Genomic DNA, 576,716 nt, shown 5'->3' with positions numbered 1-576,716 from the left:
TTGCATGTAGGGAAAACTGACAGTGTCAGCCAGATTATCTACTGCTATGACAGATGCACATATATATTCTTTGGTAAGAGAAAGTGAGCAGGATGCCAATTCTTCCATCCCATTGACCTTGTTCAGTGAGCCTGATCTCTAGATTATGTTGTACCAATCATCATACTCTTGGATCTGGTTGTAAATATAATATGACATACAGACTTTGATGGAGCTAATTTCCCCTTCTGGGTATTTACACTTCAGTCTGTGGGCTAAATTTGGGGGCCTTTCTGTCTAAAAATTCTTTGCACTGAATATGCAGTGTCGAGAGAGAGAGGGGGAAAAAACCAAAACTCTTCCAAGGGATGGTGTTACTAGATATTATTATTCCTTGGAAATTTTCCATGCAATTTTATAGCATCTTCAGCTAGCTAATGGAACAAAACTGACACTGTCTTTTTATTTGACAAGATAATTATCCAGCATGTAGTAAACAAGGTTTTAGGTAAAGACTTCGTATTTTCTTAAAGGGAACAGAAATAGACAATCCTGCTGCTTTCCTGAGCAAAACATTCAAATGTTGCACACTTTAGATTATTCAATTTTGTTTCTTGATATTGAAGTTAAATAATTCAATCCTGCCTCATCTGGTTGTTTTGAAGACTCATTGTGTCAAACTTTTGAATAGAGCTGCTGAACTTACAGTTACCCTAAGGGTTATATTGTCTTGGTATATTCTGTGGCAAAGTAGGTACTGCTAAACTGTGCAAAATGGGTGTTGTGCAGTTTGATCCAGCATGAAGTGGTAGGATGCTGTGAAAATGTAGCACCACCTAATGCTTTTAAAAATATTTGACACATCATTATAGGACAACTGTAGGATGATGTCTTCTAAGGTGGTTTATTTAGTACCAGTATAGCATAGCACCATATTCTAAAATGAGTTTATCTAAGAATTTTACAATAGATATGTGTCACGTGTGCATTTTTTTATAGAGATCACTCATGTTTTCTGTGCTTCAGGGGTAGGTTGATTTCTGTTGTCTAAAATGGACATTTGTGGATTCAGTTGTTTTACATTTCCTGACATCACTGCCTATTTTGACCTTCTGTATCTACAGAGAGTCTATTTGACTCTATGCAGGTTTAAATCAATTATGTCTCATCAGAACAGACAAGAGTGTTAAGGAAGCTTGCTTTGCATGGCTGCAGTTGTGTTAACAGGCAGTTTCCAAATGAAAAATGGTTAATTCTCCTAAGTTACTTAGTTCCTGTATCTTAGTTCTGTAATCCCTCAGAGTATGCTCATATGAATACATAAGACTTACTAGATACAGTATTTGCAGAAATTGATACTTAAAATGATGCATTATCTTGCACTATGCTGAGTGCTTTCTGAGGGATATTTTTTGTTAGGTTTTTTGGCAATAAATCTCTAAGTGTGAGTAGAGGCAATTTATTCTTGTTGCAGTCTGAAACTGTTCAGATTTTAACAAAAAATAGTTAAATCTCAATTGTAGGACTAAAAAACGGTAAATATTTTGGCTGTTTTTCAGTAGGTGGCACAATGTATCTACCAACAACTAATAGTAGAAATAATGACCTGTTTAAAAATAAACAACCAGAACCAGACTGGTGGTTCTTACAACTGAACCTAAATTTTCCAGTTATCTGTGCAGTGTTTACAGGAAGAGTGAGGATTGCAAACTTCCTCAGCCCCTTGATGTTCCCAAACTTATTCTCCAAGCCTGATCAAATGGGGGTCAGCTCTACTGTGTAAGACAATTAAACAAGGTTAATGCTTTTTATTGACACTGCCAGCAAGGCGGTGGGTTTGGGTTTTTTAAATGAACTCTCCTGAAGAAAATAATCTGAATCTGATCTCTCACTTTACAGAGGCATATGAATAGTTAGCTGTCATCACTACCTACATAGCTTTAAGATACCCAGTGTTAAAAAAAAATAGAACTATCTAATTATATATAAATGTCATGAAACTTGGAAGTAACTGGATGATTTTCTTCATGTATATAGCTTCTCCCTTTTTTAACTCACTCCTCCCTGCAAAGCCAGACTTTTTGTTTGTTAATATAAATTAAAAGTGCACTATGAAAATTAGTTCAGCATTCTTTTAATCTATAGATGTGGCAGAGCTATGATACATATTGGCAATATAAGCTGAGTCTATGCTTTAGAGCAGCTCTTGAGCTGCTCCCTGTGCTGCTCTCCAGGCACACTTTGCTGCATCCTGCCTTCCGCATGGGAGGAAACCATGCGGTGTCCTGCTCTATTGTGCATTGGAGTTTCCTTTCAAAGAAACAGTTGGAAAATGAGCCAGTACTATAATACTCCAGTCAGTCCCCCAGTGTGCGCAATGGGCAGGTTCAGGGCTGCAGGGCTCTCAGTTCTGCTTGTGAGATGCTGCCAGGACGTGTGTCTTGGAGCCAGGGCTGCCAAGCTCACCGCAGAGCATTCATGCCCTGCAGAATTGGTGTATACCCAGATATTCGGCCGTACGACTCGGGGTCCCTTACAGTCCTCCCAGTGTTGCGAAGTGAAGCATAATGAATTACAGAAATGAACACAAAGCTGCTGGGAACATCTTTAATGCTGTGATTAATGATGTGATCATATTTCCCAAATAATTTGTGTAATTTCTTTGTCCTTTTCTCTTCCAACAAAACCAAGCTTAAAATGCTTCTGTACTTGGGCCCTGCTTTTCAGTTCTGTTGCATTCTCAGTGTTTACTGTCACATTTATCTGTATCAGCCACGGTCATTTTGGCATTTTTGATGTTGCTGGGCTTTATGAATGAGATTCTTTTAAACTGTTTTTTCCTCACTGAGGAGATGCTTTATAAAGATCCACTTCCTGTGTTCACATACGATAAATTAAAGCCTGCTTCAGAAATGTTGTAAGCATTTAGGCATGTGAGTACACTACCTAGTTGAATCCTTCTGATGAAGTCATTCATTTATCTATGTTATAAATGAAGGAAATGGTGAGGAACACATGGTACTGTAGTTTACACCAGAAAGTAGAGTGAGGGAAAAGATAACGAATGGTGAACAAAGGAGAAAGAGAGCAGGTATATAAAGACAAGTACCCAGTTGAGTGTAAGATTGCAATCATGCTGATTATTTTCCTAGCATATTGCCTCTTCCTGGCTTGCAATTTTTTTATGTACTCTTGATACCAGACATTGTAGGACATAGGCTCATAGGCTTTATGAGCCTTTCGAGTGCAATTCAGAACAATGTGTCTAATTTAGTTGCCCTAAATCACCCTCTGGAGGAGCCACTCTTTTCCACTGAGGCATCTAGAGAGTTTTGTTTCGTATTATTGGTATCTGGAACTAAACAGTGTGAATATTCCATATAACATGCTTCTGTTTCTTTCCTGCTGTGTTTTCAGATAAGCCTGTAAAGCATCTGTCAAACTGAGGGCATTAAAATTCCAGCAATAATTTGTTGAATAAGAACTCAAGAATACCAGAGTTCAAAAGATAATGCAGCTCTACTTGCAGCATCTATGATTTCTAACATTGATTTTTACCTTTGAAAAAGTTTGGTTTTGTGGGGTTTTTTCCAGGTTTTTGTTTTGTTTTTAATCAAAGTGGAGAATATAAGATAGGGCTGAAGCAAGGGGTTTTAGTATGTTCCCACATATAAGGACTTACCGTTCTGTTCATTTGACCAATAATATTAAGATAAAAAATATCAACAGTTAGCTGTTAATAAGCATACATTTTGTCTTCACTCATACACGCAGCTTATTACCTGTAAGTAAGGCATTCGTGATATTTAGTGCCTACATTATAGAGTGTTTCAAGGTTAAAAATGCAGAGTTTAAAGCCCGATCTTTTTGTCTACCCACATACAAGTTCAGTCTTGCATCTGAGGAGTACATTTCCTCTTCTCTGCATCGGCTGCTCAAAGGACTGCTCCACCCCTTGTCTGAACACTGTCAGGCTCAGAGGTGACACCCTTTGCAGGGGTGTACTCTGCCCTTTTATCTAGAGAGAATCCCAAAAGATTTTGAATTACTGGTGTTTCTCAGCAGGCTGTAGAAAGCACCAAAAGTCAACTATTATAACATTTCTAAGATGTATTGTTTCCGTGATAACCTCGTGGCTTTCCTATGAGTTATTCCAAAGGCTCAAATAATAAACATGCAAATGATATGTCAAGACAGGAACCAAATTAAGCTTTTTATCCTACCTTTAAGAAGTTTGAATTGGAAGTAGCCAACTTTCAGATAATGGCACAATGCTGCAAAAGGATCTTGAAGCGTGGAAGGCTTTAAAATAAAAGAATTGCCAACACGCGAGTGTGTTTTCTCACATTTCAGTGACAGATTATTTCAGAGAACTCTCTAGCCCATTTCCTATTTCCTTTGCCCTTGGTCTGCTGAGTAGTATTTGCATTTTTCCCTAAAACAGCATATCTCCTCTCTAGACGGAAATTTCTGATAAATGTTTTCCGTTGAACTTCCTTCAGCATCTACATTAAACAACGCCTTTGCCAAGGATCATTTCCTGAGGTCTCTACTTTCTGCTTTTTGAACAACATGTAGCCTCGAGATTGCGTTGTGCCAGCCTACTACTGCTGTGTGTTACTTAGGATTACAGGAAATTTTCCAGTCCCTAGATCTAATTATTTCAGAAATTGCTCCAGAAATCATTTCTTTCCTATTTTGTCAGGGCTAACTAAATTTAATTTAATTTTAATTCTATTTTAATTAAACTTTTAACTAATCCTACAATACTGAACGAAAAATCAATGGGAATTTTAGAATTAACAATGGAGATACTTAAATTGAAAAATGCTGGAACAGGATGATGTCAGAAAATTCCACCTAATTTTTATTGCATGCTGCCAGTTTGGTTTGAAGCATGTTCCATTGGGATACTGGTACATCAAAATCTATCCAATTAGTTTTGATCCCTTAAATACTATCTCAGCTGTATAGATTTTAGCATTAGCACTCATGACTGGATTTCTCCAGAAGAATACGATGGCACCTTTCCCTTGCTTCCTATGTGAGGCCCGTAATGGTGGTATGCTGTATACAGTACAGTGGAGGGGGTGGGATGGGTTCAGAAGCTGAGGTGATTTTAGTAGAAATGTGATAGAATACTCTGTGTGCCTCTGATGTTTTTTATCTGTTTACTTAAATGTCTTTGAGATTAACATAGCCAGGTGAGAAAGGTAAATATAGCCTTGCATTTGATTCCTGCTTTCTGCAAAGCATATATCATTGAAGAAGAGCACCTAACCATTGGTCATGCTCAGGGTGACAGATACTTCAGTTTAAGTTAAGGTTACCCAACACAAAAATTAACTTTAAAAGCTTACTGGAACTTAAAATTAGTTTTGTTCTGTTTTTTTTCTTAAATTGCATCCAAAAGCCTAGAGAAATGAGGAATCTCTCTTCTCATCCTTCAGTGTTAAACTGAATTTTGCAGAAGAAAATTGCTGGAAATCAGCATGGCTGGCTATGTGGTCTGTTTCTTCAATATTCATTTCTTTAAATGTGGAGATTATTGAAATGTTTATTGGAAAATTAGATTCCACTTTCTATCATTTGATTTCACCGTTGTCTCCAAGCAGAGTAGACTCACCTTTTAGAGGGTATATTTTTGGGTTATATTTTTTTATAGTCTTTATGCTTGCGAAGGAGAAGTGAGTAAGGTTTGGAATTTTGACTTAAGAGATCCTTATCTGGATTGAACCCACATTCACTGTTGAGAGAAAACCGTGAAGAAAAGTTAAAATCTTGGTAGAACATGAAGCTTTCTGTCAGAGAAGCATTTGCACATTACATTGCAGTTCAGAATATTATGATGACATATGTGTCTGGGGGATTTAGTTTGCAGTTAGCTAAAATGGAAAATTTCATTGCATCCTTACTTACTCCTTTTATGAACACTCTTTGTGTGGACTGGTGAGCTTTACAAAAGGTCACATAACTCCTGTGAAAGTGGAAAAAGATTCCTCATAGTTGGTGTGTCGTAGCTGAGAGAAGGAATTGGTATAAAGTCAGAACTGTGGCGCTCAGCTCTGTGGCTTCCTGCAGATCAGTGCACAGCTCTGCACCTTGATGAGATAGTCTGAATTCCTGAGCCTGATGTGTGTCTAAGGCTGGATGCTCAGGTTATGAGCCCACCAACCTTGGTGCCGTCTAGCATGGTATCTCTCTGACTGCTATGGTATCAGTCCTGAGCTGGCAGCGCTAATCCCAGAGAAATTAGCAAGAAAAGTCACCTGACCCCCAAGATTATAGAGTAATGAGCAAAAAAGCCTGTAGGCCAGCTTTTGCCATCATCATATTTATCCAGGAAAAATTTTCTTTAGCCATGGTACTTAGTGCAAAGTACATCACTACACTGTGTAAATGGAAGAATCCAGTTTTCAAGTAAAATCACTAAATACCTTAGCAAATTTTTCCAGAAATCTTCAGCCTCCTTAAAAAGATAGAAAAATTTCCTACAAGATAGTTGCAAAGCTAAGAAATAACTATTCTTGAGAGTTCTGGCTGGACTTTGTAAACCCAAAATGTCCTTTGAGGATCAAGATAAAGCATATAGTATAATGTTACGTATTTTATGCTGCAGTATTGGTAGACAATTAGTATTTTAGGAGACCGGTGAACACATTAAGATGAACTATAGTGAGATGTTTTGATAATGGCTTTCATTTATTTTACAGACTAACGTTCAGCAGTATACCACCACTGCCAGTCTGTTAAAACCCTTTTCTATTTAGGCTCATTGTCCTCTGAGTCAGTTTCATAACTTTGCATTTATAACATTTCAGGTTTAGGGGGTTTTGTGCACATTTTGATGGCAGCTAATGATACATTGGAATTTTACTGTGAAAATAAAATTTCTAAGTGAGCTACATTCATACTGGAATTAAATTTAGAAAACAGTTAAAGCAATCCTTTTGAGACAACATATAAAAGGTTGCCCTTTAGGCTGCCACGTAAGAATTTATTAGCTTAAATTTCTCTCTCAAAGAAACCCAACTGTATTAATAATGCTTGACTGTGCTGTAATATTCACCAAAAAGGCCTATCTTGAAAAGTTATTTTTTTCTAAAAAAGAAGTAATGCCTTCAGAAGAACTGGTTTTCTTTTCCTAAATTTCTCTTCTGCTCGTGGCCATGATTTGACTGCAGATGAATGCTACTCTGTGCTGTTAGATATGGTTCTCCATATATTGCATGGATATTAGACTGTCATCAATAAATTTTATCATGAAACTTGCATCGTGTTCCCCCCCAGAAAAAATATGAAACATATTCACTTTTAAGTGTGGTCTATGAGTATATTTTTCATTGAAGTTTTACAAAGAACTACACCTAGCGTAATGTACTTTAGCTCATATTCTGATGCATGTATTCCCCAAAACTGTTGTGGCAACTGATAAAAAAACCTGTAGTGCTGGCTTACCAAGAATAATTTTTAAATCATTGTAATTTATCTTAAAATACTCTGTAATCAATATTCTATAGCGCTGTGAGCCTGGTGCTTTATTACCCTTTTTTATTCAAGTGTGGAAAGATAAAATATTGATTTCTGTTTGCTTTGTGCGCTGTAAAAACAAAGGAGAAATGTCATTCTTGAAATACCAGGGGTATATGCCCATTGTTTTATTGATTTTAAATTAAATAAAAGTTATGTAAGGCAATAGTTGAAATTGCTTTGGGGTAAAATAAATGCCATTGAAATGAAAAAAAAGAAAAGTCAAACAATACCATTGAAAATAATTTATAGCAAGTTCATCTCTCCAGCTGAGCTTTCAAAAAATCTTTTGCCATTAGATTCAAAGTCGTATAGTATAGATAAGACTGCAAAAACTTCAGCATCAGTACAGATTGACGCTACAAAAAAGAACAGTACAGTTCTCTATTCTGGTGGTTCACCATCTTTTGGGGGTTTTTTAATGTTTTTGATGACTTAGTACTTTTGGATGTTGAGTTTGGAGACAGCCACCAGCTTAGATATTACCTGTAAAACCAGCAAAGATGTTCCTGCTCCGTTATCTTCACAGCATACCAGCTACATGCTCATCACTGTTCCTCTTTGGTTCCCTAAACGATTCTCTAATGTTGTTCATTGTCTGTCTTCCATTATTTGTGCTACCAGGAGTTAGCTTTATTTTATTTTTTTTTTACAGTCTCCAGAATGCTTTTGAGCCTGAAAATGGCGAGAAGCATTGCTGTAATATGATGATGATGTCACTATTTTTTGGCTTATCTCACTACCAAGAAAACTGCTAGCAATCACCAGGGATGCCAGTCCAATCAATAAAAGATCTAATATGCAGACATGACAGAGTCCTATATAGGAGCTTATAGCTAGGTTGTAATAAAATATAAAGACCCAGAGATGAAAAATAGAAAAAGAAAGGGGGAGGGGGCAAGAAATAAAATCAATATCCATTCCATAGGCAGCTCATCCAGACTACTGGATTTCATGATTTTGATTTGAAAGCACAGATTTAAATATTTATCATTTCCTGGTTCCACTGGGTGAATTCATGGTTCCCTATTTCCATGTTTCTTTCTGTTTGCTTACTACAGTAAGTGTTTTGGATATGTATTATTAACTGAGGTAAGTTATGAGAAAGTTTACATCTTGAGAACATAGAAAATTTGGGGTTTGCTGAGCAAATGCAAGTGTGTCTATACTTTAAATTCTTACTGAGCTGGGCGTGCAGTGATGTTTTTCTTGTTTACATAAAGGAGCTATTTACTGATTGTAAAAGTACAATTAAAGGGCACCTCAAATGATTAGCAAGCTTGAATACCAAGGAGGGACCAAATAGTGTAATTACTGCTGGATGATGTCTGTTTTGTTCTCAAAAGCTTCTTCCAGTGGAGACTCCACAGTCTCTTCCATGACAGTTTTGTCTGTCTTTAAGAACAACTTTTTTCTCACAGGCTAAATAAATACGCCCATTGTTTATTGGTCATCCTGTATGTATTTGTAGATTATCCCCTTTTTTCATGGAAGTATTTAAGCCTTAAAGATATCTTCTTTTTTATAGCCTAGAGTAAATCAGATACTTGCAGTCTTCTTTTGCCTGTGTTTTCCTCATTTATGAGGTACTGCAGAACTGAATCAGTCTCACTGCTGCCCTCCAGACATTCTTCATGTTTCTCCTACCCCAAATCATTCCTGCAAAACCTTTACTGAATAGGCTGGGAGAATTACCCTGTGTCTTTATTCTGTACTGATGCCTATCTACCTGAATATCTGTTTATCCATCTTACAGCAGTATTCTAAATGTGTTTTATATGGCCTACACAAAAGGAGCTGAAACTGCATTTTACATTCTCAAGTTGTGAGAACACAATACATTACAGCTGACTTCTCTAAGAAACAGTCTCTGAGATTTCATACGTTCTGAGACCCAATTTTTTTCCCAGTATTAACAATTTATTTTATTTTTTTTTATTTGCTAGTTTAAGCAAATTTTAGTCTGTCATAAAGGACATTTGTTTAAATACTTGGTGTCTTGTAGGGCTGATCTCTTGAACTTTTAACACAGGAGGAAGGAAGCCACCTGCTGATGAGAGATAGAAAGTAATGTTCTGATATTAACATTTTATAATAGGGACAGCTTTATAGTGGAGATAATGTACAGGAAGAAATTCTGTATTTAAGCATGTTTGGTGATACCTACACTACAGCAATGCTGGTGTTTGATACGGTCTTCAAGGACATTGCTGTAGTGTTAGTTCAGATTTTAGTAAATGAGATATGGCTTATATTTTCTATGCAGTAGAGCTGAGCACTACTGCAAATCTGAAGTGTTCAGCAATGGATGCAGTCAGACCATAACCTTTAAATTTTAAAAAAAGGGAAATATTTTTATAGGCCTATAGTTCTGAGTTTATATTTTCCTCCCTTTCTCTTTAACTGTGCGCTTCCAAGATGCTAAGAATTTAGCCACTATTACGAAGTGCTGTAAAACTTAAAGAATTAGAAAGATGGGTGGGGATTATAATATATATAGTTATATATATAGTTACATAGATAATTATATATGTATGTGTGTATTTATATATACTGCTTAGAGTTCCTCAACTTCACAGTTACTTACTTACCTATATATGTTTGTATGAGGTAAGAAACCTCTGTAGAAATAACCAAATAGACTCAAATACGCAGGTTGGAGAAGATAGGAAAAGTAATCATGTACCTTTTCATTTCTCTCTAGTTTTGCTGACCATTGTGCTTTCTGCCCAGCAAATTCAGGTCATCTAGTAAGGCTTTCAAACTTACTTACAAGTTGTATTCTTTCCCTACATGGTGATCCAAAACTCACTGTGTGTCAGCTGGGTAGAAATTAGCATCTGCCATCTGTCTTCAGTGTGATAGTTATCATCACATTGCTTATGTGGGGGGGGAATAATCCTGTGTGTGTAAGTATTAGGAATGTGATAATTAGAGATCAAGATAGCCTGTGAATAGAGAAGAGCATTTATTTTTAATGTTTAAGTTGACTCTTTTGTTGAAACACGAAATGAAAATTTTATCATGAAAAATTATCAATACTGTCCTGTCATAAAATAATTCTCTGCAAACTGTTTTCTGTTATTTCCCATGTTGCTATTCTGGTACATTTATAAACTTGCCCATCATCTTGGCACACTGAAATAAAAAATTATTTCCCCAAATGATTTCTTAACTTTAGGTAAATTTTTACATGTCTATCAAAATTGATGAAAAATTGAAAAACATGTAATCGCTTTACGCTGACATCCTCTCTGTGCTGCAAGGCTATCCAAGTGTAAGAATATTTGAAGGAGGACTTGAGTTATTAAGATAACATAAGGGATGGGTTGAGAATTGCAGTCAGAGAAGAAAGAAAGGAAGCTTCAAGACAGCCTGATGAGGAAAGAGATGAATTTTTAGACAAAGGACACAGTGAAAGTATTATGTTGTGTGCAGGGAAATGGCTTCCGTGTGTCTGGCTGTTAGTATATTACTGTTACATTCAGAGAAATAGGTCTTCTTAAATCATTATTAATAAATAGGTTCAAATATAAGTCTGACACCAGTCTAATCACAGTAAGTTGCTGGATTGTGAATTTTCTGTAGTGAAAGAGGCAAACCCTTAAAGGCAAGGTGTTTACAGATGCCGGACTACCTTTTTATGTGTAAATAATCTAATTTATGGAACAGTAATAGTGATTATAAAACAAAATACTTTTCCCCACAGCTATTTTGTGTCTGAAACCCATATCTGAGTGTTATTAGTACATATCAAAGAAATATAACCTGGTTACATTTGTAGTGGGTGGAAACTGATTTGCTTTTCAATCTCAGTGTAATACCATAGCTATGTTATGGCCTGTGTTGTAAAGTGGCACTTTACATGTAATAATCATCTTAGAGCATTGTAAAGCACTGTGAAACATGCAGCACAATAAGCCATCTTTTCTGCATTGGTATTAGCGGAATCTTACAGCTTAGGATTTTTTTTTAGAATAAATGTTCTAGAAACATGGGGTTTTGCCATATTGCAGTGTGAATAAGCATTGGTTACAGACGTTTTACCACTTATGAATGGGTAGGAATAATATTCTGGGAGTTCAGAGAATCAAAGAATAAAAAGCAGAAAGTTATAAAATACCAAGTTCCTGTAATATGAAAAATTAATTGTTTCTACAGCGGCATGACTGGCTAAGCTGCCATGGCAACAACTGCAGAAGATACATTCCCTGATAAAATTTCCCCTAAACTGAAGCTACATTTAGGAAGTGTTTGCTTCAGAACTGTACTTTCTAAACATACATATTTCAGTACCAGTCATCAATTTGCTTCAATTCCAACGTAATAGAATGCTTTATGAATTTAGGTTTTTGTTTTGTGCTACTTCAGTTTGAGATTGTTTTCATAGGTCAAATTCTGATGAACATCCTGTTTAATTCTAAGGAATGCAATGGTTTAAATAAGGAAGAGAGATTGTTTGATATTAATTTATGCTCCTGCCATAGCACCAGCTCCTATTTTACTGTCCGGTAGCAACGTTCAATTTGTGTAGCTAATTTTCTTACCTCTAATACTGACATAGTGGTATTTGGCCATATGGCAACTTGGGCCCAAGTCATATGTAATTGAATGGTATTCCTAAAATACCACACAGCAAAGTAACCTTACAGGTCTTTTTATTGGAAATGTATGAACACAAAGAGAGAATTTATTATTAGGTTTTAAACCTCTCTGTCTTATATCAGAAATATGGCTATGCTTTGTGTGATTTTACTAATTTAGTCGCTCTCTGGTACCGTGTGCCTAAATAAAACCCTTGTGGGTGTTGATTCAGGGGTTGGTTCATGGATGATTTTCAGTTTTTAACTGAAGGGGTCCCTCTGCTGGATCATTCGTAATTCACTGCGCAGGTTTAGGGGTTGGTGTGTTTGAAATACAAGTGCAGTGTTAGTAATAGAGAGCATTTTCATAACGATGTAAATAAACTCATTACATAGTGAATGCAGCCGACTTCACAGGAATTTAGGAATTAGTTTTATGAAGACATTTTCAAGCAAAAGATTGCTTTTTCTAATGATACTTCAATGATAAAATAGAATATAAGATAACTATATTTGCAGAAGATTATGAGGAGGATAATATCTCTTTTTCAATTACTTATGCTTGTTTGGCCTTTTTTTAAGAAAATGTCCCTGACTTTGTTTAGAGCCGGATTCCATTTATGTGAGTGAGATTGCCTATAAAGCTGTCAAAAATATTTAGAAGAGTAACACGTGAAATTTTAATGTTTATCAATATTTTCTATTTTTGTAATGAATATCAGAGGTGTACCCTAAATACAAATATCAGCACTGTGCTGGGATTTTGAAGATGTAGGTTCAGTTTGAGGTGGGTTTTGATCAGAATTTTGATAAAACGCATGGAAACACCAATAATAATGCCTGAAGTGCATAGATAATTAGATAATGTAAGAATTTCTGTTGACGTCTTTAACTGTTTTGTAGTTTTACACTACCATACTAAGAATTTGAGTGCAACTCCTTTTAATAAAACTGTTGCCTTTGAAGAATTACTTTTATTGAAAAATAGGATTATGGAATTTCAAATGAATCACATAGCAGTTTCAAATAATAAGTATTCGAGTAAACTATTATTATTATTATTATTATTTAGCTCAGCAAACTGAGCCCTAATTGCTGTCATTCATACATTTTTGGACAGTAATAAAAATGCTACTAAAAAAAATTATGTCCTCTTCTGGCTTAGTCTATAGACTTCATTGGGACAATCATACACTCTCCTTCTGTAAAGATTTTATCTTCCTCCAAACAGGTCCTCTAATCACCTTCCATTCAACATGACGGCCTGTTAGGTTATAAACCTGCCAGTCTCTGCAGAAGCACATGGAGCTGTGTGTATTCATGACACCTAATACCTGGCTTCACCTCTGGGTTCTGCAGCTGTGACTTTATACAGTTTACTTGCCAGAATGACAGCCACTTTCTCAACAAATGATCCCTTCCCAACTATCACTCTTTTCTTTGGAGATTTGATGTGGAGTGTGTCAGATATATACAATTACATCTTCCTCCGCTGATGAGAATACTCAGAGTGAACACATTCATCAGAGCTTGGGAGTCTCTTCAGACAAGCAATTGGCTCTGGTCAGAGGTTTTTTTGAGTAGCGATTCCTTCACATCAGGATGTTCAGGTTTTGTTATGTCCACAGTGTATGTGAGATTCTCCTCAATAACCACGTAAAGATAATCACAGACATTTCCACCATCATGCATTACTAAACTAATAAGGGAAAGCAAGTTCATTCTATTCTGCTGAGAAGCAACAAAACAGTGAGTGTAGAATGTCACCAGTGAAGCCTACTTCTAATCAATTCACGTACTCATGTCTTCCAACTCCCTTGTGAGTGGTTTCAACAGGAATCCTCGCCCATGTGAGCAGACAGCTCCCACAGCTCCTACAAACAGAGCCTGTAGGCAGTAAGTTTGGGCCAAAAGAAAGTGTCACAGATCATGCTAAAACGCAGGGTCAGGAACCTCTATCAGATGCCATTCTGGTTGAAAAGTTTTGAAAGATTTTTGTATCCTTTTTCCTTCATTCTCTCTGTTTTGCAGATTGTCTGGAATATGTAGCAAGTGAGGGTGTGTGTGACTGGACATCCTGGATGACTGGTGTGTAAAACTCCATTCCTAAAACCATTCTTTTATCAAACTATTGGGTTGGGGATTTTTCAAATATAGCATACAGTATTGTAAGTTTGTCCTTTATTCTTCCTGATCTTATTGTGTCTGATGTTTTCCTATTCTATTTCTATAAAAATACTGTCTGTAAGCACCAAAATTGAAACCAGCTTGTTAGCTCTTCACATGGCAAGAAAAGTGAAAGCAAAACTGAATTAACTCAGCAGCAGATCACAGGAGCTAGTAGTTTGTATGATTGTGTTACCTAGATATTATTGTGTAGAGTAAATAACCTGCCAGACTGCATGAAGATGCAGAAACCCCCCCTTCCACTCCACCCTCAACTCCAGCAGTTTTCTGCTGGGTGAAACCCATCACCTCTGTATGTTTCTGTTCTGTCTTTTCTATAAAACTAAAGGTGAAAAGGAGGTTCAGGTTGAATGGAATTACCATTATATTGATCTGTATGTGCAATTATGTTACCTGTTTTGATCATGGTCAGTTTTTTCCTCAGACCTTTTACCTTTATAGAAAAAGAGGATTCTGCATCCAGCCTATATTTCACGTAGTATGGCGAATAATCTGCTGGTTACTGTAGACCATATGTTTCAAGATATCATTTTGCATGGATAATCTCCACTCTGAAATTACTCATTATATTTGGTATCATAAATATGTAATAGGAACCAAAACTTAGCTTTTTTATGGCTCAATGGTTGGTTACGATTTCAATCAGGAGAGTTGCTTTGAAGTCAGTTGTAAACGTAATCATCAAAAATAAATCAGAGTAGACATCTAGAGTAAACATTAATTACTACTTGTAGACTGTAATTTTCTTCCTGATTGGAAAAGAAAACCACACCACCATAGCGTTTAGGAAATTTAAACTTACTTTGTCTCAGAACTTACAGAAGGAAAGTGTTGATCTCTCTTTGTTTAATCTTTATCATAAATATTTGGTTCCCACTGTTTGAAGTGTTTGTACCTGAATTTACTGGAACGACAGGAACGTATCAGAAGCAAGCAGCAATTGATTGCACAGCAGAAGCTGAATGTCATTCTGTTAAGTCTCTTATGAGTTTAAATTTACAGCTGGATTGTGAAAACTGCTTGATGCTCATTAAAATGTTCTTTTGAGACATTCAGCAGGGCAGAATGCGCATAAAGATTCCTCAGCACCGTTCGGTTATACTGGGTCTTGCGACCTTTTGGTGGAAAAGGTGGCTAAACTAAAATACCTGGAATGTTAGAGATGTACAATTCTCCAAATGTACGTTGCTTTACTCATCTTTTGGTGCTTCTAGCAAAAAGGAGAACAGAGACTAAAGAAAATGGGTGAATACCAAAGACCTGCATCTGGCAGGAGATGCATAACATCTCCTCCAGCATGTGGTAGCAAGTGCTATGAGGATGAGAATGTAATCTGCATTCCTCTTTGCCTAGGCTGTTTATGGGAATAGGAAGCAAGCAAGGTAGGGGAAAAATAGCAGCCCTACGTGGTATGCTTTCTATCATCTACCACTTTCTGTTCAAGTGGGTTGCTTAAGGGAAGAAAACATGGATCTTGTGGTTGATCTGAAATAAGAAACTGAATATTACCACTTGCTATTGAAGAAGGTTGGTATCTGGGAGCATCTGAAGAATGCAGATGGAGAGAAGCTGCATCAGCAGATGAGTTCTCTGCTGATACCCATGTGCAGAAGGGCCAGAGGGAGAGCGATGCTCACAGCATTACACTTAAGTCTCAAAGTGAAGCCTGGCTGAGTGTGGTGGGTTGACTTCACTGACTGCCAAACAGCCTCCCAGCTGCTCTCATATTCCCCCTTCTCAACAGGACAGGGGAAGAAAATATGACGAAAAAGCTTGTGGTTCAAGTTAAAGACAGGGAGATTGCTTACCAGTAACCATCATGGGCAAACCAGGCTTGATTTGGAGAAAGTTAATTTATCACCACTTAAAATAACAACAAAACCAGTGTGAAACACCACCTTCCTCTCACACCGCCTCCCTTGCCCTTGCTGTTCCCGGGACAGTTCCTCACACTTTCGCCTCACACCGGCACTTCGTTCCCTCCTCAGAGCTGCTGCCCTGAGGCACCGCCGGCTCCATGCCCGGCTCAGCTGCGCCCTGTGCTGGGACCGGCTGGAACCAGCTGTGTCCGGCTGAGGGCAGCCTCATTAACGGTCGAACACCTGCACCCAATAAACCCTGGCAGAGGCTCCCCCGGTTCCTGCCCGCAGCCGAGTGGGTTGTTATCTGCAGCCCCACCGCAGCTGTGAGGGCACAGCTCCCCCGGCTCTGTCGGGTGTTAGGGGAGCTCAGAGCAGTTGCGGGCTGAGGTGAATTTACTTGCGCTCAGAGCAGGGCACGGCTGTGGTGGTACAGACAGCTCCAGGAAGGAGACTTGCTGGTGAGCATCATTCTTAGAAGTTATTCATTAGTGTTGGTTTCCTCAAGTTTATTCTCTCATCATTCTGTCTGCTGCTAAAGTTTTTATTGTCTAAAATTTTGGTGATGTTGATTTTTAGTAGCAAGTTTTGTCTGCGGGGCTTCAGGAAGGACATTTAAGTTTCTCAAGTTTCTGGAAAAATCTTGGAAATTTTAAAGGGAATTGTTAGACCTTTTACCATCATCATTTCCGTAGTCAAGATCATGTAGTAGAGGCATGGGGGGGGGGGGGGGGGCAGAAAGTGTCTTTTTGGAGATTTATGATTCTCATTAGAGTTTGCAAAGCAGGTAATTATATAAGCAATGGCAAAGTAACTAAGAAATGTGAGCTCCTTTGTGTGGGTTTGTGTTTGATGCGGTGGCTCTTGTCCAATTACTCTGAGTTTAGAGAGGGCCTCTCTGAAGCCCCAGTACAATGAACAACTTGTTTAGCTTCAAGCATGTTCTTAAATCCCTTTACTGTTTATATATGTCAAAGCGCTGTTTTGAATCGGCGTTTCAGCATCTAATCGTAGGCTCAAGCATTATGTAAAATATAAAAATGGTTTGGTATGCATTGAAGTGCCAAATGCATTGCATGCCACAAAAACTGGAAAATAAAAAAGCCCACCCAGGTTTTTGTCACCTACTAATGATGCTGGACACTTGAGGCAAACTTTTTCTGTTATTGCAAACCACTACTGTTATCCTTGCAATAGTAACTTGCAGAAGATAAGCAAACTCTGACCCAGAAAGGTAAATGGGTTTATATGTCTAAATCAATAAACCTAAGTATAATATTGGCATTTAGATTTAGAAAGTAATTTGTAGTAAGTTTAGACTCAAGCTTTAAGTAATCTGTAATGAGTTGATGTTTATCTTCTGCTGTTGTAATTGAAAGTAGTGGCACTTTTGTTTTCCTCAAGCACATCTGTATTAGGCAGGTGGAATTGATAGTTGTCACTCCCACAAGGACAAATTGAGCAGAAAAAATGTGGCAGAAAAATTGTTTGTATAGAATCAAAGTTGTGTAGACTACAGTAGGAATAAAATTACTAAGGATTGATTACTTCTGAGATCTGAAGATTATTGTGGTTTCTCATTTCTGTTAGTACCTGCATTTTTCAAATAGCTGAAGATGTGAAAGAAGTATCTGAAAACATGCAGTACTTCAGTTGCATTAGAATGTTGTGTGTGATGTTACTGGATTACAGTAATGCATGGGATTTGATAAAGGAACTTTAGCAGTTGCTGCTCTATAGTTAAAGTTTTATAGAGGGTGGAATCCCCTAAAAAGTAAATCTGAATTGAAAAGTTCAAACCAATTAATATGTATAATTGGTTCAGAAACTCCTCAAAAAGCAAAGGGAAATCTCTAAGGACTTGAGCAAATTAAAGACTGCAGGTAGCTAATTAGTATATTTTTCTATAGTTGTATTGAAAGTTGGTTGAAGGTACACAGTAGGTTCCCTAGTATCTTTTTGCTAAGGAGTGTATTATATCTGTTCAGATTTCCTTGAAAGAAAATCTTCTGTTAGAGACATAAATTTCCAAAAGGGAGGGTTGGAGCACAGTAACAAGGTAAAGAATATCACATAAAAATATAAGATTTGTTTAATGATAGATTTGAAGCAGAAACAACAGGGATGATAACCTTGTAAGTGACAAGAGTGGTGATGAAGTGAATCAGTTGTAAATAGTTTGTAAGTGAGGAAATGTGATGGTCGGGAATCATAGAATATTTGTGAATGAGCTATGGCCCAGTCACAGAAGTGCAGGAGCTGTTGGAGGAACAGCAGAGCATAACAAAGATGCAGAATGAGAAATTATCCTTTTTTTTCCAGAGTAGCCAAGTCCAGAGAGCTTCAGAGCCACGATTTCAGGATCAGAAGTTTGTCAGCTGTTTACAGGTATGTCCTGACAGCTGATGTGCACCTCAGCTGTTTGTAAGATGTAGCTAATACCTGTAACAAGAGACTGAAGTAATCAAATAGCTCAGTGGTTTTCCTTGGATTCTCAATGGTTTGTTATGTTTGGGTTTTTTTCCATTTTAAATCGGGCAAGAAAATTTCATGCAAAAATACAATCAATACAAAATATACAATGAACTACTGTGAGGAAATGAGCAGCTGACAGACATAGTTTACTGTGATCGAGAGGAAACATTTATCTGCTTGTGAGAAGAGCAGGTTTGTAGTCATATGTCTCAACAGAAGGAGAGCAATAGTGGAATATCCCCCGAAGCAGGGGCATTGGAGCATTTTGAGGAAGGGAAGTATGTTCTTCCCCAGAGAAGTGAAGACTTGTTTTCTTGGCCATTTCACAGGCTCAGTTGAAAGTGATATAGATGTTTTTGCACAGCTGAATGACAAATTAATAAACTTCGCAGGGCAAACAGGTTTTATGTGAGACTATCTCAAATATGTGTGTATTTCTGGACACTGGTAGCACCAAGGCAGTTCAGTTCTAGCCAGATGTTTTCTCTCAAGCCCTATAGTAAGTTGCAAAAGCGTCATGCAGATCATTCAGTCTGTACTGTGCTATATAGCACTATAGAAAGCTTCACTGGCTTCATCTGCTCATTTTTTCAGACATCTGACCTTGTTCTGCAGGAGTTGGCCTTTTGGGATTTAGGTTGCTTTCCAACAGAGCCATGCAGATATTTCTGCAGCAGGCTATGCTGTGTTTTCTGAAATCTGTTCTGCTGGGTGTTTTCCCCATGTTCCACTATTCTAGTGAAAAAAATGGTGGATTTAGGGAGGCTGGGAAGGGCATAATATATTGTCTTATTTTATTTCTACTTAATTAGGAATTTAGAGATCTCTAATTTTAAGACAAACCCAAAACAATCTGATGCCAATTCACTCACTGGCTACCTAATAGTGACCTAGATCTGATGAATAATTAGTATGGGTGAATTTTAATTGTTGGAAGGGCCACATAGAAAATTGTAAAAGGTCAGCTAAAAACCGGTGTGATTTATAGAAAGCATTTGCGAAGGCCAGCCTGTATTTCAGTTATTAACAATTTAGAAAGACCTTCTGACTGCGCATTGGCATGAGGATACAATGTTGCTGCAGATGGAGATGCTTTGATGTTGGGTGTACTGGTTCAGCTCATTTACATCAGTATAGTTCACTGTTTTCAGCCTTTAATGTTAGATCAAAGAACAGTTTTGAGGCTCCCATATATTCACCTATTAAAAAATCAACAACAAACACACAATCCCCCTCATCCCCCCCAAACTCATTAAATATTTTGAGATCATGCTAAAAGTTGATAACCTAGCAGACGTGGCAGGAGCTAGGGATGGGACATAAATACTCTCAGACATTCGGTGAGGTAATACATCTACATACTTGCTCTGTGTTTTGACATAAATATATAAATGTATTTTTTAACCTGAAACATTTTAATTTTCTAAGTAGTGAAATATTTTAGGAAGATCTGAAATCAGCGGAATGTGTAGAAGCAATGAAATTGACTAAACTTTGTGTTGATGCTTAAGCAAGATATAAAGATTGTTAAGTAAAATGGGGTTTAAAAATCTGAGTTTGTTTAAATGTTTAATATTAATCAATGAAACTTTCTTCAATAACCCCATTGTGAAATGATATCTCAAATTTTCTTGAGAAGCTCAAACTCATGGTAAGAATCATTCTACACTGGTAGCTGTAAGAATTAAGTCAGTGAGAGTTTTGTCTTCATATCGTGTCTTATACTACCTAGCACGATTCAGCAAGATACAAAATAAAAGCTTTTAGCAGTTTCTTCTCTATAGCTTAAGAAATACACGTACACGCCTTAAAACTTTTTCTGTTCTTGTCCATCTCACATTCCACCACTAGAGGGCGGTAAAATATTTTCAGTTTTCCTTTCCTTTTTCCCAGTCCTTTTATCTTTTTTCCTCTTTTTTCTTTTTGATGCTTGTACCCCTGGAAAAACACATACCTATTTCTGAAAAGATGATTTGCACAGTACCATACTCTCCATCTGCAGATTTTATAACTCATAAGGATTTTTCTACTTTTGCTAATAGCGCTCCATTTCCTGCTCTTGTTTATATGAAATTGTGTATGTCAGGTATTCTGGAAGGTTTTGATTCGGAGTTTGCTACTATGAGCACCTCAGGCTCTTTTATACTGCCATCACTTGCTGGGGTTGCACTTCTGCTTCCACTCAGAAAGGTGTGGTAGAGTGCTTCAGGCTTAAATATAGATCAGCACTGTCATTGGTTTCCATTCCACTCTTGAAAGGTAAACAGTATTTTCAGAACAGTAAAGCCATGTGCTGAACTAATGTTGAGGGTTTTCCTGAGTGTTGAATGCATGAGGAACTGGCAGCAGATAATATTCCACAGCAAAGACAGCTGTCCAGGAACTGCTGCTGGTCCTGTCCACGCAAATCACAGCAGCATAGTTCCCCTTGCTCTTTGCTTTGACAGAATGCGTAAGTACCCACAAAGGGAAGAGAGGTATATTCAGCTTCTTTACAGCCAGGCAAGCAGCACTATACAAACACACAGCTAAAAAATGCCTGCCGTGATCATGGTAGAAGGAAGAAAAGAGGCAATGTCTAATGGACAAATGTTTGTTCATGTTTCCATAATGGAAAGTCTTTAGTATTGGCATAAGGGCATTGAAAGTGGTCCTTTGGCATGGATAGGTGTCAGCACCCAGTACATGATTTCAAAAACAAAATAAAGCTTTTGACATAACCATGTTTCTGTTGATGGCATTGGTTCTAAATACAGCCTGTCTTCCTTAAATACACTGTTCCTTGGACAGTTAAAAGGATTGTGCTCTGATTGTGACCCAGTCTGCTAAAAACTGGAAGAAGTAGTGGGTTCTTTTTAGATAGCAATGTGGTGCTCTTAAGCCTAATTAAGATATCTCAATGCGGGCATATATAAAGGGAGACGTTGAAAAATTACATCAATAGTCTCTTCCAAAAATCTACATTGCACCCAAATTTAGGTTCCTCTGTGTTTCTATGCGTATTGATTTTCATTAGGTGTCAGAGGATAGATTTGGGAGTGTATGTCTAGGTAGTTATATTCAGTTTTTCTGGCTATTACTGCAATGTTACCCAAGATGCCTGTAGCTGAGCTTAGTCTCTCACTTTTAACTATTTTATAGAGGTAAATAATAATAATAATAAAAGAGAATGGAAAGGAAAAGAACTCTATGGATATCAATGAAGTTTCTATTTCTTGTTTTCCGCAATTATTACTATCATTGGAAATGCATATATATTACTGTTACATTTATTACTATTGGAGTAAAAATTATTGACATGTTCTGTGGAAATGTGACTCTGCATCATGTGATTCTACATGTAACAGATCATCCAGTATAATCACATTTACTACAAACTTCCTAGTTTACATGGTATACAAGATGGCTACGTTTTTGCAAACGTACTTTCTACTGTTTGGTTTACAACATGTGCAACTTACATACACGCATATAAAAATGCCTCATACTGTGTATACATAAAAATACAACTTTATAGATATAGTTAATGTGTAGTTTGTCACTGGAGGTAAATACTATTGACTTACAATTGTTGAATTTTGTTTCAACAATGCACAATGTTTGTATACAGTTTCACTGCCATTAGGATTTCTTTTCTGCCTAGCTTAAGCAACTATTCATATAAGTAAAGGAAGTAGAATCCTTGATCGTAGTATCCTGAAAATACTCTTTCTCACTGGGTAGTGATCCTCAGTATAATGCTGGGGATACATTTCATAATTGAAGAATGACTTCCAGTGAGAAGTGTCAGCTCTAACTTACATTTTAGTGGTGACATTCTTTCCCCTAAACATTGTGTTGGCAGTTCTTCTGTCAGTCTTTTATTTACTGGGTTTTCAGTAACTCAAAGTAAAATTCAATAGTAATGTCATTAAAGAAAGCATATATTGCAAACTATATGGTATTGATATTTTACTTACACTTTAGCTGAGAAAATACAGAAGTATGTCTTAATAGACAGTTTTAGCTCCAGTAATTGCAAGCTGTAAGGTACTATCTGATTTTTCATTCTTCTTTGATCTTCTATATTTGCATTTAATAACAATTATTCAAATAAGAGAACATGTCCCCTTCTGCAAATATTAGGTTTCTTAAATTGCATATAAAATCTTGTACACTGCTGAACAGTATTTTGGCTGTTGTAATAAGTTTACATTGAAGCAGTCTTGGATGAGAATGTTAATTGTAGGAAAGAAATATGAAAGGGACTTGCATCTGAGAAAAAGCATTCCTGCATACAGGTGTAATTACTCTGCCTTACAGTACATAGGAAGAAACACTCTCTGGTTCTTGGGTGTTATTGCTATTTCTGTGGGTTTTGGTAGCTGGGCGCAGAAATAGAATATTCTTCTATTGTAAATTAAGTTACCCTTCTTTAACCTTCACCTGCCAGAATTAGTCATTTGGCTTTGCTTTTTTGTTCATTGACTGACCAAATTCTCTTTTCTCAACAGCTCTGAATTATTTTGCAAAGCTTTTTTGACTGCTTTATCTCCCATTTCATTTTCTTTAATATCTACACAGTCTGGAATCTATAAGAAAATGACATTGTTGCTGTGACATATTACCTTATTATAGACATCAGTAATTTCCAAAGCTATTCCTACTCTAGTGATTGAAATTTCCAGGATGATATCAACAGCACTTAAGAGATCTGGAAAAGTGACAGATTGTAAAGGTTGTACTTTAGCAATCTAATACAGTGCCATCAGGATAGCAAATAACTCAGCAGTATAACCAGATAACGAATCTAACTGGCTGCATCAGCCTAAATTCACACATATGAGGCTACTAAATCCTAGCCCGCTATGATCTCTAGAATGGAAATGGAAAACAAAATAGCAAAGATTAATACAAAAATAAAGCATCGATTACAATGCAATGATTGCAGTGAAATTTCTAGTCAAGTAAGGTTTTGCAGAGAAGGCAAACCAGTGCAACAAAACTTCAAAGTAAAAATAAATGTTTAGAGGCCTGGTTGTGCTGGCGTACTGTTCTCACATCACCAGCTCTTAGAACCTTTAGAAGCTGGGCTGAGTGATGTTTTCGCTTTTTGTTTCTGCTAGGAAATAAATATTGTACGAAATGCTACTTCATATTCCTCAGAAATTAAAACCTTAGGTGCTGTTTAAAAGTAGTTCACATTCTGACCAGCTCAAAATCTGGGTCTTACACAGTAATTGCTAAGGATTCAAGGAATTACTTACCTTAGGCAAGCAAATTTAAAGTTTTTAACCCTTCACCTCCGTATTAATTGCAGCACACCGGATTAAATGTGATATGACCATTCTCTGTAATTATTTCAAATCCAAACAAATTGTTAAACAGTCCATCATCTCTTCCAGTTTTTTCCCTACAGTCTCTTAATTTTTAAACTGCCAACAATGAAATTGCTTCCTTATGAGCATAAAACCCACAGCTGCTTGATTCACTTTATTTGCTCACTTCACTGTCCCTGCAAATGCTTTTCTGAATCCTTTAAGTACCTGATTTTCTACCATAGGAAGTTCAAAATTCATTTTTGTGCTACAATAAGGATCTTCCTTATATGGTCACGTCTTGAACTTCTTATCCACATCTGCTGGTGATGTCAGTCTTTCTAGCTTGGGATTGTTCACTCCTACGAGGAAAGTCTCTGTTCAATAAGGAAAATGTCGATCCTTTCATGGTACAATCTATAAACTATTACCCAATATCCATATCACTGCAGATATTGAACAGACGTGATCATAATAGCCACTTAGAAAGTCTGACGAATCATTTGGTTTAATACTTGCAGTTATTCCTGAGTAGCCAACCCCTAGTAAAGAAATGATAATGGAATGTCATGTCGAACCATTAAGACTAACAAAGATCAGCTTGCAGGGCTAAACATTTGACACATACACGCAAATAATTTGAGTAAAAATTTTAGGTTTTAGAAAGTGAATTCTTTTTCTATTTCCCAGAAGCCTCTTGATGTATTTTTACTTCTTTATTCTTTTGCTGTTCAATTACTAAACTGAATTTGATGACCATGAGATAAGCCATTATTCAGTCATTCCTCTAAATATTTAAATTCTGCAGTAAATGTCATTTTTCGTTATTATTAGAGATGGAGGTAATGAATTTTCAGTAACTTGAAAGAATTCATAGATAATTTAAATTACCCACTTCTGTGAATACCTGACCTGAAAATTACCCTGTGCTTGTGCTGAAGTTAGACAAGGCAATGTTGTGTGTTCTTCAGTTCTGACTTTCATTATCTTGTCAAGTTATGATATATACAATAAAAGAAGAAGCAGTTTAAAAGCAAGGCTTAAGTATATATGATGGTCCACGTTTATCCCTCTCTTTTTTTTCCTTATAATCTAAAAGGTGATCTTTCAGTTATATAGGAACATTAGGATATATAGGAGTGGTCATTTTCAAAGTGGAATACCTTAATTAATTGACATGATGGCCATTCCTTACACAGTCTGCACCTTCAGTTGACTGTTGTCATTCTAACTTGATCCCTTTATTTGGAAAGCATTTTTAGCAAACTGTTGCTCTCCTGCACACAGTATGTGTTGGAGAATTAAGAAACAGCTATGTATGTGGGTTTAACCTTGTTTTAAAACAACATCACAGGCAAGATTCTCCCTTTTTAAACAGGATATTATAGTATTTCTGTGTCTATAAATACAACACATAAAGCTCCTTATTACTGAATGCTTTATTAACATCAGAAGACAGCCTTATGACATGATCTATGGTTGATTGATTTGCCTGAAAGCCACTTTAATACTGAGGAAGAAGATTATTCATCTCCAGAAAGAATGACAGTCAACAATAAATCATTTCCTCCATCTTCTTACATAGCGATGAAGTTAAGGCTATCAGATGATAAGAACCTAAATCAAAGTATGATCAGTTCTTTTTTTCTTTTTTTTTTTTAATTGACTAGGAAATGCATAAAATTGCTTTCCTATTTTTTTGATCAACCTAATGCTACAAACATATCACTGCAGATATCGTGAGCAATCAGAAATGTAAACACAGCAGGAACGTGGTCTTTTCCTACCCTAGGAGTTTAATTTTTACTTGATATTTAAGATCATTTTAACGTGTGTTTTATAACGTAGAATACTTATGACATGAACCAGATTTAAGATATGTTTTCCATAATACCAAGATTGAAAGTGTGGTTTAGTAGGGTGTGTTTTTGTTTGGGTGGGGTTTTTTTGAGCTCCTTCACTGAAAGATTTTGGTGATCCAGTAGTTGGAATATCTATGGAATGATTTAATTTCTTTGTGCTTACATTGCTTTTGAGTTTCCACATCTGTATTTTTCCCTTCCTGTGCTATAACTCTTAGTTATGATATCCCATAGAATTGCCAAGGCAGGAAAGCTGCAGCAGCAAGATATTTTCTGAGAACATCAAATGTTAGGGATAAGTCAGCAGAGTCCCCTACTTTGCTGTCCTCAGGAAGAAGTGTTCAAGTGTGAATGAAATCCTGAATTTCAAATGGATTCAGGATTTGTAGATCCCATATGAAAGCAGGATCACTCAGTTTTGAATGTTTTGATATCTGGCTGGCCGTGACTGCTCAAACAGCAAAGGAACAAGATCCGAGAGCAGGGAACACATTTACTAATTGAATGGTGAGTTGCCAGACTGTGAGCATCCCCTGGGTGAATCTGTTCATGCACTCTAGGGGTTTGGGGAAGTACAATGTGGATTATAAAAGATACAAATAGTAATATTATTATTCACTTTTTAGTATTATCACATTGATTTCTCAAAACACATATTGACAGTAGTTTATTCTTGCTGTTACCTATTAAGAAGTAGGTTAAACATTAGACTTCCTGGTACACATAGTAGTCCACTCAAGTTAAGCTAGGAAAGTCAGTAGACTTCAGTTTTACAGCCCCCTCAGGAGGCGTGCTGTATGAATTTTATACAAGAAGCTTTTGGCACTTCCTTAGATTTGTAAGTGCAAATCTATGCAAGCTTACATGACATCTGTAGCTTTTTCTATGTATTTTATTAATTCTAGTCAAGGTATAGTGTATAAACGGAGAAGAAAGAAAAAGAAAAGGGTAGAAATTCATCTTAACAGGAAATTTACCAAAGCAACATGCTAGGTACCGAGATCATTAACCAAATGTAAAATTTGAGGCTTAATATGAACTGGCTTTTTTAATGTCAGGTGATATCCATTGTTATTTTTAGTTGCATGAATGTTTTCCATATATGCCAATGAATTTCTGATATTTTGAAAATACTTCTAATTATTAAGTAGGTAACGGAAGTAGAGGCTGAAACGGCATTCAAGTGTGTCAGAGTTAGCATGTAGTTCCACCCAGTGATCTATTTCAGTCTTTTTTAGCAGAATGAGCTACTTGTGTTTTCCTTGCATTCTGGGTATGCAGTTTCATACATTAAGGTAAGTGGGGTTTTTTCAGTACTTGCAACTGAAGTTGTTGGAAGCTGTTTGTGAACCGGCAGCACCTGATAGATAAATTACTGAAAAACCTGAACTCTTGTGCCAACCAGAAAATCAAGATTAGCTGATACTTTTTCTCCCAAGCCTTTTCATCTCACCTTACTATTTTGTAATGGCAATAACACCTCTTTCTAACAAGGTTTTTGAAAACTAATAGAAGCAGCATTTGTGAAGCATGCAAATACCATAGTAATGACTATCAGATAAATTAATAGCACTATCTGTAGAGCAAAGTTTGACTAGTTTGCAGCAAGCATAATGTCTCAATTTGAATGGGAAGTACAGGATAATATATTGCATCATTACTTATAAGTTTGGCATCGTCCAGTCTGTGTCCTTACTGCTGCAAGAGTCCTGGAGGAAGTGAAAGAAAAGGGTATTTAGTCACACAATAAAAATAAATAAATAGTGTTTTAGGAGTACCAAACTAATCAAGTAAGATGACTCTCACCACCTCTGATTTCTCCAGAAAATATATTGAGTAAAAGCTGAAAAAATGAAAGCTTAAAAAAGTCTGTATTTTATTGATATATGTAATACTTGTCATTTGCCTGTGCAACTGCGCAGTTCTGTTCCTAAAATGTAGAGAAAACCCCAAATATATAGGCTAAACATAACGAAGTGATTTTCAAGCAAAAAAAAAAAAAAATCTGCCATTTCGTAGCAACTTGGAAATCTTCATTTGCAACTTTTTTAACTTTTTTTTGGCATCTAGGCAAAGTTGTAAATAGTCTCACTATGACACTAAGAGCAGCGTCATTTTCCAAACTGCTTCCTGTAAGCAAAATGATTTAACAGTTTATCTGAGAGACTGTAAAATCATTTTGCATGGGCGCCTCTATTTCTCCATATCAGGGAAGATGGAGCAAAATGTGATAGTAATTTCTGTTTCTGAGAAATGTGAAAAGTAAATTCTCAAATAAGGTGCTTGACAAATGCAACAAAGTCCCCCTGTTCAGCAGTACAGCTTTTAGCAAGTCCTTCAATCCACCACTAAATCTTTTTTTTCTTTAATGCAAAAGAATTTGCTGGAGAGGGGAGAGAAGCCAATGCTACTCCTTACCCAATTCATGCATTTCTTGTCGTACATCATAAAAAAGATACTCAGCTGGGAGGAGATCTGAGAAAGAATATTGACTGAAAATAAGAAAAAATGCATTAAGTCACCTTTTTAGTATTATTAATCTCTCAGTCATGAGTACGTACATTTCTGTTTTCATAAAATTTAGATAAATTTGTATTGCATTTACTGTTGACTCCATTGTTTGAATTTAGTGCCAACATGCTTGCTCACTTCTGCCCTGCAGTTTGTGTTGTGGTGTTTGTTGTTTAGTGGGGGTTTTTCTTTATTTTGCTTTTTTAAAAAAGGCATAGACATTTCTGACAGAATTCCACCTTCAGTATTTCTATTTCTGCCCCCCCCCCCCCCTTTTTTTTTTTAAAGTCTTTTCTCTTTACTATGGCCTTTAGGTAATCCAGTGAATTAGGGAGTTCTTGATAGTGTTGTTGTTTTGCTTTTCTTTTTAAAAAATCTTTATTAGTTTTAGCATCCCAGAAGCTTTATGGAGGTTTTGATTTTTCTTACTTGACTGTTGTAAACCCACTTAGCATTGCCTTAGCAAGTGCAGCTAATTAACATCAAAGGGATATTGTTATTCATTATCGTTCTATGATCAGTCATGTATACCATATATGCTGAATTGGCTTTTTTGAATCTCATTCAGTATGCCTACTCTAAGTTTCTTACAGATTGCGTTCTTCGTTTGCACAGTACTACAGAAGTTAATATGCATATGCATTTAAGTGGAAAATTACTTCTTCCTGAAGAACCATCAGACCTGTCTACTGGCATTTTCTATAAAATACATACACAAATACTTCACTGCTAACAGGCAAAGCCTGCCTATGCTGCTTTATTTGCCTGCTCCCTTTTGACTACTAGGTTCATGATGAAAACCCAACCTGCAAATTTCTGCTGGATTTAATTTAGTTTCATAGGGATCTGGTTTCCTTACATGTGTCATTATTGCTTATTGAGAATCTATGGACAGACAAAGGGCTACATAGATGCCCTGGCCATCTTCTGTTACCCAGTCATCACAGACACTCTTGTACTTCCATTCTGTCTGTGCAGAATATGCCTTCCAGTTCCTGAAGTGAGGAGGGAATTCCATCAACATTGCAGAAAATGCCTCATCTCTGAAACAAAACCCTGAAACTGTAACCCTATAGCTTTTATTTGTCAGCTGTTATAGAATGGTTTGGGTTGGAAGGGACCTTAAAGATCATCCAGTTCCAACCACCCTACAAAATAGGTCTGTTCCCAATAGTGTAGATATTTAAATATAATTTCAATTCTCATAATTGAGAAGGGGGTATGAATCATGCAGAAATGCTACATAAGAATTCTCAAACATTAATGTTTAATTTTACATTGGAAGTAGCTTTCCTGCCATTTCATAGAATCATATATGTGTGTCTCATGGCATATACAAGAACCAACTACAAGCACTGAAATCGGAATAGTTTTTAGTTAGAAGTGATGTGAATATATATGAACCTTCTACCTGAATTTCCAGCATATATATGAGCTTTATGTTTTCATGCCTCTTTAATGTCCAGTAGTTTCTTGGAAGTTTATTTACATGTTGTAAATATATTTATGGCTATGGGTGTTCTGTGTGAATTTTTTTTGTTTATTAGTTGAAAGTATCTAAAATACAGTGAGGTCTGTGTTGTAGCCCATAAAAAAATGGCACTTTTCTATTATAAAACTGAGATCATGTTATATGCCACAGAATGTTCTGAATTTTGTGAGCACTGTTCACACTTGCAATGACTGGCAAGAATGTCATTTGTACTATGGTGGTACAAATGTTGGTTTTGGGGCGTATGTGCTTCCTGTGAAAAAAAAATGGGATTTTTTGACATTTAATTTGGTATCAAGTCAGGGAGAAACCATGTAATTTAAAATATTTTCTTTTTAAAAGGCCAAAAGAAAGTGTAGTGTACAGGTATTAAAGAGGACTTTCTAATTTTGCCTGCAAAAAAATGAAAAACCAAAACAATTGTGGCATGCTTTACTTTCAGACAGATGTAGAAGAGAGGTGCTGAATGTACTTTTCTTTGATTCTAATCTGGGTACATCGGTAAGGCTATCTAGAATTCCAGCAGCGTCTGTGTTCTGGAGATTTTCTGGTTTGTTGAAAAATTTGAGAACCCGAGATGGATCAGAAATAAATAGGCACGTGTTTATTTTTTTTAAATATCAGTATATGAAAACCCCCAAAAATTGTCTCACTAATGAGTTTCTTGAATATAAGTGGTTTCCAAAAAGAATGAAAACAAACCGATTTTTGTAAACTTGTGATCCCAACTTTTGAAGAAGCCACATGTGTTAATACGTTATGTCTAATGCCTAAACTGTGTGTCCAGACATTGAAGGTAGACTCGTAATTTGTGAAGAGTTGCAGGTAAAACACTACATGCATAAATACATCAAAACTTTTGTAAGGCTGTGAACAAATAAATCTCTTCAGTATTGCTCGGTTAGGTATGAGGGGGTTTGAATATCATTAACTCCAGGATGCTTTTTTACTTACCCTGCTTCTCACTTTTTTCCCCTGTGGTCTTGCGCTATTTTGTCACTTTAGAATGAACTGACTGTTCTTGCTGTTTACCACCTCCTCCTCTCATTCAGTCTCTGGAGTTGGATGACTTAACCTGACTTTGCCAATGTCTGTTAATATGAAAAACAGCAGAACGTGGGCATCTTGATCCTCCCCTTTCCTGTTTGGAGATCTTTCTGTACAGTTTCTCTTTGCTCTCTGATGTGGGCTTCTGGCATCATGGTGTGAAGTTCCTGTGGCAGTTACAGCTTGCCTTAGGCATTTCTTCCATGTCATCCGCTGCATCCCATTGAAACTGAACTTTTCATCTCCACCAGGGATGTACTTTACCCAGTGCAGTTAGGGAGAGCATGGGGGTTTTTTCTGTTGTGTTGTGGTTTAACCGCAGTAGGCAGCTGAAAATCACACAGCTGCTTATTCGCTTCTTCTTGGCAGGATAGGGCAGAGAATGGAAAGGGTAATAGTGAAAAATCTCGTGGGTTGAGTTTAATAGGTAAAGCAAAAGCTCTGTGAGAAAGCAAAGCAGGATAAGGAATTCATTCACTACTCCCCATGGGCAGACAGGTGTTCAGCCGTCTCCAGGAAAGCAGGGCTCCATCATACATAGTGGTGATGTGGGAAGACAAAATGCCATCATTCTGAACATGTGTCACCCCCTTCCTCCTTCTTCCCCCAGCTTTATATGCTGAACATGATGCCATATGGTATGGAATGTCCCTTGGGTCAGTCGGGGTCAGCTGTCCCATCTGTGTCCCCTCCCAGCTTCTTGTGCCCGCCCCCTCCTCCCCCAGCTTCCTTGCTGAGAGGTCAGTAAACAGAAGCAGAGAAGTCCTTTTTTTTTTTTTTTTTTTTTTTTTCCCCCCAATTCTAGATACTGGATCAATTTTCAGATCTTTTTCTTCTGCTTATTTGTTATAACACATGGTACCATGTCATTAACATTTATATAAGCTAGTCTCTCTGTATTCCCGGTTGAGAAGACTACATCATTGCTATCTCACTACTTCTTGGGTGTATGTTCCTCTCTGTAGTAGGTATATTGGCAGACAACTGCTTTCAAATTCCATGAATTGAATACACTATCAATTTTAGATTTTGGGAGAGCAGTGACATCTATTCATGCGACTCACCTCCTCAAACATATGTGCTTATTCTACATTTTGAATGACAATGGCTTCTTTTGTAATCTGTCTGTCTTAGTTTTTTATAGAAATTAAAAAAAAAAAAACTACTTGTAAACTAAGTTACCATTCATTCATTCTAGGCAGTTTTAACATAACTTGAATATGCAGCAAGAAAATATGGTTTACCTAGTAGTTCCTCCATTTAAGACACCATTTCTTCATCAAGTATTGTGTAAGTGGGCTTCAGTATGTAATGTGAATCTACAAGGTCTATAGCTATGTAAATCATCTCCCCCCCCCCCCCCTTTTTTTTCCCATGTTATGGAATAAGTTTGGAATTAATTTCAAGTCATGACTAATATTAAATTCATATTCTGATCTTTTCATATCAATTCTTCTTGCAAGTTGGTCATACATACAAGCATAATCTGCTCTGGGAAAGCAGATGAACTAGAAAAAATTTATGACTTTGACACGTCTACACTTGTTCCTTAGCTAAGCTACGTTCAGGAACAAAAAATAACCAGAGAAGAGGAAACGGACAAGGAAAACAAATTTATAGCAAATTCAACACTTGGGTTTAGAACCAGGATGAAGGTTGGGCGATCTGCTCTATTTGTATCTATAAAGCTGTACAGAAGTCTGCAGGTGACTTGTGTGACATTATTGTAGCTCTTAAGGAAATGCACAAACATAAGGACCAGAGTATCAATGACAGGTTTTAATGTTTGCATAAATTTTGCATCATTATACCTTGAAATGTTCCCTCTTGAAGGAATACATAAAGGTCAGGATGTAAAAGAGAGACGTTTCCCTGAAGAGCACTAAAGGCTGGTGTGATGTTAGAAAGGCTCACAGAAAGAATGAACAAGTGCGTCCCCAGCTGAACATTTAGGCACCATTTACACTGAACAGTTTGCACCAATTTAGATGATAAAAATGACTGAGTGGCAGGCTTACCTGAGAGTATGCATTAAGAGGCACAGCGACTCCAGATGTGCACTTAGTACCGAAGGAAACAGACTTTGCTGCTAAATTCGTATGAAGATTGTTTCTTTTGGACTTTTGGTAGTAAAATCTGAAGAAACTTCATAGACAGTAGCTCTTATTCAGATATAAATCTATATATACACACACACATATATATGTAGCCAAAGTTTGAAAATGACTAAGTTTCTACTCAGACATCTAAACACAATGGCTGATTTTCTATTACCTCCCTATATTCTCATCTTTTAAACAGCCTTAATCAAAGGCCTGGACTTTGCATAGACAGAAGAGGTTTGAATGCAGTGGGCTTTTTCAGTTGGATGGGGGTGTTTTATAAAAGCCAATGGTCAATTAAAAATACGTGTTTTCAGCGGCTGGGAATGCATAAGTTGAATTTTTTATTTCCTGTAATAGTAAAATTTTAAAACTAATGGGCCAGTTAAAACCTGTCAGAGTAGTATAGAGCTAAGCATTGCTGGCATTGGGAGGATTTGCGCTCCAGTTCTTTTTAGAGCTGTCCACCTTTGCCAAACCTCATCCCTTACGGAGACTGAGGCTTCATGCAGCTTAGTCTGAAATTAACAGTTAGAAATGCTGATTAACATGAATATACTGTCTCTCATTAATATGGCCTTTTGCAAAAAGGTAGCATCCCCTACTTAAATTGAGAGATAGTGGAAAACTATATTAGAAAGTGTTTAAAAAATAAACAAAACCATTGTGAATAGTATTACTGTCTTCGTGTAAGTCAGGCCACATAATAGCATCAGGGGGTGGAAATAAAGATGAAAGAAACTTTTCTTATTCAGTGCAAATGTTACTTATTTTTCATATATATTTAAATGTGGCTTATTGGAACCTGCATTGGAATTTTAATAGTTTACAAGTAAGAGTTGACATATGAAACAAGCACGTGTGCCAGCTTTCATGCCGTTATGCACATGTCATGTAGACTTTTTTTTACATTTAAGGCCAAAATGCTATCATTAGTACTAATTTAGTAACTGTTTCACCATGTAGAGCTTGCCAGTGTTTTTGTTGAAATTAAGTTTAAATATTTTTAATAGATCACAAAAATGCACACATGCCAGCGCTATAAACACAAGAACCTTTGTGCTCAATCAACTTACTGTCTGTACAAGGAGTGCTGCTTCTTAATGTGGAAAAAAGCAAAAAGGGAATCGGCTCTCTTAAACATTTTAATTGTCATAAAAATCCTGTATCAAACATGGTGCCTGTTTAGTCTTTTTTGGTTTTCCATAAGTTTGGAATAAGTCATCTTCTATTTTGCACTCACTGAAAAATGTAATTTGACATTTTTAAAATTAAAACCATCATGGTATTTAAAGATGAACTTAAGCTCTACTAATTCTATTAAACTGCAGGCTGCCAATGAGTTATAAAGTCTAATTAATCATTTTGTCAGCTTTGCCTTCTGAAGCTAGTCAATATAAATTTGAATAAATAGGAAGCTGTTGACCCAGGCACCTCTGGATGTTCTGAATAAAGATGTACCAGTAGTAAAATACTCTAACTACTCTCTATTTTGACTGCGCATAGTATGCACAAATACAGCAGGGAATTATTCAGTGCTAACATACAGGCATGGTGCCTAAGTCTTAATTTAAATTATTTATTTGCGGTGATAAATAAAGGAATATGTGTAGTAATTTCTTACATTTCATCTAGACATAGTGGTTTTGAGGATAAAAACTTCTTAGTCAAAGTTTGTTGCTGACACTGCAGTGTGACATGTCAGATCAGGTTGCATCAATAGAGCCATGTTATGTAAAAGTAATGAAATGTGACTGATAGAACCCAAGATACTGTAACATACTGTAACATAATGTGTCAGCATTTCTTTAATGGAGCCTTTCAGGAATGCTTTTTGGTAAAATACCTTAAAAAAATGGTCACAAAAAGTGATGAGGAGATGTAAAATATCTGCGCTTGGTTGCTGCAATAAACACATGAAATAATCTACATAAAAATTATTTCTGGTAATTTCATAAGGCACATCTGATCTGTAAAGTTACAACAATGAAGTATCTGCATCATTCCGAATACTTCTGTAACTATTTTTAATGAAATTGATTTCCTGATCCTGCACAGGAATAAAAATTTTCCTGTGTTTGATACAAGATAAAGTTGTCATGTCCATGTTGTTGGAAGTTCTCTCTGCCTAATAGAAAGAACTTGGATTTCCCTAATACATCTAACAATCCGGGAAACCTCATTTTAATTAAAGAAAACAAAAAACAAGCAAGAATCCATGTTCCTAGAACCAAAATGATTATTTACTTTTGTGGAGGTCAGCTGCATCTTTTTCTTACCATCTCACGAAGCTTTTGAACCTGAAAGCCGAATAGCATTGTGTGAAGGATGTGACATATAAAACACCATTGCCACTGACATCCTTCTTCTGAGGATGAAAGACAGTGAACTGTTTGTCTTCAGCAGATTAACAGGGAAGGTTGTTTTTGTTTGTCTGACTGGTCAAGGACAATTTACAGTTCAGTTACTCTGAAGGAAAGACTTGTTGATTTGAGAGCACTCCTATTATAGCTCCAGGTAGAGGATGATAGATTTAGCTGTCATTGTGATAAACTGCAGCCTATACGCTTGCAATACACAAAATAAATAAAACACTAGTAGATCTGTTTGGTTCAGCTACTTAACAGCAAGTGCTGGCATGTAGGTGTAGGCTGCTTTAGTGAGGTACCAAGGATTTAAATGTTCCCTTTAGTCCAAACATATCTTGAGCTTTCTGAGGATATATACACGTAATAAGAGAAAAAAAGAATAAAAAAGAAAGGAGAAAAAAAAAAAAACCTCAAACCTACAACATTTTCTCTGTACAAATTAATTTTGAATCCCAGTAGGTCAGTAGTAAAATTTGTACTTCCTACAAAATACTCCTACTTTTTTTCTTATGCTTGCCTATGGTAGACTGTTGTGTCTAGAATATCCTCTCTTGGAACAACCACCATACCAGAGTACACCAATTTTCTTATAGGTTTAATCGATCTATTTGTTCAGTTGCTTATTTTCTGGTTGGATATTACCCTTGATAGCCATCATCATTCCATTAGAGCAGCCTTGTCAATTTTTAATTACTTATAATTTCTTTTAAGATATATTCAATATCTATAGTGACTCCTGGTTTATTTAGTAGTGGGAATTGTTTGCTATAGCACTAAGCTTTAATAGGAATTTTCTGTTCTGTGATGTTAAGTTTTACTATTTTTCTTTCGGTGACATGAGATAAATCACTGCTAACAGAACTAATTCCATCATATTTTAGGCAATTATACCACTCTACAAATTTACATTTTAAATTAAAATTCATACACTTTAGAACAACTATTAAAACTAGAAATAAATCAGTAAAAACCTATATTCACCCTGCACTTTTCTGCACATCTAATTACATGCTCCCTTGTGCAGAGAGGCTGTATAGGCTGATCTTGAATTTCCCAATATGTTGTGGTACAAATAAATAACTGTAATACTAGCGTGTCTGCTGTACCTGCATACCTGCTGATTTTTAATTCAGTGAGGTTAGGAATTGAAAATGGAGAAAAATTTATGTCCAAACCCCAAAATTTAACTTCCATTTTTCCTAAAGGTATGGTGTTAAAAAAAACTCTCCAAGCAAGATCAAAGCAATCAAAGCAACTCTTTGTATGTAAGACATGAATAATATGTGGTATAGAAAATGCCATCTGGAGAAAAGAACAAAGGCAATTGACAGTTCTGAATCTGTAGTTTGTGGCTCTGAGTGCTGCCCACAGTAACTGCGCACATCTCTTTGTTACGTCTAGTGGTTACATCACGAATATTCATAGTCGTATTTTCATCTTGCAGGTCAAGCAGCAGAGTTGAGATCTAGATTGAGAGATCATATGTTCAGCTTCAGTATGCTTTACTTCCGAAAGCAGTTACGTAGCTTTCTGTTTTTCAGGATCAGTTTGGCTTGTTAGGGATTGGGTTTTTTTTTTTCCAACAGATTTGCAAAAATAGCTCAGAAGTTAATGACAGCACTTAAAACGCTCCGTGAGTTTCCCTCTAGGTAAAGACCACGCAGATCTTTTGTTGGGTTTTGTACTTCCCATAGTATGATTGTTACCTTGAGATGCATTTTTACCTATTTAAATACCAGTGTAACTGCTGCTTGTTTTGTAGTTTGTTTTATTCGGGTTTTTTTAAGAAGCATTTATATATTGAAAAAGTCAAGTTAAGAAAGCACTAAGATATAAGCCTATGAGATATTCTTAGTGACTTTCTTGATCGGTGCAGCAAACTTTAAAAACAGCTTTGAAGAATGGAAAAAGTGAATACATTTGAGGTAACTGTGAGTAGGACTAGAAGAGGACTAACCCCCTCCGAGTGTCTCAGCAGTTCAGCTGCCAAACGTGTATTTAAATGTCTGACTCCTAAAATAAATGTTCTGAGCAGTTTGGAGTGTCAATTTCATAACTTTCAAGTCAGTTTTCCACTGTGAATTTTCTTTCATTTAATTTGGAAGTCATCTGAAAATCAGGTGGCCCCAAATACCATTTAAAATGGGGGAATTTCAATATGCTTGGGAGTGATCTCTTAAAGTGTTCAGTCAGTAACGAATTGTTGTGTAGTTGGTGACAATCTAGGAGGTTTCTCACAGTTCAGCTGATGTTTAGAGGATTGCCATTCTACACGAGGCATTTTGGTTGCCCCTCCAAAAGCAAAACCTGTATGCTGCATATGATGTGACAGTAAGGTGACTTGGCAACACTGATGTGATTTTAATGGAAGAATTAGCTAGAAATGCACATGTTGTACCAATTGCATGAAGAGATTGTAAATGCATCCTGGTTGTATATAATTTATTGCTTTTTCCTCTGTGATTAGAGAAAGCAAACAAGCCCATCTCTGCACTCAAGGAAATTAGGGAATTAATTTCATGGAAGGAACCATAACAAACAGAAGGCCTCTACGCTAGTATAGGAGTATTCACATTTACAGAGTTGTGCAGGTTAAGCAAAAAAGTTTGTTCTTCTTGTACCATGATTTTTCATTTTGTGCTAGAGGTTTTTAGGGTTATTAAATGCCTAGATTTTAAAGTGTATTTCATTAGCTGAAGCAGTATACAGGAGCCAAATTCTGGGTTTTTTTATCCACAAGCATCACTGACTGATTTCATTATGAACTTTTCATTTATATTCAAGAAAGCAATGTTTGACTCTGCAGCAGTCTGTTGTATAAGATGGAAAAATCCATTGAAATTCTAAGTGTTTGAAAATAATTTTAATGCATAGAGTCACTGAAAAACTCTTCTAAGAAAAAAAAAAAATAGATATTAGCTAACCAAGACAATATATACACTTCAAAGAGGGGATCCTAAAGCTTCCGTAGGGTGCAGCATGTTCCAAATAAGACTTGCAAATTGTAGAGATAAAATGGAACTCAAAGCAAACCTCTCAAGTCTATGAAACATATTGCTTTTACTCCTGGATCAGCACAACTTGTAGTGCATGTGCTGAAGTATGACCTCTAAGGTTATGGAGTTTCAATTGCCTTTGTAGAAGAGCAGGAAAAATAGCCTGTAAACAAATAGTTGAATAAAATTAAGTTGTTGGTCTGGAGGAAAGGAAACAGAAGAAACCAGTCATGAATGATGGGGCGTTATCTGATGTCTGCCTTAATTATTTCAATCCCTTCCCACCCTTTTGGTGATGTTAATCCTTAAATTATATGCAGATTCTCATTGTTCTCCTTTACTTTGTCCACATCTTGAAATGCACTGCTTAAACTGGATTCAGTATTTCAGCTCAAGCTTTTTCAATACTGACAAAGATGACTTTATACTTTCTTAGGGCATGTTATTTGTTCAGCACAGCAAGAGATGTAGCAATTAGCCTGTTTCAGAAGACTGGCACTTTGCGGATGCATGGCTTGTGATCTCCTATATATAACCTGTGGAGGTTTTCCTCTAAGGAACAGTTATAGGTTTGTTCCCAGATTGGTGTTTGTCTTTTATTTTGGGAAAAGAGAAATATAACCCCCATTTTCAAGAAGAGGAAAATGGAAGACCTGGGAAACTACAGACCAGTCAGTCTCACCTCTGTGCCTGGCAGGATCATGGAGCAGATTCTCCTGGAGAGCATGCTAAGATACATAAAAAACAATGAGGTGGTTGGTGACAGCCAACATGGCTTCACTAAGGGCGAATCATGCCTGACCAATTTGGTGGCATTCTATGATGGGGCTACAAAACTGATGGATAGGGACAAGGCAGTTGACATAGTCTACCTGGATTTGTCCCGGAGAGGGACTCTTCAACAGGGACTGTAGTGATAGGACAAGGGGTAATGGGTTTAAAATTATATAGGGGAAGTTCAGGTTAGATGTAAGGAAGAAGTTCTTCCCTGTGAGGGTGGTGAGGCACTGGAACAGGTTGCCCAAAGAAGTGGTAAATGCTCCATCCCTAGCAGTATTCAAGGCCAGGTTGGACACAGCCTTGGGCAACCCCCCCATGGCAGGGGGATTGCAACTAGATGATCTTAAGGTCCTTTCCAATCCAAACCATTCTATGATTTAGGTATAGGTTGTCCTTCTATTTAAGTATAAAATCTTAAGTCACGTACTGAATTGGAGGGGAGGACTTGGATAACTTTCCCAGTTTTTCAGGATTTTAAATTCTAAGTGTCTCTTTCTATATGCTTGTGGGCACCTCCAGCTTTTTGTCCTTTGCAGATTTTTCTGTACTCCATCGTAATGCTGTGTTCTTTGTGCATGGTATTTCTCAGACTATAGGAAAATATATTGGCATATTTTGAAGTAAAATTAGAAGAAAACATCCTGGTTTGTTTGTTGTTGGGGTTTTTGTTGGTTGGGCTTTCTTTTTTTTTTTTTTTTTTCTTCATACTTAGGGTTTTCAAATGGGCAGTTTAAAAAATCAATAGAGGATACAAGCCATCTTTGGTCATCTCTTTAAATCTCCTTTACTGTTACAGTTTCTTCCATGGTTACCGACTGTCACAGGTTTGATAATATTTACTTGAAATTCTAATTCTCTTGCAGCATAGCCATCAAAAGTGCAAAAAAAAGTAATTGCATTTGAGTGTGTGAGCCAGTTGTTTTGAAGTTCTTGGTTAAAAAAAACCCCAATGAAACAAAAGAACAACAGCAAAAAAAAAAAGGGGGGAAGAGGAGGAACTGGAGGATTTGCAAAGCACATTGGCAAAAGCACAGCAGATAGCTAGATATAGGTCTTAATTCATCTGGTTTCATGCGAACAATGGCGTGCCACCATGTTTGTTCAGTTCGAGCGTAATTCCTGAGTTATCCAAAGAAAACAGGTTGTACCACCAGCCAGCCTGAAATCAGATGACAGACAACAAAAATGAAATTCAAGGAAAATAGCTTTACTGCTTATGTATTTTCAGTTGCAAATATAGAAAAAGAACAAAAAGTGTATTTTTACAAACAGATTTCTTTTTCGTGACAGAAATATCTGGAGGGTTTAAATTATTGTCACGCGACATCAGTTTGTTAAGCATTGGTCTCTACTCTTCAGAAGGCAAATAATGCTAACTGTAAATGTCCAACAGACTTGTGATCCATGATGTAGAAGTGCTTTTCCAGGTGAACTAATAACTTTAAATATCTAAATACCCTGAACTGTTGTTGCAATTAGTTGTAAGTAAATTTATGATCCCATAGTTAGTTAAATTTCGGATGCCAGGTTGGATGGGTCTGTGGTCTAGTGGAAGGTGCTTCTGCCTATGGCAGGGGGTTGGAACTGGATGAGCTTTAAGGTCCCTTCGAACCCAAACCAGTCTATGATTCTATGAAATTTTTGGGTTTGTTCCTTTGGTCGAAATAACCATGTGACACTGGAATGAAAACTTTCTTCTCAGTAACTTTCTTATAGCCGAAAATTTACAAATAATTGGTCTTTGGGTTGAGGGTTTTTTTTTGGTGGTTTTTGGTTTGGTTTTTTTTTTTTTTTTTGTTTGTTTGTTTTTTTCCTTTTTTTTTTTTAAACTTTGAAATTATGGGTTATCTCCACTAGGGAGCAGCAAATGACATAAAAATGTTCTCATTACTTTGTCCCTAATCCAACTGAAGGTAATAGTGTAGAAGCTGGATGAAGATTTCTTCCTTTCAGTCAACTGGCAGGTTTCACATGCATTCACTTTCAATTTCTCTTTGAACAGTTTTGATTTTGGAAAACTTCATGGGAGCCTTATATATATATATATATGTACAAGATAGAGGTCTTATCTATATATATATTCTTCTCATATATATGTATTCTTCTTTTAATATATAAATAGAATATATATATATATATTTTTTTTTTAGCTATTTTCCTTTCCATTTCCCCATGTACAAGGTGGCTTCCAGTGGATAAAATGGGTTTTCTTTCATGTTCAAGCTGCTGTACAAGGGTTAAGAATGGGACTGATTGCTTAAATTTGCCTCAGATAGAGGCTTAGTCTGATTTTACTTTTGCTGTATTTTTAATTTTTAAATAGTATCTTTTTCTATAACAGCATCTTGAATTGAGGAATATATCCATGCATTGTGAATATTTACCATTTTATTTTATGCATTATTCAGTTCCATATCCCCTTACTTGTCTTTGCACTATGGACAAGAAAATGAAGATTCATTAGAGAGTGCTCTAAAAAAAATATATACCACATTCATGATTTTGGGTCAGGTTAAAGACTAAACACATGCAGATCATATAAGGAGAGTGTATATACAAGAAGAAGAAGAGCAAGCATCTGGGGTGGTGCAGAGTTTATTCTGGACTAATGGGCTAAAACTTAGGAAAAAAATTAAACCTTTATTTTTTGTGGCTGGCAGCTCCTAAAGTAGGGAATCATTTTCCAATAAAAGTGATGGATGCTCTTTTTTGGAGTCGTTTAAGAGTGGACAGAGAAAAGCTCTAAACAATGTACTGCAGGAAATCTTGCAGTGACAGCAGGAGAGGCTCAATCACTATATTTATTGCTGTGATCTCTTCCTTCTTCTGCTGCTTACCTGGAATATGTAAATGATAGATATTAAAAATATTAAACTAATTTCTGGCCTATGAGAAAGATGAGTGTGTGATGGTCTTTGGTTTTGTTTGGGACTGTCAGAAGGCTTTGTGAGTGCTTGAGAGACCCTTGCTGCTGTATTGAGAGGTGTACTATTGCTTTAGTCCACACATAGCAAACACAGGATACTAAAGGACCAAAGGTGGTTTACGGACCACAATACCCTGCACACAAGCACCATCACACTAGTGCAGCATCCTGCACATGTGGGAGAATTGTTGGACTTTAATGAGAAGACTTTGCACTCTGCTGTCTGGTGGTTCTTCTTTCTGAGTGTGTTTCTGAATAATGCTATTAATATTAGTATATTCTGAACCGTAGGTATTTGGCTTAAGTATTCAGGTGACTTCTTGGTTTGAGAAAGACATAACTTTGTAGAAATAAAAAATGTCATGTTTATACAACCAGTGCTCTTTTATGCATTTACATTTGCAGTGGATATTGCTGGATGTTAAAACATACCTCTAAAATTTAACTACCTTCCCAGAAAAACAGAATTTTTCTGCCTTTTATCAAATATATCATGAAAACCCCACCTCACAATAACTTTGGAAGCTGTTGCCTTTGATTCTTTGTGGACTGGAAAAACTCAGTGGAAGGCATGTTTTGAATATCAGCACTTCGAAGGTGACGTACCTAGTCCATGAGGCAGCACTGATGGCATATTTTGTCCTGTCTCTCTGGTACATTAGGCAGCCCTAAGGCAATTGAAAAGCCTGTTGGGATCTTATCCACCTAACCTTCCTGTTTCTGCTTCTCTCTGATGTCTGTCATACACAAAGGAAATTCAGATCATTTAAATGTTTCCAAAGTGTTAAAAAAATCTCCCCCTCTTCTACCCTTTTCTACCTATCTTACGTGCTTAACTACTTAACTAGAGTCAATGTGTTTAAAATTGTAGAACATACAGCAAGAGAAATACATGTAGATACGTATTTTGTCTCTGAGTAACATGCTGCCCACCAGAATGAAACTGATGGAGTAGTGAATGTGCACCCTGTTTTACAAAGTGTACAGAAAAGGATCATGGCTTGGAGATGATCAGGTGAAGTCCACTGGGAGAACCTTAATCAGCCAGATCGAATCCAGCCCATGGCAACATCTCCCTTAATGGCCCAGCTCCTTTCAGCTTCAGCCTTAACAGCTGTGTACTTTGCTTGCTTCTTCAGAAGAGCTGTATACAGCGGAGATGAACCCACAAGTGGTAACTTCACAGATTGAGCTCTGTGTGATCTAAGTATCATACATGGTACATTCCCTCAGTTACCTCCACCCTGGAGTTTCTATGCCCTTTCTGTGGAAAGAGACAATGTGCTGCAGAGTTACTGCTTGTCTATTGTGACAGCTTGTTTATTTCTGTATAGAGTGGGGAAGGGAGTAGCTTAATGGACAATGAGAGTATTGTGGATGTAAAAATAAGGAATGAGTAGTTACTGAAAGTACTATCAGTTGATTCTTTCCTCTACGAAAAGGAAAAATAGACACTCAAATTTATCAGTTTTCATATGCCATGCATGAAAGTGATTGGGATAATTTACGTTCACACTTATTTTGATAGACAGTGAATAGATGGATAGTGAATTCAACTTTTTATCGCTAGCCATCTGTATCCAAAAGCAGGAGCATTAGGAGCATGGCAAATGACTCTGTTTTGGGATGCAGCTGTAATTCAATAGAAAGGTAAATACATGGGAAATACCTGAAAGCTGACCATAAGATTGTGGATGTATTAGAATTGCAGTGAATATAAACTATTGAATTTCATTGAATTATTTATGGACTTCCAGGCATAAGATTTGTGTCATTCTGTTGACTGTGTTATAATTAGAATAACTCTGGCATCAACTTCGAGTTGCGCACAAACCAAAAATAAATAAGATCAATCGTAAGATCATGATATTGAGTGAAAGAGCTGAAGTATGATGAGTTCCTAATATATGGGGGAAAAAAGCTTCAGCTGCTCTGTTAAGACAGAATGTTGAAGGTGTTGGATTTTTTCACTGACACAATGGTACAGATTTCATAAAATATTTAAATATTTTATGCTTCTTCCTTGTAAATCTAACATCGAATCATCAGTGACTATTCTGGACAAATTTACACATTTGTTAGTGCCTCTGAGTAGCCTTAATAACGAAGCTGCTAACTCTGATGAACATTAAAAGCAGTCTGTGTTCTCAGTAGCAAGCTATTGTAGTTTGTTGGAGCACACTCTGTAACTAAGGGTAGGATTTTGCCCCAGCACACTGAGTAAAAGTATTCTTCCATTATTATTTTTTTTTTTTCCTTTCATGCAGTTTCTAAGTTTAAGTGTAGAAAATAATTTTGTAGAAAGTTTTGTTCATGCATACCTCCGGCCTTGAGAATTTGAATGGATTTTTGATCTCTCTTAAGTAGCCATCAGTTTTCCTACAACTGTTCTCTGTGTTTTTCAGGATTATTTAGTGTCAGCAGGTTTCCATTCTTTTTATTTGCTTTCCTAAGTAGAACTTCTAGTAGAATTAAATTACCCTATAACTAATCCAGCTTGCATAGTTTATCAGCATTCTTTCCATCATTTGTTTTCTTTGCATTTATTTTAATCTTGCCTGTTAAAAATAACATAGTGATTTAATGATCTATCATGTGCACCACTGTTTGCACCACCAAAAGGTAATATCTGCCTACATATGGAAGCAGGATGAGACCCTTGTTTGGAGCACTTGTTTTATGCTTTGTTTTAACTAAGGTTGTACCCTTAAAAACACAAAGCCAGCTAAGAATTTGTGATACACACTGGGGAACCAAAGCTCAGTTCTTTCTTTGTACAATGTTATTTGTTACTCTTGTTTCATATTCTAAGAAATAGAAAGAATTCAGACCTTAAATGGAGATGGTTTAGAAGTGCTTTATTTTGCACCAGTTCCATTCAGAGACCCCAGTGACATGCATGCAGTATAGTATGACCGTGCTGTGAGTACTTACTTATATGAACTCAATATTTTTTACACATAATGAACATCTGGTGACAAGACGCTCAGAGCAACAACAACAAAAAGAAAGCGGGGGGAGAAAGGGGGGGAGAGAAGAGAAGAAGGAAAGGCAAAAGGCAGTAAAATGTTTTGCATGCCTGCCACTTTTATGGCTTAAAATATTTTTCCTTCAATCAGTGCATCTAGGGAAACTTTTTTTGATGTAACAATCAATTTTTAACAAGGAAAAAAGTCTGAACTCATAAATATTGCATGTATTAATTGTGAAGCTTAATGGAACATTTTGTGTTTCTGAACAACTCGTTTACATAATTAAAATCTCCTTTGATCTGTGAGTAAATGATTTAATCTTAATGCTCATTAGGCTAAATGGGTCTTCTATTCAATTGTATCAAGATGGTATGGAAAATTCTCAGACCTTTAGAAAATATTTGGTAGGTAAACACAGAAATGTATGTGTGAACAGGTATCTTTTAAACTCTACAAAAGAATTTGAGTCTAAAACTAACTCAGATTAAAGCTTTTTTTTTTTTTCTTTGACATTTTGGTTTCAAGAGGCGTTTACTAAAATATGGGGGAGGGGTGGGGTATGTCAATTTACATGAATTAACTTCTTCACTACAAAACCAATTTAGTCCTTGAAAATAAAACCTGAAATAGAAAATGTAGGACAGGTGCAGCTCCAACTGAAATATGAATTTGTGTAACTATAGATCATTTAAGGGCGACTGGTATTTTCCTTTGAATCTCACTCAGAAATTCCTCTGGATGTGGCAAAGCCGAGTAACATCTGGGAAATATGCAACAAGATTTTAATCTATTTTAGGATTCATGTAACAGTAATACCGCAACAATACTTACCTGGTGAAGGTTATCACCTTTAAGAGTTCAAGATGGTCAGGATTCTGTCTTTCAGTTTTTTCTCTCTTAAATGCCTAGAAACCTCTTACTCACTATAAGATGCTGCAAAGCTAGCATATAACTTCAGGCAAAGTTGATAGACTTGGCTTACAAACCCATTTCCTTGTGTCCTAATCCAAACAAAGAAAGGTCACCAATTGGACATCATTGTCACAAGATTTTTTTTTTTTTATTTTTTTTTTTTGGGTAAAAAAATTCTAAACCAAATAATTTATTTTGAAAATATTTTTTTCATTATCCCATCTGTAATTTTTTTTTTAAAGCCACTTTTCATTCCCACAGGGAGCTTTTTCTTTTTTAAAAATGTAAGAATTTTAATTAGCTCAGGTGGTGCAATAAACACAAACATCTGTGTCCCTTTATTAAAGGCTGTTCTCAGTCGCTTCCCACTCTCATGAACAAATGTATAGCACAAAACCACTCCAGAGTCACCTTGCTGAGAACTGGAGTGGCTGGTGCCTGTAGCCACTGCCACACTGGGTCAGACCAGCCTTTCTCTACAGCCCTGCACTGTAGAGGATGTCTCAGAATATTGCAAAAAGCAAAGCAGCACACAGACACTCCTGCCTTTTCCCCAGAGACACTTCTAGCAATCTGCAGTTTAGGGACATCTTGAGCCAGAAGGTTGTATCCATATTTAATTTCTCTTGAAAGTGTTATCTTCCATGAAGTAATCCATGGCAGACATATTAATTGGGCTATTACACAGATGCAAAAGCAGTTAGAATGAAATACACTTTTGCACACTATACTTAAATATTGGAAATGAATGTTTGTTTAATATTTTCTGTGTTTAATTTGTTTTATTTTCCTCTCATATGGTTTGAGCTTCTGGATTTATCTCATTAAGAAAAATAAATCTTCAGAGCTTCATTTGGAAGTTATATTTACAGCACTGTAGTCTTAAATTACAATTGCCTCTTTCTGAAGGTCACCTTCTATCATGGAGAATTTTCATTTTTATGATGCTAACTCTCAGGCTTTGAGGAAGAAAAATAAAAATCTGTCTTGGTTATAGATTTACTTAATTGAACTGTTACTGAGCTGAGTTCTGTTCAACAGTATTTAATTTATTTTACACTGAAATTTCCGAAGATTTACTATAATTCTAGAAAATGTGAGATATCATTTTAACCAGTATTATCTCATTAGAATTCTTTCATATTTGTAAAAATATTGACTACAGTTCAGTCTGTATACAAGCAAAATACCCATGACTTCAGTAGAACTTCTACTTACGTAAATAATGAAGGCTCAGGTTTAAAGACTAAGGGGTTTTTTAGTGAAAACAAAAATTATCCCTCTGGTATCAGTTTCAGCAGAAGGAAACAGTTTTTTGGCTGGGCTGAGTGTTGAGAATTTACATAGCAAAGTGCAAACATCCAAGAAAACATATCTCTGTCCTCAAAAGGATTGGTCTAATATATGTGCAAAGAGAGTATGAAACATAGATTTGGCATGGTTCAGATTGGCATTGCAATGATGATATGTAACATTTTCAGAATCACCTAAGGAATTTGGGCACCTAAGTACTTGGGTCAGAAATCAGTACCAGTAATATGTATTGATAGTCTGCAATAGTCAGTACTGCCTTGTATCTGACAGAACTTGATGCATATTTTAGCTATTATTTCCTTTTAAATTTGAAGCAGAGAAAGTTATTTTATGTGGAAAATAGACATGAAGGATTTTTTTTCCCTCTTTCATGTTTCTATAACTTGAATAAGCATTTCCTCTCTTGCCCATTTTAACTACTGATAATAATGTGAAAAAAATGCCTGAACATCCCTTAAATCATCGTGTGAACTGGGGGGTGGATTTCTCATTTTGGCAGTATAAATACAAAAGTAACCACAAAATAGAGATGAAGTACACTTATCCCAAGTTACTGCCTTTGATTTATGTGCTTGGGTTCATAATAAGATAATACGATCAGCATTTAAGTTTGGGACCAAAACCAAAGAATTTGAACTCTATTAGACTGATAATGTTTGAAGAAAGTTTGAAAAAGGCTTTTCAGAAATATTCTGTTCAGTTCTTAAAAAGCAGTGTACGGGTTTGTGTTTTTTCTTTAAGAATTATTTTTGTTGTTCAGAGGATTTTGTAATAAGACATCTGGCATGATGACATGTTTTTGAATAAGACATCGGAATTTAGATTTCCTTTCATACATGTGTGTTTGTGTGTATTCTGCAATCTCTATTTCAGATGTCAAGCTACAGTCAATCTTCCATAAAACAAGCCGAATGTTATTGCTATAAAAACATTACAGAATTAACAGATAAACATTTACAATCAGCCTGTTGAAACATTTTCTTCATGCACTTTGATCGTGGAGATACGATTCCTGACTGTATATGAAATCTTATGGCCAAATTGAAATATCCTGTAGACCTTAAATACAGAGTAAGTTGTGAATTTAGGTGATGCTATATTAATACAGTATCAGTGAGTTTTCACTGCTAGCGATTTTTTTTCCCAAATCGTATTTCTTTAGTCTCAATGAAAAGTTGTCAATGGCTTAAAATCGAAGGCACTTTGTAAAAAATATTCTGAGTGAAGTGCTATTCAATGCACATGTGCACACTGCATAGATGGAACATTCATGGAACATGGAGTCAAGCAGTGCTTCGGCAATATTTTAATGTATTTTCAGCCTAAATATATAGGCCTGAACTGAAGTCACTATATTTGTAAAGAATTTTAAGTATTTTCACTCTTTTATTGATTTTATTTTTTTTTTTAGTTACCTAAATTCCTTGATCAGCCCTGCTACGTGACGGATGTTTGGCAGAATAATAGCTTTATTTACTGAAAATCGTAAGATACACATGCATGTTATTCTGTACACCACATGTTGGGTTTAGTTCTTCACATAGACAAAGAGCAAATCAGAAATGTTCATTTCTGATTAGACACAAAGGAAGTTTAAAAAAAAAAAAATGCACAAATTATTACAGTTCCAACAGCAAAAGTAAAGACAACTGTAGGAAATCAGCCAGTCTTGCGAAATAGCTCAGTGTTTCTGCACTGAAAAAAAGATATGCAAGAATGGTCAAATATGACTTGATATAAAAGTATAGTTAGAAGTTAAGAAATAGCTGCATCAAAGGGTGCCTGTATCATAAGATTCAGGATCAAAGATGTTCTTTGCCAAACTAGAGGAATTCTTACAGTGGAATGCTTACTTTCTAAAACATTGGGGCTAAGCTGTTTTGCACAGAGAAAATATTTTTACAGGAGAATGTGAACAAATACAAATTTTGTGCTGCTTTATAAGCAGTCATGTGAATATTTGATCTTTGGAGGTCTAAGGCCAGGGTTTTTCCCTGAAGAGCAGAAAAACAAAGTGGCCCTTTATGCGAGAGCACTGGTTCATTCAGGACAAAGCTAAATATCACAGAGAAGAGTGTCAGCAAGTTGAATAGTAGTCACAGTAAAAATAGTAAGACTAGCTTCTTACTAGTAGTAAGTAAATAATTAAATGCCTTATATCTGCATTCACAATTAGGGTTCAGAGTGGTTGAGACATTTGCTTAGTTAAAAATAATTTGGTCATCGTCACTGTTTATCACTAAAATTTCTGATTTTCCTCAAAATACTCTTAGTTCAGAACAGGTTTGTTACTGGGAACTGAAGGCCATGTTATGATAAGGTATTTTTCAAGATTAGGTAATTTTTCATAATGAGACTAGAGTGAGCCCAGACTGATACTTCTCCAGAATATTTTCCCACTTGTCAGCAGTTGCCCCTCCAAAGGATACTCAGAGATTTGCCTTTCTTGATAGCATTTGATAGATTTCTCTTCCATGAAGAGTTCTTCAACAGACCATGTGAAGCTGGTTTACTCCAATTGTTAGATTTAGTAAAGTGCACCTTGCAACTTGGTTGTGCCCACTGTACTTAGCACATGGACCCCTCAGTGGCACAGCCCTTCCCATGCAGAAAGAAAAACCTGACTCCAGTGTCCCCGGTTGCTTCACTTCTGCTAGACTCACTCCAGCAGGTCACTGATTGATCTGTACGCATCCCAGGGGCTGACTGTGTCAGACCTAGATTGTACCAAGATGAAATTTTCATAGCATGGCACATGCCTAGATTCCTGATCTGCATTAATCTAAAAATGCAATGCCAGCCTTGTTTTCCCTAACACAGCATTAGAATTATCCATCATACTGTATATTGCTATTTGCGTTAAAGTGCAAATTCTAATAAATTATGTTATTCTGATTGCTTAAATTGACTCTAATGTTCATTGAAAGAGCTAAAGCACAATGAAATTCCTTGGTTTCAAGCAGCTACCGAAAGAACGTTGTAATTTAGTATTAGGAAATACTGCTTCCCAGTCATTGTTTACATTACTTGTTTACATAGGTTTTAATGGTAAATTTTGGACTGAAGTTGTGGAGCAGAGGTGATCAGTAGAGCAACTGGTAGATATTAGAGAAGGAATGTTTTAACTTGTTACTCATTGTTCCTCAAGTATGTTGGAGATCTAACAAGATACTGTAGATGCTCTTACCTCACTAAACCTATGTAAGGTACTTGCTATATTGATGTCCTTCTAGGTCATCTGATATCCAGAGAAAACCTTTAAGCTGGCTCCTGAAGTCATGCAAATTCTTAAATATTCCTACATGTGTGCTTTCCTCTTGCATCCTGCAAGGTCTGTCCTTTCATCAGTTCATTCATCCCTCATTTTCCTTTCATCACTTTTAGAAGCTTATTGTAGCAAGATAGAAAAGGGACTTTTTAATAATATTTTAAGGTTTCTAACTCTCACTTCAGAATTGAAAATCATAATGGAATTCTGAAGTAATTTGATGACTCCTGATATATTACAATTAGCGATCAAACTGTGCTGGTGCACTGCATTGTTGTCCAGCTTTTTGTCTCTGGTAAACAGCCCACTAATTAGGATTTCATGGTTCGCAATGAGTTCCAGATTTTACTTACACATTGTAAGGCTGATATTTCTTCCTTTGGTTATAAACTTGTGTGAAAGGGAAGTGTGGTGTTACAGGTAGAAAATTGAAACAGAAAATGAAATCAAATTTCCTAAGACTGCAGAGTCAGGTGTCAAGCTCTGACTCAAATGAAGGAGATCTTGACTCCCAACTCTGTGGTGAAACCACAGGCTGCCTTGTGATCCATTGTTTTCATTATAAACTATGCTTAGAAGTTGTTGGAAGTGCAGACCACAATTTTACAATCATAGAAACTTTCTTTATGCACTTATATTTCAAAGCTGATCAAATATATACACAAAGGTTTTCTTTCATTATTTCATGAGCTGCATTTTAGTTTAGAGATTGTTGTATTTTATATTTTTTATTCTGGAAAAGAATAATTTTTCTTTGCATTTGTTTTTTGGATTACTAAAGCAGAATATAATCTCTGAAGTTCTTTAATACCCGTGTATTAGAATTTCAAAGTCTCTTGTCTTTTTCAAAATACCAAGGACACCAAGAGAAATTTGAATGTAATGTTTTTCCTGATATGGAACTTTCCTAAAGCATAGCACACTATTAAATGAGCTTGCAATATTTTGGGCATGTTATGATAAAACACGGACTACTTTAGATAAATTACTGATACATCAACAACTGATACACTGAATTTCAGATTACTTTTGAATATACAATTATTTTTAATCCATAAAGGCAAGGATTATGATGGATAAATAGCTTTAGTTGACACTGTATCATCATAGGTTGCTCCCATTACATCTTCTAATAATTCGTTCTTTTACAAATGACACCTCATACTACATATATGTATACATGCCTATCATTCAACTTGACCAGCAAGGTTCATTTCTCATGAATGGATGAAAAGACAGGAATTAGATTACAAAATGGTACTATCTAGGAAATGTTTTACTACTATGAGAACCTTATAAAAGTAGCTGTCTAGTAAAAGTATCAGCGACAATTCACAAAATATATAATGGGCGATAATTTTCTGCAAAGGAATGGGAACATGCTGAGAAACTTCAGGTACACGCTGAAAGAAAACTAGATCTTTTGCAGCATGTGTAGTGAAATTAAAGGAACGTTTTTAGCTAGTAGTGGATGTTGTTTTAAAACATGTGACAGATCAAGGGTATAATGATCAAGTGTTTGGGGTTTTTTATGACACCAATATATCTGTAATCACTTCCCCCCCCCCCACCCTTTTTTTTTTAATATAGTCGTGGCAACACTCTTTCTTTTTCAAGCGAGTTTACAAGGGGATAGTCTGCTGTTGGTCCCTGGCGTCAGGCGAGAATCCTGGGAACATATTCAGAATGTGCAACATAATGTTCATGCAGGCTCTATCCGTTACACTGGTCAAAAGCCAGCTATGTTTGTAATGACAAAGAAAGCCTTTTCCTTTGATATTGGAATACCTTCTTCTTTAGCCCAATCAATGCGTTCCGCACAGGCACTTTGTGTAACACAGCTGTCAGCGGTGGCAGACAAATGAATCACCTTGACACTTCCACTTTACTACAGCACCTAAATCAAACGCATCTGTAAGGGTAGGCTATAAACTATGCGTCACCTCCTTGGGAGAGATGGAGAGTGAGTGATGCAGATGACACTGACATTTCCTTCATAAGAAAAAGTAACCCAGGTAGACAATGTTTAAAACAACACGTGGATGAGACTTTACTGAAGTTTCCTTCTGGACTGCTCTCAAGGTTCCTGACTGCTGAATAACAGAAACTCCATGACCTAGATTCCTGTTTCCCTATTGTGACTCATCTTAATGATTAAATAAGACTTCATTATAATGGCTAATCTGTAAATTAATTCAATTCAGTACCTACCATTTTACTTAAATCAGAAAAAGGAGCAAAGGGGAAGAATGTCAATATTTTAACAGGCATAGAGCACAGAAATTTCATAAAGAAATGACCCATTGGTACATACCAAATCCCCACAGACTATATCCTTTTGTACAGCTTTACAATTTAATAACTGACTAAAAGAGCATTCCTAAAATAAAAGAACCTTGCTTAGAGGATTCCAGAAGCAGAGATTGAATAAAAATAAAATTTGACTTCAAGACAATTTAAAAAGCAGGTTTGTATGCAGTCAGGCTTCACAGACACATCGAATCTTAGTCTGAATTTATACACTGAGATTAAGTCTGTGCAAATTAATATAGTACAGGACATTTCTTTTTGCTGTGAAGTATTTTAATGTTAGGATCTGAATGGGAGAACATTTATATCAAATATGTGCTTAACTTTTTAAAGGACTGCTTTAAAGCTGCGGAAGTTGTCTCATCTAAGCAAGAATATTTTGTCACTTGGAGTTCTACTGATTCTGTTTAGGAAATCTTTTTATAGGAAACCAGATAGACTACAATTTTCTTTTTAATTCACGTTAGCCAGCAGAAAGTCACTTCTATCATAGTTGGCAAATGATTGAAAGAAACTCATTGCTATTTACCTAGATTGACAGGAGCCTTTACATGACAAAAAAAATGAAACACCTTTCAAAATAGGAATTTTGAAGCTGTTCACTTGTGGCAAAGGTATCTATAGATGTTTTGTAGGAAACTTGAATTTATAAATAAAAATAAGGGGTTTTTTCATGTTGTTTCATTAGGATTCTCCAGATCAGGCTGTAATTCTTTCTTTCTAATGTTCTATCACCAGAACAAACCAAACCAGACCCGCCTATGCAGAACAAGAAATTATACTGTGCCCTAATCATCTTTAACAAAGTAGACCTAGGAAATTTTGATCTGAATCAGAAAACTTGAAAAGTCCACAGTTCATGCCTTAGGGGGAACAGTGCTGTCTGATGGCTCATAAATAAACCTATGTGGTATGGTAAATCTTTGATTGAAAACCAAAGAAGATTGGAAGCGCAATGAATTTTCCTGGACTTTCCAATTTGATACTCTGGTTCCATTATCAAAGGTGTTTAGCTACAAGGAATAATAAATGGAAAATTAGTATAGCACTCAAAATATTGAACAGATTATTATCATTTTTTCTTAAATGCTGTAGCATTTTTCATCTCCTACTAAGTGTTTGTTAGAAAGAGGAATTATTGGTTGTCATAGTAGTTTATGTAAAGAGAATATACTTCCTTTGATAACTGGTAAAGGTACAGTTTAAAGGTCTTGTATTGATTTAAAGGTTTTGCACTTATCGCTAATGGTTGCTGCTGAGGTGTGCTCACTTCAGTGCTGTATCTTGGTGTGTTCTTCACAGCACAAGGTCTGTGGGTCCACGGTTGTACTTAACCAGCTAACCACGACGAGCAGGCGAGAAAATTACTGAGCAGAATCCCACAGCAAAGGTGAGGGCCAGCAAGTGGGGTGGAGTGGGGGTTAGAAGGCCTTATTTTATCTCTGCATTGATTAAGACTTTTCATCAGTGTTATTGACCTAGCAGTAGGTGTAGTCTCTTTTTACTGTACAGTCTTTTTAGTTTTTTGAGGTTACATGAAGAAGAAAAATCAGCTTCACAGGTGCATGTTATTAGACACAATGCACTTGTTAACAGAAAATATGAGATAGCTCACATTTATCAAAATTATCTCTGACATTTCCTTTTGCTCAGCTGAAAACAATATCTAAGCTCCCAGAGCAACATGTAATGTGTGAGGAGAAGAAAAAAAAACCAACCATGCTTATTTTTTTTTTATAAAGGGCACCCAAAGGAATATGTGGTGAACAAGCAGCATTCCTGGTAAACACCAGAGTTATCCAATGAGCCATATTTGATATGTGTTTAATGAAGTGGATTTTAAAATTTTCTACCTACATTTCTATTTCTAATATATTGATGGGTAGGGACTCTCATACATCTGAAAACAAGAAAATCATAATCTTGGACAGTCCTGAAAACTACTATTCCATTATTCACAGAGTAGACATCATGCCATAGTCAGTGGAAATACAAACTTGGCCATTATGCTCCCATCTGTGACAATCTGACTTAGTCAATTAGTGGTCTGTGTACTAAGACTGCAGATAAAGGTGTATTTTAGCAACAGTTACAGTGACTGTTTTGTCTGTTAATTATTTACTGAAAACTCAGTCTGAAAGAGACATTTTTCTTCCTTAAGACTGCTTTTGTGATGCTAATAAGTATCTGTATGGGAGTTTTTTGTGTGTTAATTATATGCTGTCACTGCCAAATGTAACTTGGATAGCTCATTCTAACAATGATGTGTATCAATAAATAAAATATAGTACCTAAGACAAAAGAAGTTTAGATTGCAGAGAGAAAGAGAAGAGCAGCTTTAAAAAGTGGTTTAGTAATTGCATGATGTATTAAGGCTAATAAATCTGCTTAATTGTCACATTTGCCTTAAATTAATAATTTATATCAACATTTGGTGTGGGCAGATATGATGAATATTTTTATGTTGCGATAATCCTGGAAAGTGGCACTTTGAACATTTAAAAAAACCAATTAATTGCAGCTCTTGTCTGTTTTTACACATTTGTGGTAGTAACTGAATAAACACAGGTGAGAAAATTTCACAGAACCCAATAGGCAGCACAGAGCTTCAACCCAGGAAAACTCTTCCAGTATAGTCGCTGCAGTAATAAGGAAGATGAGTTAACAATTTGACAGGTTGTGTCGCTATGGCGAAGTAACTCAAACATCTGAATATGTCATCAACATAAACTGTTAATCTGGAGAACTTTACCACCTGTAGGCTCCATGCTTCCTGGTGACCCTGGTCCACGGTGCTGGGAAAAAAAGCTGCTCCATCTGACACCAATGTAGCTTTGTAAGCTGGTTGAATTCACTGTGCTCCGTCAGCTGTAGTGGTGCACTCTGTTACACCTAAATCTCTTCACGTTCTCTTTCCATCTCATGTTCTCCCCACAAATACAGTGCAGATACTTTTTTTTTTTTCTTTTTTCCTTCTTAATGTTTACATATCATTTAACATAAAGTACGTGCAATACTTTAAAAATAGTAATTTGTTTATCACAGGTTTACTTGAAACCTGCTCTGAATGATTTGTACTTTACGGCACTTCCTTCATGCTGGCCCACTGAAACTCGTGGCTCTTCTGCTAAATGGCCTGACTCTTCTCCTGCTGTTCCCCTCCTCCTCCACCTCACTTTACATCTAAATGGAGTACATCTGTTACTGGACAGATTGCACAAGATGAACATAAGGCACTCTTTTCCAGGGTCAGCTAAATTGCCAAGCTAGGTCCATTAGGCTATTGAAATGTATGTTCAAAATTCCAGAAATTCTACTAATGACAGATATCTCTGTCATATTATGCTGCATAATAATTCTACTTATGCAGGCCTGTGTGAGGTCAGAATAAAAACATTGTTTCAGCAGCAGCTATATATTTGTGTGCATTAGTAATATGTGTAATAATATCAAAAGTTTTTTTCTAGTGATTTCAAAAGTGGAGTTTTAAAAATTTTCATATTCAGATTTGCTTTAGAATAACAAATGTGGAGTTTGGGAAGTTTGGAAGCATAGTTTTGTTTGGGGGTATGTGTTTTGAAGTGTTATTCTGACATGCTCTGGCCATGTTTAAAAAGTCACAGATACTAACAATTAGGAAAAGATGGGGAAAAAAATGGGATACCTTTGGCCCATGTTGCTGTTCTCTGTATACTTGTGTTTTCTAGGATTTTGTGGCTGGTTGGGTTTTTTTACTGTGGGCTTAGTGTATAGTAACAAGGCACTGATTCATCTCAATCCTGTACACTCTGGAGTCGGACAAGGAACTGTTGCAACACATGGCTTTCAGATGAGTTGATTGTAGACATATTGTCTGTCAGTCAAAACTACAATATTGTAATTAGAGCAGGCCCTGTCTCTCCATACGTGCTTCAGATGGCAGTGAAATAACCTCAGAAGAGAGTTATGTGGCTGCTACCATTCACTACATAATAATATGCTACAGTGTTGTTCAAAGCTTATATCTTGTTGTACTGTATATTTCAAGTAATTCACAATTTGAATTACTGAAAAAATCATATTCTGTCATTCTTGGAAAGTCTTCATATTTTTGAAAGCTAAAAAAATCACAGGTATAATATTTTCCAGTAACAATATCAAATCCATGTCCATGTGTGGGAAAGCCTGAGATGCTGAAGAAAGCTAAGCCCTCTCTACTTCTCTCTGGATCCTGCAACTGACTTAGTAGGTCACTGCATTAAATGGGGTTTGTTACTGGCGTGGCTGAAAAATTAATTTTTGTACTGTAGTTGTTAGAAGTCCATGGACGTAAAGTTTACGCAGATCTATTCCAAACATGAGCCAATGGGGAGGGACATTCAGAACTGGCTGGGGAGTACAACAAATATATAAGAGAAAAATATTGCCTGGATGCCCCAGAAAAGAAGCAGTCTTTTGGGGAAGAGAGAAAATTCTAATATCATGAAACGAAACTCCCTGAGGCTTGATGATAGACGTTACCTGCTTTAATCACTGTTAGCTGATTTGTAACGAATGTCCGAACAATCCTGTATGTCCTTTGCACAGGCCCAAGGAGCTGTGTTTGCAGTGCGGCAGCTGCCACAGCCCGTTAGGTGGAATTCTCTGACTGGAGGGAGGAGGGCACCTTCCCTGAGCTGTCGTCGGCTTCCAGGAGCAGCAGAGCTGTGCATGGTGCAGAGTGAGTGTAGTGCTCAGCTGGAGCAGTGCGAACACACAGCCAGGCTTCAGTGGCGATGAACGAGGAGGTTTTGTGGATTCACTTCCAGATTTTGCTTGACTCTCAGTCTTGTGACAAGGATGATGGAGGGAAGATGTTTAGTTTAAATAAAGGTACCTTACTTAAATAACTGGTATTTGACGAACAGAAATTGAGATTTAAACAGTTGCCCTACAGTAGTACAGCTGATGCTGGTGATGTCCCTAGTCCTTTGCATAAAACTTACAGAAAAATTCTTAGGTTGGATATTTACTGGATCTTGTATTCACCTGGTAAAGAGACAGTGGGGAGCCAAGAGTTCCAAAAAGAGCACATAAAACAAAACAATAAAAGCACAAGCTTGAGAAATTGCTATGGATCTAAATAAAAATTAAAAAAAAAAAAAAAAAAAAAGGGCTACAGAAGAAGAAGAAGGATTGAGTTACGGTTCACCCTGGGCACTTACTGTTACATGTTAACTTCTCCAGTTCTGTGAGGAGCTTGGCTGCATGTCATGGACACAGCGGCATTGCTGATGAAGCAGTCTTTTGTTTTCAGTGATTTACGGGAAAGATATTTGAAAAGTAGCGCCATATGGAATGATGCTCTATTTGTAATTCTAAAAGTTAACAATTCAGTCTCCTGTAAAGACTGAGTCTGTCAGGGAGTTTTCATGGGATGTGTGGCATGGAAAGTATCACTTGGATTTTTCTGCTCTGAGTTACTTTACACAAATCAGCCCTGGATTTACGGGTAGAGGACATAAAGAGCAGGGAGGTGCCAAGGAGAGAAAAGCTGCCTCCTTCATTGTCAATGCAACTAGCCATTTACAGTGTTCCCTTAGCACAACTCCTGAGCAGGGCTACACCCGCACCTCCAAGCCAAAGCATTATCAATGAATTTTTTTTAAAAATCCCTATATGATTATTATGATTCAACAGTACCAGGTTCTTCATCTCTACAGTCATTATAAAGGACTGAAACCTCAATTGAATACCTCCGTAATAAAACCCTTTTTTCTCTGTTTCCTATGGCAGGGCAGAGCTGTGCAAGGCTTCCATCAAACACTGCAAGGGAGGGGATTCCTGTTTTCTTCATGAATGAGGAAAGGTTTCAAAGGGGTTTTTAAGCAGTCAGTAACATTTTTGGGGTTTTTCCACTTTTGAAACCAGAAAAGCACTTATAAGGACTTCTTGGTTTTATTTTCATATTGAAGTTTTTAAGCTGAAGTGTTTCTTGGCCTGATAATTAACTTAGAAATGCAGCTTTTAATAACTATCTTTTCCTTAGTGAGAAAGAATCCTCAGCCAGTTTTAGTCATTAGTAATGCATGAATAAGGTTAGCCCTGCACTTACAATGATGTACCAGAGATATCATCCCTGGTACTCTAAAAGTACATTTGAAAACAGAAAATAAAACTCTGTACTCTTGACAGTATTTTGTGGTGGTGAAGCAGGTGGTGGAGGGTGATGAGAAAATCTCATCCTAGCAAAAGCCTAAGCCTTCATATTTGTTTTGTATAGGTATATGCCTGTATGCTTTAACGTATTTAGCTATCTAAAAATGTGAATTTTGCACTAAAGAATGAAACACTGTCTCCTAAACCTACTTCAGTGTGTCTGTGTCCAACGCAGAAAGCATCTGCTGCCGAATTGCCTATTAACTTCCGATCCCTGTGGTAATTTACTCTTGAAGTGATAAGAACCAGTTTGGCTGTTATCAGTTGTCCTAATTGTTCCAGCCTTGTGGAGGACTAATGCCTGTTTGTGCTGCCTCTTTTGCTGCTTTGCCAGGATTAACCCCTGGTAATTCCCTACCAGCACAGTCATAGGAGGTCAGAAATGTAGATGACACTCACAATGATATGGTTTAGTGGTGGTCTTGGCAGTCCTGGGGTAACGATTGGACTTGGTGATCTTAAAGGTCTTTTCCAACCTAGGAAAAAAAACCCAAAAAACAATAGAGCAGATGTTGCCACTGATACTAGAGCAGCTACTGCTTGTCACAAGAGCTTCTTCCTATGCTTTTCAGTGCCATATAACTGTAATTCTCTCCCTGTGTAATATGCTTCAGAAGGCTGCCCACTAACTCTGGTTTTTTTTTTCTTTGTTTTGTTTTTCCATTTGATAAACATTGATTTGTTGTCCTGTTTCTTATGGAGCTTGAAATTACCACTGGTAATGCCATCACAGTGCAGGAAATGCACATATATACACCTTGGTAGTACGACTCCGTTACCACCTAGGGATAGCGTTCATTATTTTATTAGCAATGCTCAGGGTAGAATTTAGATGAGGGGGGAAGCAGGGAATCCTTCTGAATATCTTAGAAGTCAGATTTCTGTCATCAATATTGTAATTAAAGTAGGATATTTATACCTTTCTCTCCTAAATTCATAACTGGCTTAAGAGTTTCTGGCTTACTTGAAATAATTCATTGCATCTTACTCTATCCATTCATGTTCATGACTGAAGTTCAGGGGTGCTGCTCAATCTCAGTGTAGAAATTAGTGTAACCTTGCTTTAGTTTTGAAGTTGATAAGAATTTATTTTTTAAACTCTCTTTTTTCCTGCACAGCTATTTTTTCAGCTCTCTCCAATTGGGCTTTATGTGATGATTTTGGACATAACAGCTTAAGTTAGAGTTGCCTTTCTTCAGAGATTTGAAAATGCGCACAGATCCTGATCAACATAAATTAGCATGGCTATGCCTTCTGTTATCAGTTATTTCAACTATATGAAACAATCTGTTTCTGTTTTAATATAAAATAAGATGGTGCACACGTTTACAATACATATCACTACCAGACATAAGCAGGAATACCTGTTGAAGGGCCCTGTGAGTAAAGACAGCCTGTTAAGGATCTTTTTATGCATGTGAGGAACGTCCATGTAGTCACTGTGTTTGCAGGAATGTCTGTTACTGGTTTGGAATACTAAACGATATTCCTGCATTGTGACATAGCCCTTTTTTTTTTTTTTTTTTTTCTGGGGGAAAAATGTTGAAGTGGTGGTACCATGTCATTATGATCCACAGGAATTTTGACAATAATTCAAGGGATTCATGATAAGGCTTACACTGGAATCAACGCAAATGAAGTGGTAGCAGCCAAGAAGCATGTATGTGGCTACATTGGTATTCTCTGTCCTTTTTCTTTATAGAAGTCTTGGGAAAGGAGGTTGCTGCCACTATTATTAATCTTTATATTGTGTTGGCACTTAGCTATCAGAATGCCTCTGACATTTGATGGGGTCTGGAACAAATTCTTTTGTTGTAATAGAATTTTTATGTCTCTGACTAGTCAAGGAAAGAAAGAAGGAATTTTGTGAGGACAGAGTAAATATAAAACAGAACTTTTATTTTTCTCCAAACTTTATTTTGCTTTTATTTTTGCTTTATAGCTGAAGGATGTCAGCAGCTCAGAGCACACGTTTCCATCAATGTTATTCACTTATTGTTTGAAATCTTTACTTCTCCCTGTGATTCACAGTTGTTACTCCATCAGGTGGTGTGTCACTGCTCACTGACTGCTTAACAATTTCAGTGTTAAGAAGTGAGGTATAGAAGCAGTTGTACTTTCTTAAGATATCCCAAGATGTAAAATATATAAATTAAGATACTATGGAATGCTTATGCATAATATCTTTGTGTATGTAATCTTGCCTGGCTCTGCCTAAAGAACTGTGCCAGGTCACAGATGGTCACAGATGTGGGAAATAATATTACTAAGATGCAAGGTAAGTGGAGCAGAATGCATGTGTGTTTTCATCATTGATGTGCTTTTACAATTCATAGTGTTGGCTGGGGAATCCCTTCTGAATGTACTCTGACTCTTGCCCTGTCTTCTGCTGCAGTGAAGCCAAGGTGGGCATAGAGAGCACACACAAAGCTTTTTGCTGTCCCTGAGACGCTGCCACCACAGGTGGGAAACAAGGATGTGGGAGCAGAGGGAGTACTTTCATTTGCTCCTCCTTTCTCAAACCCACATGTAGTTAAACACAAAGGAGAGCACCCTGAGGGCTCTGCGGTAACTGAGTGCAAGACTGGGAGAATGGTGGACAAACGCACATAGCTACAGGATGAAGTGGAAAATGGAGGTTCTGTCTTTTGTTGGAGTATTTTAAGCCATGTGTGGGAAAGAGGTACGAGTATGCACAAGCTTCTGAAAATTAGACCTTGCGTATGTAAGGAAAACACACAAGTTGTCTCTCCTAGATCATCTGCTTTGTAATCATCAGAAACTATTCACTAAATAGGTTGTTTTACAACACTAACAGTCTGTGTTATCAAGTCTTGTAAGGCAGATGTATATAATGAGTTAAGGCCCTGCAGAATTGTCTGGAATAGTGGAGGGAGGCAAAAATCCACATATGCTGCTCCACCAGCCTGTGGTAACGGTGGGGTGAAGCCCCTTCAGCTCCCTCCCCCAGGCCAGCCCAGAAATGGGCCCATTTCTGACATGTTGGGGAAACGCAGCGTGGAAGTCATTGGTTAGGGCCAAGGGAGTAATAGTTAGTGGCGATAATAGGTGGGTAGAATGGAAAGACTGTTGTAGTTACTAGTAGAATAAGGAAAAGAAGATTAGTAGAAGTAAAGGTAGACCATAACTGTATTATGAGTAGAACAAAATAATTTCCAGAGGAATTAAAGATAATTATTGCTGCTACAGTTTGAGTCAGGGTATGGATTCCTAACCAAAAAGGAGTATGCATGGATTTGTATGCTTGCCCGTTTCTAGATGGAAGAGATTTTGGTGATAGTCTGTTTTTTCATTTTTGTTTTGGGTTTGGGTTTTCTTTATACATTTTCCATATAGGAGAACTGTTGAGACATAACACTGCCTGAGCTCTGAGGGTAAACGAGTGCACAGAATGCTCTTCTTGTTTGTTTTTTTTTTTTCCTACTCCATTTCTTTTTATACCAGGCCCCAGTGGAGGCACCTGGAATATTACAGTTAAAGGCAGCCACAAAAATTTGATTATGTTTAACAAATCATTGCTATGCAGCAACAAGGTAAATTAGGTCCATAGACGTAATTTTGCTAGCATTTAGGAAATCTGTTGATAGAGCAAAACACAAAAGAATAATCTGCAAGGTCTGTAATTTTGATACTTTATAGTAGCTGAGGTATGTGAATAGATAAATTATCTTCTGAGACATCAAAGAGGTATTTGTGAGTGGGTAGTGGCTTGGGAAAGAGGAAAGTGATTAGTGGATTTGCTACAGGAGATCAGTATTAGGACCAATTTTGTTCATTTTATAAACCAATGGTCTGGAAAAAAGAAAAGACCATGCAGTCAAGGGATTGCACACACTTTGGTTTCTGTGTTGCAGGGGAGAGGCAGGCCATGAAAAACAAGAGGTCGTGCAGCCAAATTCAGAAATATTTATACAAGATGTACAGACAGATAAGTAAAACTATCATTTTAGTTAAGAGTATGTAGATTGTGTGGAAAGAGGCTAAGGAAAAGCGAGGAAATAAGGATGCACAAAAAGGCTGACAGAAGGATGTGTCACTAGGCAGTGTGGGTTAAGGGAAATATTTAAAATAATTTTAGTAATGTGTAGTGTGTATTTCTTTTGGTTTAATTTCATGTTTGGTGAGGAAGTCACTTATTTAAAATTCCATGGGTTTAAAAGCGTATGTAAAAAAATAGATTTAACTATTTTCCTAAAATACAGTATTTTCAACTTTCAAGCTTATTTCTATAGACAGAGCCTGGGAAAATGGACAGGGAATCCATAAACAGATTCAGGCCTTGCGGCTCGTGGGATTGTGATATCTTTCGGAGACACCAGCCAGAACTAATACAGTAGCCCGAGCTCTGTTCTGTTGAACTACCTGTTCAAGCATCTAGGTCTTCTGGATTTGTGGAATGCTCGAGAAGCACATATTTTCTTGTAAATGCCCAGACAATGGGAAAATTGTTCCCCTGCCCACTCTGTTTGACCATGGTAAGTTCTGAGGTGCCAGATTTCCACACCGTACAATGAAGGTAAACTCAACCAGTGCATTAGTTGTAATGCTGTGCGCAGGCAGGGCAAAGTTAGGGATCTGTTAGTGCTTCTAGGGCAAAAAAGCAAAGCATGAGGACACTTCAACTGGATCTTGTAGTGTTACTGCCAAAGAGTTCTTGCCCGATGTTTTCAGAATGGAAATTCCTTCACAGGTTGCTTTCAATAGTGAATATTGAGTTTTCACTTTAAATTAGGGACTAATAACTTTCTAACTTTCAGTTATTATAATGTTGAATGATTTATAGTATTTACCGTATTGTAGTTACGCATAACGGACTTGTATATTTACAGGTATATATGCATTGTGTGTAGATTATTTTTGGTTAATAACTAAGGAAATGTAGCATTGTGGTTGTCATATTCAAAGGAAATAAACCCAATTTCTTCTCTGTATATTCACTAAGCAGCATATTTTGATGTTCTGGAGCTAACCTAATACTACAAACTTCATTTAAAACATTAAACAAGTTGCATGTAACATCTTAGAAATAATTAGAAGGAAGATCCTCGGTAGTGAAGTAAAGTGTTGTCTTGTACCAAATCATGGGACCTTGAAGACAGGATAACATTACAGAGGAGACAGGAAGGAAGGAATGGCTCTAAAGGTCATATGTGGTGTAAAATACTGAAATATGGATAACTGTACTGGAAAATAAGTACTTGTAGAGATTATATAGAGATCAAAAATAGAAATGAAGTCTCTTATGAAGCAAAACCAGATGGGGTCAGCACGACTCATCCTTGCACAGCTGCAGAGGTTCCCCGTTTAGCTAGTCCGGAGCACCCCGGCCCTGCGCTTGGGTGAGCACCGCGGACAGATCTGAGACGCGCAGCGCGTCTCCTCTGCCGCGGCTGTGCAAGTCCCGCGCTCCGCTCCGCTCCGCTGAAAGGAGCGCACGGAGCCCCAGGGGCAGCGACCGGCCCCGGCCCCCGCCGAGCGGCCCCGCGACGGCTCCTCCCCGCGCCGCCAGGTGGCGCCGCGGGCCCGGTCGGGGCGGCGGCCGCGGTTTTACCGCCAGCCACGGCCCCTGGGCGCCGGATGAGGGGGGAGCGGGCGGTGCTACCGTGCGGTGCCCGCTGTTCTCCCGGAGCCTTTCCCCGTCGCAGCGAAGGCAGGTGCCCGCAGCCCGTGGGGTGGCGGTTGTGGGGCGCTGGCGGCCTGTGCCACTGCCCGAAGGGCTGCGGAGGACCGCGCGCACGGCACATTGGTTCCGCTACTGTATTTTAAACCGACTGCGCTCGGTTTGACGTTAAAGCGGGAAGTCCTATGCGTTCTCTGTAATAACAACTCGTAAATGTCTGCAGCAGGGTTTCGTGCCTCCTGCACGGGATCCCCGTGACCAAGGTGCCCACCTACCCGTGCCTGTCCCCGAGTGTCCCATCTGTGCTTCATTTACGCTGCTCAAATGTTTTATTAAGCAAAAGATAAAATACACTCTGAAAACTAATTCAATTTAATATTAATTTTGAGATTTCAGTGCTCCGTTTATAAAAGGGCTTAAGGAGGTTCGAGTACCTAAAGTGTGTTTACTTTTTAATGTTGGTGAAAATGGCAATTGCCAAAAGAGGAATAATGTCTCTACAGTACTTGTTTCAATTAAATAACAGAGCCATCATTAGAGAAACATTAAACTTACGACATTTCTTCACTGAAATAACACCATCTACAAGCTATTGCTATGATATTTTGCTTTCATCTACGCAAGAGTTTATTATAACTGAAATTCAATTTAAAAAAATAAGGTCTAAGCCAAGTACCCTAATAACAAACTCTCATACTACTTGAGGAGATAAAATAAAACTAACACTGTCTGAAATAAGAACAACTTACACAGAAATGTCTTCCTAACAAGTAAGTCATCTCAGCAATTACTCCACATTTTTTTCCATTTTTGTAAGTTTTCTCCTAAAAGCTTTACTTTTGGTTTAGAAGGAAGTATTTATCCTGGGTAGCTAATGGAGGGTGGGCCCTTCACTCTTATTAAGCTGTTACTAGCGCAGTCGCTTTCTCTCAGTTATTCTGCTTTTGGGTTTTGCTAATATATGTATCATTTGCATAATTTATTCAAAATACTTTTTCATCACAAGCATATTTTTAATTTATAAGCCTGAGGTATATATTGATGCCTGGAAAGAGTGCAGTCTGTTCCTTGTCACAAGAAAACTCCAACATGAAAATTAATCTCATGCTTAGAGAATATTGGAAATTTGATCACGAGAATTACTGCTCATTCATTTGTGTTAATTCCTTTTTAAATCAGTATGAAGGAAAAAAAGCCTTAAATATTAACATAGTTAAGGTTCTTAGGAAATGAGAAAATTATTAGCTCAGACTTACTTTATATGGCATGTCTCTCATACTGAATAAACAACAATCCACAGAATTAAATGATAACTTCATTTGTTGCTGTAGTCTCTGGCCATGTTCAAATCTTCCACAATTTACTTCTCTTACTGAGTGTTACTGAATGTTGACTGGTACTGAGGAGTACATCTTCTTGCAGGTTAGAATGTCGTCGTTTCATCTTTGTCCATATAATGGTGTCTTTTGGTTTTGGTGATATCTGACTTCTGAGAGCAATAAATGCCATTCCCAGTGGATGGATGTTTTATGAGAGACTGCATATTCTCCTTGTGTTGTAGAAACCTGGAGTTATGTAGTATTATCAAACAAAAAAGAAAAGTATATATTTCCCAAAGAGGCGTGTAAAGATTTGTAATTGTTTTCATCCTTATTTATATTTTTCTTCACCTTTTCGGTGCTATAAAGTGTGATGGCTTTCTTCAGCAAAGGTTGAAGGGATCTGATTCATTCTTAAAGTGTTTTATTTCTTATTTCCTATTGGAACAGGGACTCAAATGGGGATGTTTTAGGAATATTTTTCCTAGTGGTATTCATTGCCTTTGGACTCCCCCTGAGATGAGGGGGCTTAACGAAATGAGGAATGGGGTCCTAGTCCTGTATGACTGAGGGCAATGAGAATCTTGATCACCCTTATTATGTGTAGCAGTGATCTCCTGAAGGAGGAAAGTTAAGCTATAGAGTGTCTATAGTTGAAATATATAGTGGCTTAAAAATACTATTTTGTACAGGTATTTCTCAACTTGACCAACATACAGTATCTTTAATATCTGCTTTTTAAAAGACGTGCACTTTAAGTTCACTCCTGTGAGTAGGCCTTTGGGAGGGTGAAACAACCTTCTACAAGTTTCAGACACAGAGATGCATACCCATGTTAGTCATTGAATACTTTGTGCAGTGCTAGGTGAGGCACTGTTAATGTGAGATTCTGAAATTCCTTTTTTTTCTTTTTGAAAGGAGAGCCCATTGTACCAGACTATAGCAAACTATAGGCAAACTACCTTGTAGAAGATTATTCAAAGTAGTTTACAGTACACAGTGAAAATTCTGTGAAGAAAAGGTGTCATCCTCAAGTGAGAATGTTTAAGTCCTGGTCTGCTAAAGCACGTATTTTGGTTCAGTTATGCTGAACTCACATTTAGCTCTTTTGTTCCTTTCAGTGTTGTCACCTTTTCTGTGCTGGCTTTGAGGATGTGTGATGTACCTTGTTGTGATTTTTATACTTCTTTTATACTCTTTTTATACTTCTCTTTTTCTCCAGTCACTTTTTTCCATCGCTGTCATGCCTAGTCTTGCTGTATGGCCAGAGTCTGTCCATCAGCGTGGCTCAGCACTAAGGACTGCTTGGGAAGCAGACCAGTATCCTGTTTCTAGAATTCTTGATCCAAAGTCATGCTCTTCACCCTTCCTTGAAAGTGTTTAGTAGCTGGAGGTTGTAAATTACAACAGTGGAAGAGAGATGTACTGGATATCATCTGCATGCCCCTTCTCTGTTCCCACCATCCTTCTTCCTCCCCTAAATATGGGAGCTCCAGTAATGTCCGTGTTGTGCCAACAGACAGTTCCCTTACTACAAGGGAACCCTTTCTGGCCATTTTAGGTCCCCACTGAAATTCCAAGCACTTCTACCACCTTAGAGAGGCAAAGACTCCATGGCCAATTTGAGAAGGTGACCTTGGTTTTCCTTTTGACATATTGCTCATATTGCATCTCATATATTTCATTTTTAAGATGGGGAAGAAAAAAAATGCTATCTACCTGTATGTTCAAATTCTGAGTGTCACATTGGGGGACAATTACTAAAATATAGAACTTGAGAGAAATGTTGTGGGGTTGATAAATAACTGAATAGGTATCTTTATGATGAAAGTTAAGTATCCATGAAAGTATGAGATATGAAAGTGAGATTCTTTTGAGTTAGATATGTTTGCATTTATTAATTGAGTAACTTGAGGTGTTATGTGAATAACAAGACAAACGAAATTTGACCCACTTGTTCCTATCATTGTGTTTGTCAATTTACCTAGTTCATATTTTGCTCATTTTTAATATGTACAATGTGTTTTCTTTTAATTTGCTATAATCTGTAACTTGCAGATGAAGTATTTTTCTTTGTCCTTGTGAAATAAAGCAGGAAAATGTATGTTGACAAATAAAACCAGTGAGCTAAAGCCATACAGCATGGGTGTATGTGTGTTACCTGGCAAGGTACAGGTGCTGTTTTTCAGTGGTATGTTTATAAAATGTTGGGCAAAACAGAGTAGTTAGTGGTTTCAAGAAAAATCCCACCACTCTGAGTGCTCCTGCTTTCATATCCAGCTTAAGGTGACTGGAGCTGTGCCTTTTTATTTGTCATAGATTTTGCAGCCCCCAGACATGAACTAAAATGGGATTTTTGGATGTTGGAAAAATCAGGTTTGGCTTTAAATCAATTAGCAGCTGTTTTCTCTGTTGTCTCTGCTGCTTCCTTTTTCACTATTCTGCATCCAAATTTGTGTACTGTGAGGCCAACACTGTTAAGAGTGCTGGTTTAGACATCTTTATCAGCTAGGAAATGCTATTGATTTTGTTTTTCTTTAAAATGCCTAGCTCTCTGCATTCAGGTTTCTCATTGACAATGAGATCTATATGCTCCGCAGTGTTGCAACCTAAGAGCTTGGCAAAGCAATTGTTTCGTAACTGTTGCAAGAACTGTGGAAAATTAAATGTTTATTACAGAGTGAGGCAATACTGTTATTCATATTGTAGTCGTATGAGGCAATGCAGTCTTCTGATTTTGATGAAGACTTACGGAGTCTAAAAATAACTCATCCCCAATACAGAAAAATATGTGAAAATATACAGTCTATCCCTTAAATCCACAGCATTGAGTTAAATTAATAGAAGAACTTGTACAGTACGTGATTGAATCCATGAGGGATCTAGTGTGATATTGTATATTTGCCTAAAAGCTCACTCTGACAGCAAAAACAATGTACCACAGTATGTTTCTTTCTTATCTAATGGAAAGAATAACACACAGGGGCTCAGTTCTTGTAATGAAAACCCCCACATTAATTTTATTTTTTGATGTGTCATTGTAATTCAAGAGATGTTTTTAATCTCAGGATTGCTAGGGCACAATAAACCATTTAAAAAGTATTTGGCAAAGATCCCTGTGCTTAGCAACAGCTCCTTTCATTTAAAACTGTTTTTTGAACCAAGCTATTCAAAGCTTTGTTCCACTTATTAAAATAAAGTATCTTACTTCAAACAAGTATTTCAGAGAATATAATCAAGGGGACAGCATTCAAATACAATGCACAGAAAACATAAAAGGTCCCAGCATAAAAACACTCCAACACTTTGTGTATGTTTCCTTGTTTTTCATTAAGAAAAACTATATAAAAATATCCTCACGATTGGTTGGGATTTTTTTGAGCCATTATAGGGTATTTAATACTGCATTTCTTACCATGTTCTAAAATTCATTACTAAAGTAAAATTAACTGTGAAGTATTTTAGTGAATAAGATACTGCTTTAAAGTGGTGCATTTTCTAGTTATCTAGGTGATATGAAACAGCAACAGAGAAGCTAAATACAGAGTAATGTCTATTCATTTTGCTGCTGACTTTCTACTCTTACATGCACTACAGTGTGATACACAGCACAGTATAATCGTGAAAGCTCTGCTTTCCAGTGAGGTTTTACTTGTTCAGCTTCAGCTTCGTTAATGTAAGTTTACATTGACAATTTACGTCAGATTTTCGTGAATATCATTTTCACTTTGTTTTAGTTCTGCCTTAATTTTGTTTGCTTTTTGTCTCAAAAGCATTGCCAAGATAATAATGGCTCCAGTAACAATGCAAATGCAATTTCCCTTTGTAAGTGAATGGATACAGTTCATTCTTCATTGGTTCCTATTTCACCTCCATACCTCAGAAAGTAAGGATGCATTCTTTTCTGTCATGAGGATCCACAGTAGAATTTTATAGGATGCCAGGTGCTTTTTAGAGAGTCTTAAGAGTCCTCAGTTCTCTCTGAAGTTAAAAGAGGTTGAAGTGAGAGGGCTGAGCATAAGAAGTAATTTTGCAGGAGATTTTGCTATTTTAAAATTTAGGGTTTTTAGAAATGAGAACCCCAGTGACTTAGAAATTCCCAGTCAAGGGAAGGCCCTGGGTCTGTAGCTCGGGCTCTAGCTCTGACCTGCTTCCTCAGGCTGTGGTTCCTAAGGTTACAAACACGGCCAACAAACCTACCCTGACACATGGGCTCAGAGGAAACTATCTTTACCATCCGAGATGTAACTGATAAAATGTTCATCATCCACCAGAGGTTTGGGGATAAATACTTGGGAAGGAGCTTTGAATAATGATAACTCTATATAGATAATGCTACATAACTTTTTCAGGATGGCCGTGAGTGTAACATCAGTGCAATTTTTAATCTCGCATTGTGTGGGCAGAAAAATGGATATTTCCAAGATGTTAAAAAGCTAATCTATTCTGTTAAGTTTTTGTATCTCACATAGATATAGCTTTCTTCTGGGTTTTGGGTTTGGTTTTTTTTTTCCTTTTAATTTTACAAACCAAGTTGGGAGCCTTGACATTTATTGGGCCCCCATATTTTTCATTTATATTCTCTCTAGTCTTCACCATCTGTTATGACAGTAAATAAGTTTCAAATAAGCCATATCTTCCTCAGCATGAGTTGCTTTTTCTGCAAAAAAAAAAAAAAAATTAAAGTTGCAGTTGGATGTGATATTTGAAGTCACAGCTTGTCTTCAAATATTTAGTAGTGTATTCCTGTGCCAAGGGATATCAATCTGCCATTTGCTTTGCTTACAATATAATAAAGATTATCCATTCCCTTCTTTCATAGATATGTCAAGGCTTTTAATTATTATAGTTCAGGAAGTAGCTCTTTCCGCAGGCGTTTTCCATTGTGGTTTGACTTAACATGGTTCCTTATTACCTTTTTACACATTAAATTCCAAAAGGAGGATAGAGTGTCTGACTTTGCTGGATGAATTGTGATATTCCCTTACAAGTCAATTCCTTGGCTGGAACAACAGCCACTTTTGTTGGTGTAAACATCATCAGTGGTTGGTGGGTATTTCAGATTGATATCCAACCTTAGAAAGTTTGACAGAGAACTGTTTGGGTTTTTTTTTAACCTTATACTAAATATAGGCACAGGGGGTAAATTTGAGTAACCACATATAGTTTGTTCTTTATCTTTCCATTTTATCTGTATTGTATGCCATGGAAGTACACTCCAGTGAGCAGGGATGTGACTCAGGAAGTCAACTTCGTACAGGCATGCTACTTTGCTTTCAGATCTTTCCAAATTTGTCTGTTTTCTTGATTATGAATATTGTCACATGGAGGCATTTTCTATGTCGTTTGAGGATGGGGTGTAAAATCACAGGAGGTTTTCATCGATTGTCAGTAACAAATTTTTTTTTGAAACTTTCCCAAAGTAGCTCCTCTTAACAAGGAAACACCCGAAACTGAAAGTATTGCTAGAGCAGGAAACATTAATGTTTCTTGTGGGCTGGCTTTTTTACTTTCTTTTACACTGTTCAACAGATAATCTCTAGCCCATGAGCTTCCCGCGTGTGTTAGCAGGTATCCTATGGGAAATCAGTAGTCACAATTGCTCCTTCTCCTTTCCACCACTAACATGAAATGTTCTGTGGTTCCAACCATCCCCATACCAAAGTATCTTTTTTTGCATGTTGCTTTGATATTTCTGAAGGCTGTACATGTATTTACTAGGTAGATTTTAAAGTCTGCTTCTTTCATCAATACCAGTTGGTACTTTCAGAATGGCATCAAAGAGGATATTACGACTGAGCGTCAGCTTTGCAAAACAAAAGAAGTTGAGGTTGACTGAAGTGAGATTTATGTGAAAAGACTCAGGCAACTTCTGCTAAGCTACAACTTTCATTATGCAAAGGTACTTTTGAGTAGAGAAAGAGGGTTTACATCTTTAAAATAAAGTCCCTGTTATAGTCAAAACTAATACACAATTAAGATTAACCCTTTTGCTTGTAAGAAAATTTCACTATCATTTTGATGTTCATAAGCTTCTTACTATAACAGTAAGGCTTTTATTTTTATGTATGCAATTGTTTTTCCTTTTCACCTGTAAATAGAGTAATTGCACTTTTTTATGATTTTCCAGTATTAGATTAATTTTATAGCATGTTCTGAAATTTCATTCTCTTTCAGCATCAATCTTTGGTTTGTTTTTATTACAGAATTATACTTACAAATAACATCATTTCATAACAATAAACTTAAAAATATAATGCAATATTGCAGTTACAGGTTTATAGAGTAAACATTTCATTTGAAAGAAAATTCCACTAGCTTATGCTATTATTTCACAGAAGTGGCAAGGTCAGAAACTCTTGAGAGTTAATAGCAAGGACGTTTATATCCTAAGACAGGGGGACAAATATTCAGGGATCAGTGACTACACATGTGAGAAAACATAGAAAGATGGTATCTTGTCTACAGTTTTATCTTTTTTGGAGAAGGGATCTTGGATAAAACACTAATTTTCAATTTAGAGTTAGTGGACAGTATAGGGTAAATTGTATCAAAGCCAAATGAGATTCCGCAGAATTCAATTTCTTTCACCTTGCGTTGCTGAGTGCTAGGTATTTCTAAAGAGAATTAAAAATCTACTTTTGCAGACTAAGCACATTTCTAGATTGCGTAGAAAGATGAAAATATGGAGCCAGATGATTAGTGCAAAGCAGGAGCTGTTTAAGAAAAAGAATTAGGAGAATTTTCAAAGGTGCAGAATGGAATTCGTGATCAAAGTGTGAAAAAAAGAAATAGCCATCAGGAGATTCATAGGAATTTGGAGTAGGGAAGGGTTTTGCCTTGGATAAGGACATCTGCGTGATCTCCTGATCACTTACCAAATGCTTTGCTCACTTCATATAGATCTACTTACCATAAAACACTCTGCTGGACCAGGATATTTCCCTGGCTTGCTTTTACAGCAGTAGTAAAATTTAGTTAGAAACCTCTTGGAATTATATCAATGTCAAAAGGAGACTTTACAATTAGAAAAATGTTTTTGACTAAGAGGACAATTTTCTGACAGTTAAATGTCATTTCTATTTTGTCACTTTTCAATGTAAAAATGCACTTGAATTTATGCTGAAGAACTTTTAGAATGACGTGGTCTTGAATCCTAATGGAGGAGTTTTGTCTCATGGTAAAAGCAAATGTTTAGAAGTCAAGAAACTGCTTTCAAGACCATTAAACATCTCTGTGCAATGCTATCATTTTCCCATGTGGAATGGCTTGCCCTGAGATCCCTGCCACATCTTGTAGCTCTGTGTCTCTAATGCTCAGCTAAAGCAGTTCCACTTTTCTAAGACAGGATTTAATTTTTTGAAGAGCCTTCTTTAGAAACCCAAGGATTGCTTGCACAGCTCTAAGTGGGAGCTTTCCCAGTTGTTATTTTGTTATTATTTTCTTCATTTTTTTGAGTGATATGCAGTAAAGAATTGCTATATAAAATGAAATTAGGTGGATTTGCTTCATGCTGGTTTTGCATGTTGATTCGTATTTCCTTGTTACCAGTATTTGCAAGTAATGTCTTTAATTATGTACTACAGAATGAATCTGACTATAATTCCCAGCTCCACTTGCCATTTCCTGTTAGTTTCTAGACAATATATGTTGATTGTCAGGTTTTCAGTACTTTGTTCTTTTTCAGTCCTCTAAGACACCATTACTTGTACTGAGATTCTGTGAACAGTTATCCAGCTGGCAGATTAGAAGGTCTAGCTTGGTGAGCTAACTTTCTGACCTGTTATTCTATTCTAGGCTGAGATTTCAGCTTTTTCTTGTTAATACTTGTGATAGTCACCAACATGATTGGCTGTTGTGTAAAGGTAGGCGCACGTGTTGAAAACTTTAGTCTGCACATTGTCATTTGTTGATAATGCCATAGAGTATTGAGCTACTGAACTACGTTTTTTCCTACTGCTGATGTGCTTACAGCATGACTTCTTTTTTGCTTTAATAACTTTAATGTTTCTTGCAACTCACATCTGTGTCCTTCTGAGATTAATCCAATGTTACTCTTTTAAGCATTCCCATCTGACCTCATTTCTGCTTTCTGTGTGCTTCCCTCTTCTATGTGAGATCAGTGAGTGACTCACATTTAACAAATTCATCATTTGATCTGCCCGCTTAAAATCCACAGATTTTATTTTGCTGGGTTTTTTTTCTTTCTTTTTTAAATGTCTGATATTTCTCATTTCATTCAGCTTGCTTTATACCCACCCATTCTCAGTAAGTTTCTCTCTACAAACAATAAAAGCATTCCTTGTAGTATCGCCTTCAGTTGCAAAAACTGTCATTGATGCTTTCTAAGAATCTCTAGACCAATTTGTACTTTATTTCTTTTACAACACATCCAAGTAGGTTAAACCTTCCTGTTTTGGCAAACTTGTTTTTAGTTTTGTTTCTACCAGTATCTCACTAAAAAGCCTCCTCCACCTAATTTTCTTGATCTGATATTCTGTAGTAGATAGTCATCATGATAAATGTGTATGTTCTTTATCATTGTGTGTAATCTTGCTCTTTGCATTGCTGATCTTGAAGCAAATATAGAAAGTGTTGTCTTCTAACACAGAAAAATGATGCAAGAGAAGAGGCCAGCTTGGGCAAAACTCTAGAGTGCTATCCTTCAAAGTTGAGCTTTGGAGGTTTAATTCAGCTGTAGGAGCACGGAGGGCAACCTTATAATATTTGCCCTTTGAAATGCTATCTTTCAGAGGTGACCTTTAAGCTAACTTGGGCGCCTGACAACCTGGGTCCTCAGCACAAGATCCTTTTCACTGTCAGCCTCTCACAGTTGATATCTTCTCTGCCTTGGTTCGAAATAGCATCTCTTTCCAATTTTACCTGCTTTGCTTCATAACTCTCCTAACTCGTGTTATCATTCAAGTCAAATAGAGTTAGTGGACTGCTCCCTTTCTCTTCCTGAGACTTATTTGAGTTTATAATTCTGTTGTGTTCTTTACAGACCATATTCCTTCTAGGTTAAATATTCTCTCCAGTAACAGAACCATTCAAGAACTGTGTAGTGCTATTCATAATCCCACAGCACGGCATGCTCGTTTTGGAACTTAAGCAAACATTAACCATGAAGTCGGTCAGGAAAGAGCTCAAACACTCTCCTGACCTGGCAAGAGTAAAACAGGAATGTGACAGCATACAGAATTAGGGAAAACTATATTAAATCATATAAATGGTTTCCAAGAACAGAAGAGTCCACATGATTACCAAATCAGCCATGCCATCTTTAGCCATGACCATTGTCTAGGTTTGCTCATGCTTGGCCAGGCAGTAACTAGTGCAGGTTTTTCTAATAGCAGCTTTTAAGAATTCATGCATCTGTTTACATAGTTTTTGGAGTTGTGAACTGAAGTTACACATTTTAATAAAAGAGCTACAAAATTTAGGATGCAGATTCGTATGAATGTAGTTGAAAATTCAGGAAGACTTTTTGTAATAGATCAGATCCGTGTTAGAATTTCAGTAGTTAGTTTTAGTTTCTTTAAAAATGTTGAAAACTGATCTGGCTTTGGTTCATTGTAGTCACATCCACACTGTTCCTAAGGGCTACTTTATTAAAAACCACTTGCTGAAGAGTCCTGCTTGAGCCCACACTTTAATCCCTGAAGACACTTCCATAGTGCATAGATGTGCATGCTCTGTATGAGATGGAGTGGTCTAGGGCATAATGCTTATCCCTATGACTCTTGCAGCCTGCCTTCCAAGGCCCTTCTAGCACGCTGTTTTCCTTGATTCATCTCCACTGTGCAGAAGGCGTGACCTGAGATGTGTCCCAAGTCCAGGAGCTTGTACATCTTTATCAACGAGGCAATCATAGAAGGGAGAGCCTAAAAAGCCCTGTGGGATTTTCAGCTTTGACTTCTGCATTTTTCCACTGCATTACTAGGGCCTGTCAGCACTTTATTCCTGATTAGTTGGGCAGCTAACAGAATACCACTATCTCTGTACTTCTCCATACTTTTCTGTACTGTATTGTGTTCTTGCCTTGTCAGTGTATTTTTTATCTGTACAATTGTTTCTTTCGCTGAATTCAATATGTTTGTTTTTCTCAATGACAGCAAAACTGGTGTTTTGGTGTACTTCCATATTACTCCATCAATCACGGGAAGAGGATGTTGACACTGTTAGGTTTTTTTAAGTAAAACCAGGCTAGTTTTATTATTTTGTTGTGTGCTATTTTCCCCTGTTCCCATTGGACTGGGAAAATTGAGATTTCCTAGGCCTAATCTTCTCAGCTAATGTTATGAGCTAAAGCTAAGTAGCATTTGTTGAAAAACAAGAAGTTCATTTTGTGCTCAGCTCATTCTTCTGTTTGGCATAGATATAACAGACACCATGCATGAATTGAAACTGTTTTGGGTTTTTTCCACTGTATGACTCAAGTTCTATTTAAATGATTGCTAGTTAACTATATTTTAAAGTTTATTTTTTAGTGGGAAGATTTGGTACATTTTTTACTCAGTATCTGTAGTTGAAATAAGTGAAGTAGTACAAAGAATAAATATGTAAGAGTTGTAGAAGATTATATGAAAGGAAGAGATGAGAGAGAAACAGATTTTATGAAAGATCAGACCAGAAGGAACCTCTGGTTTGGCCAGGATTGGGTCTCTGACCATCAGATATGGATTCATTTGTTAGGTGGATTAAAGGCAATGTGAAGGCTGGAAGACAAATGGGTAAGATGAAGTCAGAACGCTGTTCTCTGGAAGTTCGTTACACCACCGTAACATGCTGGAGAAGGGCAGCAAGTTTACAAACAAAAAAAGTAGTTAAGGGTTTGTAATTAGTACTACTAGCACTATTTAAAGAAAAGGAGTTACGATGTTCGTGGTTGTGCTGTTTTGGGCAAGAAGAAGGGCTGCTAAAGGAGAGGATTGCTGGGTGTGTGAGACCGTGGGTGAAGGGGGAAGGGAAGTGGGCAGTTGCAGATTGACACACTCACAGTAACTGGAGATTCCCTGAAGGGTCAAAGACCAGTAGATAGGAAAGGAGAATACATGAAGAAATGGGTGCTGTCACTGGAGTATGGCTGATTTATGCTCACAGAAATCGTCTGTTTTGCAAAGAATTTGAAGTGCTGAAGGATTTGAATAATATGTTACTATGTAGAAGAGATATGAGACAGGATTTCTGTTTAGGATATCCAGATGAAGAAAACAGATGAAGTATGTAGTGCAGATGATGCAGGGAAGACCACAAGCTTAAGGACAGGAACAACCTGATGTTTGGATGTTCTGCATGTTTGGATGCTCTTCAGAGATGCTCCTTGAATGCACAGGAAGGAACTCTTTTCCTCTAATTCGCTATTATTTTCTTTAATAAATGCTGTTTGAAAACTAACAACATTTTTTTTTCTTAAACCCTATATAACTTAATTCATACAATTGTCATAACTACTGAAAAATCATCAAAATTTGTGTGCTTTTTGTAAGAGTGCATTGTCTAGTAGTAGGTGTCTAAAAGATCTGACTCCATTTTGTACAGATCTGGTAGTTACAGACCCCTGGTTATGGAAAGATCAGATGTCTCTCTGCTCTTTCACAAGCCCGGGGCTGGAGTGGAAGCCACAAACTGCTGTAGAAACACACTGTGGCGTACAGTTTTGGGTAGATTTTGTCCCTGGTGATCCGTATGGTGTTCCACGCGCATAGCCAACTTCCTCAGCCATTGCAAAGAACGTGGGGGGACTACACTTACTGAACAAAGATTATTCTTCATGAGTAATTTTCTTGCCTGTCGTTTTTTGGATAAGAAGCAATTTTTAAAATGTGTTGTCAGAAATCCATCCCTTATGCAATAAAAAACTCAAAAGCTGTGCCTGATGACATACAAGATGTCCAGATCTGCATTGGCTCCTTCTCTGCAATCTGTTTACAAAAGTTAAAAAATGCAGCAGAATGAGTTGGTTTGTAAAGGTGCTTTTTTGGAATGCTAAATCATATCTGCAAAACTGAAACACTGAAATTTGAGTTGTTGCCTTACACAAGAATCTTCTGAAACAAGTTTATATTTAAATTGAGATGTAAGAGTAATAAAAATAGAAGAATAATTTACATAGAGTCTATTTTTCCCTCTCTCAATTGAAAGTATTCTGTGATTTGAGGAAATAATATATTTATTTGTGGTTCCTGTGGTATTTTGTGTTATTAAGAAAGAAAAATCTAAAATTATATGTGCTATTATTATCTTTTCCAGTAGTATTCCTGTTGAACTATCATGTGGATTTTTTTATCTAATGAAAATCCTTATCACAAGATTTTTGAATTTATCAAAATATTAATTACTGATACATTTTGAATTTTAAAAAGGCTTCTGTCAGGTTATTTCATAGCTGTATTTTGATCCTGAATGAGTAATCTGCTTTTTAGAGATGTGGTGTACCTCATTTGCCATTGATTTAATGTGAGCTAAAAGGCTTAGCATATCTGAAAACTAATTCAATAATTTTATGCTTCTCTTGAGATCTCTTTAAGCCTGCAGGGAGTTGGAAATTCTCAAATAGTTGTTAGGAAATACAGCAAAAGAAAGAACTTCTTGTGTCGCAGGTTTGCAGAAATTCCAATTAACGGCGTGTATAGAGTCATATATCCGTTCCCTCTAACCACTACTAACTGCTACAGTTCTGTTAGCGTGGCTATAAATTTGTGGAACTGTATGGCAGTTGAGCGGATTTCATTGTTTTTAGAGGGATTTAGTAGTTTCCCTTTGAAGAACAGTCCTCGTTTCCCTCCAACATCCTGCATGGCTGACATTTCGGGACCAAAAGTCCATGCATCCTCCAGGGCACATGGCCATGAAACCTCACAGGGTTAACTCCTCGAGATCTCTCAAGGAAACAGCTGCTGATGTGCTCTGCTTGTTGCCTGTCCTGCTGATTAATAGTGCCTCAGTATTTCCTTAAATGTCCCAGGCTGTCTGTGGTTTTGTGTAGTCACACTTGGAATCAGAGCTCACTGCTTCTCTTTTCTGTTTGTCAGCACAAAGCCAGTGCTTATGAGCTGCACCAGTGCAAGTACAATAACGATCATTCTTGTTATCTATAGTGTTAGACTATTACCAACTTTTGTTTGAAAGATTTTAAGCGTGGACCGAAACAAGTTTACGAGTTCCTAAGACTTTCTGTTCTTTTTCAATTTCTTGTCCAAAGTGAGTGTTTGGAGGCAAACTTTAAGGCTCTGTAACTCCAGCCAGACCCTTCTGGTGGGTGAGCTGGCGGCTGCACGTGGGCTCTGCTGCTCTGCGTGACTGCGCCAGTTGTCCCCAGGTTCGTGCTAGTATTGCTTGGCTGCTGTCTGTGGCACTATCTCACAGGAAAAACATGCTCTAAATTTCTTTTTCATTATTTGTTAGGTTTGTGTCCACATCTGAGCCATAAAGGAAAAGTCCTTTTCTTTATTATCAAGATAGTAATGTAATTACTGGTCTGTGAGGGATTTTTTTGTTTGGTTGGGTTTTTTGTAAATGTTGCATGACATAATGCTATTGGTGTTTTTATGGAGTAACGATGATGAAAGAGGAAACTGCATTCCAGTGGCAGGTCACCTCTAGGTTAAAAGAGGGAAAAAGAGTCTCCACTGCCTACCACAGAAGCAGTAGTACCTAAATATTCATGTAAAGCATTTTGTACGGAGTAGTAATCTAAAATAAACCTGATACAAGACACAGCCCAAGAAGTAAATAGCAGGGTAAAATGCAAAATTATTTACACAGAGAGAAAAGTATATGTGGAGATAAATAAGTTACAGACTACGGGCTATAGACAAATCTAAATACTTTGTCCTGCTTGAGCCTTAAAGCTTATATTATTACATCTGCCAGTATTCATATGCAACTACCACAATTTCATGAGCCTTATGATATCTAGACAAGTTTCACAATAAATGATATACAAGTCAGTAATATACTTTTATTCTATCAGCAATTACCATATATTTTCACCTTGGTCTGCTACAGATGTATAAAAATGCTAATACAGGGGCCAACACAGTATTGACATACTGAGAAACATGATGATTTTTTTTATTTTTTTTTTTAAGGTACATAACCTTTCTAATGTTTCAAAGAAGCTGCCTGGAGAATTGTATTATGAAATTATCATTTCTACATATCTGGAATTGTATAATTTAACGCTGTCTTCTCTTGACACACTTAAAGTACATCCATATTAATGACAAGGATTACCTGTGTGATTGAATCAATTGAAAAAAATAATTTGTAGTTTGCTCCTTTAGCTCAGGATGCTCCTGCTAGTTTGTGAATGTCCACATTTTTCCTTGTCATTAATGAAAATATTCAAAAAGCTGAAAACAATTATATTAGTCTCATTAAGGTAGCTTTCAAGTCCTAGCCATGTGGACTGAATTAGAGTATTTTTGTACTTCTGGACCAGAAAGGAAATGAGTTACACTTGACAAGGCACTAAAATGATCTTCAGAGAGCAGCATTAAGCTGAAAATACAAAGACCATGAATAAAATTTCAGATGAAAAAGAACCTCATTTCAGGTGGTTTAGGTTTGATTTTGTCCGTACCAGAAGAAACCTACACTTTAAAAGTGAAATACCGTGAAACACTACTCTTTTCTGAAGATGCAAAAGTTTGAATTCTCACAGATCTAGTTCAGATTCATCAGATGTTCTGGTGTTTGTCTGAATCAAATTCCTCCAAAAAATGCAGGTGTGAACTTGGGGAAAAAAAGTGCTTCTATGCAAAATGTGCAGTACTGAAAATGTGAGTTCAAGGAGCCTGTCTCTCAAAGTTCTATGATTTTCATCTCTATCTGGGCCTACAGGGGCAGCGCCATTGATTCAGTAGAATTATGCCTTTTTGAGTTGTTACTTGTTTGATGGAGCATTAGTATATATCTGATTGGAAAAAAACATGTATCAGCTAATTCTTTTTGATGAATGAGTAAGGAAAGACTTTTGTGAATTTTTAATATACCTGTAGTATCTGGTGCATCTGTAGCCTTGTGCATGAGAATATTCTAGTTTTGAGGAAGATAACATTTGTAGCAGCTTCATTCTGCTTTATACAGTATTACCTTCTCCAGAAGCAATGTTAAAGATAATTTAATTTAGCTGCACTAATATTTAGTTCTTTTCAGCTCTAAATGTTTACTTTCTTAAACTAAAATTTCATTTCTTATAAGACAAAATTTAAACAAGGTAAAATTGATATTTACAAAAATAAGCAGCCTGATTAGATTAAAATCAGAATTTCTCAATTTGCCTTTAGAAACATATTAATGTAATGGATTCTTTTCTGAACTGGATGACAGACAGATTGATGTGTCAACAGAGAAAAGAGTTATAACCATCAGTGTGTCTGTCATTGTTTGACAGTGATTTACTACTGTCCAACAAGTCTGTTAGCTTAACTTTCAGATTGACTTATTCAGAGTGCATTACACTACAAGTGTGTTTTGCTGTGAATCACAGACCGGTAAAATGGCTTCCCTCTGTTGCAGGAGATGGCCCAGAACCGAGATTTTAGCTTTGGAGTTCAACAAGAGTATCTTTTTTGGAAACTCGAAGCTGCATTTTCCTTTTTATGGGTTTTTTTAGGCCTGGAAGGCACTTTTTCATCTTGAGTGGAAAATTCTAATGAATACCCAAATTCTGTAGAAACAGAAAATGACTAATATGTGCACGATCAAGGCATCTGTGATCTTTGAGGTGTAACATCTACACAATATTTGACTGATGGGTAGCTTAAGATTTGAAATTGTGTTAGTACTCTCATCTAAATATAAATTCCTGTGGTCGTCTTATATCCAAAAGTTTAGCAAAGTCAATGGAAAGCCTAAAATCTCACTGAATCAGCTGAGAAAATACTTTTTCCTTTCAGCTATTTCAGAGTCCTAGCATTATTTTTCCATTGTGTTATCACTGGAATTTCAGAACTTAATTCAGCAGAGTGTTCTCATTTACCACTGATGATTGTTGTATTTGCAATTTTATATGTGCGTATCTTTATTTATGATCTGGTAAACCAACTTGGCTGTTGATTTTAATACAAACAGAATCTGGTCCTTCATAAATGATTAGCTTAATTATCCATTTGTTCGCCTTTGTCATCTTACTAAAATAGTTTGCAAGCAATGTAGACTGAACTAAAAAGGGATCTATATAGTACTCATCAGAGTAGGAAGATGCTTGTCTTCATTCCTGTTGTAACAATGAAACAGTGCAAGTGCTATTTTTGAGCTTTCAAAATTAATAATTTTAAAAACATTTAAACACCTCCAGGGGAAAAGAATGATTTTGATCAGAATGGACAAGGCTGCAATTCTATAATTTTCCTCTATTCTTTTCATAAAAGTAATTCACCTGGATGAATATAATAATTCTCAGTGTATTTTTCCTACTTCAGAGTTTTGTCTGTCTGTGCTTTGCTTTTTCTGAGCTAGATTTGAGCTGGGTGTGACCAACTACTACATTTTTTTTACATCACTTGGAAAACCACTGTGTCCTTGGGCTTTTTTTTTTTTTCAGTTACATGGTAATTTTCGTGGTAGTTTTCTGTAATCTGTGTTGGCATTAGCAAAGGACGTCCTTACGTCCCTGACTCCCTTGGCTTGAATACATGCTGATAATTGCATTTCTATCCAGAAGTAAACTTAATGGTTCAATACATATAAAGTTAATAGTGACTTAACTCTTATTTGCTGTGTCTTCCTCTGTTGCCTGTTCTTGAAAACTCTTGCTGATTTCTAACACGTTAAATTGGTACTTGAATAAAGTACATCAGGCCATCATTAACATGGCAGTGTTTTGCACATACAGCTTTCCAGAGATGCTGTGTTGGTGTGGTTCATTTCCATAGCAAGTTGTGTTAAATACAATTAAACATTAATTCATGTTGATTTATATGGTTAGCCACAGTTTATAATTCTGAGACAGTTTAGCACAAAGTTGGAATATCCATTGAATTTTGAAGGAGGATAGGGATGTCAAATGTTTGTCATTAAAAGACCTGTAAAAATAGCAAAATGGTTTACTAAAATTATGTACAGTTTAATAATTTCTACTTGGAGGGGGAATTTATTTAAATGCCACAGAACCCTTAGTTGTGGAAAAGTTGTGTTAGCTGTGGCTGAAACTGTCATCCATAAAAATGTCTTAGTGTTAGCTAAGACATTTGCTGATGTCGACTTGCAAATGTAATACTGGAAATCTCAGATGCAAAATCATTTCATTGCAAAAGATGACTGGTTTTGTCTGATGCAAAAAAAGTAGCAAGGTTAGTTTAATTTTATTCCAACACAATACTCTGTTTGGACTTGCTCACCCACTTTCCGAGAAGGTGTAAAGAGAGAGGAGTAAGCAAGCTTCATGCAGTTGCACCAGGTCAGTCCACAACGATGAACCAAGGACACTGAAAAGTCTAAGATAACTCAGAACAGAGTGAAATGTAAGTCAGGTTGCATTTCACAGTCAACATATGTAGTTGGTAATTCATTTAACGTGTTACAGCTTCTACTCTTTATATTCTCAGTAGGCATTGCATAGCATGAGGGGCAGTGTCAGTACTACTAGCATAGCATAAAATTCTACAGGCTAAAAACTTGTTTGTTGTCAAAAGACCCAGCATCAATTACTATGACAAATAAAACATGGACCGAAGAAGAAATTACAGTTTCCCTCACACAGAAATTATTCTATTGTAATTCAGCCATCCCATCTGTTAGAGCAAAATTGAAAGTTTACAATAGAACATATGTGACTTGAGGAGTGTGTTTCTCCCTTAATGTGCCTGAGTGTTAGAAAAGCAATTGTATTATGTTGTAGTTGTCATAGTAACTCCCGGGGTTTTTATTTAATAAAATGTATTATGTGAAAACTATTAGGTGATAACATTGTTTTCCAAATTAATGAAATGATTTGGAGAAATATATGTATCATTTAAGGACACTGAAGATTCTCAAGTGGCTTTGCTTGTCCATTGAGTAATGTTTGAACTAAGAACTGGGAATTCCCTTCAGCAGCAGTTCATCTGTGTGATAGGTCCAGAATAACACTGTATATTGTAGTGACGTTACATTTGTACCTCAACCCTGAACTTCATTCACCACCCTCAGAATATCATTCGTTCAGTGCTAGGGAACTTAGCAGTTAAATCTCTATTCCAACCTAAAATCTGCTGGAATTAGTTTTTTCCTTTTTGCGTAATTTGTGTTATGGCTGTTGGATTCCTCAATCATAACACTAGAATACTTGGCCAAAAGAAAACAAACAAAACCACAATACTGCAGTTGTTTTCCTCTTTCCTACTAAGCTACATTAAATGTATTGGAGTTTTGGATGGTTGGTTTGTTGAGGTTTTTTTTAAGTCATTCATTCTGGAGTTGAGTCAAGTAATAGTACAACATAAAACAATCATTAAAAACAGGAATTCGGTTATTCTACATCCTTGACATTCTTCATTTTCATGTTGCTTACATTTTTGCTTACATGCCAATTGATCTTCAGATTTATTTTATTCTTCTAAAATGTTCTGATGCAAGTAAAAGTTGTTGATCAGATTTGCTTGAAGAAACATACTGTGTAGAAATTTCCCCAAAAATGGAACTTATTTTGTCCTTCTAGAGTTGCTCAGCAACTTTTCTTTGGATAGGTTGTTTTCTGCAGAGCGAAATCATGTGAAACGTATTGGTCTGGGCTGATTTAGTGCTGGTGTAAGCACTTAGCGTAGTTCAGACTGAAATCACTTAGCCCTTACTTTGTTTACCTGCAGTGTGTGAGTGGGAGAGGCAGTGCTGGATGGATTGGCGGTGGAGCAGGGGTGTAGCTGTCAGAGATAGTTGAAATGCTTCTGCAAGACCACTAGTGTGATATGGGACAACTCAGCAGTCAAGGGTAAATCAGGACTGGACACAGTGAATCACTTCTGCTGTGTGTAATGCTTTGTCACTCATATAGTTATGTGTAATTTCATTCTCTAGATGTGACCTTACAGAAGGTAGTTTGGGAAGAAGGGAACATTATTTTCCTTTTTTTCTGGCTGGTTCTTGTATATCAGTGCAGGAGCGTTTCTGACAAGAATCTTGAGGAGGTCCAGTTCCAGTCCTCTTGCAGTTGTCATGCTGTAAAGACAATCTCTAAACTGCTTTGGCCCAGATTAACTTCTAAGTACTGAACAGGGGTGTTTAATTTAGGTGCTTAATGTTATAGGTCTCCTTTACTGTCAATGAATGAACACAAATATCTCCAGGAGACCCTTTGATTCATAAAATTAGCGGTCTAGGTTTACTTGTCTTTTCTACTGTCCTTAAAGAAACAAGTGGTTCTTACTTAGTTGCTTCATGTAGATGTCTGAAACCAGGTGAGATGTACTCAGTCCCTTGTGGTTTAGTTTTAAATGTCTTTAGAGCAGGAATAATACGCTGATATATTCCAGAAGTGGTGCAGAACCGAATATATAAAAGTTTGTGCTATAGTTGTAACAGCTGTGGAGTCAGGCGGAAGTGCCAGTGCAATACCCAAAGTTTTCCCATAGTGTGTTAACACATCATTTCTGAAAATAATAAACATTTGATAGATACTGGTTGTCAAGATCTTTTGGCTTAAACCTAATAATTTTTTTTTTTTTTTTTTTCCTAATATTAGTGTCCTGCCAAATCTTTTCCTTTTCGTCTCTCTACTTTCTCTAGACTTTAAAGTTATTACCTAGGGGCTTTTCAAGGGAAACAGGCTTTTTTTTATGAAATACCAGCAAAGGGGTAAATTTTGGCAATAATTAAAAGACAATGAATCACTTTTTTTCTGTTAAATTCATTATCATCAAAGGTTCATTAACAGCAGATTTCTTATCAGCAAAGTCAACAGCAAAATTGGAAACTGGACAATTTTCTCCCATTATCAAAAAAGAAAACATTTTACATCCCCTTTTTTCCTCACTTTGTCCTTTCTTAGAAGGCTGACTACAGCATGCAAAGTGGGATTCAAAAGTTGTTAAATCTCTTCCTGCTGCCTTTGTTTTAACTGGAGTCAGAAGATGTGATATTGAAATACAATCTGTATGTTAGTCCTATTCTGTCTAAAAATCAGCTTCTGTACATCATACAGAAACATTGAGTTTAGAATGGTGTGGGCATTTTAAATGAAATAGTTTTTTCGATAATAAGCTAACAGTTATCCTTCTATCTGCTAAACTTTCCTTGATGTTGAGGTGAGATTATTTTAAATATCCTGGTTTGGCTGAGTTCAAAACATTTGCCTGCTACAACTGAAGCTCAGCTTAGCTTTACTGGAGCATTTGGGCTGTTTAGTGTTTTAGCTACTTAATGAGAAAAAGAAAAGAAAACAAAACCCACCAAACCCTAAATCTCTTATGATTGTTCTGTTTCTGGTATGAATTTTTATTGTCTCATTTTTGGGGGTCATTTTGGAGACCAGAACTTTGGCAGAAGTTATGAGAGTGAGTTACAAATCACCTGTCAGGTCTGAATTGCAGCATAGCTGTGTGTTACTAATACTACTATGTGTAAGCAGAGAAAAATCTGATAGGTTGAGGAAAAGCAGTAACAGTCGTGTTTAATTTCGCACTATTAATAATTAAAGAAGGACTTGATAGATTTTTTTTTTTTTTTCTTCTGTAAAAACTGGGAACCAGTAATTCTTGAAGGTGTTGGAACATAGGTATTTTAAAAGAACAAAATATTGATACAGTAACATTTTTCCTATCATGATAACTGTCATGACATAGTCTTTGGTGCAGATTTAGATGTATCCAGTGATGATTTTTTTTGGTCAGCACTAGTGTAGGGTACTTATAAGATTTTTATAATGCCTTTGGAAGAGGGGTACCTAGTGAGATTTAACCGATTTGTTTGGTTTAATTTCATACTTAGAGATAACGTGGCAGCATTCATTATACAACTAAGGCTACATAGATAGCTGCCACCTTATTCATTGCGCAGGGACTGATGCAAAGGGTCTGTGAGGTTTGTGGGCTATAATTATCCCTAGTAATTTAAGAATCCATTTACCTTCTGCAGATGGAGATACAGTTTAATCAAATACAGTGGTAAATCAGCCTTTATTAGGCACATTCTGTAGGCTATTATGTAGGTGTTAAAATGCTTCTGTACTAAAATTCTTCCCAGATGAAGAGGCACAGGTTCAATTTTAAAAAAGAATTTTGCAGTTAAGACCAACAATGTACTTTTTCTTTAGAAATTCTACTACTTTGAACAAGACTCTTGGTACTCCTGATCCACGTGCTATGGTCCCTCTGTAAACCAAATGGCTACTGAAAATCAGGAGCTGCAGACTGATATGGTCAGTGACTAACCAAAACATTTAAAAGCTGAAGATTCGCAGCAATCTGTTTTTCTATTAAGATGGCGGTTTCCAGATTTGCTCTTGATTACTTCAAGTGAAGGGATGCAACCCCAGATCCCTTTGTAGATCCTTGGTTGCATGTGAGTTTGAACTCCCTTTCCATTTCCATTTATATGCGCTGAGCTCTAGTTTTTGAAATCTCTGCATTATTATTCTAAGTATATAAATCTAACATTACAATTCTCTTTGGGATTTAAAGTATAAATGCTTCATGGGATTTCTCTTCATTATTATTAATGGTACAGCAAACATTCTGGCCATAGTGCACTTGCAGGTTAGCTCAACTTCCACGTACGTTTTAGGCCGTACAAAAAAGACAGATGTGCAGTAGAGAGGTAGTTCTGTAGACTAGCAGCAAAAATACAATTGCCGAATTAGTGTGTGTGGGTTACTGTGTTAATCATACTGATTTTTGGTCTGCAGTTATCAGTAAAAGTGTACTTTTCTAAAGCCTTTTAATCCAAAGGCAAGAGTGTCTGCCTCAAAGACCGAAAGTCTGCAGAGGCACTGTGGCGATCTCAGATACCAGGCATAGCTCTTTCATGGCAGCTACTTTTGCTGTTAACAGGATATTCCCATTATACATTTAAAAAAAAAAAAAAAATCCTATATGGCTTTTTCTGTTCATTTTGGCTGGAATCTTAACTGTTGGGAATTTTTTTGCAATAAAGCACCCGGTCCTGGCTTCTATGAAATTTATGAGCACTGCTTCTATAGATACTATTCCTGAGAACAAGATGCCTGCAGTTAGGTGCTTCAAAGTTAGGACCTAAGGTAGGACATCTTTCCCCTCTTCAGTGGAATTTGGGAAGATTTCTGTGTAAGAGCTGGATGCTCTGCCAGCCCCTCTGCAGTTTTCACATGGCATGGGACCCTTAGAGCTATGACGGTGAATCAGAATGTGTAGGACAGTACCATTTAGAAATCCTACCAGAGCCTTTGTTTCCTTGAAAATGATTCAGTGTTTGAATGGAATAGGGTTACACCTGTTTACATGAATAGTAAACCTGCCCTGAATGAGCTTGCATTTACAGCAGGCTTTTGTTTTTAATTACTCAAAATAATATTTAACGTGCTCTGTTAGCCTCTGGTTGTAGTGAAGACACCTTTTCAGTAGGTCAGATGAACTGAGTTGAGCTGTTTCTAGTTCACTGGACACCAAAGACATGGCAAGTTATAAATGGCAGCCTACAGTTACTATAATGAATGAGATCACACCCAGGGAAAAAAAAGTGGATGAAAAATAACAGCAGTTTTGAGAGGTGCGTTTAATTTTCATATGATATATTTTAAATTAAATGAGGAGTGCAATCTGAGCAGGATTCCTACTCAAAAGCTAAAAGCTAATCATCAATGCTGGTAGATTTATCTATTACACGCTGACTGTCTATTACCTACATGTATGATAATTGTGAGTTTGGCTTACTGTTTAAATCTAGAGAAAATAATACAAATGGAAATAATGCCAGCTGGCCTTTTTGTTCCAAAGAATTAAAAAGAAAAGGAAAATCAAACATTTGATGGTGCTGATAGTTGCCTGCTTTCTGGGCATGAAGCAGCATCTAATTTCCATTTTTATGTCCCTCACAGGGATAATGTTTTCAAGCTTCACCACATAAAAAGAGTCAAAATAGTTTCTCACTTAATAAGGACCACTACTAGGTTTCTTGTGAAAAACTGAGAGCTTTTAACATCCATAATCTGATGTCCTGCTAGAGTTTGCCCAGAGAGTGGAGCAGGAGTGCATTTGATGTTGCAACTTGAAAGGCGGATGGTCGTGTGGCACATGTGTTCTGAGTTAGCAAATATTGGCAATAAGGGGCACAATGTCTACAGTTGGCTAATAAATACTTCACTCCTGGCATGCCCCAAATAAAGGAATAGGATTGGGTTAGTCAAGCCTTTCTTTCCTGTATTAATGCAGATACTATCAGTGATAGTCCAAACAGAAATGGCAGGTATTTCCTAGACTGGGGGGGTCAGCCTTTATTTATTATATATATGTATCACTGATTTACTTACAGTAATAGTTTATTCCTGAACTAAAGCATTAGAACTATCATATCTTTGTTGCATATGTTATTTAAATTACTGACTTCCTTTATTAAAGTATTAGTGAAATTTAAATGGTCCAACTTACAGGTCATATCTGCTGCGTGAGACTATTGCATCTAATCCACTTACTCTACAGAGGTCCAGGACCCCGTGTCTATGCGCACAAGCTCCTACCATTTCACCATAGGCTAGTCTTGTCATTACGTGATTGCACACATAACCTGCAAAGGTATGCCAAAATATGCATCCAGATCAAAAAGGAAAAAAGGGTATATTCCCTCAAAACACTAGCACACTCAAGAAAAAAAATAAGCCTCTTCCTTTGAACAGGGGAGTTCAATTCCAAATTCTGAGGTACCAAAATAATGATTTGTGGATACTTAGAAAAATTCATAGGAAAAAACCAAAACAAAAAACCTCAATTAACTTGTTTCTCCTCTCGTTTCCCTTGGATTTCTCATGAAACAGAAACAGAAAAGATACATTTCATTTACTTGGGTTCATGACGGAAATTAGCAGATAATATCAACAATAAAGGTAATAGTTTTAGCAATTACATATCCTCAATTGCAACAGGTAACATGTACAGTTGGTATTAGGCTTTTCAGTCTTTTTCTAAACGCATAGAATCTAACTCTCTTTGAGTAAACACGAGAAGTGAAATTTAAAAAGTAGATGGGGAGAAACTTTTCTGAAAGACTCATAGCCAACCTTTTCCCCTTATTCAAAGCCTCTTAATTCAGTCAGTAGCAAAGCCCGTTTAATACAGTGGGAATGGTTCGGGTTTGTCCCTTGAGATTTGTTCCCCTTTTTAACTGTTCCCAGCTCTATCTACCCTTACTTCATTGAACAAATAATATGGATGGAAGTAGTCTAAATCCACTGGAAGGTCATTGTAAAGAGAAATGGAAAGTCCTGGTCTATAAATGACCAAGAGCATAAAGTGTAACGTAGCAGTATAAAGTGCTGACATGATGTCATCTGAAAATATAAAATAATAATGGAAAAAGGGAAAATTTCTGGTGGATGATTCTTGCAGATATGAGGTCTTAGAATTTTTCCTGATGTGGTTAAATTGTGAGAAGCCATGACCACTTCTGCTTCTTGATTTGAGAAAATTCCCTCTTACATAGCAAAGGATTGGTCAGTCTTCTTAGGGGGTCACTGTGTAAGTTGTATAAGGAGAGGGGAGGGAAAAGCAGCATTTATTTTAGAGCACCTTGGAAGCTCGTTCTGGCAGTACAGCTCAAAGTTAGCTAGTATTGTAAGTAATGGAAGTCACCCTGATTCTCTGATTCCATCCTCTCTGAGAGTAGGGTGGTTCTCAGCTGCTTTGTTTTGATTAATGCGCTGGATTCTGTGTATTTTTCCCATTTTAATTCATATTTATCGCAATTTTATTAGTCTATATTGCCCATAAAAGCTTGTATTGAAATTCCAGAGATTTTACATGCTAGACTCAAATTGCCTCCCACTCCCACCTTTCAATCATGGCATAGGCTGTTTTAGGATCATCTTTGTATCTTATAAAGCACATCTTACAGGCGCTCCCATATTATGTTAATGGTTCTGTGGAGACTTTGGTTGTTTATAGCTTGCTACCATCCAAACATATTTGCAGGATTTAGCACTAAACAAATGCAGTAAATATTTTTGTCAATCTTCTAATTATTTCTCCCTTCAGATGAAATACAAATAGAGCAAGCTGCAGATTAAGGTGTTTCTGAAAGCTCTGATCCTCTGGCATCAGCCTCAGAAATGTTATGTATGTGGTTTTTCGTAACAATAACAGCAACAACAACAAAAGACTGAATATGTATCACTTGTTCTTTCATACTTCATGAAAAATCCTTTTAATATGGTACTGGTATAGTTCCAAAGAAAGCCTCTACCTACTGTCTCTAAAACTATTCTGTTAGCAGTCTTTTCTCAGTGGCGTAATGTTTGTTGGAGAGGAGATAAGAAAGAGAAAGGGCTTCTTTTAAACATTGTTTATTGTGAAGGAAAAACAGAGCAGTAAAACAGAGCACAAAAAATGAAAATTGCTATATAGTTTAATTAATATTTTGTAAAAATCATTTTATATTCTCCTTCCACAAATTCATGATAGCAGCACTTCTGGCTGCTTGTACATGATTTATCATGTCAGATTATATTGCAGCAAGCAGACTATATACCCTTTGACCTTGAAGACTCCTACTATACTGCTATAAATTTTGGTTTCTTAAAAGCGAGGAGTGAAAATGCCGTTTCATTTAGACAGTTACTGAGCTTAAATACCTAGCAAAATGAGATTTTTGTTCTTTTTTATTCTGCTTTCTGCTAGCAGATGATATTTTGTCATTCTGCATTTATGTGGAAAAATATTTGGAATATTTTGCATCTCTGTCTCGATGTGTGTGTCTGCAGCTAAATGTTATTTTCAGCACAAATATGTGGACCATGTGAACAGAGCTTTTTCATGTCAGTGTTGGCTGAGCTGTGAAAAACGTGAAGTTCTCAGTGCAATTTCTTTCAGAACCTGATTCTTGAGTATTTCAGCTTTGTGTCAAACAAAGAACTGCTATGTGGTGAAAACCTGGAAAGATACCGTGTGAAACAAGGAAGCCTCATTTCTTGCAAACGTGTATCCTACATTCACATTACATTCACAAGGCGGGAGACCTGTAATCAAAGTTTCACTGATGCCCAGTGCTTCTCCTTTGCCCACCAACCCATGAGATGGCATCAGCAGACTCCAACAGCCACTAGAAAATGGCTAAAATATACTGTTCGGTGAAGCAGAATTTCATGTTGAACTCTCAAGCTTTCCTTCTGTAGGGACAGTGGTTTTCCTTGCATGCTGCTGATTTTCATAGTTCTTGAACTTTCTATCTGTGAGACCTCTACTGCTTGTTGAATTGAAGTTGATGAGTGGATCCAAAAGTCTTGATGTTGGGGGAAGAGCTGGGTTGTTTCCAAAGCAAGAAGAAAAAAAAACCAAAACCCAAAGAATAACGACATCATAAAAAGCATTGTGTTTAGTGAAAAAGGAAATTTGTGATGTAGTTGAAAGAAGCATGGTAGGCAGTTCATGCATTTTTTGCTATAGAAAAGTGTATTTTGGTCTCTAAAACCTTCAAAACTATACTTTGCAAAACCACATCCTGCATAGAAGATGCAAAAATTATATCTGTTAAACACTGGTTTTATAAATACTCTGTTAAATAAAAGGTTCAGTATCATGGGGTTTTCATCTTCTGTTCTTTAATGGGATTCTGAAATTCTTCCATCTATTTAATTAAGCTTGCTCAGCTCTAAGCCTGTTTAATCACAGGCAGCTTAGGTTAATGTACACCTCATCCACTGATGAGCCAGAATGTCATGGCCACTTTATTTTGCTTTGCGGTGAAGATATTTAAGAGCCTCTTCAACTAAGAATAAAAATAAATAAATTATACATATCTCTACAGAGTGAGCTAAATTGTGCCTTAGAGCAAGCAGCAAAACTCCAGCTAAAGGAGTGCTGACTTTGATCCACAGGGATAGATCCTGTGCAGAGATGATGGAGAGAGGAATTGTGTAATAATGCAGTAGTTGTATCATTAGTGTAAATTAATGTATCATTTTTGCAAAAGTGTACAGAATGTTTCCACCCCAGAAGCATATCTGAAAAAGGCAGCGAGAGCAAGTTATGCAGTTCAACTAATTTCCTCAATACTGAATTGCAGGAACCTTTTGTAAAGAAAAAAGACATTCAAATTTATAGGTCACTTCTGTTGCATTCAGGGTACCAAGGGTACCAGGGTACCAAGGACCAAATAATGGCAACTGAATGAAATAACTTCTTGGAATTGAAACACAAGAACTGCATTAATTATGATAATGTCTTTATATGACAATCGACTGGACAGTATTTAGAACTGTAAGCAGGAAGTTTCCATTCTTTATTCTGTGAAGATGAAGGCTTTTTATTTTACTAAGGCCTTACATTTTTTGTAATAATACCTTAAACCATCCAGACTTCTGTATTCAGTATCAAGAGGAATAACAAAAACAAAACCAAGAATCAACAAAAATATTTTTTTTATTTGGAATTATCCTTTCAATAAAGATTACTGGAAAGATTACTTTAAAATGAAAAACAGAACAAAATCCAAACAAAATATAAACAAATATATTGAATTTATTATAAACAGTGAAAATACAAATATTAATATATACTAAGATTTTATGTGTAAAACTTTCATATGGTAAGTAGGGAAAAAAAAGACAATGTAAGGAATATAAAGAAAACAAAGGAGCAGGTGTTTAGTGTCACCACCTATGGAAGTGTCCATGAATCTAATGCAGACTCAGAAGCTGATTTCTATTTTTTGCTTGAAGCATTCATTCAGTGCAGCGTGGAACGGTGAAGCAGGTCAAATTTCAGAAATAGCAGTGATAACCCAATGCAGTACTTCATCGATTAAGATACAGACTCTCCCTCCAGTTCATTGAATTTTAAATTATTTTCTTTGTGCTGTGATGCCTTGAAAGAAGGAGAAAACACCTTTCCCTTTGCTCCTCCATAGCCAAGTGGAGTAGTGTCCCAAGGCTTAGCAGCTGCGGTCTGCAGCCTTAACACACAAGCTGAATCTTGTCTCTTTGATAAGTGGACTGCCTAATGTGCGAGAGGGTGTTCTTGCTAACACCAACAGCATCTTCACAAAGCTTTTATAGAGTAAATCCTATTTAGTACATAGAAGGGAAAGGAGAAGGTTTAAGGCTGTGAATCCTGAACTGGAAGCGTTTTCCTGAAGCCCTTACTGAACAGCGCTGCCCAGTAACTATAGGCAAGAGCTCTTCCACTGTACTGACAGAAAGAGCTCTAATGTTTTGTTACACCTTAGGAAGTCTGTGTCTATTAAAGAGTCACACATGACCTAAGCTTAATCCACTGACTTCACTATCAAGTGTTCCTGGTTTTGCTTAATTAAATATTAGGACAAAATATGAGAAGTACTGTAATACTTACAATGTAGTGTAATGTGACTCTCAACAGAGAATCTTGCATACAGTAAATTGGAGTAAGACAATAAGTAAAACTTGTCTGTCGCTTCTGTAGGTGGCAACTAAAAATACCTTTACAAATGTAATGGAGTTAGGGAACTCTCCTGGTTTTTAATTTAGTTTCAGTAATTCATTAGCATACACTTAATCGCCAGTCCCTACAGGATTCATATGCTGTGCCAAAACAGATTTCTCATGGGCAAAATTATTTTTCTACAAAAAACTTCCCTATTTTCCCTAATTCAGGAGCACCAGAAGGTAGCACAGCTTTGGTGATTTGATCTCGATACATAAGATTTCAGCACTCGCTTTAGCTGGCATTCTTGTCTGTTGAATTGTCTTTTTTAGACTGCTAAATATTGGGTGTGACTTACTAGAGGATATGATTCATTTTGATGGAACAGCTTCTAGGTATCTGTATTGGTGCTTATTAATTACTTTAGCAGAAGTGTTTTGTTCCTTCAGTTCCTCTTGAGGATTAAATACCACATAACATATGTTAGATTTTGGCAATCTTATGTTTACAGAAGTTTAAAAAATATTTTGAGCAGTTGTGCATGAAATTATTTAATATCCCTCATGAGAGGAAATGCTAACAATGTTAAACCCAAATACAACTGCTTTCTATGAATACTCTTTTCATATCTCATGAGAAAGTGCTGAATGGAATATGAAATTTCCACACTTTTGAGCTCTGGAAAATCGAGCCAACAGCAATACCTGAAAACAAATATTGAGAGAGGAAAATGTAATACTGAAAACAGTTGAAAAGAACTCATATTGGCTCAGTTACAGCTTCTAAGTAGGAAAAAAAGTAAATTTGTTTCAGGAGTGCATCTAAGTATTTGAGCCAGATTGTAGTATAGAATTACAAATACAGTGAGAACGTAAAAGGTACTTTTCTTCGGTTTTCTTTATTTTTATGTAATAGGTACGATGACTGTAACAGAAGCTAATTCCTAAATTAAACTGAAATGGTCTCTGAAGGAGAATTAGGAATTGCACTTCTGTCCTCTCTCTCACAATTGCTCTCTGCCAACAGCAGGGGCCAGGCTGGAGCCACCAGCCCAGCGCAGGCAGAACCTTATTTCCCAGGTTCTTCCTTCACCTACTGCTACTTCCACTGCTGTTTTTCTAGGGGACAAACACCCTTCTACAAACAGAAAACTGTTCCTGTCTCCCCTCCACTCCCACCTGGGTTCCTAGATCCTTAGCTGGTCCCATTCCCCCCAAGACTGATGATTTCCCTTCCCAACATTCCTTAATAATTTGCAAAGTCAGATATGTAGGTGAGTAATTTGCATCCTTCCTGCTAGCAGCAGTTCACACATGCTTAATTGCTTTGGCTTCATTCCGTGCTTGCTGCTTCTGCACTTCAGGTGAGTTTGCCATGTTCCCCTGCTCCCCTGTTTCCTCCACCCAAAGAACCAAGTATGAGACATTTTTGGAGCCTTCCTTTTTCTACATTCATTTTTTCACAACATCATTTTACTTAGTAAGGCAATAATAATTTCTGAGTGTTATTTTCTGTTCTACATACAACTGAAGGAAGACATTACTTGTTACTGCCACCTATTCACTGACTCATTTAAACCCAGTGGTTAACCTCTAGAGAAAGAGGCTGCCTGACCATTGGCCTTCTTGCTGTTTTCCTTAACCTGCCTCATTCATCCCTATACACAAGAGGTAGTTCAAAGCACACACTGAGTAAACATCCACCTATTTTACCCACAGATCTACCTAGAACTACTTAGTGGAGACTGGAATAGGACTTGTAAACAGAGAGAAGGAGAAAGATCTTACAAGTTCTTTGCAGGAGACAGGACCCTGTATGGGGAGCAGCTGGTGATAAACTGAACCTGGATGGGTGAAAAAGTGAAAATGTTCCATTTCTAAAGCCTCTTCTTGCTCTTCTCAAGACACCCTGCTCGCTCCTTCCTTTCTTCTTGTGTTTTCTCTGAGCAGCAAGCTCGTCCACCTGCTCCCAAGTCTCTTTCCCCCTTTATTGCACCCTATTACTTCTGTCACTACGTCAGAGGCGAATGATGACCATATGGCTTAAAACTTTAATAACTCTCTAGATGTCTGTTTCTAAACTGCGTCATTGCTGAACCAGTCTATTTCAGTCAAAGCTAATCAAATGCACAATGTTGAAAGTACCTGTACCCCTGAATACTAAACCCATGCCTATGCTTCTCAACAGGAAAGAAGGTTTCTAAAAAGCATTTAACTAGAAATTGGTGAACTGTGTTTGTGTAAATCAGTATTGGCAACTGTAACACGTTGCTGTCCTGTTCTAAGCTACTGCTGTTGCCGATGTGATCTTAAGCAAAAAGGGATCACAGGCCGAAGTGATGTATTCTTTTGAATTTGCATAGAAGTGAAATGGCCTTTCTAAATTAAATACTTCCCCAGGGAGGAGCGACTTCGCTCAGTAGATTTGACACTGTTCTGATCTGTCAAGTCCCTCCCTTCCCAAAAGTCTTATGGTACAGCTGAGTCACCTTGCATCTCTTCATAGCTTTTTGTTGCAGGAGTAACAGTGTCAGATCTTTGAAGATCTCTAAATATAAAGCTTAAATTGAAATCTTTAGTTATGTCCTGACTAATTTCTCTTCCTTAATGGCAGAGGTGCTGCTGGTTTTGTTATCACAGTGTAAATTGACTCTATGTAAATTGTCAAAAATCTATCTGAATATTCTATGCTCCTTAAATTAATTGAAAGTTGGAAAAACAGATTTGCATAAAACTGGCAATGCCTGAGTGGACTTTTGTATAGCTTCTGACATTAAACACTTGGGGCAGGAATATCTGTGGTGGATTTTCTGTAGGATATTTTCCAAAATGGCTTCAGATCCTGGTATCCATTGTTCACCATTGCAGTGTGATCGCAGGATGTTGCCAAGGATTTAAGTAATCTGAATTGCAGAAGTGAGAGAAGTGTGAAAACTCCTATGAAATATAAAGTTTTTTCACTTCTTTTAGTGCCGTTCCAGGCTTCTATTTCTTCTTATGAATCTTATCCTTTTTTTATATGGGTACAACACTTCAGCTGTGCAATCTCTCAACCAAGTCTTTGGAGAGGAAAGAAGAAAATGGCAAAACCAAAGCATCATGTAACTTAACATTTTGGGCATGCTTTCAGTCATTTAACACAAGAATTTCATTGTTCTGACTGTACAGCAAGACCTGTAATAAAAGGAGTAAAATAAACTTCAGATTTGCATCTTATTGATAAATAATGAGATCAAACTGTTATTGAAATCAAAAACAACATTAGACTTGGTACTGGAGAAGAGAACGGGTAACCAGATGTATCTCAAATTAAAGAAGTAACATATTTGGAAGTTGCAGTGCAAGGCAGAACATACCTTACTACTGGTTATTATATAAATGAAAGTGGCTGAGAATGTGTTGGGGCTACATCAGCTCTCTGAGGCCTCTCACTGAAATGAGAATGTCTCTGATAGTGCCAGCAGCTGTGGGGTCACTCAGCTTCTCAGGAGTTTTCCCGGGTGAACCTGCTGTCAGAAATAAGAGCCCTGTACTTCTGTGTGCAGCTTTTGGCAGTGTGGCTCATAAGACTCATGCTGACTTGCCGTAAAGGGAAAGAACACTTCTTCCCCTAAACCCCCAGTGAGACTGTATGAGTTTTCTTGAATAAATACTGTCCTTTTTCTCTCTATGATGCACATAGAGCAGTTCCCTTGCATTGTCTTCATGTTTTTTGGAATGATGTAGCTGAGAGTGTTGGATTTCCTGTATATGAGCTTGGATGAGGTTATTTTCCAATTTAGGGGTTTTTGGCTTTTGTTCTTTGGCCTTCAGAAGGAAAATGATTTGTAGACAAACATGTGCACCTGGTGCTAAAACAATAGGTACTAATACATTTATAAAGAGGATGGAACCGGAACCCTCATGCACTAGGTTTCCAGGAAAGCAGTCAGCCATGACTTGCTGGATGCCAACAAAATAACTGTTTTGTTGTTTGCACTTACAACGATTGTTGAAAGCTTTTCCCTTTTTTGTCCTGAGTTTAATTACAAACAGAACACATAGATATTATCACAAATTTTAGATGCTGGTAGTGTCAATAGCTAATGACAGTCATGAACAAATAAAATTACATTCTCCTGGAATAGTGTAAATTTTGCTTGGGGGGAAAAAAATAAAGGTGAAAGCCCTTTGTTCTGCTAGAAAGAGCAAAGTCTTATGAGGTTACGTATCAAATAGACTAGTATTGTGGATGTGACTGAGATATAATTCTGTGATCAGTATAATTCTGCATTTGTGAAAAGAATTTGAAGCTCATTGCATTACCACATTAACACAGTCCAGCCACTGCAGTTGCAGGTCTTTTGATTTTATGCATCGAAATAAAGTTTCAGGTGAATGTCGTCAGGCCATATAACTTACTTTAGGTATTTTGGATAAGACATCTAATAGTTTCACACCAAAACTTGACTATTGATCTCATTTGTTTCCTGCATGCACTTTTCTATCGTATCTATTTAACTCCAGCTGAACTCTTACTCAAAAGCTGAATGATGGTGAAACTCTGGTTGGATATTATTTCAAATATTTGCTTATGTTTTCATTTTTCCTTGTTCTTGAGCTACAAAACATAATCAGAAAAGACTGGGAAAAAATCCACGAAAAGGTATCAAAACACCATGAGAAACATATGATGAGTGGGTGGGTTTTCTTCAGAGTCCATCTGTAAAACGTTTTTTAAAAAGTCCTCCTACTAATATTTGTTAGAGGTAAGGATTGGGTCTGAGATGTTCAGAGAAGATAGTTAATGGAATTGTGACAATTTACGCTAACTGGGATGTGTTTCCAAGAACTACGTATTGAAATCTCAAAAGATCACTGTATAAGGGAGTACTAGCACCTTGAGCAAAATAAAATAAAATACAATAGTACAGGTCAAATTAATTCCTTGATCCAAAGAAATATTTAACTTATATTTAGCTAAACTTAGTGGACCAGTTTTGGGTTGGTTTTTTTGTTTTGTTTTTTGGGTTTTTTTTTTTTTAAGGAAAACATGCCAGGTACCAAAAACAGCGTGCAGTTCTAAATGAAATTCTTTTCTGTACATGAATAGGCTTCAAACTCCATGTGACTATAACTCCATGATGTATCCTTTTTCATTTTATTCTGTCACCACTTATGTTTTGGAATTATATGCCAAGGTACTAGTAATCGGTACTAAAAAGATAACAGTATGAACACAGTTCTATATTTTCTTTTTTATAGTAGAAACAGAATAAAGTCAAATGGGATTGTGCTAAACATATGTTGAGAAAAATTAAAAGTGTTTCTTATAAAGAGGTTCTTTTCAAACTCTGGGACACTCAATGAGACTATTTTATAGAGGAATAATATACAATTTTGAAAACTTTCTTCCTAAGCCTACCATGTCCTATCATGTTCCAACAGGAAATTAAAAGGTGTTTCAGGGTTTTTGAGGAATATTCAGGGGTCTTCTGAAGCTGAAAATATCTTCCCAAGTTGTCACACATAGTAGACCTTCTGCAATTCCGTAGAAGTGAAATGTAGCTACTCTTGCTCCATCTGTCAGAGCTGGACTGTTTCATGTGTAGGCATGATAGTGCTATTGGGATCTGTTGCTGGCATAATTTAAGAGGGATGGGTTGTTATTCTTCCTATATGTCAAGAAGAGGCCCCTAATGCCTTAGTAGCCCTCAGTCTAGGCTTCAGCCACTTACTGATGTCAACATGGTGAGATCTACACCCTGAAAAGACTAGGTGCTTCAAGGAAAAGGAGGACTAGTGAAGTTTCAACAAGGAATGAAGAACAGATGTATGAAAATTAGGGAGCACTGAATTAGGAAGGAATGTCATGTAAGAGACCTCAGACAGAGGTGTAAAGTAAAGGAAGAGGAGAATGGAATATGTATTCTGGGACTTCTACCAGTTGGGAATGAAGAATAAGAAAGGGAAAGCTGGAATAAAAACTCAGAAGAAACGTGTTAGTAGGAGACCAGAGCTTCTGAAGGACACAAGTTGGGGTAGAAACTCTTTTCTGCGTGATCAAGGGAGGAACAGGATACTCACTGAGGGGAAACAGATTTAAGCTGGGATGAGGAAATTGATCCATCAAGTGTGAGTGGGGATTAATTTTTTTTGCCTGTGGGTAAACCAAATCAATTCATAAAGACTTGATTGTGGGTTGAATTGGTGGTGATGGTGGATGCACTAAGTGGTGTTGAGTTACAGAGGGAGATATTTGAATATGTATGTCAGCGTGAGGGGAATTGGCTTTGACTGTGGAGGGCAAAGTGACTGAGAATTGATTTTTATTGTGGTAGGAAATTGATCCAGAGAGAGAGGGAAAATCAGTTTGATTTGTGCATAAGGAAAGCTCTAACAATGGTAGAGAACTGACAACAGAAAAAATGGACTTTGAATTTAGTCATTACATGTAATTCATATTTGAGCCAACAATACGAGCTTTAGGAAAGCAACATTGATCAAACATTAAAACATCGGGGGGAGTGAGGGGGGAACCAAACAAAACCCAAATCCAAGCAATAACAAAAAGACATGAAAAGACATGAGAGTTCTAATAGAAAGACAGTGAATATGTCTGAGAGCTGTAGTGCCAGAGGTTAGACTTCCATTAGTAGAATAAGCAGCAGAATAATGGTTTTGTCTTGTACTCATTTAAGTCTGATAGAGTTCTAGCATAAAAATGAATAGGAATGGTATCTTGAATCATTTCACTGTATTCACATATTATACTCATAATTGTGTTTATCAGTATGTATACCCATTAAACATTGCTGTCCTTCTAAATCATCTTGTCTGTTTGAATGTGGAAGCTCATTTGAGTGAAGAAGTGAGCCTTATTCCATCCAATGTGAGAACTGTGTGTAGTGGTTTAGTTCACCAAGTAGAATGAAGATTTTAAAGAAAATTAACCGGAGGTGCTTAATTCCATAGGTAATTGTCTTTGAAAATCTTGATTCTGCTTCTGATTTACTATTACAGTAAAGACTGGCTGGGCTGTTTGAACTGTCCTGATTTGTATCCAGGAAGCATAAATGTTGACTGGCACAAGGCAAAAGTAGAACTGAAACAGGGAAACACATGCACCGATAAACATATTCTTTGATATCCTTCTAGGCAATAAGAAGAAAGCTGGTATACTTGATAAACTAAGATACTCAGAGGTATTTAAGAGTTGATAAAATAGACTGTTGAAAATTGATTTGCTCAATTTGACAAATTATGAAATAAACGAGGTTTAGTTGAGATAAAACCATGTAACTGAGATTGGCTTTCAGGAAGGGTAGGTGTGAACGCCTGTAAATATCCTATTCTGTAAAAGATCAGCAACTTAATAGAAAAGCATTGGGTCCAAATTTTCAAGCTTTGGTTTCTTTGTAAGCCTTTAAAAAGCTGGCATACTGATTTATTGATTATTTCTGCTGACGTTCCCAACCTAACGGAGGTCAGTTTGGTCAAGGCTGAAAAAATTAAAAAGAAAAAAAAAAAATTTTAAGCAAGTTTAGTACACTGCCAACTAGTGTGTTTCTTTATATTTGACAACCTTCCCTGGCACCTGGCAGAGATCTTTTCTTCCTGCCATCAGAAATTATATTAGTTTGAATCTGGCTGTAGGACTTGCAGCTGGAGTTTGCTACGTCTTTCTTGAAGGCAAGGAGCATGTGGGGAGCTATGGGCCTGAACAACCTAACCTCAGCCCTGAACAACTTAACCTCAGCCCTGAAGAACCTAGCCTCAGCCCTGAAGCCTGTGGAAAAAGTCTTCATGGAAATTGTTTTCAGGTAGAAGATGGAAAAGGTAGTTGGGGTAAGTCAGTAGGGGTTGAGGAAATCATACTTGACCAACCTGATTGCTTTCTATGCTAAAATAACAGCCTTTGTGGACTTTACTCTGTTAATTATAGAATATTATTACTCTGATGAGGGTTTTTTGCTGTTGAGTGAGTACTGGTATTTCCTTGAACACTATTGAAGACAAATAGGTTTTAGTGACTATTTTATCAGCAGACTTCATGCTGGGCTTTTTATTATCAATATTTTTTTCTAAGTTAATTTTTTGGTCCTTAATTAACGCAACCACAAAACTTCAATATTCTTTCACTATTACCTACCACCCATAGGTTCTCATTAAATTGAATATCTAGTAAAGGCATTTGGTTGTGGTGTTTTTTTTGTTGTTTTTTTTTTTTTTTTTTTTTAAGTTAGGCAACTGATATAGTACCCTTCAGTTTATGTGTGGGAAAATATACACTTATATTTAGCTTTGGGCATATTAATAGCTCAATCAAACTCTTCGTTTTTAGCAAGTGAATATATGCACAAGGATGAGCAGGATCATCATCCTTTCTTTGACTCTAAGGGATAATGCAGGAAAATTCTGTACATAGAGATTGTGGAAAGTTAGAATTCTGCAAGAGGTTCTGAAACAAAAAATAATTAAAAATTCTGCTTCAGAACAAAAAATATTTATCTCAAATATTTTGCAGAAAGCCAACTGCAAGACAATCACACTATGTCATTTCAAATCCGAAATCTAGCTGGAACTCCAAGGATTAAATAATAGATAAAATAATTTGAAAAGCACAGTGATGAGTCATCTGAACAAATTACCATCTTCTGTGCAGGTGGCTCAGGAATACTGTCAGTGTCAGTAATTTTGCTGTCCCTCTCTTCAGTTTCAGTAGTCTTGCTACTACTATTTTTGTCTGACAGGATTACCTTAGTTTGTTCTAAGAGAATTGGTTTGTGATAAAATATTTTTTAAAGTATAATGGTAAAAAATGTAGAGAACTCTTAAATACTTAAGTGCATATTCAGTGATTCAAAACCAAGCGGCTCACAATTTTAGTCAGACTTTAACTGTTGACAGGTGAACTAGTTTTCATAGCATTACACTTAATCTTTTAATGGTTGAGTTCAACAGATAATAAAGATACAAGCTAGTACATGCCAGTTCCAAGTTCAGGAGAGCTAAAAAGGGGCTCAGCATAAGCCAGTTTTAAACAAAAGATAAAAGTTAAACATTATGAGAAAGGACATTATTCTTTTCATATAGGTTTTCTTTCATTAGGTAGTATATGGGATGTAATAGGAAATATATAGGATGTAATAAATCACAAAAAAGTCAGTGTAAGATTTTTCCCAGAATGTAGAGGTCTGTGTGTTACATAGTATTTTATAAATATTAGGTACTTAATTGTCTGTGTGAGAAAGAACTATTATTTATTGCTGGTTTACATTTAAATTAAATTAGGAGCTGTAGCCAAAAATATCACTCCAGGATTTATACGGTTGTGTCTATATCCATGCTGATGTATTTTAACCTATGCATGTATCCACTTAAAATGGGGTTTATCTCCTGCTTGACAATTACAAATAACACAATAGACCACTCCTGTATCCCCCTTCCATCCATTAGTCAATAGATTCACAGCAACTAGCAGTAACCCAGCAGCAAAAAGCATGCTTAAGTTCCTTAAAATCTCCCGCCTGAATTGCTGTAGCCAGGAAAAACAAATGGGCCCAGATATGTGTGGCTACATTTTTAAAACCGCCAAGCACCTGCAGCTCCATCAAAAGATGTTGAATGTCAACACTTAACAATTTAATCCCCCAAATTAAAAATACTAACTTGCAAATTCATAAAGACTATGTTTTACCAGGAATCCATCCTCGGTATGGGGTGTTTTTCATGTCATTGTAAGTATTATTTTTGTGGGTACTTGTCCCTTGTGTTGCTCAGTGGGGTAGCTGGCCCTGGTGGGATCCAGCTGCCTCGTGCTGTTGAGGGTACACTGGCTCTAGAGCCAACAGCAGTCATGTAAGCAGCTGTGAGCTGCGTCGGGAGCTTCCCCAAAAGCAAGAATGATCAACAGTTATGGTTTTTCAAGACATAGGTTCGAGTGACGTGCATGCTGCTTAGGCCGAATCCTTGCCCTTTTTCTTTTCCTGAGACTTGTTCACATTTTGAAGCTCGTAGCCCAATGCAGACAGAAATTAGAAAAAAAGCAGGGCTGGTATTTTTCCGAGGTGGGTGAATTTGTCACCTTTTATATGGTTGTAGAAGGTAGCTGTCAGCTTGTGGTTTTTAGCTGGTTCTCAGAGTACATTAGATCCTAATTAAAAAATAATTAAATTAAAAACAAGTCCGAGAGAGCCTGGTTCCTATGGCTTTGTCCCAGTGATGTCTTCCTTACTATAACCCCCCCAGCACTTGAGTTTCTCTTCTTCCTCAGTCCTCCCTGGTCCAGAGTATCCACGCTCCTACCCATTTTCTTTAAACAGCAGAGGAGGACTCAGTGGGATTGTGCTTGTTTCTGAGCTCTTTGCCTCGATTGCTTGGTTACTTCTGGTTGAAGACCTTCCTGCTGCAGGGAAATTCGGCTTGTTTTCTCCATTTCATGACAGTTCTAGAGTAATAACTCTCTGAAGTGGCTGATATTTAGTTAAAATTGGCCAGTGGTTTCAACTTTAGCAGGGTTGGGTCTGGAGATGGGGAAAGGGCAGGCAGACATGATTACCACATGGCGCCTGTGAAACCAGACTAAGGCCCAGAGCAGGGCACTGGTTAGTGCTGGCGTAGAGTGAGAAGGACTGGAAAGAAGATCAGCTGAGCTTTGATAGGAAGAAGCTGGGCGGATGATGTGTTATTTTATCAGAATAGCCTCAGATTGTAGAGGTAAATACAGGACATACTTGTGGTACAGAATTTTTAGTGCCCTATATTTTGTAAGAAATAGTTGAATGGCCATTTAAAAGCATACTCCACTCAAGTAAGTCTTGATGTTAGAATACAGTGCTTACAGAAATGCAGTATTGGAGGCTCATCCTGAAAGGATTTATGGAACTCTTACCTTTTTTACTGCTGCTTGATATTACGTAAGAAGTTCGTTTCAAAGTCATAGAACTTGGATTTTCCCAGAAATAAGTCTGTAATGAAATCCTTTATTATTGTTCACAGTTATGCAGAAAATCGAGTATGTGAAATAAGGAGAATAAATGCTGGGTTGGGGATTAGGTTTTTGTACAGTTTAAATTGAGCAGTCTGAGCATTTTAACAATCTTCCTACTGCTATATGACACCTTAATAATACTATCTAAAAGGTTTGAATTGTTATTTTTGATGCTGGGTCTAGAAACATGGATTTCTACCTCCCTCTCTGCCTCTCTCAATTTCTCCCTCTGTAAACATATCCCTAGTTTCCCAGCAGGTTCAAACACAGATGGCTGCCTTATTGCGACAGAAGCAAAAATGCTACATTAATGTTTAAAGAGATTAAAAATCCTCTTGGCAGCAGTGGCATATGTTACCAGTTAATTGTAGCACTGGAAGCTTCCCTGCTGTTTTAAAACATGGACTCATTTTACTTGCTTTCTGCAGAGCAGTATGAAATGTCAAATTTGTTGGTATAAGTTTTGAATCCAGTCTGACAAAAATGAGTCATAAAGACAATGTTGTTGTCCTATCTAACATAGTTTTTGAATCCAAATAATGTTCTATTACTATGCCAGCATTGGCAGAAAGCTGGCTCCCAGCTCTAACCCACTGATCATGGGCATACTTTATGATTTCAACAGAGAGTGTTCGCGTTCGGAAGGCAATTTTTAGCTTTTCACCTGCATTATTTCAGATTATTGTCATGTTGGCCAAAGCAGGCTGCTTGTTTAAATTACTTTTCAGATGCAACGCTAGTTTTTTCTGGCACAACCTCCAGTTGGAAACAGAATAGTCAAGCCCACCCTTTAATTGCCTGCTAGCAAGGAATGTTTTTGTTGTGTTGAAGATGTTTTTAACTGTGGTGGTCAGGTGATTAGTACACTGATAAGTAACATCATTCTTTCCAGATCCCTATGCAGAGATTAACAATTCTCAGTAGTGCATTGCTGACAGTGTGCAGCTACTATATGCTACTTACTGACTGGAGAAAGAAATAGGAAAAAAGAATTTGAAAAGCTGAAAACTTCTGTCATTCCTTCCTTTAAATTCCGTTGACATTTTTGGAGTTTCTCCAGTTCTCCTTGAAACAGGTAGCAGCTGTCACATCAGATATCCCTTAGGATGAAACAAAAGATTCATTCTTTCTAACTAGCCTTTAAACATCGAACACTATTAACAGAACACTTTTGGTTCAGAAAGGCTGATGATAAAACTCCATGTTACTACACCGAATAGTGTCACATCACCCTTGTGTGCATTTTGACTAGAGCTGCATAGGCTTTATCAGGCTTAAGTATTCTGGAAAGTAATTGTGCCGTAAATATATTCTCATGTTGGAAAGGTAAACAGAACTTAGGATCACATATTGCCTGTGATCCTTTTTACTATTTGTTCTTTGCCATATGTGCACATTAGGTTTTACAGACAAGTAGATGTGATCTCTGCCCCTGAGGGGGTTACAGTCTAGATTAAATATCACATGGAGATGAGGCATTCTTGTTGGTATTCTCAGCAGGGAAGGTCAAGGGTACAGTAGGCATGAACTATCTTTGCCTGTCTGAAAAACAGACCATTCAAATCAAGGCTGAAACGCATCAATAGGGGAGAGAGCACAACTGCTCCTCATTTCTTCAGAGGGCTTCAGACTACACAGTACTTACCTGGTATCTATTTCTAGCATTGATAACTACATTTTTAAATATCTGTCCAAACCCAGATGGTTTTCTCTACTATTGCTAAGGCATGCATTGCCTGTTTGGGCAGTTGGGGGATTTCCAGATTACAGCTTTAGTCATGTTTACATCACTATTACTTGTCATAAAAATGACAGTAATATGACAATTAAGTGTTGTAATGTTTTGTGAAAAAATTCACTTTTGCTCAGAGCCTGCAGATTATCTTGATTTAACTTTCTGCAAAATGTAATGAACCAAGTCAGTAGTTGTCAAGAAAGTGTTTTCACTAACCATTGATTTGTACTGATGGTTTAAGGTTGGTTTTTTTTTTTTTTTTTTTTAAGAGAAAGACTCCAACTAACTTTAATAGGTTAATGTAAACAGAAACAGTAGTTTGGTGAAAGCTTTCAAGACTGAAAGTATAGTTGGTGACTGAGAAATACAAATGCCACTCACATAGAAATGAAACAGTAGCAACTTGCTATTCCTTTAAACTTCTGCGTGGGAACTTTCATTTATAAGTGGCTGTCCAGTAAGACACTGGAAATAAATAGTAAGGAGGACCTTTGTACAATAAAAATTGAATTGTGTTTAATTTTTTATCTGTTTTGGAAGCAGTAATTTCAGCAGCAGATTGATACTATGATTCATGACACCAAAGAATCTACTAGTTGAGCTTGGGGTTCCCTTGTTATCCCTTGTAGTTTTACTGGCATACAGGTAAAAAACTTCGCTTCTGTAAAGCAGCATCCTGACACATCTGAAGTTAAAAAGTGGAAAGTCAACACATTAGAGGGGATACAAGTGTCCTCTTGGGCTGCGTATTTCTCCCTCACTCTCTGCTGTCTGTGTGGTTATGTTCTTAACCTGTCATTTTTGTGGATTCTGATCAGTCTCATTACTCTAACTTAATGGTTTCTTCTCCTATTATTTTTCCTATCCTGATTTGATTAGATTCATAAGTTCAGAATATAGACAGTGAAATATATAGCCTGAGATGTCTAATTAAAAGAGCAGCTTGTTCGCTAACACCACAGAGATTTAAATTCCCCACATACCACACTACGGATTCATGCCCTGCGTGGCTTGATTCCACATGGATGGGTGCATACAAGTCAATAGTATTATGTAGTTACTGGAGGAAATTGTCTTTCCTAAGCATAAAAGGTTCTTTACTGAGACCATTTACAGTTACTTAAATTATAGTTGTATGCTAATTAATACAAACCTTTCAGGAGAGAATACTAGAAATTAGCAAGAAATTTTACCTAATTCTGAAGAGTGGGCTGCTTTGGGGAATGACAAGCCTTTGAGGTAGTGTTTGTGACCCACTGTCTCTTGCTATTGGAAAAACTCAATCCACTGGTAACATGTTCTTGTTCGATTGAAACAGAATATTTATTCTAGATTGCAAAACAGAGGTCATGTCTTTGAGCTATTTACAGTAGATTGGACACATAAGAAACAGTAATGATGGCTACTAGGCATAAATAACAAAATCTTCATATATGATAGTAATATTCTGAAGCACTATATTAAGTCTCGTTTTCAGCTTACAGTCAGCATTAGAATACACAAATTGTAGTTTATTGGTCAAGTGGTTGCAGCGAAAAGTATTTTTGTAAAAATTATTTGACAGAGATACAAATTTTCTTGGCCTAAGTTGTAAACTACTTATTTCAACATTAAGTGCATGTCAAGACATCTACCTTCATAAAATTTCTTGTGAGGTATCAGTTTTAGGAAATAGTGTCAAGAACTCAGCTTTTCCAAGAATTTGGCTAGTAGTTCATAAAATAGTATCCAAGCAGAAATACAAACTTCTTTTTCCCAGCCATTCAAAGTCTGAAACATATGACTGAAATATTATTTTGAGATGGATAAATCTGTCACAAGATCTTCTCCTACATATCTCTTTCTAATGAAACATTTAAGCCTTGTCTGGCCTAGTTTAACTTGTTTTAACTGTTCTGCTCTGTTTGCAAATTTGAATCCCATTGCACCTCTGAGATTGTATTTTGGTGCTGTGTCTTGTATGTCTTTTGTCTGCATGGCTGCTACATTTTTTGCAGGTGCCAGCATAACTCCATTACTAATTTTTAAAACATGAAAGGCCGAGAATCACAATAAAATTAAAACAATGCATTGCAGTAGATACACTTACATAAATCTAAACAAAATCACTGAAGAAAATAATGGTTTTCTTTGATATTACAAGTATGCCCAGTGTGCTGTGTATAAAGCATTACCAAATACTGCAATGTCTTGTAGGTATCCCAAGTTTCTCATATCATATCCAACTTGGAAAACACTACAGGTTTTCTGAGCGTATGTATGTTGACATGGTTAGGAACCTTACTTAGCATTCAATAGGATTCTTACTGAAGTTTTCTCACTCTGATGATACAGAAACTGGTTGTTTTTTCTTCCTACTCCTTCCTTCAGTGTTCTGGATGCAACCAAGACAAGCCCACCTTGGGAAGTTGGTTGGTTGGTTTGTTTTTTTTCCCCAAAGGAATCCAGCATCTTTCTTCATACTTGTGTGAGTGCCATCAGGAAACTTCAGGTTCAGCCTCTAGAGCTGTTTATTTTGCTCCCTGGGATTGGGGTCAGCACACTAGAGTGCAGCATGCTTGTAGGACTGACATTTAATAGCAGATTGAATGCACTATGTAGCAGAACAATGAAAGCATTATCATCATTTATTTATTGTTAAGATAGATACTGCTGCATGTCTTCATTTCTAAAGGCAGATTGAAGATGAAGATTGTCTTCTGATTGTGAGGGTAGTTGAGATTTATCGGAATTTGAGCTAACCTACGTTAAAAACTACTTTTGTTCCACTACTTACTAATATTCTTTGTTAAAATGCTGAACACATGGAAAACTTTACATAGGCAATTGGAAAACATTTTGTAATTTTCTGTGGTACAGCGATAGACATCACTCACACTGTTTAAATTACTATTACTGATGTCCTATTATTTGTTTACAGTTTTATTGGAGCAACAAGATGAATGCAGATGTAGCAGCAGTACTAATTCCTTGGGATTCACAGATATCCTAATTAAATTATTTTCATACTCTGTTTTCAGCAAGTGAAGTTTGCAGTTGAGGAGGGGAGTGTTTTTATCCTTCTCCTATTTGTGAACTTGTGATAGTAGCATAAAACATTAAAAAATTAGTCTTTAATTTTGAAGCTATAGTTAATCTGCTAAAGATATAAATAAGCATATTTAAATAGTTACTCTGCATTATTCATGTAACTGGAAAAAGATTCACTCTGGGTAGACAATTACTGTGTATTAACATCTTGCCTTAGGGCAGTTGAAATGGTTTTTAATGAGGTGTTACCAATCCTGAATAACTTTCATTTGCCACTTGACCCAACAATTTATTTTTTACTGGGACATCTTGACTTAAAATACTTAGCTTTATTATAGGGATTTTGTTAATCATATGCTATACTTAAACAGAATGTTTATTGGCGTAAAAGGTATTTATTAATCCGTATTATTCTAAATAATAACTAGTACCCATAGATTGAAATTCATCATCATTTCTTGAGTATTCAGATCCAGAGCATAAGTATCACGCTGCTAAATTAGTATTCAGGTCATGAAAACAACTAATGAGGCTTCAGACATATAAAAGTCCACTCAAACAAACATCTGTCAGTGTTTTAGAGGATATTCTGGCCCCAGCATCTGCTATGACCTGAAGGGCAGAGCAATATGAACTTAACTAAGACAGTATTTCAGATAATTTCAGATCTAGAGACCATAGCAGTAAAGAGAAGAAAAATGGTTCTTCCTCCAGCATGAAGACACAAATACCCACTGCTCAGTCACATAGCAGCAGGCTGGGTAGGAACAGGATTTCAGAGTTACTTTGTTCAGATGATACAGCTGAGGTACTTGCACTATTTGAGTGTGATTGAGTACTCCGCACCTGCTTGTACTTGGCAGATAAAACAATGTTTCTGAAAGCCTTTGGCATAACAAGTCTGTCAGTGGCTACGGTGAGTTTTCTACACTAATTCTTCATATAAGCACTTATGATGTAGTAGGAGTTTGTGTCGAGGTAGTCCTGAGTAATTCCACAGGGTAACTAGAGCTCTGTAAATTCGTACCTTTATTTCACATAAACCTCATGCAAACAAGCCTTAAGAGTTAACATAGCATTGTGAGTTTGGAGCAACAGACAAAATCTCTTTCATCAGGATTATGTCAGAACACCATCACACTGTTAGCTATCATATACATGAGAAGAGTTTGTAGACATCCCATAGTCAGCTGTTCTACCTACTCTTACCTCTGCTGTATAGCTCCATAGCACAGAGCAGTGCTTGCAGTAAGACTAGTTTGGATCCTGGAGAATATAGCCACACCAGCAGAGCACTTTTCTCAGGCTATTCTTATTTTTGACACAGTTCAGGCATCTTTATACCCTTCCTTGCTGCCACACTGGTATCCCCATAGTGCCACATACTTTGCTGTGGCACCAGCCTGGATGCCAGCATTGAGGCCATCAGCGACTGTAAATGACAGTTCAGGGGTCTGGTAATTAGATTCCTCCACCTTTTACAAGACCACAATATAGCTGTCTTTGGCCCAGAATCAATAGCTTAGAAAGGGGAAAGTGACATAATACAAATTATTTTATAAAGAAATTACAGTGATCAAGAGGTTGACCACTGCTTCGTTTCTTGCTGGAACATATGGTACACAAATATAATTCATTGTAGTGAGTGGGAGGGGATACAGGGTAGAAGGGAACCTTTCTGGCGTATGTACGAATACAATGTCAGTTACTCTGCTGGAGTCTCTTTCTCCCTGTATATATAATCTATGTTGAATTAATTTGTAGTTGGCTGAATTTCAGACACATCAGGTTTGTTTTCATGTATGTTGATGGGATTTTCTTTTGGATCAGTTTCTTATGCTAATTAGACCTCCATTTATGCTACATTGTAATGAGCTTTAGCAACTCTGCTTGTGCAAGCCTTGTGGGAAATTGGCTGGATTTGCACAATTTCAACTTTTGCAGTTGCCTCGTTTTGAGACACTATAGATTTTCCTGCTTCCCAAGTCATGGACAGTCTTAAGTAGAGCAATTAGTTCTTTTCTAATTTTTCAAGGGGGGGGGGGTGGGGTGTTGAGGAATATAAAGCCTGATGTATTAACTTGCATTTTAAAGGAATGAGGGGTGGTTTTAGCTGGGAGACTTACTGGTTCCTCAGATCTTCAATGACTAAATTAAAAAGAGCAAATGGGATGGGTGTTTTACAGTTTCCAGTCAAGTGTCTGCTTGGAGGGGAAGTACTAGGTATGTAAAGTAGACTGTTCTATATTTGAGTAAGAGGAGTAATGCAAGCAAATCTTAAATGTCTGTCTTTTTAGCAGAACAGACATGTGGGGTTTTTTAATTTACGGGAATTTCCACATCAACTGCTTTGCTGATCTGTTCAATACCTGACGACCATTTGATTTTTAAAACCATTAATCACTGATATTTTGTGGGGTTTGTAATCGGGAGCCAAAGGATGCACTTGAAAATCAGGACATCTATTTGTATGTCTAAATATACAGTAGGTCTCTCTCTTCAAGCACATATTTTTTAAAAGGCTTCTATTTCAGTGCCCCTACAGAAGCAAGATATGTGAAAACTGATACACTTCCCAGATATTAACATAAATGCTTATAAAATAAAACCAAAATCCAAGTTGTCAAATATAACATATATTTAACATACAGATCATATGTATCTTTTCCAGAATGTAGTGGGAACTTTCTGCTTTTTTCTTTATTGCTCACTGATGATTGGTTGAAGGTGAGTTCTTTTCCTTAGTTTTCCTCATAATTCAGATTGTATGACTTAAAGCCAGTGAAAGCAATGGACTTTGGATCAGGGCCGTCTGACAGAAGGAGTATTGGACAATAAACCACAGTTGGGGAATATCTGTAGCTTTATATAGACATGTAAGGGAACAGAGGTGGATTCCTGTGATTTCTAAGTCAGGTAATGGTAATTCCTCCTAAAAAGTCACTTGTAGAGAAAAATAGAAAGCTCCATTTCATCTCCCCCCCCCCCACCAAGTGGTCTTGGCTAGTCCACAAGAACAGACAAGCTGTTGTTTCTTCACAAGGTGAAATTATTACTAAAAGAAGCTTTGGTTTTGTGCAAGTATTGCATGTGCCACAAGCTCCTTGACACTCTGCAGGTATAAAGATAGCCTCAATATAAAAAGCCGAGAAAATCATGGTTATTTAAGTTTTACCTATTGAAGTGCTGAAGTAAGCATGACCTTTGTGGAGCAGAGAGGCTTCCTGCATCTCTCTGCAAGCAGTACCATAGTAGCAGTTCATATCATACAGGGTACGAGCATCTCTGCCTAGGACTTTGTTGGCAGAAACAGCCTTGCTCTGCCATTTTCTAGGCTACGCAAAGCAACATGAGCATGGTCAGTACATGCTGAACCACAGTGGTAACACTAGGCCCAAGCTAATGTACCCTAGCTTTTGAAAGACTGTATTAAGTCAGTTGTATTAGATGTGTTCAGATGGTTTTAGCTAAGTAGGGGCAGAGCAAGCCTTTTTCTGCCTGTGGAATACCTTCTACTTACCATCTATTTAATACAACAACCTCAGCTGAGTTTGGCACTTGAAAGCTTTTTTCTTCAGGAGCCTGAGGCAGTAGCTGTAATTGCCAGCTCCTAAGTAGCATCTTCAGTACAAAATCTTATTTATTCTTTCTTCCACACAGCAGAAGCATTAATGCTACAGAAGTTAAGAGCAATTGTTCATTTTTTTCCCTCCTTACAACTACCTTCATTTTCCCTTATAGCAGTAAAAGTGTATGTTTATAAATACAAGTTTATTTCAAGCAACTAACTTTCATTTCTTTTTGAAAACAAGAATCTTTCTCTTTCCAACTATTTTTGCATAGCAAAACCCCACGTATTACCTTCTGAAATACCTTAAAATATTTAGTATTTTCCTGCTATGTTATGGTGAAAAAAAAAAAAATTCTGGGAGACATGGCTTAGACTGTTCCCATTTCTCAAAAGAAGTTTGCAATAAATATTCATCTTAACCTAAGGCATTGTCGTTAATATTCGAACTTGGGCTTTTCAGCTTCATGTACTTCCAGGGCACTTCTTTAAAATAAGAATGGACTCTCATTCACAACAAATCCATGTACCACACAAATTTATTTTTATATGTAGAATTATCAATAGGATAGTTATGAACTTTCCAAACCATTTGTTTAGTCAGTCATTATGCTCAAAATGTAATGAGGAGGAAGAGTTTTAGGCATGTTCCAACACATCACTTAAGTGACATAATCTGTATAGTAACAGTTAAGCTTATAGAATTTCTCAAAGGTATTTGCAAGATGTTGTCACATGCGAGTACTGAACAATTACATTATGATAAGAATTATATCAGCATTGCTTATTACATAATGAGTAGGGGGGAAGCTATGCCTTGTATTCTGTGAAGTATTGCAATGATCGTGGAACAGAGGAGGGAGGACTGCCCCCTAGTTCTACCAATAAATAAATCGGGGGGAAAAAAAGCACACAAAAGATTTGTTTATTTGTGATAAAGCTTGTATGCTTTACCACAGTGAAAACTGTTGGCTATACAAACAGTGAGCACTGGGTAAACAATAAGCACTGGCTTTTAATGGAGCGTTTTAGGAGGGTGGGTGGTCAATGCAGTACAAGCATTTGTTGGCTCTGGGAAACCATCCAATTTCAGACTGTGGTCAAATATAAAGACGACTGAAATCCCAGCATTTCCTGAATTTAGCCTTTTAGGAAATCAGATGCCCAGTATATAATTGAATATGTTATTCCTTGGGGAAACAAAAAAGCATCCTTGCCTACTGTATCCAGCTCTTCAGCTGTGTGGTTCTTGCAGTGTTTTAATTAAATCAATGTGAAATGGAGAAAATTTGCAGCATTTAGTTGAATGATGTATCTTTTAGGACAGGAAAAAAAAAAAAATCACTAATGCTGAGAAAGTGGTAAGACATTTATAGTGTGAACTTTCTCAACAGAACATGCTGCATACTCACACATGGTCAGGAATCTAGAGAATAGAAATGTGTAAAAATTTGCAACAGTGCATTGCACCAGAATCCAAAAGAGAAAAAAAAAAAAAAAAAATCAGCTTATTTCAGACCACACCTGATCTGAGAAAGAGCCAGGACAGTGCACGTTTACCTGTTAACCAGCTGCCCCAGCCAGGGAAGAACAGGGAGAACCCCAGTTGCCTGAGGACACAAGGGGACCTGCAGTGTCTCACCTGTGTCATCTAAATCTTTGTAACTTCCCAGCAGAGAGGAACAAGCTGTGGCCTATCACCATCCGGTCTAAGAGCATGCTTGCTTTATTCTTCCAAGGATAAATTAATATATGTTTGAATAGTAGTCCTAGAAAGTACTTGTCCATGATGGCTAGTTTTCTAACTGCCTGTTCTAATTTAAGAACCCCCTAATAAAGGGCCACTTCAACAGGTGGGTTTTTTTTTTTTAACAATTGTAAATCTCACTGCAGATGAGTTTATACCTACAGAGCTCATTAATTGTAGAATCTGGTCTACTATAGGCATTACTGAGATAAACATATGTAGTGTGTACTACATATATTAAGTGTTTTGAGACAGTATGTTGTAAACTGCTGAAGGCTGATTCAAAGCAGTTTTCCTAAATTTACTTTGGCTGCCTTGCAAAGAGGTTTTGATTTCACAATCATGTATACTTTACACAATGTAATTAATTTTTTTTTCCCTCTCAGTTAGGTTGGATAAACACAAAAAGAAATAGAATTAAAGTTTGGAAAATTTAAGTCTAGCATGGCTTACATTTCCAGTGTTTCTCTTGGCAACCTAAATATTATTTTAACTTGTGGTGTGATTATGTATTGGCTCACATAGGGGAACTGCAGAACTCTGCCTGCTGAGCATCATTAAACACTTTGGTGCTCAGTGGGAGTTTGTTCATTAGGAAGACTGTGTTATGAATTTTACTCTGTGTGCATCTTTGTGAGAGATGGGAGGGAGAGCAAAGCAATGAGAAGGAAATACAAGATAAATCATTTACACATACAAAATAACTAAATATCAATACTCCTATTTAAAAGAAGCAGGAAAATATTGCCCAGAAGAAAATAAGCATCCACATGAGGGCTATGAAAGACATCTCCTGAAACCTGTTGCTGCTACTACTATTTGGAAACCCACATTATTTCCTCATATTTAATCTGGTTGGCAAAGATCCACCAGTCTGCCATATTTTTCCTTTTAGTTTATCATTTCATTTTAGGTATTTGGCTCCTTTTTTTTTTTTTTCTTAATCTTAGAACATATAAAGGTAAAATTGTACAATATAATTTATTTTACTAAGTTAGCCATGCTTATAAATTAATCCTACTAAGCAAGAAAGAGAAGACAAACTGTAAAGACTTAAAATCATAAATCACATTTTTTTCATATTTTATAATCTTAATTTTTTTTTTTTTTTTTTTTTAGCTGAGAGTAACCTAGAGAAGATTATTCGGTTTCATTAATTTCATGTGTCTGTTAAAGATACCAAATACTAGGGGGCCAAGGGAGTGTGATGTTAAAGTTCCTGGAAAAGGGTCTATTTTGTAGGGTGTGCAAAATATATTTGGTTTTTCCTTGGAGTTTTGGTTTGGTTTTTTTTTTTTTCTTTGAGGCACTGGCGTAATTTTATATTCACATTGGCTTAATTATAATGTTTTGTAATTCTGTTGGCTTCTTTGATGTATCTGTTTGTCTGTATCTGTATGGATGTGGAGAAAAATCAGACTCACTGTTTTGCAAGTGGTTTTTCGATACCAGTGCAGTATACCCCATTTGGTATAAGTGACATCCATAAGATTTTCGAACGTTTAACTTAATATGGTACATAAGACAGCATTTATTTCTTTTCTATATACATTAGAAACAAAGAAACAATTATTGAAGGAGGAGAGAAATGTGAAAAATGGATATTATCTGTTCCTTTAAATGATGTCTCTAAAAATATTTTTTCTCTATGAAACTAGCAAGAGCTTAAGCAACTCCTGCTGTCTTGTTGTTCGACATCCACTACTGCCCATCTGCCTATTGATTGGTAGGAAACTCCAAATGGGAATTTCAGCTCATTAATCATGTCACATCACAGGGATTAGGACAAAAAAAATCCTTTATGCTTCACAGCAGCCATCTAATGCCCAGTAAGACAAGTGAACGAATATGATATGGATAGAATATCTTCCCACTAATTAAAGGTCATCTGCTAAAAACTGTGAGTCAGACTTGCTCAGAATATGCTATGATCTAAGTCTGCACATACTCAAGCTTTGCAAAATGAAAGGAACAGTAAATATGTATTTATAATTCAAATGTTAACGTAGCTCAAGAATAAAACCCATCCATTACAGAACACTGTAGCGACAATACTTGCAGTAGTGGTTCTCCCTGAACAGTTACTTGTAAAAGCCAGTTCCATTGATTCTCTCTCATTCCCCCTCACATCATCATTAATATCCATCCACATGGCATTTCCCCACCGATATGCTCTATAATCTTCTTACTACACCACCAAAATTGTTACTGTTCTACTTATAACCCACATAATCTGCATTATAAGATACTAGGATTTTTCTAAGCCTGTTTAGTACTGTAACAGGCAAGAAAAAGCAATTAAAATTGCTAAGATGTGACTGAGCAGGTGAGGTGAGATTTCTGTACAGTTAGGGCACTATGGCAGATGAGAGGGACACACACAGCCTTGGAAGAAAGCCAACTTATTAATGGAATTTGACCATGCAAAACTTGTTGAAATCCCTCTAGAACATCAAATGCCACATTATAATATCTTTACTGAGGTCCCTGCCGTTCCCAGGAAATCTGTAATTCCCTTTTAAGAGCATAATTTTTTTTTTCAGTAATACCTTCCAAAGCAAGATTTGTGGGATGTATTTTGGTTTGCATTTATAGTTTTCTTTGTCTCTGTAATCAAAGCTCTCATCAGTTAAACGCAGGCAGGTGGGATCTGCTATTTTTTTTGGTGGGGAGAGGGGGGAGGAGAGAGAAGCCTTCTGGGAATTAAGGTTTATTTTGACAGATCTAAACAATTAATTATGTTTTGCTTTCAAGTTAATAAACAATTCTAAAGTCATAGATATTTCATCCCTGAAATCACTGTTTATGTTTTGTATTTAAAATCTTACAGGTCATTTTAGTCATTCCAATGATTTGAAATGAAGGTTAGGTGATAACACAGATATAGTCTTAATTAAAAAGACTTGCTAATGTGATAAGGTAACATAAGTAGTCTCTCTTTCTAAAACAGGCAGAATAATGCTGCACACCGCCAGTGCAAAGACTGACAAGATATGGATATTCTTATAGTTTAGTATTTGCTTTTTGAAAGTTTGAGCCTGCAATTGTTTTGCACCATTTTCAAGTATTTTAGCAAATGATCCTATCCTGCAAATGATCCTCTGTCCTGAAGAAATTGCTTACCAATGTTTACAATCATTAGTTTTACAAAGATCATGACATTAGCAGAAAGATCTGAATTTCTCCATGCTTAGAGGAAGCCTATATACTAAATGAGAAATAAAAACATCTGTATTTTTGAAACTTCTACGTCTCTAGGTAAAAAGCAGGGGATGAAGACAAATGCTTGACTCATAGCTGCATTCCTCTACTGAGTAAACTTAAATACACTTCACTTTTCTCAGCCTTATATAATTTAATAATGAAAACTACAGCAGTCAATGATTAAGTTACCTCTTTCTCGGATGTTTCTTAACTGCTAGTATTTTTCAGCCTACTGTTGATGCAACAGACTGGATTGTCCACATTTGTAGTAGATGGTGGCATATTGTCTATTATGTATGTGCATAGCTATACGTACATAGTAGATTTAAAAAAGAAAAAAAAAAGCAATGCCCCTCTCAATGTTCTCAGTACATCTCATAGCCAATACCATCATTTTAAGAAAATATCAAGGCAAATACTATAAATATCCAATTGCTGGAAGTACTTGAGTTGTCAGATACCGTAAAGCACAGTTGCCAAACCCATAATTATTTAAATGAAAATAGAATTGCTCAGGCTGAATCAGCTCAGGCAATAACATATTGGTGAATAGTTGTCCTGCTGCAGTGTTTGTGCATGCTAATTGTCTAAACAAACTTATTTTAGGATAGAAACAATCTAAAATGACATATTCAGGTTCCAAAACTGACCAAGATGGTAATAACTTCTCTACTTTATGAATTGTTTTTTTTCTTTTCCTCCATAGTCCTGCATCTGCACATGCATGTGTATGCATGATACTCCTTCTGTATGAACCTAGAATAGGTTGTATTATACATCATCACCACATGCTTCTCCAACATGCTTAAGTCGACTACAGACCCTTTTTGAAGAGCTACTAGAATAACCAGCAGTAGAACTGTGCTTTCCTGTTCTAGATGGAAATGAAACCAACGCTGCAATCAGAGCAACCATGCCTAGCTGATATTTATTCCACTGGTTTGGGAGTCTTAGTTTCCTCCCTGACCTTTTGCCATCTCTTTTTGTTGCTTCTTGCGCCAGTCTGACTTACCTCATCTACAGCACATTTCAATCCCAGCTTTGTTTATAAGCCCTCCTGTGCTGCCAGTCTATAAGCCACTCTCTCACAAGTCCACTTACCAAATCTGGTTTCCTTTCAGCCAAGTAACTCCCAGTCCTCACCTGATACCAGTCATCTTTTATTTTAATCACACAAGCTCCACCCTCTCTTCCTTCTCTAATTGAAGCTCTCTTTGCCCCTTCAATTTCTGCTTCCCCTTTCCATTCACATGCTGATTTTCTTTCCGTATGTAGTCCTGCTTCTCTTCTTATTCAGGCACAGATTTACCAGATTACTTAATCAAGTGTTTTCTGACCCTTCCTATTATTATGCTTTTCACCTCTCTGCATTTGTAGCAGATCAGATGCCCTCTCCATTCAGAAAGCACGGCTATTAGTAACAGGGTCACTGATTCCAAAGGAGATTCAGGCTCCCAGTGATTTTCTCCTATAGCTGCTTCCAGCATAGCATAGAGAAGCTAAGAGTGGTATTACACAAGGGATTACTCAGGAATGTCAGTTTCTCAGCAATTTTGCTGAGGATGAATAAGGATGTTCAGGGGAAATAATTCTCTTTTTGATTTTTTTTTTTCCAAAAAGCTTTTTAGGTCACATCTACATAGAGTATACAGCTTAATGTTAAATGTCCAAACTGCCTCAGAACAAGCTGATATGTCAGTATAACATAGCAGAGAATTACTTAGGATATTGCCAGAAGCTGTTGAGCCCGTCACTAAGGTGTTTTGGCAGGGCTAGGTAATGTGGTTGGAGAACAAGGACATAACTACAATAGCAGGGATCATCCTCTGGTGCTCACGTGCTGTTTTCTGCACTCTTTCTACTCTTCACAACTAAGCCCATCAGGTTCCTACTGTGTGATGCAGATATGTATCCTTGCAGGCTTTGAATTTTGATCTTATAAAGCTGTCAATGCTATTTACTTCCTTGTGTAGTGACAGGCAATCACCTCAAGTCTGACAAATATTGAGTAATCTACTCAACCTTTTGCCATTCAGAGGGAAGCTGACAAATATTTCTTCTTGACTATCTTGTTTGTAACAACTTTCGTGACCAAAGAACAGCACTTTTTCTGTAGACAGCAGAAATCTTCATCCCAAACTTGCTATGACATTCAGCAGGCAAGTCAACGCATGTGCAGGTGCCCTCACAGTTGCAAGTAGCATAATTCTCATTTTTCTTTTTAAACAATTCTTTTACATTCATCCTACAGTGAGAGAACAGTCATAGGTTTGATACTTGAACATTATAATTTGGTACAGCATTCAGCAAAACAGATTTGAATGAATTGTGAGGCATTTCTGTTACCTTTGTTACACATCAATACGGTTGAAAAGTAGAGAAAGTGCCAAACCCAGCTGCTTTGATGTTAAGATAAAAACATGCTGAATCTGCCCAGCAGGATAAGGAAAACAAATTTTATGTGACACACTCTCATTTGCTCCTTGCCAAAAAGACCGTATGTTCAAACTTATTAAACTATTTACTTTTTTAACATACAGATTGCATTTGGTGTTTATAACCCCTTTAACCTGTTTCTGTGTAAAGGCATGCGCTGATGGTACCTGGCTTTCTCTATAGTGCATAGTGCCACATCCATGAAGTCTGTGGGCAAAGGCTGGGCAGCGCTGTGAGGAAGTGTGGGGTGGAGCAGGTTTGTGGGTGTGCAAGTGCCCTGTGGGTCAGGTAGCCACTGGCTTCTACATGTGCATGTACAGAGAGCCCTGGGCAGGGAAAGGGATATACATCCCGGAGGTAGGCATGGCCCCGGCCCACTGCCAGGGCTGGCTCTTCCCCTTGGCTCTCACTCTGACGACTGCAATATGCTGCCCTCACTTACTGGCTCCTGCACCACACATAGGTGGGAGTAGCTGCTCAAGAACAGCTCCCAGGGAGCAGGAATGCACTGTAGCTTATCCTAACAAAGAAGGGTAATGAAAGCTTCTAATGCCTGAAATGTGGGTTATCAAAATGAGTGGAATGTGGGTAGTCGGGCCATTTTTCATTTTTGTGTCTGCATTTTTCCAAGTGCACTCTGTTTTGAAAGAGGAAGAAAATAACCTGTGGGTTCAAATATTCCTTTTCTTGATGCCTTTCATGCATTGGTGTTGAGACTTCTACTACCCAGCATCTGTTTGTTTGTTTTCTTCACATTAATACACAGTTTTGGTACCATTTTAAAAAAGAACAGTCCTCTCTCATTTAAATTATGGGAGAATCCAAAGAAGAGAGGATGCTAGTGAGGTGGGAACAATCCCTCCAGATACGTGGATCATAGCATATATTGATTTCTAGTGGTTTATGGTAAACAAAAGTTTAACAACCATAATTTTATGGAAATGACAATTGAAGAGGACATCTGGTGAGAATTCATTTATGCCTTTTTACATTTTTAACAACCTGGCTATTTTTACTCTTCTCGTCCTCTCAAAGGGAGTACAATGTAATGAAGCGTGGAGCTGGAACTAGGCCACACCTCAGCTGGAAAATGTCAAATTCTATTATGCCATCCTCAAAAGCATAAATCATAGCTGCACATATTTAAAGGTGTAAATGAGGGAGGGAACAATATAAAACATTTATCTGAATTCATGCAACGTATTTATAGGACAGAATGATAGAGTATGGGTTATTATTTATGTAATACAGAAATATACCAAATATGTAAAGGTTGAAAACATAAAACATAGAATCTTATCTTTGCTGAGGAATCCCTTTGAACATTGTTCACTTTCTTGCATTTTCTGGTTGTCAGCTAACAAACTAACCTGCTTAATGTCAGGAACCACTAGTTACTTTGTTGCTTGAAACCCTTATTTTACATATGAAATATTTTTAGTGGTCTTCAGTTTAAAAAATATACTTGACTAGTATAATATTCAGGGTTCTGCATTTCAATTATTTTAATATTAAATAATATTAATATCAATTTTTTTAATATTAATAAAAATTTAATTTAAGTATTAAATTCATGCATTCTTTCGCATGTTTCATTGGTTAAATTATGTGTGGGGAGGGACCGTCTATCTCTTTGGCAGCAGCAATACCATGGTTAATAACTATTCAAATAAATAATAGCTTTCACTAAGTGCTTAAGAGGAGGATGGAAGATTGTTAAATTCACTTGCTCACTCGCACTCTCTGTTTTCTTCAATATTCCTTTTATTTCAAGAGATTTAAGTTAAATCTGACTCTACTCACAGTAAGTTTGTCTTTCCAGATATGCTTTGTACCTCCCAATTCTATAACACGATTTGTTAAATGTTTTTAGTATATTATGACATTCATACATGTGACTGGATGGCATTTATGGGAGCTGCTGATATGCTACAAGAGCATGTGATTATATACCTCTATGAGACTTTTTTTGTCTGCTGTTCAGCCTGCAGTACATAAGCATCTTGGGCTGAGTGTTTAAAATACAGGCTTGTACAATATAAGGCTGCTAGCCTCTCTGAACTCCTTTGTTTAGCTGTGTTCCAAAATATATATTAGGCTGATTATAGTGATTATAGATTATGGTATATTTACTGTATAACAAATAGGCTACATTCATCATTATGTAAAGTGACTAAAAGGTGGCATGGACCAAACTCAATCTCACTGCTACCGCCTGAAAGCTCTTATTGTACTAAAATAGTTACTGTACAAATCATGTTATTTATTATCTAGTGAATATGTCTTTAATTTGAACTACATTTTCTATACTTATACAATTTTTAATATCCTGGATAAAGCTACTCAGAGACAAATAAGACAGTCGAAAACCATCTGTAAGAGCCATTAACAGAACAGAATTGCATGTATTTTCTGAGGCACATTTTGTTCTGTGCAGATTCTTCTGTCTTACAGGCAGTGGTCGTATCACAGCATCCTCAGGTATATGAACACACCTCTGGTATATTTCTTCTTATGCCCTTTATCCGGAGCAAGCTTGTGTAGTTGACTTTTAAATTTCAAGAAGAGAATTTGTTTCTGACCTGGACTGGGGTCAGTGGATCAGGATCTGTCTAATAAATATCCATATTGTTACATGTATCTGTGATACATAAGAAACGTAAACCTGGAACAATGTGGTGCATTTTGTAGCGCTAAAGGCATTTGTTCCCTTGGACCTGGCTCAGCCAATCTTTAGCTGTTTAGAAGAAGCTAAAGCACTACGACGGTACTGCGTCAGAGGAGCAGAGATGACAATTGCATCTGCTGCTCTGACGAGCATTCCTGACATAACAGACCCACACCACGACGTAGTCTGAAGATAAGGGATAGACCTTTGAGTCTGGTACGGATCTTATTTAGAGCCAGTGTAGAAAGTAGAGGACAGGTTGAGTGTACTACTGAGCCTGATTTGCTGAGGACACGCATTACAGAATTTAGCATCTGCTGGTGTTTCCCAGCTGTTAGAAGCCTGTGTCCCTGTATCAGGTTGCTGGAGGCCATCCAAGAAGTGATAGAGGTTTCTATTGCCATATCAATAGGTTCATTTGAAATTCTTAATCTGGTATTTAAGGTGAAAGCAGTGCAGCCTGTTTCCTTGGGACCGTCTCAGTTAACCCTTGAATGGGATCGGTCAAGAAAGCTAAGGCAAATTTACCCTACTCAGTGATATACATATCAACTAATATAAATGCATATAAAAATTACATTAACTTTTCATTTTCTTTGCTGAGAAGGCTGTGTACCTTTTTACTACTTACTTTTTAGAGAAAAATCGTGAACCAAATAATGTTAATGCTATCTTACTTCATTGTGTATTGTGTTTCTAGCTTACATCTAAGCAATGTTCTTGTGCAGTAGATGTTTTAGTGTTAGACATTTGAAATCTTTTCTACTATTCTGTTCTTACTGATTTAATCTCCTTGGCTTTAAATAGACTGTCTGAAGTCACTGCAGAATGGATCAAAAGAGGAGCACTCAGCTAATTTAGAAGGAGGTTAAGAAGCTCTTCTTAAGAGTTATTCTTAAGAGTTCTTAAGCTATTCTTAAAAGTTTAAAAAGCTATTATTAGGCTTAAGGGTGGCAAGGAGTAGCTGAAGATTTAAAGTTGAAGCCAAATAGTTTAAGAATATTACGGTTTGTCTTGTACAGTATCAGAAACTATTTCCTTTCCTTCCTGACCACTTCATGCATACAGCACATATGTACTTCAGTTTAGGCAACACAGTCATGTGTGACAGTCACTCTGTTACAGATAATGAATAAAACTAGCTTTAAAAAAAATGGTGGGTCTGTGACAGGAAGCTCGGGCTGACAGAGGATGCCTTTCCTTTGCCTCCAGGTATTCTTTCAAGCATTAGGACAGGAGCAGTGTTCCAAATTACTTAGCATCCTCCTGGCGTCAGTGACTGCTTCTCAGGACACGGGAGAGCAAAGAGCACCACGCAGAAGATAACTGGCACACTTGTTGGGCAGCTTTTAAGCAGTCAGTAAAGTGTTAATGTTCAGTGCCTTTTGCTCAGCCCTAGATAGACATGCTGCTGCTGCTAATTTTCAGCTATCCTCTAACACTTAGTTTAGAACTCGGCAGAAACTGGGTTTTTTAGTGTTTGAGTAGACATTTGGCAACTTGTGAAGTGTCAGATGAGTACTGGTGAATTTGAGAACTAGGGTGAACGTTTGTGTCAGGGAAGGAAAAAAATTTCACAGCAGAAAGCACTTTCTAACCTGAGACTAGAGGTACCTGAAATAAAGTAGCTTTAAACTAGTCTATTCCAATTACATTAAAAGCCAAATCCCTGCACTGCTGACACTTTACAGACTTGAGCAGCAAATATTGAAATCTAGCTTCAAGGGACTAGCTGCACATTTGAGACTTAATCAATATAGACTGAATATGGTAAAGGTTTAAACCATAGCCTAAATATAATATACCATGAGAGAATATGGCTGAAAAGTCCTATCTGAAAGTGCCAGCAAGGCGGAGGGGTAGTCTCTAGGATTTAGCAGAGCAGGCTTCTCTGCTGCTCTGGAGAGGAGCCGCAGCCTTGCACCTGCCTGGGTGTCCAGCCTAGCAGTAAGGCTTTGAAACTAAAAGGCACGTGAGGGTCCTGCTGTGTTGTGTCCCGAGATGCAGGCTCCATGCAGAGCCCCTGCTGCAGTGTGTTATGCTCAGAGAAAGGCACAGGTGCAAGTGCTCAGTTTTCCTGCTGCTTTTAGCACGACTGGGACATAGTCACTTCCCTAGAGATTCTCATCTGAATGACAGAAGACTTGGTAAATATAAAATGTTATTCACTGAACTATTGTTACGGAATTTCCTTATTAGATTTATCACTTCCATTAATTCCATTTAGGCTATTAATTTACCTTCTATTAATTTATCACAGCTTTCTGTGTTAGGGTTTTTTTCCCCCTCATCTGCGAAGTGCTTGATGTTGACAGTGACGGAAAACTCACAGGAAGCATTGACATGGTTTGAAAAATAATTCTGGAGCCCTTGTGTTGCTAAGGAAGTTTCATCAGTAGAACCAACGATTTGAGATTGTTTTCTCAGCAGTGCATGAGATAAATGAGAACTATTTCCAGATTCAGTAATTTTGAAATCTGAAGGAAAGATCTTATCGCTTTGCTGGCCACCCTGAAGAGAATACATCAAGAAAGATTAAGCGGAGACAGGGATACCTGTTCTGGTTTATAGCAAAAAGAGCCCTGCAAAAATATTTTAAGTAGCTGGTTTAACCTACTTCATTTTGCATTAAATGTAAAAGTTATAGATTTTACATAACTAGTTTTTCATTATACACTGCCAGGATAAGAAAATTGTTTTCTGAAAAGAAAAACAGGTGAGATTTATTAAACCATAAAAGGAGATCCTGTATGAGGACTGAAATGCTGGAATATTTAATGTATACTTGGATATCTTCCAAATTTTTCCCAGTGGATAAAGAAGTCTCTCAGGTAAACTTTATTTACCCAATTTTAACCTGAGATGCAGCTGTATTGGATGTATAAGGGCATTTTCTTTTCTACCAGCTGCACAAATTGACTGTTTTGCAATTCACCATCCTCAAATATATTACTAAGATATTTAACAGACTAATAAATGCAAATAATGTGAACCCAAAAGCCTTCATCTAAATACAAACAAATGTCAACTTTCGTTTATTGATGTTCTTCCCAATCTATTTAAAACTCTGATTGTATTTATCAAGTATGAAATCTTCCACTTCCATAGGAGTAGGACTGGGACCATGAAGCAATAGTGGCAGGTGAAATTTTACTGTAGCTGCAGCACGCTTGAACCAAGGGGAATACATGACACATGTCTGTGTAGCTCAATTTAATGTGCCTGGTTAGACAAGCACAAATGTTCATGTGCAATACATTTGCAGCATGTAGATATGTGTGTCACAGTATAGTACACAGTATATATTTGGAAGCTAATAGGAGTGTATGAAAACTTTTAAATAAATCATTAAAATGTGTAGAATACTTTTTAAACAAAAAAAATTGCCCTTTTTTTTTTTTTTTTTTTTTTAAATCATCAGTTTAACTAAGCTAGCACTAACCAAAAACATATTTAGGTAATAACAGTTGTTGAATAATGACATTTGTTCTTCAATGAAAATTCTATAATGTAATTAAGATTATAATCTTTAATTTTAACTTCAAATCTTGTGCGTATACAATACTATCAGTCATAATTCTGCTGTAATAGTAATTAATCTGGTGTGTTAGTCAGCATTTAGAGATTTTAAAAGTACATTTGACTGAATTACAAATAGAACGCTCCAGGTTAGAAGTTTACACCTGTATCATGTGGATCTGTTTTGAAGATTTCTGGTGGAGGAAGGAGGGAGCTATTTTTTTTTCCTTTGCCAATAAAAATAGATCACATCTATTTTTGGACACTGAACACAATCTACGTTTCTAATTCTCAGGCAGTGGCTATGACTCACTGAATATATTTCTAAAGTCTGAGCCTCAAGAACATAAAGATACTGGCCAGCTCCTCAGCTGGTGTAAATCAGCATACCTTCTCTGATCTTTGTTGAGCTGGCCTTGGGCAAGGTCTCTCTTATGCTTTGAGGCATTTCTGCTTTCGGATGCTTTGATTTTCCTTTGCTTTTTTGCACCTCTTTGGAATGGGTCAGACTATCAATCCAGGAATGTCTGAGTTATTTTGGGGGCCAGCTCATTTGTTACCGACTGTTTTTTTTCCCCATGGGACAATATAACATAGGCTCGAAGTGTTGGTTTGCTTTCATATAGAATAGTTAATCTGATCAAAGCACTCCAAATGTGCTCTATGCAAACAAATTCCTATAAACCACAAAGCAGGACTTAGTCTGTGTCCTCCTTTAGCTTTTTTCTACTCCTATAGTGTAGGTGTGTTTTTCTCATTCACATTTCTGTCATGTGGTATCTATTTCCGTGTTTAAACATGTGAACTTTATTTCATACAAATGGACTTAGTGTATGAATTCTTACATGTACACTAGCCTACAGAAAACTAAACAGGAAGGTTACGATAATTAACAGGACAGTAGGTGGCTGTTTCCTCTTGTCCGAATCTGCCATGTGTTAGACCTACAGCCAATCCTTGGCCAACAAATTTCAGTAACTCCGTCCTGCCTAAGAATTATCTCTGTGTGTGTGAGTGTGTGTGCACGTGCATGTGTGTATTTTGGAATCAGTCACTTTCTTTAGGCACTGATATCACATCCTGTTATGAGGAAAAAGCAACTTCGATTGTGTGTTGATGCAACAAACACATAGTTTTGGAAAAGTTTCAGTAATAGCCACCAATGGTTATCAGGCAGCACTTCCCTAAAGGCACGCAGCCTGGCCAGAGGATTTGAAGGTTTGTGTAAGTCCACCAGCCGTGAACAATCTACCCACTGTATTACACTCTCACAAGAATTTGCCTTTTCCTCTGCAACAGTAAGCTTAACTTTAAGTGAAGTTTAAGAACTATTGTTACATGATTGTGGTACCCCTTTCTTTTTTGAGTGTGCGGTTTCTTTTTTTGAGTGCACACCTTGGGTTACAGATGAATTTCTAACCAACCATCCTCTTTTATTCCTCTTCCCAATCCTACATACAGTCTTTTCATTAGCTTGTTTGGGGTGATGAGGGGGGGTGCTGTGTCCCCAGGTTTCTTTTTTTGTCAGGTATTGTTATATAAAGAAAAATTAATGTAAGGTAAAAAGTAGATGCCTTTAAAAAGGTAACAATAAATCATTCAAAGTCTGTCAGTTTTCTGCACTGGCTGTTAGGAGAATAAATTTAATGAATCTTCATAGAACAGAGCTTTTCTGTATCACTTAAGTTTTTTCTCTGGCAGAACATTGCACCATTTGGAACAGGCTCTATATCGTGGGTAGACTTTCTCTTCTCAAGAGATGCTGATTTCTGACAAGGAGTACTTTGATTGTGGGGGAGTCCATGTACATTTTTTCTATAAGTGTTTCTTGATATATATTTTGAGACACAAAGCCTAAGAATACAGCACAGAATATGATAATGCAGAATATAGAAAAAAGCTGTTGATTACCATTTGTATTTTTAGTCTCCTCATTTCAGGAGAATGCCAAAAGCAAACTTCAGCAGTCATATCCAACTCATTATTCCTCATGACAGTATAAAATAGTGAGACAGTTTCACAAACTAGATTAAGAATCATAGTTTATATTGCTGCATAAAATTGCTAAAATTGTGTAGAAATCTGTATTGTGGATCATAAGTTAATGTAAAAACTCCAAGCTATTTATTTTTTTTTTTTCCACTGTGTCTGTTTAAGCTTCTGGGCAAGTTGTTGCATGAATAAATATATTTTCTTCCACTGAAACTATGTAATATTAAATGCTGTGTTGTTGGCATAAAATATAAGTTGATCAGACAGACAAAGATTATTATTCTGACAACTGCATACACAAGGGTATCGTTGTACATTGAATTTCAGTGTGTAATATGGTATAAATCTTCATGAGAGACTCAACTTTTATTGGCTGCACAGAAGGTGCTTTTCCTTATTAAATACGGGAGATGGTCCCAGGGGATTTTTCTAAAATATCTTTATCCATTTTTTTCCTCATGTCTCTGGGCCCTGGAAGGCTGACAGATACTGCTGGGTAAGCATTTCTCTTTTGAATGCCTGACTCTAGATACAGTTGTGCTTTAGCGCTTGAGCCCCTGTAATGCTTTGCCTCAGCAGAACCCATCAGATCCCACACAATCTCCATCTTTCCCGTTCCGTAAATGGATGTGTGTGTGCCCTGTCTATAGCTTGTAGGACACACACAAAAATGCCTTAATTCAGTGAAATATTACCAAGGAGATACTAATATGACAGCGGTTTGGATTCTTGCTATCCCTGACTGTTGTCATCCTCTCATTACAACTGCTAAGGATATTCAGGACATGGGGACTCCAAAGACGCTTTTGTTTCTGGGCACTGCACAAAATGAAAGGACAAAGGCACAGAGTTAAGATACCCTCTTCTTGAATTTAAATTACATGGATTATTCTCCTGGCCAATGCAGGTATATCATCTCTTTACTGCACATGAGTAATTAGGAGATTTTCATCAATTGCCCATCAGGACAGTTAGCCCACCTTCCTAAAGCAGCAAGACCGAAGAGACCATGCAGCAAAAAGCCAATTTAAACTCACCACTGTCAATGACCACCGTTGTTGTGGTCACTGGTAACTTTAATCTGCGTCATGTCAGCTGACTCAGTCTTAATTCTCATGCATACCATGGGAAAGATATGTTTTGGTACATGGTGTTCACAGCCTAATTTCCCACTCTTTTCTCCAGTTAGAAGTGTGTAAATATTTTTTAAAAAGCAGAGTTAGGAGTAGCTATAAGATGCAGTATGTTTTGGTTTCCTCTATTTTTCTCTTACTATAATAACTTTGAAACAAATGTTTGCATTTTAATAGAGTTGGGTTTATTTGGTTTTAGCTAATGTTTGTTTATTGTCTTAATTTTTCACTGGCTGTCAAACTGGCTGCAACCCACTGTCCAGGCCGTTAGTGATGCTGAAAGGAGAGAATCTGCATGGATTTCCAAAAAGCAGACCTTGGCATACAGCAAGGGAAGGCTGAACTGTAAGCACTGCTTTAAAATTTTCCAGCTCTACAGGAACCATATCACTTCACTTCTTAACACATCCTTTTCCTTCTTTTCTCTACACATTTTCTTTGCTCTTTCCACTGCCCATCCTCTTCAGCCTTTAGGCAAGTCAGGTTGTGCCATGTCTTTGTTCTTTGCCAGTGCCTGTATACATCAGTCCTAACAGTATTTGTCAACTTTCTTGAATTCGCTTACCGTTTATTCATATCTAGTTTCTTCTTGCAAAGCTTTTATACTTTGAAATTGCAGAACAGAAACACAACTGTTTCTGAATTTGTGGAATCATCTTTTGATCAGATGTAAGCTAACGCCCCAGCAATAGCTCTCCAGATGAGATCCCACAGTAAAAAGGACTGCTTCCTTCTATTGTTTTACCCTGATACTCTAATTTGATAGCCCTCATCTCTTGTATTAAATTGCTGAATAGTCATTGTCTTGTCATTTTCTTTGCGGCAGTAATGACTATATGAACCTGTGTCTCATGAAGTCTCGGTAATTTCTTTTCCAGGTTGCAGAGTCTTGATTTATTTGGTTGTTCCTTGTGCAGATTATTCAGTGCAACTTCAAAAGCTTAGAATTAAAAGTATGTTTTTCTAATGCTAAATGATACTTGAATCGCAGCCATTAATTTGTTCTTGTAGATTAACGTAATGTTTCATTACCAGCTAAGACGCAACTGCAGAGTTACAAATATTTTATGACAATTATTTCAATTGTCTATTTCTATTTTATTCTCTGGCAATAAAATCTCCAAATAAATTATTCCCATGCTTTTGACTTAATTTTAATTTCACACATGGTGACTGATGTAGATGTGTAAGTCTTTGAGCAGGAGGTAGGAATAGATGACCTCCTGAGACCTCGTCAACCTGAATTATTCTTGGAGTCGATAAAAATCTATAATAAGTAATTTTCTTCAGTGATAGCAGAAACATAGAAGCATAATTATAAACATGTAAACCTGTTCTTTAAAAGGCATGCAAAAGATGCCACAGATTTTCTGCAAAGACAGAACTTGTGAATTTTCATCTGAGCATCCTTCTACAAGGAACAAGCTCTCAAACAGCAAGCAGGACACTGAATGTGTCTGTGCTCCATTTAATCCTACAGCCCAGTTGGCCTGAAGCAGCAATCTGGTGGCCAAGTGGCATTTCTGGTTTAATGCCACTGTGAAATCACAGAATTAGTTTTTGGTGTCCTTTCCCCACTCCACCTCCCCCCAAAAGGATGTCAGCTTGATTTCTTTTTTTTCTTCCTAGCTGGTGAAATATGCTGACATTATTTGTGCAATAAGTGATACAGGACAATTATAGGCTTTATGTAAAAGCCTGAGCATCTGTAGACAAAATAAAAAATAATTCAGCCTCTCTCTAGCCATGCATAGTTCAATCAGATAACTGGTCCAGGATTATTACTGGATATTACAGGATATTACTAAATATATGGCAAGAAAGCTCCTTGCCCTAAATCATGCATCATGTAAGAAGGAGCACTGACATACCACATCACATCTGTTTGAGCAAACACATCAAGAGCACTGGCTGGAGGAGAGAGTTGGGAGCAGAGTCTTGAAGAATGTGGTGAAGGAGGAACAAGAAGAAACTTCTGGGAGCTGTGCTGTGTCACTAGCAGGGAAAAAGGTGGCTGCAAGGGTGCTTTAATCCACCAGTCTTTGGTTGGGCTGAAGGTGGGGAAAGAGTGGTAGCAAGGCATGAGGAAAGTGGATTGCGAACACCACAGTGAGAAATACCAAAGAAAAGCCAGACTCAATGAGAGACAGGGTGACAGCCAGGGAACTGGGAAACTCAAAGGAACACAAAAGTGACTAGGTAGTAAACATAGTAGGAGTAGGTAGTAAACACAGTGGGAGCCAGAAACAGATGAAACCATCAGCAGCTGACCACAATCACCCTGATTTTCCTGGAGTCACTTTATGGACAAAAGCATGGGATGGTGATTTCCTTCAGGCCTGAAGATGAAAGATGATTCTGGGAGGCAGAGCACGAAGGGTGAGATAGCTCTGCTTTTCTGTGCTGTTCCCACAGCCATGCGACAGAGAATTTGCTCATAGCAATGCCAGAAGCTTTGGACTGAGGATCTGCAGTGTTACAACAGTGTTCAAAATTTCAGGGAAGGTTCTGGGTGTCAAATGCCTGATTTTGGTGAGAAAGACCCTGACTGCTTCAGCTCGAAGAAAGAAGAAAAACAGGCTTAAAATCAAAGGATCCCCTATGGTGCTTCCAGAAATCCAACAACAGTTTATTACTGAATTAGAATTTATAAGAAACAAGTAGCAAATTGTGCAAACTTTAGGTTTACTGCCCTAGTAGAAGTGAAACAAGTTTCAGGAGAGAAAAGAATATTTTACCAAAACATCGTCAAACTTCAAACAATAGTGTCAGCAAAAACAAACACCAATATATGTGTGTATCCAGGAAAATGACTTCTGAAGTCTCTCCAAAATTACTTCTAGCTTTGTGTTTATCAGGGAGACACATGCATATGCCCATGAATTGTTTAACTGTAGAAATATCCTTTTTTCCTGTATAGCAGACACAAAAAGAGAATGGGAATGTTTTATAACTTAGGCTTTTAAATAGTAAATAAGTGGCTTACCTTCTTAGTTTGAGATGTCTCGATTTTTGCATACCGTGTAATACTGAAGTATAAAAATAACTTTTTAGAAGTAATTACTTTTCCCTTTTTAAAAAGAATATAAACCCTCAAGAATATGATAAAACATCACAGTTGGTTTCAAACACTTTGCATCTTAATATGGTTGAAGTTAAGGCAGTAAGTAATTTCTGAGTTTTTCCCTTGAGCTGTGTAGTTCTTTTCATATGTAATTATTCTCTGAGTGCATTAGATAATGCTATGGTTCCCACAGCTGTATACACATCTATAAATCATTAATGAGGCAGTTAACTGAAACAAAACTATAAAAGATTTGCATTACCCGGCAGAACCCAGTCTTAATTGACTTCCAGTTATTTACAATTAATTTTTCCATTTGGAATAATGATTGCAAGCAACTTAGGGTTTTTTTATTGCTCAGGAATTAGATGCTGACTATTCATCAAAAGTTTTTACAGCAGGACCCTGTCAGTGGACAGTAATGAGCTTGAGGTAATCTTATTTTTACACACTCATATGCACATACACCCCGCCGTTGGCAGAGGAGGCGGGTGGGAGGGGGCACGTGTAGTGAAACGGGGACAGGAGTCAGTGGTAACTTCTCTTTTTTCTATTTATCACATACCTGAGTTTAAGAACAATTAATTTCCTTTATAGTATCTAGCCGAAAGGCAACACAATGAATAGAGCTGGCTACAGTTCTAGATAGAATAAAGTGCATGCATGAAGAGTGAGTAAATATTTACTTCTCTCTATCTTACAAGACTGTAATATAGAAACCAGGGAATAAATGATGCAAAGGCTGTCAAGTAAATATTAATCCATAACACTATTTAAAAAAATTACTTTTATAGAAATACAGAGTGCAAAGTAAATCCTCATTAACTTGTGTTTGAGTAAGGCACAGAACTCAAGGCTGTGTGTCAGTCTGGACATGCACAACTAAAAGATCTGCTCTCTCTGCCATATAAGCATAACTCTCATTGACATTAATGGGCTGTGGATGTGTTCATCAGGAAGGGATGGCATGTTCAAATTCCTAATAAAACTTAAGTCAAAAATAACCAGAGCCCATTTGCAGCAGCTGATGTTATCTTCATTATCTTTCCATCTTCAATTTTCAAAATTCCTAAGCAGATAGATCCCATCAGTAGTAGCTCCGGGTCAGCTCTCTGTTTCTAAATCACAGCTATAAAATAAGTAAACTCTTATGTACTGGGGTGCACTATACTGGAACCACTACCACTGAAAATCAGTCGTTCCCTGAGACTGAGCAAATGATACCTTTAATTATTTCCCATTGCTATCATTACTGGATGCAAGATACATAAAATAAACATTTAGTTACATTTCTTTCTCTCCCCCTCAGATACAGCTGTCATGCTGTGGAAGTAAAATTACCTGCTTTTTTTTTGTTTCAAAATAGTAAGTTTGTTGTCCTTTGACTTCCATTTAAGGCTGTCTCTTTCCTTTCATGACAATTGGCTAGGTACGCTGTTCCGAGCGAGGAACTGGAAGTAAAACCAGCGTTGTGAAGAGAGAAAGGGCAGCCACAATGAGCGTTAGGAGCTTTGATTTCTTTGTAACTTGTGTAGACCAAAAGCTACACCCTGGTAAACAGGGAGAGTTTAATTCAGAGCGATGGTAAAGCTAATGGTTACTTTCTTCACCTTATCTGTAGGTGCCAGCGAAAGGCTTCTATAATTGATCTAGAAAATGTGGGCCCTGTGACAATCAAACACTTGCAACCTTGAAAATCTTGCAATCTAGTGCTGAAGTAATTTTTTTCCAGGTTATGTTCTGCTGGATTGTGTTACAATGTGTAATGTAAAGTAACGTGACAAGACTAGACATGGGTCATTCAGTCTGTCAGTAATTCAGAGCCTGGCAAATTGGTCCTCTCTCTTCACCAGTCCATGAACTTCACAGATACTTAACTTATTCATGCTACACTAGCTACCACATTATTTTAGCTGGAAAAGCTACTGTGATGTGTGAAATCTGAGAGGCTTTTCTTTTTGAAATGGGGCTGGTACCAGATGAGCAAACAGTATTATTATTTTCATTAAGATATCACATCCTGTCAACACATAACATTGGCAGTTGCATTTCAAATAATTGCGTGCTCGACAAATTGTATAGCATAAATTAGACTATCTTTTTACTGCGTTCGTGAGCCTTCTTATTTGGCTTGATTTCTGGGGAAGGGGGGAGGGAAGGGGTGTAGGGTCTGTTACTCTTTTTGTAAATCAGAGCTCCTGTAACTCTTTATGCAAAGGTGATATTGCTGACATTGATTTTTTTTTTTTTTTTTTCCACTGAGTGAAACTATTTTAATAATGCTAAACCCGCATAGTCCCCCACATTCCAGACAGTATTAAACTGATCAATCCCTTCTTTCTTATATGGATCCTGAACAGAGTCTGTTACTGCCTGTCTTCAAAACAGTGAAAAAGAAATACCACGGCTTTGGAGTTTCTGGAGGGTTTGCTTTGAAGAAGCCAAAAATAATTCCAGTGAAAACGGAACTTTCATTTGGTGAAAATTTCTGTTTATTTGAAAAACTATTAACTATCAAAAAATACACAATTTACTTACCAGCTCCGTTATAAACCAGGAGTCTCAGTGCCGCAGTGTTTCTCATCACAATAGCAGACGTCTGTGACTCCTTGCAGTATTATGAGCGTGGCCTGGTTTTGATTTGGTTTCAGAGCCCGCGCCTGTGAATCAGGTCTGTGAATTAAACACAACTGCTTTTTGCTTTTCTCCTTCCCTCCCTCTCCCCCCTTTTTTTTTCCAAGCTGGTATGAGCTGAATATAACACATATTAGAAGAAATAAAGAATTACAATCAGGGTGTGAGGAATTCATTTTTCCTTTGGAATGGAATCTCAGTATTAAACTACCAGGAAAAATCCATGAAAGGAATCAGTGTTTTTTCCACTGCTTTGCACATTGTAGAGTCATTTCGACATTGTAATATAGGTGTCAAATACTAATAAATCAGCTGCCAAATGCTATCAAATACTTACTTTGCACAGGTGTAAATGATCACATAAAATGCAAAGCACTGATCCGACACCAGAGATCTCCAAGTACCATTTCTGTCTTCACCAGTTTTATAGAACTATTTAAAAAAAAAGGTCCAATAGGGATTTTGTTCCTTGTTACTCAAGTTACCAGCTTTTTTTGTGCTTTCTTATTTTTTGGGATGCGGTTGCCCTCTACCCCCTCACCCTCCCAGTTGACACCAAGGGAGAGAATGCAACAATTTATATGGAATTGCTTTGGACTGGTCCACAAATAAAAATATTGTTCCAAAATAATGTTATGAATGATAAAGCCTTTTTCCTGCTAAAACATCTCTGTAAGTGCCCCAGCATCATCAACTGATGGCAGCACAGCTCTGGGAATAAACATATTTTCTGCTAATGGCACAAATCATCAGGGGAAACACGAACCAGGTATTTCTTCCTGATACAGAATGAAACATATGATTAAAGTTAAATGCCAAATCCTAGTGGCACTGGGGCAAATTAAAGTTTATTTTTCATTCCTGTTTATTCTGTCTTTTTAGCTAATTCATCTTGTTTCATTTAATGCTGATGTTTTTCCTTTCTGTTTGGCCGCTTTGGTGGAAGGGGGAACAATTCATTTTAGGCATGTGGCCTTTTGGTAATAAGATTAAAGCTTCAGGCAAGGCCCAGATCCCAAAACAAGAACTATGCAGGCTCTCCGTGAGTGTATTCAGCGCTCCAAAGACAGGGTCAGTGTACTGTGACCCCAACCACTTCTTTGGCTCTCCAGCAGCACAGCCCCTGGCACAGTCCAAAGGCGTCTGTAGCGTGGTCCACGCGTACATGCACGTGCTGTTGTGACACTCGACCACTCAATGCATGATGTTTATGTAAGGCTGGGCACTGTGAAAGCACTCTTAATCCCACTAATAGAAGATGTATCGCACTGCAATGTTTGTTATGAAGGAACTGTGATGCAAATTTTATTATGACAAAATCATGTCTTCGCCTAACAATTCAAAATTACTATTGTCTTATTTCAGACTTGTTGGTGAAAAATAAGTACATCTGTCTGACTGTTGGCTGATGGAAGCACACAGTGATTAATTAGAGCTGGGCCAATTTTGTATCATTGAATATGAACTTGCTACTTCTCTGGCTGTTTCATCTCCACCGTCCCTTTGACCACCCAAAATTTATTCCAGCATACTGGGCACTTGCTGTGTTACCAGGAGCAGCAGGTATGTATGGCCTAACCCATCTGAAATTGTTGTTTTTAAAGATAATAACCGTATTAAACATAGAGGCTGTCCCAGCCATGTTGGCACAGAGCTAGGTTGCTCTTAGAGGTAACATCCACAGTTAGTTGGGCAGACACTACCCACAGAATTCCTGTCAAGAAGCGAGGGCAGCCCTTAGAGCTTTGAGAGAGCACGAAGGTGAGCAATTACAGCAAAACCTTCTCACTGAATTGGGTCATTTAAATTGATTTTTTTGCTGTACAAATATAAAACTGTAGTAATTCATAACAGCTCTAAATGCATCATTATAAAAATGCCTTTTCCTCCCCTTCCATCCCAGCCTCAAGTCATCAAAGACACCCTTATTTGCAGACAGAACTAAAGTAAAAATGTTTATTAGTAGTGATTTTATATGTGCCTAAATGTTTGTAGTGTATATAAAAGATGGTAGCACATAACCTGGCTTTAAAAAACCCCTCTGTAAATCCCTTTCCCTCTCCGTCGCACCTCACCCCAGCAAGGCACAGCAGTGCAGGCAGGATGCAGCAGGAAGGCGGAAAGGCTTTCTACCAGTATTACTGCCAGAGGTAACAGATCCTCAGCCCAGGGCCAGCGAGGCTGGGATTTACCATGCCTGTAGCTTAGGGCTAAGTAAGTCCATGCACACGTGTGCACACACACGTACAGGAGCTGTTGCAGAGCTCAGCTGAGGACATGAAGGAAATCTGTAACAATTCAGGTTAGCCCACATTGTGTTATGTTACCAAAAATATCCTGTAAATAAATACATTAATGCGCCACTTACTTGTAGCTAGCAATTACTTAAACCTGCATTCCGCTTTTAATGCACAGCCATGCATTTCCAAGGGAGAGTGTTCTTGCTGTGTATTACTATAGAGCCAGATTTTAAATTGAGATTGGTCACTATTGATTCTCTTGGTTTATGATGATAGTGGTCTGCATTACACGAGATTCATAAAATTGCTGAAATATCCTCCATTAACTTGCCTGCATTTAGCCAAGATCACCTTGTGTCCAGCTAACACCCACTTCATTGGCATAACACCATTTCAGCAGCAATTTACAAAGAAGGAGATGCTTTGTAGGGAACTGGAGCCGCCCCCGAGGCCGCTGCAGAGGGGCTGTGGGTGCTGCATCCCAGCCTTGGCAGAGCACCCCAGCCTGCAAACACCCATCCTCAGCTAAGTGTCCCGCAGCCCATGCACTGCATCAGAATGGGTTTGCAGTGTCCCTCTGCTCCGCCACTTCTAGGAGGTGCTGAGAGCCAGGGAAGACAGCTGAAGTCCTGCTCTTCTCAGGCTTCTTCATCTCAAAAAAACCAACCCCCAAGACAAAACCTCAAAGAGGCGATGTCCCTCTGGGGCTACCAGCTCACCACTGCCTGTGTCTGGGTGCCTGAGCCCCAGGCAGGAATGAGATCGTGGGGTTACGCAGCTTTCTGAAAGCAGCCCTGTGCTGGACATGGAACCACAGAGGACAGGGAATGTTGGTTACTTTCCAGCTCTTTATAGCTTAATTTTACCTATGAAAGACAAATTAATTCTTCCTGTAGTCAGTCTTCTCTTCTCTGAGTGAACAATCCCATCTCCTTCACCTTTGAATGACAAGATCAGCAGAGACCTAGAAAATATGACATGAAAGCAACTTCCTTGTTTTCTTGCCTTTTTTGCTCAGTTGCAGCGCCTGGAACTACACAAAGTCTACACTGAGGCTTTTTACACTGTATGGAGATAGATAAAAATCCCCTGTCCTGCCAGCCCTAACCCCAACTGGCTGCGTGTTGGGTGGGCAGAGGACGTGCTCTGAGCCAGAGCACTGCAGTTTGTGACTGCTGCTCAGTCTGTGCCCCTGGGCTGCAGAGTCACAAGCCAGAAACAGCGACAGCAAGGTTTTGGGTCAGCGTAACTCACCACCAGATCCCTATGCAGGAGGGTGTCATTTGGAAAATTTCTGAGAAGATGATAGGAAGTAAAATGAAATTAAAAAAAAAAAAAAAAACCAAACCAAAACCCACAAACCTAAAATCCGCATTTTTATATGAACTATTCAGTTGCAATTGGCCAAACTGTTGCTTGTTCTGGCTGGAATATGTTTCTCCATCACGCAGTGTTAGTTACAAGTGCACTCAGTGTGAGCTGACACACAAAACCCGCAGTGTCTTAGTTTGTCAATATTCATCAGGAGCTCCCTAGTAAGGACTCAGCAACAGATTCAGTCTCTGAAGTTTATCAGTTTCCTAAATCTCATTTGCCAGGACTTTGACATTTCAAACTATTCTGGGAAGGGCAAATTAGAAATCAATGAAGTGCTCATCAACACGCTATCAGTGCAGCCTTAGGAAATGTAGATCAGCCATTGAGGGGAAAAAAAATGCTAAAATAGCATTTATGGAGAGTAAAGAAAAAAACAAAACTGCAACCATTTCATCAGCATGAACTATTTAGTTACTGTAAGTCTTCCAGAGTGCACAACCTTGGGTAACTCACCAGAGAGCTCTCTTCAAAATCTGAATTCACAGGAGCGATACCAGAGTTGGGGCAGTCAGAAATGCTGCAGTATCCCAAGGACAGTTTCAAGTCCTCTTTAAAAATAAGATTTAGAAATACAGCCCAACCTTCATTTCAGAGAATCCCAATGGAACAGCAACTAAAATTAAATGGCCAAAGGTAGAATTTAAGTTCAGATGGTGCAGTGTTTCACTCACACATGAGATTTTATTAAGAGCGTGGGAGGACTCACATACCTAAAGCTGTTTCTTTGTATCATTCCATTTTTGATTATTTGATCAATAGCAGTGTGATTAATGCAGTTATTAGAATGCTTACTATAAAAATTATAGGGAATAAACCATGTTTGTACATTGGAAGACTATTCTGATAATGAGTTTGATCACATGTTAAACAGAGGCCAACGTTTTCTGGAACTGACACCTGGCTAAACTTAAAATATTTTGTTCAAAAATGAAAAATCAGCTGATTCCATTCTGCTGTATTACACAGAAGAGCTTGAAGCTACACTTTAATGTCTGCAAAAGTCCATTAACCAGAAAAAAAATCTAGTGATAAAAGAACTTTTGAATGCTGTACATATGGACATAGATAGTAGTATATATAATCATAGGAAATATATTCCCCATAGATCTATTCAAAGGAGGGGGCTTTTTGTTTGTTTTTAAGTGACAGTGATTTAATTCAGAGTGTGTGTAAACATAATGCGTATATAAGCCTGAGTCTGGAGGTAAATAAGCACTGTGCTGCTGACCCCTGAATGGCAGCGGGGAGGGAGCAGGTGAGCACTGAATCCCACTTTTGGCTCAGACCAGATTTCGGTCACGGACTGTAAGAAAGGCATGTTTCAGTTGCAAAGGTCAGAATTTGGAACATAAAATAATTAGGAAAATGTTTAATACCAACCCACCCTCTTTATTAAGTAATTACTTCAAGTATTTTTAATAGTGCAAAATACTGTTTTGCATGAGTACAGCAACTATGGGAATTCACAGTAAAAAAAAAAAAATCTTAAAAGATTTCCAAAGTCAAACAAAAAAATGTTTAATACTGTATTTTTAGCAAGAACATTTTTAACAAAGAATGTGTACTTTAACTTAATATGGTACAACAGAGAAACCATACTTAAAAGTTTCCATTATCTAACACTCTACTGCATATTCATTTTTCCATCTTAAAAGACCAAAAGCCAAGCTGAACTGAGCATAAAAAAAGCATCAATTATAATCCTCATATTACGTCAGCTATTAGGGTTTAGCTCACACTTTTGAATTGGTCATCTAATGAAAGGACAATTTTTACATCATTCTTTTAAAAAATGTACACACATTTCTTTTTAAAACGTAATATATATCGAGTATCTGCTTCAGTAAACAAAGCTTAATTTATAAACACAATCGAAACAGCTCCATGTTGAACAGTTTCAGTGATAAACTGGACTTGTATGATGTACAGCCAGTGAGGACCTTTGTGGCTTAAAATCATTGTGCCATCGCTATACAGTAATAGCTACCTCCTTAGAGAAAAAAAAAAGTTCTTTTTGGGGGAGAAAGGGGGAATAATTCCTGTATGTGCTTAAAAATACTAAAACTCCTTTCTAGCTCCGGGGACCTAAAAATGATCTGTTGCAACAGGCTTGGTTTGGTATGGTAAGCTTGTAAAAAGTCTCAGTATTTCTAATAGGGCAGTTTTTGATGCAGCAACAGTAAATTGCTTGAAATTGTCCTTCAAGTTTCATGCTACAAATCCTGTTCTTCACACAGTACTGAAGGCATCAAAGGTTGCGAAGGGACGTTTTTCATCAACTATATAGTCTTCAAATAGTGGTCATTACACATTTTTCAACAATAGGTGTTTCCTTCAGTACATAATAGTAGGTTTGATGTATGTTCTGTTTTCTGCAGGGGGAAAAAAAAAGGAGAAGAAAAAAGTCAGTTACACAGTGAAGCTTTTATGATTAATTGAAACTCAGGTGAGTTTCCTCATTTGTTTGTGGACTATTTTTCCCTGAAGCCAAATTATCAGATCTGTAAGTGGTAGAAGCCAGCCACCACCAGCCTTGTTTCTAGTGGCGCTTGCCCAGCACCATCTGAGGAGTTGAGGCTGTAAATACTCTGAGTTGGATTTTTTCCCTTTATGGCATTTGCTTTTTAATGGAATGCTCATTTTCCTTCTTTTTTTTCAGGAGGCAGCCGGTGTTGTACCAAATGCCTCTGTAAGAGACTGAGCAACATGGCACCAGCTTTACAACATGACATTAGTATATGCACAAAACCTTCTAGGGAACAGTGTCTTAAATCAAAATTGCATTAAAAAAAATGTAATAGAAGTAAATCAGTATCTGTTCTTGGAAAACTGTTCTTTCTTTCAGAAACCACCACATTCTTTTTACAATTATTTTTATTTAGGGAAATAAGTAGAAAGCCACTTATTTCTTTCATAAAAATATTCTAGTTATAGTACCTATCAACTGTGATTTTTCACATTAAGCAACTTTAAGCCCAGAGAAAAAATACATATGGAAATGCCTACAGAAACTAAAGCTAACAAGAATCCATATTCTTGTTACAATGAATCATGAATTCACCCAGCTAAACCCGCAAGTACTGATCTTGAAGAAGATAGCAAAATGATAATATTGAGAAGCATTTTGTATAATGTTGACATCTCTCCCATTACTGTTTTACATATGCCAATACTGAACACTCATAAGGAAAGAACAAGTATTGACCTGCTAACTGACACTGATCCTTGGAGCAATCTCAAAGTTTGCCACATTTCAATTTCAAAATGCATTTCAGCTATAATATGAGTGATTTATCATTTAGCAGTAGCTGTCAAAGTAACCTCCTAGATAAAACAAAAACATCTGGAACCATAAACAGAGGAGAGCAGTAGCTGAATTTTAATCCAAATCTGACATGTTCACTTCATTAGGAACAGGAAACAGCTAATTAGTAATTGAATGTTTTGTGGTTTTAAGGAGGCTCAGACTTTCCAAACAGAGATGATTTAATATGTATTTTGGATGTAAACAAGAATAAAGATCGGAAGAGCCAGGGCCATAACATCTCCAGAGGAACAGTTGGGAGCATGGGAACCTCCAAAGGAGGGACTAAAATTAGTTTCAGGCCTTTGGCTAATTAAAATTATTGCCTTAAACTTTTAGGGGGTAAATATTAAAGCCTGGAGAGGGGGGTAAAGCAGAAATGCAAACATTGAACATTGTGGGGATGTTTCTTTTTTTTCCTTCTGATTACTGGGAATTTGCACACGACTTCTTCCTGTTGCAGGCTGTAGGTGATCCAGCCTGTATTAAAGTTCTAATTCTAACAGAATCTGCAGGTCAGCATGGCTGCCCTCAGAAGAACATGTCTGTGTAGTGACATTCTGCCACAGTGTGTGTCTCGTGAGCAGCAGCACCCCTGCGGGCACTCTGTACAGAGGCACCCAGAGCACTGCATGTCCTGGGCACCCGACGCCCACTCCCCAGACGTACGACAGCATCTCTGGCCTGGCCACCTACGCTGGTGGGATCCCATTAGTCTGTGTAATACCAATGGAAGTCAGCAGAAATTAGGCACTTGATGCTATTCAGATGGGCACTGGGCGTCAGCTGCATCTTCTGATACGTTTGACACTTGGTATTTGTACAGACAAGGGCAGTTAAGGCACAGACCACACACGTGTGCATGTTTGTGCTGTGTGTGCTACAAGGACTCACTCTGTCTGCAAAGAGGAGGGGAGGAATCTGGATGTGCATTCAAGGAAGCGATTTATAAAAAATGGGATCACTACAGGTCAGTAATATATAGAGATATTTAATTATTGATATTTTTATTGTATTTTAAAAACTGTTTTTCAGACTAAGGTGGGAGTTGGTCATCGAAGGTGCTGCAGGCTCATGGACTGACTATTTAAACTTTGGAACAGGTTTCAGTGTTTCCTTCCTATTCCCTTTATTTCTCAAGGAAAGTCCAATGGAGGTATCTGGAATACCTGGAAGAGAGAAAGTAAATGCCAAAGCTCAAGCAGAGTGCAACCACGCAGGCAGTATTACTGATCAGTAAACAGCGCATAGTTAAATATTTCCTTTCTTATAAAGCTCTCAATTATTCTCCAGAAATTAAAGTACTTTTTTGTTGCTGTGCAATAAACTGAACTCCATGGCATTAACAAACAACGTCATACAGCAACCACCCCTGAGCAGTTAACATGTTAGGAGCATCTGTGCTACCACTTACACAGGAAAGACAATGCCATGGTGTCAGATCTTTCCTGAAGAATATTCACTATCTCCTCAGTGTGGCTGACTGCAAGCTACATACCATTTTATAGCATTTTACTGTATTATATAGCAAAGATCTGAATAAATCTGTGTGCAATAAATGTATTCTTTTATTACGTTTATCCCTTAATCAAATATTCATTTATGTGGGCTTCATTCTAATAAAAAATGAGATTATACAAAGGTGAGCAAAAGCGTAGATTTACAGTAGTTTAAAGCCTAATTTCATTCTCTAGGGGTAATATTGACAATATAAAAACTGTATAAATGATATTCCCTAACACTAAATATGCTTATGAGCCCCCTGTGCATGTTATACTGCTTTACAGCCTACAGTGAAATGCATGACTGGCTTAATAAGCAAGACATTTAGAAAGGATTGTTTTTCCCCTTCACAATGTACAAGACAAGTAAAGAAGTAAAGATCTCAGTTTCTCAGTGAGCTAGAGCCTTTGTTAGTAATTGTAATTTTCCCTCAGGATGGTGGTGCCTTTCCTGAGCTGTTAGTCCAGGGACCAACATTCATCTCTTGCACACTCTTTTAGCAACAATATCATTGCTCTTCTCTTTCTTTCAAGGTTTAATGTGTGTATAAAGGACAAATCCAAAAGCAATTATTATCATCTGCACATTTATTAACTTTTTTTTTTCCTTTTTTTGCAGCCTATCCAGCACCTCTGAATTTCCTGGCTCCTTTGTGAGGCTTTGTCTGTAATACCTTTCGGTCAGTAACTGAGCTGTATTTCCATAAAACTATTTTAAACCAGAATGTGCACATGTACCCTCACAGCCCGCACGCAGCGCTGCGCCCGGGAACGCTGCTGCGCAAATCCCTCCAGCATGGGGAGCACCGCAGCGCAGCCGGCAGCTGCCATCAACCGACACGGCTACGGCTGGGGACTGTGCAGGTACCTTGGGAGGGGAAAGTCACTGGAGAAACGACATTTGGGATCTGCTACGTAGTGAGGAAACAAAGATAGATCTTGTTTGATCAGTAAATTATTCATGCAATTCAAAAAATAAAACCTAGCACTGTGTGTTGCAGAGAACATGGGTAGCAGAAATGAAATAAGCTGAACCTCCCCTTTGCCCATGCAGAGGAAGGAGGAGCTGCTAAACGTAGCAGTTCAGTGGAGCTCAGAGGTGGCTGTTTCTGCAGACCCAAGAGCAGCCATGCACCGGACCTGTGCTTTCAGAGGTTTTGCACAGGTCCTGCTTGAGGGTTGAACCACAGTCTTACACGATACCACAGGTGTGCTGGGCAGGAGCTGAGCTCTCTGCCCTTCCTAGGCTATACAGAGTCAGCATTTCAGATCAGAGCCACGCCAAGCTCTGGATGCAGCAGCACATGGAAAATACAATGCCATAACAATAAATCTGACTTACAAAGCTGGGGCAAATTAGTCTGAACCAGCCTCTTATTTTGCAGAAAGCAAAAGTAAAATCAGAAAACAGTTTTCTTCTCCTGTGGCTGTCATCCCTCAAAACCCCTCTTTCCCTACCCCTCTTGGTGGGGAGTGCTGGCCGGTCTGGAAGGAGGCTGCACCCAGGCTCTTCTGTGAGGTTAAGGACCACAGCAATTCCAACAAACAAACACAGCAAAGGATCCCTTCACTACCATGGGAAAAAAAAAAAAAAGACCTGGCTTGCAGGCAGTTCTCATGGTTTTGGGCTACTCACTCAGCCGAATGACAACAGTGGTTAAAACTGACTTCCTTTGCCTATTAGTTGTTGTGCAGCAAAACTTTTCCCTTCCATTATCTGTTTTCCAAACTGAGCAGTGAAAGAGAAAAAACACCAGCCCATGAACAGAGCAGTTTCATCTAGACTCATGGAAGCCAGTGAACAGTTGCTGCTTCTGTACTAACAAAGTATGGTTTGCTTTCTTTTAATCTACCGCTCTTTCTCTTTTCCACCTCTGCAGTCCCTGATGCCTAGTGCTGGCTGAGCTGCCTCCCCCTCCTCCCACAGCAGGCAGGGCCGTGGCGCCATCAGTGCGGCACACTGTGTCTGGAGGGTCTTCTCTTCTTTTCTTGTGCTTAGAACTACTGAGTCACCTCTGTCAAATATTTCCACATCCACATTAATAGACCTAAAAATTTGTACAGAAAACAGGATTTCTAATAAGTGACAACAGCCAAGGACAAGAATATGTTCACTGAATACAAACTATGCAGATGCTGGATTGCCACTGTCAGTAGAGAAGACAGGGCGATAACATAGTGGTTCCTGCTTAGAAAATACTCAAGCCTACTGACACTGAATTATTGAATAAATGATTTAGCCCTTTGTAAGAATTGAAAGGTATGGACTTTCACACTCAAGAGTTTCCTGGGGAAACCTTTACCCACCTTTTGTTTCCAGTAAATCTCAAAATCTCAGCTTCCTCCCTCGCATGTGTGTGTATGAGCTTACAGAGAGGGAGAGAGTCAGAGGAAGAGTGTGCCAAAAGTAGAACTAACACTGCAACCAACATCAGCAATACTGTTGTTTTTAAAGCATAATGTTTAAATGTTTCACATTTGCATCAGCAGCAGGCCAGCCATGCAGTCAGCGCAGTGATCTTATGATGAGTTATAGAGGGACCTTGTCTTGGTGAGCAGCTAACGCAAGGGCTTTCAGCAGCGCGTGGCCAGTGTGCACATGGATACAGCAGTCTGGTAATGGCACACGAACTTCAAAAGAGATTTTCTAGAAACACTGCAATATGACACAGCACAAGGTAACTAGGAGAGGTTTCGTAAGTCAGAGCATCCAGAGCAGGATGGGAAGAAGGTGGCCTAAAATTCAAGCAAAAAAGACAGCAAAGAACTTGCTTTGAAGGAAAATACCAGGCCTCTGGTTAGTTTAATCTCAAGAGTTTCTAATCACAGCGCTCTGGTCTTTTCTTATGTAAAATTCTAAGTGCCTGAACACTTTTTCCAGTGAAAGCAAGACCAAGACAATAGCACTGTAATTTCCAAGCTTGTTGAGTTTCTCTCTTACAATTCTAGAGTACTCTGAAATTCAGTAGTGTGGTTGATTTCAGTGGATTGCAGCATTTGGAGGTATCATTTGATACAGTAACAAAGTTGTTAAACCTCTTAAAAACCCTACTCCTCTCTCTTCTGTCCCTCTCTCCCCTTTTTACCACTGGCTGGATTTGAAAACTGACAGGTTATACCATAATATTGAAAAAATATAGCCCAGTTTTCTAAATAATAAAACCCCAAATATGTTCCAAACTGCAGCAGTCCTTCATCTTTGGCAAACAGAGGAAAATAACAAGTTATTCACGGTTACTGAGAGTTTTTGTGCTAAATCTCTGCCAGGTTATTTCACAAACAACAGCAGCAGCAGCCACGCTGGGTCCCCCTCCTGCTGCAGGTTCAGTGAACCACGTTTCCTCTGAACTCCATTTTCACCCCTGGAAAGTCAGGCTGCCTGTGCTGCTGCCTCCTCCTTGAAATTTGGAGTCTTGGTTTTTGTAAATGATTATCATCAAGTATTATGGTAACATCTATTTTTTAAAATTTTTTTAAGATAACATTGCTTTGCTGATTGTTCCAATATCCCCTAACAATGAAATATAGTAATACAAAAGTTAACTAAGGTATAAACATGCAAAAGGAGAAGTCTCCCTGCGATCATAAAATGATGTTATTTTCTGTTCAGCAGTTCATGTTACTGCTGTTCATGCTAATTAATTAAAGGAGCTGTTGCTGTAATGTGCAAACAGGGAATCTGAGAAACTGAGAGGGCTTTTAGGTCTCGAAGTGAAGTTAAGTCAATCTGGGCGCGGGCAATCAAATGTAATGAAATCACTTGTCAGTGCTAAGCTTGCAAAAACTGTGAAGTTTGACTAGGGAGTAAAAGGATTATAATTAGATTTCCAATAGGATAATAACTAAATGGCAGAAAGCAGTAAAGAGAAAATATTACTTTGTTAGCTAATGGTGCTGCTGTTCGGTTTTAGTTTTTATCAGCACACTTGTAGTTGTGCTAATTTAATTTGCTTTTATCAGCAAAAATGCACTACTCGAATGGTACTTGAATGTCATTTGCAAAAATCATTGATCTGAAGGTGCACTTAATGACACTCAGTATGTTTATTTTATGTGAAACGGAGATTGGCTGATAAAATGGTTGATGCACTATCTTGCTGGCCCACGAGTGAGTGATGGAGGCAGGACCAAGAGGGTATCGGTGTGCGTGCATCGCCCTCCCGCACCACTCAACTATGCAGGAGGCTCTATAACCACAGCAACTATTAACTTCCTATTTTGTCAGCTAAAAGCTTCTATCAGCTCAAGCTCTGCTGGCCTAAAAGATCAGGTACACAGAGGATGCAGGTATTAGACTGTAAAGTTCAGAAAGTTTTTAAGTCTCGTCTGCACAGTATTTCTGTTCAATTAATAAACAAAGCAGAAAGAAAATGAGTCAACTAAATGGAAGAGATTTATAATGCAGATCAGAATCCCAGTACATGAACAGCTTGTGTTAATAAAATCATTTTAAGAAATGAGCATAAAATATGATATGACTTAATCACTGTGAAAGGTGGCTGTGCAGCATTTTTGTAATTTTCCTTTAAACCGTCTTAAGGAGATACTGGCAGTGAAACTAATTGAATTTCAAAGGAAAGGCACTGTGTGAATGATAGATTTCTGTCCAGCGGAGCTATTGACAACAGAAAAAGAAAGGTCTGCATTGATGCTAAAACTTTTTTCTGTGCAACAGAGATTTTGGAAGCTCAGAAACAGCTTTGTATGAGGGACATGTGTTTTGACCCTTCCTCCTCCCAGGGCCCAAAAAACAAAGGCAGCAAATGAAGGAGGCAAGGAGGGAGTGTGTTCAAATTGTTAACGACAGTAGTGCAATAGTAGCTGTCAAGTACAAAAACTGTAATCAAAGGAAAAGAGAGTAAGAAGATATTACAGTATCAGCACAAATAAAAATAAAAGGGATGGTGCTACAGGATAGAAACACTTTGAAATCTAAACAAGCTCTATGGAAAGCTCTTTAGAAGCCTTTTTATCATCAGCTGAGAGTACTCTGTGGAAAACAGGCTAAACTCATCACACGTTTGCATGTGAACAGGATTACCACAGCAAAACCCTCACTGAAGTCAGCGTACGCTGTCCTTCATCACGGTGGTGAAGCCAAGAGGTGCTTCGCCACTGAGGAGCACAGGCCAGGTTTACAGCTACTGTGACTACTGCACAAGTCACGTTCTGCTTTCACAGCAGGCACCAAGCCCAGAGCTCCTGAGCTCAGTGGAAACCCACTTCTCCCTTTGTTCAGGCTTTTAACCTGGACAAGAACCACATTATCCACAGCCTGTTAAAACCAAAGAATGATGTAGTTGAGACCAGATTAAAAAACCACGAACCAACCCAAACCTGAAATAAAAATCATAAAATGACAAGGTTTTCTTTTATGTCAATAGACTACAGAAGTGTAAGAAAATTCTCTTTAATTCCTTCTAGTAAGTAAATGGGTGTCAGAAGTAGCAATGTATCACTTTCCCCAGTTTTTTATAATCATTTTTGATGGGAAAACCCTTTAAGCCAACTGTAACTTTTTTCCTCCAATTGAAAATTGAAATTAACTTTCTTTTTTTTTTTACTAGATTCTGTCCAGAGGCACCGTTGACTCCTGGGATCTTTTCAGAAGAGCACTGAGCACTCCTCTCAGCAGGTATCATAAATAGATAGAAATGTTACAAATATTTTGCTTGTCAAATTTAAATACATGTGTCTTAGTGCTTATACAATATTTTGACTATTTCTGGCAGTAACACTTTTCCAATTGCAATATTTAGAGCACAGCTCTAATCATATGTGTACACACATATACACACATATGTTGTATGTATATATATGCACTACAATAAAGCTGTGATTCTCCTTCTTTGAAATACATAGCATATGAACCTAAAATCACAAAAAGAGACAGCAGTAAAAATATTTGAAAGCTTTCCCGTATAGATGACAGATGGATGACAGATGCATAGCAGAGGTATGCAAAGTCGAGGCTTTAACAGTTGAGAAATGCTGGAAGTTAGGTTTGTATCTCTAACTGCACTGCAGTCCTCCCTGCACTGAAGGGGACTGTCTCTAGTTACTTCAACACACATTATTTTTGCACGTTCCCATTACCTGATTTGGTAGAGGGGGCAGAAGGGCTCTGGGATCCAGCAGTTACACTGGAATGGGTAGCAGTCTCCAGGCTGCTGGAATAGTTGGTGCAGAACTGAATGGTGTGTCATGAATATGGCACGGAATTGAAGGGAGAAAGTTGCTTTATAGGAAACCAACACTACGAAACTGGGCTTTCACCAGGGAATTTCTCTGTTCAAATTACTCAGACCATATTTTATCAGAGGTGACTCTGGTTTTTCTGCCTGTCTCAAATAGCCTTCCAATGGTAATGGAAGTAACTGAAGATCTCTGCATCTCCCTCCCCTAAGTGGTGATCACGCAGCTCCTTCACTTCACAGGCCTACAGCCAGAATGTGCTTACTGTTCTTTGGGAAGCACTCAGACAATACGAGCTGTATTTACAAAGTCACTGAACAGCGGGGGAAATGGAGCACTATGTAATTGCTCCTAACATGAACACGACTTTCCTTCTGTCCCACAGTTTACGTAGTTTTTGAAAACACCTATGATCTTCATAGGCAGCTAAGGATCAGAGGTAAAATATTTAAAAAAGATAAATCACATGTAAAACCACTTTTGAACTAAGTGCATGTATCTGATAGCTAAATATCACTTTCCAACATCTCTGTTTAAACAAAGTTAATTTGTGATCTTGATCTTCCTATGGTTTTCTGTACTGAACAGGAAAACAAAATTAAATCGTGTAATTTACATTTATCTTACGGCAGGAAAATGGAGACAAAAACTATTCTGCATTTTGTTAAATTTTTCATATGGCTCGTGGTAAACAAGTAAGTGATGGGATGTGGTACATACTGCACCTTGCATCGCTGCACTGTCATGTTGGGTTCCGTTGTGTTCTATTTCCATATCTGGGATTCCAGCATCTGAAAGACATGACACTGAAGATTAATGCATTCCCCTTTGCCCTCCTCTCATGCATCTTTAGAAAAATATTTATAGCAAACTAGGGTGATCTCCAAGTTACACGGTCTTGCATAAAACATTTGGTCTTCATAGAATTTTCAGTAGTAAATCGTTTCCAAAATGTGCAAACATTACTGGTCTCACAGTGAATTATTTTTAACGTGCTTCACATTTGTCTGATGATCGGATAATAACCAACACGTGATCTTAATATGTCTGTAAAATTCTCTTGGAGAACGAGGGCATCTGACGGATGAAAAATAAAAGTCAAAATTAAACTGGGATAATATTAACCTACATTGACTCTCCCAGCCATGTACCTGCAATGTACAGATTTAAGGAACATAGCCAGTGCCAGTCAGCATATGTGTGTGTGTGTGCGTGTGCGCGCGTATCAGTTTGTACGAGCGCGTGGTATAGACAAGTTCTGAGCAAACTGCATTTAAAAGACTCACCTCAGGATGCTGTAAGCAAGTGTTATCACCCAAAACAAAACTACATATGTGATACTATGTGAAATATTTCCAGATTTATGAGAAGAGCTTTCCAAAATGGATTGTGCCCCTTCTTCCAAGTTGAGAAAGAGTCTCATGATGATGTACACCTTTGAACTATTTATTTAATTTCATATTAGTAATACCTCTGTATGCACCATCTTCCAGGCTGGGGGTGGGGGCTCAAACACCCTAGGGTGTTATGTTAACAGATGCCATTATCCACCTTGTGCCAGCAAGGATTAGCATGAAGGGTATGTGATTTGAATCCATGACACCTCAAATCCTGGAGAAACTTCTGCTTCCCTTATCATATAGCCCTTAGAATTACAGCAATAAAAATCCCACACCTGAAAGGGAGCTGCATGTACAGTTCTGAAGTTTTTCTGTGTAGAAGCCCGTTCTGGACTTTCTCCAGTATAGAATAACTCTACTGTTGCTTTCTCAGATCTCTTTAGTTGGAATGTCAGTATCCATTGCAAAGATGACATTTTGCTGGTCACCCTATAGCCTCACTGAACTCTGTGTCAAAGCAGGGCAACACATTAAAGTCCATGTGTTATAGTCCATGGACAGACGAGTAATATGAGTTTATAACTTAGTAATATAAGTGCAAATGAAATATGTGACGTATGCATATATAGCCCTATAAATACATATGAGCAAATAAATAATATTTTCATGTATACAAATTTTGCTTATAAAATTGACTGCTATTACATAGGGCTTTCCTTATTCAGATTCCTGTTTTGAAGGGAAGTTCAGGGCACTGATCTATTAATCCGAAAAGGTTCTTTCTCTTCAAACCTTTTAGAGTACATGTTGTATATACGAAAAATGACAAAGTCATCTGTAACTAGTAACAGCATCTGTTAAATGAGACAGACTGTCAGAGTTAAATTAAAAATATTCAGAATAGCCCTTCACATTTTGTTGTCATAAAATTGTACCTGCAATTAAATTGTGGATTAAGATGCTAATGAGCTACCTGATTTGCATGTGCAATCAGATTAGCATGTAAATATCAGCTTCTTGCAGGCACTAACATATATATGACTACCTGAGTGTGCTTGCAAATCAAACCACTAGCAGCCAGGCCCACAATAGCAGATGTAAAGATCTGTTAATCACATTGCTGGCATGTTGGTACCCCTTAATTTGTGGCTTCCAGAACTGCTGAGTACTCCTAACTGTCGTGCGAGCAGCAGGTGCTTACCAGCAATGGTAGAGTCTGGGTGAATGACCTTACAGAACATCAGGATTTTAGTTTGGGTTTTTTTTCTGACATTCATCTCATGGTGTTGGCTGTGTCTATGGGATGCAACCTGGGCATTTTCCTGATCCAGGGGAGGCGGTAGAAAAGGTTTCTGCTGGCTCTGTCCATCCACTCTCCCTTGGGTCACTGTCCCTGACCACGGTGCAATGGCAAGCTGTATATCCATGCTGGAATCACCACCGCTCACCCTCTGTACATCAGAAAAGCCAGCCAGTTCCTGGTTATAGCGATATGCTGGACTATAAAACCCAGCAGATGAGAATGCCTCTGAAAGCCGCTGCTCTCGTACTTAAGGAGTTTATATCTCTTAGGTGCTGTAGATAAATCACAACTTGCAGTCCATTGCAGAGTGTTGCAATGGCAGTTCACGCAGACAGGCTGGCTCTAACTTTAAAAAACAGTTTGGGTAGCCCTCACAACTGAGAACTCAAGACAAGATAAGCTCATTATTTTTACTCAGCAGTTCAGGCAGATTTTGCAGTCTGCTTATGTTACCATGGCTCAGTTACCAGCAGTGCCCACAGTAGGCAGGACAAAGTTAACATGAAGACTACAGATACAGATACCAACTGAAAATAACCCTGATTCATGAGCCTCTGCAGAGACTTCCAGGGAAGGATGCACAGCCTAAACCTTAGCTACAGAACCTGAAATTAGCTAAAACTCAACTAGGTTCATGTTAAATATTCAAACCAAAGCTCTAAATTTTGGCCAGAACCATCTTAAGCAGGAGAGGCAAATCCTCCCACTATCCAAAACATAATCACTGTTTAGAAGATGAACTGATTTGGTTTTGTTTCACAAGAGTGTTTGGGAAGTATTCAAAACCTAGTCAGCTCTGAAAGCTGATACATATTTAACAAACTTAATAGGTCCTGAGGCTGAGCAAAGTTCAGCCAAACGGCTTTTAAAATGAAGCTCAGCAGTTCTAAAAATGAATCTGCTGAGAGAGAAGAGTTCAGAGAACCTTATAGGAACCAAATTTCACATTGTCTTAGCTGGCACTGTAACAGATTTCTCTGGTAATGTATTCAGCATTTCTTGTCAGGCCTGTGTAAACTGCTCTGTCTGTTTCTCTAGTTACAGACTTACTTATTTTTTTAATTCATGACCCAGAGCACATGGCCTGAAATAGATTTTTAATTATTTCAGGAAAAGGATTGTAGTTTTTTATTCTGGAATTTACTTTGTGCATCATTTTACTTCCTTTTTTTTTTTTCCCCACTCAATTAAACATCATTCTAAGCTAACTGCGAAAGGCCAACTAAGACATTACCATTTAACATCCTGAGACCGTCACCTGATGTGGCCTGTTTAAGCGCTTGTTCCACTTGTTCTCTTCTCTTTGATTCAAATTCCAAAGCTTCCTGCAATTTTCTCTTTGCCTTTTTTTCTTTCTTCAAGCGTTTCTGAATTGTTGCTGAAATTATAAGAATGGCTGTTAAAGCACAATTAATACATAATGGAGACAGTAAATGAATTTATGTTCAAGGCCCCAGTTCTAGTTTGAGAAACCCCCCCCCAAAACTCTGTCATGAATCTGATATAAAAAAAACCCAAACCAAACCAACAAATACCAATCAACCAAAAACAAAACCACAAAACCCCCAAGCCATATCCTGTAGTGAAACAGTCTGAAAGGGCTTCAGATCTGGTTAAAAAAATCCTAAACTGTATTGCCACTCTGGAACAGCCTCATGGATTTCAGTCTCCACACCAGAACCTCAGCATCTTGGAGCCAGCCTGGTAGTTCATGTTTGACTGCACCAATTTGGACTCAATTCCAGGTACAGTTCTGCAGAGTCTGGTTGAGCAGATCATCGGCTTAAACTGATTTCCAGCAACAGCAGCAATATATATCCTCAAAATGAAAAAAAAATCTCTCCCCTTCATTCTAACCTTTTGCTTTAATGTTGAGATTTATAATGCACCCTCTTCTGCCAGTAGTTTTATCTAGAAAGATAATCCAAGCACACTGGTTATGTCATCCCTGACCATTCTAATGGATAGAGGAAGTCTTCTGAATGTTCAGATTCGGTTTTAGTTACGTTTTCTAATATTAAATTGTCGTGGTTTGAGCCCAGCCGGTAACTCAGAACCACACAGCCGCTCGCTCACTCCCCCCCCCCCCCCCCCCCCGGAGGGATGGGGAGGAGAATGGGAAGAATGTAACTCCCACGGGTTGAGATAAGAGCAGTCCCGCAACTAAGGTATAACACAAAACCACTACTGCTACCACCAATGATAATAACGATTAGTGAAATAACAAGGGGAGAGGATACAATTGCTCACCACCCGCCGACCGATACCCAGCCCGACCCGAGCAGTGATCAGGGCCTTCCGGGTAACTCCCCCCGGTTTATATACTGGGCATGACGTGCTGTGGTATGGAATACCCCTTTGGCCAGTTTGGGTCAGGTGTCCTGTCTCTGCTTCCTCCCGGCTTCCCCTCCTCCCTGGCAAAGCATGAGACTGAGAAAGTCCTTGGTTGGAATAAACATTACTTAGCAACAACTAAAAACATCGGTGTTATCAGCGTTGTTCCCAGGCTGAAAGTTAGAAAACACAGCACTGCACCAGCTACTAAGAAGGAGAAAAATGACTGCTATAGCTGAACCCAGGACATAAATGGAAATGAAATTTATTTCTGCAGGAGAACTGTCCGTATGCAGCACTGGAGAATCTGACACGTCAGTACCAATGGGGTACAGAGTGCAACTCCATGGAATTAGGTCATTTTTTTGGTGAAAATGCAACAGGAGTTGGGTTAATTTTGAAGCAGAATAACTGAAATACCAAGAACCACTGCCCAAGACAGAAGTCAGGTGTAAGGCTATTTTGAAGCTGGGTTAAGTGGGTACATAACTCAGATGAAAGATCAAATGTATAGAGAAGGGGTATGTACTGAGTAACATGAGTACTTAAGCACTTCACTATTACTGGGAGGAAAAAAGACAAAAAGCCAAAGGAGAGGAACAAAAAAAGCATTGGGTTTTTGTTCCCAAAGGTTGAGAATCTCAGAGAGAAATTAAGAGGGAACTTCCCAGGTGGAAAGCAGGCTGAAAACAACCTTATAACACTGGTAAGTAAATGAAGTGTTATTATCTTCATCAGCAATTTCTCATTTTAACTAAAGCACTCCATAAACCCCTGCATAATAGCTGGCTGGCTGGACTTAACATAGGTACCAATGCAATAACTCCCGTACAGCAGTAGATCACAATGCACTCTACAGTCATATCATCTTCTCTCTTTTACAGATGGAAAGCAGAAACAGTGCCTTGACAAAACTCAGCCACAGACCGTCGGTTCATCTATATAAGAACTGGCAGAAACCAGAAGTATTCCTGACTAATCTCATTTTTAAACCCAACTATAAATAAAACTGTAACTAGAGAATTGTATAGTATTAATTGTAGCCATGTGATCAATATCTTCATTGTGAACTGCTGACATTGGCTATTGTATTGCCTCACCTATATAAATTCCAGCAATAAAATGCACCTTTTAAGCCTTTTCCTTTTCAAACCCTGAATCTTAATCCTGTATTTATTTTTCACCAGCAGGTCACCATTTCTTGGGCCAGAACTGCATCTCACAGATCTACCTCTGCCAACCACAACCTTCCCTGTGCTCCTTCCTGTCCTTATTATCCCTATTAAACTATCTTTAATGGGCTCTTACACTTGTGTTTTTCACCAGTGCTGCAAGAACACCATCATGTGTCTCTCTGTTGTACGACCCACACCTCTCCTTCCTGGTTTAAATGGCTTGGTCGGATCCACAGGCCCATCACCACCTTCTGCTGGGGGTATCCTGCAGCCAGGAAATACTCCCCTCCTGGACACAGCTCTTGTTTCAGGAAACCTGTGATCACCTGGCACGTGTCTGACTGGCATGAGGAAGATTAGCTGGACCAGGGGCTGATGCCCAAGTACCTTCTCAGAACTGTCTGGAGAACAATGTTAGCAAGCCCTGGAAGGGGTCAAAGATGACTCCCATAGCACACCCCAGCTCATATGAACATTCTACCTTCCTACAACCCATCACAGCTCATGCAGAGGGTCAGAGACTGCCTCTGCATTGTGTTGCTTTGGTTCACATGGGTAGTCAAATCCCCAGAACCGTACTTAATCCCATGGATTCATTATGGAATTATTAAACAAATGGAGAAGTGATGGCACTAGAAAAGGTAGGTAAAACTAACAGACCAGAAAGAATCTAAGCTTAAACATAAATGCCCTTTAAAAACTACCACCTATTTGAGTCAAGTTTGCTAGTGCACAAACTGTGGCAAACATTGCTTACAAGTATTGTTAAAATGAAAGTTGGATTTATACAAGCAGTATTTTGCAATCCCTTTTATTTATTTGCTTCTCCTGTATATTAGATACCTGTGAATTTCAAATCACAAAACATCACTAGAAAATTGACTAAAACATCTGGAAAAATTCTAGGGAAATCCATAGTATTTATACAAATTTTTGTGACTACTTGTTCATCTGAATTCCTATTGACTTGTACAGATCTGTCTGGATTTGTGAATGCTCCACTTAGGGGGGGGAGGGGGAAGGGTGTGGAGAAAAAGGGAAAAAAAAAAGAGGATACCATTACATAGGAAAGCTCTGGGAGACTTTAATAAATGATGAATTTCAAAATGTGGTCTTAGAACATAACCTTGGAAAATCGAGCATCTCGCATGTAAAAGCCTATCTCTTTCCATAGTAATACAGATGTGCATGTGGCAATGACCTGAAAGACAAACGATGCTGAGGATATTGATTATTGGTGAAATGGTCTTTTGAGCCAGAAGCCAACAAACTCTGTGAATGGCTTAAGGTTTTTGTTGACTTAAATGTGACTCCGGAGGTGCACAGTGTGCTGTCTGCCTCCAGGGGGGTAAGTTTTGTTTTACAGAAATACAGCAGTCTCATCCACACTCAGCTGGGGTGATGCAACATTTCTGAATACCCACTGCCAATTTAGCAGCTTCAATAGTATTTACTGACCCTTCACAACTCGACTGAGAAGTGCCCTTCTTTGTGGCCTCTTACCGAGCCCTGGCACTGCAGACAGCTCTATTCTACATGCCTAATTCCAATTCAAACCACATGGGAAGATAGCGCTTGGCACCTACATTTCTTACCTAGTTTTGTCTTTCTTATTTCATGGGTGTAATCTAGAAGTAGCTTTTAGCACATGAAGAACTCTTCCTCTCCTTCAGATGCAGATTTGAATTTTAAAAAGAACACTGCCTTTTGTTGCAATATCACAGCGAAAAATTCAGATTTACCAATTTAATTGCCTATTATTATCAAAAGCTTCTAACCAGTCATGGTTTTGTTTTAGAAGGCCCTGTAAGGAGAGTGCTATTGTACTGCACTCTTCTTATGGAAAAAAATTATCTAGGGTTACTTGGTTCAGATCTTGCACTTGAGTAGACAATTTCTTGTAGTTCTGTCTATTTTGTTGCACTGAAGTTATCCACAGGACAAACTAGCTGACTAGCAGCTAACCGTTTACAGAAATGGGGGCTAGGTAAGTAGTAAGGTAATGAAAAAAAGCCACCCACATACCCAAATTGCAGACATACTCTCTTTCTCACAGTAAGACTGATTCTCAATGCTCGGAGGATAACAGCAGAAAACAAAAGAAATTAAAGCTGTCAAATGAAGAAATCGGGCTGGGAATACACAGGCAGAGGGGTAATATGCACGTGAAAGCCATGAAGCCAAATCAGCTTTCCTGCACAGAACTTGCCAAAACTCTCTGTGGCCAGTTGCCCTCCAGGAAATAATCCTTCAGCCACTATTCTGTCTGCTTACAGAAAAGTGTGCTTCATTCTGTTTTTATTAAATTTAAATCTTTCATTAGCAGTGCTAGTCCACTGCTGCATTACACTGAAGTATGAATGTCAGTTAACTCTGAGTCCTCATAGCTCCAGCTGGAAATGCCAAAGGGTTATACATTTAATAGATATCTAAACTCAATTTTTCATTCACTCACCTCTGCTTTGCAGCTCAGCTGTGAGTTGCCTTTCCAAGCTCTCTCTTAGTTCTCTCTCTCTACAAAGCTCCATCTTTAACTCTTTCTTTTCCTGCTGTATCTGCTTTTCCTGGACTCTTGCATTGTCCACAGCCACTTTCAATAGGCCCTAAAACACACACAAATGTAAAATCTGAAAATACCATTTTGTTTCAGCACTGACAACATTCACCCATTTGCTTCTTTTACACCCTCTAGGAAAACAGAAAAATTAAAAGCAGAAATCTACAGACCCAGAACACAACTGGGCATTTGAAGTAGCTAAATATTACAAATGAGCAATTTGGTGGCGTGGAATCATTCAGTATAGCTTTTGCTAATTCATCCTACCAATGTGGTTTATTACAAACAGAGTGCCGTTTCATTGCTGACCTCATTCAACTGCAGGGAAAAGCAAAGGAAGAATGAGACTGGTGAATTTTAATATGACTATTATTGCCAACTATTAAGTCAAAAAGACAATGTATGAAACCCTTTCACGATCAATAATGCCAAATAGTGGAAACATAAGCATTACATTAAATAGAAGGAATTAGAATTGCAGATACAAAGTAAGTTTCTGAAACTTTAAAAAAAAGACTAAAACTGAAACACATTTTATCTATCATGACATAACCTAGCCCTGTAGAGAATAATTTACCTGAATGTTGGTTAATAGTGTTTCTACTGATGAAAGACCATCAGCAAAAAGAAATGGCGCTGGAAATCCAGGAGGCAAGGCCTGTCCAGCCAGTTGGACTTTATCTAAGGTTGGTTTCATTATTGGAATGGCAATTTGGACCTCTTCTGTAAAGACAGGTTGAAAAGCAACATCAGAAAGCATCAGAAATACAGGTAAATGTAATTTCTAGAAACTAGCATTCCGTTTACCTGGAAGTCAAAATACAAGTGCATTAGTACAACTGATATTGTTTCCATCCTTGGGCAGCTGTGCTTGTTGCTAAGGCAAGTTTGCAAAATAGTACAGAACAATAATAAATACACTGAAGGCTACAACACACCTGAAATAGACTACTGTATCTCAAATTCTACAAATTATACTACAGAATTACAAGTGTTACACAGTTCATTAAATCTGAATGACCTTTCTTCATTCTATCGTGTTTGCCATTCTGTGATGTGCATTTTTTTGTTGCTATAGCCTTGACAAAATTCTAATCAAGAAGTGCATCACATCTCTTTACTCCTTTAACATTATCCTTCCCATACTCAGCAGCCAATAATCGCCACTGAGTCATTCCCTCCTGCTTAGCTAGCACCAGCTCCACGTTGTCAGTGAAGTGTCAGTGCAGGTTCTCTTTACAAGCACCATGCTGCTGTCAGCCTCTCCCGTCACAGGCAGCAGCCAGACTGCTTTGCTGAGTTTCTCTAGCAGAGGTATAGAGAGAGCTGGGTGGTGGGGGGTCACGGAGCAGCGAGGGAGGAGAGGACGACTGACACAAGGCCTTGCTCCTGCAGCTTGCTGCATGGAACTAGATTGATGCACCTCTTCCAAACTGTAGAACGGGGACCTGCTGGCTTCCCCTTCACTCGTGGGTTCAAACAAGTTGCCACAGAGCAAGCTATAGAGCTTGCTACAGAGCAAGCTGTGCACACACAGTAGAAATGTGTATTCATAATGAAGCAGCAGCATTAGTAAATATTTTTCAAAAATCCTTTAAATTTTGTAAGGAATGAGTATTATCACCAATGAACTCACATTTTTGAATAGGATAATTTAAATGTATTTTAGGATAGCAAATATATCTCCTTCTCTCAGATCCTTAAATGAGCATTTCTTCCCCATGTATTCATTTTAAGCTGAAAACCACAAAACTAAAATCTAGCAGTCTTTAAAGCCAAACTCCGTACATTTCTTTTACAGTGAAATCTTAAAAAAATATTCCTGTGTAATATTCCAGGGAAATCCAGTCTCTATATGTTATGTTCCTGCACCTGCAGAAATCATGAAGAGTATCTTCTTGGCAATAGCATTTTAGTAGAGCTTGCAACTAATGTATTGGCTGTAAGTTCATGACTTGTGCGTTCTTTCAGGAAAACTGCACAGCCAGTCCTGATAGTTTCATTTGTCAAATGTCTTGGTCATATTAAAGCCAGGGCTTCATTAGATCACAGCGTATTCAAAAGGTCCCCTCCCTTATCTAAAAAAAAACAACTCGGAAAGATGTGACAACAAATGGCACCGCTGTGTCCCCCCAACAGTGCTGCTGCCTAGCTCCACAAACTCCAGGAGCATCTATTGAACAGCACTTTCTGCTGTGTTTCTTAACCAAACCTACTGACGAGGAACCAGGAGCAGTCACAGGTTTCAAGTATTCTTTGAAATCACTGTTTAGGGAGTATTTTGTTTTCACTATGTGAATTCATTAAATGGAACATCTTCATCGTGATTCTTCAGGACTAATAACAACAAAAGCCAGTAACCTCTACATGTCTTTGTAGCTCTCATTTTAGAGCTGTGTTCATGTAATTTAAATGGTCTATTTAAAAGAAACAAGCTCTGGTCACATACTCGGACCACAGAGTTCGTGCTGACTCAGACACACCATTTGTCTATATACTCAGTGGCAGAGTTTTTAAAATAAACTGGGAAGTTGTTGCATATGATGCTACACAGAAATAATACCTAAGCCATGGAGTCACAAAAGACTAAACCGAAGTGGCATTTGAAAAAGAAAGTAATACATGAAGTATGCATAACAAAACTACAGCTGCTTTGAAATCTCCAGAAATCTCTGCTATTTGGAGATGAAAGTAATAACATTAAATTGGCTGAAAGGAAAATTACTATTGACTGTGAAGACAGGTTGCATGGTCTATGGTTTGTAATGTTACTGTACAGCAGATTGAAGTTTCAAAATAGTATTACTCTTCTTTAAAGAGATAGACACAGCTAAATTAGGTGCTGCTTGCTGCAGTGAGGATCAAATGCAAAAAGAATCATATTTCATCAGACCTAGTCAACACCAGGAAAATAAATAGAAATATAAGAGGTATGCAGGCAATGATTCATTTTGATAATCTGGCCCAAGAGAGACACATAGAGACAGCACACAGATCTAAGCTTCCACCAAAAGACAAATAGGACACAGAGGGTGGGAATTGGGATGACAGTGTAGCAGAGGTCACATCGATTTTCAGCAGCAGTTTTCACACAGATGAGATAACCCTGGACTCTATTTGGCCCATTGTTCATATCCTACCTGTCCCAGAAGCAATAAATTTCCAAGTCCCAGAAAAAGGGCAGTAAAGAAGAAGGATTCTACTTATGACTTCTTATGATTAAGTTTTTGTGCTAACCAAACATGCTTTGCAGACCAAGGTCACATTGCATGTTAAAGTCTGTAATAGCTGAAAACTAGAGGAAGCATATTATGTTTTAGTGTATATGGGTAGAAACTGTCAAACCATTCATCATCTTTTTTTTTTTCTGATTGAAATCACACTCTGCAAAGATGAATGATAAATGCATTAGAAATCTATTTCAATCTTGTAATAGGTCTTCACATCTGAATGGCGTCTACATCTTGCCCGTATCCTGAATAAAGTGCACAGTTAGGCAGAAATTTATTAGTTAGACTTGAGAAATCATAATTGGCAAAGCAATTAAAAATGGCATGTGTTGGAAGCATTTTTTGCGGATTGTATCAAATGCATCTCTTTAATAGGAAAAAAGATGTTGATTTAAGCATTTTGATTTTAAAGAACACTAAAAATATCAATGCTAAAAGCTACACTCACACATATAGTACAACAGAATAAGCAAGAAATAAAGCTAGAACAACTGTAGTGCAACCAAGGACAAACAACCTTTCTATTTATTGAAGCGAAGTGGGAACTACTTTTATCGAGCTTGTTTTTTAAACCTGCCATGCTTTATAATAGCATTCAGGAATCCATTTAGAGTGTGGTCTTTTAATTTCTAGCTGGCATCCGGATGAATAGACTAAAGCAGGAATTCTATTGCAAAGAAATACACAGTAAACACTAACAGCGAATGGAATATTATCCCAGGAAAGCACATGGAAATCTGCCTGGAAGTTTCCTGTTCTTAATTCCATATACTGGAGTATTTCATCTTCTGTCTTCTGCCTAAGTTGCAGAAATAGGGATTCGAAAATGAAGCATCCACCTACAGACTAAGCACGGTACTGGGAGCACGAGTAATGCGAATTGCTCCCTGTATGACGGTGCATGGCCCAGACCAACAGACAGTTGTAGCTGCCAGCTGGTTTATTTGCTTTCAGATGGCATGTTTTTAAATCCATCATTCACATACCTGATTGATACACTTGACATGTCACTTCAAACAAGGTAGAAATAATTAAAGCTACAATTTACATCCTGCATAACAGTAGTTGTTAGACCACGAAGTTATATATTCACGTATGCTTCAAAACTTTTATCTACCTGGACCTGTATAAGCATTATTCACCACAAATTCCTTTTCCCTGCCTGTGGCATACAAGTTGGAAACCTAAAGGACTAAAATGGCTTATCAAGGCTAGAATTCTTTGAGCTTCATACCTGAGTGATGTGGATTACATTTAATGGTCCATAGTTACAGAGAACAGCCCAGATACTCTAATGGACCTTTTTGACTTAATAAAATAAAACAGAGGATCTGCAGCATCAGCTGGGTTGTATGTGCTACACATCTCTGAAAATAAGATATGTTTTTATTTGGAATAGCATTATTTGCCCAAAGATCTTACAGAATCACCCAAACCGATATATCTTTATAGTGGCAAGATGTCCCTTGACTTCCAGTTGTATATCTACTTCACAACAACGGTGATAGGCAGCAGTGTTCAAACACGAGTATTTTGACAGAATTAGGGCTCAAAGTCTAACTTTTAACTGCAAAAAGCAGTTTTCCAAAAATGTGAGATGACTTCCCTTGATTTTAAACCTTGACAGCTTCTGCGTTACTTAACTGGAAACTAGTAGAATTTTTTTCTTTTACAGAAAGGTAAGTATGAAACCCCTGTAATCTAAAGCATCATTTATTTCAAACATTTTATATCTATAAATCTGCAAGGACTGGCTTATCTGTCTTCTGTGTCTTAATAACCGAAAATTCTCCATAAACCCCTACCTGCCTTTTTCTCCCTCACTCATTGCTTCTCTCCTGGGAGCTGAGTACTCCTGTTCATCAGTGAGAAAAGAGACACCTCCTCCTAACCTGGCACCAATCAGACTCTGAAATTTACTGCTTTAACCTTGTGATTCAGGTGCCGAATTTAAAGTCAGTGCTGTTTTTCTTAATTACAGTCCCTGAATGAGCAGGGTCAATGAATGCAATTGGGGAGTAGCTGATTAATCCAGTGCACTAGCTTTAAATCAGACTTTATTTCATTTTCAAATGATTGATACAACTTGATAGCACACAAGCAGTTTTCACAACTGAGCTCTGCAATAAAAAACCCTTCACTTTAAAAATAGTATCTCATCACTGTATACGCATTTCCAGGCTGCCTTAAAAACTTTTGGAAACCACTGCAAAACAGTAACAGTCCAGATCATTGATAAAGATGATCAGAACAGAAGTGACCCCAGTACTGAGCCCTGGGGAACACCACTTGTGACCGGCTGCCAAATGGCGTTAACTCCTTCACCACCACTCTGTGTGCTAGGCCTTCCAGCCAGTTTTTTACCCAGCAAACAGTACACCCATCCAAGCCATGAGCAGACAGTTTCTCCAGGAGAATGCTGTGGGAAACGGTGTCAAAGGCTTTACTAAAGTCTAGGTAGACAACATAAACAATCTTTCCCTCATCCACCAAGTGGGTCACCTTGTCATAGATGGAAATTGGGTTAGTCAAGCAGGACCTGCCTTTAATAAACCCATGTTGACTGGACCTGATCTCCTGGTTGTCCTGCACGTGCCAAGTGATGGCACTCAAGATGATCTGCTCCATAACCGTTGCTGGCACTGACGTCAGACTGACAGGTCTGCAGTTGCCCAGATTCTTCCAGCCCTTATTGTAGATGGGCACTGTATTTGCGAGCTTTCAGTCCGCCAGGAACTCCTTGGTTAGCCAGGACTGCTGATAAATGGAAGGTGTCTTGGCAAGCCCTTCCATCAGCTCCCTCAATATCCTTGGGTGGACCCATCCAGTCCCACTTGTGTGTGTTCAGGTGGTATAGCAGGTTGCTGACCATTTCCCCTTGGATTATGGGGGTCTCATTCTGCTCCCCATCCCTGTCTTCCAGCGCAGGGGACTGGGTATCCTGAGAACAACTGGTCTAACTATTAACGACTATGAAGGCAGAAAAGGCATTAAGTACCTCAGCCTTTTCCTCATCCTTTGTCACTATTTTTTCTCTCCACCTCCAGTAAAGGATGGAGAGTCTCCTTAGCCCTCCTTTTGCTGCTAATATATTTATAGAAATATTTTTTATTGACTTTTCTAGCCCATGTCTGTTACATTTAGAGCAATGTGCTATCTTAGGAAAAACTGTGGATTTGGAGCAGTATAAAAAAAGAGAAAGAAAACTCTGCAAGCAATGTATTCGCCAACCTTTCCATAGACCTGTTCTCAGGAATGATGAGGGTGTGTTTTCCTGAAAGATGTCATAAAGCAGGCACTTAGTGCTTGAATAGGAGAAGGAGGCAAAAAGCAGAGAAATGAAAATTTCACTAGAAAAGGCTGAAATTACAGTTTACAAATTGTCTTTATCTGTGCACTCTTTATCAAGAGGTGTGTAATTATACAGCTTTGACATTTTCATCAATGTACTCTCATTAATAACACAGAAATTATACCTATTTATAACTTCAACATATTTACAATATATTCAGATATTCACACAGCTCTGACGGTAAAAACACCTGAAAATATTTTATTAATTCAAACCTTATAAAAAAAAAGGACCTGAGTTAGATCAGATACTGGGTTTGCAATAATGAAAAATGAAATTGAGAAGTGCAGTAATTCACTAGCTAGACACCAAAGCTAAAGTGTTTCACTGCAAGTAACTTCAGTCTAAAGTTCAGTATATACAGATTAACAAATACAATTTATGTCACCTGGTTCTGTTCATTAAGGAGAGCCGTAAGTACAAGGCTCCTAAGAAGTAAATAAGAAGCCTTCAAAATGCTACGTTTTATATTCACGACAATTATTTACAATTTACAGTTTGTCCGTGTTGTATTATACCTGCTTTCTCTTATGAGCTGCTTCTCAGGCAGGTGTTGATAATCTGGATTCCAAAACACTTAAAGTTGTCCCATGCTTTAAGCTGCTGCTTAATCTGCTTAGAAGCGCAAGTACTATCGATCTGCATTTTCCATACAGCAATTTAAAGTAACTAGTTACTCTCAGCCAGTAATAGCACCTTGTCATTCCTCACAATGACAAGACGCATTATTTCTACTGACAATAGAGAAAAGTGAAAATGTCAACTATTCAATAAAAGGCTAGTAGTAGAATTACTGTGGCTTGGAAGAAAGGAGGAAAATGAAACAAAATAAACAAAATCCTCCTCATGGCCATTATCAAGAGGTTATAAAATTCTTCTCAGCTAACTCTCCCATTAACATTCACAAGGTTTTTTTCATGGTGATTTTTAAGCATCACTGTAGTCTGACTATTCATCTACTGAGATTTTAAACTGTCAGATGAGGGTGGGTAGGAGGAACTTGCCAAGAAAAAAAAAAGATTCTTTAATTTTCTTGGCGGATTCAGCTTTTCCCTATTAATGTTGAGATTATTTCTTCAACTATTTTGTTGCAAATATTTATGACTCCATATGGAACAACAGATGTTGAAGGGAAGGGATAGCAGAAAAGACTTCATTTTCAGCAATTACCCTGCTACTTGTTGTCATACTGTAGGTGTTCTTGGTGCATCTATTTTACATACCACCCTGTCCTTTCACACACTGCAAAAATGTCAGTTTGGATAATTAATGTAATAACTTCAGTCCAAATCATTTCCACAATATTAATTTATGGGAAAAAAAAAAAAAATAGGACAAGAGGAGGAAGATATCAGGAAAGAAGGGGGAAGACAGGAATTTATTTTCCAGTCCTTCTGGAATATCTAATCAGGAATCAGTTTACTGCAAAGCTGCATTGGATCCTTAATAACAAATCTTTCCCTTCTTTCCTTTGAGACAGATTCCAGAGACTGCCACCAAGATGAGAAATCATACAAGAAACAGCAACACAAAGCTATCCAAGAACCAGTACAATAATTGCATAAGACAGGTGAAGAAACACGGGCTGGGTGTGATGTGGATAAACAGGAACAGGTTGATGGTGCTGAAGCTGAAAGAATGTCCGGAACTGAACTGGCAGCTTACCAGCACAGGCAGCCAGAGCTGGCTGGAGAGTATCAGTCCCCACCACGTAGACAGTGAGGTCCACTCGCCAGCAGAGCCACTCCTGCTCTGCCATGTCCTCAGGCAGCACATGCAAGCCAGCTCCTAGCCAAACGCGACCACTGTTAGTGAGCATCACGGTCAGACTCAAGAACCGTGCTTCAGCCTGTATCCAACCACTGTGCGCAAGGACTCGGGAAGGAGGGAGAGGGAGAAGGGGAGCAGCTGAGTCCCAGCACTGCGCTAACTGCAGCTACATGGCTTCTGGGCAGAAGGTGGCTCCCAGCTGGTGTAACGTGGAGGCCAGGCAGCAGAAGCTGGCAGCTGCCTGCCAAAGCCACCGACACAGGCCTGCTGCAGGGGCAGGCACACTGTGGTGGGCAACTGGGTATCTCAGGAAATGACAAGCGAAACCCTGTACCCAAAAAAAGGCCTTCTGTGTCTCCACAGTTTGGCAATCTCTTTCATGTCCCACTTGTTGTAATAAAAATACACAATGTGCTTTTAAATAATTTTCATCATCTACTCCCTTTACTGCAGTATTTGGTAGTACAATCAATAATTTGAAGCAGATCTCATTAGAAAGATTCCATATTTTCCTATTCATAAAACCCACAAAACTACATAAATGCTTCCAGATAGCTGTGATTGGTGGGACCAAATTTTCACCATTTTGCATTGAAAAACTCTACCTGCCAGCTAAAGATGCAGATGTGCCATGACTGGGAAAGGCTTTTTTGAAGTTGTCTTCCTGGTCCAGGGAGCTATTGAATTGTCACCTGTCCATATGCTAGGTGCAAAGTCCGTGCTCCTAATCTCAGGTAAAACCTGGCTGGAATCAAGACACTCATTGCCTTCTGGGGTCCAGGCACTAAACAGAGGTCCTCTTTGCCCATAAGCAAATCTACAGGCACACAGACTGAGCAACAAGGAATGGCGATACTCCCTGGCGTCAAAGCTTAGTGATCACCAGCAGAACTCACCAGTAGCCATGGAGCCAGCTATGGGGTCTGGGTGCCGTCAGAATAAGGTAAAGGAATTCTAACCCTCAAAGTTAGTAAGTATTTTTGTAATGTGTTTGTCTTCTGTAGAATTACGTGCATTTACTACTATATAGATGTTATAGTTATGTATTATATGACCTATGCTAACATGGTAATTACGACACAAAAGATACTTCAACTCTTACTATATTTTAAAATAGTACCAAGCTAGTATCAATATTATTACTGTTGAGTTCATTTTCTTAAAGTACATGTATAACCAGCAGTTAAGTCCTCCAACTATTTGAAGCAGGCAGAGTACTCCATTTCCTGGATATTCCTGGATAATTATTCCTGCTTTATTAAGGTTTATTTTACAACTGTGTAAAACAGGTTATAAAGGACAATTCTGCTATTATGTCCTCGCCTGCTTAGGCTTAATAAATATTATATTCCATACCATCCATTAAAGCCAAGCAGTGGAGAAAATAGGAGTGGTAGTAATCTCCTCCACAGATGTAAAATACCTTTAATAAAATAAGGGTGTATAACAGTCAGGAACAAATTACTGAGGTCTGCTTTAATAAAATAGTATCCTTAAAGAAGTATTACTCTTAAGGCACTGACATTCCCACTGCAGTGTATCCTTTCAAAGCAGTGTAGCTTGTTAAAATGGCAAGATATCTTTTCGCAATAGAGTGTTTGTGTCCAGGCAGATACAAGGTTTGTATAGAATGCATCCAGGGAGCCATAAAACTGGTGGGAAACATATTTCTTCATGGTATTTTAGTACTTTGAAAAATTCAATCACTGCGAAAAAATGTTTTGCTGTAAACATCTGAAGAGCATTATAAAAGCAATGGCTTCCCACAGCACCTGCTTAAATAATTTTAAGAGGGAGTGAGTATGTCTTTGCTCATCTTCTAAAACTTGTAGAAAGCTTCTCCTATTAATTTCCCTGGTGCTGTCAGGCCAGGGCACTTTAAATCAGAAATAATTGTGAGTGCAATTGGGGAATGTTCACCAGCAGCATTTTTGCACTGTAGAAATAAGACAACTTTCAAAACTGATCACTAAGAGAAATAGGATTACTTTAAGAGAAAAATAGACCCAGAAAGATGATCATCTTAACAGTATCCTGAATGAATTATGAATTCTTCAGATGTCAACGCAGAAGTACTCTGCTTTATATCCTAGTGTCTGAAATCAGTTCAGTGACACACTGATTTTATAAACCCTGATTATCAAGAAGCATAAGGAATTCATCCCTTTTCAATTTTACCTTCTGTTTTAACTCTACAGGCAGGCAGCAGCTCTGTGCTGTAGCTGTTACCAGTGCGATTCCTGACACAGCTCTGTTGTAGACTTCCACAGAAACCTCTAACCATGCCCCAGCTCCTCTGGCCTGTCCCGCTGCCCACAGCACGTCCTGCAGTGCCAGCGCCCATGCAGTGGGCACCGGGCTGCGGCACACCCCTGCTCTGGCCGGCCAGCCCAGCTCTTGCCACAGCCACTGAGGTCCATCACGAAACAAGATGTGCACCCATCTCCCTGGGGCTTTGCCAGCCCACAGTGCACAACAGCACTCCCGTGTGCTGCCGTTTAGATAGCGCTGGTATCTCCTGCAGGTATTAAAGGTTACAATGAACTGAGCCTCTCTTGGCTAAGAAACAGAATTTGGCTTATCTCAGTCCTTCTGCCCTCTTCAACTGAAAAAGCAAGTAATAGGCCCTCTGATAGAAATGTCGTCCTGGTGTATTGATATTACATCTTGGTGACAGAATGACTAGACTCACATATATCAGCATTACAGCAGCTCTTAGTGTGGAGAGCCACATGTCCATAGCAACGTAGCACACCTCTTCGCCACCAAATGATTACATGATGCTCTGGGGAAAGACAAGTTTTCCTAGCACACAGCCTATCTATCAAAGGGAAAACCTCCTTCTGACCCAAACGGCAGCTGCAGTCTGAGTATAAATGTAAGCTAACCACCAAGTAGTCCACATCCACTACTTTGCAACCTAATAAATGTTAAGTCTACTGCTGTCACTTATCCTGAGCTCTTTTAAAACATCAAATACTGGGGGAAGGACGGGAAGAGGAAAACTTTCTGCAGGCAGCAGCTATTTGACATTAATCTGCCGTGCTCTTCCTTCAGATCAGCCTGAGCTCTCTTTGGCCGCTGGAGAGTCAAGAAGCTGCCATATGCTCTGAGGCTCTCACAGCCAGCACCTCTTCAGTGACCACCTCCTTAGCAGTGACTCCTAATACACATCTGAGACAAAACATCACTTGTAAGAAAAGTGTGAACTATTTAAACCACAAGAAGCTAATCCCAGGGTCCTATGTTTTCCTCTAACAGGTTACTTGTACAGTGCAGGGGTACAATTCCCAGTAACTGGTCAACACTTTTCCTGTACTCTTCTCTCTGCCCAAAACCTCAGGTACCTGTGCCATTCAACTTGAAACAGAAAGATGCATAAAGTTATGCTCTGCTATAGAAAGCGGCATATAGTAAAGTTTGGCAGCAAAGCCCTGTTGCTTAGGCTAATTTCATTTATAACTGCCTAGTATCTGCTGAAAGCAAAGCACAGAAGCTGGAGAACTGAGCAAGGAAGTGATCTGCCATTGCAAACCAAACGCTCTAGGAAAATGCTGAGAAACTTCATGAACCTTTTGCTTCTATGTAACTATAATTTATGGTAGACTTTATGACAAACAAAACCTGCCACTGGCTTCATCTTGCTAAATAAAATCTACTAAACAGATTTTTGGATAAATCTCTTGGACTTACATGCTTCTCAACTAAAACCAAAATACAAACCAAGACAAAGTACTTAGAAACCCAGTACTCCAGACCTCTCATACATTCACAGACAGATTTCAAACCAGCCTCGGATTTGGTTGGTGGCCGAAGACTCCAGCTTTGTGGACCTGCCACTAGATTTGCAGCCAATGCCTGGAGAGGCGGTGAAATGCCACCATGAGCTCTGCAACTGGCTCCCACAGGAAAACAGAAGAGAGAAACCAGCACCATCTTAAGCACCCTCCTGCTGCAAATACAGAAGTTGAAAAACCAACCCTGACCAAAACCAAATATACCATTCAGTAAAAAAGTGAGTAACAAAGAAGTATCAAACAGTCGTCTGCATATCTTCTTCCTAATGACAGAAATAAGGCTTTGCACTCCATTAATGCATCTGTCCTTCTAGTGAGATTCCCACCAGGTCAGCCAGGAGCATGAACTCACTGGTGTTTGTAAGTCATATTAAAAACTCTATAAACATAAAACACTTCAAAAATGTTTAGGTTTATATTACTGCTTTTAGCAAGCAAAGCATTTTCCTTTTAAAAGTGGCTTACTCTATTTGCGGGGCACATCATATTTTCACTTTGGTTTATTCTACCTTCTTGCTTTGAAACTGTGCATTACTTGAGAGAGTAGCTGACATACCCATTCATGGTAGTGCACAAAATGAAGCTTAATGAATCCCCAAAGCAATGTACTTCATGTGCTAAAATCAATGTACATTGCCTGCTACAGTATCTCCCTGTGAAATTGAGGCATTTGCTCAGAAATTTCTATCTCAACAAGGTCTTTTCTTTTTTTGTAGCGCTTAACTGCCTTTTGTCTGCTCTCGTCTCCCTCCAGTGTTGCTCAGATGGCAATCTTTTATTCCTTGTGCAAACTCATTTGGAAAATGCTGGATGGGCCACAGCTGTGTACTGCTATGTAAGGTCTAATACATGTCAAGTAGTGCTTTATACGCGTTGAATAAACACAATGAAACAAAGTTTTAATTGATTATTAAGAAGGCAGGGTTCTAGACAGAAAGTAGTATTTAAAATCAGATTTAATCAGCTAGTTTTGTAAAATTCTGAAAGGTATTGATGCTGCAGACGCTGCCATTCAAGCTCCCAAGTTTTCACTAAGGTTACCACAACCCAAGGTGACAAAGCTATTTCTGGGAGGTTTATGTAAACATGCAAGTCTGTGCTGACGAAAACCAAGCAGTGGATCAAAATATTAATGAAGCATGAACGTTACCTGGAAAGATATTTTCCCACATATCTTCTAAGAAATGCAATAAAACACATGTTTTTCAAGAGCCAATCTCTGTTCAGGTACTCTGGAACCTTCAAGCTCAGTCATTCTCAAACAGTAAAATATGTTCTTGGTTTTTGATGCATAAAGTCTGGATTTATACTCTCTAGTAATAAATACTTAAATCTAGTAGTAAATACGGACTTAAATACTGACATAGCTTCTGCCAAAGGTATCTCAGTTGGATATTCAGTCTAGAACCATAAAAAGTCTCTTTACATGATTTGTTTAACATCTGTAAGACTGTGCAACTAAAATTTATTTCAAAGTCAGAAACAATAACACAGAAATTAAGTAATTGGTAATCAAAATAATTGTGGATCCAAAACCAAGTGCCTCTGGCCCTCCACAGGACACTACTTGGGGAATCACAGATTTTTTTGAAGGACTATTTGAGAGTCTGGGGAATGATTAATCTGAAATGAAATCCATAGTCTGAATTCTTTATACCATGAACATTCCCACTGACTCTGTTTCTCTGCAGCACCTCAGCAATGCATGTGAAAAAACGCACTGTGAAGAAACTCTTTTTTCCTTTTACTTCAAACAGAAAATGCCAATGATGCCCTGAAATTTAGGTTGTAAAAATGGGTAATGTCTACTAAGTGTCAGCATGAAGAACCTTCATTAGTTTGAAGTACATGGATTATCAATCAAATGAGAAATAAGCATGGAGCAGATGAAAATGGCAAACTGCTATAATTACAAATGATGTTTTGCGCATGATCATGTCTCAAGAATTGTTACAGGATGCTGTGAAATAAAAAAATAATTTGTATCCACAGTCCAGAATAATACAGTCCATTACAATGATGTACTTCAGAGCAGAAATGTCATTTGTTATGTTTCACATTGTTCCACTTCTATCCACTGAATCTATATTTTGTTTTATTTTTTAAAAAGGATGAATTCACTTTAGGGAACTGACAGCTTATATGAATATTTTAGACTTGCTTGCAAGTAACAGCAAAAAACCCATGGCATAAAACTCAAGCTCCAAGTTCCCCAGAATGCCTACTGAGAATAAATTCTATGTTTATTTGTATTTCATTTTCCTTGAACAACTGCCTTTCCCTTGGGTATTTGTTAAAAGCATAAAAAGAATGAGACAAATTCACTTCTCAATAACATCCATTCAGCATTGTTGAAGCTTGTAAAATTGCACTAGACTAGCCAAGGGGAAAATCTTACTCACTATTTAGTAAATATATATAATTTTTTTTTTTTCTGGTTGAGAAGATGTATTGTTTAATCTTTAAATTCTCTGTCTGCTCTGCTTATCAAAAAAGAAAAAAGCAGCTGTTTTGTTATAAATCCATGACCTCACACAGGAATAGATCTGATGCACACGTTCTGTTCACTCATTCAGTTGGGGGTTACTTGGGGCAGTCCTACACTACACATTTCCCATTGGACTTGTCGAAGACTTGACCAAAGTTTCCATCAACTCCACTGCACAAAGGACTAGTTACATTTTTGTCTGTACTATTTGCCTGAAGATTCCCATAAATAATCTCATTTGACCTACATTCTACGAACCACAGGTTGAGGAAGTGCTGGTAGCAGAATGGCTCAAAGTGAAATCGGCCATTGGGAAGGTCTATTCTCAGTGCAAGGCTGAAGGAACATTTTTATACTGCAAATGGTGCGTGACAGAGACGTCCACTAAACCAGCAAAATCCACTAGAAGCACCATGAAACAGAAGCTGCCAGTTGGGCTGTGAGCACAGCTAAGATGGTTCACACCATGCCTGTCCCACCTCCCGCCCCCAGTTTCCACCAGGCCAGGCTGAGCTACCCAGGATCACTCTCCACCTACCTGTGCAGATGTCTTAGAACTCTCTGGATACCATACAAAATGAAAAATCCAATTCCCGTTATATGAGATCACTCCTCCCACTGCAGCTGACCATCACCATGATTTTTATACAGTTTGATTTTGTCTTTTTCAACAGTTTGCAGGAAAAGTCATTCAACACTAACGCTGCAGCATGCAATCACAACACCTAAATGGAGTGCATGGCCAAGAGCAGGGGTTAGTGTTTCTTGCCCACTACTCCCCAAGAAATTACAGTTTATAGCTTGTTAGCAGAAAAATGATGTCTTTCAGATCTAAGCCAGTGTCTACAGAAATATCATGGATTGTCTTTATTGCCAGCATAACAAACCCCCCAAAATATAATAGCAAGTAATGTGACCATTGCCCTTGGCAGCACCATTAAACTGGGCAGTGAACTACTTCAAATAGCTGTGAGTGTTAAACATTAGTTCTGCCTTAAGTAGGTTGATTTTAACAGTCAAATGTGCACTGCAGTCTATCTGAACATTAAAAGCACCTTTCAAACTTAATTTTACAGAAATGTTAACAACCAGAACAAACTATTGAAGGTAAAAAAGAAAAGTAATTATTTCAACAGATGAAAGGAAACAGTAAATTAACACTCTTGTTTTAAAAGGGGGCTCAGTAACTTATCTGCTTTAAGGAAATACCATTAACTGAAGGTACTATGGATATTTCATTTAACATGTTTATGGTCTGGGGTTTCGTTTCTCTTCTGGCCTTTAAAAATGAGGTTTGAGGCAAAAGGAGGGCTGTAAATCTTTAATCGAAATACAACAAGTTCCAGAAATGCTTCATCAAAATCATAGCAACAGAACTGGTTCCTAAATATCTACGTTATGTGTCATGTACACACACGTACACATGCAGGGAGAGAAAGGGAAAAAAAGACAGAACAAAGCCTTCAACAGCAACAACCTTCATTCATGTCCACAGAGGCCTCTAAAGACTAAAGAAAGGAATAAGACAGAACTAGAATGACTCAGAGTATTCCTAATATACCTCCAGTGCCTACGTACATAAAACCCCCCAAAATTAGGGACAGCTGAACTAATCCTATTATTACATTAGAAATTACCTAGGGAGAAATTTGTCATAGCTTACAAAATGGTAAGCTGCTTGTTATAAAATACAAAACATCCCAATTTTTGTACATGAGCTATTATTCAGTGCAATTTTGAAAACTTTAAAAACACTCACTGGCTTGCAAGCAAGATTCTTTTTACCATATGTGTTGCAATATGGAAGCAGACTGTAGACATTTCCAAAGGAATTTCATATATATATATATATATTTTTTTTTTTAAAATGTTTACAGCAAAATTTAGGTGATCATTATTTTTTGTGGACATACATTTTCCACACAGTAAAAAATGTACTGATATAAATGTGGGGTTTGAAAATAATTTATTCTTCATGATCAGCATAGCTACATATGCTTTTCATTCTGAAATCACTCATTCCAGACTTCAAATGATAAAACGGTAATGATTCTCCTGACTTGTACATGTCCACTTTGAAAATACAGTCAAATGTAAGGTTTATTCAGCAAAGCTGCACTGCTGATGAAAGTGGCTTTAATCTTGTCTTTTAATTAATAGTTTTTCATAAAGAATACTTTAGTAAAGATACGATACTGTATTGCACACATATCAGTGTGCAAGTGTTTGTACATATTTCTGTAGATACTTACTGCTATACACACACACATATTAATGTAAGACATATATGACCTAAGAGGTATGGAAATAACTGCATTCAGAATTTAGCAATACTGAAGTAAATTGAGAATCAGAAGGTCAGGAAAAATTGCTGATGTAGTCTCAGAAAACACTGGCTTTGACAGTCAAGCCAACTGAAGAAGTTCCCACACCCTACAGCACAGCTCCTCAGCCCCTTCTGTGAAAATCTTTTGGATGCCTATATTTAAACTTCCTCATATAAATAGAGTCTTTTCACTAACACCTCTGGCTGATACAAGCTCAGTATTCTGGGGAGACATTTCCTTGCTTAAGGTATTTTAATGTGAAAACAGACACAATCTGTTTATTCTTACACATTACTTAAATCATGGCAGTTAATGTCATTTCCCATAAAACCAGGAGTGGGACTTAAGGCCCCCCTTCGCTTTTCTCTTTCCTAGCTGAACAAAATATATTACCTTGTCCAATTTAAAGAAAAAATTGAGGAAAGTGTGGAAAAGCACACAAAGTGCAGCCTTTGATGGAGAGAATAGGTAGGTGACATCTCAAGGCTTCACTCTGGTGACAGTTGGAGAACAGCTGGCCTGGGTGCCAACCAGCAGGGCTGGAAGCAACCATACTGATGTGACAGTGGCAGAGACTTCCGAAAGCAGAAAGGCAAGGCTGCTGGGAAGTCGCTCTGTCAGGAGAGCAGAACATCATCTGGGAGATGATCAGAATCATGGAATGGTTGAGGCTGGAAAGAACCTCTAGAGGTCATCTTGTCAAGCAGCTCCTGGCTGCCCAGGTCTGCCTGAAAAATCTCATCAAGTGGGAGAGAAAGTCAGGTACGCTTCAAACTCAGGACATTTAAAACTGGTTAGAAAGAAAAAAGGTATGACTGGAAGAGGGCTGGCATTTAAGCAGATTACTGGCATGAAAGGAGAAGCCTACTCCACAAACTAACTCCTTTTAGTAGCCTCTGTTCATTTGAGGGTATTAAGGGGACAAGTAAAGGAATAAGCAATAGCTGAAGACAAGACCTCAAGCCAGGATTATATAGTGGAAACGCTTTAGCCCTTGGATCGGACCCCCTCAGAAACTGCCAGATACACTACCCAAATCAAGCTGCAGCCTGCCACCTCTGCGTCAATCACCCATGTGTTGTATCAATCATTATTTGCTATTGAGTTGTGATAAATACCACCATGTTCAAGCCTTCAAACAGTATCTCCTACTTCTTCAAATACATTATGACAGTACTGTTGCTAGAAACACATCTGCATCAAATACTAGGGTAAGAAGTACTTGTGAGCCAGCAGTCTAGAATCGTAAGTTTTAGCTGCACACAGCAAGGTATACACACACTTATTTAAAAATAAATGTGAAATTCAGTCTTCCACAAAAGCAGCAGTGTCATGAGAAAACTCGGGCTTTAAGTTTTGTAAACGCTGCGTTTTCAATATTAGAGTGTCAGTCTTCATTCACTCTCTGATAAGGTTGTCAATCAAACAGCAATCTAGTTTTGTAAGACTTTAACCAAAGATCAAAGCAATGATACTGCTGAGTTCACATTACCTTCCCAGAGATAACTACTTGAACACTTTCATAGTGCTGCATCGATATTAACTTTGCACTACTCCTTCCAAGCAAATAACACAGTACAAAGTTTGACAGCCCTTCTGGCTTCTGCTCTCATCCCTGATGTAAACGGAATCCCAGTCCCCATTCCCTCTACCCCCTTGTAACTGCCACTGGGATATTGAAGTTGAGGATTGCAGGACTTGCATTGAGTTAAACTTTCATCAATTAAAAAGGAAATGAAATGTGCTTTCTGTCTCCTTTGAGAAACACACTGAATGTCTTTTACTCAATAACAATAGTTGGGCAATAAAAAGATGAGTGAGCAAAATGTGGTATATCATCGTTTTGCTTTTGACTTCAGCCCAATGGCAAATGAAAGGCATCCAAAATCAATTTCAAGAAGCTAATAAATTCAGTATGTGAAAGCAGTGAAAATATAACTTTTGCAGCCTCATCATCAAGCTGATTTGTAAGCAAAGCTGGGCCCAATTCCTGCACACTGTGTCACCCATATTTTCAATTTCATGCAGGTAATATACTATTTTTAAGGAGCTGATATTCTGAAGCTAAACATAGACATAGATATAGATACAGATATATCTATTTCCTTCCACAAACATATGTCCTGGTGATATCATAATAAAAATCTGAATGTACTATGCCTAGGAAATCATGTTCATCACTATCAGTTACCTCTCCCCGTAACAGTGAAAGAAAGGTGAAGGCTACTGCTGCACACAAGGGCATGCTTGAGGCAGAACGACTGCTCCACATAACGACTGCTCCACAGCTCCACATAACTTCCAGAATAGACCTCTTTATGGCAGCACGGGGAGGGGGCTGTTGGGGTTTTTATTTGCTTGTTAACTGACTGAGAAGCTTGCCAGACCAAGCCCATCTGAAGGCAAGCTTCCAAAGGGAAATGAATTGCCCATACTTACAACGTAATTTAAAGTACTCCTTGAGCAATGCTGAATACCTTCAATGTGTAGCTTATGATCCTACTAAGAAACAATAGAGGGCTTCCACTTACTCCAAAAGCTGTTACTTCAAATTTACATGAGAAGCAAATTTGATCCACATTTTCTACTATGACATAAGAAACCTTGATTCAGGGTCCAAGTCCATCCAAATGATTCAGTGGCAACTGCTCTTCAGAGCTAACTGGCCTTTACCAAAGCTTCGCACTGGACGTGATTTTGCAATGCAGTTACTACTTCAGAAAGGGAGGGACGGCATGGCTGTATCTCCCCTGCCTTGTAAGGCCAGCACTAACTCCTACAAGAGGAGCGATGATGTAACCTTTGGTTATACACCAGACTTGCACGTACACCATGAAACATCGCCAATAAAGTATTGAGCCAAGGCAGGTAAACTGACAGTTGTACAGCAGGCCTGGGAACTGCAGGTCTGCTGGAAGAAGAATTTCTGAGAGCAGCAGTTTCTATTTCTGACACAGCCGATCCACATGATGCCGTCTGGATTTTTTGTTAATCTGAACCAACTGAAGACAACGATACTACACAAGGTCAATTATTTAACTTACTTAGAAGTCATTAATGGCGTTAAAATTTTCTTAGGGTGTGGTACTTATTTAAAAAGAATAGATAAATTTAAAAACTAGTATATTTTTTTAAAATATTTAAAATAAATTTAAAATAAAAAAACCCCACCCACATAAAAAAACCTCCTCACAAGACAAAAAAAAAACCAACCCCAAAACACCCAAAAAACCCAATAAAAAACAAATCCCTGAACAGGTAAACAGGTTTCTGACCTTTGAGATTTCTGTGTCAATATAAGGATGTATTTGTTTCCTGTAGAAAAAAAGACACAAAAAGAAAGGAGACAGGCAGGCAAGCTGGGTGCTGGATGGAGCTTGGATTAGCAGGGTAAAATGTAGAGTGTAACTGAAGAATGATGGTGTATATGGACTGGGGACATGTGCAAGTTTTAGAAAACAGCAGGTGGAGAAAATTGTGGAACAGAATTATATTTAAAGGGGAGAAGTTAAAACTAGGTGAGAACAGAAAAGGAATCACACTTGGAGTGTAAATACTGCTTTTGTCACTTAGTTCATACTGTGAACATGTCCAGGTTTTTCCTCCTCAAGGCAGTAGCAATGGGAAATGCTGTTCTTTCTTACTCTGTTTCTTCAGCAGAGCATCATCCTCCTCAGATGGTGGGAGCTTTTGGTAGCTCTGACTGTTATTATGGGACCTGGGACAACTATTTTCTCATGCTGCAGGAAACGCTATGGTTATTTTTCATTTAAGAAATATCAGATCTTGTTTCCTCTGTCTTTACTCCATGATTTTACTGACCAGATGAAAATAAGCAACTATAAAGCCCAACTCAAATCTGAGTTACACTGTAAACCTCTCTTCCTTTTGTATATCTATTTTACCTGTTCACCTCTAATGTTTATAAGCAAGAAAAAACAGTAATTTTTTTAGTCTCAAACACTTTATCCAGCTGAAGACAGTCTGTGCCATGCCTTCTCTCCGCACTTTCAGCTTTCTGTAACGCTTCCAGTAAAACCAGAAAGTCTAAGAGATTACGTTACTGATATCTCTGTAATACCAAAGATACAAGAGTTATAAAGTGTGTGTACATCTACAAGTCATCTTTAAAATAACAACTCTTCAATGCACGTGTAATGGAGTCACCTGGACTTTCTAACACTGCTTTCACGCTTGTGTCTTCTTCCCTTTCTGTGCGACTGATTGCCCTGCTTTACACTATCTAGTAGAAACCTATGGGGCTGTGATCATACATTGGCTGGTGTTCTGGATTTCAACAGAATGCAAATGTAAGCAAAAGACATATGAGCACATATGTTTTTATGTGGAACAGAAGTTAAGCTGTGAATGCAATACATCACCCTGCAACAAGGAGCTATGGCAGAAGTGATTCCTGTCCACCTTAGGTGACCCACTCATCACATCTCTGCAACCTCGCCTGCAAGCATGATGGGGTACTGGAAGAGCTGGGGTGGTCTCTGTTCTAAAGACTCTGTGTAGGAGTCTAGGGGACCCCTACACACCACATTTACAAAGCACTGTCCTTCTATACTGTCCACATCCCAGAGCAGAGCAATGTATAGCTAAGATCTGGTGCCTTCTAGATGCATAATGAACTACTGGTAACATCGCAAAAGCCCCTTAGATGTTAATATGGGTAGGCAGCATGACAGTGAAAGTACGTTTATAAAACGTATTTAAACTGCTGCTATTTCTGAACACCCTTAATGCTATGGGGTACTATTCCTTCTCAGGCCTCTTGTCAGACTTTGCTAAGCATCCAGTGATTTTACATATTTTTAAACATGAATTACCTACAGTCAGTCCTCCTTGCCCACAGGATTTAAAATTAATTTTCAAATGAAAGTTTAAGAAGCTGAACTTTTCTGCATTTCCTTTTATCTTTGATAATTCCATACTGAAATAGTTTCTCCTAAATTCTGAAGGTTTCTTCAAGTATTTCTAAGAAAACAGAAACTTTTATAAAAGTTTCTTTATAAAAACACTTTTATAAAAACATTTTAAAAACTGGATATACTTTAATGTAAAAATGCCTGACTGTATCCATAACTAAGTCTTCATTTAGTTAAGAAGTTTGATATTATCTCTATTGTTTCTTCTTCAAAGGAGAATCATAATTAGAAAAGTTCTGCGAATCTGCACTAATGAAGCAGAAAAATCTACTATGAAGTAATGAATTTCATTAATCACCGTGTAAGCAAATAAATAGAAAATGTTAGAAGTATACCTAGCCCCTTCCTTTTATGATTTTTATTGCAGTTTATGCAAAATTATTCCTAAGTCTTTATTCCTAAGTCTTTATAATAACTTGAGCTGGGAATTGTAATTGTAAGCCTCCTCCACGCTGCAGCAGATGAAGGTTGGGTCAGCCCAAGCAGTATTCAAGGTTGCTGTAAGCAACACAGCCCCTCAAACAGCCTCTCTTTTGGTCCAGGACTGCCCAAGCCAAGTCACTGCAGACTCCTCTTACTCCCTAATACGTCTGCAGTGCCACAGCTGCCACGATGAAAATGCTGGAGAGTGCTATAGGTGATCTTGTGCCCCTGGGGAAATCCCTGCCTCTGTACACTCTTTTCTGTCCCATGAAGTGCAACACTGTCACAGAGCGGAGCCATAAATATTTAAACTGGAGAGCAAAACATGATTCATAGACTAAAACTAATTAATCACCTGTCCAACAAAACTGAGCTGCATTCAGCAGAGTTCGAAACCTTCAACTTCAGAGTGATGCGAGATCTTACTGCAAGCCACGGCTACTGAATTTTAACAGAAACACAGACAAGTGCTGGGATTTGAGCGTGACCCACAGGACACAGAGATGAGGGGGGTCTCTTAACCAAAAACTGGTAAGGTCTTATGCTTAGTCTAACTGCAAACTTACATCAACACCTTTTCTGGTTTTTGACCTTTATCAATTGGCACTTGAAAGAAACCCCAAGTCCTTTTTTTGTTTACGTTTTTCTTCCCTTCCCCACATCCATTTTTGTTTACATTTTTATTCCCATCCCACATTCCCTTTGCTGTCCTTACAAAATCTCTCTAAATGCAGGGGAAAAAAAGGATGCCATTAAAAATTGCCTTACTACAGTATGTGTTAGCACCATTATATGAAATAATTGCTCCTTGGGAGATTGTAGACAGTCAATTAACCCCCAATTCATGACTCAAGTGGCAGAGCAGACACTCAATGAATAAAGGCTAGGGGTTCAATTCTCAATTAGGATGAATTTTTTTCCTTAATAGTTTAATCTTGTGGTCAATTAAATCCCCTAGTGCTGTATTAATTATTGTAAGAAATTTAGGCAACTTCTAGTTTAAAGGTTAGTTATGGTGTACCCCAACTGCACCAGAGTTCTGGACTTAAATTTTTCAAAGCTGAAAGCCTATTCTACCTTAATGGGAGAAATATTCTCTATGAAAAAAAGCCAAGGAAATGTCTTTACACTGTGCTTTCCTTATCTAGGATATTTTAAATGTCTCCTGTATTTTTATGCCAGAGAAAAAGACTGCGATCATGTCCTAGATCATTAGAACTAAGTTTACTGCTGCACCACATATTCATATCACTAGTTATATTAAAAAGGATTTCTAAGCAGACTTTTAAGGATTAATCTCATCTCCAATTGCTGAGCTTTTTTTGTACATTGTTGGGAATAGCAGCTTTGGACTAGTAGCTTACTTTTCCATCTGTTAGACATATAGAGACCATCAGTGTGTGAAGTACTTTCTTGGTACTCTTTTTGGTAGAATAAAGTCCTGGATTTCCTCGGGGAAGCAAAGGACATATGCTGATGCTCTATGGTTTCTGAGTTGCTGCAGAGATGAATTCCTCTTGGCCAGCTTTCTGTTGAGTAGGTGCTGGAATCATATAAAACAGCAACTTGTGGGGGGAAAAAAAAAATAAAATGGAGAGCTCCCCGGCCAAATCAGTGATCTTTTTTCAACTAATTATTTTTCTTGCTCAAAATGAAGCCAGTTTGTCTTTGAAAAGACTGTCTATCATTAAAAAAGAAAAGTATTGAAACTTTTTGAAACAACTATAACAGATGTCATAGTAGTTGAAAGTACAATTAGAAAGCACAACGCCGCAGAAATAAAACTTCAAACAAAAGCGGAAAGAGTTCTTTGTGCACATCAATAATTTAGAATGATTTAAGAACTGTTTTATAGATGCAAGTGGAGCTCTTTCTGTCTATATATAAATTGAATGTGGTCTTTATAGACAAACAAAAAGGGGATACAATCCTTTTAAATTATTTTTAGGATAATTGTTTCCACAACAAACATTATTATTTATCAGTTTTGAAAAGAAGCCAACTGCTAACATTTGAAATACACAAATCTTGGCACACAACATGGAAAATGGTAATCTCCCCCCTTTACAAAACCAGTTTTGTATTTATTTTGCACATTTGTCAAGTTCTTATCTCAAAGCCCATGCAGTGTTAGCTATTTCTATCAGAAATCATTATATTTTATTTCTAATCACCTTCTCATAGCTAATTCGGTAACTCAGGAAAGGAAACGTTTATTGCTACCAGATGCCGTTACCTTCCTGCTCATTCACATACTACTATAAATTGATTCAACAGCCTGGAAAACAAGGTTTAATATGTATTATTTTGCCTTCTGGATTTCTTCTGTTATAATCTTTCTGTTTAGATAAACAGCCTCATTTTAGTGATGCCAACATTCTAAATCTATGCTACAGCTACTTACCAGCCAGGACGTGTCCATAGCACACTGTGCAGCACCACATGCTGCAGTCTGCATGCTACAAGCAGTTTAGCTGTACTAGCAGCTAGGCTCCCACCAAGGCATACCCCATTTCTGAAGTATTCATTCCCCCAGGAGAGCACTGTAGCACTGCACACAACCAGGCTGCACGACAGCAGTTCCTTTGCCAGAGGGAATTTCTTTAGGGGATGTGTTGCACTGCAGGCACAACCATGGAACCTGCTTCTCTGAAGGCTGAGACATGAACTCGCCAGATCCCTTCCCCTTATCCCACCAATTGCAGAATTGTGAAGGTGTGAATCAAATCTCTGGAAGAGACACTTCAATTTTTTCTTCCTTTATTAGATTTTTAAAGGAGAGCTTTTAAAGGAATAGCCCATGGAAGAAGCTGAAGAGGCTGCTCTGAATCAGATGATCTTTATGTTTCTCTATCTCTATTTTTGTATGTAAACTTGAAGTAAATTATCTATTGTGTATTTGAAACTAACTGCATTGTTTTTCTCACTTCCCTTTTGTTCTGGGCTAAAACCCCTGTATACTAAATTGGGATTTTGATGCATAGACAGTTTCATATATAAAGAGATGAAATTTTCCTTTTCAGATGAGAAGGAAAACATGGGAATAAATGACAGTCCTTGAGTTTGTAAACTTTCTTAAGAGGAAATGGGAACAGACGTTCTTGTACTCACAGAAGAGAAAGCAATTCCTCTACAGCTTTCACTTACATGTTTGAACATCAGAATGCAATTTCACTGAAGTCAACCAGAAGACAAAAGGGGAGGCCCCTTCCCAGCTACTCAGCTGCTTCCGACAGCATGGGACACCCTGCATTGCTTTTGAAACAGTGGAACACCAGCATGAAAAAAATCTAGGGAAGGTACAAATTTCAAGCTTTGAGCCTTCATTTATCTATCATTAAAATTTATTAACCCATATGTCTTTGCAGGTTACTCATTGCTGCAAAGCTCCCACAAAAATTCTGTCAATTTAGCTACCACTATTACAGAATGATAATCATACTTTTCAGATACTTGGGACCATTTAGCTTCAGCATTTGATGCGACTGATGATATATCAGCTGCTAGTTGTGTAAAATTAAAACTCCAGCCTGATTATAATATTTAATATATGCTATATAGGTAGCGATATTTACAAAACACTAATCCTAAAACAGTGCTGAAAAATGATCTTGTATATTAGAGAGATTCTTATTACAAATAAGACTATAATCTAGAAGTGTATGACTTATTTTCTGCTGAGATTTCAGCATGTGTGTATATAGAGAGATTAATAATGAACGTTCTTGAAACAATAAAACTATCTTTCAGGAACTCATTGAATAGTTTTTAAATATTGGTGGCTTTTTATTTAAATATCAGAAGATTCATGCAAACAAAGGAATTATGGTGCGATGGAATCACTATTCTTGTTATTTTTACTGTTGTTATTTTAATTTTACAAAAATATTATGCTTTCCTTAAAATACACTAGTTAAAAGAAAATTCAGTATATGTAAGTATATTCTTTTTACACAGTAATTTCAAGCTCTCTCTCTAAATCCCTTCTGCCTGTAATGCCATAGGTTATACGACAATAATGCCAAAAGTCAAATGGAACTCTGACGACTCTTCCTTTAATATGTGAATTTCTCCACACTTTTGCCTGGAGGGTACCTTCATTACAATCACTTTCTAGATTTTAAAACTAACAAAAACCAAGACAATAATAAATACAGGCCAATTTCCTAATTGACAGCATCTAAGATGTCTCCAAAGGTTACAGATGTATAAATTACATGTTTTTTTCTGATCAATTCATATTTTCCAACCTCTGTGCATAGGCACGGGCACACACATGTATTCCATTTTCTACTCCAGCTCAGCCATCTACCAGAGATGCTCCACCCTCCAACATACTCTACATCAAAAAGGCATCTTCTACCCCACCAGAAGCAGCACTCCATGGAACTGTCATTAAAAATTTTACAGTTATGTATCCCCTTACTGACAACACTCACCCGAATCAGGCATGGGATGTATCAGCAAATTCACACAAGCCTAGCTATCAAAAGTCTAGCTTTCAAAATATTGCACAGCAGTCCAGGTGACGGATAAAACAGATTCAAAACTATGCAATGTTTTATAGATTATAACATTTCAAAATACACCTGGAAGCAGAATTTTATGTTTTAAACTGCTTGTTATAGCCTGTCATAGTCTGTCAACTAAAAGAAAAACCTGCTTTGGAAATGATTGTCACACTGACTACAAAATAAAATAAATCAGTTGGTATTCCAAAAGCAACATTCATCAGCCAAGCAGGACCAAAGAAGTGTGCCTGGGGAATTTTTGTACTGGACTAACCACAGTCTTTCTAGCTTTGTACTCATTTGCCTTGAATTTCAGAATTCTAATGGCTAAAAAGGTTGAAGTATAAATGCCCCTGTGGTGCATATGCATACAATCTTTTGGGAAAATTACCCATTTGCAATAGTTCTCATGAACATGATGAAGCATTACAAATACATCACCAATTAACATCATCTCAGAATGACTTATGAATCCAACTTCTACTTTCAAAAGTGGCTTGATTACTTCGGGGCTGATTTTCACCAGTATTCACACAAAGTAGTCACATATATAGGAGTGATGGCTCGAAAACTCTCAGAAGTCTGATCCTTCAAGCTAAAGCTACAAAGGCACTCGGTGTTCTAATGCTTGGTACAAATATGTCAATGAGGCATTGGTGAGGTATGTAAAAAAACCTAACCACCAATCCAACAGCTGCCTTCAGTCCTCTAAACTTGTGCCCAAGGTCCCTCTGGACACATATATTTTATCTGTGAAGTTTAACTTGGGTCCTATTTGGACAATTCGACATAGACCGTAAGTCCACGGATGACAGTACTCCCTGGCTGATGACCTCATAAACCCCAAACGGAGCAGCCAGTTGAGAGACAAGAGTCTTGTTTTCAAACCATCAGACTATTGGTTTGGGATTATTTAGTAAAGGAGTTTGGGGAGGGGAGAAAACACACAAAGCAGCTCAAGAGTACAGCTGATAATGCAGCAGGCCAAGGGACCTAGTTAAGGAGCCTGCTCTTATGAATATTTAATCACTCAGACAAAGTAGAAAAGCTTTAACTAGAGATGGTGTGATAGAAGCAATGCAGAGACACAGCAGCCTGAAAGAGGCTTCACTTACGAGATTCAATCTCCTGCTACAGATTCAGGTGTTTTGAGAAGGAAGTTTCACTTCCAGCAGAGTACCCAATGACTCGTATACCCCAAATACAGCAAGGCACAAGTGTCTCTCCTTCCACCTTTTTATCATCCATAAGTACCTGCTACAATAAGAATACTCACAGATGTAAATCTTAGCCAATTGTAAGCAGTTGCCTCCCAGCCGGTAGCAGACACCAGCCCCTCAGAGCAACTCAGGCAGCCCATCTCGTGAGCACTTCCCAGCTCTGGCCAGCTTGCTCACACAGGCACATTAAAATACTACCGTTAGTGTCAGAATGATCGTGTCCTCCTTGTTCTTCTCATTCTGGTATTTTATAATTTACTGGGTTGTGTAACAACTGTACAGTGAGAATCTCACAGTCAGTCATTTTAGGTTTGTTTATCCTTTTGGCAAATAAATTTCCCTATGATTGAGGGAAGTTGAGAGGAGAAGGTGGAGACATTTTAGAAGCATAACAATTCCTTGAGTATTTTGCATGTTTTTTCCCCACTAAATTCATTTATGAAGAGCTTATAACATGAAAAAACCTGAATACAGCCTAGGGGGGAAAAAAAAAAAAAAAAGAGTTTCCAGGACTATTTCTATGTACACAGTAAGGGTTTGGGTAACACAGATAATGCGCATTTTATTTACTTGGTGATTCTTACACTATCTCACCCATGCATCTACTTGCTACTGTATTAATCAGAATCATTAAAAGAACATCACAAAATTAATACTGAACTTACTCAAAGGTGCAGGGAGTTTCACGGAAAGAATTCAAAATGGGCCACTTTCTTCAGAATAAATTGCTTGTTTTAAACCAGCTGAAATTACACTGATGGCTTACTATTGTGGCCTCCCATTCTATCAGGTGTGATGCTTAATTTCCAAAGTAAAGCTGATAATATGAAAAAGCTACTAATAGGACTGTCACTCCCCAGAAACAAATATGGCTATAATAACCAAACACCTAACACAGTAAACAGTGCTGTAGTGGTGCCCTCTGCCCCAATAATCGAACATGAAATCTGATTTCCTTGAAATTACAGCCTGAGCTGGCTGTGGTCTGGACCTCCTTATGTTCTGTAGCCCCAGTGGCTCCTGAGTTCAGTGTATGGGTCGTATCAGCTCTGCTAACAAGATATCATGTAACTTCATCAATGTAATTCAATGCAATGTGTGAAAGATAATGAAGAACACACTTATTCTGGTTTCATGATTACCTATCTATTTCAAGAGGATAATCTTTTTCTACTTCCAGTCCAAGGTTACTTCACTATCTTATATGTACACACTAGGGATTTATTACTTTTTATTATCAGGAATGTTTGTTCTAATGCAGCATGCACACAAACACTCTGAAGATGCACATGAATGTACGGTTTTGGGCCTCAGCCTTCCTGTCACCACAAACCTCTGGGCAAGCAATAAGGAAGGGAGCTCTTAATTGCCGTCTTAATGTGACTCCTACACAGAAGGCAGGCAGACTCATTCCACAGAGAGATCTTAAGATATTCAAAAGGTCAAATTAGAAAAAGAGTCCTGGATACACAAAAACGCTACACAAAATACCTCCCTCCAGTGCTTGGTGTGCTCCAAGGCTTCCCCATAACTCATGCTTTCCTAAGGCTGCTGGCCCAGGAGCACAGACATGCACAGCATCCCCCTGTGAGCACCCGCCGCTCTCCTGAGTACCAATTAGCAACGTTTCTCCCCTTTTTATGCCTTTCAAATCTGATACAGCTCAGTAAGACACTACTGAAAACTCAATTCACAGTATTGGAGGAAAAGTGGAAATGGTAAACTCTGAAGAGACAACCTGACTTTGGAAAGTAGCTACCTTATTTCCGTCTTACTTTGTTCTCATTTGCCCATTTTATTCCATGGACTTACATGAATACCTCACTAAAACATTTGGTCCAAAGCCTTTTCAGTAAAGAAAATTTCAATGTTTCAGCATGTTTGTATACATACATGATTTGTAGTGTTTAGACAGCAACACATTGAAGTCACTGAAATCCAATAAATAAAACATATTAATAAATTATATATCAATGTAAGAAACTGTCTTGGTCCATCTGCCAGTATAATTACGAAGCAGGTATTTTACTCTTCAGAAAAATAAGGTATTCTTAAAAATGATTCTGCAAATAAAGATCTAGAACAAAATTAATGTAGAAGATGTGACCCTGGAACACTTCTTCAATATCTCTTCATAACGGCCCTTGTATTTATGAACATTAGAGCAATGGTTAAACACATAATCATAATGTGAGTCATATGAGTCTAGACGCTTCAAAAATCAAAGCTTTGTCATTACTTTGTATTTACATGTACTGCAAATCTAAGTGATAATAAGAGTTTGCCTTGATTTTATGGGTTTCGCTGTTGGGTTTTGGGGGGGGGGGGTTTGATTGATTTACTGATGAAAGATCACATTTTAACAGTTGTCAGTTCACTTGCAGGTTAAATTTAACAACAAAAAAACTTGTGGAAAAAGCCTTTACCCAGAATAGAGCACTGTGCTTCTTACTTTTCAGTATTCTCAGAGGATATAAAGCGTAAAAATATCTTGAATTTTCCAGTGAACATTTGCACCGTGCATGTCACTTAAGTTTTTTGGAAAAAGAAACCCTTCAAACCTTTAAACCCTTCTGTTATTGCCTCCACTGCTGAAGAAATAACCTAATAGAAACACTTAGGTACCAAAAGGAACATGACTTCACTTCTAATTTGGGGAGCTTTTCATGTATCTCAAGAGGAGATTCATGAGCACATTCATGAAGAAAATTGCTTTTTTCTCTTGATATCTTTAACATGCAAGTATTGATACGTCAAAGAAACAGCATGATGAGCATTTGAAGTGTTGGCACCTATCGTATACTTTGTATACACACTGCGTGGTACAGCTTCATACTCTTAGTTCTCTTTCTTATTCCTTGAGCTCTCCATCTGGATGCTTTCAGATTAATTGCTGGAAAAGTCCTCTCTCTGGAGGACACCCCCCGCACCAGGGCCTGTTGCTGTTTCAGGTGTTCTGCACCTGCTCGTTCTCCTCCCCTTACATCCTGAGTAACCCAGTCCTTTGGCAATGATTAATTCAAACAGCGTAAAACCTCTTTTCCGCAAATGAAATACAAGACATAAATATAGTTATTATTTCATTACTGTAGTCTCTGGCCATCTGAAAATATTTTGCTCAGCTGACAGAAATGATGCAAAATTCTCATTTCCTTGAAGTAATAAAGGGAAAGGTGTTCTTTAATAAAATGAAAAGGGATAGCTGCCAGATGCACAGCTTTAGAGACTACCGTCTTTGGAACCATAAGGCTATAGCCTGTAAGTCCAGATTTGTACTCTGAAGATGCAGACAACTGGGCTAAAGGAGGGTAGCATCGCCCCTGAGCAGCTCTGGGAAATTCAGAGCAAATCACTTTCTCAACAAATACAATCTTTATTTCTACTCAAAGGCTGCTTGAACAATGGTTAGGTCTGGAGTTACTGGCAATTTATGACATTTTCCTATGAAATTTTACTCCAGTTCACTTCAGGTGAAGTGCAGCTCCAGTGCCCCAAGCACCCATGTGAACACCCGAACAGCCAGTCAAAGCATGCTGTGGTCACCCACATATCCTGCTTGCCTCACAAAATCAGAGCAGAGGTGTTGGCTGGCATGTGCCTGGCTCTCACCAGGGCTCAGGACGTGCCACAGGTCCAGGAGGAACAGCACCTGAGCAGTCTGTAAGTATCACTCCTGCCTGGAATAATAACCACCAGTGTTAGCTAGGGGAGCAATCTTCCGAACTATGAGGCTTTGGCCAAACTCTGTTCCCACTAAAGACATGAACACTCACCTTGATTTCACAGTGGCAAGAGCTGGGCCGGTGCCTTTTATTACTCCATCCTGTATGAGGAGTTTGGAATAATTCTTGTCATGCAGTCAAACAGAATAATTGTACCGGCATTTAAGTCTGACTGGAAGGCATGGCCAAATTCTTTCCTGGCTCGTTTAACTTTCCTAATGCCAGAATTCATATGCAGGTTTCTATAAAGCCTATACAGGGCTGTGTCAAACACAATCTTTTCCCATACAATACAGGTTTTTCTCAGGATATATACTGAAGCAGATGAATTTAAAATTTAGTTTCTGTGAACAATTGTGCAGGTAAAATGTAACTGCCTAAAACCACACAGAGCAGGAAAGCCACAATCAGGAGGAATTTGCGTTTAAGTTCTGTGAACACTTGGGGCTGTGGTCTGCGGAGGATTTCAAGGCAAAATGCTTGTGGCACCATAATGGTTATAGGCACTTGGGAAAAAAAAAATAATAAAAAGAAGCATTTTGTAGTAAAAAAACCAACTGCAGACTTATAAAGAAGTTTGTTGTCATCTAATGTTAAGCCTCACCTATTTCCTAAAAAGATGATGAAAGGATGTGAGTAATTGAGATTTAAATGGCATTTCTCCTTCAAAAAGCTTATGGGTATGGTCTGTAACTGGGCCCTAATCCCTCTGCACTGAGACAGCCACCAATTCTGTAAATTCTGCCCCACCAACATATACAAACAGCTCAACATAATTGGAACAACCTCATGTTAACTGTCTTTTGAAGAAAAACTGTTAAGCCATATTCTCTTCAGCCCTAATTACCTTGAAATTACTTTGATGAGAACAAAGTGGCACATTTTTTTCTGGTGCTGAGATCACTTAAAACAGGACACGGAAAACAGAAATTGTGTATCCTAAGGGATATCACAGTATCTGTCTATAATCATTACAATAACTTTTATTGGTTTTCATGCTAAGATTTCACATAAGTAGTACTACTGCTAAATTTTAGTTACTTAATTTTCATTTGTTGCTAACTTAATTGTTACAGAGTGCTCAGATTTGTAAAGTTATATCAAGGTGCATAACAAAAACATGTTCAATATATGCCTTCAATAATTTCTTTGTTGTTTGAAAACTTCCAACTTACAGCAAAGCTGGCATTTTATGGCCTGCAGAGCTATAAATCATTTTTAAAATCATGATGATATTACTCAAAACAGATGTGAAAACATATGTTTGCCACGGTTGTATAAACCGCTTACTTGTCATACTTAATAAATGTTGATACTTTTATTTAACTACAATTCCTTCTTAATAACTTTGAAAATCTTTTCCATGGTAAATATATTTTGCCTCAGTAAAAGTAATGGTGGGTTTTGAAAAACAAAGCTTGTTCTGTATACAAATTACGTGTATATTTTTTTTCTGAGCAACCCAGCACATACCACACTCTTCACTGACTGTCCATATCTGACTATGAAAAGCATTCACTATATTAGAGGTGCACAAGAGCCCAAACTAATTATACACAAGAGAATAAGAATAGTATTAGGAACAAAGGATCCATACGGGAGCAAGTCACATCACTGAAAAATAACAACACTTGTATGGGGTGACAGAAATGCCCAGCACGTACGGGCTGGGGATTTTCAGAAGCAGAGTACTGACTCTGTCCTACTGGTGAAATCCATCAGTTATCAGGTGCTTGTATCCTGTAAACCAGAGATACCTACAGGAACTCTAATACAGGTCTGTCCCATGGCCAAATGCAAAATCAGCTTGAATTTCACAGATATACAATGTTGGTGCCTTTAAACGTTCAGCATTTGTCCCACTATAATGTCAAAGGTTTTGGTTCTGGAGCATGGCATTACTTGAAAATTAATCTTTACTTGACAAAAAGAATAATTTCTTACTCTCATGTTTTCAGAGAAAAATATTGATCTGTATAGATCAAGTAGAAAACCAGAAACTTTATTCTATCTTTAAAAAAATAATTTAAAATTATTTTGAAGCACTTTTTTCTCATGCAGGTAAACCTCTGAACACTGAGTTCACCCCTAAAAAAATTCCCTTAGTGCATGCAGAAGTAACACACGTATAAAGACATATTCCCAGTACCTAATCGATTAAAGATAATACTAATGCAAAAATGAGATCAGGAAATGAATAAACCTATACAACTTTAATCTTAAGGTAAATTATGGTACACAAAATTTTAGCATCAGATCTTTGTGATTTCGTACATGTTACAAGGAACGCTCAGTGATCACAGGAGCCTGGGAATTAGGTTCACAGGTGGTGGAGTTTAAATTACTTTCACGCTTTTGGGGATTTCTGAATTGTCTTTTCTGATTCTTAAACTGTACCTTCCTTCATCCATCCTGCATGACAGGACTGCTACTACCAATAACTACATGATTTGCATCTTTGAATCCCATAGGATATTGAATTGTTCGCTGAAAAATGACTAAACATGAGGCAAGAAACCATGCACGGTTCAACAAACTTAAAATCAACTACACTTTCAGATTTAGATTAAATACACATCTATCTGATTACTACAGAAATGTATGTTTTAATCTTAGGAATGAAGGTATGGTTGATAACTGTTTAGCCTCTGGTCCATAAATGCCAACAGGAGTTCAAAGAGGGAATGATTTAAGCGTGGATGATCCAGACAAAATTACCGCAGAATGTCAGAATAGGGCTCTCTGGAGTTCCTGCGGGAAGTGCTTAAATGTCTAGAGAAACCAGTGAATAGAAAACAGCTTCTTCAGCTTTCAAGAAGAGAGATTCAAGTACAAAATACAAAATATAAGGAGGAAATTTCAGGTTCTTCCTGCTCGTGACTGGGATCAGTCACAGATGGCCAAGGAAAAAGGCTGATTATACAGAATCATGAATCCGCTCAAGTAATTTTATGTAAGCCTGGAACCACAGGGTAAATGGAGCCTCCAATTTCTCTTCTGAGTTGCTCATAAGATTTGTCTATACCTGTCTTCTCAGTTTTCTCAAGAAAATACATCAAAATCACCTCAATCAAAATACATATCAGTTTGTGTTTTTCATTTATGATATAAACATGTTTCATATTTACAGTAGACTTACAAGTGCACTTTATATTTTCTCCTCTTTTGGTTACTTCCTTTCTCTTTCCTTCTAGTCTTTTTCACTCTGAAACCTTACTATCTCCCTCAGTTTATACCTTTGCAGTATTTTTCCAGTATTGACTTACCATTGCTTTCCTTTTATTTCTGTATATCTTAACTCTTTTTTTTTTGCAGGCACTCAATGTCATATGGTGCTGTCTACATGTAATGCCAGAACAAACTCTTGCCTATTAATATGCAAATATTTATTTCTGTTGTTATATTTGCAAGGAAACAAAATGCTGCTTCTTCCCTTGATGTGCAGCCACAGACATCACATGCTCTCCGTCACTAAAGCACTTCCTCAGGGCTTACATGCATAGACCAGCAGTATCCACTTTTTCCAGTACAACAACAATCACCGAAGGGAGAACCAAGCAGAGGAGCCACTGCCCTGCTATAGGCCTGTTACTACAGGCCAGATGTCACTTCTTCCCTTGCTGCCCCCTCATTTGTGAGGTAATGCAGTATTATAAGACACAAAAATGGCTTGTTTCCCTCACCTAGGTACCAGCATCTGGAGAAGTCTGCACACACATTCCCTGGAGGCAAAGAAACAATACCATGTGACCAATCAAACATTTGCTAGGAACTTCATAATAATTGAGCCAAAAGACCAGCAAATTATTAGCCCCAACTATAATAAACACAGAGGCAAGGATCTGGTGGCTTACACTTCTAAGGAGAATTACCATGTAAATTCACTGGACACAATTATTCACTGCAATTAGGCACTATAGCACTCTTAAATTTATAAAATATGCCATTGCATATGCAGAATCCTAGAAAAAGGAATAAAGCACATAATAAGTGTAACTTAAATGCCTGGGATGGAAAAACAGTCTGTAATTTTAACCTTTCTCCTTTTGTATTTTTTTTAGGCTGGTCCAGTTTCTTGATCAATGAAGTTCTCCTTCCCTGCTGTTGGTCAGCATAGCTAAAAAAGTCAGAGTGCACAACTTTATAACACCATCAGTAAAAAACATGTCAGAACAGAGAAAATATTTAATTCTATTTTCTCAGTACTTTGGGTATTTTATAATTTGTTATGTATGTAAGTTCTAAGCAATTGATCAATTTTGTTGTCCATAATCAACCATTTTGCTGTCCCAGTTCGGCACTTAGAGCCAAGTAAAATATGCAGCAAAAGCAAATTTGCTCAACTTGATTAAACAAAGATACCAAGATAAACCCAAATTACTACTGAGATGAATGTGATTTCTTAGTGAAATGTTCAGATTAACTAATTAGAGAAGTACTCACAGAAACCATTTTGGGGAAAAATACATTTTAAGGATTTAAGTATTTGTAATTATCTATAAAGTCAGCAAGTTTAAAAAATCCAGTTTGACAGATAGTAACCCAAATTGACAGATGACAGCAAAACCCCAATACACTGTAGTGCTGAAAGAAATTCTTTACTTAACACCTGCAAGATCAGGGAGAGGTGTTAAGTTTATAATTTTCAGGATGCCTATTGTCTTTGTTCTTATTTGATTAACACATTTATTACAGAAGTTATTCCAGTGAGGACACTTGTTAAAAGCTTCATTGCCATATTTTAGGGAAACTATTTCTTTTTGCTTTAAATCGAAAAAGTGAAAACATACACTTATATAGATAAAAGCATATACACATATCTCTTACAAATTTAAGCATTAGAGATTCAACACAGAAATGTTTCAGTTCAAACTAAATAAAACTAGTTTTCTTTAATTAAACTTTCAGCACCACTTCGGGGAGCCCAGAGTCTTGTAGTTGGTGCAACTGCGCGCTGTAGCTTTCAAAAGCTAGAGTGAGGACTAAAGTCCCTTCTTCACCACTGTTACAGGAAGTTACATTTTGTCCTGTAGATTCTAGCCCTATTTTACCTATTTGAAAAAGCTGAGGGGAATCTACTTCTAATCTCTGCCCTGTGTTGCATATGTTTAGGCAAAATAGTTCAGTTCTTACTGATTAGTTTGTTGTAGAGCCAACTGTGCTAGTAGTGCCATGGTGCTGCCTTTGCAGGACCGAGTCAAAACTGCAAAACCCCAGCAAGCAGCTGAGTAGTTATTTGATGGGAGTGAGGTCTATGCTGACGTACATGGACTGCGCTGTTTCTGTAGTTCAAATCTAGCTCAGCAATGCCTGCATGAGCTCCAGCCATTGAGAAGACAACAGTGTTGACGTACACTGGCAGGAAGAGATGTTAATTGACTTGCCCTATATCCGTCTTGGAAGCACCAGAAATAGGATCTGAACTTCCTCTAGACTGAATTAGCATTTTAAATACAAGATCGATAATGCATAGGCTGTAAAAGCTGTGGTGTAGACACCAAAAAAATCAGAAAGTCCTCAGCCTCATGGCGATGATGGAACGTGTGGGCATAAGGAGGTTTCTGGAATGGAAACGCCATCATATAATCTGTGAAGAAAAAGATACCTTGCTGTTTTTCAATTCCAGGTGCCTTCATAGGCACTTTCATACTCCATCATGCACGAGAAGTTGGTTTTACCAGAGAAGGGGTGGTATCTTCCGTGCATGTATAGATACCGGCATAGAGTGGATCTGAGGGGCTGGGCTCGGCATAGTGATGAACCTAATAAAACAAACTATAGCGATGAACTTTCGGGGGGGGGTGGGGTTAGCAAGTGAGTGCTTTCCTGAGTTTCCCAGCAAAAATTATTTGCCTCAACAAACTTCTAAAATGCTTGAGGTCAGTAACTGCAAAGAGGTGCGAGGCTGCAGAGCACTAACCAATTCTGTCTGGTGTGTTGTCCAACTGGGACGGTGAGCTGGACACGCTGCTGCTCTGATGGGAGGAAGCGTGGCTCCCAGGCCGCTGACTGTCTTCTAGAGATGGAGCTGGCGAAGGGCTGTCTTGGATCCTTTCCTTGGAACAGAAATAAAACAAGGTCTGTGCACTTTGATTCATGAACTTCACTGAAGTTCACTGAAAAAAATGAAGTTGGCTTAAAACACCAATAATAAATGGTCTTTCTGAGATAAATAGTGAACTGAGAAAAAGTTTCACTATTTATCTTTCTGAGATAAATAGTGAACTTTTCCGAGAAAAAGTTGAAATGTCTTTTGAGCAGTGTAGTGTCATCTACAAGTTAAAAAGACTATAGCCTTCTGCATGCAATGTATCTGGGCACAGGTTTTCATCCTTTGTGGTATGACATAGCATTTGCCCACCTTTTATTTCTTGGTTATTTTTTATTTTCTAACTTTTTCACACATAAAGAATTACAGAATTGTTAAGGTTGGGAAGGGACCTATAGAATGTTCGTGTTCATGTTGTTTTCACAAACTTCTTTTAATCTACAGATAGGAAATTGACATCTATGAGTCACATTTTCAAATAATAATTCAGTACTTGGGATTAACCTGTCGCTAAATTGGAGTCAAATCTGTAAACTCACTAGAATCTGTACCTGAATAATACATCAGTATCTTGTCAGGGTAGCGCCCAGACACATTTCAAAGCCGTGGCACTGCTAAGAACTTCACTTCTGCAAGAAAAGCATCACTGACTAACAAAGATCAGAATGTGCTTGCAAAATGCTATATTTACTGAGAAACGTTTTGATGTTCACCTCTAATTTAAATATGCTCACTCAGTATTTAAGGTAAGGAGGAGGAAAGGCATAGAAATCTACTAAAAAGATTGTAGCAAAACTTAAATTCTGCAGTTCTGAATGTATCTATACCTGCAGGAGTACCTTGAAGATGACACATGGAATTGTTCGATTAGTAAATATCTACTCAGGACAGAGGTTAGACAAGCGTGGCCATAAGTTAATCATTCACATCCTGTCTTGAGGAAGGGGCAGAGGATCGTATATGACCACTTTGAGAATCCCTTCCAACCCCAGTGCTATCCAACATGTCTAATTTTCTTTGATTAAAAATTCCCAGTAGCCTTAATTCCTGTTCCAGGACCAAACAAAAAAATACAAATCTTCTAAAAGGGACAGATTCATGGCCTGAGACACTCCACATATTTTATCTTAAAAGCCTCTGTGTTTTACTCCTCTGTTACACATTCCCTGAAGGTGTAGTTCCAAAGCAGAGAGCTAATAAGGGGATGCTTTGACTTTACAGAAATCCAGAAACTGCATCTTTGGAGTTGCCTTCATCCCTGGCAATCCAGCTGTTCCCCATGGAAACTCAGAACTGAAAATACTACTTTCTTTTTTTTTTTTTTAAAAGGGAGATCCTCTTACCCCCACCTCATTAAGAATCACAATTACAGTATAATCTGGGGAAGCTGTCTCAAAGGAACTTTGCAATTTTTCTGGCCTTCCTAACCTATTCTCAAAGATCTTCATTAGGAACATGCAATCTGGCTACTTGGGGCAATTTACTGTGTGCTTCGAAAATAAACTCACTGGCATCTGAACTTTTAACACAGTTTTTGCTAGACAATATCCTAAATCAGTAACACAGCTTTAGGAAGAGAATGGTAGATTCTACTAGTTTTTCCACTATAAATAGCTAGCAGAATAGCTTCTGTCATACCCTGTTGAGGCAATTCATTAATAACACTGGCAGTAGGATTGACGTTTTAAGAATATTCTGTTACCCATTAAAACCATCTAAACCACACTCATCTTCCTATTTACAGATACATTTGAGAATGATGCAAAGGGAATATGAGATTGGATCCTCCTAATAACAAGGGGTGGCACTTGACAATTCCAATCACACCAGCTGAAAACATAGCATTGAATGTCTTTTTAATAGGATAGTTATTGTACATTAAATAACAACTGAGCCTCAAAATGATGTAACAGATGTGTATCTATTACATAACTCTTAATCCTCTATGGATCTGTTTTCACTAATTATCTGTTATTTAATGAACATACAATAACTAATAAATCTTAAAGGGATATTTTTAATTGCAGTATTTTTGGATGCTAATTAAAAATGTTTATTAAGTTTTAGCAGATATGAATCTATTATGTTGAGTTACAAGTTCTTGAAATTTTGAAAACTGAATGGTTTTAAATAAACAGTTTCCAAATTCTGGGGGAAAAAAGTCAAAGTCACTGATCTTAAAGTCTCCTGTGTTTTCCTCTTCTCTGCCTCCAAAAGAATGGTTTTAGATGTTGCTGAGATAAAGCAGAAAAGTAAAACAAGAGTCAGGACTTTGTAGATGGGCTGCTTACTAAGTTGCTTTTACAAGTCACGTTCTTGCCCCAACAAGTATTCTCCTAAATAAACGATGGATCACATACATGCAATCCTGAGTTTATAAATACTAGGTATCTTTTACCTTTGTGTAAAATAATAACTTCCAAATAGGTTACCGCTAACAGGCTACAACTCTGACTGTAATTTTATTCGCCTGGATTTCAGTTTTAACTGTCCTCTTTGGCACTATTTCCTCTTTTTTTACCACAAAGAGTACTCAATTTACAATTAAGATACCATTTTGAAATGATTAATTTAACAGAAGAGTACATAGTTTAAGTAAATTTCATTGTCTACTGCAACCATGAAAATGAATAGCCAAGAAGAGGACATGCCAACTGTTCTGCAAAAAAAAGCTATGAACAAATATGACTATGAATTAACACTTAGATATCACACAAACAGCCATATATGTCATCTTAAATGGGAGTTATTTGAGTAATTCAAAAGCTGATGATTTGGAAAAGCAAAGTATTCGAGCTCCTTCTGGTAACCGCATTTCCCATTGTCTCTTGCTATAAAATAATCTCTGCTTCAAGTATTTGCCTTCAAACTCAGGGTCTTGGTTTGAAATGTTCAGACAGAAATAAAAGTGTCAAATAATAATGTCATTCTTAATCACACAGTGAATCACTAAGTGAATTAGTTGATTATGTCATCTAATGTCTTATCAGTTATAAAAATTTACATGTACAGGGAAGATACAGTTTTCCCTATAAGCAACAAAGGAGCTGAAATTTTCTCTGTATCATATGTACTGCAAATGAGGATAGAGTCATCATCATGTAAGACTGGCATATGGATCGAGAAATTGTCTATTTCTAAATGGTTGTGTGGAAATGCAATGCTGAATTTCCCCCACTTATAATGAATAACACTATGAAACAGACTCTTTTTTTGCAAGTAAACAGAATCCATTTTTCAGTCCTGTAATCAGTATGCATCTATTTAGGCTCTACTTAACAGCAATGTGCTCTGGTTCATTAGGTAACTACTGTTGTGTCTCAGCCTAGTTAAAATTTCACAGCAAGTTAATCTATTTTATTACAAATGAGAACACAAGTGATAATGTCCTCACCATTTTCCAAACACAGGGTTAACAGTATTTGTAACAAATCAATGAGGGCATTTAAATAGAAAAATTGCAAATCTAAAACCTTAACAATTTTTTTTACACATTGATGACTTCATTTTGTCATCTATGTATTTTACAGCCTTGTTACTTTTCATATATTTTATTTTTTTTCCTCCTGAAAATAGCTCAGTTCCCACCGGCAGAGTGCTGTGTAGCCTGGTTGTACAGCAGATATACTCACAGTAATAGAAAAGCGTTTCTAAATAAAGTCCTATTTTCTCCATTTGTATTTCTTCCTATTCATAAATTTGCAAGATTCATATTCCAGGTTATAATGTAATGAATTATATATAGAAAATCTGCAGATAGTGAGAATTTTATGAAAAATGAAAACATTTCTCAAGACCGCACCTATTTATCTCACTACAGTACCTACTTTACCTTTTCTCTTTCCGTTACAGAGCTGTAACATAAATTCTCAAAGAAGACTTTTGCAGTATTTAATCCTTTTGAAGGGTAATATATTTGTCTCACTAAAGATCAGTGTCTTCCTTTGGCTCAGAAACTGTAGCTACAAAGCTTGACATTGTTAATTTTAGTTGTGATTTAGGTTAACGGCAGTGAAGTCATCAACTCATCCAATTTCTAGATACATCCTCGATTTCACCTGAATATCCCTTTTGTATCCCCTGTGAGGTTGTATTCCACACAAATAATATGAAACACCACGTACCGGTTGCATCCAGAGCAGGGTTTTTTTTTGAAATATATATGAACAGCTTACCTATTTTTGACATAATCATCTTGACCTTAATTCCTTACCTCTGATTTTTTTATAGTATTGATCTTCATTTTGTGTCAAGAGTTTAGAGAAACAATGCTGTTGGATTTTCCTTTATTTTTCTTTATTCTTAGTTCTAATGTAGCTGTAATTACTCTTCCAAATGTTAATCTATTAATGAGTTCCTAGAGGACTTAATGGCATTTCACTGCTGACAAGCAGGTTTTGGAAGTTTATCTGAGTCCTGGATATTTTATTCAGACATTTATCTTGATATTTCATATTTAATTGAGGTGCTGCTTCTGTACTCTATAAGGACTGCAGTGGCAGGAGAGCTGGAATTCACCAGACCTTGCTAATGAAATAGAGAGGAAAGAAAAACAGAGATTCTACTGCCTCTAGGTCTAGATTAGGGTTTTCACCTATTGCAAGAAAGACTTCGAGCTGATGACCATGTTGGAATAAGAGAGAGTTCATCAGCTCTGGCAGAATAAATTTTCCCACATTAATTTGCATCCCAGTTCCCAACTGGAATGTTTCTCGGGCCACACCTCAATCTCCCAGTGCTTGCCAAAACACCATTCAGACTCACAAAATGGACTACACAGGTAAAAAACAAATCTAGAAACCAGAGCCTCATGTCTCTGGAGTGGTCTGTGAAGCCAGAAGCAGCCAGCCAGCAGAATGCTGCAGACCTCCTCACCTCCTATCCCAAACCACCACAGTTCCATGTCTGTGATACTGCTGCTGCTATCTTCCTGGCTGAATTCTATCCTCAATAAAAGAGGAGAATAAGAGAAGTTAACACAATTTCAGTTAGCACAGAACTGAATTGCTAATATTCTTAAATTTTATTTTTTTAGTTAATACTAAGGCACATATTTCTTTCCAGTCAAACTTAAATCGACTAAAGTCAAACTAATAGTATTTGGATCCTAATAAAAAGTACATTTTTAATGTTGTTCTGAAGTTTAGAGTCCTTAACTAATGCATTATTGAGAAAAGCAGTATGTAATTGGCATTTAGGCTTTTCAAAGAAGAATGATCCTGAAATGGTTAGCAGGAGCTGTGCTAACTCTGAAATGATGCCAGAGAGTGGCCTACAAGAAATACCACAGTTAGAGTTACTATTTCTGGGCAAGTGGTGAGGTTTGTATTTTGAATCATCTCAGTCTGGAAATGGGCACATGCAAAGACTATGGGTCACTTGGTCTTCTGAGCTACTTATAGAATCTCCAACTGCTGTAAGAACTGGAGATGAACAAGGTAAACAGCTGGTCTGAAAACTAAGATAGGATCGGCATGTCTGAAAGCCAGCTGGATTCCATTCATCTTTTGCAGTGCATCGGGAAGTCATTCACTTAAAAATATCTACTTTGCCATTTAAAATATCCTTTTTTTTTTTCACTGTGTACATACAGTTGTTACAGTTGTAGTCAACTGGCAATTATTTTCCCACCAAATCTGAAAAATTATAAAAACTCTTCTGTTTACCGATTTTTAATACCAGATGTTCACTTGCTAATTCCATTACCTTGTGACTACTTCCTATCAATTCATTAATTGCCAGCTGCTCAGCCAAACAGAAATCTGCAGCTAATCCGACCGTACTGGTAAAGAGCCAAAGAGCTTCCTTCTTCACCATTTCTTAAATCAGCAGTCACTGTGAAAACTATGTCAGCCTTCACTCGTATATTAACATTTTACATTTACATTATAATTTGAATCTGAAAGCATTATATTAACTAAAATTGGAAAGGATCTGGCAATGGAAACTTTCTACTTGTACCCCTCCTATGAATTGTTCCACCCAGTACTGTTACTGAGTGAAAGAAAGGCGCTCCCAGGACTAATGATGATAATGCTGTATCTAATCTACACTATAGCTATATTAGTTTATTAAGTACAAAATGCAAATGACTAAGCCAATACTAAAAATACCTGAGCCAGACTAAAAGCTAGTATGTGCTTGACCTCACAATATTCCCTTGCAAGCTTTGCAAAAAAAAAGAGATGCTTCTTAGTGTATTTTTTTCCACTTCCAAGTTTAAAGTAAGATTCATTGCTTATTCTTTAACCTAGCAACTAGGTATTTCAGTGTTAACAAAGTGAGGCATTCTTGGCATTGCAGGGAGAATGATATGACTGCCTTCAAAGGAGAGATCAGAAGGGTATTTAATGCAATTTGTAGGACCTGAACATCGCCCCAACATACTAGTTTCTCTGTTTCAGCGAATAAAAAGATAAAAAACTGCACATTAACTTCTCCTTCACTACAGATATAGCACAGAATTAGCCTTTTAAGAAGCCAAACTTAGAAACACAGAATCATTTTAGGTTGGAAAAGACCTTTAAGATTATCAAGTCCAACCAAAAACCTAACAGTGCCAAATATGCTTGCTACTTTAAAATAAAAGAACTATACCAACTGCTCGTGCATAAAATAAGCACAGCATTTTACTGGAAGGACTGCTGGACCATGTCCGTGGCCTGGAATAAATCAGCAAAGGATGCTATGTGCTACATGTGTTTTCTGCCCACACTGACATAACACTGTCTTTCAAACAGCTGACATTTATAGATATACTCATCTTCTCATACAAACAGAGGCATAAGGCACAGGGCAAATTCAACCTCTTAATGCAGGGCTACCCCAGTGACTACACGACTGGAGCTGCATTACAGCTCCAGCCAGGGAGGAGCAGAAACTCTTGCCCCTTCCTACTCACCTGCAAGGTAACACCAACTCAAATTACTGTTTCACGTGTCACTCCCCCAGCATATTCTAGTACCCATTTCAGCAATAACCTGGCAGCAATGAACACATGCTATGAAACAGGACAGAATCAATCTAATAATGAGAAAAAGAACTTAAATTTTACAGAAGTTTTATTTTATAAATGTAATATTATGAAAGCAATTCAGAATGAATTGAATGCACAGAGAGATACGAAATTAAATATGTTACACATTCTGTAACGAGAAATGTTTTTATACCAAGAAGAATTGTTTCAGAGTATTCTGAGATGGCCACATTTTTCTGGCTGTCAAGTAAATATTATGAATGTGAGTTGTACAGCACACAGAAAATAGCACCTCTCAGCAATAATTACACAGCCCATCTGTATTGTCTTCAGGGAATTTGAAATCATGTCATATACATCCTTTACAAATGCTTTAACAATCCCACAAGATCAGGAGAACAGAACACAAAGAAAAGGAGACTCCAAAATCTCTACTGGGCGGGGCAGCATAAGAAAAAAAAGCATGCAAGCCGCGAGCGTGGAGTCTGTATCACACTGTACAAATAACGCTTTGTTCTGTTTATCAGCAGACAAAAATATTCAGCCGGAAATTGTGTAGGGCTGCTGTGAAGTACAAGATTCCAGTTTCCCTCTCAAAACAAAACATTGTGTTTCACCTAAAATGTCCTTTTTTTCCTTTTTTTGGAGGGAGGGAGGTGGGGTTTTTACATTTTAACCTTTTTCCTCTTGGTTTTCCAGCTGTATTCAACAAATGTGCCATTTATCCCTACCTGTGACCTGGACAAGAGCAGAAAGAGAGAGAGAAAAGTAGGAATACAGCAAGCATGAGGGAATGATGACAGAAGAAAAATGGACAGCATGAAACCAATTTGCAGAAAACTCCTACTCAGGAGAAGCACATCTCTTAGCAGCTCAGAAAAGGCTGATGGAGAGCCAGAAGGAAAGGGAGAGGGAACGAAAAGGAGGAGAGATGGAGAAGGAAGGGTGAGCCATGAGCAAGAGGAGCAAGGAACGTGCAAAATATGTGGGATGAACAGAACAAGAAGCAAGGAAAAACTGGGATAAAACGGAAAAAGAGCCTCTTGGAACTCTGGGATAAAAGTTTGCCTCATTACCTCAGTACTCTTTTGATATCTAACACAAAAGGGAGCAGCTTAAGGTCCCTGGTTTGGATTTGGTTCCCACAATTTCAGAGTTATCTCCCACCAGCTGTTTCAAAGGACATCTGGGAAAGTGGCCTTTCAGTACTTACACAAAGTTTCACATAGTCATAGCTCCAGAAACTCCAGCTCTCCTTATACCTCTTCCCCAAACCTCCCCCTGCCCTGTCTCCCTGCCTTTTGGCTGAAATTATACAGTGTAAACTAATACGTTTTTTAATCATATAAGCCCCTTCTGGCTTAACCTGTAGAAATCAAGACTTTGGAACTGATGACACTACCTTAACACTCCTGCTGCCTTTACCGTACATAGCCCGAGGATCCGCCACTCGAGGCCTCTATGGACAGAGAGTTGCTACATGGGCATGGTCTTATTCTGTCAATGAACAGAAGACCTACTCCTATTTTTGCTGTGAGACCTCTCTGTATATTTGCAATCCATGTTATGTGCTGTGAAGTCTCAACTCCTTTGGACCCAATTTCACTTAAATGACTTGTTATGATTCAGGTGTGCTTTCAGCATTCTGTTACATTGGTGTTCTCAGCATACATGTTTACAGCTCCTTTATGATAAACAGTGTAATATGCTGTGAATGCATAATAATAGTTGTATTATTTGTTATAAAATCAGTCATCTTCATTGTAGGTCCACTCTAAAATAAAAATCTTAATGTTATGTAGTTACTGCTCTCTGGAGTTGAGTTGTTCCATAAGCTTCAGTGAAAAATCCTTTCTCTTTTCTGTAAAGGCCCCATTCAAACTTTGCTTCTGAAGACCTAAGAATATTGTCACCAAGTAGATTTTTCTGAGTTATGGGAACAAAACTACTGGATGAGAGTAAACTACTATATTTATTCACTACTGTTTCTATCCTAAACCACGATTCGAGTGTACTTCAGCTAAGTTCCACCCCAGACTGGCCCTCAAGACCAGGCTGGCAAAGCATTTTACACCTAGACCAATGACTGGATGGCAGAGTTCACCCAGCTAAAGAACAGTTCTGGAAAAAAAAGAACTAACAGGACAGTAGACACAAGAGGGAGAAGAGAGACAGCGGTGAAGTCAGTGTTACTGTCAAATTTTGTGTTTGCCACCTGAGACCCTCTATTATACAGATTCTTCAGAACCATTCGAGCCAAGTTTCAAACAGAGAATCTTTCAGATGCATAGTAAATCCCTGAAAGATGGGATTTATTACAGGGGCACTGTCAGAACTGCAGCTGTAGTAGTGCTAGTGGGTGCTGCTATAACCACATCAGGTTATATTATAGATTGCTAAGAAGGTTTAGTGAGCCTGGCCATTGTGCCTGCCTAATTTATAGTGTTCCTGTCAGGAAGAAATCAAGTTTCATAGTTATGACATTTCTTTCTGGAGCACTAAATGTTAACTTTGCTGATCATGCATATCTCAGTAGAACAGCTTATTTCTAAATGGCAAATGTGATATAAAAAGCATAATGACTTCATCCAAAACCTGTATAAAGCAGCTGATTCTCACACCTATAGAAAACAGGCCAAGTGGTGTTTTAGTCATCAGAGTATGGAAACAGATACACACTCAATATATTCAATTCATTTCTCCCATTTTAAGTAATGACATGAGGCTGGAATTGCAGTCTATCTAAAACTAGTCATTTTTGTACTTATTAGATGCACTTAAATAATGTTATATAATAAGAGTAATACTGCTGACAGATAACAATAGTAGCAATGGATTTCTTTCACATGTTTGTACAAGGATTTTGTCTTAATCGGTCATCATTCAGAGCTAGATGATTGTACGTAAGGGTAGGAAAGGACAAAAGGAGCCTCACGCTCTCTGTAATACAAAATTCAGCTACCGTTTCAGCACTGAGAACAAACAAGAGGAAGATGCAGCATCACTTGACAGGTAAGAGTAACAGAGCAATGGATGCACATTTTCCCTCTGTCACATTAGCTACTGGTGTGTTTTCCTCTACATTATGTAGAGGAAATAATTCCCATTAAAGTGCTAGTGAGACCTACTGCCGCTGCAGAGAAATTGTGCATCCTCTAGTGCAGGTGCTGAGGAAAAAACAGCTGTAAATGAGTAACTAGGATCAGCAAGGGCCTGCTAAACCTAACTGCTTCCAAAAACTAGTTTAGATTAGAAAGAACTAGCATTGCTTACAAATACATATTTAATCTTAATTTTGACATACTGATAGCATTTCAAATATAATGAAAGCATATTCTACTGTTGTATTTAAGTTATGGTTTTCTCAAGAGGTCTCTGAACAGTTAAAGAAAAGGTTACTGAGTGAAACGAATGGAACCTCAATTAATTTCTAACAATCCAGTGACTTGCATTAACTAATGGACAGTTGGACATCAGAGGTATCACGTTTCCCCTGCCCAGTCAATAACTGTGTGGACATACTAATGATAAGGATTTTTTATAGATCTTAATCCTAAATAGTTCCTAACTGGAGATAGCCCCCCCTGCATTTTACCAGCCTCCCAGAATCCACAAAAACAAAATGTTAACAAAATCCAAGTATTAAGAACAACACACTGGCCATAACTTGGAGTCTCAGTAAATAAGAGAAACAACCTGAGGCAGTTTTGGAGATGCTTAGGGCCAAGAATAAGATCAGAAGAAAAACAAAGATCTCAAGAACCTTAGCAACAGAGACACATAACGTTTTATGCTACTGTAATGTGACAGAAAAGATTTGCTTTCTTCTTTGAAAGTATGTTGATATCAGTAAATACACATATGAAAGAGAAATGTGGTTGTGTACTACTAATTTCTTTCCCTACTTGATGTAGAAACGAAAGTTCCTATAATATTGGCAACAGAAGCTTTCTCCACAATAAAATAATGAAATTTGATAATTAAGCTGTTTTACAATAAAGATATGTGATTAATTCAGCTAATCAGTGAGAGTTACTAGAATAAAGCAACTCAGAATTTTGGGATTCCAGACTGATGGGGATACATGAGTGTAAATGAGCACAAGTATCAAAATGAACAGACTTGTACCTCCCGGAACAGACAGCTCTACAGAGCTCACAGATTTAAAAACCAAGACAAATGGATTATAGTAACTACCTTTCAAAGGTGACAAAATTTTTGCCAACAGAAACATGCACTTGCATGAAAATACAGGTGAAAGACTCATAAAGCCTTTCATTTTCGCTCAATAAAAAGAGGACATACTGTGTTTTAGAGAACCCCATAGCACTAATCCTTCACATGCACTGATCCTGTATTCTTCTACTTTGAAATTTTCTTGTCTCAACATATTTTTAATGTGTGGCAGTTCTGCAGCTCTCAGCACAGGCATATAATTTCCTTAACAACCTGCTTGGAAGAGACTACCAGAAGCCTTTCGAAAGTAGAACCCATTTTTATCCAGCCAGAAGGATATTTAGTGTGGCTAGCGGAGACTGTACTCACTAAGGTACTTCTGATTATTTTCTTTGCTATTAACCTGTTCTGGAATTGCACTGCACTAGAGTTTCTGTTACATTCTATAGCATTTTCTTGGAAGTTTAACATTACATTTGATTTTAAACAACATTTTAGAATAGCTTTTGAGCTTTCACAGATGCAGCCCTGTTTATTCCCCTAGCCTCTAGTGAGTGTTAGTTTCTGGTTTTAATTACATTACAGATTTGTAGATGGAGCAGATCATCTTAACTTTTTGACTGTACTCATGGGCATTTCCTCAGACTGAAGCACTATCAGGAACAGCAGACCAGGTGTGCTATAGGCAGTATAAGCTCTTAGTTATCTTCCTTAAGAAAGTCACTGTAAATTTTTTTGCTAGCCATGAAAAGCCTTTTATTTTTTTCTAAGTCTTGTATATGACTCTTACCTTTATAACAGAGGCCCCTGCCCTGGAAAGAGGACTGTGCATTTGGGCTGCTGCAGCCATGTTAGCTATTGTATTGAGGTGGTTCATCTGATTCATTGCCATTGCGACCGAAGCAGGAGGTAGGCTGACGGGAAGCAGAGGGTGGGGCATCATCATAAACGGCAGGTCTATCCCTAGAAGAGAGCATGGACAGGTTATGTGTGTCGGTCCCTCATTTTATAACCCAACACCCTCATTTTTAGAGTCTGTATTCTACTGGACCATTGATAAGTCAAACAGTATTACTGCGTTAATAATTTTGATGTTACATAGGGATTAATTGTCTTTGCATGCCAGAAAAGGCTGTATGGTTTGCATTAGGGAAAGAAACATAGAGATGTAAAGTAACACAGTATGAGCAAAATGAATATACAACAGTGTGTAAGTTCAGTGATCTCTATTAAGAGCAATAAAGAAAAAAACCCCACAAAACATGCAGATATTTGCATCTTTTTCCAGTACATCCAACAAATATTTATTAATAATTTTACATGATAATATACTCCTGCTAAGTCCTCTTACTATTCTTAATGCACATACACAGCAATCTGAGACTAGGTTTTTATATTAGGACTATTTCTTGAATACAGGAAGCTGAGGGTTGGACTACAGACACTACTGAACTGCTATACAGGTGGTCTGTGATGAACATGTGATGAGAGGTTAAAATTGTTGCCAGAGGTTTTTTAATTTCCAAACATTCATTTTAAATTGTCTTCTGCTATAGAAATAAAACAATTGAAGAAAGTATGAAATTCATTTGGACCAGCTTGCAGATCTTGACATTGCCAAAAAGGTGATGTTGCTGCTAGCAAGAACTGGATTCTCGTGTTTCACTACTATCTATTTCAGTGTGTTTATTACTTGTTGTATTTAGTAATGACTACAATGGAAAGCAAGACCAAAGACATCAATTCACTTAAAAAAAATTGTTAGGGTTATTTGCATGTAAGAACTCATTAAAGAGACACTTGAAGCCACCTTTGGGCATCCAAAATTATTTTTTCAGAAAAAAGAGGACTAATTCACCCAGAGAAAATGTCGTGTCATTTTCTAAAATGAAATGTAGATTATCAATTCTCATTAAAAAAACTCAGGTACAAGTAGTGAATAACATAACCATATAACTAGTCTAACCATATGCTATTTGATGTTTAATATTCTAAAAGTTTTTTTAACTTTTGGCTTCTATCTTGACTATTCTGACTGAGAGACTGAGAAGACAGTCACCATTTGGGTGTATGACAGAACCCACAACAAAAAATATCACTGACTGATATAGCTTATGTTATTCCAATATGATTTGACTATAGCGATATAAAAACACCACTGTGCCCACCACCAAAGGCAAAAATGTATTTATTCTTAGCTCTCACACTATTTCTGTTTAGCTTGAGTATATCATGATCAACAACTGTGGTGTCTTATGATTCACTATATACTTTATATGATGATCCACGCCAATATTAATTATGATAAGTAATAAGCAAAGCCCACATACATCTCCCGTCAGTTTAAAGCATACTGACAATCTCCTTCAGTGCTTACATCCATAAGCCTTTGTTCCCCTGCATGTCTCCCTTAACAGCCCAATAATCTTTCCTCATACTCTATAGAGTTCCAAAACTCCCAGACACCATCTGGCCACATTGAGTTGTATGTCTACTTAAAGTCCAATTGACATGCAAACTAAATGCAAACTACAAACAGAATTTAACAGCACATCACCAGTTTTAAGACACAATCCGTCAAACATTTCAGAGGACTATGAAGAAAATATATCCTACACTTGCAAATCATTGGACATAATGTCTGACATTCAATAAACCCTTTAATAGCCTATAGACATTTGCCTACTACAAAATCTACTGGAAAATATCTTTAAAGTTTTCTTTAACAGCAAAGAACCTGTATGCAAAATATATACAGGTATAGAATTATGCAAGAATCTCAAATGAAAGAATAAACTACAGTGAATGTGGGTCCTATGATCTAGTGATTCCTAACTACTGACACTTTAACCCAAAATGCCCAGGTCCATACCTTCCCATGAACAAAGCAGATCCATATTGTAGGAGTCATTTCAATGGCTTTGATTTGTTCAAGTCTGGAGCCTTACACAGGCAACAAAGAACTATCTGTTCCTAAAATTGTGTCATTCATTCATTAAAACAACAAAAAATCAACTTTCAAAACTTTGAGGATGAAGAACTTGAACAAACAAAAAGAATTCAGAAATAGTGAGACTTTCATTCTTTATCCATCACAATCTGTTAGAATTAACTTCTCACTAATTTTTAAAATATTAATCCTCGACATCTTTCTCGGAATAACTTTCCCTTCCTTCCCTCTTTGGGTGCAAAGGAGAAGGGGAACTGCTGGCTTCGTGCTCATTTCCTTCCTAAGGTATGGAAGAGAGACAGGTTTCAAGGGAGCCTTAAGTTCCAAACCCAAACTTCATCTGTGTCATTTTGTTCTACTTGCTTTGGATAGCTGGGCTGAATGGATAACCTTGCCCACACCTGGCAGGTACAAGGCAAAACAAGGCAGAGGGACTGCTTCTGCTACCATTTAAAAGACATTTTGCATTTATTCCTGACTCTCATATCTTCATTTGGTGGTCAGCATTTTCACCTGGCAGAAAATTTTTTTCACATAGCTAAAATTTTAAGCAGCTTTATGGCTATTTTCCCTTCAGCCCAGGCCATGGAAATGTCAACTAAGGACTGACAGTCCCTAACCCAGCAGTGGATGGCTGTATCCCAGTGGGCGGTTTGGACATGATGCACATGAGCAGCAGACAGTGAGAGGACCGACCCTCTGTCACTCATGTGTATCATCCTTCTCCCCACCTCTGGGATGCTAGGAAGGAACACAAGCCCAGCCTCCAAGCAAGGCTCCTTGTACTTCAACCCCCCCCCCCTTAAGAGCACAGTACATACTGTTGGTGAGCAGGTGATTCTGCTGGAGAGGACTGAGCGGGTGTGCACTTCCAAGGCTCGACTGCCCTGACAGTGTGGGATGACCAATGCTGTGCTGTGATCCCGTTGTAATAGGAGACTGAAGCTTGTCTTTATCCCAGGAGGATTCACTTCCACCTGCAAAACAGGGTACAAACAAACCATAAATGGCATCTACTTTTCTTTAAAGGACATTTTGCTTGGTTAGCAACAAGCTAACACTCTTTGCATGGCTAAGCACCAAGGACAAACACAGCACCTGAAATGACACCTGAAGTTTTTTTAATGAAGTAATAAATACGCACCAGGCAAAAAGTATTATTAGAAACTTTCGGCATCACCTACCTTCGTAACACTCATTTCTGGAAACAGGAAAACCTAAATGTTTAAAGATAAAACCATCCAAGTAAACATCAGTCACAATTAAGTAAATAAGGCAGAAAGAGAACATCTCAGACATAAGTAACCATCTCCTGCTATCACAAGGAATCAGGCCACCCAGTCCCTGCCAGACACTAATCCATGTCCACCCTCGGGCCTGTCAGGTCTCTCACTGCTGTTAATCCTACAAGAGAGTCGCTCTGCTATTCAATCCCTCCAATGCTCAACGAGCATTCTAGCTTAAATTCATCCCTGAACAGGCTACAACAATTTACCCTGCTGCTATGTTATCTTTGAGCTTAAAGAGCTTTCCTTCCGCTGCTGGCTTTGATCCTGGGGATGTCCTAAGTGAAACACTTCACTTTGCTAGGTTAAACAAGCCAGGCACTAGGTTAGGCTTGGAAATAATCAGTATTCAGGAATTCAAATTTAAAGAGTCCAGATATCTATTATGCATAGTAATTACTGTCTACAACAAAAACACAGCATAGCAAACTAAGCACTCGTGTTTGGTCTAGAATATCTGTTTGGACCTCTGTGGCAATTTTACAGATTATAGTTTTCTTCAGAATTACACTTATACACTTGAATAACAACAAGTTCCTTTTAAACAGCAGTTAAGCAGACCATGTTAGTGAATTCTAAAATACATCTGGTCCAAAATACGAGACACCTAAAAAGTAAGATTAAGCATTGCTATAGTTAAAAGATATTTTCAGTACACTCCCTTCCCAGACACACCCAGATTTTCAACTAGATTATAGATGGTTATGAAAATGCCTAACTGCAGTATTGACTTTGTTTTGAATTTATGAACAAGAATTTCAATTAGAATAAGTAAATAGATTACTGCGATGCGGCAGATAGAGGCAGCAAACAAAAAACATTTTAATTGAATATGAAAGTAACAGAAAAATTCCATTCTTTATGACAACACGTAGCTAATAAACATGATTAATACTGCTAAATGCAAAAGTTTGAAAGATCAATGATTGAGAAAAAAGGAAAACGCTCCATCATTTTAGCACTATGTCCAAGTATGAATTACCTTCCTATGAAAGATTTGTAATTTGTAAAATGATGAGTAATACACTGACAAAGAAAGATACACTAAATTATGCCATGTGATATAATATAACATGGCATAGTGCAGTAATTAGAAGAACTACTACAGTGAAGGCTGTGTCAGCATCTTTGTTATTTAATATACTGTATATCAGCTCATTCAAATAACACTTGACTGCTACTTTGTATAGAAGTTGTTAATTTTGACTATTGTGAAACAAACGTGGTATTATTTGGTAAAGTATTTCTCAAGTTAAATGTGTAATTTTAAAAAGATTTCCTCAGGAAACGCTCAGTGTTTGGTTTTACCAAATGAGCTTTGTTTTTCTCCATATGCTTCTTCAGTAAATTTAACCTTTACATTTGATTCTTCCTTAAAAAACATATTACATGTACCTTAGCATGACTTTTTTGCTTAGAAACAAATTTCATACATGTAACTTCATGTATCAGGGCAGTGGCCACAAAAATTGGGCACAAGACAGCTTGTCAGAGATTACTGAATGGAAAGAAAAAAATCCTTGAATCTAAAAGTCTGCCTCACCCCTGTTGTTTTTCTCCAACATCCAACCCCAGGCACAGACGGTCTAAGCTCTTAGCTCATTTACTTACTTCTCGAAGTTTCTCTTCTCTTTCCAAAGCCTTGTGCATCTACCCACCATACATCCATGGCCCTTAAGCTCTCTGTGCAGAGAGCCCTACCAGCTCTCTGTGTCCAACTTTACAACTGTTGCACATTCCTGAGGAAAGTACAATTACTCCTACTTTACAGTTGGAGAATTCCATAGCAAAGAGAAGTGACTTGCTTAAGGAAATACAGGAAACCTCCAATGGAACGGGAAACTGAATTTAAATTATATTGTACAGTCCAAATCAGTGGACCAGTTTTCCTTACAGATGGGGACAGTAATAACTTTTTTCCTGCAAACTCCACTTGCAAATCTGCTCCAGTACTCAGTGCCAGCAACACAAGAATAAATTGCAATACACTTATCTCTACAGACCATTCTTGTATTCTTATGTTCCCTATCACTTCTCCTTAGAGAAAGTAAAAAAAATACTGCTGAGTGTATGATGTATAATAAAGGAGCATGTTAAATGAAATGTATCCTGTAGTCTGCAGCATACCACAAAGATAACAGCTTCAACATTTAATCTGGACTGCATATCCTATGCAGTAGGAAGCCTCTTAAAAAGAAAATAATAATTAGAACTTCTTCTTACCTAGAACTGTTCAATTGTGAAGTGTTTTATAAGGGCAGTATGATTATTTCTGAGTGGGAAAGCTGAGGTGCAGAATTACGAAGCAACTTCCTCCATGCTACCTGGCAGACTAATGGTGAAACCGGAAGAGCAGTCGGATCTCACGAGTCCTGCTCCTGTGCTCTATACCACAGACACTGCCAATTCATCCTACCCACAGCCCCTTTGCACAGCTGAAAAGTAACGGTTTTAAAAGAAAACTTGCATCCTTCCCTGCATTATCTATTCCCATGCAATAAGAAAAAATTAAGTATAAATTAACAGCAAGCCAGAACTAGATTCACATTATAAACCAAATATGTAAAATGCAAACCTGTGGTTATACACTGAGTCCTTTTACTGTCAGACCACACTTTAAGAAAGTATTTATTTTTGAGCATACAGATTTTCTTATTTAGTAACACAATTGTCAGCATTTTTGTCAGCAAATACCTATTTGATATATATACATATCAATGTATATATTCAGATTCTTTGTTACCATAACAATTAGAAGCAAATACATCTATAAAAAGTAAATCTTTCTTAATACTTTAAATTTAGGTCTAGCCACAATTTTTTCAGGAGATTTCTGTTCATCATCATTTTTAGTCCAAATAGGTGCCAGGCAAAGATGTCATATTTTGATTCTAAATGCTGCCTTTGGTATGATTAGCTTACAACTGAAACGAAAATGAAACTTTATGATGTGAGTCACACCATACACCACAGACAAACAGATGTATGGCAGTTGAATTTTTTTCTCTCATGATATTCAGAAGGTTTGGTATTTGAAAAAACTTGTATTAGGAAAAAAATAAATTCTTTGTCCATACTAAGCTAGTGAAGGATCTCATTCTTTTTAATATAGGGGGAAAGGAGTCTAAAATTAAACAATGATCCATACTACTGTAAACAGAGAGATGGATTTCAAGTGATTTCTTTTAGGTATATGTGAAACAAAAAGGGAAAAAAATACATGAAAGAAGAAAGCAAACATACAACACTAAGGAAAATGAGACAACAGCAATGGGACTTACCTATTTCAGATGAGGGGAAATGTAACTTTTTATTTAAATGAGAAAGAATATCCTATTTTAAAACATTAGTAACTTGATTCATAAGTACCATAGGAATATTATTAGAGCACTCAGAAGTCTGTTGATTTGTCAAAATGCCAATACATCATTCATATACTTTACAAAAAGCTTTATGTTTAACACTATTACCCACTACCCATATGACCTTCTCTCCAACAGATAAAACTAAAGGACAAAGAGGTAATTTTTCCTTATCTTGTTTGCATTCTAGTCGATCTTGTCCCAGAACAGATTGTACTCAGCATTAAAAAAGGGCAAGAGAGACAAGAACCTCCATCTTCCAGAGCTTCTGATGGTTGTCAGAAGCAAGCACATTGACTGTGGTTTCCTTAATGTAGCCATGCTGAAGTGAGAAGAAAAAGGCAGAGATGTTAGCTGGCCAGCTTCCTAAAGGACCGCAGAAAGCACTGGCTGCCCAATGGCAGCTGAAGCAGCTGAAAAAAGGTCTGGCCTGCTTCAAACACCCGGTTCAGGCCACACAGCAGATGTGTGGTGCACAGTTCTGATCCCGGATTTGCAGCTAAATGCACAATGTGGATGAAAAAAAAAAGGCCTGACTGACTGCACCATACACTGTCACCTACAGGAAACACAGTGCCCGTTTCGTGGGGCACAGATAAAGATGGAGTCTACATGGATTTGGTAAAAGGAGCAGTTATTTATGATATACTTAACTATCAAAGTCTGGTATTTGCCCATCTTAACAGGTTATTTGAGAGAACTTATAGTTATCAGTGCACGAATTACACTTCTGTTTAACCAAGCAAAAGCAAAACTAATGTAACAAACCCCAGCCCATTCACTTCTAAATTAAAATGTGGTGAGAGGTAAGCATTCCCTTAATGTCATTTTACAGCCCGGCAGCCAAATTCTGTATGTCTCTGTTCCCACGTCCCAATGAACAGTGAATTCAGATGAGTTCAGATGCACAGAGAGTTAAATCACAGGTAATACAAACAAACAGGTAAAATCAGCCTAAGCAATACACACGAATGCTGCTGATGGAATCCACTGCAGTCACAGAGCCACTGTGAGGTCATTTACAGTCCTGTACATGTCTGTAAGCAAAGCGCCTCTGTTTAAGTTTCATTTTATTTAGTTAAAGGAAACGCAAGAGATAAGATCAGTTTCATTTTTCTTAAACTGCTGCTGCTCACCCATTTTAGTAATTTTATAAGAAAACTCCTAAAGCTCTGTTTTCTAGTAATAAATCTCTCTCTGCATTTCTGTTCTTCAAAGGAAAATCAAACCAACTGGTTTTGGTGAAGACATATTTGTGGTGATTAAATTAGTGTCTTGTTTTTAAGTATTGGAAGATCTCCAGAAAGTAATCAAAGTCCAATTTGGTGACAGTTTCTTTTCATTTGGTTTCAAATTCATTTTATCAGCCTTAAAACTGTCTAGTCTGGCTAAATGAAATCCACTCTGTCAGAGGTATCTTTGAACTGAACCACCACACTGCTTCAATCTCTGTCATTTTATTTTTTGTTGCGATACATTTCTGAAGAATTGAACTCAAATTGTGAAAAGCAATACCATCTCCACTGTCCAATTTTATTCTAAAATTATTTTTAAACTTATTTTTCCAACAAGCTGTTGGGCATATTAAACATAACATCAGCTGCAAAGGAAAAAGTATTCAGTGCACTGCTATTTCAGCACTGAGAATATCAAAGTACTTATCACCTCCAACTTCTTTCATAAGTGTCCAGCACACACAAGGCCTTCGAATTTTTTTTTTTTGCTTATCTAGAACCCCAGTACTCCTGAAACAACATGGGCCTATTTGCCAGCATTCCCAGCCCCAGTATTTTCAGGTGTCCCAGACTGTTTGCTTTTACCAATATCCTTATCTCACCTCAATACTGGGAAAAATGGTCACTTTTTTGGCCTGCACAGAATATCCTCTGCTGAAAATACTTCAGCCTACAACATTCCATCAACTCTACTCATGGTATCAGCACATGAATGCCCCAGGAAGAGAAGAACAAGTAGAAAACAATTTTTGTCATATCTGATAAACTGAAAATCTCACTACACTAAGGCTGGGAAGATGCCACCCAGGTTGTATGCCTGGTAAACTCACTTTCCCATTAGAAAAACATAAAACTGCTCCTGGTCAGGATTATGACCCATCTCACCCCAAATTCTGTCCCTCGTATTGGCAGTAGATGATGTTATTTATGGAGACCATGCAAGTGTGGACAATTTCTGTGGCCCCAAATAAACTTTCTTACTTTAAAATTGGAATGAGATTTTTAATCAGCCCCAAGAGCATGACACCCATCTGAAAATCTAAACGGAACATTTGCAATGCATTTAAAGCTTTAAATGCATTGATTTGTTTAGCTGTGTGTATTCGGCTCTAACAACTTCTGGATTGTGCCCTTCACAAAAGCCATGGAAGTGTGTAGGGTAAGATATTAAAACTCAAGAAATCCAGTGATGGCTTTACTGGGCTACTTCCAAAAACTTATCAAGTGGTTCAGCAGATGTAATTACTGCTTAGCCCTGCCAAAGCTTTGAAATGTGCCCATTAATTCAGCAATTCCCAATCTGTCCATCAGTCAGTCATACTTAAAAAATATGTCTGTCAGAACTTAGGTGAAGTAATCTGTTGATAATTATACAATAAGAAGGCATTTGAAATCTGAATATAATTTCTAAACTCTTTGAAAAGTCTTAATGACAGCAAAATCAAAGTTTATTTCACAGCAAACAGGATACTGATGATAAGTGGGAATATGTCAGAATATTTGATGCCAATTTAATTACGAACAAATAATTCCAGGAAGATAAATTTTCAGAAGATAAAAGCACAGACATAATGTTTATTTAGGAACCTAACCATCCTTCCCAAATCATCAATTGCTTCCTTTAAAATTAAAAGAGAAAAAGAAGTAAGGTGGTGGTAAATACAACGTGTTCTGAAGTTCCCGACTGGTGATTATAGTGCTAAAGCACAATATAAGAACAATAAGGTAACTCCTTATTGCCAGTTACCTTGGAAAGCAGGACTGTCCTGCAATGGGCAGTATAAAATCTGCTCTCTCTCCCTTTCGAACAACAGACTGGGTCATGCATCCCTTTATATTACATACATGGAAAGGCTGATGGCTACTAACATACGATAATGTTTTCTCCTACTTTCTAAGACCAGTGTAGAGAAACTACTGGCTGCAGCAACAAAAACTTCTGGGCAGAACAGTCTTCTGTAGACAACTGCTAAAACATGAATGGCCTTTTCCTCAAGTAACCAATAGTAAAAAAATGTGAAAGTGTGGCAAAATGGATGAAGAGATGCAGGGAAAAGAGCAAATGCAGTATGATGTAAGAGACTAGTTTTATAAAAATACAAACTGCTCAAAGTGGCAAGACCTTAATTTAAACTCAAAATAGCAAACATACCTCAACAGGTCAGCTGATTCGACCAGCTGATACCAGCTGACCGTAGCTTACACCACCAAAGCAGCCCATTAAAGTTAGATGTAGCAAGATGAAACATCGTATTTCTAGATACAAACTATTATAATAAATTTTCATTAAAAGGCACTAATACTCAAAAGCGCCACTCAAAGTTAGCTACCTCTACCCATTCTCCTCTTTTCTTTTGCTGATTTAGTCATGCATTAATATTAACCAAAACAAGTTGCCTGACTCGGAAGGAAAGTGACACACTGGAGAAAAGCTCTGACAATTAATAAACGATGCCTTTGCTTCTTTGTTACCCGATCGTTAACCATATGATAATGGAGAGGGGGAAAGCTTGTAATGTTTATATCAATAGTTAGATACTGATGGCTTCCGAAATGGAAATTAGTCACAATATTTCAGGATGGAGGCACAATATAACTAAAGGAATAATGGCTCCCAGAACGACTGCATATAAACAGCTACAGCCCATCCAACCTAATGCCTCGTCTCCAACATGGGCCAAAAGCAATACTTGCTGAAGAGTTTAAATACAGAGAAAACCTATAGTGACAATTTCCCAGAATACTCTCCAACAACTTTTGTGTTAGGAACTTCCCAAAGCAGAGGTATTTTCCTTGAATTTAATAACCTTTAATAGATTTTTTTTTTTTTCTATTAAATGGATGCTAGTTTTCAGCATCTATAATATCCTGTAGCAAGAAGTCCCACAGCTTGCCTATGCACGGTATGAAAAACTACCTCATATTATTTGGAGGGGTTTGGGGGGTTAACCTGACATTTGCTGCTTTCCTCTGATGTCTTCTAGTTCTTGCAGTGGATGAAATAATAAGTAATAAAATCCTATTCAGTTTCTTCTATACAATGTACAGTATCATTCTTGGAGTTATAGGATTTAGAGTTGAAACCTGAACTTTCTGTTGGAGCTATGTCAATGTCAGAAGCATATGCAATCCCTTTCCTGAGAGATAATAAATGACCTCTATTCTCTGATGCTCAGGTACTGTTGTAGGAACCTCAGCAAGTTTGAGCTAGTTAGCAGACAATGTACTTTTCCATTCTCACTGGAAAGCTGGGTCAGGGAGACCCTACTCCTGACAGCATACAGACTGTGCTTTTGACAGAAAAGGGCTTTCAAAAATCTGCACAGATCATTATTTCAACAGACATGATGTTGGTGAACTCAAAAGAGAGGACAACCATTAAATGTTCAATACTATTTTGAAAACAAATAGTTCAAAACTATTTTGAAAGGTTTATGATTCATTCTTGCGCAACTGATCTGCATCCTCCTGCACTCTGACGGGTTATTGTTAACATTTTTAGTAATTGGTTTGTGACTTTATCCCTATTTGTTTTCCTATACAAAGATAAGAATACTGTACTAGAACATGGTATCCTGGGTAAGGACCACCAGCAAAAAAATTAACTCTCTTCTACTACAGGAGCAAAGTCTGCCTTCAGAAACACGTATGTTTCATGGAGAGAAATAAGGTCAAAATTTTGGTCTGTCATGTTTTTGTTACTATTGATGATGCACAAGCCAGAAGTAAAACGGCTTAACTTTCACATCTTGAAGAGAGTTTGTAGGGCTGCCTGCCAGGAAGGATAAAACATACATCCTCCTAAACACAACAACTGCAGCCAGCAAGCAAGGAACTAGGATTCAGATTCCAGTGATGATAACCATTGACCCTTCACTCCCCACAAACCAAATGTTTTCTGCCTTTGGGATTTATTTTTTTTTACTTACTTACTATTTTCCCATATTTAACAACTTACTGAAACAACCACTGAGATGCATGTCCTGTATATTTTGACTGTAACTAGCCAGATAGTTTAGCTTGATTTTGAGAGACTTTGAGAACATCTTGACAACCATGGCAGATAGTTAATACTATGGTTCAAAATCATTCAAGTTTCAACAATTTATCATTTACTATTTCTTTTAAATAATTAAGAACAGTTCATGTTACAGATTGTAATCTTCTGAGTTAATCTGTAGTGACATAAACGAATTATGTACCTATAATATTTTCAAAAACTCCTAATACTGAAAGAACTCAAACATGGCTTGAAAGAATTAAATAGTTTGTGGCACCTCATACATCTGGACAATATTCTAAACCTCTGCCAACTTGAAGCACCTACACAGAACTTAGTGACATTGGAGATTTTAATAGAGAATGAGAGGTTGCAAAAGGGATACCCATCATCCATTTCTATTCAAGCTGAATGACTGCAGAAGCTCTCCAACGAGATTTTACAGCCCTGGGTTCCATGAACGATCAGTAAGTGCTGACACTTGCACAGTTTCAACAAGCTGTGTCAGTATGTGGAACATTGGCAAGGTATATACTAATTCTGAAGATGCACCATTTTTTACATCTGGCATTTGATTCCTTGCACTAAGTTATTACTGACTTCCAAAAAACGTAGAATGCTGCCAAAACCAGGAGAGCCTTAGAGTAAACCTAATTCACATAAAAGGTCAGCAGTGAAATCTACTGTGTTTCACTTACTGCCAGCCTAAAAATAACACACAAAAAAATCTTGAACTATACTAGCAGCCAACTTTGTACTTCCTTTAAAAATGGCTTTCATTTTTGCTTATAGTAATAGCAGAATACATACGTACCACAGCACTTGGACATCTGACAGGTTCAATCTATCTTTGATTTTGAGAATATTTTCTCATTCAGCAAACCTAGTCATTAGGTGGCTCTCATTTAATCTCTAGTGCAATTCTCCTCAATGAGCTTTGCATTAGCTTCTCTAAGGAGCAGGATTGAACCTCTAGAGAAGACTAACAGTGCCTAAGAAACTATTCAAGAAAACACAGCCTAAATTTGTTGTGTATAGGATATTCTATGTCTTCAAATTGATAGTTCTTTCTGAGGTATACAAAACCATAACAACTATCATCAGAACAAACATTATTAAAATGTTGATATTAATACCAGATGAAGTGAAAATATTTCTGAAAAAGAAAAAATGAGAAGCTTCAGCAACAAAATACAATAGCACAGTGCCAAGCTGAGCTTAACTAAGCTTGAGGTTTTGGACAGGATTAATTTCTGCTTGTGGTATAAGTATGCACCACCTTGATTATCATTTAAAAAAATATTGACAGCTTGCCTTCTCATACCAATGCCTAGTAACAAATTCCAAATGTTTTGTCACATTTCTTGTGAGCAATGCCATCTGCCAGAGGTGGCATTTCATGGCTGTTTACCCTGACTCCCTCCAAGAATTCATCTGCCACTATCTAATGCTGCCTGAATAAAGGGGATTAAGACTCTGATGCAACAGAGACTATTGATAATTTGGTATAATTGGGAAGAAATGAAGATAAATGAGGTTGAGGATGGAGAGGCAATTAGCTGAGCTGCCTGTACAGCTGTGTTCTCGGCCTAGCTCCCCTGGCCTTTTCTTTGGTGAGGTATGTGCAAATTAAACATAATGACAAATACACTCTTCCCAAAGCTCTTTAGTTTGGGAAGCTTAAAGATATGATTTTCACTTCTGAGATCCTAGGCAGTTTTCAGTTGAAAAAAAAAAGAGAGAGAGGGAAATAGTCATACTCGCTGTTGAGATTTTTAACCAGCAACACACTTTGTAACAGCTAAGATAGCCTTGATTGCTCCACAACTCCAGATATCTTTGATACCTGTATTTGGTGTCTTCTTCTGTAAATACCCTCTATCCATGTAATTGGTCTAACAACCACCCCAGAACATGATCCCCCTGACATATTGATTCTTTAATATCTAGCCCCACATTTTGCAGCTGGACCTCCATTTTTAATTGTGCTAGCTTTGACAAATACTGGTCAAAACCCCTTAAACAGCATGTCTACAATACACATTTTGTTCTACAAAATCTTAGAAGTGATGTATTTTCAGTCATAAATATAATAGGAAGACAGCTACCCACATATAAGCCTTATTTCTAAGCTATATTACTCAGGTGAGGCCAAGTAATCAAGCTTGAATACCTTGAAAGGTATTTAAATCCAAAACGAACCTGGTCAGACTAAAACCTCCGGATCGGAAGGCACACATCTGCAGCCTAATTTGTAGTTCTTGTTTCACATACATTGAGATATCTTCATACATATAAATATGTGCACATAGTTTAACATAAACATACAAAAAAATACATTTGTCACAAATGTTTGTTTCAGATAATATCCTAACATAGTTTTCCATAAATGTCAAAAAAGGTAACATCCCTTTCAGAAATAAAACTAATATTTGCAGAGGCAGCTTTGGCTTACAGACATGTTTGCCTAACTATCCACCACATGTGAATTTTCTGCTTTCACATATAGGTGATTCCATCTGAATTAGGTCTTAGATGAAAGATTTCATAAATAGCACTTTTTCCTGCATCCATATTGTCCTCAGCTATTTTAAGAAATTATTTTATGGATCACTTGAAAAATGCTCTTTAAAGACAAAGCCTAGTTCCTACGCATAGAAGGGATTTTGGTAAATTTTGGAAGAAAAATGTTAAATGTCCTAGAAGAAAAATATTTAATAGATTTATTTTGTAATATTAATTTTCATCATAGTTACCTTGTAGAGTGCAGTTCTTTGGTGTATTTTCAAAGCTAAAACCACAATTATCCTGTTTCAAACTCACAGAACTTCTGCAAAGTACAGTGTCTCCTCCTGATTTTTTGCATATGAAAAACCTTCCTCAACACCATACTCTTCCCTGCTACCCAGAGGTCAACCAAAACTTCTGTTTAGCTTTATCTAATGTACTTTTTTATCTTGGATTAGATTTCTACAAAAGACAAAAAAAGATTCACTTTTTATGAGGCAAAAATGCCAAGAGAAAAGGAAAAAAAAAAAAAAGAATAATTTGTACTTAAGTCTTACTGAAGCTGAAAATTGGGCTGAGATTAATTGTTCCTTATACAACAAAACAACAGTTCAGAATAGTGATTTTTTTTTAATTAGTCTGCAATATTCACATTGCATACATCACACCTCTGATCTTTTACCAGAACCCTCTTCTCATCAACACTATAAATGAACAAAACTATTTGCTGCCCATCTTCTGGCTTGACACTTTATCAAAGTGTTCCAAGTTAATCTTTAATCTTGTGATTGACTGTGTACAGTGCACGCATCGAGTAGAGCTTTGGCTTTCCACTGGGGAACAAATGCCCGTGTCCTGGCTGGAGAGATGGCAGCGGCTCCCCTCAGCTCTGCCCTGCTTCCTCACACCTGCACCGCAGCTGTACACACTTACCAACACTCATGTTGGCAGCCTCCACCTCCTGGGATCACACAGGGTTGAGTGCACTCAAACAAAGCCAAAATACACATCTCTCTGGGTGCTCGTGACGTGTGTCAGCGTTGCTGCAGTCACCAATGCCCAATCCAGCACTTGCCTTTTATGTTGCATTTAAGAAAACCGCTGCAAAACTTGCCCGATCTCTTTACACCTCAGCATGCCCCTTGTCCTTCACCCACAGCAATGGCACTAGCTGCTGTATGAAGAGCAACTGCTGGCTGAGGGCCACATGCTCCAGCCAGGCAAAAGGAAAAAGCTCAGGGGGGATTTGCAGAAAGTGCAGAAGCCGCAATGCAACGGGGAGACTGAAATCTGGACAGTGACCCACCTAGGTACCAGCAAAAGGAGAAAAAGGATCAACTGCTCCCTAACTTCAGTAGGTTACTGGACACAGAATGGATGGCAGTATCAAGAATACTTCCATAACCTAAAAAGTAGCAAGAGGCAGTTTCTGCCTGAGCAAGCCAGGAAACAAAGGAAAGGCAGATGATAAAACAGAAATGCACACATGAAAATTTTTACACTAGCATGAACAAGACAAAGAGCTGAAAATGAAATATTCTGTATTCCATGTTCATTTTGCTTTGTTTTCCCACTTCCACATTAAAGCACCTGGGTAAGTCCCTCTTCTTTTCCCTCCATTTCATATAGTCGCTCCTCAGAGGCGGGTGCTAATTCTCTTCACATCAAACTCCCATCCCCAAACCATAAAATGTGACACGATGACTGCAAGCGATTAAGTGAGGCCGTCCCTAAGAAAATACAGAGTGTTTTTATAGAATCCCTCCTTACTGTTTTTCAAATGCCTCTGTGATTACAGCTGTATTACGAGGCTGAACATGAGTTCTGCTCTTCTCAATTCTGAAATTCAGACATAACTAATCCAAGTATAAAAGTAAATATACAATAAAAAACAGCTTTTTGACTGCTAGAGGTGTTTTTCTTTATTTATCTGTACCCTACTTGAAAATCTTGCTCTTTTTGCTATTTGATAAAGGTACCAACAGCAGTATTATGTAAGATTTCTAAAGTTAAAACAACACCACTACTACAAAGGTAACCATGATTTCTCAAAAGTGAACTGGGAAAGCAAAAAAGAAGTAACTGAAGGAGTATTAGCAATTAGTATCTTTCTTAGCTTACTGAAAAGTTATCACGAATATTCATCTGCTGCGCTTCAGGTAAGTGTTTTAAAAGTGGTGCTGGAATGGTTTGTATCTGAAAAATGAAACACATGAAATAGCTGGTAATGCTCTTAAAGGACCTTCTTAGAAATCACAGAAAGTTCCTAATGGACAAAAACATTTTTCTGAATAAATGCTACCCCAATCTACAAAGTTGACTTGAAAAGATGTAATTTGTGGCTTACTACGAGGTATTTGCGGAAAGGAGCTAACACACAACTCTAACTCATGATCGACGATAATAGCCACAGATCTCAACAGATTTTCAGACCTCTCTGGTATATTCTGAGAACAACAATATCAAAAGGTTCCTCTCTCCAGCACTGCTGGTGTCAAGGTTAATGAGCTAAAACTTGTTAAATTCATATTACCAAACTAATGACTTTTTTATAGTCTACTGCATGGATCTTGACAGGCTAATGTGGAATATTGCTAGCCTTAATTGAATTAAAAGTTACTACATGTATACAATTAAGATAACTAAAATTGGAAGAGCTGTGAGGCAACTATCTAGAGCATACTATTGTCACGTACCTGAAGTGCTGCCACACATATACTTCAAATTTCAAATTCAACCCCTGAATTCAGACCACATTCAACTGCAAACATGCAGAGGAGAGGAAAGAGTGGCTACCAATAACCCCTAAAAAATCATTCATCTTGATCCTCATAAGCTCCCTCTTCAGCGATTGACATGCTGGACCAGAAAAAGCCACGTAAAACTACAGAGCCTCAGCTCCTGATGACTGTGCAAAAGATACGCTCAACAGCGGGTGAGAGGAAATTGCCTTATTCCCAAACCGCTCTGGCTCGGAGCTGCCCGACAGCTACAGAGCAACACACGCCTTCTGCTGAGGTATCTTTTTCCATCAGTGTCCTTCTCCTGATGAGGACTGGGAATGCATGGCTTTCTACCCATCGCAAAACCCTCTGCTGCATGCTGGAAGAGCCCCTATCTACCAGGGAATTTCCTAAATTATACGTGTGGAAAATGGGAGGATATTGAAAATAGAAATTTTCTTGGAAAGTAAAAAAACCAGCCCCAATGACAATTCCAGGACAGATGTGTAAGAAGTAGGTTACAGCAGAACAGATGTGCAATTTCAAACTTTCAAATTTGAAATGATCTAAAAAATGTGAATATGATTTTTAATACTTTTGCATCACCCACACCACACGTTAAGACAGAGGGGAAATAAATGCTTAGAGTCTACATCCAAAACAGACAATGAACAGCAGAAAAAAAAAGAAGGATATTTAATGAATCATATTTAAAGGGAAAGAAGTTATGAAAAATAATGGCATTTGTAGATGATTAAATTCTGAAGGTGAGATGTTGTATAACTGCACCAACCATTTATTTCAGTGCCATAACTGCTTCTAATAAATAAAACACTTTTTCTAATCCAAACAGAAGATTCACTGCTATCTGATGACTTGGATTTTCCATTTATGTAGTACAGGGGCAGGGTTTGGGCTGTAATTATTCAAGGCAGTTTCAAAGAAAGAAGAGCTGTTAGTTAGTTGGATGGAAAATCAGTATCAGTCGCTAGCAATAGACCAATGCAAATATTTCTTCTACAGACAGAATTGCTGTGTTTAAATTCAGAGAGGCTCATTAGAGATTATCCTCCTAAAAATAAGATACCTCGAAGTTTTACACAAATGCCCTTCTGTTTAGATAAAATTTTTCTATTAAAGTTCAATCTCTCACTAACACAGAAATGTTATTTAATACACAGTATATACCCAAACACATTTGGTATTTATAAAAATGAAATTAAAAATCTTACTCATGATAGCTATTCTAGCATTTTCTGTAGGACTTTTCTCCCTGGATCTAGGATTTTACAGAGAAACGGAATAAAGTTGGATTAAACTTGCATAAAATACCTACTTTGTCAAAATCAACAAAAATACAAGAGGTCCTGCAAGTTAGGGGGAATATTTCTCAAGGATGAAATGCCAAAATCCCCCATTACATCAAATTCTTAGAGACAAGTCAATTAGAAAAAAGATCCACAGGAATCATAGGAACTTGCAAGACACTTCTTCCTACTACCTTTCCAATTTCCAGCTGAAATATGAGAAAATACATCACAATTTAACTAATATTATATGCCTTACAGAAAAATGGGAAAAAGCAGCCCCTCGTGCCCCATTAGTAATTGAATATACAGCTCTCATACAGGTATGCTAGAAGTTTCACTAGCCCCAAAGTCTCACATCTCCATCCTTACAGAGCATCTTCTTAAAAAGAAGAATCTATTCTCATTTTTATATTGTACAAATGTAGAACAGACACAAAACCACCCTAATTTTCTAGGTTTTAAATATCAATGCATTTAAATATTTATTTAAATATCAATGCATATTTAAATATCAATGCATGTCTGATCTTAAAGGCAAGCTCAACATTTATGTCTTGTCTTGGTGATAAAGTTCATGAATACATAATGAGAGTGGAACAACTCTGCTACTGATTAAATGTCAAAAAAGGTTTTATTGTCAAATATACTGTAAATACAGAAGATATACAACAAAGCATTAATTGCAGATGGCTCTGTACAGCTTAAAAAATGTACATGGTCTGAACAGGAAATGTTGACTTTCAGTTTCAACTATCAATTATAATTTACCATCAGAATGTACCTCCAGTCAACCTGTAAGATAGAATGAACTATAAAATGGCCAAAAGGAACTGAATGAAATGCTTCACATTCATGGGCAGATGTTAGCACATTAAGAGTCTATATCATAAGCATATATGGCGGAATCAACCAGTCTACCCAAAATTCTGCCTCTTTATCAGAATTTATCTAAACCTTTGTGAACATTTAAGAGAGGTATAATGTGAAAATTTGGTCAGGACAGACAAAAGGCTGGAACAGCCATCCTTACAGATTCAGAACAGGGTTTGGCTGCCTGTATAGCTCTTCTGCAAAAGAAAAAAGATTAAAGTAAAGCAAAGTAAAGTAAAGTAAAATAAAAATATCTAGCATCTCCAGTAGACTGCAGGTGAACACAAGTCTGCAGTATCCAGCTTCCAGGAAATGCCAGGAGCATTAAGAGTTTCACACAGTTATACAGGATAGCTGTATGTATGACTGGGATAAATTCTTTCTCCCTGTGCTGTTCTACATTGCTGCACTGAGCACTGGCATGGCCTTGAACTGGAGCCTGGTGCTGGGCTGGGAACCGGAAGGATATGAATCACCTGGAGGAAGGCCAGACGAGGGCAATGAGAACTGACCGGGGACCTAGAAAATCATCAGTATGAGGCATGTTCAAAAGAGCAGGTTTGTTGAATGCAGGGAAGGGAAGACAGCTAGGAGACTCACTAATAGTCTTCACTAGATAAAAGACATGTTCAGCAATATAAGAGAATACCCACAGTGTACAGAACAAGAAGGAAAGACTGTAACGAGGAAGACTTAGGTTAAACGTTAGGAAAACTGGGCATGACTAGTAAGCCTATAGAATTTCTAAACTCAAGCTGGACAACTATGAGTCAGGCATGACGCTGGCAGAGTTCATGCTTCATTGAGAGTGCAGATAAGAAAACAAGTCTGAAAGTGCTGTTTTCCTATGATCCTGAACACTGCAAACTGCAAGAGAGAGATGGGATCCAGGGGAAGTGCCAAACTGCAGGGTCAAACGGCCCACCCTGAACTTGCCCTGCCACTGCTAAACTACATCTGCTCTCTGACCTAGATGTGTACACTGCAACACAATACATCGCAGGGTACAGCCTAGAGTGTTTATCCACAACATAAGATAGTTAATCCTACATTATGGTGTCTTCTTCAGCTCCAAGAATGGTAGGTAAAGTAAGGTAAAGCCTTACCTACTCTTCAAGAAAACATCATGGTTTAAGAAGATGCTGCTATTCTAAAACCATGAGGTGCATGCTTCCTGTGCCTGCCAAGACAAAACGTGTATCTGCAAAAACTAATACACAAACTGGCCATTCTAAAATACATATTAGTTAGCTGATAACATAATATTGCTTACATCTCCAAGACAATAAACACATTAAGATGGTATGTGAAACATGTACTAAAAATCCATGCATTTTCCCTGTAGATTACAGACAAATGAGTAGCTTCAATTATATGGTGCCAACAAGATTTTCTTCTCCATGACTAAATGGACCAGGTTTTAATATTCTTCAGTGATCTTATTAATTTAAATTAAGCTTCTAAGGAATTAAGAGAGTTTCATTTGAGAAAAAGATGTCACAACCATGGAAATTAGAGACTTCTAACACACACTGGTGATAAAAGCACATTTACTCATGGTCCGAGACAACATTGCTGGTCTTTCTTAATTGTAACTAGAATGATCTGATAAATTGCTGCTCTTGTATACAGTTAGGGGTTGGGTTTTTTTATAAGGAGCTAAAAACACAGACTACCCACCTGTATCTATTTTTAATTTGGTAATGACTGTACTTGCTAAAATTCTACCAAAATGTCACTCACAGCTTTGGATTCCAGCTTTTTTAAAACAGAATATGGAGCAGAAAGCATAACCTATTATGCAAAACTGTCAGATGCTTACTTTTTAAATCACAGAAATAAATGCATATTCCTGATTCTCTTACGGATAAAAACTTCGTTAAAGGAAAACAAAACTTGAATATAACTATTCAAGATAGCCACAGTACTCTAAAAAAAGCAGCAAGGTTCTGATCTGTGTATGTCCCGTTTATCCATGTACTCCCTACTTCAGAACTAAGGGATGCCTCTTACTTTGTGGGTGCAAGTAAAGGCAGATTACTTGAGACGACTGTGACTTCTGTCTCATCAAATTCACAAATCAGCTAGACATTTAAACAGCGCCAACTGTTGCAAGTAAAACTGCTATCGAATCTCAGCTGCAAAAATGTCAGTTCAGGGCACCCTGCAAAAGCTAGTATTGAATCCTTAACTAAAAGCCCACATTATTAAAATGGGGTTTTTGGATTAATGCTACTCTTTTGAGTGAGAAAATATTCCAAATGATCACACCACAAACATGTCCTACCTCAAACATAAATTAGCTGTATGTTAGGGGAGTTTTTTAAAAAATCTGATTAAAATTGTAATTCATGAGACTCCTGCTGTTGGCAGCTGTATCACTATCAATGACATCCTTTGGGGGACTCTCAGCATGTGTCCTGCATCAAAGGTAATATGGCATTTTTCATCTTAACTTACATATGCCTTAACAAGAACAAGAATGCTCCAGATTTTATAATGCAATTAAAATATTAAAATACATTTTATTGTTAAAATATCATTAATGCGAGATTGAAGTTGACTCACTAATATTAACAAAGGCAACTATCACCAATACTTGCTTTTCCTAACATACTGGAATTCTTTACGTACTGGCTGCCTTACATCCTTATACACTGAAATGGGAAATTAAACCACATTGGCTAAGCATGCTAATACACCACAGTGTTTAAACAAATATGCTACTTTGTGCAGAATGACAGGCAGACGAGATTTTGTTGAAACTGAGTACATACAAGGACCTAAAAAAAGAAAGAAAAATGAGAGGACAGGACATATGGTACTTCACTGTTCTTGTTCTGTGATAGAACTGTGGAAAATCTGCAAATCGCTAAGCGTACTTCTTAGCATTTTGGGTATCCCTAATCACCAGAGTTCATCTGATCACCACTTGATGGTTCCTGCTCCCAAGACTGCTTCTGCTTTCATCCGAGAACGGTTTAACACAAAATACATTCCAGAGAGTTAGATCTGGAGCACACTTATCCCTTCCCTTGCCCACTAAGCATCAAGACCAGAAAGGTGGAGACACCTGGAGATGCCTTCTCCCCCTGTGCCTGCCTGCAGAGCTCAGCTCTGCTTCCCAACTGGCAGGACAGTACCCTTCACACCACGTCCTTCACCAGCTGCAGAGCCTTCTACAATGTCTTGGCTAGAATGATTTTTTCCTTTTAATGCACCGTGCATCTAATCTGTATTGGTCTTAATAAAAAATTATACTGAAAGTGGAAGATGTCCCCGCTCATGGCAGGGGGATTGTAACTAGATGATCTTTAAGGTCCACTCCAATCCAAACCATTCTAAGTCCTAAAATTGGCACATTTCTGATAAGTATCACTCCGTACAGCGCTATAGCAGTTCCTGTGCCTTGCAGAGAACAGCCAGTGAGAGATACTTTTGAGCAACCCGCTTTCCTTGACCATGAGTACCTGCTGCCACTAACAAATGTGAAAGTTACAGCCAAGGAAAAAACTTAGCCTTGGCTCTACAGTGGCCCAAATGATTTATGACACCAAGACCTAGTCAAGAGGACTAGTACTCTGAAGGGACTGTGTGAGCTCAGCCTGCACTCACATGTTCTGTGCCCACTCCTAATTACTTCATTTGCGACTGTAAAAGTATTTTAACAGACAAAATTAATTATTTTGAATAATCCTTCTGAAATATGATATGCATTTTAATTGTACGCACCCTATCATTAATTAAAGCTCCCTACCTTTTGGTGCATTAATTCAAAGATCATATCAGTGACAAAGCGACAATTATAAGACTGTTTACTAAAATTAAAGTGAAAAGGTTAATGTACTCTTGTGATACACTTAAGTAATGCTAAAATGTTTTCATTTGAGTTTTTACTAGACATTATTTTTCTACTCTTTAAAATCAATCTCTTTGTTCCAGGAACACATTTCCTGTCAATAAAATGAAAAATGATATAGATTTAGGAGGATAGTGGTCTCAGCGTAGCATCTCTCATATTATTATTCCAGTATCATCTGTTACAAAGTAAGACCAATTCCCACATCTAATTACAAACAGGATTTCAGAGTCATTAAACAAAATACATTTCCATTAGTGATGCTGTAAGAAGATAGGGGAAAAAATGAAGATTAGTTCATGCTGCACCTCTGTTTTTCAAGCTTTGAAGATTTAGACCTCTGCACTCTAAGAGTATAAATTTGTAAAGGATCTGAAAGGTGGCAGACATGTGAAAGCTCTCGATTCTATGCAGTTTAGCCATACCATTTGCATTTTGTCATTAGTTTATCTTTTGCTGCACTTTGTTCTGATAGTAGATATGGCAAGAATCTAAAGAGGTTGTTTGTGATTACATTGTGTGCACCCAGAGGTGTATTATTCGGCATTAGGAAGGGGTTTTTTTAATTGGTATGAATCTTGATTTTTCTATATTTAATTTGTTCCAGCAAAAGTTAGGAATCATTGTACAAAATTCTGTCTTTATGAAAAGGAAAAAAAAAACAAAACCAAAACTACTTTATGCTCTGGAAAAAAGAAACATTAGATCTTTGACTTCAAATAAGGTAACAGCCAAAGTATACTGAGGAAGCAGATTGTGTGATATGTTTAACTGTTGAAATATAAACTTACAAGTATATCTATATTCCCCATTCATAAATGTTTAGCAGCATCTAATTGTCACAAAAGTATTTAAAATTTACCCTAGAGAATTACCCACTCAAAAAGCATTTACACAAACTGGAGCTTAAACATTGAATAAGAAGTTTTCTGAAAAGAAGTCTATCTAAGATAATACCTACGTTTGCTTGATCTCTCAAAGTTTACATCATCTTATGATGTTATAAAAACATCGATTCCATCGTATGTTAGACAAGCATCAAAAATCTGAAACAGAAATCCCTCTCAAATAAAAAGTTGCCCCACAGTTACAGAGAAAAGCACAGAGAATTTCATTTCCAGAAGTGTTCTGAAGATTTCCTTTATTAGTTTTAAAACTAAAGCCAGAGCTACCTCATATTTCTCAGAATTGGGTGTCAGTCAATCCAAATACGTAAATATTAGATGATGAAACAACATACATACATTTATGTATGAATCATGTATGTTTACTATATTTACATACATATTTAGATGTATAAGAATACTTTTTTAAAAGACAGTTAAAGTACTCACACACATTCTATAGCTAACTGCTTAAGAATCTAAAATGTGACCTTAAAACAGGCTGCAGATAAACAAACTCACTTTTGTACTCCACTGCAACTGTGGTGCACTAAAACATGCTAAAATTCTCGGCATTAAATCCTGCCCAGTGGCAGAGTAACACAGCAGAAAGAGACCACTGATAATTCACTCTCCAAACCTCCCCTCCCCCCCAATTTGCCAAACCAAAAAGATACATGTGCATTTTGTTTCCAAGCTTCACACATGGAGACTGGATTTTCAGCATAATTGAGAGGGCCCATGAAAGCCATGACCATTAGGAAGAAACAGAAGAGAATAAAGCAGAATACAAACAAGGTACAAACGAACCAAATGGTTTATCACTTCCTGGCTAATATTTGAGGAGCTGTATCTTAAAAAAGAAAACATCAACCTTTTCCTCCAGAATTGTCAGTCGGTGGCTCCAGGAAGGCCTCACTTACATTACCTGCAGGGAATTCATTGCACTGTATCATTCGGCAACCATGGAATTTTCTGACAAGCAGCAATAGGTAAAGCTTTTTAAAGCTTCAGCATTATGTGAATGTTTCCATTCCTTCATTCTATTTTCACTGAGTAAAAAAGCTTACAATTTCTTGCAAGTGGGTTCAAGAAACTTCCAAGAAACGACACCTCCACACCTATGGTGGAAGTGCATCCTGAGAGTCACTGAGTTTCATCACTAAACAAATCTTCTTCAAGTACTATGGTCTTTGGGAAAACACTCCGATGCAGAGCTTGTCCTCACAGCTAGTCACCTATGGAGCCATACGTGCCTTCATTACCTAGAGGAGACTCATCAAACTTCAGCTCCCCCGCCTCTGTGCTGTGAGCCAGCCCTCACAGGAACCAGTGTCTCGTCCAGGGGGTTCAGAAGCTTGGGGATTTTTTCAGACACACACTGTAACATGGCCCAGTGCTATTGCAGTGTCCAGTCTTCCCAAAGAAATGCATCTCAGACTGAGAGGCTGAACAGGAGCCATGAAGTGCTCTGAACTTCTTTCTGGTCTCCAGGAGATCTTTTAGGGTCTGTCTCTGCATGAGACTGACCATCATTTCCTACCACCCAGCCTGGTCCCATCAGATGTGTAATACATGCTATACCATGAGCCATACCCACAAGTACAACGTCATCTGCATGCTTGAGGAAAAAAGGCACATCAAAAGTTTCACCCTCTTTCCTACCCATCCTACCTACCCCAGTGCTCAATCCATTCATGTCTGCGGGCTGTGGACCAGTAGCTCACTGCCCTTCACCATTCGGTGAAGAAGGATGTCTACTTAGCCACAACTTCCAGCATGAAAAGCAGGTATTTTCACACTCACCATGACCATCGCATGTGTGTGTCTAAAGAAATAGCACAGATGTCTCAATTGTTAGGATGAAATGTTCTAATGCATCTGCTACGGCTGGAGTCAAACAGGCAGAATTTTTAGATGAGGTGGCACAGAAAACAAAACATATTAAATTTTCTCTTACTTCAAGACTGTATATGTTCCTCCTGGAGAAAGGACAATTAAAGAAAATTAAATGTATGCTTCAGTAGCTTTTCAATTGATTCTAAAAATATTAACAGTAGTTTTGACTGGTTATATTTTTAAAATGGCATGAATGTTTTGTATTCATTAAATAAAATTATCATCTTTGAAACAATAACTCTCTACTCATGTAACAAAAATACTTGCTTTAACAACAGGAAAAATGACTTCATGAAGTCTGCAAAGCACTCGAGGATTAAAAAAATCTGTTCTCTGGTCTTGTCATTTTTACTCTTACAATAAAATAACAGCCTCGGCATCCTGCTTTTTTGAATAAAAGTCCTACCTCTTTTGACTTTTCAAGCACTTGAAAATTTTAAAAGAGAAAAACTAAAAAATGCTGACCGTGTAATAGCTGGGTATTCATGGTGGGTGGAGAACATGAAAGGTTACAATATGGATCTGTGCCTACGCGTTTCTTTTCAACTTGAGCAGCATCCTCCTGCTTCTGCTAACTCGGCAATCATACAGCTGACAGATTTCTGGGTTTTCTAAATAATGCATGGGATTTTCTTTTAACATGTCAGTGCAAAAGTATCAATTCTGCCCCTGTGTCGTTTGTGATGCTGATTTTCCTTGACAGCATTCCATTAAACCAATGAGTTTTTTCCCTCCTGATGGTTCCTTAAATATTCCTCTGAGTGATGTATTTGTGGTTTTTTAAACAGATTGTGAAGGATGTTTGCATTTGTGAGAAAACTGCATGGCAGGTACTGAAGGGAAAAAAGGATTAAAAGATAACACTCCCCCCCCCATGAAGAGCTTTTTCTCTGATCCTCATATGCCAAAAGCTGGGGTGTTTTTCCTTTCTTTTCTGCCTAACTTAGCTCCTTGTCTGGAAATTAAGCAACAAGACTCTACATACAGAATAACATTTTGACTTCCTAAGGAAATACCACCGAAACACTTAGTACTGTTTGATATCTCTCCTGGGAAAGCAAAACACATTTATTAAATCATGCATGCTAACTCCAAAAGCCAAGAGAAGGAAATAACTGCTTTATTCTTTGCACTGAGGTTTTGAACAAACAGGTACTGTCAGGGACAGCTATGCGCTGATCCTTCTTTGCTTACGCAGCTTACAGGATGTTCAGGTAATATCACCAATACTGCGCTTTGCAATCTATCCTTCACATTGCACTTCTATCACATATTTGTACAAATTACCTGCTGCCATGCTATTAAAAAAAACCCCATCTCTGATTTCGAATAAGTTTCCAATTTCCCTAGGCAATTATATGCTAATTTCCACAATACACATCGCCTAATTTTAATATTGCATGATGATGAAACGGATGATCTTTATAAACACTTTTGTGCAACCAGAGAGGTTTTGTTTTGTTTTATTTCTATAGAACACCAAAACTGATTACATGGCTGGACTTCGAAAGATCTGCATATGCATCCATCATACCTGGCTTCAGCTGCCAGCTTCAAACTTGTGATCTTCCTCATTTTCCAAAGTGGTATATGAAAGGCACATATTATTTGTCATGCTTTATAGCATGACTTACCTTAGCTATAGCAACCCTCTGGACTCAGGGCAACACACAGATGTGTGCACTGACTGCCGCCGTCAAACCATCTCATCTCCAAGGATTCACATAGAGTAGCCAAAAAGGAAAACAGGCTTATGAAAGACTTATGGCCACTGGAAATTCCAGAGGGATTAATTTCTCCCACCTGTGGTTCCAACTAGGTGGTTCATGAAATTCAACCTTCTTTCCCAAATCCTACAATAAGATGGAGACAGACACTAAGCCATAAGGAACAGCTAGCACAGATCGGCTGGACTTCGGGGCCAGATAACCTATACTGCCAGATTAAATATGAGGGTTTTCAACTGCCTGAGAAGTTTGCTTCAACACTTCATATGATGAGTAGGAAGGTGCAAACAAATCTCTTTCTCTTCCGCACAGAGAGTGGAAGGAGCACATTAGTGTTCAAATGTATAACAACATTCCTCACAGCACTGTGAACTAATGCATTACTTCAATTAAAAAATACGTGCATATTTTTTGGTTGTTTCGTACATTTTTTCACAGTTTCAGTATTGTTTCTTGCAGCATTTTTTTTTTTTTTAATAAGTTACTTAGAATATTCCAGCACTAAACTCCACCACTACTGAGATGATTACTGTAATATCAGAAAAAGGAGGTAGGTAGAACCTGATGGCAAAAGCATACCATCTGGAATAGAAGCAGGAAAGAAGTGGCACATTTGCTCCCCACTGCCTTAGACACACTTGTAAGACTCAGTTCCACACCTGTAATTTCCTAGAGGACAATACATCATACGAGGAATTTTAGTCAGTGATCCTGAGAGTTAAAGATCAGATTTTAAATGGATAGCATGAATTCTGGCTTCAAATAAAGAAATTCTTGAAAGATTTCCATTATCATAGGTGCACACACAGAGAGAAAGAAACTACAGAAGTGACATTCCAGTCACTACGAAAGAAGCAAATCCAAAATTATTTCATACTGACTTCGAAAGATACAGATGGGGAATGAAATTAATCTGACAAGACATCCTCACCACTTTTTTATTACATTAAAGGCCTGTATATAATGACATACTTCCAAAAAATCTGGCAATAAAATTTCAGAACTTAATACAGATCAACTACATTTTTGATTCAAAACATGCAACAGCAAAAGAGACAATTCCACCCATCTATCAGACCACAGAACGAGGAGGAAGGCATATATCCTAATGTGAAATACTTGGTGGTGTGTATCTTTTGCTTGCCAAAGGAAGTCAACGTGCAAGACTGGGGTAAAAACCCACCAATCTCTGTAGCTGTGTTCTTTTAAGTAAAACTGCAACCCTGAAAGTCTTTGTTACAGTAGAAAGAAAAAAAACATAATCAAAGGAAGCAAAAGGTCCTCTGCTCTGTGTAACTATATTTCTGATTTGACAGCTACAATTATAATCATTCAGACATCTATTTCCCACAAACTCTCCACAGCCATAACCTTTAGTGATTAATTATAAAGTTCCAGGAGCAATAGTACACAGACTAATTTCCTAAAACAATAAAAGACAGAATTTCTCATTTGGAGCTAAATGAAACACGAACAGGTTGTTATTCATGCTGAAATCTAGATGCAGAGTCATGTTGCAGCCATTACAGAAGCTATTAAACACAACCTCAAATCAAAGAAACTGTAGGTCTCTCTCCTAAAATAAAATGCTTGTCTCACTTATGAGGCTTCTGACTCCTTTGCTCTGTTCTTTTTTACCTCTTCTTGGTAAAAAAATTTCAAAATTCCATTTTCTCTCTCATTTCACATCCCCATTCCGGGTTTAATAGTCATTTAAACTGCAAGAGTCTAGAGCAAAACAAACAGTTGGTAAAGGTTTCATGCACACAGACTTATCATGGTGTTCTCTTCTCAGCGAATCAAAGTTATAACATGTGCATTGACTTCTAAACAAAATGGCCACTCTTTACACCCCACCTCACTCTCCAATGAATTTTCTGTAGTGAATATTTCATAATTCCTCAGTTATTTTGTACAGTGAGCGGTATAGTTAAGTTTTACATTCCATTCATTTTGTTGTTTTGGGGGGTTTTTTTGACACATCCTGCTGTACCTTCTGAATGTAAATCTTTAAAAAATGATCCTCCAGTACATACAGAAGCCATGCATTAAAAAAGTGATCCTAATGCTGCCCTTGCAGATACTGAAAAGAGGGGAAATTGTGATTTTTAGTATGATTAGTAGTAGTTCTTTTTGTTAAGGATTTTTCCTTCTGTCTGCAAGCAACTTGATCCAGCAAATTTGCTCTTGGCAATTTTACTCAATTAGGCAATGAAAAGAATTGAGAAAAGATCTTTACATAACTGACACCATATCCTTATCCTTGGGCCCCCACTGGAACTTCAGCTAAAGTCAGCAGGAATTTTTCCAAATATTTAAATTGGTATTGAGTCAGTTATAGAACTCATTGAATTGCTAAATCTCAGAGAGCCTTCATTTAATATGCATACTCTTGACGTACTGTCGAAAAGCTGGTATGATAGTCCCCTATAAAACTTGTCAACGAGGTACCTAAAATAATAATATGAATGTACTCTGGTTTCTCACCAAATGAAGTATACAAATTTTGCCATATCAGGTAACACATGAAACCATGAACATTCCGATTAGCAAGCTTTTGAAACCCTTAATACTAACAGTACATCTTTTCTGTATGAAGCTGCCTTGCTTTTCTATACGAATTCTACCTTCAGTCATATTTCTCAGCATTCAGTGAAACTTCGTAGTTCATTTTGAACCATATACAGAATATAAGAGTTACACAAACTAAATAAGCTTTCTCAGTGCTTTTTTTCTGAATTCAATACACACTAAGTAATTAGGGTCTGAGAGGTGAATAAGAAATACATATCCTACATAACAGAAAGCTGGGGAAGGGTTTAATGCATGAATTCAAAGCCAGCTTTCTTCAATACAGATGAGTACACAAAATTAGCAAGAGGCAATACCACTTTCGGAAAGACTGCTTTGTGCATAATTTGTCATGAATTCAAAGTTATTCCTTTAGAAAATGAGTCTAAGACCTCCCAGCTGCTGCTTTATTGGTCTAATAAATTACCATCTTGATGGTACAATGCATATACACTATACCCCATCCAAGCAAGCAAACCGTTAGAGCATCTTCATCTTGAGACGCATGTGTGACTTCAGAGATGTGTGAATGCCAATGGGAGATGTGAACGCAGTGAGGGATTACACAATGCCTCTGTTCTTGAATTGAAAATGAAAACAAAGGATGTGCAAGTTTCCAAAATGGTAAGAGTGCATAGTAGGATTGTTTATGTCGAAAAAGTGAGTCCAAGTGAAACAGCCCAACAAGGGTAGGTATCTAACAACTCTCTGAGACAAAAAAGATTTCTTATTCTAGGTTCTCTACACAATCCAAGTAAAAATCTCTTCTATACATCTGAAAAGGACATTAGAATAAACAAAGAAGATATCCTCTTCAAAGTATTAGTTTCTTACTTAAACTCTGAACCCTATTCTTGTGTAGCTGGGACTCGGGGAGCTTAGTTCGAGTTTATACTAATGCTTACAGAAGTATAGACTGAACGTGTGTCCAGTGTCAGTGCCTTCTACCCCAGGTTATTCCAGCCAGGTAGGCCATAACAAATATTTATCACGACTCTCCTTCATAGCTGTGGTTTGCAAACATCCATACAAGGAAAGAACAAAATGCAGAAAAGCCAGAGAGTTGGAAATTTAGCATTCCCTACTTTACCTTTCTCCAGTGAACTGTGGAACTCATTATGAGTTCAACAACCTAAAGTTTTGGAAACTTTCCATCATTTACAGGAAAACTCTAGCCTCGCTGTATTACTGCCAGTAGAGAAGTCTTTTGTTGGTACAAATATATTTAGGGAACAGTTTAAAATGTCTGCATTCTAATATAATGAAACCAATCCTTCACCAGTATTTTTCAAAAATTAATGAGGACGGCTGTTAGGAGGAAAACCGGAGGAATACTGCAGGAACGGGTGCAGGAATTTTGATTTGACACTGGCAGAGCAAAGCTTACAAAATAAAAGAGCACACGAATTTGAGATAGATTTTTGCTTTTGTTTCCCATGCACAGCATTACTTACCTGCATTTGAATTGAGCTCTTCATTTTCTGACTCTGTTCCATTTTGACTTCCGCTTCCATGAAGGCTATTCATTGCCATAAGTTTCATTTTCTGTAACTTCATAGCCTCTGCCATGGCAGCCGCTGTCAGACCTGGAAAAATATAAATAAATAAAATGCACCATCATGCCACACAATGCAGCACTGAAAAATAGGAAGAACAAAACAATTCCTTCCAGTAAGGAGAACTCACATAAACTCAATACACATTGTTAGTCAGTTATGAAATGTTACTCGGGACACTACTTTTACTTCAAAGTAGAGTTATTTCAGTACACCACTCTAAGGATATTTTTTTTTACTTTTTTCCTGTTTCTGTTTCTTTTTTTTATAACATGTCTAACATACCAAAATATTTATTTAATGGTAGCCCTTTTGATTATACTTTTACATATCATTTCCATTTCACTTTGATCATTTCGTCACTTTGATCACTTCCTGGTTGACTTATTTAGCTGCTACAAAATTTCCAAGTACACGAGGTGAGACACAGCATTCCCTAATTTCAACAGTTCAAAGCCAATTAACCTGGAACAATCAGTGCTGTACTATTATATTATAAATCCAAGTATTATTTTCTCTTTTTCTGATGTCGGTTGGTTGGGATTAATATTATTGTTACTGGAAAATATTACATTGGAAATGTTAGACAAGTAGAATATGGGTAATTACAAACTCAAGCCCACCTTTAAGAGACCATTAATACCAGCACAAATTTACAGAATTAAGGGGGATTAGTGGCAGAAGATTTTCCAGTGACTAAAACCCTATTAATTTCCAATAGTAAAAGGAGTAGAGCAGTGCCAGGCTACAAGTTACCATCATGAGCATGTTTTTATTATTTTCATTTCCACTATCTTTTTTTCATAAAAGTAAAATTTTAAAATATTATCATTTGACTTGGTCTGCAGGAGGCCAGATTTTCTTCCAAACAGTATCAAATCTTTTACTCTGGGCAAGATATGACTGGAAATACCTTACCTGAAGTTCATCTCTCTTGCAGGAAAATACAGGGGCTAAGGCTATGTAACCAGAAAGATCTCTACGGGTATAACTGTTTGTTTATTCAGTTATGCATTAAACAGATTTACTGTCTTCCTCTCGGTATAGCAGGGAGTCATTTTTGTCATTTGTAAAAATGCAAGCTAAATACTCCATATCAGCTATCTTGTGACTGGCTGTGCAAGAGTTCCACAAATTCACTGAACTGCATTTACCAAAAAGCCCATGATTTTTTGTTGGTGGCACATGTTGTATCAACCCACGAAGATTCCATACATCAAAAACCAGAATTAAATAAGGTGCTGTTTCTGCAAAGTCCTGCTTACTGAGAGGTAATCAGATACGGATTAAAGTGAACTAGTAATTTTCACATCCTATACTGCCACATATCCACAAATTAAAATACCTTCGTTAAAAGCTGCTACGAATTTGACATTTAGTTTTAGTTCTGCTGCTCCTATAATAGGCTTCACAGAAGTTCTCATTATATTCAGTAAGCAAGCAACCATAGCCTCCAATTGCATGGAGGAGGGATGTGTATTATCACATATGGATACAGCAATTTGCTTAACTTCAGCAAATATATTCCTGATTACTATCAGGAAGTTGGAAATGAGAGATAAGGAAGCGGGAGTTACACAAGCCCTCTTCTCTCCAGGCTGTCTGTCCCCCTCATCCCATCTTGCCTAGGAGCCTCTCAACATTCACAAAAACGACCTGTAGTTACACACTCCTGTACTCCCAAAGCTCTCATGCCAGACCCAACAAATATTACCTACAGTAATTAGGCATTTATTTTACAGTTTTGTCATTGGTACATGAAAAACTACGTCGATTTCATTATTAATATACACGAAATACAAGCATATAAAAACAATTCCAGAAAATGTTATCAGGAATCTTGTCTTTCAAGATTCATATAAGGCAGCCCTCACTCCATAGAGAAGATCACAATATTGTAACAGTAGTCACTTTTTATTTAAAAATCGGGAGTTTTCTTACTATCCTTTACGTTCTTTTGCAAATGCCACAGAGTTTGTATCAAGCAGATATAAAATCCTGATGCTTAAACTCCTGTTTTTACCAATTCTCCAGCTGACATCACTCACACTTAATCCATCAAAGAACACATCTTCAATGATAAAACTGTTCACACACTTTCTGGAAGAGGTGAAATAGTCTATGAACTTTTCCACTTTTTTCTTAGGGAAAGGAAGCGGGATTGCTCTGAGTGAATTCAATGAGTGAATTTCACATTGTTTTCAGGAAGTTCAAGAAAGAGCATCAGCAGAAGCCTTCTGAGGAATTTACTGGTTTTAAGATTTCCAGGCATTTTGCCTGCCTACCTGCACGGCTGCTTTTTTCCTGCTTATCCCAATAAATTCCAAGTTTTGAGGAACAGCCATCACTAAAGCATTTTCAGAACTTGTACCCACTCACAGCCTACTCTCTTTTCACTTTATACTTCTAATCCATTTGCAAAGAATTCACATTTAAAGGTTACAAAAAAATACAAAGTCTGAACATGAAGTTTTTTATTATAACATTTTATCATTTGTATGTACCCAAATAGGTATAGATGAACCATTACCCCAGTAAGTATTTTCATCTAGGTCAGTATTTATACAGGTTCTTTATACCATAAGTCATAAAATTTTACTTAGTTTAAATATACCAAAGAGTAAAGAAACAGGGAATGGAAAGTAAATTCAGACCTTTAGTAAAATGTTCAGAGAAAAGGCAAGACAAAACCTTATCCAGTGCACTGTATAAAAAACCTCAAACTAACAAAATCCAAAAATCCTACTGAACAGTCATATCAGCACAGTGAAGGCAGAAAGGGTACTGAGAAGCAAACAGAAAACAATAAGCAGAGTCCTAAAATCACCACGATGCCACCTGCAGAAATTAAAGGTAATTATTGTCAGGCATTTTTAGCTCCCTAGCCAGACACAGCTGTCATAAGGACAACAGCCAAAAAACAGTGATGTATCGGAAATCTATGCTGTGCCATCTGCCACACCAAAGTCACTCTACTTCAGCACTAGAAATTTAAAGATTAAAGCACTGTCCTAATGTGGAAAGCCCTGCCTGAAGATCCTCAGCAGTCAGGCATAAACTTGAAACAGATATGGCCAATACTATCTCTAAGCTCAGTATCAGCAAAGTCTATACTCTCACTCACTCCCCAGTCTATACAATTTCTTACTTGAGCTGTGACAGCAACAAAAGCCCCAGAATCTAACTGTACAAGGCACTTTAAAAACAGTGTACTAATGCTTCAGCATTTCTGAAAGCTAATAAAACTGAGGTTAAAGCAAATAGTTTCAGCAGTAAGGGTGTGCTACTGATTGAAATGATGGAAGAAAACGTACAGCAAATCACCCACTGGCATAATCTTCAATTAAGGCTATGGCCATGGCTAACGTTACTGAAGCTACCATTTAATTTAACTATTAATAAAACTCCTTTCTATAATTGACTCCACTCTGGCTAGCTGTAGCTAAGAGGGCTATTCTTCAACTGACTTATCTAAAGATCTACAAAGAACTGAAGAATCATTCCCATCCTCTCAGATGAATCATTATCAGCAGCAGAATCTCACTTAGAGCACCCAGTTTGAAAAATGTGCTTAAAAACGGCTGTGTCGTATACATCTATCCCTCTGCTTTCACCTAAGAAAGGATCACTAGGAAAACCGACATGCTGGATTACACACTTCAAAGCTTCTGGTTTTTTCTCTCCATTTACACTTTAAATTTCCCTTCCTTCAGTTATCTTCTGCCAGCTGTGATCAGTCACCAAACACCCAGGAAATTAACTATGTACCACTTATTATCAAAGACAAACACGCACCACCTTTACCCTAACAACAACAACGGGTGAGTCTCATCACTGTAACCATGATGTGTTTTCCAAACTGCTAGCAGCCATGTGGCCAGTGGAGCTCCTCCTGCCAGCAGTACCCCACAACCCACCATTTGCCTCAGCTGAAAGACGGCAGCTCCACGAAGAGCTGCTGAGGATCTTTGAAAGGCACATCAGTGCTAATGCAGAAACCTCAGAGCCACGTTCTGGGTCAGTCTCTATATATGAATCTCCATTACGCTTGCGTAACAGATTGTGATGGTGTGTGCTCAGGTACACCTGCATCGTGCATATGGCAAAACAACCAACTGCCATTAGTAATCTTCATTGCGTAATTTCAGTTTTGTCAGGACACTGTGTACTGTCCCTTTGACAAGGCGGCATAACTCTGCTGTACCACACAGGAATTTAGCCCTGAAATAACCGGTCAAGGACACACAAACCAGCACATTTTATGCTCAGGTTGCACTGAAGGACAATTCTCCAATGGTATTCTGAGCCACGGTTAAAATATACCTAAGCACCAAACAGTTTCCAAACTCAGGTTTTTGACCCAAATTAGGACCATGCTCGGCTTACTCAACCTGGCACACCGCATTGCTCTGGGGAAGACGCACTGCTTGTGGGGTGTAGGAGATCGAATAGCCCTGAATGTACTGTGAGGCTTGGTTGCTTCTGTTAGGGCTAAACCCACTGAACACGACTTCTGCTCCAAAAGTCCAGACACCTGTAGTACTGTAGTGCAGAGGGTGTGAACACCAGTCAGGTTTCTCCATCCCTCGTCTGCATCATATTAAAGTTAGTGGTTAATTGTTTACTCAAATATCCCCTATGCAGACAAAAAGACTACTGAGGATTATTCCTCTGCGAAGTCTCAGGAGTTATTTCAACAAAAAACATGTTTACTGCATGGCCCAAAGTTCACAACTCCAAAGTTGTTTGCAGCCTGTCCCCCTCAGGGCCAGTCTCCTAGTAGAGGGCAGCGCTGAACCCACCCACCTCCCGAGCACCAGGACATGAAGGGACAGTGCCTCTTACCTCCAGTGAGCAGCACCATTTACTCATTAGCACATAGCTTCTTGGTGACATAGTAAACCAAAACTCTATCACATTCCCACAGAGAAGTACCTAGGGTGTCTTGCATGCAAGTGAATCCTCCATGTTTAACTAATGTCCAGTCATTGAAAATTGCATTTTGATGGTGAATACAAGGAGTCTGAGCATTTTAAGGTGACCCTGAGTATCTGCTAATCTTGTACTCTAGCTACAGCTATTTTTTCAGTTCCCTGATTAGACTGTGCCCCTCCTTCATATTAGTTTGAAAGCTCTTCTGTCAAAACTGTGAACAAGTAAATTAACTAAAGGAGAACTATGAGTAATCAAATCTTGAGGTTTGCAATTAATTAAATGAAACAGTGAGTCAGTGAACTGAAGAATGGTATTAAAACAAAACATTTAATTAAATTAACAGTCACCACATTGCAATTAATAATATTCAAAAGGAAAAATGAAAACCAGTTTAGCCTCGCCGTATTATTTCAGTCTAACAGTCAGGCATTGTGCATCAGCTTGTCTGTTATTTGCATTCAAAGCTGCTATGGGTCAAGTATGATGTGCTAAAACAGGAATAATGAAACATCTGGTAGTATGAAATGTTAGTATGAGATACCATATTGCAAACAGTGAAAACAATTCTGAAACATCCAATAAATTGGGCCTTAGACGGCTGAAAAGGATTTATTTTCTTTCCCATTTTCTTCAATGTAGAAATTAATTAAAATAGATACATATAATGTACTTTATGTTTTCAGAATGCCCACAGGAATTTACTAATTAATTTAATCATTCACATTCAAAAGGGGAGGTTTCTCTGTAGCCAAAATGAATCATTCTTGTTTAGCACTAAACAGGTAGGTAAAACCCAGCTACTAACACAAAGGACAGTGAAACCAAATTCCTGAATAAGAACGTTAAAAGAAGCAAAGTGTTAGAGCAGTTTTGACACAGGTCCAAACATCTAAGTCTTCTTATTGCAGATTTCTTCCATTTCTGTAAACTGACTCAACTAGAAACTGTAGGAAACTTTTAGCTCTAGTGCATGTTATGCCTTGAACGGTTGCTCAAAGATATCCCGGCTATCATTTCGGGTAAGTCATGATAATCCATCAACATGAAACATTTGAGAGACTTTAAGGAAGGAACTTGGTGAGTAATTGGCCACTGCAGGCAGAGGATGGGATTTCAGCAAAAGCACCATCGCACTAGGCTTTATCATGGGCTAAGTGGTGTGAGTATTCACCCCAGGTCGTGGGAGGACACTTTGAGCCCAGACTGAAATTCATGCTACATCCATTTGACACTGCCAAGCTGAAATGTAGTCAATAACAAAAAAAATGTATTACAACAGCTGAGTTTCCTTCATCTGTTCCAACACCTGCAGCCAGTTGTTCTGATACTACAACCACGGTTTAAAAACATGTTCTTCTTTCCCATTTTTCAACAGGAAAGCACCCCAAACAGCAGGATACAAACAAGCAAAAATCGATTTTTAGAGCAGAAAATTTGGAAGTATTAATACAGTATTCATATAAGTTACATGTTCAAACTGAAAGAGAAAATACAGATAATTCTCTAAACATGTTCATGTACTGAAAGTTCAGAGACTACTGAAGATCATCCTCAGCAAAACATTTCAGACAATAGTTAAAATTTTTGAGTGGCCTAAAATTTTTAAATACCACCACTTGAAAATGTCGAGAAAATTATACTATGGCAAAAGAACCTTCTTGAGGGAGGGGAAAAAACCTGAACAAATATTAAGAGTATTTGTCAGGAATTGTGAGAAGTTCATTTTCCACAGAGAAGTTCCAGTCTGCTCACTTCCGCAGTGAACTGTCACACAGTCGATACTTGAGAGACCTTATTCTTTGCCCTTCTGCAGTCCCTGAATATTCCCCACATAGCTTCCACTGCTGCAGCAGGTAGATAGGGACAGACCTACAGATAGGTCTCTTCATCATACAACCTTGCTTCCCCCACAGGTCAATCGATTCTCTATCATCAACCAGGCAGTTATGCTGGGGAACAAAACAGTTTGTGATAATGTGATTTAAAGACTCTGCCAAATGCTCAAGGGATTGGAATTGGGATTACATAAATGTTTCTGAATTTTTGATGGCTCAGTTCTGCAGTCCTAGTAATTTTTGTTTAACACTGTGTGCTTGCTCACCTTATTTTAAGTCTAAATTATAACTGCATGCAAAAGTTCACATGAGCATAAACAAGATTAAAACCTTTACACATCAAAATGTCCCTGCCACTTCACAGAATAATTCACGTAAGTACCAGGTTGTCATTCCCTTATTTCACACACGTTTACACAGTAGCAAAAGTCCTGATACTTACAGATCTGACTGTTTACTTTAAAATATGGGAAGAGTTTGCTTTCCAGATGCTTTCATCCATATCCACCTCTATTATTTACGTTTCTCACCCTAGTTATAACCTCTGTGTTTTCTATAGCTTAATCTTACCCTCCCTGATATCCATCTGAAAGATTGGAAACATTTTAAACATTAACATCTTCTATCAAGTCTCTGTACCTGAGATATTTCATATCCTTGATCCATATGGAGATATGATGACCTGTCAGATTGCTTGTCTACACCTAAGGGGCTCAGATCAAAGTATATTGAAATTTTAATCCCAAACCTGTGCTTAAACCTGTGTTAACATGAGCACTCATATTCTAGCTGATAGACAGCAATACACTGCTACGTAGCTCACAGATGGCTTCATATCCAGAAAGGTAGCCTTTATCTTATGTCAAACGAAATTGCTGCTTAACTTATTGGAGGGAAACAGAAAAATCAGAACTACAAAGAGCATTGAGAGAGTTACATTAATTTTTTTTCCCTTCATTCTTCCAGTGTGTCTCATGAGAATTGATTCATTTTGTGACATTTCTGCTCTTTTTTTACAGCCTATGTCATGAGAATGATTTGTCAAGACTGTAATGCATAATACTTTTAGTATGCTGGACTACTGTGACCTTTACCTTCTTCTGTATATTTGATTGACTGACCACCCCACTTTTGATCTAAAGGCTTCCAAAGATGGAAGCATACATAAGACAGATGCATGAGCCATTGAATTATTGTTGGAAAGATGACAGTCACTTTATACAGATAATCTGGATGTTCTTCGGTGCATATCTGATGCAATTTTAATAATACTGGAAGTTTTCAACATAAAATGAAAACTTACACTATGCGGTGTTCTTAAAAAGTGTTTCATACATCAGAAGAGTCACATGTTCATGCCTTAGGACTCAGATTTCAATCGGGATGGCAAGCGCAGATTTACTTGAAACTAATTCAGAACACCCTGGACAGCACTAACAGGGCCTAATGGCCACCCTCTCTTGGGCTTCAGAGCTCACTGCATTTGCTTCTGACTGCTAGGCCTTAGTTATCCATTTTAGAATACATCTGGGTTCATGGGACCCTAAAATTATGTTATAATTACATTTAAGCCTAATAGTCCTCATATTCACCATGGACATTTTGTAACTTCTCTATAATCACAGAAGTCTGTCATGGTGCATGTGCTGCCATCTGAAATTAGAATTAGCTGTTGTTATTTTTTTTTCTCCACATTTATTCCTTTCCCGTTAAATCAATTTCTGTGGGTTTAAAGCACTTCTCCATAAACAGTAATGACGGGGAAATTGCTGAAGTTTTTGGAGGTCCTTTCAGTTAAGTACCAAAAAGTCTGAAAGCTTATCTGGAGTTGGCACAAATCTCTTGAGTTTTTAAAATTAATTGGGCTGGAAGGTCTTCAGAGAATAAGGATAACTTTGTGAGTGAATTCAAGCTACTTCTTACTTGTGATTGGAAAATACCCCACAAATATTTATTTTTTTTATCAGATGGCACAGCTCAGCTATGTCCCAGCTGCCTCAAATCACTATTTAAAAAATGGAATATTTCAAGGATTTTAAGTGAATACTGAGTTCCATAAATTCACTATGCTACAGTAGTTGAGCTGAAACTTCTATATACTGTCAAGATCAGCACTGCTGTTAGGGCCTGGGTTGTTAAGATATTACCCCTGCAAGCTGCTGTTCACTTCAGTAGGACCAGCCAGAGCACGGCTTTCAAATCTGCTACCTAATCCCTCCTGGAAGCTTAAGTGTTAGAGGAGACAAATGTTACTCCAATCTTTCCTCGCCTGTCTCTCTGAACTGAAACTGGCCAAATAATAATTTCACATTATTACTCACCAAGCTACTAACAGCAGCAGCAGCTCCCTCTTTACTCAAGATGGCAACTGCACCATAGAAACTTTGCTTGCAAAATGAAAAGCAGAAATACTGTGAACAATAAACTGTTCTCTGCTACGGTTCACATTGGCTAGAAGAACAGAGAACAATTTGTATTCAAACTCAAAGACAAACTTAAGCTGCAAGAGTAGACGAAGTACTCAACGCAGGACACACTTCTGCCTTCTTCACTGTCACTGTGATGGCCCAATTCTTGCTAGCAACCAGTGTTAGCTCAGGTAGTAAAATCTGAGCCAGGCTCCTCCATTTAGACAACTTTGTAGAATCAAGAAATACCTATATGGTATTTCTTTCACATAAGCAATTTTTTAAGACCTGTGCCAGAATAGAAACTGAATGCTATGATAACATGGCCACCACTGCTCTTAGTTACTTAAGGCTGAGACATACGCAGCCAGTTTATAAAACCCACAAAAATATTACACTTATTTGAAGCACAATAACTTAAGCAATGAGAAGAGTGAGCACATGCATTCCCCTCCAAATGGCATTTGATTAATGCAACCTCAAAAATGCAAGTTTGAAAGCAGCATCACTTAAGAACATAAATTCATAGAATATTTTTCTGAGATCTACAATCACTTTCCAATTCTGCTTGTTGAATAAAAGCAAAATATTAGCACTTTAAGATCATTTAAAATACCTCAGCTTGTTCACAGCGAAAAGTATTTTGGATGGTATTAGGACAGACTAGTAAAAGCAGTAATGTCCTCTGCAAGAAAGGAAACAGTTCAGTGAAAAATCAGGAAATCAGTGCACATGCTCCAAGCGGATCTCCAGTTTTAAGGCAGAACCTACCACACTTACAGGTACTATTAACCTGAAAAAGATGTAGAACGCAGCATAGAAATACGAGATTTTCTTGGAATACCCAAATCCTAATTTTCCCAAATGAATTCTCCATTAATTGTTCAATGTAAAATGAACTGATACGTGGGGGAACAAGATTCTAGGTTTCTACATTCTCAAATGAAGACTCCACCTACTGTAACATTATGATCTCTTTTATCTCTTTTGGCAGAACAAAACCTGCTGTATTAGGTTTTGGTTGGTTGTTTTTGTGAGGTTTTTTGGTTGTTTGAGGTTGTGGGGGGTTTGTTTGGTTTTTCTTTCTTAAATTCAGGGAGTGGAAAAACGCATCTATCCCAAACAGTTATAACCTGATGCTTCACACGGTCATCACCAATGTAGCTTTCGCCACAAAGTCCCTTTCAACAATATTGATTGTTTTAAGTAGGATTCTGTGGTGAACTGGCACTAGTGGTGTGTCATGGTATATTTGTGCCATGTAATTCTTCTTTCTAAGAAGAAAAATAGGTATTTTAGATTAGCTTATTTTTATTTCAGCAGGGTTTGGGCAGCAACCCAATCAGCTGTACTGGGGGAAGGACAAGCTTTCATGCAACTTTCCAGCCAATTTCAGTGAGGCAAGAACCACCATGTCAGGCAGTGAATGCTGCCCACATGCTTCCTCAGGTCAAAGCGGAGTTGCTGCCTTGTGCACCTTCTGCAAATAGGTGATGGATATGTGAATTTCTAATACTGCAAAGGAAAAATGAGGAGGCAGCCTGTAGGCAGGAGAAACCAGATTTAACTTCTAGCTATGTTTAGAACACAGGTAAAGAAACACACAGAGCTGCATTTTCCTCTGGGCATAAATTAATGACTATTGATCACACCACCAGAGGCTGCATGGAACGTGATTATAGAGCAGAGTGTACCTTCACTTCTTTTTTCCTCAACTTTTTTTACTTCTGATTGTTCCAGCCTCTCTGGTTTTAAGTTACTTTCATATATCGTTTTGTTGAATCTTATCCATGCACACTTACACAAATAAGCAGGAGACAAGTAATTTAGTCCCAACAAGTTAATATCATCTTTGGTTATGAAGTTATGCCAGAATAGCTATTTCCATTTTATGCTATGCAAGGTAAAGGACATTTTTCAAAGCTAAAACACTGACTGGAAGCTTATTTTCTTGTTCCAGGTGGTGAATAAAAATAACACATAGAAGATGAACTACACCATTTTTAAAATCAGAAAGGATGTGTCTCTACTCATTGGTCAAGCTGAATTAACTCTCAGCCTCTAAGCCAAATGCAGGCTCAAGGAGGAGAAGAATCATTTAGTCACTGAATTGAAACACTCAGTAATCTAAAATTATGCAAATATTCTCTTTGCCCTTGCAAATCTTTACAGATTCACTGTACTGGTCTTTACTCCCGAGTCTGCATCAGTTATAGCAGTTTCATTTCTTCCAAAACTATGGCAACAAACATTTTTAGCTGAGGTTTTGTGCAACTATTTCAGTAGTCAAAGTACATTCAGATCTTAAAATAGATTCTCAATTTTTTAATCAAATTAATTAGATTTTATTTAAAAATAAAATTACGTTTAATATAAATTATATAGAAGATGTACTGAAGTTTTGTTGGGGTTTTTTTAGCCAATTCGGTAAAATACTGCAGGTATCTATTTATATTAGTTTTCCAGAAGTCTGCATTATGTAAGTAATCCCTTTCAAGTATTCCTTTTAAAATTATTATCCTCTGCAGTCTTCAGCCATTTCTCCATATTAATACTGTACTTTTTGCAGCAGAGACGCTTTTGCTACTTTTTCAAGCTGAGAGGTTTAAGTCTACTTGAAGAGTTTTTCCATATCACTAGCTTAAGTATTATATATTATTATAAATTTCTCTAGGTAATATTCCAATGTATTTCCAGTAAGCATTTAACTCTGGCTTTAGAAGTTTAATATGCAATACATCTGTCAACAGTTTATTAAAAAGACACATTCTGATGCTTCTATAGACATTGCTTTTATATAAATCTTTTCAGTATTTATCTACTATATCCTTTAATTGAGATTTTCCTAACCGTGGTACTACATTGCAAAAGTAGGTTTAATAGGATACTTACTGTGGATTAGTTAGTAATTGACTGGTTCACTATGTTATATATAAATTTTAACTGGAATTCTATTCCTCTGTATAGTTTTAGGAACGGGTATGTGTTTAAGAAACACCTACTCACTTCACTTAAGTTGGGAAGTGAATGTGCAACAGTTAGGTTGCCCTGATGTGTTGGAACTTACAGATGACCAAGAAACACCTTTCTAATTCTATTCAGGAAATAAAGGATGTAACAGCCACAATGCCATCTGTCCTTATTTCTTTCAAAAAGCCACTAAACTGCTCATACTCGAGAAGAAAATTAACCTTTTTACTGATTAATCACTAGGCAGCTTTGACTGGTGAAAAGAAAATTGTATTACAAATGAACAACTACCTGTTGTCAAATTACAAGGCATTTTCATCAAAGGACCAAAAAAGGCAGCACACTGACCAGTTAACTTGTTTCCACTGACCTGGGGGGATTTTTCCAGTTAACAGCTTCTGAAGAATGCTTCCTTTTGATTCTTGTCTCTGACACAAAAATGATTGTCCCATTTAACCACTGTTCTATCACATACATCAGAGAATCCTATTTACTCACACGCTACTGGAACATTAAAACACAATAGTGTGATTGTCTCTGGAAGAAAATTTTAAAGATTGACTTTTTTTCCTTACTTTTTTTTTTGTTTTCCGCAGAAAGGGAGTAAGATCAAAAGGTAACTTTAATAGATGTTTGACTAAGGTCACACTCCCAGGAAATGGAACACTGAAGATGAAAGAGAACAAATAGATTTGGCTTTTGATCTCAATCAAATGCATTTGGCATTGTTTAGCTTTTATAAAATACCTCAACTTTAGGCCATATCATGACTTAAAATGAAATGGTTGAAGTCCTGAGGTTTTAATAGTTCAGTAAGACTTTAACATGTAACAACATTTGGAGAAACTTCTTATGTATTTGGCTAGACTTTTTCTTACTGGAATGAAATCAGGTCAAACCCAACTATTGTTGCTAAAGCTAGATATGTATCAATGATTTTAAGAATACATTTTTCTAATCATGGGCAAATTTAAGAGGTATTATCCACTAGTGCACTAACCACTGGTATTCCCGGCAAGAAATTCTAGAATGAAGTGCAGAGAAAAGGTATTGGAATTATTCAAATAAACCAAATAACTGTGTCCCTAGCCAAGAGTGCATATCAGTTCCTTTTACCAAATTATTTCACAGTTCTACTCTTCCTAAAAAGTATTGTGGACGTCCAAATTTATAACATAAATAGTAGTAAGGGAGGAACGGATTACAATCTACAAACTATTACTTTCAAGTTCTTCAGTAATAATGGTGTTTCCTAACTGAAGACAACTTGCTTAATTATGGAAAAAGATGAGATAACATTCATTAAAGCAATATGCTTGAGTTATTACTGTTGTTAGAAAAAATTAATTCTCATTAGCCATTAGAAGCACTGTGAAACCCTATAAACCACATAAGAGACTACACAGTCAGAATTTAGAAAGGAGTTTCCTCAGAAGAGCCAGCTCAACCCTCTGATCCAAACCTGTGATGGCAGGAAACGCCCCAGCCCCAAGCTTCAAACTGCCTTTTTAAGGTTTTGAAGAGAATCAATGATTTACAGCACAAAATATATATACCATATACATAATATATAACAATAGAAAATACTGTATCTGTGTTATGCAAACATTTAGTCTTAGGACCTATACAGAAATTATACACACGGGAAGAACTTTCTGAACCTACTTTCAAATTATTGCATTACAATATTATAACTATGATAAAGAACTGATAAAGAGCTGAGAAATTCAAAAATTATAAAGTCAGATGTTTATCATCAATGGTGGAGGCACATCTGACCACAAACCCCAAAAGGAATCTAGGGAAGGAAGAGGTGATTTCCCACAAACTTCTCCACATAGCACATGCCTTTCTCAAGGGCCACTGCAAATGAAACAAAAAAGCACAAGAAGCCTCAGCCATTTGCCCACCAACATTTAGCCACAAATTTCACCACACAAAGCAGTAATTCACTCATTCCTTCTTTATAGTGTTTATTTCTTAAAAAGGGAAAACATCATAGCCCTTTCCCCCTTTTTTTTAAAAAAAAGAGACATGGTTTATTATGACTTTTTTTATTATTTATTACTTTCTGTACTGTATTTATGCTGCTGAGGCAATACGTATGATTTGCTGAACCCACCTGGACACTGAAGATCTCTGCAGATCAGAAAACCCAATCAGTGTAGATCTGACTCTCCCAGGTACAGAACACCTGCACCCAGCAATGTGTTAGCTATGTCATTCTCAAATGTTACAAATATGCACCTCCCTTTATGTCCTAAACCTGTGAAACCCTGCCATACATCACAAACGAACCTTTTTTGTTTCTTGGCACCCCAGTTACTTTTGTTTACTGCCACTGAAAGACACCTTCAGCCAAACCGGAACCTTATCAGTCACATTCTACCCAACTTCAAACGCAAGCCAGTATTGATCTACATTACTGCAAACCTGATGCCTAAAAAAATCCCTGCCTTAAAACAGAATTAGAAATTGAAAGGAAAAAAAGAAATCAAAAAAGACAGCTAACTTTTAAATCAACACAGAAAAGCTATTCAGAGAAGTGTTAAAATATCTTGTATTCAAGGACAGAAACCGTTGAAAATACACTAAGGATGGAAGCCATGGAAGCAAGCAGGTATCACTGAAGGGTACAGATGTGCATTTCAGACAGAGTGAAGCTGCATACCCACTCCTTGTCTCTCTGTAGGCAACAGAGAAGTAGGATGCAAAAGAAGCTGACAAGGAGAAACAAAAAATGTGGGACAGACAGTGCTGGAGCCCCCTTGCCTGCTGCATGAGGAGACGGGCTAAATACCTGTATCTCAAAGAAACACAGGATGGGGGGGAGGCACAAACACGGGGATTTACTGGAACTACTGTCAGTTGATGTGAGTTTTAAGATAATCTCAAAGTTGATAATAATTACGTATGTATTCATACAAATACATACACACTTGCACATGGAGGGTTTTTTATATATATACATAATTAAGGCAAATATATTTGCCTTCATTCTCAACAGTTCGTTGACCAACAAACAGCACCCAACATGGAATCCATCCCGTTTCTTTTAGTTATATTCCTTCAGGCATTGAAAACTTTCTATTCTTCATGAAGCTAGGATTATTTTCACTTCTCTACTCTTAAGACATTAAGCCTACAGAACTTCAATAAATAACTTCCTTTATTTCAAGAGCTGGAGGCTTGCTATTCTGCACCCTTGTTTTTCTTGAAAGACAAAGAAGCTTACAATATTAATTACACAGCAGATTTAATCCTCGCCACAACAGGTCTTGGTCTCATCTTTTTCACTGTCTGGAAGCACCAATCTACATCTTGTGTTTTATATATTTCCCAGAGAAGGCATAAGTTTATCTGCAGATTAAACTAGAGAAATTGTTACTACTGGAATTTCCAAAGAAAGAAGCTCAAATCAGAAAGGACTTCTTTATGGTCCTTTCCAACCCTAACTATTCTATGATTCTATATGGAATATATAGAAATTTGCTGCATGACACAGAAAAATTTAGAATTAAACCATTTAGTAGAATACTATAGAAATAATTCAGATATATGGTAAACAAAGTTATCTCTTGGGTCTTCCAACTGTCCTGCTGGCAGGCTCAAGTTGCAAAATACCATGCTTCCTAACTAACAAAATAAACAAACTCTTCATGATCTCTTGTGTCTGGTTCTATGCAAGAAAAGGAATCCATTAAAAAACAAGGGTGTATTTATGGATGAAAATGAACTTCTACCAAATAAAATACACAAGAATATAAAGCAAAAATGTAGCAAAATAGTGCTTGATTAACTTGGTCCTTAGTAGGAATATCAAAGGACCAGCCTTATCTGTTGGAACATATCGTAAGACTGATTTATATTATGAACACTGAACTATTGAGGTACATGCTTATATATCACATTTTATAAGAGGCATCATGGGATCACACCATCTGGTATGGAGACATCAATAACTGCACCTTTTAAAAAATAACAGCCAGAGACCAAAAATTATCACTATGAGGTCTTCTTTTGTTTTCTTTTTAACTGCAGAAATTTTGCAGAGGAAAGCAGCAGCACAGAAAGGTGTCACAGAACTAACCCCGAGCCTCACGGGTGGCACAGGCGTCCTCAGCGCTCTCCCCGCAGCGAGTCTGGCTGCCGGTGCAGAGACCCTGCGGTCACAGGCAAGGGCAGACAGAGCAGCACTGTGCTGCTGTCTCAGTTATGCTCGAGATAAAATGCTAGTCCTCGGAAAGAATAATATTCATTAGGTAACATTAAAGACAAAAATTCTCAATTAAAATAAAATATGTTTACTAGCTCCATGATTAAAACATCCCACCAAACTGTTTTCTCCTAAATAATGGAACGCCTAGTAGAACATATGCTGCTGTTCATTGCTTATTTATTGCAGGAAGAAATCCACAACACTGAAAAGATGCACTCTTACATTGTATGCACATCTAGACATACATTCAATTTGATTTTTCAGGTTATTCCAGACTCAGCAGCACTCCTGACTGCAATGATGAAATACAACTGCATCCAATGAATTTCACTGCTGTTCTTCAGTGCTTAGTAGTAACACCTCTATAAACTACACTCTTAATCTCTCTGTTACGATGACATATGTGTGACGAAAGCACGAGCAAGCTTTTCGCCAATTCTCTAGACAGGGAATTTGACTGGAAGCCTGAGTGTTCCAAACCTCTGGGACTAGAACTGAGTCATACAAGTGTCCATCAGTGAGGAAGAGAGCCTTTTTATCGAACACCTGTGAAGAGCTTTAGGCTGGTCAAAGTGAGAAGGAGACGGCATCTGTGTCAAGTCTATATGTAACTTTTGTTGCCACAGCAAAATGTTATAAGACTATAAAAATATAATCTGTAACAACTTTAACATAGGGCCCTGTTGTTTACTATAAACTATATCTAAGGTACTCCACTGCGGATCCAAAGAGTGAAGAAGTTCTGATAACTAAATTGGAAAAAAATTACCCTGAACAATTTTAACGATGGGTGAAGAGACACAATCCTACATACACACTAATAAAACTAATTTTGTTCTGACTGTTACACCTGTGATAGGTACCCAGACTTACTGAAGAGACCATTACTTTAATTTTGTCCAGAAGATTAAATGGTTTTGTTCTTGAGCAAAAATATTTAGTCTCTGGTTCTGAGTGCAGAAAACAAACTCTCAAGGAAATGAGTTATTTTTCCCTTCCTGAAAGAGCTCATGATATGATGAGCATAACATCACCAATAATAAGATGAAATGGTATTGTAAACCACTGTAAAAATAACGTATCTATTATGAATAATTCCCACCAGAAATCTTGGAAACCGGACAACCTACTGCCAGTTCTTACTCTATTTAGTCAAAACAGAAAAAGGAGAGACAGATCTGTACAACTGGATTGCAAGTGGCTTTACTCACAACTTCCAGTTGCATTCCCTCACACATAACTAATTGTTGTCTTCTGTTCTTGTCTTTCCTATTTGGCCAAATGGAACAGAAGGCAAAGATGTCTACTGTCCCCTGACACATTAGTATTCATTATGGGGAAAAGCAAATGAGAAGTATTTCATCTTCAGAGCACTATCCTAAGACATTAACATCTAATAACAATATTAAAGACACATTACAGGTCTGTAATCTGTGGCAGTAATAATGCTGTCTAGTTTAATAAAAACACACATTAAAATAAATATTTTGGCTAGCCACTTTTAGGAGTTTGCAAACAATATTACCAAGTTGAAGAGACTTTAGGATAGTTAGAACTAAGTTCTGAGAGCAGCACTGCTGCAGTTACAGCAACTTGCTTCCTCTTCCTTGCTTACCCATACTCACCTAGAGAGAAATTAAAGCCATTTGAACAGGGTTCCTCATATGTTAAATCAGTAACTAAGTAAATAATCATAATGAACCAGAGCTCAGGAATGCTGCACATCTGCAAATCTTACCTGCAGCACAGCATTGCTTGCTCCTGAGGTATCCCACGCCAAATTTTTATTGGAATTCTACCAGGGGGGCAAACTCTAAGAGAGAGTTTTCCATGCAGTTCAGCAAACTGGAATATGATAACTGTTGTTTAATTAGGTAAGTGAGCTTTAAGTAGGAAGGAGTCTTTCATAACAAAGACTTCTGGCTCAAAGACTGGTGCTGATTATTTGTTACCAAATCACCTGGCATGATTAGAGGTACCCCGGATACACTGACATGTTTCATGATACAATTTACTGGTTAGTGTATTCAAAAGTTAGTAATTTATGTTTATGGCTATAAGAGCTGCCCTTTTAATTTGCTAAGGAGTTTGAAAATGTATCATACTAAGTTCTTGCTGGTTTACATTTACAAAATTGAGTGTCAGCTGCAAAGTTTTCGGAGCTCCAACAGTCAAACATGAAAACATTCATTTGCAATGCTGCAGGCAGAGCATTAGCCAATGAGATATTAATTAATTAAGCTGTTTACCAAAAGTAAGAAATAAAATAATCATATTTTTGCTGTTGGCTTCACAGAAAGTGCAATCAGCATTTTCAGATTGCAAGGTAGTCTCCCTTTGTGTTTTTTTTTGGCTGACTGATGACATTCCTTTGCCAATAATGTGTTACTGCTTGCTCTTTTTTTCAGATATTGCCAGACTGAAATAATTGAAAGGCTTCTAAATAATATTCCAGCACTCCCTTAACAACACATGAAACACTTGGGAAATCAAATTCTCCTTATTTTATAAACTCTGTGGCTCCTATTTACCCCTTTTCCCCCAGCTGCTCTCATAGCATGCAGTGCTCAGACACAGTGGCAGATGACAAGCTAGATAATACCAATTACAAGTGATGGCAGATGAGGTGAGCTGGTACAAAGAACAATGTCTTCCATTTGAAATCTCTGCTCTTTATCTTTCTTGGAGAGATCATTCGTGTTGGCCTGGACTTGTGCATTTGATGAATGGGTCAGCAGCTAGAATCTCTATGAGCAAATGAATAAGATGCACATCTCATCCCTCAAATGATAATGAAAATCTTTACGAGATTGGATTCATGCATTGAGATGACCTAAGAATATGTTCCCAGTTTTTTACGTATTACAATTTAGTTATCAAGTGACAGCATAAAGACAAACCAGCACCAACCACTCTTGAGAGCTGGGAAAGTAACTCATACACAGGTGGTGCTACTATAACCAGATATTTAATATTAAATTAAATAAAAAATACATAAACCAGCATTATGACTCTTTTCTCATCATTCATGTTCCAACCATCTTTTCAGAGGAAACAGAGCTGCTGACAGAAATGCTAAAAATGGAGTTTCATGGGCAGAGAAAACTGACCAAAAGTTGCCCAGTCCTATTGTCCTATTTTTCCCCCTTAATTAGTATGTAGTGAGACCACAGACTAACCTACAAGAAACATCTCTTTACGTCTGAGAGTGAAGGACGGTATTATTTATGCCTAATTACGTGCACCCATACCCACACCTCTGTGTTGTCAGAACTGAGCATATTTACTGTAGGTGGAATCTTATTTCTGTGAACTTCACTCCTGCAAACTTAAAATTAATTATAAATTGTAATTACAATCACTAGTACACCCTTCACATTAGAAACTCAAAACAACCACGAAGCCACACAAAATCGTATCAAATCTAAAAACATTTAGATTAAGTTTTTATCACTGAAAACTAGATTTTGTCAGAGGCAAAAACTAACCTGGGCAATAAGCAAGGCTGGCCAAGATGGAGTAGGCACACCCATGATGGCTGCCTTTGCAGATACACAAAGGATCTCAAAACCTGGGCAGCAGTATGACACTGTGCTACACCATCATCTCCCACCCCTCTCCTGTTTGAGCTGCCCTTGGAGCAATTTGGTCTACACCCTCTGGATCAGGAGGGACTGGCTTCCCACGGACATCTGCTTCTTCTCTTCATGCAAACCTGTCCCAGTGGAAAAGCACAGGCATGAAGCCAAAGCTTGCCCGGCCTGGTCTGCACGCTCAAATGCTAGTTATCCTGAAGTTATCCTGGAGGATGCTGAGCTCCCCTTCACACCTTGGGGAAAAGACCAACATGGGTCTTAAACATTTCTCTTAAAAGAGTGTTACAGCTGTCACCTGAGTTCCCCCAAAAAAGTTTCTGTTTTCATAAAAAATACTTCAGCAATTCTTGGTCAGTTTTTCATAGAAGTTTACTACCTCTAGAAGCTGCTAATGATTTAGTGGCATGAACTAAAAATTATTCAGGAAAGCATTCACTTTCAATGCTCAACCCATGTCAAGTTTGGTCAAGCTTCTGTTTCCTCAGCAAGGCCATTAACTGATATAAATGGTATTTAGCAGGTATTCATTCCTTCATTCTCTCTTTTTCATGATGGAGAAAGATTGAATTTTCTTTCAATTATTAAAAGCCAAGAATAATGATACCCTAAAGAAGGTGAAAAAGTACAACAAAAATATATATCAACCGTTACAGTCTGGACAATGAAATACAAAAATATGATGAAGAATATCCACAATCAGCACATAATTTATTGATTGCCCTTTCTCAAATGAAGGGCCATCAGCTAGTTTAAAAGTTAAATTACATACTAAAATAACAGCAGAGAGAGATAAAAATTATGAGGGTCATGCAAGGGGAAAAAGATGTATTTTCAGCAAAGATTTTTAAATGAGATGGAGAGTCAATGAGGCAGAGAAATACAGGAAAGCCTTTCCATGCCAGAAAGAACTGTAGAAAAGCAGGTTCTTTTAGCATTAGTTGTGAAATGTTGAGTGGCAGCATGGGAGAAAAAAACCTAAAAAAGCAGAGTAGACACTCCTGAAATAAACTGCCCTAATCCTGCTTTTTAGAATGTGTATTAATTACATTAGCATAATGGAAGTTGTCTGAAAGGCCGTACAAACTGGGTAGAAGAAAATAAATGACTTGCTAAAAATGTGCTAACAAGTTATATGACTGTAAACATGAGTTTAATTTATATATAAATCATGAACTGCATCACCCGGCTCTTTCCTGTACATACAGCTTTGAAATCCTCCTTCCCACGGCCAATCCCAACCCCTGCCCCACTGCTTGTAGCTGTACTCCACATCACCTTTTGTTACCAACATTACTCACTTCATAGCTCCTCCTGTGTCAGGACCTGCACTTTTCCACTCACTAGGTACATCTGCTACCACCTCATTGAATTCAGGGTCAAGTGAGGGAAAAAGGCAACAGGTGAAAGAAAAACGGCAAGCACTTGGCCATGGAGATAAAGTTCAATGAATTTGCAGCAATAGGCAGAAAGTTTAATATAAACTGGAAAAAAAGGTCAGCTTCTAACAGCACAAATAAATAAATACTGTGACAATTTACCTGGGCATGGGACGAATACTCCAGCACTTGAATCTTTGAGCTGTGACTAGATGTGCTGCTCGATACTGACAAGAGTTTGGTTAGGATTGCAGGCTTAACACAGAAATAAGCTTGGTAAATTCCATAGCCCAGATTACGCAGGAGGCCTACACAGATTACCAGTATAGTCCTCAAACACATGTCTATTTACACATGTGTGCAGTCCCCAGGCTGCCACCCATACTGCAAATTCACCCCACTGAGTGTGAAATTCCTTGTGGAAGTCAGAATCGCTGCAAATGGTGAACTCCTTGGAACACAGCATAACTTTGTTTTCATGTACTGTGGATGTAAACAGACTGTGTGTACTCAATAATTACGTTAATTTGTTTTCTAAATATTTTGGTGAAATTTAAAATTGTTAAGAATTATTCCAATGCTCTCTTGGCTTTAGTTGCATATGCCCTCTCCCAATGGATCTGTTCTTTAGAAATGTGCATTTGTAACAAGCAAGAAGGGTTGCTTAAAACCTGTAACCCTGACGGCTGGGGGTTTCCACACTGCAGCATTTCTAAAGTGGACATAGAGCTCTTTTAGCCATCTCCACACAACAGATGGTACCCACAGCTTGGGAGGAGCCTCCTCATTCAACTCTCCATCATGAGACACACAAGGCAGTACCCTGAGTCTCTCCTGCAAGTCTCAGTTCTCCACAATTATGCCCTACACAGACTAGTTGAAATGCTAAATATTAAATAGGTATTAAATCTGTGAGAGTACCCCACTCTTGCAGAATATTGTATTAATTTATACATAACCTTTCATAACGATAACCTTGCAGGTATATTTGAAGAATAAGCAATAAGAACACCAAACTGTTTTTTTTTCCAAATATTTCTTGAATGTTTCTTCCCTTAAATTGTAAAATTTGTTTAATTAACAAAAAATACAAATTAATCAATTGTGAAATCGTATTGATATCTAATGCTTTATCTGGATATTAGAACACATCAGCCCAAGCTGCACTGCAAAGCAGTTCCCTAACCTGCATCTTAATTCAGCTCAAGCTGCTGTGCTAGAGCTGCACTAAGTCTGCCCCGGCTCTGGTGTGGCTCTGGTACTGTGGATACAGTGACTGCAATGAAAGCACAGAGGTGCGTCAGCAAGGATGAGCAGCTGATGAGGTGTGCTAATTCATTTCTAGGTCTATCTAGTCTGAGCATCCGTAATAAGTGGGCTTCATCCTTGACCTACAGAATTTTAAGCATCACTTCACTCATACTAGAGATTTTGTATATAGACAAAATACAGATTATGGATGACCTCTACAAAATCCTTCAGAGTCAAGATGATTTATTTTATTGAAGTTTTGTTTAACATCAAAAATAAAAAAATACTTCCAAACTCAGAATTGTAAATTAAGTTTAATCTTGGCAGACCTGACTGTTGGTAAGTACATAAATAAATGAAGTAGGAGGGGGTAGCATAGTTTAAGTGAAGTTATAGTCAGACACTAACAGTTTCTCCTAAGAGTTCTTATTGCTATCTGAAATAAAACGCTATCATTTCGTATGTTCAGTCTCCTGCTCTCTCCTCTGTTTCTTTCAGTTAACAGCTCTTACCTTGTCTTATTTGACGGTAAAAGCCTGAAGGAGAAACCTTAAAACAATGAATTGCCATTAGATTAAGGACAAATTCCAGCACATTAATAAATATCACAGAATGGCTGAGGCTGGAAAGGGCCTCTGAAGATCATGTTAAGTCCAACCCCGCCACTTCAAAAAGGGGTTAAATGGAGCAGATTGCCCAGGACCATGTCCAGACGGGTTTCAAGGATGTGCAAGGATGGAGATGTCGCTCCACTGGGTGCTCCAGTGTTCAACACCCTGGCAGTTAAAAAAACCAAAACAATACAAAAACCCCACAAAAACTCCACAGTGCTGTTACTTCCCAGCTCTCCTTGGGAAAACATTCCTTGTCCAAGAACTGAAGAACTGATTACTCTGTCAAACTGAAAATCAATATTGAAAGCAGGCAAAAGCTTAGTATTTCGAATAAGAACCATATTTATGTAGGAAAAAAGTGCAATTGACTTCACTAACCAGCAGAAAAATGTTGGTATGAAGAGCATCCTACCAGATCTCAGACATGCTAATAGCACTAATTCAGTTCTAAACATCTGTCTGTCTCTGCACTAACCCAAGAAAATTCAAATTTCTTGAAGAATATGTTGAAAGAATCTGCAACTGAATGATCACTACAGCCACTGTTTCCATTTTTGTCACCAGCTCTGACACCCTGATAACGACATAAGCACACAATCCTAGAACCTGTGCTTTGTGTTTTCAAAGTTAGCCTTTAAAGTTAATTCTTTCTCTGCTTAGAATAATTAGAAAACCCTCAAAATTATAACATCAGATGTGTTTGTTAGCAATTGCTACCCAGTGGAGCATGTCCCAGCAGGCATCTTATTTCTGAGAAATCCATCAGAGCCCCACATGGAAGTTACTCAAGTACATCAATATTGTAGACAAATGTTTTAGGTGACAGCAGAAAATCAAAGCCACTCACTCCTTATTAATAACCAATGGGTTAAAATAATGCCATACATTTTTTATTTCAAGTATCAGTATTTATATGATAAAACAGATCATTTAATTTCGTGCACTTAAGTTAAATTGTGATTACAGTCTACTAACTTATCCTTACCCTTACTATGACATCATTAAGTCAGTGACAATGGCAAAATGCTAAGAACACATCATGCAAGTCGACCAGGGACTCTACCTGATATTCAAAAATCAAACTAAAAAACCTGGCAGTACTTAAACCAAGTTTGAGTTCCCCAGTGATAGCCTGTCATGCCTGCTCAAGAGCAAATCAAAATACTACCCTGGGATCAAAACCGAACAGTTATAAAAAAACATATTTCTCAGATATTTGTGTAGATGAATGTCTGTATGTATGCTTGTGTGTGTGCATTTGTGAATGTATGCTTGTGTGTGTGCATGCATATATATAAATATGAATGCATAAAACCTGATCCTTGGCTGTAACCCCACAAAAAGAGAAGAGAAAGAAAAAGAGACTTCAATATAGCTGAGGTCAAAAGAGCCACACCAAATTTATGATCCCAGTATAGTATTTCAGGTCAAGTGTTCCAAACTTTGTATTTCATTGGCGTAACAGAGAAAATAATAAAAATGCATCCACAGTGGCTGGCTCGGAGTTGAAACAACCAGCAGAGCTGTTTGTAACCGGTATCCTAGAGTCTCCTCAGTGCATCTATTTGAACTTCCTGCAGCAAACAGCCTCGGTTTATGAAAGGCACACCTGGTTGTTAGGACTAGGGACAGCAATTAGACATACTTCTTTCTGTTGGAATTGTACCTCTGTTTAGCAATATACATGATTGTTGCAGGTTCAGGATTTCATGTTACATCTTTAATTGTGGGCATTTAGCAGACTGTCTCTTATTAGTAAGATACTGCTGACTTTTATTGTCAATGTGGCCACAGGACAAGGCTAATAATTACTAGCACCAGAAGCAGCTTGTGGTTTTATATTACATTGAGGTAAATTACACTGGAATTAGAGTGGATTACTTTTATCAAATGGGGAATAAGCTGTTAATTAACTCCCCGCTGTAGCAATCTTTTTCTGAGCTTGCAACTGTTATTAGCTCTAGATTAAACTGTTGAATTAATTTCCCACTTACTTACTATTTCAAGAGTTTTTAATTTACCTGGCAGCAGTTTTAATGGGAAATTGTATTAGTGAGCATAAATTGTTTTTGGGAAGGGTAAACAGTTTGTGATAATGTTTATTAAGTCGTTTTGTTTGAGCAAAAATATAATTGCAGTTTTAATTAGTGCACGGTTGTTGGAGTATTAGGTTTGAGATTACATTATGGCATTTGGAGAAAACAATCGCCCAGGTAATCCCAGCATTTATAACCGATAGCAAATAGGAAAGCTGTGTCAACACTGCTGCGGCGTGTGCGTGTACACACATGCACACACGCACACATATGCACATGAGCATGTTTAGAGAAGTAACAGGGTAGTGCGCTTAGGAAAGCAAACACCCCATGTCCCTTGCAGTCAGGCAAAGGCAGATGAAGCACAGCGCTGCCTGGGTGCAGGTGTGTGTCTGTAAGCACAGGAGAGAAAGATGTCAATAAAGCAGCAGAGTTTTGTATATGCTCAGTGGACACGTCTCTGTCTTTCACATTTTAAATGTGAAAAGTTGAGCTCTTTTAACAGAGCAAAACTTGCTTTAAATGTGTTTTCTAGCTCTGCTACTGTTGTGTCAATGGCAATCCTAAGAGATGGCACTAAAGTAATTCAAAGAAGATTTTTAAAAAGCTAGCAAGAAGGTAAAACAATTAATCCATTATAATAAACTGCTATAGATGATTCACTTTGTTACTTATTGGTTGATACACAGCTGCTCATTTACTGTAGTTTGCTATTTTCTGACATTTGTAAAATCCTGCATAATCTTCTCTCAGATAATTGCAATATACATTTAGTTGGCAATATACACAAACTATTCCCATTCTATAGTCTGTTCATTGACTAAGATTAAGAAAATGACACTATTTTGATCATAGAATAGCAGGTTGGAAGGGATCTCAAAGATCATCTAGCCCAACCTTTCTCTGCAAAAATCCAGTCTAAAGAATATGACAGCATGACAAATCTAGACTTGTTCTGTGCTAATACATCCTACTCAGCAACAGCTGCTACGCCAGAAGACACAGTCTTGTGCCATATCTTCTTCTAATGTCCCAGAGAGTAAAGGGCATCACAAGCAGGACTTGGATACCCACCCCTGGAAACATCCAACCTCACAAATCCCCACAAGTAAAACAAGGGTAAGAGGGCTGCATTCATATGCCCAAATCGGAGAGCAAAGACTGATTTTAAAAGAACTTAGCTTTACTTTATTGCTTCCAGCTGCAGTGCTACTGGCTGTGACAGTGACCACCTAGACCAGGCACACATTATCAGCTTCTGTATGACACTGCTGTCTGATGTGTCAGCTGTACTGCTCATGCAGCAGCTCTAACTTGTTGAAAAAATATGCTACATTGTTAAAACTAACCTGACTGAAAAGGCTCACAAAAGGGTGTCCTGAGCAGCTCAGACCTGAGTTATGAGGGGACAACTGCCCTCTGTAGGAGAGCTGAAAAGAGGACTGCATGAAGATAGAGCCATTAACATCTAATGACCACACGTATTAGCCAGACTGCGCCAAGCCCACAGGCTCCACCTCTGTGAACCTCACACAGTCCTTCCCAGCCTGTAATAGAAGCTGCTGTTGCTTCTTGTAAAAATGAGCAGTATGTAGGCAGTGAAATACAGATGGTCGCACGTCGGCAAATATTCCACCAAGTTCACTTGGGTACTCAATTTCTTTTCAAAACTCTTACAAAACACATTTATTTTCATACAAAATCTAGAAACTACAAAAAACAATACCAGAACCTCCCAGTATAGACAACATAGATTCATATATTTAAATTCAGAAGAACATTCTTCAGCTTAGCCTTATGACTGAGTCATCCAGACATGAGCCCATGAGGCTCTTGCACATCCTCAAAGTGGCCCCAAAACAAATGGGGTGGAAATGTGACAGTAATTAATAGGAATCAACATCAAGATTCAGCTTTTCCTGTAAACACAGGCGACTGCAGCAAAAGTAACTTTACTTTGTGCTATGACTTCAATTGTTACTGTTTTTCAGGAGCCTAATGGGGGTGAATTGAAATGCCAAGACGACAAATGCAAAAGAAGTTCCTCGCCCTCACAAGCACAGCAAACTCCATGTTACATGGTTTGCACCTTTTTACTTTGACATCCAATATTGACAGTATTCATAGATGTAAACATGCAGTAAACTACTTAAACTGTTTCAAAAGACCCAGCTTCATTTCAAACTGTAACTCCATGCAGCAGTTGTTTAAAGCATCACACAGTGATTTAAAAGGAGTTCATGAGCATCAATTATTTGGTAGCTTTAAATATATATGTGTATTGATTTACAGAATGCAATAATCATCAACAGGAAATAAAAGCTTTAGATTATTCTAACTGCCATATGAATTTCCCAATCTGTATCTTGTAATTTGGTTTAATGTAAGATTTGCTAATGGAAACCTTTTACCTATGGATTCAGGAATCTTTTTAATGCTTTGTGAAATTGGCACTATTCCACTTTATGCCTTGCTGAGACCAAGATCAAGAATGTTGGGGATCCGTTTTAATGAATTCTTACATTTTTTAATTCACTGTCATTAATAATAACAGAGGGCTTTGCTATAAACAGTTCTTCTACTTTATTAATATAGTCATATGAAAATACATTTTGTTTATATATGAGTATCCTGGATTCAGTAAAGGCTGAAAAAAGCAGTAGCTGATAATGGTTCTTCACTGGATGGAGAACTAGATCTAGCAATAGATATGGGTGTTAGGAAGTACATTACAGCAGTAAACACAGCCGTAAATCATACAATGCTAGTTAACATTTGTTCCTGGGTTTTGTTTCTCTCCATCAGCACTTTTTTCTTGTACTGTGTTCGAGGTGTGGTCAATGCTAGAAACCATTAAATGTTCTTGAAAAAGCCTACAATACGCTTTAATTCAAACAGAAACATAAAAATGTTCAACTGAAGTTTATTCAATTAATTTTAGTTTTCAATTTATAAAGATTTTACTATTCATGCAAAGGAAAATGAGAATTAAGATGCAATGTGCTGACATTCAGTGTAGTTTTACAGCCTTTTTAATACAGATGTAATTTTAAAAATAATAGGCTTAAAATAGTAAAAAACCAAAACCTAATAGTTTTGCTAAATTACCTTTTTATTGCATGGTTTCAATTAGCACTCCCTCATCCTCCCACCCAACACACAGACTGTTCTCTCTTTTCTCTGAAGGAAATTATGAAATGATAGAAGAACAGAAGATACTTCAACCAAATGTTGGAACCTCAATTGAGAACACAAGCATACAGCATTTCCAGAATGATTTGTTGCAGCAAATTCTATAAAAGTTAATAGTTCTTAAAGATGTATATAATTTATGAAGCATGTTTCTTGCATATGGTTATAGAGATTATTCTACTAAACTCATCAGTTATTACATTTTATATGCACTACGCTAAAAATTACAAACAATAAAATGCTTTCAAACCAGAGTGTGGTTTTCCACTTCTTTGAAGTCATTAGAAAACTGCTGTGGTTTCAGTTAAGGTATTATTCCGTAGCATGAGGAAAATATTATACTACAGGTGCAGAGAAGATTTAATCCACATGTTGCAAGGTTACATATGGATATAAACAACGGATTAATCCTCAACTCCCTTCAGTTGTGACTCTCATAGGTCAGAAGAAAAATAGCCTAATTCTGGGATTGTATGGTTCCCTCTATTGTCAACACCTTTTATTTCATCTGCAGAAGGTTTTGTGAGGCAGACCCTAACTGATTATAACTTCATCATCATTTATAAAACTTAAGATCATCTCTAAAACTTAAAATAGGCAGAAATATCCATGCTGAGAGAAAGAAAAGAGGTCACTCCTGCAGACACCACAGGCGAGCACAGTACCATAAAAACCACTCAGCGCTGTCTGTACTGTGTCACAACAGTGTGTAGACCAACCCCAACTAGACTTCAGTTCGGCAGCTCACGTATTCAGATACCCAAGAAACCACACCACAAAGAGAAAACTCAAAGCCTGCTCAAGAATGCTGTGAACACACGCACTCAAATTCCAAGATGTTCTAATCAGACCAAATTTAATAAGTGCTTGGGTACAGAAAGCATTAATTCTCTTTCCTGACTTAATGAGCACAGCTTTTAATGCTCAGGGTTCTGTAGTGGAAGTTCACGTTTGGAAACTCCAAATGCCTTCTCAATATCTTTTTTAATTATTCTCCTCTTAAGGCATAAGTATTTTACCCTAATACAATCAGTCCTATTTCCAACAGGATTGTATTAGAAGCACACTGATACATAAAACTATAAAGCTTAAGAATTCCACAAAAATAAATAAATAAATAAATCTGTTTGTCACTTCCTGTTCTATTTTTTCTCTCAAGCAGAAAAGGACAGTTATGCTAAGAAGTAGTCTGAAAAAGCTAGCCTGTGACCACAGTATATGCAGAATTGGGAACTCATTTCCAAAATCAACTTACTAAGGGACTCAAGCCATGTAACTACTAAACATCTGTTTGCTCTGTTTGCTCTGTTTAAGAGTGCTGTCTAATTGGAGCAAATACCTTAAAGCTTTATTTGGAAAATTTTGTTTTTATCTATCAACAGTACGTCTCATGTATACTACTTTCATATTTTATTCTCTATGATACCATTCCTCCAAAAGGGTATTTGTCAAATATAAAACTGTCAGGCTACAGTAGGTCTCTGTTAAGATTAGCTCTCTACTTGATACCAGATTCATCAACCTGAATCTGCTTGACATACCTATTATAGGACAGAAGTTAAGAACACAAGCAGGTTCAATCACAGGGTCCAGAATGCAAAACCAGAGCTGTTAGATGAAAAAGACTTAATTTTATTTTATTTTATTTTTTTTTTAGGAACCATGTAGAATAGAAATCTATTGAGAGACTTACAGAAATCTACAGAGCTCAATTTGCTATGATGCTAGTTAGGTATGTACAAACATACATACAAATCAACAGAAATCAATGTATATCTTCCTATTAAGTCAGACAGCAGTTTTACAGTTATAATTCTTAAGTCTAAACGCAGGAAGTTTTAGACACTGGTATGAAACAACAGGTAAACACAGTTTAGAACCAGAGCCACTCATTCACATGAGATATAAATGGTAGTAAACTCCTTGGATTTGAAATGCCTTGACCTTTGCAAACTTTACTTGGGTTTCATCAGGAAAAAATAAAGCTCTTAAGCCTGGAAAAAAAACCAAACAACACTATAAGAGCACATACATGCTATAGAAACTGAATTTCACCCTCTAATAATGCAAATTTCTATTTATTGCTAGGTCAGGAAAAAGTGAGGGTCAGCAATATAAAACTCTTCAGCAACAAAGGTTCAAATGTTTTTCAGTATGTTCATCCATGCAAGTATATGAAGTACTGTGCGTGCATAACATGGTCTCCCCATGTGTTCAACTGCTCCAACTGTCTCCAGGTGAAAGCTTTGAGCACAGGCACATTATGCACAGAAGCGTACACTCTCCAAGGAGGGACCGCAAGGGTGCAGTGCTGTAAGGCTGGTTACCTCCTCTGAACGACAGCTGGGGAGCAGTGTAACTAAGACAGACCCTGTGACAGGTAATCACGCTGCCAAGGCAGTACGCTGCAAACTTAGCTCAGTACTAGCCCTGTTGTGTCTGAGTCAGGTATGCTGTAAAATTTCAATGATGCCTTTAAATTCTAATGGTTTCAAGCTGCTGTAAACTTCTACAGCCATCAAAAATAATCTGTCATGGGACTAAGGGTATGAACATCATGTCATAGCCACTCTGCTGTTAGATTTATTGGAGGGTAAAGCATGTCATTTATGCATCAACTCACAGGAGAAAAAAGCAATCCCTATGAAGTTAATCTAATAATAGACTGGAAAGCAATGATTACTGTTTCATGTGCAGTAGCTATTTGTAGCAGTAGTTGGCCTAATTCAGCAGGCCTTGCCTGTCACAGCTCTGGGATTAGCAAGTGTTTAGACGAAAATCTATCAGGAAACATCAAGAAATGGTTTAATGAGGAACAAAAGTCTTCATTGTTACATTTAACATTTGCTGAAACTTTTCCATTTGAACCACTATGTTTTTAAAAGGTTTACTGAAAGTGACATCCCAAATAGAATACAAATGTTGAGGAACTGGAACTTTAATTAATCTGTAACAGTTCTCAACAATTTCACCGTGAAAGTCTGCTCTCACTACTCGTATGCAGGCAGAATGCCCTGAAATTGCATGCAAGACTTTTTAAAGACATGAGTAATAATCGTGGCGTCACTGCACTATACACATTTTCCACCAACTAAGTATTCCGTATCTATTGACTAATCAACCTCCTCACTCCCCACATGGTATAAGCCAACTGCGGGTATCATTTTAGAATGGAAGCAAGACGACAGACATCTGACATTCAGAACCCAACAGAGCAAAATGGCACAATGGGGACTGGGCGCCAGAAGATGTACCTCCCACAGGAGGTACCTTAAACATCTCTCAGTTCAAAACCAATTTATTTCCCCTCAGACTATTGGGGGGAAATAGTAAAAAAAATCTCAAATCCCTTAATTAGGTTCAAGTTCTAATGTTAAATAACCTTGGGGGAGAGGTTGCCTTTCATCTTCCTTCATCCATTAAGCAAAATTAAACTAAAGCAGGGAAGAAATTTCAATTCTCTTTACCTTACAGGTATTGCTCACCCTAGATTACCAGGTATGTCTCAAACTGAGAAAACAAGCCATTCCTATCAAAAGGGAAAATCAGAAGTTAATCAGTAACACATCCATTACATTGCTAATTTTCCCCAACCAAATTCTCAACAGAGAATGAAAATAAATGTAGAGAATAAGACTCTCCAGTGTACCTTCACATGAATGTAACAGACGTACAATGGCCGTACCACAAGTTCTTGTTTTCACAGCTATGCAGCCATTTCCACACCCTCCACCAGAAAATTACCTAAACAGCAGAACCCTCCTTCAGATGACTGTCAGCAGCTATGGAAGATCTAAACTAATCTGTTAATTTAATGTTTAAGCTAGATTGAAACTGTTACTACAGCCAAGTTGTGCTCTTTTTGCAGGATGTGAAAGAGGAGATGCCATGGACTAACAGGTCAGACCATGCATCGAGTCCCCAGTCCACCCATTCCAGTCCACCTCCATGCTCTGTCCATATCCGGCCACCAGCAGAACACCAATGCGTGTCTCAGGAATGATAGCTTTTACTGAGAGCCTTCTAAGATGTGACCTGCTCTGTACTATCCTTGGTAACTATTGTCATCCAAAGTACTGTTCCTGCCTAAGTTGCCACAAGTCCCTGAATGCCCCTTAATCCAAATAATGCTGCAAAACGTTCTGTCTTTATGAACTGTCCTCACCCAGTCTATTTCACTGCAAAGGTAACCTGAAATGTGGAATTTTTCCAAGCGAGATATAAAGTAAAAGCATAATCACAACTATTTACACTAGAAAGGTGCTGAAGAAAAAAATTACCTAGGACTAGCTCAGATCTCATGCCATTTCTCATACATATGTAGAAACAGGCAAACACACACTACTTCATCAGTAGTAAATACTGACATGGTTCCAAGCCTGGACTGAAATACCAACCTATTTTATCTTATCAATTTAAATCATTAATATTCACTCACAGTTAAACCAAGACACTGCTTACATCTTTCACTTCAGAAAAAGTTTTATTTTAAATCTAGGATTTAACATAAAAACTAAGAGGAAGTTGTCTCTATTTTATTTTAACTTCTTGTTGAAGGTCAAAAGCTCATACATTTGAATGACTCTGATCTTGATAACTTATTTTAGACACACAACCTTATTTTATTTCATAAAATAACCTACAAAGTTAAAAAAAATAAAAAAGATGCAGCTGAAACAGTTCACTGTTTCTTGAGCACATTTAAAAAGAGATACTTATAGCCTCCTGGCTAGAATTTGTGAAAAATCATTGCATCACAATTTTTAACTGTCCTTCCAATTGCAACTGAATGGCATGAATACATTTTCCATTTGTTACTTCACAGGAGAAGGATAAAACCAGAATTTGATGATGCAGAAGATACAAGTACTGGAGTTGTATTACTGGCTGTCATCTAGTAAAAATATGCGTGACATGGAAATGATAGCATTAGATGTCACAGTTCACCCATTCTTTTAAAAATCAGTATGATCTGCTTGATCTGGAAAACAGGAAAACAGGGAAAATCTGCTCACTACCAAGACCAGCTAGTTCCTCAATTAACATAGTGGCTCATCAGCCTTTAAAAATACACAGGTAATAAATCCTAAAACTAAGCAATATTTTACTATCTAGTTAACTACTTGGATTTCACTGTTATTTTCACTTTATCAGCAGAGAAGTGCTACAGAGATGTTACACAAATAGACGTTCGGACCATTGTTGCTCAGTAGATCAGAATCTGAAAACCAGAAAAATACACGATGAAGGATAAAAGAAAGAGGTAAAAAAGAACAGAAAGTAGTGAAGGAGATCAAAGGCCATACTTTGATTGTACCACATATTTCATGATAACAACACTAACTATCCTCATCTCTGTCTACTCATAAGCCAAAACCACTCCTCACCTTGCCATGAGATAGCAAGGTTTGTTCTTGTTAGTAAAGAGAACAAATTCCAATACAGAATGGGGACAACCCAAGAGACTGGCCAACAGGGGCTTTCTATATCCAGTGCACAGCACGCAACCAAGCACAGCCATAGGAGGAGAGGTACAAGCAGGGTCTTGGGGTTTCTGTCATCACTGGCAGAGCCAAGAATCACCCCGACTGTAATGCAGTGCAGACACTCTAACACCCTCCTCCTCTGTAGGGCCAAACATGAGGCCAGCCTAACCTGCTCTCTTGCCATCTTTCATCAAATTCCTGATTTGATCCCTGGCAGCCACCCCCTTTGGATCCTGAGAGGTTTGTTGAACTTTCAGGGATAATCCAAACCTTTCCTAATGCTCCTCCTTTTGCAGGTGGCACAGACACTGCAGGCCTGAGCACAGGAAATCCTCCAGAAGGAATCTTATGATTTATTGCTTCAGATTTCGCTCTCTTTTGTATCACACCTTCTCTTTACTGTCTGGAAATAAACACTAACTTGAAAGCAAAAGAAAAATGGTCACAGACCAGTTTCTAGGATGGCTCTGCTTTTCAAATCAGAAGCATGTTGCAGAGAATTTTGTTGTGGGCCACAATACTGAAATAGCTCAGCTAATTGAGGGCAACCTCAAGGTCAACACAAATTGTAGTGTAGACATAAAAGTCAAGGGCAAAAAAATAAAGAGGAAGGACAGAGTAATATGATGCAATGAAAAATGGAGATCAAGAGAGACACATCAGAAAGGGAAGGACATGTCCATTACCAATGGGCAAAACACCTATTCTCAGGATACTTTCCTGAGATCCATAGTGAAAACTTTCCATCAATGAACACAAATTCTCAACAGGATTAGGACTCATATAGGACTGATAAGCTACTATGAAGAAATGTTATTTGTAATTAAAAATTTTAATGAAGCAGGTCCAAACCAGGAAGATCAAACAATTTTTAGTACATTTTCTTGATGTTTTAAAGGTTTGAAAAGGAGATTCTGGTGACAAGTTTTCAGCAATCTAACCCAGCTGCAAACACAAAATAGCCTTCTGAAGCCTGATAGAGACTAATCTAATACATTTCTGGGGGGAAAAAAATTACATCGATATCCCCATATCTTATACAAGGCTACACAGAACAATTCTGTAATGAGAAATACCGAAACCACCATCTAAATGGCAGGGCCCTCCGAATTGCCAGTGAAAGATGGCAAGGCTTTCTGGGTCAGCTGAATTTGAATAATAGGGTGTTCTTAGCCCAAATAACCTATTGACTTCCATATATAACAAAATAGAGAGACTCTTTCAAGTGCCTCCTAGATTTAGCAGCTGTTGCTCTGACACTGTCAGCAACACATCCATCTTAATCACAGTATGATCCTTTCAACTTCTTGAGGCTCTGCTTACTTCCTTCCACCCTTCAAGTACCCTCATCTGCCCAAGACGTATGTCAGCTCAAAGCACTATGTGAATATGAGTTAAAACAATAGAACTGGTTTCTCCTGAATCACGTCTTTGTTTCAGCATACAATACACATCTACATATTTTGCACTTGTACATATAGGACACCTATCTTCACACGCCTATGGGAGGTACCTTCAGGCTACTTTTGTTTTTCTATTCTGATGCACTCTGCTGTAGCAGCTCCCCTGTAACTTACCTTGCCCATCACCACAGGCATTTTACTTTTTATTCTCATTAGTCTTTTTGATTTTTCTTTGCTTGAAATAAAAGACTCCATATGTTTTGCTCTTCCTTATTGGAAAATGTTAATGCTATGTACCAGAGGGCACAGTCAAATGAGGCATTGCCATTTGTATAGAATTATATAGCCAAGCATTCCCTAGGGTTTATCACCTGTATGAATGCTTTAAGCAGATCACAGCTTTGTTTCTGCCAGAATTTAAGGCAATATTTTAATGTTGGATACAATATTCAATGCTTTCCAAAGGAATATTTGTTCCATCAAACTCTTGCAAATTAACTAGCATTTAATGGCCTACAGATCATTGCAGTTACGTTTCTAGTTCTTAAAAATGTGACCCATCTGAATTGTATTTGCTTTTAAAAGAAAGCTCAACCATATGCACTTCTAGTTAATTTTAAACCAAATTCAAACTCTTCTCCCCTTTTTAGTTCTCATCTGAAAAACTGAAATATTACTTTAACTGTGTAGGTCATAGCAGAGTTGGGAGTGCCTTAAAAGGAGAGCAGTCCTCGTATTTCACTAGTAAAACATGAGAAGGCTGCACATCTGAAACAGCTTTAGTACACTGGGTAATTCACATTCACCAAGTGAATTAGCTGAAATAAGCATAATAAATGAAAGAGAATAAAATAAAAAACAATTTCACACTAAGTGAAGGCTTGACTTATAGGAAGTGGCAGCTCTGATGGCCCAAGGCACAGAATTAGTTTTGCCACTTGATAATTTGACTGATTCACTCGAGTGGCCAGAAGAGGACATTTTCTGCCTGATTTCAGTGTAATCAAGTCACCTGCTCTGCGATTGCCGGGGCCAAGTCAACTGCACTCTGCTCCCCGCCTGTGTGCTGCCAGTAGCAAGAGTCTTCTGCATATGTGTACAGAGCTACTGAGCTGTTAACAGCAGTGAGACTTAGCTACATCTGTACATTAGTGTATTTGCATTTGAAACCATATATGCAATATGAAAACAATCTATTCCATTACCTCCTTTATTTACATAAGGTTTGGAGCTACTGATGGGATGCTCTCGGTTGTGTTACATATACCAGCTAAGAACTTATGCATTCCTTAGACAAGAGAGGTGACAAATGCAAATACAGGAAAAAAAAGTAATTCCATGAGACTAGAAATATAAATAACTTTCCATTTTTTTATATTATTTTAAATATAAATAAATTTCCAGTCTCATGGGAATATAAATAACTTTGTCGTAATGAGAAATGACTAAGAAATTCTTTATAAACAATTACAGCAAGATTTTGTGTTAAATTTATGTACCACCTATTAAATATCATTTTCCTCTTCATATATATTATACAAAAAGACTATAATAAACTTACAGAGATTAGGGATTGCATATGAACAACTTGCATGACATGATGTCAGGTTTATTCCTGCTTTGCTGAACTGGGGTCAGACTGATAAATGTAATATATATGCTCATCTTTAAGCATATGACCAGTCTCAGTGGTTATTAGTTACAGATAACCTTTCAAAGTAGTGATTGCATACTGCATAGCAAAAGAACAAACTTTTATATTACTACTGAAAAGAACACTTTCTTCCCTTTAAGCAAATATTAGATTGAGACTGCCCCAGTCTGGAGAGATAATCCACTTAGAAATATCATTATGACCAAAGCACATCCAATCAATATGCAAATGTGAAAAAGAGTAATTAAGCATTTTATTTTTTTACCATTGTGCAATGGTAAAAACAAGGAAATAATGTGCATCAAAATTATTTAACATTTTATAACCAATTTTCTACTTGACATATGTTACTGCATGATTCATCCACACTTTTCAGAATCAAAGTCCATGATCTGGCAAACTAAATCTGTTAATAAAATGAAAAGGTGACCTTGCTTAATTTAATAAGTCTGTGTAGAAATACTCTTTCAACATGTTAAAGAATTACAGAAAGGTTATCATAGCTCGCTTTCATGGGAGAGTACTCTACCTTTTCCAGCTCATTTCTCAGGCTTTTACTGTAATTCATTAGATTACATAAAAACAATGTAGATCATTATATTTTAATAAAGGCTTTCCTTTCCTAATAAAATGTCTGTCATTTACATTCAGGCCTGTATTACATAAAATGCTTCTCCTTCTGAAGTAAAGCTTTTCATATTCAAGTCACAAGAGGCAAGGAGCTCAAGGAATTCTTTTTCTTTGCAAAGGATTTTCAGGATGAATTCAGTTTCTAGACTGAATCCTCCAGAACTCTGGTCCTATATTTATCTTCAAAATAGTACAACAGGGTAGCAGCAATGCCAGTTGCTAATCAGCATGCCTCTCTGCAAACTGAAGAGGTCTCTCTCTTCAGCAAAAGGATGGAGATTGATACTGTACTCATTAAGTCAGCTTGGTTTTCTTTACACCAATTAATGTTGACTGTGATAAAATAGTTTATACAATACAAATGCATTTCCAGTGAAATCTTAATACGGTCCCAGTCACTTAATGAGAATGATCAGACAATGAAATCTATTTTAGTTATGCTAGCTTCAAAATGCTCAGTAAGAGATGTTTCCTTTTCATCATGAATCCTAATTTGCTGCCAGCACTTGGCATCATGTTTTATTACTTGGGAAGGGCTGAAAAAAGAGCACATTCTTCTTGCGCAGGAGGAAACACCAACTGCAGCCACTGTACCTTCTACATAGCAAAGGTCTGCTCCTTGGGAGATCAGTTAGACGAGCAGCTTCTCCACAAAGGACAGTGAAGCAGCCTTCATTGCTGAACTTGCTTCTCTCAATTTCCTGCCCAGGCATATAAAATATGCCAAAATCTTCTCCCCCAGATTACCAGGGCAGTTTTTCACTACTCATAGACAGACTTAAATGATCCCCTCCTGATCACACACAGCATTCCTTGCCTAGTTTGAACATATTTCCCCTCTTGCTTTCAGCATACCAAGCTCTCGCCTCTGGAAAACCAATGCAAATGCCAATCCAGAAATCAGAAGCAGCAAATGAAAAATTTATACTATTTGCTATCACTGCCTCAAGTCTTGGAGAAATATTTCCAGGAGAACTAGAGCCAGTATTTTGCAAATCACTGTCCTCAGACAGGCAGGATTTGCATCCCTCACCTTTGGTAAACTGGACTCCATGCGCAAGTGACTCCCATCACGCTGAGCTGCTCATGTGGGCAAAAGAGAACAAACTCCTGCCATCTCCCAGGCAACTGCCCAGTCTGCACCCATCCTGTGCAATTTTTTTCCAACTTTTGCTCCTTTTCACAAACCCTACTCCACACAAGACAAAAAGAATGAAGACCACTAAGACAATCAAAAGGGAGTTTTGGTTTGACATAGGCGCTTACACAATCCACAATTTTGCAAAAGAACCCTTATAGAACATGTTCTCCAAAACAACACAGTAAGTAGCAAACCACTTCTGTTCAAGCAAACGAGTAATCCAATCCAAATCAATAAGATTATTTGTTTGCTTAATCTTAAAAACATGCTTAAGTATTTCACTTGTTCAGGCTCCAGAGGTCTGTATGACAAGGACTGAAGCACAACAGCTGTTGAATTACACCAAAAGTACTTCATACCTGACCAGAATTGTAACTATGCAAAACTCGGATCTAAGGACAGCACACGCTTACTCTGTAATCCAGTGAGATTTATTCCCTATTTTTTCTAAATGATTTGCAACAATGTTGTTATACCAAGAATTTCACCAAAATACAGCCTTACAAAGCTTTCCCTTAGGAAACCACACTACCCAAATCTAATACAGCTCTAAATGCTGCATTTTAAAATTATATTATTTATGTAAATGTAGTGGATTTTAGCACTGCAAATAGGTGATGGATCAACATTTTTCTGCAATCAGAGGTGTATTATCCAGCCAGTTACAATTGTATCTATTTAAACAGTTATAGACAGTTGCCTCTCAAAGTCATAGGAAAAAAAATTTAAGTGTGTGCAGATATCTCGAGCTTAACAAGTCTTCTGAACTACTGCGGGATAAATCTAAAGTAGAGCAGGGGTGCCAGTGAGGATCTATGTGCCTTGTCTCTGATGTTGTATGCCATAATATTCCAATTTCTATTGTTAGCATAAAATATGCTGCTTTTAAAATGAAGAATCATGAATAGGCCTTATGTCACCCAAGGTAACAGCCCAGAATCTGAGGATGCTTGGTTTCCCTACCAGTGGATTATCACCCAACAGTGCATTTGATGAGCCCCGTAACCAGCTAAATCAATACGCCATTCTCCTTTAGCATGAACATAAAAATTCTTCAATGACAGTAACTTCAATGAACCCAAAAACCAGCTTCCTATATTGAAAAGCAAGGCTGTACATTATACAGTCAGCCTGGGATTCTTACACAAATACGTAATAAGGCATTCAAATTCACTTGCTGTGATACTGGTTCAAGGAACCAAATGGAAAGCATTTAAATATTTCAAACTGTAACTATTTGTTCAACTTAATCATGTTATTGCGAAGGAAAATTACACATAATAGAAACTATTCAATTACAATAGTGTTGTTATTGCTAAAACAGTCCTCCAGAAAACAGAGAGCACTGAAGTCTTTCATACCTTGATACTATTTTTGACTTTCAGACATCTGAAAATGATGACTTAAAAGAGCTAAAACAGTTTCAAAGTCAGTTAAAGATGCAGCAGAGAGAAGCAGACAGGTATTATGATCATTATAGACCTCAGTGCCATCAGACAGGCTAACAGAAAAGCTGGTAGTAAAGAACGTCACAGACGATAAAAACAGACAGAGGAAAACTTACTGATTTTGCTACCTCTGTGATACTTCACCCAACTTTTTCAAATTGTTCCCTTCTATCTTCAAGTCAAGATAAATTTGGTGTGGACCTACCCTGAGTGTCAAGACAATACAGTCTTAATTCTCTCAGTGTGACCACACTGGTTGTACTTTGTCATCTCCAGAGATGCAGGAACTCAGCAGGACCCATTTTTTCAAAAAATCTGCACAAAAAGCTTACAAATGAAATTATATTTTTGAGTTTCACACTTCTCGGACAATAATTAGTAGCTGCCGCTACGTGTAAATTAAATTTACAACAAGGTTAACCACTCAGTAAATTCTCAACAGCTTTAACTATTCATTTGTCAAAAATGCAATGTCCCACTCAGATAAAGCGGACGCTAAAAATGGCTCCCTGAAGAAAGATAACATTAAAAGAGAAAAGGGAAGAGAGGAACCGAGTGACTCATAGTCACCAAGTATAGTTTTTAGACTATCAGAACTCTAGTGAATGGCTGTATTTTAAAGAGTAATGATATGATCCTGCATTCCTCATTCACTCCAAATCATGCTCCCTTCAGCACAGAAATTTGCTGGCATGAGATAGGGTGGTACTCAATCATGCAGCATACATGGTCTTTAATTTTAAAATCCAGTTAAATAGATGTTCCAACATCATTTTTTATCTAAGAACATTCCATGATAAAGTAAGAGTGAGCATGTAACTTATTTGTCAGCTTTACTGTGTAGCGGATAACTTTCCTATGTTACTCACACGAGCTTTCATTTCCCAAAGCTATATGCATTCATTATGACAGTAAAAATGAAGAGTTGCTAAAGAGATGTATGCATTTTTATTATTGTTTGAAAAAATAGATCTTTCTACAGTCCTTTGAGCTTCTGAGTGTGTGATTTGTATAAAATATTTCTCATTTTGGGGACACACCAGATGGAGTGCAGGGCACTGTGGGATATGCCATTTATCACAATGACAGTGCGTAGGTAGCACTGATCCTCTCACCACAGGGGGAAGCTAGAGCTGCAAATGTGGAGCAGCATTAAAAGCCCAACGAGTGGAGTTTGGCAACACTTGTACTACTCATTAACTTAATCATATTAATTTATTAGCCATATATATCAAAGTAATTCACTACTGAACTGTCACCAAGAACAATTTATAAACTGTTAATGTTCCCCATAGGCAGAGGAGTGTTGTGGCATCCTTAATCAGTATGTTTGCCTTTGATTAAAAATAATAATTTCTACTAAGCCAGGTAATGCCAACAATGACAAAGTCATGCATATGTTTCCCATTATAAATGGAACTTGAAAATGACATCTATGACAACTGGGGGGGGGGGGAAGGATAATCGTAAACAGTGAAATGAGCCACAGAAATAGTTTGTAAACATACAAAAACGTTCAGTTAAGAAAGCTGAGAAAGGAAAGGGTTCCCTTAACGCTACAGTCATCTGCTCCCTGCTCTCGGAGGCGCCAGGCCTCCTGCCAGCAGCTGCCAGCCACAGCAGCCCTACATCAAACACCCCAAGAGGTGAAATCAGTCAATAGATGCTGTGTAAAGTGACCCTGAGTGAATGCTTATTCTTCAAATAACAGCTCTTTTTTGGAAGCAGGTTTTACAACAGAGAGGGAAAACCTTCCGAGCCTGGCTTTGGCAACCCCAGTGTCTGCGCCAGTGCTGCACGTGGAGTCCTAGCCTTCAGCACCAGAGCCCCTCCATCAGCGTACGTCCTTACTGCTCCCACGGCCGTGCTCTTCCCACCCCAAGCATGTCGCACAGTTCCTCAGCCAGGAAAGACCGGTGGGCACTGGCACAAGCACCAGTCTCAGATGGAAATAAGGAGACAATCTGTGGGGTTGCTGCAGCAAGGAGTTGCCACAGGCAGCTCTGTGCTGGCTGGCTGTGTGCCCACTCTGACCAACAGCAACTGGATACCAAAGACCTTGAAAGCCTCTAGTCTCAGTCATTCCTCTAACAAGGATATACCAAATTAAAGTGCCTAAAGATTGCAGCAGTGTGTAAAGATTGTTTTATCCTCTCTTTTCTGTAAAGACTAAGTGGCTGCTGATACCACTGCTGAACTGAAGTGACACATGAAGTTATACTCCTGTGAGCTACTCTATTTATTTGAGTCCCACAATGATGTGACTGTGTATCTATTAAAATATTAATTTCACTAAAATATTAATTACATGAAACTATTCCGTTCACAACAGCTTAACTATTAATAAGACAAAACTGCACTTAAAAAGTATTTGTATCTGTACAAACAGGTCACTGTTTTAATTATTACAGTCTCAAAAACTCTAGATAAACAGCTAATGAGAGAGTGTCTATTTTAACTGTCTGTTTATGAAATTAAAAAGAGATCACTTCAAGGGAGGTGAAACTAATGTGTCTGATAATGAAAACAGCAGTTTATCTTACACATTTGGAACTGCAGGTGGCTTGCTTCTGTCACCTGGGCAGACTGATGTAAGAAAACAGCACAGACCTGATGATAGATGCTGGCAACAGGTTTAATCAGGAACTATTAACAGCAAGGAGGGCCCCGGACATCCTGCCTGCTCACAGCAGAACCAGCCACAGCCTCTGCACACAGTTTATTCCAACAAGTTTTCCCTACCAAACAATCATCAGCCCAGGGTGAATCTCTGTCTAACCTCGGAAATTATGAATCCTCCCTCCTCACATCCAGCAAAGGCCACCAAAGTTGAGTATCCATTTGAAAATGCCTTGTTTTCATTTTCTAATACACAATTCCCCATCAGCCAGGCTTCCTCCCATCTTCTCCGCTGAGCACTCAGCAGCACTCAGCCCTAAATCCTCACTGGAACGCATCTGCTGACCTATACTGCATATACCCTGTTAGCATACACCTTACTAGGCCTACCAGGCTGCCTACAGCTCCAGACGGCGAACCTCAGAAACATAAAATGGCAACAGCCATGTTTTAAACAGGCTTGAGTCCACCTTCCTCACACCCAGCCTCACCAGACCTTTCAGCTTCCGCTGCAGGATTCCCAGCCCATGTGCAGCCCTACCACTTGAAAAAAAACCTGCCCCAGAAAGCAAGTTTCTGCTCTTCTACCACAGTCTAACAAAGTCTTAGTGGCAGGATGATTTTCTCTATAAGCCACTCTCTCCAATACCCTGAAAACAAGATGGAGCAACCCCCAAATCGTTTTACTGGAGTAATAGTAGCCATTCTACAAACTGAATTGAGAAAAAATTACAATGAAGACTTTATATTATATAGTGGTTTTCTAACCTCTTTGGGGGTGACTTAAATGAAAGTAGGAGGACTGAAGTCGGCACAGATAACTATGAAAAGATCCAACTGCTCTTTCAGCTTCCTTCTGTATTAACAGTTTTCTGAACTATTGGCTTAAATTATATAACGGATTTCAGCTTCTCTCCACACAGCATACTGCTCCAGACCTTAAAACTTCCTTGAGAATCTACTCCATAAGTCCCAACTGTCTTTTTAAGATACACTGATGACAAAGACTTGTACATTAATAGGAGATAGAGCCTTATTTTGTCAATGTCACTTCATCACACTACATTGTTTGAAGAACTGAGCCTTTGATGGCCATTCTTCTGTGACATACAGGATTTTGCCCTTGCCCTCACAGCAGGCGAGGGCACCACGCCGACTTCCACATTTCCTACATGAATACACGAAGAAAAACATCTTCTCCTAAGTTAACGTAAACGAGACAGTACTTAAACATCAGCTCTTGAAGGACGCAGTTTGGGCACAGGTATTGTGCTGTTTACACAGCCCCTCCCGGTGGCATGCATCCCAGACACACCACCTCTTCCTTCTCAATCACAGCAGTTTTAACCACCCTGCTGCTCTAGTCTCATTGTAACCCAAATGTTCCCACTCCCCAAAGGTGGAAGGGACCTACAAACATTTTAAAAAGCTGAGGCTTCACTTACAGCTCCTTCACAAATTACTTACGTGTAAGAGTAGTTCTAGTCCACTTTGCCAAGTGGTAAAAAAATTACATTCTACTCTGGGAAATGCAGTATGCCTAATTTAACTACCTGTTTATTATGTGAAAATGACCATGTAAACTGAGCTGACACAAACCAAATGGGTGATGAAAATAACAGCACATTTCAAGGAGTGGAAACACAGATGGCTCGCTCAAGTCTGCAGGAAGTTACTAATCATCACTCTGTAATACCATCTACAGACAGATCTGTGAGCTCTGCAGCCAGAACAGCAACTTCTCGAGAACTCTCCACCTAACTAACGGTAAGCCTGGATGCCAGCTCCTTCACTTTAACTGGACAGAGAACTAAAGAGTAGGTAAAAATGAAATAATGCAATGGATGGATGAATCACGCTGCATTTGCTGATGTGGAGTCTTACTAAAATGAGCTTGGAAGTCTGAAAGAAAAACCTATGTTCTGTGAGAAGCATTAAAACACATTTTGTTCTTAGTTCAGCCAAAAGGGAAGAATTCAATCACAAAAGTGTTAAAGGCAACCAGAGCAAAGCAGTCAGTAATTAAGTGTAAATAGGTATAAATAAAGCTAATGGAGGCTTCCCATCCTGGGTGCTCCATCAAGTTTACAACGGCTCATGTCCCCATTGAGTTTACAAGTGGCTCTTTTGGCACCTTTCCTTACTCAGCGATTCCTCCAACTTTTACACTGTTCTTTCTTTATGAACAAGATAAAACATCTCAAAAACTTCAGGAGCTCTGGCTCCTGTGTGACAAGATGACAGAGGCCGTCAGTGTGGAGCTGCCCAGCCATGGGTTGGCAGCAGGGCTGCTTCACCCACGGGGACCTGTCTCATCCAGGACCCTCAACTACACTGCAGTGCTCTGGAAATGTGCACTTTCTCTCGCCTACAAGCTGCTCCCAAAACTCCTTTTCAACTGCTTGATGCTCATTGTCTGTGGCTTTTGGTGTTTGGTCATGCAGAGGTTTTCACAGGCGGCTCCCAAGGTCAGGAAGGCAGCCACCCTGGGCCTCAGCTGTCAGACAGCCCCCCAGAGCAAATCTCATGCAACCTTCTGTGTGTTAAATAAAGTGGGATGCATCTCAGTCATCACTTCAGACTCCAAACAACCTACAACAGCCTAGAAATTCAACTCACTTTTTTTTTACTCAAACTCTGCGATACTCTAAGTATCTGTGAGAGACAGAATGTGTCTATGATGCTATTTTACTGTGCATACCCAGCACACTGCATCCTAAAATATTTCCCAATTTAAGGCAATACGGCAGTCTGTCTGATTTCATGTCCTATTTGCAAACACAGGGTAGAAAAGTAATACAGAATATTCTGGATTTCTGACAAAAAATTATCAATGCAAGGTGGCTCTTGCGTGTTCCTATCCATAACAACACAAACACCACCAAATCCATGAAATCCCTGTGCTGAGAACATGATAAAGCTACTAAAAAAATCTCTCATTTATAAATTGTTCATAAGAGCAAAACCACAGTTCTTGACCCCTTCCACATAAGTGAACACCGCATGAAGTTGCACTAGCTCAACTGGCTCCTGGCTCTAGCAAAATGCTTTCATATTTAGCTACTTCAGTTAAGGTTACTGTGACTATTGTTCAAAATGTTCATTCCGACTTCCACAGGGACAAAGATTATTGGTTCACTGTGAAGTCCTCCTGACACTTGGAGTTGTAGGAGAAATTAGAGACCTCAGCATTGTTACTCCCCTGAACACTGGGACCGGCTGAGGCGCTCAGGTGCAGTGCAACAGGTTCTGCAAGCAGAGAAATCTGCAAGATCAAGACAGACATCACTACAGTCCTTCCAGTTGTTTTATTTCTTTAATTCTGCTTTTCCTTTAGGATTTTCTGTGACTTTCTGTTCTGCTAAACACTATGTTTGGTTGTTAGGGAGTTACAATACATTTAGACTGGACTTTTGACAGTAATCCTGAAACTGCTAAGCCTGTTAATACTTAAACAATTCCTTTTATGAATATAGTCTGTTAATACAGCTTTATTACCAAAATAAACTTACCTTTTACCACACAGCAATTAATAAAAAATTAAAACACTCAAGAGATTAGCACAAGATTTAATTTAAACTCCATTAATAAATTAATGAACTGAAATAAAATACTAGGCATTGAATTATGTTTAGGGGTTGTTTATAATTTCACATATTTTCATGCTAGCTTTTTCATATTAAAATATTGAATGCAGATTATTAAAGTACAATCCACTGTGGCCATGTGGACTTATCTGCTTTTCAAGTGCTTCTTCTATAATTCGTACAAGCATTTCTCTATCTTCCCAGCATCTATTAATGATGTTACAATACAATACGCATTAGCCACGCTGTTCATATCCCATGAGAACTAAAACACACATGCCTTTGAAAGGAAGAAATGCATGCTGCAGGGCTCGGAGACAATAGCTCATTTTCTCTCTTTTTTTTTTTTTTCTTTTACTAAAATAACACATTTAATGGAATTTCCTGTAAGGAAACCACAATTAATAAAGAACTAAATTACAAATCCATTAGATTTCAGTCACTGCAGCAACAAAACAGAGTTTTCATGAACACTCAAAAAATCCAATAATGTAACCTCTGGTAAAGCTTGAAAAAGCCCTCAAGGACAAGGCAGTTAGATCAATATTAGTTTATTTTAACTGCTGTGCAGTATGAAGAGATGAGGCTGATCATCTGATGGATTTTATTACCTGTCGGAGAGATAAGTCCTGGTGATAAGAGGCCTGGAACTCCATGCGGCAGAAGACGTGCATTTTCTTGTATCGCAACTCCTAGTGAACGCTTGGGGGGTCTTCCTGGTCGTGAGCTGATGAAATAAGAGGATAAATGAAAAGGCATTTTCTTTTTGAAATATTTGCTTACTACATGTGGTATTGATTTGTACAAAATGTATGAACCATCAGTGATACACAAATATATATGAGAAATTCTTGCCTAGAAAAAAAGTTGATTAAGCATACATGAATTGTATAGGTTTCAAAAGAACGAACAATAAGCTGCCAAACAGCACCTATAGTTAACGCAAAATCACGTAAGTGACCAGAAAGCTAAGATATTTTTAATTTGTATCACAAGACCAGAAGGAAAACAATATTTTAGCCCTACTGTACCACTACTTCACAAAGAAATATTAAGAATGTCTGTAAAATGGAGCTCAAGAAATTCTCATGCACGTGTTAAGTCACATGTGAAGCCTTGAAAATGCAACCAGATGCTTTACTCAGTTCACAAGCCATGGTTTATAGGGGTTGCAGATTAACAATGCAATGACTGTGGGGGTGCCAGAGCTGTTCGGATTGGGTGCAACACAATTTCTTAGCTCAGCCCCTGTGCTGGATGAACACTGCCATGCTGCTTCCAGCTGCTGTGACAACATTGCTCAAGGCTGACCAGGCTGCTTCACAGGAGGCACATCTACATGTACCTCTACTCTCCATACAGTAGTCAAGCTTCTCCACTATCCAGGGTTTCCATGACCATACATGTGGCCAGTGGAGAGGGGTCACAGCAGTAACTGCTCTGAAGTCTATGTCACACACCTGCACCACAGAAAACTGCTTACTTCTGAAGATGCAGCAATAATTTAACTCAGAACTCTTCCAAAACTTACTACTTATTGGCTGGTGGTTTTACTTACTACACATAGGTTAAACTCAGGAATGTTAGCCCCACCTGTCAAAAATCTCACTGTCCCTTGACCAATTTAAGAATTATGATTGAAGTTTTTAATCCAAAATGATAAAGGTGTGTTTACGGACCTGTTACATTCAACTATTGTTTTCACCTACCACATTTACCCCTTAAATCAGCGTGTGTACATGTAACCTACACAGCTGCCGTCATAATACAGAGATTTACAGACAAAAAAACCCCATTGAATCGACTCTTCCCAAGCCAGCAAATAAAAATGCAACCTCCTATGTTTGGAAAAGTATTGCTGCTTCTCTTCGGTCAAAACAAGTTTTACTCTGTTGACTAATACAGCTTTTGATAAAATATAGAGAAACATTGTATAAAATAACTAAGCTGCAACAATGAATGAGGTTTGAATGGAAAGCATTTCCAAAATGACTTCTAGTTCACAAAGAAATTTAAGTTAAACTTCACTCTATCAACTTACAGTGGCAGAGCCCTCCATCAACGTAAGACAAACTCTGCATTTAAATGAAGACAACTTCCAGCAGCACTACACAGAGGTACCATTAACCTGGTCATATTTCACAGTGTTCTAGTGTTATTTTGTTTTACTGTACATCAAACTAACACAAAATCATTTTTTTGGTTTATTATTTTATCTCTATAAAACTATTCCCCCTCTTTTTACCTTCAGACTTGTCCATTTTGTATTTCATTTTATTCAGTACTTTTCCTATTTTTCTTTTTTATGCTTTAAGTTGTTTATCATACCATGATGGCTATGTAGTAAAGCCTACTGCAAGAACCCAGACTCACCAGGCTATAAAAAGTAAACCTAAAATAAGACTATGTGACTTTCACGGGAAGTTAAGACACACACATGCATTCTCTATTAAAATCACCTGCCGAAATCATCCACTGCACAGGAGTATTGTCTAACAGACAGTATTAGGCTGGTATGTGGGGGTTCTAAACAAAAAAGAATTGTTGCTGCTTTGATACACAGAAGCCCCTGCTTATGCACATGCACGTGCTTAGCTGGCACTTACTGGCTCTGAAAAAAAGTTATACAACAGCAAAAATTAGCAGCTTTCTCCAGCAGAAGAGCTCAATCAACGAAACTACAAAATGTTCTCTTCCCAAGCTCAAATACTAACAAACCTTTTACATAAAACTCCATATGTTGATATTAATCTAAGAAAAACATTTTAAAAATTTAATGAGCAGTTTTAAAAGATTTTATGAAGGCATTTTATTTATGATTTGGGGTTTCAGAGGAAAAGGAGGGGCGACAATGGGATTTCAACTCCTGCTTATGCAGTTTTTGCACAGGCAAAAGTTTATGTTGATGACTCTGTTGACTCTGGGTAGACAACTCGTAGCCCACAGATTTACTGGATTAGACGTTAAGGTGCTTCCCACAGCATATACTACAGCAGAAGTGAAACTCTCCAATCTGCGGTTATGCACTGACAGAATGCCCAAGGTTAAAAAATAAGTTTTAGAACACAATGAAAGAGAAGTTCACACCAAAAATTAATCAGCTCCCTTTTAGAGTCCCACTGACTGTATTTACATCCTCCCTCCTTGCACAAGCAAGGCAAGCACGCCTGGGAAAACACCTCTCTGGGTTCCGGTGTCTTTGGGATTGTGGTCCTTTTGGGAAGGGGTTTGATAGACTTAGGAAAAAAAAAAAAGAGTTAAAAAAAAAAAGGATACTACTAAGCTACTCATGGCTTTTTAACAAGTATTACTATACAGCAGTAACTAGTAGGAGCCAGATTCTGGTCTTACTTATACAGCTGTAGCCATAATAACTTGAATGGAATTGTTCCCATCTGAATCTGCTCAAATAAAATCAAAGCCCTTTGCCTCTAATTTAACATGAGCTTTTGAATGAAAAACTCAAGGCTGGATGCTACTTAAAGCTGACTGGCTGTCATTCATCCAACACCTGCAAAGGAATCTTGTGGGTCTTTAACACTGTGTTCTGTAGTTTACATGTGAACACCTTTAATGCCATACATGCGGTTCTGGACCACGGAATCGGAGTGAAGAGCCAGCCAGCGCTCTGATCACTGCGGACAAGGCTGCAGCACACACCTCACACTTCCAGCTACATGGCCTGGGGAGGACCACAGAGCACATCTACCATGAAGCAAGATCTTTTGCTTGGGATGACACAAGAGCTCACAGAGGGCACCTTGGTAGCACGTCTAATTCCAAACACTCCCAGTCCCATTTTGGCCAGAAACAAATTTTCTAGCTTTTTTGTTTAAACATCAAACCAGACATTTCCAGAGACAGGGCACAAATGTTTGCTCTAAATCTTATTTTTAATAAAATCTATACAAAGGAAACAAAAAAATTAGTAGATTCCGAATTCTTATGGGATTTTCTTTATGTTGTGAACATGCTACTGTCAGGACCAGAGCTGGCATCACCAAGCAATGACATCTGAGTGGTCTATCTTAACATTCCCAGTTGCCAGCACATTTCTATAGGCTTGTGAAGTCTAGAACTTCAACAAATTTCACATCTACTAATTAAAACAAACCTAACCTTCACAATTCAGAGGAAATTGCTAATACATGCCTTGAGCAGAAATCATAAGGCAAGTAGAATTGTCATTTGGGAAGAGTAAGACATCATTTGTGATTAGGTAAGTATTAGCATATAAATGCTAATAACATTGGCATATAAATATTAACTTTATTTAATATTATTTCTCCTACTCTTTTGTCGCCCTACTCTTTTACTGCTTTTTCTTCTTCACCTTTTCCTTTATCTCACTCAAGAAAGTTATATTCAAGAAGTGCAGAAAACTCTTTTCCTCACTGATAACAAAGGAAGCATAAACAGGAACGACCAGCTTCAATTTTAAATGTGTTTCTTTGAGATTCTAAAATCTCGACATAAATTTTGTATTTGCCATCAATAGGTCTTTGTGAATGGAAAATGACTCAATTCTATATTAGACTTCAGTTAGAAACTGCTAGTTTGTAGATATCTCTTTAAAAACGTTTTAAAGTACAAGAGTTATGGTCCCAAGGGAAGACCATAGAGACTAAACCAGAAGTACAATACTGATTCTCATTAGTAGATTTAGTAATCTTATTCTTTTCACTAAATAAGTGCAAATAAATGTGCCAGCTCAAAGTTTGCCCTGACTAAAATTCTGTTACTAGCTCTCAAAAATAAAACCAAAGCCAAAAAGTCCTTGGGTCACCAATTACTTGAAAGCAAAGACAACTGGAGGTTTTTGAGTTTTACCAGTATTTGCACTATAGCTACACAGTGATTCTGGTTGTTCTCCCCACCACTAACTCTGAAAGAGAAAAATGAATTAACCTGAATGTTGCTCATTTTTGTCTTTTGTTTGGAATTAGAATTGTCAGAGACTAAATTACATTTTAAGCAGTATATTTCACAGTTAAAGTTTATATATTAAAATGTTGAGAAATCATTCATTAATGTCTGTTTTTCCTTTATTTTCAACTCCTGTTGAGAGCTAATTTTATTATTTTTCCTCTCAAAGTTTTCCCTAGACATCCCAAGGATTTTTAATTTGAAAACAAGGAGTAAGGCTGGTTTTGTGATTTTGTCAAAATTACTGATCAGCTCCATCTCTTATAACGCTATTTTATGCTCATTATAGACAACTATATTTCGTAAAATCCACGAATTCATCAACACTTTGTGAAATGTAATTAATCAGTGGAAACACACAGCACATCACTGTTGATGTATGATAGCACTCTACTTTTGTGCTTTTAAGTATAGGAGATTTTCTAGAATCAGAAGTGAATTTGCATATTAATCAAGACAAATAAACATGTGGTGATTTAACTAGGAAACTGTTATTTGGATGACAATTTAATCAGCACAGGTTGAAAGGTCCATCACTGCAGCATCCTGTTTCTGCTAAAATATTGATTGCGTTACTGATTTCAGTAATGCTTTATTTTACAGGGCACAAATAACCATGTAATTACTCTTTAATTGAATGGTAATTGCTTGCTGGCAATTATTTGTTAAGTTTTGGAGTTTAATTACTACGTTATTTGTGTTTTGTGAAATAAAATGTTATGTTTTAGTAGCCCAAAATATTTTCTGTATGAATGGTCTGTCAAAACTCAGAAAGTAAGGTATGATGGTATGAGGTTGACAAATAACACCGTAACACTAAAACTATTATTAAAAGGATCAGATGAATCTTTGAATGCTTTCCCTCTACAAAATTAACATTAGATGTAACATTTGTAAGATAAATGGAGGAATACTGTACCACAGAAGCATGATTTCCTCTGGGGTCTAGTCCACCATTTAGCATAATTTATCATGATGTTTTGCTTTTCATTCTCTGGGCTTCTTTAGAGGAACTGAAATAGTATCCTACCCTCCAGGGAGCAAAGAATAAACCAAGTAGAAATATATTTCAACAGTACTTCATATTTCTGCGACTGAAGTGGATTACCACCAGCGCATTATCTTAGCAGCCTATAAACTTTGTAGACTTGGCAGTTAGCTACATAACAAGGGAAAGCATTATGTTTTGCAGTGTCAATGAGATATGACACATTCTGCGATATGTTTATTCCAAGTTGTGATAGATGAGGTACCCGATACTTTGATCGTTCAGACTTGAATTTTATTTCTACACTTTTCATTTTTGTCATCAACTATTTATGTATTGGCAGGAGGCAGCCCAGCAAGGACTGCTGATTTTGTTTTTCCAAAAGATACCCAGTTAATAAATTAATTATTGATTCCACGAGGCTTGAGCTATTTAGTATAAAAATATGCTAGACTTGTGATTTAGGAAGCTCTCAAATGTATCACAGATTTCTTCACTAGCGACATATTTTACTAGGCTTAAAGGACAAATGTAGAAGTACTATACAACATGCTGTGTAAACTGCTTTGAGAAAAGTGGCAGTAACTGGTGCAAGTACTCAAAAGTAATAAAGAAAAACCCCATCCAAACCAACCAACCACTGAAAACCACAATCTTAGTTGCCTTCCTGAAACTGGAACAGGAACCACACATTAAAATTTTGCTCTCCTGAAAGATCATAAAATACCTCCTAGTGATTGTTAGAAGTACTCTTTGAAGCCTTTACCAATAAATGTAACATCTTGATAACTTGAGATAAAATTATCTCCTGTTACCCTAAGATTTTTAGTTATAGCATGGATTTAAAATAATCTCCTTGTTTTGGCATTTATTACAACATTTCAAAGATGCCAATGGTAGTTAAACTCTACTTGACCTTTCAGTGTTTAAGAAGAGAAGCAAACTCTGACCTCGAAGCAACCTGATTCTGTCTCCTCGCAGCGCTGGCAAACTGATCACTTGTCTAACCATTGCAGGACATTGGATCACCAGCCACATCAAAGGCAACAAGAGCCAATTCAGCAGGAGGAAAAAAGTCAGCCATGCAAAACGGGCAATTAACATTAATCATACATGAAGTTGTTTGAGCTGATAACTAGAACCTGGTCCCTATGGCGACTCATGAAACAGTGCCCACACCAGCATGAGGTGAGCCTCAGCTCATCTTCCTTGGGCTCAGCACCCTTCCTCCTCATTTCAGCAGACAAAAAGAAATTGTGGAGAAAAGCTCTGACATTCCAGATCAGAATCTTCCCATTTTTCCCTTTGTGAAGTTTTCATACATACAGATGGGACTTACAGACTTAGTGTTTATATCCATGATCTTCAGACTCCCTGAACATGTGCTACGAATAGTAAAGGTAGTATACCTTATCCCCAGATTACAGGTAGAAATAGTGTAACTTGACTTTTCTTCAGTTTTTTCTTGCACCATGTATGCCCTTATCAAACTGAATCCCATTATGACAAGCTTTTAATTTTGTCAAGATCATTTTGCATCCTAACACCATTCCCCCGTGTGCGTGAAACCCCCATCCCATCTTGGTACTGTCTTTAAATTTAATAAGCATTTTATTATTCCTTCTCATCAACTGAGCAATTATTTAAGTCCCTGAACCAAACTGAAAGCAGTCCCCATACTCAGGACATGCTTCCAGTTCGATCTGAACTAACAGTGACCATTGTCTCGAGACGGTTTGCAGTATATTTGTTTCTAAATTGGCATTTTCATCTGGACCATATTTTTCTAGTTTGCTTAAAAGAAAGTCATGTGACACTTTGTTAAAAAAGAGGCAGCTCTTCCCAAAATTTCTACAAATATTATGTTCTACAAAATGCACTGGATTACAGACAACCTTGCTGTTGTATATAACACTTATATATATAGTATAACACTTGGCAGACATATACGTGGTGTGAAGGTGAAACACCAAACAGCAGCAAGCTGGCTCCCCTGGATAACAAGCAAGGGAGCCAGGCAAGCCAAGTCCCTTTTCTCAGGCAGCCACCAGAAGACCTGATGGGTTGCAGAGAAACCTTCTGTTCTGTCACTCTCCAGATTACACCTGTGTATTGATTTTCTAGATGCCAACTGTGTCTTGTACACCCTTGGAGCGCAAGCCAGAGGAAGCCACCTGCCTGGGGAGAGGAGATGCAATGCACTGTGCTTGATTCTCTGCTCTGCTTCTTACCCCACGGCAAATTCTTAGTTTCCACGTTTTCCACAACTGAGACCAAATCTCTCTCCAGTTACTGACAGCAGTGTTCACACCTTTTTGATAAAGATTCCTTGAATTTTTTCTTTGTCCAAGAAAAAAAGGTGATGGAACAGACAATTTTAAATAAGAGATGACTACTCTGACAAACTAACTGTAAAACTATTTTATACTTCCTCTGCTTGACCTAGTACTTCTGACCCCAAATGTTCACAAATCATGATCCTGGAATCATAAAAATATGTAAAAATCTAATGTTTTAGAAGTTTCATTTTGCACATTTTTATTTGGCTTTTAATTTTGTAATCTCTACATTTTTAAGAATCACACTTCCAAGTTTTCTTTTCTAGAAAGGCCAGAAGAGATTGAAGAGAGTGGTGGTGGGTTTGTTTCCCCAAACTTTCGCAACTGAAAGTTAAGATTCACCAATTAGTCGATACATAAATCTAAAAGCTTCTCAAAAAAAAAAAAAAAAAAGAGAACAAGCACTAACAATTATACGCAAAAGTAGACGTCTCCTTCTGCAGCAGCTGGGATTGGGAGTTAGCACTGGGAATTATCTGTGGCTCTTAGTCCAGCTACTGAGTGAGACAGGGTGGACATTTCTCTGCCTACTACATAAAGAGGTCTTCAGATGCTATAACAGAACTTGAGACTTTTACTTTATTAAAGAAAAAAAATAAATGTGGGTCTGATTCATTAAAACATCCTCAAAAAGCTATCTGGAAAAACACTGAAGCAGTATGGAGAAGTATGAAATTATCTAATTTATATTAATTAAAAAAAAAATCACCACTGTCTCCATATATCTCAGTGCAGTCCATTATGTACTACCTCATTTAAAAAAAGATCACAAATTCAGGACTACTTGTTTTTAACTGTGCAAAAAGTTAATATAAAATTTAAAGGAGCCTTCTATGAATTTCTTAAATAGAAATATTAAAAAGCCCTGCTAGAGTACTATATAAATAACCTAAGATGGTGAAAGAGCCCATACGAGACAATATTCTTCGTAAAACTATTCCATTCCTAAACGCATCTTACAGATTTAGTCCCACCAAGGTCTACGGGACTTATTGGTTTATTTATTTAAAACTTGAGTTTGGGTCTATGGTCAGAAAAATTACCTGAATTCCTCGTTGCAATAGAGAACAAGTGATTGGTTCTTACTTAAGAAAGTTTAACTGTGTATTTCTGAAGTCAGGCATTTCAAATTAAGTTTCAAACAAAAAAAAGGATTTTTGGTTCACTGAGATTTAAAACTTTAAATGCCTCTTTCTGAATTACTTATGACTGTGCCTGCAGATATAAAAGTACCTCAACATTCCTGCTGTTAATTTTTTCCTGTCAAATAACACTTGTGACAGGAGAAAGGGGAATAAATCACCAGATTTCGGAATTGTGGTGATTCACAGCTGCAGACAAGATGAAAGGCCTGTCTATGTAACACACTGCACCAGCTCAATTTAAGGTTATAACAGTTATGAAACTGAAAGTGTGACTACAGCACGTGTATGTATACACACACGCTAATTTAATGTAACTACATTAAATTAGTAAGTGCAGCACTAAAGGTGCAGTGGCACAGATAAAATATAGTTCATTTAGCAACTTGAGATCATACCCAGTGGGACAAAATTCCTGCTGCTGTGTCTTGACTACTGTTGTTACCTACTCTACCTAGATTAAACCTAGCAGGAAGGGGCCTGTCGGTGTTGGAATCGTGCCACTAACTACATACCCAGAACCACAAATTTAAATTTCAGATTTGTTGTCAAAATAACGCTCACCCAAGATGTCCAGTTAAACCAAATGTGAAAGCACCAGAGATATTGCCAACTACACAATGAGCCTTGCAAACCTCAGCTCAGCTGCTCGGATAGCTCTCCTTGGATTCTGAATCCCATGAAAGCTGTGAACCACTGGAGATTACAGCCAGTAGTATTATGCAATTTGCATTCTGACTACTTTTATTTTCCTACAATATTTGACTATTCATGATGTAGAAGAAAGCCACTGAAAGTGTTTGTGGGATTATTCCACCTATATGTGAAAGCTCAGCACTGATGTAAACAGATGACAAGGCAGGCACTGGGGTCAGCACAGGAACAAACACAGCTCAACTCTCAACAGCCTACAGCTGATGCTGGCAAACACATAAACAGGATAAAGATTTTACATGGGCAAGCCCTTGATGGCTTGCCTTCCTCGAAGAGCCACAGAAAGTGCCAATAACTCTCTTTCAGTAAGCCTCAATCCAGCATAATGACAACTGGACAGGACCACAGGTCTCTTATTACCTGACACAATTCACTGCATGTCTGTTCAGAGCCTGATGGGCTCCCTTCCCCACCTGACAGCTCAATTCTGGGCTGTCAGCAGGCTCAGCCCTGGGCTGGAAGGGATCGCTCAGCCCAGCCCTCACTCCTTGAAGACATGGGTCCCCAAATCAGGACTGTGGGGCTGAATCATGGACTGTCTCTTAGGCAAAAGAACGTGTGAGGTGACAATGAACAGTCCCAATCTCACCTATGAAGAAGATAATTGAATGAGAAAATGATCTGTATAAAATCTTTGGGATTTGCCCCAAGACAAAGAACAGTATTGAACTGAAAATTGAATGAGAAAGGGCAGAAGAAAACTCAATTTCATTAATGTAGCTGAACATCACATATATTGCAGTGTGCAGTCCAACTTAGTGCAAAGATACACCATTACACTGAGGAGTTATAAATCTGCTTTCATCTGAGTTAATTTAGCACCGATTTTTTCAAGCACTATTTTATAGTTTCCACATACATACTTCTACAAATATTTTCATGGATACTTTCCAAGCAGGGAATCACCATCTATTACAAATACTCATGATATGTCATATGTGTCTGGATTATATGAGATCCTTCCATATTTTACTTTTGACCTGTATCTGAATTCAGTGACAATCTAGAGGAACATTATTACAAAAAAAGGTTTTTGAAATACTGTCGCTACCCACTGAGCGGTATTTTGATAAGATAACTTGTAAAATATATGACTGTTTAAGCCTATTATCTATGGACAGAAACTTAATAGCAAGACTTATTTACAGCACCAAATATAAAACAGCCCATGTGAGAGAATTCCACAACAGGGATACGTTGTAGTGTGGTGGTATGATATTGTCATAGCAATTCAACTTTGATGCAATGGGAAACCACTCTTGCTTTAACTGTTTTTAATCTCTGCATTTCAAGATTAAGTGTTTTTACAATTTTGCAAAGATTCTTCCAAGTTAGAAAACAGAAATTCATCTTTCAAAGAATAATAAATGAAAGAACATAGAAATAGTCCTCTATATCACCCTTTGCACCTATATCCACATTGAAAGGAATAATTGTTCTTGGCCATCAAAAGGAGCCTCTATGATTCTATCCAGAAGCAAACATCTGTGGGTTAACCCCTCAACATGGAAAATACCCTTTAGTTAGCTGGTGGTCCTGGGTCAGCGTGAAATTAAACAGGCAGTATAAGCAGATACACTGCTTCACCTTTACCTTTCCAGATTTTATGACTGTTAGTATTCAATTTGCTAGCTACAGAGATAGACAAGGTTATTGTTTCTACTGCAAATGAACAAAAGGAGAATGATTTTTAAACAAAACACAAACCTATAGGACCATGAAAATATGAAAAGGGCAGAAGCAAAATTTTCAAAATTCACATTATATTTGTTTTTAAAATCTTCCTGTTATAATAATACGCTAATATGAGCGGGGCTGTACACTGAGCCCATTTAAAGAGCCGTGTTTACCCCTACCCTACCAGTCAGTAAAACTCCCAAGGCACAAGGGGAAATTGCCCATCAGGATGACCCCAGAACCAACACGACACTGGAGACTGATGTCCTTCCTGTATCTGAGCACACTACACGCCATTCCCTCGGTTCAAGGTTACATTAACCACAGCTTCCAGAAACACGAGTATCTAGCGAGGACTCCAAGGAGAAATTACTAAATACAGTAAATACCTGCACACAACTGAAGAGCAATCCCCGCTACGGTGCGAACTCGTGGGGATGCTGTCAGTGCCTGGCTACTCCTCCTCTTGCTCCTGGACATGCCTTCAGGCGACGCTTTGGTAGATAGCTCTGTGGCATTAAACACCAACACCAGTGTAAACCCAGTCTCGGACCTTTGACCTAAACCTTAGCCAAGATTCTCTTTTTCAGTGACTTAAAAGGACTCGTCTCCTGTGAGCAAAAGAAATGCTCCCTCGTGAGTGTATAACCCTGATTCAGGATCACACTTTCAAGACAACAGCACAGCTTTGGGAAAGCCATCTAGTTTTCATTTTAAAGGCCTTAAGTGACAGATTATCCACTGCATTCTTAATTTTTTTCCAATAATCAATCATGCAATTTTTTTTTCTACCACTAAAAACAAGCAAACAAACAAACAAAATCAACCTTCATTGCTGGTATCACCAAGCTTCTCTCTTGAGCCACAGGGTATCCTCTTGCCTTTTCCCCCTACTCCGAAAAGCACACTTAACAGCTATTTTCTCCACATGCCTGGATTTACAGACTGAACATCTCAGTATGTGGGGCAGCAAATGAAAATATAATGGTTCTGAGGCCTTTCACTATGTGTTGGGCTTAGGTGACCAGGTTCTGGTAGCAGCAGGGGCTGCAGGGGTGGCTCTGTGAGGAGCGGCCGGACACAGCCGGTTCCACCACAGGGCACCGCTGAGGAGATGGACAAAGATGGCAGCGCCTCTGTGGAAAGGTGATGGCCCCGCCCCTGCCCTAACCCACAGTGGCTGCACATGAGGGACCGTGCTGCTGGACATGGACAGCTAATAAGCAAAGGATACAGGTCTAGTGCAAGAACATCAAAAAGCCTTAATCTGGCTATAAACATACAAAAGCAAACAAACCAACCCTGAGCTCTTCCTTTTATTTTTTCAAAAATTTTCTTCTATTAAAAAAAAAAAAAAAAGCCAAACTTCCATATGAAGATAAATTCTAAACAGTAAATTCTGCAGCTTGTCCAATGAATGTTCACATCAATTCTCCTGGCAGTGACTTAAAAAGCTATCACCAAGGTACATGGTATAGCCTCTGCCTGTACTAGTGACATCCAAACACGCAACACTGAAACAAGTTGGAAAAAGAACCCCAAAACAACAAAACAACCGTAACCAAACACACAACCTCTAAAGAGAATTGTATTCATCTTTAAAAAAAATGTGACTTAATTAATTTAAAGAATTAATGATGTGATGAGTTTTTCCAGACAGAAAAGTTAGAAATATTATTCTGAAGGAGTAAATGCCTCAACAATATGGAACAAAAGGGCAACTTCTGTAAGGAGTAGTGGGGTATGTGAGAAGCACTGTGAGGGCGGTTGGTTGGCATCACCTTTGTCAAGTCTCCTCAGAGATTCTGACTTTCGTAACAGGCTTAGGAACAGACCTTAAAGCCTGGCAAACAGTTCTTGAAGTTAAACCCTCTCCAAAAGACGTCAGGCATCTTGCCCTCCAAGGTGATTTTGAATCTGCCCGAACAGCAATTAAAATGATATGCTAATAAACTTAGTCTGCATCTGAGGTGAAACCTTGGTCCATTTGTACCACTGATCTCAATACTGCCACGTGGCTTTTGAAAAAGGTGAGAATTTTCTTGAAGAACATCACATCAGGCCTGTCACCTATGAACAGCTTCATGGGTCAGCAAAAACATGAAGCTGGAGAAGAGGCAGGAAAGAAATATCTCGATATACAAGAGATTTATGATAGCATTTTTCTCTCTGTTACCTCAGTATAAAACCAGAGTAGTAATATCAGTAATGTTAAGCAAGATTTACCCCGCATTAATGCTAGAAACTTGCCTTATTTTGCACACATATGCACAAACACAGACACACAAAAACTTTATCTGATTAAAACTCTTTCTAATAACACATGACTGAAATGATTGTGTAAATAAACCACGCTGCACTCCGATTCTGAATTTTAAGAGTTGATTGTATGATGGGTATGTTTCAACTAGAATCTGTAACTCAGCTGGCTACCAAAAGAATGAATTTAATAAAGACACCAGTTTCATGGTATCCAGTTCCTCTCTGACCTCTTCCCATTGCACTCTGTGAGCAGCGGGTCTCATTCCCTCCCCTAAGAGATTACAGCATCACTCTTTCCCTCCTTGGTAATATTCCCTCTGCTCCACCAGTAACGCTTACCCTTTCCCTCCCTGGTGGCCTAACAGATACGTATCTAATCCAAGTGAAGATCATTATTCTCAACTCACAGTTAGCTCCAAGTACTACTTGGGTTTTTTATATGTGACTTAAAGAAGTACTTTTCGCACCAAAAGCTTGTCTGATTTTCCACTGACAGCTGCATCCACGAACCTTTCACACCACAGTTAAAACTGGTTTGCCACCGGCAGAGAAACAGTATCATTTCGTAAATGCGTTTTTTAAAAATTGTCTAGATTCTCTTCATACATGATGAAGAAAAACTTGAAGAAGTCAATTGCAGAAAAAGCCCAAATCAGTACAGAGGCACTGAAAAGTGGCATGAGTTATTCACAAGTTTAGGAAATACTTTATTTCATGAAATCCCTGGAGTAGATACAATAGTTTATCAGACAAGTCAGTGGAAAATCAGACAAGCTTTTGGTGACAAAAGTACTTCTTTAAAAGATCTCCCTTCAACTGAAAGACTTGACTCTCCCCAAATGTACGTGGTATGTCTTAACTTACTAGCATCCACTTCTGCTCCTCCCCATTTGAAAAATCAACATTTAACTTGGCTTCAAGAAGACAGAGAAAATGCAAATGTTGGTTTATATGGCAAGAGGTTGCGTAAGCACAGTCCTGCTCCTACTATGGGCAAATGTAGTCTTGCCACTGACTTCAACAGAATCGCAATCATGTATCATATGCACAATTCACTTCTCCTTAGTAAAGATGTTTTTTTAAAAGCTGTTGAAAGAAACTAAAAGAATTCAAGTAAAAGAGTGTTTGTAACCAGATTTCCTGGAGATAAATGAAAGACATACGTTTCCATGGCTGCCAGCCTACTAAATTTTGCAGGCATAAATATTTACCTAGGACTAGGGGGTGGGGAAATGAGGAAGAAAACCACCATCTAAACCTTTCAAAGTTTAAACACTGTAACACAGAGGTCATTATTTATAAATAGAAATAGAGAACACATCTTTCCTATGTATACTTCTATCATGCCTTTCATCCACTCCATATGCCTTCTATTATTGCCATTCTTACACCAGAAAATAATTTCTATGTCACTTGCTTACACTGTATGCATTAATTTTCTTTAGGCTTTCTTGTGGTTATTGATTTCCTGCTTTGTTGAAGTGGCTTTGTTTCTTTCTCAGCAGGCTATTCATTTTAAAACAACAGTTGTTCAACAAATAAAAAAATATATTCTAAAATTAAATTAGTTTTATCTTCATTTATTTTTATCCCAGTTAAATGCAAGTGACACATTTCCCTTGAAAAAAGGAAATACTTCATGCCTCCCAGCATGCAAAGCAAAGCCAGCAGAATTTTTCTTTTCTAATACGACATTTATTTTTATGATTGGACACATGAAAGAAAAAGTATAGTATAAATAAAGCCTCCTTTGTATTCTTGTGTTGTAATCACTGCTGCAGCCAGTGTTTTAACATCAACAAAAGAGGATTATCTGGTCCAGAGCCAAATTCATTTAAGTCCTATCTTGCTACACTCAAAATCATTAAAAGAATTCTTTTTTCTTTCAATGCGAGTGGGATCATGCTCTAACACTGTAATCGTCTATCCTGCTTAGCAGAGTAAGTTTGCTATTCTCTTCCACTGGACCAGTCCGAGATGCACAGACTTTACACAACAATGAAGAAGCAGATGAATACAACTACTATTTAATAAACTGCGAAAACAAGAAAAACAGTGTTTTTGCAGAAGGTGACAGCTCTGACACATGCTACATCTTGCTTCAACGCTGTATGTTCAACAAGTGCCAGTTCCTGAGTTCTGAGGCTTTTTTCCCCCTCGATCATCCAACGTGCTTATTAACAAGCTCGGGTGAACTACAGAAACAAAGTGGGAAAGCATGTAGACACTATATTAAGACCGAATTCTTGTCAGATTTCTCGCTAAAAACATACTGCCAAGTGCTGATTGTTAGGGCTCCAAAAGCTCCTCCACATTGCCTTTCCCCAAGTTCTATAACAGATCCTCCTTTGTGAATGGCAGGAATTTGCTGTTCTACCATCATCTTCCTTATCATCATGTCTTCAAAAAAAAAGCTTGTGTACTACTGCTCATGCATGAGAATTCTTTTCAAAAGCAATCGGCTTTATATTCTTCATCCAGCTATTGAAGAAAAAATTATAAAACACCTCCCATATTGAATATATTCTCCTGTTTAGGGAGGGACATTTTCCTGAAGGACTCATGGGATAACTATGTTGCCAAGCAGCAGATACAGGATTCTTCAATGCATTTAAATCAAACGGACACAGATGTGGGACTACATCTTTTGTAGCCAAACTGGCAGAAGAACAAGTACCAAGACAGTCCATGATCCAGGTGCATTCTCCACACAGGGACTGCTCAGGCCTGTATCTCAAAATCATTTTGTAGGTGTGTGACAAATTAAAACCATACAGAACCTTCCCTTATTTTTAGGCTACAGCCATGCAAGGAGAGAAGAGAAACAATGGTAAGAAACCCAAATGGCCGTGTTAAGCAATGTACTGAATACTGCCACACACAACTCACACTCGTTTGCCCAAAATGTCCATGTAACTCTGCTGAAGATGAGGATTACAGTAAACACGTAGCAACTGACTCTCTGGAAACTCAATTCATGACAGTGCAACACCAGAAGTTGTTGTATATCTGTTATTCAGGAATTACACATCATAAATAACAACAGCGCTGCTATAAGCAACTTATATTGGGACACAATTCCATACCAAGGGGCTAAGAAGGCAGAATAGAGACATGACCAGAAGGAAAAAAGGCAACTCGATGCCTCTAAGGGCTGTGAATTCTTCATTGCCAGTATCTGGCCTTTACAGTCAGATTATGTGCCGAAGAGTGAAGAATTTGACTTCAAAATACTCACAGTGTTGTGTGAGGCTTAACTGACCAGGTATAAAATTATGATGATTTGATGTGGAAACATCTGATAACAAAGCTACATACAGCAAGTCGGTTCGTTAAGATGAGAATTTTTCCAAGGAACACACAAGAACACAGACACATTCACTGTTTAATGTTTTCTATAAACCACACGCTACGTATCTCTCCAACACAACAGATGACATCAAAACCTGTTAGGTATTTACCACCTTTTTTAACTTGTCAACAATTGTCAAACCTAAGTGGCGAGCAACAGAGCTGTGTTATTGATCCTTGCAACAAATAAATAACAGGAATAATAATAATCTAATATACAGTGATTTCATCTGTAGACTCAGAAGTATTTTCTGGAGATCAATGTCATTATAGACAGAGAAATACAGATCTACAAGGTGGAAATCATCCCGAACTGTAGGGAGAAATCGTAATCCTGAAATCCCAGCGTTTGCCACTTGCTGTCAGGAAACCCAACTGATCACAGTTACAATACTTGTGCACTACCCAGGAGCTCACGTATGAGCCTGGAGCCCTCACACAGCCCAAAACCATCTGCAAAGATCAGTAGTGCTTCTAGAAACGTTTACAGATGGGTAAAATGCAGTGCCCAGAGAGTACCCTCCCATACTACTCCTTACAGTAACTGGTGGAGAGTTTACAAAACCTCACACAGGAGGGGAAAAAAAAAAGACGTGTAAGCATGCAGACTAGATTTTAAAAGGAAATAGGTTTTGAAGAAGTTTGCAGGATATAGGAAATGAAAAGAAATAATGTTTTCATTCAGTTTCCTGTTTAGATGTATGGATAGATTTGACTTCAAATAGATGAGCCACACAGAAGTTTAGTTTATAAGGGTCAGATGGTAACAGTTTCTATTTAATCCTTGATTTACATTAACTTACAGGAAAATTAATGATTTTAAGCAGGCATCAAAGCGTGGCTGGGTTGGTTTCTTTTTTCATTTCTCTAACTTTGCTTGAAGAACAATTGTTTCCTTTATCTGCCTCCCAGAAAGTTTGTGATCGTGTTTAACTTAAACTACTCATTTAGCCTTCAGGCACAGCATATTACGCGTTGTTTTTCAATGAACATTAGCCCCTTAAGAGTGCAAACTCTTTGACAGCTCCCTTAGATTCTTGTGCTTACTTGAGCATTTTACTAAACCACTCTTCACAACTGCACACATTATAATTTACGCATTAAAACAGCAGGTTTTCATCTTAGGTCTGTTGCCAAGAATAATCTTTCAGAACTCTTTTATCTTTCTGTAAGCACGCAATTACAAATGTGCAATTAACAGCCAAAGAAAGGTCTTAAGAAAACTCTTAGAGCAATATTGCCTATTTTCATGCCTCAACCAGATGGTGGTTTGAGGAAAGTGGTTTAAAGAAAATAAATAAGAAGTCACATTTTCAGTCTGGTATGATAGGTCAAGTGTAAAATTTGAGATATTAAGGTGAAAGTGTTACAGGTCTGCCTAACCACCAGAAGTGCTCTTAATTTCTTTGTTTTGCTGTTGGACAGACAAAGGAGTTGTAAACATCATTACTGATATGCATCAGTACAAATGCAGGCAGAGACCATATGCAGAAAGAACTATCTGTCGCATTTTTTCCGTGAACAGAGCCCATCCAGTGCCTGATTTTCCCCAAGGATGAATAATATGCTCATTTTTGTCTTTTGTTACAACTTGAATTTGTACGCTCTAATCCTGGAGTCTTTTCCTCTAAAAATACAGGTGCTTCCCTTTTACTAATTAAACATGAGTACTGTGTGATTGTTGACATTCTCAAATTGGTGTAATCACCTTGGACTAAATGGCTGACAGAATTTCCAGCTTAGCTTTACTACAGATAACACCAAGATATTTTTTAAAGCTGTAGAGAAATTACATAAGACAACTCTCCCATCTGAAAACAGACCAGCTGCACTATTTTACAGCCAGGCCACAGTGCTATAAAATATCTGCTTGCAACTAATTAACTTAGGAGAATTATCAAATACATCACACAAACTGACTGATCTAACAATAAACTCAATCACTTAATTCCACAGTGACAGTCATCTGGACTGCTCATTCACATAATTTAACATGTCCCACTATGAGCAATTTCTATTATTTTTGATATACATTTCTTTCCTTGAAATTTAAGATTTTTAGGGGGGGATTCAAAATAAATTCAGAAAAGAAGCAATAGTTATCTTTCCTCAGTGTTAAGGAAAATATACTGAGCCCTTCATATATCCAGTTCTAGGGTTTTAGTCAGATTTTTCTTACATAATAACTGTACAAAATTTGTTGAACTTGGAAAGCCCTGTTCATCACCAAGAGGTATTTGGATTATCTTCTGAAGCCTGTACTAGAGACAGTTAAATAACTAAGAACAGAAAAGCTCACCCTGCACTGCAACTGAAATCATCAGGGGATGGCTTCAATTCTGTATTAACCATACATAAAAATATACCATCACTTCAGTGCAAAAATCTACAGCTGCAGGAGAATTGTTTGTAAATCGTATTTTTAACTAATAATTTTCCTTTTTCTTAAAACCAAAAAAGCAAAACCTGAGTTCAAGCAATACAATTACGTTTCCAAGCCAATTATTTTCCCTTAATTTAAAAAATAGCTTTTCTTGAAAAATAATACTGTAAAGGAGTCCAGCTAAGGTAGCATGAAAATCTGTTCTATGTTAGTGTCCAGTCTAGGTAGGACTAGGTAATTACTGACCTGGAGAAACAACTTCTGCTTCTGATAAATAGTTAAACAACTATAAAAAGAATGATCTCAGGCTGATGACAGCATACAGTTGCACTGCCATTAGGCAGCATAAAATCATTCTAGGAAGAGACTTGCAGAATTAATTGATATATGGGGGAAAAAGAAGATGTAATATATTTAGACTGTAATTTAAAAAAGGAAAATTAACTAATAGAGTGCCTTGTTCTAATGAAAGATCAGTACGGATGTGAGCACTCACAGCCTGAAGCAGAGCAAATGATAGTATGGAGAGGAGCTACCTTGAAGATTCAGCAATAAATTGATTTGGCTCTAACTCGACCTAGTATCTTCATAAACATTCTAAAAGGAAAGTGGAAAAGTTTAAACCAAACCTCACAGAAGAGATGGCATTGACAGGAAAGGGGAAACATCACAAAAACCTTCAGTGAGATCTGAATGAATAAAAGCAGCTCAAAACTTAATTCTTTCCTTTTTTTTAAAAGGAAAATTCATGAAGTGTGAAAACTAATGAAAATGTAGCTCCCAAAAAGAGGGGCAACATCTGTAATTGTTAATATGCTGAGACATTTAGGTGTTATAAAAGGTTGCAGACAGGCAGATGTGATCAAATAAGGAAAATATCCAACTTTTTGCTGGACTCCATGCCTAGAAACATCATGTCAAAAAAGGAAGAAATTGTCTGAACTCATCTGCTCCTGTAGGGCTCTACCTGGAACTGCACGTGCATTTCTAAGCAACCTAATTACAAGAAAGATATTACCAAGCTAGAGGGAATTGAAAACACAGCAGTCAAAATGATTAAGTCATAAGAATGAGCTGATTTAAAATGAAAGATTAAGATTTACATTACTGTATGTGGTAAGTAGCAGATGTGAAAAGAATGTTCAAAATAAAACAACACATCTAAGCAGATCTTGGTATCTACCAGCAAAAACAGCTCAACTTTTTTCACTGGTCCACTGGCACTGTAGACATCAGCAATGATCATTTTCAAATAAGAAGTAGTATAAAGGCACAGAATACCCCAAATCCCTGCAGGGCACCTGTGGGGCAGAGTTGGGAAAGTGAAAACAACAGGTTCAGGTTTCACTGCCCTGATTACACACCTCTGAAAAACAGCCATTACAGAGATCACCATTCCACACGTCTGACCATTATTTCAGAATACCCGAAGAGGAATTTTAGATTTAAAACATGTCTAGTATAGAGATTCGCACCAGACATTATTCTGTAATGGTGCATAACAAACTTGGTTTTCCTTCTGAGAACAGCGATGCTAAACCACTTTCAGTTTTCTCCTTCAGTATTGCTCACTGCTGCTGCTTCGCTTTAATTGTACAGCTGTTCCTTAAGCAAATATTAACGACAGAATAAATTCCTTAGCTAACTGAAAAGGTTATTTTCCAGTGATACTTAAAGAGCACAGTTATTCTAAAGCATTATTCTACCATGACTAATTGACATTAAAAGAAGTGTAAAGTACATAACTTGATTCTTTTTCAAATAGAACAGAAGCCATTTATTTTCAAATCACATAAAATCTGTCTGGGATGAAATTCTGCTTAGGTTGCACTCTGTAATCCTAAAGGAAAATGTACAAGAACATTATTTTTTTTTCCAGTAATTCATTGCAAGCCCAATTTTTTTCATGAAATCTCAAAGTTTGGTGCTTGGTAAGCATGTTCTCATGGTGTTTATTTACTCATTGATTTTTACTGTCAATGGATATAGACTTTTCCTAGGAAAAACAAAAGAAAAAATCGGAAGCCTGGAAATCTTTTTCTCGTCTGCATTTCTTAAAACATGCTTTCCTAAAGAAGTGAAATGGACTTCAGTCCATATTGCACTGTCTCTCTGAAGTATGCTCATTGTTAACTAAGAGTAATAATAGTGATTTTGCATAGTATAAAAATCATGTAAGATTACTCAAGTTTAAATTTCTTAATTATAAAATATTTTCAAGTCAGTTACAAACAGGGTGACTGTGATCACACACTCCAGAAAGCATATCCCTTCTGCCATGGACCAAATCCTGCTGTCCCTATCATCATCACAGGATCATAGTTGGAAGAGACCTTTAAAGGACATCTAGTCCAACTCCCTGCAATAAACAGGGTCATCAACTAGACCAGGGTGAGCCCCGTCCAACCTGGCCTTGAACATTTCCAGCAATGGGGCAGCCACAGCTTCTCTGGGCAAACTGTGCCAGCGCCTCAGCACCCTCACTGTAAAAAATTTCTTCCTTCTATCTAGTCTCGACCTCTCCTCTGCCAGGTTAAAGCCACTCCTCATTGTCCTGTCCCTACAGGCCCTTGACCAAAGCCCCTCTCCAGCTTTCTTGTCAGTCCCTTTAGGCACTGGGAGCTGTTCTAAGGTCTCCCTGGAGCCTTCTCTTCTCCAGGCTGAACAAGCCCAGCTCTCAGCCTGTCTCCATAGGAGAGGTGCTACAGTCCTCTTTGTGACCCTCTTCTGTACTTGCTTACACAGGTCCATCATACAGATGAGTACATAAGGGGCACCAGGCTTACTGAATACATTCAAGATCTTTGGTACATTACACTAAAAATGAATACCTACTTCAAATTTTATTTTTTTTTTGTGTGTGTGTGTGTGTTTCTAGATAAGACATAGCCAAGCTTTGTTTGAATCTGAAAAGCGTAACAGAGCTCAAGAAATTTCTCTGCTGTGATCAACCATTATTTCACACCCTGCATGTGAAGAACTACTGCCCATCCATGGCACACAGCATGAACCTTCCTGTCACACCCTGCCCTCTGCAGTGCTGTCAGGCCTTACCAGCACAATGTGATCAACAGCATTTTTAATGATCATGTTTAATCCTGAAATGTATCAGGGTGCCATGAAAAACAAAACACTTTATAACTGCTTAGCAAAATGTCAGTCAGAAATACCTTAATTTTCTTCTGTTTGATTCTACAAATTTATGCTGACATTTGTTATTTACCATGGCTTTCCCTGTTTAAACGAAAAGTCTTTATGAAGGGGTAACACACCTTTTCTCCCCCCCCCCCGTATCACTTCAGACAACTGATCAAGCTAGAGAGAGTGGTTATTCTGCTTAGCTTAACTGCCTCTTCTTAAATTAATTTTAATACTATGGCACTATCCAGGCCTGTGACTGTAGCACATAATTAAATTCAATGCAAAAAGCTCTTGGCTTCTTACACTTTCTTCCTATCGTATTGGTTTTGTTTCTTCAAGGCTCATAATCTTGGTCCAGCAAAACACCTAAAAATGTACTAACGAGTACTACCCATGGTTCCGCTGACTCCAGATGAACTGCTCCCGCTGGCTTCAACTTTAGGAACTGCTGAAGACATTTGCTGGGTCCAGAGCAGGATAACCCACCCATTCCAGGATCAAAGAAAATAGGCACCCACTTCTCATGCTCTAGCGCCTCAAGGTGCTCTACACATGTAGGTAACTTGCCACTGCTACAAACTGGCTACACAGCCCCGCTGGACCCAAATAGGAGCAATCAATTCATCCTATTTGAGGTAACAACTGAAGCAACAGTAACCATTAAAATGAAAATAAAATACTTGGTTTTAGAAGTTTAAGGTCCTTCCTGAACATAAATATTAAACTAAACATTTTTACTAGCTTTAACTTGGACTTACTCACTTTAAACATACAGGAAAACTTGGACTTACTGATTTTAAACATACAGGAAAAAGGAAACTAGTTGCATTAATTACTTCAATTCAAACAAGTTTCATTGCAGTTTGATTATTATTATTGCGAGATTTATCTAACATAGTTCCTAAAATATACCCATCAATATATAAAGCTTTTGTTCAATGGCAATTCATTAGAAAACAGTAAATCAGTAAATAATATGTTTAAAATTAGGATTGTGTGCCCTCCTAAACTCTCATAAAGACAGCAGCCAAAAAAACTGAGCAAGTCAGGGTGCCTTTGAAGATATTTAATTAAAATCTAATCCCACATTCTTAAAGGCTCACATAAATTAAGCTGTCATTCAGGAGATTTATGCATTCACATTTGCATATTACATACAATTCATCAATTACTCATGTTTGAAAGCAATGCCTTTCTCTGGGAGCGGGGCTGCCAACAGGCGCGCTGAGACACACCAACTGCGCCCGCCGGTACCTTGGAGAAAGCCACTTCCATATGGCTGATCATCTCCTGCGCCACACCGCCCCGAGCATGCGTACACATACCCGACTTGAACATGATGGATTCTTTTCAGCTCAATCTGTCAGCTAAAGATGAACATTTTAGGAGGTCTTCAAGCAAGCAGATCAGAGTCAATATTCTTCATATCATGGAAGGAGGTTTCACAGAACACCCACTAAGTCACCCAATTCTGCTGGAGGAAATGAAGCCCCTCTCCCGAATTCTCTCAGATAGAACCATAGAATCATTTAGGTTGGAATAAACCTTGAAGACCTTTCAGTCCAACTGTTAACCCAGCACTGCCAAGTCCACCTCTAAACCATGACCCTAAGTGCCACGTCTTAAATACCTCCAGGGATGGCTTCTGATGATTGCTTAACAGTAAGTAATAAATATCCCACGGAAGCATTTCTGGCTCCCTCACTGTTTTCAAGACTTCCTTTGCAACATTAAGAGCCACACTAAGTTAGAATAAAATACATCCTTTAAGTGTTCAAAAACATTTTCCACATTTATACAAGTTTGAAAATAATAACATAAGGACATTTTCCCAGTAATTTTCTATAGCTTTAAAAAATATTCTTAGATAGGCAAGCATGGCTCATGTATGTGTGTGGAACATTTTGTTTTAAAAGCATCATTACCATCTCCAGCTAACTAAGAATGTATTCATAATCACTTTATACTGTAATGCCAGAATTTACATGAACTGGTACCAGCAGCAGAGCAGAGCAGGCACACCTTAGTGCCCAAACACACAGCTGATGTTTCCTGGCCTATCTGAACCATATCCCCACATCCTTACAGCCACGTTCGCATGGGTGTCCATACAGCACAGCCTAATATAATTTTCCTTATTCATACACCTTCAGTCATATGATGATGGGACATTAAAGCCACAGCTTTAACGAAGAACTCCTCAAGAAACCGTGACAACGTGACCTATAAGCAAGTGACAGGCTCTGAAACTACATAAAAAAACCCATGCCAATTTACACATCCTGCTTCTAAATCAGTTTCTAACTCTTTTTTTAGGTTTAATCCATGATCCTTAAACATCTAACACTGGGAACACAAGGTAGCTTATAACTTGAAAATCAATCTGTGAAACAAATTTCTTCCTTTCGTTTAAGACTTTTTAATAAAAACAATTGGCTAAATATATGTATCTTTAATTAGATTAATTTTTTAATGGTTTGTCATAATGGTGGGGTCTCAATGAAACCTGTATTCTGCATTCACTGTGATCAGTCATAGTTTCCTATTACTCTGCTATTTCTAGATCATAGAGTCTCTGGAACAAGCTTCCCTGTCAGTTACTTGGATGTACAGGAAATCATTACCAACAACCACGGCACTGGCTCCAGGTAAGAGCAACACCAACACGTAATGCCCCTCCTTTAGATGTTCTTTCCTCCTAGAAATGTATTCTTATTTTTTTGTTTGAATTAACATACTGATTACAAATGAACCAAGGGACAAACCTGCCAACAGAATGCACTTTGTAAGGTTCTCACACAGGTCTGGCAACTAAGCACTGACCTGCAACCCACCAGCGAGCCCAGTCTGAGACCTTTGAAAGCCAACACTGATAACTGCACCAAGTAAAATGTGTGAAACCACTCAGCTTCACTAACTGTATCTTCAACCAGGTCTTAAATTCAAATCTCAAAAGGTGAAGGGCTAATGCAACAACCAGTTGTTACCGTCTTGTTACCAAGCCACTGTTCATCTCTTACAGTCAGGGAGGTTTTGCTCCATTTACTGTATTCTTGTGTTATTAAACTTAACCTAATATTTACATTCTAACACGAAATGCTTTAAAAAAATTACTTTAAAGTGTTTCTATCTAGCTATTAGCTGCTATTAAAGTGATTGCATAAAACCTAAATGCATAACAATTTGTTAATATCTTATATATTTTTTAAATAAGCTTGCATAAAATGAGTGAACGCAACAAAGGGTAAATACCACAGTTGATGTTAGCACCGACTTGTTGATGACTGACTGATGAGCAGTGGTTTAGTTGTATCACACATCCGAAACCCCTCAGCTGAAGTGAAGACATACTGAGGCAATAGAGAAGCACGATGCTGCCCATTTATTAACTGTTCTTTAATAACAGAACACTTCAGCATGCTTCCAGCATTCTTCACAAGCATTAAATTCACTTTTACAATGCAAAGATATTCCTCTTCAGAATTCCATATGCCCTACATATTGAGCCATTTGTCTGTTTCAAAGGAGACCCAGACAAGAAAAACAAAATGCAGTTATGTCCTTTTTCATAACTCAGATGCTTCAGTTTTTTTACTTTGGGGGGTTAACGTGCTTATTTTTCATGTTAAAAGCCAGTTCCTGCCTCTCCAGGAAATCTTTTGACAACTGAAGAATCACTGGGATTGTTAAAATCACAAGAAAGCAACCCTGACACAACTGACTGGGGAAGAGATTTTCAAGTTCACACTTTTCAACAGCCTTGATTTAACTTTCCATCTTTCGTTAATTCTATTTTAACTTGAACTTTAGAGAAATTGTGGGGTGGGAAGAAAAAGTAATTGTTTTAATATCAGTCATCATTTCAAGATTATAAATATTATACCTCAGGGGGAAAAAAAAAAAGATTGCTATAGCACCAGTATAATAGTCTGGGATAAAACATATGAGATGCTATACACAGTACAACAAATGTTTTTAAAGAAACCAGTTCAAATAAGCACAAAATCATGAAATCTCCCACTTGTGACACACCGGGAGGCCTGGAGTCCCCCCACTACGTGGCTGCCTCCCATAGCCTTCTCAGATGCCTTCAGCACCACCCCATGCACCTTCACCAGGCTGTTCCTTTCAGGAGGCTACGTCACTCCTTTGATTGACTGACACTTTTTCTGTGGTGGTGTTTTATAAACACAATATATAATAACGGCGTTTCCCTCTGGGCGGGGCATTTACCCACTCTCGTTACGTGATGACTTGTCACAACACCGGAGCGGCGCAGTCACTCGCACTGTGTGCAACGACATCCCCCCCACCCCGCTGGAAAGCTTTGTCTTCCATGTGATATTCATATTCAGCTCCATGGCTTACGGAACTGCTGCACTTAGTAGGAAAACGAAAGAATTCAGATCGGAAAAGTACTTTTCTAACAAAGTCGTATTATTTACTTGTGTAACTAGGAAAATGTAATTACGTACACTGCATGTAAGAAGACAAAACATACTCTAAAATGTAATCTGTGAGATTATCAATATACAAAAGCTACAAACACACTGGAGGCAAAAACAGCATTAAAAGCTACATGACTTTATGCATTAATTGAATTAATAATATTGACAGTGCTGAAAGACTCCCTATCCTGCTGTTGCACAGTACATTGTAAAAAATCTCAAAAACATCTGCCCCACAGTAGCTACTAAATAATTAGTTTATTTTAATTAAAGTTTGACATAGTTTATAAAGCTGGCATCCATTGCCTTTTGTACCTTTGCACGCAAGGGAAGTTGGCAGATAGCTCCATTCATCTTGCCCAAAGTAACAGAATTCCGTGAATCGTGCATATAACTTAACAGGAAAAATCCCTAAAATCTTGTGGCTCTCAAATGATGTTAAAGATGAAAACCAGGAAAAAAGGTCAGTGCTCAGCATCCCTCAGTTTGCCTCGGCAGGCAGCAGCCTTTGAAATGAACCCCGAGCTCAGCAAACGCGCTGGGAGCTGGGTCCTGCTGCCTGCTGGACATCTCCAGCTCTGACCCACATCCCCCATGCACGTTCACCAGCAGCACGGACTCTGTCACTACGAAACAGATTCATCCCATCTTCTTCCATTTTTCCAAAATATTCACATCTTCCCTTTTTCCTAACCAAAAAGAATGGATTTATGGGAAATGCAGTCCTTACTCACTAACTCTGGTGAACAGAGAACAGAAGTGCCCTTGTGTTCTGTAGTGACTGTAGTCGCTAAATAGCCAACAGTTTAATCAGTGCCACCCTATAAGCTTAACGATGCCTGTTTGTCTGAAATTCTTGCAAGAAGCTGTATTATGAGCAAATGGCACCAACTATTTCTCATTCATCAAACACATCCACGTGTCGCAGGCCTCTGGGAATTGACTTTTCTTCACACGAAGTTATGCAGTGTTAAAAGAGGGGGAGAAAGCCATTTAAGCACTCGTTAGATTGGAAGGTGACACCTACAAACATCTGGCTTCAAAATAGAAAATGAAAACTGTTCTAAATTAACGGCTTTCCATACGTTAATGCACCTTGGTTTTTTACTATATAAACATTAAACCGAAGTTTTTAAAATTTAAATAATGTTAAACCACATCTACAATTTCCTTCTGATAGTTCAGACAGACAGATGGTTCTAGCCATAACTTCAAAGCAGAAGACGGCTCCTCTGGTTCCTGAAGTACATCATTCTGGAGCTTCTGTCATGAAAAGCTTTGCTGGTTTTCACCTTCGATATGACTCTCTCAGGAAAAAAACATGCAACTAATGGTCAACCCCCAAGGGTACCCTTCACAGTAAGTCTCCAAACTGAGATCTCCGAACTCCTTGGCACTAAATTATGTGTGCCTTTTACATCACCAATAATAATTTGCAGAAACGTGTCATTTTACCTGCATAACCGTGACCAGAAGTACATTTGTAGGTATTTCAATTTTCTCTACATTCAAATAGATTATGTTTTATGTTTTACACTTTAATTTTCATTTTTCAATTAAAGACTAAAGTCTAAGCCAGCTATAGATTTCCACTGAGATTTTGAACTGGCTGGCTGCCAGTTCAAGCCATCAGTCCTCCTTTCTGCTGAGAAAAAACACTACACAGTCATTTTTAAAAGGGTTTCTACATTTTAAATGCCTAGTATATGCAAAAAATGTAATGTAGAATGCAATCACAAGACACAGTAGAACTACACATCACTCCTTCACAACTATCCCTTCGTTTTACTTATTCCTTTAGCTGAGAATACTGAAGAAATTAATCTTCATTATCTTCAAAGATTACTGAGTATCTGCTCTATATAATTAACAGAAACTAAGTGAAATAGGAAGCCATTGCTCAGGTGGGGTTTCAGAGCTCAAATTCCCTTTTTCCCTTAAGGAAAGGTTAAACTTCCAGGATTGGGCACACATCCACACTAAAAAAGAAATCCCACCATTTATCTGCATTATAAGTAGTGGAAATATATATCGTCAAACACCAAAAAATAAAAGGTCTCCAGCAGTCTGTAGTATGCTTTATCTGTTCTCCAAACTACTCAAGAATGAACAAAATGCCTACATTACACACTGGAGGCAAGCAGGGCAGCAAATGCTTACGAAAGGCCACATCTAAATATGAATTTTTCAATGCACCCGAGCACATGGATGCTGTACAGTCATGATACTCCTTTACTCATTTCTAATCACGCAACTTTCTGACCTCTGTTAGTCTGAAGCACCACACTGCACACTGCAGCAGAAACATCAAAGCTTTCCTGGTAATGGCCATCGTCATCAGGATAACCAATAAAGAACCCTGCTTTTGACTGCAGGCTTCAACAGAAAAATGAGAAACCTTGAAGCACCTACTATCACCATATGTGCGTGTGTGTATACATATCTGTACAGAAAACCAGGAAGCAAAATCTTCCTTAAATCTCTATACCAATACTTAAAAGCACAAGGAGCAATGGAAACAAGCAGAACTATCCATATACTGAAGAAAATTGAAAACAAAAAAATGCTTTTCATTTTCTGCCTCTGCTTCCGTCATTTCCTTTTCTGCAGACTAGCAAAGCTCCTGCTGTTGGAATACATGTAGGGGTTGGTTTGTATTTTTATTTGAACTCATGTCAAAAGTGAATTTGCAAGAGAGATTCCTGGAGTTCACAGAAAAACATGAGGAGCACGTGCAATACTCATACTCAGGAAAGGCAGTACCAAGGATGAATGGAAAAAAAGTATAATTTTATACTGGTTGCCTACAGGCCTCAGTTTTTTTTGCTTTCTAATAACAGCTCAGAATTCTCTGTGGTGTGAGAGCACAGAAAACCGTGACTGCCAATTAATTTAATGATATTTGCATATTCATTACCATGGTTATACGAAATAACCATACTCTCACTGTGCAAGTGAGATGCAGGGATCCAAGTGGTGCACAGAGAGGCGTTCATCTGGCAGAGCAGCACGGGGAGGAGCGGCAGAGAAGTGAGGGAGCTGAATAATTATAACCAACTGTGCAACACTGAGGCTCCTTTGATGGCCTGTTCAAACTTCCTAAAAAATATGCAAGCTATATTTACCTATACATTATTTGTTACATAATCCTTTCTGCTTTGATTATTGCTTTCTTTATGCCTTCTTTATTGCTAGTGACCAGTTAATGATACTAGCATGTACTCACAAAATCTCTTTTTAGCTTCCAGCTACTTACTGTATTTTTTATGATAACCATATGCTAGATTATAATTTAATTATGATTGAAAGATCTCACAAATGCAGGTTAGTTTGATACGAAAACCGTTTACTAATAACCAAGATACAGTGCTTTTCTTACAGTTTACTGACCATTTATCTGCCACTAACATGTTTACTTGAACTTAAGAAATCTTCCATTTAAATTAAGTTTATGCAAACACAGACATACACCTTCACACAGAACTAAAGCATAGTCCAGAACTTTTCAATGCTTCCTCCAAAACTACTCAGGTATCTTTTAAAATCATTTAAATGCATCCAAAGCACTACTTTTCAGAACAGGGCACTGTGGTCATCAGAGATATCGCTATAACCCGAGTGCTTCCTGTTACCCGAATAAGGCTACTTGACACATGAGCTCTGATGTTAGTGGTAGTTTTCATAAGAGTACACAGTCTTGCTACTACAGAAATGCATAAGTTTTTCCATTCACCATAAAATGACATGTAACGAGGCTTGTTGCAGTGCACTGTAAATAGCTAATACTGTCTCTCAAATATATTAATTTAAATGCATCACGTAATATGTGATATATGTATTTGCTCTGGAAATGCAAAATGTCTCACAGGGAATTAAAACATGAATAAGGCCCGGGATGGCTGGATCGCAGGGAATACTGGCTACTTTCACTACAGCTTCAGTGCTACACTTAGTTCAGCCTGTGCATCTGAAAACACGTTAGCACACAGGATCTGATTTTTCTCCTCTCCTTCAGTTTCATTTTTGTCTCCTAAGATAGTTTTTTCAATCATCTTCTTTTGATGTCATCTTAGTTTAATGTCAAAGCAATACAAACATGTCTGATTTACAAGATTTTTATCACCATAGTATCTTATCATCTCATTAATTTGCAAAGGCTTTTGTCCAAGCAGATAGCAGAATGGATTTTAGTTTCACCCTCCTGTTTTTACTTTAACAGTATGTTTGTGAGCTCTTGTACCCTGTCTTTGGTTACTGTGGGAAGGTCTTGGCAAACTGGCAAGTTTTGCAATACTATAAAAACCACCAGGCTTGGGCTTAGAGTCTTTCTGGCTGTTGACCGAAAATGTTTTTACCTCCAGCTCTCATCAACTTCCTTTGGAGCATGTTGAGCAACATTGCTGACAAGGACTGCAGCTGGTTTGGTTGGTCACGAATGTACAGGGAGGCCCTGTCTGGCTTGTGAGACCTTAGGTGGTTTGCACTGAACTGGGCTGAGAAGCAAACCAGGAATGACATGTACATATACGCACACCCGCTTATAATTAACGACAGGCCCCAGGGAATTCAAGGGGCTCTAAAGAGCCCCAAAACTCACTGTCTTCCTTGATCCTGTGGATCCTGAAAATAGGTAAGTCAGGAATGAAGGAGATAAAAAAGGTGACCCCAAAAAATAGTTTCTCAGAAGGATTCCAGTAGAACCTATGTATTTTTAAATTAATGGTACAAAAATCAGAAGCATGGCATTGATATAGTTAATAGGTTAACTTTTTAAAGAAACTTCTGCTGACAACGCACATATACCCTTAGATTTGCATTTTTGACTAGCATTCTTCAGAGATGAGGTAAGTTGAGGTTTCCAGCTCTTCTGAGGACAGGAGATGTTTGAATAAAGCTAGTTTATTCAAGCTCTCAGCAATATTCTATTGCTTTTTTACCCAAATTCATATTATTCTTCTGAGAAGTGAAATTGGACTCTTTTTTTAATAGGTGAGAAACTATTATCCACTGTAAAAGAAGCGTATAGTGAAAGCATAGTATGTCAAGACAAATTCTGATCCTCCTTCCCGCTTCATGGCATCATGTCCAAGAAAAATCACATAATACTACTTCTATGAATTTGTAATTTCATCCCAGAAAGTAAAGAATAAGATAAACATTTTCTGTTTGTTTTTCACTTTCACAGCAACACCATCCTTACTTGCTTCTAGATGGTCACATTTTGCTGACATTTACAAACATTTCATGTTGATCTTACATGGGTCACATCAATCATCTATACAGTTTCAATGACACTTTGTTAAATAAACTGTCATGAAAGATTTATAGAGAATTTGATAAAAGTAAAGAAGATGTAGTTTAGCTTTTAAAGATGCATTACCCCTTTTCTGAGGTGTAATATCAGCTCTAAAATACCATTAAGCTTTTCTGGCAGGAGATGAAGTGAGAAAATAAAATGTACTCTTTCATCAGCACTCACTTATTTGCATCTCTTGTGCTTCTACAAAACGGTGTGAGAACAGATCACCTGCAGCTCTCCTGGAGGGAAAGGGAACCTCACTCACATTTTGTGCACTCTATTCATCTCTACTAATGCTTGGCAGAAGCCACTAATGCTCTTAACACATTACTTGAGAAAAAATGACCTCCAGATTAAAAACAAACCAACCAAAACAAAACTCTACTTGAGATTAAGATCTTTTTGAAAGTAAGCTGATATTCCCAGATTCCCTATGTCAGAATAGGGAATGCAGACAAGTAACACACTTTCAATAAACGTCCTTCTTCAGATAAATGTGGCCTACAGCACGCTCATTAAGATGTATTTAGATTTTCGGACTTTACTGATGTCAACTGAGTATCTGAGAGCAGCTCACAATGGTCTCACTGTTGGGAATGGCCTCAATCACACTGAGATCCCTGAGAAGAATCAAAGTTGAAAAAACTTTTCATCAGTTTTCCACTGCTGAACGATCTGGTTACAAAGCAATTATTTGTTACATCTTCAGTTACCTGCAAAGGCAGCTATGGCAGCTACCCTGCAGCAGTTCCACTAGCGACAGAACACCAGCGAGGAAGCCAAGAGGGAAAGACGTTCTCCATTTAGTCTGGAAAAACTAGAAGTGATTAATTAACACTTCCAGAGAAAATAAAAAGACCGGGAATCTTTCACCTCTCTTAAAGATCATTAATTTTTACAAGCAAGTGGACAGCATGACATATTCCTAAAAGACCGCTGTACTTAGGGTCTGGTGCCTAATGACCAGACCCATCACAACTATGGGTCAGGTTTCTGCACCTTCCCTCTACAAGAGCTCCTGTCACCTTCATGTAGTTACCTCATCCCAAAAGTCTCACACAGAAGTTCAACAAACAGTGGATAAATCCATTGTTCAGGCAAGTAATTCAAAGAAACTGTTATTTCAGCAGTGACAGTTTCTTCACAAGAAACAAAGCTACGAAATTATACTGATTTCCTACAGAATATCAATGACCAGAAGAAAACAGATGTAGATGTGCAATGCTATAAGGCACTCAAAAAAAAAAAAAGCCCTGGCAAATTAATCTCCCACTAATCAGTGAGAACCATTTCCATAAATATAACACGGTTACTTTGAAGGTTTTCTTGTACACTATTTTCCTCCACCTTACAATTTCTGTATCAATAACATAAATACAAAATACATAGCATAATTTTATATCTAGCTGGACACCCAAGAGTACACTTCATTTATGTTATAGTTATGATCTTACTGTCTGCAGTCCTGAGACCTTTCACAAAGCTATCCTTAACATCTGTCTCACAGTAAAAAGGTAAAATTGCATTCTTCAACTAGCATCACAGGGCTGACCTCATGCAAACCTATGTCCTCCATTACCCTATTTCTTCATTCCATCCTCCATTAACCACACCGCACCTCCCCTTGCCACCAGGTGAGCAACTGGATTTGCAGGTTGCATCCGTCCTCCTGTTGTCTGACACAGAGACCCTGAGTTCATCTCTGCAGTCTTCACAAGGAATGGCGCTGTCATATTTCGGCTGCATGCATTAGTTTTTTAGAAAGAAACAGAGACATGCACAGTATCTGTGTCATACAGAGAACTAGTTGTGCGATTCCTACTCACATCAATCGTAACTAAAACCTCTGGACGCTTCAAAACACCCAAAACAACTGCTCTTTGTAAAGGGAACATTATGGACCAGACTTCTACGTCATTTGCTGAACTGACTTTACTCTCAGCGATAGCTTATTCAGGGTAAGTTTGGATCAGCAATTTAAAAATAAATGAATAAATAAAAGAGGAGTCCGCTCTGCAGCCATAATCACGGTATTTAGTGGCATCTCAGCAACGTTAATTTGTAGATATTGTAACTACTCTATTACCAGTGTGTCTGGATACTGTGAACTCCAAAAAAGAAAAGGGCTAAGAGTTTAAAGGCAGCAATTTACTCAGTTATTCAACACATCTGTCAAATATATTACTGAGGGGTAAATGAATAAATATTGGATTTCAATTGCTATGACTAGAAATAAATGGCTAGCCATTCTCCAAGCTGCAGCACTGTGAGCTGCAGGCTTTCAGCATAGGCTTATTTAAAGAAAAGCAGTCATTAGAGTAATTCCTATATTGTGAAAAAAATCAGTTTGTGATTTGACCAATTGGAGAACTAAACCATGACTGCCTCTCCCTTACCACACGTCATGCGGGCTTCTGAAAAAACACCCAGACTACCACAGAGAAACCATTCCTACTGGGTATCCCAGAGAGATCCTAACTGCCAAACACTGGAGGTCCAAAGACACACTCCATCTTGAAACAACTATTCCAAGTGTTTTCAAATAACCTGAAAATAACTTACTGCCAGAATTACATGCATTTTACACTTTTAGATCACATACTAATAATTGCTTACTGCATTAGATATTAGATTATATGCTGCATAAGAATTTTATTATTGTTCTGTGAAAACTAGTAGAGCCAAACTTGTGATTAGTGAAAATGAGTTAGAACAACATTAGCTATCACAGAACAAATGATGGATATGCATACGAAAAGATACCAGGAGCACCCAACACTAATTGTCCTGCAACCTTCCCATTGTATTTTCTTACTGAAAAGCACTGAAATACAATGACAGATAAAGAGAAACTAGTCTCTTGCCATGACAAGATACTTTCAGCTGTTTTGCTCGTTTCATTCATATCTGCAACAACCTTAAAAAACTGTCCTATGTTCAAAAAAAGGGAAAGCACACAAATGACTCAAATATTGATGAAGATCCAAGTTGCAATGGAAGTTGAGGAGCCTCCTTAACCTCACAGGATGGAATTAAAACATCTATCTCCATGTAACAGACACAGTGGATATGCTTTGCACCACCCTCACATGAAGTGACTTTATTAGAAAATACTGCTGTGAAGCAGCAGACAGTATTAGATCAAAGCAGCAACTATCTCTTCTTATTATAGTAACAAAGATGATTAATACTAATTACTCATTTGACTCCAAAGTCTTAGCTGCTAACTGAAGGCAGGAGTGAAAGACACAGCTCTACTTCCTGAAACAGATTTTCTACCCCAACACACACAAATTCTTCTTTTATAATTTTAAATTAACTAAAGATTCATTAACTGCTTCACCCCAAGCCCCACCTCTGACAATCTGTCCATAGATGTCTGTCTTCATATTTTTTTCTTTTTTTTTCAACAATCTCCTGACCCATGACTTACACATACTTTTACTATTAATGGGAGGACTTAATAAAACCTTACAATGAGCACAGTCTGCAAAACTATTTTTGTAACACCAACAGTTTACCTGTAATTTCTGCACATTACAGATTTCACTTTACGTGCTCTGGCAGGGCTTAGCACATGAAAGATGATCTAAACAGGTTTAATTCCTGCATGTTGCTGCCTACCTACGTTCAAGTTGATAATGCACATTTAGAAGGTAACTAGAATCACCCCTTTATTGGGCAAACAGTAGCCAAGAGAGAATGCTACCAACAACGTGTATCTCTCAGCCCAAACACATAGTTTCAGTTTAGATCCGCGAGTTAAATACTCTGCTGATGCAGATATCCAGCGCTGGGTTGCTTCTACTATGGCCTTATAGTCCAGATAATCAGTGGCCTCTCAGTCTGACATTTTAGATTTTCCCAGTCTTTATCAACGTGTGCTACGGGGCTGCTGAGGGAACTACATAACAGGATTAACTAATGGCAATAACCCTCCTTTGTCCAAGAGGATTACTGTCATTCAGCACTAGGGGAAACTGAAAACCAGGAGTTCCTTTTGTGGTATTTATTTAATATTCTACTCTGTAATCTGTTTGCAACAGTATTAGTGCAAAATGTCATGGGAAGATGTAAACACTCACCAGATTCCTTTTTGTACCTACAAACAAACCAAATGAAAAACAAAAAACAGTTTGTTTCCTGTCGCTCAAACCGTTCCAAGATCCTGATGCTCTATGTTATTTAACGTTTTCAGCTGGCTTTGGGGACATTGTAGACTGCTCTGATGAGGCATGTTCTAGTGTCAGCCAAGAGTTTATCCCTGGCACGCTTGTCAATCAAAATAAAACTAACAGACGGCTTTCTTTGTTTCAAATGAGTTTTCCCTGGTCATTAAAATTCACTTTTTATTACAAAAACTACCATTTGGAGAGAGCAAATTGAAATGTTTGTGGTTCCTACTGAATCAACTTCTACTGAAGTTGACTGTTGCAGAAGACTCTTGAAAATACAAGAAATTCTTTATTTCATTGCCTCTGTGCTACCTATTACTGGTCTTGCTATCGCATGCTGACTACGGAGGTCATTTCATATTAAAGTCTGTAACCAACACTTTGGCAACAGGATGGCATGATTTCCTTTAGTGTTTGCAGCAGCAGTATACAGAAGCAGGAGTCAAGGTGTATCTCTTTAGACTGTATAAAAATACAATAGTTATCAAGCATCTACTTTTTAGAAAACATTGGGTTTCCTATTCCAAATATTGAGAAAACCATGCTCTCTTAGATTAGATTTGGAAACTTATGGCACAAGCATGTAAGTCAATAGAAATTGCATCTAGATTATATATTCCTGGCAAAATAATAAAGTGCTTCCAGCAACACCAGCTTAATTTTGGGGAGATAAATCAAGAAGCTATCCAAATATATCCTGACAAAAAGTCATGATCCCCAAAGCAGCCTTTGTGAAACAGAACACAGCATGATGATTTGTAATGATGTACAATCATGTAAAGGAAGCCACCATTTTATCTGAAGTTCCCACATGAGTAAAAATATAGACCACCGCAAATACCAGATTTCCTTTTCCTTTTTAATAAAAAGATATTAAAAAGCCCTAACAAACAAGGTTTCAAAATCATTATCTTTCTTCTCTGCAGGGAAATTGTGCATATAGCCTCTAATTTTGTCAATTATGAACACGTGGGATTTTACTTATAAACACACTTTTCTTCCACTGACAGTGATTCAAATCCCATCCTACGGATTCATTTGCAGCCCTTAATATCAGACTCTTTCTTTTGTTAACATGCACAATCCTCTGCAACTGCCCTTGCAATAAGATGGCAAAATGAAAATGACAGTCTCTGTCTATATCTTCTACAGACTTTACTTCAAATACAGAATGTAACTAGTGTAAAAAAAGAAATAACTGAAATGGTCTAAGATACAGTTCAGGGCAACACAGTATTTTAAGCTAAAAATACTGGCTGTAATTTGGAGGAAAATAAGACAGGAAATAAATGTCCATAACTTAGCCCAGATGCTGAGCGTGAACTATAATCCTTAGGTCACCACTTAATCCTGCGTAACTGATAGCATTTGCACATGAGGAAGGCAAAAGCCCAGACACAAATTACCCAGTAATTGTAATATAAGTACCCTGCTCCTCTCAAAACAAGTTCTTACTGAACTCATTTTTATCCTATCTATGCAAATAGTAATACTTGTGTACAAACCCATCACTGCTGCTCTGTCTTAATCACTGTTGCCACTACTCTATCCTTTATACTGCAAACAGATTCATATTCATTTTGGTCCTAATAGTATTTATGAAATGTAGCATTTGGCACATAAAGAAAAATGCAGTTCGGCTGCTCGAATTCACAATTTTGTAATGGAAATTACTAGAATTAATTACAGCTTCCGTTAGACAGACACACACAAGGTTCCTGTCACACAAGCAGGAAAGCACGTCGGATGGACCCGCCAAGCTCCACCACTGGCTGGCACCTGTTCCAGACACATGGAGCGAGTTCCTCCTCGTTCTAGATCCTTTGATGAAGGTTGACCTAGCAAAAAAACCTGGCCCTTAAATTCTATCTCTAACCAGTTACCCCTAGGGCAAAAGCCTGTCATATTAAGGGAAGAATAAACTGTCTCATAGTGCCATTAAAAATCTTTATTAAGTGGAATGATGCCTCTTGAGTATTTGGCAACACAATTACTCAAGAGGAATAGCAAAAATCATGTATTCTTAAAAAGAAACATTTTCTTAGCACTTTGACTGAGCTACATTTGCTGAATAAAACTCCTGGAAAGAACAAATATGCCATTTTCTCCCGAGATGCTGATTAACACTTAAGCACTAATATGCCCTGTACTGGGCAGTGAAGCCTGAAGTGTGTCAGGAAGATTGGGGGGGATCCCTCTTTTCTCTTAATCTCTTCCCTAGCCCTCCTTGGTAAAGGCAAATAAAAGATTTCTATATATGCAGTGCAGTTTTGAGAAATCATGGTCCTCACACCCTTTAGGGTTAAAGGAATATAAATCCCAGTCCTGACAATCAGTTACAATGGACACAAGGAGCTAAACTGTGATGACATTATACAATATCCTCATTGTTACAAAGAGTAAAGCATCAGAAGAGAAGGAAATAACAAGACTTTAATTTCATCTTATTACTAAATACCGAAGGCAGAATTCCATACTAGTTAAGTAGTTACCTCGTAAAAGTAATGTGTGTTTTGAGAAAATACCTGACATTAGTTTACTGCTTTACTACTTGCCGTTTCCTACATGAACTGTTCCACACTTCTGACACTTCTTGCACTGGATTCCCTTGATTTCGTCCAAACGTTTCTTAAATTTCAGCTTCAAAAATCAGACACAAAATTTCAACTTACCCCTTTGCCTTGCAATTGCAATGTTCATTTTTATACCACCCAGTGCAGTTTTCCCATGTTCACACCACCACAGAACTGCTGTCTTGCATTTGGTGGATGGCACACCGACCATCTACACAACCTCTGTGCTCCCAGTCTTTCCCGTGCGCGTGATTTTGACAAAGTACTGATAAATACTCTCCCAAGTACAATTTTCAAAGCTGTTTTGCACCTATTCTTATCCGTTTCACCTAGACAGCATTCTCCACACTATGTGAGACACTACCATAAACCCTCCTGAAGTGAAGACACAGGAGAAAGGTAAAGCGCTTTACCTTTCTCCTCAATGGACTGGTATTCTTTCATAGAAAGAAATCGGATTAGTTTGATATAATTTGCTCTTGACAAACCCATGTTGTCTGTTGTCTCCTGGGCACTCACAAACAGTTTATTAGTTGCAGTATTTTTTGAATTGATCTGAAGGGGTCTATAATTTCCAAGCATTTCCTCCTCTTTCCTTCTCTCCACTCTCCTGATACCTCCCTCATCCCTCCATGACTTTTCAAAGTTGGCCATTTATCACTCCAGCATCCCATTCACCACTCCTTAACTACATCATATCAGACCTAGCTGATTTGAAAACATCTAACCTAAATAAGCTTTCTGTCACACTTTTCTCACTCGAGTTTATATCTTGCACTTTTGTCACTGCTATTAATTGCATTAGACATCTAATTGCACGTGACTTGAAACCACGGAAGTCTGCTGTCTTCCCAGTGCCATCTGTTGCTACCTTTCCCTTTGCATTGCAGGACTTCAACCCTTGCTTTCCTCTTCCCAAGACAGACATGCAGAATGATTTCCCCCCACTCTAGAAAGCATCTGGTGATTGCATCTCACCTTGTTCTTTGGCCTTTCTGATACGGCCCCTGCATGCTCATGCTATTCTGCTCTAACCCTTCACTGATCTCCCTCTTTGGCATACTGCTTCTGAGACTCTGTCATACGCAGATTCCTAACTTAGCAAATCTGACCTCTTTCTACAGTTGGTATTTTTCCTCTGCAGTGGAACCATTTGTATTAATCTCCATAATAAACAAACCAAAACCAAACAATCTCCCCTTTAAAGCTGCTTTCTCTACCTTAACATATAGTACCCATTACTACTAAGTCCCATGCTTTGGATATTTCTACCTGAATCCACATGGATCCCTCCTGCTTTGGTGGCCTTTAGAGTAGGCTACCATCATAACCAGTCCTCTTCTCCCATGCCATCTCCCTCCATAGCCTGGCCCTCCAAGCAACTGCACATGTCCTGTTTTATAAGGTAACATCTCTTTCCTCTTCAGTTGCCTCTGCATCCTGAACAAGCCATATCCTTCATGACAATACTCAAGTTATGTGAATTATCTGATCAACTCTCATAACAACCATAAACTACAAGCATCTACTAGTTTTTTTTACTCTATTTTTCCTGCTTATTTCCTTGTACTACTTCAATTACAACACCACTTTAAGTCAGGGGGGGCAAACTAGATGATCTTAAGTTCTTTCCAACCCAAACCATTCCAGGATTCTATGATCTGGAACCAACTCACCTGCCTGTTTCACGTACTTTAAACACATTAACGGTAACTTCGTACTGGCTTTGTGAAGGCTTGACCTTCTATCCATATTAACCTCCACGTCCTTGCCTTGCCATCCCATCCTAATTCTGATTTTGAATCTTTGTGATTACATTAGCAAGGTTATATGTAAACATGCACACCAACATTTTCCAGGATGTGCATTCTAGTTTATTTACTTCTGGTATTAACATTTCCACTTGTTCAGAACAACAGGTTAGAAGAGGAAGAAACCAGTAGAACAAACAAGTTGTTCCTAAATTATACTGTCAGGAGAGTTCCTGATCCACCAACTGATGTGGGTAGGCATAATTACTCTGTTTCTTGCATAAGTAGCAGTCTGCACTCTACCTGAGAAATGCACCAAAATTGAGTAGATCCAACGGTACAACCACCTTATATAGAGTTTGTTAAAATCTCTGAATGCAATGATATAACCCAATACACACAAGCAGAGTCCCCTTTTCTCATCTTGTATCTCAAAATCAAAACCCTCTTTTTCTCCTATACACCTGCTCCCCTCATCCACCCCTTTCATTTTCATACACCACCACCAGTGCAGACTCTTACCAGGCCATTTTCAGTTTCAGCCGTACACTTCCAAAGAAGCAAACTCCAGAAGTTTTATACAGCTCTCCCTCATAGCATGAAATGACATAATATAATATTGATCCAGGAACACTGCTGCTGTCGTGCAGCTGACACTGTGATATAGTAGTAAAAGTCATCAAGGGTCTACCAAAAATTGTGTGGCAGCATGTCCGCAATGCAGCTGCAAAAGAACTGAGGCAGCACTAGATATGTACAGAGTCAGGGAAAATACCCAGCTATAGTGATCACAACACGTTATGATATTAACATCAGTGATCACAACAGTTTACTTTTTTGTTGTTTTAATCTTTCTTATTCTGTTTATGACCATTTTGTTTAGTTACCAACATACCGCAGAATTCTGTTTAGGAGGAATTAGGAGTTTCTCTTCCTCAAGTTATGTTTCATTACAGACATTCAACCAGAGAACTTCTCTAATGATTTCCTTTTTTAGGCCATGTTAAACTTGTACTTGATTAAATTAGGAACATTACTTTTACCTAAATAAAGAATAGAAGAGACCAACTGTTATGCTGCACGATTTTTCTCTGATGCCACATATATTTCCTTAAAAATTGTGTTTATTCTGCATCATCTTTTCAAAAAATGTCAGCGTGTTATCTACAAACTCTTTAAAAACAAAAAGGCACGATTTATAATAGTTAATATTTTCTCATCCATAGAGCTTTGACTTGAAACATAAATTTATTTCATTTGTGAAGTATGCTGTGTAGTGCTATTACAGGAACAAAACCAAACAATAAATATTTGTAAGCTCCAGTAACTGCCCTTATGAAAGTCATACAAAACCAAAATGTAGGTGAGACTTCAGTGAACCGTTCTGGAGAAGTAGGCAAGAAAAAAATACTGTCATTTGCTATTATAGTGACACCATTTTCTTTACATATAGTCCTTTAACACCCCCATGTTTCGTAACACTGACTTCCACACAGCAGGAATAGATTTGGGTCTGGGGCTCTCTACCAACCACTATTTTCTGAAAAGCTGTCAAATTTTGGAAATCCCTATGTTTTCATACTTAATTGGGATTCCATAAACTGAACTTCCCTTTCATTAACATCCTTTCCCCATTCCCAGTATTACACATGTGATAGTTACCATTGTCAACTCTCTTTAAATTTGTACAACCTAACTGGGGCCTCAGCTCCAACTGGTCTGAATTCCTGCCTGGATCTCCTCCTCCTCTCCTAAATTACTGCTTAGATCAACAGTAACCCCCTATCCCACTGCCACTTTAACTTTGCCTTCCCCTTTTTCTCCAAATCTATTCAGGCTTCCAGCATTAACCTCAGTAGCTCCTCCCTGCCTGAAACAGTTTGCAGAAGAATTGGAACATTTAAAGACACTGGGGAATTACCTCCTGCCCCTGCCAATCTTGTCAATGCAAGAAGAAACCAGACTTGAGTTCAAGGGAAGCAGCTGAAGGAAGCAGCGTGAGGCTAAAGCCGAGGCAAGGATCCTGAGGAGATGGTTGTGCAATCATCAACTGGGGACAAAGAAATGCATCCTGGAAAGGAGATACCTGAAACAACTAGAAAGTAAGAAGTGGGAGCAGAAGTCTAATTTCAGGATAACTGGAGTACACAGAAGCGAGACAAGACCTTACAGGGCAAGAAAATTAGGACTTGGAAGGCACGTCTGAAGAAGACGGATGAAAGATGAGGGCATGTGAAAGAAGTGAAGAACTGGTGTTGGAGCAGAGAAGGGAAGAAAAACCTGCTGTGCGAGCTATCAAACACTAGCAGAAAATTTGTACTTGCGAAAGTACTCTCCAAAGGCAAGTGCAGCTCAGTATCTCCACTGCAGCTAACATCAATGAAAAGCACTGCCAAAGGCATCCACATCTTTCCAGTACTGGCTCATAGGGATGACTCCAGAAGGTTCTAGCTATAGCTACTGCATCAATCCCTATGGTAGATCTGGACAGTCCATAACTATGGGACCCTTATGGATGACGCTGGTTGCAGGTTACAGAAGTTCTGGGGGTTTTAACTGTGTTTCAAAATCACGAGTAATCACAGATACTCACAGTAATGTTAAAAGACCACACTACTGACACAAGTACCCCAAAATCTTGTCATTTCAGAATTGGTGCTGCTTGTGTGACTTAAGTTCTACTGTCCTATTACAGCCCTTTACTGTAATTACTCTCCTTCCCCACCAACCCATCTCAAAGGACCACAACCCCTTTATGCTACACCAAGAGTGTGCTGTGGGTACAGGCAGCTGGTGAGCAGCTTAGCCTTGCCTTACTGCTTCGTATAAGAAATAAGCCAATGTATGAGCATTTCCAGGATCACTTCCTCACTCCTGTGTTGGTAAATGCACATGGATGTACAGCCTTGAAGATATAATGCATCGTTAAGCATAAGATAGACAGGGCAAGGAGTTAAGAGGAAGAAGTCTGGCACAAAGTGATGCAACAGATTTTGATAAAGTCTCAAACAAATCTTGAAGAAGTCTGTTTCAGAGAACATGAAGAAAAAAAAACTCATTTGTAAGTATAATTCATACTAACATTCTGAATAAGATTGAGAGAAGTTTAAAAAAAGTCAGGACCATTTCTGTACATTCTGTGATGCTGCTTCAGCTCGAGCTCTGTCTCCTCAGTCCCCCCATGGCATCAGCAGCATAGCGGGCAGCGGCATGGAGCGAGCGAGAAGGCTTGTGAAATCTTTATTACAGCTCTGCTGTAAACCACCAGAAGACAAAGTAGACAGTTCCAACTAGGAACAGCTGTTATTTTCCAATTAAAAATCACAAGACCAAAATATTAATTTATTAAGCAAGTGTTCAGTTTGAGCAGCCACAAGTACATTTCCTAGCAATATATTCTTGCTTTTAAGAGAGGCTGTTGGGATGTCTCTGGCATAAATAATTTAATGTGACAAAACAGTTTATTGTCTGCTGCTGATATGCAAACAACTCCATTCCATATTGTGAAATACTGTCTCAATATGTAATGAACTGTAAAGGCTTTTCCTTTGGGGGGAAAACAAAATTTGTTGACATTTTCCCAAATGTTTTACCTAGTAAAGTATTTGCTGTGTTAGACTTTGAGAAAGATTATCTTCTGCTATCATAGAAGCAAGTTAATAAAGTGACAATAACAAACTGATGTATCTGTCAAAGTTTATAGATAAGGATGTCAAGCTATAGGTTATCAGCCTACAGTACTGACACTGTCCATATATCATAGCCCCCCAACACACACTCTGTCAGCATTGTTTATTTTCAGTCAGGAGTTAAATAATGACCATGTACTAAAAACGCCTTTGGGGAACTGCTTTGTCTTACATACTGTTCACCTGTTTACTTCAGAGTGAGTTTTGAGTTGCTTTTATTTAATTTTCTGTTTGAACAGCTGGTATTTATCAACTTCAAATGGACTCCAGCTCAACACACTGCAGAAAGTTTCACTGCCATTTCTACACTTGCTGCACACGCACGGCCTGTGAAATGGTAATGAGAGCACCTCCACACCCAGCCCGGACACAGGGACGTGGAAAATGCCCCAATACTCCTGAGACTACAGCAGCACTGGAAAAGAGAAAGAACATACAAAATAGGAGGGTTTTTTCCAGGGTCCAGCAATAGAAATCATACCCATTTTGTACTGCTCATGGCAGATAACAGCCTGTATTATTTCCTGTTCTTACTCCGTATTTCTTTACAGTACGGAAACATGTTTATAAAAAGGTAGGAAATGTTGTGGAACATGGGGGGGTTTCTTGTCTGCCTGTTGTTCTGGAGCAGTCAATGGCAGAGAAAGAGAACAGAAGCAAGTTCTGCTGAAGTTAGAGGTGAGAATGCAAAGAAGACACAGCCCTGGGGAGCGGGGGAGAACCACTGAGCTTTTTTGATTTCATCTTAAATACCTAAAGAAAGCTCCATTTTTTTTCTCACATATATAAACGTATACACTAATTCTGTAAAACAATTCCATAAGAAGTTATAAAAAGAGTTAAACAATAGGCAAATAAATCAAAATGTTACCGAAAAGTAAATGCCAAGATATAACCAACAATGACATGAAGGGTTATTCTTTTTTTCTCTATATACCAGGCAGGGTGACTGAAAGATATTATTCCACCTGAAATCACTTTCTGGAACTGACAGCTCTAATTGTCATATTTGACGAAGTAAAAAAGAATGGGAAAGATCATGAATTCTTAATTTAAACAAGTTTCTATTACTTTTTTTGGAACCATTGTCTGAGTACGGATCTTAATCCATACTCAGACATGGGCTGAGAATTAACATATTACTCTAAAAATGCTTTTTCTGATCAGTGGCTTTTTCCTACTATTACAGTACAATTTAATAAGAGAACTGAAATTAAAAAATGGAATCTCCATTTATTACTGCCAGAGAGAGAGGAAGGAATTGGGGGGTGGAGGAGTGTGGTGGTCACACAAACACCTTAAGCAGAAGCTCCCAATCCCAGTTGTTCTCCCTCAACATAAAATTGGCCTAGAATTTAAGGATTGGAGTTGTATAAAGTTACGCAGAACTGTGGTATGAGGGTTGTCATGCCCTCCAGTCCTGTGCAGAAGAACAAAAAATACGGCCTTTGGACATGAAGACACTAAAACTAGTTAAGGTGATACTTAGTACCATATGGCCTTCAACCAAGACTACAGACCCTAATTCTCCTGAGCTTCATTTTATCAGACAAGACAGTAAACTGAAAGACTAAAAACTCTTCTTTGAAGTAGTCATTTCTCATGAAGAACGCTGCAGTTGTAATGAATCATGAAACATCTAAATATACGTTTATAAATATAAGCCTTTCTTTTGCAGTCTTTGAAATTACAATCCAAGTGAAACACCATTTACTCTGTGATAATCAGTTTAACTTAGGCACCAGAAGGCAAAAAATAGGCTGTTACGTAACCAATACTTTCAAATACAAGCATTAGACAAACAACTCTGAAAAGCAAGTATGCAGCAGAGATGTGTGCGCCCCAGCTTCCATCCCAACTGGAACAGCAAATAAAAATTATCTTCAACAGGTCTTGATCGAAACCGCCCTGTTTTGGTCACGATTCACACTGCTGTTAGAGAAGGTACTTCAGCCCCTTCCCGTGTAGGAGGCTGTGAAAACCCCTGCCACATTTGCGAATCTCATTTAATAAGACCGAGTGGAGTACAACACTAGAAGACCCCTTGAGCTTCATGCTGGAAACTTTTTCACAGGAGCCCAAGCCTATTGTGTAAGAGGAACCAGGGGGTGCCGAAGGAGTTGGTTGCTATGGTGGCATCTCATAAATCATCAATTATTGTCTGTTATTATGAAGGTGACAGCCTCATAAAGAGATTTGCATTTTCGGCTAATTTTAAGATTTTTTTTCCACAGACATCATTTGCTTTGTAAAAGAAATGTCATGACAACCATAGAACACTTACGCTTGTTATCGGGTAGTCAGGCATCCACTTGGCCCCCATCAGTTTGGCATTTGAGCATCATAGCCTCTTTTGCATTATTGAGTAGTTTATCTTTACAGTTCATAAATATATTTCTAAACGTGGGGACAGCATAATAGGAGAATGCAGGAAAAGCGATGCAGGGCTCCTGGTTGCCACGACAACCTAAACTGATCAATTCCCTGTCACTGTTTTAAAAGAGGCACCACTCTCCTGTGGCCCCCAATACTAATTACAAATGCAGGCCCTTCGCTGGCATGTTCAGCTTACAGATTAAAGCAGTTCATGCCTAATTTATCATTTAACATGTCCTCCCACATTTGTAGTGCCGTACGGAATGAATAACAACTTCACTTGTTTACAGCATTTTCAACTTAATTCCACTAATTAGTTTTGCAGTTGCAGGAATCCGAGGGCTGCTGCTCCTCGGAGAAGCCAGGCGCAGGCAGCGCGGCCGCCCCACGCTGAGGCCAGGCCCTGCCCTGGGCCCCCGCGCTCCCCCCGGGGCATGGCAGATGATCAATACACTACATATTGATATCGCCCTTTTTTACAAAGTATTTCTTTTTAAGTGACTGGGAGGGGTTTTAGGGCAGCAGAAAAGAAATGAGGGAAAAAACTGTTTAGTTTTATAGTAGAATAATTAATACTGTACTGTGTGATGTTTGAGACAAAAACGCTGTGTATTTCCCCTGCAAAATGGACACATATGATGACATTCTGCTGGCCACAGGCACTGCTCTTCCAGCCAAACATCTACTGCTTCATTTAAGGAGTGCCACCAGATTTTATCCAAACTGAACTTTAAATCTGTGTTTCAACACTGCATTTATCACATCCCAAGCACCCACCATTATGGCCGCTCTTCCAGATCTTCATGACCAGCACTTGTGGATGTCTTGGAAAACCCTTTCCCACCCTCTGCATTCCATAACAATACAGGAGAGTATGAAATCTCTATGAGGAAACCCAAAATGCATTCGACTCAAAACGCTCTCCTCAGGCACCTGGGAAAACAAACATGGTTAAGACAGTCGACAATGACAAAAGTCAAGATCCAGCGTCCTAATACCTGCAACAGTCTCTGACCTTTTTCCTCCAAAGAATGATATTGTAAAGTTTGCATATTCCGAAACACTCTCAAATTTGAAATGCCAAGAACCTGTAAGATTCCTCTCTGGCGATATGAAAAGTTTCATGTTCAGCCACCTCTGGGAGAGGGAAGGGTTTTTTGGTTCCTCAGTAGTATTTACACTTTTGCAGTCACAAAGGAGACCGTTTGACAGCCTCTGCCCCAAGCAGCTCCTCCCTGTCATCAGCTTTACAAAAGAGCTCCTTCCCAGAACTCCTGTTAATTAACAAAAATTATACATCCAAAGAAAGCTAAAACCCTTCCGCAGGTCTTGGGGGCTTGGCGCGGGGCAGTGCTTCCAAGTGCTGCTCAGCTGCAGCCGCGGCACCACAGGGCCCATCCAGCCCCACAGCCTGCGCTCACAGGCGCTGTGCTCACCAGCGCCAGCTCAGGGGCTGTGCAGAGACATGAAGGTGAAAGCTCCAGTGCCCTGATTCCAAGGGAAATATGGTCAGCTTGTAGCATCGGAAACCTGTGCGCAAGCAGCCATCGAACAATGCACAAGCTGGAAGAGGAGTTTACACAAAAGTGGTTTTTAGTGAAAGGCTGCTTCTGCTTTCCACAGTGTTTTAGTCCCCTTTCAGATATTCAAGTGTCAGCTCCAAATCTTCCTCTTCTACCAACAGAGCCAACAGAGCAACTGCACGGATACATACGTGAGTACACGGCACAGCCAAGGCAATTGCTGCTAACAGTGGATGCTGGTTTAAAAGAAAAAAAAAAAACCAAAGCCATAACAACAAAACTTTTCTCATTTATAATCTACATTCTCTGTGATTTACACTTCTTTTGTCTACTATTACTTAGATCCTCATACCCTATGTGGATACTACAGGGCAAGGAGAGACCTCTGGCAATCAGCAGCATTAAGCAGGGCTTAATTTTACAAAAACAATCTGAGAAACAGCAAGTCTACATTATTTTCCCTGATCAGATCTTAACATTTTCTTTTAAATAGACAAAATCATTGGAAATACACAGAAAAAAAGAGATATCTTGAAAATTATTACACATTAGCATGCCTCCAATGTCCATGTATTACTACTAACACCCCCATAAGCAGAGAGCCTCTCTGTGTCAGGACGACTGCTGACAGTTGTCTCTGCTATACTCATTTCACTCTTCAAAATGTTGACGTATTTTTGCTGGAAGCACATAGAGGATTTGATGCTCAGTATCACCACAGAAATACCTGGACACTGATCCCCCCCTTCCCTCACTGTTTTTTCACAAGACAGAGGCCATCAGGGGCACAAAACTAAAGGGGCAGCTCACATCAGCTCGGAAGGAGGACAGGAAGGGCTTCAGAAAGGCGGGAGCCCGACTGCTGCCCACCCACACGCAACCTGTGCTCCTTTTGGCATTGCCGCTTCTTCAGGACTAAATGTCCTCCCGGACAGCGGCAGGAGACAACAGCAGGGAATTGCCTTGCCCTCTCCCCAGACTCAACTCCCAGGGAAGAGCACCATCTTCCTTCCAAAAGCTGCTGCAGTACAGCAAACCCTTTTAACACAAGCTGTGCAATGAGAGTTTGCACCCTCCTTCCACAGAGCTTCCTTAATGCTAGCATCCATTTTTTAAATTCCTTACAAATACACAGAAAGCTCCTTTCCCATCCCCTCTCTAGGAAGACCACCAATCCCATTTAGGGCAACTACATCAAGGTAACATGCTGGTGTATGTAAATCAAAAAGCTTTTTGTCTGAGCACAAACCAACACCGTCTATTGACTCACTACTCAAGTGCTTCTGCCTGTTTGTACACCGGTATCATACACAAGCAGTACATACTACTTCTTTCATACCCAGTTTTTTCACATTGTCATATAAACTTATACTGGTTTCCAGTCCTCAGAGTGTCAAACCTTAGCCATTAAACTTGAACTACATACATAAATAGTCTGATTCTTAGGATAAGTATGTTTAAGGCATACAGTAGACTGTGCTTTATGAGTTAGAGTTACAGAAATAAACTCAACATATATTAAGAATAATCACTCTGTTTTTATAAAATGATTACATACTGCTCAGAAGAGAACGTGACAACTTCAGTTCTTTGTGAAGCACAGCAATCGCTCTTAATTTGCCTTTTATAATTACATGCTCATTCCAGATCTCACTTCTTATTCTGGTTGAGTACCTAAGGCTGGCGCATGGACTATCCAAAAAAAAGTAGAATCATTTGAATGTTTAAGGAACGAGCTGCTCCAGTCTTGCAGTATTTAACACTCCACTTTATGGTATGTTTGCCATGACACAATATGTTTTTATTGCTGTCTCATTCCTATCATTCCTGTTATTTAATGAACTTCAGCCTTTGTCACCTGCAGAAATTCTTGGCCCACACTATACCCATCAGACCAACAGAGATGCTGGTACAGTCATCTCGGTTTTGATTTGCTGTCAAACTGCACATTTGATGGAAGATGCTACACTGTTAGCAATGTAACACACCAAGGATCCACATCGACCACAGAATTTCCCGTCCCACTCCACCTCTGGTTGCGCTCAGTTTAAGATCACTAAAAGAACCCCGAGAGTTAATACAGTACCTTCAGGTTATTAAATGTAACACGCAGAACATTACATTATTATGCTACACATGGCTAAGGAATTTTAGTATTCACAGGATTATGGTAATTAAGTCTTCCTTCACTTTGGGTGATGTGACACTTGCTTGACTATAATGTCACTCCACTTAAAGTCTGTGTAAACAACATTATCTTAGTCACTCTGCATTACATTTCCAACTGTGAGCAAAATTACAAGGTCAGAGTGGACAAGAATGTAGGTAATCCCAAGGAAACATCATGTAAATGACTAGCTCAAGGTTCAAGCTGGGTTTTCAAGGGTGGTAAAAGGCTTATGTACTACACCAACATTTTAGTATTGTTTTGTAGAAGACGTTACTATCAAAATGCATTTGTGTTCGTAGGGACGTTTAGCTGGTCAGAACATTACAAACTTTCTTTCCTAAGTGAGGACTCAGCTGCCAAAGATATGCAAGGAGTAACAGAGAGCTGACTTTTTACAAAAAGCTATATGAAACTAGCAGAATATTAATTAACACTATAAGTGACAGATGCAAATAAGGAAATATATATTCCGATGGCATCATTAACATAATAAAATCTCCATTAAACTGTCAGAGAGCTGGGAAAATATAGTGACCCTATTGTTAAGACCGATTCTTTAAATTCACTTAATTGAATTTGCTTTATCATTGAGTATCAAAGAGGAAAGCATTTAGTCCTTTCTTTGTAATTTCAATTGTTAAACATGAGACTGAATCTCCTTTCCCCTAACAACTATATGGTAAACTCAGGCACACAGACATTTCTCAGTCTAAATATATATATAATTTTATATATATATATCTCAAAAGCAATACTGCTACAGGACAAGACGATACACCATGTGGCCCTGCCAGCTAAGCTGCTGTTAGAGAAGTTACCAGCTACAGTGGCAGGCTCCCTCAGGTACTGACGCCTGTCTAGTTCTCAGCAACAAAGATTTAGCACACCTTCTGGTCTTAAACTAAACCAAAAGACTGCATAGGTGAGCAAGCTGCCATCCTACAATTAACGGATAATAGCTTAGAAGTCCTTTAGCTCTGCAGGTTTGGAATAGAGCTGTTAACCCTTTTCAGTAACATAAAACTGACTTCAACAGCAAAAGTCCTATTAGCAGTTAGAAACTGACAAAGTTGTTCAAGCACTGTAAATCCACAAACAGCCAGAGCAGTAATGGGGCTTTAATAATTCCTGGGAATTCCACCTGCAGAGAAGTGATACCCAGGGAGATGTCACTGACAAACCAGATCCTTGGAAATGTCATTTCAGTCATTTCTATCTTAAACAGTAGCTGTGGGAAATTTAATTAATGACAAAACTACACAGTTTCAAGTTCTCTGAGGTACGAATTATGTTCAAAAGCTCACTGATGAAAACAGGCCTTTGTCAAAAAACTACAGGAATGAAATCTGTCCACACCAACCTCCACTTGCTCTGCTTGAGGACGCAGGTGGCCAGCCAGAGCCATGGGCCTGCTCCCACCTCACTTCCCCACCATGTGCTGCACACTCACTAGTTCGGGTGTGAACACAAAAGCCTGATCAGTGGCCGTCCAGGCTGCATTCTTCTTCCAAAGGTCAAATTACAAACTTCTTCATTTTCCAACAGCAAACCAAGGAAGAAGCTGGGACACTGTTAGCTGTATATATTTATACACTACACGTTTAAACTAGAACAAGTGTTAATAGCCATTAGTCCCTTATATTGCTCTTCACAGTAACATAACTTCTGATATAATGTACCTTTAATCTATATAGTGTATAATCAACAGATACAACCTGTAACAGCTGAATATGAACAGTTACAAATATACACAAAAAATCTTTCTCACTTTAAACCACTTTCTACTCTACATTTAAGACATAGGAATTTGTCTCTCATCTTTCTCCTATGCTGAAGAAAAGTCAAAACAGGGTTTGCATTTCACTCTGAAAGCACCACGCTGCGTATTTACCTGGTTGCTCCTGGAGAAAGTTAGTGAGCCACCAGTGACAGAACTCCCATTAGTAAATTCATCAGCATGAAGGACTTTGAAGGAAAGACATGGGGACTGTTCCCTTATCAAGCCTACATTAAAAGAGTATAATTCAATTATTCCACTGATTATACATGATAAATTATTTGTGGCTTTTTAAAAGTTGTTTGCAGCCACAGATGATGGAAAACAGAGTGTTCGAACCTATGATCTGAAACTATGCAGCCTGTGACTACAGTCAAAATCAGGGCACAATGCTCAGCGTGAAGGAGAAAAGGTGTTTCCCAGGCAGGGCTATTTAGACCCACAACCAGAAAAGGGTGCGCAAATACTGGAAGCTGCAGCTCTGCTCTTCCTGCGCGCTACTGCGCACTCCCACAGCAAGGTACTGCTGTCCTGAAAGAACGCTGTACTGGAACTCTCACCGAAATAGGACACGCAGGTATTTGATGAGAGTAACGTTGTTTAAACTGCGTTTCATAGAACTCAACCATTTTACGCCGCTGGTACAGCTGCTTATAACCAACAGATCATTTCCTATTTGAAATATTTCAGTATTCACCAGTTCCATTTATTATTTATGTTGCATGTTAATGATTCCTGTCACATACATTATATCAGAGTCTTATTAGAGGATTTAATGGAAAAACAAATGAAAACTAAGTGCATATAATATTACTAATATAAACAGACAAAATATCATCAAGATCAGTGACTTGGTGTCTATTTTGGCAGGAGCTGAATTTGGCCTAATGACTTCTGGTTCTGATTTAGCGAGGGTTCCCCATCACGTACGACTTTGTGACTTCTTCAGTATGTTTTCTTTGAAAAGTAAAGGTTTTCTGTATGAGATTGGAATTTAATTGTTTCCTTTTTAGACAAATATGCTTTTGGTTGGACGCTGATGGAAAGTGCAATCAGATGTCAAGAGGGCAGCAGTACAGTGAGATTATGTGCTGAGGTCTAGGGCAGGACAGGCAAACAAGGGGGATCTCAGATCACTTGAGCAGATCCTTATAAATAAAATCTCAGATAACAGGCTTTGTTTAATCTGCAAAAACACATATCAGCAGGTCAAATCAACTTCTGTTATGTTAACTACTTAAGTTACATTCTTATTAACAAATATGCCTGATAGCATAATAGAACTCTCATCTGTGAGCATCTGGAATGCAAGGAGTGGGGGGAAAAAAAGTTCAAGTCATTAGGAATGAGATGTCCTGCATCTAGAAGGAATGAACTGTCCTCTTGCCGTTGGGGGGACAAGGGGCATTTAATATCTACATTTCCAATGTAGATATTTTAAAGATCCACTCTTTACAGTACTAAACCCCTAACAATGGGAATGTTCGCTCATTACTAGAATTATTCAGAATTCGTTCATTTATGTCAAAAATGTTTCCCTAGGAATAGCTGGGAGTCCAAGTATCATCTACTTTTTCAGAAGCTTTAGAAGTCCAAACCCCTTCTTATCTAATGGTATTTCACTTCACCCTTTACAGCTACCCTGACACCACTGCCCAGAAGTTAACTATTTCTTAAAGAACTTTTTCTTTCTGGACTTCTCCTTCCTCTGTATTTACTGTTACCTAAATGATGTGAAGCATCACCAATGTCACTCTCCAATTTTTTGATTATTTTCTTTTTATTTTTACTACGGTTATGTCAGCAACATCACTAAATTTACCCTGTTTTCATATATGCTTGGTCTGGGGCAGACTTCACTTGGTGGGACACTTGATGCAATACTCACTACAAAAAAATTCTAAGAACAGCAGTAAATCCAAGCTTACTTTTGATTTGCCAAATAACACTGAATGCTAAGTCATGTCTCTCGGTGCAGGAAGCTCTAATGGACTACCGTTTTACCTGCTCCGTGTTTATAGGAGCAGCACAGTCAATAAAAAGCAGTCCCACTTTTATCTTGTGAGAATATATTAGTATTTTAGCTCACTTTAATGTTAAGTGACCACGTGTGAAAAGATCGCTCTTCCAAAACCCTCTAGCATTTCCACTTTGCTTTCATCAGGCCTTTCAACAGATATTCTCTGCAGACTGCAATGCATTTAGTACTGATCACAAAAGCAACATCTCCACACTTCACCAAAGCAGCTTCCCCAGAGATTTTCCCATGAGTTATTCCAAACATTAGGGGTGAGGGGCAGATGTGAGTATTTAGCAGCAGAAACTCCTATAATCTAAGACCAGCACAACAAGCTGCTAACTACCCAGAGATGAAGTTATCTATCATGGCAGGCATACGACATTCCATCTTCATGTGTTTCAAAGCATATGGTGCCTGAATTCCCTCTGAACAGACTGAGCATACATATTGCTATGCCAACAGCAAAATCCTGTATTTTTTGAAAACGCAAGGTTAGACTTTTTTCACCTTTTTTTTTTTTTTTTTAACTTGAAATTAAACTTCTTTTCAAAGCACAAAGTTCTGCAAAACATTCTCCTATAAACAAAATTTGGGAGCAGGTTTCAGAGGTACTTGAAGAAAAATGGCTACTTTAGTCCTTTATTCCATCTTCTATGTTTAAGCAATATTTTTCCACTCCCCACCCCAAAGAGCTTCTGTTCCAGAAGAACAGAAAATTGAAAGAAAACAGAAAAATATTCAAAGTTTAAAGTGGTCCAAGCTTTAAATAAAATAATAATTTACAAAATAACTTTATTCAGCATGGTGTAACAGTGAACTGCATCGCTTTGGTTCTATTGGTTTCTGAATTATTCAGGGACTACATTCTGCAAATGCATCCATTCAAGTCCAAGTGTGAGTCAGCTCCGTCTACATGATTCTTCTACATGCAGCACATCCCTAGTGGTTACCTAATGAAAGTGATGCTGAGCAAAAATCACTGCTGGATGCAACTGGATTTAATGGAAAAGTTTGGTGGGTTTGAGTAATTCTTTTTACTGTTTTTCACCTCATGCATTTCTGATGCAAGCTAATGCAAAACTTCCTAGTGTTAAGACCATTAAACTCTCTTTTGCATTACTTCTCTATTTCTGTTCCTCAAGAATAGTGGGGGGGGAGGCGGAATATACATATATATGTGTGTGTGTTTGGGTGTGTGCGCATTGGATGATACGAGGCAATGAGGTTTGTGCTTGCCCTTCAAATACTTTGGCAATGAGTTTTGCAGGTCTGCTACCCAGCACATAAAGTACAAAGTACAATTCTCTTTTGCTTGCATAAGAGACCTTTAGAAGCATTTTAGGAGCAAAATATGGAGTAACTCTGCTTGGAAAAAAATGAGTATTAACTTTTATATATCTGTTTCATTACATGTAACACCACTTTACCAAAAAAAAACCCCCAAAGAAAATGGCAAGTGTAAAAAGGTCAAGAGGACTGACAGAAAGCCTGCAGGCAGCAGGGTCAGAGAACTCTGAAGATTTAAATACTCAAACAGCAGTTAATCTGCGAGCTATTCTCCATCATGTAACATTGGAGCAATTATCAGTCTTTCAAAAAGGAAAATAAAAAATGTTGTATTCTTAAGATAATGTCATTTTCCCGTTCTTCCTGAATCTAAAATCATACCAAGCAAATTTAACTTAAAGATCATCAGCAAGGCTGAAAGAAAAGAGTTTGCAGCAACTGAAGCAGCATCATTCACTCAGGGGACTGAAATAAGAATCCACATTTATTATTCAGGCTGTTACACAAATCAATTTAGATCTTTAAGCAGACAAAGTGTATTCCTCTGCTGGATAAGTTTCTAACCATTGCACTGTTGAATTTACTAGCTTTGTCTTCAAGCGGGCTATGTATGGTCACAAACTCTTCCCGTTTCTCTTGCAAGCAGATTTCACAGTGTATGTGATACTACTTTGGATTAAGGACAGAAGTAACAAGCTTGCCACTAATCCAAGCACTGGATTCTTCCCTTCGTGTTCCAGGACACGAAATGCACTGCAAATAATTGCTTACAAGCAGCTTGATATCATTTGCAGAACCTTATATAACAGTTTCAATGGTTTGAACAGTGTTGGGGAGCGTTTACTGGCTTTCCTGCTTACCTTAACAGTAAGTTTTCTTCATTTCAGATTGTAAAAACTGTTGCAATTCTTGGAAATCCCTTTCCAACTCTAAGAATTCTCAACTTTAAACCCTGTGACATGCAGTGTGAAAAATACACAAAATAGTACTTTCTTTAAACGGCAGTAGAGACCCTTCTCAGCCACTGAAGCTTGGTTCAAACAACCCTAGAAAGACGTTTCTGATTTTCAACCTTCCTTTCCACAAGGAGGATATAGGAATCAAAATAATTTAAGCTGCAAGTATTTCCAATTCTTTTCTTTAGATTTGCTGCACTTTGCCTTCACCATGTTATAAGCACATTTTAAACAGCTTCGATCTGTTGTGCTTTTTCTCATAGAGTACTTTGGGGCTGTCCAGAAAGGAAAAACATGGTTAGGTGAGCTACATTCACACTGCTGCTTGTAATATATGCTACAGCTACTGATAATACAAAGTTGCTAATGTACTCCTCCAAGAAAGCCAAAACTGATGTGAAAGGAACTTGGCGAGTCTTAACGCAAATAATACTTAGACCCAGCCTGTAAAGGCTTCAAAAAGCTTAATGATTTTCTCAGATGTGCTGTAACAACAAAGAATCTCATGGTTCAGTGTCAAATGTCTGCTAGAAGCCAATGTTCATCACAACTGGAATGACTTGTTCATCATAGATTCCATCAATAATTGTTTCGGTATGTGAATGTGATCAATGTAGCTCTCATCAAGTATAAATCGAACTATGTATTTTCTAATGGGACCTTCAGCATTCTCATGGATCCTGTGCAACAGTAAGATTCAATCAATACACAAGCTCAAGTGATCAAACGTCTTTCTCAAAATGGTAGTTGTTTACAAATAGAAAACAATAGAAACACCCTAACCTTCTGGCATAAAACACTTAAATCATGTGACGGCATACTGAAAGAGGCAAATAAGAAAGCTACTGTGCTTTCTAGATCACCTTACAACTGCATTTAAAAGCCGCCCAATTTAAACTCAATGAATATGTTAAAATTATTATCTCTAACCAGTGACGTCAGTAGCAAAAACTCCATAAGACAAAGAGTACAAGAAACAATATTTATCAAAGATAAAGGGAATACTGGGCGTCTCTACTTAGAGCTCTTCATTTCCTAGGAAAGCGACTCCATTTCTACAAGTTAATAGCAAAGTTAAGAAGATTCAGTTCTTTTTTGGTGTCACTGGCTGAGCAAAGCCTATGAAACTACATGAGAAAAGATACTGCTGCTGACCTCCCTTTGATCAGTTTCTAATTTTTACCAACTACTTTAAATCATAGTTCTTGGACAATCTGCCACAGACGGATGCAGACTGACCTGGGCATGTTTCCACAAAGATTGTTCTTTCTGGTAAACCACAAAGCATAGTTTAGCATGTGAAAAAACTGAAGTTCAAACTCTCAAGTTTGAACTTTGAAATTATAAACATGAGGCCATAAATGCATCTTATTTTCTTGGGTATATTTGTTTTCAGGCACCCTCGATTTTACCAGCCTGTGATTTTATGCTAATCTCTTTAGTGACTAAATAAAGCTAAAATATTGCATAATTATACAAAATATTTCTTGAATAGCATAATTTTAAAACTCATCTAGTTACACCATCTCCTAAAGCCTATTTATGTGTGTAATGAGTTTTAAATTAAATGCTGTAGTTGGGTAATTCCAGAACAGTTTTAGACTACGATAGCGCTGCAAAGCTTCCCCCAGATTTGGTTCATTTCCCACTACTATTTCAGAGGAAAAATTTGCTGGTGGCCAGGTACAGCAAGGCATGTGCAGTGTGCCACTTCTCCTGAGGAGCCAGCAGTGGGATCCAGCCATCTAGGGGGTGGGGAAGCTCTCTGTACCTTGGGAACTTTGGAAACCAAATCCTGCAAGTTTTCCTGAAAAGTCATACTTTTTGTGGTCTCTGTGAGAGACCACAAACCAGCTACTGAGAGTCTATCATACCTTTATGAAAGCAGACCAACCACCAAAGCATTAGTTAGCAACACTCATGGTTGCCTGCATTAGCCTCAAGATACTGATGGCATCAACTTTAACCTCTGCTCAATACTTCCAGAAAACCCCTGCACCCTCAATGTCCTTTCACATCCTGCTGGAAGGAAGATCGCTATATTCCTGCTCTCACAATATGAAAAAACCTTACTGTAAGTCCCTGACACATTTTTGGTCTATCCCCAATGTTAGTGTATGCTCCAAAAAGGTTGACCATTATAACCCCTGGCACACTCAGACAAATCCCTGCAACCATCTCCAGCAACGATCTGTACGTTTGAATATGTGAGAGTAATTTCAGATTTTTCAAGTTTTCCCCCCACAGTCATTTATTAACCCATTTTTATATTTTTCCACAGCAGCTCTGGTGATTTTACAAGCAAAAGGGAAGCCTGCTTTCTTTGTGCCTGTTAGACCTTGTGCTTGAAAGAGAAAGGCAAAAGGAACAAGCGCACAGAGGTTGCAGAGTTACTTGCCCCTCAACTGACATATAGTCTTCCTTTTATAATAATTTCTGATATAAAAGAAAAAGAGTTATATATTGATATATAATTCAGGAGATTTTATCATTTTCAATTAAATGCCTTTCAACCTTTGCTCTTTAAAGGTTATAGAAATTCATGATTTTAGCCTCTCTTCAGAGTTCTTATCTTTAGTCATAAGGTCAATCAAATTCCCCTTTTCAAATGTTGTATCTTTAAAGAATATGGTAACCAGAACAAAAACAACATCCTAAGTGAGGTCAGAAGATTTCATAACCTTTACATATATTCCTTACATTCTTATTCTATCACTGGCTATCATACCCCTTCTCCTTCCCATTTTTCCTCTCTCCATGCTTCATGTGTGATTTCAGCTATTTTACTGATATCTCTTTAGTTTAAAATTATAAATAGATCAAATCCACTTCAGTTCTTTTGGGGCTGCTACTTTGCTGTAATAACTTGCAGAAGAATTTCCAGGCTTGCCTTTCTTTCATCATTCTAGAAATACTGCTAATGAAATACCCCACTGTTTGATGTTTCAAAGCTATCTTAAACTTACTTTTAGAAGGGATTACACTAACACAAACTCAATAAACTTGCATGAGTTACACCTGCAATCATTTCCAAGCTGTATATATCAAATTCAGGTTTTTGAAAGAGCCACATTTATTAAAATAAATACCCGCACCACTAAAATGTGACCATTCATTTAAAGAAATTCAATCAAGAAACCAGCAAGAAAAAAAACCCACCAAAAACTAGCTAGAGTGAAGCTGTGTGGCATTTCCCTATTCAGGGAGAAATATTAGATTCTTAGCACAAAAATTGAAAAAAATCATATTGCTAAAAAATACAACAGAAAACTAGATGGTAAACACATTTTATATAATTTTATATAATCAGATAATTCCTTTAAATTATAAAAGAAAACTCCTGAAACAAAATACCTGTAAAGGCAAATTAAACTTTCATTCCTCTTCTTCTGACTTCAGTTCAATTAGAACTAAACCAGTTGGTGCTTAAAATGGTTAAAAGGAGCACAGGCTTCGATGGACAGCCTAAGCAATTTGTACACAGCCCCACTGTGCTCTCTAGCACAGATACTTAACAATGCTGTACCTCGGACAGAGGAGCGCGGGGTCAGTTTTGAGACGCTACAAGACCTTTAATACGCAGTCGTGCAAAAGAGGAAAGTTCATCTGATTGTTACACTGCACAGAACTGGGAGCGACTCAAAGTCATCTGGAAGACTTTCAGTTTAAAGCAGGACTCGTCATTCCCCAAATGCTGCTCACTTCTGTCACCTTGGTCAGCCTGTTATTGCACAACACCAGTAGCTGTGGCAGGGCCACCAGCACTCCCTCTCACCGCCACCCCGCACAGGAAAAACATTTATACTAAAATGACCAACTCCTTTCCAGAGAAAGGGTGTGGTTGGGTTACTCTCTCCAAACACATTAACGCAGTAATAATTTAATTACTAATGGTAAAGGGTCAGTGCTGGCCGTGGGTTTCAGCTACATCAGAGCAATGGCTCACCAGCCATGCTGTTTTAGATGCCATCCCTCCCGTGAGGGCTTCCTGAGGCACAGCAGCATTGCTCCAAATGTTCCCTCCTATATCACTGATGTCTAAATTTCTAATCTGGTTAACATATTTTGCTGTCAGGGTTAAAATAAACCATCTGGACAATATTGCTACAAATTCTTTCTTGCTAAATGTAGTTTTTATTGTAATTTGCCTCATTTCCTGCTAATATAATAACAGAACACTGCTTGTGTGGATACACTTCAGTGACATGACAGACCTTTCTATCAACTTCAGAATGTTTCACCACATACTCTTTCTCTATTTCAACATCACCAGTTTCTTCTTATTTATCTTCTTATGAAAATATGATACTGGAACCAGCTGCTACAAAATGCCAATTCCATCAATGTCCTGAAATTGATAACTGATTATTTTCAAGCTCATTCATTGTAGAAAACTATCAGTTGGCTTTTCAGCCACCACATCAGAATAACTGGGTACTCTGAGTTTTATTTCTCTTACTGTAATTCTTCAGTGTCTCTTTTTTCTGCTATAGCAATTCAGATCTTACAGCCTATGATCCAATGACTTCACCTACTACTGTACATTTACTGCTATATTCACATGTAAGATCATGCAAGTCTTTATACCTATCTGAGCAGCCATTCTAACCAAATATTCTAGCAGTACAGAAAGATCCATAGACTACACATAAAGAGCCTATCATTCAATGTAATCTTTGGCTATTTCTTACCAGCAAATCAAAGAATCTCCTGAAACCTCACTGCGTGCTTAACTTGGTATGAGGCGCTGAAGCTGAGATACAGTAACAGGGAAGTCCAGGTTTCATATTGCCTCTAGTCTTCTTTTTTCTAACCACTTTGGTCAATTCAGCATCTCCCACTCTTAAGACTGCTGCTGCCACAGTTTGTCGTGTGCTGCTCACCTCACTAGCTGTGTTGCTGGTTTTACTTCCAGTTGCTCTTTTAATTTTAAACTAAAAAGTTCACAAATCAAAAACAAAATAAAACCCAACAAAACTTTTCATCAGGCAATTCAAAAATTAAAACTTTCTATTACCTAAAAGTAATTTAATTCCTCTAAGTGTATCTTAATGTACACAGACAGCTCAAATTCTGACATTACTCACACCACATTACTCTGTGCTGCCAGGCATCAGTTTTGAGTTTAAAAGATTACACCCTAACTCCAATTTCTCTTGGGTTTCCTGTCTTGGTTAGTTATGTCTGTTCTTCTCACAAAAAGCCATTTGTTGGGGAAACATCAATACTCTTTGCAGTATTCCTGTTCTTCAGGGGAATGTAAGATGCCACAGAAGCGGCCAGCCAAGAGACTGAATAGAAAATACAAGAGAAGCAGCTACAGCACACACATCAAGCAAGTATGAGGGAAAAAAATATTGGGCTTTTTCACAAATCACAACTTTTCTGTCCCTTTCTGTGTCCTTGGCCAGAACCACAGTCTTTCATGACCTATACCAGATAAAACTGAAAGGGCAATTACTAGCAATGTCAGTAAAAGAGTAAGATGCCCTCCACCAAATTCAGCATGTCCTTGATGAAGTGAAGGTAGCAGCAGAGCCATGGCAAGGGATGGCCATCGCTTTCAGACAGGACAGACATCCACTCCCAGCAACTCACACCTTCCTCAGAAAGACTTTACATGTTTTTCTTCCTTTCAAAATGTAGAGTAAGGTGTAACTTAAAGACATCATCCATACTTAAAAATGTAGAGATTAACTTTAACCATAAAAACATTGTAGGGGTCCCTTCATGCCTGACACCCAATACCCTGATGGCACATCCAAATGCAATGAACTGCCTCTGATGTTTCAGAGAATTCACTTGGTGGTGTCTTGATATATAGGTTCTTCAATAAAGAAATATTTCCTGGCATTAAATCTCCAGAGCTGAGATTTAAACTGGGACACACACCCTGTAGAAAAACAACACTATCTTACACATATCCGTATATAGGATTAGAGTGTATAAGCGACATCGGTTTGATCCCTCTCTCCAGAATAGCTGGTTTTACACCATCCCCATTCCCTTTCCCGGTGGGTGCCAAGGCTGGGATGTATTATGAAAAAACATGGACAGGATTGAGCCTAATGATATACTGCTCTTCCCAACAACTCTTGGGTGAACAGCCACTATAGCAGAACATGGCTAGCTTTTGTGTTTGATGTATAAACTCGCAATTTAGGAAACAAAAACATCTGGGTCTAGCATGATAAACACAGACATCATTTGTCAACACAAGCACCACCAAGGACTAGATATTTACAGGTTTGTATAATCACTGAGATGGTACTTTATGATATCACTTCTGTTGAAAGTCTTCTTCCAATCCCACAACACAAAATTCAGCAAGTGTATTTACACAGGAAAGAAGAGCAGGGCTGAGTGCTTCCGAATCGCCCCCTGCCCTCTGCTTTGAGGAGGCCCAATTCAAATCTGTTCATACACAGGGTCATGCAAAGACAATACAGACAGTAGGATACCAAGTCTTTCTGAAAAAGAAATAAATCAATATATCAAATCTTCTTGAATGTCGTGGTGTCGTGGGTTGGTTGTTTTGTTGTGGGGTTACTTTTTTCCTTTCCAAACTGGTAAAATCTCATGGATCAAAGGGAATAAAAATAAAAGACACAGGAATTTTAAAAAAAAAAAAAAAAAGAGAGCGAAAAGGACGAAAGCTCTGCTCCTTCCATTCAAATGTTTGACTAACTGGAGATCGAAATTCACCTTTTTCCCCATAATTGCCAGGCAAATCCAATTTCCTTCTAAAATGCAAATTCATTCCATAATATAAAAATGAATACACAGAGGCAGAAAGGTTTACATGTCAAATGGCAATTTTCCTAAATGGCTCACACTTTAACTTGTTTTCTTTTTTTATATCTTAGCCATGACAAAAGATTTAATGGCCATCATTACTCAGATGTTTTGTCAGCATACCATGATGAATGCACTCCTCCTGTGTGTTATTCAGACTTACCTCACAAGATTTCTCTTCTGCGTTACATTAACAACACCCTTCATACTTAACAATTTGATCTATCACACATTTGACTAATGTTACCCATTAGAGTTCTGTGCAAAGACTCCTTGATTCAGGGAAAGGTAGTTATTAAAATTAAATATATCCTTGCCTCTTAAAAATGTATTTTCTTTAATTACTAATATACATTAAACAGGATCAATCCATTAGCGTAGATAACCCATAAGCTGTCCATGAAAGTAAGTGTAAGGAGAACGTATCATCAATTAATTATAACCATTCTACTTGACCTGTGGAGATGGTGCTACCTCCGCTCTCAAAGATCTCTCCTCTGGAACATATGAAAGGAATTGTCAACAGAAACAAGATGAAAAGCCAAAATCCTGCTCAGCTCCAGGATGTTGTGAATGCACAAGGACAAGCTGCACAATTGCATCCCAGGAGGCAGAGAACACATATTGCAAAGCTTGAGCTCCAAGTCTCCCAAATCTAGCCTTACATCACCCAACTTGAAAGGACGTAGATGGGATAATGGGAATCATTAGATAACTACAATCCCCCTCCACGCAACATCTTTGTCTCTCCTTTTCCATCTGCTTTGTAAAAAACAGCTAAGAAGCTACAAGAGCGGGTTAGGCACGAAGGGTAGATCATCATTTGGATGCTCCACAGCCCCCAAATACACCTTCCCCAGCTGCTAATGGGCCATCTCCCCCACCTCTGCCCTCTGCAGCAGTCACCAAAGCACTTACTTCGCCCTCCTCTCTTGCATCTTTCTCTTCTGGGCTTCCTACCTCTCATTTGCTTCTCTAACCCCCAACACTAGAGAAGGAAAAGGGCTCTACAATCCCCAGCCATTATCATGTTCACTCTGCTTGTAACCCTGCATCCCTCATCATCCCTTACCCCGTACATTGCAGTGTGCAAGCTCCTCAGGGCCGAGAGCTTCTGATCCACTGGTGTTTGCACGCTGCCCAGCGCAACGCATCACTGCAGGGCTAAGTATACTGAAGGTCAGACAGTAAAGGACTGTGTACCAGGAAAGCTCAAAGACTGAATCCAAATGAATTAAACCATAAAACAATAATGAAGCCTCAAGCCTCACTTCCAGAGGCACACACTCAGGGCAGAACGGCACACGACTACATCAGTAACACTGAATGAAACATATGAATCTTTACCTGCGAGAACTCAGAACCTACTACATTTCTCTATAAAATAGTCGTTTTTGCTTAAAAACTTAAACCACTAATAGACATTAAAATGTCATTTGGACACCCAACTAATGATTGACTTTTCAAGTAAACTCTCAGTTGACTGTGGGAAATCAATATGGATTTTTAATAGCATCTATAAATCTTGCTGTATTTGACATAACTTGCAAAGAAATAGAAACAATCATCAAAAAAATATTTTGCTCGATTACAAAGCATGTAAAAAAAGACAAATAACATCTAAACATCTTCACCCTTAGGCACTTCGCTCACTTGGAAGCACCAATAATTAAGGGTTTTTTTTTTTTATGGTTTGCTTTTTTAGTTGGTTGGTTGTTGGTTTGGGGTTTTTTGTAGTTGTTCTTGTTGAGGTTTTTGAGGGGTTTTGGGTCTTGTTTTGGGGTTTTTTAATTTTGTAGAACTGAGACAATGATGCACAAATAAACTGATCTTTCTATTCCAAAAGATTATTGACGTTTTTATTTACATTTTTTCCAGCAGTATCTGTGCTCATTATTTTTTTTCCAAAAGGTCTTCAGAATTTAGTACATATTAACTGAACTGAACCTGTATAAAAGCTGCCTGAAATAATACATCAAAATGTACAGTAATTAGAAAAAAAAGGCATTTTTCATACATTGATAGAAGTATTGTAATATCTTTACATAGAACTACTTTGAGCAGTGGGTTCTTAGCTTGAGTTGAATCCTCCTTTGAAAACTTGACTTTAATTGCAGTTAACACTTTACTTGGACAGTGAGCAATAAAAAAAAAGATTAAAATATAGTGTTAATGCTCCCTAGAAAACTCAATACACTATTTATTTTATATTATTTGTAATTAAAGATCATACCATAGAAGCACTGACCATCTATGTGTTCTCCTGTCCTGTCCAAAGTGTTTATTTCCCCCGTCTGTCCTCCGGGAATTACTTGCACAATTAAATCTCACTGAGACCAGCATTAATTGGTTGCACAAATGCCACAAGCTACAGATGAGATTTGAAAAATCCAGCTCATTATATCTGCAAAAAGTGTTTGATTGGCTTTATACAGAGGTGAGGGCATCAGTCATTCCATACAACTGAAAACAAGGGCACATGCAATGCGCTGCACTATCACAGACACAGAAACAAAGCTGGAAAAATTAGACCTATTTCAGATTGTCACTTCATGAGCTAAATTCCTCAGTGTCATAATTAAGATAAAGCATTCTATTTATAAGTATTAATGTTTCATTAGACTGCAGACAAAACTAGATACACCAAATTTTTAGTGTATTTGCTTATAGTATTATTAATGGTTTACTTTATCGAAGAGTCCGTATTCCAATTTTAAAAGCACAGAAATTATTCAGGACTTGAAATTTTGCAGGCAGACCCCATTTTTACTGACAATCTTTATAGATAAGTGTACTAAGACATAAATCCTTTCCGGTTCACCATCTGAAAGCAATCAATGGCATGGTAGAAAACCCACACATTTTAGCAGAGAATGAATCCTTTCACATATTTATTTTGAACCATGACGCAGTCCTGCAGCAGAGATGTGAGGATCTCCCATAGGGGACCAATTAAGTAATTACATAATGACTCGAGCTGTGCCATAAGAAAAACTCTGTCTATATTTTTATTATAAGGGGACAGCCTGAAGAGGAAGGGGAGGGGCGGGAAAAACCACTCTGCCACACTCCAGTGTATGTGACAAACTGGATTAATTTACCCATGTCAACATCCATTTCAAACCGCACCTCAAAGCCAGAAGTCCATTTTCAAAAGGAGACAGCTGTCTGTAGCCACATCCCAAAGAAACCTGCCTGTCATAAACACCACCCCACAGCCCAGCAACCACAAAAGCCACTTCAGAGTAAAGCAAAATGGGTAGGTTTTGGCAAAAGGAAAAAAAGTAACTTATGAAACACCATTTCTTGCTTTCAGAATTTGTATCAATGTCACAACATTACTCAGCACAAACAAAGGTATTTATCCTGGGAACGGCAGACACACAAATGAATTTTATGATGACTTTTACGGACCCTGAACTTATTTCTGGAGTGCATTATTCTTTCTGAAGAATTTGCCTTCTGTATAGCGAAAAACGTTGGCTGTAAAATGCTACTAAACCCCCAATCAATCCACTTGTTCATGAGGTTCAGACCCGCGGAGCGCTGCACTACAAACCCCAGCTGGGGTTTCTGCCCTTCTCTCTCTGGGAGCAGAGTGCAGCTCCAAAGTAGGGAAAGGTCAGTGGGGCTAAGGGGGGGTATGTTTTGAAGAGTTTTCCTTCCTAACCTCTTCACAAAGATTTCAGAAACAAGGAAGCGTTCAGCCTGCACCAAACAGCACTGAGAAGAAGAGGATGAGCAGTGTCTCCCCACAGTCCTAAGTTAATATAAACAGTATCTAGGAGCAAAATCAAGGAACATTCGCTGTATTTAAATAAAATCAAATGCAGCGGCTCCTGCAATCATCACAGGACCGGCAGGATCTGACCAGATTGCTACCCCCAGTAGAGCTGTGCCCATGGACCTGCACTGTGACTCATGGCTTGATCCTGAACTGAGTTCCCTGCCTCGGCCTATCAGCCACTCATCTGCCTGCAGTTCATTTATAACTAAACTTAGCACAGGAAAAGGACACTTCAAAGAAACTATACAAAGTATTGTGAAACACTTTAAGAGGTTTAGAGCATTCATGGAAGAGAAATTCTAACCTAAAGAGAAACATCGTTTTGAGCTAAATGTGCTTTGTTTGGCTGTCACTGGTTTTGTCAACTGTGCTATCTCAACAACTATAAGAAATTATATTTATCTCCTCCGTCCATTTCACATTTATATATAGTCCGACAGGCTTGTAATTAACAGCCTCACAAAGAGAATAAGATCATGAAATTAAGCAGCAGAAATTGAAGATAAGTGAGGAGGTTTGTTTGAAAGGAAAATACCTACCCAGAACACAGCACAGTTTATATGGCTTAGCGCATACTTGTTGCAATCTAAAAAAATACTACAACCATGAAATCTATGATGAGAATGCTTCATATGAAAACCACCACAGGATTAAGTTCAAGAAAGGAATTTCTCATGCAAACTTTGCACTCTAATCTGAACTTCTACTGTAAGCATTCACTTTCAGTTCAATTATATTTCAGGGGATATTTAGCCAGATACTCTGGAAAATTTGACTTGCTCTTGTCTACTTTAGGAATTAGAGGAGACCAGAGATCACAGCTGTCTGGAACAAGATTATCTTTGTAAAGAACAAAAATATTAAAGATGGGAATACTTTTAAAACAAACAAACATAAAAATCTCAAAGCAAACACAGATATCTTTCATCTTATTAAGAAAACATATGACTATTTCCTTTTTCATTCTGTAGAAAAGAGTCTTATTCAATAGTATTTAAAAACCCTCACAAATTCAGAGAAGCTTTCTCCTTCCACATGAGTTTCTAACCATTTTTGTAAGCACACATTGTGCAGCGAAGAATGTTTGGTGAATAAACGATGCTGTAGCAAAATAAAATGCACCGATTCCTGCGTAACGAGCTCTTGAAAGAATTCCAAGATTAAAGGAACATAAAAAATGAATTACCCTTTTTCACCTCTCAAGAGAGTAATCCTACAGGTCAGCTTTGAGGTACATCTGAAACAAATGGTAAACTGTTTGGTAAACAGAAGGATTTTTCAGCAGCCCTTTTTGAAGGAATCATGGGAAAGTTTAGATCTAATCACAGCATAATGATGAGTTCAAACTAAGGTTGGATCTTTTTACACATCCTGCACACACCATGTCAAAACCAGGGGTTCCCAGGGACCCATTCATATTAGCGTCCTACTGTCTTTGTTTTTACTTTTATAAAGTACTGGGTTTTTTTTTTTAGAAACAACTTTAACATACTGCTTATCATCCCAGTAAGACATTAGTGTCTCGCTCCCTGTCACGTCATCAAAGGGAAAATGAAAGAAACAGCTGAATGTACCAGAAAACTTATGAAGCTTTTACAGTTTCCAAGAGTTTCCAGCTTGTGCTAAGACAGGGTTCTGCTGCTGCTGCCCCAACCCCAGCTAGGAGAGGCAGATGGTGGGACTGAAGCTTGCTGTTATCTGTACAGCAGCAGCCAGCACTGGCAAAATACCTCCAAACGCTTCTGCTCCTTATCACCAGCCCCCGATACACATTTCTGACTGAAATACACTGCTTATGCACTTAGTGGAGACGTTTTCCCTGAACTCCTACAAAAGCAAGAATTGGGAACTCTCTGGCCTTACAAACAGGCAGAGCTTGGACATAACTGCCCCTGCTCACACCCCGTGCTTAGGTTGTGTTGTGAAACAAACCTACAGGAAAGTTCCCAGGTTTTTAATCCCCTTCCTCATTAACAGGAGACATGGGATCCTTGAAGGAGCTGTGACTGCATCACCCCTTGCGCTGATGAAAAACATCCCACCTACGCTTAAAACAAAAACGGTGAACTCTCAGCTGCAGAAACAGCATTTGTATTTATCTGAAAAGGGATGGATGGTAAGTCTTTAATTATTAAACCAACTGCATTTAGCAGATGGTCAAAGAAAAGTACTTTTAAAAAGTTGCCCAGAGGGTTGTAAAAACGAACAAGCTAAAACAGCTGCCAGCTGGTGCGTGAAATCAATAATGAGAAAACGAGTCCTACTGTAGCTTTGTGCCCATTGTCTGGCCGAAGACAGCAAGGACAAGGGAAGGGGACGTCACAACCCGGGTGAATGGATTACGTGTATCTAATTAGGGAAAGACAAACATCTGAAGTTAGGCTGTAACCAGAGAGAGCGTGCGAGCGCGGCCTCGCCAAGGACACAGGGGATGGACAGGGAGGTGAGGCGAGCCCTCGCCCCACATGCAGCCTGGTTGTGGCACTGCCCGGCCCAGCACGCGTGGCACCAGCCTGGGGAAACACAGACTGTGCTTAAGCAGCACAAGGGCAAAAAAGCCAAGTAAGGGAAACGTAGAAAGTTTGAGGGATTTTCTTCAATAGGTACATAGCCTAAAAAGTAAAAATGCACAAAATGAGAAAACTAAAAAGTTAAATGTAAGCCTCTCCATATTTAAGGTGTGGCTAAGCATATTAACTAATGTTAAATCTCCATCTCCCAAAAGCAACAAACTTGTTATCACTGATTTTTCTGCTCCAAACCGCACTTTAGGTGCTGTGTTCAGATCAGAATTTTTTAAACCATGGGCCTCTCATCAACTTTAAAATAAAAATAAATTTCTACAATAAGAGGGCAAGACCTCAAGCAAAAATCTAAAGGATAATAAACATTACTAAAGAGATGAAAATCATATCAATTTTAAAGATTAACTTTGTTTTATTCAAATAATAATTTAAAAAACCCTTTACCATAGGAACCTGACTACCTTGTACATAAAAAACACATACAGCTTTTTGGGGAGATAAATTATTAGGTGAATACCTTATTCCATGGCCAAAGTCTTTCCCTAAATCAACTGAAACCCTCGGTTTGTTCAGCAAGCATTAAGGTGGTTGTTTCGGGGGTCTGTTTTTGTTTACAGTAGGGGGGTGGTTTTGTGGTGGGATTTTAAGGTTGACCCTCAAGAATGATGGGTTATTTGATGAAGAAGGGGGTGGAATAGGGAAGCAGTCACATGCAAAAGTAAAAACAGAACTGAGAGAAGTACATTCAGCAAAATTTCAGGTGCAGATGAGAGAGGTATTGCAGTAGACGTATGCTTAAAGAAGAGAACAGCCTATCAATTAAAGAGATAAGTACACCAACTCACAGATTCGTACTGACTTGTCACAGTGTTTTTTCCAGTGAAGGTCCATTGATAAAAAGAGAGAAAAACAGATTAAGAAAGGTAGCTTAAATTATTAATTGCTGCTCAACATAGCAAAGACAACTCAACACAAAAGCATTCCAAATGTTATTTTTAGCGTACAAACAGTACATTCTGTTTTAACTTACATCAGCTGTTTTCTTTATCAGATTTTTATCTAAAGATGGAAACAGTACACATCACTAGCTCCCATCAGCTGCTATGTTTTGTAGAATTTTATCTTAGCAAGAAAATAACGCTCTGTGCTTGAACTCCCATCAGCTGTTTTTCTAGTTGCCATTGACAAGACATATTGAAAACTTTTCTTGTGCACACAAAGCCCCTGCGTCCCTATTAATGCATGGAAGTGCTACTTCCTGGGGACATCCGGATACAGACCACGCAATTAGCATGAGACTACTTGGTTTATGCAATGGAATGCTGCTTTTGCAAATAAAGAAATTGGCCTTATTCCCATTCATGTGACAGACAAGCATTTACAAACCAGCTACTCTATGTGCGGGGTGGTAGTGGTCTTGCATGAATTGAGTAAATATGATGTACAATCATCTCCAGTCTGACACATAATTTGATTAAAAAGAAGAGGGATGGCTTCTTCGATGTTTCTGGAACTGGAATTTCATTGCCATCACAGTTTGCCTTGTGTTTAAGAAAAAAAACCCCACCTAGATTTGTAAACAAGTTTTATTTTCAGAAGCTCAATTTACCTTCTGTTATCACATAAATTCTGTATAAATAAAGTAGCGCCGTCATTTCTCTTTTCTGCTCTTCAGCAAGGCTTCCTTTCAATCACACGATATATAAAATGCAGATTGCTAGCACTGAGCATTAATTTCGTCTGTTCATTTATTTAGGAATCCTGAAATAAGCTCCTGAAACATTGCTTACAGCAGAACTGTAAACTAAAAGGCACTGGAATAATAAAGATAAGGCTGACCCATTTAGAAAGGGAAATTTCTACATTCTTGGGTAAACAGAGTGCTCTCATAAATCGAGCAATGCCTTTTAGTGCTGTCAATGTGACTTGAGTCTAGATGGCCCATTGTGTTCCTAAGAAACTTACTTAAAATATTTACTGTAGAATTGTTTTAGCAAGAATGATGAATAAATTCAAGTCATTTTAACAAAATATTTTGTTAAAAAGTATGCTTTTCATGAAGTTCCTTTTAATATCTGAATAAACATATGACTTGTAAGGCAACCAAACCATGGCTTCCAGGCTCTGTATTTAAGTATGTGTAAGAGATTACAAGGACACACAGATATTGGTCTTATTTCTATCCTAAAACTACAAAATTTATAGGAATCATTTTATTTTAATCAAAATCTGCAACATAGAGTTCTCCATCCTCTTCTCATGACAGAGCCATGCAATGTTTTGCCCTTGGTGAGCCTACATGCACCAGTACTGGTTAACACCTTTCATGAAAAAAAATTCTGATAATATTTATCATCTTTATTTTTTCCATCTGACAGATGTTTGCTGACCAATGAAAAAAATCATCAGTGGGGTCAACCCAGCCCAGAGTGAACAGAGGAGCCCATGGGAAGTACTTAGCCATGGCTATAGCACACTCCTTAGCAGGCTCAGATTGAGCATTGCAGAGGGAGAAGGGAAAGCTTCATTCTTAACCCTGGGAAGATTCACAGTGTTTCTGTGGATCAAGACACAGGTATTTAGGTAGGTGTTGCAGAAGCTGAGGACTGCACTCTACAGATGTGTCAGTTCCACTTTCACAACCAGTAAGTCCACTTTTACAGGAAAAAAACAAGTTTACAGTGAACCCTGAAAGCCTATTATGATGTGGAATACTGAATGGACAAAACGAGTCTCTGAAAAATTGTATTATCTAAATAATTCTACTGATGACCATTACATTTGGTTTTGGTTTTAAACCTACCACAAACACCACTACTACTCTTATTCTAGCTACTTGTTTCACTTAAAAAACCCACATTAAATTAGTCTTACACGCATGTGCCTAACTTGAGACTTGGCCATCTTCTCCTGTTCTGTTTTTATCCCACAAAAATAAGCACTTCTGTGTTTGCACAAAATGTTTTCTGTGTTAGATAAAGGAACTTCCAAAGTCAGTAAGAAAAGTTACATTTAGCACAGTTAAACAGAGCTACTAAAAACTCACTGTCCATTCAGGTTGTTTTAAAATACAAAATCACACTTCCAAAGTGAATGAAAATGAATTCTTAAAATTCTGAAATCTCATAAATGGGAAATCCACAACAGTTAGTAATGGCATAATGTATTACAATTGTCGTGGGGTGATGGTAAAAGGACACTGATGAATGATGATTTTTTTAATTCCTTTTCAGAAACTTTCACAGAAAGGAATTTATATCTGGATAACCTGCTCTGTAATGAACTAAACAACTCTTCTGCACTATAATTATAAAAAAACATAGAGCTCGACATAAATGCAATGACCTCCATCACCTTCACTTCAACAGCAGCCACCCCCTGTGTAATTTCTTGAAGATAAATATAGGCAATTATAGAAATACATAGCAAGTACCAGCCAAAATCACAGACAAATAATAGCATAAGATAACGCTAAAAAAAGCCAGGAGTGTTCAATAACTTTCAGAAGTTACAGTTATGAAATATTTATCCTGGAAGCACTGTAATTTAAGAAATTCAGTCATTAACTGCACCCTAATCAAATACATTAAAAGTGCAGAGTTAAAGTATATGAACCTTAACTCCTGTCTCCCACCAGAAGGGCTTTGTACATAACAGTCCTCAGGAGATTGTGTGCAAACAATCATGTATTTGACAGATGTAATGAATTTTATGATGCTGGTATAAAAGAAACTTTTTTAAACTAAAGTATCCTCTCTCACAGAGTAATTATTGGGGCCCACTGTGGCATACCCAAAAGTTTCCCTTTATTATCATAACTTGTCCAAATCTCTTCAAGTAGTCCAAAGGGCTTAAAGGCTTAAGAGGTGGGTCTCTGGTTTCAATGGGAGCAGACTGGTTTTCTTTGAAAAATCCAAGCCTATCTCTGGCACTTTTGACTTCTGACTCAAACCTGCATCGACAAGCAAAGACCAAAACTCTTTAGTACTCTGACAACTGTTTGGAACTGTTGTGAAACCACCAAGAATTCAATCCAACCCAACATCACAATTCCTGCTGCTCTTGTAACTGGCTCTCAACATGCCTCTTAAATTGCATGAAGAGATTGCAGAAGAGATTGTTTGGTTATAGACAGGAAGAAGGGGGAAGCATAAGAGGTCTTGTTCCCTACCCAAACACAAGAACCAAGAACGCTGGCTCTAACTCAGCAGGGAAATAGAGCAACAACAGCTTGTTTTGGAATGAGTATGATGTGTAGAAGACAGTGTAGGAGAGCCAGACGGGAAGGAGTTGCCCACACAAACAGGGAAGTCCCAGCTAAGTTAAATACACAGCCCTGTAGGCACTGGGATTATCAAGCAGCCAACTGACTAACATTCACCTCGAGTTCATGTTCCACAGCATAACAGCTCCTGCACCTGCCCAAAGAGCAGTCCTTGCAAAAGGCTATGCCTGATGTCACATTCTAGATGACAACTCTACACAGTTGATGCTACCTCTATGTGAAATATGAACTGCCTCTCCAAGCTGTTAAGGGTAGCATGGTAAAAAACTGCACCTCTCCTTCTCCAAGCTCTCCATGGTTCCACTTCAGAAAAACCCAACTTGCCAGCATTGCTGGATATTTTTCAAAGACGAAGTTGTGGATCTATAGTTCTTGCTGCAGCACTGAATGTGTTATCCACTACCTCTTTTCCACACACAGCCATTTCAGACATTTCCAAACTTTTGGGATTTTTTTAATACATATGCTCTACACATATTCATGTTATTTACACCTATTGACAGTTTAATAATTTGTTATTTTTTTAATATGGGGCATTCATTGTTGACTAGAGTCCAACATGTAAATATATGGGAACTGCTTCCATTAGTGAGCTCAAGAATCTTTTGTAATAGTGACACCTTAGGAAGAACAATACAGAAAGAGCAAACTGATACTCTATCCCAGAGTTAACCATCTCCCTGTCCTCTCACCTTTTTGAAAAATCAAGGTCTACATTACTGTAGTATTTCATTTCCTCTTAAATCGTGCTCAGATTAGGTGGAAGTAATTTCTACATAATTTACTAATTTCTCTCAAAAAAGAGTATCCAACAAAGCCCTTGTAGAGAGCAGAACGTGGCTGGCATTGGAAAATAAACTTTATGTGCCTTGTGGAAACCAACCAAAGGGCCTTTACCTCCAAGTGAAGTTGTTTCGAGGTGTCATCACCATCTTACTACCTGGTTTACCTACACTAGAATGCCAGGTTGCACCCAATAAATACTTGTACAAAGGAGGACAAACTACAACTTACAACACAGATTTCTAGCCGAGTTTCTGATTCACAGCCTATGATATTCCACACAATACTCTTTATGTAGTGTCTTTCATATCATCTAACAGAAGTAAACAACACAATGAAATATTGCTAAACTCATCAGAAGTAGCATCCCACTCGACAGCAGCGGTAACAGGTAAGAAGTTAGCATGCTGCTGTCATTGCACTGCTTCCAATACCCAGTTAAATAATTCAAAAATAGATGAAAGATCTATCCCTATCTTGGACTATTTTCACAATTGGACACTAATGAGACCTGACTCACTTGATAACTCTGTCTACCCAAAACATTCTGTCCTGCAATGAGAACTGCTGGTACTAAGACCGACATAAAACGGATAAGAAGTTTCAGGTAGGAATTCATAATACTTTAAATAATCCTATTATTAAAAAAAAAAAAAAAAAAAAAAAAGCTTGTGGATTTATGGCCCCATCTTATTATCTGATTTATTGTAACCTCTATTGGTATGTAATTTGCCCAGTAAAAATCAAGACCTTTCACCGTGCTACTACAAGAACTCTTTAGAATACACACTTATACAATAAGCATGATACTAATCCTGGCCACTCCTGCAAAGAAGAGCTGCTTTCTCTGTACTTTCAGATCCACTAAACTAAGAGGAGACAGCCAAGAATCCTTCTGAACCCATGGGTCTCACATGTATCACTGAGCTATAAATATTTCCACGCACAGGGTTCAAGCAGCAGTAGTTCATAATAGAAAGCTGCATTTTCAACTTCATTCTAATGGGATCTCCAAACTTTGCTGCTGATGGGCTATCATCACATGAAAGTCCCATCGCATGAACTAAAACAACATGATGGGTTGCCATTGTCCTTGAAACCTGCCTCCTCTTCTGTTCCTCTTTGTAAGCAGGCCACTCACACAGCCACACACAGCCCTCTATCCATCTACGACTGCATTCAGAGCTCACCAATACTCATATGCAGCAAGGTCAGAATTTTTTCTTTAACATTCTTTGATTAATGCTGAGAGCTGCAGCATGTTTAGACAGGGTCATGACCCCAGGCATCCATTTAATCAAATTTCTCTGCTGCCTGTCCCAGCGGAGCCATCGCAACAAGAAACTCTCTCAATGAAAGAAAGAAAAAAAAAAAAAGGGAAAAGAAAAAGAAAAGGGAAAAAATGCACACTTCACATCTCACATTGTTTACACGCTGTTAAGTAATTATTTCACTCTTCGACCCCCACTGGCCATCAACAGACAAGTCACCTCCTTGGAGATTCTGAAAAGCTTATTCAGCTGTATGTAATTCATTTTGTCTCTTTCCTTCATTGTGAAGCTAACTGCTTAGCTTAAAGACTTCTTTGTGAATACTTAAGTACATGGTGTCCATGCTAATGATCTCACTAATTATAAGCGTATTTATCATACACAAAGTGTTCTCGGCTATTCTTTCCTAATGCCATCTTACTTCAGCTACACCGTGCCAGCAGTTTCTCACCACCTATTTACCCAAACAAATGGGCACCCCTCACATGTGCACATTACCTTGCCATGAAATTCTGTCATTACCTGAGTGACCAAGCAAGTTGCTCAATATTTGCTCAGAAGTTCTCAATAACACTCTGATCTTTTATGCAGCTCTTCTCCAGGGCAAAGTGCAGAAATGAACCAGGCAGGTAATAAAGAATTACAGTTTGCCTTTATCTAATAGCTCCATCAGTCAGAGTAATAGAGTTGGATAAAATGGTAACCTATTCACCCAGTTCTTCTTAATTGCTACCCTCGAATGCAAGAAGAAAAGTAGGGGCAAGAGAAAAGTTTATTTCTAATTGCAGTTCAGAAATTAGAGGTGAAGGACTTGAAAGCTAAGCAAAAGCATATAATATCCCCATCTTCTAACTTAAATGAAAACTGATTGGAGACTGCATAGCAACCACAAAACAAGAAGTTTGGAAGAAATGAGGGGGGAGCTGTGTTGATTTGGGAGAACAAAAGGGATTATTTTATCTTGTGGTTTCCCTTTTTCATGTGTTCCTCCTTCCAGAAATAAAGATATTCACATTGCTTAGTAGAGTTATTCTGTTTCACCATGAGAAAGATGGTGCTATCAGGCTTGGTCCTTACCATGGCCTCTCAACATTTCTAAAAATTAAAGCTGAAAATGGAATGTGAAGTGCTAAAACTTCACGTTCAGGAATTACGGCTTTCAGATTTATTTTCTCTGGCTTACATGCAATTTCACCACTGTGTATGTCACCTGCTGCATACTCCCCCTGCAGAAACCAAGCATGTATCTCTTATCTGCTGAGCGCCCTTGCTGATGAGTTCTACAACATTTCTGTGTGCTCCAAGGACTGGACTTTTCACACTATCATCAAAATTTGTCCACTAAATCAATGACTACCTGGCTCAAATGGAAAAGGAAGAAAGGGAAATGAAGCCAACAAAATAAGAAAGCAAAAAGAATGGGGATTCTGGAAGATTAAGATCAGACGGAAAGGAATGTAAGTAACGAGGCTAAAATAAGTCACAACAGTGATTATGTAGTATCTGTAGCATCATGAGACTAAAGTATGGTAATTTTTGTTGGCTTTTCCCCCTCCATTAAAAGGGAAGCAGTATAGTAAAAGCATTGCACAAAGTAGATTTATTTGAAGCTTCTTTTGTAGAAGGCTTCCCCCCAGTCCCAAACCTCATAGGTAAAATTCTACTTCAGCTAAAGCAGACTCACTTGGACACGGGACCAGCAACGCCAGGACCACATCAGCTTCAGCCAGCAGGAACAGAGGCAAATTGGAGACACAAAAACAAGCTTACATGCAAGAAGGACAACAGTAAAAATAAGTAACTTGGTAATTTTTTAATAAACACAGGGAAAGTTTAGTTAAAGTTAACTTTTTTTCAGGTGGCCAGCAGAGCCAGATGTCTCTAGTAAGTCTGAAAATCTGACCAACATGCCATAACTTTAGCATCTTTTTAGCCCCTTGTATAATTGTTTACACATGCCTAGATTGAGCGCAAGGATAGCATATAACTTCAACCAAACCACAGAACTACTAATGTGTAAACACTTCATAGTCTCTCCACAGAGATGTAAGCATTAAAGAAATAAAGTGCTCCAAACAACAACAGATCAGACGTGCATCACAGAAGACATTCAGATGAGATTCAAACCATCAGAGACACAAGCTCTTAAATTCCGAGTTTTGTGTTTGATTTTAAGTTCAAATATTGCAAAGACATAAATACTCACACACTATAAACCAAGATCAGTAAGATCCTACAGTATCAATGTTTTAAAGAGCAGAACAACAGAACAAGAAAAGGGGACACCGCATGTTGCACACTATAGATAAACATATTTGCAAAACCCCTGAATCTGTGGTGAGAAAGATTGAGAATTTCATTGACTTCAGAAGCCTGATAAAACGTTTGACAGAAACAACCGGTTTCTCACCTACAATGGAGTTCTTCTATCTGTAGATTTAGATATCAGCAATACAACATCAAGTCCTCTATATGCTTCTAGATAAACAGTTCTGCGCAAGATTAACTTCTTTATTAAATTAGAATGTTTAAAGGAAATGTCAAGTATATTTTCCAAAAGCAAATTCCACAACTAAAATCAAAGCACACTCTTATAAAGCCCTCAAAGGCTGTATTGTACAGAAAAAGCAACTGGGAGGGAAAATTGAACTAAAATATCACTGAATGCCTATACATGCATCTGACCTTGGATTTCTTCAGAGCTTACAAAATTATGCTTACTGAAATCTGGGTTAAACTTTGTGCTTATTCACCTTTGATGTGCTCGCTCTGACAAAAGTTTTCAGTGCTCTTGCAATGTCCTTTTTAACTGCTAACTGGTTTTCTTGTGAAATGGCAGAATTGCAATAATAGCCACGTGTAAAACCAGCAAAACATCACCTTCCTTTTTCAAGATAAAATAAATTAAAAACCCCCACACACTCTAGAAAAAAATCAAATAAAGAAACTAACCAGACTTTAAATGAGAAGAAGATTCTACCCACTCAACTGATTACTGAGTGACCTATACCCAGTGAGAGGTGGGGATAAAGCGCAGGTTGTGACCCAGCCTGTGCATGGTGGGAATGGTGGCCCCCACAGGAACAGCCATTTCAGCTGCCACATTCCTCATGTAATCATTGTACCTGTGGAAAACTGGTGTAAACAAAATCAAACAAAAAACAAACCATCCACTGAAACACACTACTGAACAAGACTGTAATGGTTCACATCAAATTTTTATGGCTGGGATTAAATGCAATGTAAAGTAATGAAATGCGAATCTCAGGATATGCCCAGTGTGTTCAAGGTGAAGATGTGCTTCCACCCCTTTTATGATTATATGGGAATTTCAGTATTCCCAGTTAGGGGTGGATACCTTTTGCAAGCCATGACGCCCTGCGGACAAAAACATCCCCTTATAGCAGACTCTGACACAACACATAGGCTTTTGCCAACTTCAGGCTAAACTATAATAATCAAAAACTCCAAATATCTTTCAGAGCAAACCAAAGGAAGACCTTCATCTGTACAGACAGTGGTACAGGTAGGGCCTAACACCTCTGGCCACAGACATGGAGGCCATGAAAAACTATTATGATTGCCTAGTCTAGAAGATTAAACAGTACAGTCTAAGAATATAATCTAAGAAATATTATCATGTCTATTGACTGAAGTCCCTTCAAGACACAAATAAATCCCAGTAAACACACTACTTACAAAACTACAGTGACTTATGAAATTATCTATTTCTCTGTATACAGAGTTGTAAATATCATTGCATTATTAATGAAGTATTAATACGTGAAACAATGCGTACACTGTATGTAAAAAAAAATACCTGAAATCTGTACCATATCGCTGCATAAAACATGTCATACAATTATTGCTTATATTTTATAGTTATTAAATTGCTATATATTACTATATATTACTATGACTTCTCACAAAACTTTTATTCAGCATGATCCAAACATCTTGACCTTCGATTAGGGAACTAAGTGACCATTGTTTTTCTTGACATAGACCCAGAAACTACGACGTACTTCTTCCACTCAAAGGCAGTAATCTTGACATCATCTGCATCAGCATCCTCTGCTTCAACTAAGTGTCCTGTTTCTCAGGTTTTTTCTAGCTGCCATTCATGCATTTTCAGTAGGATCCGTTTCTGCAGTAACAGTGGAATCAAAAAGGAGTTGAACAGCAAGTCTACTTTCACTTGAGACAGGAACTGCCAAAGCAAAACCTGCACATCAACTACCCTCCAAAAAGTGCAGCTCAATAGTCCAGCAGCACTGGATACAAATGGTATTTGTTACTATACTGTGCACAGATTTCCCACCAACAGTGGATACATCCAACTACAAAGTGGACACCAATTCTTCATAGCTTATGAAGTGGGAGGGTTTGGTTTCTTTTTTTATTGGGTTAACATTAGCTATCTCAATAATATTGAGCATTTATGTTTCTTTTGAACACAGATAACCTTTCAAATAAAAGCACCACTCTCATTTCATTTTGGTTGGAGTAAGAAATAGTCACTGATATAAACTAAATTAAGGAATAACGGATCATAGAAAAAAAAAACCAGAAAAAAAGAAACCCAAAGAAAAAAATAAAACCCAAAGCTTTCCCCCTCAAGCTCACAAATTATCCATTGCTAGAAAGAAATATTCTCAATTGAATTAATTAATATTCATCCGTATCTCCAGAGAATTACTGACATGGCACACAAGCACTAAAATAGCAATTGTATTGTGTAAACTGTACCTGAATTGGTGAAACATGACACATGCAACTAGATTAATAAATTAATGAAACACTGGTTTTTATTTTTTTCCCTTGTGTTTTATAATTTGTTGAGCTCAATATTATGGAATTTATCAGCTAACACACTAAACTCATGTAACTTCAACATTAAATTCTTTGTTTTCTATGATGTTATCTAATTCAAAAATTGCTTTTGTGAACACAAAAGGAAGAAATGTAATTTATGCTTCTTACTTTGAAACACTGTTCATGAGAGTGTTCAGCTAGGGGGAAAAGCAGCTAGATTTTAGAATTGGATATGTCAATAAATGAAATAATAGCATTTATTATAACTAGTATTAGTTTGGTTCATTTTTTTGTTTGCTTTTTTTTTTCCTGTCATTGTTTCGGGGTTTTATGCAGAGCTGAAAAAAAAAAAAAGGGCCAAAAAACCCACTCAAACCCAAACCACCGTTATTCTTTCTACATGACAGTCAATAATTGTTTTCCAACCAAGTAGTATAACATAGTTGTAAGGTTCTACTTTTTTTTTTTTTAGGAAGGACAGGGTGAGGACCAACTACAAATAAAACATGGTCTGTCACAGCAAAAGCTGTCCTTTATGGGTCATTCATATATTCCTCATGTGTAACCTATCACCTCTTTCAGAAGAAATTGTAAAAGAGTTTTCAGAAATAGAACTAAAGAAGAAAAAAGTGTCGAATATTACATACTATTTCCAGATGCTTGCACAAACGCTCGCAACGCTAAGCAATTCACTACCTCTGATCACTGCCGTGCTGCATTTGTGCTTCGTACTGGAGAACCTCGAACCCCTCGCACTGGGGGGAAGCCCCTTCTTCCCCAGCACGCAGATGGTGAGCTTCCTTAAGTGCACCCGAGGGGTAACACAGCATACGAGGCATAAAGGGAACAGCACGGGACAGATGCCACCCAACACGACGCTCTGCTCGAAAGACAGAGCAGGGAGAAACAAACTCGTATTTTGTGTCTGGAGCAGAACTAGGTTTCACACAGGCAACATGTTCACTGAAGAGCTTTTCTGGTATTACTTACTGCTTAACAGTTAGCACTGGCATAACACACTTGTGATAATGGTATTAAGATCCTGTCCTCAACTGCTTTTACAGAGACAGCAATATTATCATACAGTTAATATTCTGTATCCCTGACAACTACTAATAATATAAATCAATTTTTCACATCCAGTGTCTGCGTCCATCTGAAGTTTGTGATGGAAGTAGGGGAAACAGGTTGCCACATATTAATGAAATGCAAGTCTTTTATTGCAAAACTTTAGCATCTCCACATACTGAGGTGTGGGTTGAACCCTTCCAAGAAACTCAATTTTGAGTCATGGAAATATGTTAACTCCTCCTCTGCAAGTTCACCTAAATATAATCAAATTATTCAAGCTTTTGAGTAAACTTGATGTTGTAAATGCTAATTATATGATATCTAAATTATCAAAATTTTCCATGAGATAGAAATCAGTTTTTATTTTCCTTGTTAGATTATAGAAGTTTTAAATAAAAATTAAAAAAATACAAACACACCACCTCACTCCACCCCATCTAAACCCAAATTACAGTTGTCTTTCCAGGCAGTCCTGTAGAACAACCAATCTGGGGAACGCGAGCAGATTTCAACATCACATCTTGGGATACTGGTAGTGCCTTCATCTGCCACCTCCTTCCAAGGAGGTTCCAAAGAAACTAAAACCACTGGAAAAAGCTGTACCTCAGGATTTCTCCCAGGACAACAGTACAGCACTGAGAGTGCACCTAAGCTTTTACTTACTTTTTTGTAGCTGTACAAAAAAAGGTATATTTATGTATTCACTGAAACATGAAATAATTTAAAGGACAGAACAATTGCAGGACTCTCACCTAAAACTGCAATACACAGATAAAACTCAGAGATAATGCAAAGACTGGGCAAAACATCAAATAAAAATATTTAACTATACAGATGGACAAGAAAAATCATGTGAAAGCCATTCATGGCTCAAAAGGAGTTGCATAAACAGCAGGAAATAACAGCTAACACTAACATTCTTGTGCACTATTTTAGCTGTCCATATCTAAGGACTACACTAACAGAATGTGTTCTTTTATTTACCAATTTATTTCTGTAAATAACCTGGTCCTTATTCTCCTTAGCTTTCTCTTTTAGAGACGTCCTCCCTCTAGTTCTCAAAGACAATCTTTCGTCCCTTTATCTCTCTGCTATTGATCTCTAACTATAAAACATATTTGCAGCAGCAGAGAGGAACAAAACCAGAATCCAATTACAATCTTTCATTGAACCACACTCAGCAACTTGTTTCTCACCAGTTTAAGCTCTTGTGCAGCCCACAGCTGCACTGGGCAGAATGTGTGCCCGTGGTGTTAGAAAAAAAAAAAAAACCACCAAACGAAAAACCCACCACAACATGAAACAAGTTCTCAAGCATCTAGAGAAGATAGTCCATCTCTTAGATACACAGTGTGCTTCAGATATGGTTCCTAACAGCACTGATCATGCTGTTGAGGAGAAAAAGCAAATCTGGAGAAGAAGGAGGAAAAGCAAGGGAGAGGGAAGTGAAGCAAGAATCAACCTAACTCGAATTCATCAAAGAACTACCATAGGTCAAGAAAACTGGTAGTGTTTTCACACTCTGCTGGAAAACAAAAATAAGACAAGGAAAGAGACTGGAGATAAAAGTTAAACGATGCTTAATCCACAAAAACAATTAAAAAAATGTAGGAAGTCAGAACACTTGAAACAAATCCTGCATATCAGGACACTGCTCTTCACAGTATTTGGGAAAAGATTAAAGGCCTTAACATCTGTATCACTTTAAAGTTGCCCACAATGACCAGCAGAGTAGTTATGAAGACGTGGACAAAATAACAAGTGAGCCAGCAGCTCAGATGAACTCTTCAAGACCAAAGGACGAAGCACACTTGTCCCCACTGCAAGTGTATGAGACATTTATTCATTTTAAGCTGACAGCAAGATGTCAGCATTATACCAGAAAAAAATGCATTAGCACTGGGAAAGAAACCTACTGCAGATGGATAAATGGGTGAAACTCTGTGCCTACCATAGTAATGTCATAGCTAGTAACGGTATACACAAGCTAAATATAAGGGCGAATATCAAATTAGAAGACACCTAATAATTTTTATCAACATCATGGAAATTCAACAACATTGAAATAAAACCAGCAATATCTTGATTCTTTTTCTTTGGTTCTGGCCCCAGGAAATTTACCCCACTCTAAAGCAAAGCTTGAAAGAAGAGACTAATACAAGAAAATGTCATGAAATTCCTATTTACAAAGGAAATGAACACTCACTGTCTGTTGTGAACAGGGAGCACCACCGGTTCACGGGGTAATACACGGCACCTCTTGGGTCAGCAAAGACTTTGACTTTGCTATAAGCAAAATGAGAAAACTGCTGTTCCATTCTCAGGGTAATGGAAAGTAGAACAGCACTCTGAACTCTTCTGCACTGACCTACAGTGTATACTTAAACTTGAATCTTCGTGTGGTTTACGTTTCCTTTTATGAACTGAAGAGCAACAGTTTAAGAGTTCATGTCTAATTAATTCAGGGGTTTATCCATTATTATATCTGATAAGAGGCATTATATTTTCTTTACGGATATATCTAAAAGATGAATCCTAATATCTAATTATAGTTGAGTGTGAAATTCTTCAATTCACTATTGGTTTTCTAGATCTATAAAAGTGAAAACCACCTCATCCCTTCAAGTGTCATTTACAGCAGTTGCTCAAACTGCTCAGGCTTTCAGAAATTTCAGAAGCCACTGTGTGCCTGTACTGCATTGGGAAAACTTAATATAGTGTAAAATATGCAGATAAAATATGAATTCCAGCCATGTAACAAAAATGCCGTTGACAACATGTATATTATGCAATTATGACTGTCATTTTATTACTGTTATTAATTTATTAGTATAATTGCAATTTTTTTCAATGTCATAATGTGATAATAAAGGACTTGTCATTACTACGTTAACCTCGGAACATCTCTGACCTCAGGGGAGGTAGCTGTACGCTTTCAGTCCAAAATGAGCTGTCAGTTACCACAACGAGATTTTGATGACTACATTATCTTGTAATTAAATGTCTCAACAAACTTCTCCTTTTGATTGACAGGTAGTTAAGACTATCTTTGACCACAGGGCAGTTTCTTTATTTTTCAAGAATAATTTTTCAGCAGTGAGGCAGAAAGACAAGAGTTTAAAAATTAAAGTGTTTTGAACTATATAGTAATCTATATTTGGTACTTATAAGACAGTGAAAATTCTGCCAAGTAGCACTATCCTCTGCCCAAACTACCGCATTTAAGTGACAACTTTGATAGATTAAAGGAGTTTATGCTGTTCTTTATTAGCATTTAGGTCTTTAAAGAGATAGATTATTTTGATTTTACTTTTTTTCCCCTTTCATGTTCATTTATTTTGAAGACAATAAAAATACTTAGAATCAATACTGACAACTACAACAAGATCCCATTGGTATGAAAGTTTAAGAAATATATGTAAGGGTCCATTTCTGATGGTTTGGGCCATTTAGCAGAAGACTCACAGAACTCAACAGAAACTCCTTCTATAACAGGTTTAACAGAACACGGCAACATAAATTACCACTTACCTGATCATAAATCATCTTAAACACAATTTTTTGACACAGCAGATCCTCAGTGAAACTGAGGCTAGAGGAGCATCAGTACCAGAAAGATCCCAAAAACATACTGAGAAGTGAGGCAAGACATAGAGCAACAACCCTTGTCTTTTCATCAAAGAGAAGCTTTTTCTGAAGACAGGAAGGCGGAACAACCTTTTGCAGACAATCCTCCATTAAAGGATGCACTTTTAAGTCATCAGAAATAGTTATGACCACCATTGTCATCTATAGCTTTGCCCACCCATGGAATCGTGGAACACAACAGACCAATCTAACTCATTCTCCTCTACTCTGACAACTACTGCTGTAGCTCAGGAGGACAAAGGAAGCAAAGTGAGAATTGCAGCTGACCAAATCAATTTTACCTTCCTCTGAATGGGATCTTATTCCCAAGCAGTCTAAGTTCTAAAAAAATCAACAATAACAAAGGAGAAATAACATCCATTCCAAAAAACAAATTTGACAAGAATGATACAGAACTCATGCAGCAAGTCAAGTCTTAATAAAAACAAAGTTCTCTGAAATGCAGAAAATTGTATCAGTAGTGAAATCTAATGGTAACGAAACAAATCAAGGGCTTTCCACACAGCTTGTCTTAAACATGGCTTGTAGCCATATCATTTCTTTTCCATTTGTGCTACAATTAATATCCAATTATTCAATGGGACTGGGAAGCATTTAAGAAGTCTTCAATAGTCATACGTAATTGTCACTTAAACTGTAACGCCTGTGGTTTAGTCTTTCAGGAAGAATCCAATGAGTCAGAAGCTGAGACAATAACATGTGGTCACAAGCACAAACAGAAGGTTGCACTTATCTGCTGATACACTCTTCGGTTTCAGTATTTCCTAATTTCCCCCTATGGGCATACTGTTGCAATTCAAACCTTATCAAAGACTTCCATTACCCATGTTCAGAGTTCTTTCTTAGATTTCAAAGTATGCAGTGTTTTATAAAAGTTCTCAGCTCTAAAAGGAAACCAACTAAAAACCGAAAGTCTGAAAGCAAATAAAATCTTAGTATTAATTTTTATTGAAATGTATGCATTTTTAAACCTGTGAGTTTATTTGCTGACACCCAATTCTTTTTAACCTCCCTTTCTCTCACATTTCCCTATTATAACAACACATCTTCCTACAGACTGCTGGACAAAAACCCCAAGAGTTGTATATAGCTAATGAGGGCATTTAATATATATAATGAAAAGTTGGGGAGAAAATCTGAAAGTAGAAAAATGTTGCCCAGTATGTTACAGTCATTTATGTGGAGTAAGCTTCTGAGGTTTTTATACTGTATATGAAATTCCTTTGAACTATTAAAGATAACGATAATGGCTACACCTATTTGTATTTTGGGGCTGAATTTCATTTGCCATCAGGACAATTGGATTTCTTGAAATGTGCTCCATACTTCTCAATTTCTAAATTGAAGTGTTTTAACTTTATAAATACCTGTTCTTGCAGGAATGGTATTATAAAGCTGTGCTTGCACAGGGAAAACTTTTACTTATCAAATACTATAGTTGCATTTGTTTTGCTATTAACTACATACCAACACAGTAGCTGAGAGCTCAGTGTAAGAATTAGCAGTTTTGACAAAAGAAAATGAAAAGATTATGTTCGCAAGAAAAAGAGGAACCTTCCAAATTTGTAAGGATGAAATTACACAAGACAAAAATAACATAGCTTAGAATTAGAATGGAGGGTAACATTAAATGGTTATTTTTAGCTGGACAGTAAAACAAATGCAACGTATCTGACAGTGTACTGACTAATTTTATGGTTGGGATAAAGTTGAGATGCCTTATGCTAATTTGTTCAACCAGTGAAACAACATAAAAGCTAAATTACATAATTCTGCAATAGACTCATTAAAGAAAGAAAATAGTAAACTATTAGTAATCTATATTATATAGTTACTATACTAAACTACTTCTTTTGAAACTTATTTCACTTTGTAGAAAACTAAAATTTCTCTAAAATAAAATTTATTTAACTTTAGTTTTAGAAAATGGAAATCAAGAACCTAAAGCTTCACAAATGTGAATGCCATAGCAGTTCAGAATCGGAAGTTGCAAACCCCATTTCTAAAACGTACCACCATTTGAAAGATGTTACTGCACCTCCTCACGAGCAGGCAAAATGAAGCCTACAGACTTTAAGGAGTCCATATAGTTTCATACAAGATTTACACAGCAGATCCTGAAGTAGCGATGCACACTGTAATTAACAGACGCCGCCTGAGTTCCAAGGTATTACAGCCGATTGCCAGTTTAAGTTCAGGATAATGTCACCATAGCTTTTTAATGAGGACATTGTTGCGTCAAGCACTGAAGTCTTCAAATTCCTTAGCAATGAAATTACTAGTTCCTATGAAATCAAACTAGTTGTGGGAATGCTTTGTATCACAGACATTATGATGCTTAACATTTTCCCTAGATTTCAAAATTTTAGCCACAAGACTTAGTTCAGTCAGTCTACATTTGACACGTACACTTAGACTGTTGATAAATCACTGGCTTTTTCTTTGCATTAAGCAAGCTTACTATATATAGTTTAAAAAAAAAAAAACCAATATGAAGCATCCTATGTATATACTATAAATTCTAAAGTACATACATACACATATATATGCATATATGTATATATAACCCTATATAAAAAAAATAAAGCTATTGAGTCTAGACCACCTACAGGTCAATCTAAACCTCCTGATAAAGGCTATATTAATATTGCAGCAGATAACCAGTGTGGAACAACTCAGATTTCAGAAGTCATTTTAAAATACATCTTCTGATATAACATTTTAATTTTAATGTAATTTTCATGTAAGCATTTTTCACTGTATACACATTCTAAATATCAAACTGAAATTTAAAATACTGAAAACATGTAGGATAACATGCCTTTAAAATTACATCCCAAAATTAAGTTTTTCAGAGTATTTCATTTTGAAATTACATTTTTAAGATACTATTAAATCAAAATATATTTTAAAAGCTCTTCGAACTTGTAGAAAAGTCCAAACCCAGATGTTACATTGCTTGCTTATATAAAAGCCTAAGAGGTAAAAAACATTGCTACAACATAAGATTCTTTATTCTGCCCCCCTGGTGATCTCAAGCTGACCTTTGCAGATCATATTCTCTAGAATACTGCTGGAATATTTGCAAAGCCAAATATCTCATTTAGTCTCACTATACCCTACTGTGCAGGTTTGAAGTGCTCCGTAAGAGGATTACTTCCAGCCTTCAAAACATTTTTAGTGCAGGAGAAGATTCTGCATTGTTTACAGTGAAGCATGTGTGTATATTCTCCCGTGACTATAAGAACAGTGCATTGAGGAAATGTGCCTTTGAATACCAAGACCAAGTACCGGTCACTGCAATCTCAAAGAGCTACTGATGCTTTTAGTGATTACTATCAATTAGTTCAAAGTTAGTGAAAATGATTTTACTGTAAATGCATTTCAGTGTAGCCAGCATGCAAGAGACAGGGTTTTCAGATGAAATAAAACAGGAGCTTTATTCCCCATCGTAGCTCTGATGCACCAAATTCATACATTTGGGTTTGTACTTATTTCCACGAAGACAGGAAACTGTTTTCTCTCGGTTATCTAAGACTGTATCAGTCAACAGGCATGATACTATGGAGCTGCCTCGGTCTAGAATATGTTTCATTTAGGAAAGTGCAGTAATTCATCAGTGATTTAACCTATAGACATTTGAAGGTTGGAGAGCACCTCAGAGGGGCTGTTGACCTTCAGCAACTGAAAGAATTGAAGCTCCAGCCTTAGTCAATATATATTTATCTTTCTGTTGGGACTATTACAACTGTTCAAGTAATGCTGACCTTGAAACTTCTGCACACGATGCACTAGAATAATGATCCCTGAAGGAAGAGTATAAAAAGACCTAAATAGGATATCTAAATCCAAAATGCACATAAAGATAAAAGAAAGCTTTTCAAAATGTGAAGTCACTTACGAAGAGGTAATATTATTGAGGCTCCTATTAATTGTAATTTGAATAATACTGCTAAATACCATAATTACACATTTCTAAGTATTTTAATGATAGGATATAATTTATGTCAAAGACCTTGTTTGTTTCATTGTGAAATCTTTGCCTATTTGTAATTAACTTAGTGTCTGACAGCCTTATAAACTGAAATAATCTACATCTTGAACTTGCTTTGCAAAACTACAAGAGCACAGTCTTTACCTTATTCCTTGTCATTTTTCAACTTTGCTGCAGACAGAAAACAGGAAGAAATACAAAGGTCTGTTTCATGTAATGTCACAGTCACTTGTGCCCTCACATTCCATGCAGATTTTTCACTCTAACTTGAGATTCAAGCAGCAGCCAGCACCAGTTCCATTAATCAAAAATATCACAGTACTAGAGGTGCTGATAAAATTAATATATCCTTCATTGTACACTTATAAAACAGTTCTCTTGCAGCACCAGTCTTGCATACATTTCCCCTGGAGCTGCTGGGCACAGCTGCTGGTTAGCTAGGCCGTACCCGCCTATCCAGCAACTACAGAAAGGGAAGGGAAAGAAAGAGCCTCCCTGAGGCCTCTTATTTTCTAATACCCAGTATCTGTTCTTCCACAGAATCATAGAATGGTTTGGGTTGGAAGAGACCTTGGAAATTATAGATAATTTCCTCCAACTCCCTGCCACGGACTAACATGCAAATTCAAACTGCAGTTTGCCTAACACTCTTTAGTACATACTGTCCATACGTTTCTTACATGAGCTTCTTACAGGCTTTAATTAAAAGAACTACAGTTAATAAAAATTCACAGTAAAGATAATTTGGTAGGTTTTTATATCCACTATTCTCACTCAGTCTTGTCCAGTCTTTTTTCTGGAGAGCACAGAGCATTACAACCACAATGGCCATCAGTGGCAGGAGAGACATCTGTGCACCAGGAAGATTCAAACCCACTATTATCAAGCAATTAGTTTGCTTCCTGGCACAGGGTCACTCTCATGCCCCCCCTTTGGATTTTTCCTCTCACTTCAAAAGACCCAATAACTACTTGAAGAAAACCATCTCTCCTGTACACTTGTTAACACAGGATAACCTAAGGCCGGGTTGGATGGGGCTTCGAGCAACCTGATCTAGTGGAAGGTGTCCTTGGCAGGGGGTTGGAATTGCATGATCTTTAAGGTCCCTTCCAACCCAAACAACTCTATGATTCTCTAGTGAACGTGACCCGAGTCAGCTACCAAATGCATAAAGTAGTTACAAACATGTCCACATCTTAGAAATTATTTTCTAACCTCACCACTGATTTCATAACTGTCCAATTTCAAGCTGCCTAAAATTTTCTATTTTCTTAGATTTATGAAAATATGATGCCACCTAACCATCTTTCCAAGCTGCCAACACCAATGCATTCTGAAGGAAAACACTGACAACCTCCACATATTTAATGAAATTAAGTATGAAACTCAAACAGCCTTGTACTAGGTACAGTATAAATGTAGAAGCTGGCATTCTACATTACTAATGGAAAACACAGAAGTTAAGAACACGCACAGAACAATGAAAAAATACACATTTTTCCACTGCCGAGTACAAATACTACACCTAAATGACTCCCTTGAGATCTACAGAGATACCATAATTTTACATCCTCTTTTACCTTAAAAAGCTACAAAAAAATTAAAAAGAGAAAAACCCTGAGATCGCACTGCACATATACCACCTACAGAGCAAAGCAAAAATATGAGTTCATGGGTTTAAGTCTAATTCCTACTGAATACATGAAGCCTGAACCAACACAATTAGCATTATTATTTCTAAGTGACCTGACGAGGTCTTGTTATTCAAGAGGGAGAAGAAAAATCATGCTCTAGCTCCTGCTCCAATTCAGAATATGAGATAAGATTTTTGCTTGGTCTTAATATGCACCCAACACTTGCAGCTGCCAGGACGCAGAAGGGGTAAAAAAGAGCTGTAAAACAGCAATTCTGAGTCTTTCTGTAGCCAACTTGCAAAAAATATTTTTGGTTTGCTTTGTGTTTATCCTAGATGCTGTTGTGTCTCAGATTTCTGCATTGCCCATTGGAATACAGGAGTCTGCATGAAAATCTGATCCCTCAAGCAACTCTCTCTTTTCCTACGGCAGCCAATAAAACGCTGCCTTGAATGAAGAAAAAGGTAAAAACAGCACGTCTACAATGCAATTCAATGCACAGGGATTTACTTCACCCATACACTGCATAACAAAATCAAGTTTCACAACATTTACTGCTACATTAGTTAGAGAATCACAACTTTTGCCTCCAGGAGATCATACAACTCTGAAATCCAGAGATAGACAGACACAGGCACTGCTTCACAGAAGGCTATCCTCCCAGATAGCCTGGGGAGACCCACTTCACAGTCATCTTCTCCGGACAAAGAATTAATATTGGACTGACTTAGCAGTATGCCACAGAGATCAGCAGACCTGGATGCACAGGGAAAGCATATCTGACAGATTCTGTCCAGCTTTTTCAAACTCCACGTGAACAGAACCAGTGCTAACCTAGTACTGTTGCAGGCAGTCTCGAAGACAAATCAACAGCTCTTAAGAGATTCAGTATGAGTGAAGCTTTTTCTTCCAGGTAAGGAAGTCACTGCCACTCAGAGTATGGAAAGAATTTTTGAGTTGTCTTCTCTGAAGAAAAAAAAATAATTTCTTGATGCCACCTTTGGAAAATACCAAACTGACCTCCCAAAAATCATTCAGCACTAAGCCAGGTGGTAAATGCTATTTTGTTTTCCCAATGTGCGTACTAATTATTGCACACTTTATAAATAATGTAAATCAGAAGATGAACTATAAGGAAGCTCTCAGAAACAGAGTAACAATCTCATTTTATTTAGCCAGCAGAAAATCTGTTTTGTTCTGTACTTAATTTTTAGCTTGGGCAGCAGAGGAAGATAATAAAGTTTAATGGGTACTATTACTTAGTTGCTCAAAATTCAAGGTCACTGGGACATTAGGGGCCAAAAAAATCTGCTGATAGAAGAAACAAGTACATTGTTTATTTTAATTGTATTCCTTTTATTACATATTATATTAGAACTTGATGAAAAATGTTGACTCAGAAGAGCTAAATATAATCAAAAGCTACCTTATATTCAAGCCAGCATATTTTCATACTATTCATAGAATGCCTCAAGCCTTGCTAATTTGATAATGTTAGTATGTATTTTAAGTCAGAAGTACATGAAGCTGCTATAGGTAGGACAGGAATTTACACTTCATCCATTTGAGTTTCTCATGGATAACTATTAAACCTGTACCAACATATTAACTATGTTACACTAAATTTATAAACAGAAAAAAGGTGATGATTAAGATGAATCACCACATAGAGGCCTGTTCAATTGCTCTAACTCTACTATATAACCAGTTTATTATGTAGAAATTGCTACAATATAAGAAATTTACAGGGTTAGACACAATATGTTCCTGAGTCAGCAAGCCTTTGTCAGTATTCAAAGGATCAGGCATTTCTTTAACCAAACACTGCGGGAAGTAGCAGTACAGAATCTGAGGAAGCATAGACCTTTTAATGATATTTACCACAATTACTTTAAGTATGGTTGCCAAGGGATTCATTATTTCTGATGAGGTCTGGGACCAACTATGGTGGAGGTGACCATCCATAATCTGTCTCCATCTCTGGACTGGTTCCAGAGGGCTCATCCTAAAACAGCCCTCCTGCCCTCTCTTCCAAGTTGTACAGAAGAGAGGCTGAAGCCAACCCTCCTGAAGCACACTCCCTTCAGTAGACATGGTTTACCTAAACAAATCACATGGGATTCAGAAGTCTGTGGAAGAGCAGCTTCATAAAGAAAGTATGGCACAGTTATGTAAATACTGCATGCAAAGGGTCATATTTACCAAATTTACATTTGTTCAATTACTAAGAGCTTTACTTTCCAACCCTAATATTATGTTACTGGAGATAAAGTTTTTTAATTGGGGAAAATGGAATATTATCTCTGTTGAACTCCAAACAGCTCTGGAACATAACGTTTTAAACTTCCAACCAACACTGTACAGATAGTACACAGTCTCTCCACCTCTATTAGAACAAAAAAAAGTGATGTACAGTATACACAGGAGTTATTCAGAAAGCAATTCCCAGGGATCACCTTCACTGCAAGGTACTGAAAGATATCTACAAGTCTTTATATGATGTCAGAGGTTTACTCAGAAGCAACAACATGGTAGATACAACTCACAGTTGTTGTGGAAAGGATCAGGCTGTAAATAAATGTATATTAGCTCTGCACACCGTATGTCAAGGAAAAAACCCTGTGACCAGTATTTCCTAAAAAGGATTTTGATGCTGCTAAAATCGGTACCACTACCACCATATCAATCTAACATGAAAATTCAATTAATTCCATGTTTGACAGGCACCAAATAAAAAAGGACATATGACATCCATCACCCTCCCTCCCACTGCCTAGCTTACATGGAAGTTGTTCCTATTTACTTCCACTACTAATTACGCACACTTACTAAGCTACAGATACAAAACGTGAGGTATGTCACAAACTATACACTAGTGGTCTCCTATTCTCCTCCACTGAGGAGTTTGATGGTGGGGATGTACAATAATCAAACCAGTAATGACTTATAAGCAGCTATGTGAAATATTTTTAATTAATAAGAATTATTTTCCTATTATATCCTCAGCAATGTATGGGAACAGCAACAGATATCTATCTTTAACAAATCTCTTAAATTTCTCAGTTAAAACAATGACCAGAGGATACACTAAGAGTACTGTACAAAACTCTAGAGAATCTAATTTTTGGAGCAGAAGTTTTTGGAGTATCTCACCAATCAATCTTTGTAGCTGTTTCACTTCAATAACATTTTGAAAACAGCCAAAACAGGGTGGACTTTGCTTCTTCGAGATCTTTTAAAAATCGTTTTTGTAGGCAGATGGAACAAATTATCTTCTGCAGGCTCCAGTACAGAGTTAAAAAGTGAAGGTTATACTGCCACAGCATGGAAGATGACACTTCTTGGGAAATATTAACTGGCTTTTTCACACACTATAATGCCTAGTTTTGGCATACATAATGCACCTCTCCAAGAAACAAACAGGGGAAAAAAAAAGGCATCATGATCTAAATACCAACTAAAAACAGTGTTCAGGAAACATAAACAACTGGCATTCACAATTAATCTATGTGGTTTTACTTTATGTATGTCACAAATCTTAAGATTATAGTATTTCTTGATTGCTTTACAGAGAAACATCTGGGGAGGGGAGAGGAGTGGGAATAAACAGAAAATACATGTTTGCAAATGCCTCTTCAGTGCCTCCTGGAATCATGGGGCAGCCTCCAAAAAGGCACCTGAGTGCCATGATTTCCCCTCACTAAAGCAAAGCCGCATCACGCCAGCAGCACATCCAGAGTTCACACCAGTGCAGATATTAAAGCCAAGAGACTCCAGCTCCAAGGAGAACACTGAAATTCTGCAGGAAGGTGACAAAAATTCAAACAACAGTTTTTCAGAAGTTTTGTTTTTCAAGGCAAATCTCTTCCCCACAGAAAGCAGGAGCTTGTCACAAGCAGCACATTAATTTATTAAATCCTAAATATTTCAGTAAAAAAAATTACAGATGCCTGATGCCTCATGCCAGAAAAATGATCCTTCAGCCTGCAAGAACCAGCAACTTCAAATAATGTAATACATGCAACAACACACATGTGAGGTATGTCACCCAAACAGAACATATCCTGCAAAACAAAATAAAACAAGCAGTTTCTTGGGCTTAAATATATCTAAATTTCGTTAAATGGGTGCAAAGCATCATACTAAATGGACACAAGTCTGTTTCTGAAACACACACAAGAAAAACACATGCAAACTTTGATAATAGAAAAAGCAACATTTGTACTATAAGAAAAAGTAGAAACTGAAAACCTGTGAAAGCTTCCCCAAAGATACCTGCACTGCCACACAGCTTCACACCGAACTGGTGCATCTTCTCCCATTACCAGGGTTGGTAAAAATCCATCTAAAAGCCAATGATATCTGACATTCTTAATGAACCCTTCAGAACAAGATTCACTGGTGCCAAGGAAGTTTTTTATCTTATCTCTTCATTTTGCTGCCTCAGAAATCATGAGCTTGAAAAAATTATTAAGATGGTCTCCGGAATCGGGCATTTTCAGGACCAACTATCCACTTTGAAGCAAGAACAGCAGAAATTCGAAACAGGTGAATTTTGCTAAACTGGGGTCAAGAAGTCCTGAGATCAAGCCTATAGAGCTTCCTGTTTTATGAACACATACAGAAAATAAAATTCCTAAACCCCATAATTTTGTTAAGTCTCTTCCCATGGCCTCCATTTCATAGTTTAAAACTCATACTGATTCACTTACTTTATTCCTGACTATTCAATTATTTATATACTGTAAATAAGACCATTTGCAATATATTTTCCTCCCATATCATTTTTGAAGCTATTTCACATAAGTGAGATAAGATCCCTTTTAAAAAACACTGGCTCTTTAGGTGTTAAACTCAAGTAGTAAACCCACTTTGTCAAATTGCCCCATTTATAATATTTAATCTTCCTTCTGTAATCAGGAGAGCTGAAGTACACATTCAGAGTTGCCTTCCTTTGACACAGTTCTCTTATTACTGTCTCTTTTCCTCACATAATGTCCCACAGCAGCTGTGCCATTATGATGATGCTTTTTTTTTTCTTTCTTTTTTTTAAACAGCCTCTCTAGCACAAATAATTAAAACATGTATTTACCTTCCATCGCTTGGCTGAGACTAAGTGCACATTTCATCGAAAGGGGGGCAGTTGTTTGTTTCTTTTTATTTTATTTCTGAGCAGTGACATAATGATGTTTCGGGTAATAAATCATTCCAATTTGTTCATCCCTGCCAACAATGGTTTTAATCTTCATTTACAACTTGCAAAGTCCATTTTGTTGGAAGCATTTGATAAAATACTCAATTACCATTTTTTTTGCACTGCAGTTCAACTGCTGTGCTGATAAAAGGCTCTAGCTCGGAAGATAAACTGCAAATAATTCCTGAAGAACAAATGTCAGAGGCAGTTTACAATGAATAGGATTTTTTTTGAGCAGATTATTCTCCCACCGAAGTGACAGGGCAGCTCAATATTTATTTTGTTGAGAATGTCATTTAAATAGTGTTTGACACCTGCTCCCTGCAGTCAGCTACTCAGCGCATTACACTTTCAAGGGGTTCAGAAGTGAGGTTCCAGCTCTCTGCATCTACTAACATATTTCAGCGACTCAGTTTAAAAAGCAGAAATGGCTGCTTCAATACACACTTTCCAACTCTTCCCAAGTAAGTAAATGGAAATACTACTAAAATGTGTGTGCTTGCACATGTCTACATACTAAAGTACACATAAAAATCTGCAGAATAAATGTGTGAGGAAAAGCATGGTCCCGAGAAAGAGACTGAAGTTTCAAACTTGTCCCCATGCAGCTGCTTTAACAGTAAAAAAAAAAAAAAAAAAAAAAAGAAATTAATTTCAGATTTTATTTTTTTTCTCTTTCCCTTCTGCTCAAGGAAAGAAGGTATCCCAAGGTTTGTGTATTTCTTCCCCCACTGGTATACTCTAGATGGCTGTGGTGGGTTGACAATGTCTGGATGCCTGGTGCCCACCAAAACTGCTCTATCGTTCCCGTTCCTCCTCAGCTGGACAGGGGAGAGAAAATATGACCCATGAGCCTTATGTTAAGATAAGGACAAGGAGATCACTTAGCAATTAGCAATATGGGCAGAACAGACTCAATTTGGGGAAATTACTCAAATTAGAGTAGGATAATGAGAAATGAAACCAAATCTTATAAAACACTTTTCTCATGAGACCTCACTTGGAGTACTGCGTACAGTTCTGGCATCCTCAACATAAAAAAGACATGGAGCTGCTGGAGCAAGTCCAGAGGAGGGCCACAAGGATCATAAGGGGGCTGGAGCACCTCCCATATGAAGACGGGCTGAGAGAGTTGGGGCTGTTCAGCCTGGAGAAGAGAAGGCTGCGTGGTGACCTCATAGCAGCCTTCCAGTATCCGAAGGGGGCCTACAAGGATGCTGGGGAGGGACTCTTCCTTAGGGACTGTAGTGGTAGGACAAGGGGTAATGGGTTCAAACTGAAACAGGGGAAGCCTAGGTTAGATATAAGGAAGAAGTTCTTTACAGTGAGGGTGGTGAGGCACTGGAATGGGCTGCCCAAGAGAGTTGTGAATGCTCCATCCCTGGCGGTGTTCAAGGCCAGGCTGGACAGAGCCTTGGGTGACATGGTTTAGTGCAAGGTGTCCCTGCCCATGGCAGGGGGGTTGGAACTAGATGATCTTAAGGTCCTTTCCAACCCTAACTATTCTATAATTCTAACACCTTTCCCTTCAACTTCTTCCCAGGCTCAACTTCACTCCGGAGTTCTCTACTCCTTGTCTTTTCAAAAGGCAACTAATAACATGCCATTTGTCTTAATGAATTAAAGGAGTAATTATGTATTTTGTTTCAGGTTCTTAATCTGTTTTCAACTACCCTAGTTAATTTAATTTCTTATTTTTTTTTGGTGCTAAATCACCGTTTGTCTGGAGGGATTCAGAGAACATCAGAAAGTGGAACCTCCCTCTTATCACAAAAGACTTGGAAGAGGCAGCTCGCAGGATTTACCCACACAGTACTGCAAGGGAACAGGAACCAAGCACAGCACCAAAATCAGAGATATATTTTAACTTAACTGCCTGAAGTTTATCAAGTCCATTTAAAGGCTATAACTTGGTAAATTGAGTCAAATATCTATCTTCACTTCAGAGACCTTTATACTCTCGCAACTGGCAGCAAGGAAAATACTAAACCAAAAATGTGCTTTAAGTTAGTACATTCATAATATCAAATACATGTGTATGAGCTTGAGTAGTTATAAGCCTATATTTACAAAGTACTTCCCCTACGAATTTTTATATCCACATGTATCTAATAGGCAAATATAAAATGGGAGCATGCAGTGAGTTTTCTGTATTTCTCAACTCATCTATGAATACTTTGCTCTTCCCTTCAATAAGAGAGACAAAATTAAGACTTATGCATAAAAAAATAAAGATATTTTAATAGATAAAATACTCATTGAACTCCTTTTTAAAATGATCAAAAATATTGGAGTTGCACTGCAATAAAAGGAGAGAGCTACTACAAATATTTCAACCACAAGAAGCAGGTATATAGACTTCAAGAAGCCAATAATAAGGATACACTTATTTTCAAGCACACATGCACAAAAGTATGAAAACCAGACACTCATAGGACACACGCAGTATGAATCTTAGAACAAGAAGGTGGTGACTGATCTCCTGGCTTCCAGGGTTAATAGCATTGAGCACAAACCATTATCTAATGATAATATGCATTATTATATAGACAAGATGGACTATCAAACTCTTCAGTGTATATGTGCATGTATACACATGTATACACATTTGTATATACATGCTTTAGAAACCTATTACTGCTTTTCATCAACCTCTCAAAAAGTATTGAGATTAATGAATAATTGGGTTTCAAAATCTCCTATTTTTCCTCTTTGCTTTCTGTAGCTCAATACAGACATCATTACTTCTCCGCCAGTATAGCGATTCTGTTCGTCATGCCTGAAACAACTACAGCACAGAGATTAAATACAATCTATATCCACATAAATCATTGAATAAATGAATCATGAAATTAATATGTAAATTGTGTGTTTAACCTCTATTTATACAGCACTGTCTGTCACCATGTAGTAAATCTAAAACTAATTGCAAATTCACAACTCTGCAAAAAGAACACCATGGTAAAAGCTTGACATATTTATTAACTAAATGTTGAACTACATTGAGTAAGTAATTAACAGTCATGCCAGAACAGGGAGAGGAAATTATATTTAAGCACAGATGTCACCCTGTATGAAATGGCTAAAACTATTTTAGATTAGATTTTGATATTAATCAAAGAATACTCCTATTTAATTTCTGACAGACAAATCTGTTTCCTTTTATTCATGATTCCATTAAACACTTCGTTTTTAAACCCGAATGTCATGTCCATTCCCAGCCCGATATGTTCCTTTAAATACGTCTTTTAAAAGAAAACATGAAGAAAAGACTCAAACAATAAGGTTAAATGGTAATAAAAATCTTCCTACAGAATAGATAAAACCCCCTCAACAGATCAGGGCAATAATTTTCTATTAGGCTAAATTCCATGATACATAAGGAATTGAGTATAAGCCTTAAAATACTATACCTGATTTCATTCCTGTGTATTTCCAGTCCTGTCCGATAAACAAAAAGCACCTCCAATTGGAGGATCATGGAAGTTCCCTGGGCGCTAGCACCAACGCAGAGATCTTTTCCCAGTTTAATTTTGTTCTAAAATTGGAACGTATTTACAAGACAACTAAAATAGATGTTATATGAAAGCACATGCACAAATGTGTGCTTATAGCTTTCAAGAGACTAGCCGGTTAGGTACTAACAAAGAACAGAAGGGAAAGGAGACTTCAACAGGTCAATATAGGTAGTCTACGTATAGAACTCCCATGCAGCACATGAGCACAAGACAGGTTCATAACTGTGGAAAAATGAACCCTTGCTGAATATTAGAACAGCACGGGGAAATCGATTATATAAGAAATATGTACTTTAAAACACAGCAACTGGCCCACTGGGCAAACCTGCTTTCTTAGCAGGCACTACAAACTTGAGAAATACATCAAGGAAATTCCAGTGGATTCAAATGGAAACTGCACACTGCCAGGGAAGCAAGCGTCCAGTTCCAGGGCAGGAAAAGGGTGAGATCCTGAAATGGCCAAGACTGATGAAAACGCTCAGCTCACACAGAATTTTATGCACTTCTGTTTCCAGGCTCCCAGTAAAGATAAACTCAGATAAGCAGATAAATTTCACTTCATATGGAATTTATAGACTTAAGCTGTCCCCTCACAGCAAATTTATTTTGTACATAGCACTCCTCACACTGTGCCTGATGAAGCTACATGAGCATTAGTATACCCATTTCACAACCAGCACATCAGAGGCACAAAGAGATTAGGTGATTTGTCCAAGGTCACAAGACGAATCATTTATAGGGCCAGCAATGAGACTTAAGTTCCCTGACTCCTAGTTCTGGCAAGTAGACCATGATGCCTTTAACTGTATTACAGCAAACTATTCCTTGTATCATCAATCTCAGATCCAGACACACTTTAAATCACTCAAGCATTATGACATTTTTATGGGAGGACAACACTTCATTACTAACCTGAAAACTTGGGGGGAAGAGCAGGAAAACCTCCCAAAGCTGGTGAGAATGGAGCCATGCAGAAGGAAGGCTGATCAGCTACAACAGCAGAGGTTGGCAAACAGAGAGGTGAATAAAACAGTCCAGTTGTGCTTTATTTCCAGAGCATATGAACAACCACCAGCTGTTCGTAAGTCTCAGAAGTTACATTAATGCTTGTAAACAATTGTCTAAAAAAACAAAACATCAAAACTGCTGTTTACTATTCACTATCTCTTATGCACTTACCTGCCTGTTATCTCCAGTTTCAGACATTTTGGGCACACAGAGAAGAGAAGCAACAGCCTGCGGCCTGTGTCCTACAGCTAAAAGAAGGAGCAGTGGCTGGGTTAACAGTGGATAGCACACAGCCAGCTTAGAAACTGAGAGTTTGAACAAACTATTGGACTATTTCTGAACGACAGATCAATTGGTATAATCAAGCGCAACTTTCCAAAGTCAAGTCCTAAAATAAATTAAATCAGATATCCATATATTTTCACAGCAGATAATTTCATTGTATGTAACTCAGAACAGAGAATACAGCAGAACTGCAGGAAAACACCACACGTACACACTCCCAGCGACCAGAGTGTAAGTCTTCTTCAGGGCCACCCCCACCCTTTTTTTTCTTTAAGAAATTTTACAAATCATTGTAACATTCACTGCAAAACACAGGAACAATAAATATACTTCAGTGTAGTTACTCCTTGAAAACATTAAACAAAGAAATAAGGGAGGAGGAGGTCATTCTCCTCTTCATGGCAGAGGAACCTCTGGGGTTGTTCCTCTGCCATGAAGTATGTGAAGTATATGCATTGTCAAATAAATAATTAGGGGGAATTAAGAGCAAGAGTAATTGAGATATTGTAACGAAGATCTCCAAAAGCTGTCTGGACATGGTTCTAGGCACCCTGCTACACGTAACCCTGCTTGAGCACGGGTTTGGATAAGAGAGGCTCCGGAGAGCCTTTCAACATCAACCATTCTGCAACTCTCTTTTCCCCACTCCCTACATTCTTACATTCATCTGCTGGGTGGCTCTGAGGAACTATTTTCAGTTCACTTCCACTAAACTGCAAGTGCTTGGATCCCTTTAAAACCAGACCTGTCACTTTATTTGTGTACCATGCAAACTCAGCCACAAGAATCAACACCTTCCCAGGATGCCGCTCAATTTGAATGAAGGTGTCCTTCACTAAAATTTGAATGCTTCTTCCTCTCTTTTGCAGGTAGAAATGAGAAGACAAGATAAAAAACACAGTGCTAATACACTAATGTGCATCAAGTTCAGCCTGTTCTCCTCTGGGGAGCAAATAAAAAACTGACTCAAAAATCCCAAAGGTCACTGAGAACTCTAAAGTTTAGACTGGAGGCAAAAGATTATGTATGTGCAATGCCTAACACAACCAAGCATCCCACTGGGCACAGGAGGGATTCAGATGGTTACTCATAGTGAAGTCACAACATACAGATTACACAAACAGAAAGACACAGTACAGTGTAAAAATAAATACGTAGAATGATAAATACAAATAAGAAAATGTCAAGAGAGGAACAAATGAGAAAGAGTACAAGAATCTGAAACATTAGGTGAGACAAAGACAATACAGTCGATTAAGAGCCGGTACACACAATTCAGAGAAGGCAGAAAAACTTCTAAGCAGCAAAGAAAAGCCAATAAGGAAACATATCTGGAAACATTTAACAAGATGGATAAAAGTAGTTAAGGTTGAGTTAGAGCCACTCTAACAGAGTGCTCTGAGCTCTTTCAGTGGCTCTCCACCGCCTTCACCGTGGAGCAGATCATCTGTCACCCGCTGTAAGCTGACAGCAAGTCACCAATGTGAGCAGAGCATAAAAGCCAAATATAATTCTAGGTAACAAGAATTATCTAGATAAAGTAAGAGTGGAGCTTCTTGTAAAAACACAAGTATTGACGCCCTTGTTAGGGACATTGGCAAGATCTCACCTGGAACAGCCTTAATCACTGGAGTTTTAATAGGAACTGGACACTTCCTCTCATTTCTCTACACCGTTCCTTCTCCTGGTCTCTTTTAGCATCTTTATATTTGAACCCACTACATTATTTTGTCTGGCCTAGTGTTTCAGCAGTCTTCTTAAGCCAATTATCGGCCTTATAATTTACTAATTTTCATCCATTTCCATTAGTCCAGTCCTTTATGTCACCAAGTTGTCTTTTTTATTCTCCCATATATTGGCAATATCTTCTTACATTTATCATCAGTAAACTGCATTACCATACGCCCACTCTTTGTGTCAGGGTGATCATTAAAAATATTAAATGAGATCAGGCACAAAACAATCCTTGAAAACTCAATCAGTAAACTTCCTTAAGCCTGATAACTTCAAATTACATTTCACATCCTTAAGCCACTTGCCCCAGCCTCTCCAGGAACTTCCTACACTACATGCTCTACAGCAGTCCAGATAGCAGAAGCAGCCTTTACTAGAGAATCAGAAATCTTATCAAACACAGTTATCAGGCCAGCTTAGCAAAATCTGCCCATGGAAAACCACATTAAACTGTATCTAACCATCCACTTTCCTGCCTGGTTTGAATTACATTTAATAACAAATTTTGTTTCAAGTTCCCTTTCCAAGTTAGATAAATGATTACATCTAAATTTCTGTGTTTCCTACTACGAAATCTATACTGACAAGCTACCTAAGCTTAATCAAAGCTCATACAAATTCACCAAGATAAACTATGTTTGCATATCTGTCTTTACTGTGGAATAGGAAGGATCCAAAGCAGTTGCTTACCAGGGCACCACAAACCTAACATGCTCTTCACCAGTTTTGCCTCCATCTAAGAAAAGAAACAACCACAAGCATTATTTTCAGGACTGCCAAAGCATTTTGAACAAACTCAGAAGGATTTAAAGCAAACCCTGTTACAGAGCTTCTTTATACCAAATCAAAGATGAAAATAAGCTACATAAAGGATGCAAAACCAAAAGGAACAGGGAGATGGAGGGATGGGAAGTTTGCCTGCATTCAGAGCTAGCTTTCATAGGTGGTGCTTATGTGCCATGGGCTAAATCCTCAAATTTCTCAAAAGCACCAAGGAGACAAGTCAGTCCCTGGCAAGCGTGTGCCACAGTATCAGTTTTTGAGTGCTACTGGGTCCTCTTTGGTAACCACTGATCCTGGGCTTCCCTCCTGGGACAGGAGGGACTGGATAACCACACCATGTTCACTCCTTATTGCAATCCAAAGGCGATGAACAGGATGTCCTTTTCCCAGCATTTCACTGCTGCATAGGTGGCAGCTCCCTGAGCTGTCAGCACCTTGAACCTCACTTTCCACACAGAAATTTAGAGCAGTCCATCGCTACTGCACCAGGACTGAACGCACCCAGAAAGGGAGAGAGGAGGTACCATAAAGCAGCTTGTTTCTTTCCATGCGTAGGAAGAAGATTGGCACAGCGCTGTTTTTCAAATCACTAATGGGTCTGATACTGTTTCCACAAAAGATTTATGTTAAAAAGATAACTTTCCTCACTTTTCGTTTTCATTTCTGTTCCTTTCTCTATCCGACATTTCATTCTAGGAAGGAGAAAGAGCTGCTCATTTCTGCGGCAGGGAAGAACAATCTTAGATTTATAACGTGTGAGGAACCCATCACCGTGATAGAGCAATCTTTCCACCAGACATCTCTCCATTACTGAAGCTGATGTCTCCCTGCCCTGATGCCACTTCTGGACTGATCTGTCAGCCCCAACAGGGGGGTGAACAGCACCGCCACCTCACACACACATTTTTCATCTTTATCTCAGCAAGCTCTGCAGTTCTTCTTAAACAAACTCCTCAAATGCAGTTTCACCATTTTTATTTTTTTTTATACAAGCACATTTGAATGAAACTGCACATTTTCAACAGTGTGTCTTATGTGACTTTATTTTCTATCTTATTTTATGATGAAGTTATTTTAGTTTTTATGAAAGGAAATAATGGGTAAAGATGAAGGCTTCATTCCACTGTGCTGACAACATACCGGTTGGAGAAATGGTGTAGTTAATAATGTAAACTTGCTGTATGTAAGCACAGCTGGTTTGGGAACATCTTTTCAGTAGCACTAATTTATACTTTGCCTTTATTTTGTATTTTGGTTTATGATTTTGATTAGCCACTAGAATGAGCTCTCAATTGCTTTCTGCTAAACTGCTTAAAAGTAAAAAAAAATAGAATATAATAACATTTTAACCATGCTACCTTTTTGACTTTATTAGATTTTTGTTATCTTATTAGATTCAAAAAACCAACACCCAACCTTAAAGGCTGCCAGGTATCTTCAGGGCTCCAAAGTAACAGGAAAAAAGGGAGGCGAAATACAAATCCTCCACAGTATTTGCTCATTAGCCATTTTCAAGTCCTGCATCACACTAACTTCATCCATTGATCTGGTTTACTTTGTGTGTCTTAAAGTCATGGTTTTATGTACAAAATGTATATTATAACTAGTATTAAACATCTACTCCTTTCATTTCCTGCCCTCCCAACACTCTAAAATTCATTATATATTCAATTACATGAAAAAGACAAACAGTACAGGGAAAAAAAAAGGTCGAAGATGCCTTTGAGAATCATGAATTAATACACAGCTCTCCGCCTTCCTGAATAGACAAGTACATTTAGTATTCACCTCTTCCATGAGAGCTGCTTTAGACCTCTATTTTCCAGGAGCTACTCAGAAAAAAAACACACCACCAACTTGGAACGCTGTTGGTGTTGGAATACTTCCAAAAGGTATCTTCTCAACACTTTTCACCCTACTAGTGCCTAACTGGATCCCCCGAAATCATCAACACTTCTTTTCCTGTCAAAAAGGATTGGTGTCAACCTGCGACATTTCCAAGTCAAAACACCACAAATATTTCCGGAAAACAAAAATCTGAAAATATCTCTGTTAGTACACAACTTCATTTTTTTTTTTCCCCCTGAAACTGGTTTCCAACACACCACCTTAGAAAAGGCCAGAGTATCCATCACAGGAAGCCCACTTGAGAAATGCTCAGCAATTGGAAAATTCATGTCACCACCACTGGCAAACTCCCACTGCACAGTCAAAGCAGAATTTGTGAATCTGCCTTCTGTTGAAACTGAGTGGAAACACTCTTCCAGCCTAGGCAAGTTAATCACCTGATTTAAAGGTAGGCTGCTCTTTATATTATTTCTGAAGTAAACTGACAGCCATTAGGCTTTTACAGTTGACAATGTTATGATCAATGTTGCAGTCGCAAGTGTGAATGCTTCATCTACCTTTAAAAGCAAATGTAATAACCCAGAAAGATCAATGTTTTAAGTTCCTTATTCCATGTTAAATTACTGTGAATTCATGGCATTATTACACAATTTCATCAGTGACATTAACCACAGTCTAAAAATGTTAATGCCGAACAGTACATCACAGTGTCCCTACTTACGAAGTATCAAACTCCCACAACGCTTACAGATCAACACTAAGAACACATCAGAAAAGTATTTTGGCAGTACTGCTCTTACTTGTGCAAAATGCAGCGATAAAATAGCTGAAAAGCCTGAATGGCTCAAGACAGTGAGAAAACAGCCTCTCACCAGACAGTAGCTGGTTTTCAGACAACAGCTGCAGGAGCAATACGGCAAGCAACTTCGGGGAAGCACAGAGCAACACCCTGGTTCTTTTTGTTTCTGAACAAAAGGACAATTGTACGAGAACCCAAAGAAAAAATAGGAAGAGGTAGAGACCCTAATCCATGTACTACTTGCTTTTTTCCCTCCCTCCAAGGATTTTACTTAATCAAAGTGAAAGTTTCGGTTGTTATGCAGTGCTACACTACAATACAGTACCCACTCATTGCGGTATCCACCATACCAGTTGCTTGACAGTCTGTAGAAAGCTTTTTTTTTTTTACACATATATATATATTTTATTTAAAAGTGTACAAATATGAAATGGCTTCAGTTTCCCACCACTAGCTGTTCAGAACATCAGCCATGGCTTTCAGCTGCAACAAAAACCGGAAGACAACAATCTGGCAATGGGTCAAGTGTCCTTCAGTTAGAAAGAATCAGGCTAGAAACCCAAGAAGCCTAACTTATGAGCTACTGTTCTGACTTTCACTACCCCTCAGTATGTCACAGCTTCCCAAAATCATAGTTAAGCCTCAAACATACACTCCTGTACTGCACACTCCACATAGCTAATCTTAACAGGGTTTGCATGTGTGGGGTGGAGGGCTTTTTTTATAAAGAACAAGGCAAATCTTTCTTAGAGGGAGGTAAAAAAAGACACATTTTAATATAACAATCTATTTTGCAGCCAACTCAACTAACTTCTGCAAGGAAAACATTTAGTATTAAAAAGCAGAAAGCACCGTACATTTTGATTAATTTGATACTCTTGTATTATGCATAAAGCCACTCATTCATTTTGTCCTGCAAACTATTCTTATCCGAGAACAGATACAATCAGAGTGAAGCAGTGAAGAATTTTATTAAAGTAAACACAATCCCAATGTAACATACTTCCGTATTATGGAAATACACTAGCAGCCCGTAAAAAATGGGCCATTTCATATGGATGTAATCAATATTTTCATGGCCACATCTACTGCTCTTTGAAAGTTTTAAACACGTAGCTATAAAAAGCTTTTCTTCGTGTCTGCCTAAGCAGATACCAGTTACCTACCATATTTTAGACATTTAAAAAGCTTCTCTCAAGTAGGAATCAAGAGCACTACGATTCGGCAATGGCAGTAAGCACGCATGCAGACATCTTCCCAACCAAACACAAAGCCAACCCCTTGTTCTGGAGTCACATTCTGATACTTCCTATTGATGGTAAAACATCTGCAAATAAATTCCTTGCATATTAACTTATTAGGAAAAGAAACAACTACAAACAAAGCCAGGTGCAGCAATAAGTGTTCTCCAATAATAGATGGGCAATGCCCAATAACAATTTCACCACAGGCCACAGGGCAGGAATTAATCCATCTCCTAAATCTGATGGATGAACTTCCTCAACACATGATAAAAATAGGATGCCTGCCTTCTATCAGAAGTTGTGCAGCAGTTTCAAGCTCGCAAAACATTCAGATTAAAATTCAGACTCCTGCTTCTACTCCTCAAATTATCATACTGTCTACTGATAAAATTGGATAGGTCATCCTAATGCAGTCTTTGCCCATGAGAAGTTAAATCAGTTCATTAGCAGTTGAGGCATGTGAAGTGGGCACACCTCAGCTCTCATTTAGCTTCCTCATCACATGTGCCACATCTGCTTTTACTTTCGTGGGCCCCAAGTTTGATTTGGGGGTTTTATCTTCTTTCTTCAGTAGGCTTCCTTTAGAAGCGACAAGGCGACTGGTACCAGTGCTGGCTGGCTCTCCACCTAATACGGACACACTTGCACACTCTGGAAATGAAAAATCACTCTATGGTGCCACCCATCACATCAGTCTCACACGACAACTCTCACAACACTGATGCAGATCTAGACATGGTGTAACCCAGGAGCACATTGCACCCTTCAGCTTGTCTGTCCACCCACAATGGAACAAGAGCTAGCCAGTAGTACCAGGCACCTTGCAGCACCACACCATGATTTAGCTGATATCTTTCCCACTCACCTTTGCTTTTTGTCTCCTCCCTAAGTGCACATAATAGTTTTATGGGAACTGTGTCCGCACTGCAGTGACTCCACTGTAACTGTATAAATACCCAGGGCAGCTTTACTCCAGCCAGTGCAAGCAGCTGCCTAAGCAGACCAGAAGGAGGTTTGATGAACCGTAACGTCTTGTTCTCCACAGGTTTTGCAGCCCTAAGCAATGAACTGCTGTAGGTCAGGTGCTCCAAGGGGCCTACCTAGCTAGTGTAGACATTGATTAGCTGCTCTGCATTTCACTGGAGACAGACACAGTCACAATCAGCACTGCCATTATCTCATGGAGACTCAACTACAAGAAGGCTTGAGAGTTTATTAAAAGCCTGAAGAGTGAGGTTCCCAGACTCTGGGCTTCACTTAATTGAGTGGCAATAAAACCAGTACTGTTAGTAAACTTTTGTGTTTGGAAAGTTACCAGGTTCTGTATTCTTCACTCCCTAAAAACTTCTCATTTTTTAACAACTTGTAGCATTCTAAATTATCTTCAATTTTAGTTTATATTCTTATGCTAATGTTTTAAACACCACCACCACCACCCCCCCCAAAAAAACCAAATTAAAACCAAACAAAAAATCCAGACATTCCACATAACATGAATTAAATACGAGCAAACATCCACTTTCACATTATGGACCCTAAGGCCTAGGCACATATACTGTAAGAGATGCATTACGTATCTTTTTTGGTTCCAAATATGCTTATAGTAGTACCCACGTATATATGCGCATGCACACACAGTCAAAAATTATCTCATGCTTTCACAAAAATTTCTGACCCTTCTTCACCAGGATTTTTGCAAATACTGCCTTTGTGAAAAATGTATAAGAGTAATGAAATTCCTGGCTGAGGCTTTAATCTCTAGTCACTTCTATAACAGAGGGGTGGATCAGAGAGCATAATTTGCCGTTATCATACTGCTCATCTCCTGTGTTGACAACAGAAATCCTCCTGTTAGTTTTTCTTAGACAAACGGGACCCCAAACTGATATGACACTTTATTTTTTCAGCTGTGTAACAACAGTCTTAAACCAGGTGCTTTCTAAGCTCCATTATCCCATTTTGGGAAGCTTTTGTATTGCAATCAGTAAGCCAACACAATAAAAAAAAAAAAAAAAAAAATTGCTGCTTTGGCTGAATTTGTGGGTTTATAAATGAAATCCCATACACCAACTTCTTGACATTGTCACATTAATAGAAATATTTGACTACTTCAATGTTTTTCATGTTTTTAATTAAAATTCTTAATTACGGATTTTCAGGCTTTCAGGGAAATAATCAGTAACACTGCAGCATAAATTGAAAGCCTTAACATGCTTAAAATATTTGTTTTCCTTTCACAAAAACTGATCATCAGTGTTTTCTGGAGGCTTTTTGGTAGGGAATACATATATTTTCCTGGTTTTATGTCTGCATATTCATCAGTCTAAAACAATTTTAGACGCCAGCCTCTTTGGTATTGTGTTTTAGTACTTGCTAGCACTAGAATTTTGCACCATAGCCCTCGATTTATAGCCCTCATTTAGCCATCATGCTATTCAAAACCCTGACTTTAAATATCCGCCACACAGATATGAGTAACAAAAAGAGACAGAGTATAGCTATTGTGCCTTCAAAGAAAAGCAATAAACCATTCTGCTTGCTCTCCTTCATGTTCTTTAATTCATTTCATTTCATTTTAACTACCCAGAACAATTTCACCAGCCATTAGCCTGGAATGAAACCTTACAAAGGCTGATTGTTGTTATAAAGATGGGTCCCAGCACTCCCTCCCCCTCCTTTTCATAAGTTTTAGGACAAATAGGCTACTTCATAGCTCCAGCTTTGTTTTTTAAAAAGAGAATTCTTGCGAAGCAAAGGACAGACAAACTGCTTCACATCCACATTCAAAAGACTCCAAAACAACATCCACGCTGAGCTGGTCTGGCTCAGAGCCCCAAACCAAGACCCCGTTAGGAGGAAAGGGACAACAAAGGAAGACTCTCTCTGGCTATTTTCTATCCGAGGTGTACCAGAGTCCAAACAAGTGATCTCCCTGCCCTCAATTCTTTAGGAAGGAGTGGAGGGGGGAGCACCAAATGCTCAACTGCACTATGGCCAACTCTAAACATGAAAAAAAACAAACAGAATTGAAGCATCACTTTTATGAGCACATTTTTATATTTTGCAGAAATAAACCTTCATGCGTGTCAGATCTGACAGCCTACGCCAAGAAAAATGCACATTTTTGTCTTCTCTGCAGCCATGTTTGGAAAACAAGCTTAAAAAGGGAAGGAAAAAAAAAAATAAAAAGAGACATGCTATTTTTTCCAGTTGGAAAAGAGGAGCACACCTGACATCTTAGCATCCTCATGGAAAGCTGTGAAGAAAGATACTCATTCTATAACAGTGTTTCAGTGTTGGATTCTGCTTTTTCTAACAAGTTACTGGCATTTCATCAGGCCTGGACAGTCTATCTGTTTAACATCTAGGTCCTGAACCTGTAACAACTACGCCTCAATTTAGAATGTATGTATAAGTAGCGACATCCCCAGCAAGATGTTCACAACCCTGTCCAGATCAGATGTATTTTTGATCCTACCCAACACGCAGATCAGAGAAATCTTTTCCAACAAAGTGTCAACAAACTGTCTGCACAGACAACTCCCTCCCCAGTTTGTGTATTATGTGGTTTGTATTATTTTTATTCCTTGGTTAAGTGTCACACTTGTCAAAAGAGTGAACACCACTTTTCCATAGTAACACGGTTTTGTGATGGAAGTTGTGAAACCTTCAAGACTTACAGATATTTCCACAAATATCCAGTATCTGCTCAAACATTAACTTATAAATGTCTGAGCTTATAAATCAAAGGAATGGATTTCTGTGTTTTCTTTTCCAAAGATACCAAAACTACTGTGAAATGTGGACTTTTTTTCCTCTTCCAAAACCAAAGTTTAACTATTCAGTTGGTATTTCTTTCATCATATCACAAGGGAAAGAAATACTTAAAAGAAATTCAAAGTAATGATAAAAGCCAAAAATGACTTTTCATGTAGTGACAAAAAACTTGGAACATGAGATTATGTTGAGTGTGAGAGTGTCTATAAACAGAGCTGCTTTATCCCATCTGAGCTGTTATTGGTGATGCCAATAATCAGTTTAAAGATGATCTCTGCAAAACTGCACGCTTTACTATTCACTTCTAAATTATGTAAATGAACATGACATTAAACTATGTAATTTCAGAGGTATGCTTGGTTAAATATACCGATAAATGAACTTGTGTTAGGATTTATTTTCATATAAATTTATAGAAATCTATCAAAACTAAATAAACATTTCCCTACTTGTTTTAAGTAGGTATCTTTCACAGGTACTGTAAAGAGAATTACAGAACCACTAGCCCAATTATGCCATACAGTGTATGACATACATATGTACAGTGCTTCTTGCCATGTTATGTCTCCTACCTCCCCCGAAGAGTTTGAACATTATTAATTTCAAACTAACTTGAACCTGGATTTTCTTGGACACGAATTTCTATGTTATCTCACTAGACTAGGATGTGCACTACCATGGCAGTATTGATGCCTGACAGCAACAACCTATTTCATGAAAAACTACACATGCTGATTCCATGCCAGCCTTCAGATACTGGAAGGCTGCTACAAGGTCTCCACGCAGGCTTCTCTTCTCCAGGCTGAACAGCCCCAACTTTCTCAGCCTGTCTTCTTTTTCGTTTGTTTCTTTTTATAAGCGATCTTTCCTACCTTCCAACAATATCGGTAATCAATACAGCATCAAGAAAAGATACCAACTGCAGGTCTCTATCTCTATGGAAGGTACAAGAACACAATCTCTGTAACATTTAGAAACAGAGGTCTCATGTAGATAACAGGAGAACTACAGTAGGATTGCAAAGTCAAGAAAATATTTACCCTTCAACTTCAACAGCAGCAAGAAAGGAGCTCAAACCTGAGTCCAGATATACAAACAGCTTCTGTGTTTTTGATGAAATCCGGATTCCAGAAGTACTGGTTACTGACTTAGTTTATACAGAACTGGGTCTATTTGGCCTAGGTAATGCTATAATTACTTGCTGCATTACTTAAGTTAGCATCTACAAACAGAAGCATGCACTGCTTCTCAGTTTGAGAGCGCTGCAAGTACAGTAATCCAACTCCTCTCCCATCATTTAAATCCAATCTTATAATGATGAAGGAATAAAATATTTCACATTCAACACTGTGTTGTCTCTGATATAAAATCTAACTAAGCATAATATATCTCATTTTATTAAATTTGCAAGTGAAAGTATTTTGGAATTTCTACACAACTGGCACCCATAGAGCAATAAAACATGACAGGACATCAGGTACCACTAGAAAACAACTCCTGTATCCTTTTCTGATTATACCATGCACAGAAGTTAACAGAAATCTTGACAAAAACAGATAAGTTTTACCATATTGATGAAACTCCACAGACAACTAGAGCCATATTTCCTCCGTTCTGCACAACTGTGGACGCGATAGGCCACCAATGACTTCAGAGTCATACCTTTTCATGTGTGACTAAAAGAAATGTTCAGCTTCTCATTTTGGCGCACATTCAGAGCTTGTGGCACCTTCCATCAGAAGGTTTGTGTCTTATACTGTCATTTGATACAAAAGTTAACATTGCAAGATTAATTACAAGTTTTTAAAGCAAATACTGCTATGTACATTTTTAAATGAACACTTAGTCCTTTATATGGCATTTCTTTAAATACAGACTTTTCACCTTTATGCACTGTGTCTTGCAGCCACCCTACTTCTTCCTGCGACATCATTAGATATCTTAATTAGGCAGGATCAGTACTTTTCATTCTAACTACCTAAACTGTCACCACTCTCAATGGGAGAAGATACTGTTTGCTTCCAGCTTCACAGTTTTCATATAACTACTGAGAACTGCTAAACTGAAATAACTGTTCTATCCCACAGGGTAAAAGGATCACCAGGAATAACTCTGTCCTGAAACAGACTGGCTGTTTAAACAGCACTGAGCAACCCACCAGTTATTAACATTAGGTGTTTCAACATCTCTAGCTTCAACACACATTACATGTCTTGGTTTCTACTCTGAGATTTCTACATTATGATAAATGCAGTGGCTCACTCTAATGGCTGTATGGAATTGGCTGAGTGAGAAACATGGTTGTACCATGCAGTGCACTGGGCAAGACCTCACCATTTGCAAGCTAAACATTCCAAACATGCAAATCCTTTTTCTTCTCTAGACTGCTTTAAGCGTGTATTAAAAAAATATACATATTTAAACATTAGAAAACTCATCTAACAGAATACATGTAATACATGTTCAAATCAAATGGGAAAAAGAAACATTTTTGAAGTAATTATTATAATTCATAATAGATTTTATGTCCATTTACAGACCGTCTTCAAGTTAAGATATCACTACTGAGACATTAACATTCCACATCATTTTCATTACCTGCCTCACAGGCCCTCTACTGCATTGGCTCCATCCTGCAGGCTGTCATGCAGTAACAGCAGAGGGCAATTCAAACACTCAAGTTTATATATTGTTACATGTCTCTGTACAGCCTAGCAAGTAGAGCACTCATTAAACATATGTACATATACACACACACATATACATCTATACATGGACAGATCTACACCTAAGAAGGTCAGCCTACAGTGAAAAACAAGGTTTTACATTTTAGCATATAGTATTTTTTGTGGGAGAAACCCATGAGTTTTTCTTCCTCAGAAGTCAATTTCTGAAGCAGAGAGCAGCACGCTCCATCAGAGGGCTGCCGGGAAATATTAGTGGCAAGCAGCAACATGTGGTCATCTCAGCTTCACCCTACCACCCCACACCACCAAACAGATAAAATAGAATACTCATTAACCAGACCCTCCAAGTCAGATCCCAGTTTGTATTCCCTTCTCACAAACGCAGCTGCTTGTTACACTCTACCGAGTGGTCTGGAATTCTCAAGTTTCTCCCTCTTTACTGACGGCACCAGTAAATCCAGACAATGAAGCTGAAGGTATTAAACACTAATCACAAAGTGGCCACACAGGGATGAAAAGAGAGTTAAGGCACCAACTCCCTTATACCAGCAGCTTGGATCAGGTATTGACACAGAGTAAACTGGCTTTTACAGAACGGCATGGAATTAAGCAAAATCTTGGCTAATTTACAATGTCAACTTTATCACAGAACTTTTCCTAGGAGATCAAGAAGAAATTCAGAAGCAGACTATAACCTTAGGAACAACATTATTATTCATGAGCGGTGAAAAAAAAGTAAAAAACTGGTCTAAACAAGCAAATTTTTTATACAACAGCTTATTTGTCCCTTCCATCCTTGCTACTTACAGTGACACAAAATACAGATTGGCACTCAGGGAAAGCAGCAATAAGAAATGTGTCTTCAGGAGCATTGCTTCCAAGTTCAGTGTAGTCCCACAGAAGCTGTAAAAACTTCAGTCTGCTAAATCTGTTACATTTATTCTGCATGTTAAGATGCTACACAATAAGTGCTTTTTTAAAGAAAACCCTAATTTTATAAATAGTACTGCAATTGCTCAAAACTGGGAGGCTGTTGTAATCAATGACAAAAAACATAATCAACTGACCTGCGCAAGCACAGGTCCCCTGCCAGACCAAACTTCGGGCTTGCAATCACTGTATGTAAATGCCCAAATCCTTGCTGAAAAGCCATACAAAAGATACCCCTTAAATTTACTAGCATCAGGAAAGTCCCATATTATATTCTGAAGTAGCATCTGACTTGCTTAGAGGATCATTAGGACACTTCACAGGCTTGTGCTTCTCTGTCAAATCATCAGTCTCCACCATGTCTGTGCCTGCACCCCAAGGTAAGTGCGGACACACTGGACAGAATCAAACCAAGAACCACACTGACTCCAGAACACACAAAGCTCTTCAGTCTCATGGCCTCCCTGGAGTTAACATTTTCACAATACAGAATTCAACAGGAACTTTACTGCAAATCAGGGGACATGATTCCACCTCTTGAGCCTGCACCTCAGCTCTTTATCTGATGCGAAGATTGGACTCTTCCTTAGGGACTGTAGTGGTAGGACAAGGGGTAAGGGCTTCAAACTGAAACAGGGGAAGTTTAGATTAGATATAAGGAAGAAGTTCTTTACAGTGAGGGTGGTGAAGCACTGGAATGGGTTGCCCAGGGAGGTTGTGGATGCTCCATCCCTGGCGGTGTTCAAGGTCAGGTTGGACAGAGCCTCGGGCGACATGGTTTAGTGCAAGGTGTCCCTGCCCATGGCAGGGGGGTTGGAACTAGATGATCTTAAGGTCCTTTCCAACCCTTACTATTCTATGATTCTAAGATTGCTTTTCAAAACACACTGGAAATTCATGCAACTCCCAGCACTTTCAATGCACCTGTCAGTGACCGCCGTTCCTCAACGCCATTACACCTGGCAAAGCAGGCCCTTCACAGGAATTCAGTCAAAACTTTAACTGCATGAGTAAGTGTACTGTCATTTGCTTCAAGGATGCTTTCCAAAGGTCTGAAGCCATTCTTCATAGGAAAGCCTGGAAGGCACTCAATACAGGGACAAATGAAATGCAAGCCAACTTTATTCAATAATGTTAAAATAAAAGGCGGCGGGGGGGGGGGGGAGGGAGGAAGGAGGAACAAACACAAAACCAAACAAACAGAACAACCAACACCACATCAGGAAATTGAAATGTGACCCAAAATATTGCAGCCTTAATGCTGTGTTAATCCTCTGTTAAACTACTAAGGATATCTGTAAGTGTTGACACTCACTGATAAACTAGCTATTGTGTCAACAACAGCATACTACATGAACCTCTTGTTTGGTGCATACATACATGAAATACCACCACCTCTCCTATGACCCTCAAAGCATAGGAGAGGGTCCTACGCTCACTATTTAAGCTGTTGCATAAGCCTAAAATCTGTCATTTCTGCGGGCAAAATATGCTAGCACATTTTAATGCACAAAGTAGACTCTGAACAAACCAACTCCCACAAAAAGGGTGGAGACAGATTTTTGCTGTTGTTTAAACGGGACATGCAGAGTCAAATAGGTTGGAAAAGACCTTTAAGATCATCAAGTCCAACCACTACAACCATGTGGACTGAGCATTTAGTAGATTATGTTTCCATGATCATGTATGATGTTTATGACAGAAGGAGGTACCTAAGCAAATACTCAGTTTTTATATACTTCACTTTACAAGTGAAGTATACTTAATGAATTAAAAAAACCTGGTTTTATAAAAATACCTAAAACCAGTAAATCTGTAAACCAGAACATTATTTAATACTCTTATTAACTGTAATTTGCTTAATTGCAATATTTAAGTCATGATTAGATATAAAATTGTCAGATGCATTTAATTGAAATACTATCCCTAGAGCTAAACACTGTGTGTTTGTATAATAAGATACATGTTGTGAATAGCTAACTGTTCCCCTTCCGTGGACAAACCCACAGAGAAAGCAAGGGGGCAAGGGCAGAGCAAGAGAGCAAAACTGCGGTATGGAGAGGGGGAAGGGGAAGTGCTTGCTTTAAGGGATTTGGAGGGCTGTTTGGGGTTTTTTTTGTTCTGCGTTTAGAGAAGCTGTGGCTGTCCCACCCCTGGCAGTGCTCAAGGCCAGGTTAGACAAGGCTTTTGGCAACCCGGTCTAGTGGAAGGTGTCCCTGCCTGTGGCAGGGGGTTTGGAACGATATGACCTTTAAGGTCCCTTCCAACTCAAACCAGCCTGTGATTCTATGATCTCAGTTTGAGTTTTTTCCCTAGTATCTCGAGAAGTCTTCATATAAAAATGAAGGAACATTCTTCCTCTCTCTTATTTCTTCCTAATTCTCCTCATCTTTCCTCCATCTCCATTTCTAGGTCGTTTTGATTAATATTAAAAGTTCAAACAAAATTCACATCTAAGGAAGACTGGAGGAAAAAAAAAAAGAAATCCAACAAAAACACTTTTTGAAGACACATATTTCATGGCTTTAAAACAAATTAAAACAACCTCATAATAATTTCATTATTTACAGTGTTTATAATACTTTATTCCAGCCCATGCGATTGCCTACCAGTCCTCCTCAGTAAAAGCAATGCTTTGCTGTGTACAAGTTTTGGAACTCCAGCCAGTATTAGCTGCCCATTAGTAGACAGCGCAGGCTTCAGCTATTTCCCCTGTTTCTTCCTTCCACCTCAGAAAATTCTGATTAATTGGCATTAACTGCTAAAGGGCTTCCTTACCCTTGGATCAAAACAGGCATTACATCTGCCTGCCACCACCTCTTCCATTAGCTGGTGGTTCCCTGCTTCAATAAACAAAAATAACATCCAAGTAGTTTGAACAGAATTCGGTATAAATGGGCCAAGCAAACAGCAGTGTCCAGTTAAATAAGACAGAAAAATCTCTTACTTTACAGAAACTATACCAAATGTAAATATTAAACTAATAGCTTTCTCCATATTAAAAAAATCTTGACAGTAAAGCAGGAAAAGGGAAGTTTCTGGATAATAACACTTTTGCTGTGAAGCTCACAAAAAGAAAACCAAAAAGGACTTCTACCTCCCTGATCTGGTACCTCCCTCTGTCATAACATCATCCTACATGATCATGGAAACATCATCTACTAAATGCTCAGTCCACATGGTTTCCTATTCAGCTTTTTTGTATTTTCTTAAAAGTGAGTAGTATGTACAAACTGGTGAACAGTTTGCACATACTTCCTTAACACCGTTCTGACACACCAGTCAGAAAAAACACAAAAGTCAACACTAAAATTCAAATTACATGTACAGATCAAGAAGAAAGGTGTATTTTATGGGAGAAGATAAAGTAAAATAAGTGTATAAAAATAACAGGTATGTCAATAACTTTCTGCCCAACAAAGGAGTCTATCCTGATGAAAACTTAACCTCAAGCAATTTGCTGTTAATTGCAAAGTGCTGTTTAAAATAGTTAAGACAATGTTTACCTCAAGAAATCCAAACAAAGAAACAACAACAAAAAAAGCCTTTTGATTCCTTACATTTTTAATTCCACCCCCCCCCCCCCCCCCCGCAGCCTTTCAGTAAAATGAGAAAAGTAAAACTAACACTTGCTGGATGAGATATGGAGTAGAAACACTGAAGAACCCCAGTAATATATACTTACATAATTTTACTTTCTGTTATTTAAGATCTCAACTGCAAAAGTTATATCCAACATGTTCCTGCTAGCAACAATCTGCACCAAAATTAGTCTCTCTCAAGTAGAAAGTGTAGCATACACGACAATCTCCATGAAAGAGGCAATTAACAACTGCTACGAAAAATAATTACATATAAAGATGGTTTGAAAGACAATACTCTATCTAAAATGACCTCACTGTATTCACAGCACTGATAAAACAGTTTTTCTTTAAAAAATGCCGCTTTTTTTATTCATCAAAAGAGAAAAGCCCCAAGGTCACCTGTCAATAACAGAACAAACCCTCAGTAAATCACAGTGCTTCACAAATAAATTCCTCATCAGTAATTAAAACCAGGCCTCTCTGGCCCTGTGTTATCAGCTCATCAAATTCATTGCTCATCTAGAATAACAGATCCACATCTGCAGTCATTACAGCATGCCAGATAAATCAATCCTCTCAATGATGCTTTGAGCCATCTCTGCTCCCTTTTAACCAGCCTGATATTTATTTCCCCCTGACACTTCTGACATTCTATTTACTGTAGGCAAATGGAACTCATACGGCACCTTGTAATGGCTTTACCAAACCCCATTGTGGGGCATATCTTCGAAGACTGATGGTCGCAATAAACAAGGTTTTATGGTGTAAGTGTGAGCTTCCAACTTCTTTTTTTTTTTTTCCCCAGGAATTTGACTTCTGCAGTGAAGAAGGTTTATTACATTTGATTGCAGGTGGAAAAAGCTATCTCCACTTAGAGACCTGTCAGCTAAAAGCAAGCAGAAGACTTTTGAAATAATATTATTTTTGTAATTTTATTTTCGTATTGATAACAATACAAAATAAAGCATCTAACCATCAGGACCTGGAAAGCAAGCCCACAGTTTATCATTCCACTGCCACCCTCCCTCCCACCAAAGCCAACAGAGGCCTCCTCTGGTAAACTTCACAAAAGGTACAACAGCAATATATAATCACCATGTGCATACAAAGTACACAGCAAACCTTTCCCAAAACCATGTTTTACACTCAAATATGAAGTATAAGTGTTTATATAGGCACACAATTGACATATGGGGTCAACTATCTTTTTTGTTTTATCTCAGCCCAATTAAACTCACAGGTTTTATAGATTTACTGCAGAAACCAAAACTTTTCACTGTTTGGTGCATTCCTGATAACAAGTGTTAGGCTGTTGGCTTCAAAATGAGAACATAAATTGTTTCCTTGAGAGTGCAACAAACAGCACAAAAATTACTTTTCAGCATAAATTTTGATTGTTTGTACACTATCGCAGCTGCTCTATTTAAGGAAATTGAGTGAAAAATCTGTTTCAATGAAAAGAATAAACATTTCTAAAATCTGAAAGAGTCTCCCAGAATATAACATATGTTTTAATGGCTCTGAGAAGTTCAGCAATTTCTAAAACTTAAGCAGGAACACCCCTTCTTATATGAGGGTGGTGTACTTGCATGTACATATGTACATTCATACAGCATATGCCTCAAAGCATATGCTTTCCACCCAGGAGCCTAACCATTGTACTAGAAATCAATTGTTTCTGTGCTACAAAGAATTATACTATGTATAATTTGACTCCCAAAATCAAATCTCTAGTGTAGGAGAGAAGTCAGTGAAGAAAGGCTCCTGAAATTGAAGCTTCCCCCATGAGCCAACTGCACTGCAACTGGATCTGTGTCGCCCCACACAAACCGTCCTTCAGGATAAGCAGCGCTCCACATCACGCCTGTAATTATGCATGGCTCAAAATTGACTTGCATTAAATTACTGTCACGGTGTTAGCGGATCTCTCCTTTAGCATATATTAAAATTTTATTTCTGTGTGTCAATGATGCCTCACAGTAACATGAAAAGGCTGTTAAGTCCCTTTTTGCAACAAAAATAACGTTAAAGCCTATAGGAGGCTATGAATTCTCAGATCCTCGTTTGAACACTGATTCAAAAATGACAGGATATAGTCTTTTCCTTAATGAAAAATCTATATTTATCACTCCATTGTTCTTGTGTACTGATCCTACTGCTCTCTGAGGCCAAAGTTTGAATATATTGGATTTTGAAATAATAGCCCAAGGCTCTGAGATGCTGGGTCATGATACATAAATGATGAGAGGGTTGTTCCCTATTTCTCTGCTTCTCACCACAAAAAGAAAATACAAATTCCAGATTGAAAAGTCTTCAGAAGTCTGTCTTATCTGTAGAGTGCAAATTATGTAGGGATATTCACAGAACTATAAACAATAAAATCAGAATATACCGAGAAAGATGATCTGCCTGTTCTATAAGTGAACCAGTAATCTGTTGCTTTAATATCACAACGGAAAATCTTATTTTTACCTAATCATACATGCGGCAACCTCGGTTTGTATGGCTTTTTAATCTTAATTCCAATTGAGTTTGTATATAATAAAGAATTAAAATATTTAAAAACACTAATTTAGTAGAAAAATTAAGGGACTGAATTTTTATTTTTTTTTTTTTTTTTACTTACAGTGGAATTCAAGGCTATTGTTACAATGAAAACATAAGAGGGAGGATCTGGAAAGTATTTTTCCCCTTCACGCCATAATAATATAGAGTTGCTATTATACAGATCTCTGTAAAGTTCGGCCTTCTGCACTGCTGTATTTTCCATGTATGCAGAAGAGGTGCCTCACTAGGTTTTGTTTTTTGGATGTGTCTAACTTTCCTTTGACCTTGAGTGACTTCGGATTAAGTTTTCAAAACCAGCCACTGAAATACACATCTTGTCCCAATATCCAAAAGAATTTCATGTGAACCTGGGATATCTGATCTTCATGTTTTCTCTCAAGGACCTGAAAATTAAGATCTGAGATTCATAATCTACTTCACCAGTTTAATGTACAGTGCCCAGCGAGAATTAACACTTCAGGGAAATCCTGAGACTACTGCAACAGCAAGTGCCATAGAAATGCAAATAAAACTTTGTTATGCTGAGTGAACATTCTTTTGAAAAACCTTTATATTATGAGTTATACAGCACAAATATAGTACAAATATATAAAAATAAAATTAAGAAAATAATAAAGATCGTAATTTACCACACAACGATCCATGCCACACCATTTTGTCTGTGCATACTACATTTCTGGGAATTTTTACAGATAAAAAATTCCATTGATTACCACAATCAAATGCAACCTCAGTTCTGCAAATCATTAGGAAGATACTTCCATTACCCGCATTCCATAGCATCAACCAAGATTGATTCTGCATTGATTCAAACAAAACCCAATCACTACTTCCTGTCAGGCACAGCACCTACTTACAAGGCTTCTAACCAAGAATGAAACTAGCTCATGCTTCATTAGCTGTGGGTTGACGACAAATGCCTTCTGCACACCCTTCCCACCCACCAGTCTTCTTACAACAGTTGCTCTACTCAAAGGAGTTCTGGACTGTATTCCTTGCACATTACATGTTCCAGATTTTACATGAAAAAAAAGTCACTGATAAAGTTTGTAAGGAATTCATAAGGAAACCTACCTCGGGGCTAAGGAAAGATGACAACTTGTTCTCTCCAACTGTCCTCAGCAAAACAAATTGTCTGAAATCATTCTCTGTGTGTGTTATGGACAAATACAGTTCCTTTTAAAGTCTGTATTTTGCCATATAAAAAAATTAGTCTAAGAATTGATTTTTAAAGTCTAAACTGGGTTCTGAGTAACTTTCCAGCTTCAAAAGACTGTATTACAGAGAACATATATTACTTTTCAAGATTATTATATGCATATTATATATTACATACACAGTGGTTGTGTGGTTGGTGGTTTTGTTTTGTGTGTTTGTTTCAAATTAACTTTAATCATTTACCCAAGGTTAATATATTATCCTGTTAAACGTTTCAGAAACATTCAGCTGGTAAGAAAACAAGATCTCATTGTCAGTGCTCCCAGACAGCTTTGCTCCCATTCTTTTAAACTTTTTCCTACACTAACACCTAACGTATTCACTTTTCCTCTTCATTCCCACTGTGTAATTCACATATGCATTATCTGCCTAAAAGTGATTTTTTTTTAATAATGCAAAAACTGATTCAGCTTGCCATTGCTAAAACTGTAACCACGTCTGTTCAGATAAATTTAAAGAATTCACTGAATCACACAATCTACTTTTATTTCTAAATAACATCTTACAAGTTAAGAATCAGAATTTGCCAAAATTTACAGAGCCATTTCCTCAACAGCCACCAAAATCCATTTACCAAACTCTCTGCCCCACTTGGGCCCCCATTAGAGCTGTAACTCTCTCTCCTCACACCAGGGAGGATGGAAAGCACTGGAGGAGCCCAGAGAAGGAGGAAGCTGTGATTCTTAACCACTGTCCCCTCCTTTGCCAGCCCCAGCACTGCAGAAGCCTAGCACTCCAGCTCTCCTCCACTGCTCAGCGGGAGCTTCCGAGGCTCCAGAAGTCAAAAGATCAAGAACCTCAAGTTTTTTGTTCCAGTTATTGGTTCCTTCTCCCTTAATCTCTCTTACGTGCTGTTCTATTCCATCCTACTTCACCAAGCACAAGGAGAAAATACCATACATTAGTTCACAAGGGAATTTCTATTATATCAGATACATTTGATAGAGCAAACATGAACTTGTTTTGCCTTTCCTCACTCCCCTCCCTCCTTTTTACTATTATCCTCTTGTGCCGCTATATTAATCAGCTTTAAAATATTTCCAGAATGCAGAGGCTCCTTCTTCTCCCCCCATGGCTATGTATATTGACAAATCTGATGTATTTATAAAACCGGTTCAAAACGTTACATTGCAACTTACAAGGCATGCAGTTACGCCTGTCTGAAGTTCAATTATTTACTTCCTTTTGCTAAAATCTTCTTTTATGAAGATACTTAATTTACCATTTTCAAGCTTTCGTTACTAATCAGACTGCTGGTTTCATTTTGATTTCCAGATTGTGAAGCATCTTAGAAATATTTTTCTAATTAAAAAGGATCTTGGGACCAGTGCTCAAATCATCCCAACACTGACCTAGGACAAGTATAGCTTCCTGCATTAGGGCCTGAAAAGACAGTGTTTAGCATCTTCATGCCATGAATTGTGAAAGGAAATACTGCCTATGGAGAGTCTTGAAAGAGTTTTCTACATGAAGTTACTGTAGTCGCTGGACTTGGAACAGTCTCATTATTTCTAGTAGCTCACTACCACTTGTGTGATTAAGGATCACAGGATTAAGAGTTAAACTATTTTTAAGTTACTAAAGAAGCTAAAGAATTGTTTCTCGGACATGCATACCAGTCTCAAAAGAGTATTTACAAAGAAGCTATTTCTGACTATTCCAATATCATTTAGAAAGCAAACAGATAACTAAGTTTATACTAGGAAAAAAAATAACATAAACAAAATGGCATCCTTAACATTTGGGACCACAGGTCAAATGCTTTCTCCTACAGACTAGTCTTTCCATCTTGCGGTCCAGTGAAGTGTATCATTAGCACAAATTTTATCTCAAAGAAACACAAAAACCAGCAACAGGAAACTTCCTCTATGTAAACACAGTAAATTTAACCTACTACTTAGAGAAATACGTTCTTAAAAGGGCAGTCAGAATGCTTTCCTTTTTACTGAGCAGAGTGACTCATATGGATCTACCTGATTAGTAAAACAGAGTTTACCTTTGGAATAAACTGGGTGTCCCCCTAAAAGTAGTGGAAAGCATCATATTTACCTCTGAAGGAGGGAAGGGGGAAGAGTGGAGGCAAAAAGGAAACAGAGAGGAGGCAAAGGAAATTAATGGGAATCCGCGAACCTCTACTCACCAGAGGGCACTCTGGTGATTTCAGGATAATGCTGCATCCTCAAAGGCAAATCCTCAAATCTCTGGCACCTGAAGTACTTCACACCTCTCCTCCCTCGGGTGGCTCTACACCTGTAGCACTCTCCTCCTGCCTTCATTTTCACCCTCACCTTTTCCCTCCCCACCCCCCCCCCCCAAAAATAAACAAACCCACTCTGATCTCTTTTAAGACTTAAAGTAGAATGTCTCATCATATAACAACGAAGTTTCATTATTAAAGTCCATTACTATGTGCTCCATTACAGAGTAAAGAACATATCTAAGAAAACTTGTACTTCAAAACTATGTTGATTTAGCCACTCAAAAGGGACTTCGATCTTCTTTATCCACACATTTAAACCCACCTGTAAGTTTTATAAGTCAATTATCAAGGATCCTCCTATTCTTCTAAATGTTGACACTATTACAACAACAACTTTTTACAGGCAAAATCTGTGTTGCATTCCTAACTCCTACTATAGATAACTGCTGTATCTCAGCTGATTTATCTTCAAATTTGCATTGGTATCAATTAATAAAAAAAAAATTTTCACCTCTCCCTAAAGTCAAGTAGCAGCTGTGGCGAGGAGGACAAATGCTGGTACTTAAAAACACGAGACAAAGCACAACAAATTTAGAATTGAAAGCAACTCTTAAGAGTTGACATCACATATTTCACTACGGAACAGGTATTTACCAGTTATTGAGCTAACAACTACATCTAATTAGCCAGGCCTTACAACTTTGTTTATGAACCAATGACATATGCAATCCTTTTTGTTCAAGCCTTTAGGTATAATGTTTATCATCCAACCAATGGGAATACTACAGGTTAACTTATTTTTTTTCTGTGAGAGTTTTAAATCTGCCACCTATTATATCATAAATGGGACAGGCTCACTTTTGTGTCTACAATGTTCACAAAAAGACTGGCTTCCTAACTGAGAAGCTTTTCGCAAAGATTTTTGGATAAATTAGGCTTTCAATCAACAAAACACTAACACGAAGTCTTCTTGAAGTATATGACACTATTCACATACTTTAAAAATAAAGCCAGTGAACTGCTAGAGAGGTAGCATCCAGAGCAACTTCTCACATATGCACAAAGAAATCCCCCACTCTCCATGCCTTTGTCTGTGAGCTTTGCATGTTCAGTGAATTTTCTGTTTAACAAATTTCCTGTGTTTCCATGGGTTTTGTTCTAATTTGGTACATTTCAACACAATTACCTTATTTTGCAAATTGAAGTCCTCTCCAAAATTTTCACACTTAATAACTAGATGATGTAGTTTCTCAAAGAAGCAAAAATGCATCTCTCCTCTTTCAGTTAAAGGCAGCTGACAGTAGATGCACAAAAAAGAACTCTTCAGTGTTCATTAAAACTTCCCTGCACTGAGTAACCGGCAATTTTTTAATCAGAAGTAGTATCACTGTACAACAGCCTCTCAGAGAATTTTCTTGCACTAATTTGTCTCACCTGTCAAACCCATGTACATCTAAGCATTCACAGCACCCTGTCGTAAAGAGTTTTGAGTTTACTGTATTTGAAGAACCACCTGCTTTTGTTGGGTTTAACATCTGTTAATTTCACCCATCCTCTAATTCCTACATTAGCAGAAACAACGAACAAAGACTCCCTATTCACCTTCCCTGTGCCATTTGTGATGTCACACAGCTTTATACCCCTGTGTCACGCAATATGGGAGCTGCTCTTTACCCACCATTCTCATCATTTTTCTATTTTCCCCCCTCTTTAATTTCTACACACACCCTCTGTATCCTTTGGCAGATAGCTGGAATGAGACCAGAACTACACCATATCCAAGATGAAAGTGCACCTTCGCATACCCCTGTTTTCTGTTTGTTCTACCACTTTTCCAAACAATTCCTATCAATCTCTTGGGTTTGACTGCTCCCTGTTAAGAAATGCTAAACCAGTTGGGTATATATCCTTGCTAACTAGGTGATTATTCAGATACATAATTTCCCAGGCAAGCTGCCTGTACAGGTTTAGAGACACAGGGACACGAGGCTGATCTCAAAGAGACAAGATCCTGTTGTGTTATGTCTAATAACAGTATTTTCGGAATAAAAACAAGTACATAAAATGCCCTCAGGCAATCAGTTTATATTTAAATGGATCTGAAATTGATGCGTTCCATTACTATTTCATCCTATTTAGTGGTAGAGGGTTAGAAGACTTAGCAAGCAGGCAACTAAAAGATACATGTACCAGCATACTTCATAAAGGTGAACAGTATTTTAGCACTCTCACTACCCCCAATCACACTGTTCACTGTCAAAATTAGATACTAATTTCCTGTTATATTAATAACAATACTAAATACCTTCTGCACATAGAGAAAACCATTAGAGCATACCAACTTAGAAACTAGCCAAAGTATCCACTTGAAAAATCTGAGATGAATACTCTGCCGATCCATGCTTGACATGATACATGGCTGATAAGGGTTTGTAAATGCCAAAGTCTAAAGCACTGAAGACACCAGAACAATTCCTAGAAAGGTATTAACCCATATGTATGTACAGCTCTGAAATACCAGCTTTACCTTTTTATGCTTCACTAATTATTACGACTGCTTATATTTCCTGACTCTCAAAACATGCAGAATATGACCAAGAAAGATTAATTTGGCAGAATTTATATGCAAAGGGTAACCTGTGTACAACCTCAACAGTTTAAAGGGGACATGCACATCACAGAATCAAACAGGTTGGAAAAGACCTTTAAGATCATCAAGTCCAACCATTACCCCAGGACCACGAAGACCACCTCCCTGTATTCCCACTGTTTTTTTCCCCACCCTATTTTCATAGAGCTGCAATTTGAAATCCATTCCGTATTGCAGTTTGAACAACAGTGAGTCACGGACAGCTAATCACAGGTCTGTAATGAAGGAAGCTGACCTCTTTAATGTTTGCGAATCATTAAAAGAAGTTCAGCAATTTCTGGAAAACAAAGACAAAAGATTATAACTTTGAAGAAACAGTAGAGCTGTGGAAGTTTATTAATAATCACACACACATGCTTATCCACTGCCAGATTCTGAAGAAGAGATTAAGTAGCGTGCATCTTACTGCTGTGGATAGCTGTAAGATCTAAGACTGTATTGCTCCCAGGATACCAAAGTGGAGTTCACCCATATGAGTGAAGATAGATTGGCCACAGCATTCTTGTGAAGTCATGGAAATCTGATGAACGCGGCTTTGTACCATATTATCCATGATTCCAGAAACCACGCATCACACACATGCTGTACACCGGGAGTCTGGAGCCCTGAATATTTTTATGTTCTACTATTTCTCAACATTTGCCAAAACCCATTTTCAATGACAGAATCAGATGTTTCTTCAAAAATATTCAATTACCCCAACCCACAAAAAGACCACAGAAGGGAATACATTTGGATTTCTAGACTAAACTAATTTGAAATTAGCAGACGAACCAATAACTTAACTCAAGGCTATTTTTCTATAAGATTTCTTATTGCTCCGGAAAGTCTCAATTAGCTTGGACCTTACCACTGATACAGGATCTTGCTTTAGGTTCATACTAATGAAGCTGCATAACAGTTCAGTGTTTTGTGTAGTAATTTATTTTAATATGTAACTCGAACTTGATTAATATTAAAATAGGCCCTACCTTAACTGCTGTAAAGGTTACCTGTTAGAAACAGGAGCTCCATTAGCATGATATTAGCAGATACTGAATTTTAAGTGCATAAATCCCAAGGACAACCAAAAGATCTTTTAATCGGTGGTTCTATTAAACCCTCTTCAGGGGAACACATGCTCATAAAAGTAAAGACAGTACATCCCACACAGGTTAAGAACAACCTCCTCAAAAGCAGTAAGCATTCCAGGAGGTACAAACAGTACATGAAGCAAATCCATTTTACAGGCTCATGAATTTATGTAGCAACAGCCTTCTTTCCCTGAACAGTCACCTGAAAACTACAGCCTGTATTAAGACCACCCATCATCTCGTTAACATTCAGAATCACTGCCACAGAACGAAAACAAAAAATAAAGCAGGATGAGAACACAGGATCAGAGCCATGCAATGGACTCTCCCTCAAAAATATTCATCACTTATACAAACTGAATAGCCCAGTTCAGGTGTCCCATTTTTCAGCACCAATATAGTTTAGGATGGGTTATTCCTGATCATTATAAAACAAATAAAATTCAAAAGAAAAAAAAGAAGTAGTCACATCCCTTTTACTTGGGTATAAACCTTTCATTCATAAAGCATAAGACCAACTCATAATTGAAATACATTAGTCTCAACTTTCCTAAATATGCCATGCATGGGTAGCATGCAGTTTCAAGAACATGCAGAGAGGTCAAGATTGGCTCAAAATCTCTGACATTTAAGGGATATCACGATTAGACTCTTACTGTGGGCACTGCGTTAAGAAAGGTTGCTAGATTTTTTAGTGACCATCATTTATCTCAGCAAAGAGAATCAGCCATTCTAAGTAATCCCAACACTTAAGCACCAAGAGGAGGAACTCAAAGGAATATACTTCAATGGTTTCATACTTACTGAATACAAAAAACACACAAAGGTCATGAGATGGCTCCACTACTGTATCTATCAACTGTGAAGTCTTAACAAAAATTCTTTCAAGCTCAACTTTTTCCAACAACATAATTAATAAAATTATTTGAGATCTACCACCTGTTGTCACTCAACAAAAACTGCCCAATACAGAGATACGAAAAATACCTGCATGAGCAACTGGGTAAACTAAAGACCTGACCATGTGTGGACACAGTAAAGCAAAAGATATCTGAATCCATACTACACATCACCTTCCTCCAGTTTGCCTCTACCAAACAGTCAGTAAATACAGGCTACAGATTACAGAAGCTTTTAGATCCCTTGTTGATGCCTAGACCTGAAAGATTAGCATCTACAAATAGTACTTCCTATTAGATGCAACGCGGTATCTCAGCAAATACCCATCTCAGACGATGTGACCGCAGTGCTACAGTCCTACCATGCTAAAATACCTCGGCAAAAAGCCATAAGGGTTAGGAAATTCAACGGCACGAAGAACGGTAGCTGGATGCTCCCTCGCCATTGACTTCTCACACAGTATCAGCATAACTACAACGCCTCTACTTCTCTCTCTGTTGTGGTGTATATCCACAAAATAAAAACAAAATAAAGTCTAGGATTATTTGCTCCTTAAATATCATAGAATCTCCTACCCTAAGAGGAAAACCATTCTGCTCCAAGCCATCACTGTGATTTAAACCCCACTGAATCTCAGAATCTACTAATCCAATGAGAAATCCTTTCTTCTGTTTGAGTCTCCTGTAAGTCCAACAAAAAATACCTAGGCCTTGTGCACTGAAATTACTTACACAAACGTTCTCAGTACAAATATTTTTGTGTAAGAGTTCAACAAGCACTTCTCATCTTTCCTTTCGTAAAGAATTTTGGAGCGATGATAAAAATACACGTAAAGATAGATGTGAACTGATGGAGTCCAATTATATTGCTGGAAGGTACAGAAAGAAATGCAGCCTCCCCATGCATAAAGTGTTTATGAAAACTTCGCACCAGCAATTTACATCTGTGTCAGACAAGTGAAAGCAGTATCAGAACTTTATGTCGAACCACCCAAAAATAACACAGAAAAAAACGCCAGGTTACTACCACAGTCAGTATTTTAATTGCTTTCCAACTTCATTTGTGAGGTTTTTTCTTTTTAAATCCCTATGACATACACCCTAACCACTAACAAAAAGATTTTATTTGACATCATCGCTTCTGGCTTGTCAGCATTTATCAGGGATACCTACCTTTACAGAGCAGCATTGCCTACCTTCCTGGGGAAGTTACCGAGATTTTCTCAGATTATATCAGTAAACACCATATATATACATACAAGTATGCATACATGCACGTAAGCGCAAGCAACATATAGACAGGGAAGCTTAAGTTCCTGAATGAATAGGCAGATGTTGCAAGCATCATGGCCCTCAAACTTTTGAAACTGATCATGTCCTAAATAGTAAACCTTCCGTCACTATTTCATGTATTTACTTCCAAAGGGCAAGAGCTGACTGAATGAAGGCATTTACCACAACTGCAGAAAACACAGCAGGATTTATCTTGTCTGAAAGATTGGTCTGTACCCTGCTTCTAGGGAATGTGGACCTACTTGTTATCTCTGTAGTATCTTATGAATTCATACACCCTTATGCATGAATATAGCCTCGTGTATTCGTTAAGGAATTCATCCATTCTCATATAAGAATACCAGACCTTTCAGTTAGTCTCTAGAATATTATTGTTTTACTGGCACACTATCTTTATCATATACAGCAAGTACATCAATAACTGACTAAAGGAAAAACAAAAGTTATCAAACCCTAAGTGTTATCACCCGATAAGAGAGTTGGTTTGTTATACATTTAGCAACAGCAATAACACATTAATAGTTTGAACCCACTGTGGAAAAGGGCCTTATGCAGGAGGATCTGGCACAACATACAAAAAAACCAGAATCTGCTTATGAAATAGAAAACATAGAAAATAGAGCTGTAAGCTCTTGGAGAGCTCAAGGCATGGTTCTTTTCTATACATACGCTTAAAATCTAAATCTGTGATCATCTAAACATCTAAATTTAAGCAGAGCTTCACTCATAATTAAAAAGGAAACTCCCCAAAGTAGGCACAGTGCATTACCAGAGGCGGCCTTTCTCCTTAGCTGGGCACTTGCATTTTCATATTAAAAGGCGAAGTTCTTTGTTTTGCTTTTTTTGTTTTTAACCAGCAGCTAAGAGAGAGACCAAGATACATGAACAGAATTATCTGTCAGGCTCAGGACACCTAGCACTATGATGACAAGCGCTTTTACAACAAAACAATCTACAAATATATGTATTCTGTCTTTCAAACCATACTACAAACTAGTTAAACTTGGGGCACTTGCACAAAACCTTGTTTACGAGAACTGGAAGTACTAAGTGACTCAATTCTTGAGCCTTAATAACTGAATTTAAAGTTAATATTGAAAACCATGGTCAAAAATCAGACAGAATTATCTTCTTATGAAAAAGATTACTAAAGCAAGACTACAAACAGCACAACAACCCTTTATTATTGCTTTTTGAACAAATACACAGATTTATCTTGTACCACTATAGTACCTTCAGCAGTTTCATTGTCAGGTCCCATTTTCTGCTTCTTCCATTCTCCGCTTCTCCTAATTCAAAACCATCCCTTTAACACATCATTCCTAATTAGATGATTAGTGCTTGGAAGGGCAGGAGATAAGTCATTTGCATAATTTAATCATAAAAAGAAGTTAAAGATACAGATTTCGCTGTTCGTTTGTACAATTATCTTCACCGGCCTGGGGGGCTGAGATATTAATGTGATTAAACAGTATTTCTGCAAACAGGCAACTGTGTGTCCTCTATTAAAGCAGAGCTGCAGGCAAATGAAAAATTAATTTTAGAAGACAATCAATTTTATTCTACATGACTGTAATAAATAACAGCCCATCTGCAGACAAGTCATTAGACCCTGGGAGGCTACATGTGTCACAAAGTCTAAATGACATACAAGGCCGAATTTTCCACCAAAACCAGAATGAGTAATAAATAGTCCACCAACTGCCATTCCTGTTCAGAAAGTGCACAGGATCCCCAGAAAAATGAAGTGCATGTGTGAAGTACTAACCACTGACAAAAACTTAAGCTTGTGCAGTACTCAGAAAGAGAGGCACACAGTGGTTTACCCTTCATCATGTTTTCTATCTCAGCTTGAGAAAAGTTAAAAGTTTTTCCACCTATATTAGTGGATACCAATAATGAACAATCCCATCTGTTTTGTGAGACTGCTACTGCTTTGAAACACAGGGTCTATAGGCATTGAACAGAACTGAAGTTTCTTAGATACTAGTTTTCCCAATACTCTGCTGAAACCGATTTTCCAAAGGATCCTTTCATTACTCCACTTCTGAATTTGCACAAAATGTTTCCTGGTGTGGACCAAAGTGACTTACAGATTAGTTTGTGGATATGCATTTAGTTTTGATTGCTTTCTGTGCTCCTGATCCAAAACCACTGAAATCAATTGGAAGGCTCTGGTTCTGCAACGGTTCCATCGCAGAATTTCATCTGCAATGAGGTCAAAAGGACAAAGCAATCTCCAACCTCACACAAGATCCAAAGCCTTCATGTTCATTCCATCTGCTCCATAGTGTTGCATAGAAAGCTTATAGCTGAATATTAACGCATTCTGTAACTGAGGTACTAACACCTGAAGTGCCTTCAGTGTTAAATCTCCTGTACTTCTTCCTCCCTATCCCATGACTCAGTTGGATCAGCTTCTCACCACCATGGGCTATGTTTTAAGACCTCAGTAGCATCACTCCAAGAGACACAATGAATTGAACAGAAAGACCATGTCTGTTCTGGAAAAAGGGGCTATTGAAATGGGTGTTTCAGAATAGGCCATTATGAAAAATCAGCAGCAGAAAAACAGTTTCCAATTTTGCTCACAGTCATAGAACTAAATAATCAACCTAAGCACCTAAATCAAGATGTTCTCTGCCCACTTCTTGCCTGTAGATTTGTTTGCTATCACTCACATTCTCATGCTAGACAAAGGGGATTATTTTGGAAACAATGTGACATCATCAGACCAACTATTACATGTGCATAAGATGCTGAAAAAGAGCTTCTAATTAGAAATCAGGAAAGTGAACAGCTGCATCAAAAACTCTCCAAAAAAACCAAACTTCCCCAAAAGTAAGTGTTTGGAGGGTTACAAAACAAAACAAAAACAAAAAAAAAGTTTTACCTAAACCCCTGTATCAAAACATGGCCAAGAATATCTCAAGGAACTTTTTTAACTTGAAAGACTTCTTTAAAAGTTGAAAGACAACTCAATGACCATTCAACAAAATGAACGAACCTCGCAATCACTGTCTACAATGGAATGCTGTTTGAGTATTTACTGTGCTGTTATTGTCAATGACACATCAATCGGGGGGTGGGGGGAGATGAGGCTGTGTAGCCACACAGCCACAAGCACTTAGAGATATCAAAGAGAAACATGGGGCAGCAGCAGGTAGGGGGAAATGATAATTGCAGAACAGCCACAGCAAGAAATTCCACAATAAATTCAACGTACTCCACATGCGGTGTACCCATCATCAGCTCTCCTGCGGCAATTCCAACATGCTCTGCTCACATCAGCCTATTGCACACCCACTGCACACAACACACAGCGACTCCAACCTCTCTTTGATTCCCCTGCCTAACTGCACAGGTGCTACAAAACCGAATTGTTCAAGAACACTATCTGCAGTCCAGGCCTTTAACACCCAGGAATCCCAGACAAACACACTGCCTCCGCCAACTCAGCACCCCTGTTCCTCCTTTCTTCTCCCTGTAAATCAATAACCAACTCCTATTAAGGCTTTACACTTGGAAAGACACAACTTCACTGTGAGCCAGCAGTCCATCAGCATAAGATGCAGTGTGTAACATTTTTCTGTTTTTCTTTTTTGTCCCCTAGAAAGCAGATGTGAAGCACACACACTTATTGCTACCTGACACTGGCAGGACAGTAACTTTTAAATAATCACATCTTGTTTTGAAATTACCCACCCTTGTCAGAGAGCTGAGAGGCACTGGGAGGATGGCTACGTGCCTTCTGTAACAGGCAGGTAGAGAACAACCAGCATAAGCAAGGTTCCTACTTCTGTTTGGCTCATGAACATTAGAGAAGAGGTTACACAGGAACAGACAAATGTGCTGTAGGTTAGGAGAAGCCAGTGCTACAAGACCTGTCTAACTACACTTAGAGATGCAATACAAAACCAAAAATCATTGACTCGGGAAGGGGAGGAAAGGGGAGGGGACAGAACTTATACTAACACAAACTTCACATGAATGGCTAAAAAAAATAATAATTCTTCTAAAAAGCCTCTATCTGGATCAGAAGATCCAGATCTTCTTACACCTCTATCTGGTGTAAGAACTCACTTGTTTTATCTTCATTCGGAGAAGTTCTTAAAATGTATTTAACCATCTGCTGACTTACTCTCAACTACTTTACAAGCCAATGCATCACTCAGTAAAGATGCCTACAACAAATATACCAAAAATATTTCATTTTGTTTCCACACAGACACAAATACAGATTTTTCCCACTATAATAAAGGGTTAACTTTTTCAGTCAGTAAGATTAAAAAAATCGTAAGCCTTTAAGGATGAATAACTAAGACGACGGAACAGCCAGTTTATTAGAAGACTGCTGGCTGAGGGGATAGTAAAATTTTGAAGAAAGCATATTAAAAAAGCCAAGATAAATGAATGAAAAAAATACCCTCTAGCTTAACATGCAAGAGAAAAGTACTTCATCAAATTGCAAGACACAAACTTTCCTGAGTTCCAGCAGGAAAAAACAGATTTGTCTGAACCAGAAGTCAGCTGTGCAACAAGGCAATTCATAAAAACAGGGAAGAAAGAAGCAGTGATTATGGTTCTGACGCGAGACAAGAAATCTTCGTTCCAGTGTATGATAGCAGGATCAATTAACCTTCCTAAGCACTCCTTACTACAAGAGAGAGCAAGACTTGAAGCTTGTTAGAGTGATCATTCTGGCCAGACCTCTTCCAAGATCCTCCTGAAAGCTGCACCATGGCTGCAAATGCCGAGAGCAATGCACTACCCCTTCCACACAGGCACAGCCTGAGGCAGAGCACAGCACGCTGCTGTGCCAACACACACCTGTAAAATGCAGCGGGGAGCAGAAGGTATAGATGGCATATTTAGCAAGTCTCATAGCGAGAGCACAAAGGGCCCCAATAGATAACTTTGCTACTTTGTTCTCTGCAAAACAGTCAGAACCACCTTGGAGCAGGTAAGAATGATTTCTCAACGATGAGATGCTCAACTCGATGTGTTCTGAGAAGTCACCTATCAGGTACACGAGTTGCCATACAAAACACACCAAATAAAGCACCTTACGAGCCCACAAAAAAACTCCACAGACCTACAAGTACATCTTTCAATAACTAGCTTATGCAATAGAGAAAACACAATGCTGAGTTCATCGCCTTAGGTCCCATTTCAGTATTCATATTCTGTTGGTTTCTAACTGCCAGCGTTTTACTACCTTGTTCTGTTTGGGAGTTTTGTTGTTGGAAGGGTTTTCTGGGGGGAGACATTGGGTTTTGGTGTTTGGTTTCAGTTTGTTTTGTTGTTTTGTTTTGTTTAAACATGTATTTTAAGCCTCATTGGAAAGACTTGACTTTTTTCCTACTGCTAATTTTATTATCTCAGAAGCTTTTTAGAAAATTGCCCTTCTTTAATACACAACAACATTTAAAAGCAGGAGGACAAAAAGAGGCAGCTCCGGAGAGCTGCAGCAGTGAAGCGAGGTGCCTTCATTAAATTTCACAAAAAACAACAGGGATAATGTTTCACAGACACAGAACATTTTCTGATTAATCGTTATAAAAACAGTCTATTAGCTATCACATGAAATTTGTACTAGGAAAAACAACTGCTACATGCGTAAGAAAAGGCATAATCTGTAATATTTTAAATATACTGATTAGAAGTTCTAAATGAAGCTAAAAATATTTTTTTTCTTTAAACTAGCTTGATCTTAATTAGCAACTCTTAAATTACTGTAACATCCAAGTAACTAAATCCCCCTGCTGGCACAATGTGCCAAGAGCTCTCTTACAGCCACCTTTTTTTAAATTAAAATATTCCTTCTCAGGTAGCGGTGGGGAATAAGACAAGCCAGTTCATCAGCACAAACATACAGGATTTCAGGCAATCCTTCAGGAGGGAGGGAAAGCACAATCGGAGTATGACATAGTTCATAGAGGGTTACAACTCACACTGCTCCGGTGGCAGAGAATCCGTGCTGGCCTGGCTTGAGTGACACCCCAGCCAGGCAGCGACCACGTCAGGCGCTGCCGCAACATCCACTCGCAGCTTCAACAACTCCCACATAATCCAGTGTCCTGGAGAGGCTTAAACCACGACATCCAGTAATCCTAAAACGTGCCAATAAAAATCTTTCTTCCACTGCACAGTTATTTTCTATTCTGTAAAACTCTTGCCCAGGGAGGCTGAGTCTCTATCCTTGGAAATACTCAAACTCCATCTGGATTTTTTTGTCCAGCTCTGGACAACCAGCTCTAGCTGACCCTGCTTAAACAGAAGAGTTGGACTAGATAATCTCAAGAGGACCCCGCCACCATCAGCAACTCTGTGACTGTGCAAAACATATTAGATTTGTGTGAAATAATTTTTATTAACTTTTTAAATAAAGTGTTCCGTTCCAATTCCCCTGTCCATAGAGGTCTGGAAACAGGAGAGAATAACTCTATGTTCTGCTGATAGAAAGAACCATGAAGGCATCACAAGCTCTCCTCTTATAGACTGGACAGAAATAAAATTACATGTTACTCACTCACATGGCTGTGAGAATTAGTAAAAAAGATTATAGACTGTAAGTAAGAACACCAAGTTAGAACATATAGGCATAAAAGTTCATTTAGGAAATTTAATTTATGTCCATAGCAAATGCAATTTAAACTAAATCTCTGGATTTTTCCAAAGCCTCTCTTCTTATAAATATGTATAGAAAGTGTTCCAAAAAATCAAAGTTTATTCCCATGGTTTGGGAGAGAGGCTATGGTATAATCCAGAAATTCAGTTTATATTCTGTAATCCAGAAATTCTGTATATATTGTATCAGTATGTGTGTATATATATTAATTACATAAATCCCATATTAAATCTAACTTCCACCTGTATTCACAGGGTAGCTGAAATGCATTATCTGATATAATATGAAAACTGTGATTGCAGGATTGTTGTTCCCTATGGCTGGGAACAACAGTTAAGATGACTAGTAACAGCACGAGCAAAGTGATGTGGAAAAAAGTATTGAGATTCTTTCAACTAAAAATGAGAGCTACCTCTATTCAAAATGCTATCAGGACTTGAAAGGCTCATCCTACCAGAGGAAAAAAAGAAAACAAAAAAAATGTAGAGGTGGCATTCTTAGGAGTAAGCACAACCTTCTGGCACAAAGAACATTTCTGCTCCTTAGCACAGGAAACCTTTAACAGTCTTACGAGCTGGTGAGATGTATCAGGTTGAGTCTTGAATGCAGTAACTGGAAGTGCACTGGTGATGCTAAACATGACATATTTCAGTACATTCTAGTCATAAACAGACTACACTGCACATACTTTTAGATCAAATAAAACAAGTAACATCTTGATTCTAAATATGTACCTTTCACCCAAAACAAAAGACTCTATTTTATAGAAGGAGCACAAAAAAAAAATATCCAAAATCATTACGGGAGAAGACCTCAAAATTCTAGGTCTACTCTATATTTTACATGTCATGCACATCTACATCTGGTGTTGAGAGCAACTGAACTTGTGAACCGAAGTCGAAGATTTCAAAATAATTAAGATTTTCACCTGATTCACTAATAGGATACATTACAGAAGCTGCCTAGCTCAAGGAGGACAGAAAACTAGTTAAATTGATGGGAAAAATCTGAAGGAACATATAATATATTCTAAGGATCTTTCAATACATATGTTCCTATTGTGTTTTACAAAATACATTTCATTTCAATACTCCAGTGTCTACGTGCCAAATCCTTAACTAATACTGTCACTAGAAACCTTCAATTAATGACAATATTAATGGAGCTTTATGTAGCAGAGATAATAGAACAACATGCATAATATAGCTAGATACCTCAAGTTTTACACATTACTAGTAAAAAGCCCATTAATAAAGAATAATCCAATAAAAGCACTGTTTGTGATGGCATTACCATACTTTTTAGTATAAGTAAAGAGAGTCTCCCTCCTAAATAACTACTAAATGCTTCAGGTTCTCACATATTGCTGCAAGCTATAATGGTTATAACTGTTAATCCAATACACCTTTTATACAAACCCATAAACACGCGAGTGGAAAAATAGCACAGATGTTCATCTCTAATGCAATTTCCATTCAATTTCCTAAGTGCAGTCCCTGTGTGCAAACTAGCTTAACGTTATGTTTAGCTTGCAAATTCTTTTAATAAATAATGAATGCAATAAAACTGGTAGATCAATGGCAAGCTGAGAAATCATAAAAAAGCCTTTTGTGCTTATGCTGTTGCCGATTTCAAAGTTTAATCCAGCTACAGATCGATACTACTTTTTCTTTTTAACCCATCACATAGATAGCAGATAGACGAGATGTAGGTTAAATGCTGTTACCAGATATCAATTTCCAGAAACTTGATAAGATCAGACACAATTGCAATCGAACATTTTATACCTTAATGTATACACAACAATATACACTACTAAACTACACTTCAAGCCACCATAAACTAAGAAAGCAAGCACTATTAATTTGTGTTGGTTCTTACTTTTTGGGGAAGTGGTATTTGTAACTGAGTCAAGAAAGGCTCTGACACAATATATTTTAATGAGCAAAAGGGCCTTTGCAGGTCAAGATGTACTGTCAAGGAAATACAATCTCCCCATGCTTGCTAGTGACAATAAGCACAGTACGCACATGAAAAACAACAACATAGCTGTGCTACCAAAAAGAAAGGAAAGCAAACAAATTTATTATGCTTTGTAGGATTCAGATATTAGACCCTTCTGGCCAGGTATCAAAGGACATAAGTTAATGGGTATCAGTGTTTCTTACAGGTTGTAGAATGGGGAGAGAGGGAAAACCCTATTACTAAGTCACTTTGGAAAGCCATGCTTTACCAAGAGGGAACAAAGATCAAAAGCATCTAGCCCTGAGGGACGGTTCTAGTATCAAGCAGGATAAATCTAACTCACTAAGAATCATTACTACCTAATGTACTGTGCTTGGTAACGCATGTTTAATCATAACATAGAAAAATTTTGCCTTAGCTTACACCAAAGTAACATGTCACAGACAGCAAGAATTCTGAAGTATCCTCATCTTGTTTGGTTTTGCAATTAGTATTACGTAAATAATCATTAAAACACCGCATTCCCCTATACCTCAGGGGGGTTATTACACTGATGATCACATTAAGAACTTATAAAAGAAACTAGATGGGAAATTTTAAGTATTTTGAACTATGGATTTGAATAGCTTTGTTCATAACTTCCAGAAATTATGATTTTGAATTTTCTGAACAGGCACAGAAAAGACTGAGGATCCTTCATTCAGCAGGAACAAGATCAGACGAAAAATGTAGTACCTGTTTGAAAACACCATATACACACAATACTTTCAAACACAGGTTTTTAATGTCCCACTCTTGATGAGAAGGGCACAAATCCTAGAAACATTTCTAAGTTCTTTGCTCTTGTTCTGGCAAATTTCCAGTGGCATGGAAGGTAGGTCCACCTCAGCCAAGTCAAAACAGGGGCTTTACAGCCCAGATTTCAACGCCTTTTTAATACTGATACTGACAAACACCTCTTGCACAACATGAATTCTAGCCTGTAAGCAACAAAATAAACAAGAGCAATTCTTTAAAGTATCTCAGAATGCTCATGTTAAGTATTTTCTGCAAAATTACCAAGGTGGGTACTCACTAAGGCCACTGCCATACAACAAAGGTGATTTTCTAACTCAGCAATTTTTGCTTTGCTCCTCAGTTCTACCAAAGTTTTTTCACCTGCCTTAAAAGCAAATGCACACACTAACAGAGGCTGCGTGCCCAACCGTAGCCCCAGTGTGAGAATAATTTCCCATCTATAGAGCTGGTCACTTCTGGAGTATAATGCTGTTGCCACACATTGATATATTGGTGAAAGGAAGGCAAATATAACAATGCTAAAGCTTAAACTCATTTGAATAAACTGTGAATTTCTATTACATATATTGTTTCCTTTATCAAATTGGAACTACTGGAGCAAGAATACCAAGAATGCCAACATAAATCTAGATCTGTTACAGCCAGTTTTTCCAATTTATTCTCACAAGCCTTAATGACTAGAAGTCAAAGTTCTTCTGTTTGAGGGGAGATTAAAAAAAGGAACAGTCACAATAATTTTTAACATTAAAATAACACATCATAGAGAAAGAGATCAGGTTTAACAAAATGATTGAAGCAAATCACAAAATACTACTTTATCTTCTAAAGAAAAACAAGGAAGACCACAAGTCTTCTAATAAGGAATAAAAGCCCATAAAAACTATGTGTAGCCTACGTGGGAAATAGATCTTCATTATTCATGGCAGAGTACTTTACGCTTTGAGCAATCTTTTCCAGAATTTAAAACCATTCCACAAAGACACATTCCAGCCTCTTTTATGATTTGCATTCCACAGGTTCTGCTCCAAGATAATGGATACCAGACTATACAGAACAGAAATTAACGGTGATCGACAACTTCTCTAACGTATCTGGCACTAAATGGTAAGTAGTAACAGAAACATAATTAACAAGTATACCTATCTTAAATCTAGAAGATGTTGAATTCAGACACATTTAACTTTAAAAGAAAATTATTAATATTAAAAAAAAAAAAGAAAAAAGAAAAAAAAGATAGAGAGAAAAAGCCTTACTTCAGCCTGTAATCAATTTGGACACAATGATGTTCTATTTATAGCAACACTTTTAACATGTTCTAGTCTTATATTATTTATTCGGATCATTCCTATTACAATGAAATATTAATGTTGAGAAAGTGGTTACTCTATTAAGGAGCTATCCTATGGTTAGATTTTAATATTGATCTCCACTATTTTGGAATAATTAATCATTCTGTACAAAACTGTATTTGTCTGACTTTGTGTTACAATACTATCAGAAGTTTAGCATCTTCCCCACAATGATGCTGTGATTAAATTTATATTTTGACCTATTCCTAAAGGTAATTTAGTTATTCCAACGGAAGGGGGAAAAGGGGATACCGCCACTTTAAAAGCTTCAATCTCTTTGACATTGCTGGCAGTGTATGGGAACATTAATGCATCTGTCATGATAACAAGCTAAGAATAACATCTAGACATCAAACCGAGCAGAGAATCCATCTGAAGTGATTCATTCAGATCTGTCTCATTGATTTATTAAACACAGGGCAACATCTGCAGCCTCACAGAGCCGCTTGGCAAAATTAATGCAAGATCAATTCAAATGGAAAAAAGTGCAAAAGAGATAAATCAAAACACAATTTGCATGCAGTTCCACAATCAGGCTTATTGGGTGCAAATGCTCAATTTCCCTCCCAAAGCAAATGAGTTTAAATGTTGTTTTATCTTTGTAGAATTGTGTGATTTGAAGTGACAGTGAAGAGTTCTGCAGGTTGAAATGGTGAAAAGAAAAAAAAGGAGAAGAAATGCTTGCAAAGACCTTTTGAATATGCAACAAGAATATCATTAATACCTAATTGTTTAGCTTTTTTGTCTTTGCTACAAAAACACAGTATTTTTCAGTTGTAGAAGTCTCGGTAGAAAATTACATATGTATTATGCATATACACATGCAGGAAACACACAAATACTCCATTTTGGAGGAAAAGCATGTTACACTTCAAATGGGGAGCTCTATTGACATGAAAAAAAGAAGGGAATTTTAATCAAGGCTTCTCCAGATTGGATATGCATCTGATGAAAAAATTCAAGTATTTTAGTAGTTTTGAACAAGCATAGGCTTTCAAGATGTCTAAAAAGAAAGAGGGATTTTTCCAAAAGTATAATTAATCTGCTCAGAAGTGGAAAAATTCCTTTCTGCATGTCTAGCAGAATCCACTATGCTAGTGATCTCTCTCACGAATGTTTTAAGTGAGCCTCCTTTCCAAGAAAGAACAGGAAACTCAGAAACTGGTAATTTTTGGTTTATTTTAACATACTAGAACCTCCAAAACTCACAAGTTTGGCCAAGTCTGAATGCATACTAAATATTTACTTAGTCAAACAAGTTGCTATCATCAGATGTCCACATTTAAAATCAATATACAAGGAAGCTCTGTGCAGCGTTACATGACTGGATCGCTTTAATTATAATCTTGACATCATTCTCCTAATAAAAGACAGTATTGCTGACTATAAGGTAGCTTTTAATAGACAACATGACTAGACCCTCATTATCTCATAAAATAAAATGTCTGCATTTACTGCTTAAACTCATTTCTAAAGCCTTTTATTGTTTGTGAATAGCCCAAGTAATACAAAATATTACCTTAACTAGACACTTTAAGTCACAAAAAATAAGCCATGTATTAAAACGCTGTTTTCTGGGAATTATTCTTACTATTCACGGGATAATCCAGACCAACACTATGCTTTTTCAGTAGCCAACAGCATCCAAATGCAGAAGCCTCGTAAAATAATCATACTCATATAATTCTAAGGATTGCTACATTTACCATCATAAAAATGTTCTATCATTTTAACTTTCATTTTTAAGTAAAACCTCGTTATAGTTTTCTACTTTAAGTAAATGTTATGCTTTACTATTAAAATTAAACATGTGTCCGTAATTTAAGTAGTCTTCTAAGGTACTGCAAATTAGTAATTAAATTGTCTAAATATGTTGTACTCACTCTTCACTTGACGATGCTACCTGTAATGAAATGAATGGTTAGTTTCATTTTACAAACCTTGCTTCCAAATTAGATTAGATGATAATGGCTAACGATAATCAAAGTTAGGAACATTCTGTTTACAGGTGAATGAAAATTATACATGTACTGTTTAAAAAAACCACAAAGATGCTAGCTATACATAACTAGGGTTACAGACACAGGACAAACAAACAAAAAACTTTCACTTGCAGGTATAGTATTTCTCTGCAGCTCTTAGTTGAGCTTGTCTACAGAGCTCATAAACTCAATACAGTAAGCAGGAGAAGTAGAACTTCTCTTTTTTTCAATTATATGTAATTGAGGGTTGACATTGCAACAGAAATATAATTAAAAGCATACACTAACATAAGAGATGTTGACTTTTACAAGTGAACTAACATTGAAAACAATGATAGCCAGCATTTCTTATTGCTTTTTCTGGCAGCTCGAGTTTAATTTCTACAGTATTCAAACACGTATATAAATCCCTATAAATTAATATATATATATTAAAAAAGCAATGCATAACATTCCGAGTTGAAAGTAATGCTTGAGTCATGCAGTGGAACACCACACATCGAAGGGTTTGCTTCTAAGAGATCACATTTTTCCAAGACTTTACTTCCCAGGAGCAGACCCTAAATCCCATATGCATAGCTGTAACAGTTGTAGTGTGTTTTATCTGCTTGGTACCATACACTGCAGTGGTTCCTAGGTCACTTCACAGCAAACAAAAATTAGCTCACTCATGTATTTAGCTATTTTTAGCCAACATTCTCTCCCACTGAGTATGGACTGTTCAAGGGAAAAAAAAAAACCTGTAAATAAAATTACATATTAAGCATTCAATTAGCATGATGGAATACAATTAACATTAAGTTACAACATTTGAGAGAAGTTTCATGTGTGCTGATAACATCATGCCTTACACCTGAAACCGTGAACGCTAAATACATCAGCAGGTTATTCGAACCAGCTGCATTTAAAGAGATATAAACAAAGGCTAAGTGATGTTTTGATAAATGAGAAACATTTTAGGGAATGTAATAGGATCTGGTGTTCCTGAACAGGTAAAAAAATACAGTGTGTTTTCATAACTAGGCAGGGAGAGATTGTGCTTACACACGTGTTGAATGCAGTGTCTCAGTTGAGAGCTTTGACTCCATTGAGACTTGCTTCTGACCTACTGGATGCCCTCTCAATAGCACCCTTGCCAGATCTTCAGCCTTTGCCCAGGTCTTCGTTCTACTGACTGCTCCTTTCAGACCCACTCTCAGAGCATTGTTCAGCTCCTCACTTGTACGCAGCTCCTCTGGCCTCCCCTCTCAGCTGCTCCTTGCATTACTTATTCCCTTATCCTATCACACCATAAGTCCGTGAAATACAAGTTTTGAACATTTAACGCTTCAGCATTTCTGGATCTTATATCATTGGTTGAAAGAGAGAAAAAAATCAGACTGCACCTAAGGGCTGTATCATCAAATCGAATCTCCTATTTCCCCCAAGTAAAAACTTTGGCACAGTCACAGAAATTAAAAAGACTTATTTCTTTAATGGTCAACGTGCATGCTAGTCGAGTTTCAGAAATATTTCAGGGAAGCATTTACATGCTAAATATGTCCCTTAGTAATCCTACATTAATTTTATCCAAATACATTAGTCTCAGACCTTACTTTTAACACCATCATTTTAACAAGGCAGTGGTTGTGATGTCACAGAGGTGCACGACACTGAAACAAACAGGCAGCGGGAGAAGGTGTCACAATAACACAACATGAGCACGAGAAAAAGCACATACTTCAAATAAACATGCCTAGGAATTGAGTGCAAGCTTCCCTAAAGTGTCACCTGTAACATAAAATGATTTGAAACAAAACAAATACTGCTATTCACGCAAGGACGTCCGGTCTGCTCCCGCCTGAGCTCCCAGCAAGAACAGGATCAGGCCCCAAATCAGCGCGTGCTGAAGGTGTTATTAAACATACCCCACCCAACACGTTCGGTGCTGAGCAGCCAGAACTAGCGACACGAAAACCAAAGTTAACAAATATTTGCATGCTGCAAGTCAAGACACCGCGCTCAAAGCTCTGCGAAACAACCTCTATAAAGAAAAGTTTCCTGCCAGGCTGAAAGCAGGAGCACACTGAAATGCAAATGTTTCTGAGGAGGTACAGCACGAACTGCTGAACTAGTCATATCATCTCCACACACCCTGCCTCGCATCCGACCCCACTGCACTTCGTGTTTATATTGAGCCCCGAGAGGGTTTTTGTGTTTATTAGATCATTACCATTTCTAAAGGCAGCAGCTCTGAGGTCTCGAGCCAGGATTGTAACCCCAAGTACGAAGCACCCAGCAGGGATCTCCCAGGAATACCACCCGCTCCGGGCTCGCCAGGGCAAGGGCTGCGGCCGCACCAGCCCTCTCGACTGCGGGACGCACCATTATTCCGGCTCGGTACCGGGCAATAGTTTGCCTATCGCCGCCCGCCTCCCCGGCGGTCACCGGCCGGGAGCCGACAGCCGCAGCCCGCGCCCATCCTCCCGGGAACGGGGGATCCCGAGGAGAACAGAGAGTTCCAGCGGAAAAAAAATATGGATAAAACTTTTGTGTTATTTGCTCGCAGTGGATACGGGAACTACCCGCTCTCGCTGCTAGGGGAAAAGTTTGCAGATGGGGGCGCGGAACGGCTCCGCTGCCCAGCGGTCCCGGGGGATGGGGGAATCCCGCAGTTCATGTCGGCACCGCCGCGGGGCTCACCCCCCCGCCAGCACAGCCGACCCCGGCCCCGCGCCTCGGCCCGCCGCGCGAAGCGCCCCGGGGGGACTCCCCTCCATCTCCTGCCGCAGGAGAGCCGGGACCCGTCACCCCCGCCCCAGGAACGGCTCCCCGCGGGCCGCCGGCCCCCAGCGGCCGGAGGAAGCGCGAAGTTTGGCGGCTCACCTCGCGTTGGTGCAGTCGTTGTACAAAGTTTCGAAGTCCTTCCTGGTGATGAGCTTGCAGCGGTTGACGCCGGGCTGGATGGCCCCCAGCCCCCGCAGGATGCGGACCTGCTCCACCGTGCACACCACGGGCGATATATCCAGCCGCTTCAGCTTGGTGTAGACCGTGTGCAGCCCTCCCACCAGGTGCTTGAGGAAGAGATCAAAGACCTGCGGCAGGCAGATCAGCTCCTGCCCCTCCACGAGGAACGAGGCCACCTTCACCCCGTGCAGGTCGACCATCTTACACTCGTTGCCTCCGCCACCGCCGCCACCGCCGCCGCCGCCCGCGCCGGCCCCGCCGCTGCCGGCGGAGAGGAAACTGTTGACGAGGCTGTTGGTGAGGCGCGGAGACTCCGCGGGGCTGGAGTACAGCGGGTCCGCCCGGAACAAGCCCGCCGAGCCCCCCGCGCCGCCGCTGGAAGTTGCGGCGATGACAGGCGGCGCGGAGACAGCCATGGCCAGCCCGGCTCCCCGCCGCTCGCCTCAGCCCCGCGCTTTGCTCTACTACTAAAAACAGAGCCGCGCGCCCGCCCTCTCACACGCAGCGGCCGCCGCCAGCCGCGCGCCCAGACCCCTCCCCAGCGCCGCCGGGGGGGAAGAGTGACAGCGCCCTCCAGCCAATGCGCCCCGCCCGCCGCCGGCGCGGCCCCGGCGAGTGGCTGCGGGCGGCGGGGCGGGGCGGGGCAGCGCCGCGCCGGCCGCAGCACCTGGGCCGCGGGGCGTGAGGCGGCGGGGCTGGGGCGCGGCGGGAGTGTGAGGAGGGGGGTCCGTGAGGAGGGGGGTCCGTGAGGAGGGGGGTCCGTGAGGAGGGGGGTCCGTGAGGAGGGGGGTCCGTGAGGAGAGCGCGCCCGGGCCGCGGGCTGGGAAAGTTTCGGTGAGCTCTGCCGGGGCCGTGAGGGGGTCCCGCGGCTCAGCCCCGGCGCTCTGAGGGAGAGGAGGGCAAGGCTGCGGCTGGTCCGCCGCAGGTCCGGGTGCCGGCCCTTTTTCCCAGTTAGTTTCAGCGGTCGCTGCGCTCTGGTACATTCCTGAGTGTTAAAACACCTGTGCCTTGACACAGCCAAAAGAACTCGGGGGAGGCGGGCGGTGTGGGGACAGGTTAGCAGCGCGAGACTCCGTTAGGTAAATAATGCACCCGGCTTTCCGCCTCTTCGCTGTGGACCAGCAACCCGGGGTTATTCTCTTGCGTGAGGAGACGGTGGAGGCCGTGGCAGCACATCAGGTCTAAAGCAAACTAAGCCAGTCAGTGAGTGAAGGGAGTGTGTGCTGTGCAGGCAGGACGAGGGAGACTGTGGGAGATGTGGAAGTTGGTGATGGGTCACAAGAGGCAAAGTCTGTTCTCGGGAGGTCTTGCGTGTAATTGCATGTAATTTCCAGATTCAAGTGTGGCATCAATTGTGTTTTAGATACAATGGCATCAGTCCTCTCCTCATGCTCCAGAAGCACCATATGGTATCTCATTCAGCTGCATGCAAGTACAACCCAGCAGTCTTGGGAACCAGACAGATCCTGTGCCTCCTTCACCTGAAGCAGGTCAGTTGACAAAAGAACTGCTAAGCTTTGTGCATCCCTTCTCCCTGAACAATTGGACTCGAAAGATGGTCATACAAATTTTAGATAAAGGGGTTGAATCTGATAGATACACACCTGGCTAGAGTGGCGATTTGCTTACTTTCTCCTAGTGTACTTACATTACATCTCTTTTCCCAGCCTCCTCTTCTTCTGCCTTTGTATCAACATAATTTTTTCTTGTTTCCGCTTTTTTCAGTCTTTTTTTATCTTTCCTTATTTCCTAGTCCTCTAACTTCTTCACACCTTCTTTTTTTAACTTCCTCCTATAGCATTCAGTAAACAAAGCAAACAGAAAAGTATGAACAAAACTTTCCAAGTGGATACCAAACAAGCAATACCAACAGAGCATTTCAACTATTTCCATGATCGCACAGCTTTGTATGCCATCATCATCTTCTTTTTGTTAGGCTTGCTTATTTAGGCACCCTATCTGCAAAGTTTAATATTCTTGCATTATGAATAATCCCATTTTAGATGAGGGGAGATGACTTTATGCTAACTAAAGTGCTATATTTGTTACACTAAATTAAATTAACTAAATTACACTCTAGAGGAACCAATCCATTGATTATATGTGCATTCCAAGATGACTGGCCACTTGTTCTATGCCCCTAGCCTAGCTGCCTAAAACCAACGCAGGCTTTTCACATAAGCTAGGCTTAAGTGAATACCTTTTAATAAGAATGCTCATATTTCATAAACTACTTGATGCATCATTCTAGGATCAGAACCTTAGATTGGAAGCTCTGTGGGGCAGGGCTATTTACATTGGCAAAGTTTTTAGTACAATCAAGCCCTGAACTCATCTGAGATTTTTATATACTGGAAATGATAGAAGTAACAAATAACTGACTTCAAATAGAAACTTTTGGGGGTTAATCTTCTCGATGTAATTGCTATTAGAAGATTTAATAAATCAGATCCAAACACTGCCCTTTTAAAGACATTTTTTGCTTTGAGATTAATGTGACAATCAAATTCCACCATGAGAATTCTTTTTCCTTTTTGACTTTAATGTCTTCCATAAGCTAAACATATTTCTAAATAAGACTGAATTTTTGCAAGGCCAGAGGAAGCCTTGCGCATCAACACCCAGCAAGTTGGAGTGGCATGAAGCAATATAAAATCATAAAGGCTGTAGTAAAAACGGTACCCTTGAGAGGTGACTATCCATGGAGAGAAGAACTGTTCTCAAACTCAGAAAATGCTCAAGGTTTGTGAATTAATACCAGGCAGCCGTCCAGTTCAACTACGCATATACAAATCAACTATAGCAATGGATATTATTATTTCTCTGTAATTTTATTAAAGACAAGGCAAAGTTACTAAGGCCTAACAATCACACAGTAATATCTTGTCAGTTGTAAAGTATCCAGATGGTTTATTTGAACAGAGTCCAGCAGTAAGCAACTTGAATGTGTAGAAACCAGTAAGCCTCCCTATAGCTGAAATAATTATTTTGGAATATTTATTTAAAATTAAAGTTTCAATATTTTTGTTCTTTTTAGACTGGCAAACAAAGTACTCTGTTTTCTTCACACGTTCATGTATAGAAATGCTGGTGTATTGTGTATTAGTCCTATACAGAAATTGTCTGTGTTTGTATGGCAAAATATCAAGCAAAGGTTTTTGTTATATTTGTTTGTTTTTGTTGTTATCATCATTACATATGCCCCCTTGGAGTGAAATGTGGAAGAGCTCTTTTCTGAGACATGGAAGAAGAGAGGAAGGTCCCAGTCATTCCAGACAGGGCCAGTCAACAGCGTTCTGGAAATTGCTTATTGCCAGCTGGCATAAATGTGGCTACTGGCTTACAAGGATCCTATAGAGAAAATGATGGGTGACATAATTGACTAGGAGGCAACAATGATAAAAAATGATGACAGCTTTTTAAGTGACACAGTAGGGAATTAATTAAAAATAATAATAATTTTGTTTCTAGAAAACAGGAAAGCTCAATAAGGACATTTGTGTTTTATCTTGGTCTACTGTAGCCAAATATGAGGCAGGACAATAGAAAAAAGAATTCTGTAGGTATTACCATGTAAAAAGTCCTGTGGATTTATTTCATTTATTTTTTTAGTATAAAGAAATTTTTCTATAGACTTGATACACGTATGTCCAATGTGAGTAGATTGTAGAAGGAGAAAATGGCAGGGTTTAGTGAAAAACTTGGATCTTCACTAAAATAAATGGGGAGGGATAAATGTGAACATTGATTTACAGGAGTCAGAGGTAACTGTGGGCCCAAAATGAAGAATGAAAAAAATAACTGAAAGATGCATTTGCAATGCACTCTCATCATAATGAAATGAAACACCTTTTTTTCTCAATTCCAGTCTGACTTGAGCCCTTGTGACACTGATACTCTCCTAGTACTTAAAAAAATTACTCGGGGCCCAATCTAACGCTCTTAACTTACCCTGGTGATCTTTGCATTTGTATCATGAGCGTGCAAACCACTGATATTGCTAATTCTGAAGAAAGGCCTGAAAAGGAAGAGAAAACATTGTTAGTATTTTGCTAGGTTAGTGTTTAATTCCTTGGTTTCCTTAGGAAAGAGTAAGCATGATTATATTAACAAATGTAGGCCACTGACGTGAGAAAAAGAAGAGGCTGAAATTAGTATGTCATTCTTAGTGCCCACATTTTTCTAGACGCACTAGTACTTGACACTTGTATTCAATTTATTTCTGACATTTCAGTGGATTTTTTTTTGGAATTGTGGATTAAAACTTCCCACCTCGACATCAAGGATTTTATATAAAACCGATGAATCTAAATGTCTAAGTATCAATAGAAAAATGATCCCTTCTCTTATGTAATTAAATGTATTGTATTAATGTGTGCATAATGCAGAATCAATAAATAATGAATTACCACTGATTGTAATTGAATGTTTTCATAATTTCATTGTCAGCCATGATAAATAATCAGTACATTTATACTGCATTAAATTAATTAGTGTGTCATTTCTATTACATACATCAGCAGTGAAGTAATGCAGTGACATCTGTTTCTAATGTTTTAAAGATGTGGTATTCCTTATTAAGTAAAAGGAAGAGTTATTAGAGGTATTTCCTGTGATTGGCAGTTATACTGGTACAGTCAAAGAGATCAAATAAAGGAACTTGCACTCTTGGCAAACGCTGCATTTCAACCCCTGATGGCAGTGAGTAACGACTGGAGTGGATTTTGCTGCTTCAGGCTTTCAGAAAATCCTACCCACCTTTCTAGAGAACGTAAGAATGGATCTTCTCTTTCTAATACAGTTAGGGAAGATTCTAACATGCAAAATAATTAACAGTCTACAGAGGACCTGAGCATCCACATCCATTTCTATATCGATTTATCTGCCTCAGTCCTCTGAATGTACAGAGGAATTGACAAGGGCGAGAGTAGAATAGAAAGAATAAAATACACAGAAGGGAACATATAGCGAATAAACACAAGTTAGAGTGTGCCAGAAGGAGGATTATTTTTTAAATGACTAGGTATTAGAAAATGGGTGATCACCTGGGAGCAGGGTGATGTGAAGTAAAATACAGTGAGCAACAATTATGGACTGCCGTAAAGGTCTGGAATTCTTTGTTAATGCTGTCTTTTCCAAGACACTTAGGGACATCCTTACCATTTCTGTACCATTACACCATCTTTAAAAAGAACAACTAGAAAATCTAATGTTAGGGCTTATCTTACCAGAGTTCATCATCCATAAAACAGCTCTGGACAGTGTCTTGGGTGACATGATCTAGTGTGAGGCGTCCATGCCCACGGCAGGAGGGTTAGAACTAGATGATCTTAAGGTCCTTTACAACCCTAACCATTCTATGAATTTAAATCTTAATTTTTTCATACTATCAATGTACGTCATAATGTTAAGCAAAATTAAAAAGCAAAAAGAATTACTCTTCTCAGTGTAAGTCTCAGAACTTGCTTTCAACCACTCACTGACTACCTTGGCGCAAATTTGAGAGAATGGTCTCTGGAGCAACCATGTGCACACAGCAGTTGGTCCACGTGGCTTGCCTTTTACACGGGAAACTCTAGACTCGCTTTGGATCACCTGTCTGGGCATGACTGACAGCTGCCCAGCTCACTGGCAGTGGCTATGCATTTAATACTCTGGCTGCTCTGTGTGAGTTTGCCTCCGTAGGCTTCCTCCCTCTGCAATCGTTCAGTGTGATGCTGAGCCTGTGCCTGGGACAGTCCCCAACAGACACAGCCTTGTGACAAACTCTCCTGACCATTTACTATAGGAACCTGAGAAAATTAAACCACAAAAATACTCTCTCAGACAAGGTCCCATCTACTTTTCCTATTCATTAAAATTTCACTTGTTTAAGTGATGTGCCCTTTTAATGCTTAGACACTGTCACTTTTTGTCTAGATGATGTGTAATTACCTTCCTTCTTAAAGCAAGGAGTACGTTTGTGGTATAAAAACGCAAGTAGTACTTTAAGGTCATTCCGGTGAAATATAAAAACACAAAACTATGATTCTAAGATGGAGTTGTTGCTAATGATTCGCTACTTTAATCTGGATTTTGATTTTGATTGAGGATAGCAGCAAAATTGCAAAGCCAGGATCTTACTATACCAAGGTTGTATTACATGAGGTACAATCAATTAAGGTTCAGTATTTGCACCTTTTCTTCTTCAGGAAGAAAAATTAATTCCATTAGATGTGTATTGAACTTAAAATGCACTTTACAGCAAACTTCTATGAACACAATACTATGTACTCAAATATATTCAGTAAGTCATTATATCTGGTTGTTAATACTCCCAGAGGAACAAGATCAACCTCATCTCTCATTCTGTATTTGCAGGTCAGCTAAAGAAAGGAAAAGTTTTCTTGTGCTGTGTCTGAGCATCTCAGCCGTAATCTGAAGGCACCACCATCTAGTGGGATAAGAAGGTATTTAATTTTTCTTTACATTTTTTTTGTATTTTTAAACATGGACATTACATTCTACTTCAAGCGGCAATAAAAAAGTAACCTTCTTTGGTTTATTTAAATGTATAAGGCTTGTGTGGACCTTTCATTAATTCTCATTCTTCTGTTTAACTGCAAAGCATTTTCCAATAAAATCTTAAGAGTCGTTTCCATGAAAATAGGTTTTCATAAACAGAATTTTATCAATGAGAAAACAATTTATAGCTATCCAGACTCAGCAGAAGTGTAATTGATTTATTGAATATATATTTTTAGTATGTTATTGAATCTACTTTGTGGAAATCCAAATGGCAGAATTATTAATACTGTGAAAGTAATTATCTTGAGCTCATCTTTAAAACCAATATGTATTTCAGACTGTAAAGATCCAGAGTTGCAGTTTTCCATACAGCCATTAAGTATACAGCGCTTGGTTGTAAGTGTAGTCCGACCATTAAGTCTCATCAAAAACAAATCCCAAAACTGAATGCAAAGCATTCACTTTACCTTGCCTCTCAGAGTGACCACTTGTTGAACTTTGCCCGTGCTGATACAGGGACTGCTACCTGTTCTTATTTGTTTTTCTTTTCATGCACTTAACAACTAAAAAGGTAATGGCAGGATTTTATATGGGTGAGGGAGAAAAATGAGGGTGAGCAATGTGTATTTATTTTTTGTTTTTTTAGCAGAGAATGCATGCATCTGCAGCTGTTATCCTAAGATGCCTCCTTGTGTTCAGGTCTCATTGATCTTGTTACAGCTTTGCACATATATGGGGATAATTCAGGAGTACCTATCTTTTATAAGCATGAGAGCAAATATTAAGAAATTACCATATTCTAAAATTCCATAGATGTTTTGATACTTTTATATCTAAACTGGTAATTAAATAATAAATAATTAAATACTTCATGACACAGATAATATTTTAGTAGTCAGAATTTGGGCCTGCTTCTGTTTCCATGGAAGTGAATGGTATTTTTGCCTCAGATACTAATAGACATTTCAATGTTTTACTCTCTTGAAATTACAGAAATCTTATTGATAGAAATTGGCATCAATGGGTATTCTGCATTGTACATCAATTTTATGATACTGTCTTAAAATACTACATTTCTGCTGAAAGCCGTGCAGTAATATCAATCTATGCTTCCATTTCTTACTGAAATCCATCTGGAGTTTTGAGTAAAAATCAATGGAACTGGTCCAAATTGGTTGAGGTTTTACATGCTGCTTTGACCCTTTGATTCCTAAACCACAAGCATAAGAAGGTTAGAGACATCTCATGTAGAATGCAAATTAAAAGATTTCTAAATACTTTCATTTGGAATGCTGTTTGCAGTTGATAAGGTCCAGGATCCTCTACCTCCCACTGCCTTAGAAGAACAAAAATCCTAAAGGAGAGGTCTAGGACATATATATGGAGTTAAGAAGACAGTCTAGCATGTACAGGGAATCCAGTCTAGAGTGTATAGGGAAGTTGAGGCCAGTAATCTGTACAACTGCTGACTCATTATTTCACTTAGACTTTGAAAAAGCCTTTCCCTCAGATTTCTCATCTATTTTTCAACTCCCAAAGGAGTAAGCCTCATCCTGAAGCCTTCTGCCACTGTCTCCTGCGTCTTGGTCATAATTTTTACAACTCTGAAGGAGGTTGAAAGAAAACATAATTAACCTAATGTTTTTTTGAATAAAAGTAACTATTTTATGAAAGTAGCTACAGTATATTCTATAGTTCTCTATAGGAAGTACAGGGAAAGGCCTCATGAGGGACTTGTTCTGCTATTTCACCATTGTTAAAGAAGCATGACCCAGAGAGACCGAATCCATCGTAGAATTGAGTCTCTGAATCTCAGTCAAAGGCATACAGGGTGGGATTAGAATCAAATATTTAAGAGTAGGTTTTGGGTTTAACCTGACTAATCTTCTGTGTCTCAAAATAATTCTCAGTATGTTCTGTGGGTTTAGGGATAATGAAAAACAGTAACGTGAAAACTAACAGTGTCTTTCTTAATCTTCAGGAGACATTATTGAATTTCTCTACTTTTTTTCCTCTTTTTTTCTTCAGCATCAAGGTTGATGTGACATACATTGCTAACCTACAAAGATATATGTGATCTTAAATAAAATTGGCTTTATATACTTTAACTTCATTGACTTTCTGACAGAATTACCTGTGACTTGTGGAGGCATAAGGGTGATCAGGCCATAGTTAAAAGTACAGGTTGAAACACCTGTGATCATTATTATTTAATGCATAACCCTCCTGTAGTTTGAGTTTTTAAAAATTCTTTACCCAGATTTAGAATGCTGAAACCTTTCAGTACCCTATGAGACAACTACTGATATTTTTCATTAGTATTATGATGCCATGAATTCTAGAGTATTTTGCACTGAGGAAGACCGTAAAGCAAATAAATTTCTTCAGATACTTTTCTAGAGAAATGTTTTACCATTTAACTAGATTATACCCATCATTATTATAGATATACTATGGCACGATCTTCTGTATTTTTCCCACAAAGTCTGTGAATTTAGAATAGAGCAGAGTTTAATACAGACCTTGGAATTTTTTCCTCATATGTAAATGTAGGATATAGTTTCAAACTAAAAAAAAAATATTTATGGACTGTGAGTTCTTTTATATTCTAGATACTGTTTAATCTCCAAGTAAGGACATAAGCAATAGAATGAAAGAAAACTGGTGAGAATAAAAAAAACCCTTTTTGCTTAGAAGTGGTAGAGCAATGAGCTTCAGACACCAATATTCTTTGCTATTTTAATAATCAGTGTTGATTGAACATATTGTTGTCACTTCAGTGCATGAAGTTAGCCAGGAATTCTGGGTTTGCTAAGATATTTTCCACTAAGAGAAACTTATTTGAATCCAGTATCTTGCAGTGCAATCCTTTACATGCAAGGTATATGTTAAAAATTCAAATTCCTGGCCATAGTCAGGAAACAGAAGGCTCTCAAAACTTCAGTCTGTCTTTTGGCCAGAGGCGTTCTGTTCTGTATGTGTGCTGCAACTCATCAGTTGTCAGTCTTTCTAATAGCAGGCAGTTCAGGGAAATCCTTACAACACGTTCTCTCTTACTTAGTCCATAACTTGGGCAGTGGCATCTATTCTATGATTATTTACAGCTCAAAGCATGTTTTTTTACAAGTTGCTAGTGTCTTTCTGTTTAGTGACATGAATGTGCATCTATTCATCTCAAGGAAATAAGAAAGAAGACACCATAATTTAATTTAACAAAGACAAATAAGGCTTCCGCTAGAATATATCTTCTGTATTCCCATTTAGGGAATTCTTTGTCATGCAGGAAACCATCTGAAAACAGACTATCAGGAAACTCTGCCATCAGCAAAGACTGCAGGGAGCGATTGTTTTAACAAGTCACAGTAACCTGGTCAGAAACAAGACATTAACATTTGGCACACTAGTCCTTATGGAAGAGGCTACCCATACTGGCCATTATTTAATAGAAGACTGAAAACATTGTTTTCGAGCTTGGTTTTGCTGACTGAAATCCTCCTTCTTCCACATAACAGTACTCTCTTGACATTAATGTGCTCTTTAGCATTATTTGATATTGCGTCCAATTTCATTGTTTAATTACAGCCTTTTAAGAAGACCCAAGAAAGATGTGCACAGTACATAGACAATTGTATAACAGAGGCTTAAATGCCTGTTAGTAAAGATGTATCTGCCACTCTGCACTTCGTGCCTCGTACCGGACCGCATAAAGTAAAATACAGGTTTTCTGGCTTGCACGTTTACACAGGGCTAACAACTAATGTGATGTAAGACAATGGAGAATCACATTTAACTTAGCTACTTTGTGCTAAGAGATAAGTTTTAGTTCGGAAGAGGGTTTTTTTCTCTTCGTGTTAACAGTTGTTTCCATTAGAAGTTTAGAGAATAAAGGAACCAAATGTAATTAATTAACACTAAAGATTAAGTTATGGGAAAACCAAGTCCTGTTTTTAAAAGATGCCAAATGTCAAGAATTGTAGCTACGACACAGGCTACGATGATCCCTCTGTCACAGAACGCATGCTTTTCAGAGTCATTTCAAAGTTATCAGGGAAACAGGAATTACAAAACTTCTAATAATTTTGCTTTCCACAGTATAAGGCCTTGGTAGTCTTGACTGCTCATCTCTGTTCAGACATGATATAAACTCAGTAAAAAAAGAACTCCTTTCACCCTCAGATTTTGTGGATTTGAACTCTTTATAATTATCAATACTAATAAATTCACACAATCAGATTCACACTGTTTACTGTAGCAACAATAATATGGAATACATAATTAAATACCAGCTGCATCAATATACATCATCTTGAAATATACAAAATTATTAGTAACTTTGAAAATCTTTAGGAGCACAATGTCTACGTGCAGTTCCAATTTATTAACAGACTTTTTGAATGATATCTTCATCTGAATGCACCACCACTTCAGATAGTTCACCTACTAATCTGTATGTAAGTACCACTGTTTAACGTCCCTTATCTGGGCAAACAGTCCAGGCTCAGGTAGAGCCTTGTATTGAGAATCTCCTTCTTAAGAGCATTTTGCAGTGCCATCGCACAGTATCTGTGTATCAGTTTTTCTGTACAGTTTGATTAAATTTCATTGAAAAAAATATATATATGTAATACTTCCAGATTTTAACTCGTTTGAAACATTTCTCCACCTTTTAAAAAGATTACAATAGCTTCCATGGAAAGTTCAGACAGAAAAAAGCAAATGAAAATCCCCAAGCACTAAAGCACAAAACAGAAAAGAATTGCACTGACATGTGAAATGTGTTAAAATTCTTCTTTGAATCAGTCATTTAGACATACAAAGATAATGATGATGATTACGATGACAATAATTATAATCAACTAAAATTTAAATTCATCCATTTTCTTCTATGCAAATACCAATTATATTTCTTTTCTTTAAAATGAATGTGACCATTTTAAGTAGTTATTCTTGCAAATCTTCCTAATAATCTGCCTCAACATTTACAACGGCTTAGCATCCTTCTGAAGTGGGGGAAAAAATTCTGTCTCTTCTGGCTTAACTGAAGGGTTGATGTGAGGGTCTATATAAGCTATAAAGAATTAATAGTCATATATCACCTTCAGAATGTGAGGAGCTATGGCCTATTCTTTCTTTTTATTTACTTAATCAAACAGAGGAGGTAGTGCCACTCAGAAGTTAGATAGAAAAAAGAGGAGTGAACATTGGGTTCCCATTACTTCTGTTTTAGCATTTCTGAGTCATTTCAGGCACACAGCAGAAGTATAATGGCTCAGAGTCTTTCTCCCTCCCCTTAAGAGAGTCTGTGATGCAAAATTGCTCTGGGGGAGATGGTTATAATTCTAGGAATAGCTGGATGTTGGGGAACAATGAGCAATTCTGCTACTGGAGAAATTACCTTATCAAAGAACTGTATTGTGTGTATTGCGTGGATCTATGATGTAAATGTCTGCTAAGACTGACAGCCACCAAGCCTAGATCTTACCCTAAAAAAGATGATACTAAGACTAAACCAAAACCCCTTCTCTAATCAGTACTCTGCATTATGATTTGATACATTCAAACCTAAAGTTTTGCCTCAGACTACAACCAGATGTGACCTCCTATTGTTTTCATTTTATACATTATCTGTCTAAGAATGCATACTGGAGAACACCCTATTATAAAGGCAATGGTGTTGAAATGCAGGTTTCAGATATGCTAGAATGCTAAATTGCATCATCCCCTGAAAACAGATTAAAATACAAATATCTTATAAAAAACATTAAATACTTCCATATAGATGACCCACATAATGTTTACAGTAGGAACATTCTTCTCCTAGACATATGCAGTTTAATGGAAGTTTAATAAGTACGATGTGGTTGCCTTATTTTCTGCACAAGAAAAGCTAGCATTTAAATGGAGTGTACAATGTTTGGATTAATGAAAAATAGATGTTAAATCATAAGTGTCCTTTCCGAATTCTCAAAAGCATCACTACATATAGTCTGGCACTAGTTCACAACTTCTGAAAGAAAACCTAGACCTGTTCTCATTTCTGTGAGGCAAGCTGAGCTTAATCTCATTTCAAATTTCTTATAAATTTCAGTGAGCCACTGTTGGTACTCTCTGGCTTCAAAATCCTAACCAGAATATTTTAAATACAAAACCTGACTTAACCATAATGTTGTGAGGGAAATGCTTAATCAGGAGGCCTTTGCTGTATATGGCTTTAGTCAATTTACTTAATAAAAATAAGAGGTGATTACATATATTCCTGTTTCTTAGGAACAAGACTGATGGCTGTAGAAGCTGATAGGTTTCCTTTTAGTCGCAGCCCTTTAACAACTAAAATTTCTCCCAGAATCACCCTCCTCCAAGTCACAGATATTTTCCTATATGCCCTTTCAGAGGGAAATAGAGCAAGATGTCTGGTAGCTCCTCCACTGGCTGTATGCACCCTCAGATAATAAGTTTTCACCGCTGCAGCTGTAAAGCCTGAACTAAATCTGTGCTCTTAATGCAGAGTTCTAAGTGGAGCACCGACAGACCCAGCACATTGGAACTAAGGCATATTCAACCTCAAACACAGACTTTCTCAAAGTGACAGTAATGGTTGCTGTATCATTTTTATTCATCTGCCTACATAATTTCAAATGTAGTTGTTTGGGTTTTTTTTAACCTACTATTATCACTGATAGCTTGCTTTTCCTGAAAATTGGTCTCTTGCTGTTATTCGCTCCTAACTTTTAGATGTCTCTTGGATACAGTTTCATGATTGAGTCCTTGGTGATAAGTGTGTCTTCACAAGAATCTGAGCTTGCAAGAACTCATTTCATCTGAGGCCTTTATAGTCTTTTGTTTATGGTTTCTCTAGTGAAGTCTAGGTAGAAATACTGCATATGAGACACATCAATTACTTAGCTTTATGGACTACTTTAAACCCTTTTAATTAGATGTTAATATTTATGGTGAGTTTCCTAAGGGAGGTTTATCAGTTTCAGAACTTGATCTTGGTTTATCCTCTCTTTTCAGCCATGTGTCATTTATGATTTCAAAGACTGGAGAATACTAGTGTTTAAAAAAAATACCTAAGAATCTTGCATTTGTCATTCTCCTCAAATAAGGAACTCCAGCCTTCCTCTCTGTGGTTGGTTGGGGGTTTTTTGCTTTGTATGCGGTATTGTCCATCTCCCAGATCAATTACTGGGTTTTTTTGGTATTTCTATGGGCACATTTTAAAATACATACATACATGAATTGAGATAATTACATCTGTCTCCTGTTTAAAGCAATATACATTTCATCTTTTACTATAATTATTTTTGGTTAATCCATCAGAAAAGACGATGATGTAGAGGCTGAACTTTTCATGGTAAAACTTCAGTTGACTGTAATGAATTCAGAGTATGCCCTAATGGCCAAACAATCCATATGCATAAATTGGCAACTAGTTGAAAGGGATGAAGAAAAGAAATGCAACATATAAAAGAACATTTCCAGAGAAAAGAGACTAGTTTCTTAATAAGCTACAGTCTCCAGATCTGTTAGAAAAGATACAGTTTTCCTAAACCCTGAGAAGACAAGACTGAAAACCTCACTATGCAATGACAACTACTTCAACTAATATTGTAAATGAAATAAGGCAGTAACTGAATATCATTAGGCACACTTGTCCATATTTACTAACCTTGATTTACAGCACAACATTATATAGGAGTCCTATATAAGCAATCAGTTTCTTTCATCTGTCATTTACTGGCAGTTTCTGAAGTACTATAATTGACCAAGACTTTTAGATGCTGGAATATACAAATAATGGAATTGGTAGGACACAAAGCATTAAACTGTGATTTGTAACATCCAGTTTTATAATGGCTGAATTTCAGTAACTCTTCCCAATTTACACTGATGTTGTTAATATAAAATTTTGTTCTAACAATGTTATTTTCCGCAGATGAGAAGCAACAGAAGAGATTAGTTATTAAAAGAGTATTTTAAAAATGCCAAGTTATCACTTAGAACATGTAATTAAGCTATATAAACATATTTGATACATATACAAAACATATATTCTCTGAGAATTTATAATTTAAATCCTTACTATCATAGGTGAGGTTCAATTGTGTATGTCCGACTAGATTTAAGTTCCGTTACTTGCTTTCTCTTATAACTTACCCTGCATTAGTCCACAGTGTTGCCTTTGATACCAGCCTCTTCATTGACACTAGGCAGGAACTGACTGCTGCCCACTCCTTTGTATCTGCAATGTGGATATTCCACTCCTCAAAATTACCTTGACATCAGCATAGGAAAGCATTTTCTGGGGTAACTGACTTCACCATCTTATTGACCAGTCTTGAATTTGGGAGTTTGAATACTTTGAAGAACATTAAAATTTACATTTACAGAATGATGACACAGTGATGATAAGTTGCATATTCTTTTATTCATTTAAATAGGAAGAACTGGTAATATATATATAGTGCAAAGTCTGAAATAAAAGTGATATGCAAACTTCTGCCAGAAATACCACTGTGTCTTTTCAAGAAACTTTCAGATATGGTAAAGAGCACATTTCAGTCCACTGGGAAAGTGAAGGAAACTTCTGGTAAGGAACACGTTCGTTTAAAAATTTACACCCAATGCATAGTCACAAACTCCTGATTATTTTTTTCCAAACATGTATAAAGAAGTTTTAGTACTTTGTTTAAGTATATTGACGTTATTTCAGTTTCAAAAATCATAGAATCATAGAATGGTTTGGGTTGGAAGGGACCTTCAAAGATCATCTAGTCCAACCCCAAAATAATTTATTCCATTCTGTCTCCATCTGAGGAGTCCTAAAAAGTACGCTTTTTTAATCTGAAAAGAAACAAAAAAAAAAGATGCAGAATGAAAATTAGGAAGGTAAAAGCCTGTTTTACAAACATGCCTAAATGCTTCAAAAAATCCCAACCCTACTATAAAAGAAGATCCAGCAATAATAATTCATGTGCTATACCAGCTTATTTTAGACACTGTCACAGAGCACTGAGAGAATTCATCTAACCAAATAAAAACTGAACTGACACCATATATTGCATATAATGCATTAATAACAAGGTTTTAGGTGAATGTGAATCAAGATACAGTCTGCTTCCACTACCAGTAGTTCTCCAGGTCTCCAATTCCTAAAGTAAGCTTTCCTCCACATGCCTCTAAGAGACAAGCAATAAAAACTGCAGCATATTACTCATCATCCTAGGTTCATCAGCTATTTTAAGCATTAAAGATTAGCTTGTAGCATAAAAAATAACTGAACTTTTGGGCTATTGAAAAGACTATCTCCTTCATCGTGCACATGTGTAGTTTTAGGAAGCCTGTAAAACTCATAGGCAATCTGTAAGGAAGCTGAAGTGGAGCCTCACTTCTACATGGTGCCAGTTAGGCTGGGCAGAGCACGCTGATCAAAGCTACAATCCTGTTTTTTCTCCTCTTTGCTCACTTTGTACAAGACAGTTTTGACTGCAGTGAGAGACCTACAGAATTTTTGCAGAGTGTCATTAATTAAAGATTGGGAAAATAGACTTCTTGTCTTGCATGCTTACAGAAGTAGAGTGAAATGTAATTCTCTTCCCCTGTCTCTCTAAGCAATCCTGTAATTTACTCCCATCTTAGTAATCACAATGGCAACTTCAAAATTGGTTTCAGCACTCCTTACCGAGAAATGTGGATTTAATTACTTGAGGGGTTTAAAATATGTTTAGTTCACTGATCTACCAAGGCCAAGATTACTGTATCAAAGGAATATTCATACCATTCATGGGAATTAAGTGTCTACTTACATTTGAGAACTTGCAGGTTACTAATGTTTTATTAGAGGCATTAGACCCTCGTGTGCTTTATGGGCATGACTGGGACCAACCACTGCAAGCCATGACAAGAAGAAAGATTGATTCAGATAGTGGTTACAAAGAAGGTAGAATAAAGGCGTATCAGAGTTTAGAATAAATTTGTAAACAAATAATATTGTCATAAACATGCTTGAATGTAGAGTGGCTGTTTCTGTAGTTAATGAACAATCTAGTTTGTGCATGCTTGAGTGGCTGACAGTTGCGTAACAGCAAACTCTGTATGACAACCATGCATAGCTTCAGCAATAAACAAACATTTTCTTGCTGCCTGAACTAATGAGCCATTTAGTTGGGATAAATCAGGTTATTGAATAGATGTTTCAAGCAGCTAATAGGCCCGATCCTGGTGCTGATTCTCATTCAAACTGGTACTCAAGTAGAATTAAATTCTCTATCCACTGAGTGAATAATGGAATGAATAACAAGATTTCACACGTGGTCACTGCAGGACAAAGAGACTACATAACTTAAAAAATAAATCATCTTAGTGAATACAAAGTATTTCCTGCTTGGTTTTGGAGGAAGAAATATTTGATCAAACGATCTGAGACTAGATCCTGACATAACAAGAAACTCCATAATTCTAATGCTTATTCTTCCTGATTTTATTTTGGGCTTCAGTGTTTCTACCTGGGAAAAGAAAACCACATAGTTTATGAGGTTTTGCTATGATGACTATTTCCCAAAAGTACTTTGATGAAATTAGATATTAACTACACAGGTTTTAAAGCAACAAAGATAGTTCTAGGAATATGCAAAAATACCAGATAAAAGCTATAAACCAAACCCCCATGTTTCTACGAGCACTATTTTGCTTGAAATCAAAGTTGGAAAAATTGCTTACAGAAAAAGTATTGCTAAAAGTGGCATCTTTAAATTGATCTTTGCATGTGTCTTCCTGAACTATTATTGCTAAAAACACTGTAAATTATCTGCAATATTGTGAATTATTTCATAGAACACAGAAAACCAAATATATTTCGTACAAATGGTTTAAAAATTGCATTTAGTCTTGTCAGTGTGCTTTTCTGAATGAGTTTTGACAATTCTAATTGATGAGACCTAGTTTAACAAAATACAGAGAAATTCTGTAATCAGGCCACAGGATGTGCTGTTTAATTATGGTGGTGTGCATTTCTATTTGTTTCTACTGTAGAGGATCTATTGGTAAAATGAATGCCCATTTTGTGGTCTGTTATGCAGAAAATGTTTAATCCAGTGTTTGATTTACTCTGTTAAATCTTCTTTATTGAATGTGCTTATTCATCCATGCAGAATTGGGTATGCTGCTTTCTGTTAATATGACATTGCAATTAAATAGCTAAAGAGAAAAACACGTTAAGACATTTTCTCAAGGTCCATGAAATTCTCATAAAAATTATTCATACTTACATATTTTATCTCTACATTTGCTGATATTAGAACTGTAAAGTAGAGAGATATATTTTTGTGTTTTATGGGACTGACAAACCTTGCAGCTAAAGATCCTGAATAATCATTTTTGTCAAATAAATAGTACTAAGAAGAATTTCTGGTCCAGTGGGTAACGACTGTCATCACAAAATAGGATTGCACTGATTGCATCTTGTGAATGAAGCTAACAGAACTTGCAGAACCAAACAGCAGCATTCTATGGTGGGATAAATACTGAAGTACTTGAGAAACAGCAAGACACTGGTAATGAAATAGCTCTGTTCCAGTGCAGTCCTAGAGTTATGCTAAACCATAACAAAAGGTTTTCACAATGAAGTTCTATTTTCAGGAGTATGCCCTCCCTCAGTTAGAAAAGGATGTGCAAGGAAAATTTGTCTTATCTGATCGAACCAATAGTGATGCTTTGCTCCTCAACTCATGACATTTTAGGTCAGGGCGATCCAGAGATCGTGAGAATGTTGGAGCTAAATTTCTGTTGTCACACATTAAAAAATGGAAGTGACAGCTTCATTCACAGATTTGCACTATGGAAGCTGCAGAAAGGAATCTTTTTTTTCTTTTTCTTTTTTAATCTTTATTGGGACAGTTGAAAGCATAAGCGTAAGACACGTAAGATTTGATCTTGCTCCTTTTCTATCTTAACCCATAACTACTAATTTTCTCTGTTATATATTTCTTAGCATGGTAATCAAGTACTGACGTTTATGTATTTTTTGTTCTTGCATTGTTTGATGTTTCCTGCTAGACTCTTCTGTGCTGTACTCTGCTCTAGTATGGCTGGCAGCACCGCGGGGTAAGGTGGCCTCTGGTTTCCATTAGTCGCTTTATACTGCTTGCACTATTCTTTTGCTATGGGAACAAGGAGCTTGTAATAAGGTGTTAACAGGCTGCTAGCTGCTTTATTGTTATTATTGATTTAAGGTGTTAAGACTTTAATATAATCATACACAATGAATAATATTAAGAGATTAGTTTAAAGCTGTATCAGCCATTAAATTCAAAATAAAAAGCAACACTTTCTAGAACTTTCCCGTGTATCCTGGCACAGGTATTCTGTGCTGGGTTATTTTGCCTGCACCACTGCATCCGGCTTTTTCAAACATAGCTTTTTATTCTTGCTGTGCCTGCACTCAGACTGGCGATACAGACGGGGCAACTTTGGAACGGTGGATTCCGTTTGTCGCTCCAGGTCCCCTCTTCTTCATAAGGTGAAGGAAGAGGCAGAGCAAGACCTAAGCGCGGCTTACGGCTTCAGGGGAAAAGTAGGAGTTGATGTCAGTTGATGGGCTAATAGAGGGGTTTGGAACGCAAAGCACAGTCCAACATATGCCTGTTAATTAACAAGGAAGGACATGGGACTAATGACTATAAACAGATGAATTAACACACTTTGTTTCACCGCGCGGGCAGAGGCGAGGCCCGCCGCCCGCACTGCACCTCCCGGCAGCCCCCGCGGCCGCGCCCGGAACCCTCGGCCGCCGTGCCCGCCATTTCCGGCAGCGCCGGCCACATGACGGTGCCCCTCCCAAGATGGCGGACAACCTGCCCTCGGAGTTCGATGTGGTGGTGATAGGGACCGGTAGGGCACGCGGCGGGTTGCGCCGGGGCTGCTGCGCCGGGGGGCGGAGGGGCTGGGCGGGCAGGTGCTGTCAGGGTGCTGGCGCTCGGGAGGGGCAGCGGGAAGGCGGGAGAGCAGAGCTGATACCTGAGGGCAGGGGCGGCGGCGTCTGGGCAGGGCGGGCCGGGGGGGCCTGGGCTGCGTGTAGCTCCGAGGGTACCTGCGAGCACCGCGCTGCGCCAGTGCCCCGGGCACCGGCAGGCCGCTGCTGAGAGCCAAGCGTCAGGGTTTGCGCAGGAATGGAGATGGCCCGGAGGTTCGTGTGGGGTTGGCTTTCCCTGGGAGGGGGTCTCCATGAACCCCGGCCCCATGAGCCGGTGGGGCACACCTGCTGCCCAGCCCTCCCGAGATAAGGCCCTTGTTTGGTAGTTCATAAAGCTTTGTCTGGCTCTGCCACCCTTGGCAGCCCTTTTTCCTGAAACACCTTCCTGCTGGTCACGTTTACTTTTTGCACTGAAAATAGTTCTGAAGAGCTAAACTTCGTGTTGTTGCAGAATGTATGGTATATGTTGACAATATCTTTTTTTAAATTATTCTATCCTATAATACAGTAGCTTTTCCTAACCTCTCTGCCTGCTTACAAATAACCCAAAACTTTTTTTTCTTTCTTGAGTCCTCCTCATTAAAGTGTATTTTTCAGTATATGAACAAACATAAGATTGAATGATTGCACGTATCACAGAGTTAACTTTCAGGCGCTGTCTGCCCTTTCTATATCCTGTACAAGTTCATCCTGTTTCCTGTTCAGGTGAATAATGATGGAGATCTTGAATGTCTCACTGAAACATACCACGCTGTATGATACTGTATGTTGTAGTTACAGCAATATAACTACAAGACAAATTTTAAAATATTTGTTCAGAATTAAGATACTTGCTGTTTGTGTATCATAATAATCGTTAAGTATGGAAATAGATTTCTGTTTTGTAGAACACAGTGACAGTGTCCTGGTTCGAACTGGTCTTGTTAAGGCCCCCCACCTTAAATTCAGCATTGAGCTCTAGTCTTGAAGTGTTCAAAATACCTTACTGTTTATAGGTCCCAGATTTACACTCAGATTTAGTTTGCATTTATGAAGAGCTTCCATGGTCAGCTCAGGACGTTGGTTGGAGCACAAAAGAGAAGACACTTGTAAACGTTACTGTTTTCCATGTGAAATCAGGAACTGTGTTTTCAGAGTTCACTGATCTGTCAAATTGTGTCCTTCAGGTTTAAGACTACTTCTCTAGTAGTTTGGAATAGAATGAGTGAGTTTCTTAGTGTAATTGCTGTTTTCAGTGTTTCCCAGGAAAAAGTGATGCCTTTACAGTGTATATATAATTGCTCCAAGGATTTTTTATTTAGTTCAGAAGTTTGTGAGAGATTATAAAAACATACTGTCTCCATTGTAGATCATAACTCTACTAAAAAGGCAAAATTAAGGTTCTTGAGCAGCTTAAGAGATCCCCATCCTGTTGTACGGAGTGGAAGCCCTGGTAATGAGTCTGACATTTTCACACATGTTCAGATTTGTGAATATTCTGAGCATTTGAAAAGAACAGTAAATAATGAAAGGCTAAAGTGTCGAAAGGGCAAAATATTAAAGATTGCAAAACTTCTCTGAGTTTGGAGAATAATTCATTCTTTACTGCCATGACAAAAACAGTGATGTGGAAAATTAAATGAAACTCAAAAGTTTATAAAAACAACATTAATGTTAAGCTATTTAGCTATTCTAGCTACTGAGGAAACTAGAAGGTGAAAACAGTAACAGTAGCTATTGTAGCTGCTAAGGAAGCTAGTGAGACGTTAGGAGAGCTGCCTAGAACTTAGATAAACAAGACTTCATCTTTTCATGATTCCAGTGCTGCCAGTCCTTTCTTCAGGAGCTTTTGTGGTTAGAGCACTTGCTCTGGCAGCCCTCGCGCTGAGGGGAGCGCAGGCACGGAGCGCAGGCCAAGGGAGCCGCTCCGGCAGTGGCAGCCGGCTCGTGAGCTGCCTTTCACGACCCACGGTGCATTGTGCTTGCTGGGCATGTGTGGTAAGTGGTACCAGGCTGCTCGCTGCGGAGGAGTGGTGGCTGGTGATGGGATGTCAGATGAAAGAGACTGTGCGTGCCGAGGCAATCTAACTACACTGTTAGAAGAATTCACCTAGCACTGACAGTTCACCTGCAAACTGAACTGTCTGTCCCAATGAGAGCTGGTCATGCAGGAACCATTGAATATGATCTTCCCTGCTTTGGAACGAGCTTGTAATATTAGAGCTTTGATGTCGGGGGAAAAAAATTCTTTGAGCTAAATTTTTCCTCTGAAATACTGCTTTATGTGGTGGTGGTGTGGATTTGTGATAAAGATTATGGTTTTGCTCACCTATAGAGATTACTACTATAGGCAATGTCAAGATTTTCAGAAATCTATATTTTGGGAATTATTTTGTCTTTTCTTCGTATTCCTTTTTACCAAGAACATACATAAATGGTGACTAACACTGTTGACTGCTTTATTAAATCTCTATTAAATTACTCAGTATGGAAGATTATTCAAAGTAAAACTTTTACCAGTCTTCTCTTCTGGGAAATGACTCTTGAGGGAATATTTTAGCCCTGTCTTCAGATCTCTTGTTTTCTAATCTATAACCAGTGCTGAGTGTACCTATAGATATTTAATTGTCATATTGTAATAACTAGAATGTTTGTGTTAATGATATTTTTAACTGCATAGTAGTAATTGCATTCTTTTCTGCATGTGTGGCCTTTTTCTGGTTTTATAATAGGTGCATTTATTAATTTTAATAATTAGATTGAGTGGTAACATTAGATTTGAATTTGTTTTTATTTCAGGCTCATTTAACTGCTTCCCTGTAGTAAGCTTGATGAAAATGGAACCTCACACTAAATTTTAGTCATCAGTGCTCCATTTAATGCTTAGGTTCAATTACTTCATCAATATTTCTAAGGGAAAAGTAAATTCACTTATTGAAAAACCTACTTTTCCTTCACCCAGATTAAATATTTTCTTGAATGGGCAAGTTTAGAACAAGATGGATGTGTAGGACAAAAGTAACTAGTACTGGTGGGTTCAGCAGAAAAAGTTTCACTACTATTGTGGAATTTAAACACATAATTCTAAAGAAAAACTAGATAATCATGAGATGTAAAACTGGTGGGCATATCTTGAGATTTTTGATAGCAACACAGTATGAGAATTAAACCTGTTCTGACATTGTTCTTTCATTCTTCCCCTTTTTTGTTGCAGAATTGAAGTCAGTCCCTCCCCTCCACCCACCAGCCTCTCATACCCCTACTTGCCTGCTTTTTGAATATAGCATTATGGTCAAGTTACCCTCTAACCAAACAGGAACGGATTGATTGGGTGATTCTTTGCCAAGGCAGATATTATGCAGTATCATCAAGCCTCAAAGCATTTCTGGTATTTTGGAAGGTCTGTTCTTTAGAAAGTGATACTCAGTGATTTTTATTTGTCTAAAAGCCTGTAGGATCTAGGTTTGGAGGGCTGATGTAAGTTCTTGCTTGAGGAATTAAAGGTTGGCATAATCGTGTTCCTTTAAATGAGTTCATTATTGATAAGCTTTTGTGTGCTTAACTTTTATATTAGTGCAAGCATTAAAATGGTAGTACATTTATAGCAAGAGGGAACATTATGAGTTCTTTGATAAACATCTCAAAAGCCAGGCATCTATTTAAGAGTGACACTCAGAGCTAGGAGTCAATGGCAGAGCTTTTGTCTTTAGGCAGTTGTCAAGTAGGAAAATTCATAGGCAAAACTTCCAGCAAAGTTGAATTTCTAGCAGAAACCACTCTAAATGCACAGATTTGCAGCATGGCTGTGCATATTTGTAAGTGGTGTGAATAAGGATGCAGGATCGTCCTTACCTTTGAGTTTCTTAAATTGCTTGGATTATGTTCAGTCTTAACTTCTTAAGCTTGCCTCTGATACTACACAAGGCCTGTATTAACTGCTGGTGAAGTTGTCAAAGAAAGGCTGTGGCTCTTTAAAAGGTGGTTGTATTCACAGATTTGCCTGCTAGTAATTCTAATTTTTTTCTAAAAAGGAGTTATTCTTTATAAAAGCAGTCACAGTAAATTTTCTAGTTCTATGCAATTTTCTTTCCATTCTGGTTTTCAGTGGTTATAAATAACACATGAAATGACTTTCAAGGTAGAAAGCAGGAATCCATTTTGAAATATTCTATAAAATAAAGAGTGATTTATGGTTTAATATGATTTTGGCTGAAAGCACTCGGGCTTTGCCAGGTCATCAAAGTCCTGTCAGGAGAATCTATTATTTATTGTTCGATATGCTGGGAGTGGTGTAAGTACTTTATGTTTATCTTATGTAAGTACAAGTGTTGGGAAAAATCACTTCCAGATACTAATACAGTTTTTAAAATATACCATGAAAAGCTAACCTAGGATGTGAATTAGGAAGTTAGCCTTGAAGATTGATTAAAAAAAATTTGAAAAATTAATAATTTCTAATGTTTTTATTCTTACAGGATATGTTTAGAATGTGCCTAAAACGTTTTCTAACCTGTCTTATGGGCTGATACTGGGGTTACATTGTCTTATCTAAGTGCACAGTCTTCAGTTACAGCAGCAGCTATCTAGAGTTTTACAACAAAAGCTGGAGATGGATCTTTTTCATGTCAGTGGTCATTGTGGCCTAACACAGTGACACTGACTTGAATGTTGAGGTCTGGAAAGAGGCCATAGATCCATGTTATTATCATTTGTAAGTAAGTCATTACCTGTCCATGTAAAGTCAAACACAATGAATACTGACAGGTCTCTCCCCACCCTCCCAGTCCCTTTATTTTATATTTTTAGTGTTCTCCAACTGTAAACATACCTTTATCTTTTTACTGGCCTTTTTGGTTTTTTACTTACTGACTAAAATTGAGGGGTTATTTTCTGACCTGAGGGGTTATGCTTTCTGTCCTGATTTCTTTCGTGTAGCAGAGGTGCTATGGTAGCCTTCTTGGAGGTTTGGGCTTCTTCCACTGATATCTCAGATAGGATTCTTTCCCAGACACTGTGAAATGTCCCTCACTGGTTTCTAAGATAATGTACTGTTCTATGAATCTTTTGTTGTCCTTCTCAACCTGTGAGTGTTCTTCAGGTTTTCCGATTCTATTGCTGGTCTTACAAAATAAGAGACTGTAGTACTCTTGTGATCCTACTGCAAAAAACATAGAGTAAGTCATCTGCATATCAAGCTGGAAAACTCCTTTAGAAAAAGTCTTAGCAAGGTGCTTGGAAATTCTGGTCCAAATCATGCTGGTGATTCAATCCTTCTACAAGAACTCATCTCTCCAAGTCAGTGGTGCACTGAAGTTGTTTGAGAGCCAACCAAAGCATTTCGGAAGAACCTCTGTTGGTGCACAGATACCTGTATGGAATTACTAATGTAGGAGAAGAAACTTTACTTTTTAAATGTCCTTTTATGAAAGGTTTAAAAATGTATCGAGAGCAAGGAGAGCTGTCTTCCTGCAGGGAGGCAGAAAAGGAAGTCAAAGTATTGTAAAAATAAAACTTCATCTGTGTCTTATAATACAGATCTTTTAATATATGTGCTTTGCTTTTTGTGTATCTGCTGCTATTGATTGTAGACCAAAGATTAAGCTCATAGCTGTCATGTGGGCTAGAAAAGTCAAACCCTCTTTATTCAACACAATTTAATGTTTTTCTTTAAGACACAAAGAATCTTCTGGATTTTGCCTGTTGTCTTCCTTAATAGATGTGATTTAAGGGGATGTGCTTACACAAGTAATATGTATTTCTCCAGAAGAACACAGATTTAGTATTGTTTTGAAAATTACCCTTCTGTTGGAAGGCAGCCCTTTAACTGGGAAAGTAAACTGCTGTTCCTTTCCAGCAAACAAAATTCCTCACCCTGAAGTAATCCACTTTCACCTGTAGTTCAAAAAGTGGTCAGCCAAATTGGGTGCTAGGTTTTTAATCTAGTACCTTGAATCAGTGTCTTGGACATTCCACGAGTGAAATGTTCAGATGCTGAACTTTGACAGGCAAAGGCAATGTGACTCATCCAGTGATACAATTTCTATATAAATGTTTGAGAAGCTAAAATTCTGTTGTAGTCATTATGCTGTTGTCTAGATCTCACATATATTCATTTTTCTGATATCTTTGATGTTCATTTTCCTGGGCTGTTATGACTTGGAGCCAGATTCAGAAAGCGTATTTTCTTACTGGTTTTGGGGGTTTTTTCATTAGTGTTTTTTCTTCCTCTTCAGAGAACACTGCTTGGTTTGAGCACGATTTTTACTAACAAGTTAAATTTTTATTTGGAGCATAAGTGTCTGCTTGAGTTCCTTTTCTAAATAATATTTATTTGCACCAGCTGTGAGATTTGGGGTTTTTCATTGCCATGTTCCTCTGTTGGTGCACAGATAACTGTATGAAATGACTAACGTAGGAGAAGGACATTTTTACTTGTGGCTGCCTCCTTGACCAGTTATGGTTTCTTACCTGTCCTAGTGGGTTGTCATTTCTGTACCACTACCATAGTCTGTAATGCAGAAACATTTTCTGATACTATTCTGCAATACGAGCGTATAACAAAATTAATCAAACCAATTTTAATTAGGTAGCTTTAATTTAAAATATTATATACAATATGTATTTCAACTTTGTTTGCAATTAAATGATAAAATGCCTTTTAAGTGCTATGTATACCAAAAGCATACTGTGAAGATGGTGTGCTGAGCTTCTCCAGAGCCAGCTACTCTTCTCTTAGAAGTCTGGATACAAACAAAATTTATTGCAGTTGGTCAGATGTCTGACTCCAGAAGATTGTTTTGAAATTGTCTTATGTTCCAGCATTTTTAATGTATTTCCCTTCCACATTTTATTTCATGAAAAAGCCACTTGTGATTTATTTAGTAGATACAGTGAAGCATATTAAACATTTAAACCTTTTCAAGATGAATCCTGTGTAATTCAGTAAAAGCTTATCAGCTGGATGACTGGGAAATAGTTTACAGTGAACAACTCGGGAACCAAGATGCTTCCACACATATGAAGCCGTTTAGTTTATAAATTGCTTGGGGCAGTGAATGTGTCCATTTAAAGTCATTTGAAGAGCCAGGGCATCACTGTAGCATTATGTATAGCTGCTAATCAGAAGAGACACGATGTGTAAGCTTGAAATTAATTTTTGGTTACACAGAGGTGAATTATAGCTTTCATTATTTTGTAAAGCCTTTAAAATCAGTTGGCTTTTAAAGCTGAAGAAGAGTTTCCTAGCTTAGCACTTACGTCTAATTTTAATTCTGCTGTGTTGTGGAAAGTATCTTGATAACTGTTTATAATGTATAGCTATTTCCTCTATTTCTTGCTTATTTACATCTGAAACACATTATTCTAGAAAATGGCAGTATGGACAATTTTGCTTCATAGCGAAGGTCCAAAAATTCATGTAGTGGAGATTATCTTGGTTGGAGGTTGTTGGAAACAACCAAACATAGACTTCAAGGTCAGCTTGCAGCAGCCACCGCTGTGAGATTTATTGAGATTAATCTGCTTCTTGTATATCCAGGAAGGCTCTGATAGAGATAGTGCTTAGGCAGCTGGCAGTGAAAACGAGCGCTACCAAGAGTGGGACTGTATTCTTCATCATAAGATTGTCATGAACCTGGTGTTCATACTGTCTGTTTGCTGGGTTACTTCATTCTGGTGCTGCAACTGATTCTGATGCAGTCCCAGAATCTCTTGCAGCAGGTTTCTATAAGTTGCACAGAAAAGTTCATAGGACTAACGCCAGTTTCTATGTGCTGGAGTTAGCCATGTCACCATGTTTGCTCCTCTGAGCAGAGCCAGCTTGTTACAATTTAATCTGGTTGCCAGATTTTTTCAGTATCTTCCCAACCGATTGTAAGAAGCCCAGAGAAGGGCAAGTATGTGCAAGTCAGTACTCTTCCTGGACCAACACTAGAAAGACCTAGAAGTTCGTTCACTTTGCATTTGTATTTCAGCGTGGCAGTGTCATGGATTTGTGGAATGCACCTCTTTCTGAGTAGGTGCCAAGAAGTACCTATGAAATTCTACCTATTAGAACATGTTAGTGACCAAGATATCACTAATGAGTAAAATCTCTAATTTTATACATATTTTTATATCTGTCTGCAAATGTAATGTCTTACTTCACTGAATTTTTAAATTGATGTTTCCCTGAGAAGGCCAGAGAGGCTCATTGACTTAATACTGCATCTGATAAATGGAGGTTAGTCAGTGGAGAAAGAAGACGATGGCTTTAAAGAATGATGGTAAGATTTCAACTGGTACTGATCAGTCCTCCTTCATGAAGGAGAACTCTTTACCTTTGTTTCTCCTGGTAAGGAAAATGAGGTGCAGGACAACTTAGCGTAATGCAAGCGTTTCATGTGCAAGCATTCTCAAGAGGGAATGTGAAAGGACCAGGAAGCTCAGAAAGTGTTTATACTCCTCAGTAACAAGCACTGCTATTTCTGATCTGAGTCTGCCTCAAATGCTTCAGAGTCAGCATATTAAATTGATAGAAGAATCGTATGGACTCCTTATTCCTCTACATAAATCCCTTTTATGCTGCCAGATGTTTGTGTATAGCATACTGAAGTCTGGATCTGTTGCTGTTTTCTTGTGTTTGGGGCATGAGATTCCTATTTAGAATTCTTATTTCCTGCCAATTGAAAAATTGTCTGGATTTGGAATCTTATTTGAGAAAATGTTCTTTTGGAGTGGCCCTTTTCATTTCAGATACAATAAAATGGAGTGTGTGCTGTGTTTCACATTAACATGCATGATAGCATAGCAGGAAAGTACTGGTTACTGTTAATTATATCGGAGGACAGGTATCTTGGTAATCAGTAGTTTGATTGTTGATTTTGATAGCAGTACAGTCTTAGCTATTTATTTTTAAATAGTCTAAAAGGAAATGTAGATTCTCATTTAGATCTTGCTGTTCTTTGATCCAAGTTATTGGATCCAAATCATTCAAAAACATGAAACATTATGAGTGACACAGGTTGTAGTGCTTAGTCCTTCATCCCTTAAGCTGGCAGAACCAGAAGCTGACTCTTCCCCGAGTAGGATGAGTGGCAGGAAGTGTTAGAATAATCCTCCTTAGAGATAATCAGCATTACTTACTCATTAAGCATAAGCAAAACTTCAGAATCAGCATTAGGGATATAGCCTTTCCTCTGCAATCATTTGAATTCTGTAGTAAATCATTATCTTCAAACCAAACTGTGAGAGAGAAGGTTTGGAGTCTGCTCTGCCCCATAGCAAGAGTCTGAACACATTTCAAAATTTGAGTATAAGCCAGATCAGAGTTTTTGAGAAGTTTAAGTTCTGAATAGGAAACTGCTTTCAAATAGGAACAATTTATGAAAATAATGTGTTTCTCTGTTTCGAATAATCTGAAGGGGACCTATTTTGCACAACTATGTGAGCATCTGGTAGGAGATAGTTCAGCTTCACATGATGTTGTTAAATAAATCCCTGTCATTTCTCTAAGTAGGCTTTTCCAAGTTAGTTTTTTTTTCTTGGGTAAAGAGGGACTATCTGTATTATAATAGTTTGCCAGAGCCTTCTTTCTTGGAAAAAGCTACTGTAAAGTAACCGTCATGCAGTCCAGATCACATGTGGGAGTAACTTGCATTCGAAAAAGCTACCTATTTTCAGTGTGCTTTTATTTCTGTTGGAGAAGTTGGAAACTGGAGCCGAGGCACAGTCTTATTTCTTTGGTTTAGTGAGGTTTTGTCACATAAGAGTAAATGGTGTCTTACTCCATCAGGTTGTTAAAAGAGCCCCTCCAAAAGCTAAAATGCATGGGCCTTGCCTTTCCTACACTTTCTCATCCTGTTGCCAGCGGGAACTCGGGGGGCCACAGTATCTTATAAGCAAAGGGTTGGTGGCGAAAATTGATGCCAGCTTTCAAGAGCAAGGAAGCTAATTCAGGGAACAATTTCACCCAAGGTTAATGGAAGAACAGACCTCCAACACAGTATCAATTGGATCAAGCTTAAAGCAATCAGTTATGCCCTAGTAGCTATAACTCCAGTCCTGGTCAGCCAGGCAGCACTCGGGATGTTTTACAACACTTTCTCAGTGGCTTTTATCAATAAGGAAGGAGAAAAAGGTTTCTCAATTCCATTTCTGGAGTAATATTCTTTGTGCCCAAATGAGAGAAAGAAAACCTTTTTCAGGAGCTACAAACAAAATAGGAGTTGTAGATTCTATTCCAGATAGTTTATAGGAGAGAAATGAAACACATGAACACTTCCAGAGGACAGCTGAACGTGGAGTTGCGTTCAAGGAATAAGGCTGTGTGCATCCAGGATCCTGTGACAGTCCTGAAGCGTGTGCTGCAGTTACAGACTTTCTCCTTGTCTCTTTGTTCAGCATGGTCTGTGTTTTGAGTTCTTCAAAAAGTTCAGCTCTGAAGACTGTCAGCCTTTCTGGGCTGTGAGACAAGTGTCCCAAGAACTGATGGAATTTCCCATCCCTCTTCCTATTCCCAGAGATTAATTCCATGATAAGCCTTCACTTGCTTTGGAAGGTCAGCAACGCGAAACCATTGTAACTTTTTCTGTTTTATCAATTCAGAAAGGGATTTTCTGCTTTTAATCCATTAAAATAGGAAGCGTTTAACCCGGAAAATTTGCAGGGAAGTTGTAGCTATTTTCCTGGAAATTTTGTCATGCCTGTGTTAAATCTCCTTCCTTCTATTGATACAAACATTTGTACTTTTGGGCTGTCAACACCACCATGGAACTGGTCTGCTGAAACCTCATGGAGGAGCAGGTCAGGAATGGCTGAAGATGAGGATAGGTTGAACCTCTTAATTTTGGTCGTTGTGTTTTGCCTTTACTGGCTTAAAGAGATCATGAAGCTATGGTCTTGTGTATCAAAGCCCAGCTGGGTGTTTTCTAGACTTCATTTGAGGTTCTAGAATTAATAAAGACTAGCTCAACCATTTAAAATTATTTTTCTCCATCTTTCTGAGTGTTAAATTGTACTTAATATCTCCTGAAAGTTGAACAGCTTCTTACTTGAGGTGACTGAAAACTGTTACCTTACAAGGACTAAATAGTTGTCCGGTAACCTTTAATGTACCGCATTATGTGTTTTAAGTGAATCATCAGATGGCAACATGCTGACAATTCGTTCGTTTGTGCAGGCAGTATTCTTCCTGAAGAAACAGACAGCTGCAGGCCTGAAATTCTCATGCAGATGACGTTTGGCTCAAAGCTAGCCAGAGAAGTTTGTGCCCTACCCACGCCTGCTTTTTCTGCTCTCAGTTCTACCTCTCTTCAGTTGTACTAGTACAGCTGCTTCTGGTGCTGCATTGTAAATCAGATCAGTGCAACACTCTTTTCACTTTGTTTAATCCCATCCCTTAATTGAATATGCAGCCTAAGTGTCTGCTAATACCTAGTCCCTTAGAATTTTAATCGCTTTTACTGATTTACCTGCTTAAACAGCCAGTAGATAATTTAAAAAGAGATTTCAGCAAAGCTAGTGCCATACAGCTTTTTAGAGAGCAAGTTATACTGCTTTTCTGAATCTAGTCAGAAATCCAAGTCATCTAACTGCATGTAAAAATCTGGTGAGTGGGAGTAGAAGCTAGAGAACAGCCTCATTTATTTAATGAACTTCCAATTGTCATCATGTGCCATTCCACGTGGGTATTGCTGGTAGAGAAATATCTCTAGCCTTTTGGGTTTGGCTGTTTGGTTGGTTGTTTGGGGTTTTTGTGTGGTTGGGTGTTTTGTTTGTTTTTGTTGGTACTACTGAGCTTCTGAATGTAGTGAAAACATACTGATTTGACAGAGTGTAATTGCATGATGTGGGAGACATTGATAGGGATGCCGTGTTGAGGACAGCCAGCTCGCGTGTGTTCTGTCCCCAACACTACCCTTGAATGTGAAGTGAAGGTACACCTGCACTGTCAGTTTAGTTTTAATGTTTACACTCAGGTCTTGGTATTGAGTGTTCTCCTGGGCACTTGTTTGGAGCAGAGCAATTAGTTTACTTAGAAGCCAAGTCCCGATACAGTTCTGAGGTCAGTTCACACTAGAGATGTTTGCCAACAGATGATATGGAGGAGACGGCGCTGTGCAGGACTCTGCCGTGTGCAATTGTTTAATGCCATCCTAACAGGTTGGTAGCTTCACGCTCTCTGATGCATCCTTGGACAATATACCAGGGTTTGCAGCATTTTACCATCAGTTTCTTTATTTTAAAACATAGTTTTAATGGATTGTTGCTCAGTCTTCACATTATGTCAGACACTTTGAAGGGACCAAAAATAAAGCAAAAATGCCCTCAGATAATGCCTCTTGTATCAGGAGGGATACAGTTACAGAGCATCCCATTACAGTTTGGGTATTGTTGTGCTGGCAAGTGCTTAACCTGTTTATGATAACAAGGTGTCTAGAGAAGATACTGGTGAAAAGCTTTAACTCAGAGCTAGTCATATTTGCAAGTGAGGTGCACCATACAGCTATTTAACATGAAACAGTGTTCATTATTTTTATAACATGAGAGTATTAAAAATTTCAGTGACTCATATTGTAAACTTTGTTTTATTTAAATCGCCTTTTTCTGACCAACTTCTAACTTTATTTTTTAATATATCTTAGCATACTGAGTTCTAAAAATTGCATGTGTCCTTCCAGGTTTGCCTGAATCGATTATTGCAGCGGCATGTGCCAGAAGTGGCCAGAGAGTTCTTCATGTTGATGCGTAAGTTACTCCAACAGTTTTCCTTTTTAGGAATTGAACTGTCTGGAAGTATATCTGTGTCTATGTCAGTGTGCCCTTTGGGAGTTGTGTTTTGTGTTCATCTGGCATCAAGTAATCTTAGCCTGTGTCTCTTACCTTATTTTTGGCGTGTTACTGCCATCAGTAGAACAGACAACTTTTGCATGCTGGCTCAGTAATTTGGAACATAAATGATGTGGTCAAGGATGCTGTTGATGGCTCCTTCTTCCGTTCAGACAGGAACGGTTACAGGTTTAGTGTCCTTTATTATCATTCCTGATAGTAATTATCCCATTCTGGTTTTGTCAGAATTGTTACCAGAACCATTATAATTTCATGACAAAATGTTTTATTAGTATCTCATTTATATTAGATTGCTAACCAAAATATTAAACCCCTTGTTTTAGAATAAACAGATATAGAATGAATAAAATAGTCATATTTGGATTTAGAGCTTGATGTATATATTACCAGTAGACTACTAAGATTTTGTTAAATGAACACTTCCAGTTTTTCATAATCATTGCCTATCAGTCTGTAATAATAATTAGTCACTGGAACTTTGTTTTGTTTTGGCTTCGATAGAGTTAATTTCCTTCATAGAAGCTGGTGTAGGGCTGTGTTTTGGATCTGTCCTGGGAACTGTTGATCATACAGGGATGTTTTAGTTACTGCTGAGCAGCACTTATATAGAGTCAAGGCCATTTCTGCTCCTCACACCCCACCAGTGAGGAGGCTGGAGATGCACAAGGAGTTGGGAGAAGATACAGCGGGACAGCTGACCCCAACTGACCCCAGGGATATCCCAGACCACAGGATGTCATGCTCAGCATGTAAAGCTGGGGGAGAAGAAGGAAGGGGGGGATATTTGGAGTGATGGCATTTGTCTTCCCAAGTAACCATAACGTGTGATGGAGCCCTGCTGTCCTGGGGGTGACAACACCTGCCTGCGATGAGAAGTGATGATTGAATTCCTTGTTTGGCTTTACGTGGCTTTGGCTTTACCTATTAATGTATCTTTATCTCAACCTACACGGGGTAGTAAGTGGCTGTCTGGTGCTTAGTTGTTGGCTGGGGTTAAAGCACAACACTTTTATCCATGCCTGTTTTTAGCTACGATGAGGAGCCTTTCAGAAAACTCACAGGAACAGGCAATTAGAACTGTGGAATACAGATTTTGTTTATTACTGTTTTTACTTAAATATGCTCATTTACATTCACACATGCTTTTGGTTTTATGATGAAAATGAAGGCTTCTGCTTTAGATTCCTTTCTCCTGTGGAGTTATTTTCCAACTCTAGTGCAGGCTAAGGTCAGGGGAAGGTGTTTTTAACCAAGGTGTTCTTCACTCATATTAATAGCTGCTGTTTTAATTGGTGTATGTGCTCACTGAATCATGGTCTAGAATCCATATCTTGGCAAAAAAAAGGAGAAATGTTTATACTGCACAAACTCTTCCCCATAAATAGGGAATTTAAGGCATTTAAGCCATCTGCCTTTCATGTTTAAGTTAGTACTCTTGCAAAAAAGCCTACCAGAACCATCCGAAAACCCCCACCCTGATTCCATTTGAATTTTAAGTGAAAAGTTAAGTCTCAGAAAGCTTGCCAGAGATTCATCTGAATTTAAATGTTTTAATTTTATCTACTATATGTCTAGATTAATTTACTCATTTCTAGATGAATTTGCAAGTTTCATTTTACTGAGGTAGCAGTATAATTGAAAATTCATCAACATCTATTCAGAATATCACTTTTTAACAATATATGTTTTTCCCTTCTTGAAGGATCACGAGCGTAAAATTTGTTCAGAGTATAAGAAAATAAGATCTGGGCTTACAGAAATACTTGTTTGTATTAGGTGTGCTACTTTGATTAATCCTTTGTCCTCTACAAAGGTCTGAGTTAAGTTAGGCACACAATGTAGAAAAGTATATGGATAAAGTCTTTGTTTATAGTTTGCTTGCACTTGTTACCTTGTGTGCATCATTTTATTACTTTTAATCTCCAGCCATGTTTGCATTTATCATAATATACTGCATAGGTGATTATGGAAGATAGTTTTGAAGTGGCTTATTATAAAATACTAAGTTCTAAGGTTGATTTATAAACACTGTCCGAGCATCGCCATCAGCAGTAGCTAATCTTATTCAAAATAGTCACTTCACTGCAGTGTTGCCATAAATTCCTGTAGACTGATTTTAAACTAAAGTTAGCTTCTGCCAAATAGTAATTGAAGGAGCTCTATTTCTCTGTGCCAGCTATCTGTCTCAATAAACGTAAAATCTGTGGTTCTTTTCAGAGAGCTACATTTACTGTAGATATTAATGAGCTGTTGACATGTGAAATTTCAAGGATATTTTTTAAGTGATTTAGAAAAGTAATTTGCAATTTAAAAACGTGGAGATTGGCACTTAGGTTAAACTTGAAGTTGCTGAAGAAAGGTAGATCAAAACTGAAAGTTGATTACTTGAAGTGAATATACTTCCCATTCCAATTGTTCTTATGCATAGGACTTTCTCCTGATGGCTTGCTGTGTTTTCTACTTCTGGTCCTTTGCTTATTTGCCTCTTACAATTACATATCTATATAGTTATGTACTAGTTTGGTTACTGAGGGTAGGGCAATTGGGGGTGAGGTATGTTTAGCTACATTTTGATTTTCAGCATCTGGGAGCATTTGTAGGCTATAGTTTTACTGGTTTAATCCTTCCTCATTGACTTAATTTTCTTTCAGTGTAAAGTTTAATTCAAAGGCAAAGGAGTGTCAAGATGCAGGATTTTAACTCCTCGTCTGTGCCCAGTTTGCTCTGCCTACTTCTAACGTCTTGCTTTTTGACTCTGGTTACCTTTCTTAATTTTTGCCCTTACTTTGCCTGTAGAGTACTTGAATGTTCCTTGTGTCCACAATTCTGTTTTTATCTAAGCATCCAGAAGCATGATGGGCACCCTCCTTGTACCTTCCTCCTCTGAGGTACCTGCTTTTGTAGTTTCCACTTCTTGCTAGACAATCCCTCACTTGCATCAGAACTTGTAAAATACGTAGTACAACCTGTGTCTTCATACAGCCTTTGTTTTAATCTTTAACTTCTGTAAAGTGGGATAGCTGTGGAAGTACAGCAACCAGAGAGCAAAAAGGTTGCTTCTCAAAGCAGGTCGATTTCTTGCCAAATAAATAAAGGAATTCCTTAACTTTCAGTAAGGAAACCTAGGCAAAAAATTTTCATTCTGGTATCTTTTGACCTTTTTTGAGAGAAGTTGGTTTTATTTCTATTTTGGTTTAGGATAAGTTCTCATAGCAAAGATGTTAGAGAGTAGAACATGGTCTCAACCAGTCTATGTTAATTTGCCTTGATCATGTTCATATCCCAGGATATAATGTAACATAAGTGACTGCCACTATCACCCTTGTATTGAGCTGAAGGATCTCAAGAGTTGTTTGGGTTAGATCCTTCCTCTTGGAAGGCAGGGAAGCATAGTCCACTTCTCATGCTCTTAAACACAATTACTGTGCCAGATTGGGAATTTTTAATACGTTTGACTGTGTACTTAATAGGTAGCACATGAAACTGTGGGTTTGAAACAGAAGTCATTTTGTGTTCAGATCCTTAAAATCGATGTGGCAGTAACTTCCTGTGCAAAAGACAGCTACTCTGATGATTTTAGACTTCTTTCTGAAAGATCAAATGCAGGACAGACACATACAGGCAGCTCGTGGGAGCAGTCATGAGGCATCAGCAGCTTTTCTTCAGGCATCCCCAGCTTTGACTGCTACACCGTGGCTGTTATGACATGGCACCGAGAAGGGCAATCTTAACAGGCATAGGCTGTGAAACCCTTTTTCTATTCTTACTTACATTTTACTTGTATATCTCGTGCTTTCAAAAGTGTTTAATTTCTTAAATTGTAATCTGTCTTCAGAAGGACATGTTAGATATTCCCTTGGTTTGGATTCCAAGAATATTAATCAGTTGGAAACAATTTGCAATTTCAGTGTTCTGGACTGGGATTTGCTAATTCTTTCAAGGTATTTGAAGAAAAATCCCAAACTGATGTAGGAGAAGAGAGAACTCAGCTGAGCTAAAACCGTACTTGAGCTACATCTCCGAAACTTGCAAAAATTACTTCAGCAGTTCTACTGCTTTGAACTACAGAGTCGAGATTTGGAACATGTGAAGTAAAAGCAGCAGTATTTTAATTAATGTGAAAATCCAGGTGATACAGGAGAAGTTTTGAGCAAATATAATCTAGGAAATAACGTATGAGAGAAAAAGAAAACATCCATGCTCTAACTTGGTAGAAAAATTAATTTCTGCCTTTGCTGTTACACCTTCAAAATGTTTCATGTCTTTACTTAGGATAATTGAATTATAACCCTAAAAAAGGGAGAGAATATTCATCTTTGTAGTTTGCTAATATAACTAGAGAAGAGAGGAGCTTAGCCCTTGAAATTTTGGAGACAATATTTTAGCTTTCATTAGGCTTTGATCTTGACCATTGCCTTAAGGAATTCCTCGGTTCATCTTTAGGGCAATTACGACCAAAATATTTGGTTACAAAGGGCTCCTAATTGTAGAATCATTAGTCAGCCCTTTTCAGAATTCCTCTTCAAGATATTTACGAGAAAACTTTGCTCATTATGTCAGTAATTGGGTCTGGTCTACCTTCCTTCTATAGTGTTTTCAGATGAGAAAATTAAGCAATCCTGATTCATCATGTAATGCAGGGCAAATTAATTAAAATTCCAGGGGAAAAAAAATCTGGAATTTCATGCTTCAAGAGCAAATTAATATCTGAGGTGGTATAGCATAGCTTGGGAGAGGTGCTCAGATGCCAGAGGAGAGGAAGGACAGCTGTGATTCATTTTCCATTTGAGAAAGGCCATACTGTCTTCTCAAAATGGATTGAGCTTCAGAGCAGCACTTTGTTGAAAAGATTGATTCGCATCAACGGTGGTTAAAAAGAAAAGCAGTTTCAAAGGAAAATCCACCTGATGAACAGAGGAATGTTTACATCAGACGTGTCTGACAGCTCACAAATCAACTTTTGTAACTTTGTGAACATGACATTCATTTCTCTTACCAAAAGTTTTAATTTTAAGTACTCTAAATATGCATGAATTTATACTGGTATAGATTCAAGAAATGCAGTCCTAATTTTAGGCAGGTGTTTTCTGCAATTTCTGTGATCAATGGCCTTGCTTGCTCTGACAGCCAGATTGTATTCCATATTCAAGGAAACTTGCAACTAAAGCAGCAGATTCCCTTAAAAATAAATTTTCATGCTTGTGTTTTTTGGAAATCCCAGAAGTGGCAGATAATATATGGATGTTGAACTTTTTAGTCAGTCGTATCTTAAGCAGCATCAGAAATGAGCCTGCACCATTGACAGCTAAAACAGAGCTGGAGATTATCATTGCGTGCAACTGTCAGTTAATGTTTTACAGATTGAAATCTGACGGTCAGTCATTGAATATATTTAATCCTCATTGCTTTGTATTCTATGTGATACCAAAGAGCAGTTCTTATAAAGCCTCACTCATGTCATTCATATAGTGAGGTAAGTATGAACTCTAAAGATGATTGGAGTTTCTGGTTGGTGATGGATCTGCAGATGGAGCTCTTCTGCTTAGAGTGACCAAGTTGCAGGGCAGACTGAGCATTCTCATAAAGTATAGAACCAGTCCTCCCAGTTGGTGGCCTTAAACACCTCCTTCTGTTGTAGAAGCTGCCTTTATTAAGTGAACGCTGGATTTTGTTGTCTTTGCAGATGTCCTATTTATGTTCTTCACTATTGCCTTGCAGTAGCTGAAAGACTTCTTGAGGTCAGTTTCTAGTCAGGAGTGATTAGGCGTTGTTTAGCAGACATCTGTCCTTCATATGCTAAGTAAGCAACATGGCATGGAGCATCACCCTCTGGTTTTGCAAAGGGGCTGGCACTCTTGATGAAGTCTTTGTCAGTGCAGGTAACCCTTGTCAAAACCATCCCATGTTAAACAGTAGAATCTAACCTGAATTTAATTTTTCACTGTTATCACACTCACCCCTACAGTTTAAAAGTGGAGGAGGTTATGATATGTTATTTGATTTAACAGTCTCTGCATTAACTTGTAAAATGCAAAACCCATTTTCCTCCCTAAATGTTGGAGGGTTTGGGGTTTTTTTAGTGTATGCAATAACATTAGATACCCATCCAGGAGAGTATTTCTGTTATCTTTCATGCTTCTGAAGTGCCAGCATCCAGTGCCAGGAAACAGGGTTAAATCTTCAAGTGACTTTTTTATTTTGTGAGAACTGGTGATTTTTTTAAAAATGTAATTGCTCTATTATTTTTCCTGTCAGAGTTGTTCAATGTTTAAGATGTGGTGTGCATGGTGAAAGAAGCTAATCCAACTGATGTTGAGAGAAATACGGATAGAAAATTTTTATAAAGAGAGAACAGAGTCTTTCTTTGATTAACAGAAGAACAATTAATTTTCTGTGATTTAAAAGAAGGAAACTAGTATTTTTCAAGCAATAAAGTGGTAAATATAAACTGGAAAGTACTCGGGGAGGTATGATCATTTTGTACAAATCAGTTCCTTTGGCTCCACCTACAGTGTATGCAGTTCAATAAGAATTTTGCCAGAGCGTTGTAACAGTCTGTAATAAGCATAATCTGTTCGTAAGCAACAGATAAATAATAGAGTGAACTTTCCTTTGACATAATGGCTGAGAGATGTGGTTTCTACTGTCTGGACCCAGTTTCAGTTCACTTAACCCTCCTCTGCATATCACCCTCATGAAGCACTGTGAGTTCAGAAGTGGCATGTAATGCAATTACGTTAACTTCCACATCGGCTTCAGTCAGAGGCAGCATAGCTGTGCTCATGTGACAAACCTGTGAGGTCCTGCCAGAACCTGATGCCAAAAACCTGAAGTGGGTTTTCTGAGAACTCAGTTGAAACTGACAGACTTGTTGGCTTGGCTCCGCGCTAAGTAAAGGTATCGATAGTGATGTACATGTTTGAGTTAGAGGTGTAGAGTCAGTCTTGGCCAAGAAGCAGTATCATCTGTATTTTCCTTTTACTCATTGCATCCCATGTGCTTTTTTAGCATTATTCATTTTACCCTCCAAATACTTTGATTTTAGACTGTAGTCTCTGGTCAGAGATGCATACAACTGAGTGAAAATGGAAATTTTGCATCTCCTTGAGAGTTGTGAAATATTATACCAGTTTTTATAGTCTGCATCTGTAACATCTGTCACGGAAAGCATTTTGAACATCTCAAACTTGGTGGTTTTATCTGTCCATCCAATCTCACTGTTGGTTTGTTGGGTTGTTTTTTTTTTCACAGGAGAAATTACTATGGTGGAAACTGGGCCAGCTTTAGTTTTTCAGGATTGTTGTCCTGGATTAAAGAAAATCAGGTAAAATTTCCCAAATGACTTCTTTTAACATTCCTTAAGGTTAAAGTTTGTTTGTGTAATTTATTACAAGACAGATTACCACAGTGCTTTTTCTCTTTGGTAATTTGACAGATCAAAGAGGTTTCTAGTTTCCAACTTTACTAGTTAAGACTTAACCACCTGGCCTGGCATTCTAGGACTCTTGATATGCCTGATTTATTAATCTTACTATCTGAGGCCAAACAGTCTAGTGTTCAGTCATACTTTTTAGGTACTTGAATTTATGTAGAACCAGCTACACTATTGTTTTGATTCCTTTCCCAGCACCTTCTTGTCTTTTCGTGTTTGATTATTTTCCACTCTGATATTTCAGTCCCTTTTGTCTGTCTGCTGTGCTTTCAGCTGATTCTTCTTACCTGGGAGAAGGGTAGTTACTGGACCCTTCCATTGAAATGTCCTGTAACCAGGACAAAAAGATGAATGTTGATAGTGTATTTTTTTCAATGACCAAAGTTTGTCTAATTCATGATGGTCCAGTAGAAATCTTCTGAAGTGGATATTTATTTAGGAGATTGAGCACTTGGACTATATTAGCAAATGGATGTTCATATTATTTGCTGAAGTGTTATGTGACTGTTCATCCATAGAAGATGGAACTTCTTCAGTTCCATCTCATGCCTGTTTATTACATAGTGCTGCTACCTTCTGGCATAATCAGTGGGGTTGCTCAGTGTCAGAACTTAATATTAGATGTTAGATCTAACTTAATGTTAGATCATGTAGAGATTCCTGTGTGGGCAGATTAATGTAATACCCAAATCACTCTATTTTTTCATGTGGTCTCCATTCAAAGAGTTTTGTCACAAAGGTTGGAAGTAACCTGGCTGTGGCAAAACTGTTTTTTAGTATATTATATTCAAAACTACATTCAACTGTACTGCAACTTGTATTTCATTTAGCACTGCATTCTCAGATTACTAAAACTAGCAATGTACAAATGTTGGCATGCTATAATAAAGTAACCAGCTCTGTTAGAACTCAAAAATCTGAACGGAAAAAAACATTAAGACAGTTAAGATGATTTTTTATATATATATGTATATAAAATGGTACAAATGATTTTGACTACAGAGATTTATATTGCAAGAGCAGCTGGTACAGTACAAATTGTAATTTTCTAATTGTTCTTTGTAAGCAAAAGACGGATATCGATGATGAATGTGAAGACTGGAGAAAACTGATCCTTGAGAATGAAGAAGTTATTTCTCTGAGCAAAAAGGATAAAACTATTCAACATGTAGAAGATTTCTGTTTTGGCGAGTAAGTATAAATGCAGAAATATACAAATAATTTTGTATGCCTAGAGCTAAGTAACTGTATTGTACTTTTGGCTTCAAGCATTTCACCATACTACCTTATTGCATGTTGTCTCAGAAAGTAACCATGACCTTTAAAATGTTCCTCATGTCTTTGTGATTTTGTTGAAATCACTTCACTGAAGCTAACTGATCCTTCTTAAATGACCTTATCTGGATGCAGTATAATCTGTTGGCCAACTTTGTGAGCTGGTAATTTACTTCTGAGTAGAAAACAGAAGTGTTGTGTTTGTAGGTATTATTAGTAGAAGGTTGTTAATTTCTCCATTCTTAATTTGGCTAAAGACTCTTGTTCTCATAGTAAAAAATAAAATGTAAGTACATGTAAAATGAACTAAGTACACAAGAAGAGGAACACAAACTGTAGTCCTGTAACTATGGAATACTTAATTCTGCTAAAATGATAGAGTAATATTTGCCCTCTTCTATTTTTATATTCAGTGGATTTACCTTACTCATTAAGCAGTGCTTACCCATGATGCTTTAGGAGGAATTGCATGGTCAAAGGCTCCTGGTAATGTAATAACAGCCTTTTAGGGCTGTCACCTTCTTTCTGTTTTTGAAGTAAGGAAACTTGGCTCTTACTTTACATACAGCATGCAAAAAATACCTGCTTAGTTTGAAATACACACTTTTCCTTCTGTGATTAATTGTTGCGTAAGCACATGAAGAGTAGCCTACCATCTTAGGAGTGATACGTGGTAAATATCTTTCCATTAGGCATTTGTAGAGGTATGTCTGCATTAGCAGAAGAATACAAATTTCATTTTTTGTTTGGATTTTTAAACAGAAGTATGTTACTTTTTTTTATATATATATATGTCATGCAGAAGGTAAGCTTTTCACAATGTCATATTGAAAATCAAAGAACACTAAAAGTAACCTTGTGAAGCTGTAATGCTGAATAGTGCGCAAGCAGAGTAATGAGGAATGGTAATTGTATGGGCCTCAAATGAAAATGGAACTCTCTATTTGTATTTGTGTATCATTTTTATCTTTTGGATTTTGCACTGAACTGAACACTGTTCTGAATTCCTGACAGGTTCTTTGGGATAGTTATTTAGGTTGAATCCCTTAGATAATACCTTAGGTAGCTAAACGAAACATTGACAGATATTCATATGGAAACATGTATTTCTTTCTGTAAGCATCATAGGTAGGGAAAAAAAAAGTGGTGTGAATTATAATACAATCTGAAGGTCACAGACTTGGAATATTCTGAAGTTCTATATTACACAGTAATGGCTGATTGTATTGCAGATAAATTGTTATGGTTATTTTAAAGCAATATCACCTGAATGTTACACTTGTAATCCTGTTGCCATAATAAATATTGCTCAGAACCAGTATTAAATCAGATTAAATGTTTCATAGTCTCTTAACTTTGCATATGATTTTCCTAAGATGTGATAGTAACTAGTGGCTGGCTCAAAGAGTCCCCTAGCACTAAGATTTCACGCTTTGTAGAAGTGAGCATTACACTTGAGTCAGGACAAAATAGAAGGTTCTACTTTTAAGCATTTAACTTAGCCTCGTGGTACAATGCTGTCTCTCTTGATTCTTTAAAAAAAAACCCATACAGACACAAAACCCCACAAGGAAGAATGGTAATGTTAATAAATCTAGCAAAGAAAAAGTTTTCCAAAATAACTTAAAACTTCCTGAGAGAGTCAATTATTGTGGTTCTGACAATTTACACGTTCTGGCTAGATTCTGTTGGTTTTGCTTAACTTTTATAACTCCTATGAAGTAACCATTAAACATTTATTTTGAAAGAATAAACAGCTGGGTAGCAGTATAATATACACAGTGCAAATCTGAAATGAATGGCCTTAGAACAAAGTGCATCCATCAAAGGAAAAGAATACTGTGTCTACAACAGGCTGTATTGAAAAAAGGCAAATGGCTGAAAAATAAATAGTGAACACCTGTGCTGAATAAATTAACCAGCTGGTTGGCAATTTTTCATTTGACCTATCTGAAGGGGTTGCTGTTACAAGGCATTAATAAGACACATTCATTTTAAGATATTCCTTTGTTAGTACCATTAATTGATGAATGGTGGAAGATAATATTCTAAATTTACACAACAATTTGTCTGCAGATGTATTTTTTTTTTCGGAAATAGGAGAAGAATTGTCTGTACAGAAGTTCAATTTGAGTCATTTTTAGAGACAGTTCTTACATTATTCAGGGATATTTGTTCCTATAGGAAGGATGTAATGAATTTGGATTATATACAGTTTTTGGCTTTCATTATAAAAATGTGTAGAGCTGCAAATCATGCAGATTTACGTATTCATCAGCGGGAATTGAATAGAAATTTAAAATATGTAAATATAACGCTTCTGCTTTTCTGAGTGATAGACGGAAAAATAAAATGTGTTGTGAACCCAAATTTTATTTTGATTTAAAAAGTAATAATTAAATATGTTTAAACTGAGATTGAGCTGTACATTGAGCTTGGGAGAAGAGAGAAAGAATTTGCCTCTGACTTTTTGTGTTGTAAAAAGCTTTAGGGTGGGTTAAATAAAAGCTTCATTCTTAGTTATCACATTCCTGGCAACAGCTTTTGCAGTTTTCACAAACACCATGTTCCACATTCCTAAAAAAACCCCCTCAAAATCTAGAAAGAACTCCAAAATGTAATTGAATTTCATTTGTGGTTTTAGTAGAGATGGCTTTTTTAAAAAGCGTTTGAGAAAGTACTTATCTCTCTTTGATATTTTATAGTTATTTAATGCTTGCAATATGAAGCTGAAAGACATAATTAATGTACAGAAACAGACTTCTTTCATTAGTGCTTTCCTTATAGCAGTTCCTGTATTTCCCAGGGCAATGTTTAACCCATTCATGAATAAGTGCTTCCTGGTGGCTGTGCACTAATCCAAACTCTTACTTTCATGAGCCCATGTGAGCTCCATGAGCTCATAACTGAGGAGCAACTTTGAAATGATAGAGGATTTTTTCCCATCTTTTAACAGAGCTCCTGCTTCCACCTTTAAGGCTACAGATGTAAGGGAGTGTTTTTATATGTATACAGAATAATTCCTTGCTGTTCAGTGAATTTTAACCATCCAGGTAGTCCCTGAAATTTTGTACTGTACGTTTGCAGGTCACTTTTAAAATCATAGTTCGTTAGTTTTCAGCCAAGATTAAATTGTTTATTCAGTGCATTAATGGCTTGTGGTATAAAGATAAAAAGATAGAGGGAAATTATTGCTGCACTCCTTTCACTTACAATGACACTGATTTGATTCATCTCAGCTGGTAGTATAAACTAAAATTCCAAGTTCAAAAGTAGTAGTTTCTAAGCTAGATGTCATTGAAGTTCAAGATAAAAAGAGTAGATGAGATTACAGTTGGAGGTCTGCTTCATAAGAGGAATTTTAAAGAATTGTGTTGTGAAAAGGCAATGGACTATACAGAGTAAATGTTGTGTGTCCCTCCTTTTTTGTTGCTGCCTTCATCTGCTACACACAAATTTGTAACACTTGCATAAGAATAACATATAAATAAAAATGAGTTTCCTCATTGCTACATGAGGAAACTTTATTCTGTATGGCTGTTATATGAACAACTAATTAGAATGCAAGGGCAGAATCGAAAAGTAATCTGAAAGTTTTAGTTAAACTTCAGGTCAAAATTGCCTGCTGCTTTTATGGACTTGCAATGGTAATAGATGCAAAGTAGTCCCAGTCATATAAAGCACTTTTGTTTTCTTCAGTGAGTTTGGTTTTAAAATGTTTGAGCTTAATGACTTTAATGCATTTACGCATTTCAATTTCAAAGGGGTTTTTTTAATCCGTTGGAAAAAACTCATCAAATTGCTTTACTGTTTCTTTTTCAAAATACTATATTTCTTTTGTTTATGTAGCTGTGTTATGTATTGTGTTTCACCTTAAGAGTTTTGATTTTGATTTTAAGCTCACTCCATCTTTTGAGTCCATGTAAAATAAGAACCCCGATTATTTTTCTGGTTTTTTTTTTCTCAGTAAAATACTCCTCTTGAATTATAGCTTTGCAGTCAAAGAATTAGTATTCTTTAGTGGGTGGTACACATGATTAGACCAAGATAAAGAAATTCTAATGCTTTTCATAGTAATGCCTGAGGTTTTTCCATCCTGGCACTGACTCAAAACTTTAAACAAGTTTTTAAGACTCTTTAAAAGACCTTTTTTTCCCCCTTCTTCCCCCTGTGTTTTTAATCAGTCAGGATTCAGCTGAAAATGTTGAAGAAGCTGGTGCATTGCCGAAGCTGCCTGCCTTTGGAGCCTCTGATGCTGACGGGGTTGCTCAGGAACCGGAAAAGGAGTGCACACCAGTGGAGAGCACCTTACCAGAGGTGGAGAGCCAGGAACCAGAAAAGGCGGCAGGCACAGAGCCAACGAGCACAGTAGAAGGGAATGATCCAGAAACAACCCCTGAGAATGAAAGTTCTCATAGTACGGCTTTAGGCGAGCCCACTCCCGAAACTGGATCTGCACCCTCAGAAAGCTCTGCCCAAGGACCGAAGAAAATCACGTATGCCCAAATTGTTAGAGAAGGCAGAAGGTTTAATATTGATTTAGTTTCCAAGGTAGGAATTGAATGATGCTTTTCATAGAAGTACATTTACTTTACTTAAAAGGCTGGAATTTTAAAAAAAATTAATATTGAGGAGAGCTCACACCAGTACCCTTGAGGCAAAAAAGATGCTCTTGAGAAGTAGGCAAGAGTTAGTACCCTTAAAACAAACACGAGCTATTTCACATGTGCTCTTAAGTGTTTGTTTATAACCAGAGAGACCATAAAACATAGCTTAGAAATACGTCCATAAAAGTAAATTTCCTGAAATTTAGCACTTAAGTAATACCCGCAAAATTGCTCTTTTTAAACAGTACAGTTATAAAACTTGTATTTTTAAACAAGGAAAATCTGTCTTCGTGCAGATCTTTGATGTTTTTAAAATGAACAATAATTTTCCTATTGGAGAGCTTCTTGGCTTTTAGATTTTCCTGTGAAATTCTCATTATCTCTATACTCAAACTAAAGCTCTGGATTGTAACACATTTTATTGGGGAAAAAAGAAAATAATTACAGTTAATCCATAACATACAAGCTGACTAAAATTAGTTATTATTCTGTTGAATTCTTACTAGTGTGCGTTTTACTTAGAGGAAAAACTATTAGTCTGACATAGTTATCATAGTGTTTAAACTTTAAAATCTGCCTTTTATACATTTCACAGTAGATGGATATGGCCCTGGAAATTCAAGTTAAGTGGAAATTTTTCTTAATTTCTGTGCTTTAAACTATGTGTGTGCTCTGCAGTACAGGGAAGGCTTTTCAGAGCTGAATGCTTAATTTTTCATATTCTGCCTGGAAAAATCTTTCAGACCTCGAGAAACTGGAAGAAAACCTTCCTTCAATAATTCATTAAATTCTTTGTGGAGACGCTACAAACTGCATTATTTCAAGTTTTGGCTCTGTGTTCCAAATACCTCTTTCATGCATGATTGGAATGACATCATAAAAAAAAAATAGTGTATAATGGTTAAGCAGATAATACTATTTTGTATCCTTTGAATACTTTTTCTGCACCACTGTGTTTCATGCTGTTAACTGCAGTGAATTCCAAAAATTCTATCTGAAGAGTAGTCTCAAGAGCAAGACTAGTAGTTTGCATTGCTGTCTCTCTGGCGCTGCGACACAGGCTTTCTTGTGGTGTCCATTTAGTTTCCAGTAAACCTTTATCTTGAAAACTTCTGTGTGATCATGCAGATTCTGCTCCTCAGGGCCAAAAGCCTTGAAGCATTTTAAACTAATCTCCAATGCTTTTCAGTTCAGACATATGTTGTCATTTAATAGTTACATTTATGTCCCTTCAGTATTTCATAATGTATCTGTAGCGTCTAGAAAGAGTAAAGGTAGGCAGATGATAGATTAATATAGCAGAATATGACTAAATCTTAACTGAGGGGTTAAGGAATTTACATTTAGGAAATGTGATATTATCGTTTCAGGTAATTTAAGAAACAACACAGACAGTGTCACCTTATTGGGAAATGAAGGTTGTAAAATACGATGTTCAAGGATATATAGCGTACAATACAAAGAAATTATTCAAGATGACAATGCAAAAAATTGTCTCAAGCTGTGACTCGCAGACTAATAGAACTAAAAGCAGTAGGCTGACACCTTCTCCCTTTCTCTCCTGTGGACTGCTTTGTCTCCTCCATTTCTATGGTTGCTTCAGTTCATTTAGTATTATGTTACACATACTACATTTTGATACTCTTTTATTCAGATTTTACTTTACTGCGTGTACTTGCAAATACTTACAGAAAGCACCTTACAAGTGAATGCCGGTGGTATCGCTGTGTTCTTTTGGTGTATGCACTTTCTCTTACCTCACCGCTTGCTTTCTTCCCTGGACAGTTGCTGTACTCCCGAGGTCTGTTAATTGACCTCCTGATCAAGTCGAACGTTAGCAGATATGCAGAATTTAAAAATGCAACACGAATTCTTGCCTTTCGAGAAGGAAAAGTAGAACAGGTATCGTAAAACAACGCATTGCATGTGTTTAATCTCGTCTTTTTAAAGTCAAGAAATCAGTTTCTTGAGAGTTTTGTAACCGTAAGCTAGTATGCTTCCTTAAGATTCTGATTTTCATTTCACTTCTGGAATGAAAAGGTGTTTGTGTGTGTTTATATGTAAATATTTTTTTGCATAGCTAAAATAAGAATGTGCAGTCCAGTAAATTATTGACTGAAATCTTTACTTCATGTAAAGTATTAAGACCATGATCAACTTGGCAGTTAATTCTTAAAGATTCACAGGTTTTAGGTTTTAAAATTTGTAGCATAGACTTGATTTTTTTCTCTGGTACTTAGAAGTCATTGGTGTGATAGCGGCAACAGGGGATCTTGGCACAGTTAGTTAATAGCAACTCTATTGATTAACTTCTGCAGTCAGAGATGCAAATGAAATTGAAGCGAAAGAAAAAGAGGAAGAGACTGAAACATGTTTTTTACAATTTTGATTGTGGAAAATTGGTAACTTTTATTATAATAGAAAATAATGGAAAGAAGTATGTAAGAAAATAGCTATAACAGAAATATCCATTAGGTAGTCAGACTATAGTATTGCTCGATGCTTTTCACATCCAGATTATGGAAAGTACCTGAAATTATTAAAACCTCTTTTCCAGGTACCTTGTTCTAGAGCAGATGTCTTCAACAGCAGACAGCTCACTATGGTGGAAAAGAGAATGCTAATGAAATTTCTGACATTTTGTTTGGACTATGAACAACACCCTGAAGAATACCAAGGTGGTGTTTCATTGAACAGTATACACTCTCTCCTTATGAGTTCATTCAGTTATGCACAATTGCGATAGCTCTCCTGTGTTTTCACGAAATTTATTTTTATGGATTCATTTTTAAAGTATGCTTTGGCCTTTTCCTGACCTTTTCACTGCAATGTTAAATTCTTCTACTTCAGCATTGCTCTTCTACTTCCTACATCATTTATTATTTAGATTTGTCTTTAACAGTGAAATATAAATTACAGCAATGTTGCAAAATGTTTTTATCATTTTTAGGTGTTTTGTCCCCCATCACAGGGATTTTTTAAAATGGTTTGATGTAGCTGGGTTTTCTTTTCTGTTGTGGTTTTTTTGGGGGGGAAGTAATACGTAAATCATGGTGTGTTGCCACAAAGTCAGAAATGGAGAAAATGGATTTTTCAACTTTGAAAGTAAATGTAATTTAATGCCTTTTAGTTGCAGAGGACAAGTTCAAAGTGCCTTTATCAACTGTTGGCTCATTTAGATGAGAAAAAATCTGAATATGTTTGAGCCATAATGTGCAAAGAATAATGAGCATCAGGTCAAAGAGGAAAATTGGCTAACAGAAGGAAGGTGCTTTGGGTTTATGCACCTCAGGGTACAAAGAACGAAGTGATGTTCTCAGTTTTTGGGTAGACTAAAAGTAAACTAAGGCAAAAAATAAAAGAAAAATCTGTCAAAGAGAAATAATGAGGAAAGAGGAATAGTTAAACTATTGACATAAGTTTCAGACTGAAGCATATCGGTGCTTTTGTAGCTTGACAGTAGCTCAGCTAGACAGTATTTTTGAAAGAATCTAGTATTAAAAAGAAGCAGTTGTTAAGATACTGGTTTGATTGCTTGAACAAGACCCTTAGGTTAGGTACAAATGTTAGAGAAAATTATTTTAAACATATGAAAGAGAGAATTGGTCAATATAGAGAATGATCTGCTAAGGTTAGCAGAAACTGAGTCTGTGATAAACTCAAGAAAATCATGAAGGGGGAAAAGCTCATTAGACTGAAGTGGTTTATAGATTACAGGTAATATCAGATTTGCTGCTGCTGGAAGAAATGGAGGTGCTCAGAGTGAGAATATAGGTGGTATTTAGAAAATTTATTAAGTAAAGAAAGGAGACGCCACATCAATTTTAAATGAATCCATTGATTCATGTACCTAAATGACATTACATTTATTTTACTTCCAGAGGCAGTTAAACAGATTTTGGTCCTACATTTTGAAATAGCCTGGGAGGTAATTGGGAGTATTTTGAGTCAGACTAGTCTAATGTAAAGACTTCAGAAATTTCAAATTGCTCTTGGCGAGATCATTCCAGTCGTGGGAAGGCAGACTTTTAATAGGGAGAGTTCATGATAGTGAAGAATTTTTTTAAAGCTTTTTTCTGTAAAATTTGGAGTTATGTAAGAAGTCTGAAGTGAGGCAAAACTTGAGAGGTTTTTTTTAGAATGATAGAACAAAAAACCCTTCTCATTTTATGACTTGCTGCATGGCTGCAGAAAGGGTAATAAGATACATTTGTAATAAAACAGTGGTTGAATCTTAAACAAATATATAGCTAATAATAGTAGTCTCAGCATTGATGGAAGTGTTACCTGTCAGTTTATGCATGAGTGAAATAAGCTTATGAGCAGATTTCTGAGTAGTGTGAAAGTATGCTGTTGCTTGAATGCAGTCTTTTCCCAGGAGGGGAGGAGATAATTTAGTTATTAACATAATGAGGTTTTTTCAGACATGTATCAGTGACGTGCAACACTTGCATTAAGCATCTCCTGAAAGACTTGTGTTTCTTGGAATTTCAAAATGTGTCAGCAACAGTATTAATTTTAAGGGAGATATGCTTCCTTATCCCTGTCGTCTTTGTGTCTCATCCAGACTTGTTTGTTGCAAGTCATCGATTTGAAATAAATACTGTGCCTTCTCATCTGTGGATTAAGACACCGTGTGAATGGCTTCTCTGCGCATAGGCAGACACTCTAACCGTATCAGGATGGATTCAGCCATACTGTTCTTGAATGGGTGCCATTCAGGTTGAATATTTTGGGTAATTTACAGGAAGGAGCATCCCAAGGCACTTGAATGGACTTTTGTCTGCAGTTGCTCGCTTTTCTCACACAGTTTAGAAGGGGGTTTAGATCAAGCCTAACATAATGAATGGATGAGGCTGTATCTCGAGGTTGCGTTCTAGACTGTTGGACACCCATACAATGGGTTTGCATTGGTTTGAAATATTTTAATGGAGTGATATTTCTGTCTTCTGAGAAAAGTCACTTCTGGGAGTAGATTTTTTTTTAACTTCCATTGACTTGGATTATCCATTTTCAGCAAGACATTTGTTAAAAACTCGTTTGCTTTTGTTCATCTCTGTACAAATGTACTTGTTTAAGTTGAAGCATATGAGAAAAAACCAAATGTTATATTGTACCCTTTACCTAAATTTACTTTTTCCTCAGACTATGAGAACAGTACATTTGCTCAGTTCTTAAGAACACAGAAGTTGACACCCAGCTTGCAGCACTTCATTCTTCACTCGATTGCCATGGTTTCAGAGACTGATTGCAGCACTCTTGAAGGTCTTCAGGCAACAAAAAAGTTTCTTCAGTGCCTTGGCCGCTATGGCAATACACCGTTTTTGTTTCCACTGTATGGTCAAGGAGAGATCCCACAGTGCTTCTGTAGGTAAGCTTCACTTTTCTGATAAGTATCTTCCAGAAATGAAATCCTGATGCTAATAGATGTCATTCAATAGGAATCATCCTGTTAACAATTTCATGTTGGTTTTGTTTGCTTTACATTTTCATTGGATGTGAAATTTCCCCCCTCCAAAAAAATAGGAAAATTTAAAAAATAAGTTGGAAATAATGCTACTCTAACATCTTGAAACTCTTTACTTGCAGAAGATACGTTACTTCTAAACTCCTAGTAAGCCATAATTTGGTTTTGGGTTTTTTTTAATACCTTTTGCAGTTAAAAGTATTGGCTTCTATTGTGGTGGACTTGGCAGTCCAAGTTAATGGTTGGGCTTGATGATCTTAAACGTCTTTTCCAACCTAAAAAGTTCTACAGTTCTGTCGTTGTATTCCAAATGTAACTTGTCATTGCTGGCTGTTGTGGTGGCTGCCTATGGTAAGAAGTACTAGGAAATAAGGAAGACATAATTTAACTCCTGTGTAGCTATCCCTTTTTAAAACTGACAGAGGAGACTTGGTGCCATGTTTGTCCCAAAGGATGGCTGTGCATTTCGGTAGGCAGAGAAAATTTGTGGTTTAGTCTTCCTGAAGTTACAGGAGGATACGTGTTTTCAGTTTGTGTTACTAGTCAATGCTGCGAGTGCATCTGGCATTTTAATAATGAACTGGATTTTTCACAAAGAAGCAAACTTAGGCCGTGTGTCCCGTTTATTTATTATTAAATAAAGTTATGTAATCCTTTCACCTTTGTTATGTCACAGACTTTTACAAACAGAGCAACTGATGTGAAATCATGTCCTTATCCTCTTGGCATCATTTTGTAGACCACAAGTTCCCACCTATGACTTGAACAGCAGAAAAGATATCATGAAGCCCTGTTACACTGAGCCATATACAAACTGTGGTTTTATACTCCAACATCTTAAACAGCAGCCATATGTTCTCTACTACTTCAGCCCTACAAAGTAATTAAACCAAAAATCCTCTATTGACTCCAGGATAAACGTCCACTTCAACCCTTCTGCTTGAACTGTGGGCAATGATAATGTAGGCTTTAGCGTGATTCCTGAGGTATGCTAGGGACCAGAGTTCGAGCAGAGGAGTCGTTGACGGGTGCTTTTGGGGACCATTAAGGATACATGTGCAGAGGGTGGGCGGTTTTAATTTTCAGTTGTTTCCAACAGTTCAACTGGTTTTTAAAAGGCTGAGGGGTTTTTTAATCTTTTCTTTTGCTGGCAAGCAGCCTTTCCATCTGCTCTATGTGGGTTTTTAATGTAGTAACCTGGAGGTCTGAAATAAACATTAGCTCTATTTAAAAGAAGCACTATTGCATGGTGAGGCCACTTTGTTGTCTGAGTGATATATTTGTATATCATTCGTTTAAGTATCAGTGCCAAGTCTTACCTGCTTTCTTCTTTGTTGGTGGACAAGTTCTGCTTTTTACATCTGTGCTACTATTCAGAAATTCTGGTTTACAGCACACTGTTGGACATTATCTTCCTGACTTGTCTGCATGATAGATTCTGGTTTTCTTCTCTGTAACAGTACTTAAATTACTGCTAGAACAGTGGCCTCAGCAGCTTGAGCCTATTTGTCAGTGTATAGGATGGATGCAATTATATGCTGATAGAAACATTCTGGACTAATTGTCAGAGTTCGTGGAAGGTATCTACAGAGTAGCTGGTTGGCACCAGCAGCCAGCTGTGTTGTGCAAGGTCTTATTTGGCCTTAGCAACAAATGAAGGCCACATGGAATCATCCTATATGATGTAGATTATCTAATGCTTTGATTTGATCATTAGACAGCGAGGCATTGTTCTGTGCTGCATTGACTAGAAATGCTGCTTGGTAACATCTTTTGGCGGTAGCCTTTCATCTCTACCTTAAACTCTGTTTGTATGGAGATTTTAAAACATGTGAACCTATGTAATTAGGTGCTCAGACAGAAAATTTATAGACAGTAATTGTTTAAGGTAAGTACTCTGGACATAGTCATGCGATAGAACTTGTGTTTGTAGGTTTTGACCTACAGAAAGATGTCTTTCTGTCTCCATACATCTTCATGTGGGACCAGATATCTGTACATGACAAACAGATTAATAATTCAAAATACTATCAGAGCCACAAGTTTCACGGTTAAACCTCATTGATGTAAATATCTGGGGGAAAAAGTAAATTTAATAATTAAAAAATAGAATTTTTTTAGTTACATTTTTTGCACTGTAGGTTCTTCTCAATATAATTTTTCTTGCATTCTTGCAAGCCTTTTGACTATATTTTGTTTAATAGCCAGCATGTGCAGTTTTCTGATCTGTAGCAGCAATATACTTCAAGTTGGCAATGGTGATGTCCAGAAGTCTTCTAGATATTCTTATCAGAAAATCATTCTGGCAGTGTTCAAGGCCAGGTTCGACAAAGCCTTGGGGAACATGGTCTAGCGTGAGGCATCCCTGCCCATGGCAGGGGTTGGAACTGGATGATTTTATGGTCCTTTCCAAACCAAACCATTCCGTGATTCCATGATCACAGGAATTCTTCAGATGGCCTGAACTTTCTATTTATGTCCACTGATTGCTGCATTTCAGGGTGGTTTTTTTGCTAAATTGTAAGTCTTAAAATAAGGACTATATCTTAATAGTTGAAGCAAATTGCTCTGTAAAGCCAAGAGGTAATTAAATGGTTTATATTAAAAACATTTGAATACAAAATAAAGTCTAAATGTCTTTGGTTTTAAGTGAACAATTCAGGAGGCAATCACAATTTTTTTTTGAGACTAATCACAATTTTTAGATGTGGTGTGCCTTGGCTATTCTGTCTCGCAGAAACTGAGCAGTATCCGAACAGATATTCAGATGTTCAGACTGTATAGTAAAGTGGTAATGCCACAACCTATACATCATACCCTACAGTTTTTATCACCAGGTTATCAGAGTAAGGTGTCACCTGTTCTGTGATTTCTAACCACCGTTCCATATTCTGTTTTAATGTAAACCTCTTAAGCGTTTCTTGCAGCCAGTTACACTGTGTGTTCTCATCAAGGCTACTGTTATAAATGGCATACATGCATATTTATGTGAATGAGTCAAAGACATTTGTAAGTCACATCCTTGCATTCTAAATGAATTCTGCATAAACAGTACAACGTTTTATAACTACTGACGACACTTGAGTGAGTAAAAGCTGTGTTAGTTCTTTATTGGTTTAAACAGGTATGGTTTAGGAGAGAAAATTAAACTTTTATATCACTGTAATGTACCTCCCAATATGCCGAGGTACAGATGTGAGATTCCTGTCTCCATAAATTGGATTCGTGATACAAGGAAGGTCATTGGAAGCCTCACACTATTCCGAGCTGACAAGCAGCAAAACTTTACCGGCTTGTGTAACAGCTTCTTTTGGTTCAAACTTCTTGGAATGAAACTGTTACATCTCTTCCTGTCTAATGAAGTAGCAGAAGCATGCTTAGTAAAAATAAATATAGTAATAGCTCATTCTTGAGGAAAATCAAAGCCAGGCTTTACATTAGGTATGGTAAACATGAGACACCCAGACATCAATATGTAAAGCATGAAGGGAGATCAGTGTATGTTTTGCACTCTGCTGTTAACATGTTTGTTGCAAATGTGTAATGCAGCTTTCGTTGTCTTGAGAAAATGTCACGAAAGAAAAACTATAGTTGGGCATCATTGAAGATTGTGAAGTCTCAGTGATACCACATTTACAATATTTAGTGTGATTTTGTTGTTTTTTTCTGGTTTTAGAAAACATTAGGGAATATCCCAAATATTTTTTTATGTAGGAGTTTAATGTTAAAACTGACAGCTTCCAAATTTTCCTTCTTATGTAACCTGAGTCTCCTTTCTTCCCATTTTTCAGGTGCAAAAGCTTTTGATTTTTTTTATGCTTTTGGGGAGTGTTTGGAAGTGCTATTTTCTAAATATTGTTTCATATAGTTCACTTTTACAGTTCACCTCAGTAAAATATGCCTCTTAGTTTTCCTTTGAGAAGTCTTTCTGGAGCTTTCAATTGTGGTTCTCTTCACCTGTGACCAGTGTTTTTTAATGGGTGAGAACTGAGAAGTCATTTGTAGATGGTGGCCTTTCTTCTGTGATTTTTCTCCACGGTTGCTTTATGGACACTGAATTTTTTTTTGGGGAGGGATTGTGCATTGTTTCTCTTCTATTTGGTTTCAGATTCTTTTTTCTGGGCTTTTGCAAGTATGAACATCCAAAGGGAAACAAGACTTTCTGAGAAGCAGTAGTGGACACTACAGCGTCCACTACTTTTGTGCCCAAAAGTTTTTCCCATTTGAAGTTCTGGAGGGATTTGGAGAGTCTCTGCTGTCTGCCATCTCATAAAGGCCATCTCATAAAGAGGTGACAGACACATCGTGTCTTTTTCCTCTTTGTTAAGAGTCATCCAAGAATTAACAAATGTGGTCATGGTAATAGGTGCTGAGGTGGTAGAATCTCTTCAGCTGCTTTGCTGTAGGAATTGGTGATTCACTGACTTTTATGGGTGGTCAGTTAATGACTTGCATTTCCTATAAATAGGCTTTGAAATTATACATATTGTACGTATTTGGTGGACAATGTAACCTTTTTTAAGTAGTTGTTACAGATTCTAGCTGAAATTAGTCATTTTTGCGTCTGTGTCAGTGACACTAGTAATCTTGTGATGGAGGAAAGCTCTGATTAAGCCGGTTCATCTCTTTCAATCCCTATATTTACAAGAAGATTGAGAGTCCAGGCTGAGATATGATGGATCGTGTGATTGATTTGGAAGGTTCCCGTATATATTTCAAAAATGAATAATCAGTTTTTACCCTTATATTTGAGCTATGATCTCCTACAAATGTCAAAGCTTCTGAGGTAGTCTCAGGTACTTCAACATTTCCAATTATGTTCCTGTTACAATCTCTAGAAAGATTTTGCTGTTCTGAAATGAAGGCTGGACTACAGGAAACCTGACTGTAATAAGCACTTACAATTTCATTTCATTTGCATCTGAACATAAGTACCATGTCTCTACACGTAAGCAATATGCATAACTTTTCTATATGTTAATTGTATGAATTGGCATATTAATGAGAAATTCAAACAATTGTGATTCCTTGTGACGATCAGACAGGACAGAGCTGAGTCTCAGCACGTATGCAATTCTGTGCAAGTGTGAAAGAATTGCAAGTGATTTAAAAAACATAGGCTGTATCTGAGAGATGAGCTCAGGCCTACATTTCAAAATACATGATTTTTGTATTCATATATCTCTGGTCATTTAGGATTATTCCATTTCTTTGGAGCTGAAAAATTAACTTGAAATTACTGACAACTGTCAGCTTTACCTGGTTTTTACGAAAATACTGAATAGTATGAGCAGCTGCAATGCTGCTTTCCTTTTAATTGTTTTCACTGGCACTTCAGTGAAATCATAAAACTTTTGACGTAGTTTGGCTTTTTAAGACAAACTTGATATCTTTCTCTTCACTCTGTTGGCAGATGAATGCAAAATGGGTAAGCTAGTTAGCGTGATTGTTTGTAGGATCAGTTGTTTGTTTTTCCCTCTAAGGAGAAACTCTTTCTCGGGATAAACATCAGGGAAGTGAGATAATCCATCATTCTGAGACCTGTTCACTAGTGATGGATGGATAGATTGGTAAAGTAACTCAATAATCTTCATTTTTTTCAGGTTATTCACAGATCAGTGAGCCTTGTCGTTAATAAAGCTATGGAATGCTTTTGTGTCCTTGCCCACATTATTTCTCAGAATTTGACAGGAAAAGACTTTTAATTTGGAAATAACCTTTGTTGTGAAATGCATTGTAAGTGTATGAAACTTTGAAAATGCCTCCCGATTTTATCTTTCTTCTCAGTGAGATGTTTGTCAGTTCTTTGTTTAAAAAAAGTATTTACAAATATGAGGAGCTTTTCTGCTCATGATTTCACTGACTAGAAATACAGTGCTCTTCGGAAGTGTACACTTCATGAAGGCCTTCAACCAGTAGAATATATCACGATACATTCACATGAATCATACAAATGTTGTCAAAGTATATTGATTTCAGATCCCTAACTAGGCATGGAAAAGTTTTCAGATAAAAAATTGTATTATAGTGGTTAGAATATGCGCTGTGGTATAGGAAAAATATATGTAACATTATGTATTAAAAAGGCTGAGAATAACTTACATTGTCCTACTCCCATTCTTGATCAATCTTGTTTCATTTTACAAACATCTTTGGAACTTAAAAGCACAAAATACAAATGCTTTAGTGAGATGATATTTCAGTAATTATTTACTTTAATAATTTAGAAACTATTGTGTATCTAACACATTATTTGGTATTATCTCTTCGCAGTCTTCTAATAAGTAAATCGCTCTCTGCTTGTGTGGGGATATGCAGATTCTGGCTTGTATATTCTTCCTGAGAATAATGACTAGGACATATGAATATGTTACAGCATTATCAGAGGATCTATGGAAATGACATGAATGTTTATTATTGAAGCAAATCTGGGATGTAAATGCAAATGTAATGTAGCAGAGTGCTTTTTCGTTAAAGTAGAAGGCAGAGAAAGGTAGGTCCCAAAACATTACTGAATTAGTAAAATAGTCCTTGAATTTCATTGAGGGTTAAAGTAACTTGAATTTTTATGTCTTTTCTTGAGGCAGAAAATACATAAATGGATTTTACAGATGAGCTAATGCTCTAATGCTTGGTGACTGGTTTCTAGTCACTCGGTTTTTTGTCTCTGCCCTCCAGCCCTGATCTCCCAAGCTCCTCTTTGAGGGCAGAACTATTGTGTAATTGCAGCTAACTGACCTTATGCAAGGAACAGCTTCAACTGTTTCTTGAGATTAGCATCCCAGAGAATGATTTTTAATGTAGATTCACTAAGAATAGTGTTAATGGCAATATCCTTGAAAAACGTTTATGTAATTCTTCCATTGTCTATGACAGTATTAAGCAGCTTCTCCTTCAAATTCCGGTGAACTTTTCTTCCATTGAACAAGCCAGGATTGAGCAACTTTCCTTTCAAATTCTGGTAAAATTTTCTTATGCAGCTATACCAGCACAGCTACAATATGGTTAAAATGTGGTGGTTATCCTCTAGTTCATTTCAGATCTTTGCCCAAAACACAGTCAAGGGTACACTGCTTGAAGTGCAGGTTAATTTTCTAGCAACTTCATGTTGAGGTCTGGCTTTAGCTAATTTGTAAAGCGAGATGTAAATGTACCGACTAAGTCTGTTGAACAAACTATTTCGGGTTAACAAAGTCCTTAGTTAAGAAACAGTGTCTTTTACATCGTGGTTATGACCATTCATAATCTTGACAAAACTTAATGGCTCTGCAACTACTTGGTTTAGACCTTGTCTCAAATTCTTTACCTCAAATTTTGAATTTTTGATGAGAAGACAGTAGCCTCATAGTTCATTATATCAGTCATCATCATTGAACAGTGTTTGGGTTTACTTTGCAGTTTCTGGAAGCACAATAAATTTATTCTGGAAGCAGAACTTATTAATAACCCTGTTTGCTTCAACAAGAGACAATACTTTTCCAGTAGTAGTTCTATGGGACTCTTGCTGGCTGCATTCATACCCTGATGAATTTTCACAATTCTTTGTGACTTGATTAAGATTTTAGCAAACAGTTACATTTTCACTCCCCCTGAGATTTTCTTGTCAACAACTGTTAGGTTGATTTGGTAAAATCACACTTACCATTCTTTCTAAGTATTTTATTTAAGAAGGCAAAATCTCAGACTGTTTATTTTTTTAAACAAGAAACAAAACACCACAGAACACTTCTGCTGGAAAGAGCAGTTGTGTTCAAGAGGGAAAATCTAAAATTTAACACAAATCTGATGACTTTTTAAATTTATTTGATCAAGAGACCTGTTACCATGCAGTAATCTAGCCATCAAGAGTTTATGGTCAGACTTGGGTTTATCTTTCATCAGCATTGAAAGACCTCCTTCCTGCACAAATAGATTTTTCTCCCTCCTAAGTGTCCCAAGTTGTAGGATGTCACATTTAATTTCTTTTCTCATAAACCAAGAAATTAGATTAATCTTTTGCAAAAGACTGCTTTCAAAATCCTTGTATGCTAAATGCCTTCCTCCTGTAGAGTTTCTTTTGTTTCCTGTTGTACAGAGGATTGTTATCAAGGGTCTCTCATCCCTGTGTACCTCAGGAAATTAGCATCTTTTTTCTTATTCACCAGAAAGTAGGAGCTTACAAGAAGCTGAAGTTGGGTGTGGTTTATGCTCTCTTGCAAATTGCAGGTCTGATCTGTCAAATATTTCTACAAATTGTCCTGCAAAAAGCAAGGATACAGCAGATAAGAGAATGTCACATCTGCTGAATCAGCAGCTGTGGCAGTTGAACAGCTTGCGTTACACTTGCAGGCAAGCAGGGGCTGAACTGGCCACATTCATGTAGCCTGTGTGAGGGTGATGTTGAACCAAAACTCTTCTATTCACAGTCAGTGCTGAGCTTCAGAAGCGCATTTGTGCTCCAGAAATGACTTTAAGCTGGGTAGCCGACATCCTAAAGCAGATTTTTGTAAAGTACTACGCACGTATGTGTTAGCACTTTTTCCTGTAGTTGTTATATTTGTGCAACTTCAATATTTCTGAAACAAGGATTTTTGTTCTGTGGTTATTTTGAATGTGGAAGATGGGAAATGAGTTTCATAGTTGAACACTTGTAAAAGAGGATAGCTAACGAGTGAATAATTACAGAAAATTTCTGTGGTGTTTATGTGTTTCAGGTGCATTATTAGATCGTAGAATCAGAATAGTTAGGGTTGGAAAGGACCTTAAGATCGTCTGGTTCCAACCGCCCTGCCATGGGTAGTGGCACCACACTCTAAACCATGTCACCCAAGACTCTGTCACTTGGTCTCTGGTTTTTGTTGTGTTTAGGTTGGTTGGTTGGTTTGTTTATTTTAGGAATTTATTAATGGATGCAACCAAGCTACTTTTTCACCACTCTTAGATCTGAACAACTCTTCCATGAGAGTCGTTAGTAATACGGCTCTCGTATTAGTAATAAGCTTGCTAATACTGCAGTTGCTTAAATTACTAACAGTTTGTCAAGTGCAAATGGAGCTTAAACACAGTCTTACTTTTGTCAGCAGAACTTTCTCAGGTTTTAGAAACAGCTTAATAAATCTACCCTTGCATGAAGTGAGACTGGAAGTCTAGGAACATAAAACTGTATGATGAACTAAGCTTTTTCTTGCAATGTCTTCTAACATTTGAGTTTCAGAAAACAGAATTGGAATCTTGAGCCTATAAAAAGCAGCATTGACTTGCCAAAGCCCTAAACTTGCAGATCACGTAATAGGAACTCAAGCGTTCAAACTCTTGAAATAGTTGCACTTCAGTGCAGATTTGGCCATTCAGATATCATGAACAATAAGTTGTCATGGCTCTGAAATAGACTTAAATTAACCCTGTTTTGTAATTATGGAAAAAAGTGCACAGAGTGTCTGATGCATCTTGGGGTAAGCGGTAAGTTGGTATATTACTCAGATTCTTGAGGTTTGTGGTCTAAACAAAATCGGGCACACCAGGTTCTATCTTGTTATCTATTTTACTGTCAAATACTATATGCTCTACTAGAATTCTTCACAGTATGTTACTGTACATTTCTATATATAGCTGCCTAAATCACATACAATAAAAAGGAGCGATTTCTTAGTTTTAAAATGAAATTTTGTTTTTAAATCCCTAGAAAAAATACGAACTATGAAATTGGCTGTAAAATGACATTTGACTGGGCTACTTTTTTTGGTTTTTTTCCCCAACCCCTCTCAGCTGTGGCATTTCCTCCTGGAGCTGTCACCATTCCTGCCTGCTGTGTCTTTCTACATTAAAAGAGTTTGCTGAAAACGAAATTAGCAGAAATGTTTGCTCTCCCCCCACAGTGTTTTGATTGGGAGCTTTGCCATTACAGCAACACTTTCTAAAGCATTTCGCAGTCACAGTGCTTCTGTTTTACCATGTTAGGACAGAAGATCTGGTGAAAGAAATTACTTTGCTATATGACTACAGGCATAAAAATTGTGGTTCCTGCCAAATACTCTTTGAAAGTTAACTAATTTCCATTTGATAACTAGGCAGGAACTTTCTGACAGTTTTAAAACTGTGATTTTGCTAATTGGATTTAGAAATTAGGCTGATTCTCTGTAATCTTTTAGGACTTTTTTTTAAATTTCACAGGAATGCTGAACAGAGTCTTCAGGAAAAAGTCAATATATTTGACTCTCCATTTGCTTCTTTGAGCGCATAGTTCTCCAAATGCCAGGACAGTTCTGGTTCATGTCAATTATTATCTCATTTCTTTGGTGGTGGTTTTCGGTTGGTTTTGCTTTGTTGTTTTTTTTTATCTTCATCTGGGTGGGTGCACAAACTGAAGTTTGGCTTTTTTATGGGAAGTCTGTGCTGGGAAAAACTATACTTTTAACTGTAGCTGTTTTATTAATTTGACTTGTCTGTATTCTACTTGATAGTGTTTTTGAAACATAGAACAATATTGTAGGAAATGCTGAAGTTCTAGGGAACTTTCAGGAACCATAGAATTTAACATAAGAACCAGGTCACGGCTTGCTCTGTGTGTAAAAATAAATTGAAAGAGGACAATCCATTAATTCAGCACTTGGCATGTTTTGCTTTGATCTTTCTCCAGAGCTTGCTGTGCTGTACATGCGGAATTCATCTTTAAGGAAAGAAGCAAATAGGTTTTGCTATAGAAGACTGTTCAGCTGGGGAGAAAAATTCTTTCTTAATTACTCTATACCTCTTAGAAAGTAGAAGACAAACTATATGATAGAAATAAAAACTAGGGGTTTGGTGTGTAACTGTGGTATGGTTTTCCAATTCTTTTATGTAGTTTCAGAATGAACAAAGGGTAAGTCTGTAATTTGAGGGTGTTTATGGTATTTGTGTTGAAAATCAAGGTGTCAGATGGAGAGACATTCTATTTTTGTTCAATTAATATCGGAGAGCATTACATCAAAGCAGTAAACTCCTCTTGTATCAACAGATGCAGCAACCCTGAAGCCTATTTTCTCTCTTGTTACATTAGTGTTTAATTAAAGAAAACAACTAGTTGGAGGCAGTTACTTTCTGTGAAATGTAATGAAGATTTATTTTGTAGGTGACCTTCACTATATTAGCTGAATCAGTAATCAGTAAAATTAATAGAATAATCAAATTATATACAAACTCATAAATCATTGCGAATATGCTGTCAAAAATTCAGCTTTTCATACGTCCTATTGTTTCACAGCTATATTAAAAATTACAACTGCTGATTCCTGCCCTAATGGGAACTGAAATGGCATTTAAAGACTGTGCATTATGGAAGGCTACCAGGCCAAAAATTTTCACAACTGTTAATTTAGCTGTAATATGATTTGATGTCACCAGGGCAAAGTTGAAGTTGAGTACAGTGTTGTTGCTATCTTTCAGCAAAACTTGAATTATTGGTGAAGGCAGTCGCCAGTTAATTAGAGTAATATCAGTTTAAATGTCTGTCATTTAGGGTTAATGGTATCAAAGAGTTGCCTTGTACTTGAGGTACAGTCAAATCATCTTGAATAGCCTATTGTATGAAAGTAATGTTAGCACAATGATTTTACTTTGCCATAAATTATCGGGATGCCATTTAGTTTAATATTTCAGTTTCTATATTTAAATAATTTTTGGCAAGTTCTTCCTAATCATGTCATTTTTCATGCTAGGCTGTTTTAATAAGTATTTTGGCTCTTTGTAATTGTTAAACACAACACAATCAAAATTCCTTTCCATTTTCATTTGAAAAGAGAAGTTTTCCACTGGCCTACTCTGAAAACAGGTCATGCCCTCCTCCGCTGGGTAGCAGGCTGCTCTTGAAAATAAGTAATTCACATTTTTGCGCAGCCAAGCAGCAAAGTTCTTTCAAAGCACGCTAGAAAAATAAAGTGCATATATTAAAAAGCCCCTGACTGTGGTTGAAGTCAAAGGAAAAATATAATTTATAGTTTTTAACAGAAGAATCTTAGTTCTAGTTAAGTTAATAGTGCTATTCTTATATACCACATACGAAATAAATTCGTCTGAGTTGGTTTGAAAGATCCTAATACGTGCTTTGTCAGGCAAGAAGCCATTGATTGCAGCATTAGAGATAATAAGCCCATAGCTCAAAGCTCTATAGTAGTTCTTCAGTGGATGTTTAACCTTTGTGTCATCTTCAAAAATCTCCAGAAAACCAAGGCCTGCATTCAACATGGTGTATATTCTCCCTATTTTTGCATGGGTGAAGGAGGTATTCTAGGGAACCAGCTGATCTGATTCAGCCAGTGGTAAGATACTGCTGAGCTTTCCTGGGAGTGCTGCCCTTTGGAGTACAGCTCAAGAGATGTGAGTTGGCAACACGCTTCAGCTGTTTGCCGTACTGTATAATTCATGCAGTTTAAAAGGTCTTACGGTGCTAACTGTCTTCAAAATATATAATAGGACTTTCAAATGCCAGTATGGATTCCATTTTAGGAAGTCAGGTTCACAAAATAAAAGTTCTCTTTTCAAGTTCATCATCTATGAAACAGATACCTAAAGCTCTTCAAAATAAAATCTAAAAAAACCCAAATAAACCAAACCAAAAAACCCCCAACTGTTAATAAACCAGGAAAGTCCTGCTATCATCCCAGACATCTGGGAGAGCTAAGTTCCACCAAACCAGCCTGCCTTTCTCATGTTGATTGTTTGCTTTGGCTAGCCTGACACCTAGCTAATGCTAGGCAGGTATTAGAAATGTAGCCACACTAATCTGTTAAATTACAGTGTAAACTATACCACAAGGTAAATAAAATTACACATTTTAAATACAATGCCTAAGCAGTCCCTGGCAATGAAATGGCAGGTAGAATTTCTGATTTTTAGGCCCTCCCAGTCTCAGCTCTGTCCTTCCATCTGTAAGCTTCACATCATGTAGCTGGATCATACCACAGCTTGGCTGAAGAACGGGAACCCAGAAAACTCAGTTTCCATCTCTGACATGGTGAAATGGAACAGAGTGTCACTGCATCGAATGTGCCACGGACTGTTTTATGATTTACTCACAAGAGGCTATTTACTTTTGAATAATAGGGATCACAAGAAGAATACAGGTGTATTTAACTTGTAGGACAAAGGAGGAGTTGTCAAATGGCACTTGATGGCATTTGACAGTTGTCTCTGATGGAGCAGTTCTCTCTGAGAAAAGGATATGCAGTTTATGTCAGTATGCCAATTATTTGTTCGTTCTTTTCAGCACACAGGAGAAGAGGTCAGGGATAGCTAATTGATCCAAATAAAAAAATATATTAAAGATTCACAAGAGAGATCAGACACTGCAAACAGTCCAAACCTGAAATTACATTGTAAGGGTTCAGACACATCTGCCCCACTTTTATTTTTTTTACCTTTTTTCCACTAGGTAATTTCCATGCCGACTGGAGTAAAGAGATTATTTCTTTTTTAACATCATTTGAGAAATACATTTTAAAATGTTCGACTGGTTTACCTTTTGTCACACCAAATTCTAGAGAACTTCATAATCCATTTTGTATTATTCTTATAATAGGAATGCTCCTGAAATAATGCACTGTAAACAAAAAACTGACTGAAGTTTCTCTTAATTCACACCTCTAATCATGAAGCTTCATCCTTGAGAATCTCTAACTTATATTCTGCTCCTGTAGGATCCTGACTTTCTCTGCATTATAGCGGTGTCACAGGAAGTTTAAAGAGGTCTTAAAATACATAGTAAAAAGGATATTGGATCTTTATATTTGCTTGACAGGATTTTGAAGAATGTGGGGTTATGTTAAAATCTTTCAAGAGCTAGAATTTAAAAAAAATGTTAAAACTAGTGATAATCACAGTCATTTCAGTGCTAATGTGGGTCCAGTAAAAACTTCAGGCATCACTTGGCAAAACTAAACTTGCGGTTTTTTGTGAATTAATTTACTTCGTGTCACATCGAATCAACAGAAAAGAAGTCCCCAGAGACTAAGCCTGACTTTTGACAGATACAGGAAGTTAGGACGCAGGTGTTAACCTGGGATCATGTTGTATCACCAGACCAACTGAACTTCTACTGTGCAGCCTCACTGGAGAGCAGCTTCAGGCTTTGCGCATAGGAAGGATCGTCTGGTGGCAAGTTTCAGCCAGAGATCCGTACAAGGAGGTAATGAAACAGCCTGGCTAGTGATGAAATTTTGATGGGCTGACTTCACATGGAGTCCCCCATATTTAAATGTCATAATCTAGTTTATTTAAATTCTCCTTAGGGTTTACAAACAGAGGAGTTGCAATACTGACTTAATGGTTGGGTAGCATTAATTTTCTTTGGTTTAGGTATTGGGTTTTGTTTGTAAGTGGAAGACTGCTAAATAGCTTGGCATCCTTTAGCTTTTGAAAACTGACCTGTCAGCCTGGTTCCTTTTTTAATTTAGGATTTTTTTTTATTTCTTTTTATTGTCAGTCCAGGCACAGAATATCTTGAGCAACTCTATCATAATATATTTGTAAGAGGTCATCTTTAGATTGGAGGAAGTCTTCATTCTGTTGTAGCACTTCTCAATGCCCTCAAAATCTGAGCTGCTGGTAGTTAATGAAGTTCTGATGGGACGTTTTGTAAGAGTAGAAAAATACTTCTGAATTACATTTAGAATTCTGTAGGAGGTTGGGAAGGTTATTGTGTGTTCTTACTTTCTTATTCTACAGCATGTTCGTCAGAATATCAGTAGCTATCCTATGCATTTTTAGTAAATAGGTGCTTTTCCATTCTGAATGACTGAAAATGGTAACAGAATGAGTGTTCAAGCTAATGTAACTATTCAGAGGAATAAGATAGATGCTAATAAAAAAGAAGTTAACAACATATCCTTTAAAAAAACCTATAGGACATGCTTTATTTTGATTGGTTTTGATTGTCTGATTCAGATTGAGACATGTCATTAAAAATGTACTACAACATGCACAGTACTTTGCCTGCTTATGACACACTCACACTGATTACAATTAGTTGTTAGGAGTAACCTTTGGTTTTTTCCCCCCCTAATATGTTTCTAGGTTGTGTGCTGTGTTTGGTGGTATCTATTGTCTTCGCCATTCTGTGCGGTGCCTTGTAGTGGACAAAGAATCTGGACGGTAAGGGTAATATAAGTAACCTTCTGTTTATATACAAAATACAGATGAAAAATGTGTTAAGTCAATTTAAAAAAAAATGATTCTTCAAAGATCCTCCTTGGTATTAATAACACATCAACCTTGATTAAAAGTAATTTGTGTATAGGTCCTCCAGAACAAGGAAAGTGGGTCTAGAATATAGAAACTAAATTAATTTCCTTGTGATATTACTACAGCTCCTGATCACCCAAGCTTGGAAGACAAATCATTTCAGCTGCCGGGGGGCTGGTGATGAGTGATGTTAGTTTTCCTTGTGGCCTTACCTACTCTAATTGATTTTCATCAGATGACAACAAAGCCCTCTGTTATTGCATTTTTAAAAATGGAGCTCACCTAAAGACTCATCAGATTAATCTTTGCTGATAATGCATGTCACTCCAAGAGAAAAGACTTTAATGAGTTTTTAGGTAGATTGTTGTCATAAACTATGCTGCCCTCTTATCCTAGGATAAATTCTTTTACAACAATATCAGGCCTTTAGGCAGGTTTAAAGTTGAGCTAAGAAAAATCAACCCATAGTTTTTTCCATAGTGGCATTTTTCACACCTCTGTAAATTGTCATGGTTTCTGTTGTATACATTCAATCAATTATTAGTCTAAATGGAGACTTCAGCTCTCAAGAGTCTGTTTCAAGCTTATTTTCTATAATAGAAAAGTTCAAAACATTCTGTAAAAAATTTTTAAGATTAAGCTAGAAAATATGTAGTAACATTTTATTAGGGAAATTAGCACTTAAATGACCAGTGTAATGTGTTTACTTTCCAGTTGCACTGCACATTTGATTCTTTGAGCGTGGCACTTGTATCATTTGTCACGATATGGTCAAGCAACAGATTTGATCTTTGTCAGTTCCTTGAGGTTCTGAAGTTCATTGCACAGTTCTAGACTTTGAGATGCAAATGTGATAGTATTTCATCACTTTTGTTGTTGTTTTAAGTGCATGATTTATATGCAAATGAAATTATGCTCTTTTCATAAACTCTGTAGTTGATTTTAAGAGTAATATTTGACATTTTACTGTAGGCACCTTTATTTTACAAAAACGTTTAAGTAGTTAATTTGCTCTTTAAGAGGGACAAAGCTTGTTGTTAGTAACTTCCAAACACCACTCTAGGGAGAGCTTAACTCATCAGTGGTATTGGTTGCCCCAGTTTACAGCTTCTGTTGCACGTTCTGAAGATCTTTGAAAGTAATGTTTTCTACGTTAATGTTATATGTACTCCAAAAAAACAGGGTGCTGCTTTTCCTTTATCCTGCTTTTATGTTTTAGACTTACTAAGTTCCTCAGGGTTCCAGATAGGTTTCAAATGTCTTTTTTAGCTATCGCACTGCTTTAGTGCTTTATTTCTGCCATTTTCTTTTAATAATGTCGTTATCTGATGCTGAATATGAAGCAGCACAACACATCTAGTTTCCCAAGTTTAGTCACCTGGCTTTTCCTTGGAGCCACCTGCCTGCTCCTGTTGGCTCCTTTTAGGTCTCAGGTAGTTTGAAAGCAGGTATTCTACCAAGTAGCATTTCTACATCAGAAGAAAAGTAACCAACCAACCAAAAATGTATAGAAGTGTCAGGCGTCTTTGAGATAACGCAAATAACACAGCCTATGTCAAAATATGTTTTGAAAAAAGTATTTTCTGCAGTTCAAGAAAGTCATATAATGTTCTCTTTTTTCCCCTAATAATTTTTAAAAGTCCTAAACATTGTCTTCACTGTAGCAAATGTGTCACTCAAAAAGCTGAGTTTCTTTGAACCAGGTGTATGTATATGTTTTTATTCAGTTATATTCTCTTAATTTTCTTTTCCCTCACATGAATGCAATACCGCTTTTACTTGCTAAGCCTCTTCCTTAGAGTGTTACTCAGCAAGCTGTCCAGTTTGTTGCTAAGATCTTTGCTATTTCTTTCCCTTCTTTTTCTTTCTTCCTGTTACCTCTTTCCTTCCAGTGTATTTCCTTCCTGCACCAGCTCTAATTTCGTCTTTGACTTTGGGCTTCAGTGTTTTGCCTAATAAAAATCAGCTATCAAATTGTTAATGAGGGTATTTATGAGTTACTGAGCTTTTGAGTCAACAGGCTATTAATAGTAATTGGTAATAGACAAATTCATATCTCGTTGTCATTACAGCTGCTGCTGTAGTTTCAGAGGCAGCTTCCCTTCATTACAAATAAGTTAAGCTCCCAAAAGTAGAAATGTAGCCAAATTGCACACTATTCATTACTATCTTACAAGCATCTTCCATAGGTTTCCATACTTCATCAATATCTTAGTGCAGTTATTTTTTCATTACTTTTAGTATTCTTTCTTTAGTACAAATACAAAAATAAAATTTGTACTTAGAGCTATAGCCTTGATTTTCTTCTCAAACTTTTGTTGATAGTTTAGAGTTTAATATGAGGTCCTTAAACATTACCAAATTTTATTCCAGCTCCTTTCTAGGCATGGCTAATGTTCTCTTCAGCACAAGAAAAATAAAACCCCATTCAATATCTAGTTGAATTTCTTTTTCCCTTTTTTACTACTTGTAACTGTATATGCAGAGAACAGTAGATTTTTATCCCCAACTATACAATTATTTTTATTGTTTTACTATAATCCTTTTTATAGTTTATGAAAATAAGATTCAGGGAAGACTGTGAAAGTAGAGAAGCTTTTAGATGTACCTGTTTTAAGATTTTGGTAATCCTCTTGAAAATGTCTATTTTTTATCTACTGTATCAGATGAGGTCTGCCTTTTAATGCATACACAGAACATCTGGTGCTCTGTTAGAAAAGAAAAACCAAGTCATATTCTTTAGGGTGAGAAAAAGGCACATCAAATGTATACATGTTAATTAGTTTTCTTTCTATTGTTTATTTTCTTTGTGTTTATTATAGGGCCCTTTTTTGGGTACATATAAAATTTAAAGTACTTCCAATTACATAGATTGCATTAATAATAATGGTAGGCATTTTATGTTGATCACACTTTACATCTGTTTCCAATTGCACAATTCTGTCTCAAAAATGGAAAAGAGATGATAAATGGAAATTTATACATCTGTAATAAAAAGATATAGCAAACACATAGTAATTTACATATCTTTCTTGAAATATTGCATACTGGCTTTGTCAGTGCTGGTAAGTCCATTTCAAGGATGTCGCCCTTAGTCCATTAGTTTGGATAATGAGCCCTATAAAGTACATTTATAACTCGTGGCACTGCAAGGAGATGGATTCTAATTTTCATCCTTTTATCTAGACACATTGAAAGAAGGTCAATGGAGGGTTCTGTATGATTCATTGTCGCAACACATATCAGATGACAGAGACCTGATAATGTCAGTGCATAAGTGTTTTCCGTATTTGGAAGCAGTACTTGAAAGAAATTTTCTCAGCATCATCCTTTGAAGTAAAGTGGAGACTGAAATTAAAAGTGCTATCTCTCTGTTTAAAATCTTATCAAACATAGGATGTGATTGCTATTCCTGAACAAAGGAGAGGAAACAACACTTAGCAGGAAAATAAAAACTGTGTAGTTGCTTTTGCTGGCTTTGAGTGATGCAACATGACATTTAATCAACCTTTCCCCTTCGATAATGTGTAGGGGGGTGGCAGGGGAAATTGTTTCATAAACAATAAGAAAGGTTATAATTAGAAATGCACTGTAGCAGCTTGACTTCCTTGTTTATTTGCAGCATTCAAATGAGTGCCTGGGAATGAAATCACTTAGGTTAACATTAAGAAAAAAACTTCTTAAAGTTGCAAGCGAAACACATGTTGAATAGAATGTGATTGAAACTGTATGAAGAATACTATGTCTTTGAAGTTAAACAATGCTTGGACCTTTAGTCTTCTTTTAATTACTGTTTTCAATTTATCTGTTGAATTTGAGTGTAGGTATATATGTACTATCCAGATTCCTGTGAAATCAGCATTAGAAGTTAGAGTTTTAAAAATGTGCTTGATTGTCATAAACCTCTTACATCTGTAAGCATTATGTGCACCCTTCTTCAATTTGCATTTCAGACTATAGAAGCAACTGGTTTACTCAAGCCAGTGGCTAGTTTGGTTCTCATCTCTAGCTGTATGAATTGTTTTGATCACAGAAGTTAATGAATAAAGTTACAGAAGTGCTGTTTATTCATAAGGCATAATTTGCATGTCAGATATTTACAGATACACAAATAATGTTGTGCTGTGATAAAACATTTAAATCTGTAAGGGATCTCTGTCTTAGGCATCCTTTTGTTTCTTTTGATGTTTCCCTGTGCATGTGTGTAAATGTCTGTGAGATAATCTTTTCGTTTGAATCCTGTATATTAAATCTACTGTAACAATATATACTGGTTCAGAAGAATTTAATTTAAAAAGAAAAGGTAGTAACTTTCATACACCAAGCAGAAGTTCAGTAAAGCTAATGGACTTTATACAGTAAATGTTCAGATATTTCAGAAAACCTTAAAATCTTGTTTTAGAAATCAGTATTAAGCCTTAAAGATTCTTAGGTTATGCAAACAAGCTATAGAAAGAAATTGTAGTGCACGTATTTTGCTTGCACTTTAGATAGCAAGAGCATTCATCAAGATAGGTGCTTCTCATACCTGTAAGGGTTTCTGAAAATGCGATGTCTCTGATTGAGGAAAATACGTACCATTAAATAGAACACCTGTACAATCAACTGCTGGTGTTACTAGCTTATATTTAGTTTTCCTTCTAAAGTGACCAATTTATTAATGTTCTGATATTACCTACAATGGCATGGCGTGTAAAAAACTGTGTATACCAGGTAGAATGTATAGGTCTAGGATTTGAGTTAAGTTGGTTTAGGGGTTCACATGTTAAAGAAATGTGTAGTTAACTTATGTGAAAGATACAAATGATGTGCTGTATAACTCAATTTTGAAAAGTTACACATGCCTTTGTTACCTTATGTCAAAATTTCGTATTTTTGATTTTTTTTATTTTGGCTTGGGGTTTTTTTAACAGGTGCAAAGCTATTGTGGATCATTTTGGACAAAGAATAAGTGCTAACTATTTTATTGTGGAAGATAGTTATCTCTCAGAGAACATATGCACAAATGTGTGTTACAGGTATGTAATAAAACAGTAAACATAGTCAATCTCTTTAAATAAAAGTGCATAAAGTACCCTGTAAGTTAAATTTAAGAGTTTATTGTTTCCTGGTTTATCTTGCAGTACAGCTTAATTCGGTCCGTAGTTTTTTCTCTTCTTCTATATACACTTGAGGGCAAACTGTGTACTTTCTATCTTTAGGTTTTTTTGAATTGTCCTCTAAATTATATTCCCCTTTTCCTTATATAAAAATCCAAAACCTCTGAGTTGGGGATTTCATATTTACTAAAAGTGTTTGGAAGGTGGAGGTGCTTATCGCTGTTCCCTCTTTAAATCTGTCCAGGTTTAGAATAGTATTGAAAGACATTGTTTTCTGTGATTTTCATTTTTCTTGCCAAAAACATTGGACATATACTGCCTTTGCCTTCAAAATATTGCAGATGGGATATTGGCAAAACTGGGGTAGTAGTTGTGATGCAGAAATAATTGTAGGCAATGGAGGATTAGAAACTTCAGTTCAGGAACTCCATCCTAGTGTATTTCCCCATAAAATGAAGTGTCCTGTGCTGTTTGGAACATGCGAAGTGCTATAACATGCTGCTATTAATCTTGCTCAAATAAACAAAAGCTTGTTTTTTTTAAATTATAAGGATATTCAAGCTGGTTTATGTAATGGCACTGGCTCATTTATTCATGATCTGTTTTGGTGATTGAAAATACTACATTTATGTTCTAGATGTGCTCCTACTTCAGCAACAGGGAAAATATTCCACTAACAATCATATTAATAAAGATTGTATGGTTAAATAGCCTTCCCACTGTATTATGTTTAGGTTGGTATTGCCAAAACTATGAATGCAAATTGCTATTTTTTAAGTTTTTGTGAAATGCCATAATTGTTTTATTTAACTGTAGGCAGATCTCCAGGGCAGTGCTCATTACAGACCAGTCCGTGCTAAACACAGATGCAGAGCAGCACGTATGTATCAATTTTGTATCGCTTTACTTCTTTATGAATTATATGTATTAATATTTGGTCATTGGTAGGATTTAATTCATGGTTTTGTTTCTGCTTGAATCCACCTTTTTAGTCAGCTCTCTCTACTGATAATGGTTTAATTCATTAGTCTCTATAAAACTATTAGGATTTTAATTTAATTTTATTTTAGTTCAGTGACTTGGGTTTCCCTTTTGGTTTGCTCTGTATTAACAGTTTCTAAGCTGCTGTCTTTAAGGTAGTTCATTTTGCTTGCTTTTTAATAAACTCTTGTCCCCAATATTTTGTTAACTGCTAGTAATTTATCTTGTCTAAACTTTGATCCAAGTTCTTTTGGTGGTTTATTTTGGTTTTTTTAACATTCACTTTTACTGCTCTAAGTTCTTGTTGCACACTTCCAGATCCTTCTTTAAATGTTTATGCTTCTTCAGTCTTTGCAGTCCTTAATTTTAAAGGATATTAATCTGTGTTAAGTGTTTCTTCTGTACTCTTCTGTATTCTTAGCGGTTAAATAGGATCTACAAAATAAGAACAGTTGTGAGGGAGAATTCCTCCTAAGTCATGCTACTAGCAGTACTGCATAAAAGTACTCCAGTCCTTCTCACCTAACAGTGCTCTGCCCAGTGTTCAAAAGTGATCTTGCAGTCTCTTGCCAACAGTTTCTAAACTGTCATCATTTGGAAAGGGCTGTGGATGCGAGGTTTTCTTTCTGTTCTGCTGCTGCAGACATTCCTAACAAAGTGGCCTTGCTGACTTGGGTAGAAGTTCCTAAGTGCTCGAGTTTTGCAGGATTGATTGCCCAAATTGTTACTAATAAACCAGAAAACAAAATGGTTTAACTAGCTACAGATATTTTTCACCTTTACTCAGAACCGTGTTGATTGCCTCATCCTCCATGTTACTCTGCTTTTTAACATTGGTGGTTCTTTCTGCTTGCCAGGTTTCCATTTTGGCAGTGCCTCCAGTGGATGTAGGAAAACCAGCAGTTTGCGTCATTGAGTTGTGTTCTTCAACCATGACATGCATGAAGGAGACTTGTAAGTACAGGATATATGTAATATTAACTGGTTTTTCCTTTTGACTCTGTCAGCTCTGAAGCAAAATTTAAAATGTGTGTGTCATTCCTCTGCTGCACAACAACCAGGCTGTTACCTGAGAAAAGAGTTGTACTATGTTACTGTGATCAGCAGGTGAGAGGAGTAGTCGACTGTCTTCATTCTATAGCAGTTGTGTCCTGTTTCATATGGCTTAGGAATAATACTACAATGTTCTGGTAGCATTTTTTTTTTCCTTAAATTTACATGTGATAAGTATTTATTTAAATTCTTATGTGATTTTCATGGTAATAAAGTTATTGTTCTTTATTTCCAAACAGATCAAATGTCAAATATTCCTTTTAACACTTACATGGCTAATAAGCTTGATAGTTGTAGTCTTATTAATACTGGGACAATATTCTGTTTACTGTACAGAAATTATAAAATAGCACCAACAAAGAGCTTTTTCTTATTACTGCTATAGTTTTTATTTATCTTTCTAGATAAAAAAGTATTCAAATTCCACATTCTGATTATTCTGCAAAGTTGTTAAAAAACCAGAAGATTTATTAGAATGGCAGGTAAGGTTAGTGGAGAGCTCTGACAGACTGTTTCTTCTCCACTGCAGCTAGCTAAGATTGTGCAGTCTTCAAGTAAAGCTAGGAAGATGTTTTCAACTTAAAATGTTTTCCTTGTAAAATCTTCTCTACTGAAAATTTCTCTACTGGAATTACAGGACCAAACCCCACCTAAAGTATTTTCTCAAATCGTTTCTGAAAAAAACCAAAAAAACAGCTCTAAGCAAAAAGGTGGGATCCGAGTTAACATAGATGTGTGTTTGAGTTTTTTTTCCTTTCAGACTACCTTTGAACTTTAAGGGAATCTTTATGCTGTGGGATTCTGTGACTTCATAAAAAAAATGCTACAATCTTTTGTTTTCGTAAGGGTAGGTTCTCAGTACAAGCATCAAGTGTATCGGTATTATTTCTAGCAGAATATTTTGGAGCATATGTTCTTTTTTATGCTGCGGTTTCTGCTTTTTTCTTAATCAACATGTACTGAAAAATTACTAAGTAGGTTAATAGACTTATTTTCACTTACACAGTAATAAATCTTTCCTTCAGTAGGTTAAAATAATATTCAATAAGCATGTGAGTCTTACCGATAGTTTGTTGTTAGCTTGTTTTTTTGAAAATAGACTTAAAAAAAACCCTTAGCTGACCTATTAAGTTGAAATACCTGAAGTACACCATATTTGGGGCTTTTTCTCTTTTGAAAGTTTTGGTGGAGGTGAGATTATGTCCCATTATGACATTCAGAGGGAAGCAGTACATCATGATATATTTGAGATAAGGTTTTAAAAGTTCTTTTAAGAACTTTATTATTGTCATCTCCTGCATTAGATTCTTTAATTCTAAAAATATCTAAGAGGCCCTTTCTAGAAGAGACATCCCAGTATTTCCATCAACAGTTTTATATGTACAGAGAATGTACATAGAATGTACATAGAACTTTTATGGCTCCATTGCTGGTTTTTTGTGTGAACTTGAAAGAGATGAGCAACAAAATGTTCTTACTGGGTATGTATTTTTCTTTCTAAATTGTTCTGAATTCTGTGAAATAGATTACAATTTGGGACACTATGGAAGATAAAATTAGAAGTTACCTGACCTAATGCTTTTAAACAAAAAATAAGTATCTGTAATAATAAAACCCAATTTATTTTACTGGTAACTAGTCTTGAATTCAGTTCTTTGTATATGAAAGAAGAGTGAACTAGATGATAGTCAAAGTTCTGTTTTCTACTTAAATAATAAAAAGTTAAACTTGTAATTCAAGAACTTAGTGCCATAGAGCTTATTGTTAATATTTATCCTTTAAACAGCTGTTTATTTAAAGCTTTACAACGTATATATGGCATGAAATGAAACTAAAGCAGCATTGATGTTCAAGTAGATATTATTAGTTTCATGAGAATTTCTGTGGTGCTGAAAAATGAACATTTCTGGTATTTACTTTTCTCCATGATTTCTTTAATTTCAGAAGAGAAGGTATTACATTCCTTAATGAAATTTGTCTTCATGTATTGAAATAATACAGTTCTGTTTTAGGTATAGCTGAGTCCTAGTTACGGGACATATTTCATAATTTTTTCTAAAACTTTTACATCATTATCTGGAAATGGGTTTTAACCTGAGTGATTTCTCCTTCAAACAATTATTTAAGATAAGTATACAAATACATCTACTCTTTGATCACACTGCATAAATGACAGGCACATAATCTGTATTGCCAGTTGAGTGGAACCAAGTTCCTTCACTTGCCCTAAAATTGAGACTGTAATGATGAAATCATGAACTAAACTCATCGTTCTTCTTGCTAGAAGAGTTACGTGAAGACAAATGTTGGCAACCACTGTAACTAATGCAGTTATACCTGAGTAAATCAAATATAATCAAAATATATACTGATGACTGTGACTCATGGCCATAACCTTAAAGATAACAAAAAGATTTTATAGAAAGCAAATGATGTGAACTTCAGTGATTTATATCTGGGTGTTTTTTTAAGGAAATAATAGATGGTGTTACAACATTTGGGATTGTAAACATTTAGTTAAGGTTATGGGAAGGCTCTCATTATCATTGCCTGTTTTCTTTTACCTTTTCTTAGCACATATTCCTTTTAGAAGGTTTGGTTTTGGTTAAATAAAAAATTAATGTTAAAGTATAAGCTCTCTGTGTGCAATCGGAAAGAAGAGAAGCACAAAGGGTTAATTTTCTTGTCCTTCTGGAGTCAGTGTCCAACTTTAGGTGGCATGACTGCAGCCAGGAGATCATTCAAGATATGTATGATGTACTTGGAAATAATGACACAAATATAGCCAGGCTTCAGAGTGAAAGAGAAAAATGCCATATGGATTTAAAATAACACGATAGCATTGCATTGCTATGAAATTAATCAGAAATGTACAGTAGTGAATTAAAAATGAATCAGTTTAAACTTTGTACAAAGGTATATTAAATTGCTTCGTGATTCTCTGACAGATACTTCTCTGCTGATAAGTTTCCAGACAACTGTTTCATTAAGGAGGTTTTATAAAAAGCTTTAGGATGAGGCTTTTAAATATCTGAATCAAAGGATGTAAAATCCAGTGGGATAAAGCAGCAGAGTAATTGCTTCTGTATCTGAATGGAGACCAGTGGAACAGCAAAGAGGTCAAGAGCTGCATCAAGTGATTGTCTTTTCATCCTTATCAGGGAGCCAGCATCTTCACTAGTTTGCCAAATAGAACAAATGAAGAATTAGTATGTTCCATGAGGAGTCTGCTTAGCAACTTTATTTTCATGAAAACAATTACATTAGCAAGAAATCTAAATAAAATCTGCATTATTCAGCAAAACTCTGAATTTTCGCAAATACAAAACTGGATTTAGTGACATTGATTTACCCAATGAATGTCCTTGCTGCAAGGTGATATTTGGTTAATTATACAGTTCCACAAATGTATTCTTGTGGTCCAAAACATTTTCATATCATCTTTTTACAATATGGGTTTGCTGTACTCTGGGATCTGTTTCTGATGTGTACAGAGCACCTCTTGGAATCAAGTACTTAAAATCAGTTTTGCAAATTACCATACTTCTCTCCTGGCCCACCTAACCTAATTTCACCCTTACCCAGACACAGAACTGCTGTTTTCTCCCATCCTGTAAGAAGGTGGGTGAATAAAATATTGTAGTTTTTTGCTATGTTATACTAGGGGATTGCATATGTTGCATCAGAGAACAGTTCTCTGATAGTCAGCAGTGCTTATCTTTAAATTCTCTAGTTTGTGAAAACACGACAGTGTTCCTGGTGTTCTTTATTCTCTGTGTGGCTGGAGAGAAATAGTTAACTGCCAGCCCAATTGAGCTGTAACTTCAAACATGCATCTGTTCATCTCCTAGTCACTGTTCAGTACAATAAAAGAAATGTAAGTCTGTCTCTAATTTTTTACTTCAGTGGAGGAAGATGGCTTCCCCCTTACTCCTGTACAGCCAGACTTAAACTGAGAGTAGCCAAATTTCCGAACTCCTGCGGAGTCCCACTTTAGCTCTGAAAGGAGAGTTCTGATGCAACCAGTGGTATTTGTGGGTTTGGTATGTTGTTGAACTATTGGCAAATATGATGTGTTACCCTGATTCTTGCTGCTGCTTTTCCTGATGTCAGTAGGCACCTTTTCATAGAATGACATTCTCTGTCTGCACTGCTGAGGTTAAATTATACTTTCATCTTGCCAACATACATGGAAGAGAGAGATAATTGAGATGTATTAAGAGAATTTCTGTGTGTGGTGTATAAAAGCTGTATTTCCATAATAAAGTAGACCTCTGAGTTACAGAAAGTGATTTATATGAAGAGCAGTGATTTCTAAGAGTCTGCTGTGTCTTTTGAAAATTGTAAATGATATTTTTATATCTGTGTATTGGTGATTGTAATTAGATTGTGTTCTCTTTTAACAGATTTAGTCCATTTAACCTGTCCATCAACTAAAACTGCTAGGGAAGATTTAGAACCTGTTGTACAGAAGTTATTCAATCTAAATGCAGAAAAAGGTAAAAATAACTAAAGTATTAAAAGCTTATTTTTTAAAAATACAATTCACCCTTGTAACTAAAGTATCTGTTACTGCACATCTGAATCTGTCATCAGAGTCAACATATGGTGAGCTGCTATTTAGATATGAGCATTTCATAGTAAAGGAATCTATTTTGAGAGTGAGAGTGATTAGACAGATGTCAGGTTTTTTGTATTTCATTATCTAATATTCCAAGTCATCTTCAGCTGTGGTTTAACTTCAGCATACAGGGACCATGGCTGTGCTAGAACCTTTTTAATTTTTCACTTATTTTTTTTTTCCATGGAAACATATTTGCTTTTCAGCATGGCTTTCCAAGGTGCAGTGGTGACATGAAATATTGGGGATCTGGTTTTTCGCACTATCCCGTTTTTAGTGATTTCTATCACTTGGGTATTCGTAACAAGTTATCAAAACCCCGAAAGTTAGTGATCTGCTTTTCTCCTCCAGCTGCCAGATGTGTATTCAGGGCTATAAGCTTCTTAAGTTTTCCTTTGACTTCTTTTATTCTAAGACTGTTGCTCATCCTTTTGTTGTCTTCTTCAACGTGCTTCCTTGTTTGCTGCTGTTAGTTGAAATTCTCTGGATTCTGCTTTAAGCAGTGGAAGCATAAAGTTGTTACACGCTGCAGTGTTATCAGGAAGACAGATTTCCAGAAATTTCCAATAATGGACTATTTGGCCCTTAATTTAAGGAAACCTTGCTAGCCACTTGCATGAACTTTGACCTTGAGATGGACCATTTCACAGTCCCAGAGGAAAGTAGCTGTTAACAAAGCAGTTGTTGCCTAGAAAGAAATGTTCTCTGAGGTACTTGGAGCTAGTTCCACAGAAGTCTTTTGAAATCTAATCCTGAGATCTTGAATTTAATCATATTTTTGGTGGAAGCTTAGAGGGTAAGTACTCTGCACATAGAAAATGTTGCTATGTTGTAACCCTGGCAGAGCATTTTTAAATGTAGTATGCTCATACTTAAATACAATAAATCACAGATCCTCTATGAGAAAATAATACTTAGGTGTCAGAGGAAGTGTTTATGTTTGTATATACTCAGGTTAGTAAGATGTGAAAGTATTTTATAATATTTATAATTGGTTTGCTTATAATATGTAGAATAAAACCAGGGTTTGAAAACAGAAAACTTTGTTAGTTTGGAGAGGAGCAAACACTTTTCATATTGATGTTTGTTAATTTAAAGCCTGCTAATTTCCAACTTTTAATATTTAACATATATCTTAAATTTTCAAGATAGCGCCATATGTTTCAAAGACTCAATTGATGAAGAAAAGATTACCTTGCAGTTTAGTGTCTTCTAATCATTTGGGGGGGATAGCATTAATCTTAATGTTTAAAGTCATCCAGTTTTGAAATGATATATTGTTTAGAACCTGACTGAAATTCTTCTGTAGAAACTCTGTGATCATAGGGGTCCTCAGGTGCACTGAGGCACTGAAAAGCTAGTTTTCACTGACACATAGGCCTTTTTATCATCAGGATGAGGTAGTGGTCGTATTTTAATTAAAATGTCAGAACAAATACTGTTGGAGTTATTGAAAATGAATCACCAGATAAAGTGAGCACTGGGCCATGGCAGGTCAAAGAGGCAAAGTCACCTGGAGAAGAGGACTCCATTCATTTTCCTGCCTAAATGAGGAAGAAGTAACTTTTATGAGCAATGTGAACTTTTAAATATATTAAAGAGCATCTTGCCCTGTATTAAGGCTCAGACTTTCACAGGCTGATGAATTTAATTTATATTTCAAACTGTTCAGTGTGGTTAGCACCTTTTTTTTTTTTTTAAATATTTGACAGTTACAAAAAGATACTGAAGGAATAGCATCAATATATCTCTTTTTTCCTAATTCAACTGCTTTAAAATACAGTTTTGAATGCCATTGTTATCTAGGAGTTTCTTCATTGGAAAGAAGTAAATCTCACAAGGTCTTTTACAAGCTTCATTTATTTTAGAAGAGGTAAAACACCAAAAAGGGGACAGCAAATATGCCAAACAAATAGTATCTATTAAGCTAAGAATCGATATTGTGTGTTCCTCCATTGCATTCTGCACTTCTGAAAAGTGACCTTCATCTTCCCAGAGGTTTTTCTGCCTGTGTGCAGAGGGGTTATATGAATGTGCAAAGTAACTGCAAGAAGGTACAGATGATGAACAAGCAAGATGTAGTTAATGATCATTTTGTATTCATAATGAGTATTGGGAGCACAGTATAAGCCCTCAGTAAGCGTAGATAAATAGAAATCAATAATTTATTTCCATTTAGCAGTATTTCCACCGTTTAGAGATTCTACATACTGCATATCATGCATCTCAAATAGAGTACTTCTGGGTTTTAGTAATTCTTTATCTGCAGTTAATTTGGGGGAGGGGGGAGTATTCTTTGTGGATTTTTCTTTAAAATTTCTTTTATTTAAACCATGAGCATTAGTTATTTCCCTTAGATTGGCTTGAAGACTCTCAATTTTAAAGCACACAAAGATCTGTTATGAGAAGCATTTCCATGCAAAGATAAACTGTTAAATGAGGGAGGAAAAAGTTATACATTAGAAATATCTGCATATGGAATGCAATAGCTTCAAGTTGAGACAGCCTGTGGAGGACTTGTTCAGACCATCATATGCTTATGGAACTTATCCAGAGTAAACTAAGATAACGTCAAGTGGAAAGGAATTAAATTTAGACCAAACTTCTTGGTAGCATGCTTTTATGTGGTGATTGGTTCCTATACAGCATAGTGTGTACAGAATAAGTAGCGCTTACATACCTGTGGTTGTAAAGGAAAAGTATGATGAAAGAGTACCTCAGAAAAGATTGACAAGTAAAATTAATTGGCTTTTTAAAGAAAAAAAATACTTATTACAGTAATTCCATGTTGATAAATTGACTTTTAGAATGCTAGATTACATATTTCCCTTATTACAGATAGAATCAGAGAATGGTTTGGGTTGGAAGGGGCCTTAAAGCTCATCTAGTTCCAACCGCCTGCCATGGGCAGGGGCACCTTCCATTATAGCAGGTTGCTCCAAGCCCCATCCAGCCTGGCCTTGAACACTGCCAGGGAAGGGGCAGCCGTCATGAACATTGATTATTGGAAACACTTTTTATTTATTTATTTATTTATTTATTTATTTTTTCCCCAGAGACTGAAAATGAAGAACTGGAAAAACCCAAAGTGCTCTGGGCAGTCTACTTCAACATGAGAGATTCTTCAGGAGTTGAGAGAAAGTCATATGATGGCTTACCCTCAAATGTTTATGTCTGTTCTGGACCAGACCCTGCTTTAGGAAATGACTGTGCTGTTAAACAGGTTTGTGGTTTTTTTTGAAACAGATCATTTCTTTTGGTTACAAAACTTTAAAATTAAAGACCTAACGAAGTCCAATGCAGTCTACTGTTGTTCGGGTTATTCTCCTTTATGCCAGGTAATTAGGACTAATACAGCTGTAAAACTTGACAGCTAAATGTATGAAAAGTCTTACTTAATAAGCACAGTGAGTGTCAGTGGGATTGAGAATGGAGGAAACCTGAGAAAAGGTCAGATGATATTGTAACATTAGGAGTAGCAGATAGTAAATCTGAACAGGTAAAGGGAACCTAGAAGGCAGCAGTACCTGAAGTTGATGATCTTGGCAGAATAGTTAATTGCTTTAATACTGTAGAAAGGAAAAACTGTCAATTCCGAAATACAGATGATAACTCCCCAAAATTTGTAGATTTTTACCCGTAGGGTTAGAGAGGAAGTACAGTAGTAAAGAAGCTACTACTGTAGAAATTAGAGGTCAGAAAAGTCTATCTAGAGTTCAAGTTGGAAGGATCATCAAATTAGTTTAATAGCTGCGGGACGTAGTCACAAACCTAAAACCTTTGGGGGAAAAAAATCCGACATAATTACTAATCTGGTACATGACTCTATCTGTCTCTGTTTACCTTCTCTTTGCCTTAATACCATCATATTAAAAAAAATATGGTGTAACTGTGTCTCTGAAGGAATTGAGGGCGAATATCACTCTATTCATGACCTTGAGATAGTACTTGGCACCAAATCACAATCAGTTCTGATTGTTAGTTCTCAGTATTTGGGTGTCTACATAACTAGTTCCTGCCAACTACAATCCTGAACCGAGAACCACTTGTAACTTGCCTGTGGTATAGGCATACCATACCAGTACTCAATTTAAAACAAACTATTAGTGCTTTAAAATTGGATGTGAAGAGTAAAAGCTCCCTAAGCAAAACTAGGTAGATGAAGAGATCATGAAATAACCACCGTCTGTGTTGGAAATTGGCAGAATATGCAGGGACACCAGTAGGTGTACATAGAAATTCACAAAGAACTTCCTATCACACCTCCCATTGTGCCTTCCCCACTAGTGTTGAGCAGAAGACAAGATCATACAAATACGTAGATTGTGACTTGTGCAACAGAAGACATGCTTCTTTGCTCTTCCATTCAGAGATGCACCTTGATACAGGAGGTATAAATTCTTAGGCAAATCTACCACTGCAGTCACTGTGGTGTCAGGGTGCCTTCAGTGCTAACCGGAGTACACTTACATCTTTGTAGGATTAACTGGTGCTAGTTATTTTTAAAGCTGTAGTTTTTTAATGCCATGTTCAGAAAAGGTGCATGCCATCTTCTAACCAGTTGTAGGATTTTTTATGACCAAGTCATAAACCTCTTAAAAATAAGATTTTAAAGTGCAAAGGCTGACATAGCCTGAACTGTAGGGTCAGAACAGTATAATTAAGGGCTAATAGTACACTTCATTTTGCTTTACAAGGCAATAATTTGCGTCCCAAGAGGATAAAGAACTATAAAGACAAAAATAACACAAGACAGTTATTATGTTAGCAGTTTTAAATTGTAAATTAGTTCTTTTCTGAGATTTTTTTTAACTATTATTTAAAACAGTGCAAGCTAAAAGCTGTTTAAATACACTTAAAGCCCAGCCTCATTCTAATTTTCATAGCTACCTTTTCTAGCATTCAGCTTTGTCTTACCTTAAGAGCTCTTTTTCTTACCAATGAGTAATGGTATTATATATCAAGCTGTGTTTAAATATTCTAGGTGCTGTAGTTACCTTCGTGTTAAATCTGTTGACCATCAGTGAGGCAGATGTTAAACAAGCAGGTCTCTGAGGAGAAACAGTGAAGAGCCTGAAACACTGCCTTTCAAAGAGTAGATAGAAGCTACATTTTTTTTTTTAACCTGTTTTAAATTGTGAAACAAATGGTCACTAGTTAGAGTGAAAAATATTACACTGTGGGCATGTTTATAATTAAAAGTTATAGGGAAAATGAAAGTGAGGAGCTTATGTGGGAGCAAAATGAAGAGTAGGCTGAGGATAAAGCAGACTCGCAGTTAGAACACACCCGTCCCATCTAGCATGTTGGTACTGTCTAGACAAGTGGAGGAGGGAAATAGATGGAAGTTGGTGTGCCTTCTACCCCCAGATGGCTTTCATTTTCTTAGCAATGGGATGGAAATCTCCAAACATGAAATATTTGCAAACTCGTGGATCAGAACACTTTAAAAAAACAGATTAAAACCCACTATGTGTGTATTAGTCTTGAAGATAGCTTGGAAAATTGAATCTAATTTCTGAAATCAATTCTGTGTTTACTGTTTTAATGATACTTCCCATGATTTATGTTTTCATTACTATTAGTATCACTAACTTCTATACGTCATGCTGTGTCGCTGTATTGATGATAAGTTATTTAGCAGGCAAGACACCACAACTTTTACAGGCAATTATCCATCTACAGCTCAGTACACAAATGACTTAATTCTTGGTTTATTTTTAGTGTTAAATTCATAGTATAATATTGAATTAATTTTTATGTCTGCATTTATTTGCCCTGGGGATAGGCTAAATAAAATATAATGTAACATTTATGTTTTCTTTAAATTCTGTATGTATAGATCAAGTAAAGTATCTGGCTTCAGTTTTCTATTTTTTCACTGCTACAATCTGACATGAATTATTATGTTCTAAAGTAGTACGTTCTCCCAAGTATTTCAGATTTCTGAGGCATCTTCATGTTTATAAGAGGAAGCACGAAAATTGTCATGCCAGTATTTGTCCTTTAACCTGTTTATGGTTTTTTCTATATCTGGAAGGATTTCAGAGTTACTCAAGTGTGTTGTATTTCAGCCTACTGTTAGTTTGGTAGTGTTCTCTGTAAAAGTTGCTCTGAAAGCCCATATAGCTTGTCTACGTGCCATCAAGTTGCGTAGCTGGGATACAGTAAAACAGTAACAACACATAGTTTTATTCAGCTTCAAAGAGTTATTAAATTAGAGTATCCTATGCAAGCGCTTCACATGCTTATGTCTTAATGCCTTAATGCTTAATTCAAACATGGACACTTGAAAGCTGGTACACTTAACTACTAAATATTGCAGGAACTATTTACTAATTTAATTAGCTGCAGTAAGTATCAAAGTGTTGTAATGAAGGAACTGTTAAATTATTATTGGTTGTTCTGCATTACTTCAGCTGGGTAAAGTTATCTTTAAAAATTGGTAGGCCTGAAAGCACTCTATAGCATTAAATTGTTCAGTTACAGTCAATGTTATGATGTCCCTTGTAACATCCTGAGAATTTATTTCCATGTTCAACCTTATAATGATATGACCAATTTTGGACTGACCAATTGGAGACTGAGTAATTATTAAGAACTGCATGGAAAATGTTTGTCTTCTCTCTTTTGCAATATATTTAGTGCAAAATATGATATCTCTCTTTGGTATTCTATTAAATATAACAGAAGTTTAAGTATATTTTTGGAGTTTCAGGCACAAGTGCAGACTTGAAATTAAAAGTTTTTCTCTTACCTTCAAAAAGTCATTTTTGTAAACTTCCTCTAGGATATTTGTACCCTCTTACCCCCTAAACTTACTTGGCAAGGTTTTCAAATTGTGAAACCATATTTTTAAATAAAGCATAGATTTTTTTAATTATTACTTATATATATATTTTATATACTAATATAAATAGTTTCAGACAGTTTTAAATGGGAATGGGATAGTGAAATTTAGGAAGCAGAATGGAAAATTAAATTGAACTGAGAATAGACAGGGTCATTCAAGCAGTTAATAATGGAGCTCTGCATCCACATCTCCAGGTGCTGGTGTGGTTCAAATACAGCGGGCAGTGAAGTTTATCACAGAAAGCTGTTTGGTACATGCTCAATGATGTATTAATCTGAAAACAATTCCCTCTTCTCCAGGAATCCTCATCATGTAATCAGCCTTTGCAGTTGGCATTAACTGACCCTACTGTCAGCTTTTTCAGGGCAGTGTCTGGTAGCAGTATGAATATAAAGATTAAATGCATTCTTCCCTATGAGGGAGCTCTCGTCACAGGTCAGCTTTCAGGTATAGTTTACTGAGTATCAAAATCGAGGCAATATTCCTTTGCCTTTTTAGAAACCCAAAACATAACTGTGATCTACATCAGTTGTCTCTTTTTGCCTTAGAAGCTTAAGGACTTGGAAACAAAACCTTTATGGAAATGTGAAGTGCATTCACTAAATAAATTCCTCAGTGTCTCTAGCTTGCCTTCTTTTTTATTTTCTTTTTAGGATAAGCTCATAGGTAAGTTATTTGCACAAGAACATGTTAAACTCTTTAACACCAGTTAACAAAGCTCTTTGGATTCTTGCGGATTTATAGGATTTTATTTATTTGCCTCTTTGGTTTTTATACATTGTCTGGTTCTCAAGAATTCTAAGATCATATTATTTTGGTTCTTTTTCTCCCAGATTTTTTTAGTTATATTCTGTTATAACAAGTACCCTGATGTTATCAAGAACATGTTTCTTTTTAACGTCTTTCGTTAACAGTGGTCAAAAAACTTGACTTTTTTTGTGTACTTGATTTCTAAACCTCAGTGGCATGAAGAATAAGTGGCATTGTAAATTAAATCTTTGAGCTATATCTTAAGAGTAGTTGTCTTTTTATCTAAATAGAAGTTGCTTCTACAGTTCTTTTTGGAAAGGCACAATTTGGGCACATACATTTATGGACATAATACATTGAAATGGTAGACATGTTTTTTTGCGTAAACTATAAATGTATACAAATATGCATATATATTCAATAATAATATTCCATTGAATGAGAATAATTTGCCACTATTGATTTGAAAGAAGAGAGGTTAATCTTGAATATCTGTAAAATATCGCTACAAGGTATTACATTTCAAGGTAAAGTTTCTTTCATGCTTTTTTTCTTTTCTGAATAGGCCGAGACCATTTTCCACGAAATGTTTCCTACAGAGGAATTTTGTCCACCACCACCGAATCCAGAAGATATTATTTATGATGAAGATGAGATTGCACCAGAAGAGTCTGGATTCAGTAATTCGCCAGAGACAAAACCTGAATCCTCAACTGAGGAAAGCAGTAGCGGAGGTAGTACTGCTGTTAAGAAGGAAGATAATGAAGAAAGAATTAGCACTGTTCTCTTAGTAGAAGAGGAGGTTGACCCAAACTAGAATGTAAGGGAGGAAGGGTAAGAAAAAGAGGTTTAAAAAACCCATAGCTGTATTATTTGCAATTGCCTTACTTTCCTTAGCTTGAATAATCTTTCTTCATCAAATAGCTTCATTGATAGCTGAGACATTTCTAAATAGTCATAGGTCCACCATGTCCAGGGGTGTTTGTAGCTCAACAGAAAACGTAGAACAAAGCATTTGAATTTAAAATGCTAAAATAGGATTCATGATTAGTTGAGATAATCGTTTTTTCGTTTTACATCTTGGAAGGAATCCTCCATCTTTTAAACAGGCAACAAGTTGAAACTAATCAAAAGAAAAGTTGTGCAAGTTTGCTTACCAGTCAGATGATGATCTTCTGATACAACATATCAAAGTTCTACTAGAAGTCATTGGATCAGTGCTAATTAAACAGTGGAAGGTGAGCTTCACAATCTGTTCTTCAGAGTGGTTTTATGAATGGAACTTAAAGAGAATAATATTGACAGTTCTGGAGTAGCTTTAGAATATGTAATACATGTCATGTTTAATTTGTATAATGAAAAACTTTTTGTATAGTTTTGAAACTGATGCCATAGTTCAGAAGCAAATACAACCCATTGGACGTTCCTTGCATGAAAATGTTTTACATTTGAATTTTATTTTTATTCAGTAAGACTTAATGGATCACGCGTTTGCACTAGTGACTTAATTTCCCGTAGTCAGGAAAATAGCACAATTTAAACTTCTTGCCAGATTTTCCAACAAAATGTAAAATCGTAAATGGAGTGTACCTGGTGTTAGTTGCCCTGGCTTTGTTGCAGTGTTTGGGCCTTTAATAAGGCAGTAGTTAATTTTTTGAAGTATGATGTCTGAGAAGTTTAAATGATGATTAATTGAGGTTTTTTGTGGCAGGGAGAAGGTTCAACTGATAATTCCAAAGGATTGTACTGATCCCAGTTAATAGGATTAAAATTAGTGTGATAGCTGTAAATGATGTGTTTTGTAATGATAAATCATAAAGCATTTCTACAATAAAATTTACTGAAGTATTTATAAGCCATTTGTATGAAAAATTACAAAACAAGAAAGCTGTTGTAAATGACCATGATAAAGTTGCACTTCTTCTGACCAATGCTTGAAATGAGATATTCAGATGTTGAAAAATATTTAGAATTTACTTAAATCTTTACCTTAAAATGTACACCCAATAGATGAGTAGTGTATCGAAATAAAGAGAGAAGTGTCTTTTGATGAGTCGGGGTTTAAACTTCTACATGAACTTAGCTCTAGTTCTAGCAGTGCTTAAATACTGTACGTAAATAGAAAATGCCGTTGAATAATGAATATTCAGCACTGCCTGAACTTGACACATCCAGGCTTTTGTACAGTTTCGTGGTGCACGTGCCTGCCTTTAAAATGGCTTCATGCCGTAAAGGTTAATTTATTTATTTTTTTACAGCATAACTGATAATGTGACCTTCACTTTGTCTTGCATCGTAATACATTGTCCAGCTTGCATTTCAGAACTTGGTTTATTAGTGTTTGCATTCGTTGTTTGCTGGATAGGTACCATCATTGTGTGTATAATCCCAAAGTCCTCAGAAAAATATGTGGTTGAAATGTTTCCAATGTTAAACAACAGTTATCTTTGGATGCTTGTGATTGAGCAGTTATTTATGTATAGTAATAAGCAGACTGCCTCTTCATTTAGCTGTAATTTTTATGTGTATTGGAAAGCATGAGTATATGGTAATTGTATTTAACATCTACAGATCTGTAAAAGAACTAAGTGGAGGACCTTGTCCCTGTTTGTCTTTCAGTAATAGGGATCATAGTTGAATTTTTCATCTTCTGTGTTTACAGGGAAATCGTTTGATGAAAATTAAAGGTTTGCTTGCAAGTGCATTTTCCTGTGTTTTCTTTCAGTTACACAAGAGAAGCAGCTCATTTGTTAGCTGAGATTTCCTGATAATTCTGTTGTCTACTTTCATTGTGTTGACATCTGTAATAAGCTTGAAGTTTACATTTGGTAGTATGTTTATATAAATTAGCAAGTTTATATAAAGTAGCATCTCAGTGCTTCGGGTCCATGTGAAGCAAAGTTTGGAAATATTGAAAATTTTATTTTAGATAAGATGGAATAATCTACAAGTTGTAGGCTATGACTTTACACTACATTGATTGCTTAAAAACTGTTTTCATGTCTCGTTCGTATGGTGAATGGAAATATAAAATGTTTTTCTGATGGTACTTGAGTACCCAATAGCTCACTTGCAGTAGCAGTAGATAAGACTGTTGATCTTGCATTTTACAGAAATCTTCCACTGAACTGCATTTTGTTCTTGCTTTTAAATAGTTTAAGCATACAAAGTGAGGGTTAGGCTTATTTGAAGTAGTTTTTAAGGCTTGTCATACAGGATGTATTCAAAAGATAACATGACTTTTTAAAAACTGGCAATTTATCTGTAGGATTATTAATAAATCAAGTTAAAGAAAGATAAGGTTAATTGAATTTTTAAACAAGTAGCTGTATTATCCTTCAAGCACCTTGGAGCTCATACAATATTCACATCTTTTTTTTTTTTCCTAAGGAGTGCTTTGATATGTTTGAATTCCTTTTTTAATGAGTACTTTCTTTTTAAGTTGCTTAATTGGATTAACCCTTAATATGCAAACAGCCAATTTTATGCCATTTTCCCTTCTGTGGTTGTATTGCCTTATCTGTATGACTGCAATTAGTTACTGTTCGTTTGGAAGTATTTTCAGCCATGAAGCTGCTACGTCTGCTTTTCCTGGTGATGATGATGCTTAGGGCCATTTGACAGGTAATCATTAGAACTTAGATCCTTGCAGACTATGGGGTCTTTTCTCCTATCATTGCAGGGGGATTTATGTAGGTAACTCCTATTAATGTTAATGGGACTTGCATGTGTAAATCCTCCTTGCATCAATGGGAAAATTGACCCCTGAAAAAAATATCTTCGTGTTAGACTTGCTGATTCAGAAACGTCCTGTGTGGAAATGTGGTGGAGCATGTGCTTTGTGCCATTTCACTGAAATGCTCTGAAGACAACTTAAGGAATTTCCAGGGCTTTTATCATTTATAATATATTTTATATTTTCCATACACCTCCAAATCTTGGCGGAGTTCTTCTAACAATTCTCTTTATGTAGCTAGTATCAATTTCCCATTCCATATTCAGGAGGTTGCATGCCTCCTTTTGCTTTGGATCTCATTGTATTTTAGGCCCATCTATTTCCCCTCCAAATGTTTTTACATCAGCAGCGTGTTCTTAATGTTCTTAATTTCAAGAACAATTTGCTAGTAATGTATGGGTTAATAAGAAGTCAGAAGTATTAAAATACTGTTTTCACACAGTGAGAGACTAGGTCACTTACAATCCATAATCTCATCTGTTGAAAGGATAAAATTAATTTCCTCAACCCTTTTCCAGGCTTGGAGTGGGAAAACATGTGAACTACTTTGATGCATACTTTCCTCGGGTGGTGGAAAGAAGAAAGAAGAGACAGACAAACAAATGGAAATAGCTGAAGTGGGAGGATAAAATGGGGGCTGTTTGTCATAAATTTCATACTCTGAGATCAACCGAGTCTTGCAATTTTATTTCCACTTTTGCTATGTGAGATTTCTACATAGTTTCTGACAGTTTATGGACTCGGGGGAAAAAACTATGTATGTACTTTTTGGAATGAGGCAACAACAATTAACCAAGAGTGGAGTAATGTATAAATGGAGTAATACCTGGCATATGCACTGAGGGCTTTACAGTACGACTGTCATTTTTTGTTTATCTGCGGGTATGTTTATCCACTCTTTATTTTGTTGCTCAGTCAGTTACTTCTGTAGATTTTAATATAATTCTCTCTAGTACATTTTAGGTTTTTACTTATATGACAATTTTATATCAGTAGCAAGTCATCCCCTTATAAAATACAAAATCTGGTGTCGGAACTGTCCTGAACTGCTCCAAAGATGTCTCCTAGCTTTTCTGCCATAATGAATGTTCTCTTCAACCATGAATTACCAATAAGCTCTGCAAATCTTGGTGGGTAGTCTGCTGTTGATGCCCTTTTTTATTTTTCCTTAGAATTCTGTGACTGCAATTAATGCAGTTGCTAATTTTCCAATTAAAGGAGCAGTTTACTGAGATCACGTCATGAAACTTCATTGATTTTTGTGTATGTGTATACAGTTTGTAACAGAATGTTTTTCAAATAGTTTTAATTAGGTTTGTGTATGTGTATATATATATGTCTTATGACAAAATGAGTAACTCATAAAAGTTTATCGTTTAAACTTTTGCAGAAATCAACTACTATAGAATGTCCTAAAGTTAGAATTACCTGCTGTTACCACAACTGTCAAAAGTAAGTGGGAGAGTGGTGGCAGGGCAGTTGCTTGCATTCATTGGGTAAGTAGTAATGCAAAGTGTTTCTGGTAAAGTGTAGAAGTAGTTGTGACACTGGAAGTTTGAGACATTGGTATAAGATGTTCATCTATTGCAACCCAATTTAATAGTAAGGTTGCTTCAGTAGTCAGATGAAATCTTAAGTTTGGTGAGTATGATTTCAAGAAGAACTTTTTAACGTGATAAAAGTTACCATAGAAGGATAATTTCAGCTGTAAAGGTAAGTAGTGGTCAGCCATGTTGGATTCATGTCATTGGCCTCATACCTAGCAAAAAAATTCCTTTTGGTGGAAATAGGGCTTGTTAGCAATTCCACCATTACGTTTATTTACAGGCTGCCAGTTCCTGTTTGTAAGAGTGAATGGTTCTTCAAAATCTGGATGGAGAACCAGGCAGGAATGTTGTAAATCTGAATGACATTTGAGATTTAGAAAGTTGACAGTGAAGTATCAGGAAAATGCAGTCTTTGACTGCATGAGAGTTCTGATCAGAGGAGACTTTAATAGAAAATTGTCTTCCTGTCACAATTCTAACAGACTATATATTTTACACTTCTTGCATACATTGACAAAAAAGATGGAAGGTATCAACCTGAGTGTGTATCAAGACCCAGATGTATTTGACTAAAGAATGCTGCTGGAGCCACAGTCCAGGCCAGGGGACATAACACACTTTTAGGAGTACCTTGAAGCATACTTCATTCACATTCTTGTGATTACTGGTTTTTGTTACAGGTATCCCACTGCTTTTATTTAAAAAACTTCCTAGAAAATGAGATTATTTATGCAGACAAGGGATTACAAATGCTTAGAAAAAGGCTGTGTAGAAAGAAATTTATAGAATTCATTGTCCATACTACAGAGGTAACATGGAGTACAAAATTCAGCAGTCATTTTGCACTTTCTAACCACAAATAAAGCACACATCCACATTTGTGGTAATGAACTGAAAGGTGAGGTGCTGCCTAATTAATTACTTGATTTATAAGAAGTAACACAGAACATAATTTGGAGAAGATTCTGATTGAATTCAGTGTTGTTAACTCCAAACAGTCTTCAAAGAGGAGTTTTCAAACTTCAGGTCTCAGTTTTCTGTGATTCCTGCTTAATTTGGTTTATTTCTCTTTTCTTTCTTGAAGGAAAGGATGAGTTAAACTCTATTAAAAAATATATAACATAACTACAATAATTAATTAATTAATTTAAAAGGATACATTTAGTGCATGTAGCAGTGTTTTTCAGATTCACTAGGCCATGAACAATCAAACTGAAAGCTAATGTCAGGTTAGAGAAACTTTAGTTTTACCAGCACAGTCAAAAGCACTTTCCTACAAAAAGTTATGACTTTTGTTATGTCTATAAATAGGCAACCTACTAAATTATCCCACAGAATGTTAATGACATTAGCATTAAGTTCTAATTAAACAATGAAGCAATATGCATTACAACCTGCCAGCAAAGTATGCATAATCAGAAAAAGAGTTTTTTAAAAAGTACCATTTGGTTATTTTTACTAAGCAGTAAACAAATAATTTGTGCTGATTGGTGAAACCTTAAGTGTGAAATACAGAAAATGTCAGAGATGGAAAAGGGACTTGGCTAACAAAACATCTGCTATCCCAATCACTTCATAACAGTTGTATTTGAATGTTTCTCAGACAATCATTTGTTGTTCTACTCAAGTATTACTGCTATCCATTTTTACAGTTATCATTAACACTGATCATTTTCTTTCTCAAATACATACTACTTTTATATTTTATTGACCTCTCAAAAGGCTTCAGAAAATATCTGTCACCGTTTTACATCTTTTTACTATGACATTAAAGGAAAATGACTAAACCAAGTTCATTGAGGAAATCAGTGCCAGAGCCAAAACCCGTTTCCATTTCTCTTGAATCCCAAGTTGATACATTATCCACTGCTGGTTGTTACTCTTCATTTCAGTAATGCTTTGTCCCCCCTTTATTACACCTGTGCACATGCCTGCATTTTCAGACATTACTTCAGAGATGACACTGGAATAGGCCATCTGAAGATGCTTGATGCAAACCAAAGTTTTAAATGGGTACTCCATGCAGTGCGCATTTCAAGTGCTATCTTAGCAGAGATGAATATGTCCTTAAAATGTAACTGAGGGGCTGCTAGTTTTTACTGTGCTCACGTTTTCATTTTAGATTCAGACTTAGAGCCTGGAAAGTAATCTAAGGTTTCCTGGCCTAAAACTTCTATGGAAGGAAAATGCAAGCATCACGTACAAGTGTCACCAAAATAAGCTGTTTTATGATGGCTTCCTTACTAGTAGATAGCATTTCTGTTATTTTTTATAAAAGCTTTTTTTTTCCTCTTGGAGATGTATGATGTAATAATGAACACGCCACTTTTTATATTAGGTTTTATGTATTATTGCAGCATCCAAATATGGAGCAGGAAAACATCACATGACTTAGCTAATAAAATGCTGTAAGAATCATACAGTGGATTTGCTCTGAGTAATCTACAGTCTAAAAATTATTCCCTGAAGGTACTTAGCCAAAGCTTACGCAAATTTTTGCACAGGAAAAAAAGGCTAAATTCACCGGATAATTTATTCACAACAAAGGAATCAACCATGACTTGCAGTGACTTTCATGCTACCGAAAAGTTCCCAGAGCAGAGCAATGTTTCGTTACATTGGTTTGACAGCTGGTCTCTCATCATGATTAAATGGCTTTCCCTTGGGTGAGCTCCAGAAATATGCTCGGGTTTGAAACAGAATAGATTCAGAATTCCACATTGGCCATTAAAAGTTTCTTATGTACACAGAGTCTAAAACATAGCACAGGAGTGTCTGGATTTGTGATTTTTTTTGTTGTTCTTTAGAGAGAAGACTCTTGTAAGCTATAGACTCAAGCTTCCAGTATGACATCAGCCAGTAATTAAAATACTTGTTCCTTAGTCTGGATATTCAACTCAGATACAGAATACCAGCTTACCAACAAACACCACGCTGGTTTTCTGGCTTCTGAACTAGGCCTTGAGGTATCAATGTATTGCAGTCTAGCACGACATTGTCCAGAAGTTTAATCATTGTGCCCGTATGACTTACAAACCTAGCAGCTTCAGGACTGAGGCAACAATCACTTCCAACAGCGAAGCATTTCTTAGTCCTGCTCCATGCTGAGAGCAAAAGAAAAGGAATGAGAGATAACTACCAGTACTCAACTAGAGAACAAGCTTCCTGAAGTTGCAGCAGCAAAAAGCAGCTATACGAGCCAAAACCACATTTACTAGACCCCAGTGGTGATTGCTATCATGTTATAACACCTCAGAAGAGAAGCCTCCTCTGTTTGAGAGGACAGATGGAGTGTCTATAGCCTTTGTATGCCCCAGTTACTAAAATCTTAACCATAGAGAATGGAGGAACAGCATTAAAGCCTTCTTCAGAGACCCAAATATATTATAAATTATGAGGTGGCACTTCCGAAGGAAGTGTAAGATCCTGAAAATTTGTATCTAAAAATGTGGGTGTTCTGAGATTTCCTAAAAATCAGCAATATCTGTATTAACAGCACAACCTCCTTGCACCATGCATTTTACGGTAATCAAAAGATTATATTGTCACTAAGAAATTATTTTAGTTCTACCTGATGCTTGAATCTTTTTGAATAAAACCCCCCAAACTGATAGGTAACATGAAAAACTAAAATCAGGTGAAGAAATATACTACTGAATTCAATATACTGGCCAGTTATAAAACCTGCAACAGCTTTTCCCCAAGATTGAGAAGACACCTACATAAAACTGCCACTTCAGCAGCATTATATACACTGGGAGTCAACCATTGTCTACGCAGGCCTGGCTGGGACACCCCAGCAGCGCGGCAACAGAGCACGTGCGAGGTGGGAACAGGTATGTCTGTAGGCAGAGCTGAAGAAGAGGGTCTGTGTCTCCACTGCCTGCTCCTCTCAGCTACCACGCTGAGGGACCTGGCACTCCTCTCCCACCTGCCTTGCGTTTGTGGTGCCTCTTTTGTTCAGTATACACTCAGCAATTCCAGAGGGAGAAATAATCCCCTTTCTTCCTAGGTGGTTACACCTGTCACTTCCTTCTTGAGAAAATACAAACAATGAACCAAATCTGTGGTGCAGTGCAATGCAGGATGGCACAAGCGAAGGCCTGGGGTTTTGGGGTGTCTGCTCCGAATTTCTTGAAGCTTTGCAGTGGATAAATAATGGCTTCTCTGACCAAGGATGATGACTGCCAAGTGAAAAGTGTTGTTACGGCACCTCAGTGTTCAGCCTGTACTCAGTTTTCAGTTCCTCAGGAGATGAAGAGATGAACCAGCTCATCCTGCACAGGGAAAACTAAATACAGCTCTGGATGTAAATTTTGGAATTTTGTGGATTTTTAGAGGAATACAAGGTAAGTTCCGAGTTCCTTGTAGGCACTTCTGTGGCTGGCTGTCATACTTGGTGATTTGGCAAAGAAGACTTAAGAACTAAACAATCTAAGAATATTGTTCTCTGAACTTGATCAGTATCTCTGCAGTGCTGGGTTGACAGAGGCTTCCTCCAGGAAAGCTTGCACTGTGCTCCTCTCTGAAGGAGGTTGCTTTACAGTGTTGAGTCTGGTTGGGGTTATGGATGCTATGGTAGCTTCACACTGCAGGGCTTAAACCTATTCTTAGTGAAATCGATAGATATTTTTCTTGTAAAGCCACTTGAAAACGTTTTTAAAGGATTATTGGAATTTTTGGATTACCACAGACGAATTCATTCTGTTTCACTGAATTGAATTACAGCATCGTATCTGTTGCTAGTATATTAATAAAATGTATGAAGCCAGCCTTAAAAGGTAGCTCCTTCATGAAGAGACTTTTTTCTCTAGCAACAAGCAGGAAGGATTTTTCTAAGATGTATATTTTTCCCAGAGTAATGTTGCATACAGACTGGAGATTGCTGCTTCTATAGAATTGCATAATGAAAAATCAATCAGTTTAATGGTTGACAAACTTTGACATTCAAATAAAAATGTTGCTGGTATTTTCATAAAGACCTGTAGGCAAAACTAGATTCAGTGACTCTAATTTATGCAATAGTAAATGTCTGCCAAAACATTGTACAAATGACTGTATAATGAAGCAATAATAACTATGAGGAACGGAAAGAAAGCAAACAGAGGCCAAATTTCTCAGTTTTTACAAATTATATCATTTTGCAAAGCCTTTCATTGTAAAATATGTTTCTACAACATCCCTTTCAACAATATATTCTGTTTTGAAAGCAGTTATTCAAAAATCATGGAACACATTTATCTGAAACTGTTGCAGAGTATCAGATTAGAATATTTAGTTTACCTACTTGTTCAGTCTTCTACCCAGGCTGCATTGACTTCTTGACCACTTCTCATATTACTGTATATTCTGCAAAAACTAGCTAATAAAAAAGCCTTGTTCATAGTGTTTATATTATATTTTTCATGTGCCTGTGAGCAAAAAAGGAGGGTAAGAGAAGTCCTTCTGTGAAGGAGAAAAAGAAAACAGCAAAAGGCTTGACAGGCTCCTGGCTTTGCATCTGTGGTGGTGGTCTGACTGTTTTGGGGGTTTTTTTATGTTCTTTGATTCAGAGGGGAAAGAATTCCTAGTAAAGGAAGAGGACACCTTTGTTCCTCACTTGTTTCTGCTTTTAATGTATGTTTGAACACAGTACTTGGAGGAAGAGCAAAGGGCATGCTGAGCCATGTTACCACTTTCAGCCTTTAGGCACTGCCATCCTAGAGGCAGGAGACTGGCTTAATAAATGCCATTAGCCTCTGTTTGTGTTGTGTAGCCAGGAGATTTTCAGTAAGTCCAAGTTTTGGTGACCATGTGCATCGGCTCTTTGGATGCAGAGTCTTTTGAGTGCTTCATTCTTGTCAGTAGCAGTGAGTGGGAAGTTTTGCCTTGCTTTCCTTCTCTTAGCCCTAAGTTAGCTCTCACATCTTCTAAGCTTTGTGCAACTTCCAACTCCCATTTCTGTATGATCTGGGTGGTTTTGTTAATTCTTTTTACTGTAATTACACCAGTTTGATCCCATTTGTCCTTTTTATCATTTTCCTTTCATGCATTATCCCGAGCTTTGAATACTCTTAAATCTGACTTACAAGATTACTAAATGTTTTAGTATAATTATGTATCTAAATTCAAGATATTAACTAAACTAGATGTAACTTTTATTGCATTGTCTAACGGGGGGGGGGGGGCGGAGGCAGAATTACTTGTCGTGTGCTGCATTCCAGCTCTCACAAGAGAATTTGGCTGCTGCATAGCCACCTGCCCTTGTGACTTCAGTTGTTGCTTGCCTCTTGTTTGTTTGATTTATAGTTACGTTGTGTTGAGTTCTCAAGGTAGTGACTGCGTCTCTATTTCGGAAATGTCTAATAAACTTCCTGGTGCTATATTAAATAATGTGCCAGGTGACTCACATGTTCTCACTGGTTGCTTGTGTGGTTTGCAATTTCTTTTCTCAAAGGAGATACTTTTTCATTGTTAGCTCAGGAAGTACAGGAGAGTATTCCCTTTCTGTTCCATGGGATTAATGATAATTATGCTTCTGTTCCACCTTTAACATGCTTCTGATTTTTGTCTTGATATGATGACTGATTTTAAGCATCTCTGTTTTATACCTGGCAAAAACAAATTGAGGAAGTTAATTGATTTCCCTATGGCCATAGAAGGAACAAATGGTAGATTCCAGATTAAAGCATTGTTCCCATTGTTCTTATAGCTAAAATCAGCAAAAAGTTACTCTATACCTTTTATTTCTATAGTAATCTGTGTGGTGAACTGCAGCAATTCTCTTACCAAGGACAAGTCTGTAGTATGTTTTGTTTAAGAACTTTTTTTCCATTATTGCTGATGTTAGTGCCTAGATGGAAGCTTGTGTGATAAGTGTCTATTCCCAAGTGTAAAAAGGTTTTGGCTTTTGTTGTTGTTGTTCAAATATAGCAACTGTAGAGTTTATTTGTACTGATGTATCTCACGAGTATTTAAATTTTTTAGGGGCAAAATGTCACACCATGTTTACACTTTGCAAAAGCTGTGGCAAGGCCAGAGGTACAGCCATGGCTCAAAGTCGTGTCCAGTGCGAGAACAGAGTCCTGGGACTCAGTTCTGTTGCAGCAGGGTTCTGGGGCTTTTCCACTCTCTTTTTGAAGCAGTATGTGGTGGGATTGTGAGCTACTGAAAACAAGATAAAGCCTGGTAGCTGTCCTAGTGTTGATCACAAGCAAGGGAGCGTGTATATACTCAGGTATTTCTTTCCCTCTCATGGATGTGAAAGAACTCTTAAGGCATAGGGGGTTTGGTACTTAAAAGCTTAAACAATTACTCATGAGGACACGAGTTTTTCTCAGTGTTTAGGAGATTTATGTTTCCTGTTGACACTGCTGCATAAAAGGATCATGCATGTTGCATCTAAAGAACAAGACAGTATTTGCTATTTACTGTAAGATGAAAATGTGCATTAAAAACTCTAAAAGAAAATACAAACCTGTGGAGGCAGTAACTGACTGACATCTGTGGACGTCATTTTTCTTTTGTGATTCTGGCGTTTCATGCCTTGCTAAATATCACCCACAGCTATCTGTTGGATGTGTCAGTAAGTGACACAGTATAACAGCTGCTCTTCACCACTCCACAGCATCAGTTCATTCAATAATAAGCTCGCATGTGTTTTTATCTTTGTCGTCTCTTTCCTAACAGTTCAAAATAAAAATAGTGATTATAACTGATAGTGAATTCTCCTCAGTGCTAAGGTCTGGAGTAAGCAGCCCTATGCACTAAGTAAGTTATTAACAGTAAGTCTTCTCTTCCTCTGTGGCGTGGTGCTTAATGTACATGAAGTTCCTACAAGCACATTGTGCATTCTTGACAGTCACATTCTGAACATTACTTATTCTACTAGCCAATATAAACAATAATTTATTGGTGATTGATAGGTGATACTGTATTCTCTATGTAGTGTCTTTAGAATGGATGTATGGATAGAAATGCTGACTTCATATTCTGAAGTTTACTTTTTTTACTGGTGATTTATAGTTTGGAGTGTTATACAAGCCCTCTTCTTATATATGATCATTGTTACTTGACTGGTTTTAGGAAAATAACATATTTATTCAATTTATGTCAAGAAATATGGCAAAATCATGCACTCCTTACTAAAATCTCTTTACAAATACAGTGTATTTTTAAAATTGTTATATGCATTCTGAATTGTTTATGATTCTACCACTGTCAGTTAAAAAAAGAATCTTTAGAAGTTGTTATTATTATTTTTACTTACAAGTAAAGTATATATTATAAAGTAAAATATATTTTACTTATAAGTAAGTAATACAATGGCTTAGCTTTGATATATTTATCTTGGTTATGCTGTTAAGCAACAATTGTCAGTAATTGGCTGTATCATTTTTTATAATCACTATAGCTATAGTAAGTGCAGTAATCTAATATATCTAAAACATAAAATACAAGGAGTTTTCCCAAAGTTCTAATTTAGAATTAGATGCCTGACTTCAGTCAGAGAATGGGCAGGTATCAAATGTTTGCTTCTGCCTTTGAAAGCTTACCCCTAAAACTATTCTGGCAAATGAAGTGATATGCATAGTATATATTTTTGCTTTTTTTTTTACTTGACTCAGAGCTGCTCAGTTGCAGCAGGTGTGCTACTGCAGACAGTTGTTGGGAAAAATCTTTTAGATGTTACGGTAGACGTCTGTGATTTTTGAGGCAGAAGGACTGAATTTTGTCATTTGACAGCTCTGAAGTTCTGAGCACCTTAATTTTCAGACTCCTACGTCTTTGAAATTGTAGGTGGTGCAGATTTGCTTAGGTCATTCTTAGAAAAAGTCTATTATCCTAAACTATAAGGGCACCAATGTCCACAGAATATGAAAATGTCAATCAGAAAGGCTTAACTTCTAATGTGTTGATTTGCATGGTTATGTAATTGACACTAAATATCAAGGACTGTGTAAGATAAACTAAGAAATAAGATTGATACTGCTGATTTACAAAATGGGTCTATTTCATTAAAGTTAGGCAAAAGGTTACTGAACTGAGGCTGCTGTTGGCTTTAAATGCATATAATGCCCAATACACCAACAACTAACCAGTGTATATTTCAAATGTTACATGAGTAGTTAACGGTTATTTCTCCTTACAGTGATGTAGTTATAGGTGTACTCGGTATGCTTTCTGTAATGTCAGACAGTGATTATTTATGTGAAAAATTAGTTGTTGTGGGGTTTTTGCATACCACCATCTTTTTTGTTCATTGCCAAAATGTAAATTTACCGTTTAAAAGTAGAGAATAATTGTAGTGAAAAGACTGGGAAACACTGAGATAAATGATGACAAAGAAAGTGGGGTTTAGAGCCAGTTTATCTCTTGCCTGAAATAGAGCAAGAGTTGCATCACGTTGGGTTCTTCAGGTTCTAAGTTAGTTGTTCATTAGACATTGTATCATTTGATTTTCATGTGAAAAAACAGATCCGACTTACCTCTTCAGTCTAATGGGCTCCTAAGTGAAGCTTGCCTTTAAAGAGGTGCTTGGGTTTTATTTCAATTTTATTTTGGCTAAAATTCGTATTTTATTTAAACATACTTTAACACCAGAAAATTCAGTGTTGTTGGGGAAGGAATCTGCCTTAAAAAAGATTTTCGAAACTCTGTGCAAGCAGATATATTTAGCCCTTTGTATCTGAGTTAAAGGGAACAAGTTCAGAACTGCTAAGTTTTTCTAAACCCAGCTTCAGTTCATCAAGCCATCCTAGATTGCTCTGTAGGTAGTGTTGAAGTTGGAGCTTCCTAGCTAACTAACCATCAGCACACTAGTATGTGGATACATCGCAAGTAATTAAGAATGAAGCAACAAAACTTTCTCGCTTCTTCCTGACTAAAGCGTGCTTTCTCAGCAATAGAACTAAAACGGTTTGCTAACCTCCAGCACTTGTGTCAGCAGCAAAATTGAAAGTATTTTTTGTCACCTGCACTGCTGTCAGCAGGAAAAAAAAAAATAGAAAGTAGAGGAACATAATTTCAGCACTAACATAAGTATCAGAATGATTTACCTGTCTGTTCTGCTTCACTTTCATCTCAGCTTTCAGGGCTTCATTCATCAATCTTTTATTTACACACGCATATCTCATTTTTACACAATTTCTTTCTCCCTGACCAGATGGCTGCGTTATCTGCTTGGTGTTCATCAAAGAGAATGAGAAAATACATGGATGCGTAGCGTCATCTGGGTAGGATTTGGCTAACTGTGTTTTTCAGCAGCAATTTTGTAAGTATTCAGATAATGAAAAAGAACACTTAGACTTTTCGGAAAAATACCACACAGTTCTCAGACTTTTCAATGCATTACTTATTTTTATCTATATGAAAATATTATCTCAGTCTAGGCACCAGGTTTGTTTCATCACACACAGCCATTTAAGCAGCAATAGTTTAGTAGGATTAGTATAAAACTGAAAGCTGGTCAAAAGAAGTAGGTACATCTTAAAATTAAGAATTCTTTTAATGCTTTTTTTTTTTATTTGCTAATATTAATATAAATAGCATATTCAATTGCTGTAGTAGTTCAATTTATATTTCATCTACAGTATCCATTTTGGCTGCATACAGTTCCGGTTTTAGAACAAGTTTAGTGAGTTTGTTTCCAATGAGCTTTTCTTGAAATGTGTAGAACGTTTTAGGAAGAAGCTGCTTCTATTCTTGTAATGCTTTCAAAGCTCACTCTTATTCTAACTTTTTGCAAAACTATTCTTGCCTAATTTCATGTAACCAGTCTTTTCTGCAGTGTGTTTTGTTGTATTCTTAGCTTCCGAAGTTCTATTCATATATAAATATTGCCTGTAGAATTTAGCTTTAGTGTGATCTATTCATTTTTGCACCTTGCTTAATATACACAGTAGAAATAAATATTAGTAATTAGGTTTCCAATTTTTACGAGTCGCATCACTATAAGTTAGATATTTCCCAAATGTTCATTTGTGGTTTTTCTATCAGACTCAATTTCTAGTTTTCATTTGTGGTTGGTTTGGCATTACTTATAGGCTGATTAACTTGACTAATCCCAGGCAAAGAATGGAAAAGAAGTTTGTAGGGAATTCCATTCCTTTTGACTTTGTTAAGTCAAATTCTGTTAGCATTGTATTATGGATATATGATTTGATGAATTTTGTATCATTCTTCAAGATTAAAGTTCATAAAGGTATTTGTACAGATGTAATACATATTTTAGATGCAAATTGTTAACTTTGCTAGAACACAAGAGATGATCAAAGTATTTGGAATAGAATACATGTAAAATGGATTTAAATCAGGTAAGAGACTTCACAAAGGAGCTAACAATGGGAAATAGTCTTTGAAAGGCAGTATTTCTGGCAGGGTAGAAAAGTGTTATGTTCTTCAATATTGTTATCAATAATGTAACATAAATATTGTACTACCACTCAGAACATTTGCCAGTGACAAAACGATTATGGCTTAATAAGCATTGACAAGGACAGAGCCATTATGCATAGTAATACAGCTTGTAATGGTAAGCATTGGCCATTATAATAAACTACGTGTTAATGCTGCTGTAGTCAAATGTGTTCTTGTAGAACAGGGAAAATAGTGTCCATTCTGGAGTTATAACCTATGTCCAGGAAGGAAGTGACTTTGAAAAGGCTTTAAAAATAATGGTAGTAAATGACTTAACAGAAACTCCCAGCAAACACTGTATAATATGGATAAATTTGATAATAATATCAATGTTACTTTGTGCACTGCTCAGGCTAGTATGTTTTTCATTTTTGATTCATTAATGAGTATGTTCTCATTAATTCAAGCATTTGAATTGTAAACCATGTTGAAGAACTTACAGAATGTAGAGAAGAGCTTCAAATGTGAGTCAGGCTAGAGGAACACCTGGAAATTAGGGACTTCAAGGTTGGCTTGCTGAGCTACAAAAAAAGAACGTAATAGGATAACTGTTAGTGTACAAATAACTTCATTGGATCAAGGTTTGTGCTCTAAAGTCTCTTTAATGCAAACACAGCAAGGACTAGAACCTCAAACAAATTAAATTCATAATTGAAAACTGTGAAACAAGCAACCAGAGAAAGTGATAGCTTTTCTTTCTCAAGAAGTCTTCAAATTCTGAATTGCCTTGATGGAAAGTGTGTAAGCCCATACAAGGCATATAACAAATTGCTGAAATTAAAGACTGAAATTCTATGACTGCGACGCAGAAATCAGAATAGCTCATTTAAAGTGAATTTCTGCTCTAAAAGTTAAAAATATGTCGTAACTTCTGAGTATTACTGTTCTGATTACACAGATGTGTTTAACTTACCAGTGAATTTACTGAAAAAGTATGCTGAAAAACGGGGGGAGAAAAGCAGTGCCTCAGAACAGCAGTCTCTCAGGAGACATTGGAAGAGTTGAAGGGAAATGTCTGTGGTGATTTAATCTCTTTTACAACAACCTACAAAACTGTTTTTACTTAGACTGGGAAAGAGCTGATGGACATAAAAGAGGGCAAGAAACTGAGCAGAATTGAAAGAGATTTTCTGTTAAATGAGAAACAGCAGTCACTGAAGTGAAGCTAAACTGAAACATAGCCATCTCTTCTCCTTTTATTCTTTCCACTGAAATTGCCTAAAGAAGGAACCTCTGCTTAAATTGGAATGTAAGAAAAATATGCAGTTAGAGCATTTATTGTTTTAATATTTTTGAAAGTTTTATATTTACTGTCGAAGATGACTTTTGGCTCTGAGGACTGCTATGTCAAATGCTAGAATGTAGTCAGACTTGAAGCTGGATACATACAAAATTATGGCTCAGGTCTGAAACTTTGAAAGAAATACAAAGTTCTCTCAATATGAAACAAGGGATGGAGATTGCAGTTGGCCAGTGTCATGGTTGCTTTATTTTGCTTTCAAATTCTCTCTACTCTATTTTGGTCTTTTTGACTGAAAACATCATCTTAGAACCCCAGATGCTTACTCCATCTTTCTGTACAAGCACTTTGAAGTTCAATATTCAAGAAAAACAACTGCAACTCTAGTTGTAAATAGTCACAAGATCTATCTGTGACATTTGTTTTAATTATGTCTGTTGTTTCACATTTTTTCCATTGAAGGAATGTTAAAAATTAGGCTGTTTGTTAAAAAAAAAAAAAAAAAAAAAAAAAAAAAAACCCCAGATCACTAGTTTCTTGTAATCTGTGTTGGAGGATTGAGTTTTTCTTTCCTACTTCTGCTAGAACTGAATAGTAGTTGTAATATAAATTTTTGAGTAAAGGTGTAAGAATTTTGAACACTTTAAAAGGCTCTACCCATAGAGATGTAACATACAGCTTTAGTCCTCTTTTCTCCAGTGTATGTAGAAAACACTGCCATCTGGAGAGAAAAGGAAGAGAACTGTGTTACACCCGATGGCAGCAAAATTCAGAGTTCAGCAAGTGACATGGGGCACATTTTCTTGGGGCAATCTAATAGGCTGTGAGGACAGCAGGGCATCACTTACACAAGAGCAGGACAACTGTGATTTTGTTGATGGAGTGTCCTCAGCAGGGCATCTCAGGTTTCAGGAATGGTCCATGCTAACAATAACTATCTTTCTGAGGCTGTGAACTGCCCTGAAAATGAATATGAGCCCTCACAGCATAGAAATGAGGAACTTCAATTTCTGCTGAATCATTTTTCTATGTCTTGGAAGAGAATAGCCATGATAGATGCAATGCAGTGAAAGAATAGGAGCTTCTGGAGTTCCATGCATATCAACAAGTTCCAAAACTGCTATTCCTCCATCTTTATTATGATATAAAAGCTATCAAAATCCAAATACCTCCTCTCCCACCTCCTTTAAACATTACAGATCTTAGTACATAGCATAGTTGGTTAGTTTGATAGTATTTTTATAATATAGTTCTAAGTACACATCTGTGCATGATGCATACTTGCAAACCTCATAAATAGGGCTGATATCCCCATCTCTGAGGACAGAAAACTCAACAAGGAGGTTGTGACCTGACCGAAATCTCATGAGATTTAGGTATTTTAGGTACCAAAGGCTAGCTTAGTCCACAGATTTAGTACCACGGATTTAGTACCACATAGCCCATAAAATCAAAAGTTTTCAACTTAAGGAAAAACACCTGAAGTAGAACTCTATATGGGAGGGAAAACATTAAATAAATGTTCAGGATAGTAATTGTAACTTCGTTCTAATGATCAAGACAGAGATCTTGGTACTTCTTCGAAACTGTCAGCTCAGTGTTAGTGCTATGCCCAGTGGCCACTCATAAAGAGAAATAGAAAACTTAAGAAACAGAAAACAAAAAGCGAGACACTCTTCTGCTAAAGTAAGGCCTTACTAGTTATGAAGTTCACGTATCTTGGCTCAGAAATAACCCTATTTCCAAAAGCACTGGAAAAACAGAAAAGTTGTAAGATGACAGTGAAATAATCGGCAGTCTGGGGCAGGTTCCTCGCAAGGATAGACTGAAGAGACCAGAACTTTACAGCTTGCACGTGTGCAAGAAATGTGTGCAGGGCAATCTAGCAGAAGGCCTCCAACATCATAAAAGTTTGGAGAAAATGTTTAGAAAACAGGTTTTAGTCATTTTTTCATAGCAAAAGAGATAATAACGTGGCAAGGCATTGTCAGGAATGAAAGAGGTTAATATTTCTAACTGTGGAGTGAGTTTGGGGGTTTCTTTCAGTTGATTGATTATTTTTTTTCCTTCCAGAAAAGCAGTGGCTATTCATTAATCAGAGAAGTGGAATAACTTTAAGGGTCTGCGCAGGAGAATGCTAGTAGACAATCAGTTTTAAGCTATTTCTAGCTCTTTTGTTCTGCCTTTAACAGTAGAATTTTAAAGCTGTTTAGTGATGTAGATACATTTTCCTTCCTGAGTGCTAAGAATATTAGTGCATTGAATCGTGATCATAAACCCAGATTCTGTATTTCGTATGTAAAGGTTTGGGGTTTTTTTTAAGAAGTTTTCACTTGGTTTGCAAAATGCATTTACTAAGCTTTTCAGGTTAGATCTAGTTGTAAGAACATGGGACGCATATTGTTTAGGAAAGATAGCTAGTTAATCATTATGTTTTCCTAAATTTTCAAATCTTCTTTATGACAGCTACAGTGTCCTTAACTGCTAATTCAGAGAAATTAAGAAGTCCAACCACAAGAATAAGTAATTGCTGTAAATACGAGCTAACTATTAATCTCTGCTAGCATAGAGTAATATAATAGATTTGGTACAGATGTACTGATTACCACCATATGATTATTGGACAAATTACTTATGATCAGTCCTTTTCTAGTGGATTCAAACACACTGCTGCTATTACTGTACTAAGCTAAACAATTAAATGATTTGTTCTGGAGTTGTCAAATGCCAAAGAATTTGCTTTTCCTTCATAGAGCCATCCACATAAGCAAAAACTTCTTGTATGTTCCTGGAATTCCTCAACTCTTTAGTTACTATAGGATTAGAGTGATTTTTTTTCAGTGAAACTTTAGATTTAGTGACATCTACACAGAAGATTAAAACTTTGTTTTGGTTCAGATCTTCATCTTTTTTTAGATGTGAGTGGATAAAAAAATGCTGAAAGCTGTGGATTATAAAAAGATGGAACATGTCTGTGTCTTAAAACTGCCATGTATTAGGCATAAGGACTGTTGACAGGCCGTGATGGAAACTTGTTATATCAGATTATAAACTAGCCTAGCCAACCATAATTTCTTTGATCTTAGGATAACTGCAAAAGATAATGTGTTTTCTGATTACCTTAAAGGTAAAATGAATAATTTTGTGTTAGGCAAAGCATTATCGGACAACATTGGGAGGCAGAATGAAAAGAGGCTAGAAATAGGGAGGGAAGAATGTGCAGTGATATAGCCACTATTCCTTATTAAAACAAACAAAAAGCCACTGAGGAGACAAACTGCTACTTGATTACAGTTGTCATTCTTGATTATATGAATCTTTTATGTGTTGCAGTATCCTGTTGTCAGTCACAGCTGACTGAAATCTGCAGAAATGCCTTTTGGAATCTTTGTAAATACTTTTAAGACACATTATTTTTAACATCCAGGTCTACATTAGATGCACAGCTTCTCTGAGTCTTAGCTGGGGAGTTATCATTCTTCTAACCTACCAAAATGCTGATAACCCACAGTAGGATTTGTGTGGAGACAGTATTTCAGAGGAACATTTTCTATTAAGTACACAGGTTTTGTTAAAAGGATATCTTATAATCATCTTCTAACAAAAAAATTATCTTTGAAGAGATGTAGGGGGTTTGGTTTTGGGAATAGATATAAAATGTTCCTAAAAATTAATTGGTACAATTGCAGATGTTAACAATTTTTCTGTAGTAGTTCCACGTTAATGCTGGTAAGATCTTTGTTTCTTGTGTTATCTGTTGGCAATGTGTGTCACAGGTTAAGTACGGTTCAGTTTTGTTTAAAAAGGAGAGGGTGGTGGTGTCAGCTTTAAATATACTTCCTTTCAGTTTTCTGCCTCTGTTATGAGAGTAAACAGAAGCACTTAATTTACCTTCTTAAATGTTCTCTATTTTATCTCTTTATCATGTCTTCTCTTACTCATCTTGACTTTAAAGAAAAATGACCTATTTTTCACTCTCTCTTTTTTTGTATCTTTGATCATTTTTGTTGATCTTCTTTAGAGCCCTTTGGTCTGTTCTGTCCCTTTTCTTGAAAGAGTGTGACTAGAACTGCAGACAATAATTGAGGGAGGAAGCTGGTTTACTCATTTATAGACTCATAAGAGCATACCTTCTGGTAGCAAAATAAACTTGCTTGGCTGAAAAAAAGAAAAAAAAGTATCTTTAAAATTCCTCATGCTGCTTTGTAAGCACTCAGTTTAGTATTCTTTTGAGATTTATAATACTGAGTTTGCCCAAGCTTCACCCTTACACTTCTTTTTTCTTTGCTGCTTAATATGAGTTTGGATCAGGATTTTCCAAGGCTGTAAAGAACTTTACGGTACCTTTCTCTCATTGAATGTCAGACTCCATTTAGACTCCTTTGGATAGCTCATTCTTACTGAAAGACATTTTCCTACTGTATGTATGTTTAAAGAGCTTTTTAGATTTGAAAGAAATAATGGAAACAACTGTTTCCTTTAAGGAATTCAGGGTTTGGGCTCCTACTTGGATGGATGGATGGATATGTATTTTAACTCATATCCATTGCTTTTAAATGGAAGCATTTCTTTTAATTTTGAAGATTATGCACACTGAACATAGGTGTGCAAGCATGGTAGTCATGTCTGGAAGAATTACCTAAAACCTCCATGTGAATACAGAAAATTTTTCACATTTACTCATTTTTTTGAACTATAACTTACAAACAAATTTTGTAATTCGTATTCAGGTAAGTGTCGTGAAAGTTACTTACATGTTCCTGTTGTGTTTTATACTGATTTATATTTCTCATCTTCTCCCTTATCAAAGGAAGATACAAGACTCTATCTCTAGAAAACAACTCCCTTGTTTTCCTTTTCTTGTTTATAAAAAATGAGATTGGTCAGTAATGCCTATGTTCATTGCTTTGGCTCATCTGGATAAGAATTAAGTATGAAATTTCCAAAAATATTGTGTCCAAGTGACCTGGCAGAATTAAAAAAAAACATTTCTGATTAAAACCCAAGACCAGTCAGGTATGCGAGATTGCATCTAATTTATGCATGCAGTTGCCATGACTATGTATGTGCATTGGATAATTGCTAGCACAAATGACTACTGGCATTTGCACACACATTTATCCAATTAGTATGTGCAATCAAAGTAATTTCATGCACAAATTAGCTGCACAATTGTGCATGCCTTCTGCACATGTAATTGTATGCCTAATTGGTCTGAAAGTCTTGTTCACAATGTGTGTCTTGATTTTATTGCAATACAACATAAACAGTGAGTTTTATTTGCAGAAATGCAGATTTTGCATAATATTGACATTCAGAAATAACTCCAAACTCTTCTTACTAGATTTCACAAAATAAACATTTCTCTGTGTGCTACCTGTAGGCAATGTGAGCTTGCATTCCGCACATTGAATGACAGTTGAAAATTTAACTTGCCTTAGGTTTTTAGTAATTATGGCTTTAATAAATCCTATCAATTATTCTATCCTTTATGTAGAAATAAGGCCACAAAATGGCACCATTTTTGTTCCTTATGTACTACATGCAACATTAACAAATAATACTTTATGAGTGTTTGCATGTAAGCAATGTTAAAAACATTGCCACAGTTTTATATTAAAAGAAAATGTACTAAGCACTATATTTCAGTGTGAAAGCCCTATAGAAAAATAATACTGGAATCAGTGAAGTCATAATTTTCTTTGATGTAATTATTCCACATTTGATTATGCGCTTGAACAAGGGCTTCTTTGAAAGTGAGTTAATTTGGTTTATAACCATGTTTACTGAAATAAATGTTTTAAATACTGATTATAACAAGGACATCAAAGAGCTTCAGAAAGAAGCCCTATTTAAAAAAAAAAAAGTACCATGAAAATGGTAAATTTTGACCAGGCTGTATAAAGTAAGCAGATAACATAGAGAAACTTCCTGAACCTCTATAACATATTGATTGGGGTTTTATCTATAAATCACTTCATTGCAAAAGTTTTGTCACAGCTTTTAATATTATTTCAAATAATACAGTATTTTCTGTGTTTTGTCATCTTGCATCCAGTGGGAGGCAGGCATAGGAGAAGAGGTTATAGATTGTGGCTTGGGAGATGTTTCAAGGTAATAACAGAGACACTGTCAGCCTTTGGATTTCCCCGGATTATTTTTTAAATGGTTTCTTTGGTCTGGCAGTCCTAAAAGTGGTTTTCCAAAACTAACCCAAACCTTGCTTTTCCAAAAAGAAGAGCTCTTAGTTAAGCACAGGGTATCAAGGAGAGGTAATAGGTCATCAGGCACTTATTAGCAGATAAGGGAAGCTGATAGTAATCTTCAGAGCTTTCCAATATGAAAGAGCTTTTCTTATCTACCTTTGATGTGCCCTAACCTTAAGGCCATTCTGGCGATAAAAGCGTGGAGAAATGTTTCTTGCTATTTTGTTAGAAGACACTGTTTATGCCGCTCTCATGTTTTTCAGTGTAATTCTGATAGCATGGCAAAGTTTCTGAATTCTTGTGATTGTCAGTCACTAAGGCAGCATTAGCAGCAAGCAGTAAACAGCACCTCCTGGAGAAAGAATCCAGTTGTTGAATAAACCCCCTGTAGCTATGGGAGAGAGCAGAGCCAGAGGGAGACCCTTCGCCTGGCTCCAGCTTCACCTGGCTCCAGTAGCTGTTCTGGCTGCTAAGCCAGTTAGTTAGTATTTGAGAGATGGAACATCTTCAGGACGTGCTACAAGTAACAGAGAATCATTCTATAATAACTTTGCCTTTGGCTCTGCTTTAATGTGAGGCTATTTAGCGTTTGGACCAACAGATTTAAGTTTTCTTTTGCTGCTTCCAGTGTTGCTGAGCCAGTGGTACGAGTGCTGATGGCTATCAACCTGGCATCTTCAGTTTTAATCCTGAGAAGGATGCTTTGTTTGAAGGCATTTATTCATGCTTTTGGTTTTATTAAAATGAAAGAACTAATAAAAAGAATCCAACATGTTAGAAAGCTAAATTGCAGAGTTCAATACTTTTCATTTGGGAAATGTTTGTATAAGCACTGTTTATTTTCTTATGTTAATACATGATAGTAAAGACAAGAATCTTGTAGGACAAGGCCCCTGCAGTCTGCGTGTGGGTAACTAGTTTTCAGAGAGTGACAGAGACAGACATTTATGCTGTTTGTTACCTGTAAGAGAACAGTCCTGTATTTACACGGGAAGTGGCCGGTGCACTGAAACAAATTAAAAACAAAACCAAACCACAACTCACCACAAAAGCAACCAAAAAACAACCCCAGAGGACTATAAGTGAAGTTGGTCATGTCCTCCCCATGTAACAGACTTTTTGTAGAGTACCCAGCAAATGTCTCATCTTGCAGGTTGTCACCCAAAAAAAGCAGTGTAATTAGGGGGGGGTTTGAGATGCACAGTACTAGAACTTTTTAGGGCTGCAAACGAACTGCCCATGTGTTGCAAATATTGCTTCTCTTGGAAAACAGGCAGACATAAACGTGACTCCCAGTTCTGCTTTTCTAGCAGTTCAGTGTGGTTTGGCGTATATCCCTCTGTCCCAGTTTATTTGTCAAATGAGATTCATAATGTAGTTTTCTGTTCTGGGAGAACTGGGTGTATAGTTAATTAGTACTTATAAGAAAACTGTTGGCAACAAATTCCAAATAAAAGACCTCAAGGGAACGGATGACTCTCTACTCAGTTTTTGCATGGAGTAAATAAAGTAGGGAATTTCATACAGAATTATAAAGACTGAGAGAAATACTGACTATTTGAGTGAGCATGCTTTGTCTTCTGTACTAAATAAGGGTTGAAACAGCATATGGTCACATAATTAAATATGGAATGATGATGTGTACAGACAAGAAAGTTAAATCATTGTTTCTGATACAGTATTAATCTGCTGCTTAGGTTTTCTTTTGAATAATTTATCATAAGAAAATTAAAAAGAACTGCCTGTATGTTTAGGAGTTTCTCAATATGTCTCAAAAAAAAAAAGTGGGGGGAGGAATGGCAGCTTCTGGGGTGAGGGAGGACTGTAAGGACACAGGTGGACAAATCTTGTGAAAACGGGTAAGTATAGCTTCACATCTTTGGGTGATCTCTGGTCCTCTGTTGGTCTTGCAGCTCTATATAGCCTTAATTTCCCTATCCCAAATCCTGGCTCAGTTTTGTATGCTCTTTTTCAATAAATTAGTGCTTCTGTTTGTTCCTGTATGTAATAGTTGTATATTAGCAGAAAAGTAGGCAATCCCTTGCTGTTTTGCTTTTGCTGCTCTTCCAATTCTGCAGCAGAGCTGGATTCCCTGTGGCAGCGCTGCCTCACACTGACACCTGCCGGAAAGGGGCCCAGGCTCAGCTGAGCTGGGTCTTGGCATCACCGGTCCCCAGCTTTTGGGGGGCCACGCTGTGTTTCTCAAAATATATGCCAGAATCATATCTAAATCCAAATTCACTTGAATTATCACTTGTTTTGGCAACGTATGTATAAGCAAGAAATACAACGCAGTGTATGAGTGATGCTTCTGGAGGGAATTGGGAGAAAAGGCACAAATTTCAGAGTGATGTAAGTTAAAAACACACAGCAACAGAAAATTTAACTCCTTGTAAACTAAGGTTAAACAGTATGCTACAGACTTATCACTGTCTTCTACACCACTCAGTATACCTTTTAATACTATTTTCTGTTTACTTTCATTACTTTTCTTGTGCATTAAAGTGATGATAATTAAGCACAACCTACAAGTGGTACATTTAAAATATTTCAGTAGGTAGAGGATGAAGAGCTTCATTTTACACTGGAGTTTGTGACTGACTGCTTTTATGGTTGGTTTGTTGGTGGGTTTGTTTTTTAAAAGGCAAAAAGTAAATGGGTAAAAAGATTGTAACTTGGGCTTTGTTGAGTGTTCAGGTGAGATAGATGTATTATGCCTAAAATGGTTTAGATGTTATTTGTCTGCTCGTGGTAGATAGGGTGATGCATTTTATTTTCTGTACCAGTGTTTCAAATTAATTTGCAATGGTTTAGATAACTCACTGATACACTGAGCATAGATTAAACTAAAATTTCCCTTTGATATTCATAGATAATTGAAAAACATTCAGTGCATTTACCCACCTCTTACAGAAATAACTATAAACATCTGATGATGAAATTAGTTCTGCAGTCTCTTAACTGAAGGGACTAAAGTATAAATGGATTTTTGACATAAAATCAACAAAAAAAATTAGGTTACATAATATCAAAAAAAGGCTGTCTGTTGCATTGTGAGCCACAGGTAGTAAGTTCATTGTACAAGCATGTGCTATGTATCTCCATGGAAAAGCTTAGTAGCAAACAGAAATCCTTGATGCAGTTCTTGAAATCAAGTGATTTATGGATAACATAGTAAAAAGTAGTTGGACAAAGCACAGAGAATATTGAGAAACCACTCTCTAATAAACCACTTTTAAAATAGTAAATAATGAGATTCAAAGTGGTATGAGAAGATAACTGAGGGCAAAATTTTATTTTTATTCTCTAAAGAGAATTGTCTTGAATGTTTAAAATACATGAACCAGGAATTCTGCATTACAAAACTGCAGTGAGCATTACGTAGATGTGCTACCATAGCAGAAATATTAAGCCACTGAGTTGTCCATCTCTTTCCTCCTCTATGCCCACACACAGCCCATTGGGCTGGCTGTGCTGCTCCCACTGAGCAGCATCCTCACCCCTGGAACCCTCCCATCCCAGCACCAAAACCAGCCTGCAGTAGCTCCTCACTGTGTTCTGTGTGTACCTCACAAATTACAGCTGAACTAACAGGGATTCAGAGGACTTCTTTACTTACAAATCAAAGAACCAAAAATTAGCAGACGAGTATTATAGTTTAGCTTTTAACTTCTCATGGACCACATCTTGATTAGAAATTATCATCATCCTGTAATGCCATTGCTTACAACATTTAGTTAAAGTCTAGTTACTGAAGTTCTGTTCTCATTCACTTGTGAAAAAACATGTAAAGCAGGAATCCTTCCAGTTATCCAGAGATGAAGTTTTGCTTATTTGGAACAGAAAATTATGACGTTAGCTGCCTCTATCACTGCTGATTGTGTTTCTTCAAATGAGTCATCTCCTATCCCTGAAGGAACACAGCAAATCCTATTTCTTTTTGCTTGGCTTTAAAATTTGTTTTAGGAATGCTTAGCACAGCAAAAGCCAGCCTGCTTGCACTGGTGGAACTGAGAGCACTTCCATTTGACCAAAATCTGTTCTTTTATAATCCACTGCTTAGCAGAATAACTAGGTGATTGCAGATACTGCAGCTGCTGAAAGCGTGAGTTGCCTCTGGGCACATTGGATAAAAATCTTATTTAAAAAAAAGAACAAACCCTGCATATGTAGCATGAACTGTTTTCTGAGAGACAATAAGATAGCACATGCTCTCCTAAACAGGAAACTTGCACTTATCTTAGCTCATGTACAAGATTTTATTTTGAGGACTGTGATTTCAAAATAAAATAACTTCTACACATGTAAAGCCTACCCATAGTGTCTTAAAAAGAAAAAACTCACACTGATACAGAAGAATGGTTTTGTTGCAAGTAGATACCGGATGTTTCGTTAGAGTATATAGCCATTGCGGGGGGAGCAGACCCTTACTTGTGGTATTTATCAAATACTTTTTTCTATATTTGAATTGTAAGATAAAATGTAATTTCATATGTGAAAAAATATAAGGTGTATAATCATAATTGCAGAAAAGACTAATCATTAAGTTGTACCATAGGTGTTTATTAATGTCTTAGTTTTGTCTTTTATTGCATGAACTTATTGTAGATTGTTGTAACAATCTACAAGTCCCAGACTCCTGGTTATCAGAAGCTAGGGAAGAGTATCTGAGGAAAGACTACATTGTGTAACCTGTTCCTTATACTCTTTCCCTAAGGATTTGCTACTAGACCTTATAAAGACAAGATACTCAGATGCAATGTGGCAGTTCTCTGATGCCCTTATTTGATTGATTGCGCTAGTTCCTGGAGCTTAATTCTTGGAGCATGGAATATAGTTTTCGGGGGCTTGGATACAGATGGCTGGCTGACCCCTTAAGATCCAGAGACTAAACAAAGACATGGTCAGAATAGAAATAAGTGGGTTTCTTTTAGTACCTAAGAAAATGGCTGAGGTACTAATACAAGCTGAACGTCGACTGTTTCACCTGAGAGTCTCATGCACAGGTTATACTGTGTTGGCTGTGTTGCTAGATCAGTTCTGTCCAAAGACACGTGACGACATTCCCTTCACTATGCCTTCTTGTTTTCTTCCTTTCTTGCTTTCTCAGATCATATTCTTCACTTTGAATGTTGTTTACAATCCCCTCTCCTTTTTTGCTGAGCTGGAGGTTAGTATACTTAGCATTTTTCTTTTTAAAAAGAAAAAGGTGTCACATCAAAAATATACGTCTTTTTTTGCTTATCCTCAACTTATTTCTGCTTTCAGCTTTTGCTCTAATACTATTTAAGCAGCATTATTTTTTTTACAGGAAAGGAACAGTAGAGGGAGGTGTTCTCTAACTTTCTTTCTAGCAGCTGTTCTGAAGTTTGTAATGAAAATCAGGTTTACCATGTGATTTGAATGATATCTGAATACAACAACGATTTCATTGTGCTTTAAACATTCTGTGTCTGAAAACAGAAGTTGAAAGACTGTTGAAAGTGTCCAAGATACCTACCACATGCTCTGGGACTGAATTTGAATGTTTATTCAGACACTTAGAAGGCTTTATATGCATTTGAAGGGAGGCAATTCCGGATCCAGAAATTCAAAAAAATCATACCAAGGCTGACTTTTAGACATGCATTTTAATGAAACTGATTTTGGCGTCTTTTCTAGATTTTGAGTGTCTGGGGGAAATAATGTGATCATTGTGATTATTTTTAAATTTACTTTTGAAATTCAGATTCATTTTTTAAACACAAGTCTAAATTTTGGCCTTCTTGTGGCTTCTTAAGGCCAGTTTCTATACACTTGTACATCTCAGGAGGTACTGAGCTGCAATTCTTTCCCCTCCTTATTACCGTCTTTTTCCGCTTCCTTTTCCTTTCATTGTCCCAGCAGTCCTGTGCATCCTTTTTCCTCCATCTTGCCCACACTCTCGTTTTCTCCTACAGTCTTCCTGCATTAATCTGCACATAAGTTTTCTTTTTTGGACACTCCTTATTTCAGAGCTTGTGATCTCATCCTCTCTTACCTGTCCTGTCCGTGCCTTCTCTGCCTTTGTGCCGATTTGCTATTCTCTGCTGTGCTCCATTTCCCAAAACCAAGGACCCATAGTCTGTTATCAACCACTTCCATACTCAGATTCATGCTCCTCTCTCTCCCATCTCCTTGCTGTATTTATTAACAATAAGCTTGCTTTCATTGAACCTTGAGGGAAATAGCATCATGCTGTTGAAAGGTGTGCGGTCTCAATCCCAACAAAAATACAAGGACAGAGTCTGGCCATCTTGAGCGAAAAACTGTAATAGTTTGTGATAAGCTAAATATTTACACTGCAGCTGGTGATAAAAGTGTAAGTATCTGCACACCTTGTGTAACCAGAAAGGTACTTTTGGATGAGGTTTTTTCCTGGGTGTCAGTCGGTGGATGAAAATAGGTTTTGCCATAATGGATATATGGATTCCTTCCCAGCCATTTCCAAAAGGATCCTTGCCCTCTTAGTAACCTCATTTGTAAAATGGGAGAACAATACCTGCTGCCTTCAATGGTGTTGCTCAGTAATTGGGTCTTTGAAGCATGGTCTTTTGGCTTCCATCCCAGTGCACCTGTCCCATGGTGAAAGGGCATTTGATGGGGCTGTTTGTCTCTGTCTCTCAAATTGCTGCTACGTTGGTCAGACACTTTCCCAGGTGGGGAGCCATATGTCGCAATTGCTTATGTTTGATGGCTTTGATTAGGCATTTTTCTTTCAACTAAATGAAAATTGACAGATTTTAAACAGAAGTATTAAGAGTGTCCATTTGTGGGTAAAAGGCAAATTCTGTAGAAGCTGTGAAGTAAGCAAGCAGTACAAGTTGAGTAAAATGGGTACAAAATTTGAGCACCAGCAGTATGTCTGAGAAGTATACCTTTTGATAATAGCATGGAATTACATACCCATAATGAGTACAATGGCCTTTTATAGATTAGCACATTACTGCCTTTGTTATTCTTTTTCAGAAGATAGAAACAAACTATTTGTTAGCCTTCTTTATTCTGCAAGCTACGAGTTGGTTTATATACAAATTATAGTGTGACATTTATTTTCAATTATGTTCTTTCCTGTGTGGATGTTTGTACACAAAGACATTTAGGACGTGTTCTCCTGTTAATTTGGGAGTATGAAAGTATGAAAACTGTTGGTACATGGATGCTATTCATATTGCTAAATTTATAGCAAAAAATGTAAAATTAGCATTTTTTTCCAGTCTTCAGTCACATTTTTAGATTACTACTGTTGTATTGTTCTCATGATGGGAGTATGGAGAAGCGCAGGTACCTGAAGCATCACTTCTCACAGGAGAAAAAAGTTTAGATGAAAGCATTTTGCAGCATTGACAGCATAAAGATTTATGCAACTCATACTTAGTTGGTAGAAAGTATCTATAGGCATCTTTTATAGAAAAGTGTCTACTGCTTGTTGTTTTTTTTTCCGTTAACAGCAGTAAAAAATCAATGGTCAACCATGTTAAGAGCGAATGATTACTACTTTAGAAAGAACAATGCATTATTTTGACATCTAAAATCCAGCAGAGCAAGGCCCATAATGCTTGCTTGCTAACTGACAGGTGAATGAGAATTATTAAGGACCAAGACAGTATTTTCATAGAATTTTCATGTGCAGTTACTTAATTCAGGATTGTACTTATCATATCTACTTGATACAAGTAATGTAATTGTATTATACAGATACACCTTTATACACAACTTTTATTTGCATCCAGAAAGAAAACGTCATTAGGGAAAATAATTTCAGATCAGCTACTTTTGCTTTGCATGTCTTCCTGGCATGTAAGTGGCATTTGACTAGTGTGAAAAATCTGATACAGAACACAGCAGCATCAAAGTTTGAATTAAAAATCCACCCCCTAGAATGAGTAGTAAGGCTTGAGGGAAACCAAACTGCTGTTTTGTCTTGTATGTAGCACAGTGAACTTGTTTTTAATTTCTGTGACATTTTGATGGAATCTAAAAGTTGTTTGGTTTCTTACAGTAAAAGCTATCAAGAACAGAGTTTTAACTATGTCTTTCCCTAATCCTTGATAAATTGGATTTTGTGTTGCATTCAGAGCAGTTCCTTTCAGAAGATTTAATGAAGACCTTTACAGTAATGTCAAATTATGAACGAATGGGCTCATGAACGAATGCTTACTGGCCAGCTGGTAGGAGAAGGCTTTTTCATCTGACGATTTGGTTGAAAAGGAAAAAGATCTTGTATTTGAGTGCAGCATACTAGTAGGGTCCTGTTTGGACACCAGAATCATAAAATCTACATGAAAGAAGCAGCTTCAGTGATTCAGATTGTGGCCACAACAGTTGCTACTTATCCCTTACTGTTGGCTGTGCCTGCACATGGTTAATTGCTTGAAGTGGAATTATTCTCAAGTCTCACTCCAAGAAAGTAAATTCATAACCCGACTAACAACGATCACTGGACCAAACAAGCTGCCCAGTTTAAAACAGTAAAGAAAGAGATATTACAACTATCCCAAACATCGCATGTGTAGGAACTCTGGAACCTCAGGCTCTGGCACATGTTTGTTCCACATGTCTGTCACATTGGAAAGTGGTTTTTATGACATGTCAGCAGGACATGTCATTTAAGTGTTGATTTTTGTGGAATAAACATTTGAAAGTGAACAGGCTTGCCATTTGCTGAAGTATGTTTGAATGACAGCTGTTCTGTTTTCCTAAATTTCAACAAGAAAACTAGCTTGAAGTTTTCAGGAGCTAAATCTGTCAGCTTTTTGATACAAAGGAAATTTTGAAGGGCTGGAACACTGACAGAAGTGGGGGTAGAAGCACGGTTGCAGAACAAAAATCAGAAATAAGTACAGATTTACTTTGCGCTTTAATTTACATTCTTGCTGTATTTTAGAACCCAAAGCAGAATAGGGCTACTTTAAGGCCACTGCTAGTAAAAATAATTTTACAAGGCTGTGGGAGTACGTAATCTACCTTCCTCACTACATCAGTGAAGGTCAGAGTTAGCGCAGAACCGAGAATTGAAGGCAAAGATAGCATAGCTGTGCCTGTGCATCCTCAACAGTGGGACCAAGCTGGAACCTATCCTGCTTACTGTACTTGGCATTGGTTTAGGATGCTTATATGTGTGATGGTCATCCTCACCATTCTCAAAACTCTCAGTATCTGGTGCATGGTTATAAATTAATGCTTTGGGTATCACATCTTTGTTTCTGCAACTGGTTCTAATGAAGTTCTCTGTGTGCAGATTTTATTTAAATTCTACTTTTCTTTTGATCTTGCTGTTAGTATTTGAAGTTGACTGATATTTATCACTGTGTTCTCACTACCTGCCTAGTTTCCCTGCTACATACCCCATGGCCCTCTTGCTTAATGCCGAACTGGCAAAGATGCTGGCAAACGTATCATAGACAAGCTGATGAAGTCAGACTAATGACTTAGGCTGGGTTCTGAACTTAGAGCTTTTGCTGTTTTGGTTGAGGTATTTTTTGGTTTTGATTTTCTTTGGGAGAGGTAAGGGGTGTTACACCCAAAAAAACCTCTTACTATGGAAGCAGCTACTAAGCTAGCAAAGCTAGTCTGGCAAACTTCGCTTAATATTTGGTAAGCATTCAGTGATGCATGATGGAGGTCTTGAGCAAGTCAAATGAGTATTTTAATTCATAGTTTTTAGTGTATTTCTCCTACTGTTAGGTTACTCTTTTTAAAAGTGGCTGTATTTTACTGTCAGTATCATTTTAAATGAAGTAGTGCTCATTTCAGGATAAATGAAAGGGAAGTGTTACCGTAAGACAAATCTGTGATAAGTGTTCTTCTGTTGGTACAGATGGCATCTGTGTATTTTTATCACTACAAATCACTCACAGTTCGAGTCATACTTAGTCCAATATCTTGCTTTATGTTTATTAAAATAATCACAGTTTTAGATACGATATTAATCACTCCGTTCTTTGGAAACATTTGGATTGGTAGATGAAAACACATATTTATTTTGAGAAAGCAAATGATACAATTTTCCACATATTTATAAATCTGGAAATAATAAACTTTATTGCTAAGCAGTGAATTAGTAAGCTGAAATACTGATTTGTAAGCCTTACTTTTCTCATACATGATTTATCAGTCATACATTGCAAGTGTATGACTGATACCTTACCTCCATTTAAATACATACTGTATTTTTATTTTTTTTTTTTTTTTCCAAAAGTCTCAGTCTGTTGGTAAGATGCCTCAGGAAGTCTTGAATTTGTTTTTTATACTGCAATGATTACAGTTACATTCCAGCTCTGACCTGGTAATTCCACAGCTGTGCTAACTTAGAGGGGAGGACAGCAAGGTTTTAAAGGCTAGGTTTTCAGATAGAACACTACTTGGATCTAATAGATTTGGATCAAACTATCTTTTAATTTCCCTTCTGGGGATTGCTGGTGACTTTGTTAGCATAACCAAAACAGTTTACAGACTCTTTTGCATTACACAGGTTACCTATGACCCAGAGATGCCCAGTCTCAGATTGGGAGTGCCCTGTCTATTCTTCCAGCACCTGAGCCAAACCCATAACCACGGAATGGGCAAGCAGAGCCGAAAGTGCCTACGTGCCCCTGCTCTTTGCTGTATCTGGTGAGTTTGTCTAACTTGTACTATTATGTCTACATAAAAATGGACTGTGAATCCCTATAAAGATGTTGGCAATGTTCCACGTAGCAGTAGAAATGAGCTGTGGGCTGTGCTCCCCTTCATCTTTACAAAATGGTAAAGAGGGAGCTAATTGCTCCCAGCTTTCCAAACTATGAGCTAGAGCCTGAAGGAGAACAAAAAGGATAATTTCTTCACTCTCTCAAACGAAAACCAGTTGCCCCCTGCTTTCCTCAGGATATGTGAGGGAAGCAGGCCTGCATGTACAAAAGATGTGAAGTGATGCCAACTGATTATATAACCTATGTGACCTGATCAAGATAGATGAGCTCTGACTTAGTTACTGGTGTTTTCATAATTAAGGCAGTTTTCCTGTTCTGAACCTCAGCAATTACCCAGTTGAAGTAACTCTTAAGGAATGGTATTCAAACTATAAAATATTTAAATTCAGCTAAGATGTAGCAAGATTAATTTTGCACCAGTAACATCTATTGAAAACGGAAAGAAAATGTGTGTTTCTGTAGGCAGACACACCCGACCTAACCAGTTTCAAATTTGTACACACTTGCATTAGCAAATTGTAGCTTGCTTTGCTCAACTGAAGTATGAGTCACAAAGATATCAAAGAAAACATCCAAAATTCCACTTTAAGGGTAACACATAATTATACAATCAGTTGACTCAAATGAACAGTCGTCTTCATAAGCAGAATTATCTTGAATGACCTTCTATCTAAATATGCCTTCACACAAAGGGCCAACACTCACTAACCCTGTTCGTGTGAACCCTCGGAGCATGTCAGCAGAGCTGTTCAAAGGGCAGGGTTACAGTCAGGATAGCTTCAGCAGTGCTGAGCTACTTGTGTGTAAAAACATGGGAGGTGGGCTTTTTTATTTCTTTCTTTGTTCCTCCAGTACATATAGCAAAAGTATTTTACTGTTAAATAGTCTGGATATACCAGGAGAACATGACATTTGTATTCATCGCATAAAATACAACTTGAAAGAGTTCCATGTCTTCACTTGATTGGTAAAATTCGGTTCCTTCTCTAATGGAGAACCAGCCAATTTTTCACTCACATTTTTTGGATGGGAGTAATTCCATTAACTTCAGGGCAGTTGCTCAGTATTTACTGCCATGCAACTGAGTTCAGAATATGCCCCCTCGGACAGGAAAACACTCAGAAAACAACTGTGAGAACATCAGGCTGCGGAAGATTGTAATGAGGAGAAAGGAGTATTCCCGAAAATAATTTGCCTAATCTATTTTATAAATTCATATTTAAACATACATACATTTATATTTATGTATTTACACATCATAGAAAAGGGGACATCAAAAGTCACCCAATTCAGCCACTGTGATGAGCTGGGATCAGCTTTGCCTAGAGCATGTTACGTGAGAAGCGATAGTTTACTATTAGAACTTGCTGAAATGGAATTCTGCACTTTGTAATGAAGTGCAGGCAGTAGATATAAATGTTTTACCTCGAGTAACCTAAAATTCATAACAGAACTTGAGAGAAAAAGGGATGATCCCATATACACACATTTTCCTATCAGCTAAGAATCTTCACTGTCTTGCCATTATGAGGATGGATCTATCATGCTTTCCCAGCTGCCATACTCAAACAGTGGGGATTTTTTTTTTTGGTAGAAATGGCTTATAATACTTTATATATTGAGGTGTTATTAATGTTTAGAATAAACCTAGATATATTAAATATACAGTAATATCCATGTTTATAAACAGAAATTAATGTCATTAAGAGATAATTTGATATATATGTAATTAAGTAACACTCTCTAGTGGAATTATATGCATTATACTTCCTATATTGGCTCAAATTTCATCAATATTAAAATGCAAACAGAACACCCTGCAGTTTTATGAACCTAATTCTTAAAAATTACTTGTAAGATGGAGTTATTTTCCTTACTAAAAACATCATGTAGCTTTGTGTATTATAACAACTTGCATACAATCTGGAAGGAAGAGCTGGAGCTATAAGAGCAAAAAAATAAGGTACTACTGTGCGATTCTTTCGGAATTTCTCTGTGGAACTATAAACGTCAATGTCTCGTAATGCCCTTATGATAGTGTTACCTCAGTAAGGTACTTTTTCAGTGTTATTTCTTTACTTTCTTCTTTTTCCACTTTATCAGTCAGTACAAGATACCAGCTTGCACTAACTTATTGTATACTCTTTAATAATGTCATGATGTAATAATATTATATGTCCCAGGCAACACAGTGGGAACTCCATATGAAAATACTGTAAAATTATTTCTTGCACTTGATTATAAGTGTGGAGCAAGTCTAAATCAAAAAATCATATTTAATTCACATGCACAAAATATTACTAGAGTAACAAATCAGAAATTGCCAGATACAAGAGAGTAGAAGTTGTTTGCCCCACATCTGCAGGAATGCACTCAGTGAATTGGTAAGGCAGATGGTGCAATTTTTCCTACCAAATTCTGTAAGATTACTATTGCAAGGTTTTTCCCATCTGTAACTCATTTTAGTGAGACCAGCTGTTCTTGTGTTTATTTTGACCACATCCATTTCATAATTGCAAACTTAATCTCTTGGGTTTGGATTTGATCCAAAATAAAATTTGTTAAACAAAAATAAAATGGCAAACTGCAACACCAGCTCTACCCTGCTTGTCACTCGCCTTTGAATGCACTGGCTCCTACACTTTGTATTCTGGCTTGACTCATCTGTGAATGTGAATGCACACACAAAAATACAATCAGAACCACCTTTTAACTGTGGTGTTATGGTGTGTATATATAGCAACAGGTTATACAATAACATTAGTTAATTAGATATTATTAAAGCAAGGTTTTATAAGTCTGTCTCAGACCTCATGTAAGAAAGACATTTAATATAGCGAATAAAATGTATTTATAAGTATTACAGTGATTTAAAAATACTTAGATTAAAGCCTATAATAATCTGTTGTTTGCTAGGATTATTACCGAATTTTACTACTCATATTTGTGTACATAGGCTCAACTGCTTGAATACTGTGACTCACTCCACTGGTAGGTGAGTACCATCTTTCTTCCTACATCTTGTTTGTGGTTTCTTGGCAAGTATTTTCAAATGCAGATGCCTGGCATTAAGGGGCCTAGTCTTCAGATGTAGTGGCTTGAAATTCATGTTGCGTTAGGGAGCATTCAGTAGTTTTGAATGTCATATTACTGGCTTGGAATATTAAATAATTGCCATCTTTTCTACTAAAGCTCAAAAATGTAATCTGTGTTCATTTAATTTCTTTGACATTAGCTACTGAAAAAAGGGAATATAGCAGATTGAATAGTTAATCCAAGGGACTGGTTTATGGTTTTGATAACGCAACTTGTTCTGCAGTGGCAATGGACAGGTTACAGCATGCCTATAATTATATATCATATAAACACATTACAGCAGTAGTTTCTATAGGCACAGTTCCAGGAACAATCTGGGGTTGTTCTAAATAACAAATATAACACCACTGCAAAGTGTGGGAAACAGTGCATAACATCAGTAAAAATGCTCATGCTGGTAGTACTATCATTTGGCTGTTGTGCACATAAGAATACAAGAAAAAATAATTAATTGCAGATTGTTAGGAAGCAGTTGGAAGTAATTGTTTTGCCAAATTAGTGGTCTTGAAGATAACACCACATTAACTAGAAAATTTGTTACTGTCACTATTTAGCAAGAATATATGAAAGGGAGGTTAACTGTCTGTTCTCTAAAATAATTGAAAAAGGCTTCTTTTTGAGAAAGCATCTCTTTTTTACTAGTCCTTATTTCTTGTCAAATTGCCAGCTGCTGAGCTAGTTGATGTTTCAAGTATATAAAAGGGAGTGATGGACATGTATGCAGAATATGTAGAAGCATTTTTGATTGATTACACAGACCAAGCTGGGAGATACTAGCAGCTCTTTGTGACTACACGCCTGGTTTGTTATTCCGAGTGAATTTTTTCTACGGCAAGGTGGCTCCTGGAGTCAGACATTAGCTTATATTATAGCTCTGCATTCAAAAGTAAAAAATACATAATGGTTTCTTCTAACAGTTCTTCTCTACTGCTGTTTAAATCTTTATGAAATACAATTGGAACATAACGGGTGCTTTTCCAAGAACTTTTCATAATAGTCTAAGAAGGATTTCCTAACCAGTAATAAGGATATCACCGGTGGGTTTTGCCTTTGTTGGAAGTGGCTCACTAAAAAACAAACATACAAAACCTCAAAACAAAAGAAATATGCTTTAAATAACTACCTGTTACATATGCTGTAAGGAACTGAAAATGCACAAGGAAAAGAATATATCATCCTGTGAGCTTTGTCATAACAGGAACAGCACTTGTTGCGTGCAGATATGGTTTCAGTGTGGCTCAGGTGGACTGTGCTGACCCTTTTCTGTGAGCCACATGTAGGTTCCAGCATGGTGTCAGTGCTGACTGCCCACAAAGCCACTGAAAAGCAGATACAAAACCTGCACTGGGAACTGCTGAGGTCCATCAACTTATCCTTTCTTTTCCACTCCCAAGTTATTTCAAAACCTGCACTTTTTTTTTTTTTTTTGCTTTCTAGTACATGAATTATGGCAAAACTGATCAAATGCATTAATTTACATTCCTGACATCTTTTTATTGTTTTAGTGTTTTACTCAAAAAGTCTGGGGCATAGGATTTAAAACACCCATTTATTGAAGGACAGTTTATTTTAGAATTACCATACTGCAGAAGAAAAAAATGTATATATCTAAACGAGTTCCTTATGTAAGGAAGGAAGATGGTGTAAAAATCAGAAAATAAAAGTTAAGATTCTTACTCTGGGTCTGCAGCTAAAATATTATGCTTTGTGATGAATCATTTAACATCGCTTTCCTTAGTCTGCCTCCTGTAATATGGTACAAAACAACAGTTTTCCATGAATGTGTGCTGACTAAAAAGAAAAAAATTATTTCACATCTTTATAAGGATCCATAGATGCAATACAATGGCATGGTCATTGTTTCATTTAATGAGTAGAAACTATGGGTTTCTTTGCACAAGAAAGAAATATATCTCAGGATATATTCTGAGAAAATATTTTGGACAGTACTTACCAACTAGAAAAGCTCGTCTGTAACAGCTTTTAGAAACATTGGGCATGTGATCTTGGCTTGCTCTCATAATAAGTTTGGTGATGATGCTTATCATTCTTATTACTATTATTTTTTTTGTATAGATGATTAAATGTCATAACACTTGGAAATTAATGTTCTATTTAATTACAATAGAAGGACAGCTGTTAGGTGTAGTGATGACTGTTCTTTATTTCACCGTCTTTGAAGCTTAACTCCACCCTACAAAGCTCCTTCTTCCTGATTTATACCCATAATTTCCTCTGTAAAATGCTTGCACAAGATCGATGTGTATTGCCGTCCACTCAAAACACCACCAAGGTTACAAATCAAAACTGTTTGAGTCACAGTAAGATTGCCTAGTCACTTACCTTCCTCAGTGCTTTGGGGTAAGGTAATTCTGTAAATACTTACAGTTCTGCTCTAGTCTACAATGAAAGTTACATAGCATGGTTCATTCTAGTGTTCTAGTGTTGTCAGACTATAAACATCTGAATTATGAAACTAAACTGCAAATATTTTACTAAACTCAGCCAGATCATTTATGTATGATATTATTTCAGTTTGTAAATTTTCTACATAAATACATTTAAGGTAATTTCTATCAGGTCAGTTACTTGGCCTTTGCGTTGTATTTTGCCCAGTCATTGGCCCAATTAGTAGTGACAAAGCTCCTTCAAATGCAAGATTTGTTTTCAAATTTTGATTGTATTTTAAGAATCCCAGAATCATGTAACTTCTATAAATATAAAATTGATCTCAGTGAAAGAAGTAAGGACTATCATAGTTACAGTGATGCTGTAAGTTTGAGTTACTATGGAAGGCTCTGTTAGCACATACAACTTTTGGAGGTAATGAACTCTGCATTCTGCAAAAAATTCTAAATTCCTGTGAAAGAATTTATGAAAGTAATTTTGGCATCATGCTGACCGTTACTTTGCATATAAAGGGTTTGAATCTCAAATCTGAAATGAATCGTCATCCTTTTTCCCATTTTGAAGACAGAAAGTTGGAATAAAGCTCTCTGCTTTAATGCTGCGATTGGGCTCTTGCTGTGTTTTTATAACAAAAGACGATAGTTCCTGGTTTAACAGTCCCTTGTAGCTCACTCCCAGCAGAAAGGTAACATCACATGGAACCACATAATCTATCCCAGTACAATCAGCTCTCAAATATCCGGTCTGGCCTAAGCCAGTTTGTAACTTCTCGGGCAAAGCCAAACAGCTTCCAGGCTAAGTGTAGGGATTTTGGGATTCTTCTGAGCAGTTTTGCAAGCCCTGACTCATTCTAAATGCGTGTGTTTGGTTTGTCTACCAAGGTAGTTGATTTCTGCTTTTGGTACTCTTTATGGTATTACTAGAGAGAGCCTGTTTTGGTTTGGTTTAGTTTAGTGATATTTCTTTGAGATTATTAACTTTTGTTGTCTTACATTCTTTAACCTGTGAAAAGAAATTGAGTTTTTCTCTCTGTTCACCACAAACAGTTCTAGAAATAACAATTTTAAGTGGCAGCAAGGGAAATTCCTGCTAAATTTGAGGAAAATACTCTGATGACAACAGTTAAGCACTGGAATAGATTGTGGAGGTTTTGTTGCTGCTAGAAAGGGACCAACAAATATTAAGAACCATTTAGGTATAGCTCTCTATGGAATGACCTCTCAAGGTCCCTTCTACCTCCTACTGTTGATGAATCAAGGAAAGAAATAAAGTGTGCCTCATTCCTTTTCAGCCTCACAGAGGCTAACTTAGATTTCTTTCCTTGTCAAGGCAGAAGTTATGACCCTGACATGCTTTTATTCTGTTGGTTTATTGGTTTATTGCCTATTCAGTTTGTGTGGCTTGGAGAAGCAGGTTTTGCAATTGTATGCAACAAAGATAATCATGATGCTTTGTAGTTCTCTTTCACTTTTCTTTTTAGACTGACAAAGGATCTTTACAATATGAATTAAATTATAACGGTCATTTTTACAGGCTTGAACTGTCATATCCATAAAAAATACACCAACATATGTAAGTCCTCACAGAAATGTAACTGGAACAGAGACAAGTCTTGCGTCCTCAAAATTCTGTCTCTCAAAACTCTGATTAGTTGGGGGAAAAAACCCCAAACTCTCAACTCTAGGAAGCTATACTGCATTTTCCCTTAAAGTATGTTATAGGCAAAATCAGAGTTTATCATTAGAACTCTGAAATTCTTACCTGTGACAGTTTTTCCAAGATGTTTAATTCACTGGGATGGGGGAATGGTAGTTAAGCTCGTTTGACAGAGAGAGCTTTCATATGTCCGAAATCCTAGAATGAAATTCTTTGCACATGTTTACGCATTTTGTGAAATCAGAGGTCTTTGTACTGTGTTTACTGAACAGCTTTTGTGAGATATAAATACCAGCACATTCTGGTAACATTTCTAACAAACAGAATGGTCTCCTCAATCCCAATATGGTCCTGTGTTAGAGCAGATTGGATAGTACACTTCAACGATGGGAAATGCATTTAAATTTTATCCAATGGCATGTACTGTTTATAAATTTAGATACACTGTGGGTGTATAGAAGCTGATTGTATAGCATTATTCATTACGTGCTTTATATCAAGTTTTGGCTCCTATTCTGTTCAATGATTGCACATTAGCATTCTTCTTGATCTTTGCCGCATGAAACTTCCTGCAGAACTAGTTTGAACTAATAACGCCTGGTTAAAGAATATTCTTTCTTCTGTCCCTGTCATTAGGAAAACTTACTATTGATAGTTGATGATTTTCCAGTACTCTTCCCAGTTCATAAAACCACAAACTGGATGCTCACAGACCAGACATATCTCTGAAACAGCATTAACACATGGACAGAAAGGGGGCTGATGGATCATTTATGAAAGGCTTTGGATGATTATCTTCTACTTTGGCCACAGTAGAAAGTTCTTCTATGTGCTTCTGACTGGTCAGTTGGGTTATCAGCTGACTTGCAATTAAAATAAGGCAATTATTCTGTCAAGAGTTCTGGAAGTGATAGTCTAAATAGCACTGACCACAAAATTAGCAGTTTGTGAATTAGAGGCTTGTGGAGGAGTTATTTTCTCTTCACTCTCACTGTCTGCAAAGCACATGCCTCTTTCTACTACACTGAGTTTATTTTAGCCATGTGCTCTTTGGTGTAAAATGCTTTCATTCTACTTTGTGGATAATCTTCCTTAGAGACACAGAAGTTGTGCTGTTAGGAAGGGGGGAACATCTTTTCTGATGCAGTTAAGATGGTTGTTTTTATTGTTGTTGTTGTGGTTACGAGATGAGGATTTTACCAGTAGCTTTAATGGCTGGTAAGAATAGCTGAGAAATGAACTAAGCCAAGCATGGCATAGACCATGCACACAAAAACCTAGTGTCTGAAACTTGCCACCCCTTATTTACCCTTCTGGTTTTACTTTAGGAAAAAAAACTCAAACCAAATCCCATGTTCTTATCTTAAAATAATACATCTTTTTTTCAGAGGATATAAATGAGCATAGGAGAACAATCTCTCTCTTGCAAGGGAAGTAAAAATTTCTCAAGTTGATTACCTTCAATAGCCTCTCAAGTAAGGACTGCTCTCATTACAGGTATTACAAAATATTTCATATTGCCTTTAAGATTTTGTGAAAACAGAGTAGTCTTAAAACATTCTCTTTTAAGTTTTTTAAGCCTCTTTTAATATGGCTGAAAGCCTGAATCTGTTCATGACTTAAGATTCTCACTTGTTTACTGGTCTAAGAGCGATAAGAAGTAGGAAAGTGGCCATGTTGACAAATACTCCAAAATACTTGTGTCAGTTCATGTAGGTCACTGACAAAAGTGACTAAATACAAGTGAGAACATTGCTGCTAACTTCAGCTGCCTGAAGGCTGGTGCCACACACACCTAGTCACTTCTTTCAGTGCTATCCAGTATGCCAGTACTGGAAGAACAAGGGCCTAACAACCTGGCTCTTCATGCAACAGGAGTAGCATAACACTTGGTTAATAAATTGCCTGTGTAACAGATAAATTGAGACCAAAAAGCTTTGTCTTTCTGAAGATTTCAGGCAAAATGGAACTAGTGTTTCACTCCATACACTGTAGAAGTTGTTAATTTTTGAGAAGTTTGTAGGAAGGGTTTATATTATGCCATTGTTACAGGAGAAAAGAAACTGAGTGTTAAAGAACATTCTTTGAACTTAATTAATGTGGCAATACTACATATCATGCATAGGCTTGTTTTAATGTGTATGTGTAGTTATGCTTGCTTTTTAGTATGTGTATACTTGACAAGTTATGCAAGTAAAGACTTTTATTGACAAATACAGTAATGCAAAAATAAAAATAGTTGTAAAAAAACAATTATGTGTGAACCATATAGCAAAAAGCAGAGCAGGAAAGCTGAAGTATTACCTATGTGTGAATAAGTTAACGCAGAAAACAGAATCTGGTAATATTTAAATGCATCTCTGTAAAATGGAAAAATGTTTGAGGAAAAAGTAAATAATCTGATATAAACATAAAAGCACCAGCTAATGTAGATTGAAAGAACAGCATGAGTTCTTGGTATTGTGAATATGTAAACTCATGTATCTATGTAAATCATCAGTATTCTAACAGGGAACCTCTTCACAGTGGTACTTGCTTAGGATAACCAGTATCTAGAGATGATAAGAAACTAATTTGTTCAGCTTCTTTAAGTGAGGGAACAGAAGACAGTGAAAGCAAAGACTCTTATCTCTCACTGCTTAATGGACTTTGCTCTTACTCTGTAGCCTTATATAGAATATGTGTGTATAAAGACCTTGGAGAAAGGGGCAAAGAATAACATTATTCATAATAAAAGAGTAATCATCCATATCATGATAAGTTGTTTGAAAACATAATTTACAACCCAACTGAATGTGGTTGTCTAGGAGAAGATATATGGGGGTTTGCCTTTACAGAATTAAAATTTTCACTATTTTGCATGGCCTCTTTGATCTCTGATCCAGAAGGAAATGTACAGAACTTGACAAAAGAGTAATTGTATTGAGAGGTTGAAACTATAAAATGCAGTCTGAGTCAGAGTTACAATACTTAACCAACATGGTGAGTTGTGTGTTACCCTACCACATACCTACAACACTCCTGAAATGTTGTTAAAATCAAAGAAGTTTGACAGTCTGATATGGTGGTTCCAATTCTGAAGCTGGTACTCCTCTCAGAGAATTAGAAGTAAGAATAACTCAGCCAGCTGATGGCACAGGATGACTGAGCCCCTGCTTGTTCTCTCAGGAATGCTATGTTCACTTGGCTGATGCACTTTGCTGAGGCACTGATCATTAATCATTCCTCTTTTAACTTTCATTTTCACAGACTCATACTGTACATAAATAAGGGGGAGAGACTGAAGTAAAAAAGACTTACAAGATGAATGTTTGTGCTTCCTAAAGCCCATTTCTGGCACCGGGTAAGTTTTACTGGCTCAGAGCATTTACTGGTTTTACTAGCAGCATGGTATAGCATTAGCTTTACCTTGGCACAATTAATTCTTGTATTCTAGTTCAGGTAGAGGATTGATTGACCAGCTGCTATATTTCTAGTGGGCATGAGTAAAGCAAGTCTGAAAATAGGCAGTTAGTGGAACTGGGTCAAAATAAAAATGCCCTCCTCAAGCAAGCCCAGCAGTTGTGGTTTAAAAATGCAGTCTTTCTAATTGTGAAATTAAAACTAAAATATACATTTAATTGAAACATTTTTAGTTTGACTTTTCCGAACTCTGAATATCAATAAAAAGGAGTTATAAAACTAAGCAAACAGCACACTCTGTCCCTATCAGCAAAAGAATCTCACTTTTTAAAGAACTTGTCAGGTGTCTTCTGGCCCTGCATTGTATTCCAATACACACCACAAATCATACAACACAACCAGAAACCCACATATTCATTGCTTCACGTAAGGCTCCTGTCTAAATTCTTTCTTGTGCTAAATCAACAGTCTTTACTGCAAAAAGGTTTTAAAAGATAATGTAAACTTTTGTGCTTAAATGGGTTATAAAAGCCATAAAGCCTTTCCGTAAATGAAAGCTCTCATAAACAAAATATCGAGTCCTATTTAAAAGAACTGTTTCATGTTGTTTACACTGCCAAGTTGCTGATAGTGCATAAAGTTGTTCTCTTAATAATGAGTTGGTTAGAGCAACGCCCATCATCCAAAAATGTGTTACCTTGTAGGAGATCTACATTTTAATCAGCTGATGAAACAGATGTGGGAGGATTGTCATGAGTTGTTTCTGAAATCTGAGAGAAGCAAATACAGACCTATGGGGGAAAAAAAAAAGCCATCGAGTTGTTTTCTTGCTTTCTACCTGACCAGAAGAGATCAATTAGAAATGTAAACTTTCACAAAAGTGAAAGTCCTCATTTAAGGACTCAAATTGATTAAGTTGTTAAAATGACATTCTACACAATGTTTTACTTAAGCAAAACCAAAAGCTTGCTGAATGCATCCATAACCTGGAAACTTTTCCATGCTACATAAAGACAAAACAGGATAAACGCTACTCACACAAACAGTTGAAATGTCAGATCTAAATTACAGGAATATAGCGAAATTTAGGTCACTCCAAGGGAGGGGAACTAGGGAAAGAACCCTTAAATTTCACGACAGAAAGATATCTGCTTATAAGTCTTTAAATATATTTAGCCAAATAATATGGTATAAAAGATATATAGGTCACAATATGGAGACAACGTGTTTCAGTTACCCCTTTTGGATACTGGAACACTATGTGGCCACAGGAGCATGAAGCAGGTTAAATTGTCTCTATTTCAGTTTCTGCGACCAGACTGTCACAGCTGTTTCAATATGTCGTTCTAATCTATGTGTAGCTACGACATACACTGACCAAAGAACTGTCTATCAATTACACTTGTAGCTTTACATTCCTATCTTCCTTGGCCATAGAAATCTTACAGCAGTTGAATAATGTGGAGATGATAATGCATGGGAAATTAAGTAGATCTTACAGCATTCTTTCTTTTTGATAGGTTATTGGGTGGAAAAAATAGTCTATAAAATCTATATTAGATTTTATTTATGGATGTTAAGAACTTACATCATTAGTTTTAGTAGTTTTATGTAATTTTTAATTTTTTTTTTTTAAGACAAATTCTGACTGCTTTTCCGTGTTATTTGCCAAAGAAATTCAGATTTTTTTTAAAGACAGACCAGCTGTTTCTAGGACAGATTTTTAGTCATGTACAAGTAAAAGCAAAGATAAATAAATGCCCAGATCCCTGTCTTGCTCTTCCTAAAGATCCAAGGTACCCGCGTTTATTTTAAAGTATGTCACAATCACAGCTCCTTTATCTCCTTTAATAAAGAGGATTGTTCCTTAGGCAGTCTGTCCAGGGGAGGGAAATGCAAATTGTTGCTTTGGAACTGAACTCATTTCCTGCTCCTTGGTCATAATGAATGTAATATCTTTCCTTGGCATGAAACTTAAAAGTATCTAGCTCCGCAGATCAGCTGTTCTGTACTATGTTCCACATGACTGCAGGCCCTTTTCCTTTTTCAATTTTCTTAGAGCACCACTGAACTGTAAATTAGAACTGGCAGCATAATATAGATATCACTGATATCAGAGGACTTCTGCAGTATCATGAAGAGAGGAAAGTTTAGCATCATCTTTTGTTATTTATTTTGTACTAAGCCCTATCGCTGGATAAAATTCTGGCTTTAGCATACAATGTTATATTCTTCAGTTATTTTTTTGCAGTCAGTATTTGGTAAACGATGACTGGTAGTGTGTCATTAAAATGAGGCATTCACTCTTTAGCATGCTGAATAAGGTCTTTGATGGATAGGAGAAAAGTTGCTCAACGTGTTTGGTGATCAAACAAAAAATCTCGTGCATAGTATTAATTATCTGAAACAAAGTAAATTGACTGTTAAATAACCTCAATAATGCAAACAGGAAAATGGTTAGAACAAGAGAGTGACTTCTGCTTAAGGGTAAGTACAGTACTGATTATTTCACTTCATAGAATGAAATACAATCTCTTGAGCTTTGGAGTTGTTGAAGATACTGACAGCCGTCACCAAAAAAAAGTGTCCCTATAAAACAAAGTAATTGTATTCTGTTTTGTCACTCTGTGTACTGTTGTTATACTATAATACAAAGATTGTTTTTCCCCTCTGCTGGTATAGCAAAAGTAGGAGTGTATGTGCATGTTCCTTGACAATTTTAGATTATAAATCATCTTAGCTATTAATAATTAGATGCAATTTTTAAGTGTAGATTTTTTTTATGTATATCAGAACAGTATGTTCCAAGGATTCCCATTTCTTTTTGAAGGTATAAACTTCAACTGATTACACAATTTATTACAAGGAACATACTAATGGTATAAGAGAGTTTTCCTTCAAAATCAGTCAGTTTATGGTCTGATCAATAGTTAATGCCAGTATAGTGAAGGACAGTCTTTGAAACATACCCTAAACTCTGATTAACCCTTTCTGCTTGTTGAATTTTCTTACCACTGAACACTGTAATTTGTAAAGAGAATTACAATTCTCAAATCACATAAGAAACAGTTCAGATCCAATCTTGCTAGCATTGCAAGGTACCTTGCTAGAATACTCTTTAAATAAAATATAAAATAAAACAGCAGATAAAAAGTCATTGTGGATGAGTATATAGCAATGCTTATATGTGCTATATGAAATGATGGGCTCTGAGCAGCCTATTAGTGCTCCAGTGCAAGACTCTGGTCATGACAGAACTCCAGGAAAACATCGAATTAGTGGCAGTCAAAAAAGGCAAATCGAACATTAGAAGCTATTAATAAAATAATAGAGAACAAAAAAGTAAACATCATTGCACCATTGTATAAATATATGATTTTTCCACATCTGGAATATTGTGCAGTGATCTATTAGAACCGGAAAAGGGTCATAGAAAGGGCATTAGTCACCCATGATATGCAATAACATCTCTATGAAGAAGATTTAATAGGACTGCTGGGGTTTTTTTTCTAGCCTGGAAGAGAGAGGATGTAACAGAGAGATGATAACGTTGTGCAGAAGAACTAGGGGCTGTTGAACCAAGAGTCAGAATCTAACGGAGGTTCTTCATGCAGCAGTAGCAGATCAGCTGAAGTTCCAGAGGACTTTGCATGCATGAGAAGCTGACATGAATTCAGGTAGTGTACTGAGCAAGTCCATGGACGTGAGACTGGAAGTTACTGGTAAGAAAAAACCTATTGTTCTTATGAAATACCCACAGTTGAAAATAGTTGGTGAGTGGGAAAGTACTGAGAGAGAAATGTTACACTGGCTTGTCCTCTTCAGACACTTTTGGAATACACTGATGGTTCTTTAGCATCTGCATCTGTTTGAGATCTAGACTGCGTCTTGATCTGAACTGTCATAGTTGTTCTTTTGTTTTTAATTGAAACATAAATAGCCCGCTGGTGCTGTCCTAAAGCAAGATCAAGGTATTTCCTAAGAGGTGTGCTTTTTTCTTGGGTTTTGTGGGGTTTTGGTTTGGTTTTTTTAATTTTCCCTAGTGGGAAATAGGGTATGTTGTGATTGCAGAGGCACAAACCAGAAGGGCAAAGGTTCAGGCAGTACAAAGAACAACCTGTCATCTCCTCTCTCAGTATTCTCTATGCTGAAGTTGCTGTGGAAATGTGGCAGATGGGGTGCCAGGTGCCACAGAGCCAACACTCCCTCTACACTAGCTAGGTTTTCCCCAGTCAGATCTTTGCTCAATACTCATCTGTTTTTTCTCCTTCCCAATCATCTCCTGGTGGCTCCTCTATAATCTCCTCTTACCCCAGTGTGTGTTTGCATGATACATACACACAAATGTACATATCTATCAGGAGGTTCAAGCAGGAGATCAGAGATCCTGATGTTCTGGAGATTTCTGTATGCAGAGCATCTGCTGTTGTTTAATGAAAGAAGAGGAATTAGAGACAAAAGATATTCTAAAGTGCTGTTTTATTACACAGCGTACCAGCTTTGCAGCCAAGGATCAAATTGTCTGTTTTCCCAGGTGTCAGGCTGGGTTTGCAGAAGAGTAGATTTAACTTCACTGCTTATAAGCATTTACATTCTTCCCCCTTTCCCTGATTAGTCGCTTCTCCATCCTTATATATTCATATTATAAGCAAAGTCTGATTTCTTTCTTTTGTCCGATTCATTCTGCCTTTGTACTTTCAGTAAGGTATTAATCTGTATTCTGCCTGATGACAAATATTGCCTACCTATCCATAGAGAATTAAGGGCAGAAAGACAGTTGAGAAGCAAAAACTTTGGAAAAAAAAAATAATATAAAGGACACTCAAATCAGAAAGTGCAGTCTGCTTATACAGGCAGTTTCATATAAGACAGGCTTATGAAGCCCAACCTGCATAAGATAAGCTATGACCGTCATCAAGTAATCTTTGCTATGAACACACAACTTCTGATTTAACAGAGCTCACCTTTTTAAAAGACAATGATCTATTTGTGATTTAAACAGCAGGTTCTAGACACTGTCTTGTCTGAAAATACCTGGCTTCATCTTTACAGGCAATGAATGGTGTTAAGCTTTTGTTGGTTAAACAAGAGCAGAGCTCTGTAGCCAGGTTGTCCCAGCCATTTGGAATGAGGAGAGAGGCAGAGTCTTGCGTAAATTCCTTTCTCTGCTAGGTGTTGTCCCACTATCAGTCTGATCCAGGTAGCCCAGGGTTGAGGTTAATAGGAACAAAGGGACTGCACTGGGTTATCTGGAGCAGTGTCTGTAGACAAGCATCTTCCACCAAACCTCAACTGCATTATAGCTCTTTCTTCAAAGGGAGGATCAGAAAACTGAAGCCTCTGCTTACCACCTGGCTCTGACTTTCCCTTCAATCTCTAATGCCCTCCTTTCACCTGAAAGCAGATTTTTATCTCTGCCTCATCAAGTTGCTTATGGGGTGCAGCTGCCTGCCAGTTTGCTGGCTTCTTAACCCTCTCTTCCTCAACCCCTTCAGTTTCCCAACCTCATATGATGAATAATTTCAGTGTAGACATCAGAATACAACATTTCTTGTAGTGGTCTTCCCAAATGACTATTTTTCTCTTCTATTTTATACCAAAATACAGTTTTGTTCCTCTTATCCACAGCTGTGATAGCAAGAACTTGTACTGAACAGGTAGTGCCCTGCAAGACAGAGAATGCAGTATCATTCTTGGTTTGAGATGTACACAAAACTTTGGTCACATTAAAATTCAAATGCTTTGTTTGAGGCTCTTTTCATTAACTGGTACAGATCACTGTGCGTATATTACTGTTATTATTTATGACTCCAATAATCCCCGCCACATCTATAAAGTTCTGCGGAAGTTATTTTGTATTTCCATTACAATAGGATGACTTTGGGCTTGCTTTCTGCTGACCCTTGTAAGAAACTTCCAAGACACTCTTTATTAAACAGGGCACTGTACTGCATGCAGGTAAGAGTCTCGAGCTGGCTGGCCAACAGTATTTTCCATGTTTTACGCTACAGCATTTTTCTTCCCCTGAGGAGTTTTACAGGAGTTTCTGTAATTTCCTACTGAAGCATAAACCAATTTCTTATGGTTTGTATAAAACAGAGACTTGGCTGTTGTAACCATATTTTGTTGCTTTCCCAGAGATGGTCTTTTAAAGATTATTTTGTGAGAAGCCATCAATAGTTTTTCCAAGCTGGTGAATTAAGAATGAGGTTTTAAGAGAACATAGGTTTTCTTTGCATATAGTTCCTTTGAAATCAGCAGAGCTTACCTCAAATGCATTTTATATACATATGTGTAAACTAGATTGTCTCTTTGAGTTTAATGCCTGAAGGAAGAGTGAAACTTTTTATATTTGATGAATATCTCTTCAGTACCTTAAAATACTGAATTGTTGTAGGACCTCATCCTAAGATTCACAGCTGCCCAAATGCCTGTTGAGCAGATTTTGTGAGCACTTTTTAATTTCTGGGACCAAGCTTGCAGTGAATGGCCAACGTAATGCCACGCAGAACAACGCAGCTGGTATTGCTCCATTATGTTAGAGGTGTTTTGCCGTAACATAGTACTCTAGAAACTGTGTGACTGTAGCGTGTGACCATAAAGCACAGTGAGCATGTAGAGGGGAAAAAATGACAAAACTAAGAATGTGAGGTTTATTATTAAGGGTAATATTTATTACACAAGATTCTACAATTATGTTATTGCTACATTACCTTGCAGAACAAAGTTACCTTCTCAGGGCTTCCCTGACGCAGGCAGAGGAACACAAACCAAAATATGCTGGATTGAGAAACCAGCTGGAGTTTCACATTCTTTTGTACGGACTGAGCCTTCGGGTGAGCACCAGCTCCATCCTTTCCACGGGAGCGTTGTGGTCCACCGGTAACGATCACTCCGGTTACGCCGGGCTGCCTGTGCTGTGCGCTGCAGAGGCAGGAGCGCTCGCACTGAGGAAGCGGACGCGTGTCGCAGAGAGCTGCCGCTGCGGGCAGTTTGCTGCACGGGGGCCAGGCGAGGGAGGGCTCCTGCAGATGCAAAGTGCTCTGCGGGGAAGTTCACAACCTCCTGCGAAGGATTTGAGTACTTGAGTAGCAGATAATGATGTATTTACACTCCCCCTACACACGCCGTAAACAGATTCATAACAAAGGGCTTTCTTACACAGCGTTACGCTGTGTTTTCCCCTACTTTTTCCATTAGCGAGGTTTCATCACGGTGCTGTAGCCGAAGCCTGGAACCCAGGGCGGCATCCGCTCCTCCAAGTCCTCCTCCATGAAGGACCCGAAGGCGGAAGAGGAAGGTGCAGAGCAACCGCGGGACCCCTGCCGCGCCGCCCGGGCCCGGCCCGCTGCGCTGGGCGAGAGGCCGCCCCGGCTGCTCCCCGCTCCCGGCCCGCCCGGGCGCGCTCCCGGCTGGCGGCCTGCCTGGCGAGGGGGCGGCGGCCGCGGGGCCCTGCCACCCGGAGGTGTGTCCCGCCCTAGGCGCGGCTCCCGCAGGTACTAATCGCCGCGCTGCCCTGGCTCCCTCCTGCACTCGCCGCCCGCTCCCCCGGAGCCCGCGGCCGGGATGTACGGGGGGCAGCAGCAGCTGCAGCCCCTCACGCTGCCCCCGCACCTCCAGCAGCAGCAGCAGCACCAGCAGCAGCAGCACCACTACTACCGGCGCCAGCAGCACTACAGCACGCTCCCCGCCGCCCGGCGGCCCCTGTCCTGCCCGGAGCCGCCGTCCTGCCCGGAGCCGCCGCCGCGGGACCCGCCGCCCTGCCCCGAGCCGCAGCCGCGGCCCCTGCCGTGCTTCGATCCCCTGCCCCACCAGCAGCAGGACAGCAGCGTGGCGTACGACCGGGTGCGGACCTACGGCCCCGGCTGCCGGAGGGTGAGCACGTCCTGCTCCTCCCGGGCGGCCTCGCCGCTGGAGTGCTCGCACGGCTACCAGCAGCTCATCGCCGGCTGCGACCCGCCGCAACAGGTACGGCGAGCGCCGACGGGCCTCCCTCACCCTCCTGCGCCTGGCCTGGGCTGCGGTGGTGTGAAGGCAAAGGCCGCCTGGGGTGCAAAGGCGGCGCCGGGCGTGAGCCAGACGCCCGTGTGCCGGCGGGCACGGCGGAGCGGGGAGGCCGCGGGGCTCTGGGGTTGCTGCGGGGCCGAGAGGGGAGGGGGGTGAGGCCGGGCGGTGCCGAGAGGTTTTCCTTCGGATCGAGCGGGGGGACGCGTCCGTGCCCCTGCCTGCCTGCCCCGCAGCTCGCTCCGCCACAGCACCCGGCCTGGAAACGCGCCGCTCCTCTGCCTCGGCTGTGGCGGGGAGGCCCGGCCTGGGCCCCGCTGCCCTGAGGGGACGGACGAGCCGGGCCGCTCCCTGCGGCCAGCCGGGAGCGAAACGGGTCATCCTCCGCCCGCCCCGGGGCCTTGCCTTTATCCGCGCACCGCAGACCCGGCATCTGTCTGATCCTTCAGCGGTCGGTGGTTACGAGCCCGCGGCGGGGCTCGGCCCCATGGAGCGGGGCGGGTGAGAGCAGGGAAGATCTCATCTGGGAACGGGCAGCGAGAGAATGAGCTCCTGCCTCAGGCGAGCGAGGAACGCTTCGCACCTCCGTAACCCGTTTGAATCTGGAAGTCTTAACATGAATGTCCCTTTAAACTTCTCCTTTCCAGTTTGTACGGTCAATCCCATACTTGTTCCCTGCTTGACAAGTCCAGTTCGCATTTAGTTTTTAACTTGAACTTACAAACACCTTACTCTGTTGCGATATCGTTTCCCATTTCGCCCGTGGGACACTGAGGCCTGTGCTGCTGCTCCTGCAGGCTGGGCGCTCCCGTTCCGCTGACGGGATGCGCACGAAGCCACTTTTCTGCTTACTCGGTGCTACTTGTGTAAATATAATATAAAGGTGTGTGTGCTTAATAGTTGTGCTTGAATCAATGATGCTCATAACGTATGCGACTATGCAGGTGGGGAAGTACGAGAGTTCATTTAGCTTTGCTTCAAAAGTGTTCACAATGTAGTTCAGCAGGTTTGCTGCTGTGTGCATATTGAAGGAATGGCTTGGAGGTATTGATGGAATTTAATGTAATTTTAACATGTGTGATTGGTATCAGAGCTAAATCTTAGAAACAAAACTAGAAAACAATGACTTAAGAACTGCTGTAACTATAAAACCAGAAAAGATCAGGATTTATTCTTAAACCATTTTCTTTCTCTCATACATCAGTCAGTCAGTAGAAGTGGTATTCGTATGTTGTATTCGTTATACTCAATGTGGTAACGTATGTTTGTTTCAGGTTAAACTCTTACTTCATTTTCTTTCCTGTGGTATAAAAATATTTAACTATGAAAAAGAACAGGGATTAAGACCAGTACAAAATGAGGTTTCCTTTCAAAGCCATATTTGTGTAGTGCAAGGGCTGCCTTCCTCTCAGGATGCCTTCTGTAGATTCTGGAAAGTGAGCCACTTCACTAATTGCTTTTATAGACTTGGATATGACAGACACATTCCTGCCGTAGCAAAGCTGTTAATCCCTCTTTTGCAAGATGCAGGGCAGGAGTGTAAACACTGGTCTCTCACCTCCCAGATAAGTGATCTGCTCAACTAGGCTAGATGATAGTCTGAATTGCATTCAATTAATTAAATATTCATTAGAATAAATACTGCAGTCCCAGGCTTCCTCTACTCAGATAAGTACATGAACAATTTGATTATAGACTCAAATGTCGTCTCTGCTCTATGAAGTATGTTTAATTTTCAACATCTGTTTTAGTCACTGAATCCATTAAGTCGTGCTAATGAAAAATAATTTGCTGAAGTGTTTTGCTGGATTAGACTTTAAAGACAAAAGAGGGTGTAGTTAGATCAGGTGGTGGACTGCAGTTCTAATGGCGGAGAGGGAAGGTGCTTCATAGGGATTATTAGGAAATTATTAAAGAAGAAAACAGTAACAAACAGGGAAGTTGGCTGGGAGTAGACAAGTTGCGTTCTTGGTGCTGAATGGGAGTTGTCAGAAAGAAGTGCAGGGAGGAGTGCAGGAAGTTTCAGTTGCCCTTTGAGCAGATCACGAATAGCTGCATGGACTGAATAACATGATACCAAACTCACAGAGGGGTTTAACTGAACACTAGAATTCTCAGTTTATGGCAGCCTAGAGCCGTAGTTTCAGCTTCTTCCTGTTGATAAAGTGAAGAGCAATCTTTGAGCAATATTTAATTTACTTTTGCAGAGCTTTTGTAGATTAATGATAACGACTGTCTATATCACTGTTGATATGCTGTCGTCTTATTTAGTCATATGGTGTGTTCTGGTGTGTTTGTGGACGTTTGTAATAAGCTAGAGGGAGGGAAAATTTGAAACTGGTGTGTGCATATAGTACATGCGATTGTTTTTTTTGTAGTTCAGGATCAGTTTTCTTTACTTTTCTGGTCTAACTTTGTTTTATCCTTGATGTAGAAGCCAAATGCTGTTCCCAGCCATGACAAGCTTCATCTGGAGTAATTCACGGCAAATTTTTCTCTCATCTGCTTGATCTAAGTGAAGAATGTTGTTTAGAATAAATTCTCTTCTGGTGTGGCTTACACGTATGAACCCTTTCACTGTGGTCATAAAAATGATGTATGAGATGGCACGCACAAGATGTGTGCTGTCAGTGCAGAGGGCAGAATCCCGAAAGCCTTTGTAGGAGTTGTCTCCCCATGTGAGAAAATCTGCGAGTAAGATCTTTTCATGGCTGGGCTCTGTTCTGTGAAGGGCTCTCGCCTCCCGTTGTGAAAATGGTATAATATTAACCAGCTTGTAAGATCTGTATTGTTGGAAGCAGCCCTCAAAGGTAGCCTGCCATTTCCCTATTTCAGCTGCCAAATATGACTCATAAATTCTGATGGGATTGCTTGTAATTAACAAGACAATATGTTATGGGTAAAAGGTTTTGATGTGGATTAAATTCTCACCTTAATCGTTGGTTTGTCTGAAGCTAAGGGGAACTTGTTGAAATACAAGTTAGTGTACTGACTGGTTTTGTATGAAATTTGCACACAATAACTGGATAAATCTATGGGATGCTTATTTTAAAATTGAACTATCTTATTTAAAAATCTGAAAGAGTAGCAAAAATCATTATCAAAGTACTAGCATATACCTTTTGAAATTATCCTTATAAACGTAGGCCAGATCAACTGGTCAGGCTGCTGCAAATCCCAAACCCAGTCACTCCACTGAAATCCACAGCAGCGCTGTTACGCTGGGCTCGCCCCTTTAAAATCCCAGCCTCCTCTTCCTTCTCCAGTTGCACAACATTGCATCTCCACAGTGTTGTAGGAGACTTGATAGTAGCCTGAGCTATGCCCCTTGGGAATGATGGAAAAATGGAAACAGCCCGAGATCATCTTCCATCGCAGTGTGCCTCCTGCGGCACACTCACCGCTCCGGAGGCCTCAGAGGTGGCATCTCCTTGTGAGGAGCAAGGGACTGTGTGTGGGTACTTCAGGCTGGCACAGTCATAGGGTTTCTGGCTTCTCGGTTCCCTCCCAGCCTGTGCAAGTCCAGCCTGCTCGGCTGGTATGGGAGGAAGGGCAGGCAAATCCATGTTTGTGAAGGAGAGGGGGAAATGTATCTGCATCAAAGTC

The 576,716-nt window shown here is 37.7% G+C and overlaps 3 protein-coding genes and 1 long non-coding RNA gene across 12 annotated transcripts in view; 3 read left to right on the top strand and 1 right to left on the bottom strand.

Moving 5' to 3' along the window:
- The first annotated feature begins 127,169 nt into the window (after positions 1-127,169).
- On the top strand, positions 127,170-158,102 carry LOC115612700. Of its 7 annotated transcripts, none has more exons than XR_003993116.1 (7): positions 127,170-129,779; positions 130,680-130,761; positions 137,480-137,677; positions 142,110-142,177; positions 142,391-145,217; positions 150,105-150,172; positions 156,594-156,861. It is a non-coding gene; the product is annotated as an uncharacterized LOC115612700 (long non-coding RNA). The 7 variants fall into 7 exon arrangements; XR_003993121.1 differs by lacking the exon at positions 156,594-156,861 and adding exons at positions 156,341-156,415; positions 156,897-158,102 and having other exon boundaries at positions 128,123-129,779; positions 142,110-145,217; XR_003993119.1 differs by having other exon boundaries at positions 128,123-129,779; positions 143,862-145,217.
- Positions 141,234-434,695, bottom strand: DACH2 (dachshund family transcription factor 2). The gene is given in 12 exon segments (XM_030497302.1): positions 141,234-142,103; positions 151,458-151,523; positions 154,610-154,753; positions 159,340-159,487; positions 160,019-160,164; positions 195,252-195,332; positions 197,136-197,271; positions 209,207-209,379; positions 212,188-212,343; positions 241,055-241,186; positions 288,168-288,283; positions 434,014-434,695. Coding segments are annotated over 12 exon segments (1,833 nt in total). The 5' UTR covers positions 434,511-434,695; the 3' UTR covers positions 141,234-142,065.
- Positions 434,696-453,415: 18,720 nt separating this feature from the next.
- Positions 453,416-522,412, top strand: LOC115612623 (rab proteins geranylgeranyltransferase component A 1-like). Of its 2 annotated transcripts, none has more exons than XR_003993097.1 (15): positions 453,416-453,489; positions 466,210-466,276; positions 473,630-473,702; positions 474,877-475,001; positions 479,270-479,636; positions 481,478-481,594; positions 482,250-482,370; positions 484,838-485,059; positions 500,184-500,261; positions 505,265-505,369; positions 506,267-506,330; positions 507,289-507,385; positions 511,891-511,983; positions 515,162-515,328; positions 520,274-522,412. XR_003993097.1 is itself a non-coding variant. In XM_030497131.1 (15 exons), the coding sequence occupies exons 1-15, from the start codon at positions 453,441-453,443 to the stop codon at positions 520,523-520,525; spliced, it is 2,001 nt and encodes a 666-aa protein (XP_030352991.1). In that variant the 5' UTR covers positions 453,416-453,440; the 3' UTR covers positions 520,526-522,412. The 2 variants fall into 2 exon arrangements, 1 of the variants encoding a protein (XP_030352991.1); XM_030497131.1 differs by having other exon boundaries at positions 484,838-485,063.
- A 49,301-nt stretch (positions 522,413-571,713) lies between these two features.
- The window catches only part of POF1B (POF1B actin binding protein), a 19,943-nt gene continuing 14,940 nt past the window's right edge, over positions 571,714-576,716 (top strand). The window contains exon 1 of one of the 2 annotated variants that reach the window (XM_030497528.2): positions 571,714-573,074. In XM_030497528.2, the coding sequence (XP_030353388.1) occupies positions 572,673-573,074 (402 nt within the window). In that variant the 5' untranslated portion in view covers positions 571,714-572,672. The remainder of the gene's footprint in view (positions 573,075-576,716) is intronic. The other variant, XM_030497529.1, reaches the window with a different exon arrangement.

The sequence above is a fragment of the Strigops habroptila genome, chromosome 9 (assembly GCF_004027225.2).
Source record: "Strigops habroptila isolate Jane chromosome 9, bStrHab1.2.pri, whole genome shotgun sequence".
NCBI classification, from domain to species: domain Eukaryota; kingdom Metazoa; phylum Chordata; class Aves; order Psittaciformes; family Psittacidae; genus Strigops; species Strigops habroptila.
Note: the sequence above shows the minus strand (reverse complement) of the source record. Positions and strands in the feature narration are given on the sequence as shown.

Bases quoted from the DNA above. Each gene is read 5' to 3' on its own strand.
- LOC115612623 (XM_030497131.1), top strand. From the start codon at position 453,441: ATGGCGGACAACCTGCCCTCGGAGTTCGATGTGGTGGTGATAGGGACC. The intron at 466,277-473,629 runs GTAAGTTACTCC...TTTTTTTCACAG, and splicing joins AGAGTTCTTCATGTTGATGC to GAGAAATTACTATGGTGGAA. The intron at 473,703-474,876 runs GTAAAATTTCCC...GTTCTTTGTAAG, and splicing joins CCTGGATTAAAGAAAATCAG to CAAAAGACGGATATCGATGA.